This window comes from Mugil cephalus, chromosome 22 (assembly GCF_022458985.1).
Source record: "Mugil cephalus isolate CIBA_MC_2020 chromosome 22, CIBA_Mcephalus_1.1, whole genome shotgun sequence".
NCBI lineage: Eukaryota > Metazoa > Chordata > Actinopteri > Mugiliformes > Mugilidae > Mugil > Mugil cephalus.
The window spans coordinates 4,637,380-5,214,095 of NC_061791.1; the positions used below are offsets into that span (position 1 = coordinate 4,637,380).

Sequence of the window (576,716 nt, forward strand, 5' to 3'; positions counted from 1 at the left end):
TTAATTATGACAACTGGAGGTGCTAATAACCTTCCACTGATGGATATGCATTCCTTTGTCGAGCGCTGTTGAGAACGGGTCAAGCAGGTCAGGCCTGGACACTGGTGTGTCGGAGTGCCAAATAAAAACGAAGGGGGGGGAATCCCTGGCTGGAGATGACTCCATTCCCTCCTATAGTTCATCATCCTGATCATCTCTTCTCCATTTGAGAGGCGTGAAGAAATGACTCAAAACTCAAACGCTGCCCCCGAAGCCTCCCTCACTCCCAAAGAATGTCCAAATGAGCGGCGAGGCTCTCAAACATCTTAAAACAACCCTCTGAAACCCTCCGAAGGGGATCGGACGTTGGGACCGGCTTGATTTTTTCCGTCCGGGGCGGAACTGGGTTCGGTGGGAAACTGAACCGACGTCTAATAGCAGTTTAGGGTTTCAGTTTGTGTTTTGATGATTTGACCAGGAGCCAGAGGGCGGTTTAGTTCTAGTGGTCCGGAGCTGCGCTCTGTGATCGGCCCGGGTACGGCGATTAGCCAGGGGGGCTTACGGATGAACCCCGGGCAGCGCAGGGTTTCAGCTCCCCACTGGTGCAAACTGTGGGTGGCACGGAGATAAAACGCAAGGCAGACTCACGACTGTTTATGCTGCCTGTTTGTGGTCTGCATCCACGCTGTTTGTGTGTGTGTGTGTGTGTGCAGCCCTTATGTCTCTGCAATGTAGCACGAGGATGCTAAAACCTCCTACACATGTAAGAAGGTGTAAGCTTCTGTTTAGCCAACACTTCTCATTGAGCAAAAAAAATAAATAAATAAAAAAAGTGGATGCAAACGTGAACAAATTAACATTTCCTTCTAAAAGCAACTGAAGGAGACGGCAGTAAATGCTCTCAACTGGAGGTCCGCGGTTCAAGCATGGGGGGTCCTGCTGCTCCACCTGTCCCCGCCCCCCCCCCTCTCCGAGCACCCAGGGTCAGCCACCAGAGATGGTGGTCTCCATCCACACCGCGGGCCCGCCCTACCAACGCTAAACAGTGTGAAACAACACATTAACTAGCGGCCTGTCCAAATGTCAGCCCGGGACGAGCGCTCGCTTTAAAGACGACCACCACGCGTCCGCTCGTCACGCTGTGTGGTCTCCACGTGAAGCTACGTTGCTGGTTAGCGTTTTTTTTTGTTGGGTCGCTGTTATTAAGCTTTGGCTTAAAGTGCCTAAAACGGAAGGCCTTTATGGTTGAGAATGTGTCGGCGTTGACGTCTTCAGTTATTTCGAGGTTGATTCTTAGCGAAGACATTTGCGCCAACGCTAGCAGGCTCACGCAATCTCTCATGTTTTTACAATAAATTCATATTTCAGGCTTTCAAACTTGCAGGGACACTTCAAATGAGTCATGCATCCTGCATATGCACAAACCTGCACATCAGTATCTCACATGCAAAGCCCTGCACAGCAAAACACTGCTGTAATAGAAGTTCATACAAAAGCATTAAAGGGCAATTATCTGCAAAATAGACACATTTATTTTTGAAGTACATTTTGCTAATGGTGTATCTGCTTGTTATGGAGCTTTTTGAATTTGCAGCTTTAATTTAAGAAGAAAAAAATAATTGAATGCTGCCTTTACAAACCACAGAAGAAGAAGAATCTCACACCGGTGCAGCATTTTTTCTTTATCGCTTAAAGCCCATTAGGGGCAGAAGTCGGAAACGGTGTTAATTAAAGTGCAGGGATATTATTATACCGCAGTTCCCTTGCATAATTTAAAGCATGTGATTAAAAAAAAGAGAGTGATGCAGCTATTGAGTGAATATAGTCAATGGAAGCTGATGTGTTTGATTATTAAAAAAAAAAGTTTGACCAGAGCCGTGAGGTATTTCGAGCGCGGCACCGCGAGGGATTAATATCGCGACACTTTGGTGGTATCGTGCAACCCAAACCAACACTACTGTTCCACACATAAATCTCACAGAGCGTGACTAAACCGACGGTAACAGGAGCCGGGGGGCTGGACGTCCCCGCGGACCAGCCCGGGTTTGTAGACCGCTACGCTGTGACGACCGGCCCCAGAACCTCCATGCACCCCCGGAGACCCCGCGAAACCAAACAGTGAGGTCAGCTCTGGGCTCGCCATCTCACAGAGAGGATTACACACACACACACACGCACAGAGCCGAGGCCTGCTGAGACTGAACTTGGATTAAGTCATTAAGGGTAACCATCCCCTAAAACCTCAGCCAGGGACTTTCTCTGGAAAAAAGATATTCCCTTCTCACAGCGATTGATGCGTCTGTCTGTGAGCGGAGCGAGCGCGGCCTTTATTTTGGTCGGAAAAAATAAACGGCTCCGCAACAATCTCTGCGAGACGGCTTGGTTTTCACCCACTATATGACAATGAAATGAAATAGCTGTAAAATAAGAGGCGTCCCTACCGACAATACTACGCCCGTCTGACCGTTTCCCTGCATGCACCTGCACTGCTGTTACAGCGCGCAGTGAAACCCGATCTCCAATAACTTCCACAACAGTAATACTAGATTTTTTATTGTATCAAACAGGTGGCGATGACCTTCAAGCCCGGGGGAAATGCGCGGCACCAGGCACGCTGCGTGTCTCGCTGTTGTTTGCTTTTTCGGTTGACCTTTTCCCGCGGCATGCAGCCCATCTGCATACCAGCCGGAATTAAATAATTACAGCGTTCGGCATTCAGCGCGCGGGGAGGAACGCGCGTATGCATGCACGGCAAGCATGGGCACGCTTAACCTAAACTACTGCAGACGCACATCAACTACAGTAACCCCCGGCCTGTGTGTTTGGACAGTAACGCTAGTCCGAAAGGGTTCTGGGGTGTGGAGAGCAACCTGTTGAGAATAATTCATGCGATGTCAAAAGTGAGAATCTCTGGATTCTCTTACATTTCTGGGCCACACACGTACGTGGAGCCAGTCTCCGGGCCATTTATCAACATTATAGGGATCAATTGTAAATCACGCTTCATTTATTGCTTTCAGCCGAGTCGGACAATCATAAATATCTGACTCTAAGCAGTTGTTAGTTATCTGGGTTATTTTACATGCAACCTGCACCGTGTTTGAGATTATTATTCTTATTATTCTGGTTTCCCAAATTAAATAAATGGGATTTGATGCAAGATCAAGATCAGATCAGGAAGTTGGGATTTATTTAAAGCGACAGTGCAGAACGTTTGTCTGCCCCTACTGGCAGTGGCAGTGAACTGCATAAACAATGGCACGTATTTTATCGCAAAATCTTTAATTGATTAGACATTTTTTTATACATTGTCTTTAATTTTCCCCCACAGTGTTCCTGCACAGCCACTCTACTGTTGCACATGCTTGAAATAAAAACATGAATATTTGGACCTGTGCATTATTTGAATAGCTTATTACTGAATGCAAAATTATGTATAATAATGTATATTTATAAATGCCCCAGTTTGGGCTGAAAAACGTTGATTTAGGTCATCAGAAACCAGAGACGGTGAATTTATAGAACCAAGGTTACATCTGTCACTTCTAACTTTTTGCTATGCCACTTGTTGCTGTAACCTACTTTGTCTCCATTGCTATTAATGGTCTGGCAAACAAAAGTCATATTTGGCTCAGCTGAATCAGAATCGTGTAAGCTTCGTTTGGCTGAGGCTTGGATATAAATGGACGTCCACATTATGTAAAACGTCTGCACTCCGGCTCACTCATCTGTAGAGTGAACAGATTTACAGGGTTCATTCATCATCTCTCCGCTTTATTTCTGGATGAGTTGGATTAGTGTTAAATCACTTGCGTGATTTGACGAGACAGTCGTTCAAATAAGTGAGTGGGTACTTATGGATAAAGAGACAAGTTGGGGAAAGAAAATGAATATGTCTCGTTATGTCTGCGTCAAACATCGACTCAACTATGGACAACGTGTCGCCACTTCCTTGCACTGGCTGAACTGATGCTGTTTTCTCTGGGATACAGTTAATAAATTAGATTGTTGAGCATTTTTTAGTGTTGCTTTGCTTTGGCTTCACTTGACTAGTTCCACTGTCCATATTTATACAGTTTGTATTATCAAATCACCATCCGTTCTTAATTCTGTTGACTTTATTTGGGTATATATATATATATATGTATGCGGCCAGGGTGGGAGTGTTGTAGAGGTGAGGACCCAGGTGCAGGACAATTGATGAGGCAGGAAATTCAAACAAAAAGTGTTTAATACTTAACAAAAAGCGCTGCACAAGGCAGGAAAATCCAAAATCCAAAAATCTAAAGAATCGTGAACATGGCGCGGTAACATGGTATCATGGAAAAGACATTAGCGACGCAACAAAGAACAAAGGGAAGGCAGGGCTATAAATACACATGAGTGCTGAGGGATGACAAGACACAAGTGAGACGCATGAGGACAATCAAACCAGGTGAAACCAATGAACAATCAAGGGACAAGGAGACACAAGACAAAAGAAGAAATCTAGAACTTGACAAAATAAAACAGGAAACACAACACATGACACAGACAGACATGACAAACCACAAGGAGACACGAAACATGATCACAAAATAAAAGACAGACATAAACTATGACATAACTTGAGTATAATTTCAAATATTCATTCCATAAAATGTCAAAGAAATCAACTCCTAATATCATGTTTTCAAATAGTTTGCCATGATTGTTTCGCAAGACTTTATTATTATTGACCGTAAAGAACACTTGCAAACATAGGGGAAGACTGGCATAAGGAAAATAATAATTAAAGGCCAAGTGTTAAATGATTCTGACTTCAAATGAGTACATTTTAATTCTTGAGAGCAACTGTGTCTCAGAAGCATTTATGTAGGTTTAGATGAAAATGTATTGATTGCAATGTAAATATAAAAAATACTATTGACTGTTATAAATAAGGAGTGGGAGAGAAATTTGATCAAACTTACTATATCACAAAATGAAATGACAAAATATGACGTTTTGTATCGAATCATATTGTATCGCGACGTATCGTTATGAAGACTTTCAAAATTGATACAGTATTGGAAAGAAAATGTATCTTATATTGTCAAATCGATATTTATTCCCACCCCTAGTATCGTATCATATCGTATCGCATCGTATCGTATCATATCGTATCGTATCGTATCGTATCGTATCGTATCGTATCGCATCGTATCGCATCGTATCGTATCATATCGTATCGTGAACCTCTTGTGATTCTCAGCCTATAAATCTATCCATAGTGTTTTGAATGAATAACTGATGCTTGTTTACATCATAAAATACACAGCTATCAACTCCTCAATAACCAAAGATATTCAACAATACAGCTCTTTACCAGATAATGTTGACTTTGGATGATACGCCTTTGGGTGGACCTTCACATTAACCAAATTTCTAAATCACCAGGATAAAACACGGGTTTTGAATTACAAAGGCTCTTCGTAACAGCTGAGCCGGACATGGCTGTGCTCTTTACCCACTGTGGCTTTATGGCCGCGGTGTTATGACCTGCGTTCAGCCAAAGCTTCTGTGCCTCCTTGCTATCTGTTGTTTTAATGATAGCCCCCATATAACCAATTATACAGCTCAGCAGTGCCCCTCTCTCTCGCTCGTCATCGCCGACATTCATCAATATCCTATTAGTTTCTCTTGGAGCCGGGCACCTTATCCCCGAAGCCCGAAGACGTCTGCTGTTGTTGTTATTCAAGAGTCTAATTTTCATTGTAACAAAACACGCTTTGTTCTAGGCTCAGCCACTTCAGAAAAAAACTAATATTGGTGGATCATTGTCACCGGGTGTTGCTATGGCTACAGTCACACTTGCTGATGATTGGATTCATTCTGTGTTATCGCTGGCTACATCCCCGACTCCCAGAGGCAGTGTGATATTCATGATAGCAATGTTCCACCGTATCGTTTACAGGCTGCAACATCAAAGCGATGTTGGGAAGAAAAAAGAAAAAAAAAACACACTCTTCTTTTGATTTGCATTTGATTCTCACACTTGCCATGCAAGGAAAAAGTCATTTTTGAGAAATGCCTCTTATAATGATGATGTCACAAGGCACGCAAATACACGAGGGCCAGACAGACTGACATGCAGAGGGCGGCGGGGTCAACGTCTCACCTCACCGGCCAGACGAGAGGTCTCCTATCGTCTGCTGCTGGGTCAAGGCCAGTGCCCCGTCTAAGTCCCCATCAGTGGCTCTGTCTGGCAGGCAGACAGGGATACAACACTAAACACACACACATGGCCGAAAAAAACTAATCCGTCAGTCTCCTGGATGAGGACAGAATCAATCAGGAGGGGGCTTCGCATCACTCCAAACTAAATCACCATTGGATGTCAGGTGATAAGCTACAGAGGGTCATTCTCATTACAATGGAGACCTGTTGAAACAATGGCGGATGTGAACAGCTGGCGAAATCCGCCCTTGTTGGTGTTTTTTTTTTCCCTTTTTTTTCCCCCCTCGATGCTAACGTTATTATTCTTTGCATCCATTTGCGGGAACAACCCTTTAAGCCAGTCCATCAATACCAGTCCATTTGCAAGGGGGCTATTGACATTGCCTGACCAGTGCGCAACACTAACATCATGCCTCATAATGTAATGCTCTGAGGTCATAGAGAGTTGGGCAAGCTAGCGAGCTCTCTCCCTCGCTAATTGATGCACTTCAGCCGCTGCGCCTTTGAACTGAATCCCTGCGTCGTCCACCAGAGAGAAGGCAGATGCCATCAGTGTTCCCTCCCCTATCGCCTTTGAAACCCAAGCTCCCCCCGTCTAAACCACAGCTCAGAGCACGAGTGAGAGGACCCGTCTGTTAGCTTAGCTCAAGAGACGGTTACTCTCCGCGCTTTTGTTTGACCACCGTCGAGTCTGCTGGCCCCGCCGTGAGGTTGGCGGGAGCCGGGCCAAAAAAAGATTAGGGAGATGCTATCGTACGGGCTGTGATACTGTCCGCGGCCGAATGTCTCGAGAGTTCCTGTTGGCGCACGGAGAGAAGCTGGTGTTTGTTCAAGATTTTAGCCTCGCCTGGCACTTTTCCAAACTGTGCAGGAATTCTAGGCCAAACACAGTGTGTGGCGCTAGTAGAAAAAAAAAAAAAAATGACACAAGGTCTCCTGGAATTTGTGAAAATTTCACGCTTGAACAATTACAAATGTGAATTCAGCCACTCGGACGACCTTCCACACTCTAATTTTCTTCAAAGTAATTTTCAGCTGTGACTTAAGTTTTCATTTTCAAGCAGAAAAACCAAAATGTATGAGCAGGCCTTCGAGAAGCCCAATGCTATTTTTTTTTTAAACTCAGCTGATAACCCACCCGGTGTGGCACGGTAATGGAAATGGCATGTCCAGTTCATTTTTATTGTCACATAATTCATTTTCTGCCTTCGTAATTTGAGGCAGCAGTTTGCAAAAGAAGACCCGAGCGGCATCTTGGAATATGAACAGAAATAGAAGACAGGCTTACGTAAGAGACATTTCATTACTGATGGTACTGGCTGCAAGGAAAATTGTCTGTTTCAAAGAGCTAATAAAAAGAGCTAATAATGGCATGTTCTGCTCTGAAATGTGAACATAATTCTGGCTGGTAATGAAACTGAAAAAAGAGTAATTAGAGTGAATTGATGGCTGCAAATTTTCAGTCAGAACTCTCAATTTTTTTCAAGTGGTAACATCAGTATTAGGTCCTGAGAGCATCACTGCTAGCCTACTGTTGGTGTCTTGATGCCATCGAGGCGAACAGTAGGAACATAAACATAAAGAACGACATAAAATGTTGAGGTTGTTGGGAATCTCTACATTTTCGTTTGACATGTGACAAAATTGGCTGAAAGATTAGAGTTTGTTCCATTATCCCAAAATTTTCAGCGCATCCTAGCTTTCTAGTGTTTGTTAGCAATTTTTCGTTAGCAAAGACTTTAGAATTCATAATGGATCATTGCTCACTGATAATTACTTCCAAATTCAAGTGACACATAACACTAAGTTGAGTTGTATTTGTTACCAGATTGGAAACAACAATCCCAGTACCACTGTTAGCAACAAGCTAACAACAACTGTATGGCAGTGCTGCAGCTCCAAGTTGTTACATCCAAATTTTGCCCTCAAGCTAACTTTCCGATAGTTTGGTTTCTTCATTGTTCCAAAATGTCCCACTATCCTAGCATGCTAACGTTTATTAGCATTTTTTTTTTCTATTAGCAAAAGTAGCCCTGCATTCACTGTGAATTCAGAATTCAAAATGATCCATTAGAGATGTTTTTCCATATTTAAGTGATTCATATATTAATTTAAGAGTCAAAGTATGAATTAGTCAGCAATCCAAGTGTAAATTTCACCAGCTGGGTTTTAGCTTGCTAGCTAGCTCTGGCATAGCCATCACATCTGTAGCAAGCTAAGACGAAATGATCAGATCACAAATGTTTTTCATTAAGAGTGAGAAAAGTTGTATTTTGAGTAAATTGATAAAAGCTGCAATGAAGGCAACCCAACATTTCCCTTTATCTGTGGCCCAACATCTTTTCATATGTCTGTGAAGGTTCTCTAATTAGTTGCACCAGCTTCCAGTTCCTACAGAAACAAAAAATGCTGGGTTTTATCACATTTAAACCTCAACTTTCCACCAGTCTCTTATAACTGAAACTACTCAGATGAAACGTCTTCTCAAAACTCTCAAAAGTCCAGTTGCCTTTAAAAAAAACAAAAAAAACAGCGCATTTTGGATCTTTTCTCAGAACTTTATTGAGATATGAGCTCTCTTTTCCACTCGTCCACTGGCCTCCCTTCACAGCCTGAGTCAGTGGACCGGTGCCCCCCCCTCACCCCCTGGAGGTCAGAAGGTTGTGAACCCAGGTGAGGCATTGTCATCGGGCCCATGACCGGAGTACTTAACCCGTGATTGGCTAATTCATATCCCAGGTGTGGAGCCGGGTAATCTGTGGTGTGTCCGTCACGGTGCTCAAGGTTTCCTCTCGAAACAGCCAGCACCGATGAGTGTGCAGCCTGTCTGAGGCGGGAGGTGCATTTACACCAGGCAGGAGGTGGGAGGTGGAGGGAGGTGGGAGGTGGAAATGGGGGGGGAGGATACAGGGAAGGGAGGTGTGTGAGGAGGCGGGGAGCTCAGAGAGGAGAGGTCCTGCAGCTCATGTTCATTATCAGTTCTGTTTGTGACCCCCATGTCAGCACTAGACCTAACTGGATCCTACTTCTAACACCCGCTGGAAGGAGAGAAAACACATGGACATGACCTGTGTGTGCAAGCCCTTACTTGAACTGTTAGGGAACATGATAGGCATGGTGGTATTTTGGGGATTTTATGTTTTTTTTTTTCCACTGAGAAGTGAAAAATAAAGCTTGAACTAACGCTTAAAATAAAGAATGATCCGTACAGTAATATCTTCTGGGGGCAAATGAGCCTTCACTTAAATGATGTTATGTATATTTTTAGTCGTGCGATCCTTTTTAATGACAAATAAATAACCTAGGTTTTAAGCTAGATTGGCTCTAGCTGCTCCCAATATGGTGAAATAATGTTCCTTCAAGTACATCAAGAGAAAATAAATACTCAACGAACCTTTCTTCTGAAGACAAACGATTAGCCAGGCTATCTATCCGCCGCACTCATGCGTATTTCCTCATCTCTTTTCCCACTTCTGACCCAGTTCCTGATCAATTGTCCGCTAAAAATGTTTGAATTTCTTCCTAAGTGCCACCGGAGGAGATAGCGACTCTCTCCGCTGGGAATTAATGTTCAGAATATTGAGGAGCTGCCAAAGTGCAGGAGTTCCTTTTTCAAACATTGCTTCCTCATGAATTTCATGCGGCTGCAAGCGTCAGTTTGTTATCTGGTCTCGCGTTTATTTCCCTGGAGACTGATATGCTTTACAGAGGGTTTCTAAAAATTTTGAAAAGAGGAAATTACAGGAAAGTAGGTTTGTCTGTTGAATATATGAAGTGTAAATGGACGTTTGGTGGTTTTCCTTAAAGGGGTGGTTTTACATTCTGGTGCAGTGCAGAATCAACAAGCTACAAACTATGAAAAAAAATCAAAGTTGAACTTACTGCAAATATAACAACGGTAGGAGCGCTTCAACACTTCACTGTTGATACACCCACAATGCAACAGGCAGGACTTGGTTGTTTTGTAGTTTTTGCAAAAAGTATTCAGCATTTTTTAGCCAATCTTGTCTTGACTTGCAGAATTATTTTTTAAAGTGACAAAATACACATGTATGAGGAGGAAATAAGGAGCCATGGTGGTCTGATGGAAGAGGCGTGTAGGTAACAGATCTACTCAGCCTGTTCAGCTACATTTGACTGTGACATCGGAAGTAATAAAATGACAAAATAAGGACAAAACCAAACCGCTAAGTTGCTCTGCTTCAACAGCAACTGCTAATTACTAACCTGCTAACCTCTCTTCTACTTCTGCTACTTCCTGTTGTCCAATTATAAACTGCAATGTCGCCATCCCTAATGACTACATGACGTCACATGGAAGGCTTTATGCTAAGATAAGCTAATTTCTTGTTAGCTCTATCTTCATATTCAGCAAACACATCTGTGTAAAGATTAGATAAATAGGTTTTAAATGTCCCGCTGGGAAGATTTTATTTTTTATTATTATTTCAGGACAGAACAAGGTTAGCGGTTTTTCTGTTTTCCCCATTAAGCTAAGTTAAGCTAAGCTAAGCTAAGCTAAGCTAAGCTCTTTTTGAAAATCTCAAACCAATCTATTCCAAAACAACATTTGTATAATTCTAGGCACAATTCAAATGTTTTTTTTTTTGTTTTTTTTCAAATGGTGTCATAGTGGAAAGGATCTTTCTATTAATACATGTCATAATTGTACCTCCTTGCAAAAAATGAGAAATTATGGCATTAGTAACCTTTAAGTGTCCTTCTGGGAAGATTTTATTACTTCAGGATAGTTTTTCTGTTTCCAGTTTTTGTGCTAAGCTACGCTAACCATCTTGTTGTAGCTTCATTGTCGGCGCACCGGCACGAGAGCGGTGTTAATCTTCACATCTGACTCTGAGAAAGAAACAGCAATTGAGCGTGTTTCCTGAAATGTCAAACTATTTCTTTAAAAATGACAGATTTTTGGCTTCTAGTCCAGGTCAGCGGCTGTAAAAATGACTTTTTCTTTTTTTTATTTACTACTGTAAGAAAATCTAAAGAAGTAATATGTCATACAGACATTTTAAATACAGTCCACGCTATAAACTCAGAGTTTTGCCTGTAAGTGTTTAGACTGCAGAGCTGGCGACTCCGAGCCTCTTTGGTTTGCAGACAGATTTACGCCTCTCGCAGTCCATCCCGACTCCTCCTTCCCCGAAGAGGCCAGATCCACCAGTTTGAGTTTCTGCCCGGGCTCTCCCATGATTCTCCCTGACAGCTGAAGCGTCAACCCCTTGACACTGACGGGAATTTACGGTGAGGTTCAGGATGCACAGTAGCCCTGGGGAGAAAGAGAGTACAGGAATCGGGGCACAGCAGCAGGGACACGGCTCCATCCATCTTGAAAATGTGCACATTTCATCTAAGCACAATGACGTCTGGTGTCAGGCCTAATTTCAATAAATATGCTATTCATAAGCTAATTCATTCATCATCATTCCGTCTTTGTGCTGTGGCTCTTTGTTTGCATGAAAATGAGAAAGCAGCAGTGACAGGATATGCAGCACCAGTTTCCCTTTGATTTAATAAATATATATATATATATATATACACAGGGTTCAAAATCTATCCTACTGACAGACAAGATCAAAACACTCAGACACCAAACATCTCAGGAGAACTTAATGCACCACATTCCTAGACTCAATCTCTTCCATATCACACAAATCATTTCTGCTGCATGACAAGCTCACAACAGCAAACCAATAATAAAAGGTACATTGTTTCCCCAGAAGAGACTGCCCCTGAGACTACGCTATTTCTAAAAAACAAACAAACAAAAAAAAAAAAACTTGTGACTTCTATTTACAGAATTCAAGCATTTCATCAGAACACATGCAGGTTCCTATAGATGTGAGCCGTCTTCTAAAAATACTCTGATTAGCACCGAGGCTTTGATAGCATGTAAGCAACAGCTGATGTGGAGAGAAACAGGGGTTACGGTTAGGAAGCTGCAGTTCCTTAAACAGCCACTTGAGGCTTTCTCCAAAAATGGTTTACACCATTGTACAAAAATCTGTTTTGTTCTACCTCCACCAGCTACAAAGAAATGTTGGATTATACAGTTTTTTACAACTCTCATGAACCCACAGGACTGCTTTACTAGCTTTACTTTGCTAGCTTCAAATAACTAACTAAAACACACCTGAACATACATTAGCATTATATTAACTAGCTAAAATGACAAAAAACATCCTTGAAAGAAAATTGTGTATTTTGGTGTTTTAATTTGCCGTGGAGAAGGTGGCGCTTATGACCTGTACCGCAGCCAGTCACCAGGGGGAGCTCTACTTGCTTTAGCTTCACTTTTGAGGAGCGGTTCCATCTCTTTCGCCTCAGATCCACTTGCTTAGCAAGAAGTTAGGAGGAGGTTGGCACTGCCATGATGGCAATAGACGGAGCCAACACGCTGAGCTTTAAAACTTATCTTCATTAACCCTGTGGGCAACGTCAGGAAGGATTCATCCATCTTTATCTACTGTCGGTGGTTATAACCTGTCGGCAAGCAGCCAAATACCTTAAACGTAAAATGTTTGGTCGTACTTGTTGTCTGTCAAGATGCCAGTCAGACTGTAAATGACAGTGAATGAGAGGTATTGGCATCCAGGGATCTCTTGTCTGAATATCCACTAATACTTTGACCTTTGACCCCACAAGCGGCCTGTGTTGTTGAAAGCCTTTACACTGCTAAAACTAAACGATTAGTGGTGTCATGTCTAAGACAAAGTTCACACGTTGCTTTAACATCAGTTCCAGTTGATCTATTGCGTCATACACTAAAACAACTAGTTTAAATGCAGTTAAATGCAGTAGACCAGCATTTCAAACAAAAACCAGATGGATAAGATGCTACTTATGGTGCAGATAAGATGGTGCTATCCCTCAGGTGGTTCTTCTGCCGGCTGTGTTTACCTTCTTCTTCTTCTGTGACCGGCTTTCTTGGATGTTTTTGTTCTGGGGTCATTGGCCAGCACAGTGGTTGTGGTGTGTGTTGTCCAGTTAAAGACGTAGTAATGTGTTTACATGCGTCTAAGTTGTCCAGTTAAAGTCGGATTAAGGCAATAATTTGTTGCATACGCACTGATGATGCATTTTGAGTGACCAGATCTCACTCAACACAGGTGCATCAGTAGAGTTTTGGCTCATTCATTTATTTTTTCTTAAATCAACACATACTATTATAAATGACTGGAGATTTATTTAAATGCCACATGTGGGAACACAAGTACTAGAATCTGTCTTTTTGTGACTGGTGGGATGTTAATGCAAGGTCAGTACTACACTTAAGCAGCTGTGTTGAGATTGTTTGTGTGTGTGTTTTTTTTAAACAACTGGAGGCGAGCAGCTCCCGTTGGAGGTAATAAATGCAGCGCAAAAGGAGAAAAGAAGCAGGAGTCGATGGTGCGTAGGAAAATGTAACCGACTGAGGCGGACGGAGGGTGAATTTTATTTTCTGTGCTTGTCAGCCCACTGAGAGACAGCAACAAGGAAATGCATTTCAGAGCAATCACAGCTGCTGCTGGTCTGCATCCCTGCGACATGTAGTCACATTGTTTTTTTTTTTGTTTGAGAGGTTCACGGCTTAGATCCAACGCAGGGGCAAAAATCTAGATGAAGTCATCAGAAAATCCAGGTCCCACATGGAGTCACTGTTGATTAGCAGTGAGGAGGTAACACATCAGGATCTTCTCTACAGTGGCACTAATTATCCTCCATATAAACACAAAACTCCTGTCACATATTATAGTATCTGTGATTTACTATGAATATTTCATGCTCTCAGATAATGAAAGGCACGCTTGCGGCTGTGACAAACCTGATTGTGCAACAGCGTGCTGTACTACACCACGCACACAACCCCGAACAGATCCTCTTCCACTCAAGGTCCTTCTAAATTAGATTCATTCACAAACCTGCCCCCCGGTCAGGACGCTGACCGACATCTTTTTTTTTTTTATTTTTTATTTCCCCCCCTTCTTTCTGTGTCAAAAGCTGCTTCCATCCTGTCTCATTACATAACACAAGGTCACGCAGACTTACAAATATAGGAATCCCCCCTCTCTGCCTTTGAAGTCTCCAATTGTGGCCCCATTTTTCAGGTTGAGGCGAAAACGCGGCGGGCGACGTATCACCTCCACCGCCAGCTTTTATCCCCCTTATGAATCTGAAATGAAACGAGCCGCGCTTCTATTTATATCAGCCCTCGCATGTGTTTCTCAAAGCTGTTTTTTTGACTCTGCACATTCCAGTCTATTTATGCTGGGATTTTTTTTTTTTTTTTTTTTTCTCTACAGTTGGCCCGTACAATTCCCACCGGCTAAAACGGCTGCATCTGAATGATATACAAATAAACTCTTAGTGGGTATGACAGTTTCACACGTTAGTGGCAGAATGTTAAACCTGCTCGTTAACCAGCATGATATTTATATTCTTGCACTTTCATACGGATATTAATTAATATTTCGCTTTATTTATGTTAGGTGACTTGTGTTTTATAGTAATTAGCTATTAAGGTTTAGTACTGGTCTGCCAGACTATCTTTCTACATAAATTGTGATGTCATTTATTATGTAATTATTAATTTATGAGATCCCTCCCACATGTTTTTTTAAATTATTTTTTTTATTGGATCTTTATTTAACCAGGAAGTTTCATTGAGACCAATGTAGCAGCCATACAAAGTCAAAAGTGATATAAAATAAGTGCATAATACATAAATGCAACATATAAATAAAAAAAATGTGTGTTTAATGCTCAAAGATGCCCCGTAATTGGCAGCCTCTCACAATGTTAAGAGCGTTAAAAATGCTCCACAGAGAGAAGCCCCGGGGCCCCAGACGTGAATAAACCGAGGCCACAGAATACTCAGTTTTATGAGCTTGAAATATTAATTTGTGAGCAAATAGGTATTTAGCGTTTTGCGCCCTCAAGTTTATTCGTGTTATTGTTTTGGGTGTCACTCCGGGGGGTTTTTGTAGGGAGGACAGAAAGTGTGCTGCAGTGATTTTGGAAGTCTTTATGCTTTTTATTGAGCGTCATTATTTGGCTGTGACATAGAAATATATATATATACAAAGACATGTATTCTGCAAGAGAACAAAACCACTGCACATATGCATCTCTCCGGAAACCTAACTGGACATACAGAAGACCTTAATGTGCATTTATTTCTTATGCAAAGTTAGTAGGCTGCAAAGGGTCCATTGAAAATAAGATGCTTGTTGCAGTGTGGCAGCCAAAGCGTTGGATAGAGTTTCACATTCTATATATAAGCCTGTTGACTTGTGTCCCCTCTGCTCTATTTAAATGCCAGAAGCCCACTGTCCAAACAGAGAGAGGGGCGCAACAATATGATGGACCTTTTTGAGACCAACACTTATCTTTTCGGTGATTTGCGCTATTTGGAGGAAGGGGATCACGGGGCACTTCAGCACTTGGACATAACGGGGGTGTCCCCCCTGTACAACGGCGACGACAGCCCGCTGTCCCCGGGCCAGGATAATGTTCCGTCGGAGACAGGAGGGGAGAGCAGCGGGGAGGAGCACGTCCTTGCGCCCCCGGGCCTGCGGGCGCACTGCGAGGGCCAGTGCCTCATGTGGGCCTGCAAGATCTGCAAGAGAAAGTCCGCGCCCACGGACCGACGCAAGGCCGCCACGCTCAGGGAGCGGAGGCGGCTCAAGAAGATCAACGAGGCCTTCGACGCGCTGAAGAGGAAGACCGTGGCCAATCCCAACCAGCGGCTACCCAAGGTGGAGATTTTACGCAGCGCCATCAGCTACATCGAGAGGCTGCAGGACCTGCTGCAGACGCTCGACGAGCAGGAGAAAACCCGCAACGGATCCGCGTTTAACTCCAAAGAACACAGCGTAAGCTCCGAGCAGAGGAAACTCATTAGTGCCTTGATATTCTTTCAGTGCGCCTTTGGGACTTTCAAATGACTTTCAAATGACATCACGACTCAATATGCGATGTATTATTATGCCCGTGTGGACTATTAATGTATATGTGGTGCCTTTATTTGCATTATAATGTGTTTAGTTTCCACCAATGATGTTTTTATTCCATTCATCAGTGTTTGCTCTTATCAGCATTCCCTTGAATATCTTTTATTTTCTCCTCAAAATAATAATATTCATGTCTCGTTTATCGCGTTTCTAGAGCTACGTTTTACTTGAGTTTGGTGGAAGATAACTTAATTTTAGTTTTAAACATGTAAGGATCCCGTGTGTGTTCCCACAGGTGGCCGGGGACGAGTACCACTGGAAGAAGTCCTCTGAGACATGGACGACGTCTGCTGACCATTCCGCCGGAGCGATGAACCAGAGAGAAGGTTCGAACCTTTAATCGCAGTCGCTAATAAATACTAATAAGAGTCAAGGCACGGCTGACTGAGTCTCCTTTGCTTTCAGGAAGCAGCGAGTCTTCAGGCTCCTCCAGCCTCCTGCGTCTCTCCTCCATCGTCAACAGCATCACCAACGACGAGAAGATCAGCTTCTCTGAGGGCGTCTCAGAAAACTGAGCTGTTGGCGGCAACACGGCATTTCTTTACATAGTGCAAATTTCCGTATTCTGTCTCTAAATTATTTCCACGCTGATCCAAACGTTCTGGCTTCTGTTTTTGTTAACCATTTGTACAGGAAGGAGCAACAAATTTGTACATATTTTATATCGACGAGATGTCTAGATGTATTTATTTTGTGCCTGAAAGCTAAAATCTTCTTTAAGAAAGCAGGGGAATTTATTTAAATATTTGTATATAGCTGACCAACCAAATAAATGACAGTATTATACTTCTGTAGTTGTTTAATTCATTGCTTCATCCCTGCCTGTGCTATAGGTTGCATGAAAACTTCTACTACTACTACTACTACTAGCAGCACCCCCAGCATTCACGGCCATTAGAAGTCCATAAAAACTCCCTGGAATAGCTCGACGTCGGCCTGCGTCTCTTTGTTCCACCTGGCATCCAGCAGGCCTGAGCCCACAAACAGTAATTCGAGTCCCCTCCGAACACAGCGTGCCTCTGCCCTGCTCTCCTATCACATGTTGGGGACATGGAAACTTGGGCTGCAGGCAAAGAGAGCAAAGCCCAGCTGGATAATGAAGCTATATCTGAGCCATTAGGTCTTAATTCATCATCGCGTGGCAAAGTGCTTGCATGCGAGCTATTAAAACGTGCGGCACGACGCTAATGGCATCAAAAAAAAAAGAAAAAAAAAAAGAAAGCAAAGCTGGAAAACTACGGAAGTAGGTTAGTGCCACAGAGAATAATGTATTTTAGTTTTGACTGTTTTTTTCCCCTAATTTTCATATTTGAAAGTGGTACATGTCAAAATGTATGACAAAAAAATCTAAATTCAATGGCACTAATTATTTTCCATAGAAACTAAAGTGCATGGGTTAGCTTTAGCAATGGTGGAAAGTAAAATCATTTAAAAAAATAAATAAAATCTGTGGTACAAATTCTCTTCCGTAGAAACTAAAGTGCACGAGTTAGCTTTAACTACTGTGGAACGTGAAGTTTTTTTAATTTTTTTATAAAATCTGTGGCACTAATTCTCTTCTATTGTAAACAAAGGTGCATAGGTTAGCTTTAGCAATGGTGGAAAGTGAAGTCTTATCATTATTATTATTATTATTATAATTTAAGAAAATCTGTGGCACTAATTCTCTTCCAAAGAAAACAAAAGTGCATAAGTTAGCTTTAGCAGTGGTGGAAGGTGAGGTCTTTTTTTTTTTTTTAAATGTAAAATCTGTGGCACTAATTCTCTTCCACAGAAACAAAAGTTAGCTTTAGCAATGTTGGAAAGTGAAGTCATTTTTTATTTATATATTTTTTAAATATAATCTGTGGCACTAATTCTCTTCCATAGAATCAAAAGTGGATGCGTTAGCTTTAGCAATGGTGAAAAATTAAGTTATTTTGTTATTTATGTTTTTTTTTTAAAAATAAAAAATCTGTGGCACTAATTCTCTTCCATAGGAAACTAAAGTGCATACATTAGCTTTAGCAAGGGTAGAAAGTGAAATGTATCTACCTATACTGTACCTGGGGGAAAAAAAAACTGAAGTGTTTTAAATAAACCACTTTGACCTTCTTTCAGATAATTAATTAGAAACATCACAGCTAGGTTTTAAGGTCAGAGAGGTCACTTGAGTTGCAGGCATTAGTGCAAAAGCCCAGAGGAATAATGAACCTATCTGAGCCTTTGGCTCTTAATTCGTCATCGCATTCATACGAGCTATTAAAATGTGTGACACGATGCTAATGGCATGGAAAGCCGCCTGGTCTTGTGGGTCGTGTATCAACACAAGAGTTTTGGTGTTTGTTGATGATGTCGGGGGTGTGCTGACCTTAAAGTGTCACGCATGCACATTAGAAGTTAAAAGAGCCTTTTTAGTGGCACTATTTGTCTTCCGTAGAATTGTAAAAAATAAAACTGCATGAATCTAACCTCAGCAACGGTGGAAAGAAAATACATTTGCAAGTACAATACAAGCACTATATACACTTTTTCTAAAAATTTTACAACCAGAAACACAGTTTTAGACGGAGCCAAGCCTGAAGGTCACCTCCCGTTTGGCGTTTTAAGCAAGAAGTGTGTTGAGTGACTGCTTAAAGATGCCAAGATGCTCTGCGACAGCTGTGAAACCTTTAAGGTTTTATTTTATAGGTATTTAATGCCCGTTCTGCCTCTTATTCACAGTATATACATCACTTATGGGCGTCCATTTTTTTTTTATTTATTAAGAGAGCATGATTGCAGAGGAAAAATATTTGGCAATTTGAAAAAAAAGTCACCTAATCTGCCTCCATCTACTCCACCATCCATTTTACTGCAGATGATTAAATTACACCGGTAGTGTATATAATAACACAGCTCGTCCTTGACTAAGTGCAACATTAAAATGATGCTTATTTAAAAACTTTTCTGACTCTTATGAGTGAAACCGTGTCCCTATTTCGCTGCGGGGTCATTATTTTGGACGACATCAAACAATACTTTAATTTCAATAAAGATATGAAAGCAAAGCGGAATTAGAAGCTGAAAAACTCTTTTCAACAGAAATATCTTGTAGCGAAAATCCTTTTTTTTTTTTTTTTTTTTTTTTTGCAGAAACCAGACGGACACCCGATAGCTCCCGACCGTAATGTGATTTTAATGGGCTCCCGCTCACTCACTCACTCTGATAGCGGCGTTACTTCATTTGCAGCTCTTTTGTGCGATTGCCAGCGCAATGGCGGTTACCTTGGAGACACTTTGTCCTAGAAAATGAACTGTTTGCATCAGTGTGGCTACCTGAACATGTCTAGGAACCCGTTGTTGGCACATAAACCTGCATTTGGTTCTACTGTAGCATTTTATGCCAAATAAAACAACAACTCATCGTCTCATTCGCTGTGTCAAAGGCCTCGAGCTCCAACTCCCCACAGAGAAGCAGGCCCCTCTCTCCGAGCCCCCCGACTCCTTTCTCCTCTCTCCTTGACTTTACAGGGATTTCGGTGTCACTGATGACACCATATAATTCTCATTTGGCTGTGAAGGCAGTGTTTTAAGAGTCGAAGCTGATGAAAGGCGAGCTGCCGTAGGAAGGGGGATAAGCCCGGAGGCTGAGCGCCCTGATTTATCCAGACTTTCCTCGAATATCCTGGCTAGGAAAAAGGGATTCGGGTCCCGCAGCGCTGGCGGTGCACCTCTTTCTGCTCGCTGCCAAACAAATGGTGTTGCCACTCAAATTTTTATTTCATTTATTTATTTTTTTCTTGCACTCTTTATATTTGGTTCAGCGGCAGCTATTTCCCCAGAAATAAAGTTCACTCTTGAAACGTGCAGAGAAGAATCTGAAAACTTTCAGTTGAAATATCCCAAAAAAAAAACTACTTAAGTAATTTGGCCAAAAGGAGAAGACGGAACTTGACAGAAACGCATGAGATAAATTGCCCCTTTGTCTGGGTCTGGCTGGTGCTTGCGCCAAACAAGCAGCGCATTAAGTCAAAACATGATGGCCGTTAAGAAGAAATAATGTTTTCAGACGTGAGGGGTGGACATAAAAGATCACCTCCTGCCCTTCACTTAGCTCTGCCTTTGACCCCTGAGAACAACAAGAAAGCAAACTCGGATTGTTCCCAAGAGACCAGCCACCGCACCAACACACGCACTCACACACACAAACTCCCATTTAATCGCAATTGCGCCACGTGCTGCGCCAATCGGAGCCCGGCTCTATTAGCTCTCGGCCCTCCGTGCCAGGTTTTCTCATCTCGCTCGCTGTTTCTCGGCCTCTTTGATCCTCGCAGGAACCGCAGCGGACGCAGACGCAGACGCGGACGCGGACGCAGACGCAGCCGCGAGCGCGGCGGAGTCGCCGATGTCTTCTTCAGCTGTGCGCAATCCAAACTCCGCCGGGCAATTCAGGGGGCAGCGGGTACTGGTGTTTTCTTAGGTGTGCGCGGTTCCCAGAGAGGCGGGGGCCAAACGCTCTGACACATTGTGAGAAATATCCGCATTGTATCCTTGCGAGCTGTCACCAACATAATTACGCAAGAGTGCCCCCTTTTTTTTTCCCCTCCCCAGACGAGTCAGCTTCATTAAAGCCATTTTTGAAACTGTCCCCATCTTTATTTTATAGAATAAAAGCTTCTGAAAACTTTGTTTTAATAGGAAATTATTTGAAAAAAGTCTACATTTCTAACCATATTTCCCCGTCTCCTAAAATAAAGGAGCAAATCAAATGTCTCTGCTATGAGTGAACGCTGGATTCCTCGCCGCTTAAAGCCCCTTAGTCACCCACTTGAATAAAAACTCTGCACCATCACGGCCATCTGTTGCGTGCTTGAGTGAAGTGCCCGACTCAATAAATTTTAATGGTTAAAATTTGGTGCGTGGAGGCAAGATGGTGGTGGTGTCAATGGCGTAATTGCTGTTTTGATGAGCCTCCGCAAACAGGGGATCGCCTCCTTCGCGGCACCTTCCATGATGAGCCCGGGGGTGTTTTAGAGGGAGGGTGGTGTGTGTGTGTGTGTGTGTGTGTGTGGGAGGGGTGGGTGGGGGGGGGACGCTTGTCGCTGTAATGTGAATTCAGCCGGCTTGAAATGTTACACCTTCCCTTGCAGCTGGGCTGCATCTGCAACGCTGCTGTCTGCACCGTAAAAATTGGCCCGCATACTCCTACGAGCGCTCCCTCTCCCTTCCACCTCGCGGTCTGACCGAACGCCGCGCGCTCCCCGATATTTACGTCTCCATAGCTCAGTGTCACCCCGGTTTCGGAGCTCTGACGCTTGATAAATCAAGCGGAAGGTAGCCGCGGCTGTTTTGGAAACACTCGCGTTTACAGAACTCCTGAAACGTTCCCAAACGCCGCGGCCTTGCGGGAGAGAAGGGCCCCGGAGAAGGCGGTGATGAGAAAACACCAGTGAGTGCAGATGTGGGAAACTCTGCAGGGTACTGGGGGGTGAGAGGCAGCGCGTTGGGATGGGGCAGGGAGGGAACTGAGTTGACTCCAGCCTGCCTTCTGGCTGGGCCAATGGGCCATGGTAATTAGATCTGGCCAATGTGGGCCCTGGGCTTTGGCCTGGGGGCATAAAAGGGGGGCCTGGGGCAACAGACCCCTCATATCACTCAGAGGTCTCCTCTCTCTCACCCAACTCCTCCACCCTTATCCGTCCTCCGCGCCCAAGCCTCTCTCCTCAGCAAGCCATGGACGTCTTCTCGCCATCGCAGCTCTACTACGACCGGGCGTGCTCCTCGTCCCCGGACAGCCTGGAGTTCGGCCCCGGCATGGAGCTGGCCGGCTCCGAGGAGGACGAGCACGTCCGGGTCCCCGGGGCCCCCCACCAGCCGGGGCACTGCCTCCAGTGGGCCTGCAAGGCCTGCAAGCGCAAGTCCAGCTTCGTGGACCGGCGGCGGGCGGCCACCATGCGCGAGCGCCGGCGGCTGAAGAAGGTCAACCACGCGTTCGAGGCCCTGCGCCGCTGCACCTCGGCCAACCCCAGCCAGCGCCTGCCCAAGGTGGAGATCCTGCGCAACGCCATCCACTACATCGAGAGCCTGCAGGACCTCCTGCGGGAGCAGGTGGAGAGCTTTTACGGCCTGCCCGGGGAGAGCAGCTCCGAGCCCGGGAGCCCTCTGTCCAGCTGCTCTGACGGCATGGTAAGAGCACACGTCTCAGAGTCTTCACGCAAAAACACTTGCGGCTCGCAGGCTCCGGCTTGGGCCGTTGTAGAACAGACACCTGAAAAAGGGGGGCCTCCGTTGTCGATGACCAGAACTTAAACCTGACAACTTCTGCCACTTCTCATTACCTCGCAGACGATTCAGTTTCCAGCCAGAACTTGGATTTTCCAATTTAGAAACCTATTAAGCTTATTTTGCCCCAAGACCTCAATTACCATGCTTCTCCATGCATGTCACACTCTCCCACAATTCCTTAACGCAAACACCAACTCCGTAGTCTTACGAGAATCTCCCTCGTCTGTTTGCGCCGCATGTTATTACAGGTCAACACGAGCGACTTGATCCGTCTGAATTTGACGAGCTATCAGATAATACGGAACAACTTTTTTTTTTTGACGCTGGATGGACTAATGGCTTTCCCACCACCGGACACTTTATAGCCCCTAATAAACCAAAAACTAAATCCACCTCACTGAAGCCTGGCAGGAAAAACCGGGGCGCTTTTCTGCATTCCATCCTGACTGCATGTTCCGCGCCGCTGCCAGGATTTTCTGCAGATTTACTAGGAGAAAGTGTCATCTTGCACAAACTGGTGTTGCTTCCACTGATACAATCGATTCGCCACACTCAGGGCCCGGGGGGCAGGGGAGGGGAGGGGAGGGGAGGGCAGGGGTGAGGGCAGGGGAGGGGAGCGCACGCAGCCACTTCGGCTTTAAGGTGGACGTGAAATAAAGAAGCCAATAACTTTGGAATTCGGGATTTACTGGCCTGCCCGGAACATCACGAAGGGCACTGGTTGCTTTTTTTTTTTTTTTTTTTTTGTGCTTTATCTTCCCGTCCAATTCTCTCCCGACACCGGCGCCTGTGTGTGTTTGCTGACGTTTTATGTGATATTGCAAGAATTCAAGGGTAAATTTGATTTCTCGTTTCCCTTTTCAGGCCGACAGCAATAGTCCAGTGTGGCAACAGCTGAATGCCAACTACAGCAACAGCTATTCGTACGCAAAGAACGGTGAGACCTTTTGACATCCTTGCCTCCTTAGTGCTTTAAAAACTAGTAACTGACTGGTTAATTATCACGAGTGCTGCATTGTCCCCCTACTTTTTATTATCAGATATGAAGCGTGATATTATCCCAAATCTTGACTTGACTGAGCGTCTCTTCTCCATCTTCTTCTTCTTCAGAGTGTTTGAGCGACAAAGCGGCCGGAGCCTCCAGTCTGGAGTGCCTCTCGAGCATCGTGGACCGCCTGTCCTCCGTGGAGTCCAGCTGCGGCCCCGCCGCCGCCCTGAGAGACATGTCCACCACCTTCTCCCCCGGCAGCTCCTCCGACTCGCAGCCCTGCACGCCGGAGAGCCCCGGAGCCCGGCCCGTCTACCACGTCCTGTGAGGAGAGAAGGGGGGAACCCGGATGCACGTCGCCACGGCCACGGCTGAGAACTAGCGGGGCGAAGAATCCGGGGACCTCTGATGCTGTAAATGAGACTGTAAATATGTAATGTAAATGCCCATCTATTCTATTCTATTCTATACCTGCTATTGTAACCAGACATATTTAAGTACGGCAGTTAACGCATTATTCAAACATGAAGCGGTATTTAAGCAATGTTGTAACTTGTGACCATTAAATCTTTGGCTGTTTTGTACAAAAAGTTTTTCTCCATTTTTTTTTGTGGTGAGGAAAACACCATTTACAACACTTTTTTAAAACGACTAAATTCACATTGATTTGCGTAAAATTGGAGGTTATTCGTCAGATGCTAACAAGGCGCGTTAGAAGCCGACGGAGGTCGGCCGACGCCATTCGTCACTTCACTCGTGAAGCTCGTTGCACGTGAGCCTGAAATCTATTTTCCCTGCATCGTAGAAAGAATCCAGATAAAACTGCATTTGAAGTCCTGTGGATTTTTTTTTTTTTTTTTTTTTTTTTGAGGAGGGGGTGAACCTGTTTGCTCTTTCCTACCAAATGTGACTCGTCATTAACGCCTTTGATTACACCATTAACACCAGAGTTGGGAACAAATGGCCTCTAATTGGACTTAATGTGAGACCGAGGAAGGAAAAGGGGGGGGGCTGTGTCGTAGTGACTTTGATGAAGCTGTAAGGACGTGGACTTTAATGATCTACAAGGCTCGGTCACAGCAGCTCAGCGGCATGTTAACAAAAAAAAAGAAAAAAGAAAAGAAACACTCATGAAAACCACCAGTAAAAACAAAAACGTATAAGATAAATAAATAAAATAGTATTTGCACATGTGCAAATCTACAAGAAATATAAGTAAATGAAACTTTTTTGGTTTAGCTGGTTGGACACTGATAAAACATAATAACTTATCTGAAATCACAGTTTAAAAATCCTCGATTGCTTGAATGCTCAAACCTTACATTAGTAAAACGTAAAACATAATTTTTCAAAAATTGCTTCTGTCTGTTTCTTTTTTTAATGTTGTATTAGGAGATTGTTGTTGCAGATTAATTAACATGCATGTAGCGTGGCTTCATTTGCATTTTAAATCATAAGTTTTTAAAGTGCTGCAATTAAAAGTCAAATGTTTCCCTCCTACATATTAAATATAGCATAAAAGTATGAAAAAACAAAACAAAAGAACAAAAAAACAAAACAAAAGTTGCTCTGCAGGAGTCGTTTAAGTGTAAGTGTCTCTAAAGTGTGCATCAAACCACAAAGATTAACTCCCAGCAGCTTCATCTGGAAGCTGCTGGGACGACATTAAAACGCTGTTTATATGTAAATGAGTCTGACAGAAGGAATCGGGTTTGAATAGTGGTTCCTTTTAAAAACAACTCTAGAGTTGAACGTTTTTATATTCACGTTTTTATCCAAACTGGTGTAAAACCAAATAAATGTCAGATAAATAGAGCGCGGCGACAAATGAAACGATTGTTCCTGAAGTGCACTTTAGCGTGAAACAGCATAAAGACGAGAAACATGAGTGCAGGTCGCTCTGATGAGGGAGGAAGACGATGGAGTGTGGCAAAAAAAAATAAAAGCACTTAATTAAGAAAATACTCAATGCATAAAAAAATGATGTAGCTGATGCATGAATTTGACCTTTTGCTGCTGTTGTTGATGAAAGGAGTTTTATTTATATCATTTATAACATATCTGAATGCCTGTGGATTAAAATAAAGAGCTAAACATATTATTTTCTTTGTATTTAAGTGTATAATCAGACTAAATGTGGCTCCTCCTACTATTGCACCACATTTTTAAAGCAATTTCACTTGGAATAATTTACCACTGGAGCCTAGTGTTAGTGGATTATTCCTATTTCAAACACAATGCATGTGAGTAGTAGACATTTATCACTGCTTTGTATCTAATACATTGTTTTCTGTCACCTCCATAACCATGTGCTACACGTTTGAACTCTTTGATTCATGCGTTACACCAGATGTAAACATATTATTGAGTCCATGTAAAGGATGTTGGTGTTCAGCAGTGAAATGCATTCAGGGATAAAGTGCTAACATTGTAATTATAATCTCTGATCTGAATCCATTTCCACATTCTTGACAGTCATCGTTGCAGTACCCAGCACGACCACAGGAAGGCGGCGTTTCTCACGTCTCCTCTGATGAGTTTGTATTTTATTGATGAGCTTTAAAGAGCAGGTTTACACCCTGGGGTTGTGTTCATAGCCTCCATATCATCATCGTCATCGCCGTAATGTTGTGTGAATGTTGAGCGAACACCATCTCTTGCATTTTTTCCCCCTGCATTTTATTGGACCTTACATCGAATGTTTAAAGTGGAGAGTCTTCGGAGAGTCGAATCTGCCCTCAGGCACAATCTGACAATCTGGGATGGTGCTGTCGAAGCGAAGAGCTGCAAAGACGAAAAACGAGGGAGGATTATGTAGGTGTACACTTCTGAACTGTTGGCAGCGCTGAAGTTTGGAACAGTTTTTGAGCTTGTTTGACGAATCAACAAGCAGATATTTCTGTGATTGTGCAGCTTTAGGTTTTAGATAGAGAATTACGGCCTAGAGAGATTAGAGAGCTTTTTTTTTTTTCTTGCCTCTTACTCTTCTTCTATTTACTTAGCCAGATATGAGAGAGGACAGAGAATGGGAGCCGAATGTCAGTGCTCTGAGCATATTCTGTATTCATTTCTCGCAGAAAAGGACCATGTTTTTATATTGTTGTATGAAATATTATCATTTTGTAGACCAATATCTCCTCTACAAAACCTTTTAAAGTCTCAAAACACAGTGTGAATGTTTAATTATTAATCTTTTATCTTTCTAATTCAAATGCAGGACTCGTGGTATTTATCATAGTGATGTACGGTTCTTTTTAAAGTTGTTTTAAAGTTATTTCTATTTTTCCACTTTCTTCTGAGAGGGATTCTTGTTTTTGTAGGCAACACATCATGCAGCTTGGGGAATATTTTAGTAAGTCATTACCTTGCAGTGAAAGCTTTGATTTGTTAGTGTATGCCACAGAAACTTTGGTCATAAAAGAAATTAAATACTGTAGTGAATTTAAAAAGAAGAAAAAAATACGCATCCATCCTGTCAAGTGAACAAAAGGCAGGGAAGCAAAATCACTTTGAAGAACTTAAGACGTTGCAGGGAAGACAAAGTACACAAAACACAACTCCAGAAACAGGTAACTACACTACACTTATCGTTGACGCGCGGTTAATGACGTCACTCCTGCGCGTCATTACGTGTCAGACTGCCGCGGCTCCCCCGGTTATCCCATTATAATTTACAAAATACTAGAACGTGATGATTTTGAAAACAAATATGTGTGATGTTCACGAAATACAAAATAAAATATTTTTTAGTTTGTTTTAAAAGTTTTTCAAATTCATACTCATGAAATGAGTGTCTCAGTAACGGCCATCCGATGCTCACTCAACCGGTAGTGGATATCCCATCATGCATCGCGCCTCTAGCGGCGCAGCCGTTAATTGCTGTTAGTGGCTATTAGTTTGACACATTTTGAAGTTTCGTCGCGAAAATATGAAACTGTTTTTCAAAAAATACTTAATTTTATTTTTTATTCGTTTGCAAAAGCATCACGTTTTATTAATGTGTAAATTATAATGGGATAACCGCGGCAGTCTGACACGTAATGATGCGACAGCAGTGACGTCATTAACTGCGCGTCAAAGATGATACCTGTAGTGTCTGAAAGCTGTTGTGAACGATTTCAGACGGTCACTTCTTTTTTCATGAGAAATTTAGAGTCCCCTATAAGACATACGCTACTACAAAATGGCGTAACCCCTATATAGGTCCCTGTATAGGGGCCAGGGGGCGATTTTGGACACAGGCAGAGTGTAGCTGATGGACTAACGAGAGACAAGTGCGACCAATGAGGGGAGGAGCACAGGGCAAGACAGGTGAGTGGAATCACAGTAACAAAACGATGACACAATTAAAAAAGAGCCTCCAAAAAACCAAACAAGGTTACACAAAATATTCAAAAATTCCAAATTTGTCCAGCTAGCCTTAACTACATCTGCAATCACATATTGAATGTAGCTTGTGTCAAAGTTCTTTCACGAGTATAAAGGAACCAGAACTGCACTTTTTGTCAATGTATGCAAAACCTGACGAGGTGTTACATTGAGGCCCTCTTTGCTCCTGATTAACACCTATAGGCCCTCGTGAGACATTCGTCACCTGCACATTTGAGCGTCATCACTTCAGGCTTGTGGCCGACTGCTGCAGATATTCGGTGGAGAGAAGCACTAACAGAGATTTTATTGCGCCGTGTACGACAAGCTTCGACTACTGCTACTTACTCTACTTCGGGTTAGAAGTTTCCATTTACAGGGCTCTCTTTATTAGTTTCAGTGTCTGCTCTTTGTATTGCACTAACAAAAGGTGAACGACTTTGTGTTGGAGGGCTCAGGAAAGAGAAAGAAAACCTGTGCAAGGCTTTCAGTACACAAGGTTTAATCACTACACCTTCATGGACTGGATCCAAAGCCAGTTGTGTATACTGTCAGTGGTTCACTAATACCATTAAACACATAGAACATAGCGTGGGACACAACAGACGAGTCAACAAACCGTTCACTGTACACAAGCACATAGATTTATTTATACAAATATAGTATGTATAACAATTGCATATCAACAGTTTCTTGTCTTTTTTTTTTCTCTTTTTAAACCTTTACTGTAAGTACGGGACCATCAGCTTCAAAAAATGCAAGTCAATTAAGAAAGAGTACCTGTGATTTAAAGATAGAAAAAGGGGGGTAGCGAGATGTGTGTGAGTGGATGTCATTTCAAATCTGACAAATAAGACCTCACTGCTAACGGGTTATTTGGGCGCATAATCTGGATAGAGGAGGCTTTAGCTCTGCTGTTAGATGTATTGTGATACCAGATAAGGTTGCAAATTAAATAAATATGTGTCGATTTTAAAGAAAAAAATAATCAGTTGTTAACACATAGTGTGTACTTGAGAGGGTAAAACACCTTCTGGCATTCGGATTTTTAACTAGTTTGGGAGAAATCCAAAAAGAAAAGCAGTGAAGACGAGGTAAAGCCTGCAAAAGTCAGAAAATGGAAAACAAACAGTCAACATGAAACACAATCAATGAGGTGAGGAGCAGAAAACAAGAAGAAGAAGAAGGAGTGCTTAGCACCAAAGATGGAGGGAAAAAAAAGCAAACACAGACTGGCAGATTACCACTTTAACTCAGATAGTTCAGGTACTCGGATGAAGACAGATTTTTCTTACAGATACGGAAGGGAAAGGAAGGCCAAACATTCCACGCAGTCTCTCACAATGATTGTCAAAATGAAGGAGACGTTTCCACACGAGCTAGAATCACCATCTGTTGTATAATAATAATAATAATAATATATTTTTTTTCAATTTAACAGTAATCTTCTACATAATATTTAAAAGGAACGATAGAACTTTATGTTAAATCTCTCATCTCGTAAACTATAAAATAGCCGGGAAAATAAATCCATTCAGTTCTACTCAAATGGAAACTGACGACATTCTGTTAATCTGTCGGAAAACAGGACGCAGTTAACATTTCAGAGAGGATTGATCTGTGTAAGATACACTGTATATCTATATCTATATATACCATCTAGGTAAATTTCACTTGGGAGTAGCTTATAAAGTCTTTTATTGATCGCCGTTATTGCACGTTAATTGTTGATGCCGCCTGTAAATCGATAATCTCTTCAAATGGCACAGAGATTTGGAGTCAGAAGCTGCCTCGCAGTGCATAAGACCCAGGTTTTTACTCTACAGCGGCTTATATTCGCACATAAACTCCCGCGTTTGTGAATTTCAGTGGCACGATGTAAAAACCGAAGAGTGTGTGTGTTTGTGTGTGTTATTGCTAAACCTACAAGATACAAAAACTTTTTTTTTTTTCTTGCTACAATATAGAAGGTAAAAAAGAGTTTATCCAAAAACGGGACAAGTCTGACACGCGCGCACACGTCAAAAGAGAAAGAAATCAATGGTCATTCGTACAGAGACACAAGCACCAGTTGAAGAATCGATAAGAAACACCACTGTACAAATGATGGCGGAAAATGGCAAAGGTTCCACTGCGTGACGGATGTAAGCAATCGAGATGGATAAACGGGACAACGACCACGAGGAAAGAAAGGGCGCCTCCGTAGAAGAGAGGACCACTGGAGAGGAGAACTTAGAAAAGAGAATACAAAGTCAAACTGGAACGACTGCCGCTGTTGGCCTCCCTCACACTTGTTTTATCGAAGCACCGATTTCAGGACAAACGCTCTCGTCGTTTTTGCTCAGTAAGCCGTGGTACACTGGAAGGGAGTGAGTAAAAGAGTCTTCTGCTTGTTGGTTTCCTCCGCGATGGGAGGGATTCCTTTGGGATCTTCAACTCGACGCCAAAAGCGGACGGTCTTTGGGATCCGCCTGTTCCGCCCTCCGTCACTTCTTCTTTTGGAAAAACCTGCAAGTCGTAGGGGGATGAAAGAGAAACAAGCTGAGAGCGATGCCTTCGAAACTTGGCTGCACGGTTTGATTCTTGCGCTAGCTTCAAATCCTTGAGAACAAATTGCTTCCTGGTGCCATCAAATGTGGTGTTTGTCCACCTAGAGACAAACACCACAGACCTAGAGTCCATATAAAGGTCCTCGTCTTTGGTATTCACAACCTTATAAGGGTAAATTTTCAGTACAGTTCGAGTTTAAAACCTGTGACGTGTTTGACAAATCCACAAATGGCAAAGGAGGAAATTAATATGTTGTAATTTATGCTGCCTTGCCGCATGTTAGCCCTAAAGTTGTGAGAATGCTAGGCAAAAAGTCACCAAGGCTAACTGTTTAGCAAGCTAATGACTGGGCAACAAAAGGTAGGAATGTAAAGCAATAATAAAAGGATGAGGAATAGCAACAACAACTTCAGCATTTTTGAAAACGCATCACAACTTGTGAACTTTGACCTCACAGAAAAATTTCCACTTCGGAGTCCGATAATACCCCAAGAGGGAGTTGTTCATAGTCTTACTTTGCAGACTTATGTCCCGATCTGTATTGCAAGATCATGAACCAAAACCACATCCCTGTTGGGTCAAAAGATCTTCTTCTGTTTTAATAATGGTTGGTAAGCAAAAAAATAAGGAAAATTACTTCTAAAGACTAAACTTTGCTGTGTAGAAGAACGGTACTTGGACAAATGACAGAAAATTGTAAACTGCGGATGTTTGGTGTAAACAGTAGCAAGATCTTGCTTTTGAGCAAACACTCAATAGGACTGAGCCACGACAAATCCACCTCTGCCTACCCTGCAAGTCAACATGCCACTTGTGTAAAAGGTGTATTGATCAATGCCTCAACTAAATCTCCCTCTGACTAGTTGGATAACATGTTTTTATTTTTGTGTTGAACTCAGAGAGGAAGAAATAGACAGTGGGGCACAGAAAGAGAGGTGAATACCAGGCAAACCAGTGGCTTATGTTGCACTCTCATCTGCTTGTGCGTGTCACTTGGTCGGCAGCCTCTTGGCCGCCGAAGCAAATCTCTGCGGTCAGCATGCCGGCATTGATAAAACATGATCCCTGCTCAGCTCCCTGTCTGTAGCTCCACCGCAACCAACTGTTACAAGCTCCCAAATACCTTCCCAAGCTGCGCCGTGCCAAGTGCAAGACAAGAGATATGCTTGGGGATTTAGCATCAATGCCAAAGAGATTTTGGACAAATACCGGCCTCCAACACGTCAGGGGAACACTTAAATAATCTGAGAAGTCTGGGCAGAATTAGGCATTGCATGATAGGATTTAGCTTCATGGTCTGATTAGCGTCTGCAGTTTCTCCTTTCACTCCGTGAAAGTTTGCTTTAGTTTGACTGGCAGCGCGGAGCTTTGTTCAAAGTTTTAACTGTAAAAGAGAAAAAAAGCTACAAGACAGGAGCTATATAGACCCTCCATCCAGCTTTAACCTGCAAGGAACTATACTTCAAGCTGTACCGGCTTATAAACATACTTTCAGAGCATGAACCACAGATGTAATCAGTTCAAGCTTGAATAATTTACAGCCCAGTATCGCCGGCAGAATACAGTGGAAGCAGTAACGTTTGCACAGAGGATTCTGACTCCTCAGTTCGTAAATCATTCCAGTGAGGTTTCAAGTTTGGTGCTGGGATGTATACGTCTGCACAAAAGCTGATAGAAGTGCTTGCATGGCAAAATGGAGGACAGAACTCGCAAGGCTTCCACCTTACTTTCTTTACCATCTGAATTCTTTTAATGTCTGTTTGCAAAATGTGCAAAAGAACACTTTTATTACCCAACTTACATTCAACAAATACTAATAATTCTGCCTAGAAAAGCTCCGCCGCCTTGAAACAGGAACACCTGGGAGGTCTAAGCCTGATGCAATTATAAGAGAGGCAATTATAAGACTTCCTGAAGATAGTTTTATCACCTTTTGATTTGTTTTATAGCACACAGGTCCAGAAGAGGAATAAATCCTGTGGAAGCTGAAAGATCATTTGGGGTAATTTCATTTTGACCATAATCAATTCAATTTCTTTATAATGAACCGTATAGAAATTAAATAAAGCAAAAAGCAATGAGAACAGTGCTTTAGTTACTAAAAATTACACTAATGGCGAAGAAGCATCAAGTTGTTTTTTAACGGATGATGTGAAGCGATACACTCATTGCCATAACTTGCTTAACCAGTTAACTTAAACAGAGAAAGACGTGATGCTGGCTATGCGTCAGAAGCGAGCTGTTGTTTGAAGACACTTAATATTCCTCTTGTGCTCTCGTGAAAAAGACTCTAAAGCCCTATTCGCACGTGACTAGTTTTATCTGGGGACCTCTGGTAATTTCTTATAATCATGGAGGTCTTCTGTTCTGATCTTAATCCCGTGCGAATCGCCCATATCCGTGTTTTATAAAGTAAAAATTACACGGCAAATTTGCGTCTTTTTTCTGCCTCTTGTCACTTAAGAATCATGAAGGATGTGCTATAATTCAAAGTTTTTACAGATGTTAGAGCACAAAGTCGAGATGTTGCTGAAGGATTCGCCCATTTAGACTAGGGACGAAATCATTAAAACAACGATTAATGTGTTCACTGGCAAAAGTGGAGCCGATTTAAATACTGACCGGTCATTGGATGTTTTTCCCTGGAATAAATAGTATCAAAAATATATTTTTATCATCCAATATAATTTGCAATGTAATTAAAACTGTAGTGAGTGGAACTGGAGTGAGATGGAAAGTAGCAGAGCCATAACAACGGAAAGTAAATTGAAGTAAAACACTGAGTTTGTGTGTTCCATATGAATGCGGGACATGAAACACAAACATATGGGTAATATTTGAATCACAGGACGTCCGTAAATCTAATCCCATGGGAATAGGGCTTCAGACTACTTGAAGCGCGGGGTATTTTTTTCTACAGAGCATCAACTAAATTCTGACATTCAGTCCCTAAACAACCTTTGTCAAGGTTCGCGTCTTCGTTTTGATTTAAACTAAAGATGTAACTTCATTTTCCACGTCAGCTCTTCCCTTCTTGGCGCATCTACTTACCCGACCCTGCCCCCTCACCCTTAAAGCAATGAAGCGCCTCACCTACGACATGTGGTTCTGCTGAGAGGACATGTTTTGCTGTTGCTGTTGCTGCATGAGGAGCTGCTGCTGCTGACGCCGCCGGGCCGTGCGCAGCTTCTCGAAGCGCGCCTCCATCTCCTCCAGCACTTTGGGGGTGTAGCGGACCACCAGCTTCACGCTGTCCTTGGCCGCCTTCAGCAGCTCCACCGCTTTCTCGTGGTGCTCCCCCTCTACGCTCTGCAGGAGGGGGGGAAAATTCGTGGAAAATTTAAAAGGAACTGATTTTTGAGTGGATATTCAAGTCTATCCTGTTAGATGTGTGTAACCCTTCGACCTCGATAGCTCCCCTGATTGTAAACTCACATATCAAAGCAGGAACCAGTTTGTGAGAGGAAGCTAAAAACACTTCACATATTTTGCAGCTGCAGACTTTTTCTATGCTCTCCCTCCAATTTATCCGTCTATCCTCTCGTCCGGTATTGTGTATTAAAGTGTGGTTACACCTACCACACCGTTGACAGACAAGAGCTGGTCCCCTCGTTTCAGGCCGCCGTGCCTCTCTGCAACGCCCCCGGGAATGATGCGGGAAATATATATGGGGGAATTCTGCTCTTTACCGCCCATCACGTTGAAGCCGAGCCCTTCCTCCGTCTTCGGCAGCTCCACCACCCGCGGGTGGGAGTGACCTTCGCTGGCTGCGAAGGCCGCGACTGTGGCCTGGAGGAAAGGAAGGAAGGAAGGAAGGTGATGCTTGGTGAGCATGCACTGAAAATTGAGCTGTCTCACCAGAAAATATGACTCAAATTCAAACAAAAATACGGTATAAGAAGACATCAGCTGAGTATTCTGAGTGCGGGCATCACGGCAGAGACAAATAGACCAAAAGGGACTTTGATCTGGACCAAGTAAGAGCCTGACACTGGCTTTTAGGTGTGACAGTGGTCACGAATACCAGTCCTCGCATAATAGTGCCATCATTAAAGTCAGTGCACCTGGTCTGACGTTAGCTTTTGCAACCTGACATTTTCCTTTTCAAAGTCTTGCAGTCCTGTAATGGCTTCTAGCCTTCCCACTATGAAAGCAAAGGGCGGACACCATTACAAAGTGACTTTAATGCTGGGTGTAAACCTCTGCTGCACCTGCATTTCAGCAAGAGCAGGCATAAAGTATTAGGATTTAGTCAGGGCTGAGGATTTAGACTCCGCTTCTCTGGCTTCCTCTGCGCATGTATTCACACATCCAGACCGACTTTCACCCTCGGTACCTCTAGCAGCCGGTTGAAGTTGCTCACTGGCTGTGGGGTTTTCTTTGAACTGCGAGCCAAGCTCCTTGCTCCTTGTACGCTCACAACAAAGCGCCCAGGAGCTTGTTAGCCGAGCTCGGGAAAGCTAATGGCAGGCGAACAAAGAGACACCCCATGCACATTCATCCGCAGACGCACCGCCACAGGTGCTTCGCTGTCAAGTCAGCATCATTCGTGATATGTGCGGCAGAGGGAGGAGGGGGAAAGAGGAGGGAAGGGGAGAGCTCTGTCTGAAGCTTTTGCAGATGTGTATCGAAATTCCCAGCAGCAGACGAGCTGCTTGGCACTTTGAGGTCTTTGACGCTCCCTCCAGGCAGTGCCTCCCATCTCAGCTCTCTCTTCCATATTCATATGCGTCTTGCTGATCCACATTCATTTCTGCCCAAACCCATTTCTCCGTCTTCTCGCATTTTATCTGGTAATTGTACTATTACAACCACCCAATCTCCTTCCTTTTTACTTGCTCCGGCCGTCGCCTTTTGTCCCTCCATTGCTCCCTTTCTGTCCCACTGTGTGGGTAAAAAAAGCTAAAAGGCAGCTCTTCAGCATGCAAAACGTTGCCTCCCAGGCCACGCAGCACATCGACCTTCACAACTTTATCTGGGTTTCTGCGAATGAAAAAAACAATCCGGCAGATGGCCGACCAGAACCTCTCAAACACAGGAGGCATTTTAAATGAAAAGCTAGCTGGAGGTTGACACACCGCAACGTACATAAGTATGCAAAGTCCCTTCATTATCATCTCCCTTTCACTTCTCTGAAAGTCCCTGTCTTCATCAAGATCAGTAATAAGTGCCTCGGGCCAGGAATAAGAGGATGAATTGATTAAATTAATGAAGCAATCAAAGAGAGTCGAGACGTTCGGGGGAAACAAAAAGCCCGACTGTCGGGAGATTTGCCGTCTCACTAAGTGAAACACTTGAAAAAACTTGACGAGCAGAAACATGCATTTCAAATATTTCGTCACTGTTGCAATTCATTTTCAATACCATTGTTACAGTATGCATTTATTCTCCTTCTGATATATGCTGACTGAGTGTAGGTGGCAGTGTGGCTTCAGCGAGCGCCTCGGCAGGGAGTGGAGCTACTTTTTAAAAATACCTAGCATTCCCTGTTGGCAGTATCTCCCACAGCTTGGTCCGTTCAGACCATTAAGCTGAATGCTTAATTGCCCAGTGGATAATTTTAATAAAGATTCAGGAGCAGTGACTTCGGGGCAAAGACAGGAGAGCAGGAAAGGATTTTAAATCACATCTTTACGGCTGCTTCCCAGGACGCAGAGGCACTTTTCTCCGCAGCTTAACTTTCTTTTTAGAGAGAACTCTTTTCCAGTCTTTAATAAAGATGTTGTTTTTGAGATTAGATAATGGTATCAACGTACTCCACAGTTAATCTATTCTTATGGGAAAAACAAACAACCCTTATACACCATCTGTTAGCCTAGCGCAGCCTTGTTAGCTTAAACTCTGGGAATAAGGGAGCAACCAGGATACAGTCGAACCTCACTCATCGTTCAAATATGCCATTAACATCTTGTTTTTTGTTTTAAATTGTTGCTTATTGTGTTGAAGTTGCTGAGACTACAATGCTAAAACTCAGTGCGTTTACATGCACAGCTTAATTGCGCTGTGCTCAAAATTCAACGTTCTGAATGAAGTTCTTGTCCCAGTTTACATGGAATGGATAAAACACCAGGTGGCGATATGTCTTTTCAGCAGGTTAATACGGTTAACCCCTTTTCCGGTTGACCTATTATGTCATACAATAAACAAGAGCCGTTCATGCGGCAGACCGGCATTTCAAACAACAACCAGATGGATAATAGTACAGCTTTTTAATCTCGTACGTGATGTGCACGCTACTTCTGGTGCAGATAAGATGGCGCTATCCCTCGGGAGGTTCTTCTACCGGCTCTGTTTACCTTCTTCTTCTGCGACTGGCTTTCTGGCTTTCACACGCCAGCCATCACATTATCTCGGTGTCTTAATCGCATAAGGAGAACTTTGATTTAAGTCAAGCTAGTATGTTTACATGCACTTAAGTTGTCCAGTTAAAGTCGGATTAAGAAAATTAATTTTTTCACATGTATGTAAACGTACTGACTGTGCCTCAATTTTCTTTCTTCTTTCACTGCTCTCCAAAGAGAAAAAGCTACATTAATGATAATCCGTGTTTTTTTTTTTTTTTGTAATACTTTCTGTAATACTTCCTCTGAATGTTGAGTTAGTTTTTCATCTAAAGCATCAGAAACATTTCTGGAACTTGTCTTAGAGAAAGATCTATTTCATTCTTCGTGACCTTGAGATGGTTTAATCAGAGAACCCACGTTACATCTGTAACCAACGTTTTTCTGCTACAGTCTCTGTCACTATGGTTGCTCCCATTCACTGCGCAATTACTATTCATTGGCGTAAAGCTAACGGTGAATCAGCACAGTAATGTCATTACAGACAAACAATTTAAAACGGAATTATTAACAACACGGACGTTCCAACATTATATCGTTACCCTCAAGGTTTTTACGGTCTGTTCATCCAGAGACCATGGAAATCCAACAAACTTATCCAACATTTCATTAACGAGGGTTAGAGGAGGCGGAAGGTGTGTTTCTGACTTTTGTACAGAGCCACTGACAATCATTATGCCAATTTAAACTGATTACCTACTGGCTCTGGCTCTGTATTTAATGCTCTGAGAGCGGTATTGATCTTCTCATCAAAGTCTGAGTGAGAAAGTGAAAAGGTGTTAGTTCCAAAATCTTGAGCTGTAACCAGGTGTTGAATTGCAATTCACCAGACTCTGCAGAAATACTGTGCTCACAGTTAGCAAAGCCAGGAAAAACAAACAAAGAGCCGGTCAGCAGCTCTCATAATTTGAAGCCTCATATATTCTCTCTGTGTTCGTGCACAAAGACACACTTGTCTTTGTTTTTGTCATCCTTTTCCCACCCACTCTCCGAAAAGGAGTGGACACAGCTGGACACCGAGCCAATGGAGGACATATAAGTGCTCTCATCTCTTCGCTTCCGTGCATTTCATCCTCCTCTCAACATTAAATCAGACTTCAGCCTTTGTTTTCTTTCATAAAAGCCTGCGTCTCTTGCCGCCGAGGTGTTGATGAATACCCCCGTTCAACTCAAGTTTTTGCACAACACGATTTGCTTATTCCACTCACGCTGCACCTTGAAATGTTTTGATTTTGTCCTTTAAGTGTGACATCTAAACAGTAAGAAACAAAAAAACAACCTTTGAAAAATGTAAGCTAGTCGAGAGTTTGAAAATTATTCATAGCATCTTGTAATTGGATAACTCTGGGAGGAACATTGTGTGGAGTTAAAGACAGATTTACAGCTCCAATAAAAGCCTTTAAATAACTGGCGATTGTTGGGACAAAGAATGGAGAACAAGAAATCCCAGTGCAGCTTTAGACACATTAAACATTTAGCCCATTACGTGCTGTCAGTGGCCGTCTTTCTTCACGGAAAATGGGTTTTGATTCCAGCGCTGATCACAACTGTGGTTGACCTTATGGGTCATGTTAATTTCTCCAAAGCACACTGACTAAAATGTTATGTCGAAATAAAGGTACATTAGTTTAAATAAATCTAATTCAGTTAGAGGCAGGGTGTATGACCTTTTAATAGTCCAAAGAAAGACATGGGAAATGCATGAAAATTGGAGATTAGTGTTTCACTAGATGCAAAATTAGGCCATTTTCCAGGAAGTGACAAAGGCTAAAATATCATTAAGGACATTTGTCACTGTTGGACCAGATAGTGTTGCATAGGTGAAGTATAAGAAAAGTAAAACACAAATTTAATTTCACGTTAACATATAGCAATGATAAAGGATGTTTTCATTAAAATATAAGGAATAATATATTCAAAACATACCTTAGCTGTGGCCCTCGCCTGGTATTCTGGACAGCCATTGACTGTTATTGTTTCATGCATGTACTGGTAAACCTGAAAAGAAATACAGAGAGACAAGTGTTTTAATTATACATTACTGAAATCTCAAATCGCCAGCCTGCATCTGAGCTCACACTGTCCATTTCCATAGTTATAGAAAAGTTTCCTTCCACGGTCGTCTGCTCAGTTTTACACTGCATTACACGCTAACAGAATGATCGTAAGCTAGAATGTACGAGTAATAGTCAAGATGAAAGCTGTCTTTAGTTTGGAAATATGTAAATATTTCCAAACTAATAATTATCTTTTCATCAAATTATACCTGTAATGTAAATTCTTCTTAAAGTATGGCATAACGAATTCCTGCCAACAATCATTGGCATTATCATCGGCGAATTAGCTGAGAAGTGGGTTTTAAGATGTTGTAACACCACTGAATGATGCTGGTCACTGATAGTGGATTTTGTGGAGCGGTCCCAGGCAAACCACTCACTCCTGAATGTGCAACAAGGAGCTGGTCATTGACTTCAGAAGGAAGAGGACACCAGTGGAGTCCATCACCATCCAGAGCCTGGGGGTGGAAGTAGTGTACCTGGGAGTCTACATGAACAACAGGCTGGACTGGAGGGACATAAGTGATGCTGTGTCCAAGACGGGCCTCTGTAGACTCTACTTCCCGAAGCTCAGGTCTTTCAATGTGTGCAACCAGTTACTAGAGTTTTTCTACCAGTCTGTGGTTGCACATGTCCTGTACTGCTGTGGTTTGTTGGGGGAGTAGTACTAGTAATAAAAACATCAATAGGATGGACATGTGATTGGTAGGGAGTTGGTGTTGTTTGTCTCAGTGAGGGACTGAAGGACACTGGGTAAACTGCTCTCTATTATGGGCAATCCATCCCTTCCACTACACCAAACACTAGAGGGTCATTGGAGCTCCCACAGTGAATGCCACAGAGCTTCTTTTATACCAGACTCTATCCAGCTGTATAACAGCTCACATTTTTGTAGCAACTGTAACCAAGTAATGGATCATGATTTAGCATGTTAAGATTTGAGCAAGGCAGAGCTTTGCAGATACGTGTCTTGCTGTTGTAGCTGTGGCAGTGTCAAAAATATTACCAGAAATGTATGCCTGTGAAGATTATCAGCCATCCACCTCTGAAACGAGGCTAAAACAAAGGCAACTGGACCTAAAATTGTTGGGTCCACCCAGGTTAATATGAGTATTGGGTCCTTAACAAGCCTTAGCCTGCGAGTTTCATGTGGACACCACACAAATATGAATACCTATACTCCCCAACAGTCAATTAGAATTGAAAAAGCCAATTGGATGAGTGGTGAAACAAGTCTAGTTACCTTATTTTAGCCTGGTTTTAGATGTCTGGAAGCATCAGCTTGTGCTATCGTTAGTCATACGGCCACCTCTTTGTTGTGTCGAGTGACACCATTGCCTGAAGATACAGTAAACTCTCCAACCAACCAGCAATTGTACAGGGTCATCCCTAGGGAGCAACAAACTCTTCAACTACTGGCAAACACACGTGCGTCTCCACTTTGTTTGAGTTCCTATACTGTAACCCTTTAAGCTATGGATACCAAAGCAGTACCATCCGTCGTCCTTTACTCATGACTCCAAGCTACAAGAAATCAACCTCACAAAAAGAGGTGCTGGGAGTGAACTGGTTCGAAGTCATGGGTATGTCCTCTTGTGTAAAACAACAACAAGTTTTTCTACCCATTCACTGAAGCATGCAGAATCAGTGCAGACAGCTGACCTTTCCAGTTGCGACGTGGCTTGTAAGGTCACTTTACGCATTAACTTGCTCAACGCATAAATGAGAGAAGGAGACCATGTAGAGCGATGATATACGCTTAATGCAGTTCAACACAAAAGTTCCTTAAAGCGTACTCTTAATGCAGTCATTCACATGATGGAATATAGTCAGATATTCCCTCCAGTGCCGCTAGCATATAATGAAGGGTACAGCGGCAAGACGGAGACAGAAGATTTTAATGAATGAGACGTTTGATGACAAAAAAAAGTCACAAAGGAAATAGTTTTTTGCTGAGCTTGTTCGACTCACTTGACAGAAAAACATCATCTCCAGCAGAGATCAGATGATTCCAGCTGCAGCTGAATGAGCAATGTATTTTTAATGAGTCTAATGAAAGTGTACATCTCTCTCTCCAAAAAAAAAAACCAAACTGTTAGATAATAGTTAATGTGGCTCACAGACTCATTTTAATCATCCATTTCCAAAATGATGTCTCTCATCAAAGCGAAGCAGCTCGTTGGAAGCAAACATGCCGGGTAGCTTTGACGCACCACAGAACAATGTTACAAAGCCTTCACTTATCTGAGTCATCAAAAGGGTGTGTGTTGACAAGATACAAACCTTCACACATTTATATGTAGAGATCTCAACAGTCGGCTTGTTTGCTACAGAATCTCAAAGACCAAATGAGCGGCGCTGGAGAGTGCAGGTCTACATTTCAAACATATTTACAGCCCTGGTGCATTTTGGGAAACGGTAGGCCGTCACGCACCCAACTCCCAAATGACACCTCTTCCCGAGGACTTTTTCCACTTTTGCACCTTCTGAGGCCGAGCACAGCTTTGTAAATGCCACAAAAGGCTTTTCCTTGGCTATCTTCCTAGAGAGCAGCTTCCTTTCCTTCCCTCATCCATCCTTCTTTTTTTTTTCCTTTAAACAAAACACTGCCTCTAATTACAGCTATTCATCCTGCGTCTGCCTCCTAGCACTCTCCAGACATGGAATCTGTAACAATGCTGGCTTCATCTATCTGTTAAACTAATGCATTTTGGTCCCTCAAACACTGGTCTCTGTTATGTAAATGTTTAGTAATGGCTCTATTCAAACATTGCGAGCGTGTTACAGATAGAGCTGCTGCGCTTATGCAATTCTTGGCATCTGCTACAGAAGAAAGAGAGCGGCAGAGCAGTGAGCTGAAAGGTAATGAGACCAAAGAAAGGGACAAACTCTCAGAGGTTATATCGCTGGTGCATTTTTAAAAATGATTGTATAGCTTAAAGAGTGAGCACGTGGGAGGACATCGGGTCTCTGTTGGGTTCGCTAATCATTTTCGGTACCCATTTAATTACTTATTAGATAAAATATGCAATGCTTCTACGTATTTGATTCCTGTGTAGAATGATAACAACATGGAAACCAAAAACGTGTCTTAACATACAGTACACATGCAGCAAACATGCAATATTAGCGTTCTTTTAGAGTCATGTTGTAGACCAGTGTTGGTCCGATATTCACATTCCTTCTTGCTCTAATGTAAATACTTGATCATTTTCCCAGATGGCCACTTGAGGCTAGCTCCCAAACTCAGTCCTCAAAGTCCCAAATGTGTTTACAGCCCACTTCAAAAATGGGCTTGGTCTGTATTATAGATTTCTACATTTATGCCAACTGTACACGTGTGTTTGAATTCTATCTGTACTTAAGGTTATGAAACATTTAGGGCTTAGCTTCCTGTGTAGGAGTTTCCTGTCTGCCTCCGCTAAACTCAGGCCAGTCAGAGGCATCCAAGATGGCCGCCTGCTTACACTCACACTGAGCTTCAAAACCACTCACAGAGTGTCCAGCCATCCTTATATACATACAATAGTTGTTAGAAGCTAAAGGCTCCATTGTATTCACAAACGAGAGATTAACTTTAGGTGTTTACCAGAGATTTATCAAAACCTTGGCGATAGAGGCTAAATTTGAAAAAAGTTGAGGGAACCATGCGCAAAATAAGAATCAAATAACGAATCACTTTGGACATTAAAAGAGAAAAATATAGGGAGATTAGTATTGTTCATGTTTCAGTTTGGCCATAGAATGCATTTTATTGCACACAATGAGAACCATACATGAGACATGCCATATATATATATATATATAGAATATATATAGAATATGAAAGAGAAAAGTTAAAAGTTTGCTATTTTAGAATTTATTTACAAAAGTTGATTCTACCTTCAACTGTAAAAGGCAAAAAAAACATCTCAAGCGAGTAAAAAACTTGACTATCATATCAAAAAGGCAAAAGGATTGTGCTGTTTGATCATTTTCTTTTATAAAAATAATTTGAAAATTCATGTTTCTGCGCTTTAATACTTCCTAGTATTTTGAATATATTTAATTTTCTTTGTGCATATGAAATGTGAAGACAGTCCCTCCACAGAGCGATAAGACAGAGCAAACAGCTGTGTGTTTGTGAACGTCGGTCTTGTGATGCCTTCACTTCGCTCCAAAGGATGCCAGTTGTCTCGTGGGCACATTTTCAAATCCCTTTGCCAGCTTCTGAAACACTAAAAACAGTCGGCGCACTCTCTCCAGCCCCGTTCCCTTCATGCCTCCATCGTCCTGGTTCTGACGGTGACGCAGACGCACTCGTCCCGGCAGGACGCCAGCGCTGGCTCCTACTGTACACAGACGACGACGCCACAAAGCCCGAGAATAGCGAGAGAGATGCCTGCGGGGGCAAAGCCGATGTGATGCCGCTCGTAACCATGGCTTCCTGTTTCATCTACTGAGAGATGGAGGAACGGGGGGATGGGCAACAAGAGAGAGCACGGTTAACGTTGTTGGAAAATGTTGTTGCAGGACTGAACAAAACCCCCTCTGAACGCGGTTTAAGCAGAACTCGTTCATCGTTTATTAAATTAATGCGACGCGGGTGGAGGAGGCGTCGTAATGAAATCAACGCGATGATGCTGATTGCAGATCTCCTCTCTGAAGCAGAAAATCCGACGCAGTTTAACATCTGATGAAAGATCGCTCTGTGGGCCTGCTCATTGCACTTCCCACATTTTGTCAAGTGGGACTATCTAAAACCAGATACGCCGCAAAGAAGACACCCCCCTACCCCCTCCCTCCCCATCCACCCTCACACCCCCCATCATTTCCAACCGATTAGCTCTTCCAGTCATCTCGTCTTGTGTCCTTCTTTTCCCATTTGCAAGGCTGATTGACCCTGACAACTCATTCAGGGTGATTCAGTGAGATGAACGCACAGTCTCAAGTCCGCCCCCCATCACCACCACCACCATCACCACCCCCCCCGCCCTCTCTCAACACTGATGGCAGGGAAAAGACCACCAGCTCATCAAACTCTGTCTTTTTTCCGTCGTCCGGCTGCCGAGGCGGCTCTTTCTTCTGCCGTCCATTCGTCACGTTGACAGCCGGCCTGTCGTCCGTAACAAGGCTGATTCATGTTTTTGCGATTTCGGTCGACACGCGCCACAGTAGGGGCTCAGGTTTGGAGGCGGAGTTACAGTAAGGGTTTTTTTTTTTTCCCACTCTGTAGACAAGATTAGTATGTTCGCCCTGTCAGGCTCGGAGCATTAGACTGTGAAATGAGCGGCGTCACATATGTGTGTAGGGAAAGAAATCAATCACAGATTACACAACACTCGCGCTGGAAAGAAAGGTCATCTTTGATAATGGACACGGAGGCGCGAGTGTGATCAAAAACGAACAGGAGGCTTTGGATTTACAGTTTAACCTACGTTTTATGACTCTTTTAACTTCGGCAGTTAACGCCGACAGATGACACAATGGAAAGAGTAATTGAGTGCAGTCAAAATGAATTGGAATATAAAAAGAGGACGAGAATGAATCTTGTTAAAAGGCTTCACCTTCTTGCTCCTACAAATATAGCACTTATTTAAACTAATGCATGCATTTCGCCTCTTTTCCGAGCAACCACTGAATTCAGATTCCTCAAATTACTGTCATTATGTCATGAAAATAAACTTCACAAGATTGGTTTTCCATTACAATGAGCATTTGTTGTCCAAATAGCAATTTTGTGGTGGCAATTTCTGTGCTCATTTATTTCTTCCACTGGGAAGCATTCAGAAGCTGGTGGGAAGCTCAGAAACATTAGAGTTTGGATTTCTTTTTTAAAAAAAAAAAGAAATGGCAGAGAGCGAATACATGATACATGAATACTACCTTAACCTCCTGAGACTTGAGCTTTTGTTTACTATGCATTTTTAATTTCTCCAAGGTATTAAGGATCAGTAGGACGTAAGAAGTATAAGTAAGTATAAAACTAGGCATCATCTTTGAACAGGAAGTAGTAGTTTTTGAAGAAAACAATGTCCTCATATGTGGACACTGGGATTATTTCATTATTTGTATTATAACGTCACCGAATATGTGACAAAATATAAAACTGTTTATTTTAATACCTGCACATGGCTGACACCCCCCACCCCAAAAAACCCCCCAACAACAATGAAGTCCCAATGTCCTCAAACGAGTACTTGCTAATTATCGAGCTTGTAGCTTCTTGCTATTGATGAAATTTGTTGAATTTGCAGGTCACATCAAACTAGAAACGTTAATAAGCTTAAATAAATAAGTAGAATTTAATGGGGGTTTGTCCTCGTCGTCTTTTGTCCCATGGTCGTCTGCAGAATGAATCCGATGAAATCGTGTTTTTACCGACTAGTGTTTTGACCCTTTTCTACCACTAGATGGCAGACTAAAGTGCCCCCCTGACGAGGACAACGGGTTTAAATGAAGTAGAATAAGCTGTGATAAAACCTTAAGCTTAATGTCCCCATACGAGGACGGAGGGACCCGTAAACACTATGATTCTCCTCATTTATACTGAAACATTTCTTTTTGTTCCCATTTAGAGACCAAAGCATAAGGAAAGCAAACCCTGTGGTTGTAAGCGCCGTCTCTAGTCACAAACAGACACTTTTCAAAAACACTTCCACGCATCAGGCCATTACATCCAGCTGCCTTCCCACTGAGATTAGGACACCGTCTCTCCTAATTGTTTCCGACACAAACGGAGGACGCAGCTGTCGAGATGCTGCGATATTCCAACACAAAAACCTTCTTTAATGTTAATAACAGTAATGCTCCGAAGTATGCAACAGCCAGCACTTAAAAAAATGCTCCTCCAGCTGGCTCAGCACTACAGAGAGGAGCTATTGTATCATGGGTTCTCACAAAACCTGTAATCGACTATAAAACATAGTCATCTTTGCTGCTAAGCTGCTCTGATGGCCTCCCATGTGACTGTGTTCAGCCAGCAGCCCTTTGTGGCTGAAGCGATACGCATCTGCTTTTTTTTCCCTTTTTGGAGACTCACTGTCATTGCACTCCAGTGACTGGCACTGAGATCAGCCAGACGTGCAGCCGGTGCCAGGACGTGCCAGGCTTCCCCGAGCCGTCAGAGGAGAAGACTAGTCTTTTCTCTCCTTCTCTGCCTCTTTGCATGATGTCGGGTGTTTTGTTTACGTAACCCTCAGTCAAAGTCAGTTTCTCCTAGCTTGGAGGGAGGACTTTGTTTTATTATGACTAGACTATGGCTGAACTCCTGCCAGCTTCTCCAGAAGACTGTTGATCAGTATTTAAGTGGCTACGGTACTTTACGGACAAACAGCAGCACCGGGCGAAGGGAAGGTTGTGTTCAAAGTCAATTTAAAACGTAAGAATGCATTGATCTTTCAGTTACGAGCAAGAAACACTATCATTTTCTAACTCTAAACTTTAGTATCAACACCCATCCTTACTTTTTTCTCTGACGTTTGTAATTGTGGGAAGGTTAAATTAGATATTTTTCCTTGATCTTTGTTTTCCCCTGGTAATTATTTAAAGGACCAGAGTGTAGGATTTAGTGACATCTAAAGGTTATGTTGTAAATTATCTCATCCTCCCCTTGTAAGGGTTTAGGGGGAACTAAAGGGGGAACTTATGTGGATATTAAAGGGTCATTCTAAGCTTAAAAATAATAATAATAATTTCTGTTAATTCTAAGCTAATCAAAACCTGAATATCTCATTTCGTGCCAATAGATTCCAACACAAATGTGAGCAAAGGGTCTTTGAGCAAATCATCACAGACCCCCATGTTAAAAAGCCTTTACAGCATTATTAAAGTTGAGCTAACAGGTAGCAGGTAGTTGGGTGGGCGGGTCTCAACATCCGACATGACCCCCCATGTCCATATTTGGAATATCCAAGTGTAGGCGTAGCAAAGCCCATCCAACATGGCGACCGCGGGCTCCGCCCACTTTGGGCTTCATTTTTGAGGTTCAGTATCCAATGGGTGTCGTCACGATGGGTTTGTCCATAGTTTATACAGTCAATGGGAAAAATGAGTAGGAAATTCGACTTTGGGGGTATTTCAGCTAAAAATTCCAACTCCGAAATTCCTCCTAAGTACAAGTGGAACCCACCATAAGTTTTGTCAACCTCAGATTTCAGCAGCCGACACCGATAAGTTGTGCAGAAATCAATACCAAAAGACTGGCGGCAATAAAATCTTATTACACGTCAGTTTAATTTACAAGACAATTCCCTTTAGTAAATAAAGGACGCTCTCCCCAACATACTGATCAAGTCGGCTAATTGTCTTTCATCCTGGAACAAATTACAGGTTCAGTTTGTTTACAATTAACTCGCAGCACAGAGGCCGGTGAAGCATCTGTCATCCTCTCCCCTGCTCTTCAAAGCATGGCTTGCTTAACAAATTTGTGTCACTGGGTAATGCTACAGTACATCACAACAGACAGGACGCCGCATATAAAAGATCAGCGGTTATCAGACGATGTAGCGGAGCGGACGCCCTCTTGTTTATTTTATACCCGTGTCCCTGTGATGAATGATGGGGAGATGATGGATCAGTCTGTGGCTTTTAATGCGAATGAGGAGAGGAGAAAAACAAGAACTTCTGTTTTTACCATTTACCACATCCCCGTAAAATGTGATTAAAAGCAATCTCTAGCAGTGATTCGCTTAATTAAAACTCTGTGTAACAAGCTAATCAAAGCCTCAACTTAATGGAACGCTCATAATGTTTGTCTGTGATCATTTAAATGAGAATTCTTCACACGGGCAAAAATTTCACCGCAGCCTCCGAGTTTTGCCGATCAGCTCCAGCAGCAATAAGGCGGCGCAATAAGCCTTGACATTTTCATTATGCTCCAGTCATTTGTTGATTGATGTTGCACAACACAGATGAGAAAAGGTACATTCTCTGACTGTGCCGTTTCCACAGGCTTTAACAGAGGACGTTTATGTTGAAACAACACAATCCGGGAGTTTTATCTTTCACCGACATATGATGAATAGTAGGCTTTATTTTTCTCCTTCTGTCAAGCCAGCGGTCAAACTTATTGAAATAACACAAGCCGAATATCTCACTCTGGCACTTTAAAGGACTGCAAAACAATTTTAGTGAAAAAGAATTGCATAACCGTTCCGTGAAACTCAAACTTTATTCCCTCACGTTGTTAATAAACAATTGTATTTTCAGTCCAGCTTGAAGTTAATTGTACCGTGCAACCAATTTGTTACAAATCCTCCAGTATGTCGCCACCGGAAAAACAACAGTAGCGATCAAATATTTAAGACGATCGAAAAGGGCGACTGTTTAGGTAGCAGTGTGTCCTCTGTTACAAATGGGAGACTTCTGCTTTGTAACACGTGTTTGACATTGTGAAAGTGTCTCAAACATAACCAAACAGTCGCCTATTACAGTTGATCAAATACGTGCAAAAGCAACAATCTAACAAGAGACACAAGCCCTTTTCTCGTGACTGAAAGTCTGGTGTAGGTTGCTTTGTTAGGGACATCATCTACTCTTTCTCTACAACTAAAGGAGGTTAAGGCTTCTGCTTCAATGTGACGTCGTAGCTATGGCGACCCATCGTACATCCTAATATCGTAGTACGTTATTATTAGTTGTTTTTTTTATTTCATTCATTCATTAAAACAAAATAATTCGATAAAAACATAAATTTGAATGAAAGGGAGCAAAATCAAGTTACAAAGAACTTAAATCATAGGTGTTCAACAGGACCCTAGGGGTCCGCGGAGATACTGACAATCAAACTTAACAGGTCTCGTTCTATTTCCTTAACATACTGACTTTATTGTTCTTTTAAATGTCTGCGATGCAGACCGCAAGAGCTGTGATTGGTCCGCTTGGTAGTAGCGTGTTTCCGCTTTAGTATTTCCAGCTGCTTCTCCATCTCCGCAGTTTTGGGATTGATTATCTTGGATCAGTAAAGATGGGAAAAAAAGTCAACTGAGGAGGTTCGTTGACACAAATATTTATACGACTCATCTTCAAGTTTCAGTCGTCATTGTTGAAAGTGAAGCAGGATTTAAAAAAAAAACTACTTGCAAAAAAGACACAGCGCTGACTGATGTTTGTGTCGCTCTGCAAAAACACCACCCAGACCGACAAGCGCACAACTATAAATGACTCACAAAGTTGTTGGTTATGTGTATGGATTATGGCATATATGAGGCGCCCTTTACAAGGCATAAACTTGGCTTTAGTCCTTGGAATCAACCTATACTATCATGCATGTTACTGAATGTACTGTAATATTTCTGGAGAGTAGTTTGAAGCTCAGTTAGGATGTCACTGGTGGCGGCCATCTTGGCAATGTCTTTAAAAATGGTGGATTTTGAGTGGAGATGAGGTAGGAGGGTGATGTCATGCATAACTTTAAGTCTTAGACACAATTTTGAGGCAGTTTAAGCCTCAGTACAGTTTAAATTTTATTTTTAGCTTTGTTTTTCTTTCCTGGAGGCCACTGCTTGGTTTATTTATACTTCTTAATTCCCACGACATTGCTGGTATTAAAAAGCCGACTGTTAATATTTTACATTTTTATATACAGAAAGTTTATTTTAATGGGTTGATTGAAATAAAAGGTATGTTTCTGCAGCAACGGTGACTGGACAGATAAAAGAACATCGATTTCACCAACTCTGAGGGAAATTCATCACAGCACCGAGGCGCCGTGATTGATTGGAAAAGAGCGTAAAAAGAAAAACACCATCGCGAGGTGTGCGAGAAAGGTCACAGAAAAGAGACTTGTGGAATCAAAAGTCACGTTGCTGTTCACGGACCAGCGGTTCCCTCACTGATGGAGACTCACCTCTCTGATGGCGGTGCAGAACTCACTCTGAAGGACCTTCTTCAGAGACTGGAGCTTGTGACCGGGAACATCGCCCGACTCCTGCAGCTTCTCCAGCAGCTCAATGGCCCTGGCAACATCTGGCAAGAGGGAGAGGAGACAGAAAGAGATTGCGAGTTTATGTGTGTGGGCGTGCCAAGAGGATAGAGGGTGAAAATGCCCCATTCAATTACATTAACAGCGCAGCCTTGACAAAGGCACTCGAGCGAATCAGTGGGTGGCATAATGGAAATAGACTCAGTCAAGGCCGGTGGTTGTGAGAAAGATATAATAGCAATCCCTTCCATGCATAGTATGCACTGGCTTAGCTCTATGCATAAGAATAAAGGAAATGAGGAATAAGCCAGGGACTCATTTGTTTAAAAGTAACCCGTCCTGGAAAGAGTCGACACCAGCAGGCATTACAAAGCATTTACACTAAACCTAAGCCTTAAGTTGGAGGCTGTGACTCTGGGGTCTGTTGAGCTCTCCTCGTCTAATTAGCCTGTGCTGAATGAGTCTGCCAACTTGGCTGATTAATTTCTGACCCTCTGAAACTGGCAGGCAAATAGAGTCACATAATGGAAAGAGAGGGGAGTGATTTGGAACTCAATCAGTGGACTTTGGATTGTCGGGTCAATAACATGTTTTATTCAGCGTGTGTGTCCGCAGACCAGTGACCGCACCGAGAGGGATGATCGGTATAAATTACAGTCGAACTGCATCCTGGTTTCTCACCAAAACACCCTGATGTGGCTCGCTGTTAGCTCCTAGACCTACAGATAAAAATGTTGGTAATCATCTACTTTTTACATCAATTGATACATGTAAAAAAGCCAATCACAAGTTACCAGACATGACGTTGATGAGTACAAAAAATATTCGGGGGAAAAAAAAGAAAATGGTGAAGAAGATTGTTTTTCAAAGTGCTTCTCTAGTTTTGGCACTTTATCTAAATCGAACAGCGAACAAATCCTCTCAAACTGGTTTCTTGAACATGACAATGAGTTCACTGTGCTCCAATGGCCTCCACAGTCACCAGATCTCAATCCAGCAGAGCAGCTTTGGGATGTGGTGGAACAATTGGCATCATAGATGTGCAGCTGACAAATCTGGAGCAACTGTGTGATGCTGTCATGTCAATATGGACCAAAATCTCCGAGCAATGTTCCAATGTTTCCAGTTTGGGATCCAGTGAATTTGGAGGCCAGGTCAGCGCCTTGTGCTGTTCTTCTTGTTTTTTTTTAGTTGTTCCTAAAGTCAGGCTGCCTTCTGCTGGGGATGGCTGCTGCTATCAAGGAGTGTCATTGCTATGAGGTGGGGTCCCAGCAGAACATTGAATTGTCGCAAGATGTTCAATGTCAGCGGTTTTAATGTTGTGGCTCATCGGTGTATTAATCCTTTTCCACATCACAAGTGATACATTTAACGTTTTGGCTCTCTAAAAGAAAAAAAGTCAGCTTTCAGAATTAATGTTTCACATCAGTTTCACAGTTCAATCAGTTTAGTCAAGTCCACAGCCCACTTTCACAAACTGCATATTTGCCTCAGGCATTAACAATCTGTACAGCCTCCATCTTTAAACTTTCAGTTCAGATAAAAAAAAAAAAAAAAAAAAAAACTGGAGGAAACCTCTTAAATGCAGAAGGGGAAGGATCCTACTTCCCAACTGGATGGACATGCAGCGGATGTTTACACAACTAAAGAGAGCTAAGATACCAAGAGTGGATGTCGTTCATTGAACATTATGTGCCAACAGCAACAGAACACCCACACCATGTCTGACTGACAGCCGAGCTGTTTAGATCCATGCAACCCCGTCGAGAGACAAACGGGCTGTTGTTTTTATTTTCCACATCTCCAGCCGTGCCGTCCAGTAGGGATCGATCAATACAAAATAGGCACAAACAAGCATGAACACATTCTTTCGATTACAATCCAGCATTTTTTTTTTTTTTTTTTTAATGCTTGTGCATCACACGGGTGCAAGAAAAATGGAATATACAGCCGTGGCTTGTTTACCTCTGCTGTAATTAATTACTGACAAATAGAGTTGTTTGTAGTTGATTAATAAATAACAATTTAGATAATTAGGCATTTTAACAAGGATGAATGCCAAAAATAATAAGTTCCAGCTTCTAAATATGATGATTGTAAATTGAATTTACTGACTGATCAGACTTGATGTACCACTGGGTGCTACGCGGCTACCTAAACCGATTATAAGTCTTTACATTAAACATCAACCAGTGAATTAATAATTAAAACTACGGATGGGACTTTAACACATTAATTACAATTACAAATAATTACAAATAATTGACAGTTTGGATTCTAAACAACAAAGAATTTTTGTCAGTGCACAATTTCCTGGTACACCGATTACACTTAACAGCTAACAGCTAATGGCTACCAAAATAGAGGAATTGGATGAAAGTACATAAATTAAAAAATGTTGCTGTTTGGGGCAAATATTATTATGCGATTAAAATGCGATTAATCGAGATTAATCTTCTTATTCGAGATTAATTGCATTTTTAACCCAAAATTAAGCACACCTACATATTTAGATGCTTAGAAGTCCACGTGTATGTCAAATGCATGTAAAGTACAGTGACACAGTTATTTATGTGCAGATCACATCAGCTGTTTGCACATTTCTATTATTATTTGCATCTGCATTGCTTGTATTGTTATTTTGTTTGCTCATAAGTTGAGAAAAGTGGCAGAAATTTGCTGATAACTAGCAAATTGAAAAGTGGTAGCTGTTCTTTCTACACAGTAACTGAGATTGTGTACATTCAGAAAATCTAGTGACATTTGAGCTAATCCATCATACAAACTGACTAGAAGCTGCACCTCTCTTCACAAACTGATATAAGTTATACAAAAGATTGTATAATGGGACATTAAACTGACTTGAATAAATCGCTGAAAGAAGTACCTCAGCCAAAATCACTCCTTGCGTAATCTTTTACCTAAATCTACCATTACCTCGACCTTAATTTAGGTCTTTACCTGGAAGTTTCATGACTTCGGCTACCGGTGTAGAGAAAGCACAGTCACTGAAAACTGTGGTGAACACTCTGTCAGCGTGTGAAGACGAAGCCCCGTTGAGGTCGAAGACACGCACGAAAACAGCTCTTAGGCGAACTATGACGGCCCATCACGTTAACCACTTCAAACTCGACACTACACTTAACTCGGGTCCCAAGAAATGCACCTGCCAAGTGTGAAGTGGAACAAATGAACGGTTGCCAGGACAGGCGAAGAACGGACACACATACAAAGACGTATCGGAGACAAGAGGTGCAAACGCAAGCATTTCACCTTTTATATATGTCACATATGAACAAACTTAGCATGCCTCCAAGGATGCCGGTTTCTATTTCCAGCGCCCTGTAATTAAGCTCTGAGGATTATATTGATCCGCTTGGAATCGAAACTTCCCATTGAGACCGTGCTGCTCACGAGAAACGGTTACACTTGCAGATGAGAGCTGGACATGAGGTGAGTCTTCAAGGATAATCCACCGTAAATCAAATAACTAAGCCACTTCTAATTCCGCTCAGGTATGGTGTGTGTTTATAGCCACAACGTAAATAGAACCGCTCCCGATCCAACCAGATGTTGCCTTAAGCACCTTCACCTGCACACCTGCTTCCTCCTCCTCCTCCCTGAAGGGATTCATCACCAAGCCCACTTAGTTACTGTTGCTAGGACCGTCGGGCTCATCTTTTCTCACTTGACACGCGGTGCATTTTAAAACGATAACCGTGGCGCGTTCAACACCCCGCCCAAATGAGTCGCACAATTCATTTCGACTGCTCGAGTTTCACTTTTAACATTGCAAGTGAAAAGGCCCTTTAGGATGAGGAACATCGGAAGTGGCAGGGTTATTCAGAAAAGGAGGGAATGATAGTCTAAATGTTGACAGCATCCAAGGAACAACTGCCACACAGCAGGCACACAACACACTAGATGAACACCTCACATGTAATTGTAGTCAGCTTGCATTACGTTCTTTGGCTTTCAAAGGTCAACACAGTTGCCAACAAAATTACGTCAGTTTGTTCTCGCGGACCTTGTTCTCGACACATCAACCAAGCAGAACTTATTTCTCGTGTGACATCATTCGACAGCTATTGTGTGATTGGTCAGAAATTGGAAGTGGGTGTGGTTAATGTGGAAAAGCAGAAAACCACTGTCATGTTTCGCAGCGTGACAGTGGTGGAAGACACTGTTTCGAAGCTCAACGTGGCTATCTCCGGTCGCCGCCATCTTGAAAGTGCCTGACTCTGCCGGTTTAAAATAAAAATAAACCTGTGAGCTAGATAAAAATCATCCCCTGTACAGTTGTTACGATTGGAGAAGCTGAAGATGTAAACATGGGTTGAGCATTTTAACATGAAAACCCACAAGGACTTTCTACATAGCTGACTAGTTTTTGAGAGAAACTGAACTTTTGAGTCAACGCACCTACCGTGCATACACAGAGTAAGTCTTTCCTCTGATTTTTTTTTTTTTTTTTTTCGGTGGAAATGTAGTGAAAACAGCTGTGGATTATCCTCAGTATGTGGGAGGCTGTTTAGTTTAGTTTGCAGTGCAGGCTGCAGCACAAACAACACACCATCGGAGGTGGAAATCCCAGAGAAAGACTCCTGAAAATCTGTGTAAATAAAACCGTGATGACAAGATGCCAGAAAAAAATGTGTGAAACTTGTCCTGGCACAGTCTTTTACACTAATACCTGGTTAAAATAAAAACATGGCGACGTGATCCTTTAAAACTGGAATTTGTTTCTGCTCATACGGTCCTACTAATCCATTCAGACGTCCACCATATGGGAACTTAAACCTCTAATACATGCCTTAATATGCAGTGTTAACATTTTTTTTTTATCAAGGTGAACGGGTCATTTTTTTACTCCTACGCCTGAATATCAAAAACTCACTGATACCGAGTAGCTCATAATGAGCTGGTACGATTCCAAGCAGCAAGGGCGTCCGTCTGTGAGCTTTATGAGCATTTCTTTCTCATTAAATGGGGGTCAAGGGCCATCCGATTTTTTTTTTCTTCCTCCCTCTCTGTTATTTGCTTTCTCATGCTCATTAGCACCATTTCCTTTATCCACATCACAGACTTCTGCGAAGGGACTTCAAAGATTGACATTGCAGGCATTTTTATTTATTCATTTTTTGCCGCTTTCATCTCGCTGATCGTAAGTGACGTCTATTTTTTATTTTTTTTTAATATAATATTTCCATCCAGAATTAGGAGCGGTGTTAAAATGTGCTTTGTTCGCCGAGTTTCAAATTCAATTAAATCTTTTAGCTACACTGACAGCTAATTCAATAACAGCCGGCTCCAGTTCATAAATGTTGTGTACCTTTAGAAGTTTTATCCCTGCGTAAGAGCACAATGTCACCAAACCAGCCATTACCAGTCAGTGTAACGGCGGGAGGCCATACAAGCTGAATGATAATAAGTGAGAGTCTCACTGCATACCTCTCTGGTTCTCCCTGTCCAGAGAAGTAGAGATAATGAAATGTCTGCTGCAGGCGCTTTGCTAGCACATTTTCCCTCTAATGGATGATACGTCTACTATGCCTCACTGTAACATTGCTTGCACAGGCTGTGGGTATAATGTGTAAACAAATCAATGTAGGGTCATAATGTTGCCCGAATGCAGGTCGGATGTGCTGGCTTATCCGCTGGATTATTTCCCTCAGATCATTAGGCGCTTTCAGACCGTGGCCACTTTTCCATAGTTACAACAGCTGTTAAACTACCTTATCTGTTGTGTTATCTGTGTGTGTGTGTCCACACTGCACGAGCCACTGAGGACAACAGTAGTTACTAGAACTGCCTATTACGCACCTACATCAGAAACAGAGCTCTCAAGTTTTGAATTTAGCTTGGAGTGAGATTTTTAACATGATTTATAAGCAAATATCCTCCTAGTTTCCAGATTGTAATAAGTAATATTGTAAAAAATACTAATAATTATAATAGTAAACTAAGTGATGCCGTGATGCACGGACTTGTGCTTACTATTTGACGAGTGCACGTTCTCAGTCATTTGTGTAAGGCGTGGTTAGGGCGCCCCTATTTCACCTAGCAACAACAAATATTATTTTCTGATTGGCTGATTGGTCGCTGATTAAGCAGAGCAGCGTGCCGCCCTCTATTAATTGATTATTAGTCTCTTTTAAAGTCTATGTGCAGCGGATTTTAGCATTTATTGGCGTGAGAAATCTCATGCTATTGGTTGAAAACATGGCGAAATGGACCAGTCTTCATCAAATCTAGGTAGGTAGGGATGTCCTGATAGGTAATGGGTAAGGACGGTTACCGATACAATAACGGTACCGATGCTGAAGTAAACCAAAAAGCAACACAGATTTCGGTTTAATTAGCGCTCCCTTTTTACCCCAGTAACTTTCTTCAAAATTTGCAAAGGCACGTCAGTTTTTCACCTGCTTAGAGGGAAGTGCACCTTCAAAATACCTAAGACCAAATGTTTGGCTGTGCAGACTGGTCAACCTGCAACAAGGGAGGTAACCCCTGGAATTTAATTAAACATCTGACGACACACACAGAGAAATGCATCATCTTTGATAGCCTGACACATCCCAAAAGAAGGACCAAACTCCAGTGACTAAACATGTCTGCTGTGTGAAAGGACTTTACTCTGGAAAATTAAGTTACGTCAGTCAGAAATTTGTAAATTGTGAAATGTGGATGTTTGGAAAGTTGGTAGCAGGAGGTCGTCATTCAATACTACCAACACAAATCAGACAAAGGCTACACCAAAGCAGAGAAAATGAGAGAAAACTTTCCTCGAGACAGCGTCAGGGAGAAAACATTACAGAGACAGTTGGGAAGTTGACGCCGTTGTAAAAGTACCAGTCCGTTCTGTGGTGAAAAACACAGGTTTTCTGCAGCCAAGTCACAGCTACCCTCTGAACACTACTTTTACTTTGGCAGCCCTCTTTATTGGAGTTAATACAGTGGCACAGTGCACAGGCGATATAGTCTTTATTAATCTCCAGCAGAGGAAACTGTATTTATTTAACACTGGATTGGGACTTGGCTCTGCCAGAACTCAATATTAAATGACTGGAATCAGATTTGATTGGTTGAAAACACGATGAAGCAAAAAATAATGGATCAGGACATCCCTAAATCTGTGTCTAGGGTTTAACAAGTAATAAAAATTAGACACACAACTAAGTGACGTCAATTCTGGCTTCCTCTTGATGGTGAAAACAAAAACCTTGAAGGTATGTTAAAGGGGCCCCAGATTCGTTCACCTCTGCACTGCAAGACAATACCCACTCCAAATCTCTTAAATACCCACAGCTCTGTGTACTAAATTTAAAAGTAGGCCATCAGATGAACTTCGTGTCTGGTCAGACGGTTGTAAAAGACCCACGGGACATTTGAGGATGATTTTTTTTTCTTTTTCTTTTTCCATGACAAAGCAACTGAGATGACTGCAGGGGCATTACGGTTATGTCACATTAACAGTAAACGACTCCAGAATCAGATGTGCAGTGACAGGATGACACATTACTATATCTAAAAATCTACAAGACGCGGGCTGGGAAATGACTTTTTTCCCACTCTGATAACGCTGACATGGCCCTGGTGAAAGACAAGTTATACTATCAAGAGAGAGAAGAGGCTGACAGAACAAATGAAGCATAGTTCAAGATAACGCAGAGTATGTGCTCAACGCCCACATGCTGTGCCTGCTAAATGCGGGATCTATGAATAACTTTGGCTGGAGGGAAATACAGGAAATGTGATCCCACCCTTGAGTAGCCACCGCGGCTATGTAAAGAAAACATGCATGGGAAAGGCTGGATTCAACCATCCACCATTAATACACTATACATACAGGGGAGCAACCTTTCACTTAACAAGAATTTTAAGGTATTTGTGCCCAACATACGACTATTCGTAAAGTATTTGACATCTCTCTTACTGTGGTTGAGTTTATTTTAGTTTTAAACGTGAATTTTGTGTAATAATGCATGTAACAGAGAGAGAATTTGATTATGTCGCGGCAAACTTATGTTATTTTAACGATATTTTTTAATGTGGCCCTAATGCTCCATCGTAAATAACAGAGAACAAAGTTGGATTAAAAGTTAAAAAATGCCACAGTGCTGGATGGAACTGGTTGTCAAATGATTTCTCCCTATTGTGTGAGGTAAATGTCAATGTCTCTCTTTGATGTTTTAAGACTTCATATAGAAAAAATAAAGTCATACCATCATTAATATGAACCTTGATCTCAAAAACATCCAACAGCGCTTTCCAAATGAATGAAGTTTGAAGTTAACCTAGCCTTTAAGCTAGCATGCTAATGTTATAATGACAACACTAAATGACAGTGAGACTAGTTAAATTTATGTTTCTGTGTAATTTCAAACTTTCAACATTTATAGGCCGTTAATGGTGAAAATAAGACATTTATTTCAACACAGCACATCCGCCCCACAGTGTTACACTGTAAAATCTTCCTTCCGACGGAGCAAACATGGCGCCAATGATTTGAATTAGCCAGACTCTCCCTAATATACCCCGCTGCTTGTACCAACACTGATGGTAATAAAGCAAACAGCTGATTGTTTAAACATCCAGAAGATAGTTTTGTCTCCACCAAATCCTGAACCTGTTTATTTGGATGCCAGATGTTCACAAGCTAGTTGCTAACTTTGAGTCCTGGTTTATTTGTTTGTTGTTTCCTACTGTAAGTTGCACAACCCTGAAAGTTGGTCACTAAAAGTCACTGCGAGTGGGTTGTAACATTGTTAATGCACTGTTACATTTGAGTAATTTGAGTCATTAGCAATAAAAACGGGTGATTAATCAGCCGTAACCTGTTCTTGATGTAACTGCTGTTTATTCTTGTCATTTCTGAGCCTGAACTTCCATCCCTTCCCTGTAGATGGCGCGGGCGTCACTATACCCTCCAGTGAATACAATACATGACTCTTAATGTTTCTCAGCAGTCTTCTTGCCCTTGCCTGCCTGTCTTGTTACGCCTCTTTTCTGGCCTTTTCGGAGGCTCTCTCAGCATGACTCGTGTCCTTTTTTGTCCTACCTGCCACCCTGTCTTTACCAGCAGAGTAAACCTTGCTTTTACCCTACCTACCCCTTTGTGCATGTGAGTCTTACAGCTCTGCTACTTGAGTAAACATTTCAACATTTCTTCCACAAACTAGACTCACGGTCAGGAAGTGTTTCATTGAAAATGCAGAGGAGGGAAATTAACCTCGCACCTTTGACAGTTTCATTGTGGTGCACTGACTCACTCTCAGCCCAAAAAAACACAGTCGTGCTCTTGGGGATTCAGCTGTGCGCAACATCTGTAATGCTTTTTTAAAATTTTTTTTATAATGACTCAATGAAAGCTCATCTCAGAGCTGACAACTGCAAGCCTGCTAAATTTAATTTCTCTGAAGCTGCGTGCAATTAAGTTATTCTCACTGTGTAGTTTGACAGTTTCGTCTCCAGACAAGACAAATGAGGGGGAGTAGGTGCCGTATCTAAATTAAGTTTTATTTTTAAGAAAGTATCTTTTCCTCTCACTATCAGCAGTAAAAAAGTATCCTGATCGGTATCAGGGCCGATTCAAGCATTTTTAAAATGATCGGATGGGAGCGGTATCAGGCTTTAGCCAAGCTCGATGTTTTGTCGTTATTTATTTGAGCATAAATAACTACAACTAGCATCAAAACCTCAAAGCTGCCAAAACCAATAATAACCAAGAATAGGTCAACTTCTTCTTCTGTTTTAGTGCTGGTTGCCTAACGTGAAAGGCAAAAATTGAAGAAGACGAAGAAGAACCAAAATCTATTACATGCTTGTGGAAAAATACTTGGAAAGAGCTGCTCGAACAAGCAGTTTACAAAACTGAACAATGATTTTGCAATAGAAGTGGAACACCTTTACCATCGAGAACCATACGGGCAAACCCTCGAAACAACGCCAATACGAGCACCATACAAGGCACCATCGAGACCCATCCAGGCACCATCGAGATGCCATCGAGGCACCATCGAGATGCGATCGAGGCGCCATTGAGATACCATCGAGAAACTATTGAGGCACCAATGAGACACAATCGAGGCACCATCGAGATGCCATCGAGGCGCCATCCAGAAACCATTGAGACGCCATTGGGATGCCATCGAGACACAATCGAGGCACCATCGAGACACAATCGGGGCACCATCGAGATGCCATTGAGATGCCATCCAGAAACCATTGAGACACCATCAAGACACCATCAAGATGACAACGAGGCAGCATCGAGATGCCATCGAAACACCATTGAGGCGATAAATGAAACATGGGTTTTCTACATTAGAATTGACAGCCCTGTTAATTGGACTTAATGCGGTCACACGGTGCACATGTAATCAAGGAGAATAAATAGGAAAGCAAAAGTCTCTATGTATCTCCTAGTAATGTGCAGATCTATACTGAAATATCAACCTCCAATACCAGATCTTCGCACTCTAATTTATTCTCAAATGAAAATATTGTCGTCTGAGGTGACACACTGTTACTGTTGGAGCAGCTCAAATGAATAAATATGGTTAAGAAATAAGTAACGAGATGAATACATGCTTCAACAAATAGCTGCCTGAGTTCAGCTGGGAGTAATAATATGTGATCACTGAGGTAGTCTCACATAGGCAAAAAGATTTATTCAGATAAGGTTTCCTAAAGGTTTGAATTACATGGACGAGGTGTCATTAAATTATACAGTGAAATTGTGTTAAATCAGCCAGGGTGAACTTAGAAAAATATAAACTAGAAAAGATGGATAATAAATAACATCTACAAAATATACACCATCACCTTCTCATTCAGTTCAGTGAGAAGGTTGGTACAAACATCAGTCAAATTTCCTTTAACTCTTAAATTAATATTTTAAAATGTAGGTATTGACAAACTTTTGCAATTATTATGGCCTTTATTTATTTAATTCAATCTTAATATTTACCTAATTAATGAAATATACTACTGGAAATGTCAATAACTAACTCTGATGTCTTGTATTCTTTATGAAGCTATGATTTAAAATGCACTACTTATCGGATCGGTATCGCCGATTCCAGCCTGAATTTTGCTCGGCATCAGATCAGGAAAGAGATCGGTGGTATCGAACATCACTAGAATCTCCAGAGAAGGGAATTTTGTCATTGTATAAGTCATCATTGGATCAGCTGGAACAAAAACCTTGATTGGGACATCCCTAGTAAAAAGGCTAGTAAAAAATCTTAAGCACATCAAATGCACATCGCTGTATTAACAGCAGAGATCTTTACAGAAGTACCAACACCAGAGTTACAGAGTGCTGCCATATTAAGCAGAGTGATGACACCAGCAGAGATTCTGACGGCAGTTAATTTCCCTCTGCTGTACTTATGATGAGGCCATTCTCATTAGCGATACTGATTAAACGAGCCAAGTTTAATGCAAGTTTTCTAATTACACAACCGTCAAGGCTGCACTAACACTTTCTCTGAACAAATATTCCTTGGGTGTGTTAATGTGTGGAATCCCAAGGTTTTATCAATGGACCGAAATAACCTATTGTAGCTTTATTCTTCTGCTGCTCCTTCCCCTTTGCTTTTGGACTTTTTAATATTCCAAAACATTTCATGCAATATTCCTTTTCTTGTGCGATCGCAAGATCCCGAATGAATGTGTCATCGAGTACTGAATTAAACGCCAAAGTGTTTACTGCTCCCTCGAGGAGGGCCGTATTTTCTGGGCTCGCAAGAAGACCGGGAGGTAATTGAATCTTTGAACTTTGAATTGAAAGTTTCTCATGGCTCCGGGTTCACGATGTACCCAGATATTTCCTCCTGCTCTTTCTCGCTCTTTAACATTTAAATAAACAGCCATGAATCTTTTTCTTTTTTTTTAAAGGCAACAAAGAAACACATTTTCTTTTGTTGTTGTTGTTGTAGTCACCTAGCAACAGCATGCACACTGATCAGCCACAACATTATGACCACTGACAGTAAATAACATTTAAACCATCCTGTGACAATTCAGTGTTCTGCTGGGAAACTTTTGGATCAGACATTCATTCATGTGCATGTTATTTAGACATGTACCGCCCACCTAGACCAGACCAGACCCCTAGACCTCATAGCAGCACAAAAATCCTCTAAAAAACACATGAAGAACAGAACAAGGTGGCCTCCAAATTCACTAGATCCCAAACTCATCAAGATACAAAATTAGGAAGGGTGGTCGTAATGTTATGCCTGATCGGATTCCCTTATTGCAATTTGAAGGCAGCATTAGCGACATACTTAGATTTTATCCTAACTCATAACATTAAGTGCAGAATCAGATCAGAGTCATCCACTGATAGACAAAGAAGGATTTTAATATGCATTATAAGAACATACAATGCTAGCCAACATTACCTTGGAAACTCATTTCCCTGAGCGCCTCTAACATCAGGCCGTGACTAAAAAGGTCATCCTCATCATCATTTGCTGATTAGAGTAAAGGCAGAGAGCTGAACGAAGCCACGGCGACACGTAATGAAGACTCGAGCGGCACGAGCCTCGCGGCACTGTTGTGGCGACGTGTTCGCACCGGGCAGCGCTCCAGACTTCCCAGTGTAATCAGTCCGTTTGTAACATTGAGCAGAACTCGAGTAATTCATTTTCGGTACTTAGAAGTGTCAGTTTGATAGAACCGCAGCGTCGTAAATAAACACATCTGCACCGGCCGCTGAGCTCATTAAAGCCTTGACGTCGTGACTAAACCTCTGAATCCCGAGGATCCTCTTTTCCGGCTCTGATCACCGATTGAACTTTTCAGCAGATGACTGAGAGAAAAGGCTGAAATGACCTTTCTCTGGCTCCCACCTTTGCGCCCTGAGAGATTCGATCTGGACGTCTTGCCTGTGAGAATAAATTGTCCTGAAAAGGCCTTGCCATCTGCCACGGCCACTTTGACCTGCCTGTCCTTGGCGACGGTGGCCGCTCTGCCACTAAATCCGACCATAAAAACTCAAATAATCACATTCTCAATGCACAAAATGGGACAACATGGTTTTACCAACCAAGCCCTGTCCCCATGCCAAGAGAATTAGCTCTAATTTCCCCTACTGCGACGGTCCCCCTCATAGCACCACAAATAAATCACTCCTGGAGGGCTAATGGCTCCTGTGGTGAAAGGAGAGACGGAAACCATCACACCCTCATCGTCTGCATCCTGGATAATCACTGGGCAGTGTCCCTCCAAGACAATTACCCTGAGAACCGTTATTTCTGCATTAACAGGTTGGAATATCAGCCTGTCAGCACCCGTCTAATCCTTCAAATCACTGGTGTGACCGAGAGCATGTGATGGGAATATATATGGTAAGGCGTCAAATCCTAACCCTAACCCTAACCATAACTCACAGGGAGGGAAAACACAGCCTGGGCCAGACTCAGGCTAAACCTTCACTCTGTTCAGACAGGAGGTTAGAAACTCTCCACATGGTGGGGAAATCTAAAAATGAGCCTTACTTGCAGTGGGGTCTGATTCCTAGAGTTGCCATTTTGAACTGATGTTCTACAAGATCACAGGGAGAATGTAAAGAAACCGCACAAACTGATTTTCCTGAGATTGGAAAATCTAATGCTTTCATGTCCTCCCCGGGGTAACTCCAGGCTTTGCTTTCTTTCTTCTCCTGCATCTATTACCAACAACTGAATGCAACAGGTTTACAGCCATTTTGGGGTAATTCAGAGAAACGTTGCTCACTGGTGCAGAGGTAGTGTAGTAGTAGTAGTAACTGCAACTTTCTTAAGTCTTATTTGGGGTACTACAGGACATGGATGCCGTAGCTTCTGCACGTAGCCTATGCAGGTGTGAGTCATATATACTTGTGAGCCCGTCGGTCTCCCAAACGCTAGTCGGCGCTGTGTCTGTTTTGCCTGTCACTTTCCACTTCCTGCTTCACTTCCAACAATGGCGCCAAAGACGAACCATGCAAATGTTTGCATCTCCAAGCTTCCTCAGTTAACCTTTCCTTGATGGGTTCCATCTTTAATGATGCAAAACAATCCATTTGAACATTGCAAAGATGGAGAAGCAGATGGAAATGATAAAGCGGAAACACTATAGTTACCATATACTGTTGATTATGGGATCTACACACAGGTTGGAATCAGGAGGTCAGTGACCAGGGCAGCTCTCTGATTGGTTGTTCGACTCAGGCCAAGTCAAAACGTACAAAAAAGATCCGGTAGTTGTAGAAAGGCTGTGGTCATATCCCAGGCATATGCATGACGAGGCGGAGCCATCAACCTTGCACATCGTATACAAACATACAGTCCAGATTAGAGTCCGTAATCCTTTTTATCTCATCGTAGTGGTGAAGCGACGGGATTTATTGGACCTAGCCACCCAGCAAGGCAGCACAATCACAAGCCTGTAGTCCACCATTAATGTTGTCATGAGATGTTGGAGGCTTGACGACTCTTCTTCTGTAGCTCTTCCTAGCTCCCTAGCCAACCAGCTAACAGTAGCTCAATGGCTCAAAAGTTTCCACTTTTAAATACAGACGATACAATACTGCCTGGTATGAGGTACTACCTTTTGCACAAGTGCAGAATACATGTGTTGGCTGGTCTTCGGTTCTAGTCTTTACGACGTGCAGACTTTTAGACCCAGACACAGGCGATAAGAGAGTGAGATCTCATTACCAGTAGTTCCAGACCCTGATTATCCCTCAGCTGAAGGTGCAATATACATCCTGTATTCACTTCACAGTAAATCTTTGTTTAGCTTGTCAAATTTCTTCCAAGTTGAGTCAGCAGCCTGATTACAGCCCAGACAGAAACAACAACAGCTACTCAATGCCATGGATTTTCACACAAACATTTATGGCCTCAAAAAGGATGCAGCTGACAAGGTTTTCCAAGATGTTGACGCTTTAGTTTAGTGCCAATTAGCAAGCGTTTGGTTAAAAAGTGAGACGGTGGACGTGGTCAACGATTATCATTGCTCTCCGCATTTCACTGAGAGCCTGCTGGTGTTTTCATTTATCTCACACCACTCATTTTTTATTCATATTCTCAAAGAGGGAGAAGAGGTTAAAAGCAAAACCGGTGTTACTCATTTGGAATAACTTTCTGTCACCTCTGCTTTATTCCTCTGGCTCATGTGGATAGGCTGTCATCTCCAGGACAATTTGTAGTTACTGTAAATGGCAGCACTTCTTTCTTTTTTTTTAAATAATACATTCAACGAGGTTTAAATCCATTGTTCTCCAAGGCACTTGCTTATCCCAGTCATTTCCTCTGACAACAACAGGAAGGCCGGGAAGACACGAGGTCTTCTCATCCTGCTGTGACCCGGCGTGTCAAGTGGGAGCTCTGGAAATGAACATCTCTGTTTGCTTCCTCCCTGCGTGTGTTTGACAAGCTGAGCAACTCGGCAGCCGAAGCCGAAGCCGAAGCCGACGCCCAACGCGAGACGAGAGCACCTTTTCATTAGCAATTATAGTGTTTTCTCAAAAGTGGCGGCAGCAGGAAAAAAAAAAAAAAAGGGGGGATGTAGCTGCCTCTCTGCTGGCTCCCGTGCAAAGCTATCATTACTACCGCTCGTGTCGTTGGTGCCGCGAGCCGCTGACTGGTCGACTTCATGCCACGACATGTGTACATGCATCACGCCCGCCCCGTGTCTGCAAACAGGCTGAGGTCACATCTGAGTCACTGCTACGGCGGGACCAGATACAACTGACATTTCGCCAAGTTGGAAGACGTAGCTTCGGCTTTAGAGCCTCGTTGTGAATCTGTGCCACCAGCTCGCACTGTTTATCTGTTTTGCCGGCTGAAATCTTAGGCTCATTTCATTAACTGTGCATGATATACTCGCGCTCCCGCGCGGAGAAGACCGAGCATCAGTGAAGCTCGGCTGCCCTCAAGCATCGCACTGTGGTTGGGAACAAATTGCATCGGAGCATATGGACGAAAATCTAATTCTGCAGCAGAAACCATTAATGTGGCTAATTATTACCAATAACGAGCTGCATCAGTCAGATTAGCTCCTGCATGATAAGTCATACTCCCACCAGATAAAGAGTATTTATAGTCCCCCCCCCCTTCCATGATGGCTTGGTAGTGAGTAACCCGGGGAGCGGAACGCTAGCTTTACTTGGCACAGAGGAAATGGCTAAGGTGTCTCCTTTCTCTGTGTTTGACAGCATCCGTTTCCTGTGCAAGGCCCGTGCAATCTCATGTTTCACCAGAGGATATGGCATTTGGTGAGACTGGGAATTTTTTTTTTTTTTTAGTAGTGACCTATAAATAGACTCCTTTAAGAATGAGAGTGTAGGGATTTAAAGTGACTCTCATAAGCTGAACATTTTGTGCTTAACCAAATCTCCAAGTGAAATTACAATGACATTACCAAAGACTCGATTTCTTTTTTTTAATCATTTGCACAAAAAGCCTGACTTTTACTGATGGATACCAAGGCTTTTAAGCAGAACCGAGGCAGTAGTACGCTGCCATATGAATGAGGTCTAAGGTCAGGGGACAAATATGTGTTTAAGTCACATGGGTCTGCATTGACATGGGATGGATTAACCAGACGGGCATCCCTCTTTGCACAGCCATATCTATCTCAAGAAGTGCAAAAACAGAGCAACTACACCCTCTTCGCATCTGTTACCGGGACCCCAACCTGCTCCTTCTCCTGCACCTGCGATTCAAAGTTGTTTCCCCCGTCTAACAAAAGTAGATCCGCGCGTCAGAGCGCTTCGGGAAGCCGTGCGGGAGAGCCTTTCTGTTTACACACGATCAAATCAAACGGCGACCTGTAACGGGATAATACAAGCCAGGAGGTTACATAATAAAGATGAAAATAAACTGTAAGCGATGACCGCATTTGCCGGTCCCTTCAACAAAAATAGACCCCCTACTGTAGTTTGGCGCAAAAATAAATAAACAAATAAATAAATAATAATAATATATGCGCGCAAATTCAAGCGACGGGCTTTTTTTTTAATTTTAAATACCCGCGACCCTCGTGTTGGAATAACCAGCCGTGCGGACGGTGTGCAAATGAATCCGAGTCGGGCGCAAACATCTGGATCCGATGCGGGTTGCCAGATCCTTTGATCGAAGTTAGTTTTCGAGCGAACGGGAATCGCGAAGCTGCGAGCGGCGCCTTACCTCGATCCAGTGTGAGCGGTTGGACCACTGTCGCCATGACTGCTGTTTACTGGAGACTGAGAGAGGAGACTACAGGAGCTGCAGCATCACAGAGAGGAAGGGAGAGAGAGAGGGAGAGAGAGGGAGGGAGAGGGAGAGAGAGAGGGGGGTGCGTTGGGAGGGGTGGGAGGATTAATCTGCCTCCATCTTCATAATATCGCTTTACCTGACGCAATCTGCACGCGTAATGAAAAACTGAGATAACAATAATAATAATGTTAAAAATAGCTTATATTACTTGATACAAAATTACATTCAATTTCATGTAAAAAATATGTAAGTAGGCTATTTTTAAACTGTGCGGAATTTAGGATATGCATATATATATGCATATATGTACAGTGGGGGAAATAAGTATTTGATCCCCTGCTGAATTTGTAAGTTTGCCCACTTCCATAGAAATGATCAGACTCTGGTTTTTATGGTTGTTTACTGGTTATGGGTATAGACAGAATATCAATCGAAAATGCATAAAAAACACACAATCTAAAAGTTATAAATTGTTATGTATTTTATTAAGGGAAATAAGTATTTGATCCCCAACAATTCACTTAGAATTCAGGCTCCTACAGATTGGCTGGTGCGCATGTGGCACACAGCTGTGCTCAGTCAACTAATTACCAATACTCCTGATCTTAACTCGTCATGTATATAAAGCACACCTGCTCTAAGAATCAGTTTCTTACATTCCAACTTCTACAGCACCATGGGCAAGACCAAAGAGCTGTCAAAAGATGTCAGGGACAAGATTGTAGACCTGCACAAGGCTGGTATAGGTTACAAAACCATCAGCAAAAGGCTTGGTGAGAAGGTGACAACTATTGGTGCCATTATTCGCAAGTGGAAGACCCATAAAAGGACCATCAACTATCCTCGGTCTGGAGCTCCCCGCAAAATCTCGCCTCATGGAGTGAGGATGATGATGAGAAAGGTGAGGGAGCAGCCTAAAACAACACGGCAGGAGCTTGTTAATGATCTGGAAGCAGTTGGGACCTCCGTCACCAAGAAAACAGTTGGCAACACACTGCGCCGTTATGGATTGAACTCTTGCAGTGCCCGCAAGGTCCCCCTGCTCAAGAAGGCACATGTACAGGCCCGCCTTAAGTTTGCCAGTGAACATCTAAATGACTCAGAGAAGGCTTGGGAGAAAGTGCTGTGGTCTGACGAAACCAAAGTTGAGCTATTTGGCATTAACTCGACCCGCCGTGTTTGGAGGATGAAAAAACGTGAGTATGACCCAAAGAACACCATACCCACGGTTAAGCATGGAGGTGGAAACATCATGTTTTGGGGCTGTTTTTCAGCAAAGGGTACAGGGCAACTTCACCGCATTATGGGGCCAATGAATGCAGCCATGTACTGTAACATCTTGGACAAAAACCTTCTTTCCTCAGCAAGAACACTGAAGATGCCTCGTGGGTGGGTTTTCCAACATGACAATGACCCAAAACATACTGCCAGGACAACAAAGGAGTGGCTCAAGAAGAAGCATATTAAGGTCATGGAGTGGCCTAGTCAGTCTCCAGACCTTAACCCGATCGAAAACCTGTGGAGGGAGCTGAAGCTCCGAGTTTCCAAGAGGCAGCCAAGAAACTTGAAGGATTTAGAGACTGTCTGTAAAGATGAATGAGCCAAAATCCCTCCTGCGCTGTGTGCAAACCTGGTGACCAACTACAAGAAACGTCTCATCGCTGTGCTTGCCAACAAAGGTTTCTCTATAAAGTACTGACTTGTGTTGTGCTTGGGGATCAAATACTTATTTCCCTTAATAAAATACATAACAATTTATAACTTTTAGATTGTGTGTTTTTTATGCATTTTCGACTGATATTCTGTCTATGCCCATAACCAGTAAACAACCATAAAAACCAGAGTCTGATCATTTCTATGGAAGTGGGCAAACTTACAAATTCAGCAGGGGATCAAATACTTATTTCCCCCACTGTATATATATATATATATATATATATAATCGTCACACATCTTAAAAATACTTAAATTAGATTAAATGCCTCGCCTAGTGTTAGGAGAAACACATAAATAGCATGTTCACGTATGAGAAGTGCACCTTTACCTTTACGACATGTGCTGCCGAGATACGGGAGTAGCAGCGCCAGCAGACGGCGCCATGTTTTTTTGGCCGTGTCCGAAACAGTCGCCCCCTAACCCCTATGTAGGGCCCTATATAGGACATACGCCATTTGTAGTGCAGTGTTGTCCGAAACCTTAGTGACCAAATTCTATGCCCTGAATAGGATACTCAAAATTTCCCATAAGCAATGCGAATGTAGCGACCATCTCTAGGCGCCGCCGTTAATGTCCGTTAGTGGCTGTTAGTGAGATACATTTTCGAAACTTCTTTTTTTTAACATAATTTTTTATTTTTTTATTTCATGAACATCACACATATTTGTTTACAAAATCACCACGTTTTAGTAATGTGTAAATTATAATGGGATAACCAGAGGATCCACGGCAGTGACACGTAATGATGCGACAGCAGTGACGTCATTAACTGCGCGTCAAATGAAGATACGTGTAGTAGCCCGAAAGCTGTTGCGATTGAGCTCACTATACCCTACATAGGGAGGGAGTGAACGATTTCAGATACAGGGCTTATTTGAATTATTATGCTCCTAATAACTTAACTTATGTGTAGTCCAGGATTCTGGCTATACCGAGGCTCACTCATTGGTTCCTGTTCATCTATAAAGCCATGCTAGGCAAGCTCTCTTCTTATATTTGCTCTTTGATTGCTCAGAAAGCTGGTGGTAGCTATAGCTTGAGATCGCAATATCTTATAGGATTGTTTGTACCAAGTGTAAGTAGCAGTTTAAATGCTCGGCTCCTCTTACCTGGAACAACCTTCAAAAAGACCTGAATCTTGGGAGCCTTATCCCGCGGTCTGATTTTAAAGTTACCTCAGTGTTATTGAAGTAGCTGTTGTTGTGTTGTGTTTGTAACTTTTTATGCTGCTGCTATTTTGGCCGAGTCTCTCTTGAAAAATGAGATCAGTATTGATCTCAGCGTGACCAACCTGGCCTCTTATCGATGGGAATTGTGGAACCTAGCTGCAAGGATTAGCATTCATTTGGACTCGAGCGTTTTTTTTTGGAGCTGACCCTCAGGCAGTTAATCTCAAAGGTGCTGGGGAGGGTTACGGTCAGGGCTCGTTCACCCAAGTTCTTCCAAACCAAACAGTGAGAGCTTTTCCTTTTAAGATCTCTCTTTGTGCACAGCAGCAACGAGGTTCCCCAGCGTGCCAAAAAAAAACATTCAATACTCTAAAACTGCCTTTTTCTTCTTCTTGTCTTTCATATTAGGACTAGACCAAAAAATACAGGTGTGTGGTTTTTTATAGACGAGAAATTTAAGTCATTATTTGGTTGCTAGCATACACCGATCAGCCACAACATTAAAACCACTGACAGAAGAAGTAAATAACACCTTGTGACAATTCAGTGTTCTGCTGGCAAACTTTTGGACCTGGTTTTCATTCATGTGGACGTTCAATAGACATGTAGCACCAACCTAGACCAGAGCAGGCGGCCAACGGGCCTGAGTCTGAAACGCTGCATGACCATCATGCGCGCATTCGTGCCTGCACGTGCGAATGCTTAGCCGCGCATAATCCATTCATCCATTGCACTTCAGAGATCGGATGATTGCAACCACGCTTCGCCATTAAGGTTTATTGTGAACCACTGAGCCATGGCGCCCGTTATCTCCTCTACTAGTTACACACGCGCTGCACGCAGCCCGATAAGAACTGAGTGATGGCGGGGAACCTAAGTTGAAGGGCTTAAGGATTAATCCTCATGTTTATGTGCTGCCACAAAAAAAAAAAAAAAAAGAACGGAGCCAAACCACCGGTTACCGTAGATCTGCTGCCTAATGGGGCTGCTGCTGTGGCATTTCTCATACGTGGCCAGTCACTACAGCTGACAGGGGTTGTGTTCAACACACACACACAAACACACACAAAAAAAAAAAAAAATCCCTGGTCGGGGAGACGCTGAGCCAGTTCGACGTGAGACACGGCTCACAAAGCGTGACTTCACCGTGATAGATGCGAGCCGCGAAGCCGAACACACACACCTGTGGGAAAGACTTCAACGTGCACAGCAACTAGGAAGAGGAAAAAATCACACAAAGCTAAACGCTTTGGGATGCGATTTAAAATTTGCAGCTATTTTAGTAAGAATGAAAGGATCCAAATTGTTTTTTTTGTTTTTTTTTGTTTCAGGGAGTAGTCTGTCACGAGAGTCTCCTCTGTTTTGCGATCGACGCCGTTGCTAAACCCGCACACTTGTAATCACGCAGGCTGTGTGCGCTTGTGAATTCCAGCGGCGCGCGGTCCCGCCCAGCTGCATGCAGATGTAAACTGGTAGTAAGCGGTGGTTTTTAGAGGCACGGATAGAAAGGGTGAGGGCTTAGAGAGAAAGCACGCAGAAAGAGGGCACGGCGAGATTACAGGCTCCCATCCATATGGGCTGGAGCGGAGTTTATTTTTTATTTATTTATTTTTTTTTTAAAGTGGTGGGATTATGATGCAGTGCTCTTAAAACCCTGCAAGTGAATTGATTTCAGAGGGGGCCTCCGGTCCCACGGAGGACGCCGCAAGAGGCCACGCTGGAGCGTTTGTCGTGGTATTAGTCAGGGCCACAGCTCCTTTCAAGAGGAATTCAACAGGTATCAACAACAGTTTTGGGGGGAAAACACTTTCTTCATTTCTCAATAAAAGCTTAATTTAGCCCAGTGAGACTGGAAACGGGGGAATTCCAGGCGTCTGCCAGGCAAACAAAATTCACCACAGCCGCTGTAAAGCTCACTAAATCCCAGACTATCTGCTGGACTCACAGTGAAGGCTTCCGCGAGTTTCTCTCGTATACGTCTTTAAAAACCCACCCAAGTGTCGCATGTACAAGTGATCGCTCGCCTTGTATTTATTAACACATTGTGTCATTTTGTGGTCGCTGATTGCTGATTTAAGTGCCATGACACACTTAGGAAATGATAAAAAGAAATATCTCGCTGAATGATAGGGTCTTAAAAGAATCAGTGGTGTGATGGTCCACCGGGCGGCGGCTGCTAAAATGACAATGGAGTATGACTTCTAGGGCTGGGCCAGAGGTGGAGACAGAATTTTTTCATCGGGATGGCCAAGGGTGAGACCATTTCCCACATTTGGGTGGGGCAATAAGTAAATACCTGAGATGTCTGAGATGTTTTCATTATTACAACTATTCTGTGGTTGTTTTTATCTATTGTTTTAGTGTGACCTTATATCAGTAGGCCTGTCACCATTCCTATTAACAGGAAATATCCACAAATGTGAATATGAATCAACCTATATCAGCTTGTTCCCACTGTTCTAGATTGATACATTATACATATATACAAAATTGGACATCTCAACCATGTCATCAAGCATTAACAAGTTTTCATACTGAAACAAATCCTTTTAACGGTTTGTTTTATGTTAGTTCATGTCCTGTTGGGAGTTAAAATGTTTTGCCATAAACATTTAGCCGTTGTTTTTCCTAATTTATTTAAAACTCAGTGATGTTGGAGCAGCAGTCAGCAGGGGTGGTCACGGCCACCTTTGGCCACCACGTAGCTCCGCCCCTGGGCTGGGCGCATCGATCTAAATATCGACGACAGTGTCGATACCAAAGCGAGTATCGGTATTGGATCGATACTAGCGTGATGAGATCGACAAATTTGTTACGGTTTCTGTTCGTCCAGTAAATTAATCCTCACAGAGTTCATGGGTCAGGAGCTTCTCTTCGATCCCAATCTGTGGCAAAAGGTGGAATATGAACACAGTATTAGTACATTATTGCTTTAGTTTACATTGTTATATTTATATTTTTGTCACATTTTTCCATTTTTTTCTCATCTATTATTTTGCACTAATGCCTATATTTCCTAAAACAATTGTGTGAAGTAAAAGGGGAATTGTTTCAATTTTATATTGTTAAATTGGTTTATATTGCAATTAGTTAATAGAAACAGGTTTATTTACCTAAAATATTTATCCTGTGTTTTATCATAATTGTAATCAACGAACTAAAGAGAAAATTAGGAAGTTATTCAGTGATCATGACATTTCAAGTAAAAAGTATTGGTATCGACGATACTCGTCCTGTGTTTACTTGGTAAAATTCCCAGTATCGCCCACCCGTAATGGCTTCTTTAACAAGACAAGACATGTCCAAGCAATCCTATGGTAAAACAGAATGAGATTATGTCTTTAAAAAAACTGTTTTTTAAACAAGACTTCCCTGTAAGCGTTAAGGCTACTGACGCCCCCTTCAGGAAAACAGCGCCCATTGGCTTTGCGTAATAGAAGTAGCAGATGGCATCGTTCCACATTAGTTCACTTTGTTGCCTCTGCCGTAGCTCGCAGTGATTTAATCTGATCTCACTTCAGCAAAAAGGCGAACACGTAGGAGTGCAGTGTGCACATTATTACGCAACATAAAAACGCAAACCTTCTGCTCTTTTGTCATTTGCAACGCGCACACTGTGTCAAATCTTATCGTCGGCTCGCCTTTTAAGGATGATTCAGTTGAATTTTATTCATATACCGTCAACAACAAAGTTGTGTGAAGACATATTTTACAGAATCCAGAGGCTGAAATCCCCAGAGCAAGGCAACATCTGCAAGGAAACACTCAATTTTAATAGGAGGAATCACTGATCGTTGGGGACCAACAGCTTGAGGCCGGCTACGTTGAGAGATGGAATCAGAATCAACCAGCGGCGGTGGCTTTCACCTGTATCTGTTTCATGAAATAATGTGTCCCTACCTGCAGCCCTCCTTGAAGGCAAAGCCGCTGACATATTAAAGAATGTATCATATTGACTGAAACTAAAACAAATCTGTCTCGACAGCTGCAGACTCTCAAACCCATTCCAAATGCTAAATGGCATCATCATCACCTCCAAATTCATTTGAAATCCATGTTAGGTCATAAAAACGCAGCTTTGAGACGAATTGTTTGGAGATAAACTTGGGAGATCGTCCCCAAGTGTTTCCCGAGAACTGATTCACACTCATCATATCAAATCAGAGGCTAGGGCTAGACAGGTAATAAGCCACCCCGGACTATGTCTTAGGTCCGTGCAAGTCCTTAAGAAAGATGTGTATTCTGCCAATAGCATTTGCGCTGTTCTCAGAAGAAAAATGATGGCAGTGTCTGGGGGGTGCGGTGATTTAGTGAGACCTTTTTGCTGAGCAAATTACAGCTTGAGAGGAGGAGGGAGGCCTCCGTTCACTGTCAGGGTTTTGATGAAGATTGCGTGCTTGGTTGAAATGTGAAGAAATTTGAATCAATATTAGACAGCACTTACAGTATTCATCATGTCCAAAGGGAAGAGACACAGGGTACGACTGGTCTTCAAAGTTTTTCCGGCCAAGGACCAAGGACTGATGGCGAGATTCAGTAGTGACCCTCTATCTACTATATGTGTTCTATATTAAACTGACCTAGTGCTATTTATAAACATGCATTATTATTATCATTTTGCACTCAATATTAAGCCATCCCTCTACTGAAATATGTTGGATTCATGCTAATTTGCATTAAAGAAACATAAATTTGCGAAATTTTAAAAAATATATATACAAAAAATGTATAATCAACCAACGATTTTGCAAATAGCTGCAATGGAAACGCAGCAGCTTTGCGACACAGTAGTTCGACATTAAAGCTCCCCTTAAGCTCGGACCTTACAAACGCCTTGGGACATCTTTGCCCCAAGAGACGTCTTCGCCCTCGGGGGCAAAGATGTCCCAGTCAACCCCCATAAGCAATAGCGAGAAGTGTAATGAACCCAAAATAGCCGCTTCCCTGGAAAGTGCACGATGCTTCCAGAATGGAAAACACTGCCCTGCCAGTATAAATAGAAACAGATGACCCGATATATCAGACGGATGAGTTACTCCGCCGGGGCCACCCTGTGCAGGGGTCACGTCCCGGGGCGGTCAGCTGGACTGTGGGTATTTACCAGCAGCAGCGAGCCGCTCCGGTGGTGTAACACACTCACTGCTGTTGCAGAGAAGTGACTCAGCTTCACAAGAATTTTGTCTTTCACAATTTTTCAGCAGAAGGTGGATGGAGTTTATTTGAAGTTTTAAGCAAGGACATTTGAAGCTATGCCAGATACACTGAACATTTTACAAGTATATTAATAATGTGGATTTTGTTTTTCTTCTGCACAATAAAATACACTCAATAGGCCAAATGTTCTTAAAATGCATGCTTCACAGGATTCCCACACTGTTTTCTGCATAGCATTTGGCAGCTTGCAGTGTCTATTGTGTAATCGGGGTTCAAAGCTCCTCCTGCATAAACTACATCCAGTTCATAGTTCACATTCCTTAAAGGCTTTGTGGAGATTTCTCCTCTCCCTCTCGGCGGCTCTGCATGACGTCGCATATTGTTGAATCGTGGAAGCTCGGACTCACCTGCAGGAGACAGACCGGAAGCAGGAGAGACGCGTGGAAGTTTTAGCTTTCAAAAGCAGCAGCGATGCACTTTCAAGTAAAATACTTGGTGCGTCTGAGTCACTGCGCTCATGTCCAGCGAAAGAGGACACCCGGGAGGAAACTGTGGACTCTCTGTGCAGCAGCACAACAACAGCAACAACAACAACAACAACAACGAGGAGGAGGCGAAAGTGCAGCAGCGCCGCACGCATCTGCAAGAAGTATCAAGAAGTATTTCGCCGTGCAGCGCTGCAGAAACTATGCGTCCAACTCCGCGTACGACCGAGCCTTCGCCACAGCCAGGGACGACCCCGAGACATTCTGGGGTGAGGTGGGACGGGAAATAAGCTGGTTTGAACCGTGGAGGAAAACTTTGCACGTTGAGGATCCCGTGTTCCCCAGTTGGTAGGTTACAAGTCATTAGCACTGCAATTGTTATGCAACTACTATGTGTATTTGTGTCAAGTTTACGGTTTAAGGACACATGTGTCTATAAATAAAGCAAAGCTTTCTCTGACATGGTAAGATCCTCAAGTGTGTAAACTTTACGAAAATAATAACTTTCCCGGAAATAAATAATAGAAATTGAAATTGCCCCCCCCCCCCCTTTTTTTTAATGAATTAAAAAATGTCACTTTTACGACCCTTCTGGGATTATCTAAATAACCATCACTCAGTAAGAACAAACAAATAAATTAATTAATGTGCTAATAAAAAATAAAATAAAATGAATAAAAGATAGTAAATAAACACGGACATATTTCCAAATTTTAGCGCTGGGGAAAAAACGGAAGTAGTTTTTTTTAATGTATGTATTTATTTTTTTATTATTTTTGTCCGATATTTAGTTGAGTCTACTCTTAAAAGGTTTTAACTGAAACACAAAGTAATTGTAAAAAAAAAAATAAATAAATAAATAAATCTGAATGCATGAAGATACACAAGTAATCTCAATGGCAATTTAAAAAAACAAAGCATCAGGTGAAAACAACGAGTGTCCTCTTCCGGTCGCCATCTTTGTTTGGCCAAATTAATACCAATATTTGTTTGATATACTCTTCTAGTCAAAAGTTTAGACACAGCTTCTCATGGAACTGAATGAGAAGATGTGTCCAAACTTTTTTCCCTGAAAATTGTCTTCCATTTATATATTTTAGTTAGGTGTTGAGCTAGCATAACAGTTAGCTTATGTTAACTTATCAGCTACCACAAAAGCAAAAGGGAACAACACTATAATCTGGTGAGAGACAAAGTGGGACAAAGTTCTCCAATTCTCCATAACTGCTGCTGCCGTTTTCCCAGTATCTTTTCCTCCTCTATGCATCTTGCCAACAAATTTAACCTCTTTTACATTGCATTGAATGCTGCCAGATATGACTTATAATAGAAATACCTCTTGTGAAAATAAATTGGAGGATGCACACACTATTTATAAAAGCAAAAACTAAAGGGCATGTTGACAGTTGCATCAGCCCACATACTCCCTCACACTTTTCCTGCACCGAGGATTAAGGGGAAATTATTTTTCTTTGGATAGTTTTGTGAGTGGGCTTGGCAGTTGTTATGACGTCTATTGTTTTTGCCGGGAAGCTTGAGCCGCTGTCTGAATCTGTTGCGGTTAAATTGAAAGACCCAGCAAGCCTGTCTCTCTGGGTCCCCCCAAAACAGCAGATCCCAGACACCATCTGCTCAACCTGCTTGCTGCTCTTTATCCATATGCACAGCACAAGAATAAGCTGAGGCTGTTGCCTCATGAAGGACATTGATTTGGTGTCACACAGGCAAATGTATTTGTGTATATATTTTTGCCTGAGTTGGCTTAATCAATTTATGTTAAATTTTTGACCAAAACAAATGGACCCTACCACACAAATTTACACGGTGTTAGAATTGTGTTAGAAACTGGCAGTGTATACATGTTTACACATGCATGTAGTTGTTGCTTGAAGGTGTGTGTCTCCGTCAGGTTTGTCGGGGGAAAGCTGAACATGTGCTACAATACCGTGGACCGTCACGTAGAAAGCGGCCGCGGTGAGCAGCCTGCTATCATTTACGACAGCCCTGTGACCGGGACCAAGCAGATCATCACGTTCAGGGAACTTCAGGACCAGGTAAATGGTGTTATTAAAATGAGAACTCTCAGAAGTGAACAGCACAAAGAGCTGTGTGGACTACGTGCAGTCATATTGTTGAAACCTTGTCTGGACTGTCAGGGTGTGTGGAGAAAAGATAGAAATAGTCAGTGTTGCTATGACAGTAAACACACTTTCCAACATTCATCTTAGACAGCTGTTGAATTTTTTTTTCTAGACTTGCCCCCAAGCATAGAGGGCAGAGAAAAACATGACTGAAGAAAGAAAGGAAAATAATGAGCTTGATCGAAATCTGGACGCATGTTTCAGCGTAAATGAGACTCAATGCTATTTACTATAAACAAAATGTCCTATAAATGGACAAAAATAGACCTTTGCATGTAAAATACACAATAAACTTTCAGTGTGATATGTTGTTTTTGAAAAACTGACTTTACTGAAGCATCCTCCCCTCTGTGTCTCTACCCAGGTGTCCAGGCTAGCAGGGGTCTTGGTGAAGAATGGGGTGCAGAAAGGGGATCTTGTGGTCATCTATATGCCCATGGTTCCCCAGGCCATGTTCACCATGTTAGCCTGCGCCCGCATCGGCGCCCCACACAGCCTCATCTTTGGCGGCTTCGCCTCCAAAGAGCTTTCCGTCCGCATCAATCACGCCAAGGTTAGGAATCACCATTATTCAACTTGTGGCTGGTATCGATCTTTCCTTTGAGCCACGACAACAGGCCAACACGATTAAGTCAGCACACTCATTAAAAAATGGAGTACGGGATGATGTGATGAGCATCGCTTTGAAACAGTCTGATTAATGTGCCTGCAACCATTCATTTCACAAGTCCAATTTTCATGTACCATTAGACGTGTGCGCCATACATCCTTTAAAATATCTCGGCGCTAAAAGGTGCCTGAGGCTTCCCAGTTTCATTGAGCTCAAAATGAATCATTGACAATGAAACGCACTTGGCTTGCCACTGAGACTTTCCAATATGGTAGCGGACGAATTAATGAACAAGCCGTGACAGGGAATGTTTCTTACAATAATAAAATTTCTGTTAAATCTCATGTTTATACAGATATAAATTATACAGGTATAAATGAAAGGAAATGTCATAAATATTTAGCATTTCGTAGCTACTTGATGATGTTTTGAAACTCTTAGTCACTGAGGTTGCGCTTGTGAATAGTTAATATTGAAATACTGGGAATTTAATTATTTTCCAGTCAATAGGTACAATCACTCTTGTTAGAAAATGAATCTGTCTGTGCAATTCAGATTAAATACATTAGAGGCAAGTGAGTGATTTTTTCGGTATTGCTTGTAATGCCTTTTATCTGCCACTAGGGGAAATGAGCTAACCAATCAGAGAGAAAATTAAAGCAATGAAAAGGAATACCATGTTTCCTAAATACGCCTCCCCAGAGGTAACATAGAACAGTAGAGAGCCCAGAATTGATCCCTGGGGGACCCCGCAGAGGTGTAATGATTTTATTGCCTTTAGCTTCTTCACAGGAAAGGCCTTTGCATCAGTAGTAACTTTAGAACACAGTGGTGAAACTCCGTACTCAGTGACTTTAAAAATGTGCTTGTTTCTAGTTTCCAGAACTGCCTACGCCAGTTTGGCGTCATCTCCTTTGTGTCTATGTAATCTAATGCTACTGGTTAGGGGTTGGAAAAAAATATCGATTTTAAAAAAAGAAAAGAAAGAAAAAGTCATGTTTTGGGCCGATCATGAACGACTTCCACACCTCCACCACCACTTTTTCTGTACAAGTGCAATAAATTGGAAATATATAATTTAAATTAATAATGTTTTTTGACCCAATTTGTCCAATTAATTGTGACTGTCATCTGATGTACATACATGCAACATGTATTTTAAGCTACAATTAAAATGTCTCAGTGAACTATGTAGAATATTGCAGTATACCGCAATATTATAATATCGTAAATATGTATCGTATCGTGACTCAAGTATCGTGATACGTATCGTATCATGAAGTCCTTGCCGGTACCCACCTCTACTACTGATTCTGCAGGAATTTCTCCATGAATGTCTCGAGAGCGACGTTCTACTCCAGGCACCAGACTCATATTGCTAATACCCTGTTTAAACATGCAGCAAAACAAATATGATTAGCACGAGAATCTGTTTCTAATTTAGCTGCGGAAAGATTTCATGATGATTCACGCTCGCTGACATTAATTTTAACACAATCAAATCCTAAAATGTTCTTTTCGTTTTTGTTTTTTTTTTTTCCAGCCCAAGCTGATGGTTACAGCCTCATTTGGCATCGAGCCAGGCAGGAGGGTAGAGTACATCCCTCTGGTGAAGAAGGCCTTGGAGCTGAGCTCTTACAAGCCCTCTAAAGTCCTCATCTACAATCGGCCTAACATGGTAAGAAGGGCAAAGCAGCACAAACCTCGTGGCATTGTGCTGGTTTTTGTAACAGAATGTGAATGCATGTACAAAATGGAAATCATATGTAAAACAGATTAGTTTAATCATGATAATGATGCTTCTGGGAGGTTTCCCCAAGAATAGGGGTTACTGCATTACTGAGCTGATTTTTTTATGGAGTTAGATTTAAAAGGATTATTGTCGGTGGTAAGATCGTATTACAAATTAAAGATAAAACTGTATCGGTGGTGTAAATATAGATTAGAACATGCATCAAGTCTGGAAACAGCCTGCGCTTTGTAGAATACAGCACATGACTATACACTGATCAAGCGTAACATTATGACCACTGACAGGAGAAGTAAATAATGTTGACCTTCTTGTGACAACTCAGTGTTCTGCTGGGAAACCTTTGGACCTGGCATACATTCAAGTACATGTTATTTAGACATGTAGCACCCACCTAGACCAGACCAGACACATCTACCCAATAGCAGTGACACTCCTTGATGGCAGCAGCAATCCTCATCCTTATGAACAACTCAAAAAAAAAAGCACAAGGTGTTGATCTGGCCTTCAAATTCACTAAACTCCAAACTGACCAAGTATCTGTGGGATGCACTGGAACAAACCTGAGGCACTGAGAACCTGAGGATCTTCTATTTGAAGCTAGGTTAAGAAGACAACAGAAACATCTACACAGGCATGCATTCAGAATAATAATGAATAAACTTAAAAAAAAAAAGAAAAAAAAGAGAGAGAGAGACAGAAATTCTCCCAGAAAGGAGTAGCACCATTTCACAGTGTTATAAAGATCTAGTTGCTGTGGTTGATAAGTGTGATTGCCCAGGGGGTGGAAACTGTTTTGGAGTCTATTTGTCCGAGTTTTGAGACTTCTGCCAGACAGTAGGAGAGAAAACAGTCTGTGGCCAAGGTGTGAGCTGTCCTTTAGAGCCTTTTTGGATCTGCAGGGGCAGCGGGAGGTAGAGATGTCCTCCCGGGTTGGGCAGAGTGCGGCCGATGGTTTTCTCGGCCATTTTTGTCTCCCTCTGCAGAGCCACGGTACCTCAGGGAGATGCACTGCGTCAATGCGCTCTCGATGGTGGAGCGGTAGAAAGTGACCAGTCATGTCATACTGTGACAACAAAGGCTTTTCATATTTATCATATTAAAGGAACAGCAGTGGCCCTAGAAGAGAACCCTGAGGAACCGATACAAGTGATTTGTTAAGAAATCAGACTATGAGTTCACAACACGTCAAGGTTAAAGTGTTGAGTCTGTTGATAATTAATCAGAGTAAACATGTCTATGATTTACCAAATAGAAAGTGCAAGATGAGATTTACTGCACGTGGAATCAGTGGAATCATTGCATTAAAATTACATGGACAGAGGCCCCTCCCCTCAACCCTTAGGACCCAAAGGCGCCCCCACTAACAAGCATTCACAACCAGTCATAATGTTATGCCTGATCAGTGTCACTAGATAAATGCATAGTTTATGTATGACTGACAATTTTGTTTAAAGAATAAGCAGTGATTTTTCTACCAACATGCGGCTCTGTCTTGTCAGAAACAATATTTCTGTAATGATAATAATTTTGATACTTGCTCTGTTGCTCGTCAAACCTCATGTGGGGAAAAGTTATTATTTACAAGAGTGCGGAAGCCTGCATTCGGTGCATGAGAGGTTGAAGAAAGTGGAAAAACAGCATGCGTAATTAAACCTAATCTGGAACCCTCTGCAAAAGAGACACACCGCACCACATAATAATCAGCAGACAGACTCCCTTTTAGGACTCGGACATCGTATTTGTCGCCAACATGTAGTGGACTCAAAGGGAAAAGCCAAATTGCCTGTAATAATCTGATGCATCTGTGCAAAACACCCATCCATGCAGAACACGTTTTATTAAAGCTTGTTTTTTTTCTTTCTTTTTCTTTTTTTTTTGGTAAAACTTATGTAAGGGCTGTTTTGGAACAAGAACACTCCAGCTTTCAGCTTTGGTGCTCATCCAAACAGCAAGGATAAAACTGAATGAGCTGTGTCATGCTGATGATGTCCCGTATTTACTCATTTGGTTTGGTACCCGTTCACAGCGTGAATCCAGAAGAGTCGATAACTGAAAACTTTACCCGTCAGTGGAAATACTTTTCAGCAGGGCTTTCTCCTTCAAGGAGTGTCATTGCTATGGGGTGGGGGTGCCTTGTCTGTTCTAGGTGGGTGCTACATGTCTAAGTAAAATTCATATAAGTGTCAGTTCAAGATGTTTCCCAGCAGAAGATTGAAATGTCACAAGATGTTTAATGCTGTTTATTTCTCCCGTGGTCATAATGTTGTGGCAGATCGGTGTATATAAACCGTTTTGCTAAGTAATTTCATAGCACAGTAGTTGCACCTCTCAAATTAAATTACTGCCACGCATGTTTCAATTAGATTCTGTCCAGCTCTGTGGTGTAATTAAATGGACTTCATCATTTATTTGGTCAGGTTTGGTCCCTCTAGTCTTAAACGTTGGAATAATTAGGAAATATCTCTACGTGCCGGACGGGGCTTATATCTCTGGATGGGACGTTTGCTAAAATCTCAGACCCATAAAATGACGTGAAGCACCACTCCAGCTGCTTTATCACTTGCTTCATTCGGTAATCAAGACGCGGCGAGTGAGTAAAAAGCAGCGCATTTCAAAACGCTTGAGTTTCTGCTGGATGCCTCGGCGAGATTGATCATATTTTAATCTTGGTAATGAAAGAAGAATTTTTTTTTTTCTTCTTTAGACAGGCAGTTTGATTGAAACTTAATGAAATCAAAAACTTTTTGAAAATGAGAAAAAAGTCAGCAGCAGAGGGGACGTAAGGGTTGTTAATCGCTCATCGATATTGCCATATCGATATTTTTTCCTACCCGTAGTGATATCATATGTCTTTTTCTGTCTTGCAGGAGAAGGTATCATTGGGTCCTGAGTTGAGTCTGGACTGGGATGAGGAGATGGCCACCGCTCGGCCACACGACTGCGTTCCTCTGCCTTCCAACCATCCTCTGTATGTGCTCTACACATCTGGGACCACCGGGACGCCAAAGGTACAGGAGTGAAAAGTTTAAGAAGTCGTTGTTTGGACCTGATATTAACATGTCTCCAGGGTGATCTAATAACAAGCGAGCACGGTACCAGATCACAGCTCATTTTATTTATATTATAGTTTAGTTAACAGCTACAAGAACAAAAGTTGTTGAAATATACATTATTATTATTATCATTTTGCATTCAGTATTAAGCTATCCCTTATCTCTTTCCTAAAATATGTTAGTCATGTTAATGTGTATTTAAAGAAATTTAAATTTGTGGGGGGAAATTAAAAAAATAAAAATACGTAAAAATGTGTAATCAACCAAAGATTTTGTGACCCCCGTTGCAGTACCTCCGTGGACCCTCTAGGGGTTGTTTTAATTTCTCCAAGGTATTTGAGATTGTTAAGACCTAAACAGAAGCAAAAGCAGAATTGCAAACAATGACATTATAGCTCGTTACTATTTATAGAATTTGTTAAATTTGTTTGTCATATTAAGCTAGAAAAGTTAATAATCATAAATAAACAAGTTACAACTGTAAATTTGATGAGGTTTTGTACATTTTTGGATCGCTGCAGAATGAATATGCTGAAATGAACGGTGTCACGTTTATACACCTGCTAATATCAACACTTTGCACCTGTAGATGGAGGACTAAATCGTCCTTGTCCTTGTTCTTAAGGGAACAACGGGTCTAAAAGAAGCAGAATAAGCTGCCACAAACCCAAAACTTAATGTCCCTGTATGAGGATGCAGGGCTAAGGTTAATCATTACCCATCATTAAAAAAAAATTGATCTTCTGAATGATTCAAAACTCCACATACGCTGAGGACACTAGTTGAATAGATGGTCCATCAATGGTTTACTGGAGCTAACCGCTTGCAATGAGATCATTAACGATGCATGTTAATACCAGGTCTGAATAGATCTCATGCAGACTTTTATCTTTTGCAGATTTATAGGACTTGCTGTTTTTGGTCTAAATGCTGCACGAAGTTTCTGCGTGACTCATCCCATCTTTGATTTCGCTAAACAACCCAGGCCCAATCTAAACACCATCACTGTGATATAAATAAGAGAATATTTCCCCAGCAGCAGCAGCAGCAGCAGTAGCAGCAGCTCCAGCTCCTGCAGGAGGAATTACCCTCAAGCCATTTTCAAATGAAAAAAAAAAAAAAAAAACTCACCTTCAAATACCATCATTTTATCTTTGACCAACAGACGATATAAAATGATATAAACTTTCCTCCTGCCCGACCTGGGTTTAATAGTGGTGTTTTTATTATTTTTTTTGTTGCAGTGAATTATCAGTTATAGCTGAAGAAAGATCATAACTTTTAGTAGAAATCTCTTTACTCTTGGACCTGACCACACTTTTCAAAATTCTTCCAGCACCACCGTCAACTAGTATAGACAGATATAGAGGGTATGTAATGACGTCACTTCCTGTCTGGGGCCACGCCCCTCTGAGTGGCAAAAACGTGATGAAATGTATCAGTAAATGCAGCGACACCGGGAATAATGTGGATTATCAGATCAAATTAAGGACAACTGGAATCGACAATGATCCGTACGAACTAGTATGTATTTGGAAAATTTCCAAAACAGTTTCAGATCATTTCGACTATGATAAATATTGCTAAATAAAAGATGCTAACGCTAGGAGCTTTACGGGGAAGTAACGTTAGCCAAACAAAACTGTAGCATCCGACCGGACGCTAAAAGGGGGACGAGGAGTGATCGCAAATATTCCGTTTACTATTTTATTGTTATTTATTGTTGAAACTGAAATAGTTACAGCCGTAACTACGCCAAAACAACAATATCCACGAACCTATCTTACGTCCCTCCAGAACGTAACATAGGAAGTAACTTAAGGTATGACTTCATTAAAAAATACAGCATAAATGAATATTAACTGACACCACACCAGGTTTCTTGTTGTTTTTTTTTTTTTTTAACTTTTATTAAATCCCATGTTTCAAACTAATGTTGCTAATCTCCATGTTCAACCGTCACTTTTTGACACTCAGTGCCCGTAACCATGGAGACTTCTGCCGGCTGTGACGTCACGTGCATGCCCTTCAGAAACGTTCACGTTTCAAATAAAGATATAAAAACCTCTGCACTTGATGCCACGCCTGCCACTAACCCTGTCATTTTCTTATCTTGTCCGCCAGGGCGTCGAGCGAGACACCGCGGGCTACGCTGTGATGCTGAAATGGACCATGTCAAATATTTATGGACTCAGTCCTGGCGATGTAAGGCAATAAAACATCCTCCCCTGAGTTAGGGCGGCTTGTGCACAAAGATCATGCAGTCAACAGAAAGACGGATTACCATTGAATCCATAAGATCTGCGTGTTGTATTTTATGAACATTCATCATTTACACGTTGATTTACATTTATAGTGGCCTCGTATTTTTGAGCATGCAGTGATAATTTTAGGATGTTCTTAATGCAGATCTCGGTTTGTGCAAAGTGATACAGCGCATACTGTATATCCATCATTTGTTTGCAGGTGTGGTGGGCAGCGTCAGACCTGGGCTGGGTTGTCGGCCATTCCTACATATGCTACGCCCCTTTGCTTCATGGCAACAGCACAATTCTCTATGAGGTACGTCCCTGCAGGCAAAGTTTAGAATCAGAAATAAACCAACCAACAGTCTGCAGACTGAAAATCTGCAATTTCCAAAGCTGTGCATCTCATTTTTTATTGTTTGTCTGCCTTTGGCTCATCTAGGTGAATCCAGCCATATTTAGTTAGGCAGCAGTTTAGTGGTGTGGGACACAGCTGGTGAACTCTTTCACCCCGTCGCCATGTTTTTTTACTCTCGCTGCTGCATTCAGACAAAGTTCAGTTCTATTTCTCCTTTTTTTTTTTCTTCTTCTTCTTCATTAATTCTCTCTGTGTGTCACCTGCACACGTGCTATAAAAAGAAATTGTAGCTTGCACAATGCTTATGTTGCATATGGTGTTTTGAGTTGATCTATTTTTAGTTGTGCGAAATCTTATCAACGTTAATTGCGCCAATAAGGAAAGTACTACAATCACCACCGGATTATGATGAATGTAATAAAGTCAGCTCTTCTGTTCGTCGCTGTCATTTATTATTTTATTTAAACTCAACTTGATTTCATCATTCTTGTAAACAACAGAATTTCTGTGTGGTGGTGGTGTTCGTCTTTTCAACATTTCACTCACTCTATGTTTGGCAGGTACATTACTATAGATATAGGAATGCAGTGTCAGTTGTCATATTTAGGTTAAACGTTGTTTACCATTTCAATTTCACAACTCTTACGTCTTTGTTCTCTGTGGGCCTTTGTAATCATAGACTCTGTACACAAAAAAAAGTCAAAAAAGTCAGAGCTGTGTCTGTTTCCTCAGGAGGCTAAGATTGTTTTAATATCTGCCAGAAGCTGCTGGACATGTTCTATAATACCGTTGTCGCCAGTGCCCTACCTACCTACCTACCTACCTACCTACCTACCTACCTACCTACCTACCTACCTACCTATCCACCTACCTACCTACCTACCTACCTACCTACCTACCTACCTACCTACCCACCCACCTAATACCTAGCTAGCTAGCAGTTACCTACTTACCTACCTACCTACCTACCTACCTACCTACCTACCTATCCACCTACCCACCTACCCACCTAATACCTAGCTAGCAGCTACCTACCCACCTACCTACCTACCCACCTACCTACCTACCTACCTACCTACCTACCTAATAGCTAGCTAGGTAGCAGCTACCTGCCTAAGTAATACCTACCTACCTATAAGCTACCTACCCACCTAATACCTAGCTGGCTAGCAGCTACCTACCTACGTAATACCTAGCTATCTACCTACCTATTTAATGGCTAGTTAGCTAGCTAGCTACCTACGTTATAGCTAGCTGCCTACCATTCTACCCACCTACCTACCTAATAGCTAGCTAGCTACCTACCTACTTAATGGCCAGTTAGCTAGCTAGCTAGCTACCTAATAGCTAGCTACCTACCTACCTACTTAATAGATAGGTAGCTATCTACCTACCTTATTTCCTAATAAGTTGCCAGTTCTGAAGGTCCCGTTTTGAAGACCAGTTTTACTAAAAATAATGGAAAACAAACCCACAAATACTTATTCTAGAGGAGGAAGGAACAAGCATGGGTTAATGAAACATATCCAGCATGGATGTGTGTTTTCTATAGTCTATTAAATATTTGCTAGTGGAGTACGGTCTCAGTGCAGGCTCTGTATTATACATCTAACAAAGGCCTACGAGGCAGCCCAGTCTGTTGATCTCTCTGTACCCCGTTGTACGGTGTATTTCTCATGACGAGGGCCGCTGATTACATTAGCGCCGTGTTTTTCTGTATCATGGAAGCTGTTGGGCGATGAATTAATCTGCCTTTCCGTAAATGAATGTTCGACTTCAGCTACGCTGGTTGTTTCCACGTGGCTCCCGTTCCAACAGCCCATCTATCTTCAGGCTCGATGGTGCCAGCCGTTTCCAATTTTTCTTTCTCTGATCCGTACGCAGCCACAAATATTTATCCAGAGAAAAAATGATGGCAATAACTCACGGTTGCTGTTCACCGTTCTTACTCATCTGCACTTGTCTTCTCAGCATTGGGCCAGGATGGTTGGAGGATTGCCGTTGGAGGCCTGTGGGCTCCTTTTGCTTGTATCTCATATAGTACAACTGTATTTTGTAATCCACGGATTTCTGTCCCATCTGTCTTGAAGGCAGCCTTCCAGCCTGAGCCTCTCCGTGTAAAACAGCTGCTCTGTGAATATTTTTGTAGCTTGCACTGTGGAACATTGTGCACATATTGTCCTGATGAATTTGGTCTGTTGACATTTACCTACTCATTACATTTTGTAAGCTAACCAGGTGTTGCTGTGCTGTCTGGTTGCAGGGTAAACCCGTGGGGACTCCAGACGCCGGGGCGTTCTTCCGCGTCCTGTCCGAACACGGGGTCTCCTCCATGTTCACGGCGCCCACCGCCATCCGAGCCATTCGCCAGCAGGATCCCCAAGCTGCAGCTGGAAAGAAATATCCTCTGACCAGGTAGATGGCAACACTTTTAACAGTATTAAAAATAAAAAAATGAAGGAAGTCCTTTTAGGGCTGCACCGTGGAGACGAGTGCTAAACTGACGGTAATTCTTTTTGACGGTAAAAGTAACGCTGGCTGGTAAAGATTTAATTATTTTATGCAAACACGTTAGCTTGTTTCTCTGTGATCTATGTGACTGTGATGCATGTTCTGAAACAGAGATGAATCCTGTTTTTATCTTGAGTTTCCGATGAACTTCTTGAGGAGAGAGGACAACTAGATATCTGCCTTCAAGTTGAGCATAGTGTCAGTTCACGCCGGCCATAATATGTAATGTATAAACCAGCCTACATCAGACCATAGCTCAGCTTTATTGCCAATGACCAGTCTGGAGATGATACCATGGTGTTACGACACCTCCACCCCCTGCTCCTCCTTTCACGATGTCTTTTCCATGTCATTGGTAGCTGTTCCGTCCTGTATATGTTGGTCTTTGCTGCTGCCTTCCACGTAGGCATATATATAACGCACAAAGCGATCCTTTGTTGCAAAGCTTTGAAACAGCAGGAGGAGCATGTAAAAGCAAATCATTGCTGAGGGTTGTTTGCACAGCGGCCCTTTCCCACCTCCGCCGAACGGCTCGTGTTTGTACCTTCAACTCGACCCTGTGTTGGGTGTTAATCAGGGCTGATAACAAACCCTGTAGCCTACTCGAGTATGTATCGCGCTCATATTCCCGGTGTCACCGTTGCAACTAAAGGTCGTCTGTAGCCTCGGAGTTAAAAACAAACATTTTCCACGGTATTAGCTTGGCCCGGAGACTCAGACGCTCGTCGAGATGCTCGCGTCTGTTAATCGTTCGGCGCAGAGCAGCGAAACGGGGACCTGAGGTTTTGTGCCGTCGGTTTACCTCTTTCATTCAGTTCAGCAGTCTGAAAATGCCTTTTAGCGCACAATCATAAAGCAATTCTGAGTGCGGCTGACCTGTGGCCCCTGGTGAATCATTCAGGAACTCTGATGCTGCAGGCTGAATGTATACCGCCTTTTTAAATGCCGTTCATGCAGACAGATCGTATTCCACAATACGTCTGCTTCACAACGTTGGTGGCTTTTCTCCTCTCGGTTTTGGCCCTGCTATAATCGGTCATTTAAGCGACTTCTTTTCCTTCTTTTTCTTAATGTGCCTTTTCCCCTTGGTGCAGGCAGGTTTGTGAAAGATTACAAGACAACCTGTCCTACCGACACAGGCTGCAAAGTAACACTGAAACATGGTTTACTGTGTGACAGCTGAATGTCTAGTTTTACTCTTTTTTTCAGGCCACCTACTGTATGTGTGTGTGTATATATATATATGTCAAACTTGGCCTAGTGTTTTTTTTTATCCCTTTACTAAAATATGTTAAATTAAATAAATAAAAAAAATATATAAAAAAGTGTCTAATCAACCAAAGATTTTGGGACCCCCTGCAGTACCTCCACTGACCCCTAGGGGTGGCAGACCCCCTTTTGAAGAGAGGTGCTCGAGATAAAATGTGCTGTTTTGATACTCAGAGTCACCGTGACTATTTTAATGAAATTTAAAATGCTTTGATTTGAAGAAATCTTTAAGTTTCTTGTTCGTAGTAACTCCTGCTTAATTCTGCTTAATCCCGTTTAATTCAACCAAACAGGATTTCTTTAGATTGTGCACGGTAGAGGCATATGAAAAAATTCCTCCAAGCATAGTGTTTGTGACGCCGCTGCTTAATATACTGATATGCATTCTGTGCATGTTGCTCTATCCTATAAAATTTTGATGGACACGTCAGTACTAATAGTCCTAGTTTTAATTAAAAGTCTGTTGATGGATGCAGTAAAACCTTTTCAGTAAACTCTTTTTAGCTTTATTACCAAACACATAATTTCATGCTGGAGAGACCTCATACAATAATTTGAAACGGCTCACGTACTCCGAGACATTTACTCTCTCCAGAGCCTGTTCAACTATAATAACCCTTATCAATGCGCTCGGGCCATATCGCTTCTTGCCAAGGATGGCGAAAAAATACAGAGAGCATCTGGCAGCGGGGCTGTCTGAAGGCCTGGATTGCAGCGGTGCTCTATAAAAACGTAGCGTGACAAACGAGGCAGACACCTTGGCAGAAGTATTTCAGAGATGGGAAAACTTAGTCAGCGCTGAAGTGACAGAACGACTTGTTAGAACAGACAAGGATCCACTTATTGAGACTTACTAAGTGGAGCCATTTCCATATTGATCTGTTGCAGCCCTTCACACTAACATGAATGCTCCAAAAGAAGAGTGTAGCCTGAAGCAGTGGTTCTCAACCTGTTTGGGGTCCTGGATCCCAGGTTAATGAGTTAACACCTTCACCTCCAGATGTTTCACAATAAGAGCATTATTAAGAAATGGATGAAACTGAAACAGGAGCGACCTCATAATTTGAAACGAATGCAGATCATGTTAAGTTTGTATTAACAGCATCATGCAACTTTGAACAATGCAAACAGGAAAACATCCTGTTACACTCGGTCGTTCAGGTAGATAAACATCTCAGTCACATTTGGGGAAAATAATCCTATTTTCAATAAATGTCATATGGTCTTTTTTAAAGCCTTGCAATTACACCACGGACCACTAGGTGTCCCCCGGTTGAGAATCACTGGCCTAAAGTACGGTTTATGCCTCTACGAGATATAGACGGCGTAGGCTATGTGCGTAAATAACAAAAGATCTATACTTGTGCGCTTGTTAGTCTGACTCACTCTGCAACGACGCCACCTAAACACTAGTCGGCGCTGCATCTTTTTTGCCAGTCTGGTTAATTTTTGTTTCTACTTTCTAACTGTTAACTTTTCCTCAATGTGTTTCATCTTGATTGATCCACAACAATCGATTTGAGAGTTGCGGAGGTGGAGAAGCAGATGGAAAAACTAAAGCGGAAACATGCTACTACCAAATGCACCAATCACAGCTCTTGTGGTCTGCACAGGGTCTGCAGAAGCATGAAGTGCGCATTACCGTATTAAAATTGTTTCTTGTTGACATGTAGTCTGTGCACAGACAGACTTACCAGTAAAAAAGTATTTGCCTTTTTATCCTTAGCTATTCGTAGTTTGTTAAGTCATTGTACTTTCATTTTGTTGTACCTTACCTTCTGGCAAAACCAGCAGTCAGGATAAAGTATATTCTTGGGGAACAAATTTGACATTGAGTAGGTGAACTTCCTAAAGATCTTCCTGACAACAGACCACAGATGAGACGCTTACATGAGCGATTTACTGACTCAGTCTATGAGCTTGAAAAGCAGCCAAACCGTTGCCCTCCCGCGACTTTGGTACTTTCGTACTTTCCATTGAGAAAACCCGAATACGAATTGCCATTGAAGCAACAGAAGCGGATGCGGGAGTGTAATGCATTTTACCTGGAAAAACAAAAAAGGCCATATGAGGACGGAGAGTTCATTACGTGTGTTCTTTAACCTACCTCCTGTGGGCCTAAATGTGACGTCTGAATGATGGTTCGCTGCTCGGTCCCGCGGTTCCGTCCTTGATGTGCTTCTTTCGCATTTGGCGCCGCCTGCTCAAAGCAGTTTATTCAGACCACGTTGCTCTGAGTCCATTGACCTTAAGCCTGCTGTTTTCAGCACCCTGAGGGCAGCATTTACTTTACCCACTGTTAAGCTGAAATGGCAAACTTGTCAGGAAACACATTCTTAAATACACATCCAGCAGTAATGGAGCAATGTTTGTTTGTGGTCACCTGGCAAGTCCGATATATTAACTGTCCGCTTGATTCTGCCTGTTTCTTTATTGTCATATTCTTGCCTTGTCACTTCGGCTTTGATTAGCGAGGTTTGCAGCGAGTGAGCAATGACCAGCGGCCATTTGTGGGGGCATCAGGCCTGTATTTATGGCTGAAGTTTCCCTCGGAGCCTCTAGTGAGCAGCCAGCAGTGTTTTGAATTAGATATGAGCAGCCATTTGCAGCCGTCAGAAGGAGTTTGGGAGGGAATGATTTGGGAGAAATCAGTATGGCTGGAGGTGGTGTGGTAGTGTTTTAGTTCACTAGTAGGGCACGGGGAGGGGGGGGGGGGGTTTATGAACGCAGGGAATAGCAGTTGTCCAAACTAATAGGGATCTAAAGCTCGAGCAAGGAGGGACCTGTAAAAGATGGTCATATTTGGCAGATTCAAAGTCTTTCCACAAGTTTATTGTCTCGGTCTAAGCTACGATTTCGAAGTACATCAATACTGCATGGGAGGTCATACAGAGGGCAGAATCTATCGGCAGAAAAGCAGCAGCTTCCCAAGGCTGGAAGGAAGTCCCGCATCCAATTTGAAATCCCTCTGAGATGAGTAAAAAATGTAAGTTTCAAAGGAAGTAAAAAAGCGAAATCGCTGCCGAGAGACTAAGCGCCGTGCTCTTTGAGAGTGGAAATGATGGTACAGCTACGGGCTGGAGGGCCGCGCTGAAAGCGAAACTGGTAATTGTGCGAAAAAATGTTCCCGTAAGAGATTGCAGGAGATTTAAGTCGCGTTCAGAAGCAGCGAGATATGTTGTCAGGCGTGGTTTATGGTACGAACTCACAGTTTTTCACAATTTATATGAGCTGGTTTTTTACAAGTCTCTCACGGTGCAGAACCCTTGCAGCGATGAAGCAAAAAAAAAAAGAAAAAATGATCTCAGACGCCGCACAGCTCACCGAATTGCTCGTATAAATAGAAATTTAAAAACTAGAATAAATCCAAGAAGCGAACGTTCCACACTTCATTGGTGGAAGGAAAAAGTTTGATGTTGTAAACATTAAATCTAAAAATAAAGCCTTTCAGGGCAGAAGGGGCTGGATATGCAAACGCTCAAACTAGGAAATTATTTTGTCATTGCATGCATGGAGATATTCTTGCGGTGGCTGAAAGATGTGCTCTGTGCCCTTGCAGGATGCGGTCGTTGTTCCTGGCAGGCGAGCGATGCGATGTGGAGACGCTAGAGTGGGCAAAGGGGACCTTCGGAGTTCCTGTTCTGGATCACTGGTGGCAGACAGGTGGGGAGGATGTTTACTTTGTGAAGACAGAAATGGAAATGCGCTGTGTTTAAAGCTGACCTAAGAAACTGCCTCGTCAGGATCCATGCGTTTTAAGGAATGTGCAAACCGAACAAAATGCAAGCTGATCCCTAAACGTCGCTGCCTGAGCTGTGCGGTAATTCCTATTTGCATTAAATCAGTCACCGAACAGAGTCAGGCCGCCACACAGAAGTCAAGCCACCACACGCTACAAATTAAGTTTTAATTTTGACAGTTGAATAGAATGAGAAGTACTTTACCCTTAAACTTTCGGGATTAAGTTCTTGTGATACAGAAAGCCTTTCAAGGAACTCGGGCGCTTTATTAGCATAAACTGTACGTGACAATTTAATTGAACTTGATATTTTCAGACTCGGTCCCGTCCTCACTTTATCAGCGGGAGATATTTTTAAGTGCCGTCTTTTCAGTATTTCACCAGCTCACTGACATTAACTTGACCTTGAGGAGAAAAGCGTAAAAAGCGTAACTCAAAAAAAAGTCTGCCATGCTTTTGAAGCACATTTTATCGCTTTCCGCTTTGATTAATCCTTCCTATTTCTTGTATCTCTGATATTGGAGCATTTCTGCTGAAGCAGTCAGAGTGGTCAAGACTTTGAGTTTCTGAGCTTTTCAGGGAAGGTAGGTCTCCCTTGTGCCTCCAAAACAGTTGTGACTCAGTAGAGAATGGACATAGGTGACCCTGTGGTGTCTCAAAACAGGATGTTGTTAGTGAGGGAAGGCCTTTGGGTACTATATGTTGAGGGGAGTGGCCTCTGTTCTGTCCACGTAATCCTAACGCAATGATCATAGAAAATCATAGACACTGATGTTTGCTCTGATTATCAACAGTCAAACAGACTCGACAAGTTAACTTTGACACGTTATGAGTATTAGAAACTGGTAGTCTGATTTAGTAGTAAAACAAATATCAAGTAGTTCCTCAGGGTTCTCTTCTAGGGGCACTGCTGTTCCTTCTATATGAAATTAAAAGCCTTTATTGTCATCGTATGACATGATACGAGAGTGTCATTGTTATGAGGTGGGTGGGTACATGTCTAAGTAACATCCACATGAATGAATCCCAGGTCCAAAAGTTTCCCAGCAGAACATTTTATTGTCACAAGACGGTCGATATTATTCACTTCTCCTGTCAGTAGTCACAATTTTATGCCTGATTGATGTATAACTGAATGTAGAATAACAATAATTCTTAATTGTTTTAATTGGTCGCTTTCCACGTTAGCATTTTAGCAAGGCATGTCATTGTCATTGTGCCCATACAAGACCCTGCCTGACTGAATAACAGAAACGCGAGGCTTAAGTTGTGTGCTTAGTGAAGAGATAAGGAAAAAGAAAAAAAAAAATCTTGGGTACATAGTCCATCAGTTCAAGGGTGGAAATAGAAATTGCTTCCCCACTGAAGCATGCTTTCATTTTATGATGAATCACGTTTCAATTTGTTTTCTTGGCTGAATCCTAATGTCCTAGTGGTGATTGAAATAAATATAAATAGATCCGAATACAGCACAGAAAAATGGGCCTTAATGGGCTTTTTTTTTTAGTTTTAAAAATGAATAAAATAGTTTGTGGTTAATCAGCCTCCTCGGTGCATCATTTCTGTTTAGATTACGGGTGAGTCGTGATCATCGTTTTGATGAAGCGCGCCCCATAATGTGGTCCAGTGGTTTCAGTTTTGGAGACGTGAGTGGGAGTTTGCAGCTTTCCAACAAGTGCACACCCTCCAGTTCTTTCCGTTGAAACCAGTATACATCACGTCTACCGTGGTTCCTGACAATGGCGTATATAATTGCGATCTCAGGCTCCCGGCATTCTCTTCTGTTGTATTGATTGCTGAATGTGTAAGACCTTATTAGCCTCCTGGATGGGAAACTTGCATCCAGGCAGCGTGCCATCTCGATAAAGTCAACAACCCCCCCGCCCCACACCCTATGTACGCATTTTAAATGTGTCAGATGTGGTGAAAAAGCCCAACGGGACGTCTTTTTGTTTTGTAATATCCTGCCTGTACAGATCCGGGATCAATTCTTGACAAGATGAAATCTCTGTGTTAAATATGAAATCAATAGTGTTGTTGGACCGTCGGCGAGCCATCGACCTTGAACGTTTGCACGGGGCAGCGCGCGCCGATCTGAGCCCAGATTAGCCCACTTGGCTGATTGGTCTGTTCGGGCTCAGTTGGAGTGTGAAGAAGTCAATATTGCAATATCATAGAAAATGCGATTCATCAAATCGGCCCCTTGAGTTTAGATGTTTTTGTACAGTAGGGCTCACACAAAGTCTTCTTCTGCCTTTAAGTTCGGGGACTTAGTCCTTCGAAGTTTGTGTTTCAAGAACAAATATTTGGGTGCCAGTTTCCCTTTGCTAGAGTTTTGAGGCTTAAGTCGTATTTGCTCCGGATTAGTTTTACCAAATCTGAAATCCCCCCCACACCTGTGTTTCAAATGGTGCATTTACTCTGCTACTTTCTGCATGTCAGAGGGCATTTTACAGTTTTTTCCAGCTGAGACCCTTCGTCCTCATATGGGGACGTTAAAGTTTTAGGTTTGTAGCAGCTTTTTCTGCTTCATTTAGACTTTCATCTTCATGACTAGACACTAGTTGGTGTAAAAACATGATAGCCGAACACATAACAAAAGTGGACCTCATGAAACATAACTAATTCTATGAATAGTAATGAGCTATAGCTTCACCAATTAGCAAATACTCGTTTGAGGACATTGGGAATTCATTATTTGCATTTCTGTCTTTGCACAACCATGTTCAGTTTTACGTTTTGTTACATATTGGTGACTTTATTATAATATACAGTGAAATAATCCCTGTGTCCACATACGAGGACACAACTTTTTCCACAAATTACTTCCTTTCAAAAATTGATCAGGAGGTTAATTACTTAGCGACCCAGAAGTATTTAAATCAGCGCCACCTTCACCAAATGGACTACATCTTGACTTTGGACCCTAACATGTGTCCAAACTTTGACTTATAGCTTCATATAGATTCATAATTCCAGAAATAGGGTAAGTAATTTGATGGGGTGTAATTTGTACTTCGAATAGGGCTTAATACACACCTCTGCATGCCGGGTGTTTGGCCTTTAGTAACCGGTGAAGCCGACAAAGAAAAGGCCACATAATCAAAGCCAGGAAAAGACTCTTGAATCTTGTGTTTCAGTGGCCTGGCCGTGTCATAACCCCCACAGTCTATTACATTTCTCCCTCTACAGCTCCTGCCATTTGTCACGACGGCCGGTAAACGGCGCTTATCTCTGCAATTTCCCGCTTGTCTTCAATTCGAGATGACCTTTCTAATGGCGCACATCGGGCCCACCACTTTTCCTTCCATCAGGTCGGAGGTGACGCAAAAAAACACGCTTGTAGTTTCTTGGTTTGTGTCACTTCGTGTCCAGTACATATGAAGTCACTCTTGGGTGGTGCTCATCTAACCCCGGAATCGGGACACGGCTAGGTCTGTCGGGCGGTTATTGATCAATAGCCGGCTTATAGAAAGAGAAAATCAAACAATGATGACATTGAGTTCCCTCTCTGTGGTGTTTCTATTCTCTCTTTTGTTGCGTAAGGCTTTTGGATGAGTATATCAGCAGCGGCGTGGGAGTCGAATGGTGCTAAAAGAGGCAGGGGTTCACGCAGCCAAACGTAGGATTATGACATTTGCAAGCGTTTTTTGCAGCCGTGTGATTTTTCTGTTTAAGTCCCATTACGCCCTACCTGCGCCTCCACCTCAGCTAGTTCTTCAGTGTCAGTGCATATGTTTGGGCTAAAAACAAACTTTCCCCCCTGGAAACATCTTATGTGTCGAGCGACGCCGCTGATTCCTATCTGTCTCTCTGTAGCTCCAGTTTTGCGTGACAACATTTCTTTTTCCACCCGGACACCGGCGCGCTCGTAACACCAGCCAACTTTAAATCTCACTTCCTTTTCTCCCACACATACACACCAAAACAAAATCCTGTCACACTCTGTGGCTATCCGAGCTAGGTGATTTATTGAGTTCGGAGGGGAGGAATAAAAAAAAAAAACCTCTGGCGCCCTCTTGATTTCTGTCTAGATGTGTAAATCCCATTGGATTCTTCACCCCCTGCTAAACTCAATAACTGGCAGCTGGCAGCCAGTGCTGCAATCCAAATGTGTTCTGCTGCTCTTTCACGGTAGAGTGGATCACTCGCCATCTTTCCCTGCGTCAGATACTGTTTGACTTCAAATGTGGGGCTAGAAGAGACTGTATCACGTCATATATATTCTTTCAATTATTTATAGTTTTTCTTTTGAAGATACAGACAGTGCAGAGAAACGTTTTAATTTGCACACGCCATTAGAGCTATTCATTTACATCCCTCGAGTTCTACCAGGACTTGTTCCCAGAATGGTGGAGTGCAAAAAAGACTCCACAACATTAAAAGCACTGACAGGAGAAGTAAATAACATTGTCCATTGTTCTGCTGGACCTGGCTTTCATTCATGTGGACATGTTGCACCCACCTATACCAGACCAGGCGCCCCCACCCTTTAGCAACGACGCTCTTTGATGGCGGCAGGTTTAGGAACAGCTCAAAAAAACACAAAGAACAGCACAAGGTGTTGAAGTCGTAATTTCCGAGTTGGAATTTTCAACTGGAACATCCCCCGAAGTCGGATTTTCTACACATAAAGTTGTAGAATCCTCACTACGCCCCGGGCTGAGTTTCCAAGATGGCCGCCCCGTGTGTAAACAGTAATTACAAGCTCCTGTAATATTGCATTATTAGCTCTTTTGATTAGTTTTTGTTGCATTTAATCGGTCATACAGACAGTATTTTTCCACATACATACGCTGAAATGCTGTTATAGTGTAATTGTAGTTTTTCATGTGTTCTGTGGGCACTACAAGTACATGTTACACTAAAAACAACAACCTGGTAAAACCAAAACAGTACGAAACGCCATCGTGGCAAACTGTTTTTTTTCTACATTTAAATTAAACAATTAAAACTTTTGAATACTTTTTTCTAAATTTCTGCCTCGTGTGGTCTTGTAGATTTAATCACTGCAAATAATTCTAGTAAAAAAAAACCTCATGAGTTGATTCAAGTTATCTGTTCCATTTAAAATTAAATAGCCTAAATTTAGTTTAACATTATAGCAATAATACTAGGTAATATGAATATTTATTATTATTATTTTTTTTTAATATGCACCAAAAAAAGGTAAACACCAAGTTTTCACCAATCTATATTTGGACGATGCAAGAGCTTTCATGGAGGCGGCCATCTTGGTTTCCGACTTCTCATAACCTCTCATAACTCAGGTGTGACGTCATTCCCAGTACCAACTTCCCACCTCCAAGGTAAATGGAACGCACCATGATCAAGTATCGGTGGTATGATCCACTGAGGCCCCTCCCCTCAACCCAAGACCCCCCCACTAACAACATCCTGAAGACCTATGTCCATTCTCTGATGAGTCACAACTGTTTTGGAGGCATAAACAGAGACCTACGCAACTTTAGGAAGTTGGTCATAATGTTGTGGCTGATTGGTGTACATCTGTATTTTAAGTGTACGCACCTGTCAGGCAGAAGAAATGGAGTGTGTATGCAGTGCCCTCCAGTCCGCACTGAGTTTCTGAGTCAACTTGTTTGGAGTGTCACGGTGCGATGTTCGACCGTCTCTCCGGAGACAGGACATCGATCAAGAGCCACTTTTAGCAACGCCGCTGCCTTGACAACCCTCCTCCATCTTCCCCTTCCCATCCCCCCGCCCCCCCCTCCCTAAAAAAAAAAAAAAAAAAGACGAGAAACTTGGTCAATGGAAAGCAGGTTAGCATTCAAGGCTCATTTACTCCACAGTGTGCATCGCAAAGGAGAGACAGAGACTTATTAGTCAAAAGTTTCTTTTGCATCTTTTGGCTTCACTTCTCACATTTTTTGACGGCTCTTTAAGCCCTACCTCCGTCTGATTTGTTTTTTTCGGTTATAAATATTGATATATTGGTGATGCCGCTTGCACAGGGCTCCAATTTTTTTTGTCGTCACTTGAAAAATGGGCAGAAATTGAACAAAATCAATCACCGGTGCGGCCGCTCGTAAATCTTCCCAGTGGCAGCCCTGTAATCCTGAAATGTAATATTCAGCAGACGAAAGCTGTAATCGATGGGGAGAAAAGGGGCACCGCGAACAATGATGGGAAGAGGAGTTGAAGGCGGTGATTTAAGCTGAAAAATATGGGTTTCTTCAGAGGCATTTAGCCAGGTTAGCAACGTACCACTTCACTGTTATATAAAACCTACGATAACATTCATAATTGCTCTTATGATTAAAGCAGAAGGAGAGTATGTAAGGCGTTAGCTTTAAAAGCTGTGACAACCTCATCAGCAGCTGAAAGATCTAACAGCTAAATCAATAATAAATAAAATGCACTTTTTGCCACAGCGTTAGATTTTTCTGAACCGGCCTCTGACAGCGTTTTTGAAGCCTGTCCGATCACCGCGCAGCTCTTTTTTATTTATCAGAGCGGTTTTCCAGCTCCTCTTTCAGAGTTTTATCATCCGCTTGGAAGCGGTTCATCGGCCGTGTCAGGCTCACCGCAGACAGAAAAGATTAAAAAATAAATAAATAAACAAACGTCTCGGGGCTTGTTTCATTTTCCCACGTCCGTCCCTGGAGGCTTCCCCCGTTACCTGGCAGACAGCAGCACCGTCACATCTGACTGGGAAGCAGCTGCACAAAAGAAGATGTTCAGATATGTGCAAAGGCTCTGGACTCAAAAATAAAGGAGCTCAGAGGAGCATGTACGTCAGAGAGGAGGTTTTCAGTCTTTAAGGCGCTTTTGAAATACTGCGGCACATAGCCTAGAATTACTATTGTCATTAGGGTTTTAATTGAGGGGAATTCATTATATTGCACAACTTTACTATTTTTATTTGCATTCTGGTGCTCAAATTTTGGGGAGCTGTGGAGTAGTGGTTAGCAGGGGCTGGGTATTAGCAAGAACGATACGTATCACGATACGATACGTTATCGCGATATTACGATATTGTGGCATATTGCAATATTCTACGTAGTTCACTGAGAGCTTAAAATAGACTTTGTAGATATGTGCATCAGTGATAATTCGTTGGACAAATTGAGTCAAAAAACAAAAAGTGGTGGTGGAGGTGACTTTTCAATCGATGTTGAGGCATTAAGAATCGATATTGTACCGCATAGGTCTGCAACAGGGGGTCCGTGACCCCTAATGGTCAGTGGAGGTACTGCAGGGGGTTCACAAAATCTCTAGTTGATTAGACATTTTTTTGTATTTTTAATTTTCCCCCTCAGTGTTGTGGCATGGCTCACCCATTCCTCATTTAAGACATGTAATATAGAACACATATAGTAGGTGTGGGGGTCTCCATCAGTTTGGGGTCCTTAGCCTTAAAAACATTGAAGACCCCTGTTGTATTGGAAGAAAAAGTATTACAATATATTACCATATGAATATTTTTTTCCCCGACCCTTGTGGTTAGAGATGCAGTTAGAGTGTCTAAAGATTCCCCCCCATGTCCATGGCTGTGCCCCCCCCCCAACTTGCTCCCCGAGCACTAAGCAAGTGGCAGCCCTCTGCTCAGAGTGTACTACACTTATTAGAAGTGTTTTTATTATTCATACATTGTCCTAACAAGCCCGCATATGTGCTTTTTATTTATTTTTTTTGGACTAATCTCACCGGTTTTATTTTTCACTTTTCACTCCGGAGTACTTGACACTGAGATTAGTTTCCTTCTGATGCAGACCGGAGGTGATCCTTTGAGCTCGTCACCCCCGGCGCGCAGCCCCGGATCGGCCATTTGTCAGCCTCCCTCCTGTCATGTGACGCTGCTGATTCATCCCGGTTCATCAGCCCATGCAGACACGCGGCGCCGCACGCTTCCTTTGGCACTTTCAACGTCATTATCCCATTTTTTTTTTTTTTTGCTGCTGTCACACGGCTCACAGATCCAGATAGAAGACTGAATCCCCCCCCCCTTCACCTAACCCTCGCCCTCCTCCCCCTCTACCTGAGACACACATGCCTGCGTTGAAGCCACCTGACAGAAGCCAGACTCACTCCCCTTATATGTGCATATGTGAAAATATCTGCCAGTTTGAAGCCTGATAATAATCTGTGTGCTATTTTAGGACCCAGGCGGCGTTGGTAGGGGGTGGAGGGAAGCAGGGGAGGAGTGAGGAGCGGAGGGTGGGGGGGGGTGAAGGTTGCTGATGTCACCGGTGTTGCCTGGCAACAAATGTGCGTTTCCAGTTGGCAGGGTTTGGCTGCTTCGCCAGCGAGCGGTGACAAACGGACGTACAGTAGCGCTTCAGGTGCTCCCGTCTCAGTTTCTCTTTGTGTTTATCTTGGTTTCTCCGACTCTGAGTGACAGCATCTGCCTTTGGGCGCAAAATTGAATTTTATATATAGACGTATAAAAAAAAAAAGAAGCAAACTGGCCCTCCTTAAACCGTCTGTCTTCTCAAATAAATTGCAGAACTGACAGTTTCTCCCCCTCTGCATCAACCAAAAGGCAGCAACGGGTGCAGGAGCAGCTCCTTTCGTATCTTCACATCTTCGGTTTTACAGTGATGAAAAGTCTGTGCTTTTAGCAGCCCCGGCGCTGACTGACTTTAAATGAAGACCGCACCGCGCTCCGGGTCAGAGGTTAATAAGGAATATTAACCTGAAACCAAAGTGCTCAACGGGGACCCTGCGCTCTGCTCTGTCAAGAACTTATTAGTAGTTTTCACGGCTCAGTCTGTGGTGCTGTAATTTGTTCCTAACAGTCATCGGACACGTTCAAATGTGTGGTCATGAGCGAGTAAACGGTACAAAAGTACACCAGTATCCCACTGTGGGATAAAATAAAGCATAGGCTTCAACAGGGAAGGTACTGGAGGGTGAAATCGTTGGTTGATCAGACATTTTTCATATATATATTTTTTTAATTTTCTCCCATTAATTTAAATTTCTTTAAATTCACATTAACATGAATCCAACACATTTTATTTAAGGGATAAATGGAAGGAGAAGACGTTATCTTTTTATCTTTCAGTCAGCGATACAGGAGCTGTCAATCTAAGCCTCCTGCACACTGTAGGCCCCGCCCCTTGTTGCTGCTGAGCCAATCACGAGGCTGTTTATTACACACTGAGCCCATTCAGTTCCCAGGTGGAATCCACGCTGCAATATTAGCAGGAGAGAAGCTAACAGTGCAGTTAGCTCCCATCAGCTAACTCCTAAGGCTAAAATAGCTTATATATATATAAATAATATATATATAAATATATAAATATATATATATATATATATATAAAATATATATATATATATAATAAATAGCGACTACATTTAGCTATGTTTAATGTTAAACCAGAATCTTTAACTGTCAATTATTTTATTTATATTTATTTATTTTTATTTATTTATTTGGACATTTTTGAAATAAAACAATGAATATTTGAACCTGCGTATTATTTAAATAGCTTAAGATTAGTGTTTCTGCCTTTATTATCAATTCCAGGACATTTTTTACGCTCAGTTCTTTAGGGAAGTTGTGTATTTACATGTGCTAAAGTGGGCCATAACGTAAATGAATTAATCTTTCTCCATTATACAGCCTATAGTGTGTCTAATATCATTTCCCTGGTATTGTTCACGACACCTCCTGCACGTCGACGCTGTCCCCGAGCGTCTCCTTTCAGGGCACAAATACGAATACATTTCACTTCAGTGAATTGTTCCCGGATCGCGTCGCCCTCCCGCCTTTTTTCCCACCGTGGGGAGCAGCGTGGGAGCCTCGGCTCTGAACCTCGTGTCATTCCACGAAATAAATAAATAAATAGATAAATAAAAGTGCCGTCGCTCACTTACATTACACACATTACGTTGCTGCGGAGACAATAGTGCAGATGTCGCGGCTCCTGTAATTACATCTCGGAGAGGCGAGGTGCCACGTTTGCGTTACCTGGTTGTTTACCGGCCGCCGTCGTCTGCTCTCCACCCTGGGAACGGGCTCGGCGTGCGTTCCAGGCCGCCGTCGCATTCGTCTGCAGAGACTTATTTATTTATTTATTTTTTAAAGCGCAAGACGGGAGTCTTTCATTAGCAAGTTAAGTAGTGAATTTGTATGCATAAACTCGGCTCTGAGCGACTGAGCCGCGCCGTCTGAGAAGTGATAAGGGAGCCAGTGTTTTTAGTTGATGGAATGAAATTGCCCCTTGAAGAGTTGGGAGTCGTAAATGAGATGTGTGCACGCGTGTGCGTGTGCGTGCGGCCGAGGCGACACGCGCTTCCTCGTGTGTTTTTTCGCTTCCCGTTCTCTCCCTTAACTTTTCTTCTATATTTATTTTTCCCCATCGCTTTAATATTCCGCCCGAGGCTCGGCCAAGCAGACCCTCTTCTTCTTTATACCTGCTCGGCTCCTGTGCAGACTGCCAACTATGGTGTTAGTGTGAGCAGCCTAAAGCGGCAGCAGCAGCGCCCGGCACAAGACTCCCGAGCAGAACTAATCCCACAGGTTTGTAGTAACGTTTGTTTCCCAGGAATGTTGGGGAGAAAATGCAATCAAATGCCTCAGAGCAAGATGTGCCTCTAGTCGGTGTGTTTGTGTGTCGTCTCCTGCTGGAAGTCGTATCTATTTCCTGTGAGCTAGATGGATTCTTGATTGAGTCAAAACTGAAACGTGTATTAAAAACAACGTCATGCCGAGCAGCTCGTAGTCTGTGCCCTCTTTTTTTTTTTTTTTTTTTTTCTTCCTTCCTGCTCTTCCTACATCACACCGTCCCTTTAGAGTGACCTTGGTTCGACCGAGTTACCCCAGCAACAACACGTCACCAGGACAACCCCGAGCACTGCTGTGCATATGTGTGATGTACCGGAAGCGTCCTCCTGGTGCCTGGGTTGTCGCCTGCAGAGAGGGACAAACTAGACGCCTCAGTAATGACTTCAGAGTCCAGCTCTGAGTCTGTAGTTTGCATCTGCGCTCGTATCCAACGTGGTGATTGAAGTTTCAGCATAAGTAGTTGTCTTCAGACCAGATCTGACCATCTCAGTCCATTACGTTTTTCACTGATTTAAAGCAGGGGTCTTCAAGGACCCCAAACTGAACCCCTACCTACTATATGTGTTCCATATTAAACTTGGCCATGCGCTATTTATAAATATACATTATTATTATCATTTTGCATTCAATATTAAGCTGTTCAGATAATACACAGGATCAAATATTAATTTTTTTTTTATTTCAAACATGTGCAACAGTAGAGTGGCCGTCCAGCTGGTGTAAACGTAAACATGCAGACAAACATGGGATTTCATGGGATTTCATGGGATTTTCAGGCTCTCTTTAAATTTGTGGGGGAAAATTAAAAAAAAAAAAAATATATATATATATATATATACACATAAAAAATGTCTAATCAACCGAAGATTTTGCAACCCCCCTGCAGTACCTCCGCAGCCCCCTAGGGGTCACGGACCCCGTGTTGAACACCTACGAACCACTCGTTAACTATGCGCAATGTATTTGTGAGTTCCATAAAATTTCCAGTCCGTTGTTATTAATGTCGAAATTAGCTTTAGGGACAATAAACTATGAGTAATTTTTGGAGCCAGCCTCTAGTGGCCATTTGAGGAACTGTGGCTCTTTTTTTTTTTTTTTTTTTTTTTTTTTGGCGATTTTTATTTCATTTTTCAGCCGTTTTTTCAGGAGGTTTGCCGTTCCTCTGGGTTTTTAGGTTTTCAAGCTGCAGCATCACTGGCATCGGTCCCGGTTCTTCCCGCTTCAGTCGACATTGCTCGTACCCACAGACGGAGCGAAAGAGTGGGGTTACATTGTTTCGAGGAAAAGACTGTTATTTCATGTGTCTCTGGAAGAGGCAGAGAGCAAAGGGAGTGTAGGATCAGAGAGAGCCTTCTTTGGTTTTTCCTGAACAGCAGGCCGCCCTCCCACTCCCCCAACCTCCTCCACTCCAAGCTTCCAGTAGTAATGAACATGGCCGTTCGATAGCACGTTCTCAGCTGAAAAGGTGCCACCCTATCACCCATTCGGCTCTTCCGACACATCCTCCGACAAACCCTCCCTCCCCCTCCCGCAACCCATTCATCACAATCAGAAAGCCTCTCACTGGCCGGGCCCATCTCCAGCAGCAGGTCGAAGGGAGATTGATTTGTTTGTGTACAGAAGGAAAGAGTTCGGGGGAGCGAGGAGGAGCCAAATAGAAAGGGAAAAGACAGAGGTGGGAGCAGAGAGAAGGCTAATGCCAAGGTGTGTGTGTGTTTTTTGTTTGTTTTTTGTGCCAGAGATTCACACCACCACCAGTCAGACCAACACGTTCAGGCGCACAGCATGTCAGCATATTTAATTTCCTCCACACAGTGTGACCAGAATAGTGGCCGTGGAGATATTCTGTCAGTTTCAACATCTCGACTCGGACACATAAACGGTGTCAAAAAAAAAATATTCGCTCTGTTTATACCTCCACATTACAGGTGTCACAGAAAGGAAACTTGGCAGTTCTTGGTAAACATCAGCATCAGTAAAACGTGAGCGACGCGGCTCATTATCACCTGAGAAGGCTCTGCTTTCTAAACGTTTGATTTCATGCTCGGGAGCCTCGCAGCCGGTCGCCGTCTTCCTGTGCGCCTTGTTAAATGTCAAGGTCCAATTATATTGTCCTTTTTCATCTAGGTTTTAAATTTACTGCCTGCGCCGCCGCCGCCGCCGCCAGCGAGCCCTCGGCTGCTGCTGCTGCTGTAAACAACCTGGTTTAAACACTCCACTCGTGCTGACACGGTTCAGCGGTCGTGTCGAGCCCTAATCGATGTGTAGTTCAGTAGAGCTTTTAAAAGATCCTTATGAAGTTCCTCAAGGTCGATAGACCAATTATGCAGGTATTGGTTTATTATTTAAAGTGGATAGCACAATCTGAGTCTGTTGTGATTATATATATACATATATATACATACATACACATAAGCTGTTTGTCATAAACTTTATATAAATCTATAAATTCTTTTCCTCAGAAGATTTGTGACATATCTTTTTCAAAAAATACTCATAATCCAACACCTTGAACCTTGAAACCTCCTCCGTTTGAACCTTTACGGGTTTTCCTACAGTATTTCCCCTTTGCTCAGGTTGCGTTCAGATTATATGACGTCTGTAAATGCTTCAGTGCAAAGAGCGAGGCGTAGAGGGAAAAGCAAAGGACATTAAAGTCTCTTTGCTTCAACTTAACATTTTGAAGTAAATGTGGTCATTGTGGCGACTGCAGGATATTGCCGCTCTAAATCTACTCTCAGATTGGTTCCCCCATAAGCCCGGCTTTAAATCTGCAGTTCTATCTGCGACTGGGTGCGGAGTCTGTCAGGAAAATGAAAGCTTTGCTTCCAGCACAAAGGACTGTGTTTCCCCAAGTAGTGGAAATGTTGGACGGGGGAACATTAACTGTGCAAAAGTACCCGACAAAAAAAAAAAAAAAATTGTCAGAGGAGGCAAAGAGACGGACGCTCCCATGATGGAGAGAGAGCTCTGGGTCGTCATGTGCTTTTATCGTAGCAGCGAGATCAGTTTCTAATAGTTATTTCTTCCCGTGGACCTTTCACATTATCATTTATCCTTCTGGATGCAACGGAGGAGCAGACTTTAATTCAAGCGGTTAGACGATAATGTCCTATGAAACGTTAAGGAGCAGCCGCCGTTTTCAAAAGTAATGTGAAATGTGTGTCTGTATTGTTGAGGATAACTGTGCAGACAATGACTGGAAGTCTGGAAGCCATGGACGTCACCAAACCTAAGCAAGTCAGATCTGGTGATTGACTCAGACATTGGAGAATATTCCACTTCTTAGCTTTAAAAAACTCCTGGTTGCTTTAGCTGTATGTTTTGGGTCATTGTCCATTGGCGCTGTCCAATAAACGTGCTACTACCACGTCATCCATTGTGAACCCAGTGCCATTGGAAGCCATGGAGGCCCATGTGTTGCACTGCGTCCGCCATATTGAACAGGTGTTGTACTTTGGAGCCTTCTTTATACGTTCTTCTTCCCATCGTTCTGGTGCAGGTTCTTAGTTCCATCTGTCCAAAGAATGCTGTTCCATGCACGCCGATGACTATTGACGTTTGGTCCAATTGGTCTAATTTGGTCTTTCTGTTTTTGAAGCCGATCAATGGTTTGAACCTTGTGGTGAACCTTCTGAATTTACTCTCTGTGCTCTTCACTCGGGTGGATGTTGTAAAGTGGTTTTTCGCTGTCGTCTTCCGTCTTTTTTTTTTCAGCCTAAGGATTTGTTTGTCTGTTTTACTTTCATAGAGATCACCTTTGACCAAATTTTGTTGGGTTCACAGCAACAGCTTCCAAATGAATCAACTCAAGACCTTTCACCTGCTCACATGATTAAGGATTAACGAGAGAATATTCCATCCGGCCCATGTAATAGCTTTTGACTCAACTGTCCGGTTACTTTTGGTCCCTTGAAAAAGAGGCAGCTACATATTAAAGAACTTTAATTCCTAAACCCGAGAGCCTTCACTTTAAGCCCATATCGACTATTATTATCAATTCAATCACCTACTCTTCTTTTTTACTAGTGTTTTTTAAGAGTTTTTATATTATTTTTTTATGTTCAACTTAGCTACTGTGACCAAGAATCCCTCTTGGATCAAGTAGCAATGCAATAGCCACATTGCTAACGCTACTGCTAGCAGATGAGAGCAATGAGGAAATCTGAACCAAATGGAAACAAACAGGAATGAAACATCAGAATAGCTTTATCCGTTCACTCGACTTGGCACCGTAGACGATGAAAACACAATTTGTCTTTGTTTATTTCCGTGCGTCCATCTACTGTTTCAATCTCAGTTCATTTAATTTATTTCCTTCAATAAAAACAGAATAAAATGATAACAACCCAGTTTGCTTTTCTGCATTTTAGAATAAATGAATGAATAAACCCATGCTTTTAGCGTTTTAGACATCGACTCCCCCTCCCCACCCTCCGACTTGTTTGCACAAAGAACTGCTCAGTTACTTCATATAAAGCCTGACAGTTTCCTCTCACCTCCTCAGCGAGCGTTTTGTTCTTTCTTCTCTCTTAATCTCTTTGGGCGTTTCTGGTCTTTTGCGACGAAGTTGTCGATGATGAACGAGGCTTCCGGTTCAGAGGCCGCGTTCAACTCCAGATCACCCTCCTCGCGCCTCTTAAGTTCGTTTGATAAGTTAATGCGCTCCTCATCCGGCAGCGACCTCTTGCCCCCCACCCCCGGAGCTCACGTCTTTGATTCCTGCTGTGATGAAGTCGGAAGCTGGTCTGTGGTTTGGATTTTGCACATCGCTTCTGATTTGAGGGGTCATCTAGGAGCTAGAAGAAATATTGACATTGCATACTCTCTGCATCCCAGCATTACTATCTGATTTCATTTTAGCCAAACACACGCTGGTTAAAAACATCTTCTACTACTACTTATCCTCTCTATGGTCGGGGGGGGGGGGTTACTGGAGCCTATAACAGCTGGACAGATCGCCAGACTATGGTGATACACCTACGGCCAGTTTAGAATCACAAATCACCCTAAGGAGGATGTCTTATGAAGGTGGGAGGAAGCCGGAGTCTGTCTGATTACATTGTGGAGCAGCTGGGAGATAGATGTAGATTTTAGCATAGACTGTATATAAATATGGACTGCACGTCTCCACTTTCTTGCATTGGCGTAACAGATGCTATTTTCCCTGAGATACGGTTGGCGCCATCTTGTGAGTTTGCAGCCAGAGTCTGCACAGTATTGTCCAAGAGTGTAGCTATACAGAGCCACTATAGTTACCATTATGTCACATCTTAAGTCAAATAACTAACCAAAACTAAACTCTTCCAAAACAAATTGACATGTGTCAACGTTATATTTACTACCACCTAAAATGACTGATACCATCTTTGGAAAAAAAAAAAAATATTTGATGTGAATTTTAGTGTTTTAGTTTGCTGCAAGTTCCCGCCCACAAACACGGAGGAGGTGGAGCTTATGACCTATACCACAGTTGGCCACCAGGGGGAGCTCTACTTGCTTTGGCTTCACTTGTGCCTTCGTCCTTATTCATACAGTTCTAAGGACTGCATGAGCCAAAAAATGTCACAAATCTAATCAAATGTTCTACTGAACTGCAAATGATGTTATCTTTTAATGCAAATAGATAAAAAGAAAAATTCTGTTAAAGACAATTTTGCGTCCGTCACCTGTTGCGTGCTTGTTCGTTCCTTAAAATGAAAACACAAATTCAGACCATGCTCTGATATATATATACAGTGGGGGAAATAAGTATTTGATCCCCTGCTGAATTTGTAAGTTTGCCCACTTCCATAGAAATGATCAGACTCTGGTTTTTATGGTTGTTTACTGGTTATGGGTATAGACAGAATATCAGTCGAAAATGCATAAAAAACACACAATCTAAAAGTTATAAATTGTTATGTATTTTATTAAGGGAAATAAGTATTTGATCCCCAAGCATAACACAAGTCAGTACTTTGTAGAGAAACCTTTGTTGGCAAGCACAGCGATGAGACGTTTCTTGTAGTTGGTCACCAGGTTTGCACACAGCGCAGGAGGGATTTTGGCCCATTCATCTTTACAGACAGTCTCTAAATCCTTCAAGTTTCTTGGCTGCCTCTTGGAAACTCGGAGCTTCAGCTCCCTCCACAGGTTTTCGATCGGGTTAAGGTCTGGAGACTGACTAGGCCACTCCATGACCTTAATATGCTTCTTCTTGAGCCACTCCTTTGTTGTCCTGGCAGTATGTTTTGGGTCATTGTCATGTTGGAAAACCCACCCACGAGGCATCTTCAGTGTTCTTGCTGAGGAAAGAAGGTTTTTGTCCAAGATGTTACAGTACATGGCTGCATTCATTGGCCCCATAATGCGGTGAAGTTGCCCTGTACCCTTTGCTGAAAAACAGCCCCAAAACATGATGTTTCCACCTCCATGCTTAACCGTGGGTATGGTGTTCTTTGGGTCATACTCACGTTTTTTCATCCTCCAAACACGGGGGTCGAGTTAATGCCAAATAGCTCAACTTTGGTTTCGTCAGACCACAGCACTTTCTCCCAAGCCTTCTCTGAGTCATTTAGATGTTCACTGGCAAACTTAAGGCGGGCCTGTACATGTGCCTTCTTGAGCAGGGGGACCTTGCGGGCACTGCAAGAGTTCAATCCATAACGGCGCAGTGTGTTGCCAACTGTTTTCTTGGTGACGGAGGTCCCAACTGCTTCCAGATCATTAACAAGCTCCTGCCGTGTTGTTTTAGGCTGCTCCCTCACCTTTCTCATCATCATCCTCACTCCATGAGGCGAGATTTTGCGGGGAGCTCCAGACCGAGGACAGTTGATGGTCCTTTTATGGGTCTTCCACTTGCGAATAATGGCACCAATAGTTGTCACCTTCTCACCAAGCCTTTTGCTGATTGTTTTGTAACCTATACCAGCCTTGTGCAGGTCTACAATCTTGTCCCTGACATCTTTTGACAGCTCTTTGGTCTTGCCCATGGTGCTGTAGAAGTTGGAATGTAAGAAACTGATTCTTAGAGCAGGTGTGCTTTATATACATGACGAGTTAAGATCAGGAGTATTGGTAATTAGTTGACTGAGCACAGCTGTGTGCCACATGTGCACCAGCCAATCTGTAGGAGCCTGAATTCTAAGTGAATTGTTGGGGATCAAATACTTATTTCCCTTAATAAAATACATAACAATTTATAACTTTTAGATTGTGTGTTTTTTATGCATTTTCAATTGATATTCTGTCTATACCCATAACCAGTAAACAACCATAAAAACCAGAATCTGATCATTTCTATGGAAGTGGGCAAACTTACAAATTCAGCAGGGGATCAAATACTTATTTCCCCCACTGTATGTGTATATATGGGTTAAAATGGGCTGGAAAGGAGGCGCGTTTCCTCACAGGAACTCAAGTTTAACACAGAAGACAGATGCTGGTGTTTTGCCGCTCGGCTGCCGTGTGATTCCTGATGTAATCTTCCCCGCTGAGATGGATCGATTGCCCTTACGTCGTAGCTGGGTGGGCTGCCCGCGCGAGTCTGTGCTGTAAATAGAGCGTGGTTGCGCGGTGGAGCCCACAGGAGCTGTCATAGATTTGGTTTATGTAGGTTAACGCCGCTTCTTAACGCCTTCGTATGAAGAGTCTGCGTGCAGTTTGAGAGGAAGTGTGGCATCACATCACAGAGGCCCAGTCCTCATTTGACGTTAACCTCCTTATGAATTAGATCTTTCTCTTTGTGTGTGTGTGTGTCGTTCAGAAACTGGCTCAGCTATTACCTCCTCCTGCATCGGTCTGGGAAACTCGCTCACGCCACCTGCAGGCCAGGCTGGGAAACCTGTTCCAGGTTACAATGGTAAGAGACAGATTATAGCCTGTGGCAATGAAAAACCTTTTTTTATTTTTTAAAATATAATATAATTACATTTTCAGCCTTTAATCTATTAATGTAAATAACAAAGACTCAGGCCAAAGCTGTTAACCCTCAGTTATAGAGACGCTCGTCCAGAGCAGGTATCAGCTGCTTGTGATTCCCTGCAGACTTTCTGTTGCATGATACACCACCACCACCACCTCTGAATATGAATCGCACGCTCTTTCCCTCGCTCTAGTCACAGTGATCGATGATGACATGCGGGAGGTGAAGCCAAGAACCATGGGAAACATCGTGGTGAGGTAAGCCGAGTGGAAACGCTCCCAGCTGTGTGAGCGGCCTCGTTAATGCTTCATCATTATTCCGGGACTCGTGCGTTTTAAGATGTTACACAAAGACCTTTTGCGCGTGGTAATGGTTCTTAAACTCCTACTTTTTTAGACACCTCCCTGCCAGTGGGAGTCTGGGAGGGAAATGTGTTTATGCTGGAGATTTCCTGGTGCTAAGTGGACTTGATGTAAAGCTCGTATCTTCAGGCTGCTGCCTATCTGTTGTCACCTCCTTGCTCCTTATAAACTCTGGTAATGAATCAGTGCCAGGAGGAGGAGGGAGGTAGGGGGATTTCCAGGGAGTCCGTATATACAGTGCACGCACGGATAAATGACAGGTAGAGCCGTAAATGGACAGTAACAGCTGTGTTGCTTCCTCGGGGCGGCCAGAAAATCCCCTACTTTGAGAGGAAAACTTTGTGAGGCCAGTTCGGTATTCACAGAGGGAGGTTTTATTTGTGCAACATTACAAAAAACGAAATATAAATTTGTTTCTGGATGTTTCTTTTTTATCATGCACCGGTTTCAATATGCTCGTTAATCAGAGTTTCTAGTTTAACCTCCTGAGACCCTGCATCCTCATATGGGGACATGAAGTTTTAGATGTGTGGCAGCTCATTCTGTTTTTTAGTCTGCCATCTAGTGGTAGCAAAGGGTGAAAACACTAGTACACACTATTTATGTTTATAAATTATAGTTTTATATTAACGTTTCTAGTTTGATACGACACGCAAATTTAACTAGTTTTATGAATAGCAACGAGGTACAGCGTCACTAATTAGCAAGTACTCGTTTGTGGACGTTGGGACTAAATTGTTCGCAATTCTGGTTTTGCTCAGTCATGTTTAGGTGTTAAAATAAACAGTTTTATATTTTGTCATATATTTGGTGACTTTATTATAATATAAATGTTGAAGTAATCCCAGTGTCCACATATGAGGACATTATTGTTTTTCAAAAACTTCCATTTCCTGTTTAAAGATGATGCTTAGTTTTTGTACTTCTTAGTTCCTACTAATCCCAAATAGATTGTAGAAATTAAAAATGCGTGGGGTCTCAGGAGGTTAAACTAATTTATTTGTGCTTATTAACTTTTCTAGCTTAATATGTCACACAAATTCTATCAATAGTAACGAGCTATAACTTCACTAATTAGCAAGTATTCAATTGAGAACTTTGGGATTTGATTATTTGTTATTCTGCTTTTGCTCAGCCATGTTCAGACATGAAAATTAGCATTTTTATATGTTGTTACATATTGGTTTAACGCTATTATAATAACGAGTGAAATAATCCCAGTGTCCACACATTAGGTCGCAAAAAGCTACTTCCTTTTCAAAGATGATGCTTTGTTTTCATAGCTCTTAGATCCTACTAATCCCAAATAAAGAGAAATGGAGAAATTAAAAATGCATAGCAAACTAAAGCTTTTTAGTTTTTTTAAGCTTTTTCTCTTTTACTTAGTGTCATTTGATATATTTTTAAGTTACAAAGCACCTTCATGAATGTTTTTTTTTTTTTTTTTTTTTTTTTTTTTCTTAAACCTTTACTTCCAGGCTGCCTTTACCACCCGGAGCAGCGTTGTCTCTGTGGCAGAGTCGGGATCTGTTCAAGGAACTCTACTTCACCAAGTTCCCAGTAAGACGTCCTCTCAGAATAATATTTATTAGAAGCACAAACAACTCTAGTAATGCTCAGTTTTCTGGATTAGGAGGGGTTGGCCTGGTATGTAGTAATAGAGTGCCCTCTAGTGTCCAAAGCCTCACATTACAGAAATAATTGGTGCATTAAAATAAATAAATAAAAAGTGCAAAATAAATAATAATAATAATATATAAATATAAAAATAAAACAAAAAATATACTCTATATAGAATAATTAGACAGGATTAACAAGGAATTTAAATAATTTATAAAAACCTCCATTTCTGATAAAAAAAAAAAATAAAAAAAATAAAAAAAATTGCCATTTAATGAAAAACTTATTTTTTCACAGAAATACCTTTTTAGAACTTCTTTATTTTGGGACAAGAGTAGAACATATAGTTGCAAAGAGATGTTTGGCATCATACTGGTCTCAAATGTTTGTCAAATATGTTTGCGTCAATTTAGTTTAAATAAAGAAAGCTTGAGTAAATCAACCCAACAGACTGTGCTACTACTCTAAAAACGCTTTCCCTTTCACCCCCAGGGTTACTATGACACCATGGACGCAGGCTTTGTGGACGAGGAGGGATTCCTCTACATCATGTCCCGGTCTGATGATGTCATCAACGTGGCCGGCCACAGGCTGTCTGCAGGAGCACTGGAGGAGGTACAAGGACAAGAATTTCCTTTTTTCTTCTTTCTCTTTACGAAGGATTAATTTGTGTGTTTTGCAGTCGGTGATGCAGCATCCCGGCGTGGGAGACTGCGCCGTGGTGGGTCTGGAGGACACCCTGAAGGGTCACGTCCCCTTGGCCCTGTGCGTGCTCAGGAAAGGTGAGCTATTTCCTTCCGCGCCGCTCAAAGGAAAACACTGCCCGATAACGGCGGCGTCCATGTCTCAGGGGTGCAGAAAAGCGAGGAGGAGATCACGGGTGAGGTGGTGAAGCTCGTGAGGAACAACATCGGGCCGGTGGCCGCCTTCAGGAAAGTGCTTTTCGTCCGGGGTCTCCCGAAGACGCGCTCCGGAAAGATCCCGCGCTCCTCTTTGGCCAACCTGGTCAACGGGAAACCCTACAAGGTACGACGCCGGGGGAAATATCCTGGATATCCTTCTCATTATTTTTTTGGAAAAAGTACAGCGGGACGCATCCTCCGAGGGGGAAGTAATGTTTTGTGTTCCCCCTGTGCAAAGGATTAACGGCAGCTCAGGAGACGTGGAGCTTATTTTGCTGCTCGGCGTTTGAGTAATGAAGGTGCATTAGAGAGGCCTGCACTCATTAAACAGAACTCGGGCTCATGTGGGATTTACAGCTGCAGACTTCGTTTTCTGCTGATCGGGTCGTCCCTCGAGACGGCGGCGACAAAATGAGAAACGATGCTTCTTTATATAGTTTTGCTTACAGATGTGTACGAGCACCTTCCTAACGTCGTGTCGGTCTCCAAAAACAGTCGTGACCTGTGGTGTCTGGCAACAGGATGTTCAGTCAGTTGGGGACAAGTGGATTTTGTTGAAAACTCTTGACTCTGTTAACCCTGAAATGAGCGGGACTCTGTTTTTTTTTTTTTTTCCCGTTTCGGAAAGGGAGGTTAGTCAACCCATTTCAGAATGAGAGGTCATTTAAATTTGGAGCCGGTTACCATGGTAACTGAGTGAACCTCGAGTTTCGCCCCGTTCAGATCATTTTCCCATTTTTTCTCGAACGTTCTCGTTTAACCTCAGTCTGTCGTTTACATTCTCAACCTCATCCTCAACCATGCTCTCACATCCCAACACATATCATGTATTTTACTTTGTTTCTTTGCCAATAGCAGTTTTCTGTAGTGGGGTGGAGGTGCCTGGTTTAAAAGTTTCCCAGCGGAACATTAAATTGTCACAAGGCGGTCATAATGTTGTGGCCGATCGGCGTAAACGCCTCCAGGTTCTACTTATATCACTGGATCGTGCAGAACTTAACTGAACTTCTTTTTTTTTTTCTTTCTTTCCTCACAGATCACTCCGACCATCGAGGACCCAAACGTGTTCAAAGACATCGAGAGTCAGATAAAAAAAACTCTAAGCGGCGGCGGCGGCGGCGCCTGAACGCATCGTTGGGACGACACAGAAAACAGGTTTGGGGCAGATTCGGGGGAAACGCGAAGTCGAGTCCATTTGATTAGAAGCAAACTGGAAATGTGAAGTTAGACGCGTCTTATTTTTAGTAAAACTGAATGTAGATTGAAATGTTTGATCCAAATAAGCTGAATAATAATAATAATAATGTACTGTACGCTTTGTACAAACAGTTTTAATTACAGTAAAAAATAATGAAGACAACTAATTCACTCACTCAGGTTGTTTTTTTTTTTTGTTTTTTTTATTGACAATGAAAATTTGTTTGCTCACCACTGACTTTTTGACCAAAGTACAAGAAGTTAATAAATAAAAAAAGAATGGACACAAAATAAAATGGTTCATTGTCCGTGCAAATCGAGGATGTAAAAACAACGTAAAAGACTTGAGGAGGGGAGAGGGGGGCGTATTTCCGTCGGAAATAACTAAAAGACAGATAAACGGGGGGAGGAGGGGGGAGGGGGAAACTCCCGACGGGAACAAAGAGTCAACAGTTACACCAAAATGTAAGTCACAGCAAGCAACGGGTTCTTTATCACCTCACTTCAACATGGTCATATACACTCTACACACACTACGAGCTAAAGCAGTCTGTCTTTCAGTTATTTCGTTTTTTTGTTAATGTCCAGGAGGAGGGGGGAGAAGGCCAGCTCGGCTGAAAGTGTAGTTGTCGTCCGTTTTTGTGTTGATGCGTCGCCCGACGAGACATACAGTACAACAAGTGACAGGTTCTACGGATGACGTTCTGCTTCTTTCGCTCTCTTTTTTTTTTTTTTTTTGTTCTCTGAGAGGAAGTTTTGTGCAACTTCTTGTTTTTTGTCCTTGGCTACTAAACTAGTCCGTTGAGATGATGCGATTTGTAATAAAAAAGTGCTTGCATCCTCTTTAAAACGACCGCGACGAAACGAAAGGGTGGGGCTGGAAGGAAGTGGCTTTTGTTCTCCACTAGAGGGCAGGTTTCTCTTCCTCTAATCGTCGTCGTCATCAGCAGCAGCAGCAGCACAATGAAAAAATAAAACCAATGTAGAAAATGATCTGGAGGTGATGGGATGGGAGGGCGGGGAGAGTTTTAAGAGCAGCATATATTATTCTATGGTCCACTAAATGAGGCGGCAGGGACATTTTTTTCTTTTTTTTTTTGCACAAATATCTTTTTATACATAGATGTGTGTGCGTATATATATATATATATATATATATATATTAAAAATGGTATATTTATATTAATTTACAGATAACCTACACATCTCCTGTAGAAGAAATACACAGTACGTTATGCTTTGACAAGTTACTGTACATGTAAAAGGTAGAAATGATGGTGGTGGGGGAGTGATGGTGGTGGTGGTGGTGTTGGGGGGGGGGGGGGAGCCTGCAGGACAGTTTAGCACCGGCATCTGGTGCCAAGGTTACAGGGGATGGAGGAAGAGGAAGGGGGGAGTTTGGGGGAAGAGACGAGAGCAGGGCTTCTTGGCAGTGTGTGTCATCAGAGTGGTTTGTTCCTGCGCAGGTCGGCCCCGTCCACTGCAGCTCCGCTAATTAGGCTCCAGTCAGAACTGCACCTAAGGGGGGGGGGGGGATGTTTAAAGACCCATTGAGATCAAGACCTCTTTCGTAAAGGGGTGACCTGGCCAGAACAATCACGAAGTAAACATTAAAAAATGAAGAAATGCAGAAATGTTTAGCAGGTAAAATGCAGCAGTTTTTCTTTTTTTTTTTAAAATCAGACCCTTTTTTTTAGGTTGTTTGTAACATACCTGACATGTTTTGACGGATGTTCTTGTCAAATATGTTTCAAACTACCTAAAAAAAAAAGGGGGGGGTCTTATAAAAAAAGAAAGAAATCAAAAGAAAAGCCATTGACATTATAGACACTATAAATTTTGGGTTAAAATGCAGGAGCGATGACTTTAAAACACAGGCGGTTCAGACATTTTCTGTTCAGACTGAAAGGTATTTCAAGCAGAGAAACTAAATTCAGTATGAACACGAGGAGCAGTCAGGTGCAAAATGTCATTAGATCTTAAGGCGTAATGGAGAAAAGAACATAAATAGCCAGGAACCAAACCAACGAGAGCCTCATAGATACACATCAGAGTCATCCAGTGTGTGAATTACACTCAAAGAAGGGAAGCTAGCATTAGCATTCCATTCACAATGTTTCATGAGGCAGCTACATCCACACAGCAACATTGGTAAAATCAGGAATAGGTAGAAAAGAAGCCGATATCAGAAACTTGATATCGGCTTCTCTGAGGGAGAAACCGAGTTTCACTCCCAGTTTGGAGACCACATATTTAAAGTGCGCTTTAAATGAAAGTTCCCCATCAATAATTAAACCCGAGTATTAATAACTAGAGACCAACTCAAATTTTAATTAAGGGGATTTTCTCTGGGAGAACTGATGAATTTGGAAAAACACTTTGGATTTATCAGCATTTAAAGCTAGTTTCTCTCTGTACTACATCAAAAGCCCTGTTCACACGGGATCAGTTTTACCTGAAGACGTCCAGTGATTTATATTTTACCCCCTACGTCTATGTTTCATGTGGTGCATTCACACGGTATAAACAAACTCTTGTTTTTTTACTTAAATTCCGTTGTTATGGCTCTGGTACTTTCCATCTCACTCCGCTGTGTGTCAGAAACAGTTTTAACAACTTTGCAAATTATAATGGATGACAAAAATATAGTTTTGATACTGTTTATCCTGGGGAATAAATTACCAACACATCTGAATCTAATTTGAAATCTGTGTAGTACTGTTTGAGGTATTTTACCAACATGTAAAGTAATAGAAATCCAGCTCCACCCCCAATATTTTGTTAATCTCAGATGACACCGCTCTCCAACAGAGCTGGATTTTTGGAAATGGAAGTGGTTAGCCATGGAGGCTCCACACTGTCTCCAACAGAAGTGTGCTTGTCTGCAGTGCTGTTATTTTGGGAGTTACAAAAAAAAAAAAAATCTCATTGCATTCTTCCAGCCAAAATCACATATTTCCATCCTCTGACACTTGTGTTTCTGACTCCTTCTCACATTTTTGTGGCTTGTACACTTTCCTATATTTTTGAAATGATCTTTTTATTACCCTTCTTTTCGTATGCATCACAAAATATAAAAAAATCAAATTGTATCCTTTTTCCTCTTTGATCTGCATTTTTTTTTTATTATTTGTTAAAATAGTCTCTGACTTGCAGGTTTATATAAAAGTCCTGCTCTTCCAATCCAAACGTGTCTGAAATGCTACCCAGTTATATTAACCATGTACCGTGCCTCTAACCTGAGCTCCTTATTAAATTATATGATGCTGGTTTGGGACTAAAATGATGTCTTGCCTGAAGCACTGAATACAGACAGTTGTGGGATTTAGATCCACAATTAATTGAATTTTAATCACGATTTTCGCAGCCACAATAAAATGAACCTCATCGTTAGCGATATTTACATTTAAAATGAGGGCTCTGCTGCATATATGTTCAACCCGTTTCTCAACGAGTGGTCATCCAACCACTAGGGGGTGATGGTTACATTAAGGCTTCATAAAGCTGCCTAAATAACATTAGCCTCAAGTTACTGACGAGAGACGTGGTGAGGAGATAGCGTAAAGGCAAAAGCTAACACTGCTTCACTAAATCCCCATCTGAGTCTATAGCCCTAAAATTATTATTTTTTTAACTTATCGTGTAAAATGTACGCAAAATTTGCATTTTTTTTCTAATTTAAAGTTTCATTTTGCACTGGAAATGGTTTAAATATTGTTTGTTTAAAATACAGATGTTACAAATCCCTAACATGATGAATAATTGTGTTTAATAATCGCAATTACAATATTGATCAAAATACTGTTATGAATAATCGCGATTAAAATATTGGTCAAAATAATCGCGATTAATAATTGTGATTAATTATCGCAATTACAATATTTGTCAAAATAATTGCGATTACAACTTTGATCAAAACAGTCATGGTTATCATTTTGGTCATAATCGTGCAGAACCTACTACAGAGGATGTGGGAAGAATTTTACAATTGTTTTACAGTTTTTTTTCAATTGTCCTTTTGAAATCTTGGCAGAAAAAAACTGAAGACTTTCTGGGAAGCTCTCACTCATTTTGTAACCGGTAAAGTCTGGATAACCTGTGAAGGCCTATTTTAGGAGATGACCTTTGTTAACGAGTCTTTGTGTAAGACCGTGAATTCCTCATTTATTTGAAGCACACTTCTCTATCTGACTCGTGATTTTTGTTTGTTTTCTTTTTGGACAGTCGTTAAAGGTCAGACGTCGGGATGAGTCGGCAGCTCGCTGTCGCGCCCTGCCGCCTCCTATCACCTGGCAGGGACACGGCGGACGCTAGCCAAACACGCTATCTGTCTTAAGAGCTTCTGAGGAAACCTGTGTAATTGACAGAGCGAGAGTCTGTGTTGTGTTACATACAGCGTACAGTTTAAGGTCCCTCTCTTCCTCCTCTCAGCAGGAGTAGGTTCTCACCGTGGAGCTGTCCAGCCGCTGCACCGCAGACGGTCCAACTGTAGAGGGAGACGGCGAGAGACACAGACAGAGGGAGGGGGGGAGGGTTATTAAGTCTGATCATGAGGGCGATTCAGATGAAACCACTTGGGTGCGACCTCAAACCAACGGAGATTAGTTTCACCCTCAGAGGACAAAGCCACGGATCACTCAAAGGAAGTTTTAGTTTTGAGTGGACACCGCGAGCCGGTAGAGTTCAGTGTGGACATCACAGACCGGGGAGCACAGAGAATAGAGACAGAGGAAGATAGGGAGGCTGTTACAGTATCGTTGGGGGGAGACCTTGTTAGAGGAGAACTCTGGCCAAAAATCAGTGGGATGGTTTCCACTCATGTATGTAACAACCTGGGTTTAAAGTTGCTAATACACAGACAATTACGATTTATTACTAGGGGTGGGAATTGGCAAGGACTTCGTGATACTTACGATACACTAGTGCGATAAAAAATATTGATATGGCAATATATCGCGATACTTTTTTATTAGCCTTTTTTTTATTTAACCTGGTCGATCCCATTGAGATACAAAGACCTCTTTTCCAAGGGAAGCCTGGCCAAGACAGCAGCCTAGGAAAGTTTGGACAATTAAGAACAGACAGAAACTCACACAACGCAAATAAAATACATGGAAGATAAAAAAAAAACAACAGGACTTTGAGTTTACATTAACATTACATTAAGTAGCAGGTGCAGAGTACTTAAAACAATACAATACAATATCGATTTAAAAGAAAACGTCACCTCCACCACCACTTTTTGTGCACAAGTGTAAATTGGAAACGGATCATTTGAATTAATATTGTTTTTTGACTCAATCTGCCCAATGAATTATCACTGTCATCTGATGCACATATATATACAACATGTATTATAAGCTGCATTTAAAATTTCTACTATGTAGAATATTGCAATGTATCGTATCGTGGCTCAAGTATCGTGATACATATCGTGAAGTCCTTGCCAATACCCCACCCCTAATCGCGATATTATGATATTGCAACATATTGCAACATAGTTCACTGAGAAATTTTAAATGCAGCTTAAATCACAAGTTGTATATATTTACATCAGAAGATAATTCATCAGAAAAATTGAGTCAAAAATCAATATTAATCCAAATGATCCTTTTCCAATTTATTACACTTGTACACTCTTTTCTTTTTAAATCAATATTGATACTGTATCGGAAGAAAAAGTATCGCGATATATTGCCATATCGATATATCGAGTTTTAGGTTATATATCAACATCATCAACTATAAATCTTTTTTCTTCTACAAAGCTTCGTTGGTCCACTTTATCCCCACAGAAAGGGATCATTTGTGTCCGTACTTTCAGATACAATCACTGCCAAAACTACCAAGTAATAAACCAGTATTGTCCTCTAATAGAAGTTCCAGTTCCAGCCAGTGTTCTCTTTTAACAGCACAGGGGTGAGTTTTAGTTTTTAAAAACATCCAAGAAGATCCACCTTCGTAAACCTCCTAATTCAGGCCACCCTTTCGGCTTTGCTGCTTCATTACTGCAACTCGTGCAAGCATGGCTCCTAATCCATAACTTGACCCCCATTTTTCAAATTTGCAAAAAACAAACAAACAAAACAAAAAACCCTTGATGTTTGATGTTAGACAGATGAAAGAGTAGTAGTAGAAAAGGAGAGGGACAGCAGGGCAGTGGTTGGCAGAGAACATGTGAAGGTTGGGTGGGTGGGAGGGGGGGGTAGATGTAGAGTATTAATAATAACACGCAGGACCAACAAGCCTGGAACCTTCAGAGAGGCATAGCTGACCTTGAAACCAATCCAAATACATGTCGTCAGGGCTGTCATCCAGCGCCTCATAGAGGACTGCAGAGCAGCCGTCACAGAGTCGGAGAGAACAAGAGACACAGTCAGAATGCTCTCAACTACCTGGACACAACCTCCTGCCCAGTACCAAGTACTGGGGTCTGGATCCTGAAGTGTGAATGAGGTGCAACGGGCAGACACTCACCCTCAGGGGGCAGTCTTCGGGAGTGGCCGGACGTCGTGGTGAGACGGAACCCGGCGGGGAGCGTTTCTGCCGATCCGGGCATCATACTGATACCGTGGACGTCCCGGGGAGGGAACTGCCTCCGCCATGACGGGCCGCGGAAGTCTTTGTCGTCGCACTGGTGGACGGGGGGGGGGGAATGAAGAAACAAAACACATTTTAGTTTTAAGCAGTAAATAAAGTCAACTCGCTCAAATGACACAAGGAAAACAAAATGGGTGTGAAGGATTTCATTTTCGATCCGATACCGAGTAAAGTTCAGGCTGATATCGGAGATACCGATACTGATACTTTGTGTAAATACACTCTAATGTGTCTGGTAAACCTAAAAAAAAAGTAGTGTATTTCAAATCCTAGCCTTACAAAGAATATAAGACATAAGAGTAATTTATTTATTTACTTTAAACTCATTCACTGTACAGTTGAGCTTCGTATTAGCAAACCGATATATATTCCAAGATGACTAAAATGTAGGCCGACTCATTAACCGTAGCCTCTCAGCTAAAAGTAGCTTGTTCAATTTTCACCTTTAGATAATGATTACTGACTAACGCCACCTGCTGGTATGAAGAGTAATTTTCATTAGCTGGCAGCTGGTTGACACCTGAGGCCTTTTTGGTCCAGACACAGACAACTTCAGCTAGCCTTCATTGCTTGTAGTTCTTTGATAACAATTTAGTGCATCTGTAGCATAGACTGTATATAAATATGGACTACATGTCCCCACTTCCTTGCATTGGCTAAATTGTTGCTATTTTCCCGGGGATATAACGGCGCCAAAGATGGACACTTGAATATGCGTCAATATTGTATTAACTACCTAAAATTGTAGAAACCAACCTTGAAAAAAACGGGTTTGATGTTTACTTTAGTGTTTTAGTTTGGTCCATTTACATACGTTATCTGGAGGTGGAGCTTATGATGTATATTGAAGCCTCCGGCCACCAGGGGGAGCTCTACTTGTTTTACGTTTTTTCTTACAGTCTAAGATCTGTACCTTAAAACTTAACAAGAACCCGTCTGTTAAAGTTAGGAAATCCTCTGAAATGACTAAAAACCTCCGTTAACACATTTCCCCTCACAACGCTGCCACGTCTTGTGCGCGACAGTTGCTGCTCACCTCGTCCAGCCTCCTGTCAGTGCCCAGCGCCAGCAGATTATTGTACTCTCGCTCCAGAATCTGACGTGCCTGAGAGGAGGAGGAGGAGGAGGAGGAGGAAGTAGGAAGGAAAAAAAAAAGGAACAAACATCACAACACATTTTAATTTTTTTTCAAGACAAGCTATTTTTAGCAGCCTGGTAACAGAGGCAGCTGACAGGTTACGCCGTTTCGTGCATCACATCCATTTTAACCGAGCGGAGATGAGATAAGCGGGTGAAAAATCACAGGGCCACCCGCCAGGGTGACAGTTGGCAAATCTGCATGTTCTGATTTAGATTCCACCAGCTTTTGAAGGCTGCTAACGACATTCTGACTATTTTTGGACTGAAGCTGGTGACAGATGATATATATTCCTTCACTCTTAAATGTGACAAAAGTCTGGGAAAAAAAAAAAAAAAAAAAGAGTCAAGACAGATATACGTGCACGTTGGTCTAACTTTAATTCAAGTTCTAAACAGGTTGCCAGAGTAAATAAAAATCTACACGGGAAGATGATCTAACATTGCTTTGTGCCTCCAAAACAGTCGTGACTGATTAGAGAATGGACATGGGAGTGTGTCTGAGTGAGAGTTACTTGATCAGGTTGGGATCTAGTTAATTTGGAGGCCAGGTCAACACCTTGTCCTGGTCCTAAGCCTGTTGGGGATGGCTGCTCTAGGTGGGTGCTACATGTCTAAGTAACATCCACACCAATGCCCTGCAGTCAGCCTCCTGTATAGTGCTGTGTCGTTTTTTTTTTGCGTAGCTGCTGTACCTGAGTGTTTTGGTTGGGGATCTGGAGGAGGAGCGCCAGGCTGCTGTAGTCAAAGTTGTCGTCGAGGGCGACCAGAGCCCCGTGGACGCCGCTCTCCAGCAGGATGTTGGCGTAGTCCCTCAGGCCTATGCTCTGCACCCAGCGGATGACCCGCTCATTGCTCCACACCAGTACGTCTGCAGAGAGCGCGAATGAATCACAAACTTAACTCTAAAATTTATTTTTTTTTTTTGCCCGTCGACTTGGTTTTGCCGTGATGCCCGAGTGAACTCGCCTCTCATTTCGTGCATGCTTTGCTCCCTGCGTCTCTCCAGTTCTTTCCTGTCGTAGTTGAGCTTCTTCAGACCCATGATTCCATACTGTAAACTTGTTCTGGTGTTCACAAACACAAGCAGTCACATAAAGGGAAGAAGTTTCCATTGGAAGTTTTAGAAATATGTATTTTTTTTCTTTTTCCCCTGTACCTGTGGAAGCTGTCCACCATTTTAAGGTGCACCCTAAGGTCCTTCTTGGTGAGGTGGTCCAGCATTCGGGCGTCCACTAGGCACTCCATGAAGTAGCTGCGGTACTGAGGTAGTCCTAGACTGGGCAGCCACTCGTTCCCTATCCACTCATGGTTCATGTCGCCATAAGCAAGAGTCTTACAGAAAACACTCGAGTCAGCGCACACAGCCCCCATAAAACATAAAAAATAAAAACATGTTCGCTGAGGCTTTCACTGAGTGCATCATCTCCTACTCACCTGTGCCCAGCTCCCTTCTTCAGACTCTGACTTCTGATTCAAACACAAGGAGAAGAAAGAGCAGAGTTATGTGAAGACGAGGACTGATTGTCGTTATTAGAAAGCAGCAAATGCTGCAGAAAAAGCCTTTAGAAAGAAAAGGCTTTTTAACCTTTTTTTTTTTTGTTAAGTTTAAGTACTTTTTACTGACAAAGGAAGAATGCCTCTTTGCAGCTCCGGCTACTTTCTTACAAACCTTGACAATTTTGAAGGAGGTTAAAAGGAAAGAAAGTGCAACCATGAATGTTTTTTGAATAGAAGGAACCTGAAGGTTTGAATTTTTGACTACAAATGGTTCAAATAGTCTTAGATTGCTTATTTTTAGGCACATTTTCTATATTACATATATATCGTATATATATATCATTCTGTGCCTGTAAGTACTTTAGTATTTTTTTTAGTTTTTTATTAACACCCATTTTGTATGCCTGTTTTTTTTTTTTTTTTTTTTAATAATTATTCATCCTTTGTCTCTTGGCATGGTAAAAAAATGACAAAATGAACTACTATTCGAGTTCCCGAGCCCACACTTAAGGTTATTTATATAATATATGTATGATAAAGGTTGATTTTTAAAACATAACAACAATGGCATTAAAATAACACTGTGTAATATGAAGCCTCGTGATTGGTTCAGCATCGACAGGGGCGGAGTCTACTGTTTACAGGAAGCTTAGATTGACAGGTCTCGTGAAGCGGGGTGCTGAATGAGTGAAGTGCTGAACTAAAATATGTTGGATTCATGTTAATGTGGATTTAAAAAAAAATATGGGGCAAAATTAAAAATATAAAGATTATAATATAAAGATTTTGCGACCCCCTCCCTGCAGTACCTCATTGGACCCACTAGGGGTCACGGCAGACTCCCTGTTGAAGACCTATGCCTGGCTTAGATCAATAAACACATTCTGCATTGCTGAGTAAAGAGACGTACTAATTAAGAGGCAAAAAGATAAAAAAAAAGACTGGCTCCCTGGTGTGTGAACGTGAAAATGCTCAATGCTATAATGTGATTTAAATATCTTGATTCATGACCTTCATTACTGGGACGGACTGAACCAAACCCGGTATCTGACAGACGGCTGACCAGCTGACTGTTAGTACTGACAAGAACTTCACAGACTTCACACATAAAGCCACCCATCCATCCTTTCATCCATCCATTAAAAGACTTGACAGATAGTGAAGGATGCTTTGGGACTGACCGTTTTAGAAGGGGCTGCCAGGGTCTCCATCTCCTCATGGGTCACCCAAACATTGCCTGACGGCTACGAGGGGCGGAGCCCGAGAGACGGATAGACGGCGGGGGTTGGTAATAGTAGTAGCAGAGGTCCGGTAGGAGGGGCAAGCAGTGTTAAAGAAGAAGAGCAGCACCACTGTAAGCCAATAGTGTTATAGCATCACAGTCAGATGACGAACTGGCCCCCGAACCCGCCAGGGGTCAAAGGGCACAAGCAAAGGACAAAAACACAGAGACACAGTATAGCACAGGACAGGACAGGACGTACCGACATCAGCATTCAGTACACATGTAACACAGGTAGCTGGCATGCACAACGAGGAAGACTGATAAGAATTAGTACCGTTGACACTAACAGACACATGAACCCCACATCCTTCTCCACCAGCTCACACCTTTTTCTAGTGAAATACTCCCGACATACAGCTCATCTGTGGAAGGATCTCTAACCAAATATATATCATTATTATTATTACTAGTTTGCATTCAATTTTAAGCTATCCTTTATCCCTTTACTAAAATATGTTGGAATCATGTTAATGTGCATTTAAACAAATTTAAATTTATGGGAATATAGATAACATATATACAAAAAAATGTCTAATCAACCAAAGATTTCTGCAGTATTTCCACTTAGACCTATACCAAATAACTCATTATTTGTCTATAAGTGTGATTTCTGCCTCCAAAGTGAAGAAGAAAAAAACAGTATAGTGTCATCTGCATAGCTACAAGACATCGAAAGTAACTAGTTTACTTGTACTTTTTGGTAAATCAATGCTTTAAAATGTTAATTCCTCTTTAAGTTTTGTGCGTTTGAATGCACCTCCAGGTCACTCTAGCCCTAGTGGTTGTTTTCCATAAGCCTGTTACATACATAGAAATATTGTTTGTGTTTTCAGCCTTAATAATCCCATTTGACTCCATTTTAACTGGAACGTTGTCTTGAGATCATTAATTGGCTGATGACTGTACTTCCCCTCCTGAACACTAGGGGGCAGAATTGTTCTCATATTTTTCAACTTTTAAATGTGTCTCAACTTTTGACGCACACCTTTCATGCAGCATGCACACACACACACAAAGTACGACGATCTCTACCCAGGAGAGATTAGCGGTCACGTTGCAAATATTAGCATCTGGGAGCTCACAGAGGAGTCGCTAACATTTTTAATTTAACTCATTAAACGCGCCCACTTCCAATAGTTGCTGGACACTGCACAAGAAAAAAAAAAGCTCTGCCCGGTTGATGTGTTGAGAAGGAGTTGCGAGAACTCCTAAACGAGGGCAGCGAGAACACAATGACGGTCGTTACGAGGTCAATTAAGTTTGTCATCAGACACACAGAACCTCCTGCCCTGCCACGAAAATTTATATATAAGTATATAAGTGGAGATAAGTGAGAGGAAAGAGGTGTGGCGGTTATTTAACAGCAGGAATGGACAGAGACTTGTGCATCCTGGCTGGATTTGGTGCACCTTTTTTTTTTTTTTCTGCAGATTACTCTTTGCTCTGCAGCGTGAACAGCCACCATCATTAAGGAACCTTAGAGAGGGGTATGCAATTACCATGACAACGGGGAGCTTTGAAAGCAACTGGAGAGCTAAATTACAGAACATGCCGGAGCAATGTTTTACAGAGCAGGTCGACTCCGACTCCCACTGTAATATTATCTCACACCCAAGGATTGTAAACTTATGTATTCTGTGTGCGTCTGTGCCTGTGTGACCGCAACGGCTCCGATAATTTGCTTTCATCCGCCTACACGTGTGAAATCCACGTGTGGAGGCGTAAAATGACGCTCAGTCATTTGTCAGGGCCGCTCTGGAGGCAGAAATTGTTATTTTGTTTTTTGACAAAGGATCATTTGTTTCTCTCTAAAGTGAGTAAAACAATGTCTGTGTCAGTGCTCTTTCTACCCAGGCTGAGTTAGCTACGTTAGCATGCTAATATCTTATTTTGATGTCGACTAAAAACTCGTAAAAATAAACGCACGGCGTTACAGAACAGAAACATAGAAACAACTAAAAAGGAGTAAAATAAAGTGAAATTAAATGAACAGTTTCTTCCTCTTGAAAATCAAGATGAAATCAGCAACCTGTTAGCTTAGCTTAGCTTAGCTTAGCTTAGCATAAAGACTGGAAGCTAAGGAGTTAGCTAGCCTGGCACGGCCTAAATTGAATAAAATAGGCCCAACTATTTACCTTTAATTCTCAATAATGAATTTTTTTACACATTTTGTGATGCTACCCTCTGACATAGCTAGGCTAGCTGCTATCCTGCTTCCAATTCTTTGTGCTACGCAAACTGGCTGCTGATTATTACAGTTTTGCCACATATTTGACAGAACGGCCTAATATTTGCAGACTACTTCTCTCTGCAGATGGATGCTGTCTACACATGTTTAAAGAAATAAAGTCACGGTCTGCGCGTCCACGTCGCCTCGTGTTCTGTATCACTCACGGTTCTGGAGGTGGGCGGGGCCGAGGGGCTGGTGAGGGAGACCATTTCCTGGATGGCCAAGCGCAGTTTGAGCCGGTGCAGGGGGTTACTGATTCCAATCTCCCTCTGGATCTCGGTGTCGGACAGGGCCGACATGATGGCGCCGCTCTTCACGTTGGCGCGGCACGCCGCCACGTACCAGGCCGGCATCCCCAACCAAAGCTGCGTTATACAAAGAAATATAGATTTTATATCTGCTGTCCCACACAAACATTAATTCATTTCTTTAATTTTAACAGATTATTTGACCCATAACTGCATCAATCAGCCTCAATAATGAATAATTTGACTGGAACATTGTGTTGAGGTCATAAATTGGCTGGTGACTGCACTTCCCCTCCTGAACACTAGGGGGCAGAATTGTTTTCATATTTTTCAGCTGTGTTTTAAATGTGTCTCAACTTTTATTCCATTCGTCGCAGCAATGCATCTCACACACAGTTAAACTATTATTAAGATTGTAGATAAAGAATAAAATAAAGGTAAACAGGAAGCTTCTCAGCAGCAAATAAAACAAATAAATCCAGAAACGGTGACTGCTTACCTCCAGCCAGGCTACGACTGTGGGGCCGTCCCATTGTGCGAAAGGTAAACCCTTTCTCCTGGCTTCCTCCAGCAGCTCGTGTCTGCGGGGTGGGGGGGTGTGATGGGGTGGGAGGGGGGGGACAACGTGAGAACTTGCGTGAACACACGAACTGGTGCATCTTGAACACACACATATGCTCAGTCTGATACAACGCACACGCCCTCACACCTGCTCACTTTCTCTATGCTGCTGCTGCTGGCCTGTGTGTGTCTACAGTACGTTAGAGGATCTCTCGGTCCGGCCTGTGCACCCAGGGTGTTGAAAAGGGCAACGTTTATATCATTCACACACACACACACTCATGCACGCCGGCGTTGTGCTACTACACTCCTCTCAGGTCACTGGATTCATTTTTCTTATTATGCAACTGCACAGCAATTTAAATCTAGTTTCATATATCGTGCGTTTAAAGCTATGTGAACCGTTAACCTGCTTACGTAAGGATGATGGAAGTTTGGTAGAATTAATCCTGGAGCGAGGTCAGAACATAAATATCGAGACGTTTTCCACAAATCAAACGCCGCCTACACTTTTAAATATTTCTATGCAGAATTAAAGGATTAAGGAGAATTAAGGACAAAAGTTAATAAGATATAGTAAATACTGCACATTAATGAGGCTTTAGCAGCAACTACTACATTAATTAACTATTTTTCAGTGAATTAATTAAATAAATAATTAAAACCGACATCTGGCGTATTCTACGCTCCACATCACTTTACAAATGTCCAAAAAATTTTATTATTTTAATCAGAATATTGGCCAAAAACATAAAACATCTTTGAAGTGGTCCTGCTGGCTGTGAGTAGTCAAATCTGCTAAAAAAAAATATATATTAGAGACGTTTATTCCCTGTCGTTCATTTCTGTTTTGCCCCCTCAACGAGAAACAGATCTGATCTGCGTCCACGTAACCGTGGAAAATGTGCACACGAATTCAGAGGACTAAACGTTCTTGGTCTGCAAACAGTGCACGACGTCGCGCACGCCGACACCTGGGAGGCACCGGGTGCTGCAGCACCTGCTCCACGGAGCCGCGCTAAGCACAATCACCTGACTCATCCCAGTTCAGCCACTCAAGACTTTATTCCACCGAGGGGAGGTTTTATTTTAGCTCGAATCGTGCAGCATTTTATTGTTTTTAAGCGCAACTAGGCTCCGCAGCTTTTGCTCAGCGGGTGCCTGGTATCGCCGACACCAGTCTGACTTTTGGTGCTATCGAACATCGCTCTCCGAAGAGGAGGGAGGGAGGGAGGGAGGGAGGACGCCGTGCAAGGAGCCGAGTCCTCCCACGCTCGGCCGGAGAGACGGAGAGCTCCATAAACAGCCCGAAGGTGTGTTTTAAATACTTGGACGTGACCTGAATAGCTGAGAATCTTCCCGACGGTCTTAAAAAATGCCAAACACACTCGCACCCACACAACGACACACGTCATAACAAAAAAAATAAACCCAAAAACAAACAAACAAACAAACAAACGACAACCCATTCCCTGAGCGCGTTGTCAAAGATCTTGACAAATGGAAGGAGTGGGCCGAGCAATAACCATGATACACGTTGCACTCTGGGCGCTGAAGGCCTCAGTACAGTGAAAGGGCACTTGAACACAGCATATATATATATATGTGTATATATAGGTGACAGAGGGAGTGCGCTCCTCAGAAAAAAAACACACAACATTCACAGTCTTATCTATCCGGCACATGGGAGGGGGGGCGAGGGGGGGTAATAGCTCATGTTTTATGTTCAGGTCGGGTCTAATGCATGAAGAAAATACATCCACTGAACATAGCTGAGGGGGGAAAGGAAGTAAGGTAAAAACGGTTATGACAAATCATAACGAAAGAACATTCCCATAACCAGATACATCGCAGCTGGTTATTACACACAGATAGAGAGAGAAGAGACGTAGAGAGGAGACCCGGGTTTGTCCAGCCGTGGGTGCAGCTCCCATCCAACTGTAAAAAGGGAGGGAAGAAACGGCTTCACGTGGTAAATGAGATAAAAAAATAAATAAATAAAAGAAAATATAGAAAGAAAGCAATGGTGTCATTATCAGCCATGACGGATAGACACAGATAGATAAGAGACGTCAGCTTTGGCACTGGTCTTTTTCGGGAGGAGATGGCAGACAGACACATGGGCAATGCGACAATGGTTTTCAAACCCAAGGAGGTCAGTTACACATCCTCTTACAACTTACCCGCTTTTTGTTAGAGTCAGAGGAAGGAAGGTGAGAGTGGAAGGGGGGAGGGGGGGAGAGAGAGAAGAGAGAGTCAGAGAGGAGGGGAGAAGGAGAGCGACGGGGAGACAAAAGTACACACACGTTAATGAGTTAATAGGCAGTCAACGTACGGCTCTAGACAAAAAGAAAAAGAAAACACTCGCACGTCTCACAATGGAGGACATTCGTTCACAGGAGCGTCTGTAAAACCGAGAAAAAATAAATAAAAAATCTTCTACGATGCAGTCCTGACCACATGTCGTGCAGCAGAAGGAATGAGAAATGCACTGAAACACCCCCCACAGACCCGTCCCGACCCTCCATGGCCTCACATTCAAAGTGCTCATTCAGATACTCGTCGTTACCTCTTGAAGAAAATAAATAAAAGCAACAACAAGAACAACAACAAGAACAAGAACAAGATCACAGCGGCACTCATCGATCAAGATGCTGAAATGGAAACGTTGGCAGGCAGCTCGATGGCATGCAAGTGTGGAAGAAGGCGCCAAGATGCATGGTAGGTAGGTAGGTAGGTAGGTAGGTAGGTAGGAGGGTAGGTGGGTGGAAGGAGGAGGAGGAGGAGGAAGGGGGAGGGGCCTTTAATCCCGGGCACCGCTATGGAGAAGTCAGTGCAGCGGAAGGAAAACAACACATCCGTCATACAAACAGCACTCGCTATCCACCGACTACATGGGAGGCAAAGTTAACCGTCATGACAAGTCAATGTGCACTTCGAGCAAATGACGTTCATCATTTGGCACTGGGGCATGGCAAATGCACACACGCAGACGCACAAAGACACGCACACACAAGACAAATCTGCTTCCTGTTCGGAGGACCTGCGAGGTGGGTTTTCCTGTGTGTGTGTGTGTGTTAATTTATGGGTGTTGTCTTAGGAAAGCCATCTACAGCTTCCAAATTGACAGAAGCACCTCTGTGGGATTAATCGGCTTCTCTGGGGCCGGATCGATGGTTCTGACTTTGAGCTTTGTGTCTGGGGCCGATCCAGCTCCTGGTTCCCATCGATCCCGCTCTCGCTGTGGGTGACGGCGTTATGTGGTGGAGCTCAGGAAGAGGCGGAGGCTGCGGCCGCTGACTGTGTGTCACTACAGTGCAGCGGTAGGGTTATGTGTTGCCTTAAAGCTGTGTGAGTGTGTGTTGAAGGTGCTGCTGGTTGTGTGTCTGGGGGTGGTGGTGGTGGTGGGTGGGGCTGTTGGATCGAGGCTTACTTCTTTTTCAATCTGCGGTCCTTCTCAGCCTGAGTTCCCAACTTGCTCACCCCCATGTCCTGGCCCGCCATGTCGGGGTCCATCAAAGTCGCTGCAAAGGGACGAGAAAGAGACGTTACCAACGGATGAGCCACAACATTATGACCGCCTTCCTAATCCTTCTCGGGGTCCTGTGGGTTGAGGGGAGGGGCCTCTGTGGTGGATCATCCCACAGATACAGTAAATTTGGAGGCCACCTTGCTGCTCTGTGCTGGTCTTCATGTTTGTTTGAGTTGTTCCTTTCTTTGCTATGGGGTGGGGGTGTCTGGTCTGGTCTGGTCTGGTGTTGTCGCGGGGTTTTCTGACCAGGATTGACCTCCCTCTCACACGTCATCGCGTCGACAACATCATCAATAAACATTTAAGGGCGCCGGAGCACAGCGACGTAAACAGTGGACAGCATGGACGCCAGCGAGTTGGATGTTAGCATTGGTTTTTCCTGCATTGCAATTTTATGAGGGTTTCTGCAGGTTTGAACAAGTGAAATTTAAGAATTTTTAAGACCTGCACGAAGTTCAAAAAATAAGGGAAATCAGACCCAGAATTACTGTCAAAATAACAAATTCGGGGCTCATACTGCGAATGAAAATAAATGGATGTAAGGATTTGATTAAATGTAATTAAAGACCTATAATGCAAAAAATATGGTTCTATTTAAGACATTTTAAGGCCTTAAATAGGGATTATCAAATTTTAGACTTTTTAAGACTCTGCAGAAACCCTATATAGTTCACATGAGGATTCCCCGATCAATGGGATTTCCTGAGCATGACGTGAATTTGGTTTAAAAAAAAAAGTAAAAAAACAAAAAAAAAAAGCTCGGTCTTGAGGAGGTCAACAGGTAGACTGATCTTATGGGAGTGGACCAAACCTCGACAGGCTGCCCAGTGACAAAATCAGAACCAAAGGCAGGTACATCAACCTCATTGGGTGATATATCAGGAAGACACGGGATCCGTGTCACACAGCAGACGAGCCTTGTGCAACAGGGGCTTAAGTAACGTCCACATGAATGAATGCCAGGTCCAAAACTTTACCAGCGGAACAGTGAATGGTCACAAGATGGTCATAATGTTGTGGCTTATCAGTGTATCAATCTTATCAGGTCATTCTATTTAAATCAGACAGCACAGTTGAATCTCTAATAAGAATGATTTAAACTGAATAAAACAGATGGTCGTCTCGTGGCAGCGCTCACCCTGTGGATCCACCATGACCTGTCTGTGTGCTAGATGCGCCAATCGGCCTTTCTCCTTCTTGCCGAAGAGACGCCCGATCGAAGACTTGATGCCCTTCTTCTTCGGCTGTTTGTGCAGGGAGTCTTGGCTGCTGGCTACGCTACTTAGGGCACTGGCCTCAGCCTCCAGAGAGGCCACGATCCTGAGGACAGAAAGAACATCGAAAGAATCACCGCTCCTGCCTGACAAGTGTTTAAAACTCAAAAACCTCTGCAGATAAATTAACTTTAAACCATTTGTAAAACATCTAAACACGAGTCCATCAAATAAACATTTATAAAAGCAGCCGAGACACAAACCAGACAACCACCACGAGGATTAACGATGAGCTGGAACCTTAATGCAAGCGAACACATGTCAAAACACTTCATAACAAATGAGGCGGCTCCTCTGCCGTTCCGACTCTCACCCTCGTGCATCATTGTGCGAGGAGGCTGGCAGTGTGTGCGTCATTCGGACGGTGCGCGGCGTCGGAGGGGGCGACGTCTCGCACTTGATGGTGGCCTTGTCCTCGCGGCCGTCCTCGTCCACCGCCGCGATCTGAGGGACGCAGGATCGACAGTTTGAGTCACGGTGTCGCTAACATAACGCAGTGAAAATCAGAGAATCGTGCAGAACAGGAAGTCACCTTTCTTCTGTGTTTCCTCAAGTCACTGGGCTGCAGGGCGGAGAAGGAAAACGGTCAATATCCACATAAGTGATGGTGAAAGGTGAAACAATTGGCTCATTCGTATAAATATCATGCACCATTAGATGGTGCATGGCCCGGCACCAGGTATTCAAAGACCAATTTTTCAGGCACAGAGACGGACTGAGAAACAAGTCATCTGACTGATCAATAAAATCAAAGACCCATTCTTGTGAAAGCCTCTAGGCCAAGAGAGACATCGACACATTTCATCGCTCCCTCTTGTTGAGGAGGATTAAGCCTCAGGTCCTCAGGTGCAGAGAGTTAGAAGACAAAAACCTTCATTGATCTCATATTTACACATTCGTAAATCGGTTGTGTTTGGACATTAGGTGCTCAAGAGAACAGCTGATGTTAAGCGGAACCTGCAGCTTATTCACTGTCTCACACATAGACTGTATATAAATATGGACTATGTGTCCCCACTTCCTGGCATTGGCCAAACTGACGCTGTTTTTCCAGGGATAATGGTGGCGCCATCTTGCGAGTTTGGAGACAGATTCTGTGCAATACGGTCTGAAAGTGGAGCCACATGGAGCTGCAATGCAAGGAAATGTTGGATTACACACTATACTTATTAGCTAGCCCTGTACTTATTAGCTAGCATGGCAAGTGGCCATTACCATTATGTCACATCCTGTTTCTATAGCGTCAAATAACTAAACTAAAACAAAACTTATCCAAAAAAAAGTTACTATGTATCAACATCAAATTAACTACCCAAAATGACAGAAACCATCCAAACCAAAAATTTTACAATATGTTTTAGTCCCACCCACTAACATGGAGGAGGCGGAGCTTATGACCTATACAGCAACCAGCCACCAGGGGGAGCTCTACTTGCTTTAGCTTCACTTTTGAGGTGCAGTTCCTTATTACACAGTCTATGGTCTCACCACATGTGATCTCGACCGACATCATTAAATACTAATATATTAGAGTCCATTGTTACAAAATAATTACAATTAATGTAGAATCAGAGCACAGATTTGTTAAAGGTATATAGTAAAAATAAATAGTAAGGCTCAGGAATAATCTTCTGATCTCACTTTTTAAGTAATTTAATGACTGACTCACCTAACAGATATGCTCTACACACTCTTAGTTTTTGCTACATGAATCCCTGAAGTTGTTCTTTTGTATGTTTTAGACCCCCAAACACCAGGCTTCCTTTGTTAACGCAGCCCTAATTTGTCCATTATTGACGACATTTACTGTCAATAAAGGGAACAGTATAATATATTTGTTATTATATTATAAGATTAAACTCCACTTGGGATCTGAGACAACTCCCATTGTTTCAAACCAGATAATATGACTTAACTAAGGGGCTACGTTTGTACTAATTAATAAAGCAAACACGATGGACGTGATACAACAACAGATGATTGTTCCCAGGTGGAAAAAGCGCCTTTTACCAGTGTCATGACCCCCATGCGCTCCATGTCGCGGGCGGGGCTTCGCGGATCTAGTTTCGGGGTGGAGTGTCCGCTGGGTGGGGAGGAGGAGGCCAGGGAGGAGGCGGTGGCCGAGGCAGTGATGGAGGCTCCGTGGTGGTGCATTCGAGCCAGGTTGAGGCCCTCGAGGCTGACGCTGGCCACGCGGTTCTCAATCTCCTCGGCCCGCAGCTCCGTCGACTCCTTCTCCTCCTGAATCAGCCTGAGAGGAGGAAGATTATGATCATATTTTAAGTAGCATGATAGCAGTATCGTTGCTACAGATGATTCCTGGAGATGTGCACAGTTAACCCTTTACCCTAAGTCTTTTCAGGCAAATTCATTAAAAGCAAATTTCTGAGGTAAGAAAGCTAAAAAGTGAGGTCATCAGTTTCAACTACGCCCACGGTCTAACTTTGTAATTAGCTCAGGATTCACAACCGCACGCCATCAGATCTGAATTAAGTCTCCCTGAAAGGAACGCGGCGCCGTGTCTGTTGATGTAAATTAGCAAAGACCACTAGACGCATTAAGAACCCTTGAAATAAAGACCTAAGTGAAGTCGCGCCTGGGGTTATGAATACTTATCAGCACAAGATAATTACGGCATTAACAGGCAAGAGGCGGCTCACGATTTCCCCCGAAAAACACGAGGCACGTACAAGAATGGTGTTTGTCTCACGGACAGAAAGAGCAATCCACCGACAGTGAACTACAGTAGACACTTTCACGATGATTTATGATGATTTGGTTCGAAGCGGTCGCGTATTTTGGCGAAATATGTCAAGAGGCGGGTTGTGATGCAGATGTTTCTCATAATGTCGCCGGCCAAAATCAATAGATTGTGTTATTTACAGCTAAAAATAGTAAAAGGCCACGTTTCCAGGACAGGATCTTAAAAAACATATCAAGTGCAGAGCAGATTGCAGTCGAGGAAGCAAATCGATAATACATCCGGTGCGTCTGGGGAGCGCGGCCTCGTGCATTTTAATTTTGCGCGTCGTCTAAGGTACCGGATCTCCTTGTTGATCGCGTCCAGCTGCTCCTGCAGCATCATGGCCAGAGTTTGTGCGTCGGAGTGGCCGCTGGGGGAGAGCAGGTCCATGGAGCTGAACAGCGTCTCCCTGTCGTCGTCGTCGATGTCCGACATCTCCGTGTCGCTCTCGAAGTGGTGGCCCCCGAGGACGCCCAGCTGCTGAGAGCGCCACTCGTGCTCCCCGAGCGATTTGGCCTGAACACAAGCAACGAACGCGAGGTTATTAGTTCCGATTGATTTAAAATCTACAGGGAAATTAGGGGATGTGAGGAATTCGTTATGAGCTCAGTGAAATCAGTCAATCACTTTTCTCACAGTGTAGGTCTTCAACAGGGGGTCCGCGACCCCTATAGGCTCCGCAGAGGTACTGCAGCAGGGTCAGAAAATCTTTGGTTGATTAGACATTTTTGTATATATTTTTTTTTAATGTTCACCCACAAATTTAAATGAATTTAAATACACAATAACAATATAATATAATATATTTTAGTAAAATCAATCTAAGCCGCCTGTACACAGTAGGCCCCGCCCCTATCGCTGCTGAGCCAATCACATATTACACACTTTTCAGTCCATGCTGCCGAAAATAAGCTAACAGTGCATGATAAATACAAGTATGTTTATGTTTATGGCAGTTGCACAGTTGTTGTTGCACATTTGATTAGCTTAATATTGAATGCAAAATGATGATAATAATGTATATTTATAAATAGCATCAGGCCAAGTTAAATATTGAACAGATATAGTAGAAGACTGGTATGAAGTATATAGGAGTTAGGTGGCTTTCTAATTGTAAAACCAGCTTACATTTAGTCTTCTAAATTACTCAATAAAATAATAATATTCTAAACTAAAAACCAAACTGAATAAAATAAACATATTTGTCAGACGAAAGCTTCTGCCGGTGCATTAGCGCCTTATTACATCTGGAAAATACGTGGCCATGATTATTCTGGCATCTCCTAAAACTAATTTCTAATTTTGCTTTCTCATAAGCTTTCCTTGAGTTTCCCCTCCCGGCATAATAAAAACCCCTCTTGGACTTTTCTAAGAGATGAGACGAGCTGATCTCTTGTTATTGAGGCTGTCCTATAACGCAACCTAAATGAGGCTGCATTTATTGTGGCTGGGAATGTCCCAGTCGCTGGTCATGGAAATTACTAGAATAAGCACCTGCATTTGCAAAGATGGACCCTAAAAATTTGGTCTCCCTTTATCTCTTATATGTAAACTGTTTAATTGCCCTAATACTTATTATACATAAGAATTCCCCAGAGAAATGTGACTCTGATTAGATAAATAAATGTTAATTGTATTGCTGTATCCGAGGCTTTTAGCTGCATTTAAAGACGACTCTATCTCCAATTACTGTTCCAGAATCTACATATAACTCAGCACTCTCCATTTAAACCAACATTAGAGACGAACTGACTAATTGAGCATGTCCCAGACAGACTTTTGCAAAAGCAGACGGATCAGGCGAACCTTGGTTTCACGCAGGCCCATTCGGCCTCTCCTCGGCCGGCGGATGACTTTGGCCGAGCGGTAGTGGTCCGACTGGGTCTCGGCCAGAGATCCCAGAGAGAATCGAAGCTCGGCCGATGTGTCCAGATGAGATCTGAGAAAAAGAAGAAGAAGGAGAAGAACTTGTGGGTGGGGGAAAAAATATCGATATATCGCGATATATTTCTTCCGATACGATATTGATTTTTAATGTCTTGATATCGATTCCAGAGCAAAAAGAGAATCGCTGCGACTCAAGTATACGTATCGTGAAGTCCTTGCCAATACCCACCCGTAGACCCTTTAAATTCTTTCCTGAGCAGTGAAGCAGGACACAGAAGATGAGACAGAACACAACTCTTATGATAATTTTCAGTAAAACCAATTAAATCTTGTGTTTGAAAACCCGGGGCATGTCTAACAGTCGCTTCTTGAAGGATAAGAGCTTGTTATGCACGCCTCTACGGCTGCACAGCGTTTGTCTGCGGAGGAGATTAAGACTGCTACTGTCAACACGTCGCCACTGTAACACTAGAACTTGATGCGGCATGAAATGGAAGCCAGAAAACAGTCGAGAATAGGCGGCGAAGAGATCAGCGACGCCGGCGTTTCCAAGAATAGTGTAACGGAACGGAGCAGGAGGATGAAATAACAGGAATGCTCCTGGAGAGAGCGTGTCTGTGTTTCCTCTTTTTCGCTTCCTGCTCCGCACACATTAGATGAGTCAGCTGTGACCTTTTATTACACGTCTAGCGGAGCCTAGGAAATAATAAAAACGGCAGAACACCATCTGTAAAATGGTAAACGCGCGAAAGGCGGAGCTGTTTTATGCGTCACAGCTTCAAGCCTCCGTTCTTTTTTTTTTTTTTGCAAGAATCAAATACACTGAAATCATTCAAGTCCAAATACGACCAATATTAGGACATAAATTCATTCAATTCCATGCAGCTGTTTAACTGCATGTGTGTTCCAATGTCAACACCGGCAGATGTAGATTATTCTTCTTAATTCTCCCAATAAATCTCGTAAAGTCTCTACTAGATATTTAATTTAATTTAAATGAACTGAATGGCCAGATTATGTGTATTATAGTGCAGGTGCAGTGACAGCAGGTATAATCCACTCTCTCTTCTCTGTATTTAGTGATCTCTATTCTACGATGGCCTAGTCCGATCCCCTCAGGGCCCCATTTACTATTTTTAGTTTCTTCACTGTACATTTAGCACCTGTCTTTCTTCTGTCTGTTCCTTGTGTTGTAGGCCCCGTAGCCAGTACCTCAAGAACACTAAAACTACATTTCCCAGAAGGTGTGGCTTCTTTCAACAGAGTGTCTGCGTCTTCTTTCGGTGTCTAATGGCCGAAAGCTTAAAAATATTATAGTGATACCATTGCACAAATTCAAGCATGTGGATTTGTTTTCTCTCCTTTGGTATAATCTACCCAAAATAACAGTTTGCCAAAAAACTTGTCTCGCCTTGCAACCGTAACTAGGCAAGTTTTGAATTACTCCAAACGCTTTTCCGCATTAACCACGGCCACTTTCAGTTCCGGCCCAATCACAGAATCTTTGCGTCTTTGCGGGACGCCGCATGAGAAAATAGTTCTTTCCAGGTTGATTTATCGAGAACAACCTGCAAGAACAAATATCTGACATTTAGCGAAGTATGTAACAACCTTAATACGTGACGTCTGAATGGATTTCGGCAAATGAAGCCGGATTCTGTAATTATAATTTTATTATAGTTACGCAGATATCAATACTACGACTGGAAAAAGCTGCTTAAAAATGATGAGGCAGCAATCTGACACCTTTAAAATTTTTGTTTAGACTTTGCTAGCATTGCTAACATAGCATTTCTAACATTGCACAACCTGAAAGGATGTGATGCTTGTGACACTTTGCAACTTGCTTTTTTAGATGCAACTATTTTTTTTAAATGCTGGAAAACCTCTCCAGTAACAGTCGAGTGCAGAGCACACAAAGCTGAATTTTAATTCTTAGCAATTGACCCAGCATAACACAAAAGAACTGGATCAGCAAATGTTGCAGGCTGCATTTAAATGAAAGGAACTGTTGTTTATTCTGTCTTTAATTCTCTGTATTTTTCATGCGCTGGTTTCAGATCACACGACCACAAGCAACGTACCGTGACAGGGTGGGTTCTGTGAGGGAGCCTGCCCTCAGCCTGAACTGGTCGAGCTCTGATCTCAGCTTCTCGATCTCCTCCGCCAGCTGCGACTGGACGAAAACAGTACGAGAACACGGTCAGGGAGTTTGTCTGCGACGCTACATTCATCCCTGAGCAATCAGAGCACTGGCTAAAGTGGATTGACATGAGTAATGAGAGTGAGTGGGGCTGATTCCTATTGTTTTGCCTTCTGATCCCTCATGTGGGAGAGTATCAATATTCAGCAGGAGAAATGTATAAAAAAAAAAAAATAAGAAAAAGGAAAAAAATTGTCAACAACCCACCTCATTATTTCTACATAAAAAGTCAATCATTAAAAATGTAAAATAACTGGAAGCTTCAAACCTACTTTTTCGTGGATCGACTCTTCGTACTGTTTCCTGTAACCTTCCGAGTCCTGGATTAGCAGATTCTGCACAGGGAGAGAAAAAAAAAGGGGGAAAGGATTCGGTTAGAAAATCCACATCCTCCTGACCTTCACAGGACAGAGCTGATATCGACTGGTTTCTATTGACGACGATTAACCTTCTCCTCCAGAGCTGCCATTCTCTCCTTCAGGTGGAGCTGAAGTCGCTCGTTGGACTCCGTGAGGAGTCTGTCCACCGTGTCCGACAGACGCTTGTTGTGCTCTTCGTTCATCTTTTCTCTCTGTCGAGCCTAAAACAATAAAACATCCAACAACGACTTAAAAAACAACGGCGACGGGTCTTTTAAAATATTAAAGTTACAAAATTTAAATGCATTATTGTATTAATGAATTAAGATCAAAGCTCATTATTTAGGCTATTGTGATTGTAATAAATAATGACACGCCTCACATGTATTTTCTCTTTCTGTTGGTTTGAACCCTTTCAGATATAAAATAGAGTCAATCACAATCAGTTCCGTCTCTAGTTTTGTTGTTATGTAAATGAGCTGCAAACAGAAGGTTTAAGTGGAGGCCTGTGTCTCAAAAATCATTAAAGGTCAGAAAAATAAGAAAATTCTACCTTTAATGAGTAAAATATGCAAGATTTGTATTACTCATCAGCATGTAATTTGTTACTTCTCCACTGTTTAATTAGCTCACTCTGTATGCAATTTTATTTTTTATTTACTGAATATAAAGTTGCACAAACTGCCCCTGATCTTTAGGATTAAGGAAAGAACCTCAATGTGTGTTGGTCTAAGCTAACAACCTGTGGCTCATCACGCCCGAAAATTAGGCATGACTTTAAGTAAGACTTTAAGTTTGAACTATAGAGTGTAAATAAAGATGAATGACGGAGCTGCTCCTCAAAAGTGAAGCCAAAGCAAGTAGAGCTCCCCCTGGTGGCTGGAGGCTGCAGTATAGGCCATAAGCTCCACCTTGTTACTGGATGGGACTTCGGCAAAACTAAATCACTAAAATAAATGTCATTTTTTGGATGTTTATAGAGGGTGAAATGTATCAGGAAATACAGCAAGGCTAGAAAAAATGTGATTATCAGATCAAATTTAGGACAATTGGACACGACAATGATCCATACAAAGTAGTATGAATTTGGAAAAGTGAATTTACCTCAGTTTCAGTTAGTTTAAGTTAGTTTTAGGTCATTTCAATTATGATAAATGTAGCTAAATAACAGATGCTAACACTAAGAGCTTTACTGGGAAGTAACGTTAGCCATACAATACTGTAGCGTCTAACTAGATGTTATATTTATTGTTTTATTGTTATTCATTGTTGAGACTGAAAACAACAACATCGTCAAACTTATCTGACAGCCCTCCAGGACGTAACTTAAGAAGTGACTTAAGGTATGACTTCATCAAAAAATACAGAATAAACTAATATTACCTGACACTAAATGTGAACCACAGCACCAGGCTTTTCAAATCTGTTTGTACAGTCAATCGCACAACAGCTCTTCACCTATTTTTTTTAAATTAATTTAACAGGTTAGATGCTATTAAAGCCTACGATTCAAACTAATGCTGCTAATCTCCATGTTCATCTGTCACTTTTGGCCGTAACCACGGAGACTTCAGCACTTCTGCTGTGACGTCACCCTGCATATCACCCTCTATAAAATGCAGATGTATGTTCAAGTGTCAATTCTTCCTTTAATTCTATTTTCCCGTATCTCCAGAAAAATAGTGTCAGTTTGGTCAATGCAAGGAGGTGGAGATGCATTGTCCATATTTATATACAGTCTATGCGATTCTGTGGCCATTAAAGGTGCTGATTTTGGTGCTTGTGTCTTGGCTTCATTTTTAAGCTACTTGATTGATTCAATTACCTGCGTTATTCCATGATTCAAACACATCTTCATTAGATTAGAATTATATTGTCATATACAACACATTATGTAAAGTGTAATGATGCTAAAATGAGTTGCACACGACAGAAACATTTGTGAGTATTTTTCTATCAGTGTGTGAAACTGGGTCAAGCTTCGTCAGACGTGTCATCAGCTGTCGCCGCCTCGAGCCGTCGCCGTCGTTGCAGGAGCGGCCGCCTGGTTAACGCCACTTGGCACGACGCCTCCTCTGGTGACTCACCCTCAACAGCTCCTGGTTCTTCTCCTCCAGCTGGCCTTCCAAGTGCCTCATTCGCTCTTCGATGCTCCCGTGACGCTCCTCCGCCTACAGTTGGATCACAGTATAGACAGGAAAACCAAAAAAAAAAAAAAAAAAAAGAGCACGATGATCTGCATGTGTGACGGACTAAAGGTCGAGAAAGAAAAGCAGTGGCAACGACACAAGCCAAAGCCTCTACCCCAAACTCAAAGATGGAGATCCTTTCTTTTTTTTTAAAGCTGATTGAAAACAAAGGGTGACGAGAAGAAAGATGAAGAAAAAGGCCACCAAAGGACAGAATGAAAGAGCTGCTCCAGCACTGCCAAGTACGAGCTCCAGCCAGAAGAGCCATGCAGCTGTCCCATGGAGGTAGAACAGCCAGAGCAGAATCCCAGTAAACACGCTCGCCACAAAACACTAATACGATAAATGAATGAAATCTGTTCTCTACAGGAGTTGGCAGTAGCTGTGACGCCCTGAGGGACTACCTTCCTAAGAATGGAGTTCATGTCTTGGAGTTTAGCTTCCATAACAAAGTGATAATCATCGGGGGAGGAAGAGGAGCTGGAGTCAGACTACGTGGGCCGAGGAAGAGGAGAGGGACACGTTGAAACGTCATGACATGAAACCACGTGCACACTTGACACAAAAGGTACAGAGAAATCCAGAGTTGAGGGCATCTGCGGGAATGCGTGGGGCGTGCGTCGTCCTACCTTGGTGAGGGCCGCTATCCTCTGGGCCAGTTCGGCCTCCACCTCGGGCAGCGTCTCAGCCTTCCTCATGGTCTGTTGGAGCTTCTGCTCTGCAAGTTCCAACCTCTCCTGTAGCTGCCTGTTCTTCTCCTCCATCTGCACAAAACACACACAGCAATGGCAGCAACGTCAGTTCATAGGCGCAATCGGTAGTCAATTAAAAATCAAGACGTCTTGCAGATATTTCAAAATAAAAGCTTAACAGGAAAGCAGAAGGATTACTGCCATCGCTTGTCTTTTTTGACAATTTAAGAAAGGCATAGACAAGTTATTGTATTTTTTAAGGCAATGAAGAAACATAAATACATCTGCCAGTAGATAAAACTATGACTTGTATGTGCAGTTTATACCTCTGCGTCAATTTGACACCTTCTGACCCTATGTAGAGCGTGTGTATCTACTGTGTTTCTACTTTAGTATTTTCGCCTGCTACTCCATTTCCGCAGTGTTCGAATTGACTGTTTTGGAACAATAAAGATGGAATACATCAAGGAAAGGTTACAAGCACTTGTATGAATCGTCTTTGTCGAAAGTTCGGCTAAAGTTTCAGTCAGTTTCATTGTTGTGAATTGAAGCAGGAAGCAGAAGAAGTAAACAAAAATAATAATACTTGATTATAATAATATTACCGTACTTATATTCGCCAATAGTAATCTTAACTTTGATATACACTTTTGTATATATGAGTGTCTTGCTCATATAGACTTGCTAGCGAGTAACGATGCGGCACATAAAAAAAAACATATCCGAGTAAAAGTATTAAACTCATCAAAAATATGTAGTGAAGTAAAAGTGGAAGTAGGAAAAAAATAAAACTCCAGTAGACTTAAGTACAGTAATGAAGTCGTTTGTTACAATAAATCTGAATTACACTGTCCACCAAACTCCATGCAAGGCTGTTAATGTTAAATATTTGGAGGAAAAATTATATTAAATTAATAGTTTCTATCATTTTTTAATCTTTAATTTAAATATATATATTGTACAGACTGCAGGAATGTACATCATCTTGAATTTATGAAAACAGCCAAAACTGGAGGAAGTGTTGTGAATGTTGGAATGACAGGAAATAGTAGCAAGCGCACATTAAAACGAGGACGATGCACGTGAAATGATGCAAAAATATAAATAGGAAGTGAACACCAGTCAAATGCTTCCACATAATCACCCCCACCACCCCCCCTTTTTCTTTTTTTTTTTTGTCCTGACAAAAATCTCTTCTTTCTTTTCCCTTTGAATGTCAACAAAGCGTCACCCTCCGACAGAAAATAGACACACACAGCTAATCCGTGGGAGGACGGTCCACTGAGGGCTCTGGCAGTGATTCAGCTCCGATTCAAAATAGCACCACAACAGAATGAGAATAGCAGCAGCTCTGCGCTCGCCAAGGATGACAGTGGCAACTTTTACTTGGCAGACGCCGGTAATTGCCCTGATTAGGCGCGCAGATAACAGCGCTTGCATCATAAAGACGGAAAGATTTCACGTGCATTTTCCTTTTCCGCGAGGTGGAGCTCTGATCGGAGGGGAGGGAGGGGAGTGGGGGGGGGGCTCTCTTGGCAGTTAAGGCCATTAGCGACAGATGCTCTACTCCCCAAAGCATCAGGCTTTGGCGGCTCAGCGTGCAGTAATTAGACTGGAGTGGGCCAGGCCTGCGTCGTGTGTCAGTGATATTTTCAGTCTGAACCCGTCGTCGTCCCACTGGTGTTGGAGGCGACACTCGGGGCGGCACGACGCTTTGCTTTTGTTTGCAAGACCCTCCCCAGAAACCCCTGATTTCTTTCCGTTTTGCTCGTCGTTTCCTTCTCATTCCTTATTCTTGCACGTCCTGAACGTCTTCAAAACTTCAGCGGCCAGATTCTCGGGGGTTCGCAGCTTCTTCTGTCTGAATGCGTTTCCAGATCAGAGTTTGGTTTTCATGTTATTACCATCGTATTCTTCCCATCTTTCCGGGGCTCAGCTGGAGATTAATCCCGTACTCGAGTCTCGTATGGATCTAATTGGCTCACAAAAGAATCATCAAACGGAGAATGAATCGGTTCCGTCGTTTTGATCATATCACACAGGCTTCCGTCAATTACGAGGACGACTCTGATCCATGTGCGTCCGCTCAAAGTAAACATTTAAGGAAACCCATCAAACCCCCCCACCCTCCACCACCCTTCCCCATCCACTAGTTCTAATTTAGTCTGACATCAGCTGACGCAATGTCGAGTGGTTTTCTCATTTGGGCATCTCAAAGGACTCGGTTTAACCGACAGGAACTAGCTCACGCAGCCAGCTGCATCTACAGTTCTGTCTTATTCTGCTGGAAAAATGACACAACCACGAATGAATGGTCCATTTCAGCTGCCATCTGGACCCACGGTGGAAGGTTCTTTCAGGAGATGGAACTGAAATACTGACTTGCAATTGTACTAAATGCCTCCCCCTCCCCAATCAATCAGTCAGAGAACTTTATTAATGCTTATAAATATAGTTTTGAAGCATTAATAAAGTCACAGTGGCAAAGATAACAACACAGAAAGGTCACTATGCTGCTGTTGTGACGCAGCTACCGGACACCGATCCCCACGGGATAAATAAATTGTCCGTCCATTCGCTCACACACACACATTCAGACACCAGTGCCACCCAATGGGAGCAACTGGAGTCGCCACTAGTGTCTCCCACAAGCACCAAATCATCATCACAGTCATGTTCTGCCCCTTCAAGTCAGAATGAATCACCTCTATTAGCTGCATTTAATGCAAAACATCAACCAGTACTGCACATGCATATATTAACTCTCTGCAGAACATGCATAAAAACAAAACAGTGCACAAGGAACTCACTGTTTGCAGAACCAAAAATCTGTCTTGTGACAATCAGAGGCTAAAGTAACGTTTTAACCAGATAATTAATTCATTGAGTTAATATGATGAAGTTATGTTCTGGTGCTCCTCAGATTTTGCATTCACAAGTTAATTATGGACAAAAACATGTTTGACCTTTGACCTTTATTCACCAAATTCTAATTAGTTTACACTGATTTGAATAAATTTGATTCATTTGCCTCATTCTTGGAGACTGAACGTGCACCATGTATGCACTGACAGCCCCAAACTTTAATGCCTCCCTGGCGCGAAGGCGTTAAAAAACTCATGAGGCTTCACAGACCTGTCTGAGGAAGGCCTCCTTGTTGGCCAGCTCGTTCTCCAGCTTGTCGTTGATGTCGTGCACGGACGTGGACTCCCGCTGGGCGCTCAGGTAGCGTTTCTCCAGCGTGACGATTCGCTCCTCCATGTCCTCCTTCTGACACATGGCCTGTGTGCAGACAAAAAGAAAAGAGAAAAAAAAAAAAAAATGGTATATAAAAATGCTCCTAAGATATTTGGGAGACTTTCTCCGCTGCTCTTCTGTAACAGTGGAAAGTTCAGTCTTACATCACATTAAAATCCAGTTTATTTTGCGCACATTAACTTGTATCATTTATTACCTTTCAGGCTCAAATTATTGGAGCATAATTTTATTACTGACCATGAGTAACACAAACTTAATTAATGCAGACGTTTCTATTACAAGTGCACAGGATATTCTCATAACAGTGTTCTCTGAAATATAAAAACAGGGTTAGTTATTGATACAGAACTGATCACGGATGTTTAAACAGGTTTAATTTCTTCTAGATGTCGACTAGTTATTAAATGCATACATGCATGATACTGCAGAATAGGGGTCTTATTATATTATAATATTAAGCTATCCCTTAACTAATGTAAATATTGTACAATAAGATTTTGCGACCCCCCTGCAGTACCTCCGCGTGAACCCCTTGTTGAAGACAAATGCTGTAGAACAAGCTTAAGACGTGCAATTTAGACATAAAGTCCCTGCATCTCCTCCGCCATCGTCACACAGTTCATTTCCTGCACGGAGAATTGCTACAGACACAAACCAGTGCGAGCCATCGTTCAGTCTAAACGGTTATTCTGAGAAAGCTGAATAAACTGCCGCCCTCAGAGGAGGCAGAGCAATAACACGCAGCCTCCACCGATAAGGCCACAATAACCGGCTCTGCCTACATTGTTAGCAATCACTAGTAATTTCAGCCGAGGGGGGGCCGCAGGGGCGTCGGCTTGCATTCATATCCACTTGGCTTCGCTGGTATTCACCTCACGCAGACACTTGCTCAATGGGACTATTCTAATTTCTCCAGGAGAGCGGCTTCTGCTAACAACAGGCGGATTTTGTGCTTCATGTGTCCGTGTTGAAGCAGTTCAAAATAATAAGAAGAAACAGCTGCTTCTTCCTGTGTTTCCTTGCTTGTATGATGTTGTTTGACCTTGATTGTACACTATAAAAAAATATTTTGGGCCTTAGTAAATATCACAATAATAAAAAGGTGTATCACCTTAACCTCCTGAGACCCTGCGTCCTCATATGGGGACGTTAAGTTTGAGATTTTATTGCAGCTTATTCTACTTCATTTAAACCCGTTGTCCTCATTAGTGGACATGTTAGTCTGTCATCTAGTGGTAGCAAAGGGTGACAAAAGTGGACAAACAACAAAACTCCATCAAATTCTTCGGTTAAAACTTATGTATTTGTGCTTATTAACGTTTCTAGTTTGAGATGACTTGCAAATTTAACAAATTTTATCAATAGCAACAAGCTACAAACTCGCTAATTAGCAAGTACTCGTTTGAGGACATTGGGACTTTATTGTTTGCAATTCTGGTTTTGCTCAGCCATGTTCAGGTATTAAAATAAACAGTTTTATATTTCGTCACACTTTGATGACTTTATTATAATATAAATGATGAAATAATCTCTGTGTCCACATATGAGGACATTGTTTTTTTTCTTTTCTCAAAGAGTACTACTTCCTGTTGGGAAATTAAAAGCGCATACCAAATAAAAACTTGGGTCCCAGGAGGTTAAAAGTGCTTACTTGAGTTGTACATACCAAAATAAAAGCTTTGTTTTATATATATACTTGAAGTACTCCTAGATTAAAGAGTGAATACATTTATTCTGATATTTGATAGTCCAGTAGAATTACTTTCTAAGTAGATTTATTTTGTTAAATAATAATCAAATTTTCAGTGGCATCTACCTAACATTTCAATTATATCTATTCATTTTTCATTTTTTTAGTAGTTTGAACTAGAGATCGACTGATATGGATTTTTAGGGCCGATACCAATGCCGATTTTTTTTTTTTTTTTTTTAACCAATAAGTGTTGCCAATTTTTCTATGCCGATATTTGGAGTCAATACTGCTTTTTCTCCCTCCATTTACATAACAAAAATGACACAATGATAACAAATGCAACCGCGTATCGGCCGATACTGATACCAGCAAAAAATGCAAATATCGGCCCGATATATTGGCCAGCGAATATATCGGTCAATCTCTAGTTTGAGTTTAGGGTCACTATCAGCATCTACCTCAACATCTAACATTTCAATTATATCTACTCAACTTCATATTTCATGGTACTCAGCGTAATTATTTTTTTATAACATTTACTTAATTCACAAGGTAAATATGTAAAAACAGATTAAAGCGTAGTTAAAGTTTTTAGATTGTTATTTTTTTTAACTGCATGTATTTTTTTTATGAAGAGGGAGAATGAGAGTGCATGCAAAACAGAACCTCTAGCTTCTTTCATGTCTGTCTTACAACTGATACGTGTACGTGTCATGCGTCTCTGTACATGTGCTGTAACCTCTTTGATGTCCCTCTGGTACTTGTTGTTCATCTCCTCGGACTTGATGAGGTCCTTGCGGGCGGTCTCCAGCTCCTGCTCCACCTCGGAGACGCGGGAGGACAGCGAGGACATGCGCTCCTTCATCTGGGCCAGCTCGTAGTTCTGCTTCTCCAGCAGGTCCTGCAGCTCCACCACCTGGCTCGCCTCGTGGGCCGACTCCAGGGAGCCGTTGGACAGACGCTGGAGGGGGCGAGAGAGAGGAAAGGTCAATGAAATGGGATAAGAAGGGTTTAGGGCCGTGTGCAGTCGTTTAAGAAAAAAAAAAACATGTCGCCAAAACTTTCTTTTTATCGTTATTATTGATATTGTTTATTATTTTCAGTAATAACAAACTTTAGCTTAGCATTAAAAGTTTAGAGACCCTAGCAATTGGGTGCTGTGAAGAAAAATGACTGTAATTCCTAAACCTTTCATCCAATTTCGATGCAAATACCCAAAAGAACTCGTGCAATTCTGTTTTGCTACTGTATTGCAAGAGTCTTGAGACAATTTGCATCGTTACTGACACTATATATGACTATATATGGGCTTGAAAAGGACAAAACTTAGACCTGACTGTATCGTTAGGAAACTAAAGGACGAATAGAGGCAGTTTATGTGGAGTAAACACATTCAGTTTGATCTTTACATCCTGAACTGTTTCAATATTATGTTTAATATCCTGCGAGGCTATAAATCAATGCCTATACCACCTTTCATTCAAGTTAACTGAAAAGAAGTGACTTAAATAATGACAATAATGAAAACTCAAGTGCCCGAATGATGAAACAGAAGTTTGGGTTCAGAAAGCAGGCAAATCGGCACATTATCGAGATTGAAAATGAACCAGATGGAAAGCAATTTCCTGATTTCCTGTCACGCCCCGGCTTCCTGCGGCGTATTAAAGCGAGCCTCGAGGAGTCAGTCTCGCTCCCACTTCACATGCCATGTCTCCTTTTTGAGAGCTGCGCTACATTAGCACTCTAATAAATTCAAGTTCAGGAGCGTCTCGAGGCTTCAGCTCTTCCCGGGGATTTGTTTTTTTGTTTTTTTCATTTTTATTTTAGATTTTTCGGACGGCGACAAAGACTCTGTGACTGAGAGATCACTCCAGACTCCGTCGGAGAAATTGCTCCGACACTCTGCCTGTAATCTGATTAGGTTTTTGGCGCGGCTTTCGCTCCGTGCAGCTCCCCGCTGTCCCCGGCGTGAGGTAGATGAATGATGAGGTTACCCGGAGAGATTCAACTTTCAGCCGGGAAACGCATCAGAAAACAGCTTTGTTATCCGTAAACGACGCGCACTAGCCTTGAAAGCAGCCTTTAATAGAAGATATTCACGCTTAAATCTAGTTAACGCCGGGTGGAAGTGAAGATTGAAGAACAGCGCTCGTTCTCGTCTCTCATCGGGCACAGCTGCCCATCCTCGGCCGTCCGTCTGTGAGGACAAACTTAATTGGGCTTCTCTTTGCCTTCTGTGTGATCAATGTCTCACCTGGGCAGCGAACAGGCCTCGCTAAATCACACCTCTGATTTTAATACCAGGGCCAGACGCTCTCATAAAGAAGAAGCGTTTAAAGTATTTCAGGTGTTATTGTCTTGGGCTGTGAAAGTTTAAGTGGACAATAATTTAAAGAAAGAAAGAGTTAGCGGACGTGTGGAAGTGGGTCATCCAAATTACTTTTATAGATTTTGTGCGCGGTTCTCGACAGAAACATTTTACCACAACGTGTTCGAGTCAGCGACGCCTTTTCTGCCAAAGTGATCGTAAACACAGTTCACTGTGATGTTTCACGGGTTATTCGGAGCAGACATTTATTTCTCCAAAAAAGGAAAACCTGTTGCTATGCAGTTTCCGTGCATGCAAAATTCAATTTATGTGTCACGCGTGTGCACGACAACAGCTAAACACTTTCAAGGCTAGTGTGAGAATAAAGAGACGGCGCTGAAGACTCCTTCCTCACCGACACCTTCTCTCCCTGACTTCTTCCAACATTAAAAACACGCATCGGTTTTCTAAAGACGAGAAGTGCGTCCTGTACATCTGTCAGACTTTGACCCTTAATAAATAACCATCTCTGCAAGGTCGGACGCGAAAAAAAAGAAAAAAACTTTTAGAAGAATAAACATTTGTAAAACAGCACACATTTATATTCACTTCTTTTATCTCCGCTAAACAGAGCAGACGATAGCCGTTTCCTCATTACACCGAGCAAACACAGTCTTCATCTCTCTTTCTTCCCGACATCCGAATCTGCGTCCCCCAGCAGAGCGGCCGAGTAATAGCATCTCCACTGATTGATCTGCCCAGGTCTCCTCCGCCGCTGTTCGCATGCAAACGCTCTCCAGCGTCTGCGCCGGACTTTGAGGTGGGCTGTTCTGGGCTCCTCACATGAAACAGCATCAGAGTAATCTAGTAAATGTGGACGACTTTAAATAAGAATAATCGGAGGATGTTTGGGTTCAGCTTTGCACATCCACGTGTCCTCTTGCAGGGATCACAGCGCCTGCAGGGCCGAATGTGTGATCTGAGATTTGCAATATTTTCAAGTGTTACAATAAGAAAACACCAAAGGGAAACTTGAACGCTGTGGATTATAACCTTCTCCTTATCTGCACCATTCATGTTAATATGCACATGAGGAGTTATCTACTTAAATATGCGAGTTTAATTACAGATCGTCCTTTCTGCTTTCATGATTGGTCGCCAATACCGCCAAGGATATGAATGTGTGATGTCACAGAGCATCTGTCCATCTTTAATTTAAGTAAAGCAAAATGCAGAATTTATTTTTATAATTACATGCATAAATAGTGTTTTGTGCGCCAGTATTTAAAAAAAACAAAAAAAACAACAACTATTGATTTAGGCTAGCACCATTAGCCGATTTGTTGTCAGCATGAAACTAACAACTTCACTTATAGTTTCTGCATTTTCTATAAATAGTTTTCATATTTAGAGAGAAACATCACTTAATGCAGTGGTTCCCAACATAGGGTCTGTGCCCCACCAAGAGGAACGCTAGAGATGATAGGAGATGTGCTAAAACTCTCTCCAATACAAGCCAATCAGAAGCTCTTGGAAAGTTTGGTTGAGATCCAGCTGCAGGTGATGCTGCATTCAAGACAACTTGGGAAAAAAAATTAGCTTTGAGTTGTCAAACTCTTATATAATTACTGCTTGTTGTAACATGAACGCTATGATATCAGAAGTCTGACACTTCCGAGCTGGAACACAGAATTTCTGAGTTTTGGGGAAGACGTCATTCACTGTGACAAAGGACAAACCAAACAAAGGACTTAAAAATAGTAAAAAATAATAATAGTAACTTAATGGAACATTTGAGAAATCAGGAACTACACATCACTCTAATAGAAGCTAACCCTAACCCTAAGGCTCAGATCATTTTGGATAAAAAATAAAATCAATTTTGCAAGATTTGTGCCCGGTACCATTGACCATAATTGTGACAAAAACATTCAAGTACTTGAAGTATAACTGAAGCATTACGAAATGCATGTAATTTAACACGAAACAGGTGATTTTAAAAATCAGGAAATCTCCTTGCCTTGCCATGGACCTTCTGCTGAGCTTCAGTGCCCTCCAGCAGGTCCTCTCCTCCGTCTCCGGACGCCACTTTTCTCTGGATGTGAGCATTCTGCTCCCGTAAGGCCACAATCTGCAAAAAAAAAAAAAAAACACAAAGCACAATGTATTTCTTTCAACGTGGCTTCACAATTCAGACAAATCTACTGAGAAATCCCTGTAAGTACAGACTTAGATGGACTTAACTGATCCACAAAGAAAAAAAAAAACCCACAGGTAGAAAGAAAAAACAGGTGTAACAGTTAAAATAAATACATAAAAAATTGCAGGTCTCAGTTAACTTGTCATTTTTCCTTCTTATGCAATATTAGTAAATTACAGCATGTCCCCTCGCGCAGTAATTTTTGGAATGTAGCTTCAACCGACGTGAAGCTGGAAGCCCGTGAGCACTGATCACTGTAATTATCACGTACGGACCCCGTTCCCCTCATTTCACCACCTCCAGCAGCCGCTCTGACGTCGTAATCCCGTCAAAAGGGGCGACAGTAATAACGAGGTTCCTCCTCAGCAGACACCGTGTGATTAGCTCACGCCAGAGAAGAGGCTCCTGCTGCACGTAAACAATTTGAACCCCTCGACAGCTCTCTTCCAAAATAAGGACGTTTAAAATGACCTGACAAACAGGGAACACGATGCGAGACTTTGTCCTTGTATCCTCTTAAAGTCGCACTTCAGCAAACTGCAGCGAAGGCGTCGGTCTTCCACTCAGATCTAGAAGGATTCAAGCATCCTAAACTCAAACGGTGACATATTTCCAGAAGTCGACCCTGAGATCTTTCTACATTTTACTTATTTAAAAAACAAGCTGCTACTTAATGTTTGCTTTTGTGTTTAAATGCCTACAAAATAAAATAAAAACCCAGCAGTAGAGCAGGGTAATTATTTGACTAGATGAGTTGTACAGTGGGGGAAATAAGTATTTGATCCCCTGCTGAATTTGTAAGTTTGCCCACTTCCATAGAAATGATCAGACTCTGGTTTTTATGGTTGTTTACTGGTTATGGGTATAGACAGAATATCAGTCGAAAATGCATAAAAAACACACAATCTAAAAGTTATAAATTGTTATGTATTTTATTAAGGGAAATAAGTATTTGATCCCCAAGCACAACACAAGTCAGTACTTTGTAGAGAAACCTTTGTTGGCAAGCACAGCGATGAGACGTTTCTTGTAGTTGGTCACCAGGTTTGCACACAGCGCAGGAGGGATTTTGGCCCATTCATCTTTACAGACAGTCTCTAAATCCTTCAAGTTTCTTGGCTGCCTCTTGGAAACTCGGAGCTTCAGCTCCCTCCACAGGTTTTCGATCGGGTTAAGGTCTGGAGACTGACTAGGCCACTCCATGACCTTAATATGCTTCTTCTTGAGCCACTCCTTTGTTGTCCTGGCAGTATGTTTTGGGTCATTGTCATGTTGGAAAACCCACCCACGAGGCATCTTCAGTGTTCTTGCTGAGGAAAGAAGGTTTTTGTCCAAGATGTTACAGTACATGGCTGCATTCATTGGCCCCATAATGCGGTGAAGTTGCCCTGTACCCTTTGCTGAAAAACAGCCCCAAAACATGATGTTTCCACCTCCATGCTTAACCGTGGGTATGGTGTTCTTTGGGTCATACTCACGTTTTTTCATCCTCCAAACACGGCGGGTCGAGTTAATGCCAAATAGCTCAACTTTGGTTTCGTCAGACCACAGCGCTTTCTCCCAAGCCTTCTCCCGAGTCATTTAGATGTTCACTGGCAAACTTAAGGCGGGCCTGTACATGTGCCTTCTTGAGCAGGGGGACCTTGCGGGCACTGCAAGAGTTCAATCCATAACGGCGCAGTGTGTTGCCAACTGTTTTCTTGGTGACGGAGGTCCCAACTGCTTCCAGATCATTAACAAGCTCCTGCCGTGTTGTTTTAGGCTGCTCCCTCACCTTTCTCATCATCATCCTCACTCCATGAGGCGAGATTTTGCGGGGAGCTCCAGACCGAGGACAGTTGATGGTCCTTTTATGGGTCTTCCACTTGCGAATAATGGCACCAATAGTTGTCACCTTCTCACCAAGCCTTTTGCTGATGGTTTTGTAACCTATACCAGCCTTGTGCAGGTCTACAATCTTGTCCCTGACATCTTTTGACAGCTCTTTGGTCTTGCCCATGGTGCTGTAGAAGTTGGAATGTAAGAAACTGATTCTTAGAGCAGGTGTGCTTTATATACATGACGAGTTAAGATCAGGAGTATTGGTAATTAGTTGACTGAGCACAGCTGTGTGCCACATGCGCACCAGCCAATCTGTAGGAGCCTGAATTCTAAGTGAATTGTTGGGGATCAAATACTTATTTCCCTTAATAAAATACATAACAATTTATAACTTTTAGATTGTGTGTTTTTTATGCATTTTCGACTGATATTCTGTCTATACCCATAACCAGTAAACAACCATAAAAACCAGAGTCTGATCATTTCTATGGAAGTGGGCAAACTTACAAATTCAGCAGGGGATCAAATACTTATTTCCCCCACTGTATATTTCTGTTGGTTGGATAACAATGGCCACTGTTAATCTCTCCACAAGAAAAGCAGCAGCAGCAGCAGCAGCAAACAATACAGAATAAATACTTCAGTGCATGTGTCATGCTGTTAGGATAATGTGATTAAAGCTGCATCACGCTGCTTCTCCTCCACGAGGACTCGGCAACGCTTTAATCTCCGAACCATCCAGGACCCTTAACTCCACATCTTCTCTCTCATTGTTCTTTTTGCTTTCAATTAGGCTATTGGTTATTACCTGATTCAGTTTGATCAGGCAAGCCCCGACCATGTAGCAATGACACAGCATAAGATGTTGACCTGGCCTCCAAATTCACTCGATCCCAAACTGATCAAGTATCTGTGGGACGACGCACTAACAGCATCCTGTTTCCACCCTCAGAAGGCCCACGTCCATCCTCTGATGAGTCACAACTGTTTTGTAGCTAGAAGAGCATCTTTGTTTCTTTTCTTTTCTGAACAAATCTATTGGAACGGTTCAAAATCTGCTCCTCTGTGTGGCGAGAAGAAACGATTCCTGTGATTTGAAAAGGTGAATCTGAGGAATATCAGTCAATGCAACACGACCCATGTCACTGTCGCTATGCAACTGGTCAAACAACAACATGGTAGTAACCAGACTGAAAAGCAACACAGATTTCAGTGCTTCATTTCAGTGCCACTTCATTTTTAATTAACGCCCCCTTAGCTCCTTTTTACCATCAAGAAGTGAAAGTGAACCTTCAAAATACCTAAAGCCGAATGTTTGTCAAAAGTTTGTCTGGACTTCACAGTCTGGTCAACCTGCAACAAGGGAGGTAACACCTGGAATTAGATCAAACAACTGGCGATGCATAGCATTTTTTTTTTAAAGGCGAGTTAATGTCATGTTTTATAATTGGACAACAGGTAGAAGAGGAAGCGGACGACAGGTTAGCAGTTTTAGCTGTTGTTATCGCAACTTATCGGTTTTCTTTTGTCTTTTTGTGCTTTGGATAAACTGATAAAAGCTGATTTGAAACGGTGAATCTGAGTGCAACACGACCCACTGTCGCGATGCAACTGGTCAAACAACCACATCACCTCGAACACTGTTTTGCCAACTACTTTTTGTATATTTGTTCATAAAGCTAATTCTGTAAATGTTTTGATTTACTGTTTATTTTTTTACTTTAATTTAAAATTTTCTGGGTGTCTTAGTCAGATATGGAGAATTTTAGTCGGAGTAACCTGTTTACACTTAAGTTGTCCGGTTAAAGTCGGATTAAGGCAATAATTTGTTTTTTCACGTGCATGTAAACATACTGAATGACACGAGTGTCAGCTCTGACACCATCGGATCCTAATCTCCGTCAGGGCTCGTTAAACGTAGAACCGCCTCAAACATCTACATCCGATTTTACCCAACGCTCAGGTTTTCCCTCCGAAAAGCAGGTTCTTCTTCTTCTTCTTCGCTCCCTGCAGAGAGACTCTTCTTTATTTTTAACAAGGGTGTAATTACGGCTCCATATGTCCCCGCGCCATTATTCCGAGATTGTCTGTAATTCCTGCAGCTCAGAGATCAAACACTAACACCAGCCCCATGACATGAAGGCGCAGCGAATGATGAATGGGCCGCTACAGATGCTTCTCCGGCTCTGAAATTAAACAGAGAGGGGGAAGTTTGCCAGATGAAAAGTGAACACGACGCTTATTATTTCTTTTTGATCTTGTTGATCTACCTCTCATCAAAGGCATCAGATGGAAGGGACAAGACGCACAACAACACGGGGCTTTTTTTTTTTTTTTGTTGTCGTCGTTTTTTAACGGCACAGCACAGAGAATTCCCGCATTTGCCACTGAGAGAACTCAGAGCAAAATGTGATGAAGGAGGAATTGGACGATTGACATTGGAAGCGAAGAGGAGATTCATATGTGTGAAGGTGAGAGATGAGGGCAGCCTGCACAACGATAATGAAATGTTGTTTCTGGGGTCGTGCTTTGAAATAGCGGATTTTTTTTGCAAAGACATGATTGAAGAGTTTTATGATTAAAAATGGAAGAACATTAGGACTTTAATTATTTGGGTGCATTGGCTTTCACTGTGCATTTTTAAAAGATTAAGTAAAAAGAAATGATTGTTTCATTGCTGGTGTGATTGTTGGTTTTCTGGCAGATAAAAGCTATAAAAACCTCAATTAGCATTTTAGTCAGAAATATTGGGCCCATTAGTGTTTCAGTGAATTATATTTACAAGTTTTTTTAGATTGTTGTTTATTTCCAGATACAAATTTAGAGGAATACTTCAGGCAGAAAATCAAATGTAACCAAGTACGAACTTTGATTATGAGATTATGTGAGTATATTGTATATTAGCTGCTAATGGATGGATGCTAATGGACAAACATCATGTGTTAAAGTACGGAGGAACTGCTGCATTTTTAAAAATTAAAACTTAAAGTATGGGTTACTTTCCTTATTTATTAGCATTTGTTTAATCTTCTTCAACTATTTCTGGTTGCGAGGGCGCAAATTAGCTTTTGAGCTTCATTATATTTTGATTAATGTCCATTGTCGTCTAAAAATAAATGCTGTAAACTAGATTCCGACAAACTCCACAGTCGCGCCGTGGCTGCAAATTGCAATCACCGGTAATGATCAGGGCGCGGCCACTTAAACAGTCGTGACGGCGTCGAGGTCAAAGGTCGTCCCATTTCATCACGAGTCGTTCTGTTCTGAATCCCTGTGGGGAGGGAGGGGGTCTTGCACCGGACCTCTATCCCAAATCAATTACCAGTTTCCAGGCTGGCGGCTCCTCCCGCCTCCCTGGAGCCTCTGAAGTGTGGACATTTCTATTCAACATATCCAGTTTAAGCGCTCCCCCTCCGACCGCCTCGAGGTCCGATCACTCATCTGTCCTCAGCTCTGACAAGAGGCGTGTTAACCATTTACGAGCGGACGGCCGCGCTGGATGTACGGCGCAGAGTTTCTAACCTCGTAAAGAGGGAATTCTTTAAAGTGCCTCCACTGACGCGTCTGTCGGGGACGTTCAGAGGCTGTGAAAGTAAAAAATGAGAGGCAGCCGGATCGTAAAACAGGGGGATGTTGGACACGGATGTGTACCGATACTAACGGTAGTAACCAGACTGCATAGCAACACAGATTTCAGTGCTTCATTTCGTTGCCACTTCAGTTTTAATTAACTAATTAGCTCTTTTTTTTCTCCAAGAAGTGAAAGTGAAACTTAAAAATACCTATAATAATACCTAATAAGGCCAAATGTTTGTCAAAAGTTTGTCTGGACTTCACAGTCTGGCCAACCTGCAACAAGGGAGGTAACACCTGGAAATAGATCAAACATCTGGGGACGCATAGCATTTTTTTTTTTAAAAGGTGAGTTAATGTCATGTTTTATAATTGGACAACAGGTGGAAGAGGAAGCGGACGACAGGTTAGCAGCTTTAACGGTTGTTATCGAAGCAACTTATCGGTTTTCTTTTGTCCTTTTATGCTTTGGATAAACTGATAAAAGCTGTATTTTTATTTAATCTTTTTCAGGATAAAACATCTTAAATCTTGGATTGAAGAACGGATTGAACGCGAATTATTTGGTCGTTTTATTACTTTATTTTTTATGAATTATCGTAGTTTTTGTGTTTTGTGGAAAATGAAAAATTATAAAAACTTTGTCAGGCCGTCGCGTCCAAATATATTGCGAAAAATAAATTAAACTCGAACCAGTGTCACAGTCGAACGTAGCCAAACATACAGGCCGATAATGTAGCTGATGTTATCTGGTAACACCGGATACTCACCTGAGCAGACCTGAAAGCCTGTTCATTTATTTCTCAGTTGTATTTATATATTTAAATTAGTATCCTGTTCAATATGCACAACACAAAATGCCTTAAAAAAAAAAGCTTTTGGACAAAGTTTGTATGTTTTTCCATTCGTTAAGCACCGGTTCAGGCACCTTTTAAACACTGGCACCGTTTCAAAAGCACCGGTTTGGCACCGGAACCAGATAAAACTTTACCGTAACGCTTGATTCGGACCTCACACAATTAACATCTAACGTCTAATTACAGCCTCATTAACACACACACATCCACGCTGCCTCTGCTTGCCACCTGCCATCTCTATTTCTGTCCTTTGCTCTTTTCTCTCCCCCCCCGCCCGTCCTTCCACCCACCTCCCAACCTTTCCCCCCTCCTCCTCAACCTCCCTTCTTGCGTCTCCTTCTCCTCTCTTCACCGACTTTTTATTCTAGGCCCGAGTGTCAGACTGGCATGTCTGACAGGCTGTGAAGTAGCAGCCTGGGGGTTTATTATTATTATTATTTTTTTTTTTCCAGCAGGAACAGGACCATCTGCAGTGGAAGAGCTGCAGTCGGTCTCGGGGAACGAGGAGGCTGAGGAGGAGTTAGGCCCCCGCCGCAGACGGAGTGGCCCTTCTCCTGTCGGTGCGGTGCTCCGGCCACTCGTGCGTGCCGCGGTGCTCAGCCCTGTCCCTCCCCCCCACCCCCCCCGTAAGGATTAGGCCGAGTGGAGCCTGCAGAAGTGATGCACCTGTTTCTGGGTCTTTGAGCTGATGCATAATTCATTGATGCATCTCTGGACACACTGCAGTGTGCGGCGGATTTACATGCGAGCGGTTCTCGCTCCTGGATGCTCGTCCTGTGAGTCACGTCGGGTGAATGTAACATACACAGTAGCATTCTGCCTTTTTATGTTGAGTTTATTCAATGTTTTTGAACAAACTTAAGATTTCGGCATAACATAATGACCTAATATTGTGTAGGCCTCATGTTGCGACTCATGTTTAAATATATTACACTGCTCATTATCTCGTGCAGAGCTTCGTTACCTCCTGATTGGCTGCTGTGAGCTCCTCCTCCAAGGCAGACACCCTCTCCAGCGACACCCGTAGTCTCTCCCTCACCTGAAAACAAAACACAAACGCGTGTCACCGTCACAGTCAGTCACCGTCTCCTTCTCCCTCCGGCTGCTGATTAAAATTGCGGTTTAGCCCGGAGAGCGTTAACGTAGCAGAGGCACCGCTTTGCCGCGGCTTCAAAGTAGCATCGTGAGGCTTTTATTGCTTTTTAAGCGCCGCTCGCTGAGGAGACCCCCCCCCCCCCTCCCCTCCTCCTCTTCGTCGTCCTCGTCGAGGTTTGACACCACGGAACAATCATCGGCGCCGCACGGCGACTGCTGTGGCCCGATAGGACGCCCATTTCAGAGGAGGTTGATCCCGGATTAAAAGTAAACTAAGTTGGGATCACCCCCCCCTCCCCCTCCCCCTCCCGCCCCCGCCACCCTCCAGCTGCGCAAGACATCTTTTATTGCCTCGGATGGCGTGTCACGGGAGATGCTTTTGAAATGATGGCTTTAAGAGGAGAGGATGAATGGATTACAGGGGAGGAGGTGATAACACGCGGCGGCTAAAGTCGTAAATCTGCAGGCTGTGAGGAGGCGGGAGGGACGTTGAAAAGCTAAAAGCATAAAATGTGGCGTGTTGTTGTTACTTTATCTCAACTTTAAGCTGACATTACACATGTGCTTACACAGGGCTTCTAATACAATGTTAATATTACATCGGCCCGACGGGGCCTAATATACTCTCAGAACCAATGGGAGATATTTTAGCTCGAACAACATGAAGTTGAAGTTTATTTGGAATTGGAAAGCATAAGATATAAAATACATATCTGGGAAGAAGTATGACTAGATGATGCCTGATACTTACGGATAAACAGAATTTGTTTCATACGTTGGACCGAATAAAGATAAATCGTGGTGTGCTAACAGGAGACACAGACGTACCTTCTCGTCTAGGGCTTTATGGTGTTCAAACAAGGACTTGAGCGCTTTGAGGACTTCGACCTCGCTGGAGACCCCCGAGGGAGACTGAGCCTGCCGCTTGACCACCGTCATCCGAAGCGACCGCTCGTGCCTGGACACCAGGCACTCCAGATGTTCCAGCAGCAGCTGAAAAACAGGAATAAATGTCGGCGTCAGCGCTGAGAGAAGCGGGAAGGATGATCACGGCCGGATGGACACGAGGGAATTAGTGGTTTTAACACGTACTGGGAGAACGTGGGAGGATCATCCCACAGATACCTGATCAGTTTAGGATGTAGTGAATTGTTTTTGCATCCTACTGGGGACGGAGTGTCAATGCCACCTCCAACAGTTTCCCAGCAGAACATTGTATTGTCACAAGACGGTCGTTTAACTTCTCCTGTCACTGGTCATAATGTTATGGCCGACCATTATGAGCTGCTGTCATGTAAATCGTCCTGCCGTCTTTGCCGCCCTCCTGGACGCCCTTGTAAAAAAGACGCCCTCAACAAGAATCTCCTGAATAAATAAAGCGACGCGCGGCTGCGACGCCGACAGAGAGGAAGGCCACTACACGACATCGACTGAGTAAACAACCGAGAGAGACGGTGCCAGTTGTAATTCAGAGATAAAAAAGTATATATTATTCGTTCCTGTGTCACGCTCTGGTTCCATTGTGAGATCGGCGCGTAGGATCATCTGCTTTCATTTCCTCTCGCCGCTCATCGGCGCTGGATCAGACTGGACGCGCCGCGGCAGTTTTGCGGCGATGCAGATCTCGACACTTCATTCCCTCGTCCGAGGAAATAATATTATAACCTCGAGATAACGATCGAAATGATCATCCTGCATCCCTTTTCCCAGAAAAACCTCGCTCTCGGTGTGTTTTTTCACTGCGCCGGCCCAAACGTCTCCCGCTGAGGCTGCCTAACACGCTGCAGCTGGACTCAATGTATTCTGTGGTTAACCGCTGGTTGGGGAATCGAGATCCCACTGCATTCTCTGGAGGACAAGAAGAAGAGCACTTTAAACAAAGCTCTGTGGAGACTCTTACTAGGAAATGAAATGAAATAAATCTGGGTTTAGATTGGTGGCGGAAGACAGCGTTAACATTTTTTTGGTACAAGACATAGTTTTAATCGGTTTAACCGTCAAGCAGCGACGATGATAGAAACCATCAGATGTTTTCTCTCTTGATTGTGGTGTTTACAGGAAGTTTAATTTAGTTCAGGTCAGGACAGAGCTGAGATCAGCCTCTTTAACCAAATCCTCACTGGGTTTTTTACATGCGCTCTCATATAGAGAGTATGCACGTGAGTCTCCATGGTTACGGCCACTGAGTGGCAAAAAGTGACAGCTGAACATGGAGATTAGCAGCATTAGTTTGAATCATGGGCTTTAATAGGGTCCAAATTGTAAACTTGGTTAAGAAATTAACCCAATTAACCCAACAAGCATGTCTTTGGATGGTGGGAAGAAGCCGGGGAACCAAGAGGGAACCCAGACGGACACAGGAAGAACACGCAGACTCCACACAGGAAGGCCACAATAAGCCAATGGATCTTCATACTTGGTAGTTTGGATGTGACAAATTAGAGACGGGAGGACACACACAATCGTTCTGTGATTGGAACAGCAGTAGTTTACTTGACGAAGCTCGTGAACTGCATTCTGGGAAACCTGGCTGTCCCAAATCCACTGAAGTTATGCATCCTTGGTAGAAATATAAATGAAAAGGGCAGAGCAAGAACACATGTACTCGGTCAGATGAGTCAACGCGTTCTTCTTCTTCAGTTCCATTCCCAGTAGATTTGATGCTCCTTTGTCCAGAACTGGGATCAGCAGCAAAAACTGTGAAAAACAAGTGGCTGCTGTAGTCGGAAAGAGGCCTTAATCCCGTCCCATCGTGTCTTCAGACCACTTGAGTGCATTAGTCGTCAGTCGTGGCTCTTTATCCCAGACGTCCAATAAAGTTAACTTGTCTTTGCAAAGTCAACACATCTGTTGTCAGCTCCTCGGTCCAGTCGCCGCCCGTGCACGCCTTTTTCCGAGATTTAATTACAAAGCTGTAAAACTCCGCCAGCGCCGAAACTGAGCTTAATTAAAGTTCGCTCGGTAATTGCCCGTTTGAGGATTCGAGGTGTTAATAAAGTGCGAGAGCGAAAAGTGGCTTTTGTCTGTCCCCGTTTCTTGCACCTCGCCGCCTTCCCGTCTGAACGTCTCGGTGGGTGTAAATATTTTTCTGCCTCCGTCGGAGAAAATCCACACTTAATCAGCGCCCGTACGGAAAAAACAGAGTCTTATCTGCGAACGGCAGAGTGTGCTTTAAAAAGAAACGGGCCGCGCCAAAAATCGAAGCTGATGCACGAATGTTTTCAGTTTCCCTTAAACTCTTTGAACTGGACACTGCAGGGCATCGCAGCCGTTTGGACTTAGTTTTACTGTTGAGCGGCCATCCATGTGAAGAGAGTGGAAACATTTTTTTAGGCGGAAATGTGGAGGGCTAATGAGGTGTGTCTGGCATTGGAAACAGACAGTGCGCATGGTTGCTTCCGCGCCCTAAAACCGTAGCCACCAGATAGCTTAAGCCTCCTCAGGATGCCGTCTATCGCAGTGTGCAGCTGTGTTTTTTGACGTTAACATTTGCTGCAAGTTGTGACACTTTCATAAAGTTGTTGAATGCATATGTGCGTGAACTTTTTAAAATAAAGTCGAGTTTGGGCGTCACTGGATATGGCGGGATATTTAATGATTAAACAAAAGCGGCGCTCACCCTGGTGTTGTTTCTCTCCGCTTTGAGCTCGGAGATCTCTTCCTCCTTCTCCAGCAGCTGCTCCCTGCAGGCGTTCAGCTCCTTGGTCAGCGCGGCAAACTCCTGAGCAACAACAAAGGGGAGAAGAAAAAAAAGGTGGGTCAGCGTTGGCGCGATCACACGGCGCCCTGCAACGGCGCCCTCGCTATATGATGTAACGTGCACTGATGCAAGGCAACACAAAGCTGCTGCTGCTGCTGCTGAAACGCCTGGAGGACGAAGCTGCGAAAATCACAGAGAACAGGTCACACCACAGCTTCTTACTGATGTTGCTGCTAATGTGCACTTTGATTTGCATGACCTCAGCTGAGTTCATTTAGAAGAAGAGTCTTTATCCCGTACTATTAATTTTAGAATATATTTGCATGCATTATAAATTAAAGCGAAAGGATCAGTCTAATGGTAACAAGGGCACAGACACAAAGACAGTTTAGGAACAACTCAAAAAGAAAACACGAGGAACAGCACAAGGTCTTGACCTGGCCTCCAAATTCACTAGATCCCAAACTGATCAAGTATCTTTGGGATGATCCACAGGAGTCCCCCCCCCCTCAACTCATAGCACCCAAAGGCCCCAAACTAATATTCTGATACCAGACACCACAGGACACCCTCAGAAGGCCCATGTCCATTCAAGAGTCAAAACAAGAGAAACCTACACAATATTAAGAAGGCATAATGTTATGCCAGATCGGTGAATATTTTAGAGGTAGAATGGGCAGATTATAGCGGCACACACTGAGAAAAAGGAAAGTAAAGAGGAACAAACTCAGGATTATAATAATAATAACAAAGAGGAGGATAAAGAGGGGAAGCAGAAGAGAGAAGATGGAGGAAAAGGAGTGAAAGAAAAAGCAGAAGGCAGAGTGGAAGGAGTAGAAAAAGATAAATGAAGAGCAGAAGGAGAAAAAAAGAGGATGATATGGAAGAATGAGGAAAGAGAAAGGTGAAAGAAAGTAAGGATGGGAGAGAAGAAGAATGGGGAGAGGTCAAAGAAGATATAGAGGAAAGAAGATGATGGGAAGGGTAAAAGAAAGTGGAAAAAGTAGGCAAGAAAAGAGAAGAAGGAACTGAAGGAGGAGAGCTATGTTGTGTTTAAATCAGCAGTTGTCTCTTAGGTCATAGAGAGCACATATAAAACAAAGTGGATGTTGTTTCTGTTCCAACACACAACAATCTCAATCACCTACAGCAAAAAAAAAAAAAAAAAGCTCTTGGTTAATCTGACGACTACATCCATACCAAGCGGCCACAGCCACAATTTGTTCTCTGCCACACCAGCAGATTTGCTCTCTGTCTCTCTCTCTCTCTCTCTCTCTTTATTTTATTTCAGTCGCTCGATACCAACAAAAGATTTTTCCAATTACAGGCCAAAAAGAGCCCGGAGGTTCTCTCCCAGACCCCAAATCCCAAACACAGCCTGCTAGCTTGTTCCTTTACCAACGCTAGATTCACCAGCGACGCATACGTGAACGTCTGCAACAGTAACAGCGTCACTCAAGAAGGCTTCAAACTTCCCTCATCTCAGAATAAATTAAGCCAGAACAAAAACACGTGGTCGCGTTTGGCAGGTACAAAGTAACCAAAGCGACACGGAACATCTGAATTCTGAATGTTACCCATGATTCATAGCGGAAGTCGAATTCGCTCTTCCGGTAGCGCTACGTTTCCATGGTTTCAATAGCGGTCAACATCGCGGTAAACGCCGCCTTTTAGCTCTGGATAGCATATGAATGGGCAAAATTACAGGTGGATATATAATAGGGGTGTTTTAACGAAGTGGTAGGGGAAATACATACACTCTCTTCGAAGGATATTTTACTGTTAAAGCCGCAAGCCACGCTAGCTTCCGTTCATCGTTGCTCTGCATGGAGCTCAGGACACAAGCATCTTACTTGTTGGTGCTAAAAATAAACAGTTTCCGACAAACTTTTCAGTTTCTTTGAATCGTTGTGGCAACAAACAACGGCAAGAGTTGGACATGAGCTCATAAAAAAAATAAATAAATAAAATAAATGACTGCATTCAGCTACCTTTTCCCCCCGGCTAGTTTTGATTGGCTGTGTGAGCAGTAACAGAACACCGGAAGTATGGAACCGGCAACCGGAAGTAGAATTCTGTCATGACATTTCCCATAAGCTTCTGATGAAACGTGGATAGAAAAAGATTGGAGCATACAGTTTATTCAAAATTTCCTCGGTTAAAATCCAGAAAAATATTAAAAAATTAAAATTGTTTCCACATACTCGATTAATATAAGCATAAATTAGTATAATTGTGTGCCTAACTGGAAGTTAGCTAATTGATTAGCTGATTTCACAACAAAAAATATTAGTGCAATGCATTATTTGTTTGTGAAAATGTGCCAAAAATCTCTTGGTTTTGGTTTGTTAAATGTCATTTACTGCTTTTCTTTGTTATTAGATCTGAATTAGCTTAATTTTATCTGGCATTTAATCATCAAGCACAAAAATGAATGACAGAGTAATTAATGATAATTAGCTTCTGGTACAACACTATACAGAACTTGTCAAATTAAAGTTACTTTGAGCTTTCTTGAATCAAATGAGGAGGGAATAAATTCAAAGTCAACTCCAACAAGTGGTCTGTCTGTCTGAGAACAAATTGTAATTCTGAATCTGTACACCATCTGTCCTTCAGGAGTCACGGACAATAACTCAGTGTTACAGGCAGACTGCAGGGAGTGGGGCAATATTGTGTCTGATAGCTACAGCAGCGCGACAAATCCTCATAGACCTCGCAGAGCCACAAATCCTCTTCACAAAGGCGCTGTGCACCATGCCGATTCCCAAAGAACTACCGACTCACACTTTTGTGTTGTGAGAAAGGACTTAAAGACGAGATTTCAGGTCTATGTGTTGGAAGTGTTGGCTCAGTAAGTAGAGGGAGGATCTCGGGTCCGTGGCTTTAAAGGATGAATGGTGGGAAATCTCTGGAGCATGATGGAAAGTTCGGATCAGTCACAGCAGCTCTTTATGTGTCTGGCCTGCCATGTTTAAACCACAGCAAAATCATAATTAACGTTCTGTAGAGCTGAATCTTTACCACATACACACCTGCAATATATTTAAATAATATAGAACAGGCCTGACAGTTGTCCAGCCCCATTTAAAGACATGACATGTACAGAATATCAAACAGGACTTTAATCAGATTATCCTGGGATTACTTAACGATGTAGTAATTTACATTATCAAGTAAAAGTCTGTTGAATAAGTGACCTTTGTGAAATAATACTTGATATTCTTGAAGAGAGGTTGTGGTAGCCGAGGGTGGTGGCTCTGGGTAGCGCCATCTTGACATTGTCTGACTCTTCCTTCCCATTTTATCTAATACAGAAATGGGAAAAGAGGTGGAGCCTAAGCAGACATCTAGAAGCCTGTGAGGGCAACCAAACTGCCACTCAGTTTATAGTTAGGCCGTGCCCTAATTATGCAGAACTTATTGACGAATTCTTAATACAATTTACATAAAGCACCCACCACTCGTACAGTTGTCATCAATGGGAAAATTACAGTGTGGAAACCAAAACCATTTTTATTAAACATACAAGGGTCATTCTTCAACTATCGAAGAATTTGTGTCCCAACGGGGACAAATCAAAATGAAATGATGGATCAATAATTATTTTTTATTAGATAATAATAATAACAAGTAACTTTTAATGAAATGTATTGGAAGATATACTAGTATTTTATGCATTTTTCATAAAAAGTACATTTTATTAATAGTAATTCAGTTTGCTTTGCTTCTGAACGCTGGATTAAAATGACAAGAATTATAAAATATTTCAATAATTTTGAATATAGGGCAAGAATCATTCAGCAACAGTCAAAAAGCCAAAGGTTAGACTGTTAGGGCAATTGTCTCTTCTATTACTATATATATATGTTAAAAAAGGGCCTGCTAGGTTAACATTAAGACCAAGATGTTACCATAGCAACAGGAGATGAATGAAAATAAGTGTTTCTGTGGCAACCGAGTCATCTCTATAGAGGTCTAAACTATAATGACATATAAATCTCTGCGTCCTCTTATTATATTCTTTCTAAAGTTCGATGATCACCAAAGTGTTGCGCTTTAAATTATCAGGGGAAACATCTCCAGATGATGCTCCAGAGCCGTTACTGAACTTATTTTGCTCTCTGGATTTTCCAAATGTGTATATGTGTGCGGTGGGCATGGACAGACAAAGAGCTTAGAGTTCATCAAATCTGTCTCTCACGGGAACGTTGCTAATCACAGACGCCTCCCCTTGAGAAAAAACCCCCTTCTGAAAATTGCACAATTTGCTTCAGTGCTTCCGAGACACAACAATCCCCGTCTTGTTCTGTATATTCTCTCTGGAGGTCATCTCTAAACCATCCTCGGAGCAGTCCCTTTTCTCAGAGCCGAGTTAAAAGAAAGGCAGACCCCCGGGGGCGAGGAAATGTTTCTGAGGCTGCCTCTTCCCAAAGGCCAAGCTGTCAGGACGTTGTAAAGATTACTGACAACATCTCGTGTTGTGACCACTACGTTCCTACTGCAGTAGAATAATCTTTTCATCGAGAATAAACAGACAGACACATCCACCAGCGTGCTTTGTAAACATAATGCGACAGTGTGAGATCATTTTGTGACCGTTTCTAACGCTAAAGCTAGCATTCTGACACAACCCTTTAATTATCAGCCGTAGCTGCCAAATGAAATTAACTGCAGTTCAAATGAAGGCACAGACAAGCTGGGAGGGAGGCTATTATTTTAAACCAACGGATGGGCATTCAAGAAAATTAATGATGTTGTAAAAGCAATAAAGCTGAACTCAACAATTTAGAAAAATGCTCTTCAGTATTTGTAATACTTTACGTGAACGCTAAAACTCATTGAATCCGGGGTTACGATACATAACCAATGCTATGTGAACATGCAAACGGTGAACGGTTGAGGTTATCTTGCTGTTAATAGGAGTCTTTTGCCTCACGGGGTTGTTTGCTGATGCTGATGCTCGTACTCTCGCATGGGAAACATTCCTAGCAGCTCAACCAGACCCCTGCTTGTACTACAGCACAGCACGCTGCACAGTGCACTACTGTAATGCAGCAGGATGCTACAATCTCTCACCGAGGTTTAACTGATACAGAAAAACTGCATTGCCACAGCAAATAGCCACTGTTCAAATATCTAGCAGCCGCCATATCTAAATCTGCACCAAATATACATATCAAAACATGACTTGTGACATACACCATGAGCTTAAATAGAGTTGCTCGCGGTATATCACACTGAATTATTCACAGGAACGAAATGCAGCAAATGGAAGTTGGTTTTTCATTTATTTTGCTCAAGGAAAACACAACCTGGCGGCTATTTTATTCATTTATTTATTTTTTAATTCCCAGGAAACGCCGCCTCCGGGAGCGGCTCCCATAAATAACACGAAAGTGAAACGGTATGAGGGAATAAGAATGGTCGGAAGGAAGCCGCACATAAATAAAAGTTGAGATGCACACGCGTGACGGAGCATCTTCCTAAGTGGACTTCCACCTACGCTGCACAATGCAGGCGGATACAGACGGTCACATGCACGGACCGTTGGCACACCGGAGAACTCCTTGAGAGGGAGTGATGAGACCGACGTTGACATTTTCCTCTGTGAAGTCAACTGCTGCCCAGCTGTGAGCAGCGGTAGAGTCTCCAAACAAAAGCAGAACGTATCACGATAATTAGGATGTCGACTGAACTGCAGTACGCTGAGCTGAACGGTGCAGGTTTTCCCCTTTTCCATGGTCGGTTTGGTTTATACACCTTTCAGACAGCTGTGAAGTATAATCCCACTTGGGTAAGTGCAGGTTTTGCTTCAGGCCTCTGACCTGCTGGACCACTACACCCCCACCGCCCCTGATGAAGAGACATCAGGGACCCACTTCTCATTACCTGGGCGAACAGCCTAGCACTGCAATATGTCAGGTGGCGCGAGAGCGCGGAGTCTGCCTCGAAGGTGAACGGCGAGGCTTCCTTCCCGAGCGGGCGACTGTCCGGCCAAATTACGATTTATTTTTGGAAAACACAGATGCGTGTGCTTCTGCAGGAGAGTCATGCTTCCAGGCTAAAAATGAACCCCGGCGACGGTGCAGTGGCGCCGTGATTGACGGCGTGCTGATTCACCGAGTGAAACCCCGGCGGAGCAGCTCATCCATGTGACACCGTCTCCGGCGGCCGGGCATCAGGCATGTTTGAGCAAAAATAGGGGTCGGCTAATGTTATCCGAAACCAAGAGAACTCTCAAATGCCTTGAAACGAGATGGACGAGACTGAAGGTGTCAAAAGGAGGTTAGAGTACAACCTCTAGACCAGGGGTGCAAACTGATGAACTGATGAAGAGATTAAGTAGGGACCTACTAGATTTTGCGAAGACCTATTTGTTGAGGACTTGTGCCAAAGAATACGTAAAGACAAATTATTCGTGGATGTTTTCAAACTGTATAAATGAGCTTAAATGCATCGTGACACCAATTTGGTGAGCCCAAAAATACTCCTGGAAAGTACCAGGTAATGAGCAAACGAGCCCAAACAGAGGCGTCACTGTGAATTTTACGCTTTCTCAAATGTAACGTCGCCCTTTCGGAAAGCTCCTCCAGCATAGGTCTTTAATATTTAACAAAGTGGTATATTTACAGCGCGAGACCAGAGGGAGGACGGGGCAGAGGGTGGTTATAAATAAGCAATGAGATGAACCCGCTGCTATCAATACCAACACTGCATTTCTCACAGTCGACAAATGTCCACAGAGGCTGCAGAGTGGCGCTGTATTAAGATCAAGTTTGAACATTCGAGTCATAACTACGTGCATTTGTTTTCTTTAAGCTCCTCAAAGGCATATGGTAGATCGCAAGGGTGGTTTTAGTGACACTGCGCTAATAGAAAATAATGCATTTCATTATTGACATCGCAGTAACGTACTTTTGTGTCTGCACCACACTGAATTTGTTAATTCATAAACAAGCTCCGACACGGAAAATTGTGAGTGAAAATTAAACAAAAACTAATTTCACACGGGAATCAAATCTGTCTCCTGTTTGTCCTGACATGAGCCAGATTCACGCTCCTTTTTCCACATCTAGGTCACAAATATGGTGTAGATATAGTGTAGATCCGTACCCTGAATTTTACTTCCTCAGAAATGTAACTATACAGCCACAACATTATGACCACCGACAGGAGGAGTAAATAGTATTGACCATCTTGTGACTATTCAGAGTTCTGACTTGGAAAGGTTTGGACCTGGCATTCATTGGTGTGGATGTTACTTGGACATATAGGACCCACCTAGACCAGTCCAGGCACCCCCACCCCACATCAATGCTACTCCTCGAGCAGCAGGATGCAGCCTGACGCAGGCACAGGAACAACTCAAATGAAAGCAATAGCACAAGATGTTGACCTGGCCTCCACATTCACTAGATCCCATAGGATCTCATACTCCCCTCAACCCACAGGACTCAAAGCCAAATTAACAGCATTCTGTTCCCAGACACCACAGGACACCCTCAGAAGGACCATGTCCATCAGGGTTTTGCAGACTACAACAACTTTGATCGATCTACAACACACTTCCTCGTCCATGTCTCTTAGTGTCTGGACAAGCACAGAAAATCCACTCTCCTTCTGCCTCCTGCACAACATCTACTCATTTATATTACAGTGATTTCAGTAAATCTACCTGCTGCTAGATAAATAAATTGCACCAAATCCAAGCGAGACTGCGTTAGCGCTCTACACCTCGCTGATGAAGAAGGGCCGGATGTCGAGGAACCACTTAGACCTTGAGGAACAGCCACCGTGCGATTTCCAGCTCAGCTAGCGGACTCATTTCCTCATCTTTAAATATTCAAGACGGTTATCCATGCTGAGCGAGCACTGCTTCTTCTTCTTCTTCCCGGCGAAATGCAGGTGACTTAAAGGTAGGCGTGCTGCTACAGCATCCAGCACGCTTTTATCAAGGGGTTCTCTACAGGAGTGGGGCGGCTGCCGAGAACACCCACAGACTGACAGCGCTATTGCTGTCGCACAGTACCTTCAAAACCCCATGCGAGAACCTCAAAGGCATTCGTATCCCGGCATTCGTATCCCAGCATTCGCAGGCTCGCTCATCTTTATATTCTCTATTTCTATCTCTACTTAAGGGAAAATGGCAAGTTATAAAACCATCGCAGCTTCAAAGCGATGCTCAAAACCAAACAGCATAAAGTACTATGACTGAGAATAGATGCGGCAAAGCTATTGGCAGCAATGATGAAAAACAACAAAAAAAAAATTACATTACATTTTTATTGTTTTTCCAACACATTTGATACAGCAACACAGCTTCCTTTACAGATGTCCTCCACAAAAAACCCCCACACAGAATATCTAACGGCACTTTCCCGGAGCAGAGAGCATCGGTGAATAATGAACCGAGCAGAAAATAAATCACTCACAATCAACCATTAACTTAAAACCAAACCAGCCACGAATGAAAAAGGAACTAATAATGCGTCGATTTGATTCAGCCTAATTGCCTGTGATTATTTTGGGTAATGAAACGGTTTAATATGCGAGGTAAAAAGGACGGGACTGGAAAAAGAGCCAGTGAGAACAAACAAGAAGAAAAAAAGGGCGGAGGATGGACGGAGGGGGTACGTCGGGACAAAGGCCCTCATTCTTTTAATGGGATCAGAGGGAAACCACAGAAACTCGTCGCGGGATTATTTCGGGTGAGGCGCGGACACATGACCAGCAGACTAAAACGATGGGGGAAGGAAAGGTCAGTGCGAGTGTTTTCTTAAATAGGTGCGCGTGAGGGGAAAGTGCGATGGTGTTGAGGGAAGGAAGGGGAATGATTTACAATAACCTTTAGTTGTGAGGGGAACGGAGGGTGGGTGGGGTTGTCTCCGTGCTGTAAAGGCCCCTCGAGGCCAAGTCATAAATCTGAGAGTGGAAATTACAGCCTGACAATTTACTGCCCTTCAAATGGCTAATAACTAATTTTGATCTCTTTGAACTCAGGCACACAACCCTGCGTCCTCCCATCACGATATTTAACCTCTGGCCTCGAAAATCTAAGACGACGCAAGATCTGTAGAATGAAATAGTTTTTTTAAGCATATTCATGTTGTTTTTTGCGAAAGTTGTGCGATGGAAAACATCTGATTCTTTAATAAAAAGTCAGAAAACCGGAGAGAACAATCGCAGACACAGACGCTTGATTCAAACCCGTTCATCAGACTGACCAAAAACAACCGATCCGGACCAGAAAAAATGACTTTTTCAAGCTTTTAAATGTCAAAATGCCAGAAGCTGGCTGCAGATTAGAGATAATCTTTTTCCAAACCCACGCAAACAAAGACCAAAAATCAAAAAAAAAAAAAAGGGAAAATTAAGTCACCTATGTCAAGAGGCACGGCTTAGTGTTCGACTACTCAAATCCCTCCACCTCCTCAAGAGGACCTTAAGAGGATCTTCATACTGCCGCAGCTGTCAGCACATTTGAATGTTTCAGTGCACGTAGGTGATAGGGATGGTTATCGTTGAGGTTTTATCCGAAACCGGTGCCAAACCGGTACTTTTGAAATGGAGTCGGTATTTAAAAAGTGCCCTAACCGGTGCTTAGAGAATGGAAAACATGCACCAGTAACGTGGCAGAGCACTGAGGATCCAGGTGAGGAAAACCCACCAATATGGCGGCCATCCACATTGGGAGGCAACCGCCGCCCTCATAAACCACCCTGACCTGGATGCAGAACCCCCCAGTCCTCCAGGCCTTAGGGATCTCCGAGATGACGGCCCTGCAGACCGACCAGACCAGACCAGACACACCTCCTGGTGCAGGGGCCTCCCAAAAAAATGCTTTTAAAAAAGATGTTTAAGCAAATTCCAGGTGTTACCTCCATTTGAGCACTTGTTGCAGGAGTCTGCATCTCCTCCCATCTACTTCTCTACAAACACCCAATCTGCAGATTTAACATCAGCCGATAAATGGAGGCTTATGTGTCTGCGCAGAAATCAACCTAATTCTCACCAAGAAAGCATGAAAGTACTTCTGTTTCCAGCGTTTTCCCTACACTACATGCCAAAGCATGTTTGTCTCTTTCTGTAAATGAAATGTGTCCCAGAGGAGAGGGCAGACCTGGAAAAGCAATGAATACATAAACTGTGCTGTAAGACACGAGTTGTAATTCAAATACCGTGTACATAGGTAGGAAATACATAATTCACGCTAATAAGTTTGGCTATCCTCCCGGTCTCCGAGGAATAAAATCCTTAGCAGTGACGGCTACAGTGCGATAGATTATTAAAAAGGAAACTACGCAGAGGAGACGCAAGCTCCTCTTAGAAAATGTGCTATTGTGTGGCTGAAGGTGTGTGTCTGCAGAGAGCAAAGGTCAAGTTAGAGAAGCAGGGAGCCTCATCTCAAGGGGGATTATTTAGTTTTTATCTGGGGAAATAAGAATGAGGCCGTATCCCATCTTTCTCCAAAACATGTGTTCTGGACTTGTATAAATTGACACTACCGCAATGCACAGCGATACTGTGCCCATATTAAAAAGGTCAGAGAGGAGGGGGAGGCGGGAACATTTTATTACCCAATCCCCACCTACTCTCTGTGTGTCACACTCTTCTCATTTGGTCTCGGTAACGCCGAGCATCCAGGCAGCAAACAAAGCTGCACATCGCTGAGAAAGAGCCAAACGAGCGCAGCCTAAAATGTCAGCCCATCCATCATTTATTACACACGGAAGAACCCTCAAACAGTCTAATACTTTTCTTTTTTTATTTATTTTTCTATTCCCAAGGACAAAACGGCAGCAGGCTCGGTATTCATACGCCGCGGACGATTCACATGGCCGATGATGACCCCGTATCCTTTTTGCTCTGACTTAACTGTAGTGATACCATCGATTTCCTTTACGATCTGATACTGAATAAAATTCAGGCTGGTATTGGCGATACCGATCCGATATCGGTACTGTGTCTGGTAAACCTCAAATCATAGCTTCATGAAGAATACAGATAATACACATCAGATAATAATAATAAGGTCGTTGACATGAATTATTCTTGAACTATTAAGAACTACTATTAAATGAAAACTAGACTAGCTCTAGTCTTGGAGACATGTTGATATTTTAGTCCTAATTTAATCAGAATCAAAGATAACGGAAAAAATGAGATGTTGCGGACGTAAACAGGAAGTATCCTCTTAAACGTTTGAGTTACTGACCATGCAAAGTGAGAAAAGCAATGGCAATGGTTATAACCCAGTTAGCATACTGGTTAATAAATAGTCAAATAATGAATTTAATCAAAGCTGTGCAAATCTCTTTCAGATACGCTAAGCATTTCTTTACAGATGTTCTTCAAGGTTACCTGGGCTGTTGATATACTTTCTATTCAGTTGATACCCAAGAGCTGCAGCCAGATCTGATTGGCCCAATGAAGAAAAGCTACACTCCACTCAAGGCTCAGCTTTACACCCTTAGCGCTCAGGGTAGTAAGTAAGGAAAAGCTGTGAAACATTTAACAACGTCTACGGATAAGAGACACATGGGAGAATCTGAAATAATAATAATTCACCAGGCCAGAGGAAGGCTCGGAAGAATATTCTCACCTCCACATAGTAGTTGTAGCTTCTTATTTAACATGTTCTTCCTTTGCATTTTTTTTTGTCCAGGTCCCGGAGTCAGAGAAGTGACTAATTCGACAAAAAGACCAGTGGCTGATCAGTGTTGTGGTTCATTGGCGATAAAACCATGGTCTACAGTATTAGATGCACCAGATTCCAAAGAAGATGATAGCTGAATGGAAACCACACGGATTAAAAGTCAGAAAACGTGAGCTTCTGTGAAGTCTCATGAATCAGAGTCCACTTCCCGGATAAGCATGGCAATTTTAGCAAGGCCAATAACCAGCTTGGCAAGGGAGCAGTTCGGTGCAGGGGAGGCGCCGCAATTCGGAAAAATTCATCACATTCATCAGACAAGTGGTGGGATTTGCAAAGATTACAGAGAAGGTGGGCACTGGAGCATTGATGATTCAATCCCTGGCTGCGCGGACAGATAACACCCACGATAAGACAAAACCCTGTCTGTGATTCAAAGCGGCACGCCGTAAGATGTTTGGCCGTCGCCGATGTGAAGGAGATCGGGGAGAAAAAAAAAATCAAAGCTACATCAAGTAGTGGCGACAACGCGGTTTGAAGCCGTTTCAAAGAGAATATGACAAAACGTAAAGAAGCTGCGCGTGAATATAAAGCGTGAACCTGTGCACAGCAAGGGAGAAATGATTCCCTATCAATCTGCAGACAACAAATACAGTATGTGATTTCTACTGACCTCTTGACATTTCCTCCACCTCTCCTGCTTTGTGTCTGAAATGGAGGCAGGAATGCTATCTCTGCTCCCCAGGGACGCCCAAGCCCACTGCACTGAACCTTGACTTCATTTATTAAACACCATTGAAAGGAAAGCACTCTGAACCTCAAGGATTAAACTGGAAAATAAGGTGCGGTGGTGCAAAGATACTGCACGGTGTGGGAGGACAACGCAGCAGAGAAATAACCGCACTGAGAGAACAATACATAACTGCACTTTGAAGCTCTCAACTTATTGTTTAAGCTAAAGACTCACACACATTAACATGTAATACTCTTAAATGAGAACAAAGAGGCGTTCATACAACCCGGATCGACTACGAAACATTCTGTCTGTTTAATCCCGGACTCGGAAAAACAGTTAGCATGAAGCAGCAATTACCGTCCCAAGACTTTGCCCTGAAGACGCCATCTGTGAGAGATTACACCGCTGACATTTCACTCTAATGTGAGATGCATTGTTATAGCTTTAAAGGTAAAAGGGTCATTTCAGCCACAACTACAAGAGAGCTTCTCATTTTCATCTAATGGTGTCCAGGCATACAGATAGTTTAATCATTTTCAGATTAACGGCGTTTTCCTTGCTCTTCTCTCGTTACTCAGCCATTGCTCTCGCTAATCTCGCAATCGGTTTGACACCAATCAGTCTGAGCTGGAACTGTGACCGGCCTGACCAGAACTTGTGAACGTTTTATTTCAAATCTGTCAGGAATAAATCAAAAGAAGTAGTTTTATAGTTAACTGATAGTTTTGTTCAATAGATAAAGATGTTCTACACAGAGTGAGATGGATAGGGATGATCCGATATGGATCTTTTCACGTTCAGTACCAATCAATCAGAGTCCCAATCCAATCTTACAGTTCAGATCTTAGTCATGAAGGTTTTTAATTTCTTCCTTGTATTCTCCTTCATCCTCCAAGCACCATCAAACTGTATTAGGTCCAATAAATAGGGCTCTCTGTCATATTTTCTCCAATTTTTCTTCCTTTCCTGTTTTCCTCAAGATGGTTGTGGTTTTAGGCAGACTTAATACAAATAGCCACAATAATCCGGGACCCTAGGGATGGGGGCAATTTACATTTACTACTTCAATACTTCTGTCTTTCCTGGAAACGTATCAAACCACCTCATGTTTACCGCAAATAGGTACAGAAACGACCAGCAAGAAGCTCAAATGTTTGCACAGTAAATAGGAACATAAGCTGACAACAGATCCAACAGAATTCCTTCCGATGAGGCCACCCTAACCCTAAGTCTAACCCCTAACCCTAACCCTAAGTCTAACCCCTAACCCTAACCCTAACCCTAAGTCTAACCCCTAACCCTAACCCTAAGTCTAACCCTAACCCTAAGCCACAGAACTCACTTCACTCGCCCCACAGAAGCCAATTCTTTCCCAATATTAGTTCCTACAAAACTGCTTACAGTGAGGTCTAAGGAGGATAAAAAGCGATAAGGACATTGCCATCGACATGATTTTTACAGCAGCGAGCACCACAAATTAAGTTCACTTCACTTCTATTAACTATAGACGTCCTAAAAAGACACTTTAAACAAATCAATAGTACATCTGTGCATTTATATTAAAGCACAAAGGAGCAGAGCTAAAAATGACCTCTACACTCTGTGTGCAAACACTGCCAGGATCTTCTTAAGTACTTAAGCTAGTGAGCTAAACAAATACAGACCCCACAGAGGCAGCTCGTGTGCTTCAGCGTGTGTGAAGAATCGGAGAAGCTATGGTGCCTTTAAGGTCACCATTAAAACCATCTGATACAAAACTTCATCTGCTCTTCCCCTGCTCTTGTCTTCTGCAGTCATCTGAGCCGTCTTTGTGCAGGCGGCGTTATCGCTCTCCTCCAGCCCTCTCTCCTGCGTGGGCTTATGGACACTTAGCTCGCCGACAGATCACAGGGTTCCTACATGAATTATTATGGACTCACGGCTGTAGACGCGTGGAGAGATGGTATCCGAGGCGCGCCTATGACTCTCGATGAGGCACAGCCTGACTGAAATCAGTTCAAAAAGTGGGAAATAGCCATTCATATCACCACTGAACACTGCCAGGTACTTGGCGTGTCGTCTGCGCCGTCTTATAGCAGCGGTGTTCGCTTTTAAAGGTCAAACCACTCAGGTACACTCGTGCAACTACTCTCTACAAGACACCACTGCCAGGATCTGCAGGTTATGACATCTAAATGTATAATTAATCACAGTTCTACTTGGCCCAACAGGTATGCATATGCTCAAGTGAAGATAAGATGACGTGTTGTCACATAGATGCACTCAAACACTAGCATTTCCTCGGCTCATTCTCTCCGCCTCTTTGCAGCTGAGCACTGAAAGTCAAATGGCTTCTGGCGCTGTTCAAAACAAATTAATGCTGAAGGCCCGGTGCTGTGAATCCCTGGCATTTTACAAAAGGTCTGTAGCACGGAGGAGACCACCTGAGAGTCAGGCCGCATGCGGGAAGCGGCGTTCACCACGCGCACACTGATCAAAACAATCCCTTTGTTCCGTTTAAAGTTCACGTGAGCGGCTGATCCTGCGTGCGGACAAAAACAGACCTGGGTTTTAATTGGTTTCCCATTCCCATCTAGTCAGACCGAAATCAAACATTAACACAGGCCGAGGCAGAACGGGATGATAATGCTGTCTGCTGGCAGACGGGCAGAGGTGCCGAGATAAGGAAGATGGACCTGCAAGGCAAAAAATATGCAACACAAACAGCTCGCAGGGCACGAACACGCAGTCCAGCCCTGTATGTGCCGACTGCATACATAAACATCTGAGCAATGACTCAACAGTGTGATCAGTTTTACTTGTTCGAGCCGTGATTGGGTGCAGCAGGTGGTAACGATAAAAGACAATAATAGTTTTTATGCTGTGAATTTGAAATGAGTTGTCGATGATGAGGCAGCTTCCCCCTTTTGCCTGTTCGGGGCTGATTGTGAGTGTTTGGTGAGATGATTGGAAGTGGGACAGCGAACACACACACACACACACACACACACACACCAAACAAATGATGCGTTTGGGTGCGCCGAGTGAGAAGAGTGTCCTTGGGAGGCTAATGTCCCTGAGCTCCTTTGGGGCTAAGCGGCCAGATGCTCTGCTTCGCCCGCTTGCCGGGTTTTGGCCCCAGTGTACCGTTGCAAGCAGCAACCATGACACTAGAACACGAAAGTCGGCAGAACAAAGGAAAACTTGGTTTGAATGCGTCTGTTAAATTACTGCCAAAATACATGCAAAAAACTACCCTTTAAGAGGTCGGTCCAAGCTCTGGTTGCTGGTGAAACACTGTGTATGGATGCAGGTAGCTGGTCTTGGTGTGGGTGCTTTCTGGGTCATGAACTTTGGGTAGGGACCGAAATAATGGTGTTTATCTGTAGGGCACGGGATCTTAGAGACAGGGTGAGGACGTCGGACATTCGTAACGGAGTCTGGTCATTTGGTTCAGGCTAAAGATGACTCCTCCTGGAGGTTTACAAAAGGATAGGGTCGACTCATCGTAGGGAGTCTGGCTCGCCAACGCCTTAGGATCCCTCATGAAGAACTAGGATATATTGCTAGGAAGAAGCATTTCTCTGGAATACAATGCATAGCCCGTTCAATCCTCCTGCCAGGACCTAACTTCACATAACCAGAAGAAAACGGTTGGTTTCTGGAGCATTTTACAAATAAATCACAACAGCCTGTAGAATGATGTCAAACAGCTGGTATTAAAAGCTAAAGGGCAACTTCAGCTTTTAATTTCACAATGTTCATATGTGTCCAATAAAGGTTATAAGACTAATGAAACCACTGACAAATTGGGCAACGTTTGAGCCAAAGCTGCAAAAATAAGCCAAAATAATATTTCATCCTGCTGCTGCACCAATTTTGACCCAACATTTCTTGGGTCCATTGCATCTTCCAACAGTATGCAAATTGACCCACATTCATTAACCTCTTTCAGGAAGAAACTTTGCAGGATGAAAGCCATTGTAGCACACATGAATTTAATCTCGTTTCACCAGGAAGATTCTCAAGACGGAAAGTGAAAGGGAACGCACACAAGCTCACAGCTCAGCGACAGCACGGCAAGTCACAATTAAAAAGAGCGGAATCCGGTTTATCGTCTGGTTCAAAGAGCACAAAACCCAGATTTGGGCTAAAAAAAAAAAAACAACACTACTACTACTACTGGAACAGAAGAGAATATTTGAGAAAAGAAATGACTGAAAACTCATCCAAAGGTACTCGGGTCACTGACCGTGACAGTGAACACCCAGGAGCCTTTGTTTGTTTGCTGCAGCGCTGGCCGCGGCTCGGACAGGGGCTGTACTGGTGCAGAAGGAAGGATTACCTCACAGCAGCCTCGCTCCCCTCCCAGCCTCACCCCACGGTCGTTCTCAGTTTCGGTTCGCCTCACAGAGCATCGCGGGGCTGCAGTCCAGAGTCACGGGCAACAGATTCAGTCACGGAATATTCTGAGCAAATACGTTTGTTTGATTGATGAAGGTTTTTATAGAAAATATGCACAGTGGGGCAGAATCACATATGGCTACTTCAACACATGTGCTATGTATTAGCATCTCAATCTCAAGGAGTCTCTCACACGTACAAGTGAGGTATAAATACATTTCTATGCAAGTGCATTGGAGCGTAAAGGACACCTATCCCACCATACTCCAATATGCAGTGTAATATAACACTGAGATACAGAGAGAAAGAAGCAATACAGCTTTCTCCCAGGACACAAACGAGCGGAGAAGCTCCCCCAGTGGCATCTTAATGTGGTAGCGAGGGTCAAGTCAAGGGTAAAGGAAGACTGATGTGCTGCAGAATGCACAGTCGAGGAAACGCGTGACAGAAAACACTTGAAAAATGCTTCAATCGTGCATCTTTACAACAAGTGTCGTTCGAGTCAAATCCACAGAGGTTCGTTCTATAGCTGCAAAACTAATGCTCAGGGCATTACACTGCAAAACTTTAGCACAAAGGAAACCAGAAGTCAGCAGGCTGAGTGTCTGCAACCAGCGCACCGTCTGTAATCCTATAAATCTTCACCACCGCTCCTGGTCCCATTGTTCTCCGAGCGGCCACTTAAAAGCCAGCCGCGCTCTCGCTTCCTTTACACGAACATAAAAATAACTCGGCCCATTAAAACAAAAGGTTTGAATCAATTAGAATCATTTATACATATCTTCCCTCGCGTGGATTTTCCTTCCTTGCCTCTGTTGACTCTTTGCTGCATTTCTTACGCTGCCTTCAAATGGAACCTGCGGTTCTGACTTGGGACGCTGTGTACACAAAATGCTTGGCTTTGAAGCGGTAACGTCTGCCTTGTGTCGCGGGAGCGCCGCTGCGTCAAGCATCGAAACCACGACGGCAAACAGTTTAGCAAGAAAATGACGGGGAAACTTAATGTTGGAGCAATGAACAGATGAGGCTGCTGGGGATATAAATTGCGTATGTTCTAGCATCAAATGCTAAAAAGTTGGGCACTCCTCTTAAAAAACATGATACTACATGATACTACATACAAACATAATGCTACTAATGACCTAAAAACACACATCCTCACATCTAAACAAAGACCATTTTGAATAATCCCTTTCTGTTATCACATAACACAAGATGTTCAAAACCCAAAGTGTACAACTTCGCCACGAGAGCAAACACGCGATGGCACAAACAGGCCAACCCTGGTGCCCCGCCAGTTTCCTCCTCTGCACCAGCCTGCACCCTGCAGTTTTTTTTGGAGGCCGCCGCGCGTGCCAGATCGAGATGCACCATGTGGAGCAGGCCCTGGTGGGACGAAGCGTTGCCAGTTACGCGTCTGAAAATCTCAAGGGTCACTGGCGTTGTCGGATACACGAGAAATCTCCAGGGTTTAGAGGGCTGCCAACTCCGCCTCAAACCTCGACAGATACTGGGCCGCCAGCTCTGCCTCGTGGCGCAGGCTTTACCTCGCTGTCACGTATCCGTCGAGCCGGTTGGTTGCCAGATGCGAGATGTGTGCCAGGGTAGGAGGAAATATGAGTTCTGAAGTATGTTGTTCTAGCTTCATCGATACATTATTCTTAATGCTGAGTCTGTCTAAGCTCATTGATTCCCATACCATGTTAACTCTATGGCAGCCCCACAGGGTTTAATTCACTTGAATAGGAAAATATTTCAGTGTCATATCGTCTCCCTTCCTTCCATCCCCAAAAGCTACCTGCTCCAGACCACTGAACTGAATTTACCTCACGTAGCATGTGAAGCTATTTGTGCTTTTCGCTAATAAAAATTTCATGTTTGCGCTCTTATTTAAGAGAGAATTGGTCAAAACCCTGAGGAAACGACTCCAGACCTAACGTGAGCTAGCTTAACTCTACAAGCGCTAGCTAGCAAGTCAGATTGAACGTCGACTTCTGTTTGATCAAATATCCAAAATCTAATATCTGCATTATTTCAGAATGTGGTATGAAATACCCAAGAAATATAGAAGAAAGAAACAAAAAAAAAGACAGAATAAATAAATTTTAAATACATACAGTAAACTGGAAAGTAAGTTAATGGTCAAATTAATACAAAGGTAAATAAATATATGTCACATTTAATAAATCAATGACAACAGTTGTCAATATATGTTTTTATGGATTTATTAGCAAACTAATTTATTTCTGTCTTTATTTTTATAGTTTTATTTATTTAAAATTTTGGCAGTTTTGGTCTTCCATACATGGAAAAAAACAGCTCCATGTATGGAAGATGCTCACATTTTTCAAACTATAACCTTTATTGTTAGCATTAAAACTGAACTCACTGTATCACTAAAGCTGAAGGTTTGCATCTCTCACACTTTTTAGTTTGTCCAACACTCAGACTGAAGACAGTGAATGCACAAAATCTGGTGCTGGAATTTTAGCTAAGAATAGACAGACTCATGCAGCGAAGACGCATTTCTTGTGGAAACGGGCAATCAGTAGTTGGGAAGGACATTTTGAAATGCAAATTGCACTTCATATTGTTAACAAGTTTTTGTCCCTCTGAAGGATTCACAGAGACAGAGTGAAAGCTTTACGCATCCGCCCTTTTATTTCCTTCTTCCTATTCGGTGCACAGTGACCCCTTTTCCATGTGCAACTTTGAGAAAGCACAAAGCAAAAACACGACATCGGTGCGATTCAAACAGATGGTTTCAGGAGAATGCTGTCTGGGGGGAAACGAGACGCGGTGCTCTTACAAGTCTCATGGGTGCAGGTTTACTCCCTTATAATCCTCATTGTTATTTTTAAACAACACCTCCATTCACGGCGGAAATACACACCGGCACAATGTTAGAAAGAAACACGAGCAGCTACACAAAGCAGTTGTTGATGAGCCAGGGGAAGGACAAAAATTCATTACGCCGCTGATTGACTTTGCAGCGAGATGGACCGACCTTGAGCGACTGTATTTTTTCTTCAGCACAAAGAGCAAAATCTAGAGGACCGGGTGGATGTATGCACGTATTGCTTCAAAGCAAATCCCCACGCTGACCTACAAATCACACAACCCGTCATTCTGAAAGGCTGAAAGTAAATAACAGCACCGGCGTACAAAGGACGATGTAACTTCTGCTTTCTGGAAAGGTGCCACAATACACTGATTATAATAAACAAAGATGTACTCTATCGCTGAGAAATCTTAGAACGATCACCTCCTGACAAAGTGTGCTCTAGCGCAACTTAGATTGTTACAATTAAGCTATTTGCCAAGCTATCATCGTAAGCTGATCCTGACAATTCTTTCCATCCACGCTTAGTCTCAAAGTCTAATTACTGGGACTCTTTCGCTAAAATAATTGCACTATACGACTAGTCTCTTACACTAGGTGGCGATATGTCTTTTTAGTGAGGTTAATACGACCACCTTTCCAGTTACCATTCCACATACTATTAACTCAACCAGTCTAATAGACAGGACACGACATTCAAAAACAAAGTGGATATCAGCATGTTGCCTACTTATAGTGGCGATATGCTATCTCAGTGGGTTAACTACGACACCTTTCCAGTGACCTGTTATCATAAACAAAAAATTCAAAAACGAGAAAATTCACTGTTGCACTACTTATTATATCCCTAGGTTTCTACGCTTGTTTTCTTTTTCGTGACAGCTTCTTGATGTTTTTGTTCCGGGGTCGTACACCAGCACTGCGGTTGTGGAGCATGCGCACACACACGTTGTCCAGTTAAAGTCCAATTAAGGCGTATACATGCCGAGGAAAATCACATTATCTGGGTGTTTTCACTGGATAAGGAGAATTTTAGTCAGAGTAACGTGTTTACATGCACTTAAGTTGTCCAGTTAGAGTTCGATTAAGGCAATAATTTGTTTTTCCACATGTATATAAATGTACTGACGGACTAGTGTTTACAGTTTTTTGATCCCCAAAGGGTCTCGATCTACTAACACAGCTTTAAGGACTACAAAATATGTACTACATAGGTGTTTAATAGGTGATTAAATACACTGTCTGCAGGTTTCCACTGAATGGCAGTAACGGTATCTCTGACAGGATACCCCAACATATGCTTGATGTCAACAAGGTTTGCCTTTTTGATCTCGGGTTGCATGGATTTCTGAGAAATAAAACACTTATTTTAAAGATTGAAGGGGTTGATTATAGGAAAGCCTCACATGGGGCCTTTAACTATTAATGTTTTGTTGTTCTAATATATTTTTGTTAGAGGGAATATCCTGTATGTCCTGTCTACAACACCACCGAGGCACATCTGCATCCAGAGCCGCAGGAGCATGTCTATGCTAATCAGCTGGCATGATCTGCTCCGAGTTTGGCTCCGACCCGACAGGGAATCCTACCCTACAAAAGCTGCTATTTATATCCCTCCCAAGTTCTCCCGCTGCCTGTCCCTTTCATCAACGCCGGCGTTGGCTTCCCCAGACAAAGGTCCTTAATTAAAATCGGGTTCTCGGATACGAAGCAGACATGCTACACACTCTGGCGCTGTGTAATCTGCAAGACCTCGGTCCTGAGAAGGTTAAAAAGAAGGAGGATCTGAAACGACTGTGGACCTATAGCCACCATCAGTGATTCATTACAAAAAAAGGGGCAACATAAGCACTAAATATAGACAAAAGCTTAAAGGTTGGCTCCTGTTGGAGCGCCACGAATTGTGTGTTCCTATTTGTACACATGTAATCTTCAGCATCTCTGGATTATAATACTGTACAAAACATCATTACGATTGAGATTAAAACTAGAAAGGGATTGAAGGGAAAATACTACTTCATGAGTCTCTGTCCTCTCGGGATGATCTATTCCTATATTTGGCTGGATGCTCCTTCTGCATGCTCAAAATGTCCCTGCATGAAACACACTCAGAGACAGAGAGCGAAATTATCTCCTGTTCTTCCTGAGAGCGCTTCAATCATTTGATCATTCTGCAGATTAAAGATGCGCGTGTTTCATCCTGACACACTTGAATTACAGATTTTTGAGAATGTTTTGGGACAAAAAGCAATAATCAGAAGGGGTTGAGCGTAAAGCGGCATCTTGTAACGATACGACTTGATGGAGCATTTTTGAAATCAAGGCCGCCCCAATTAGGAGCATCTCCTCATCTTCTGCATCTGCAATGTGGCAACACACGTCACCTTGGAAACAAGCATTCTTCTTCTCCAGACACTGTTACCATAGTAAAGCATGTGACCTCTCCCCCCCGGTGTGCTGCAAATGTTTGTTTTCTGTATGGTGCTGGAGATAAAAAACGATTATTCCCTCCATTGGGAGCCAGTTATCACAGGTGCCACATTCCTCAGCTTAGTAAATGACGGAAACCAAGTTTTGGGGAAACTTAATATGAGGCCGCACACTCTTCCAAAACATCCCTCCTCATGGGTGCTCCCGGGTTTTTCTGCACAAGGTAATTCTTTAAATTGAGGCAGAGAAATAAATAGGAAAGGCTGCATGACTCACACCTGCACGACATACTGCTATGTCATTAAACTGGAGCAGCCGCTTCCAAACTTTTTGGATTCACAGTCATTTTTTTTTCAGGAGCACTTTTGGCCCCAGACTCATGGATTTTATATTATAGCCAAAAAGCTGTCAGACTGCATATTGTCTGAAATATCCACCGACTTGTAAACTGTGTAAATGAAACCATGGTACATGCACATGCACATGGTATTGCACACGTTTGTATTCATTTGTACAGAAATGGTACAGATGTGGCACATATATGCAGATATATGAATAAATCAAGTGATGTTTATGTGTCTCTTTGTAATAAGTGATTTTTTGTGACATTCTGACACAAATGTATCCATTTAATATGTGCTAAAATTAGCTTACTACAGACTACAACTAAAGATGATGGGATAATTGTCAGGTTTGCATATAACTTGACATAAAGATGACTGTAAAGCCTTATGCTCCTCCATGTGCAACGTCAATATATCTCAGCATGCTACAAAGCTAGTAGGGGTTGAACAAGGCACAAAAACACAGTAGAAAGTAATGCTTTGCAAGAATGAAATCTATATTCTTGACTCACACTGTAGCACCTCACACAAATTAAGCTATGGGGGCCTTTCTGCAAGTTTATTGAAGCTTCAACTCTGTCAGACATAACCCACTCCAACAACATAAACACCGTCAGATCTATCATAACTTCCATCTCTTGCATGGTGCATTCACTGACATCAATGACACACACAAAAAAAACATGCTGTACAACCACAGCAACAATGTCAACTAATAGAACAAAGCAGAAGTCAACATAAGCACATGAGCCCATCAATACTGTGCGCTGCAGATATGTTTAGCCGATATAAATCGGCAGCATCTATAGCGTTTAATAGCACTTCACAGTGTGTTGTAAAATAGAATGGTGCAACTGGGATAAAAATGCATAAATAAAAATGTCGGTGTAGCGCAGCTAAAGGTCTAATAACTTGACAATGAAATTGACCAACAAATAGTTGTTGTTAATTGACTGCTGTCGGAGGTATTTGGTTAAAGCATTTGACTAAAGCATCATTCAATCTTTATTTCACAGGATAAGATGTTACAATCAATTGTGCCAAGATCCCAGGCAAAACACATTTCGAAGCCCAGGCCAGCAGGCTAGCTACCAACTAGCAACCAACAAGAAGACACCAGCTAACTAGCCTAGCCGACAGCAGTATGCGGCACATCATTGGGGTTTTCAAGCGGGCACCTCCCTTCACCGATGTTTCGTTATGTTAGGCCACCGACGCCTCAATAAGGCTCAACACAGAGTTCCGGCGTCCTGGAATCACCCCCTTCCCTGCTGCCACCACACAACCGCGTGACTGTCAACCACAGAGAGATTAGCTTAGCCCTTTTTATTGCTATTCAACAAAATAGACAATTGTGTTGGTTGAAGCTACCTCTCTTCCTGGATGGGAAGGGGTGGGATGAGGATACAGACCCACACATGCAGACCAAACCAAAACCCAAAATATAAACACACACACTTCGTACCCGTGGCTTGGACCGAACCACGTAGCAGCTACTAAAACTGCTCAGCTAGCCTGGCCTTTAGCATGTTTCCTCCTTAGCCACAGAGTTGAGTAGTTGGTACAACGTCTAGTCACTAGAGGTCAAATCAAGTCTTTTTAGTTACATTATTACATGAAAGAATACACATGGATTGCTGTAGCACCGTTTCAAATTAGCCGACCTCCAATCCACAAAGTCTGACTGTTCCATGTCAAAAGGGACCGAAACAATGTCTGTTCTGCAAATGGTTCAAGGATGGTTTTCCAATTAGCTTTCATCCTGAGGGGAACGTGATTGTGGGGAATTTTGTTGAGACATTTATCTTAAAACCGTAAATGAGAACATACTGGGCGGTCGGTGCTGGATTTAAAGCCAGAGGGGTCAAAACATCAAAAACATCATTTGGACACCATGATTTTGAGTACAAAAAGCAGAATTAGTTCAATAAAATGATATTTCAGTTTGGGCCAAAGTCGAAGATTGACACTCCCATACAAACAGGCTACTGGCAATGCAAGTGTTTCCAATTGATCTTCAGCCTTCACTTTCTCCATCTATATTATGGATCTCAAGAGTTAAGAGAGGACAGATCTACATGTCAAAGTAAGAGCAAACAGTGACGTCAAGCCAATTCTATATGCTCCCTTCACAAATTGGCATTTCATTTAAAAACCAATCATTACTTTGGGCCAGACTGGATGACGTGAAGCCTGAGGATACCTTCAACTATAGCTGAGTGTGCTTCAGGCACTTCCTGCCATTATTAGTAGAAAATTCTTTGTCCTCTCCTGATCCACGTTAAACACAGCGCATCACATTTATTTGTTTCCTTGGAAACTGTTGTTTATTTATTTATTTATTTTTCCCACCCACACGTGGATTCACATTCTCTATTAGCAAAAAGCTTAATGTTTGATTCAGTCCTGCTGTACTGCTACCCAGGTTTAGGGTTAGGCTCTACAGCAATAATCACACTAAGAAAAACACGGAAACTAGTTCATGAAAAAGACACATGATCAATCGCTTCTTCATTTCAAGGTGACTACGTAAATCATGCTCACACAAGAGAAAACCCTCGGCTGCGAGACGTGAGGCGAGCAAAGATCCTCATCTGCTTAAATATTTCATGTCAGTATCATCTCAGAATAACCATGTTCTAAAACCAGCTGCCTTCCTGAACCCTTCTTCCTGCAGAGTCTTTCAGAAACCGTCCTCTCCTGAGATTATTGGCTATATTTAGAGATGTGTGCTCCACTGGAGAAATATTTTATTATTCACATAAACACGTAGCAGGTGTGATAGCACGCTGGAAAGAAGCATGTTGAATAACTGAGTCTCTAAACTCTTTATTTCCTGAATAAATGGGAAAAAAGCAAAGACTGTGCAGCATCAGCTAAATTGACGCTTTGTATTTCGTCATTTTAAAAAGGTTAAAATGCAAATGATGTTATGTCGTTAGCTGGAAAAAGCTAAAAATATTTCTGTACTTCCAGCCTATGATACATGAACTGGAGAGGTTGATGGAATAGAAGGTATGCACGTGACGTCACGTTAGCTAGCTGCTAGCTGAAGTCACCATGGTTACGTTATGTATTTACATATATTCATTCATTCCACCCATACATTCTGCACAATTCAACTCAGGATTGCATCAGCCACTTTGTGTATATTGTATATTGTCACACGTTATGTAATGTTCTCCTTACTTTGTATATACAGGATATTACTTTTATATATTTTTATATATTCTCAACGTTTGCATATGTCTTGTTTACATTTTCTGTTTACCGCTGCACTCTAGGCCTTTGAGGACGGTAGTTTCAATCCTGTATTGTGTTGCACATGTCAGAATTGACAATAAAGTTGACTTGACTTGACTAGCTTTAGCATCTTTTATTTAGCTACATTTATCATAACTGAAATGACCTAAAGCTAGTTTAAACTAACTGAAACTGAGGCTAACCCACTTTTCCAAATCAATTCTAGTTCGTATGGATCATTGTCGAGTCCAATTGTCCTTAATTTGATCTGATAATTCACATTTTCCCCGGTCTCGCTGTATTTACTGCTGTATTTCACCATGTGTTTGCCACTAGGGAGCGCGTGCCCCCAGGAGGCAGTGACATCAATGCATACCCTCTATATTATCAATGCCAGTTTTTCTCCAGACCTGCAAATAATTTCTGGCCACCAAACTCTAATCTGTTCACCTTTGAGTCCAAGTGACCATTAACGTCAAATCTGGGGAACTTCTCTCAAGGGGTTCCAGAGATATTGAGTTCACAAGAATGGGACGAATATATGGACATACAGCTTGACAACGCAATGACTCCAATAATGACTCATGCTCGTGCAGAGCCACAATGACTGATGCAGTTTGACTTCCTTACAAGAGATAAGTAAAACCAGCTCTTTTGTGAACCTAATACCAGTTTAATTCTGTATATTCTTATGATGATCACCGCTTTATTCTCCAGACTAATTAATTCCTACTTAGCATGGCTTTTGTAGCAGATTTCTCATTTCAAGTGGCGTGAAGTGAAACAGAATGACTGCTACATTTGATCACCCCGTATGACCGTGGTAAAGGTGAATGGAGAGGGACAATAGAGGGGCCCCACTCGTGTGGCCTCATTCTCATGTAAAGGACAACTCCTCCTTGAGGGTGAAGTGACAGCTAATGATGATCCCTCTGCGGGGTTGATGCATTAATGACAGGGCTTAGCTGCATGTGTGCCACTTGTGCCTGCTTCTATATGACTTCCTCGAGATAAGACAGAGCCACCGAATCGATGTTGTGTTAAACGCGGTGAAATCTTTAAAACGAGGAGGGGGACCGGTCGTGTAATGGATTGGCAGTCGTCTCTACTCATCCTCGCATGCTATGCAGAGAACAGACCATGCAGCGGGAAGCTACAGCACTTCCCGCCTGTCTTTCTTTCTCTCTTTCACCGGCAGAGTAAAGGTCACGATCGACTCCGGGGCTTGTGCTGAAGGAGGGAAGGGGAGGGGAAGGAGAGAATAAGTTCAATACTGCAGAGACACAGTGGAGAAAAGCCATGCATCAACTTGATGTTTTGGTTCCACTGGGGCGGAGAAGTTCCTATCAGCTGCTGGTAGCATGCAGCATGCAGCCACTAAGTCAAGCGCTGTGCAGAACCGCTGGCACCATTAGCCTGCCAACCCCGTTAAAGCTACTGGTATTTGTTAGAGGCTGCCATAACACATGGGGATTCACAGCTCTGTGTTTGTGTATGTGCCTGTTAGGAGTCGAACCTGAACACGGTGTCTGGAAAGGCAAACTTTCCTCATGTGAAGTCAGGGTGAAAAGTTTCAACTCTGTAACAGAGGAGGCTCTGACTGGACGCAACACGACTTAACTGCATCATTATTTTTCTCAAATATATATATATATTCACCTTAACTGGGTTGTGGAGGCAGCAAATAACTGTTGTGAAGCAGAGTTTGACTGGGAGTTTATTCCATTACGTTACTTTAGTATTGAGATGTCTGCAGTCAGGTTCTCACATGTTAGCGTTCGTCTGTTAGCTCGCTAATTCAAGCTATCATCTACTGGTAAATGGTAAATGGTCTTGGTTTTACATGGTTCCACCTGTTGGTACAGTCACGTTCTGCTCCTTCAAGCCTTTGCATTTATTCAGAGACGTGTGCTTCTGTTTCACTGCAGCTCAGAGAAAACTTTTCTATTCAGTTCGCAAAATAACGACTACTCTTCAGGTCATGAAATATGACGTATGAAACATAAAATATATTGCTGCAATGTTGACTTGACTACAAAATGGTGAATAAAACAGAATTTACAGCCTTGGATTGCTTCTTAGGAGGCTACTTATCAGCCATAACATTATGACCACCTGCCTAATATTGCGTAGGTCTCCCTTGTGCCTCCAAGTAACATTTGTGACTCATCACACCTGTGGTGTTTGGTAGCAGGGTGTTGTTAGTGGGGGTCCTATGGGTCCTATGGGTGGAGGGGAGGGGCCTCTGTGGATCATCCCACAGATATCTGTTTGGGATCTAGTGAATTTGGAAGCCAGGTCAACACCTCGAGATCTTCTTTATGTTTTTTTAGTTGTTCTTCTCCCGTCAGGGGTCATAATGTTGTGGCTGATCGGTTTATGTTTTGGTACGGTATCTCATCCGCCAGCGCTTATGGTCTCCAACTTTAAGGGCAGATTCAGCGATTAGAGACATTTTTCTGTCTTTAAAATAATTCAACTTTTCCATTAATTTGACAGCAAAGCAAACGCAGTTTAGCCAAAGCAGCACTTCTCTCCCAGAACGCAGAAGTGCTCATGCACAACCAAGCCGAGTTTGCAAATCCAATATTCCAATAGTCTCCTTTCCAAAGACAAATCCGTTCAAGCTTCACTGGACCTCACTGCCGCATTCAAGGTTAAGACACAGTCAAATTCTGCCAAGCAAACAAATAAACTCCTTTATGAACAACACGGAGGTTAGAAGGTTGGGAAGTAACTTTCTCAAAGATGCAAACCTAGAAAGTGCTGCTGAACGCTCCCCGCCCCCCGAAGGAGCCTCTGAAAGCAAACAGCCCTTTTCATCTTTGTTCACAAGCCCAGAGCAGCTATTCACGGCGAACAGAACAAGCGGCGATGACTCACAGATCCCGCATTATGGAAATCCAATTCACTAATTGAAATTCTGCTTCATTTCAATTCTTTTTAACCTTTTTAAGTATGTTGTTTTTTCCCCGTGACACTGCATTTGATGCATACGAGAGTCTGTGTGTGTGTGTGTGTGTGTGTGTGTGTGTGTGTGTGTGTGTGTGTGTGTGTGTGTGTGTGTGTGTGCGGTGAGTCAGAGGCGCTTTCGGGAACGCCTGTGTGATGTTTGATTATACGAGATCTGGCGGATTTGGATCGACGGCCGGCTCTCATAGGCCTGGTGTTGACCGAGCAGATTCCCAAATTCAGCCAGAGTAGCTGGGTTAGTGCAGCGCAGATTAAACGGCGATGAATAATAAACATGAAACACACAAAGCTGAAGCTCACATATATTTACAGCATTACTGGGATCCAGAAAATATCTAAAAATAGTCTCTGTGTAATCTAAAAATGACTAATTATGGACGGTTTAGTCCTTTAATATGGAGAAAAGAGGGTTGTTTCTCTATTTCTCTAACAGTGACATGTGATTGAGCTAAATGTGGAAAGCAACTCTGGTGGCCTTGTTTAAACTTTGCACTGTGTGTTAATTAATGCAAGAGGCAAGTCAAATCCTATTATGTATCGACCGCAATATGAAACTGTCCTACTCCACGCTAGTCCATTAATCAACAAGAGCTGAAATATAGATCCTTGCACCCGCTGGCGTCGTGTTTCTGGCTTTGAATCATTAACCAGTGCAACGTATTGGTGCGGGATTGTTCAAATGCTTTAGTCCAGTGTGTGACTGGGTGGTTCAGAAAAAATGTTGCGCACAGACTACAGTTATTACGGTAGCGGATCTTGCTGTTATTAACATCACAGACATAGCAGTTTAAATATGTTTAAACAGGAATAAATATGTCAAAATTAATGAAAGCGTAATTGTTTCAGTTCCTTCATTTCATCTAATAACATTTCATTTTTTTTGGTGTAAAGGTGTAAAGGTCCCCAGATTTCCACATCAGTAGTCAGTTCTAACACAGGGACATGCAAACCTGTTTTTCTACTAGTGTGGGATTATTCTACAATATTTACTCGTTACCACGGTAAAATAGTCCACCCTTGGTCAATCTACTGCATTAATTCCTCTCTGAACCAGTAGAAAATGTTGTGAACACGTGATTATGCATGAAAAAAAAAAATAAATACCGTAATTTACGGTGATAGCGTCAGAATTTTGAAAAATACTGTGATATTCAGCCCTAGCTCAATATTGAACTTAAGAGTCAAATCCAAATCTTTTGGAGTCCAATTTTATAGTTTTGCTCTGTAAAAAAACAAAAAACAAAACAATGATATGATAAAATATGACTTGAGAAGACGTTTGGCACTGGATCCAACATGGACCCAACCTGGAAGCACCTCGACAAGAGGTTGTGAAACAAACCCAGTGGGTCATTGAGTAATTGCAACACCGTGACAGGAGTTTCTCAATCTGAGAATTGGGAATTGAAATGAAAAGCTCAAACTCATGGAGCCAGGACAAAAGGTGAAGCTTTCAATTTACCGGTTGATGTGCGTTCCAACCCTCACCTATGGCCATGAACTTTGGGTAATGACCGAAAGAACAAGCGGCCGAAACGAGCGAAAACAGCCTTAGAGGGCTAGGGTTAGGGGCTAAATATCTAACCAGGGGCACCAGATGAAAAACTAAATCCACAATTTCCTAGCTGGAAAAATAAAGTCATCTTGATAACTTCTTTATCTGTGTCAAGAGTGTCTGTGAGCTGCTGGGAGGAAACACACACAAGAAAACATATAGAGCCTCCCCGGGTGACTGTTTTTGCTTCATCTCGAAGCCTCTGACACTTTTCTGCTTATCACGATCGCGCCCAGACATCAAAGTGCAAGAGAGAAGCTCCGGAGCTGCATGACCGACTGCTATCGCTGCAAACCGATGCTCCCAGGACGGGCTCACCGCGATGCCAGCAATTGAACTTTGCCTTTCATGTCATATCTCTAATAATTACTAGAAAAAAGGAGAGAAGGGGACGGAAGACACACGAGAAGACGCTGATTGACCGAGGGATTAAACAGTTCATTAAAAGAGACGATGGGAAGCGCGCGTTTAGCTGGTGAGCTAGCGGCGTCCTCTGGAGATGAGCCTCACTTGATGTCACAATCAAGTCACTTCAAACGCCGCGGCGTTTTCTCCAGCGGGACCCCGCGACGCCGCCACTCTCAGCTTTGAAGCGTCCCATTTTCACCGAGTTCAAATGAGCAGCGACGGGATCAGATGAGGGCGGACAGAACGGAGCGGCGAGAAGCGAAGCGACCACGACAGGAAGCAAAAATAAAAACCTGCTGACGGACAAGCCAATGCAATCAGAGGGTTTTGGGGACGTATGGTAAAGGGAAATAAACGCCAAATCAATACAGGAACCGTGGAGGGCAGACAGATATCAGGGAAGAGGTCCGCTGATGGGAAATATAGTGACATGTTATTTCCTGTCGGTTTGATAGCATCGTAAACAAACGTCAGGAAGTTGATCTGTTCAGGGAATGAACAAGGAAATGAATAAGAGACAGTCCCGACACCATACAATAACCTGCCATATATCCAGCCTCGCTCATATCGTGCGTCCGGATCATTTCTACCCTCCGTCAGTCCTGCTTCACATGTATGATGGCGCATACATACGAACAGGGGCTCCCTGGGAGGAACTAGTCATGGGCAATTAGAGAAGACAGTATGGGACCATAGGCAGGCCTCCGCAATTTTTGTCCAACATGAATCAAATTGTCTTTCTGGTTCTGGCTAGTCAACCGACTTCTGACCAAACAGACCGACGTACCACCAACCCCCCTGCAGCGGAGCTGATGGATTTCGCTGCTCATGGAGTCTGTGTCTTAGAATAACAGAACGGAAAGATGGAAATTTGATTAAGGGATAAGAAATAGACATGAATACTTAACATAAGCAGCTGAGACGTGGCACTCTTTGAACAAATGTACATTAAATAAAGAATAAAACTAATTTATAGTAAACCGTTGGGTTTCATTCTAACGTCGCGGGCTAGCTCTTATTAAGTTTAGCCAGTTCATGTATCATTTCCTCTGGGTTTCCTGTCTTTAAATCAGACATGAGAGGTGGGGCGTGAAACACGGCAGGAAATATTCAATTTAATACACGTCTTTCTTGACAATAAGAAAACTCACTACGTTTTCCAAGGATGGACTTCCAGCCTGAACGATTCGATCTACTCGTACTGACTCGGTTTCCAAGCGTCAGGCCAGAAAAATAGAGCAGCCACCTATGTTTAGCGGCACGGCACCACACACCGTAGATCCGGGGGTTTACTGCAGTGGGGCGCGACCAAAAAAAAGTTTGAGAAGCTCGGCTTTAAATAAATTTAAATCTCCATGGTCATGGTCTAAATGTTAGGGAGAACTGCAAACATCAGGTTTTACAAAAGTGGCGGCAAATTATTATTATTTTTTTTATTATTGAACAAGCACAACGTTGTTTGACATGTTCTGGTTCGTTACTAGACCATGGAATAGGAAATTAGACCCTATCAGGCCACCATGCTATTAACATTGTATAGGAAACACTGAATCAGCACATTTTTTAGACCTTAGTAGATTTTAATCCAACCGTTTCTCAAGGAAATACCTTCTACAGCCAGCCCTCATCTTTTTGTTGGCCGCCGTCTCTGCTGCAGTGCGCTCCTGCCAGCTAGTGAAGTTGCAGTTTACATCCATCTCCGTCCAGACTTATATAAGTGAAGACTTTTATGATAAAAAAGTTTTTGCAGAACATTATGTCGTAGTGAAGCTGCCCTTATAACATTCTGGATATAAATTCACTTCGTGCTGTAAGACATTTGTGCACGGATTCTTGGCCATAAGCACGTTTCGTGAGGTCTTCAAATCCTAAGTCAGGCCAGATTTAAAGAAAGTCATTCAAGGTCTTCCTTAGATTCACAAGAAAAGTCTGGATAGCTGTACTGTCACCTAAAAGTTCAACGGTTAAGGTCACAGCCGTCCTTAGCAGATGCACAATAAAGTCATGTAAAATCAACTTTCCTCTAATTAAATGAAGAGATCATTGGTATGCTAAAATTTGGTCGACTTCCTTTCCAGCCAAATGGGATCAGAGTAGGAATGTCTCCATTCATTGGCAGGTTGTGAGGCATGAAAACAAATGTGTAGCTACAATCGTAGTCACAGTTCGGGCAGTGATACGGGTTAGACTCGTTGGACTGCACACCAAACGGACCGTGACGTTGCTTTGACCATTCGGTGACGTCACTGGACCCACGGGCCGTTAATACCGGGAATCACAGAGTCCTCCCATAAATACTCGTTCAAAGAAATGATCTGGCAAAACTCTGAATAACTTCTCGACGGCCAGGAGCGGCAGAACGTAATGGGTCACACGTCCAGCTGTGCTCCCACTTAATGAGGTTATTAGATCAGAAGTTATTGAATTGAACTGCTGCGCGCCTTATGAGATTAGACCAAACATAGGCTTCTCTCAGTGGTACACAGTAAATGAATTGTGCAGAGTGACTGGGGTGTTTGTGCACATTTCAAGGAAAAAGTGTCTGAACCACTTAGCCAAACTGTGTATGGTAAAGAATCTTATTGTCTGTACTTGTTGAAATAGAAAAAAGAACGAGTAGTCTTGTAAAATAAGGACACAGTTATATTTATTCTCATTGAATGCGCACATTATAAATGTGCTTAATGTCCTGTAACTCCAAAACTTGACATTTTGTCGAGTATTATCATATTTTTTCTTTAATGGAGTGTGTTTTCACCACTTTGTTTTGGGAGCTACAGCTTTTCACGGTGGAACACTAAAGGGAAATACACAAGTGACCCATTAAGAAAGGGTACAACCCATGTCTGCACGCATTAACAAAGGAAAAAAAAAAATAGAACACTGCACTGAAATCTCCCACAGCTGTGGTCTGTTTGGGATTCAGACAGAACGTAATACTGCCTCCGGAAATTAGATTTGATCAATTTATGTTTCCAGTTTTAGCAAAGTCTGTGCATTTGTGAAATGCACTAGATGGCGAAGATAAACAATGGGATTGTGTGTATCTCAATCCTCAACAAAGATGCACGGAGAGGTGATGTAGACAAAAGGGTACAAATAATAGACCGTGATTTAAAGTGAAAAGCCAGAGAGTGTGCAGTAGCAATATTCTGTGTCATTTTATGCCAGAGAGCATTTAAATAAAGATAATGAAAAAAAAAGAAAGAAAAGACAACAGCATCACAATGAAAGGCACAACCAAGTTTTAAAAACAAATGGCGCGGAAAGACCGGGAGCAGCATCCGTGGCGAGGAGTTTGTCGAGCATGAAATCAACATTACGCAAGGATAAAGAAATCACTGCTGCCGCGAAGGTGTAAAATCTCATCAGGGAGAAAAACTCATGAATGCACAGAGGTGAGAGAAGAGGTGAGAGATCAATGATGGCGAAGTGAAATTCGTCAACTTCCACACTTAGTTTTTCATAAAAGCAAAAGCAACTACGATGATGACTTCATAGCGGCCTCTGCCAACCGGTGTTCTGTCCAGATTCATACGATCCATGCAGAAGGCCTTAATTCTTCTACATGTCCTACATATACAGTACATTTTATATGTCCAAAAATGCTTGGGAGAAGGAAGCAGAAAGAAATTTCCCCAAGGCCTTCGGCCGATATCGGTTTTAGGAAACTGGACAAACTCTTATGGACTTCCCAGATGTTGTTGAGCCATTGGAAAACCAAATATCAAGTGAAGTAACAACAAATGATTCAAAGATAACAAAACTCCTATTTATTTAATCTGATGTCATTTTAGAGAAGATGAAAAATTGTGCTAGGAACTGAACAGATGACGGTGGTGAAGATTTGGTCATGAGATGGGTGATGAGAGATTAAGAGACTCACACTGATGGTAGTAACAAAAAAAAGGACAGGGGCAATGCATGGTGAAGGATGAAGCTTTGTAGAAAGTCTATATTTGGAGCAATTCCCATCTCACGCGGTGGTTGAGTAGCCTGTCAATCACCACTTCCACTCCAGGCCATGTCAGCTCTGACACAGCCGTCAGCTCCACACTGCCCGTCACACGCATGTACACAATTATCTCTAAGGTGCAGACTCCAAACACAGATGCCTGAGATCCCAGCAACGTAGCACGATACCGAAAGGCTTCTGGGTGAATAGCAGGGTGCTGGCGAGTGGTGATGCAACGCCGAGCTCTTACTTTTGGTGCAAAGACGCCTTCACTTGACAAGAAATCAAAAATCAAAACCCACTCATGAGCACCGTTGGCAATCCTGCAAAAATTCTGGCCAGAGTTTAAAAATAAGCCTGAGTGCAGCGGGCGCAGCGTCGCAGCAGAATCACTCCTCTGCATTCCTTCCATTAAAAATGAATGGTGTGATGATCATGTGAAAGTAGCTTACGCCGTCAGACAGGCAGAAAATCCATCTTATATCCCACCTTTTACCCCCCAAAAAGACGATTTTCATCTAAAACGACGAACGTAGACGATCTGCCGAAAAGCGAAATACTGAAATAAGTTGACATTATTGTGCCATGAAATTGAGATCTTTCAATCAAAAAACACCAGGGAGTTAGCTCAATCAATCACTCACAAATACATTAGGGCACTCACTTGGACACACGACTGCCAAAAGGTCAGACACAGTGTGTTCCCTTGGCTCGCTAAAAGCCTGCCCATTAATGTCGGCATGCTACATATGGCCTAGGTTTCCAGCACCGGAGCTAACAGGAGATTTATGTGTGGAGAGCCGTGGAGGCTGATGCAACCGGCATCGTCTCAGCCCTTTTAAGTGGGGGGCACTTGTGTAAACATGACCATGAATAATCCATTAGACTCTGATAGACGGCAGCATGTCAGAGGATCTGGATCGGGTTCGTTAGCTGAGGCCTAACGAGGCATACGTGCCAACTGACACAAATGTGTCTCTCGTGCAGGAAAATATCAAATATCTACAGTAAAAAGTTGAGGGATAGTTTATAGTACGACGTCTATCCATCCATTTGCTTATCTGAAGTCAGGTCGCAGCGGCAACCGGCTAAACGAGGTATTCCGGATGTATCTTTCCCTAGCAGTCCTTTCTAGGTCTAGATTAGGTAACACAAGGTGTACCCAGACCAGATGAGATATGTAATCCCTTTGGCTCTAAGTGGAGTCACCCAGGAGGAATTCTAAGGACCCCAACGGGCTCCTTCCGACACAAAGGAACAGTAGCTCTACTCCGAACTCCATTTGGAATTCCAAGCTCCTAATCCCATCTACAAATGACTGAGCCCGAACCTCCATTTGTGTGGTTTCCCTCTTCCTGGAGAGGTGCGGCGTGTTGTACAGTAATATTTAGCATCAGAACCTGAATGTACGCTGACCAGCCACAACATTATGACCACTGGACAGGAGACAGGAGTCAATTCAATGTTCTCTAGGGAAACTTTTGGACCTTGCATACATTCAAGTGGATGTAGCCATATACCATGCATCTAGAAGAGAGCAGACACCCACAGCAAATAGCAATGACACTCCTTGATGGCAGCAGCCATACCCAGCAGCAGACACACACACAAAAACTGTTTAGGAACAACTCAAAAAAGAAAACTTGAACATCACAAACTGTTCAAATATCTGCGAGATGATCCACAGAGGCCCCTCCTCTCAACCCACAGGACCCAAAGGGACACATACATGTAGAATTGGAGTGATAGTGAGTTGCAGGTATAAAAGAGCCAAGTTGTTAAAAATATGAACGTGGCAATATCATGCTCATCTATCTGTGACTACGTATCAGCATCGGCATGAGCTATAAACGTCCACAGCACTAATCTGGTCCCGCGCGACGGAAGTAAACAAACATCCTCCTCCACAGTCTGACGCTATCGCAGGAATCATCAAGTGTTTTCCAAGTTATGTAAGAGCGTCGCTTAACGAACACGAGCGCCCGGCTGCCAGCTGTTCTTTCACAGCTTCGCTTGTTAGAGCCGCTAAAAGAAATAAAAAATAAAAAATAAAAAAAATAACACCACATGACATACAAAAGGTGTCGAGTTCAACTTCGCAAAAGCTCGCACGGCGTTCTCAAAAATAATCTGCACCCCCAAAACTTAAGAATTTCTTGATGTTTCTCAGAAGAAGCAACGCTTTTTAGCCAGTTAATGAGCTAATGATTCCTTTAAGCTGAGCTCTCGCTCCACGATAAACGTCTAGTCTTTCAAAACACACAGGTTGCACACATGGTATAACATGAGTGCCAACATACCTGTGTCTCAATAATTCACAGCATTCTCTAGAATAGCGCACAGAGTTTACGGCTTGTGGTGAATTATTCAAGGCGGTGCAACAAATGGAGAAAATATGCACACTTTGAATCACTACGGCATGTGAGGCTATGGGTCATGTTCTTCCTCTGCATATTGGACGATCAAAATACGTATTTAATCCTTCTTCTTACGTCCTCAGGGTCAATATGTTCAAATCAAAGAAGATCGACGTCCCTAGCATTAGCATATACGCTAGCTCTATGTGTAGCTGAATTGGTTAAATCTTACACGTCAAGTTTTTCAAAACTGAACCTTCAGTGGGAAATTCACTTGCATGACCAACGTTGTATCTGTCTTCTGTTGTTCAGCAGTATCTTAGACGCCTGTAGTCCCTTATACAAGACTCTACAACGGTTTGTTTTTAGCACATGCTAAACACCCACACACTGAGGAACACCCTGACCCTCATCCGCTCATCTGAGCCATGTTTGGATTTTCCTCGACTGAAGCAGATGTTCACCCTAAAACTAAGGGAGGAACTAAACTGCTGCTTTCGCCTCCCCGGTAATAACAAGCAGTTGTTTAGTGAGAACTTTATCAAATCATTCTAATCGACGCGGAGATCTGCTCCTCTCTAATCTCCCACTTCCCCTCTTAACCTCCTTCGTCCCAGACGCCCGTGGGTGCGGCAGAGTCGCTCCGACGGCTTCGAGCCGAGAAGCGCCGCAGTCACCGTCTCCACGGCAACCGAGGGCGGATGCTGGTGTCTTTGCAGGGCAGACGGTGCCACTGCCGCACGTTAAAGGGATCTCGTAGCAGGTGGCGCTCCGTCTCCTCCTCCACCTCCTCCTCCTCCTCCTTCTTCGGCCTGCGGGGCCGCGGACCTTGGTCGGAGCCACACCAGGCCAGGCTAGCTGTCAGCTCGCATTAGCACATCACACAGCTAACGGCAGTCAGCTCTGTGTCGGCTTATTAGCGAAACAGAGGCAGGAGGCGTCTCCTGCACGAAGAGGCTCTTGAAGATGGGGCGCCTGGGTTTTCATCAGCAAAATGAAAAAAAAAAATAGCTTTAATTTAACTATAATTTCCTGATCGATGCAATCTTCTGCTTTAAAGTTTCTTAATATTCTGAAACTAATTTTCGCTTTTATCCCGAATCTGCAGCTGTTTGCAGGAGTACAAAATACAGAGAGCCACGCCGCTCCTTTCAAGAGGTACTTGACCGCACACTTTAGCTTCAGTGCTGCGGCGTAGCCCGTCAGCTACAGAACTACTGATAGAGGAGCTCAATAGCTGCAGCCTGCAGCATCTAATCAACCTCTGAATGCAAAGGAGCATTTAATGGATGGAATCAGACGCACTTGTGGCTCACAGTCAGCCTCGGCTAGATGCGTTTCAGTTAATCACAGTGCCTTTTTACATAGGCTCTATACTGCATGGGTGTATTAGATTTTAGATTGTAAGCGATCTAATGAATAGACCCAGAATAATGATAAAAAGCCACCTCAAATCATGGCTACACTATTTAAGGAAACTAACAGCACTATTCAATACATAAGCTGATACGAATCCACAATTACCATATCATTTACAGCGGGGAGCAGTGTTGTTAGTGCTTCTGCTACTTCACACATCTTGTGCAAATATATGTACAAAAGCCGGGAGCCATGCAATAATGACTGAGAAACAATGTTTTCATTATCATAATGTGGGAGCTGCAGCGATACTCCGGGTCAGAAGGGACTGCAAAGCTGGAACCAAAGGTCAGCTTTCCCAGAGCCCTGATTATTATTTCCCGTGAAAAAGAAATGCAGCCCGTCCGGTCTGTCCCTCAATAACTTTCCATGTTAACTGCTGTGCCCCTGGTAAACTGGCGCACCGGAATATTCAGTCTAACCGCCAGCTGATTAAAAAAAATAAATAAATAAATCCTGCATGGGCAGGCGCTCCCAGCTCACCTGCGGGGCTTTTGACACAAATCATCAGTTCAGAATAAAAACTGAAAATGTTTGGAGCTCGGTGTCAGACAGAGAGAGAGAGCGAGAGCCACCACAGCAGCAGGAGAGGACGCTTCCACGAGCAGACGGCGGACAGGAGAGCTGCGAGCATCTCGGATAATTGAGTTCGCCGCCGGCTTTCGAGGCACAGGCGCTCGCCGGCCGCCCTCGGTGAACGAGCCTCCGCGGGGGAGCGCGCTGAGGCGGCGGCGTCTCAGCAGGGAGCCTCCGGTTTCGCTGCCGGTTGGACCGGCGCAGTTTAGCCTGCGAGCGGCCGTATTGATTCTGCGTGATGGGAGGGTGCTTCGCAGCAGCGGGTGCTACGAGCTCCACAAACTGCCTCTGCGTGTTTGGGAGACAGATTTTTTTTTACATGTGCTTTGAAGTTTGCGGTTGCAAGTGTGAACTTTGTAGCCACGTGGTTTCGCAGACCAGACAGATTTACTCTTATAGTTGAGCTGACACATCTAGGTATTTCAATTCATTTGTAACCATAACCTCTACTACTAATCCGTCATATTTACAACAGTATTCTCCCATATTAATGTTCATCAATGTGCACTGTCCCAACCCAAATAAATTCATCTCATCTTAAACTTTGATTTTGATTTTATTAGCATAAAATCTACAACAACCCACTCCAAGCTAAAATTCAGGATTTTAGACCAAATTAGACGTAGTTTCCTATACTCTGTCATTAATTACATAGTTTAAATGCGACTCAACTTGTATGACATTGATTGGAAATGTGTAATTAGTCTGGAAGAGGCTGCTCACACCCACAGCTCATGGAAATCTAGCTTGTGTAGCTCTAAAGATGCAGAAACAAACCATTTACACCTTGCAAATGCTGTTGCTGCTATACGAGACGTTAGCTTCTGCTCTACTAGGGCGTCTTCGTTGCAGGTACTGAACATCGGCAAAGAATTAGATGGAGCTGGACGATCCTTGCAAACAAAGGTTTTTTTTTTTTTTTATGCAAAGCAGGGTCTCCAATTCCGACACTTCTAATGATTGCGTTTGGGATTCCTGGCAGCCGAGGCAGCACGGGCCATTTGTGGAATCGACATAATGGATTACGCACAACCAGACAGATGTGCAAATCAATCGCTATCATTTACTTGGAAATATCAGAATCCAAAGCTTGAGGCTCAGAGTTTAAATCCGCATCTCCATCTCCGTCTCCACGTAAATCCAAACACATTGCGTGTTAACTTCATTATGAACGCTCGAGGTCAGAGGCCGGGGAAAGTCTTTTCCCCGACAAAGGCTTCGCTTTCTTCGGCGCGTCTCGCTAATTAAGTACACCGCCTCTCATTTGTCTATTGACTAGGAGCCAGCGCGTTTTAAATCTATGGTAAAGGTCACAGCTTAGAGATCACCCGGCCTCACACAAATCAGACAACTCCGACGTGAAGAGAGAAAACAGGCCGTAAAAAAAAATCTGCAGCAGCGTTGTTAAAAAGAATGTTTCTGCTTATTATAAGGACTGAGCTTTACAACAGGCCAATTCACTTCTGGACACCGCTGCAGTTTATTAGAGGAATAAAGGAGCACAAAATTAATGCGGTTTGTAGCTACACACGCTCAAACAGAGGAAGCAGCAGTAAAAAAAACAAATAAATAAAAAAAGCCAGTCAATGCTGGTGTAATTGAACATAGCAAAGATTTTATTGCCACTGCATTATTTAGAAAGGCCACTGCGTACTGTATCATGAGAATGACTGCGGGGGAAACATAACCGAGACAGTGCGGGTGAAATTTAAAGTGTAACACTGCAGGCTGAATGAATTACTTAGGGAGTAAATTGAAAAGTTGTGCGGCCCCAAATGGACTGGACCCGGTTTAGTCCAACCCGTGCACTTCTAGGTGGCCCAGAGAAATTGAAACGTATGTTACAATCACAGAGAAGGAAGGGAGGTTATAGGACAAAGGGACGGGAAGAGCCCAGACATCCCCCCACCGCTTCCATTACAGAGCTATAAAATAAAACAGCCACCGAGGACCATTATGGAACAGGGATCCCTGCTTCAGCACCACGGACAGCGAACATCCATTCTACCAGATGGAGAGATAAAATCACAAGATAGGAATCAGCTGAGCCTTAAACACTGCATGTGTGGAGTGTTCCACAGTCAGAGGAGCGACAGCGATGAAGTAGGTGTAAGGATGGTGATCTGGTCATCCTTTTGGTCGGATTGCAATTAAGGATTGAGGCTTATTTAAAGTACTGCGAGACTAGACGCCGTAACCTACATATGTAACCGACACTGGTGCGAGTTTATTATTCATATGTGCACTTGTCAGACTGACTAACTCTATAAAAATGTCCCAAATGATACTCGGCGCTGTGTCTTTGTTCAGAATCAGAATCAGAATTACTTCATCGATCCCGAGGGAAAATGACTTTTCGTTACAGCAGCTCCTACTCAGAGTGTACCAGTGTTCAAAAGGAAGAGCAATGCAGGCAATAAGAAGAATATGTAGAATACACACATCAATGTCAAAAAAAAAGTAAAAACTATTTTTTCCAGTCACTTTAGTTTCCACTTCCTGCTTCACTTTCAACAACGATGAGTGAAACTTTTCGCTAAATTTCACTGAAGACGACTCATTCCTCAGTTAACCTTTCTCCTCGGCGTGCTCCATCTTTATTTAGATCCAAAACAATCCATTTGAAAACTGCAGCTCAGGCCTTTCTGGGTGGTTTCATGTTTCAGGCTAATTGGTGACCCTAAAATTAAGTGTTTGTCTCTGCGTTGAGATAGTCTGGCGACCTGTCCAGGGTGGACCCCGCCTCTCAGCCCGATGACAGCTGGGATAGGCACCAGCAACCCCCACGACCCTAGTGAGGATAAGCGGTAGTAGGAGAGGAGATGAGATGAGAAGCAGCCGGAAATACTAAAGCAGAAGCACTCTTTTACCAAACAAACCAATTACTGCGTCGTTGTGGCACTTTGTTACATGTCTTTAGAGGAGCTCGTCAGGGTACAGCATTACAGCCAAGACCAACGCCAGAGAAGGCGGGTTATTAAAAACTGGACCAACTGCGGATCCATACTAGCCTTTAGCGTCTACTTTAGGAAGTTTTGTTGATTCTCCTGTGAAAAACAGATGAGAACACAACAACAAGAACTCCCAGCCATTCACAGACTGCTGCACGCATCCCAAATCATCCTTACCTCTTACCCTATAAGGAGGCTGTTTGAAATATTTTTGGAAGTGAAAGAACTAGCGTCGTTAGCGCTGCTGCCTTATAGCAGGAAGGCTCTGGGTTCCAATCCATCGGCCGACTGCTGGGACAGCTGGGACAGGCTCCAGACACTCCGCAAACCCTCCAGAGGACGAGCGGTTACAGAAAATGAATGAATGTACGAATGAAGCACTGGTGCGTCCCCCCTTTCCCCTCATTACAGACTTCTCGCTTGCAGCAAACATCTCCGCTTTCCTCCGACCTTCAAATAGGTCCCTAATTGTGGCCCATTTACAGCTGGGAAGTGGGGCTGGAGAAAAAAAAAAGTGACAAGCTGTGACAAATACGCCGACGATGTGACAAGGATGTGCATTAAAGAACAGTCGGATGATGTCCAGAGAAGGAAGAGTGCTGTTCTGCTCTATGGTGCCAATGAAGTACATGCTGGATATCAGGTCACTTGGCAGCTGAGCATTGAATCTTGGGGGAAATGACACAACGTCAATGGCTGACCAAGCCTCTAGTGAGGTGATCAGCGCTGGAGCGGGGATGGGTTTATTGCCGACCGTGATTCACTACTCACGGTGAGTCCATCTCCAATGGTTCCACCTCGTGATGATTTTTATCCCTCGGTCAGTCGTTTTTTTTTGTTTTTTTTTTTTACCAAAAAGCAGATTCCTCTCGCTTTGATTTTACTCATGAAAGAAGAACAAAAAACGCTTTGTATTCTGTCAAGCCTCACTCTGACATCCTCTACCTTTCCTTTCAACTTCACATTGCTGCAATCATGAGATCAGAACGCAGCGGTGAGCCATGCAAAGGTTGCACCATAATTGCATCAATGACGGGAGTTCGTTGCCAGAGTGGAGGCGACTGAGGCGAACGGCTCGGCCTGAGCGCGCCCCCCCTACTTGACTTTGGAATCTCCGTGGGATCCGTGCGGTGCGAGAGCGCACGTGGTCGGTCACATGTCATATACTGGTCAGCGTGCGCTGTGAAGGTGACGATATCACAGGGAAGTTATAAGAGGAATAAATCTCACTTTAAATGATGCAGGATACCATATCTACAGTGCGTTTAGGTTTCTGACATTATCACCATGCAATCGAGTCAATGTCCAATGATTAAGGCCATGATGGAGGACTTTAAATCGTCCCTACCCGGACTGTGACCCTCAAAATACAAATTATTACAAAGGATCATCTTGGAGTTTTTGAACAACGATTAAACAAAATCCAAAAATCCTACTTAAAGTGTATTTATAGGCCCTGAATACTCTGGGTTCTGGGCCTGGTTCTGGTCTAGGTGTGTGCTAAATGTCTAAGTAACATCCACAGGGATTAATGCCAGGTCCAGACGTTTCCCAGCAGAACACTGAACTGTCACAAGATGGTCAGTGGTCATAATGTTACGCCTGATCGGTGTACGTGAGATCAACCTGTAAGTACTGGACAGTTGATTCAAAATTAATCATAAGATGCTCTTTTTATCCCATTACATGTTAATGTATTCTATACTGCAGCTTTTAATGTGAATATGGTAGTATGTTACACTCCTGGACTCCTTTTTTCTGCTACATCACCATGTAACGTCTTTCTATAAGAATCACATATTTTGGAGCAGGCACTAAACCTTTGCAAAGCACAGCAAGAGTGTGCAAAGTGTTTTTTAAATATTAAAAGCAGGTTAATCTATTCCAGGGTGTCGCCAAAATATTAGAATGTACCTTTAAATTAGCATAATCAGGCCACTTTGAGATAACATCCGCGCCACGCTAAGTAGTGCGGTCACCAAACTCGATAAACCAGATGGCTAATTTTAGGCTTCGAAATTAAAAACTGTTCTCTTGTCCTGGATGTACTTGTACGTTGGCCTGTAATCCCGAGCAGATAAATTCCCTCCCACGTAGTTTGTTGTGTGGATGCAAACGGCCGCCGTATCCAGAGCTGGGAAGCTTTACGCGCTCGCTCACAAACGGCCCGTCTTAAATTTCCTTCTTCCTGTCCCTTGTTCACGCAAACACAAACACGCGACGGGACACCCCCCCCCCCCCTCCTCGGTATATATATGAGGGAGGGGGCCTCTTGCTTTCGAAAGCTCGCTCATCCTTTTAATCGGTGCGGAATCCATCAAAGTGGGTCAAACTCCCTTCCCCATCTGCCTCGTCCAGATTTTAAATGCACGAGGGCTGATTAAAAAAAAAAAAAAAAAAAAAAGACCAAGAAAATAGGGCAAATGCCGGACGACACACAAACACACAAATACATACGCGGGCACACAAGTGTACGCGAATCACTGGGGAAAGCAGCAGCAGCAGCAGCAGGAGACCGTTTGTTTGTTTGAGCGTTCGTAAGGTTGAGGATGTCGGGGGCATTTGTAAGCAATTACCACGTGTGTCGCCGCGACAAATAAAAGGTCAAGCACCTCGACTCCAATCTGGCGGCTGCGCATCAATTTCTCTTCGTGCTAATTTGCATGCGGGCTGTCCCCGGTCACATGACACGAGAGAGGGCGGGGCCTGGGAGCTGGGTGAGACAGCTGATGGGAGGGGAAGGGAGGGGAGGGGGGTAAGCTTGCTCTCACAGCTGGGTGTTATTACTGTGTGTGTGAACACGTATCTGTGTTGAGTGGCAGCTTTTCCGTCTTTCTGTCCAGCTCACACACTAGTGCGAGTTTTCCCTCCTTTTTTTTTTGGTCAGTTTCTTTGTACACGTTGCCGTGGATACGTCCCCCGTTCAAACCTGAACAGAAACCGTCCCGCCGTGGATCAACCTGCAGCACCGTGACTTGAGTCATGTGACGAGCACTCAGATACGGCACATGTGCACAGATCATCGAGGGTGGGGGGCGGAGGTGGGAGGCGGGGCCCTGCGTTTAGCCCGTCATCGCGAACACAAATGGGGATTTTGAAGATTAAGCGCTGGCATGCAGCAGATAGAGAGAGAGGACGCCGTTTAGAGAAAGATGATAGGAAACGCATTAAAATGTCTCCAGGGACGCGGCTCTTCCAGTAGTTATTTAACTTCATGTCATCGTACGCGGCCGCAAATGACAATTACCTTCCTCCGAGATTATGTGCTGATTGATTGCTTGGTTATTCGGCTCAGTTCAGTGTTTTTGAATATAATGGACCCAAACACTAAGATCATACACCGATCAGCCACAACGTTAAAACATTTAAACCAATGTTCTGCTGTTACTTTGACATGTACCACCCACTTAGACCACACCGGACACCCCCACCCCAAAGCAGTGACACTCCCTGATGGTTCCAACAGTTTAGGAACAACTCAAAACAAAACATGAAGAACAGCACAAGGTGCTGACCCGGCCTCCAAATTCACTAGATCCCAAACTGATCTAAGTATCTGTGGGAGGCCACTTCCTTAAACCTACAGGACTCAAATCCCCTCCCACCCCCTCCGCCCTCAGAAGCCCCATGTCCATCCAGTCACAACTGTTTTGAAGGTACAATGAAGACCTACACGATATATGGTCATAATGTTATGGCTGATCTCTGTGCACTGATTTCAGAAGCTGGAACCAGTTATTTTTTTTCCCCAAAATTATTTAGTTTCTAAAATGAGTCATTTTCACATATAAGTTGCGGAAATTAAAACATTTCAGGCCTTTTTCATACCAGAAATAACTCAATAACTATACAATAACTATACATGCATGCAAGGTCATGGACAAACACTTATTATTAACCGACAACAGTGAGAAGATTCGTAAACCGCATCCGCTGGGACGCTGACGGAGGATGAGCCAAGAAAAAGTGGTGTTTACTTGTCATCCTTGCTGCTGCCTGGTGTCACCCGGTGAATCACTCCGTCTCCGAGACCTTCCTTCGCTCCCTGTGCCCGACTGAACTCGTGAGTTCGCTCGGGTGTGAAGGTGCGAGAGTGCGCGCGCGCGATCGTTAGCGCTGATTTATACGCGAGAAGCTGAATAAGAGGCGCCGCGCCATCCCGCACTCGGCTTAGGTCCTATCCAGGCGTCTGCGGTGCGGACGCCTCTTCCTAAATGAGAAGTAGCTCTTTTTAATCAGTTCGCAGCCCGTCTCGTTTGTCTTTTCTGTTCAGTCCTGAGAGCAAACCGCCGGCGGGAAAGGAGGCGCAGCTTTTCGGCGGTTTGATTAAGAGGGTTTGGCCCGGCCCGCGGCTGTGCTTACAAAACAAAGCGCCAAAGACAGATGCTCACGGACGAACCCGACCCCAAACAGCAGCTCTTTAGCCAAATTCCCCCCCCCTGTGTCTGCGCTGCCGCAAAGCTCCCAAATGCCAATTCGCCGGAGAAGAGAGGGGATTAACTTTAAAGGAGAGCAGTGACAACGAGCTCATTTCCGTCGTCTCCTCTTGGAAGCCACGAGGGCAGCAGTGCACGACAAAATGCAAAGGGGGGTGAGTAAAATGCATCTGAAATCTGTGTGAAAGCTGACCGGCAACTTTAGTACGACTTTTCCCGAGTTCTGATTAGATTCATTAGTCAGTGTTGCCTCCTTGTTATTTAATTTCTTTCAATTAACTCTTCAGTGCGAGTCTCTCTCTGTAATAATACCTTCTGTTGCTAGAGGTGACCCCTGGGTCATATGGAAGACAATGCATTTCATACAGATACAAAGACAGAGAGATGATTTTAGGGTAAAGACAATGAAGATGAAGAGAGTAATTACATGCAGCCCTAATTTGGAAATCAAGGACAAACACTGGGCAATAATTATGTATCACTTTTCAGGTGGCTCAAGCCTGACGAACAGGCTGAAGAGGAACTATGAGCCAGGAACAAATAGATGTGAATACAAAAACACGCGCATGCCGATGGTGAACGCTCCCTGCTTCAACAATGTCTAGCTGAGGTATCCAACACGTCTCTTGACCTTTATGAGCCAGAACAAGAGCCGCAGTCTTGCTCCAAACATAAGAGCTCGTTCCACATCACAGGGACCGAGAGCAGCTGCGAACCCGGCTAATGTGGCCCAGCCCGTTCAGAGCGCTGCCAGCCAGCCTCGCCCCCCCCCCCCGTGGGACGGATTCCACTGAATGTCACTCCGACGCCAGCAAATCCGGACGCAGAGGTCGCAGACAGAGGTTCCGGCCTCACTCCTCCTCCCCGTCTCGGTGCAGCAACAGTGTGGAAGATGAGATGTTGGTTATTTACGCATGTGTACGGCAAACCGACATCGCAGAAGTACCGGCGAGGGATGACACGTCGCCTGTGTCTGGGGCAAAGAGTTGCACTTGAACGCACCACAAAGACTAATGGCAAAGGTCAGCTTGCATATATGTTCTGCAGAAGCATAAAAGAATATAACCCTTCTTACTTAGCTATAGTATAGTATGACTATATTCATCTTATAACAGGGGGAAACCAGATAAGTCACTGTTAGCTGTGTGTGGCTAGGGTTAGCGCTTGGTTCTAGGGTTAGGGCTTGGTACTAGGGTTAGGGCTTAGTTCTAGGGTTAGCGCTTGGTTCTAGGGTTAGGGCTTGGTACTAGGGTTAGGGCTTAGTTCTAGGGTTAGGGCTTGGTTCTAGGGTTAGGGTTAGGTCAGTTCCTGTTTACTTGTCTGCCAATGCCACCAACGTGACAGGTCTCTCTCAGCAACATACACTGCCAGTTTATTATATATTGCTAAAAAAATGCCCGGGCAGGAGTCAGGCTACAAGACATAAAACAAAAACTAGAAGCTCATTGACTGGTGTCTTTGTCCTAGGGATGCCATAACAAATACCACTGAATGGCTCGCAATGATACTTTATACTGCACTGATGCCACATGGGGAAATTATTTTTCGTCATTTTACCCACCCATCCATTCACACGGGAGCATGTACACTCAAACTACCGAATGTACCGAGGTGCAGACTGGGTTTAGGTGGCCTAGCTATTTTACCAGGAACTCACCTTAACTTTTCACATCACAATCGAAATTTATGACTGAATATAAAGTTTCTGCAACTGCTGTATGGATGGCTGACGTTCAGGTTCCCCTGTGAGCGGGACCAGTTTATGACCAAATTCCTGCAAAACTAATGGAGATCCTTCCAGAATCTAGTGCACTACACGTTGAGTGCCATAGCTAACGTTAGCATGCTAACACTCACAAAGTATGATTATATATATACAGAATAGAGCAGTGCAAGTGCTACATATTAGCTCATAAACACTAGCACAGGGGTCATGTTAGCACGTGTTAAGCTGCGAACAAACTACACAACTCTCACAGTCTTAAGATTTTTGAAAAGACGAAGAGTCTAGCAAACTAGCTTCAGCAGATTTCTGAATGACGACTGAAAGACTTGGGATCACACACTTAACTGCTGCACCTAATGAGGGAAAACATGCTACATGACTTCTCAAAGCAACTAGAGTCAACTGAGCACATTCAACTCTTGCGAGGGCACCAATCGGTTCAACATCGTTGTTTTGCGTCATCTTCTGACGCTAGTTCCCGTGTCCCACCTTCTCTTTTTCACTGGCAACATGTATTTGGAGTTGGGTCGGTAAACAGTTCACAGCACCCGACTGTGTCTCCAGATTCCACTCAGAAATTCAAACATGGTTGATTGAATGTGAGTGAGGACCAGGTTTTTTGAACAGATTTTTGTGCCAGCTAGTGCAGCCTGGTGCAGACTTTACCCAAGTGGGAATTATGCGTTCTTGTGTTTTTTATTTATTTTTTTTCAGTGTACTTCGAACTCTAACTCCTCTGTCATATCACAGCCACCAGGTTAACCACACAGCTAAAGCGTTACCTCCTTCTCGTCATGTCTTTGGCTCATTTTAATGTACCACCACCAAAGCCTCTCGGTGTCATTAAAGAAATATGAGTTGCGAGTTGAAGCTAGAGACAGAAGCTGTGGACTCAGCTGTGCGGCAGACTAGCGAGCTCCCAAACTGAGCAAACTCTACATGTTTACCGAGGCTGGTAGTGAATACTAAAGGAACAGAAGAACTTCATCACCCCAACGGAGCGGCTGAGGCTTCAGCCGCCACCCTACTTTGAAATTTAATGTCATTTGCCTAATATAGAGGGAGCCAAACGGCGACTCTTTCCCTACAATTCATCTTTAAGGGGATTCCCTGGGACTGTAATCTGTGAGCCTTTTGGTTGCCTGATGTCGGAGGAGCTTCTCCCAACAGGAACGAGCCCTCGGGGACGCTTTTCTTCACTAATGGTTTGACATGAAAAGGCAAAGCCGAGGTTATGACGGCCCAGACACACACACACACAATCTTCAAATGTTAAAGTGGCTCAGCGGTTAGAGGGCAGAGGAGGAGGAAACCGGATGAAACGGTTTAAGAGGTAATGATACCGTGTCTTGTTGAGCTCCTGCTGCCCCGAGCCTTTCCTCCTTCGCTTGCCACGAAAACAAAAACTCAACAAATTATCATCGCACAGGCAAAACAAATACGAAGGAAAAAAAAAAAAAGCTTGCAAGTGTGGAGGAGCCCAGATTCTGATGAGGCAGGTGTATTTCTACATAAACATCTCATTTAAAAAACGGTCTTCCATCAGCACTTCAGCTCACTTTAAACTGCAACCCGCACACCGCTTTCTACTCATGAAAGCGCACCGAATGCACCTGGGTGCGAATAAATAAATAAATAAACATAAAAAATCAACCATCATCACCTTTTACACCGCAAAGGCGAGCAGCAGGCTTCGGAAGACTGCTGTGCTAAAAAAAAAAAAAAAACATCTCACTCACTCGAAACGTTTCCTTCCCTTCTTCCTTCCACCCACAGTAAAACACAAAGCGCGGGCTTGGTTACAATAGTAACACACGCCCGATCAATATCCCCTGACACTGCTGCATTGCCATGCACGCACGGGTTCCTGGCCAAGGGGTTGAATTGTGCACAGGCAGCGTACAGTAATCAATGTAGGGCAGCCTGCACGTATGTCCTTGTTTCTCTTTAGAAACAGGAGGCGAGGATCACAGCACAATTCACCCTAGTTTACATATATATATTTATATATATAACACTGGGGTGAGATACAGTGGGTTAATCATGAATGATTAAATATCATTATACAGTAGCAGGGGGATGAACTTGAATTCTCTTCCTCTCAGATGTTTTATTAAGCACGTAGCAGTGTGGAACTGACATTATTTTACATTATTCTTTCTTTTAAGCTCCTAACAGCGGGATTATATTTAAAGAAACATCAGTGCATTTTATTTCTTTACGGCTGTGTTGACTCTGGATCCACTTGAGCATTCACTTTCCACTATCAAAGAATATTTCTCTGCGTGTCGAACTAAAATGCAAAGCACTTTGGAGCGCAAAGGAAATTCAGTTCAAAATACGATGGGGAAGAGTCTGCAGAGCGCAGGTAGAAAACATCCAACTCGCACTGCTCTGCAGAGATCCTACAACAACATGCCACAATTAAAACAACAACAAAACGTACTAAAAGCACATAAACGGCACGGGAATAAGAGGCAGATGACATTTCAGAGATGACTTCACTTGCCTGGAACGTGTAAAATCTCGTCCCGTTCGGTGGATGCACCTTCGGGGAGTTGGTCCCCGTACTCATGTCGGAGAAAATCATAATCCCTTTAATGGGCAGACAATCCAGAACTGATCCGGTGTTGTTGTTGTTGTCGTTTTTTTTTTTTTTTCTTGCTTCACCGAGACTCTAAAACGATCCGAGGACTCGGATCCAGCTCCTGCCCGGACTCTGCGCTCCCGGCATCAGAGAGGAGGGGGAGAGGGAGCGCTCTGTGTGATGCGCAACGCTCCGAGAGGAAAGAAAATCCGCAATAATAATAATGATAATACAGACAAAAAATAATAAAAATAGAAAAAAAAGTGAAAACAACTCTCCGGTTCCCCTTCGCACGCCTTTGACTCGCATGCAGACGAGCGCCCTACGCGCGTCCCGAACGACCTGAATGCAGGGGTAAACCCAGCGGCCCCATGGTCTCGCTACGCCCGCTGCAAGCAGCTCTGCCGGCGGCTCGGAGGGCTCAGTCTGTGCGCGGATTATCGCCCCCCTCCTCCCCCGGCTTCGCCAATAATCAGACAGAGCATCACGGCGCGGCTCAGCCAACAAACATACTGGGCGCCTGGACTGGCAGCTCGCTCGCTCCGTTCGCGCACTGTAAAAATGTCGGTTGTAGGGATTAGAGATGAGTGTTCCCTCAAACAAAAATAAAACGCCAATAGGTGACACCGGGTAAAGTGCGATTTTCTCCCCCAAAAAAATAAAAATCTAAAACACGTAGCCTACACCGATCAGCCATAACATTATGACCACCTTCAAAAAAAGCGCAGGGCGGCTCAGAAAATCCTGCACAGACCAGCGATAATTCACAGATTGTCACTGGTGAAAAGGCCACAAGAGATAAAATACAAGACGTCTCAGTTTTAAGGATGGTATAAAACAATAAATATAGTGTTTGGCAACAGCGTGTTACCAGTGGTGGGCCTCTGGGTCCTATGGATCGAGGGGAGGGGGCTCTGTGGGATCATCCCACAGATATTTGATCAGTTTGGGAACTTGTGAATTTGGAGGCCAGGTCAACACCTTGTGTTGTTCTTTATATTTTTGTTGCAGTCTTTTTTTTCCACACATGTTTAAACTGTTTTTGTGTGTCTGTGTCAGGCTGGTCTGGTCTGGTCCAGGTGGGTGCTACACGTCTAAATAGTCCACGCGAATGAACGCCAGGCTCATAAGTTTCCCCGACAAACAATGAATGGTCACAAGATACAAGATGGTCAATGTCATTTACTTCTCCTGTCGGGGGTCATAATGTTGTGGCTGATCAGTGTATTTCACTTTGGATTAAAAAAAAAAAGAAACAAATGACAAAACAAGTCAACACTAAATTACTTGTGTTTGTTGTCAACTGTGTGCATTTTTACAGTGCACGTCCATATAGATTGGAGGAGGAGACTGACACTTAAATCACCTAAACGTGGTCATTTTCTCTGTGGGACAATATAAGAAGACATCACTGTCTACAGCTGTGATAGATGCCTTCCTGGTACACGGAGGAAGGAAGATGGTTTGATTCTGGATTTTTATGTGAATAGAATTTTGTTTTCATTCTTTCTAAGAACTGTAAATTGACAACCTGTGTCTTGTTGATCGGTCTTGTTTGGTACACTTGCCAGTCAACCGACACAATCTCTTTGAAGAATCCCAGTGATACGAGCTCAACAAGGCGCACCGTTGTTATTACTTTTTGCATTTTTTTATTTTTTTTTTTGTGTAATCCTCGCTCGCACATGCACCTGAAAATGGAGACTGTCAAGCCTCCTTCCCACCGGCGCATCTCCGGCCGACATCCATTATCGACTTGTCTCGGAAACATTTCCACCCTTTCACCGGCTCGTGCGTCGGAAACATTTCTACAAAACTGCAATGTTTCCATGCAGCAGGGCTGTATTGATTTCTTCCTCATTTTCGTTTTCCTTTTTTTAACGACGCACTTTAAGATTTCTGAGGAAAACAGCTGCTTCAACCAGTTTTAGATGAGCTCTTTTATTTTTATATTTGAGGAGAACAGTACATTCGCTTCAACAAACTCAATTAAGAGTCACCAGCCTCCATGTTTTTGTCCTCAAGTACCATTTTAATAGGTAATAATCCATATTTTCCTAAAGGGTTTAATCCAATTCTCTACAAAGACTCATCTTGGACTGTGATAAGTACATCAAAAAGCAATACTCTCCGTTATTTAGCTATAAAATCAAGTTTAGTGACTCCAGGGAAAAGTGCAAGCAGTTCATGCTCCGACCTGACTCCGCGTTGGACACAGCTCAGCGATCTGATTAAGCCGACTGGGCTGAACTCACTGCCAGTCCCACAGTCTTCTGCTGGCTTCGGCTCCGGGAGACTTCAAAGCGTGCGCTCCTGACACTGCACGTTAACAGCCTTTCCAGCTGTGCAGCAGCGGATCTCATTAACCAGGCATGAGTGGAGGTTACGCCCCCACGACCTGCGAATGTGAACCAAAAATAACCGCTTCTCAGACTCTCCTCCGACACTTTTTTTTTTTTTTTTTAAATCCAGAACGTATTGGTCTGACCTTAAACGTGAGATAACAAGGTAACGGAGCCGTGTTAAAAATCTGACACTCAAGAGGAGCTGCGTGCTGGGAAGTGGAAAGCTCCCCCCAGGACGACGGTGCCTGGCGAGCGCCGTCGGAGAGCCTCCAGATGGGTCTAAAACCGAGGCGCCCGGTTGGCGAGAGGAGGCAGATCTAGGTCTCGTCAGCAGGGCGTGCTCAGCCTTGCTCCTCACAAACCTCTCAAACCTCACAAACATAGAGATGCCAGTTTTAGTTTGACAATTAACACCAATTCCTCATGCAGGTGTTTTTCAGGCTAAGGACCCCCTGAAACTGATGGGGAGATTAAGTAGGGACCCCCTACCTACTACTATATGTGTTCTATACTTAAATCGGCCTAGTGCTTATAACATACATTATCATTCTGCATTCAATATTAAGCTATTCAGAGAATACACATGCTAACACACTAAATATTACCTATATGTACCATGCACTCTTAGCTTCTCTTCTGCTAATGTTGCTAATATCCACAGGTTCTTCCAAATCTGGGGAACCTGACAAAGTCAGTGCGTAATATGCAGCCTTGTGATTGGCTGAGCAGCAATAGGGGCGGGGCCTACTGTGCACAGGAGGCTTAGATTGACAGCTCTAAGCTAGTGCAGCGCTTTTCTGACTCCATTTGTCCCTTCACTAAAATATGTTGGATTCACGTTAATGTGTATTTAAAGATATTTAAATAAGTGAAGGGATTTTTTTTTTTTAAATATGAAAAAAGGACAATCAACCAAAGATTTTGTGACCCCCGTGCAGTACCTCCACGGACTCCCTAGGGGTTGCAGACCCCCTATTAAAGACCTATGTCCTAATGCATAAAAATTGCTCGTTATAGAGCATAGTTATGGAGTGGTTTTGCTTTGTTTAGTAGATCCATCACATCCGTAGCGCTCCCTTGGCCTGGATACGAAAGAATTTCCAGTGGGTCCCATTATTTACACTTTCTTTCTTCTGCTTCCTCTAAAACAAACCACGGGGAGGCATTTTAGTGCTATAACACCTGGCATTTTAATCACCGGATGAGGCAATACCCCAGTCAATTAGCAGCCATTTAAAATGTCATACTACAGCGATACTTGACAGTTTAACTCCACTGATGCACACAGACTTCATGTTCACCTGCAAATTTCCTGCAACGGCGCGTTTACCGTACTAGTTCATGCTAAAAGCTCATTTGCTCCTCTAGTCTCTGGGTAGGGGTCATCAATGTGTGTGTGTGTGTGTGTGTGTGTGTGTGTGCAATTAAAGGAGAGCCAGCTGTGGCGAATGAAATCATAAAATGTAATTACAACTATATTTAAAAAAAAAAAAAAAAGAAAAGAAAATGTTTCCAGGCTAAATTATAAATGTTTGAGAGTTCTGCACTGAGGGGGGAAGACATTTCGGAGCTTTTTAAGAGGCTGTGGTGCAAGATAACACACAATAAAGGGACATTAACCGTGCACAGAGGGATTGGAGACTGAATCACACGCCGATCAGCCACAACATTATGACCAGGAGAACAGGAGAAGTGAATGACATTGATCATCTCGTGACAATTCAATGTTCTTGTGGATGATACTTAGATATAGATATATGACACTCACACACACACAAACGTGCTTTAGGAACAATTCAAAAAAACCACAAAGAACAGCACAAAGTTTTGACCTGGCCTCCAAATTCACTAAACTATCCGTGGGATGATCCACAGAGGCGCCCGTGACAAACCTGTGCATCATCACGGCGGACGTGCGGGACCTTTGCCGTCGGGAGCTTCTAAGCCGCCCTGCGCGTCGGTCACATAAAAGGCCTCGCCCGTGAGCCGCGGCGCACTGGACTCTGACGTCACCGTGCAGATGTGCCGTGGGCATGGCTTAGCGCTCCCAGGCGCTCACTGGACGCAGCCTCTCAATCCTCTCCTCACTCTTTGCCTTTCAGCGATTCCAAACAATGCCCCGCGCAGGGAGGGAGCAATATTTCAGATGAGAGGCTGTTCCTATTACGATTAAATTAATTAAATCTTGTTATCGTAGTACAAATGGAAGAGTTAATCTGTTTTTGTTTTTGTTTTTTTAAATCGAAACGATGTGAAAAATGATACCTCTAATCAAATATTCATCAAAGGGTTTATTCATATGGTTGCACAGACTCATTAAAGCCGCGCACCTGTGTGAGTGCGCGCCGGCTTATAATAACGTGCTTTTCCGCGCAGAGGCCCGTCTTCTCAAATGCACCCGATTTCCATCCAAATCCTGCGGGAAGGAGAAACGCAGCCTCGTCCCATCAATCAAAGAGCTCAAACTAATTGATTTTTGGTTCGAAGGGCCCGTGTCTGAGCAGTCTGCGCTCCTCATCTACGAGGCCAGCGAGAGATATTTCAGATGGCGGAAGAGATAATAAACTGGGCCGTGGGAGGCATCCGCTCCCGATATAACGTGTGTTTAGGTGGATGGGTTGGATGCCGCTTTGAGTGGTCTTGTTAAAGACGCATAAGGAAATCTCCAGCTGTTGAGCGAACACACATAAAACCCTCGACTTACAGCGATAATAGCGCGAGTATGAGACTGCACATTAATATTACCAGCGCTGTGGTAACCCGAGGACATATATATATGTAAATTCTTTATATTTAATTTCTTCTGTATATATGTGTGTGTGTGTGTGCACCTCTAGCACACATCGTGAGCTTGTGACGGCGTTCTGCTGGAAGCCTCTTTGGTCAAACAACCACTTACACTGCAAATAAGCTGCAAACAAGGAGCAGAGCAGAGTGACACTTTGTGCATGTGTAATGAGGGTTCGGCTATTGTGACTTCGTCGTGCGAGACGCTGTAAGGAGACGGAACAAAGGAGGTCGACTTTTTTCGGAAAAATGCTAATCACGCCGCGCTGGCTAAACATTATTGGTCTTTTTCAGAGGCGAACGCAGGAGAAGAAGCTAATTGACAGGTTAAACATAACAGTCGCAATCTATCAAAAGGAGACGGATGAGATGAGGCAGGTGGGAGCTGTGCGAAACAGAAAGTCAAACTGTCAAAAGGAACATGGCAATTTGTTTAAAACATTAGTGTCAAACATCCGGCCCGTGGACCAAGAACGGCCCGTCAGAGGGTCTAATCTGGCTGGAAGTCAGATTCGCAAGAATGATGAATGAAAATAACTGCTGTTCCTAATTTGTCTACTGTTTTTATGATATCTTTCTTAAGAAATGTTTTTAAGAGGAATAATAACGTAACTGATTTCTACTTTAAAAATTCAAAATATCACAAAACGCCGTTACTACAGCTTCAATGGCAAAGCGCCGTCATTTCAAGCTATCACATGCAGCTGTAAATAGAAAAGCTCCAGAGGCAACTCCTCCATCCTTTAACCGCTTGCTGAGGCGCACATTTGATATGCAGCCCGTAAATCTCGCTGGGCTCGCAGGATCGTAGGGGGGACACTCGCGGGAGATGGTGGCACATTAGAATTAGCATACTCTGTTGTCACCGCGTTTGGCACATGGTGTCAAACCCACAGTCTTAACAAGCTGACTAGAGACAGGGCCCTTTAAGGCACTGAAGCAGTGTTGTCATGTACTATAGTTGCCTACTATATTACAGAGCTCCCCGAGGAGCTCAACTACTTATTTATCCTTCCATTCTGGGCAGTGATGTAGTTCTCAAGTGCAAGTCACATTATGCTGAGTCTTCATACTTTATATTGTCAAACAGGATGTAGGAGGTCTAATTTAACTGAACAGAAAATTTTCAAATGGTTTGATTCATATCACATTAGTGGAACGTGTACACACCCTTACTTCTTTCTGTACTTCCTTCTTTACTTCCTCCCCTTCTGGGTTTACGTCCTTGTTTCCTTCCTCGTTTCCTTCTGGGTTTACATCCTTGTTTACATTACGTCCTGGTTTACTTTCTGGTTTACGTTCTTACTTCTGGGTTCACTTCCTGGTTTGCTTCCTTGTTTTCTTACGGATTTACTTCCAGGTTTACTTCCTGATTTACTTCCGGGTTTATTTCCTGGTTTACTTCCGACTTTACTCCCTTAATTCCGGGTTTACTTCCTTACTACCTTGTATATTTCCATGTTTAATTCCGGGTTTACTTCCCTACTTCCGGGTAAACTTCCTTGTTTACATCCATGTTTACTTAATTAGTTTGTTGTTTACTTCCTTACTTCCTTGTGTACTTCCTCCTTTACCTCCTCTTTTACTTCCTTCCTTCTTTACTTCCACCTATACTTCCTCCCTTCCTTCTTTACTTCCTCCCTCAAGATTTTTCGCTGTCGCTTTTCCTCTCGGTCAAAAAAAAAAAACAAATAAATCAACAGACGACACACACACACTGCACAAACCCAACAAAATCAACACAAGCACAAGACAAAGCCTTGTGTAAATAATCAAAGTGCTACTGAGTCACAGAGTCACGAGCCACAATTAGGAGCCAAGGTACATAAATATAAAGGGTGAAACCTATGATAAAAAGAAAGTACTATTTACAGCACTAGTCTGGTTACTGTGCGTTTCTTTACAGTAACCCTTTGTCTACTGTGATTTTTATAGTAATATTCAAACTACTGTGATTTTTTTCTTATAGACAAGGTCTTACTGTAAAATTTACAGCGCTCTACTGTCAAAATCAAACACAGTGACGTTACCGTGGTTACAACAGTACATAGCTGTAGATTTCACAGCCGCTTGTCACAGTGCAGCTGAAGCAAATGGCAAATTTAGAGCTCATCCTCTGGGCGTGGAGTCAGATTATAGAAGGAGACAAGGATCTACAAGCATCAAGAACAGCTGAGAAATAGGACATTTTAGAAGACAAGTTTGAAAGAAAGCTAGTTGTTACAGTTCTATGCACCTTCCTGTTACAGTAATTATGTTACATCTAATATCTGGGAACATCACTGAGTAAAACTCCCACTAGATCTGCAGGTGTCAGTAAATGTCGTGCGTTCCTCGGTGCATCGTAGATTCCCCAAACAAAGGCTCGAAGCGAAGCAAGAGGCATATTGATCATGTCAGCAGTCGTGTGTGTGTGTGTGTGTGTGTGTGTGTGTGTGTGTGTGTGTGTGTGAGCAGACAGCCGTAATGGACGTTACCCTGGTCCTGTCACTGATGAAACATTGGGGAGCTATTGTCGAGGGTACACTGTGAGTTTTGCGTGTTGATAAGATTTGGTGGGGGAAGGAAATGAGGACGTGTTCGGCAGCAGGTATTTTAAGGTTGAATCTCAAATAACAAAAGCTTTATTTTGTAGGAGTAGCAGCAAAAATATGAAAATAAGTTCTTTACAGACAGTTCAGGGGTTTGTGGATTTCTAAATTTGCATATTCTGAAAAATAAGCATGCCGTGAGATGCTGTTCATGACTAACAGCAAAAACAGGATTTTCTTGTATGATAACTCTAAAATATTAACATTACATTATTAACTTATTAAGTAAAAGCTTCTAGCTGATGGTTGATGTCTGTATAATGAAAGATGCTCATAATACTGTATAAAGCAGAGGCAGCAGTGGCTCCTAAATTCTGCTTTTATATAAGACGTAAAACAAGTTGCCATTTCTTATTGTGTTTTCTTTTTATTTTGTATTATCATCGTTTACTGTCTTTTTTTTTTCTTCTTTTTAGTACAGCCTATTATTTTTTATGAATGAGCTGAGCTACTGTGACCAAGCAACTTCCCCTGTGGATCAATAAAGCCTAAATCTAATAGACTTCAGACTTCATATGCAGAGTACAGCATACGTAGACTTTACACAGACCCTAAAACAGGTACACAAGTACCACAAACTGATGCAAGATTAAATAGGAAGCTCCTACCTAGTATATGTGTTCTATATTAACCTCAGCCTCATGCTATTTATAAATATATATTATTATCATAATTTTGCATTTAATATTAAGCTATTCAAATAATATACAGCTTTTTTTTATTTCAAATATGCAACTGTATGATGGCTATGCAACTGGCATAAACATAAGCATATCTGACATAAATATACATATGCACTGTTAGCTTAGCTTAGCTTCTTTTCTGCCAATATTGCTGTGTGTTACTGGATTTCACATGGGGACGTCATAGACTTTTGGCCAATGACACTTTTGGTCTTGTTATTGGCTCAGCAGTGATAGGGGCGGGGCCTACAGTGTACAGGAAGCTTAGATTGACAGGTCTGGGGTAGTGTGTGCCACTCTCTGTGAAATAGTGCGCTGTAGAGACAGCTCCTGTATCGCTGCTGACTCCAAGGCAGCGTCTTCTGCCTCCATTCATCCCAAAATATGTTCGATTCGTGTTAATGTGTCTTTAAAGAACTTTAAGTTTGTGAGGAAATTTTTTAAAAACTGTATAAAAAGAAAAGGAAGCTGAAGCATGGGATTCAGAGAGAAAAAAAATTCTGCAATTTACAGAATGAAGCATATTTTGTACTGGAAAAACATTTTACAACAACTTTTACTTTGCAAAAGCTTTAATAGAAATAAATGCATTCATGCAAAACCTCAGATTTTTGCAACCTCAGGGACCATGACTTTCCTCTTTTTTTTTTCTTTTTCTTTTTGCAATGCTTCAAAGCTGCTTGCTTGAGACATCCAGTGCCTCAAAGGAAGACGGAGATTTATGAATTTAAGCCAGCAAGGCAGGTTATAACTTATGGCACCGCTCACGGCCTTCTGGGAAATTCCAACTTCTCTTATCAGTCGAGTCGCTTTCAACAAAGCCGTACAGGAACTCGAACACAGCCCTTTGACATTTTTTTGTCAAAAGAACAGAGATTTTGTCTTTTGAGGAGTCGTTTCCGAACACCCCTCCCTTGTTGCTCAGACAAAAGACGCCCTGTGACGAGACGAACAAAACTACTGCAGCTCTCGAGGTCGGAGCGGACTTGAGGTTTCGTCTGCGCGGTTGACTGCACTCTCAACCCCACTTCCTTCATTTCTGATAGTGGATACCAAGGAAGAGGAGCTCTTCACCACATTTCTTGAGTTTCCTCTTAAATGGTTTGATTTGCCATCTCATAAGCAAACAATTAATATTATAAAGATTTGAGCCTGTCTGGCAAACACATTAGCCGAAACAAAATATGGCTGCTGGTCCCATTGAATCTCACACCGTATATTTAGCTCTTCCGACACTACAGCCGGTGACAGTTATTTGTTTACTCGTCCATAAAATAACCACGGCGCAGCGGCTTCCGAGACGCACCAGGAGAGTGCGCCGGGAAAGTAATCAAACTCGGAAGCGGGCATCGCGGCAGCTTTTCAATCATCCCCCGAGCGAAACTAACGCCGCATTAAAAACACGACTTTTCCCCCCAATCGAGCGTGCCGCGGCGCTCAGCAGTTCTAAAGAAAACATGCTGATTCGGGCGTATGAACTGTCAATCACCGGCTATTCGCGTGCACACGCCGACCGGCGACATCCGGACGCCGCCGTGTTATTTTATACGCGGAAATGGAATCTGACAAGAGAAGGAGTCAGAACTTATCTCTGCTCTGCTGCAGAGTGCACGCTCAGAAATCTGCTTATACATCAGTAACTAGTCATATTTTATATGTCGGGGGGGAAGTTAGAATGTCATGTTTTTTTAAAAAAAGTTTGAGGGAAGTTGCAGCAAAACTGTTCAACCGAAATTTGTTGATATCGCTGGATTTAATGGTGTAATGCATGACAATATACAATATATTAAAACCACTGGCGTGAACAACGTTGACCATCTTGTGACAATTCAATGTTCTGCGGGGAAATTTGTGGACTTTTTTTGTGGATGCTGCTTAGACATGCACCAACCACCTAGACCAGAGCAGACCCATAGCAATGACACTCCTTTACAGTTTAGGAACAACTAACAAAAAGAAACCTAACCCTAACCCTAACCCTAAGGACAGCAGAAGATGTTGATCTGGCCTCCAAATTCACTAGATCCCAAACTGATCAAGTACCTGTGAGATGATCCGTAGAGGCCCCTCCCCGCAACCCATAGGACCCAAAGGCCCCCACTAACATCATCCTGTTCCCACCCACAGAAAACCCATGTCCATTCTCTGATGAGTCACAACTGGACAAGGGAGACCTACACAATATTAGGAAGGTGGTCATAATGTTATGCCTGACCCTTGTATACCCACGGTCACTCCTACAGTGAGTGTTAAATACTTGTTAAAGCTTGTTTAAGCACCAAATGTTTCTCGGCGAAACTAATCCTCCTACTTGAAGCAGCTATTTCCAAGTTTCTAGACAATAAAAAAAAGATCCTACATAATAGCTGAGTCACAACGAAATACAGAGCACTGATGTGAAAGCGCCCACATGTCATTCGGCTGTGGCATCTTATTAGAATGCCACAAGGCATTTTTTTTTGTTTTTTTCGCCCGGTAACCAACTTGAATAGTTTGACGTCATCAGTTTCAAGTATTTTAGCTAAATGTGATATGAAAGTTGATGTTTAAAGTCAAAAGGTCTGGCTCGGTCTATAATAGATCTATAATAGAATAAACTACAGCAGGGTTCTTGTTCAGAGTTATGTGGAGCCAGACCTGCAGCTTCAAACATTTCTTCCAAAAAAACATCTTCCGTGATAACTCCTGATTTCAATTTACAACACAATGATGCTTTCAGAGCAAACAGTCAAAATCATTTTTCCTCGAGTTTTGGTAATTGTTTAGGGCTGCACTGCTTTCTAATAAAAATATGGTCAGAAAATATCATAAAGAACGACAGATATACAACAGAAATACTACAAAAGAAAAGATGACTAACCTTAAATTAGTCCAGTTTTGAGCAGTTCTAATTATGAGCTTTTTAGCGCTTATAGGCTTATTGACTTAAACGAATAAACTACAAACTGAACCACTGTTAGTGCACCTATGCTTTCCCTTCTCCAGTAAATTAGCTACCTTTTGTCAAAGCACATCTGTGAAAATAGATTTTATGTTTAGCTGTGCTAATAGCATGGATAGCAGGGACAGAAAAGCCAGTCTTTGTTCAAATGAATATATCTTAATGACTGCAGCCTCCAGATTTTCTCCTGCTGACCTCTCCCTTCAAATAATGACTTTGCATCTTTTGCACTTGCAGGCTGACACGTAAAAATGTGAAGATATATTTGATAAAGTGGCACAAAATTTGATGTTTTTCGCATTAATTATTTACAACCGATACACCAATCGGCCACAACATTATGACCACTGACAGCAGACATAAATCACATTGATCATCTTCTGTTTGGTGATCTCCTTGGAAACCGTTGGACCTCATTCATGCATGTGGATGTTTCCTAGACATGCAGCACCCACTTAGACCAGATCAGGCAACCCCATCCCACACCAGTGACGCTCCTTGATGGCAGCAGGACACAGACACACACACAAAAACGAAGAATTTATCAGACTTTTCTTTCTTACTATCAGGTTAAGAGAAATCGTAGAACCTCAGTTACATTAGTAACCACTGTTTCTCCTTCATACTCCTATGTGAGGTGGCAACTTGCGGTTGCTTCCCATTGTCCTTCTTTAGCTGGACTGTTCCTTCCTGATCTTAAACTCCAGAGTGGAAACACTTTCAAGAGTTTTTTTTTTTTTTTTGTATTGATCGGTTTAAATCTTAATGGCATCTAGAACATTTAGACTTCCTCCTTAAACCAGAGGAAAACAAAAAAATAGCAAAAAAAAAATATATGCATACTTTGTTTTTTTAGTTTATCTGCACTGATACAGACTAGAAAACAAGTTTTAACCCTACTTCAGTAAAATTCAGGCCTTCTAACTGCGAGAAACAACCTACTGTTCCCTCTACACTCCACAGAAACATGAAAATTACCACCATGATAACAGTTCAGCTACGACACTGCTGACAGTATCCAGATTCCCTTATGGACGGGCTGACACGTTAACGGGACTTTGAAGGATTTTGAAAACCGAGTGGAAACAAACAGCACCCTAAGAAACAGCAAAAGCAGCATGATTAATGTTAGATGGAATACGTAGCTCGGCTTGCCTTTGGATTTTTTTTTTTTTTTTATTTTTTTTTATTTTTTAATATAAGCTGATTTTTAAAACAGATAAGATGGAAAAGGCTTTTTCAAAATGACTGCAATCATCAGGCAAACATGCTCCAAAGCCTCAGTAGCAGCACAGCCGAGTGGGCGGTTGTGCCGACTGAGGCGTCCAAAATAAGTTCCTATTCCCAACTTTATTGACAAAATCGCACCGATTCAATAGAGAACCGAGACAGACGCATGTTTTCATCGTGTTCCGTCTACATCAATTCCAGCTCCGCTCCTCTTTTCAAACACTTCAAACTCTGACACATTTCTGTGTCCCTGCAGGAAACTCGTTACCTGGTGTTTACTCCAAACATGTTCAGAAACAATTGGATTTATTCAGTCAGTCGTGGGGGGAAAAAAAACACAATATTTTGCCAATATTTTCCCCTCTCAGTCTCACTGAAAGTTGCTTCTGATCTGATCCGTCTGTTCAGATTGCGGTTGGCTACATGAGGCATTTTTATTTTGTTTACTTATATATTTTTTTTATGTTAGATAATCGAGGAGTGTCATTTCTATGGGTTGGGCGTGTCTAGTCTGGTCTAGGTGCTACATGTCTAAGTAACATCCATACGAATCAATGCCAATTCTCAAAGTTTCCCAGCAGAACATCTAATTGTCACAAGATCTCATTCACTTCTCCTGTCAGGGGTCGTAATGTTGCGGCTGATCGATGCATGAGAAAATCTAACGGGCCACTTGATTGCACTAAATCTTAACTAGTGCCTATCCCTGCCTCGGTCTGATGAGACTCCAATTTGCAGAATGTGGACAAGCCTCAATCACCAGCGCTGTTTGTTTCCTGCGGCTGAAGGCTGAGTGTGAAGGAGGGAATCTTAAAGGAGACACATTGCACCAGAGAAATGACCTGGATATTGTCACGATCAATCTTCCTGAAGTATACGAGAACATCTTCCCCGGTATATGTGTGCGTGTGCGTCTCGTTCTCTCTCCTACCCACCCTCTCAGGCTTGATTGTTTTTACTTTATTTGCAAGTTCAGGCTCATCAGTCTTCTCCAGCGAAGCAGAGGGAGGGAGGGAGGGAGGGAGGGGTGAGGAGGAACAATCTCATAACTCTCTCATTACCGCCCCCAGCTTCATGAAGAATACTGCTGCTGCTGCTGCTGCTGCTCCCTGATAACAACAAGCCTCGCTTTTGGGACATGGAACACCGTTTCTGCAGCGTTTTTTTTTTTTTTTTTTGCTTCGGTGCTCATTAAGTAATCCAATAAAGGAGCTGGAAGGAAATAGGGTTAAAGTTCTCGTGATAATGAAAAAAAACAAGAAGGCTATGAATTGAGCACATGTGATATTTGGGGCGAGAGCAGGAAAAAACACTTTATGACTACAGGATGAAAGTCATGCGGCAAAACAAAATATTATTTGTCATCTTGTTCGTGGCGTTGAAAAAAGAAAGTTTGTAAGACCTCATTAACAGGGCGGAGGGACGGCTCGCTTCTCCAAAGGCCAAGTCCTCACGGAGGGAGGTGATGGATGGGAATGAAAGCCGTCCCGACTCTTTCACCGAGAAAGAGAGAGCACACAATGTCCCCAAACACACCGTCCATCCTCGGAGACGTGGACACTAGGGCAGGGCGTATCGATCCAAATTTTGGTGGTATCGATAGCATGGCTAGTATCGGTAATCGGGTCGATACTTTTTGTAACGGTTTGTTTACATCCGGCAAATTAAAACTCGACAAGTCTGTGCACGTCGCGAGCTTCTCCATCCCCGCCACCTGTAGCAAAAGGTGGGATATGGACAGAGTTTGACACTCAAATCTTAGCATCACAGCAGCACTGATGCTGCGATTGAAATGTGTCCATACTCAGAAGAGAAGACAATGCAATGCAAACTCACTACTTTGGCGGGAATGAGTGAGCAAACATTCGCCTCTCTAGTCAATTTTTATATTTATTATTACAGTGTTGCTTTTGTTTATATTGTTACCTCTATTTTGTGTCTTTTTTTCTTATTCTTACTTTGCACTTTCCCCCAAAAAACAATTGTGTGTAGTAAAAGTGGTATTGTTTAATTTATATACTGTTAAATTAGTTTATCTTGTAATTAAAGGCAAAATTACGAAGTTATTCAATGAGTATGACATTTTAAAAAGAAAGTATCGGTACCGTTGCTACTAGCCTTGTATTTACTTGGTATCGGATCGATAGCAAAATTCCCAGTATCGCCCACCTCTTATCACACGTCCCTAATTGGCTCTTCCTGACAGCGCAGACACACTCACACAGGAGCGCAAATGAAGCCTCGGAAAACAAGAATTAGAGATCAGCTTTCATTTAGGATTAAAAAAGAAGAAGAGCAGCAGCTCGAGCGTGTGCCGCCACATATTAAAACGATGACTCCTATCTGTCAACTCCCTCCGGTGGAGACTCAAGGAGCAGCAGCAGCAGCAGATCATCAGTTTCCAGGCTTTATTAACGTCGGCTGCTGCTTTTAACCTCATAAAGAGCGTTATGAAGTCCGGGAGTGTAATCTGACACAAATGAGTTGTGATTTATAGCTTTGATTCGCCCTTCACCGGAAGGAGCAATTCATATGTTCCGCCATCAGGAAGCGTCGAGAGAAACAGTTTTCGGAAATTATCACGGCTTCGCTTTACAGAGATCAGTGGCTTCGGTTTGATGAATGCTCGAGACGCGCTGGAGGACAGACGCAAGTAATGGTGTAGGTGCAGTAAAGGGAGGATGAGTGAACGTCTCAGGTGGGTGAAGACCAAGAAGACGCCTTGATATTTGGCTCCCTCTACTGGGCAAATATATATAGGCGACAGGGGTTTTGTGTGAAATCAAAAGATAGGATGAATTAACCATTCAAGATAAAATAAACCGTGTCATGAAGAAATAAAACAAACAGGAAAATTTACTTAATAAGAATAAAAAAAAAAAAAAAATCAGATTTTATCCCTGGAACGTGCCGGATTTATTGCCCCATCTGAGGATATAAAAGGTTTTTCATCATATTTGACATCATAGCGAATATCAAAATAAAAATAAAATAGGTGTCCACTTATGTTACAAGTAGAACATATATATATATATATATATATATATATATATATATATATATATATATATAAAAATCAACAAGTTTGATCCACTGGTTACGCAGAAATTCATCTGCTTCCAGCTATCTATCAGAAAATCTGTAATCACAAGAGCTCCTGTCATGATTCCCCATCTTTTAATCCTACAAGTACGTCCAGTACGTATATATTTTTTCAGAAAGTTTGTTCTTTTTTTCCTAGATGTAAATATAACCTCTGGTGAGTGTGCTACCTGATTTGGCCACAAGGTGTCAGGATCGTACAACGAGATAAACCCGAGACACATGAGAGGATGACGCCCTAAATGATCTTGTCAAAATTACAATGAGCTCACAAAGGTTTTGATTATTAGAGGATAGAATTAACAAGTTTGATTCTAAACATAAATAAATAAATAAAACAAATAAAGTTATAAAGTCTTTATGATATTTTGTCACTAAAATTGTCGTAGCCCAGGCACAAAAAAATGTAAAATAAATAAATGTTTTCAAGGACGATAACCAACATTCAAGTATTTTAGAAGGTGTGGCCTCTTTTTATATGTTGTTAGTCCAGGATAAACATGTAAATATATTCCAATATCTGTAAAATTGTGCCCCTAACATTTTGTGAATTTGAGCCACTTCCATTCAGCATCACTGTCTGCACATATCTACTGTAAATCCTCTGGGATCGATGCCCACTGGTCATCGCTGTCCATCGAGGAAGCAGACCACGGCGGTGACGGCTATAATCCCTCGACACGGGGCTGCACCCTACAGCCTCCAGTTATTAACATTCAACCCTAAAGATGAGCACCATAATGGCCGGTCGCTGTCTGAGTGAGAGGAGTGTGTTATGGAGCTTCTTACAGGAGCTGAATGTCATTTGAAAATCGATTGCATTTATTCACTGATGCAAAATGATTATTTTATATAATATTTGTGAGTGAGAGACACAAAGGATTTTAGGAAATTATGCCAAAACTATGTAACACAAGCAGATGTGCAAGTTTGCCTTTGCAAATTTGCACAAAAATACAAAAAAAAACCCTGTCATTATTTTTATTAATTATTATTTGTTTTTATGATTTAACAAACTTTGCATTTAAGACGTATGCTTTCGTTTAACTTTGAGTACGCATGCATATGGCGGCTGCTCCTCACGCTTCTCAGAAATTTACACTTCGGTTGCACAAAATGCAACACGTGACAAGGGTCGAGATAGTACGGCGCTACGGATGGTGGAAAGAGATTTGAAGAAAAGCTTGTTAGCAAGTCTGCAACAACCGACATCTGTACAATGTGCCACTAACACTTTACCAAGACAAATATGCTACTAAGATGCTACTTAAAATACTTAACTTGTATAACCTGTGTATGTCAAGATATTGTAAATACATCCGTTTTACAATATTGTAAAAACAGTATAGGGACAGTGCAGATGATGTGTCCAGTTTTCCAGTGAATGATGCACTAGTGCGCCCTCCAGTGGAATCCTCCAGTAACACATGTTATATATATATATATATATATACACACAGGCAAATAGCTCAACAGCATCACAACATCAACACATCTCATGGTGCAGCCAGCAGTACTGTTAATACCAGTGACACAAAAATATATTCAAGTTAACGTCCTGGGACCCAAGCATTTGTTTGGAATGCGTCTCAATTAAGATCTTAAAATAAGATTAAGATCTTTAGGTATTTGGGATTAGCAGGACCCAAGAAGTATAAAAAATACACATCATCTTTGAACTGGAAGTAGTAGTAGGGATTGGTGTATATTACAATTTAAGTCACCAATGTGAACCACAATATAAAACTGTTTATTTTAATGCAAAAGAAGAATTGGAAATGAGGAAATCCCAACGTCCTCAAACGAGTACTTGTGATTTTTTTTAATTTGCATGTCATATCACACTAGAAAACTCTATAAGCATAAATAAACAAGTATATTGAACCTTCGCTATCAGTACATGGCAAAAAGAAGTGTCCAAAGTGTCTAAATAAAACAGAATAAGCTGCAACAAACCTAAAACTTAACGTCCTCATATGAGGACACCAGGTCTCACCAGCCCCTCGAATGTACCCAGTGACCCAAAAATGGGGCCTTCCTCTTCAGTTTTTAGTCACTTCTGCTAAACAATTTAACTTTGAAGAGCAACAAATATAGTACGCTATACGTATACATATAATAACCTCAATTATAGACCTATATCAATGAAAGAAGCTATTATTCTGCAATTATTCGATGTTGAAGTCCACTTTACTCACTTTTGTTTCCATACAAGAGTTGCACAAGTTTAATTGTTAGGATCCTAATACTTCGATGTCCTTCCCCGACACTGTGAGAAGTTCTAATTAAATCCTCCCAACACTTGGCATCCTTCTCACCTTATCTCAGTCCAACAACGCCGTCCTTGGCCCACTGACCACTGAAACTTGCTCAGTCAGAACTCGGCCACGGCAATTGCTCATTAATGAAAATAACCTTTAGCTGCGTGGCATTTTACAGCTCCTGCTACCGCACAGCATTACGGGCAAAATGTTCCGGGAAGACGGTCTGATATTTAAACGCTGCCCAGTATACGTTTGCATATTTGCTTTCGTTAATCCTAATGTGTAAAAATCTAAGGGTCATTTTAAATTTACAGTGTCAGTTTAGCTTGTTTCGATTCACTTGTATAAACATCACTACACTAAACACACCATATCTGAGAAACAGGGATGTTGATTTGCAGTGTGCTAAAGCACAGCTGTATCCAGGTTTCCCCTTCCTTGAACTTCCTCTTCATCTTTTTCAAATACTGGCTCCCTTTACAGCCCGGTCTCATTTAGCACTGAGCATCCTTTACAGTTTAACCATGCCTGTTACTGCCACCCCACAGCAGTAGCTCATCCTGAGTTCTTAAAAAGCCTAAAACTGCACTTGGTATCGGATGAGGAAGCAAAGCCCTCGACTTCTCTCCCCGCTCTGAACTGAGGCTGTAATGAGACGACTGCACTTTTTTTTTTTTGTAATTTCCCAAGTTAAAGTGTCTCCGTGGGGCTTCGGGGGGATCGACGAAGGCACAGGTGAAGCTTTTCCTCGTACGAGCGTGAAAATGTGTTTGCTCTACGCGTGTGGCGTAGGCTCAACATCACGCATTGCTCTCCTTTTCGATCTGGCCCCGCTCCGGCGCTAATTCGGCAGAACTAAAACGGACCTCGAAGTGAGTTTTACAAGATTACGTTACTTTAGCAAAACATTATCAAGTCATAAAAAGCTTTATCTGCGCTAACGCGTGAAAGTTGGTTCTATTAACTGTGAAATCCTCCGTCTAATGTGTAGTTAGATAAAAGCTGAAATAAAGAATCATCTTTTGAGCGTCTCATCGGTTGTATTTCAGCGGCTCCCAAAACAAACCTCAGACGTAAATCGGACCCTTACACACAAAGAAAAAAGCAGAACAAACACAAAGCGGTGCACACGAGCTTTGACTTGCAGTGTAATACCTCTACGCTCCGCAAGAATGAATAAAAGAGGAAAGTTTGTTTTGTTTTTTTACCTGTGGCGTGTTCAGGAGTGCAGAGAAGAGAGAAGGCCGAGATCCAGAGAGAAGGCAAACAGAGGGAGAGAGAAACAGAAAACATTAAAAATATAATAGGCACAAAGTCAATGAATGTTTAGGTTAACATAAGGGCATTTAAGTACTGCTTATACTACAGTCATAGGAACATGTTTCCCACTGTGCTAAACCAGCTGTTGCAGCTCACAAACACATACGACGGATTTTAACGGACACACACAGCAAACTAGTGATACTGAAGTATCGATACTTCCGATACCAGGTCTTTTTGCTCTAAAATCGAGTCTCAAATCAAAATATCGATATTTTTGATATTTCGGTCATTCGAGGTGATAGAGGAACACAGTGGAAAGTAACTTAACTATTGAGTTGTGGCAACACGACAAACATTGTGAAACACCTCAGGTTAAATCACACAAAAAACACACAATATGAGGCGTTTATTATGAGGAGGACAGAAGAGGAGAGAACAGTGTCAGAATTATGATACAAGTTTTCATTTTATAGTAGTTCTTACTTATTAAAAATCATCTATTTTAATGGTTTTCTGTTATTTATTACACTTTAGGGTGTATTTAGACATGGTATCAAATCGGTATCGCCGACACCAGCCTGAATTTTACTCGGTATCTGCGGTATCAAACATCACTACCGCAAACACACATTAATAAAACTATTTCCACGTACACGTAGAGCCGCCAGAATCTGCGAGCGTCAAGCGAAACACTTCAAAGCTCGCCCTGCTCCCATCCTGCCTCAGATGGAGCGATATCTTTATTTCTCCCCCCTCCGCCCAATCCATCTGCACCTCTGCTCATCTTTCCCCCGTCACATTCTTTGAAGCCCGGGCATGTGAATGAATCTCGTGGAAAAGGGCTGCGATTCTACTGGAGGCACATCTCCAGCACAGAGGGGGGATCAGCTGAGAGGCGGTTACGGATTCTCAAAATAACTCTTTTTGACGACTAAAAATTGCTCGTGTTGCACTAAACTTTGCACTCTGTTTTAATAAAAACAACAAAAAAAAGGCCTCTCACTACTCCTCTTACTCCTCCTCCTCTTCTTCTTCATCTTCAGTAAATCTTGTAAAGTGCTTTTTTGTGGCAGCGGACAAGAGCAACCCGTCCACAGGGGACGAGAGGGGAGAGATGGAAAGGGGATGGAGAGGACAGAATCACCCAGTGGAAGAAGAAGAGCGCAAACGGCTTGTCACGCAACACCCCGCATGACCCTACTCCTCGAGGACAGTCACCACCACTCTGCCGTACACAGATGAAGAGAAACCGCCTGTTTGTTAATTAAAATGTGTGTGGGAAGAAGCAAATAACATGCAGACAAGATGCCTAAGAAAAAAAGGAAAATTGGCTTCCATTTTTTTTCAATTTTGCATTTTCTGCACAGCACCCTAATATCCGCTTCCTGCCAATTTCTGTTCCGTCGGTTGAATCGATATTAAAGTTTGTTAATAATATTTTGGCCTGAGGATATTCGTTCAGCTACTGGGCCTAAATATTTTATGTCTTAATATCTCTGATTTAAAACATAAAAGTAAATTATTCATTCACTGCAAATGAACTGTAAGTTGCATCAAATGTTATAGCAAATTTTCGTAGAAAGTTAAGACTGTATACGACCGTGCTGTGGTTTTTAGGCAGTTCAAAATTTCATGATGGCAGTGACCCAAATTCAAAATAAAATATTCATAGCATTATTTTTTGAGACATGAGAGATGTATTGTGCTCGTACAACAGCTGCACTCCACCTACTGTAGACTCACAGAACCCGGGGTTACAAAATGTAACCAACATCAGGAGAGAAGGAGTCAGTGTAGTGGGGGTAATAATGCAGCTTCAAGAAGGTTTGCTGTCCACTAATAATCCCCAAATCATAAGTTGCCTTTTAACAGTAAAGTGGGACACTCATGCTACATGCTAGTAGAATGTAACATGATGCTAACATCTCTCATTGAGCAGACGCAGAATATTTGGGTCCATATTTGAACTCTCAATTGCGTTCTGGTGGAAACTTTGCTTAAATATCATCCACATGAATAGTAGTTGCAACTGCAGGTCTGTTTCTTTGGAAATGGCTACATTATGGTAGAGTTTCCCATTTGTATTGTCCTCAAAGAAAAGTGTATCTGCTCTAAAAAAAAAAATATCCAGTTCTGTTGTTCGATCAAATAACAAAATGGGCCTGGAGTGATTCACAGTGCGGACATGTTTTATAGTGCAATTTACCTTTACAGGCTTTCATAGAGCACTGATCAATGCTACAATAAAAAACACAATCACCCAGACTGTGTGATGAGTGTAGTTCAGGGAGCATTTCCCTTAACTAAGTAGATCTGGCAACAAACTACCAGATATCTGCACTGAATACTGAGAGGGAACTTTCGTCACTCATGTGACGTGCATGACCTCCATAACCAATGACCTCCATTTGTACGGCTCTGTCACATGACGAAGCCTCTTAGTCACATCAAAACAACCACTCGCACATAGGCAGGCATTCGCATCCAGTCAAATATAGGAGATATAGTAGATGTAATTCAAAACACAACCCCATTCTGCACATCCATGTTTACACAATTGCAGCCCGCCTCCTCGCTGCAGCTCCCTCCTCTTCCTCTCATTACCCCCCCACACCACCCCCCACCCACCCACCTCTCTCCTCAGAAATGTCAGCCTTCACACTGATACATCGCTTCTCATACACTGCACCGCTTGGCATTTAAATATCAGTGCTGAAGTACATACCTGAGCCTCGGCTTCCACGTGCTTAAGATGCAAAGCGCATATGAAAGTGTTAAGGGTCTTTGTACAGTTGCAGCATGCTGCAGCGGGTCAGGGGTGATCAGGCATGAAATGTGTGAAGTAATGGAATGAAGCTGCAGAATGGCCACTGTGGCTGGAGTTTTACTAATATATGGATCTATGAATTCCATCACTACGAGCACAATGTTGTACCAGTTTGAACTTAATTAATCAGGATGTTTTACAGTACAACTACAGTTTTTGCTTTTCACATACTATCCGAATGAAAACCTCAGAAGAAACACACTGAAATGTAAAAAAAATTGCAGTTCCGTGAATGGCCACTTGAGGGTGACTTCAAATGCGAATCAACTTTACACAGAAAATAAGATGTTTCCAGCCAATAGCTAATTTTTACCATTCATTCAACTGAGTTTTTTTATGAGGGTTTAAATCTTATCAAGTTTTACAGTTTAGGTTGCTAGCCTCGGCACCACACGCTCGCCTCAGCTCCACTCAAAGTTCACATCTCTGACCACGTCTGAATTAGTCGGGTGTTAGGGTTAGGGTGAGGTTTAAAGACAAGCATAGATTTTGATGAAGCACTCATCAGGAGAGATGAGCTCTTGTGGCAGAAAGGAAGCAGCATGTGAGAAACACATAAAAAAAATGAATTATTGCCTTAATCTGACTTTAACTGGACAAGACACCCAGATAATGCGATTTGAAATCGTTTTTCTCTGGCTTGTATACATCTTAATCGTACTTTAACTGGACAACACGTGTGCACATGCTTCACGTATGACCCCGGAAGAAAAATACCGAAGAAAGCCAGTAGCAGAAGAAGAAGGCAAACAGAGTAGCGCACACATTACGTACGAGATTAAAAACTATTATCCATCTTGTTGTTGTTTGAAATGCCACATTAGACTGCGGTTGTTTATTAAATGATGTGATAGTTAACCCGCTGAAAAGACACATATCGCCACCTAGTGTGGAGGAGGAGAACATGTTCCCGTCAGTTATTAGTTTTTCTCCGTTGCATGTAAACTGGGACAAGAAAGGGATTCAAAAAGACGAATTTTGAGCACAGCTCGTTTAAACTGTGCATGTAAACACACTGACTGATGTCACAGTGGCTGCACGGCCAGTTGAGCAAACCTTTCAGCCACAAGGTCACTTCTCTGAGCTCTACAATCCCACTGCTCCCTCCGACCAGCGGCGTTTGCTGGAGGCCAATGCTGCGGAGTGATAAATTCAGCTTAGAGGGGCAATGTGTGGCTTTGAATTTTTTTTTTTTTTGCAGGACGGATGCGCACGAGTGAGGCAGCATTTCTAAGCAGCAAACGAAAGGACACATCCAGCGTTCTCTACACATCAGCGTGAGACCCAGACAGCTACGTCAGTGTGTGGATGTAGTGTATGTGTGTATATATAGGTGAAAGGAAACAAAGACGGCTTTGCCCTTGTGGAAGGCAGAGATGAGATGCGTCTAAACAGAGATGGTGACATCACTTCTTTGCAGGCGGCAGTGGCGCCCAGACCAGGGACACGCACTCATCCAATCACAACACGAGCTGCCGTTTCTGTGCATGTGTGTGTGTGTGTGTGTGACCAGGTCAGTCAGCACATGCTTCCCACAGCTAGTCCTTAATCAAACAGAGGGAGGTCAACCCACACCAAGAAATGGGAGCAGAGTGTGTGTGTGTGTGGGCTGACAAGTGCGCTTCCTCTGTTGTATTACCTCCCTTCTTTTAGTCTTTTGCTCGCATGTGTGTTTGTTGGCAGGCGTGTGAATTTAAAGCAGACAGATACAAACGGGAATAGCAGCAGAGGGAAAGAGTGATGAATTGGGTTTGTACATCAGAGGGAGAAAAAACTGATTTATCCATGTGTGTCTCCGAGTGTGTACACACTCCTGTGAAATATGCTGTAAAAAGTGCATGTTTCTACAAGATTGACACAGACAGGTGGAGGTAAGATAAGAAAAAAATAGAAAAAAGGCAATTGGGGAAGATTTAAGAAATGAAAGGAGAGAGACAGGAGCGAGGGGTTAGCGTGCGAGTGTGTGTGCATGGAAGTGAAAGCGATGGAGAGAGTGCATGGTGTGTGTGTGTGTGTGTGAGTGTGTGTTTGTGAGACAAAGTGCTGGCGGTAAGGTGAAAAGGATAAAGACAAAGCAGAGTAAGGGAAGAGTAAAAGCGGGGAGGAGGGGACTGGGTCATGTAGGCTTTATACAATTTACAGGTCACTGTAAAACTATTAAAAAGAACAACAAACTTATAACTTTAAGTCTGGTTTAAACTGCTCTTTATTTCCTGACATTTAGTTCAAACATTTAGTCAAATCAGACCTTAAAAATCCATGTTATGAAGAAAAAAAATGCATATTAACATGTGAATGTGTTTTCAGATTCTAAAGCTGAGGGAAACACCTGTGTTTCCCCCTCTGACTTGAACAGACGTGCTTACTCAATTACCGTATTTCCTCTAATAGTGGCCAGGACTTCTATTGGCTTTTATTAGAGGGAAGCCTTTATTTCTAATTCCCTTTGTTCCATATCAGTATGTACCGTATATTTGCTCAAAGTTTTCCTACCATTTACTCTGCAATTTTTTTTTCTTCACTTTAGCAGGTTCACCATACACACAACAGCAGCCGGGCAGGATTAATAAAAGCTTAAGCACGGGTCGTGAGAATGGACAAACGAATAAATAACACCAGTGTATCAGTTTGAACTCTGAGAAATGAACGGGGTCTATTTATTGGGCAAATTTATAAGGCTTTTAAACAGTGTGATACGCACGCTGTTATGTAAATTAGTGGCACCAGTTTGTGGTCTAGCAAGTTTCTGATGGGTTTTACCCACAGAGTTTTCCTATTTAAACCTCGACTTCCCACCAGTTTCTCAGAACTGGAGAAGCTCCTCGGATGAGTGGCGAAACATCTTCAAGAAATTCTACAAGTCTGGTTGCCTTTTTCAACGCCTTTTGGAATCCTAGAAGAAAGTTCTAATATGACTTAAATGTCAGGCTTGCTTGCCTTGTACACATGTGCCAGTCCAATGAAGCTTGCTATTGACATTTAGATGTATAAGAGACTAATCAGGATACATCTGGTGCCTAGGCTGCAAGTGGTCCACAAGCCGAAAAAGTGTCCACCCCAGCTCAGTCACATCTAGTCTAAAACCCTTCACAAAGTCACATTCTCCATCAGGTTCCACAAAAGCCCCGAGCCACAGTGCATTAGGCAAAACTCATTAGCCTTTCAAAATGACTCATCTCTTTACAGCGCAGTGTTTAACTGAACGCATATATCTCTCTGACTGTGACCACGTCATCACGCCTTTGAACAACAGACTTTTTTTTTTTGATCTTTCTAAATCGAATAATAATGATTCTCTGGCCAAATTAACCAGACTGGACGTTGCGTTAATAAAGCTAGCTACATTAGTCATTAGACAATAGAGGCTTAAGGGAGCGCGGTGGATTTTCCCATCTATTGATTTAATCCAACAGAAGCAGGGGATTGGATATGAATAAAACAAGGCCGTGGCAAATGAAACCAAATGATGGATCGGGTGATTAAAGGGTCATGAGAATTTGAGCTCAGTGCACTGGGAAAACTGTGAATAAAATAAATAAATAAATAAACAGAGCAGAGATGTGCAGCATGTGTAGTAGTATAAATAAATGTCTGCATGTGTTGCTTCCTTATGGTGTCCACCAAGGCTAGTCAGCGTGTGAAGGTCAAGGACATAGTCTGTGGCTCTCTTGCTCCCTTTCTCATCAGCTATCCACTGACCATCTGTGCCTCAGCTTCTTTTTGCTTTTCTGCATTGAATGCATTTCCACTTTGGAGTTGGTGATCAGAACAAGACAATCCAGCTAGAGAAGGTGCACTGGAAAGCAGCAATCACAGAGATGAAGTAAAATACAGCAACTGAGCGTAGGGCAGAGAAACAATTTCCCTTACTCTGGCAGTAAGAAAGAAAGGCATCACACACCATTATGACCACCTAATTAATACCCCTTTGACATCGAAAATACTGGATTGACACAGGATTTTCAGACAGTACACTGCAGGTAAACAATGGACAGCATAGTGTATTTCTTTAGCGCTTTCACTTTGTTCATGACCGCTCTTTCAAAACGCTGCTGATATTCAAACAAATCACTGTGTCCTGCACAGTGTCAACAACTGCCACAGAATCTCCTCTTCTCCTTGGATGCAGAGCAGCTCACAGATCTCACAGTCTCGCCAGCATGCTACACAAGCTGCATATAAACACAGTCACACATGCAATGCCCGATTGGTGCAATTTCCCGAAAACATGATGTAGGGCTGATTCACCTATGTGCTTCCATTAACGTCGTCGTCGTGTAACAACACATTTGATTTGTTTGATAGAAAAAACGGACAACAATCTCTGCACTTCAGAGATCTGTATTTGTGGGAGAAGATCAAAACTTTGCTCGCAGCTCCAGAGCTTCTACAATGACACAGTCTGACAGGCCGTCCAGTGACAAAATCAGAATGTGACAGGCAGGTACATCAATGTCATTGTGTAAATTAGTGGGTCGGCTTAATGTTGTGTAGGCCTCCAAAACACTGGTGACTCATCCAAGAATGGACATGGGCCTTCTGAGGGTGTTGTCAGTTGTTAGTTGGGGCCTTTGGGTCCTATGAGTGAAGGGGAGACGCCTCTGTGGATCACCCCACAGATGGATAGTTTGGGATCTAGTGAATTTGGAGGCCAGGTCAACAACTTGTGCTGATCTTTATCTTTATTTGAACTGTTCCTAAGCCGTTTTTGCTGTGGGGTCGGGGTACCTGGTCTGGTCTAGGTGGGTAGTACATGTCTAAGTGACATCCACATGAATGAATGCCAGGTCCAAAGGTTTCCCAGCAGAACATCAATTATCTCAAGATGATCATATAGTCCACGTAGGGCACAAGCTTTCATTTTGCATGTCCACCTATATCAACTATACCAATCGTTCCCTGTTTGGCTCCGTTTATCCGCTAAATGCTTCACTATGTTCACCAGTTTGCTGCTTACAAGCAAATTATTTTATCTGCTTGTCAAACCAAATCTATCCAGTTGAAGGGCAGTGCAGAAATGGGGTTGTAGTGTTTCTTAATGCTTTGTAATTTTATTCCATTGTTAATATAAAAAATATTGATCGGTGCAGCTTTAAAGACTCTACTGAAACAGTCGCCCGAGTCCACTCAACAGCTCGTCCTTCATCAAATAAGGCAGCTAAACCTTTTATTATCGTATTTCCTACGTGCTTTGTCAGTGCATCCATCACACATCCAGTCAGCTGTGCGATCTGTAACAAAGTCTTTGAAACTTATTTGAAGCCAACACCTCCGTGTGGCTGCCCGATCCGTCGACACAATGGTCAATGATTTCTCGTTATCATGATTAGCACAAAGCTCTTAACATTTAAGCCGTGGGTAAAAATCAATGTCTCTGTTGGAATGCAGAGAAAAAAATAAAATAATAAACTTACAATGTTTCCTGCAGTTCCTGCACTTTGAAAAGTAAAAATATTTAATCAACTCTTCGGTATCCCTGCAGAGCTATGGAACAACAAACGCTTACAACCCTTTATTAGAATGACATTATTTAAAGCAATGAGTCTAAGCGATTAGTAAGTCATAAGGATATCTGATAATAAGAAACATGAAACTCCTGCTTCTGGTGAATATCCAGATTTGTGGACATTATAAACTCATTGCAATGCATTTGCACGATGCACCAAGTCTTGTATGCATTATTTAAATCTGTCAGCTTCTTACACAAAGAAACCATGCTCACATACTCAGTCTCATTTTATTATTCTATATTTTGCATAAAATTGCAATACCAGACAACCAGTTGCCAACCAGTGCGGATGACAAAAGGAAAATCTTTCTATTTCTGAGTTTTACACACTGCTCTACAGATTAGGGGTGGGAAAGAAATATCGATATGGCAATATATCGCAATACTTTTGATTCCGATACAATATGAAATTTAAAAGGAAAAGAAAAATCATGTTTTGGGCGATCGCGAACGACTTCCAAACCTCAACCACCACTTTTTCTGTGTAAGTGCAATAAATTGGAAATGGATCATTTGGATTAATATTGTTTTTTTGACTCAATTTGTCCAATGAATTATCACTGATGTTATCTGATGTACATATATACAACATGTATTTTAAGCTGCATTTAAAATTTCTCAGTGAACTATGTAGAATATTGCAATATATTGCAATATCATAATATCGCAATAATGTATCGTATCGTGACTCAAGTATTGTGATACGTATCGTATCGTTACGTCCTTGCCACCCGTACTACAGAGTATAGACTTACAGTAGTTATATATAAACAGTCTTGGGAGAAATAATATTTCTTGAAGCCATGTAATGCATCATCTTCTCGTACATCTTCCTTATATCACCATGGAAACCAAGCTTCTGTATCTCCACCCATGCTTTACCCCTCATCTCTGCTCTGTGGTGACCTTTAGGTGAAAGGTCTCAGAAGGTGACTAAGAGCAACCAGAGTGGAAACAAATGCAGAATGTACAAATTAATAAAAAATAAATCACCAACTGTGATGGTTTTAAAAACACAATGCCTCACTCTCCCGCTTATGATGATCTCACTTTTAATAATGAGAAATTCTGCAGAACTAGTGACAAAACACTGATGTTGCTTCTCAATGAAGCGCAGGGAGCTGACCAGGCGTGCAAAAACATGCTCTGTTCAACCGCAGCGACAACCGCAAAACAACATCTGTCAGACCAGCCTTGGTATAAAAAAAAAAAAATAAAATAGGCGTGAAACAGTTCCCGAGATGGATCTGTGGTAAATGTCTCTGGCTGCTCCCAGATAAAGAAATTTCGGCACTTTAATCTCTTTGAGAAGTCAGTTCGTAGCAGTCTATACCAATATTTTTAGACCCAAGACAGCTAGATGAGAGAGGAGGTATGAAAGGATGAGAGCTATGATCATTTTAAGCCACACCGGACAGGTTTCTAAATATAAACACTAAAAATATCATTTCTCTTCATTAAATGAGTCTGAATATTTAATTTGAAGCAATAATTAGTTTGATTTTAATATGCAAACATTAGTTTCTCAAGAGTGTTTGAAAGTTGTTGTTAAGCTACAAGGAGCAAGAAATCCTTTGTCTAATTAAGTAACCCCACATTTGAACCACAACATTAAAACCACTGACAGGGGAAGAAAATAACAATATTTTGATAATTTGCTCATTTTTCATAATTAGATTCCATAGAATGTAGATATTAAGTTTAAAACGAGTTATATACCCTGAGGCTTAAAACTGTTTTGTTTATGCCTCAGACTCCAGCCTGCAGTGTACCCATCAATAGTTATTAATTATCAATCCCACTGTGTGTGGGCCTTTTGCACAAACTATTTCATCTCTTTTCGCAGAGGCAAAATCAAAACAAAAGGGAACATTTGAAATGCATACCTGTGATAATTAGCATTTTTACATAGGAGGCAAGTAACAAAGCGAAACTCATTACATGTGGTATGCTGCCTATTTGAACAAAGCCTGACGTCAGTCACAGTATCTGTTTCCATATCTGTTTGGAGTCTTGTGAGATTCCCATGACCGCGCAAGAATCCGTCTCTCCAGGCTTCACAGCCAAATGAGGAAGTAGCTGCAGATAATAAGCCAGTGCATTGGATAAATTTAAACTGTTGTCACGATGACAAAGCCAGATAATAAGTCAGGGGACGATACAAAATTATTACATGTTAAAAAAAAAACAGGTCCGACATTAACGGGGGCACCAAATTTCGTAGCAATCAATGTGACAATTGCTGACCCTGAAGGAAAAGCCACAGGACTACAAAGTCAAAGAGCTTCTAAAATACCGGGCCTGTCCACTCACTGCGCTGTCCCACAGATGGCACAAATCTCAGATTAAATTTTAATTGCAACCCATTGAATAGTTGATGAGATATTTTAGCCTGTACCAAAGTGGCAGAACGACAGACCGACGTTTTTAGCCATGCTTCTAGTCGGTGTGGTGTTAGTGCCATCCAGAGAGACTTCAGGTCTGCTACTCCATTCACACTTTAACAGTTATTTATTTATTTTGTCTTTGTTCCTCTCTAACTTTATTACCAGTCTTGTAATATCTAATAGCGATCATGCGGTGCACGCAATGTACAGAGGTCAAAAGAAGTCAAAATTCATCACAAGGCAACACTTGGAGCTTTTATCCATGGCAACAATGGGACTCTTAAGTCACAGGGTCATCTGATCTGGGCCTCGTATGTCACGATTATCCGTGACTGATGGAGACAAGTGACATTTAGAAAATATTGAATTAATTTCAACAAATAAAACACGGGTGTATATTCCCAGTTGTGCAAGTCATGAGAATGTGTGACCTAGCCTGCCCTCACTGGTGTACCTCGTATCTCCTTCCCCATGTCTGTCTGTGTGCCAGCGTCTCACCGGGGGGGGGGGGCAGCTGGCTGCGACCTACTTTGCGCGGTAGAACTGGAGCTGTCAGTCATGCAGCTGTGCGTCACATTGCCTTACACTGCTGCCTCACTCAAGCCGTCGCCATCACACTACGTAGAAGCCTCCGCGCTTTGCCACGAAACAAAACACTGCACGTTGAATCCCGTCTGAAAAGCCTGTGCGTGACACTACGCCTAAGACGTCTGCCGATCTTCAAGTGGCACCTTGTGAGTAAATGATTAGTCGGGCTCCCTTCGTGTCCGGTGGCTCCATTAGCGCAGGAAGGTGGCGTTTTACATCCATTAGCTCCGCAGCTGAATTATTGAGACCATCAACTTGGTGGACGACGGACAATCCATTAACTAAACAGGATCCGGCTGGCAGGATGTGGCTTCCACCCAACATTTCTTTTACCTACAGCTGCATTTATGTCAAGGGTCTCCTGCATATCGAGCTTAAGCACATGCCTCGATCAATGGATTTGCAAACTGTGTCCACCTCCCCGATAACGCTACTCCCGAGATAGAGGAGGAGAGGAATGGACGAGAGTACGATGTCGCACCCAGCTGGAATTAAATTATCCGTGCAGTCAATGAAATAACCCAGTTCTTTAAATCTTGTCTGTCTGTACAATAAATGAGAAAACATAACTGTTGCTTTGAAATAAAGGCAAAGCACCCTGAGAAATACCGGATCACACCAAGACTCAGATTTGCCCCTGAGGATAATAATCGCCAAACACATTTTTTTTGACCATTCAGCAAATCAGTCAGTACAACTGTGCTACAATCACAATATATAAACACAAATTAGACAGATTTCTGAATGTAGTTCATCAAGTCAAAGCCAAATGCATTCAAGTTTGTAAGCTGGTCATGTTACTGCACTGATGAGGTGTTAGAGTACCCGGGTAAAGGTTCCAGCAAGAAGCCAGAAGTTGGTTCATGATGGTGTCATTTTTTTCTTGCAGCTTGTTCTTGACTCATAAACCAGGCAGAACTTTTTTTCTCGTGAGGTGTTCGACAACTACTCTGCGATTGGTCAGAAATTGGAAGTAGGCGTGGTTAATGTGGGAAAGCAGAAAAGCTAGCCCCGCTCTGTGAGCTCCCAGATGCTAACATTTGCAGTTAATCGCTAACCTCCCCTGGGCAGAGATCAGGATACTGCGTGTGGATGCCTTCTGAATGAACGGCACGATCCGACAGTCGTCAAAACAAATCTCCCACAATGCTTAGCGCGTGTGACTTGTGCTGCAGTGGGCGGGCCTTATAAAGACTCACAAGTTACCTGTGAAGCATAAATGACCTGGCAAAAACAAACTTTTTCATGTTCTCGCAGCCCTAGAAGCAACACATTTGTCACTTTTTTTTGCGTAAGAATGTAACAAACATAAGAGTACAGCATAGAGTGATGAATCCAGAGTATTTTGGAGCCATATTATCCATGAGTCTGAGTCAGTCGTGGGACTATAGCAAGGGATTCTTATTCTCCATCTCCACCTAGGTCATCTTGAACCAGATCTCCCTATATTTATCATAGCACTCTGGATTGTAAGTAAAGCTGTCACATGCTCGTGTAGCAGAAGTTTAACCTGTGGAGGAAAAGGCTTTTAAAACTTTATCCTGGGGCAGTTAAGAGACGAGGTGATTCTAAGTATACATAAAGTTTTCTCATCACTGAAATCACAGTTACAGCTGCTTCCTTATAAGTCCAAAATAACTGGCTATGAATGTTACCAAGATGACTTTGGTGAGTGTCTTCAAAGGCCGACGAAAAGCATTGATTACTTGCTCAGTCTCAAGTTTACACCTCCGCACAATTGCTATGGATCGGACACCAAATCTCATGCACCAAAGGAGTCTCATTTTAATCCGGGATACTTAAAAATGTAGTCGATAGCTTTTTATGAGTCCTGTATCTAGCTGCGAGCCAAGGAGCTCAGACCAAGTCTGAGCAAACGCTGGCTCTAAACAACTGTTCATTGACTTCACAACAACCTTGGGCGAGGATTGTATCGGTGGGAGTGGGCGCAGCATGCAGGAGTGTGTGCACCGCCGCCTTCGAACGAGCCGAGGTCGCTTCTCGCCCTCTCACGTTCGTTCCCATTTCCTTTTTTTTCCCCGTTCCCTCTCCGCTCCTTCTTCTGTCCGATTTCTCTCCCTCTTTCTTTTACACGGAAGCGAATCGCGTTCCGCAACGAGAGGAAATCATCAATTACCGCCGCCGCGTCAACCGCTAAATTTAGACGAACATCACAGCCGCAGAGATATGTGTCATAACAACTGCACATCACGCTCAATGACAAATTGAGAACACAATTAGTTGTCTTGGCGGGTAATTTTGTCTTAGACGACTGCTTGTGTTGGCGTGTTGTGGGTGAGGAACGCAAAGAAAATGTTTGATTTCCAGAGGGTTGCTGCAATTGCATCGGGGGAACTTTACTCTGGGTATCGTCACGTGATTATTTCATAAAGATATAGAACATTTTAATATTGCAGCAGTTTAATATTGCAGTCTTTAAGTATTCAGTTTTCAAAAACGGCGATGCCTGGTAGCCCTGCAATGGTTTTACTCTTTTTTTTTTGTATTATGGTTTTATTACATTTTTGTTTTTATTGTTATGTTTAATTTAATTTATTATCTAATAACCCACATAAGGTCAAATATAAGCATGAAGTGCACGGAGTTAATTCAATCTCGGCTTTAATCACATGTCAAGACCCTCCAGTTTCCTGGTAACCTCTGAATATAGATTCAATTAGACGTCTATGTGCAAACGTTCTTGAGCTAAACTCATTACTTTTCCATGTGCGATACGTGACGTCGGCATCCGAGCGTTCACTAAGGAAATCTTCAGGACAAAATCAGAATCAAAACTTGCAAGTGGTTCTGCCAGCATTTGAGTTTTGTTGTTTCCTTTACCTTACAGACAACACTCATTCATTCATTCATTCACACAACAGATGACCGAGACGAAACCCAAGTTTTCAACAACTCTAATCCAATCAATTCCAGCCTTGTTCATCTTCTCAAACTCTTGAAAGGAAACAACTGTTCGTCATATCTCCCCGATGTTTTCTCCCCCAAGTACGTGCCGAAGATAATCAGATCAGACGTTTACACGGTTATTATGCGAGGTTTACGCCACCTCTCCGTCTAATTAAAATTTACATCTTGCTGCCGCATACTGCTTCTTAATCATTCCGGTCTGTTCTGATTGAGGTGGTGTGTGTGAGGCATTTTTTAATCTGGCTGCGCCATTAGTCTGATCATTAATAGAATCCCACTGTCCGTGCATGAATGAAATGCTTGTCTGACGGCTGCATCCTCACTCTTTATTTTTAAACATGAGCACATGATTTAAAAAAAAAAAAAAAAAAAAATGTGACAACCAAGCTGCTGTTTCTAACCTAATTCTAAGCCACCTGTAAATGTACATTAGCTCATAATATGGACGAAAACTGACTAATCCAAACTCCGGGGGATCTGTGATCTGCATTTTAGACGACTAATGGCGTCAGAGATGGAGGGAGATTGCCTCAGATTGGCCAATCAAGATGGTAATTAGCTGCATTAGGCATTTCACAGGCAAAGGCAAAAGATTAAAAAAAAAAACTGCCGCTGCTAATCTATATTCAGCTCGCACGTCAGGACGAGGGAATAATAACGTACACAGTCATAAACTCGAAAAGAAAAGGTTGTGTAAAATCCAGTTTACTGTCCCCTGAAGCCATCTGTCCTTTAAAGGCCTCCGTAAAGCATGAGACCTGTGACCCTCACATGCTACAGCCGTGCCGCGATGTACCCCCCCCCCCCCACCAGTCCTCCCCGACTCCCAACGGCCTCAGTCAAACGCTTCTTTGTTGGAACCATTTCATGCAGAGACGTTGGGAGTAATTCGGTTAGCGGTGTGCTGCGCGATTATCTCGGGCCTGTGCAGCGCTGCATCTCGACACGCTGCTACCCCCGTAATTGTAATAATACGGGGCGAAGCAGAACGGGGCAGGTTTAATGACAAGGCGGTTTAGAGGGACGCCATGCGATTACGATTTCCCCGAATGCTCTAAAAGAGGCGTGGATTTGAAATTCATCCACAGCAGGTGGTAACACTGGCGTTCGCCGGGGTCCACGTGTGCTCTACCATGTGGCCGTTAAGCAGGAGTGAAGTTTTTGTGGGATTTTACTTGATGAATGGACTCACAAGTCATTTACTCTACTCTGAAAACAGGTGTAACATATTCACAGCGGTGGTCCCAACATGGGGTTCCCAATCTCTCAGAGAGGTTGTAAGAGGATTTAAAGGATATAAAACGCTATCGTTCACAACGTGCAACATACGCAAATGTATTTATTTGGTGAGCAACAGCGGTTAACCGTTCGAAAATGTGAACTGGCCTTTATTTTGATGAAAGCGCTCGTCCGGCTTGTGTCTAGATTTGTGCCGCCTACCTGCGTGTCAGTTTTCTTATGAATTGCCTGTCTCCTGGCTTTAAAACTAAACCGCATCCTCTGCCTTTGGTGATTCAGTTTGGGATCAAGCTCCTGTTAACGCTCTCACAACATCGTCTGCGATTTCAGTCGGACTAAAAATAATGATTGGATCAGACACGTCAGAGCTGGTTCACACTTATTTCAGTGTTTATCTAGAGAAGCTTAGCAAGAGCGTCAATTGCATCCACATGGATTCAGCATGCAAGTTTAAGAACAGTCTTTTACTGACCCTAACCCTAACCCTAATGTTGCGTAGGTGTTGTGACTATCAGAGAATGGAGAGAATGGGATGAAGGTGTCTGGTCTGGTCTAGGTTGATGCTGCATCTTTAAATAACTTCCACAAAAATGCCAAGTCCAAAAATTTCCCAGTAGAACCTTGGTTCAATGTTATTTGCGTCTCTTGTCAGTGGTTTTAATGTTGTGGCTGATCGGTGTATGCACTCTACACCGGATGTTCCTGGCAATTAATTCTACAAATGTAAATTTGTAGAAACTATGTAAATTTCAATCCGTCACAAATAACTAGTTAAAAAGATTAAAAGGTTAAAAAAATCCCAGCAAGAAAAAAAAAACAGACAAAAGAACAGAACACCTCTGGGTTTCATCTGGTTGATCATTTTAGTGCTGATTACGAGGATTTGGCAGCCCCCGCTGCACCACGGTTGAGCGGACGTGGCTGCGCTGGAGTACATGAAGCGCCCTATTGGATACCTGTGATTGAAGCTGGCCGGGGCAGCAGCTGGCAACAAGAGGCGGGCGCCAAATGACTGCTCTCAGCGCTGGGAACAAAACAAGCAGCTGTTGGAGCGGTGGGTGGGTTGGCCCCTGTCTTTGAAGGAAGCCAGGCTATGATTATCGCAGTGCACACACACACACACACACACAGATGGGCCGCAGAATGCTGTTAACATAACCAGGCCAGCTAGCTAACACTTGATGCTAATTAACCACTGTCACTTGCAGAGTGGCGTCCTAGTGATTCCAGTGCTCAGACATCTATCCCAGTCTATTCCGGCAACGCCAAGTTTCTGCTTTAAATACACTGTGACTAAGATCAGTTATTCACTCTGTAGTAGAGACATAAAGACCAAGACCAACAACACTGAAAGTAAGTGAAAGTCCAGGACAAGTACAATGTTGAAATTAAAATTAAAGAACACAACACATTATTAAATGTTTAAGAAATGAAACATAATAAAAATATGTTTTGTATTTATGGCTTTGTCAAGGATAATCCCATTAATTAATGTCTGTGAGGGTTTTCAGTCATACACATCATGGTATATCCCCCAAAAAAACTCATTGGGGGGGAAAAAGCAGAATAAAAACATCCCTTCCAGTCACTGCTGATTATCTGGTCATTGCAGACCCTATGCGTGATAATTTCATGTAGGTGGCAAGTGGTGACACCTCTTAAGGAAACCCATTAATTCACAGTAAAACTGTAGATGGGCTAAGGCTGGTTTCAACCATGCACCTTAACACGCTGTCAGTAAGAAAGGAGTTGTAGTTCACACTGGAAGCTGCTGCAAATATCCAGAGGCAGTAAAATAGTACAAACTATGCATTGATTCATTCATTCATGAACTGAGGCATACATTCATGATGTGAAGATGCAGCATGTTTCCTTTAAACACCATAAAAATAAAGGTTAGCCTATCAGCTGTGTTGCTATCCAACAAACTGCAACTTGTACGGTAATTGCAAGCTAGCTTCTCCTTTTGCATTCCTGCTGGGTTTAATTACTTCACAGCCTTTTCCAGATCCACAGTGTAGTTGTCGAACAGCGGCCGAATTCGTTTGAGTACAACTTAGTGAGAGAATCCCCGGGACCAGTCTGGATTTTTTTGGATATTAGCAAGAGTGAGAGCGACAGTGAATGAGAAACTCTTTAAAGGCTACGAGGTTACCCAGAGAAGCTTCTAGGGCCGCGCGAACGAAATGACGTTGGCTTGTTGTTGACACATCAACTGGGCAGAACTTTTTTTTCTCACGTGGTTTCTGGCAACTGTTCTGTGATTGGTCGGAAACTGGAAGTGGGCGTGGCTAATGCAGAAAAGCAGAAATGCTAGCAGCCGCTCCGTGCTCTCGTAGATGCTAATATCTGCAGCGTGACCACTAATCTGTCTTAGGTAGAGATCGGCACACCGTGTGTTTGGGGAATGCTGAATGAATGACATGATCTGACAAGTCGACATCCAAAAATAAGAACTCCCAAAATGCTTAGTGCGTGTGTGATGTATGTCGCAGTCGGAGGGTCCTAAGAGGAGGTCCCCGGAGTTTGCCAGAATGACCAAAGCTAACTTTTTAACCGCTTCTCGCAGAGTATGTAACAAGCTTAACTCCACTGCCAGATGAGAAACTGAATCTTTACATTTCAATTCAATTTAATTCAAATAACTTTATTTAACCAAGAGGATAGAAAAGCACACTGAGCACTCAAAGACAAAGTATAAAAACATGAATACGTCAAAGTGTAGTGCATCGAAGAGAGGACGGTTTAAGGATGGGTAGATGGGGGTTAGGTTGACTGTTATCCCCAAGGCAATGGGCCAGTAATGGCTGTGAGTTGAGCAGGAGGACAGCTCTGGGGACAAAGGCTGCCCTCCTCCTCTGAGTCCTACACCCCTGGGCAGCGAAGACGACATCCAGAGGGAAGCCACTCGAATGCTAAAAAGAGCGGGTGTGATGGGTCCTGAATGATGCTGCTGGCTTTCCTTACAGTCTGCTGGTGTCTACCTTGGAACCATCAAGACCTTCACTCGAAGGGTAGGCCTTTGCAATTTTAGAAAATATTTTAGATTCTGTGTATTCTCAGCCGATGGTCGCACCTTCAATGTCACATAACGGAAGCATCAAATGACGTGACAGTGACTTGAAACTGTCACATATCAAACCATGACTAAATCCCATCACGCATCTCTGCTCCGCTGAGTTCTCGACGCCCCTCGGCACCGACGCGACTCGGCCCATCACACCACATTACCTAACGGCGGACACGTGATCAGGAGCGATACTGTAAAGTGCGACGCACGCTGTTGGCGGGGAGCGAGGCATATGGTCCAGCGGGACACCTGAGTCACATCAGTGGGCTGGATGTGGGCTCTCTGCAGGGGGAAGCGCTGGGAAGCTGCCATATCTGCCACGGAGAGGGAGGATGCGGGAGATGCGATCCCGGCGAGGCGCCGAGGATCGAATCCTCGGAGAGCGCGGGCGAGTCATTATATTTCACCTTGAAAATTTGAGGGTTTTTTATACACGTCCTTGTCACACAATGCTTTAACCGTAGAAAGAAAAGCGTATATGGGTCAAAAAAAACTGCCACGTTGAGCTGAAGCTCATTTAAGTGAACGCATATGTGGCCTCGGAGGTAGCTGGGGGGCAAAGAGGGACATCTGCTCTCGGAGACTCACTCAGCGGCTTACATAAACAGCAGAATAGGTTGGTTGCCAATGACTCACAAACCACATATATGACTGAAGCAACTACGTACAGTAGGGGCAGGAGGGGCAGGTCGAGAAGACGGCCGTTCATTCTCCACGTCGGCACGTTATTTTTCTCAAAACCGCTGACGGGAAAAGTGAATAACCTTGACCATCTTGTGACAATACAATGTTCTGCTGGGAAACTTTTAGACCTGGCGTTCGTGTGGGTGTTACTTAGACGTCTACTACTCACCGAGACCAGACCAGACGCTCCCGCCCCATAGCAATGGTGACTCACAACTGTTTTGGAGGCACAAGCAAAACCTACACAACATTAGGAGAGTGGGCATAATATTATGCCTGATCGGTGTATTGGCCTTATATTTTTTTTGTTTTGTTAGTCAAAGATTTCAGTGAACTCATCTGATCTTCTCCACCATTTCCGTGGCAACCGTCGCATCCACTTTTGCTGCCTTCACATGGATCTTGTGAGCTCGCGGCCGGGTCACGGGAAGCCGCGTACGCAAACTGCCTCGGTGTTTCGAGCGGTAGCATCAGCTGTTTAACCTATGAAAAGCGCCGCTGCCAAGCAACTGTTGGTGTCCAGAAGCCACAGAGGCAGTTTAGTTTAGTCAGCCCGTGACCGACGCCGGTTCACCACACAAAAGGAGAATGAGCCTGAGGTAAAAGTGAAGTATTTAGTGACACCGTCTGCAGAGGTTTTAAAATAGCGTAACTCTGTGCTATAGGTGGGAGCCGCGAAGCGAGCTAATCATCGTGGGACTGGCTCTCCGAGGAGTCCTTGAACGAGACTCTCATTCCGTGCCAAGAGCCGGTGACATCACGCTCTATTTCTGGCCGTCAAGTGGAGCATTCAGATGCTGAAAGGTATCTATTAAGGAGGACCAGCTGCACGGTCAAGAACACCAGCTCCAGCACCAAAGATCTGTTCCGAGCCCGAGTCAACCCGCAGCTGCCAAACAACCCCCCCCCCCCCCCTCCCCAAAATCAAAATCAACAAGGCTTCAGGGAAAAACAGCGTCAGAAAATTTCCTATTTCCTTCAGCACGCGACACGTCTGTGGTTTCGTGTGCCAACCTTTCAGCGGCGGCTGAAGGTAAGCTGGTAAATAAGCTGGTAAATTCGTCAATAGCGGAAGCAAAATAAACTGATTTAGTGTCTTATTGGAGGCAGGATTACATTTCCAGGTCGGCACAGAAAGGAGCACTAAGTATTGGTCACAACCTCATTTTACTCTGCTCACTTAAGTGGCTCTCAGGGGACCAGTCCTCTAATTCATTCAGGCAAAGCCAGCGAGAAGAGAGAGAGTGTGTGTGTGTGTGTGTGTGTGTGTGTGTGTGCAAGTATATCTGCAGACTGTATTTCTTGCTTCACGATCTGACTCATGCCCAAGTTCTCCCCACAGTGATGCAAGCGCTGACACAACCCCCCCCTTCCCCTCCTCCCTCCCCTCCCTCCTCCTTCCGCCCAAACAACTTCCATACAACCTACGCAAACACACTCGCGTACGTGCACGTTTTCTCGCTGGAAGAAGATGACATCAAAGAGCGCGTCTGCCTACGCGTTGTCGTTTCCTATATGATTCATCAAACGGAGACATCTATAAAAAAAAAAAATAATAATAATAATAATGAAGAGGTGGAGATTCTTCAGTATATCAGACTGTTTACGCAGAAGTGAAGGTTCTGAAAGTGATTCATTACGTGCGCAGACGCTAGAGGTTCAGTTACACCGTTAAAAAAACAAAAATGGGGTTTGACAGCGGTAAATAGTTGACGTCTTATGGAATGGAAGGGATCTTTCCCCCGGGAAGAGTCTTCAGACTGTCTTCCTCCGCTACCGAAACCTAGCAGACGATCAGCCACAACATTAAAACCAAGGACGGGAGAAGTAAATAACATTTAAACCATCCAATGTTCTCCTGAGAAATGTTTGGACCTGGCATTCATTCATGTGGATGTCACTTAGACATGTACCACCCATACCCACCCCATAGCAATGACATAAAAACTTTTAAGGAACAACTCAAAAAAACCATGGAAAAACAGCACAAGGTGTTGATCTGGCCTCCAAATTCACTAGATCCCAAACTGATCAAGTATCTGTAGGATGCACTGGAATAAGCCTGAACCACAGAAGCCCCTCCCCTCAGCCTATAAGACACAAAGACCCCCCCACTAACAGACACCCAAAAAATTCTACCATTGACAGTCTCTCATAGCCAGGACTATCTCCACATCACTGAGTCTGCAGCGGAGAGTGGTCTGGCTGCACTCATTATCCTCCTGGCACGAGGGGTAAAGATACTCTGGCTTTTTTAAATTTCTTTAAACTAATTACAGATGTGCCGGGCGGTGCAAATCTTAGGGATGCAGCGACGGTGCCTGCTGAAGCGGCGGTGGTGTGGCAGAGGCTGCTAATGCTAATGCAAAAGAAGACAAAACAAAAAAGAAAAAGACAGCGTGCCAGCTGCGTGAGGACATTTTTACAAAAAAACAAAGGGGCCGGCATGATTTGGTGATAATCGGTGCCCCGCAGCTCAAGCCTGCCTCTGCTTTAGCGTTTTGCTATAAACGCAGACTGTTTGCTCGCTCGGCTCATGCGGAAGTTTATTCAACAGATTTCACAGAGGCTTGTGTGAAGGAGACAAACGGATCGGTCGGTGTCACAGGCGGCGGAGCAGCAAGACGTGACTGATGAACTCAAGTTAACGAGGGCCTTGTTAGGGGACAGATCACGCGAGGACATCCCTGTTAGACAGCGAATGTTGACTTTACATATATTTACAGTTATCCAGCAGGCCCACCATACTGCACGATGCAAATCTTCATCAAAACCTGTTATTTTAAGCGTGCAAGTTGCAAGATTTGAGGATATTGCTCTTGTTTCCAGTTGCAAAGGGACTTTTGCAAACGGCGACATGCAGAGAGCAGAATGGGTGGAGAATGCTAATGGCAGGATTTACCCAACTGTGTACGTCCAGTGTGTTAAGAGTGGACTGTAGCATGTTCTTTCTAAATAAAGGAGCTTGGAGGTTGGACACTGAGGACACCGAGATATACGATTTGTCAATTAGGGGCGTTTTTAGTTTATGTATTGTTGTACGGGAGAGTGAAGAGCATTTGTTGGAAGTACAAGTCTAACGGTACATTCATCCCTCTGCCATAGGAATGTATGGAGTAGATCAGCCATAACATTATGACCTAATATTGGGTTGTGATGAGTTGTGACTCATCACAGAATGGACCTTCTGAGGGTGTCCTGTGGTGTCTAGCAACATGGTACCTTTGGGTCCTATGGGTTGAGGGAAGGGGCCTCAGATACTTGATCAAGGGGATGAAGGTATTTTGCTTGAAACGTCCACTAGCAACTGTCAGCTATAAATTTTGCCAAAGCAAAACTCATCTGCAGCAAAGCTCTAAATTCACTGCTGCTACGAAGTCAATAGTAGCAAATTTTTAATCAATATCGTGAATGGGTGCGCATCTTCAAAACGTCTCCTTTCATTTTTCAACTAAGCATGAATCATCAGCAGCTTTATTCAATTAAAAAAAAAAAAAAAAGTAAATCCTGAACTGAATGGCTATATCACAGCTTCAAAGGTGTTCAGATTTCACCCTCAATACCCCCCGCCGATCGCTCCGCCATTCGTGTTGCTCGTGCATCAACTGTGCAGAGCGTCTCTTTTAAAATTCATGCGGGCACGCGAAGGCGCCCGAGTTAAAAATGAATACCTCGCAATTGCCAGCTAAAAGCAGCCGTTTAGCCAAACCAAATATTTAATTCGACAACTAGATCGGTCATGCTCGAGTAATTACTCCCCTCAACTGCGCAGGCACTTCCACAACGCTGCAGACAGCCGGAACGACTGGCGCTGCGGTTATGACCTTTTCAGTAATAAGTGCACTTACGGCTTAAATTAAACTGTTAATGCGCAATCACTCATCGCCATCTAGGAACGAGATTGTTTGCCAGGAGCGCTATTTGATCGAAACAACAAGTTCCAAATTTTGAACATTTCATCCTGCGCGGTATCCGGAAAATCTGACATGACAACAGTTTAGCAGGTAGGGATGGTGGGGTCTGACAATATTACAAGACGTACATGACAGGAAGTTAACCTGACAGCGTCATGAGATTACGTTGCTATTTTCAGAGCGGAGTACATCACGATGACTGCACAGCGCTTGGGCAAAGAGAAGCAGCAGCAGCAGCAGCTCAACATGTTTTGATTTCTTCACCATTAGGTGTAATATGATTCCGCTCAGGCAACAAGCATACTGTACATGGAGTACACTTTTCATTAAGCAACCAATTAAGCTGCAAAAGGCACGCCCAGAGGATGGACACGGGATTTCTGAGGGTGTTGAGTTGTTCCTGAACCGTGTGTGCCCGTGTCAAGCTGCATCCTGCTAGGGATGGCTGCTGCCATCAAGGAGTTTCATGGCTATGGTTGCTTGATCTGGTCTAGGGTAGTGCTACATGCTTAGCACCCAGTAACATCCAAATAAATGTCAGGTCCAAAAGTTTCCCAGCAGAACATTGAATTGTCACAAGACGGTCAGGTGTTATTCACTTCTCCTGGTTTTAATGTTGTGGTTGATCGGCATACATGCAAATACGCAGTGGATTTGTCCTCCTGTCCATGAAATGAACTGGGCTTGGATGGCTCTCATTAGCAATAATCAGTGTCTATTTTACGCCGTGTTTCAAGCAGGGGTACTTAGCAGTAGGAATGCCTCTTGACGGCCCTTCACATTTGATTCTGCAAACACTTGCTGGTTTAATTTGGGCGTTTTGAGCCAGTCGCACAATTGCCAAAATGGATTCAATCCATTATCAACTAATTAGACCCCGAGCTCGACTCAACGTGACACGCAACTGCCGAAAAAATGCCTTGTTGCGCGGTTAAAATCTGCAAGGTCTTCTTAGATTTTTGTCCGGTAAAAGCAATCCCTTTGAAATGTTGAATAAAGTGATGCCAGATACAAGGAAATGTATAACAATTACCGCGCTCGCAGGGCTACAACATGGCTGGTGCAAAACCCAATCTTTAAAAGATAGCCTTATCGATTGTCTGTATATGAAGATGGATGAACCCTTGATGACGTCACACATGGGATTCCTGAATAGCAGCTTGGGTGACACAAGATTGCGAAAAATCTCTGTTTTTTTTACTATATTTTACATTTCATACATTCTTCGGCTGATAAACGATTTCCCAACAAAGCGAAGACGAACTAGCTACACTATAAGCAGTTTGCTAAGTGGGAACAATCTCTCAGTTGAGTAAACTGACTGAATAACCCTGAAGACGACTTTGCATGCGAACAATTTCTGCCCCCTTGTTAGGGCTGATCTACCGTCCCTGCAACTTCCCGACTTTACAGCACTCCAGTACCCTACTGCGCTCTTCATTAGGGAGATAATTAGATCTGCAGGAGATCCTTCTGCACCGTCTAGTCACCTTGTCTGATCAGAACCCCTGCCTCATCCCCTTTAACTCCGTCTCTCCAGCCAGCCGGCCCCGCGACCAGACGGCCGGTCGACCGGAGTCCAGCGCTTGGCACCGGCGCAAGCGGCGAACGATTCAGCCACGGGAGCGAGATCTGTGACCCCGATCGGGCCCCAACCTTCCGAGGGTATCGATCGAGCGTCTCCGTCAGAGTCATTACAGGCACTCGACGCGCAGGAGAAAAGAGAAAAGAGGGGAAAAAACAAGGCTTCGGGGGGTAAATTGAGCAGAAAAACAAGAAAGGCTTGAGTTTGCAAATCAATGCCTGCGAGACGAGAAAATTGGAAAGCACCGCGTAGCGTCGCAGTGCGAGTACGTCGGACGGGAGATTTCCGTGCCACGAACAACTGCGCAACCACAATTCCCAGCACTGTGTATTTAACTCACATGTGTACAAGTCTAAATATAACTATGCTATTTAGGATGTGATCTGAAGCTTGTCAACTCAAGGGACGCCTCGACTGCTGATAGACCACTACGCGTGGACCACTTCTGCCCGTCTTTGCAGTTTCCTCGTCTCCTCCTCCTGCCACGCATCGACCGCACATCCAGCCTGCAGGCGGCGCGAACAAGGGGCACAAACAATAACAGTAATCATGGAAAATCATGTGCTGCTCTGGTGGAGGAGACCAGCTGACTGGCTGACTGCTGGAGCCCAGAGGGCCTCCTGTACAAGCAACACAGAGACAAGAGAGGGGGGGGGGTGAACGGAAGGAGGGAGAGGGAGGTCAAAAGGAAAGAAAGAAAGCAAAGACAAGAAGGATTCACCTCTCCTCCCCTCGCCCCGACAAGCTTAGTCATCTTCCCTTCCACACTCTGCCCTTGTCAGTGAGCCTTGCCACATCCCTCCTCCCTTCCTCCCACTGCCTCTTCGTGAACCGCTCACCCCCGTGGAGGTCCGGAGTGGTACATTCCGTGATTACAAACTCTCCACCAATACTGGCTGAAATTTTTAAGAGGGATGGAGGGACAAAGCGATGCCGCTAGACGGCCAGACGCCTTGATGGATGGCAGTGTCCCGTATGATTAATAACCAGCGGGGCGTTATTGACGTATCGACGGAGAAACCAGAGCTTACTCTTGAGAAAAAAATCCAATAGCACGCTGGTTAATAATCTTTAAATGGAACCATCATTGTTTTGATTCAAAGCATGTTTCTGAACCCCGGCCACTGCTTTGTAGAAAAGATGACGCAACCAGAGACGCTGTGGTAGTCGTGAATGAGCGAACCACAATCAATTGGCTGCTCTGTACGGTGATTTAGAACGTTGGTGTCTGAGCGATCAATTCGCCGGTATCTCATTACCATCTGCTCGGACCAAAAGAGCACCGGGGTCAACACCTTTCAGGATCTGGGGCAGCGCTGCGGGTCCAGAGTGTCCAGTGCACAGGGTTTGAGGTGTGCAGGCTGGTCAGCCGGTCGGTTTGTTGTTGTGCCACAACGCTTTAAGCATCACGTCTGTTGCAAAAATAACAATATGGATGCCTCCGAGAAGACAGACCAGGAGCCCTGTGGGTCGCTGCCGCAAACTAACAGCGGTTCGTTGAGTGTGTGGAAATATTTCACTAAAAATAAGCAATGAAATACAACGAAAGCACTACTGCGGTTCACCCCAAACCCTCTCGACAACAGTCAGCTAACAAATTCACCAAGCGCCGAGAGAATTAAGCTGCAAATCAACTATTTGATGGTGGGTGGATTAGATCGCCCAAGTTTTTAGACGTTTGTACACGGAGAAGGCTTCAGAGAAATACCTACACTATCCCGTCTCCCAACACGTTGTGGAGTACTATTAAATGCTTTTGATGGTGTTGAGTTGCAGCCTGAAGTGGTTTTATTAGTGAAGAAAAAAATGTGAACTGGTGCCACCCCCTATCATGCACATCTGAGCTAAATATAAATAGACACATCAGTGATTCTTTTTAAATGGTGTAGAGGCCGAATCAACCTGGATATAAGGGAGTGATGCGCAAAAGGGTCTTTAAAGGCTAAATTCATCCATTAACGGGATCTAAAGATGGAAGGACTGGAGATGAGATGGTCAGGTGACACCTCCAGACATCTAGCAACCTGTGACGCTTCGCGCCCGTCGCTCAAAATGGCCACGGCCTTAATTTTAATTATGCATAAATTTAAGCATTGATAGAGGAAAAAGCCAGAAAACGTGTTTATTTCTGCTGTAAAGTTTCGGTTTCATGGGGGTTGACTCGTTTCTGGACGCAACCTCAAGTGGCCATTCTATGAACTGTAGTTTTAGCACCTTATGTTTTAGCCCCAGAGGTCAAAGCTTGGTCTTATAACATGCTCCCTAGAAAATATGCTCAACACAGCCGTATTCTTTCCCCGTGTTACATTTAAATGTCAGCTTGGTTTAAATTTGAGTATTTCTGACGACTATTTACGCTCACAAATCACAGAGATCCTCCCCGGTGTAGATCATCTCACGCTCTAAGAAACATCAGCGAGACAGGAGTACAACTCCGATCTGTTTTTGTGGGAGACGAGGAGGAGGATTAGCAGGGGTGGAAGCTAATGCAGAGAACATCAGCAGCAGCGGCAGCCTTCATGAAACCATGTTTGGCAACAGTAAATCGACAGCATGGAGAGAAGGCTCCCGCATCCCCTCTGGGTCTCATTTCTAGTACAGTAACACACAGCTCCGAAGGACACTGCCTGTCTGCCAGCTCGCCCGCCTGTGTCACGATACGAGGGCTCGTCGGGGGGAATGGAGGGGGAGGGGGAGGAGGACGGTCACATGGACGTCCATGGTGCTGCGGGGCTTCGGGCGTCTCTACATGTCTTTCTCTGAACGGGGTCTATCGAGTATTCCTGTTTGCGGAGCAGGCTCAGATTCAGAGAAGACAGTAATTCAAGCCGTGGGGAAACACCAGGCGTTCAGACGACAGGCGGTGCTCCGTGTTTACCAGGGAGGCGGCAGTTTCCGTTAAACCAAATATTTTAGTGTCTTTAAAAGATGAGCATTCCATTTAAATGTGATATAAAATTGAATTTATGACACTTAAAGGAATACTGTTCTCCACCAAGAACAACCAGATATTTAACTCAACATTACGGCAAAAATATGAGCGGCCGGAACACATTCAGCTTAAGAGTCTACGATGAAGAAAGAGATTCCTTGCGTCTTCAGAGGCCCCGCCCACACGCGTCAGGTCACGCTATGGTTGCTACCATTTTCTCTGCACCGCAAAAAAAAAAAAAACAGCTTTCTGAAATGCAAACAGTGGGTGAGGACAGGAGGCACGTCAGGGGCTCTGCTGGATTGTTATGCATGGCAGGGGAGGGATGTGCTGCTGGAGGCGTCGCGCGGGGATGGCGAGCGTCACTCCGATCACTCGAGAGTGTCACGACGAGCGGCGGAGCCGTGACCTCCGATGGAGAGAGGGTGGGGGTGGGTGGATAGAGAAGACGGTGACAGCAGAAACAGAGAGAGGAGGAAAAAGAAGAGGAGGAAAGGAAGGGAAGGGAAGTTTGTGGCGGGCCAACATCTAATCCGGCCAGCGCTCTGGGGCCTCGCAACCAGAGGAGCGATATCAGTAAAGACACATTTACAGCCCTGCCTATCGCTTAAATGAGGCCAAATAAATAAATAAATAAATAAAAATCCCCGCTGCTTCTCTTCCCATTCGTCACCTCCGCGGCTCTGCGATCACACACAAAGTGGAGAAAGACCTGGGAGCCATCTATCGCCGTCGTTAAGAAACCCACTCCGCGGTTATCTGAGCATTGTTGCACACTGCCCGCTCTCCTTAAATCACCCCAATAGGCGTCTATATTAAAGACGTCCCATTACAATGGAAGCGTTCGGATGCAGTGAAATCATTGCGGCGTAATGGAGGGAGAGCAAAGAGATCCATAACACGGCAGCTTCACAAAGGTGAAGGCTGCTCCCGTGAAACAAGCTCGTTTTCAATTGTTAAAAGAAAAGGAAAAAAAAAAAAAAGCAGAGGCTGCACTCTTATCTAGCACGTATTAAACTGTGTCCACTTCACCCACAGCCAAATGTCTCTGTATAATTACCAAGTTCTAACGAACCTTTTTATAAACCATTAGTTGATATCACGCAGGCCAACAGGACGCGGCGAGATTAATTAATAGAACCGTTTGTGCCAGAACGTAGCTGGAAGGATCCCGCTGACATCTAATTTAAGCCAGATGCCAGGAAATGCGCCAGGGCGGCGCGTCGGCTCTTGTCATTATACGGTGACAAGCCATACATCAACACGGAGCTTTACTGCCGACAGACATCAGCGGAATCGTCTGATAATGGAAATGTTATTTCACGTCGGCAGCGCTACATTCCTCCGTCGTTAAAGGGAAGAAGTGGAGATTTGCTCTGAAATACATATTGTTGGGCTTAAGTTTCTATTTAGTGTCTGGTTGGAGGGCGGTCATAATGTTACGCCCGATCGGTGCAGCCCATAGTTACAACCCATTCACGTGAATCTGAAATTAAACATAATTCTCTGGTAATAGCGTATTTATAGCATCTCACATGAGGTGTAAATGGGACAAACCAAATCATTCCAAAAGGCCACGGGCCGAAAAGCAGATCCCGAAACGTTTTGTGCGGCTTCCAAACAGGAAGCAACATTTCAACACTTCAAACGACTTCAAAGTCTCCATGTGCGATCGCAACAAAGCTAACAGCGACGCAGTGTGCGCCCCGGCTCTGTGGAACCAGGCGGATTACCGCGCTATCAGCGGGCACCGCCTGCGAACAAAGCCCCTGCCTCCCCCCCCTCACTCCGCCAACAAACCTCCAGAGTCTCTTGGAAACAGAGAGGGGAAGGCGTGTGACTAGAATTACTGACACACTTTTAGCTAATCTCCACTCACTGTAGGACTTATTACGTAAGACAGTTTTCTTCCCCCCCCCTTAACCAACCAACAAGCCAGTTTGTGGACAGTTTAGGTATGTTTCAGTGATTTAACTTCAAACAAAGGCTTCTATCTCCCTTTCATTTCAAATACTTCACAAACATGGTGCAACCATTCAATGAATGCTTTACCAGCGTTCTCCACAAAATTTCATGGGACCCTGGCAGTCGATTCTACCGTCTTAATAAAAGCCCCTAATTATGATGCTGTCACACCTGTTAAAAAAAAAATAAACGGCATATAAAATAAGAATAAGATGAATAAAAAGTATTTTGTTTTTTTTCAGTTTTTATTGTCTATAGTCAATTCCCACAATAATGCGGATATTGGATGCAAGTTTAAATTAAGTATCCACAAATAAATCCAATTTATAGTAAACAGTTGACTTTCAATCTAACTTTGCTAGCTAGTGCTTATGAAGTTAAGCTAGTTCACGTTGCGTCTGGAACAGTTACATTCGTTTTTTTTACAATCTCTCTTTAAACAACTATGAATCTCCGTGGTGTAAAAGTCAAGAGCATGAAACTTGGGTTTTAAAAGGTGGCGGCAACATAATTTTTTATTAGTGAACAACACAAATAGCTTTGCATGCTACACTAGTGCTGTTTTCTCTGTCAGGTTAAAATACAGAGCACTTGTAAATATACTGTGGTCATGGTGACGGAGGAATAATTGGAAAAATTACTTCCAGACTGGAAATTTGACATGAACATTTCCAAAATGTTGGTACAACTTCTTTAAATATACTATCCTGGAAGGCAGACAAACAGACCCAACCACAATTTTTTTTTTTTTTCTGTGGCAGAAAGTTGGTGTGTTATGGAGTTTGGTTAAGGTTTAGGACTAGGGTTAGGGCTAGAGCTAGGGTTAGGGTTAGGTCTAGATTATCCAATTGCATGCACAATTATTGTGTTTGTTTTCTTTTTCGGTTGACACGCACCCAAAACTGAAAGCCAAATGGAGTGTTGCCAAACTCATATTTTAAAAAGAACTGAGTCTGCCTGCAAGCAAAGACTCGGCTGACGAACGTAAAAGGTCCAAGCGTCCTGACATGACCCCTTTTGCACAAATACAAAAGTGGTTTTATGACTCACATGTGTATTTGAAATGTCACTGCTTCCCTTATCTGCCCCTTCTTTGCGCTGTCTTGTCGCAGGAACGCTGTGCGTTCTTCAGACACTTCGAGCAAAGAAGTTGGAACAAACTCGAGAAAGGAAACCGAGGAGTACGGTAATGCGCTATTAAAGCCCGCTTACTAAAAATTCAAAAGCAAACGCTTTAAATGCATTCTCTCGTGCATGACTTCAGAATAATTGCACTGGAAGACAAAATGCTTGTGCTGTATTAATTGAGGGGAGTCAAGTGATTTATTGTAAATCAAAAGATAATTACTCAGCCTTATGAGGAGTGCTGCTGAGGAAGAATAGAGTTCACATCGCTCACGTTACAAATTACGAGAGAATAAAGCAAAGGAGTCACGTACTACTGCATATGAAACGGAACCCTATAGCAGCCAGGCCACAGTTAAACCAGTTTAAAGTTTTATAGTAGTGGAGAGACTACAAATAAAAACATAAAAACATATTACATGTTTATGTTATTATTTTATTCCATTTTATCTTCTGGAATTTATCCAGAATCTCATTAATTAGTGTGTTAATGCCTAGTTTTCACATTTACAGTTTCAGAAAACTTGCAAAAATAATTGTAAAAGTAAGCGATTAATCAGGAAAGCTTCAGTGTAAAATGTATTCGTTTAAATATTTTGCCATAAATATTGATTTTCAAACAACTGTATGGAAGTTTACAGCGCACATCGTCATTTTTTCCTCAAATTCTGAGCCAGAAATCAGCAGTTTTATTCCTATTTATACTCTTATGCAGTATATTTTGTGCTTTTGTACTCAAGTCAAAGCCAACTATCCTGGTGGCCAAGAGGTTAAGACACGTACAGTATAACTACAGTAGCATACACGCTACAGACCATCACTACATGTCTCAACATCTTCAGATGCAATCCTTTCAAACAGTCAACAAAGCCAGAAGACAGAGACACACGAGTAGGTAGGGGTGGTAAAAATTATCGATATGTCGTATTCTTCTGATACAGTATTGATTTTGAATGTCTTAACATCAATTTTAAAAGAAAAAGTCAAGTTTTGGCCTGAACGCACCTGCACCACAACTTTTTCTGTACAAATGCAATAAACTGGAAATTTTCGATTCAATTTGTCCACTCAGTTATCACTGATGTCATCTGATGTACATTTGTGAATGTTGTATTTTAAGCTGCATTTAAAATTTCTCAGAGACTACATAGAATATTGCAATATATTGCAATAATGTATCGTATCGCGACTCAAGTATCGCGATACGTATCGTATCGTCAACGAGTAGGTGTGTCTTACCTGTGGCAGGGCGGAGCTGAGCTGGCGCTGCAGAGAGTCTCGGTCGTAAATGACATCCTGAAGATGCTGCTGGGCCAGTCCGAGGCTTTCCTGCGTTTCCCTCAGCGTGTCCAGAAGCCGGTCCCTCTCGTCCAGCATGTTGACCATCAGCTGCTCGAAGTGGGAGTCCGGGTCCGAGGAGCTGCTCTGGGAGCCGCGCTGGCTCAGCGCCGTGTCCTCGCTGATGGTCGGCATCACCTCGCACATCATCTTGGCTCTGCCGAGAAGGACGGACATCAGGGATTGGATCTCTTGAAGTTAACATGGAGCACGTTATGTTTCCCACAGATTCACTTATCCTGTCTGCATTAATTCGCTTTTATCGATCGAATATAACGACTCGATGCATTCATCTACAAGTAAATCTCATGCTGCAATTGTATTGCTTATATTATTTCCTCCTTTCGATTCTACTGTTGACTTCTTGGATGAAACTACTCCATAAAACCTTATATATATATATTAAAATTGCAAGAGGCAGCATATTTTCTTCTCAGGCACCGCATACCACTGTATATTATTAGATTCTGAAGGCAGCTCAACGTCATTTAGAGTTCATCACTGTCTGATCTGTGATTGCTTTTGAGAGCAAAGTATATATACACACTGGCTGAATCGGATCTAAACCAAACACATTCACACAGGAAATATTAGTAAATCTGTTCATGCATGCCGCCCACCACGCATGCCTCGTTTGAACATCAGCACACTGCGGTTTGTACGGCTGCATATATGAGAGTGGGCCTGACACAGTTGGAGCCTGGCTCAGCATCACCCCGGCGTTTCAAACCTGCAGAGACGTCTCGGGATGCTGGGCATTCTGCCCTAGATTTCACGCTTGCGCTGGTTAATGGGCCAGCCCGGGATCGAGTTGCATAATACACTGTATCTATGCTATAGTGGATATGTGAAGCCATATTCCCCCCAGGGTCTACAGATCGTGCGAGGAGACCTTGCAACCGACGGGTTGCAACCGCAATAGCAGGAACATCCATTTCCATCAAAACTGACAAACAGCAGCTTCAACAGAATTAAAATATTGAATTTACTTCCAATATTTTGTTAATATTACAAATGTCTAGTCCCAATTACCATTAATTGGACTTTATCACCATCTTCCGAAGATCATTCTGCATTGGGTCCCTAGAGCGATTGTGACTAATAAGCTAATAGCTAACTAAAGCCCGTTAACTAATTTTAAAAATTTCTACACTTAGAAGCATCCATGCATGCAAGTCAATATCTGGAAAACAACAGAGCACAGTGAAGGGAGTTGGTGTCCATTGGTGACAATTTGTAATAGGCGGTTTTATATTATTTTTAGACCCTGCGCAGACCCAGAAATGTAACTACACACTGTGGTGTCAAAGACCAGAAGAGCTGTGATTGGTCCACTTGATAGTGGCATAACGTATTTCCGTTTAAGTATTTCCAGCTGTTTTTCCATCTCCGCAATTTTCAAATTGGTAGTTTTGGATCAAGTCAACATGGTGCACGTCAGAATCAGCTTTATCAGTTTTAATGGCCAAGTATGAGTGCACATGCAAGGAATTTGCCTCCGGTAACTTTGCTCAATGGTACAAGACAAAGCATAAATAAATAAAAGTAAGAAAAAAAATAGGAAACCTGTACAACATAAATTAGACCATCAGAACAAAGAATTGAACAAAGACTGGATTATTGCTATGCAGAAAGTGATCAGCAGCTCCTGGGGCAGCCTGAACTCCCTGACCTCAAGCAGGAAGTACAACCTCTGCTGGGCCTTCTTTCTCACAGAGTCAATGTATGAGGTCCACATCAGGTCCCGTGAGATTGCTTCAAACTGAAGATCGTTGTCTTGCTACTTTGGAGGCAAAATTCTGATAAACTCTTCTTTTGAAAGTTAAATGCTTTTATTGTGAAGCTACAGGAGAATCTGCAATAGTTTCTGGACCAGATAGTTCGGCTGTTATCTGAAGACGTTAGCATTTCTTCTGGTAAAGTCGTCATTGAAATATTTCAAGACATATCTACTTTGAAATAATGCAAACATACATAATCTACTGTGTTAATATTAAAACTGTCTCAGACATTGTTACCCAATATAAGACATTTATTTGACAGAAAATCTTTAAGATTTACAATTTAATATCTGTTTTCCCAGTCCTTTATTGTGAGCCAAAATTAAGTTAATTGAAATGTGTTTGGGCTGTCGTTTAAATGTATTCATCTCCCTTTTCAATCACCTCGCCACAATCTCTGTTGATCAGTGTGCAGCCAACACTGCACAGTACCTTAAATACTAATCATTTGGCTCCGGTCCCAGGCCATAATTACTCAGTGTCTTGACCAATAGGCCAGGTTTATTTCAGCGTCCTGTTGCCCAGACTCGGTCCCCTCTGGGTGGGTTACAATGCCAGGTCTGTGCCTCAGCATGTTCTGGCAGTAAGACGGGGGCTTCCATATCTTACCCCAGGCACCCAGCCAGGCTCCCACCAGTTCACCATTCAGCCGCTATCCGCTCCCGTTTAGACCGGAGAGACGGAGCCTGCATGTTGCTCGGCTGGACGTGCCGCACATGCCAGCCCTCGCTTGGAGAGCGGGCCGGCTGGCGGACGGGGCCGAGAGAACGGTGGAGAATTTAAAGTAGACGGGATTGATTTATTCCCAAGTACGGCTCAGTACATGTTAGTTGCGCGAAGGGAAGAAGGTTTAATTAAAGAAAAACGCGAATCTGGCACCAGATTAGAAAAACTAAAAACCGATGATGCAGATTTTAAAGCGGTTAGTTTACTGACCTAATTTCAGTGTAATTCTAAAATGCGTGTCTGATAATTCGAAGGGGTTAACCTTTCGTATTGCTCGCTGGTATCCGCAACGCACCAGGAAATGTGGCCATGAAATGCCAGGCACATTTTCTTTGTTGTTGAACTGTGTTTTATTTCGCCTTCAAGCTGTGCAGAAAACCAAGGTGTACCGAGGATGTTTTTCTGCTTCACGGCACATACGATCCCCCCTCAGTCCTGTTCCTACACCTTACGCTTTGATCTCGCCGCGGCTGCGTCTTTAAATCATCTCTACTGTCTATGAAAAATCAATAGATGCGGAGGGGGAAAGCGCGCCGACTGATCTGCTTTCGTCTGCGCTCTCGGTTAAAGAAAGGGGCCCTTCCTGAAAACCGACGGCGGATGAGCCGGTGAAACATTCATCTGCTTAACTGTGCCACTATAAAGGTGCGAGGCCAGTGTTATTAGTGAAACACCGATCAGGCGCAACATCAAAACCACTGACAGGAGAAGTAAATAGCATCCTGTGACAATTCAATGTTCTGCTGGGCAACCTTTGGACCTGGCATTTGTGTGGATGTTACTTGTGACATGTAGCACCCACCTAGACCAGACCAGGCACCGTGACCCCACAGCAATGAAACTCCTTGATGGCAGCATCCCCAACAAGATGCAGCCTGACACAGGCACAAAAACGGTTTAAGAACAACTCTTGACCTGGCCTCCAAATTCCCTGACACCCTCAGAAATCCCATGTCCATTCCAACTTGGTCCATGTCCAAGTTACAAACGTTTTGGAGGCACAAGGGAGACCTGCACATTATTAGGATCATAGGTCATAATGTTATGTCAGATCGGTGCAGTATCGTTTTCTTGTGGGAAAATCCTGCTCCACTGCTGCTGCTGCTGCCGCTGCTCTACATTCGTTCGATACTGTAATTGGGGGGCATGTCTGAGCTCCAAGTCATTAGTTTCCCTCCAGTGTGAAGCAGCAGCGATGACAGGTAGGACTTAGTGTGGTCGTCTTGGATAGATAAACATTAATCACCCGCAGCGGGCTGTGTGAAGAACGTGCAGATTGAGAGCTCTCGCCGCCGCCAGCCGGGCTGCGGACGACGTCCCTCGTTAACAGCGACAATATTTCCTCACAACCCCAAAAAGCAAATTGAACCGCTATTAAAATTTCAATTTGGCCTCCGCATAATCCCAAAGCCCGAAACGGAGCGGCTAATGATGGCCGTCCCGCGCCCATTTCCACCGCGCGCCGCGGCGAACGCACGGCGTCCTCGGATTCCGCCACCGCGGCGGGCTGCGGCTCGGCGGAAAACGCATGAATAAGTAAGACTGAAGATGTAAAAACCAGATTAAATTTAAGTGCCTGAATTCGAGACTAAAAGTACGCAGGAGTCAGTGGAGAAAGGAACGGCAACACGCTCAATTGAACGCATTGTGAGCCACGGATGAAATAAGAAGTGAACGCAGACAGACATGCAGGGATCATTGGGCGTTTCTCTCCACGCCATATGCCAATGAATGAATTATTCAAAGAGGTGCGAGCGAGGATTTCTTCCCAATCAGTGCAACAAATCCAGAGACCTTTTTTTTTTTTCCCTGCCTGCCGGGGCCTCATTCAGGCTCAGAGCACCTGGCTTCAGACTCAAGCTGGCAGCAGGAAGTTGCTAAGCGAACTTGAACCCGGCAAGTAGATCGAAGCGACGCTTAGCGCTTAATTAGCATAATGAAATATGACATGGATCCAGTCTATCAGGGCAAACCTTTTATGTCTTTTTATGGAAAATACGAGGGAGCTGGGTTTGTGAAACTTAGGTTTTATCAGTATCTTCACGAACCATGTCCACACAATTAGGGTTTAAACCCACATGCACGTACTTGGGCACGTGGCGTTCGTAGCTTTCTTGCATGAGGCCGGAGGGTTAAAGGAACTAAAAACGTAACTGAGACCGGTTGTTGTCTGCGCTTTCATCCTGGTTTAAAACCCTCAAAGACGAGGCAAATTAGTCAACGGTCATATGAACGGCAACTTCTGTGTTATTTCTGCATGCAAGAAACTGCTCCACACTGCTGCAATATAGTGCCAACATATTAAGAGTCAACACTGGAAAAAAGAGGTGAGTAGGAGCAGCAGAGCAAAATCTAAAGCCTAAAATGCTGAACTTAATGCACAAAAAATGTTGTACGTATTCACTCAACACAAAATGTTCCACGGTTTAAGCCCCACCCCCAAAAGTTCCTGTGTTTTAGAAGTACTAGTGACCTAAGCAACGCCCAGGGGAGGAAATACTCATTTAACCTGTATTGTTTATTTTAGATGTACTTCTGTCACGAGGGGTAAATAATTGCGTATGTATGTATTCAAACTCTGGTCCCTAGAGTGGAAGTGTATGAAATACCTCCAAAGGTTTCTAGACCCTGGGGATTAGCTCCTGCCTCAGAAACACAGCTGTTGGAGGCAAGATGAGATAATTGTTAAAGGAAAATTGCTGGAAAGTCTATTCCGTTTAGTTTTTTTTTTAAAAAAAAAAAAAGCAGAATAGAGAACAATACTCTCACTTCTGCACCTGGCCAACGCTCCGCATGAAGCACTTGTCGGATTTTCAGATGGTTACGGAAACTCTCGTACAACAACACTCCGCTGCGCACAGTAAGAAGCGTGGGTTTAGATAATGACGAGCACTTTATTTGAAGTATACTAACCGTGACAGCCAAATCACATCGCTGCCACGCACAAAACTCACACTGGCATAATTCGTATCCCCTCCTGTCGTTTCGCAGAATCCTCCAACAAAGTTGCGGCAGCATATTTGTCGTGTGCCTCTCAACCCATTTGCTGGTAAAAATGATAGTAGAAATTGCTCTTATCTGTATCCTTCTCCTCACCTGGGGCAGCATCGTGTCAGTTTATTATCTGTGCTTTGAAAATGGCGACGTGAATAAAAGGTATTCGAGCTACTGTATCTATACGGGCGAGATGTACATTTTGCAACTTATGCAACGCAATTTTAGCAATTTTAGCAAGGACCAATCAGCGAGCTGCAGCTAATTTCCTGAATGTCTTGAGTTAATCTCTTCAATGGGAACAATTGGGTGAGTAGATAAGGAGCAAAACACAACGCGGCAGCATGTTCCTGAGCTGTATATACATCCGAGTGAGGCGTGTTCAGCACTATTCACCACCTGGGAAACATAAAGGGACATGCGGAGCGCGAACGCGTGCAGAAGACGGCGAGGACCGAACACTGTGGCTTTGGAGATAAGCCGAATGCTCGATGAGAGACTCGAATAAAAGCAGCATTTAATAGCTAAAAGTGTTTTGAAAAGCCTTGTTATCATCAAGCAGGGAATTAATAAAGCTTGAAATCATTAAGCGACGAGACGGTCGTTTAGAAACGCGGGAAACAAAATAAAGTCGACCCATCGCGGAGAAAAATTTCACAAAACGAGAGATCAACTCTTCGCGCGTTTCACACGGCCGAATTGTTTCTGATGATGATGCACGTCGCTCGCCATCGCTCCCGAAAGCAGCAGCCAGATTACGTGCGTCGCTCTACGGCCGCCGGGGGAGCTGACCGGTGGGAAATTCTACTTTTAAATAACGTCTGCCTTTGATTTCTTGGCGCGCAGCTGAGCACAAAGTGCATCCGCGGGCTGCATTGATGAGGTCAGGGGGTAATGGGAAAGCTGTTGCACGCCGCCTCTTTCCCCACTCCGTCACCCGCAGCAGGACGACAGGTGGGAAAAGCATGACGGGGCGTTTTTTTTATTTATTTTATTTGTGAATGGAGCCGGCCAGATTGCAGGGCGCACTCATAGCGCTGAGAAATCTCATTCATGTGGCACCCCGCGTCTGAAGGGGCTTCTGACAACCAAGAGACAGCCTGCCAGGAAAACAACAATACGAGTCTGTTCAATTTAATCACTGCCACGGGACTGTACAATAGCGCTCAAGCAGTTGTTTGAGGGGTGGATGCAGAATACTATTAACTCATCTGAGGCGGTGCGAGCTGGTCCATGACCTGATGCAGCAACTACGCATTAAAGCTTGTTGCATATTAAAACTGGGCAATATGATCAAAAGTGCATATCACCATATATTTTCCCATGCATAACCTTGTGTTTGCAACATTTTCTACTGGTTGAGAGAAGAATAAATGCAGTAGACTGACTAAGGATGGACTATTTTACTGTGATGATGAGTAAATATTATAGAATAATTCCACACTTGACATAAAACAGGTTTGCATGGCCCCGTGTTAGCACTGCCTGCAGATGTGGAAATCTGGGGTCAGAAAAAGAATTAAATGTTATCAAGATGAAGTGAAGAAACAGGGACATGTTTATTCATATTTAAATATATTTAAGCTGCTATGTCTGTAACGTAAATAGCAGTGCGCCAGGTAGCGTAAATTACAGTAACTGTGCACAACATGTGCACAACATTTTTTTTTCATTCATAAAAAGCTAAAATTGAGGGGCACTTTCGTGGACAGCTTTAGCTGCTGGACAGGTCATCCAAAACAGGGGCTGTCCCCAGAAATTGGTGACATCTGGTCACCCTAAAAAAAACCCAAAGACACCTTTATTTTGGCACGAATCTTATCCTTCTGCCACTTAATTTTTCAGACCTTTCCATCTTCACCGCGCCTCACAGTGACACAGCTGCACCATGCGTGTTTAGGAGCACTACATTGAAAACGGTCCGGTCTGAAACAGAGTCTCGTGGTGCAGCGTTCCGAACACTGTGTAATCAAATACAGTGGTATGTTAAAAATTTATATTTATTAATTGTAAAGTAAAAAAATACCGGTATTCATTCAGCACATGCCTGCACACAGTATCACGATCTCTACTGAGGAGAGGTTAGCGGTCATGCTGCCAACTGAATCTTTGAACTGAGTCTTTTACCCATTTTGCCAAGTCTGCACAGATATCAGAGAGAAATGCAGTTTCATTCTGTCTGCATTTGAGCTGTATGTATTGCAAAACATTCTGCACTTCCGATTTCTGGCCAATCACAGAATACTTGCCAGACAACCCATAATAAAAAAAAGTGCGTCGAAAACAAGTTGCAGAAACTCAGACAAGGAACAGTCTTAAGCATCCATAGCTACAATGTCATGTGACCAGGGCTACTACTGATGACATTGCTGCTGTTTCTATTTGATGTGCGAGCACAAGTTGTGAATGATTCAGTTAATGTATTTATTCAATTACACATATGGCTGCAGCACACAACTTCCCATGCAACCTGGAATATATTATATCATCACTATATTATTGGTGGGTAGAGTAGGCAACTGATCATGTGGGTTATCAGAAAACTGTTAGTCAACAAACTAACTCAAGAAGGAAGGTTTAACATGAGATATCATACAGAAAGGTAAGCCTCTAATATAAACCAAATCCAATTTGGCTGTCCTGTGAAACATGTCAAACTGAAACAATTTCCTTTTTTCATGTTAGTAGCCCACGGTGATACATAACATTGTACAAAATCAGTATCTGTCAGCTCACTCTTCACTGAAGCCGCAAGATTTTTACACCGACTGAAATAGTGTGGTAGGTGTAGAAAGAGACCTCACTGTCAGGTCAAAGGCCTTTGGGGTCTTGGAGGTGGAGTGTGATCTGACCACTGAATCTGCTTTCCCATGGGATCTAGTACAAACTTGACCCCGTACCTTGTATAGAATGAGAAGGACGCAACAAGAAAATCCTTCACCAGTGTGCAACCTGGTGACGGTGTGCTTGCAAAACAGAGATGAGCCCTGACGGAAAATCAGATCAGCTCTTCAATATTCACACCTTTGTTTTCTTGGCAAACAAATCTGGTGCTTTTCTTTACAGATTAACCTCCTTGCCCTCCTACTTATGCAAGAACCAAATCTCAACGCAAGCTAGATACACTGTCTCTCTTCAACCAGGAAGGGAAAGGGAAACAGCATAGTGGTAATTCATACTTCTTCCCCTCCCTCAACTGCTGCAATCTTGACTTTATTACCTGAACCCTTTCTTGGATGCTTTCAGGGTTCTTTTTCTTTCTTCCTGAGCACCAGAGAATTCAAAGAACCTGGGTTACATTCATAACTACCACTCCAGCACCTCCCCCTTAGCGTCTGCAGCCTAGCCCGTCTTCATCTTTGGCAAACAATCATACCGACGTGTCAACGTGAGAATGACACCACAGACGGCAGGCTTCAGTCTCCAGACGGATTTATGCGGCATTGATTAGCTTAATCGGGATCATAAGAGCTTATTTGTTGAGGGCTTTATTTTAGCAGACGTGCATTTAAATGCATTAAAAAAAAACACACATTGTCTCTTCCCACACTCTCACCTGGAGGCATTCATTTCTTTTCTGTGTGTTTAGTGTTAACACCCTGAGATTTTTTTATTTTTTTTTCAAAGGGTTTTGTGAACCTGAAGTTAAAGGAGCGCGTAATACTTCAACCACTTCAACTGATCTGAAACCTTGGGAAGCTGGAGGTCCAAAGATTTTACAGGAGAGCAGCAGATGTAGATAGTAAAACATTTTTTTTTAGATTTTCTACATGACTTGTAATATTTTTAGATTTATCTAGTAGCAGTCTGGGAAAACAGATACTCTCAGAACGCTAATCCTGCTATATGCGTAGTACGCTCGCAGAAAACTGATCTACTGTTAAATTAACAATCGCTTTCAATGCAAAGTAATGTACATATGGCCGTTATGTATTAGAAGATGCAGGGAAGAAAACTCTTCGGATGCGAACCCAGTTAGGGGAGTTAGATGGTGAGTCAGCCACAACATTAAAACCACTGACAAGTTGCACGTCATTTACAAATACAAGAAAAGGAATGCCAATAATCTGACCGTTCTCTAACAGACCAACATCTTTTCCACGTGACCTATTTGTTTAGTTTAATCCAGGAGGTGACTTTTATTTTTTTGGCCGGGCCGTATAGGAGCAGGATAAGCAGCCGTTCAGGTGGGCACCTCATAACATCACCTTAAACACTGACTGACTATAATGTGAGCGGTGTCCATAAAGACAGGAGGAGGAGGAGGAGGAGGAGGAGAAGCGGCTCATTTCCGATAAAGTCATATCTACTTTCACTACGGAGGGAAGCCACAATCTAACAGCCGCTGCTTTGTCTCCTCGAACGCTCCAAATCAGAGCCTGCTAAATAATGCATAAAGCGCACACAATACAACAAAAAAAAAAAAAAAAAAACACATTCTGCTGTATTCTGCAGTCACTGATGTTCTCACGTGAGGGCTGATACACTGAGCAGCAAAATGTGAATGAGATGGGACCGGAGAGGATGGGCACGGGGGTGTAGAGTTACATCCAGCCTGCTGCCATTAGGGGAGGCGGGAAAGGAAGAGGAGGCCGAGCATCAAGTGTGTGTGTGTGTGTACATCTGTGTCTGTGTGCGTCTTCCATTTGTCTTTGAGTGCACTTTACCTCTACCTGTGTGTGTGTGCGTCCGGGAGGGTGAAGCCACGTTTGGGGGATGAGGGAGAGAGGCCGAAAATAAGCGAGCGTGCACATGAAAAGGACGAGAGGACGGGCAGCGTAGCCTTTAACATCGCCCACAATCCCCTGCAGCAAGGTCACGCAAACTGGTGGATCGATGGAGATTGAATAATGGGGGCGGAACAAGAAAGCGGGGAGAAGCTCAAGTTGGGCCCGATTTGAACCGTCAACACTTCAGATGCACATTTAACCCCCTGCCCCCATGATTACACATTTTTAAAAGATGCCACCCCTTAAATTAAAATCAAACCAAGCCTCCATGGACACAGGAGCTCCTGCCACAGGTAGCCACTTCTCTGCTCGACACCTCCGGGCCAACGAGAGCTCCGGCCGATCACACACCGGGAGTCACATCCGTGTGGCCGAGGTTACATTAGAGAGCCCTGCCTCACGCGCGCCCGCACAACTTGGGCCAATCCAAACACGATCCTTTCCTCTGTCATGGCCGGCGAATGCTTAATATTAATTTGCAGCACCGGAGGGGTTGGCCACAGCTTTCGCCTGCAGCCAATAACCCACTGACAGCAAGCCAGCCGGCTCCTGCATGTGTATTTTCATTCATTCAATTAAAGAGTGAGGAGAGGGGGGGGGTGAATTAGAAGAAGTGTGCGCGGAGAAACAGGTAGATGGATGAGTCTGTTTCAGGCTCCTATAATAGCTGCTAATAATGCTGTTAAGAGGAGGGGCAGCTGTTCCCTCTGTGACAGCCCCTCTCTTTTTTTAACTGTTAGTAATCACACACACACACAGACACAAACACAGACACACACATACATGCAGAGGCGGCCTGACTGCGGCGCCGACCGCGTCTTCCCAACGCAACTCGTCCTCATTCTCTGAAATGATAATTGGGGGAGAATCCTTGGCTATTGTCTCAAGTGCATTACATCATGCCAGCCTCTCAGTCTGCACCCCCACCTCCCCCTCCCCTCCCCTCCTCCCCGTCAACTCTCTCCTCCGTCTCTCCGCTGTGACAGCAGGCTATTTATTTATTTTTATGTGGGTTTTTTTTTATTCCTCTTCCTCCCTTCCCCTCTCCTCCTGCAGAGCCTGACAATGTCAACCACGCGAAAACGCACATCCATCACCCATCCATGGCGCCGACAGCCACCCGCGTCCAACCCCCCCCCCCCCCCCCCCCCCCCCCCCCTTAGCTCCCGCTCCAATAACACCCCAAGAGTTGGGAGATGCGAGGAGCGAATATCACCTTGAGCCCGCAGGAACGGGGCAATGTAGGTCACGGCGATACCGGCGCGGCAACAGCGTGCGTACTCACATTTTATTCCCCTACTATCATCCAGCGGAGGGCTGCTCTGCGTGGCAAGCGGGGAGAGGGGAGGGAGGGAGGGAGGGGGGGATCAGTGGCAACCGCAGTCTCCGCAAGGCTCGCACACCATCCAGCGGAGGACGGTCCTAGGAGGCTTCTTCCTCTTCCTCTTCAGCGGGGCGAACGGCCGGCGACGCCGAGGGTCCGACGGAGGTGGAGGTGGAGGCGCGGCCGGTCCCCGCCGCTGGCATGGTGCGCGGAAAACAAAGGAGCAGCAGCAGCAGCAGGAACGGTCCCCAAATTAGCCGCGTCTGGTGATGACATTTGATTTCCGGGAGGGGGGGGGTGTGGTGAGGCGGGAGGAGGTGTGCGTGTGTGTGTGTGGGGAGTGGGGGGACACACACACAGACACACACACGCGCGCTCGCACCGGTTGAGAAATTACCGCACGCTCCAAATTCTGCTGCGATAAGCGGAGCTGGAAAAGACCATTGTCGGAGCTGGCGGAGGGGAGGGCGTGCGGAGTCTTAAAGTTGCAGCTATCCCTCCTCTCTGGCCATAAAACAATAATTACGGCAACGGGGAAATCATATTAAAAATATATATATATACGCGCTTGAAACTTTTATCCAAATTTCGATAATAACTTGCGCTGCGAGTGGTTAAAATGCGAAGAACGGAGGAAAAACACAGTGAGCGTGTTCCCAAAAAAACGCCAAAAAAAAAGCACTTTTACTAAATAAAAACTATTTTTTTTTCACATGCACGAATCACAAAGGTCGATAAGCATTCAGCAGAACCCCTCTTTCCCCTCTCCTCTCCAGAGTTGAGCGAAGCAGCTCAACACCTGCTCACCTTCCACCGCCGCGCACATGGTCTCTGCCAGGTCCCGGACGCTGGGAACTCGCGGGAAAAAAATGCATTTATTTAGTGTATAATTTATTTATTTTTTTCGAGAATGTTCAACTTTAAATAAGATTTCTTTACAACATGTAATGTTAGCGCTACAGTCTTAAACTTTTACACCGTGGATGCAGTGACCTTGACCCAGCGAGCTTAAGAAAATTGGTTTGTTTTGCCCCAGTAACCTGAGAGTATAAATAAAATAAAATGTATACCTGGTTAGAACAGCTGAGTTGTGTTGGATAGACTTTAGTGGTGTAATATGCCGGCCTTCCAATTCATTTATTGTTCAGTTTTTCATGCTTTGTTTTCCGATAAATAAACAGATCAGCCATAACATTAAAACCACAGAAAGGAGAAGTAAATAACATTGAGAATCTTGTGGCAATTAAATGTTCTGCTGAGAAACTTCTGGACAGCGAGGAGGCAGAAGATGTTGACCTGGCCTCCAAATTATTAGCTTAATTCCCAAACTGATCAAGTATCTGATCCGTGAGATGATCCAGAGAGGCCCCTCCCCTCAACCCTTAGGACCCCCTCACAAGGCCCAGGTCCATTCTCTAATGAGTTACAACCGTTTTTGAGGCACAAGGAAGACCTACACAATTTTAGCTTTTAGCTTATACATTTGTGCTTTTCCTTCTAACTGCCTGAACATGGGAAATCGTAGAACCTTGGTTACATTAGTAACCTCCACTTCTCCACCATGCTGATTACTTGTGGGTGCAACCCCCAGGCTTCCACACGGGTGTATGTTTTAGTTGAGAACAAAACCTGTCAGTCATTCTTCTAAGCGTCCCACTTATTGATTTATTTACGCTTACATTTACATGATCGTCCCACGCATGCACACGGAGGCTCCGGTCCAGGGGAGCAAACACAAAGAATCAATGAAATGATAATACATTCAAAACTCCCATTTTCATAAATAAGTCATAAAGCATTTAGCACCCAAGGCCACATTCCTTCAGCGACTCATGGGAGCCGCTAAAGGACAGAATGTTTATCAAAATAAAAGAATAAACGCGATTTACAATTCAAATATCTGCATTATCCTTTAATTGTCTGTTTGGAGTTTGGAGAGAGGAGTCTGTCGTGCACGACCAAGACGATCGCTGACAAATGGCTTCACGGCACCGCTCCATCATTTTTTTACTTTCTAACTGCGAGCAATAAAACACTGAAATGATGCCAGTCGGCGAGTCTATATCTTGTCCTTTAAAAATCAATTTCCTCCCCGGAACTTTTGCAGGTTTTCTCTCGACTGGAAACCCGTTCGAATGCTGACAAGCACGGGCCTTAAAGCAATCAATACGGGGAAACACAAATTAAATGAAGGAACGAACGCTGAGGTCTCCTTCTTCCTCGCGCTCCATTATTCAGTGGATCGGGAGAGGTCCGACCAAAGACGAGCGCTCTAATGGTTACAGTATTAACCAGCGTCAGTGCTCGTGCCTCCGCGGGAGTGTGCCCGCTGAAAGAATAACACCATTTTCTGCTCATCAAATATTGAAGAACTTGAAGAAGTTGTGCCACCGAGTGTCGCCGAGGCCAGTGTTATCTGATTTATAAAGTGGAGGGAACAGGGCAGAAATGCTACGGCCAAATCAGTCGTGCACTGCAAGGATTCGGGAGCCATTAGGGTTTAGAAAGCGCTTAACCAGTGCAGCAGTATAGAAATAGTCCGATACATGTGAAAGGAGCTAAACTACAAACATTTTACAGCAAAATACAGTTACAGTGCTGAAGTATATGTTCTAGTTTGGTCCAGTTGGTTGATTTTTTATTATTATTATTAAACAGGACTGGTCTGTAAGAATCTCAGTCACCCAAGTCAAATCCAAATAAAAGGCAAAACGAGTTAATTTCCTTGAAACCCAGTCGTTTAGAACCAAAGAAACTTGTCTCAGACAAGTCCAGTAGCCCTTGTTTCACCTTTGTTGTAGATTTACAACAAGCCACAAAAGACCACACACTTCAGGGCAAGCACCAGCTTCAGGGTGTACCCTGCCTCTCACCCAGTGACAGCTACCATAGGGCCCCAGATAGACCCCCACCCCTGAGACCCTCCACAGGACAAGAAGTTACAGAAAATGAATGAACCATGTGAGAACTTTAGAAGAAACCTTATAGAACTTTCTTGGTTCACATAGGGATCTGAAATGTGGCTCGGAATTCATATAAATACAACATTGTGAACATCAGCGCTGTCAAATAAACGCGGTACGAAGTACAATAAGAAATGAGGAATGTGCCAGAAAAGCACAGCCGGCTGTAAACTGTGTGAATTTATCATACTTTCCGTTGCCGACCGAAACGGGCCTTAAATGAGAGTTAGGTGTTCGCTAAACGTTAATTTGTCAGGTTTGTAAACCACAAACAGATTCCAGTCTAAACAAGCGATGCCTCTAATTCTAAAGAGAATGAGAGTGTCATCTTGTCAAAATGAATAAACTAAACCGAAGCAACAGTGGTCACGGTAGCTGGTTCGGTTTATCAGTTAATTCAATTACCGTGGTTGACGTTGCTCTAATTTAGTGTTTTAATCCGTCTTCATACCGACTCACCGCTGCACACACAACAGGAGACTGTGAGACTGAGAACGTTTCTTTTCGTATATTGAAGTAAAGCGTCTGGGTCTATGTTCTTTCTATTGCAATTGTCATTTTTTTCTGATTATACATTGACAGCTCTCTTTTTGAGTGAGCCATTAACATCCATACGCTATCCTAAGAGCAATGCCTCTGTCCATGGTGCTGAATCCGTGTGCTTGTGTATGATGGTGTATGACGAGCTACGCTGCAGCCCTCTCCGTAGGCTGGGTTTAAACGATGGCACTTTCGCGCAACTAATCCAAACCAGTTGTTTTTACGTTGTCGAGATAATTACCGAGATCTTTAATCTTGTCTCGTGGAAAACAACTGAGACGTGACAACGAACGGCTCCTGCATTCCCGGGGAACAAAACGTCCATTTTGGAGGGCAAGTCTCTCGGCTGTTTGTCACCGCCTTGAATGTTTAATTACCATAAATTATGCACAGATTTGTCTTTCACTTCATTCACCTGAGTAAATGTTGTAAGATGCTTTTAGTTTTACTGTCTCCCTGTTATGGAGGACAAAAACTCCCACGTTCTGTGTTAAATTGTGCCAAGGGGTCAACTAGGATGGATCAAAATTAACATCTATATTTAATTTTAATATTATTTTGGGTGAATTTAATGGTTTAGCAGTGTATTTATTCTGTCATTTATATATTTTTGTGCTCAAATTAGCAAAACGAACCAAGCTAGATGGTACAGTTTAGTGTACTTCTTGCTCTTTGTAGCAGGACATTGCTAATTTTTGTTTTAGGAGATTTGGGAGTTTAAAACTGATGCTTTGTTTAGTTTCATGGTGATTATGCGTGGATGAACACTGACCGTGGCCTTGTGACTATCAGAACGACATCCAGTCGCCTGTTTATGATGCAACTGACGGCTCACGCGGCACCCCTTCGCCCGCTATGCTCCCCTACCATGTGGCCGCCGTGCTACTACGGTGTCATATCACTCAGTCGTTCCATATTCATTGCATGAATCGCTGGAATGCGGCCATGCAATAAAAAAAAACAAAAAAATAATTAAAACCAATCTCATATCTGAACATCCTGAAGCCGGAAAGCCGCACACATTGATTGATTTGTCTCGGAGACAGTCACAATGCCTAAAACCCAGGATTCGGTTCCCTCGCTGTCAATGGGAATGATGCTAAAACATGCGCCGGTTAAGAGGCAATGATCAAGGCGATAAAGGAATCAAGAGGAAGCTATAAAAAGAGGCCTATAAAAAGCAAAAAAAAAAAAAAGACCTGTGACGCTGCTCAAATCTAATCCTCCTCCTCATAGCTTGACACGCTTAATGTGCGAGTGTCATTAAGGCGAGTCGCACCCCTCCCCTGCTTCCCTCCCCCTCTGTGATGCAAATGGACCTCGTTTTGTGCATGCAAATCTTCTCACATCCAAATCTCGATGATCTCAAAGGCCGAGCAGCCGAGGTCCTCGCAGCCAATTAAAAGGGCGCACACAGGCACACACACACACAAATATTTGTCCAGGATGATGGAAGGACTTTGTGCTCTGGTTAATATTAATGAGCAAACTTCACGACAGTCGCCCCTGCCGATGATGAGAGATGCGAGAAAGATCGGAGGGAGAAACGCCAGAGTGCTGTTTCGCAGAAGATCACAGCAAATGTGTTTCGAGCAGCCCTGGCACGACTTTGTTTTCTGCCGTCATCCCTCTTTGAAAGCGTCTATTCTTTCTCCTTCGGGGGCTAAAACTGCTTCTTATGATTTAAACAAAAAAAAAGAAAAAACGAAATAAATAAATAAACCCCCACACCAACATATATCAGTTGCGGCCTGTACAAAGCCCGAGCTGCCGGAGGTCTGCTATCTCCGTGACATTCTTGAACCTCGGTTTTCTCGGCCCCCGTCTGGAATCGTAAATGAAGCGAGCTCTCGCTGCCTGATAACGCTGATAGCAGATATGAGCTCGAGCCGGGGCCCGAGATGCATTAGAGAGACAGCGGCGAGAGGGATTACAGGTGTCCGGGATCCTGTAAATCTCTCTATCTGCCGGGCCCACGGCCGGAGAAAGCGATGTTTGCCGCGCCCCTAAACGCGCGTCTCCTCTGTCTGTCAGCGTGACGGAAAGCGCAGCGTGTCCCCCAATATTTGACCACGCTGATGTTCTCGTTGTGAAAGGCTGAACGCGTCACACTCGCTTAACTGTCGAATGTCTTCTTATCCCTAAACCAGACCGATAGACGTCTTCAGCTGTCTGACCACGGATCTGAAATGCATCGATATTCTTAATGAATTAATCAACTAATTCTGAACCGCGTAATGAAAAGGGGATAGTTTGGTATGTTTGCCACCTTTTTGTCCAAGAGCAAAACCACAGGAAATGAACTCTTCCTCAGGTTAGTGGGATGTCAGGTCATGTTTTGCATAAAATTCCACATTTCCGGGACGCTCTTCAAAATGAATCTCTAAGTTTAAAACGAAAGAAACACTGTTCACTAAACCAACTTAAATTAGCTTAAATTTAAGGTGCTGCGTTGCTGCAGTGCAGAGCTTCGCAGATGTCTCCTACTTCTAAATGTCCCTCAAAAACATGAGCAACAACCGGCACAATCGCATTTGTTTTTCAGGCTAAGGACCCCCCAAACTAATTTTATTTTATTATTATTATTGTTTTGCATTCAATATTAAGCTATCCCTTATCCCTTTGCTAAAATATGTTGGATTCATTAATGTACATTTAAAGAAATTTAAATTTGTGGGGGGAACTTAAAAATATATATATATATAAAAAATGTCTAATCAACCAAAGATTTTGCGACCTCCCTGCAGTACCTCCGCGGACCCTCTAGGGGTCGCAGACCCCCTGTTGAAGACCTCTGCTCTAACCCCTTCTATGTTGCCATTGTCATGTCCTTTTTCCTGGTGCATTCGTCTTCTGTTTATGTTCTTGTTGTGGTCGTTGGTCTTTCCAAGAAGAAGATGTAGACGTGTTGGTGGACTGCATGCAAGTATGTATGAGTAGCTTCTTTAATGCTCAGATCATTGGGCACCAACACAGTAAATAAATAAATTGTGCTTCAGTCTAGTCAAAGTTCAAGATTCAAAGAAGTGTTGATAGTCACACATGCATGTTTTTACGTGTTTGGTTTTGGTTTAGCACAACAAAACTAATCCCTCTCTGCCCTCTGTCTGGTATATTCTCATTCCTTTCAAACATCCCCAATAATTCTTCATATTAAAACCCACCCTTGGGGAATGAGTTATTAAAATGTGTCTATTTTTGTTGATGTGCTGTAAAATCACACACTTTCAAACATATATGTCGGACACTGAAGCATGTTCTCCGTCCATCCTTCCATCCATCTCCCACACAAACAATGACGTCTCACTGCACAGCTGCCAATGACTCATGCAGCAATAAGGCTTGACCCGCACTTGGTGCTGTATAACAACCCGAGCCATAATGATTGTAATACCACCACCATGTGCTCCCATATCTTGACGGGGTCCGTGATTCAGCTCATTAGCATTAGCCGTTAGTCTAAATGGGAGACAGTAAACTTGGTCCGGGCTCACATTTACAGTCCTCACGAGTGGCCTTTCATTTTTATTTTACGAGAAACACTCCTCTGTATGGAAAATGTTGCTGTTTGGATAAAAGGCATGGTGGCTGGGCTTACTGTTAATGAGGAACCTGAGTAATATCTAAGAATAAACGACATGTTAAGTTCATTAACAGAAATAATCAGTGAAAGAAGATGAATGACGATGTAAACGCAAGAAATATGCAGACAAAAATGATGCAAATGACACAAATGTGCATGAAACTGCAATTCCTTAAATGGCCACTTGAGGCTGGCTCCAAAAGTGAGTCAATCCCCCATTGACTTCCGTGTTGAAACGCAACCAAACAAAAGTTAAAATACCGTTTCGGCTTACCAGCTTTGGCGTCACCTGCCTCCATCAGCTCCGCTCACGCTCCACCACTTTGCCCATTTTTAAATTACCACTGAGTAAGATGGATTAAGGCAATAAGAAAACGGCAACAGCTGGAGACAGGTTCAAAACCACAGTACAAGATTCCCGATGGTAAAAAATCATGGTGGAGTTTGTCCATTTTTATATGCAGCAAAGAAAGAAAGAAAGAAAGAAAGAAAGAAAGAAAGAAAGAAAGAAAGAAAGAAAGAAAGATCTAAGCTCACGTTTACGTGAATACAATTTTTGTTTCAAACCCTTTTTTCATTCGCGTGGACGCCCCTCTTCTTCTCTTTTTTTTTGGCTGAGTTTTGTAGCAGAAACAGCGCCAAACACAGGCCTGGAATATGCACTGCAGCATTTCTACAACTAGATGAGGTTTTGCAACGGAGAAATTCTTGAAATGACGCCAAAGAAAACAAGAGTAAAAAAAAAAGATTGTTTTTGTATGTGTGGACGAGGCCCCCTGATGGGATGAATTTGCAGAGCGTGAAAATTACATAGAAGACAACAATTTTTAAAAAAGGCAGCTGCTATTCCTAATCTTTCCACTGGGTGCGCTGTTTTAGTAAGAATTGCAGACAAAACACAACACTGAGATTAAACTGTAGATGGCAGTAATGCTGATTTTTCTTAAAAGAATTTCAGGCATAGGTAATTGGGAAAAAGAAAAAAAAACGTTATTGGAATGCCCAGGCCACTTGAGATTAATAAGATAAAATAAAATTAGTTTTAGTCTGTGTAAAAAATAAAATAAAAACAGGAAATGAAAACCTTTCTTCGTTGGTTCCCATAGACTCCCATTCTTTTTTCTTTTTGGATTTATCCACCATTTGTCGTTAATATGCCTCAATCCTCCAAACCTAATGCCATGGAGATGATAGCAACAGGATATTGATGACGGACACTGAACAGTGAAGCCGTGTGTCAGAGGTCAGGCCTCTGAGGCCGTGAAGTGTACGTCGCTGTCACACACACACACAGCGACGAGCGCGTCTGCTCTAGACATTAAGTATTAATCGAGTGTGCTCCCTCACAATTTGAAATCCAATTGACTTTTTGTCGCAGGAAGAGGGGGATGGAGGGATCTCTTGTTGTTAGGAGACACAGCTCTGCCTTGATCTGCGGCAGATATCAGCCGTGCTTTAAGTCCAGAGCAGCCCCCCGGCAAGATTTACTATACGCCAGGAGCAATTACACTCTCATATGCCACCATATTTCTCTTCACACTCCTTATCTATTTTTAATGCTGCCAGGCTTTTGACATCGAGTTGACGTGACGAAAAGCCGTCGCTGTACTAGAGATTTCTCTTTTGAGCTGGAGGAGTGATGTGTGCAATCATTTGGCTTTCTGTCGTGTATTTAATATTTATTTATTAGGATTTATTTTATCTGTCTTTCTCCTGTTTTTTTGTTTGTTTGTTTGTTTTTTTGGCCTGTAGGGGGTAGTGGGGGGTTGAGGAGGGAGTTGACATTCAGATGTGAGAAATCAATAACTAACTATATTTTCAGGATTTAGCCTGTATATCACACTCTGTCCAGAATGTTCAATAAATAAAGTTAAAAAGCACCTAAGGGACGACACTGTGAAACATGCTGGGAGCAGTTGTATAAAAACAAAAGGTCTTCAGTGTAGCTTTCAATCATCTTTAAAACCAGATTTGAGCTAAAGAAACGTAGTACAAATATGTTCAGTATGTACATAAAAACACTATTATATGTGTTCTCTATTAAACTCAGCCTAATGCTATTTACAAATGTATCATTTTCCATTCAATATTCAATATCTTATCCCTTTACTAAAATATGCTGGATTCATGTTAATGTGTATTTAAAGAAATTTAAATTTGTGGTGGGAAATTTAAAAAAATGTACTGTATATGTATATATATAAAAAATATCTAATCAACCAAAGAAATTGCGAAACCACCTGCAATACTTTGCAGAACCCCTAGGGGTCACAGACCTGTTGAAGACCTGTGTAAAAAAACTTGTGTAATGTATCGTGCTGGGGTGATATAACCCGCTAGCGCTCATCCCACCCATCGCTGAGGCCTGTTTGCCCGGAGGCTTGGTCCCTGCAGCAAACCAAGATCACGCAGCTTTAGCAACCTAAGAAATCCTCCATTTATTTGATGCCGTGGAATAAAAAGAAAGACTGTCTGGAAAGCAAAAACAGGACGACTACCAGTTCCACAAATTTCTGCCCAGCTATTAGTTGATAATTGCTAGCTTTGGTGCAGAACATCGCGTGGGAAGTGTCTTCAGCATCTTAACAAATTGATCCTTTAATAAACTACATATATATTAAAAAATGTTGTCTTGAATATAGTATGCAAAAGTTTAACTTGAGTGAGCATGTAGTATGAAATATTACTTTGACTGCACTATATCAAAGTATATGAATAGAAACACAGCACATTAATATACTGCAAAATTTGCATTCAAATGGAACCTGTTTGAATTTTCTTTCTTTGCATTGCACACTCTTATAGATGAAACAGGCTTCTTTAACATATGCTGTATATCTAATTTGGCCTCTTCTGCACACCTGCCCTTTTGGCAGGTGTGCAGAAGAGGATTTCTGTGAGAAATCTGGTCAGCGAGGGGTTTATTAAGCTCCGCCGCTAAAAGGATACAGTAAATATGTCTAAAATCAATCTCAAATTGGCCGTGTTGCTTTTTAGCAGTGAGCCTCTTGATATGTAGATGGAATTCGCTGGCTCTGTTTACTTGCAAAATCACACTGCGAGACGAAATGAAGACGGCAGATGCGATGTGCCCTGGAGCATTTCAGACGCGCAGGTAGTAGATGGGCTCGAAAAACCTCACGTTCACATCTCTTAGCGAGACCCGGTGCGGGCAGACCTTTAAAAATAAAAATGAAGATCCACCGGCCTGCTCGGTGCGCAAATGCAATATATCAAGTGCACCAGCAGCACCTCTGGATAAGATCCGCTGTCACTGTGCTTCTTTTTTTTTTCTTTTTTGGCACGGCAGAGCGAAGAAGCACACGCGACAGGGAGAGGAATAGGTTTGATCAATGGACTGAGCAGGTAAAAAAAAAAAAAAAAAGGTAGAAAACAGGAGAATGTGTCATGATGGCCGTCCTCAGAACAATGATGCACTGCTTACGCTCCTCCAGAAGGGCCATTAGTTGTTTGGCGGTGGCTTGGAAATGATTCACCGAGCGCGGGGACAGTTTCTCTAATGGTCGTCTTTACTGTCTCATCTACAGGTGCATTATCTGGAGCAAATGGCCTCAGGTGCTTATTTATCACCGCGAGCCGCAGATGAACACGGCGCCTTGTTGTGCCCGTGGAGGCTGTGCGTCACATCCGATCGCGGTGAGAGGAGCGACAGCGGGATATGCGGCTACCCTTTAGGACGTTTCATCGTGAAGGTTGCGCCAAAATTCTGCCAAAAGTCCCCGGTTAACACAACAAATATCGGCTGAGTCAGTCGCGCCGCGGTGGGGCCCTGCGTCTGCTCTGCCCTTGAAGGGAACGACACCGAGGCAAAATCAATTGAACCGGAGGACAACTCGGCCTCTCTCTTTTATGTGTCAAGGAGAGAACTCCTGTTGCATCCGGTCCTGATTGGCCGGCCCGAGCAGGGTCCCAGTTGCCAGGCAACCATCCAGCGGTGTATGGGGCCTAGCTGACAGACAGCTGCTAATGAAGCCTGGGCGGCGAGTAGAGGGGGCATGCTGCAGGAAAAAAAAAAAAAAAAGGGCTATGCAGCCTCCTTTCTCATGCCTCGCACATCCCGGGGTCCTGCACATTAAAACACCAACGCACATGCATGCTCGCTCCCCTTCCTGCATGAAGAGTCATGCCCTAAACAGCCACACAGCAACCCCTCCAGTGCCCAATGACTGATAGTCACACGGCAAAGCAATGAGACGTAACCACAAATATATACGCTCCGAAAGATTTCAAGTGAAGTTGCTTCTTTTCATTTTTTTTTTATTTTGCGTAGTGTGGAGGTGTAAAGACGCAGATGGCATCCACGCGAGCCTGACAACCGCAGAGCGGAGTGTTGATTGCCGCGCATGAGTCACGTTCAGGTCACACGTACGGATCCTGCACGGCGAGCGTCCCTCCCAATCTGTTTGGAAACACCGGGAAGTCGACGGCGAAGAGCAGCCAAAACGGCGCACTGTACCTCCTCGCATGTCCAAATGCTACAGATTGTCACGTCGCAATATTGCCCGCGTGGAACGCTTCCAGTTAAGCGCGAGTTTCCCCGGCGTACGGGCGCGTGAAAGCGTTTCAAACGTAACGGAACGTTTCATGCATGTAATGTCCTTTACGCTCTGCGTGTCGCCGCAACACAATTTGGGCGACGCCTGATCAAATACACACTATGAGCCCCTGCAGACTACTTTAGCGACTGCTCGGTGCCGCCGCTGGAACCTCAACGCCGAGCTGCCGGCCCCCCCTGCGACTCGCTAGCTTTGCGTGATTGCGGTGCAAATGGAGCAAAGCTCATTTCTCTGGGCAAATCTCCCTCTCGCCGTGAAGTGTTTTCATTCCGGTTAGGTGGCGAAATTCAGAATAAAGTCAGTGGTGTAAGCACGGCAAGGATATCTGGGAGTTAATCAAGAATTTAACTGCAAATAAGCCATATCTGAAAACGTATCTGGAATTTGTGGCCATCAAGCGTGAAATGCGAGCTTTCCAACATTTTTAATCGGGATATAAGCCGAGTTCACAAAGCACGTAACCATTAACAGGGAGTTTGTAGAGGTGGTTCAAAAGCCTGTAAGTACCTGGGTCTACATCTAGATCACAAACTGGACTGGTCGGCTAACATAGACTCATTATAGAAAGTATACAAAGGTCAATTCCTTAGGAGGCTAAGGTTGTTTAGTATCTGCCGGAAGCTGCTGGACATTATTATTATTAGTTTATTGGGACAGTGCACATTAATCAACATTGATGCTAATGCTAATGCACCGGACTCTGCCCTAACCCTAACCCTAACCCTAATACTCCAATGAACAAACTGTCTACTCCTCTCTTCTTCTTCTTCTTCTTCTTCTTCTTTTCTTCTTCTTCTTCTCCAAAAGCTCAAACAACTGAACAGTGAAATTAATGTTGGAAACGGGAACGGGAAATAAATTTACAAAATCTTTCCAAAAAAAAAAAGAAAGGTTAAAGCCACACCAAGCAAGGTTGGAATTAACGACTTTAAAATGTTCTTCTAAGACGTTTGGCTACTTCTGAATCAAAATACTCTGTAATAATGTGACCATGAACCCTGTGACAGTGTAAGAATAAAGTACAGTTTGACATGTAAAATATAAATTATTTGAAGTTAATTGTCCAAATAATTCTTAATCTTTAAGATTTGGGGTGTTCCTCCTTGTATACTAGGATATTTCCTAGGATAACGCAAGGGTGATTTAAATGTAAGACAATAAACTATCGATACAACAGGACATCTTAAGAACATAGTAGGTGTTCTTCTGTGAGGGGAGCGACGTCACTTTCATGCAGCCTCATCTGAGACTTGAGGTAATGTCAAACTAGAAAATAAGAAAAGACCTGCGGGCATGGATTCAGAAAGAACTGAGCTTAGCAGACCTCTGCAGCTCACACCTTGTCCGCTTCAGGCTGGATGGAGGCTCAAAGCCACAGGTGGAGGCGCAGCCAGATGCCAGATCTTGACAAGAAAGACGACTGCACGGAGTAAAGCCGTTTATTTTACTTCATTTTATTTTATCTGTCATAAATGTTAGTGCTATCCCCTTAAATCTGGCAGTCAGAAATCATGCATTACGATCCGGTTCCGCGTTTTGAAATCTGCCCCAGACTCCCAGCTCGTCCCATCACGCATCGTGACATCTTCCATATGAATCTTGTTATGTGGGATAAACAACATCTTCAGGTCCCCTGACAGATAAGGGCCCCTCCTCAAGGTCTTTCGGCAGTCTCGCCGGGAAAGATCTGATTGATGGCGTGCCGTAAAGGTTTTATGAAGCCGATGTCAAAGGGCCTTGTACTCTCACCTGCACTCATTTCTGCGTTTCAGAGGAATGATGGACCAACCAGAACTATTCAGAGATGATAAAAATCCAAGCAGGACATATCAGTAAAAGCCCCTGAGCACTTAAACTGCGTGTGGTGGCTTAACTAACTGTTTTAAAATGTATAAAATGCCAAAGTGACCCCATCTTTGCTGTCTTCTTTACTCCTGAATCTTACGTACTCTCTATTTCTCACGCAAAGTGTCTTGGTCCCGTTGACCAAATAGGCGTCACACATAAATAATTCAAGAAGGGCAGGATGCACATTCCTGAGAGACTGGAAACTAGTAAATATTACCAGTGCTAGACTGGTTATTTAGGCAGGAAGAAGCTTCAGCGCCTTCCTCGGAGCCCTTTGGGAGGTCCTGGCGTAGGACGGTTTCTCAGGATGGAAATAACGCTGAGAGAAAATCTCTGGAGCGCACTGGAGGAGTAAGAGCTATGGCTACATTTAAGGTTGTAATTGGCTGCAGTTACAGACTTGGATGGAGTGTAGGTAACTATAAACAGAAAGAGGAGCCTGCAGCGTGGTGATGGAAGGTTCTCGTTTCTGAACCCGTGAAATTAACCACCTCTCTTCATCCCCTAGGTTGGAAGTAAAAAAAAACACAAGTGGGTCAAGACGTCAAAACGTTGAAATGAGCCGGAGAGACAAACAAGAAAGAAAACAGACAGAATTAATTAACGAGTTGATAATTAGTAGTCATCTATAATGCCAGGGAAGCATTCCTCGAATCCGCTGCCAAGGAACATCCATTCCCCTCCAATGAACCTAAAAAGAACATACCTCCTACAGCACCGGCATCACCGGACAATCTATATTTAGTACTTAGCTTTTAGTATAAATAACACGCCCAGGCAGGCTGATTAAGGCTGAGGAGAGTGTAAAAGTTTAGAATTGAACAGAAAGGCTAATTAGCCAAGGCCTTCAGGCATGAAATGAGAGTGAAGCCCCCGTAGAATCCGCGACTCCGTACACGGATGCATGCAAAATTGCCGTCGACGTGTAATCAAGAGATATCGCCGCCGACGGTGATCAGCGGTGGCAGGAGGCAAACGAGTTAAGTCACAGCTTATTGATGTTTAACTCGTAGAGTCCTCCAGACTTCCATGGGGAGGGATACAATTTTATCCGAGAATCAGCAAGATGTCATAGCTCAGAAAACAGATGCAAATGAACAACTCGGACACGACACGGGTAAAAGCTTGGGATAAATCACCCCAAAAGGAATGGTTCTCGATGCAGAACCCCTGACACCTTCTGACTGGACAAAACACAGAAGCATAAAGAGACAAATACTCAACAACAGTGTGGTTGAATGTGGCAGAAATATCCCTTTTTTTTATCACTTTGGCAGAGGCATCGTCCAATGATCCAGTGTCCCAGTGGGAAAAAAAATAAAAAATTACGCCAATGGCAAGGGGAATTAATCATACATACAGAGGGATCATCAATATACTGGTCAGAGAGGAAGATTTGTGTTGGGTCAAGGATGAAAAAGGAGAAATTCTCTTTCTGCTAAATAATTTCATAAAAGAAGGCGTAAAAAAACTAGTATCGTTTGTCTCATCTTGACAACAGATGCCAGTCAGCAACAACAAAAAATATATATATATATTCTTCATTGTTTTTCCCTCAAACCTCAACATTGGACTGAAGCAATCTAACTGATTCTCTCCTCAGCTGTCTCCAGAGCTTTGCTTGCTGCCTTCGCCAAGAATCTGACAGATACCCCGGGTTTAGATTACTGCCTCGGACTCCGTGCTATCAGTCACTTCGTAGTCTAAACCCCAGTGTCCCCTCTGCCATCAGTCTAGACTGGCTCCACAGAAGACTCTCCCAGGTTGATTCAGTAATGGAAAATTGTTTTGCCACCCCTGTCACCTAAAAACCCAACTGTATGATTTTATTAAACCCCTTTCTAACCAGACAAATCACGATACGTCATTTTAAAACTGTTAACTGTGGGTCGGCTCAGTTAATTGATACCGAAAACGCACCTCTCATCCTCCCGGTGCTGAGATGTAGCTGAGTGCTACATCCACAACCCACATCACATTTTTTTCTAATCTCATCCCTTATCGTCATGGCCGCAGCTCTCTCACCTCCCTCTCACACCGAGCATTTCAATTCCCTACATTTAATTTAACGCCTCTGCCACAGGAGACGCCGTTTTTTTTTTTTCCTTTCGCCTTCCCTTCTCGCACTTGCGCGACTGAACAGGGAGGGAGATACGAGCGAAGGCTGTGGACGCCACTTGAGGCAACGTTTAAAGGGCATGCCTTCAGGTTTTGTTGATTTGCAAGCCGAGATGGAGTTCAAGGCTGTCTGCAGGCGCCGCCTTGGCTAGCGTACTAATACTCCCTTCAAATGCAGTGTTGTTTATGTAGTTCAAAAGAAAAGTCAAATTGAACGGTTTACAGTTTTAAAGCAGCCTCATGTTCACAAGCTCAGGTCAGAGTTCACAAGTGTTGGATGTTGTTTTCAACAAGATATCTTAATAATTTTACAATAAATCCAAGGAAATTTGTTATATTCACAATGGCTACATCTTTTTTTATTCCTTTGGTTTCCTTCTTTTCAATATTCGGTCATTAGCTTGTTAAACTGTTAGCCTCCGTGGCTTCTATGGCAACAGTTGCCTGGAAGCAGTGTTCTCATAACTTATGCCTGATGTTCCTACTTGAACACCAAGCATTTTTGTGCAATTGATGTGACTTTAGGTTATCGTAACCAAAATACTGTAAAGACAGGAACCACAAAGTTGCCTGTGGAGTTGCCTTCTTTGTATAACATCTAAAGTCCACATATTTAGACACACCTTAAATGTTTATCCAATACACAAAGGGAAATGTAACAAAAGCTGGTTAGAGGTTCTTAGCAGAAAGCTAGCACATCTTCTTTCACATACTATGGTTAGCACAATTCCATGTAGAACATTGTATAAACTACTTAACGGCGTCATGTGACTGCATGTGGGAGCAGCACTGGGAATATTAACATCAACATTTGATCGAATCGTCTACTGAGGTTGAAATACTTGGTGGCTCTTTATTACCTGCTGAGGTAATGCTTGTTGCTGCAGCTGCTGAAGAAATGCTAACTCCTGTGGCAATGCTAATTGTTAAGGTAAAGCTAGCTGCGAAGGTAATGCCAGCTGCTGTTGATATAGTGCTAGCTGAGGTAATGTTAGCTGCTAATGAAAAAAATGCTAACTCATGAGCCAATGTGAGCTGCTAAGGTAATGCCAGCTGCTTTTGATATAGTGCTAGCTGTCGAGGTAATTCTAGCTGCTAATGAGGAAATGCTAGCTTCTGAGTAAAAGCTTGCTGCAGCTGAGGAAATGCTAACTCATGCTGCTAAGGTAATGCCAGCTGCTCTTAATGTACTGCTAGCTGTTGAGGAAATGCTAGCTTCTGAGGTAAAGCTCGCTGCTGCTGAGGAAATTCTAACTCAAGAGGCAATGTTAGCTGCTCAGGTAATGTCAGCTGGCCTTGATATAATGCTAGTTTCTGAGATAATGCTGGCTCCTGGTAATGACAGCTGCTGGTGTAAAGCTATCTGCTGCATGCAGGCTGTTGCCAAGCTAAGTCAACTGTCTTCTGCTTGTAAATTCATATTCATCATCCAGACATGACAGCAGGAAATTTAAAAAAGCCTAATATTGACCGAACACACCTTTTGCACCCAATGAATGTCAAGCCATTCCACAGAAGGGCAAGAAAAACAAACTAATAAGAAACCAGGAGCGCTGTCATTTGAATCATAGGTGACAGCTTAAAGAGTTATTCCCTGTCCACGTTAGCAATGCTATGATTTCCACTGATGGATTTGCAATTTCACATTGGGTTGGCTGCTCGGGACAATCAAGTCTTTAACGTCATCTCCTCCAGAGGCAGAAAGCCATTCTGCATTCCCTCCCCCAAGACCTTCTAGGAACACAGCAGGAAGGAAGCTAAATGCATTTTCGAGTCTTGAACATTCTCACTTAATCATGGCAGGTCTGACTCCATCGAGCTGTGGCGTCATCCCACGAGGGGTCGGGCTCATTCGAGTGAATTTACACTGTCGGCTTGTAATTCCCATCCAGTCCACCTTAATCAAACTACATACAGGATGTTATCGGATACTCACGAGATGGATCAAGGAGCGGTGTTCGGTTTGTAATCACACATGACATTAAATGATCAACCTCTTGATCCCCTATTTGTGATATAAGGCAGTTTCCTGAGCGAACGGTTTGCAGACATTGTGCAGCTCACCGAGGGAAAACACATTTCTATGGGAATGCTATGAAATCGACTTCCTCCTCATTAACAGCAGAATAACGTATGGAGAAGCAAAGGTCAGCTGCAGTGGCCAAGCTGAATGTCAATAACCCGCCAGCGTACTCCAGCCCCGCATCGACGCCCCCAGCAAAGCCTGTTGCACAGAATCATACAGCATGCCCGGTGAGACCGCCTCAAATGGCAGGAGCAAACCTTAAAAGGCAACTGTTCAATCAGGCCCTCATAAATAGATCAATCCGGGCGATCCCTTAGAGCACGGCAGAACAAAACTGCGCAGCCTACTGGGAGAGCTGCGCTTAAAGTCCTCTGGGTGTGTACAGTAGAAAAACAGAAGCTAAATCTTACGCTATCTGCTTACCTGTAGACATGTGAGTCCTCATTTCAATTTTTCTTTCATGCTTTGCTGCCCCATGATTTATTCATGACTACTTTCTGGTCGGACCATCCTCACAGGAAGACCTAGAGGAGAATCAATGGAGGCTGGCAAGAAAAAAATTATAAATAAAAAAGCTCTCCCTTTTTCTCTCCAAATTCATCCCCGTCTCTTTCTTGTGGATGACTTTCTTTATTATATCAGCTATCGGATTCAAAGTGCCTCACTGCCCATCTGCAGGGAGGACTGTTTAGGCAGGTTCATAAATACTCCAGTGTCAAGTGGGGTGGACTGGATTGTGTGATTTACTTTGTTAACTAAGTGGGAAGGGTTCTGAAAAATGAAGCCAATACAAACTACCAAAAACTGCAGTTCCTCACACAGCCATTTGAGGCTCCAAAAGCGAATAAATTCCACTAAAATGCCTAGACACAGTTAACAGGTTTGCAGCCTGGTGGTGGTACCTGCAGCTGATTTATTGACATATGTATAGAATTCACTTGTTTAAATTGTACTGAGACTTACAGTTGTGCATGATTAAAGCCTGGTTGCCTTGAGCGACTGACGGGTGTGGTCAAATGTTCATAAAAGTGTATCTTCATCTGCATCTTCTTCTTGCTTTTGATGGTCGCATTTTAACACATGGTACTTGAAATCTTTGCTAAATGTGCAGTAACCGTAGCTTATGTGGCTAATAGAACAAAAAACAAAAAAGTCTGCACACGCTGATTACTTAAACTAGATTTACACTTCTGCAATTCATCTAAGCAGATCATCATGCTGTAGATTACACGAGTAGCTTACACAGTTTGGAGCATTTAAACAGTTTTGTAAATATGCTATTAAATCGCTAGTTGGCAGCTAGTTTGCAACAGTGAGTTTCACGGAGCAGAACTAAGTGCATCATGTGGGTTTTGTGCTAAGTGCAGCTAAGCTAGTACTTAGGATATATAGCCTACAGCATACATAGGCTAGGCTACAGTACCTATGGCGTACCTATATCTGAAGCATAGAGAAGAATAAATGTAGCTTTACTTTTAAGTAAACTTCTTACTTTAAGCTTTGGCCAAACAGAAGAAAGACCTACCTATAAAAATGCATGGAATCTTTTGTGTGTGTGCCATAATATTTTTTATTTTTATTTTTATTTTTTTTGGATATCCCTAGCAGCTTCTAACACCGGCATGCAGTCATAGATGTTGTTTGATGCTCAAAATTATTCTGCAGTTTCACAGAAACCTAAGAAGAAAAAAAAATTGTCTCTAGAGAGTAAAGGAACCAAACCTGAAAGAATGCTACATATAAACACTACCGGTCAGAAGTTTTAAACACTCCAATATTTCTTTCTTTTTTTATTGAAATGTAAATGTCTAATGTTTCCCTTTACTCTGAAATGAAAGCAGAGACCAAATAAACAACTGTAGTTAAAAAATCAACTGATGCTGTGCTAAAGCTTTTAACCGGTAGTGTATGTATATTTGAATTTGACTATAAGCTGGAGCGGTTCACATATGAGCCCAAAGGAATATGATATGTGTTCATATATCTGAAAACAATCAGGTGATCGAGTCAGTTGATTCTAACTCCACCTCGCATTAAGTATTGATTTGGGAAACATCTCGCCATCTGTCTGCTTTTTTATTTGCCCTTTATTTTCCCACGCTGGGACTCCGGCACGGCGAAGATGGACAGGCAGGCCGGCAAGAGCGTCCATCAACCCGGGCAGAGCAGACAGAGATGGAGTCCAAACAGCTGTGGTATTGATCTGAGACGATCATGTCGGTGACAGTTTGACAACTTGTGAGACCCAATCTGAGTCGGACGGCGAGGACAGTGTATTTCAGAATTACAGAGTGTGTGTGTGTGTGTGTGTGTTAATGCCTGCGGGAAGCTGTCTCAATGAAACATGTCATGTTGAGCTCCTTTTATTCTTTTATTACGTGATCATTTTCGTGGCATTCTTTCATTGAATTTGAGCCATGTAATAGGGTGAAACGGGGAATATGTCGTACTCCCACTCACAATATCACATGTTTAATGAGGAATGCTGGCAGTTTTTTAGATTTCTTCAGACTATTTTGCCTTACAAAATAGTCTGAAGAATCTGTATTAAAGAGGCTGTGTGAAGGAATGAGTCAGCCCACTGGGTCAAGGTAAAACAGTGTTCTTTAATCTGTGTAGGCTGAGGGCCAGGCTGGAAGAATTGGAGAGACGTGGCAAAATCGGAGCTAGCAAGGAGCTGTTAAAAAAGCTTTATCACTTTAACGCTGGTAATGGAGGCACAGAATTAACGTTTTTCAAGACATGTTGACTTATTTAACCCTCAAAAATCAAGGTGAACTCTAAAAACCATAGATCTTCAGCAGAGGTACTGCAGATTGGCCTCAAAATATTGGTTGATTAAACATTTTTATACATTTTGTTTTTAATTTCCCCCCATAAATTTTAATTTATTTAAATATACATTAACATGAATCCAACATCTATTATATATTATAAATGGAGGCAGGAGACGTGATATTTCAGTTACTCATTTAGCTCGCTCCCATCAGTAAACTACAGAATAAAAATGAATATTTGAACCTGTGTATAATGCAAAATGATAATAATAATGTATATTTATACATAACACTAGGTCAAATATATATATATATATATATATAGAACACATGTCTGTCTCATCAGTTTTGGGTCCTTCACCTGAAAAACATTGAAGACACCCGGTCTAAACCCTTTTATGTCCATTTTAACGGTCGCAGTCATCAGATTAAATATATTCATATTCATTGTTGTTTTGTTTTGTTTTTTTGCATTTATTACTTACTATAAAACTGGTTTACCTCCTGAGATCCTGCGTCCCCGTATGAGGACGTTAAGTTTAATTGCAGCTTATTCTGTTTCATTTAAACCCACTGACGTCATTAGTCGACGATTTAGTCTGCCATTTAGTCGTAGCAATGCTTAAAACTCATTTATTTATGCTTATAAATTTATATAAACTCATAAATTTAACAAATGAGCAATAGTACTCGTTTGAGGACTTTGGGACTTCATTGTTTGCAGTTCTAGTTTTGCTCAGCCATGTTCAGGTGTTAAAATAAACATTTTTATATTTTGTCACACATTGGTGACTTCTTTCTTTATAATATTCATACATAACACCTAATACTTCCCGTTCAAAGTTGATGCTTAGTTTTTATACTTCTTAGGTCCTACTAATCCCAAATACCTTGGAGAAATTAAAACTACATACCAAATAAAAGCTTGGGTCTCAGGAGGTTAACTGACAACAATTGACAAGAGTTTAGCATCACACTTTCTCAAAATACCCCAAGTCTGACACACGCTCTGTTTCGCTACATACATCTGCGCCTTGTGACTGAAAACGAATAACGTTTCTCACATCCGGTAAAAGTCACGCGTTCACACTCGAAGCATTCTTTTTTCCTTTCACGTGTCCCACGCACTCCTCCCTTTTTAACGGGAGCCAAAGATCACAAACAACATGTTCAGTCTTTTGTGTTCGAGAGTAAACGCAGTACGCAGCCAGCCAAAACATGAGTCACCGCTATACGCTATCAGTCCCAGTAGCTTTTTGTTCTATGAATGAGGTTACGTGGTGCAATGGTAAATGCGGACGTGGCATTTTTAGTTTCTAATCATCTGAATCTTGACCGTATTAGACTGGAGTCAATACGAGGTTCTTCTTTATGAAAGCAACAGCAAGTGTAAAAAAAAAAAAAAGTGTAACAGAATCATGTTGTATCTACAGGTGCGTTGAGGATATTTTACGTCTTATAAACAAATTGAGGTCTATAGATTTGTTGACCGTACATATTTCTGAGTGTTTGCTGGACGATTTAAACTTAATCTGTGTTTTGCAGCTGCTGGTTTCACCGCAGAGACTGTGATTTAATCTCTGCTCTGAAAACCGTGTATTTGATAATGGCGTTCCTCCTTTTTATTTTATGAGCTGGGGTCTTCACCCATGTATTTCATGAAGAATCCTGACCAAACAATAGATCATTTTACCAGTGTCGACCCGTCGGCGTAATCAAGATAAAGGGTCTGCAGTGAGAATGTGCAGTTAATAAATGTGATCTACGCAGCGCACCATGTTCAAAGATCAATAGCTGGAAGTCATTTGATCTGCACCGTGGTCCCCGCCAAGCAATAAAACTGTGGTTTCAAGGATACAAAGAGAAACATTTTCTACGTCGGTTTAATTACCAGTAAATTGCGATGGGTGGATGAAACTGAATCGAGAGGTCACATATGACTTTAACCCACATGAGTTTGTCTCACATGCTGTGTCTCACAGACACAGAGGCATAGATCCACTTGAAAAGATCTCATACGTACAAAAAGAGGTCATGACTAAGTTGCAAAAAAAAATAAATAAATAAATAAAATAGGCAGTCAAACTGAAGTTGGCTCCAAAAGAGAATAATTGCTGTACAGGGTGAATTTCAATAAAATGTACAGGTTTAAATTATATCAATGATTAAAAATGCGACTAATCTGAGAAATCAGCAGGGAATTAGGAGCATTGACTGTACGGACAAACCCATCGTGATGTCATGGATTGGATTCTGAACCTCGAAAACGAAGCCCAAAGTGGGCGGAGCCTGCGGTCACCAGGTTGGATGTGCTTTACTTTGCCCACACACGGATTCTCCAAATATGGACATGGGGGTTGTTGGGGCGGAGCAAAAACAGCTTGGATGTTGAGACCCGCCCATCCAACTTTGCGCTACCTGTTAGCTCAGGCTACCGGAACGCCCTTAATTATGTGGAAAAAATAAATAAACAAATGAGTTCACCTCCCCTACAGTTGTCGTGAATAGTGAAATAAACTATTGAGACCAAAATAGTTTTTTGTGTAAGACTGTAAACATGTTTAATATTGCTGTAAAGTTGGGCTTTTTAACATGGGGGTCTATGGGGATTTGCTCCATTTTCACACAAGGGAGACATACACAATATTATGAAGGTGGTTATAATGATGTGGCTGATCGGTGTGTATATAACATATATATATATATATATATATATATATATATATATATATATATATATATATATATATATATATATATAAAGTCAGCTCACAGGTTCACCTCCACTTCATGACTGTGTGATGAGAAAGCTCTAAAAGCTGATAGAACTACCTCTGAGCTCAGATTTCATTACGTGTCTGTTCCCAAAGGCCGAGAATAAATTCCCAAGGTTTCTCGCTGCCGTGTGAGCAGTGATTGTCCCGTCTCAAAAGCAAAGGAAAATTGTGTGCAATTGTTAATGCCGCGAAGCCTGCGAGGGGGAACCCGCTGGGGTGGATGTTAGAAAGTCACTTTGACCCTGAAGCTATGGTTTCCCATTCCATCTCCCACCAAGAGTCAACACTGATTTCTCCTTTCAGCCTTTCCCATAACCAAGTACTAATCAAAGGCTGAATATTAAAGATTATATTGCAAACGTAGCTAAAGGGTCTGAAAAGTGAAGAAATGTAAAAGTGGCTTAAAGCGCAATATGAGCGGTAGCTTGTAGGGGTTGGCTTCCAAAAAGCAACTTCTCACATGAAATGCTAAATCAGTACTTTTTTTTTTTTCACAAGTTCACAGTTAGTGACTCATAACTTGCTTTTATTCCATTTTAGTTTGTAATTTTTCCATTCATTAGCATGTTTTAATCAATTTTCTGTTCACTTTAATTATGTCATTTTCCTCAGTTAATTGTTCTAACAGAGTCTCAAGGGATTCAAATACCCAAGTAAGTAAATGTTTATTTTCTTAATGGTTTCAGATGTTAATGTACTTTACACGGGTTGTGCCATCAAGCAAAATGTGCACTATGAATCCCAAACGTTTTCTCATCTGTTTTTGTTAATATCGTGGTCGTGATGCATGCGATGCATAGATGCACATTGCTAACCGACCTAGCTAGCAAGCTTTAGCTGATGCCAGACTGTACATAAAAGCTGTCAGTTAAATTCGCCTCTCGCTCCTCCCCAGCTCCTCCCTCTCACCCAAGTATCGTCGATATTGGTTCCTAAAAAAAAAAAAAAAATAAAGATAGCAATAAGCAAATGCAAAATTCAAGCCTTCAAAATAGTGGCGCACATACCAATAAATATCACTGTGGCTACCACCAAAAACTAAATTTTGACCATGTTTCAGATCGGAAAATGTTAATTTACACGGAATATGTAACGATCATAAGAATCGTTTTGCAAGACTCTAACCAAAAACCCTACAAAGTGTTTAGTAACAATGTGCGTATCGATACGGAAATGTCGATACTTGCGATACCAGGTCGTTATGGTCTAAAATCGATTCTCAAATCAAAATATTGATACTTTCGATACCTTACTCATTGGGGGTAATGTAGGACCACAGTGGAAAGTAACTAAACTACTGAGTTGTGGCAACACAACAAACCTTGTGAAACACCTCAGGTTAAACCACAACACACAATACGAGGCACAGTGTCACAACTGAAGATGTGAGTTTTCATTTCAATAAATATATTACTTTGATGTCTTGTATTCTTTATGCAGCTGTGATTTGAAATACATTTTTTTTTTTTTTTTTAGGTTTACCAGGTTTATTTACACAAAGTATCGGATTGGTATCGCCGATACCAGCCTGAATTATACTCAATATCAGATCAGAAAGGAAATCTGTGGTATCGACCATCACTAGTGTTCAGGAATGAGGAATTTTTTTAAAGGGTTTCAACATTTGTCTCTACTGTATATTTGTTTTACTATGCAGACTGAATATAAATGCCACCTGAATGCCCTTTCCCATTCATAAATAAGCAATTAATGTACAACTAAAACAATACAGGACAGCTGCTAATAGAACAGGCCGATACCATTGTGGAAGCTACACATTTTGAGATTAATTTTGAAAGACATTATATGTCACATGAGGTTCTATTTGTTTGTAAAACCACAATTTAAGACTGATATACAAACATTACATAAGAGGAAATAAGGCAGACAATTTTACTATTATTCACACATGTGCACACTTGTTTTATTTATTTATTTTTCTTCAATGGGCTACTAAGACATCCACTGGGCAGGGAGGAGCTGTCTCCTAGCAACTGGTTCTCGGCTGAAGCATTCGGTCAGCCATCTCTTTGTAGGAGCGGAGGACGCTGGCACACCGCTGCGGTGGCGCTGATGAACTGACACAAGAGATGGAGATGAAAACAACAAATACAGTTAAATTAAAACCGAGAAACACTACGAATGACTCAACGGCTCGCTCACTATTCTCGGCGTTAAGAAACGGTGTCGTTCACTACACCATAGCCCTGTCAAATTAATGCAGCCCGGTAAAGGAAAGCGCTTCATCACGCGGGACATGAACTCCCCACAGCCGGACAGATTTACACTGATTGAGCGCGCCGAGACGAGCGGAACACGCCCCTTTAGGTAATAAAGTGCCACAGTCGATCACCCATCAGACTCTCGTCACAGCTGTGCATCCCTGCCATCCCCGGCCCACCAGACGGCTTCCTCCGCAAGCCGGGGCAGCAACATGTGGAGCCTGCGTGAACTGAGAAGATTTCAAAGCCTCGGGGCAAATTTTAGGGAGGAGAGTGCAGGGTTTGTTAAAATAGATCTCTCCCAGCGGTGCATGAGATACAAAACTACTCACACACCAGCTCCTGCTAAATTATGTGGCTTGTATGCAAGATCATGCACTAATAAAATGGTTCTCCAGCACAGTGAGGCTTTGGTGACGAGGTTTTTTACAGAAAAGGTTCATCAAATGAGAGCCAAGACTCTCCTCTCTTGGCCGCGTCCCCGTCCCGTCTCTCGGCAGTCCTATGGCCTGTGCGTGATTTACCCGGATCGATAAGGATCCAGCGCCTCTGCCGAAGGGCCGATCCCTCTCGCCGAGCCGGACAAGAAAGAGAAAAACGTCCCGGAGTCGTCATCCATCAGCGTTGTGTCTGCTCCCGTCCAGATGAATGTTGTAAGAGTGCTCTCACGCATCTATCTCCTCAACAAGACTCCTTCCAGGGGGGGCACTTCACAGATTAAGGGAACTCTCCTTCTTCAAAGCTGGCATTTTTGTGCTGCTCTGTGCCCTGCGCGCACTAAAAATATCAACGAATTTTATAACCTGGATCATTCACGCTAAGATAAATGCCACAAAAAAAAGAAAAAAACTCATCACTATGGTGATCGTTTGCTTCCTATAGCAAATTGTACTGAATGAGACATTAATTAACCTTCTCAAGCTAATATTCTGCGTATATTTAGCGTTAAGGTCGACGCTAACGCCTTGACATTTGCTCAAAGGTCATTCGTTACGTAGCTTTTGTCGGTTTCACGTGAAAGCGTTTGGATGCCTGTTCCCTACCAACAACATTTTATTTCGATCTGACCCACGACTGTAACACACCAGTCGCTCCTCACACTCGTGTCGCACTGATGGATGCGGTGTGTTTTACAGCTCTTCAGAATGGGTTACGGCGCGTGTAACAGCGGCCATCTACAGACTATCCTGGCATGTATATGGTTTCTCAGCCTCACCGGACAGCATGTACAGCATTTATCACCAAGTCACATACTGGAATTGTAGCCTCTGTAAAATGTTGAACTTGTGTTGAACACGTGTTTCAACTTAATTTCAAGTCAACTTTCTTTGCGTATCTCTGAAAAATGATATCTGAGTTGAGTGCTTGCATCTTACTTAGTGGAGGATTGATCCCTTACTCGAATCCCTAGCCAAGCAAAAACTGTGATTGGAATTGGATTTTTTTTTCATATAAGCTCCATATAAGTTACTCCATTACAAGAGTAACTTTAGTATAAAACTTTAGTTGTTCAAGCAACAGCTGTTAACTTTAGCCTGAAAAACTAAAAAACTAAACAGAAATATAGACAGTGCTCGTATTGACATGCAAATGCAAAAGAGAGTTCCATGTTTTCTGTTACGCTTTCTGAGTAACTGGATTCAAAAACGTGACATTGGGTCTTTTACCTCATCAGCTGGGACAATCATGGGGTGGATCAAAATATCTTAAAAAGATTTATGTCTGCCTAAAGAACCTGGAAGTCTGAACAAAATCCCGAGCTCTTCCGCACAGTCTGCATTTTATCGGTTCCGTCTGAACAAACAGCTTATCACAGTACTCCGGGTCAATTTTTATTACGGTGTTTTACAGTCGCAGCGCCCCGCGGTCCATCACAGTGAAAGTAATACACTGCAATTACAGTTTTACTCGGACCAAATCAATATCTGTTGAATACGAATTAGCTGCGACGAGCAATTCATTGTGTCGCGACGAAGCGAACGCTGTAGGTGCCTTTAATGCTCTCTTAAATTCATAAACAGGGCCTTTGAGAATGAGTCAACGACGGGAACGTGAAAGCACTGATCTTAGTAAACAATTACCTTCGAGGATTAATAAAGTATTCTGATTCTGATCTGGTAATGTCAAATCTCTGACATAAAGCATTGAAAATAAAAGTCATAATTAATGAAGCAAAGTTTAAACATCTGAGCTTTTAACACACAGTTTTGGCATTTTCCAATCCAGTGCTGTGGAACTGTGGAAACACATTAACACATTTAATAGGCAAATGCAATGGAAGACTCTAAATACATGCAGTTTAATGAACAGGGAGTGGAAGTGAACAAATACTCAACATCTGCTTGTAACTGCATTATCGCGTTTAATATATCATATTTAATTAATTACTCATGTGACATTTAAAGTGCAAAGAATAAAAATAAGAACTTTGTATTTAATAATCTGGACAGGGTTACAGAAATGTAAAGTAAAAGTATAGACTATTAAAAGAAAATGTTTGAACCTTGGTATTTCTAATATAACATCCGTGATCATATAAATGGCAGAAGGGCTTAGAGACACGTCAGGGTTGTCAGAATTAATTAAAGTGATACAACGACATGAGTTATCTGCAGGGCAAAACATGGAATAAAACAGCGTGACTACTATCATTTGAATATTTTACGTGACCACATTCATTACTATTAAGGACTATGTAAAGACTAAGTGTAGATCTGAATGCCTGCCATGCTGAGGATCTCGTGGTGACCGATGATATCGGCTGATACGAGTCAAAGCAGCGCAAACATTTGGACGGGACAATTTCATCTGTAATTGATGATGCATGTTTCAAATGATTGCAGCCAGTGGCAGCTACCGCACCGCGGTGGTGGCGATGAATAATTGTTTCATTATATTTGATGAACGCTGATTACAGTGCACTTAAGCCATATTTGTCATGGTGATTGTTGAGCGATTTACTGATTCAGCTCCACAACGTAATTAAGACATTTGTCTTTATTTTATTTTATTTTTATTTTTTTTATGTAAACCAAATGAAGTGTAATGTTAGCCAAATAGTGGAAGGTGTTTTTTACCATGTGTATGATCAAGATAGCTGTTCGTCCAGGACGCTGAACACCCAGGTTGTGTGTCTGTGTGGCTTAGAAAGCAAAGAAGAAGAGAGGGTGGTAAAATCATGAAACAGTTTAGAGCAGCTCTGAGAAGGATTTCCTCCTGGGAGCCCATGAGTCAGACGAGGATGATGTATTGTTCTTTTTTTTTATTAAAAAAAAAGGAAAAGAAGAAGAAGAAGAAGGGATTCTTGGCTTCTGGACAGTGGGGGTCCGTATCTCAGAGCTGCAGAGCTTCAGAGCCAGTGGTGTTTATTTACACTTTAGATTCTGGGAAGACCTCGAAAACCAGAGGAAGGCTTTGAATCGAGGTCTTTATTGAAGCGCCGCAAAATGCAGCCTTGGACATTTCTGTCACTTCTGTCTCTGTGTGTCTTCCTCTCCGGCAGTTTAATGTCTCCAGAGAATGAACTGTCGGGCTACTTAATCAAAGTGCATGGTCGAGCAGGCCGCCTGTCGATGGGTTTGATCCATGCAGTATCAAGAGGGTCTGCGTTACACTGAATTCATTCAAGTCTTCTTAATGATATAGATCGACTGTGAAAACTGACGAAATACACAGATCCATGTTTGTGCACCATCCGAAGCTTATACCCGATATAACAGTGGGACCTCTAATTTAATTTTACTATGTCATCTAATATAATGGCTAAATGGTGCATATGAAGGTGATATGATACAAAACATTACACTAAAATACAACAAGATCCCATATGATATGATACAATTTGTCGTGGTACAATACATCACAATACAATACGATATCATATGTCAAGATACAATATGCTATGATGCGTTGCGATACAATACAATTCAGTACAATACAGGATACGATACAAAAAAACATGATAAAATACTTTATGATACGTTACGATACAATGCGATACGTCATATTGTATCATGTGTCATGTATCATATCTTGACGTATTGTATCACGTTGTATCATATCGTATCATACGGGATCATATCGGATTTTATCGTACTGTATTGTATTGTATCGCATCACATCATAGCATATTGTATCTTGTCGTATCATATGACGTCGTATTGTATCGTATCGTATCGTATCTTGATTTATCGCATCATATCGTCCCATATCGTATTATATTGTGATGTATTGTACTGCAATACGATACAATACAGTAAGATATGATCCAATATGATACACAATACGATATGATACAATACATCAAGATATGATATGATACAACACAATGTGATACGATACGATACAATATGATACGATACAATGCAGTACGATAAAATGTGATACGATCCAATATGATACTTGATTCAATATGTTACGATATGATGCGATTCAATACCTCAAGATATGATACGACATGTAAGATATGACATGATATATGTCACGATACAATATGATGATGCGATATGATGCAATGCATTGTGATACAATATATTACAATACAATAAAATCTGAAACGATCTGATACATGTTCCGAGACGATATGAAGATGCACCTTAATGAGAATGAAACAGATCAATTCAGTGGCTGACGCTTGAAATTGGTGCAGAATTCTCATCTTTTGACCGAAGCATGCAATTCAGAAAAACGTTTCCCCTATAATGGCCTGTAAATCTGGCGATTTCATTAGCAGTACATGATCTTTGTAAAATAATAATAGCCTAATAAAATAAATTGCTAAAATAAATTGATGAATGAAACAGGAACTCAGGTCTAATCTATCTCCATGTTCTTTTATGGCTCTTCAGGACCACTATATAATTGTTCAGTGCTGCCTCCCCTCACAGTTATGTCCATTATTGATATAACTCATTGAACTGACCTTCACTTATGACTTGGCTCCATCCTCCATCTTCTCCATGCTCACCTCCTGCGATAGCAACACGCCTGTGTGCATGTATTTCTTTGTTGTTGCTTTTTTTTTTTTTTACTATATCTCATGGGTACAGCATGCACATATGTAGTGTGGTATGCTATGTGTGCATCTGTGTGAGAAGGTTAATTAATTCCCAGGACGGCAGAACACACACACACACACACACACACACACATGTGGGTTTTGATAATAAGGCTTGTTCGTGTAATTGGGGGATTCAAGCTGCCAGAACTTGTTCCTTGCATGCGAAGACCTCAGCTGGTTGCCAAGGGCAGCGTTTCCATGAGTACGAAGGGTGACTCTTCTCCCCTTGATTACGCTGAGGATGATTTTCCCCAAGGAGAGACACGGGTTTTGTTAACATTGTTGTCCCTTAAACATTTTCTGCGTGAGAATTAAATTTTGTGAGCCTACACCCTGAAACCTTACTTTAATGACTGTTGATTTATTAAATAGGGGGCTTATGGTTAGTGTGAGGACATTTTACATTTGTATTCTACCCTGTGTGAGATGAGCCTACGGGAGAAGCGGCCTGGAGTGAGCAGCTCGGCCTCTGCTTCACCGGACAGGGATTTTTAAGAGGTCAGGTGGAAAACAGCAAGGGGGATGGGATCTCACGCCCCGGGGGGGTGGGCATCTGCAGGTTTTCCCCCCGCAGAGAGAGGCTCTAAATTCAGAGCTGCCCTGACCTGCTCCAAGATTGGCTCAGGGCTATTCCACGCCGACTGCTGCAGCAGACACATCTCAGAGGGGCCATAGTTAGAAACCGGTGATGTAATAAGATTTTCTTCTTCTTTTTTTTTTCTTTTGCCCTCAGCTCCTGAAAGTTTAAAAATCCAAGAAAAAGAAGAGCTAAAATAGCACCGAATCCCAGTGATGGAAGAGAAAGTTAGTGTTATATTGCCATCTTCTGGAAAGAAAGAAAAAGTGGAGGCATCGTCAATAAGGCGACACTTATCAAGAGTTTAGCTCCATCTTGTGGCCAAAGCAGGGAAGTGCATCAAACGGCCTTATGTCATTTACGTCAGAATCATTGAAAATGAAAGAATTAAAGCTGCAAATCTGTGAAGATTAACACGTTGAATGTCAAATGTTTGCTCACGTTGACGGTAGGAATCCCCTTCAAACATCCTTCGTTTTTTTTCCCATGTCCCACTGACTCCCAGCAACAACAAACACATCACATGATCCGGAGCCTCGGACACATGACCAGCATTAGAATTACTTTGCAGCAGTCAATCTTCAAAATCCTACTTTTTAACCTTGAATGCATTCATCTCCTATCATCTGATTCGTAAATGTTGACCGGGGGAACCTCTTGGTATGTTCTCTCTCTGGTGTGCGCGCGTGGAGGAATTTTAATAAGCAGAACTCTGATGAAGTGGAGCTGACATCCGTGCACTGGTCAGTCGAGTGGAAATAAGGGGAAACAATCTAATAAAGTGTCCCCAGTGTCATCTGTCTGAGCTGCTCTGCTCGATCTTGTCAGAAGAACTGGATAAATATTTCAACTCCGAAACATTTACGCGTGAAAGCAGAGAGAAAGCATCAATGCTTCAGACGGGGTTAGTGACGTTTGATACCAACGATTTTCTTTCCGATATGATACTGATTAAAATTCAGGCGATATCGATCCTATACCGGTACTTTGTCTAAAAAAAAAAGTAGTGTATTTCAAATCATAGCTTCATAAAGAATACAATATAGCAGAGTGATTTATTTATTTATTTTAAAGTATATTGAGGTAGTGACCTCTTTTACTGTATATTCTGTGTTGTGGCTTAACATGAGATGTTTCACAGAATTTTAATTACTTTCCACTATGTTCCTACATTACCTCGAATAACTGAAGTATGAAAGTATCGATGTTTTGATTTGAGATTTGATTTTAGAGCATAAAAACCTGGTATCGGGAGTATCGATATTTCAGTATCGATTGGCACATCACTCGTCTGGACAATGATGTAACTTTGTTCAAAGTGGCCCTCCTGCAGACTGTGCAGCTGCTCCTACATCACCCTGACCCCAGAGGCCCCTGTCAAGCTGTACACATAAATAAGAGCACATGCACCCGTACAAACAGTGCGATGCAGTAACCCGTTGAGCTTTCAAACAGATGTAATTACCGAAGCTTGGAAGAGAGAGCTGGCTTTGTTCCCTGCTCAGGCTGGGTGGGTAAGGAGGGGAGCCAATGGGAGGAAAACATGCAGGAAAAAGTGGGGAGAAGTGTGTGTGGGGGGGGGGGAGTTGTTGCTCGTGTTGTTGATTCCTCCTGACAAAGTTTCAAGCGCATTCCCTCAGCCGCAGAGAGAGAAATGGAGGGGATAAAGAAGGAGGATGGCGGCAAGGAGGAGAAGACGGACGGGGAGGTGGTGCACCTCCGGAGGGAGATCGGGCTTCTGCCTGCCGTGTCCTTCATCATCGGGACGGTGGTGGGGAGTGGTATCTTCATCGCGCCCAAGGGAGTCCTGATGAACAGCGGCAGCGTGGGACTGTCGCTGCTTGTGTGGGCACTGTGTGGCGTCCTCTCTCTGTTTGGTGAGACGCCCGATATTAAAGTTTATATCTGTGTGTGTGCGAACATCTACAGGATTTATGCAAACATTGAGTGTAGAAGGAGGTTGCGTATTTCATGTGTTATGTCCTTGCACTTGTTCAGTTCAGTCCTTGCCTTGTTCAGGTTTGCCTCTGTTCCATTAGGGGCCCTATGTTACGCTGAGTTGGGCACCACCTTCACAAAATCGGGGGGTCACTACACATACCTGCTGGAGACGCTGGGCCCACTTCCTGCCTTCCTACGCCTCTGGGTTGAGTTTTTATTCATCAGGTAACAGTAAACTCTTAGAATAAAATTTAAAAGTCAAAGGTTAAACTCTGACAGACACACGCTGTGTTACCTCCAGACCAGCTGTGGCCTCCTACGTGTCCCTGGCTTTCGGCCGTTACGTGGTGGAGCCCTTCTTCGCGCCATGCGCCGCACCCGCGCCGCTGATCAAACTGGTCAGCATCCTCGGCGTGAGTGAGTGGTTTCATCAAATCCTCTCTTCTTTATTTGGCTGTAAAACCATTCCACGTGTAGAACGACATACAGACTGTTTGCCATCATCCCTGCAGCGTTTGTCGTGGCGGTGAACTGCTGGAGTGTGAGCATGGCATCTCGCACCCAGGTCACCTTGACTTGCATTAAGATGTTCGCTCTGGTCCTCATCGTCATCCCCGGTGTCATCGCATTGGCAAAAGGTGGAAAGACTTCATTGTTACTGGCTTTTGAACTGCTAAGGCCCTGTTCATACCAGGTGTTGACATGCATCCTAGGTAATCCATTTGCATCAAAACGATGTTTCCCTATGTAGTGCTGTTTCAGAACCATGAACCAAGCAAAAAGCAAGTTGTTGATCTGTTAGTGTGTCTAGGAACTGCTGTGTGTTCACACTGGTGGAAGAAAATGGTCACTATCTGGTCAGAGCAATCGCATCTTTAATACGACCTCAAAAAGTCATTGGTGTGTTTAAACCTGTACTTAAAGCTGGCCACTTGTGATTCAGTCACCCGGGACACATGTTAATATCCAACAGGGCTGAACAGGGCTATTAACTACTGTCACTTTCTCCGTCTAATTCTTCTTCTTTGCAGGAAAGACGGAAAATTTTCAGAATGGTTTTGAGATGGATTCGTTGACACTGGATAAGTTGCCACTGGCCTTCTATAATGGCCTATATGCCTACGGTGGATGGTAAGCAATTCCGAAGACTTGTGTTGTGTACTCACGCCGATCAGCCACAACATTAAAACCACTGACGAGAGAAGTAAATAACTTCTTGTGACGATTCAGCGTTCTGCTGGGAAACTTTTGGAATTCATTATTACACAGGACAAGATGTTACGATCCCTTGTGCCAAGATCCCAGGCAAAACACATTTAGAAGCCCAGTCCTACTGCAAACCGAACCAAACACATAGGCTAGCAGTCAGCTACTAGCTAGCAACCAACAAGAAGACACCGGATAACTAGCCTAGCCAGTGGCAGTAGGCAGTGTGCGGCACACCATTTGGGGTTTTCATGTGGACACCTCCCTTAATTTAGCCACCGCACGACTGCATGACCACCGAGAGATTAGCTTAGCCCGTTTTCCTTCAACAAAATTGTGTTGTTTGGGGGTCCAAAATGGCATTGGTGTGTGTATCTGTGGGATGATGCACATAGACCCCTCTCCTCAACCCATAGGACCCAAAGACTCCTACTAAACAACATTGTGTTTCCAGACACCATAGGACACCAAGAGAAGAATCATTCTCTAATAATTCATAATCGTTTTGGAGGAAGACCTGCACAATATTAGGTCATAATGTTATGCCAGATTGGTGTATATGGAACACATGTCTTTGTATAGTGCATGGATAACATCAGGTACATACATAGAGATAATATGCTGGTAAATGCAAACATCAGCCAGAACTCTGTGTCTCTTCTCCTCCTTCCTTCAGGTTTTATCTGAACTTTGTCACGGAGGAGGTCATAAACCCCAACAGGTATTCTGCGTCAGACATCTCTTTCAAAGTCTTTCGATTTCTGAAGGCCGTGTCTCCTTGGAAATTCTCTTATATCTCTCTGTGTGTGTCCTGTCTTGTCAGAACCATCCCGCTGGCAATCATCTGCTCCATGGTGACAGTGACGGTCTTTTATGTGCTCGTTAACGTGGCCTACTACACCATGATGACCCCCGCCGAGCTGCTGCTGTCTGAAGCCGTGGCCGTGGTCCGTGCTGCGTTTTTCTACTTTACATTTAAAACGGACGCTGTCAGAGGGGACGCGTGAGTACCGGCTCCGGTTTTGATCTCGTGCGTCATGTGTGTGTCACCGCAGACGTTCGCCAACCGAGCTCTGCAGGGGGTGGCTTCTGTGATCCCCATTCTTGTGGCCTTGTCGTGCCTCGGAGCGCTCAACGGGGGCTTCTTCGGGGCGCCCAGGATGCTGTTCGTGGGAGCCAGGGAGGGACACTGGCCGCTGATCTTCTCCATGATCCACATACGCAGACGTACGCCTTTACCTGCTGTGATGTTACTGGTAAAGAGCCTCCAACAGTTTTATTTTTTCTTCCTACTTCTCCTATGAATAATCTCTGATCAGCCACAATATTGGCCATGTTGTGACAATTCAGTGTTCAGCTGGAAAACCATAGGGCTTGGCATCCATGTGAATGTTTTTTAGACATGTAGTACGCATCTAGACCAGACCAGGCATCCCTACCCCATAGTAATGACACTCCTTAATGGCAACATCCCCACTAGGTCCCAAACAGATGAAGTATCCCATTTAACACCCTCATGCTCCTTCCACCACTGCTGTGTTGTCCGCAGTACCCGTTGGTGGTGCTGATGCTGATCACCGGAGAAATCTACCAGCTCATCAACTTCGCCTCCTTCTCCCGTTGGTTCTTCATCGCCTTGGCAACCCTGGGGATGCTCATCCACCGCTGTCGTTTCCCTCTCAAACCGAGACCTTTCAAGGTAAACATGTTGTGCTAGCAAACGGCACTGTGTCATTTTATCCCCCCCCCCCACCCCAACTACTGGAAACTGACCACCTGCTGTTTCATCGGCTCTGGTTAACGACCCAAAGGTGCCCCTGGCCATCGCGGTCACCTTCACGGTGGTTTGCTTCTTCATCGTGGGCCTGTCTCTCTACTCGGACCCCTGGAACACGGGGCGGAGCTGCGCTCTCACCCTGACGGGGGTCCCGGTTTATTATTTGACCGTCTACCGCTTTCGACTGCCCCACAGATGGCGACGCATCTTCAGTAAGTGTCTTTGTACTGAAACAAGTGCACCTCTAGAGGAGTGAAATTGAGTAGCAGTTACTTTTATTGAAAATTAGGAACTATACATATTCATCGAACAGGGCCAGACTGGACCCTCCAACTGGCCAATTTTGGCCCTAAGGCCGTATGTTTGATATGTTTGATCTGCAGGATATGGTTTGCCTTAGATCAGGCTTTGATTAAGTATAATTCTTTCTAACACCTTTTATATACTTCTTCCAGATTATTGCAGCAAACAGCTGCAGATCCTTCTAGAAGTGGCTCAACAGGAGGTCCAGACATACTGAAGACGCCCTGCTTCCTCCACGGATAGCACCCTGTAGTCAAGTTGCACCTGTATTTTAAACAGATGTGTTTGAACTTCATCATGTTTCTAAGTCACTGTTTAGATAAAATACTTAACACTCAGTAGAATTTGGCTGGTTTTTGAGGTACCAGAACATTAAAACTTTTGCAAAAAAAATAAAGTTATTTTCTTGAATCACAGACACCATCCACAAGTCGTTTCAACTTTTATTGAAATATAAATAGAAAATGAGCAGTTGCTATGTAGTTTTTTTTACCAGACACAGGGCTAACATTTCTGTACTGTGGCACGTATCAGATTAAGACAGGTATCAAAGTGTTTCTTTGGTGAAAAACATGACTAAACCAAAGCCCTGATGTTCTTTGAGGCACTAACAGATTTAATGTACAGTCTTGGAAACACCAACTTCAGAATGCGGAACACAGCACATGCTTGTGGAAACGGGTGAACTTACTGCAATGGGAACAAAACTCGAGGATTTATTAAAGCCATACATTATTCTGTGGCATTCGATTCTTCCAACAAAAAAAAAAAACAAAAAAAAAGAACGCTGGAAACGTTTTCCCTTCGGTTTCCCTGTTTTGCTTCGTGACAAAAAGAAAAACAAGCATGTTTACTGACAACAATCTGTGCTATATAGATGCAACATGTTTAGTGTTGCATTTCTGAAGATGAAGACACTGCATGCAAAATATCCCTCTGGTGAATGTTTATATACATATATGTATATATACTCGCACAGAAACAAGAGACAAGACACTTCTACAATTACCTGACAGACATTCCTACTGCGGTTAGTGCTATTTTTGTAATTCTTTGTCATTTTTTGTACATTACTAGCGATCCATTACTATGGATTCAATTCTACGGGTCTAAGAACCGCTGTCGCAGAAGCTGGCGGATCAGACATAGAAATTTAAAAGCTAAATTATATATTAAAATGTGCAAATCAACATACATATACACATATTTGTCTTGGGCTCTCTGAGAAGACGGGAAGATGTGACTGGCTAAGAAAGATCAATGACAGGCAGTGATTCCCACGTTAAGACTTTTACAGGTGGGAACAGGAGGGACCTTTGAGGCAGTGAATGAGGAATTCAGCTCGTTGAAGGAGAAGGAAAAGAAAAAGAAAGCAGGAGATGGAGAGAGGGCAGTGAGCTTCTCCTTAATTTGAGCTGGTTTGTTGAAATTAAAGTGTCCCAGTCATCATTTAAACTTTAGTTCTCATGGACAGCGGAAAAACAGGCCGAGAAGAAGGCAAATCCAAAAGAGGTTAAAACATTTCGATGCTTAACTGAGCGTCCTTACGGGAAATTTAAAAAATTTGTTTACAGCTATGAAAAAGATAAAGGTCCCAGCTGTTGAACAGATATGTTCCAGCTACATTTTGTAAATTTAAGCAAATTTAGCAAAGCTGAGGCGACTCTTTCTGGATCTCCTGCTGGACAGGATAATAATATATTGGCTCTAAAATATTACACTTATTTAATTTTCTCCGTCTCCGATGCTAAACATGCAGCTACGTCCAGGCTGGGGCGGCTGGTAAGTATCGGATCCACATTTGGATCCGCTCCTCTGCTTAAGTGTAAGATTTCTCACCTGTAGTGCTTCAAAAAAACAAAACAAAACAAACAGATGACACTGCCATGTCACAATATGTTTTCGGTCCTCCCTCAACGCTACTTCAGCTGAGGGATGAATTCAGACCAGCTGATGTTGGCCATGCCCAGGTCCTCATCATCCAGGCCCGAGAAGCTAATGTCCACCAGTATCTTGCTGAGGCTATCGTTCATGGTGTCCAGGACGAGGCCCTCTGTGATGGAGCGGTTGGAAGGCGTGGCGCCCCCGGCCTGCAGCAGCTCCCTGGAGCAGCTGCTCTGGAGGCATCCGTTCGTGGGCGACTCCGTTGGCCCGGTCGCTCTGGAGGGGGCGGATGTGAGCAGCTCTCTGGGGGAGTTGAACAGAGGCAAGTCTTTGAAGGGGGTCCCGTTGAAGCTGAAGGTGGTGTAATCGTGCCGCGGGGTGACCGCGGGGCCGCCCGGCGTGCGGATGGGGCTGAAGTCCAGGACGCTTTGGCTGCCTTTGCCGACGGGGGTCACTTTCCACGGCTCCAGGATGACGCTGCAAGGGGGCTTGCTGGGGGTGGAGGAGGTCAAGTGGCTGCTGCTTTTTATGGGCGTCTTGAAGGAGAACTCCCGCTCGGGGCTGTCCTGCGCGTCCAGCTCTCGGATGTCCTGGAACGTCGACGCGTCAGAGACTACGCCCGAGTCCAAGAAAGTGTTATCGGGGCAGAGGAGGACGGGCTCCTCGTGCGCGGAGTGAACCAAGCGCTGTTTGCGGCGGGAGCTGCTGGCTTGTCTCTTTGGAGCGGCTTTGGGAGTCTCGCACTTTATCGGAACACACACCAGCTCCTCCTTCACCTCCACCTTCGGGTCTTTGCTCTTCACGGGGGACATGGCCACAGCTGGAGCGTCGCTTTGTGTCACCTGTCAGACATACAAGCACATACAAGATTTGTAAAAATGTACCAACACATGCCTCCTTCACACTTTGGCTAAATCTAGTCAAAACCCTACTACAGGCGATAAAGTCTTTACCTTGGGAGCTATGCGAACTCTCTTAGTTCCCCGTGAAATGTTCTTTTTCATCTGGGAGCAAGTGGGGACAAAGGGGGAAGACGAGGACGGCAGATAGACGGAAGAGGCCACGGGCAGCTGGATGGGAACCAAGTAGGACTCGGTTCGAGGGAGAAGAGGTTTCATCCTTCTCTCTGAACACAGAATACACAAGCATTGAGAGCAGGGCATCGGAACGACAAACCACACAGGAAGCAGCTACTGATAATACTTTCTTTCCCGTCTCAGTTTAACTCTACAAAAAAACCTCCTCTCTGAACTCACCAGAGCCATTTGGCGTTCTTCTCACATCAGGAAACATCCTCTTCTGGTGCTATGAAAAATAATACGTGTCATCACTTGATACAGTTAATGTACAGGAGCTTTTACGGAGCCGTCACTCCTCTTCAGTAACAACTACCTTTTATGCCTTTCCCTATTCTCTGTGGAAAACAGTGGATATTTTTAGAAGTGCTCATATAGGATGGGGCATATTGTCTTAAATTCACTAGTCATTCTGTGTCAGTGCCTCCCTGCTGCTCATATCAGCTGCCCCTGCAATAAAAACATACACCTCAACCTTCAAACTCCAACTGCAGCTACACTCTGTGGGGCCAAAAGAGTCTGGTGACAGGTACACGGGTAAGTGAAAACTGAAACGATTTTCCTGTCTCTTCTCGCCTCTCTGCTGCCTGACTGCGAGCTGAGGTGACGGCGGCTCCTAGAGAAAAAAAAGTGGCGAATCAATCTTACTTGGTGGGGAAACAAAACCATTGGTGCGGGAGCAGTCATTGGGTCGCAACCAGGCTGTAAAGAAGGGCGTCACAAAAAAAAAGAAACAAATATGAAGATGGGAAAACGTGAAATCCAAAATAACACATTAATAATAACATAATTCAGCAGACATAGAAAATATTACAAATATTAAAAAGAGTATGAGATCCTTCCTCTGGGCAGATGTTGGAGAAGAAGTCTGCTGTGCTCACCTTGTACACCTGATCTAGAGTGAGGCATCGATTGGCCTCGGGTCGGATAGTCCAGAAAGACACTTTACCATCCGGAGACGTCTCGCGGATGAACATGTCGTGCAGAGAGAGGTTATGGCGGATGGAATTCTGCAAATGTTAAGGAGCGAAAAGTCTTAAACGCACACCATCTCTGATGTTTCATCTTCACTTGCAGCAGTTGTGACCACAAATTCTGCTTTTAACTAGTATGTTATTCAGTACCTTCCATCCCGGTTTGGCCACGTCTCTATAGTAAGGGAAATGGTCCTCAATCCACGTGTAAATCTCTTTCAGTGTCATCCTCCTGTTTTTGCGGCTGTTGATAGCAAACTGGATCATGGCCATGTAGGAGTAAGGTGGCCTCTCTGACAGGGGTTGCTTAACAGATTCGGCTTCAACGTGTGGATTTTGAGCCTGTGCATAAAGAAAAAGACGCAGTTGAGTTGTAGGAAATGCTTAAACCGATTAACTTCAGACAAGCAAACATTTTAAATTAACATTCTGGTCATCAACTGATTCCTAGCACAACCATTTTCTGAAGTCTGGGTGGCGGACGTTGTAAATGAATCTTGTGGTGTGTTTTCAGTCTTCTTAAAAGACAATCAAAAGGAAGTAACGAGGAGCAGACCTGAAAAGTCTGTGTAGTCGTGTTTTGGTTCTCCTTGTTGGCCACTAGCTTGGCAGGATTCGGTTCGAATGTGCTCATCCTCCCCAGCCACTGGATATTGGTGAGGCTGTCATCTAAAGGCCCGCAGCTCACATCCCTATTCACTAATGATGAGGAGTGAACAAACATTATTAAATCGAGACAGATTACCATGAATGAAAGAGAGTAAAAAAAAAAGGTTTCCATACATGGTTTAATCCCTGTGAGAGGTTTAGCCTCCGAAGAGCTGAGCTCAGCCTCTGTTTGCCCCAGCTGTCCAGCTGTACTCCTAGTGGAAACATTTTCCGCTTCAGAAGCTCGCGGGCAAAACGATTCACCGTCTTGACCCTCACTCCCACTCAGGAGGATGAACTTGTTCGGGCCCTGGACGCCACACTCTTTGCCTTTGGCGGTGAGCGCCCCGATCACGCTCTGAAGGTCGGCCGTCTTGGGAATGACAACCACCTGGGTGTCGGACATGGAAGGGTGATCCATGATGCGGATGCCGTCTGGGAAGCACTGGCCGGCCGCTGGCGGCTCTGGTGCTTCTTTAGAGCCCGGCAGTCCACGCTGGCTTTGCGGTTCAGCTGCTGGGGGGTCATTTTGCTGAAAAGGCAGTTTTCTTCTCTTGAGGATAAGGGGTCTCCTTGGGCTCCGTCTCATGGTCAGATCATTGAAATGCCCCTTGTTGTTCACTGGTACTCTGTACAAAAATAGCACAATGACAGTTACAAATGTTTGTATATGACCGTAGGTCATCTTTAAACCGAGAAAAAAATACTCTCATCTACGGCTGTGCATCATACGGAGTTAGCTCGAATTACCGGTAGATTAACGTTTAGCTACCTGACAGGAGACAGTTGGGAAGTCGCTGGCTAGCTGGCAGCTAAGCCCGGGCTGAATGCAAATCAATTTAGCCAAGACACGCTGCGAAGACGGGCTAAATGTCGTCGAGATGAAATTCAGATGCACAACGTCCGTGTGTCTTTTATTTAATAGCGCAACAGCTTCTCGGTCGAGCGGCTATTTGTCAGCAGTTAGCGAGCTTCTAGAACAACAGTCGTTAGCTTGCGACATGTCTGCAGTTGGAGATTTGATGTAACGTTCACTGCACACAACATGTATGACCACGAAGAACGAAATAAATTAAAATATGAACTGTAAATTTAAGATATGAACCTAAAATAAACCTAATATGAATTCACAACGTTTTAAAGCAACATATTTTACAGCTTATGTGAAATAGTTTATATCGTAGTATTAATAACATATTCGACACAAACACGAACGACATGTGAAAGAACTCAAAATTAAGTGTAAAATAACTATTCAGAAAAGCTCTCCGGGAGGCAATATCATAATCATTATGTTAAAACTGAAGACAATAGTTTCGCTATTGCACCAACAACGTCAGCTAGCAGCGGCAGGAATGCTAAGCTAAGTTAGCTGGGTGGCTAGGTGTCACCACCGCTAACTATTGTAGTCAACTGGAAAAGCTAGAAGAAGCCAGACCTTCATATTACTGCGATGTTTCAAGGAATTCCGCTCGACTGGCCTCCGACCACAACGTGAAACACTTGCTTCATATTCGACCTTAAATCTCACTATCCACGACGAGTGCGGAACTATTTTATTCAAATCTTATTTACATGCCGTCAACAGGTCGACGCAGAAACGTTTTTGAATTTTGGCGCTGTGGGGGCTGCCCCCGTCGCTCCGATCACGTGGTGTAGAAGCGCACCAATCGCAGCTAGACAAAAGATCTCGGTGTAACCAATCAGAAAAGAGATTGACGTCCGGCAGGTGGCGCAAATGAACCTCTAAGCCGTTTTGGCAACCGATAATTAAAACAAAAGAAGAAGATTATGAAAACAATGGGGGAATGCCGGGAAATAGAAACAAGAAGACAGAAAAAAGAAAAGTTAGGAGTGTAATGTGCGAACGGAATGACCATAGTTTGCTATATGTATTAACTGTACGCAACAAAGGCTATGCTTTACAGTAAGAGACAAGTTAAGGTAAATATAAAGTCGCACTCGTAGCTGCGAGTGTAAACATCCAAGTGTCTGCAAATGGCTGTGCATATTTGAGCTGTTTCAATCTGTTAAAAAGGATAGTTTTCTAATCTAATTATTGTTTTTTTTATTTTTATTTTCATCTGATGTTCAGGGATGATTTCTATTGATGCCCCGCAAAGTTACAAAGACAGAAAAGCCTCCCTTGCTGTTCGCTGAGCGACCTGTGGGTGGCGCCAGACTCCAAAATGGGCCTGAAGTCCGAGCAGCAATCAATCCCAAAGAGTTTTTCACAGAGAAACAACAACAACAGAACAGCTCGACTCTTCATTCCTGGGTAAGATGTGTGGTTGATCAGAAACCCTTTTCTAACGTTGGGAATGTGGTGTGAATTATTAACATTCAGAAAAAGAGGACAGCGGCTTGTAGCTCTCAAGATCCTGCAGATAAACTTCATCTTACTTTACAAGAATTTCACGTAATAATTCTTATAGGCGACTGTAGTTTTAATATGCTGTTCTTTAAATCGTTCAGGTAAAACCAGAGTTCGACACTACAGCTGCAGCTGCAGCTCCAGTGAGACGAGGGAGGAGAAAATGCCAGACGGCCACAAGCTTCCTCGGAAGTTGCAGTCAGCTGTCCAGGAAAAACAGCGTGTGCAGATTCCCCTCATTATCTTTTCACGGTGGCTCAAGAGACCAATCGCACCAACCAAAGAGGAGCCGCAAAAAGAAAGCTGCAGAGTGTACCGCAGTGTCTGATGAGAGGAATCCACAACGGGAATCATGCAAAAACCAAAGGACGGATTCAACCGCACAGTACTCTGACACACCTAAGAGACAGTTGTCCTCTTTCAGAAAAAGAAAATCAAAGACATTTTCTGATAGTTCTTCATCCCACAGCAAATCTTTAGATCAACCTCTTAAGCAAAGAGACGGACGCCATGTTCCACCAAACGGTGCTTCAACACCTGCTTCCAATGAGTTTAGCACCCCTGATGTCAGCAGTGTCGGTCCGCCACCTGACGTGGACACTCCGGAAGTAATACAAGAAGGTAGCAGTCGTCCCTCGTCCCCTTTGGTGCATATGCTACTGGCTCAGCCGTGTACACCACCATGTAATCAGCCACCTGACATTTTAGCGCCTGACACACCGGAAAGGGATTATGGTGTGAAGGTGACATGGAGGAGGAGGAAGGGTTTGATGTTGCTGTTAAAAGAAAAGGGTTATCTCTCTGAGTCAGATGCACTAATTCATAGCTGATGCAGAGAGTGTAAAAAAAACAGATTACGCACTGCTGTGAGTGGAGAAAAGACATTTATTATGACCACTTCTGTGACCAGAATTCTCTCTATGATCTATTTTTATAGCACACTTGACAATGCTGCTGCATATCAGTTCTATTTTAATTTTAATTTTTCATATTAAATAACTTCTGCTTAATCTGGACTAAGTGTTGCGGTTGTTAACGTAACAAAAATGAGCCAACAGATGATATTAAACAACTCTCATGTTTCCCTTCTTCACAAAAATGGTAGTTATATAATTGTAATAAAAAAAACAATTAATCAAAATTGCGGTTTAAGGACTGCAATGTTCAAAGAGCGAGATGGATTTTATTTGTACTTGTTGAGTGCGCGAAAGGATCATTTGAAAACTGCTATTGTCTAATCTGCTCATCAGTATGTATTGAATTTCATCAGTGTTTCCAAAAAATACATGAAATAAATATATAACTGGAAAAAAGATTTATTTATTTATTTTTTTTGATTTAGTAAGACTTCATTCAGGGCACAATTGTTGAGTGGTTACAGATGGAAAAATTGGGAAAACCAAAGTGGATGCTGCAATCTCTGCACCTTTCAGCGAAATAAAACTGCACATTGCTTAATAAAACATTCTCCGGGAAGAATTTGTTCTAAGTGTTTTCAGATGTATTATGTATTAAACCATTCCAAAGACAACAGCTGTAGCTTGCAGAATTCTAACCTTGGACGAATTTATTGAATTATTTATTGTGTCTATTGTTGATGACTATAGCTGGTTAATCACATCACAATTATAAATATATCATTAGCCTAAAAGTCATTTTTGGACTGACTGTTATAATATCAATAAAAATACCAATATGCTTGCTGAAAATTGTGTTTTTTTTTCCTGTTTTCCCAAAACATCAAAAATAAAAATAAAATAAAATAAAAATATAATTTAGGAAATTATGCTGTTAGGCTAACGATATATATTGTAGGTTTTCCAGCTTCTCCACATCCATGGCTCACCCTCCACCTATCCTTGGAATTTCGGCCAATCAACTTCCGCCTAAAATCAGGACGGACCAATAGAAATCCGCGTTCTTGGTGTGCTCGGTAACTAAGGACCGAGCAACGGAGTTCTCCGCAAAAAGTGCTCAACCTCACGAGGATCTTCCTTAGCAACCGTGGATAAACATGAGTTACTACAGCATAAGGTGAGTTTAAAACACCGCTCCGTGTCCGTACTTGTTCTGTTTCGTCACCCGTGGGACGGGAAGCGAAGCCGTGTGCGTGTTACCGTTTTTCTTTGAGCCGAAAAAACTTAACAGTCGCCCTCAACTTTTATAAAGGCACCGTTGCAAACAGTGGAGACTGGGCTGAGGCAGCTAGCGTTAGCTTCTAACGTTAATAACATATCTATAACACCCCCCAGCCCACACATAAGCACAAATAACACGTATATATCTTTTATTTATTTTTTGTCTTTTTCACTTTGCTTATACGCTTTACTAACTGAGCAGCAGGCTTGTCGAGTGAGCGAATAGTTGTCGCACGACAGCTGAAAAAAAATCGCTTTACATATTACTAAGCTACACAATAGGAAAAACATCGAGATAATTCTATAATGAACCGCAAATAGCTAACGTTTTAAACGCATTTTGCTTTGTTCGCTGGTAAATGTGTGTTTCATTTTGCCACCCGTCGTGTCTCATCATGTCAAATACTGTAAAATACGACGTACGTTTGGTTTCAGTAGCCATAATAGGCTCTCATTTCTACTTATCCAATGAGTGTTTCTCTTACATTTATGTAAAATGCCGAGCAATCTCTATTAACATGAAGATCAAATCACATCCCTGCTATGCGGGGTTTCAATATGATATGGCTGCACTGAATAAGGCAGTTTTGGTTTTATTACAGAACATTAAATATGCATTAAACATCCACAGCTTCTTTCACTTGGCGTGAATACAAAGAAGTGAAAGGCATTAGGAAAGACATGTTATCATGTCTGAGCATGCCTTTCTGTAGTCTGTCTTTTTTTTTGTGTGTGTGTGACATGTAGGCTAGCATTCATCCTCCCTTCTCAGTTCAGGAAAGGTGAATCAGAGTGCGTTCACATGTGTTTGTATGTGGCCACAGGATTGAGGCTGCTGTGCACAGTTACAGACACCTATCTTGATTCAGGCGTAAGATTTAAATCAGTAGTTCCCACCCCTTCCTGTTGCAGTGCAGGGCTGATGTTATGGCTTTGAAGAAAAAAGGCTGGCACCCAAAGGATTGACACACATTGTAAATAATGCTTGAAATAAAGCTTTTTGAACGTACGTAGATTTTGTAAGTATGTGGCTTGCTTTATTCAGGAATTAAACTGCATCTGTGATGTGCTGGTGTTTGTTAGTTTGTGAGACAGAAAACGACTTGACACAGCTATGTTTTTTTTTCCCAAGATCTTGACCAAAACGCTGCAACTTTGGGGAAAGACTCGTAACTGTGTCGGTTTAGTAATATGAACCTGAATCAGCACACCAGCTGGGATGCACCCTGCTCTGTAGCCTCAACCAAAATTGACATTGGTAATAGTCAACTCCTAAAGGACACTGCTCTGCGTTGGTAGTAGTATTATTGTTGTCCCTAGCATTGTGTTTGATGTTTAATATTTATTAGTTGATCTTTAATATTTATTCCCTTTCTCTTTAATGAGTAAAGACTGAGTCACTTGGCAGCATGGGGCAGTTACAATTCACGAGGTCCTCTTGTAGAGATGACACATTTGCAGAGTGACAGTTTTCATAACAGCGTCACCACTGAGAGGTGTCGTTTTGGGCTGACAGGAGCGTCATGGCCCTTTGTTGCACATTGCTGGGGTTAATGGTTAGGCCGGCACGCATAACCTGGTTTCAAGTGGACGTCTATATTTACAAGACACGTAGAAGTGTCAGCATGGAATCCACAGCTGAATGGCAATGATTGCTGGCAATTTCCAGAAGATTTGTCGCTGACAGTTTAATCTAGGCTGGACAAAGATTTTTTTGGTGACAGGCACAGTGGAGGTTTTTTTTTTGCTTTTCTGTAAGATCACTATTGAGCTCCCTGGTTGCCATGAGAGTTAGTGTTCAACTCATCGATAGTTTGAATTTGTCAAATGTGTAGTCAGTGGGTCAGTGTTTAGCTGAACCAGCGGCATACCGTGTCTTCTCCTCTAAAAGAAACTGATATTGAAAATAACAAGAAATCTTAGTTTGATATCGTTACCCAAAAAAATCCCCACAAAAATGGCAATTGACATCTTTGGTTTACTGCTGTTGTCCAGTGAATTCCAAACATATATTTCCCTCCTGGCCGGCGTAGCCCGCTCTGTTTCCCATGTGCTTGGAGGTTGAGATAACATTTCTGGTATTTGTAATTCACACACATTCTCTTTGTTGAATGCTGCAGCTCGGCGCACATTTTCATGCAACATGTTTGCCGTACGTCCACGCTGAATCTACGTTATAGAAGTGTGTTTGCCATGATCAAACCATGCCATCGGACGACAATCTATATTTCTTAAAGTTTCTTTAAAGTCGTAAGTGGAGTGTGTCGCTCAGGATACCCAAGAGAAAGGGCATTATTATCATCTCTTGCTGCTTATTTCCATCATTTGTTTTGAGCTCAGTAATTACTCCCTCAGGTGAATGATTCCCCTGCTTATCATCAGTTGACTTACATGCCATTTTACCGCTGTCTCTCGAGGCAAACAAATAAACAAACATATATAACATAGTCCTCATTTCTTTGTGTTTTTTTTTTTCTCCCCTCCCTCTTGCAAAAAGGCGTAGAAAAACGGATGCTAGGCTCTGGTATCCTAGCAACTAGACTGAGGTCCCCACACTGTATCTGTTTTTAAAAAGGGTACTCTATAGTTTTAATTCCATTGAGTAACCTGAGTACAATATCTTACACACAGATTTTGGCAGACATACTAATGTTTAGTGGGCATTATTTTTTTGTAGAAGAGACCGGTACTAATTAAAGCTCTACCTAATATTGCATATAACTGATAAGTCACACAGTCTGTGCACCTGTGGGTTTATCTGTGGTTGTCCCATATGAGTCAAAGGAAGTCGCTTTATTTGGCAGCCACACAACCCCTGTGAAAGTTACTGAAGAGCTGTAAGACAGTGAACAATGGAAACAATGGAAACCTCTGTCGATGATATTTAAACAGGCTCAAATTACTGGGTTCTAGATTCACCGTGTCAGCCTTGCTTAAAAAACACAAGTTAATATAAGATTCAGACTTCCTTGCTTTCCGCTCCCATCTGATCTTTGCAAATACCTTGGCATTTAGGGCTATCACTTTCAGACCTCTCCCTTTGTGGATCCTCGTGCGTTGTCTGAAAGGTGAAGTCATGGTAACAGCATAAGCCTTGCAACCTCGATAGCTGTCACTCCCCAGGGTGGGAGACAGCTACTCTTACTCGGTGACATAATAGCGGAGATCTTGGAGACGGCAGGGCTCACTGTTCGGCAGGAGCGCGCAGTAACTCTGACCGCGAGTGTAAATGTCGATTTTTGTGACGCCGTAGGAGACCCGTGGACTAGCATTCCTGCAGCTGCATCCATGGACACTGTAAAGTCTGAGGGATCTCAGCCTGTCTACAGTCGCTGGTCATACAGGTAGCTGCACATTACAAGGCTCACATATGTATGTTGGTGATGGTACAAGTTGTTTTTAGAATAGGCTTTTTTTGTGCCCTTAGAGGTGGTTTCTTTGTTCGGCCAGGATGACTGGCATTAACTTCTGGCTTTTGGGAATTCGAGTGGTCTGTGCGAGCATGACTGTTCCAGTCACTGCCCCATCCTTCAGGCCGTCTGAATGACATCTTGACCCGCAGTCAAGACGCGCCTCTCGCTCATGTTTCCGCCTCCTTGTCGTTACTTATTCAGGGCACTGTGACTGCGTGTGCTGTAACCAGAGTTGGTGATTTACGTATGTGTCTATCCAGCCTTTTTTTTTTTTTTTTTGTGCATTTGGCTGCTTGATTGGAACGCTTGTATAACTAAGGATGTGCTTCGAATACTCCTCCGGCTGATTACTGAAATAGCCATTTCATTTGCATAACTTAAACGATCATTTATAGGCTCCTGGCTGTTGTGATCTAATCTAATTAGAGTTTTCAATGATCTTCACTCATTGCATTTTGAGATGCTTATCGTAAACCGTAGTAGTTTATCTACTGACATGATTAATCTTGTGTGAATAAGTTTGACAGAAACATAAAACATGAAATATACTATTCAGGGTTTTATTGGTGGTTAAGACTCTGTCGTTTTTGGCGAGCAACTGCTGACGAATTCTTTGCCGAGTCACAGTGAGGCTGCTGTGTTTGGTATCATTGTACTTGCCAGAGACCAAAATCTACTCCTTGACTGCATCTGCGTGATAGCTGCAAATAGTGCTCAGAAATAATGAGAAGGTGGGTTAGTTTAATTATTGTTCAGTTGCAGAAAAGCTTCCTCAGGGTGGTCGCGGAGGCAGAGTTTCGGTAATACTCCCTCTGTCGGGGTTCCATGTGCTGACCCATGGGAAATTAAGCATTCAATCTTATCAGCTCCCTTATTCCATATCTCCTCTAAGCTGGACGCTGAGTTGCCTTTGACAGAAATAAATTATGCTCATCCAACTTCCAAATTCCTTTTTGAAGTGTCATAATGGAACGCTTTTTAATTAAAATGAACAACAGACACGGTGGACGATGACTGGATAAGAGAATTCCTGTGGTTAGTGTCATACAATTTTTAGTAGCTTTGATATTGTCGGTTGGAAGCAAGTCTTGGATCGACTTCTCCTACACTAAAAACATATTAAATTCGTATTCATAACACTCAAACCTCACCAAGACCTCTTACCAGATGTTGGCCGAGCGGACGGCTTTTTTATGCGCGCTTCATCTTTAATCATGCGTCTGTCAGTGTGTGAATCTTTGCAGCTCCGTGCTAAAGGCCTCCAATTACAGCGAAGCTCAAGAACCGGCTGCAGGTTTTTAATCAATGCTGGCGGAGGTGCACTGCTGATGGAGCCAGGATCTCCATGGTTACCTCGATCTGACACACAAGGAAGGGACAACAGTGGCGTGTCCTTCTCTTGTCACCCAAGCTGTGACGGACTAATGAAACATTGATCACTCACAGCTGCGATGAGGCGCCCTGGAACTGTGTTCGTGCGCGCACGTTCTCCAGGAGCATTTACGATAGGGGGCACTTTCGCAATTCCCAGCGGATTAGAGTATTTATTATAACACTGAGAAGGAGCTTGTCACCTGGTGTGCACCTGTCCTCTCTGTGCATTACCAGCTTGGGCGGGTTTATTAGATGACATCTAAAAGCACAACCCGTGTCTGTAAAACCACAGCACAGGGCGTAACATCATTCATATCCCTTAGAGTTCTTGTGAGGTTTTGATCTTGTTGCTCAACCTGTCGCTTCACTGTTCTGTTTTCCACATGTGCTGCGCTTGTGGTCTTGCCAACTTCCCCTGAAGACCCACCAGCTCTGCCAGCTTCTCCTCTAACTCAACAGGAAGGTACATAGCAATGCGCACGCAGAACTCAAACTCAAACACACAAATCTGTCCTGTCATCTTTCGTTTTTTTTGTGGCGCTCTAAAAGCAAACTAACGATTATTTTTATGTTAATATGCAGATTATTCACTAATTATTGTTCACCAATTATTCACTAATTAGTGTCAACAAATCCCAATAATGAAACGTAACATGTTCAGTCGTCAAACTATATTTGCATCTTTTTCCACTGGTGAGACTCTTGTACCAGTTGTGATTGATCTCTAGGCTACAAACTATCTTTGTATCAGGGTGAACTTGCTACTTTTTTTTTCTGAGACGCTGCCTAATCACAATAGCCAAAGATTACCTCGAGGTTATGCTGCGATACCACCGAGGCCGAAAATACCAGAGAAGCTCTGATGTTGTAATGAAGTGGGAATATCTCCAGCCACACAACTGGCTCGCTGCGTAGAAATAACATGAAAGCGCAGCCTGAAGAGAAACCTGGAGAGAGAGGCCGTACTCTGAACTTCAGACACAATTACACGGCTGGATGAATTTGCGAATGTGACAGTCCTTTGGTAAAATCGCCCAAGACTTAATCAACAAGACTTTCCTCGGGCCTTAGCTGTGAAATTCACCTGTGGAACTCCCACCCACCCCACTCCGTCCCTCACCCACCACCTAAATGACAGCACGTGTAATTAAAAACCACCATTACCCACCACTCTCCGGCTCTCATCTTTGTCACCGGCACCTGCTCTCAGGTGCAGTAATGGCCTCCCCGGGGGACCCATCTGCGTGCCAGTGTCAACAGCGAGGGACGTTTAAAGAAGGATTCATTAGAGACGATGAGACGCGCCGGTGCGAGGTGACTAATTCTTTGACGTGGTGGAGCCGGATCGTGACTCGAGCCCCGTGCTGACGGCTGGGTTTACAGATCGTTACGTTGACTGTAACCCGGCTACAGCCTCACTGCTACAGCATTAAATCTGTTTCACATAAACTAGAACTGTGATGTCGAGGAAACACTGGGCTTAAGGTGCTCACGTCCGTGGAAAGGTTGCGAGAGGTGGGGACGAGCGAGACGGATTTCTAATGAGCTTACTAAGTGGAGAGATGGGCGACGTGATTTGAAGACTTCTCATCCGATACTCTTAATCCATCTCTATGAAAAGCTCATTTCAGCCCGGCGGAACACGTCATATTTAAAAATAGAAAAGATATGAAGATAGAAGATACGAGGAAAGCGGTTAGGGAGCCTGTGTGACGGATTCATGTGTGCGTTTTGACAGAGAGATGGGAGCAGAGCCGCTCTAAGTCTCTGATTCTTGACAGCGGAGACTTCCTGCTGTTGCCTTTCTCTGTCTAGTCACTGTAGCTAAGCAACATAGGCTCAGTCCCTTCAGATAAGTGTCCAAGGTGAATGCCCAGAAGCCCGACGGTGTAAGCTGTCTGTCTCTCAGCTGGGCATTGCCCCATTTCTTTTCCTCCTTGCTCATCATTTAAATAACTTTCTTTAAAAATCAAGTGCAATGTTTCGCTGTTTTCACTAAACACTGAAAATGCTTCTTTTTCATAGAAGAACGTAAAAGATATAAAGCCTCAAATGCGTTTTATTTATGCACTGATGCCCCCTACTGGTTGCTGAGCAAAGTTAAATCCAGTGTTACTTTTGCAGACGTGTACAATCTCGCTTTACGGTGTTTCTCCTTTTTTTTTTTTTTTGTCCTGCAGCGGCATCGAAGATGACAGTTCAAGTTTTATGCAGCAGAAGCTGGAAAAACAGGTGGGACCTAAACACATTTGACAGGTCACATGTTGTTATGTTTTTTTTTCTGCTGTTGTCTTTGCACCTTTCACGTAGCTGCTGTGTTTAGTCACATACACATGCTGTAGGACTAGACCTCGTGTTCGGCTCAGTTAACACCCAGCAGCTTCATTATCACACAATGTGCATTTTAGCAATTAGTGTTTTTTTTTTTTTCAATAACTTTCTTTCTGCTGTGTTTCCCTTTATCCACCCATTACACTGTCACACATTTTTTTTTTTTTAAATATAATTTTCCTCCTGAGTCTCTGCTGGTCCCTTAATCCCAAACCTGCAGAGCTGCGGTGTAGAGCTTTGATTTAAGCTGCAGGCTGTAACCCGCTATCTCACACATTAGGCAGAAGGAAAACAGGAGGTCCAGCAGAGAGAGGAGGATTTAGTGTGGGGCGCTTGTCTGTGTGTGTGTGTGTGTGTGTGTGCCCCCCACGACCCCACTGTGGATGACTTGCGCTGCACACTTTCAGCCCGAGACCACTCTCCGGAGCGTCCTCTGTTCTGCCATAACTCAGGAGCACAAATGCACTTATGCCTCGAAGGGATCAGATGCAGGTTATTCTCCTGCCATAAGATGAAAGATAAAAGTATCCCTGTGACCGTGGCTGGATCTGCACCTCTCAGCCTCTCTTTCCCCTCTCTCTCTCTTTTTTCCTTTCTCTCTTTATCTCTCCCGCTCCTGCTGGAGCGCTAATGAGCGCCGATTCAGTTAGCAACGGCGACTGTGCGTACACACACGCGCACACACGCACACACACACACACACACACACACACACAAGCTCACGCACTCTCGCAGGCGCTTGGTATTTGGCTGGGAGACCTTTTCCGTCAAAGGACGGCGTAGCGCAGAGGAGGCTGTTAGTTTATTTGTTCTCAAGCGGAGCTCCGGAGGAGGCATGAGGGACAGGGAGGTAGAGTCACGCCCGGGAGGAGTGCTGCTCCTCGGGGGAGGACGTATCTTCATCTGATCTCAAGAGAAATGGAATCTGGAAGTTTCCTGTAGAAACTTCGGCCGGACGGTTTTTCATGATGTCAATGGAGCGGGTTTGTAGCATAATGTTTCTTTCTCTGATATATTCTATTTTTTTTTCTTCTCTCCGTATTGTTTGTGTGATGCAGGTGTGAGGCTGTCGTTTAGTTTTTCAGTTCGGTCCCACTTACCTGTTATTACTTCTCTTCTCTGTTTACGTTGTGGATGAGCTCATTTCTTTTCATCATTTGCAGCCGGTTATTATCATCATTATTATATGTTAAAAGCAGCGTCTGACTGACAGGGAAAGGGTGGTGAAAAACCCCTGTTATGACTCACATCCTGATGTGAAAATAGCTTCACAAAAGAATGGAGTAGTACAACGTCCGGGCTTAAAATAGTTCAACGGAAGATGAAACAATCGTCTCAGAGTTCAGCACATTTCAAAGTTTTCACTTTAAAAACTTTGTGTTGTGGTTTTCCTTCTGTCTGTGGTCAGGATCTTGATAACACACATATAACAAACTGGCACCTTTTCCACATTTATCACACTTACAGTCTTCATAATGCTGACCCTGCTTTATGTTTAATTCATTTGTCGCCTTTATTTATAACCATTAAGCGAGCACGGCAGCCTGGTCCCCTTTTTAAAATTCTCATGTCTTTTTGTTAATCTTCCCAATTTTAAAGCACCGGTAACGTGGAAACAATCCCATTAATCCACCTTTCATAACAATGATAACAGATGTTTCTGTAGTCAGCCGCAGAATAGAAACAGATTGGAGCTGATTTCCTAGAATTTTCTCGGTGCCGAACACAATGACCAATGAGTTATGAAAGCTTTTTTTTTTTTTTTAGAGGGTCTGGAGACAAGGCGTTCAGCTCACTTCCAGCTAAACAGCCTCAGCAAACTGGACTTGTTGTTGTGCATTTTGTGCACCAATTAATGTGCTTGCATAACACATCCACTGACTACACTGGTTGTTTTGGGGGAAGGGGGGGTTTATACAGTGTGACCGTGGTGAGTTTTCTCCCCTCATGTGCGCTTATCCACACTTCCACACTGAATAGTCATCAGGCTCAAAGGCCAGAGGAGGTGTGTGTACACAGCCTCGAGACCCAGGATTTGTAGAGGCACATAACTTCACCGTATGATGTGTTTATGCTAGCCATTCTTCAATACAGCACAATACTCTCTCAGCACCCATTACCCCGACTATTCACTGCACTCAGAGATATATAGGCCTCAGTGTGGCTGTTGGATTTTATTATATCAGTATATTCTTTCTTTTTTCTCTTTCGGTGAGTCATCCAGCATCAATATCCTGTACTGTACAGTATATTACGTTTACACATGTAATTTACCCGCATATTGCTATACTGATTATTTTTAAGTTGTTTTTTTCCAACCGTTGCCATTTCTATTAAGCGAACCATCCATACTTTGAGTGCCTCATTGTGTTATGCCGTGAAGCAGAGTCTGTCCCGGTGCCAGAGGCAGTCCAGGAATGAGACTGTGGAAGTTTTCTGAGTCTCTTCCCTCCAGTGGGAGAGGTCAACGTGAGCGCGCAGATCCTGACTGATTGCGTTCGCCCGTTTAAAAACAGAACCAAATATTGGATCCGTCTTTTCCACATATCCTCATATTAACATTTATAACAATAACATGGCAGGCATTTTTCAGATAGACAAATCAGGAGGAACATAAACTTTGTTTGAAAGCCGAGAAAGGGTCTGTTGCGCAAGATCTGGCTACACAGATATCTCATCCAGAAAGACTAAAATTGGGTAGAAAGATTAATGCAGCAATATGTTGTAATACCAGAAACTATCTATCTATCTGTCTATATATGGTAGTAGATAGGAGCAGGAGTATTTTTTATTTATTTCACTAAGCATTTACATATTGTAGTGTTACTGTTCAGGCCACTCAGAGGCCCCGGTTGTTACTCATCACACATATTAATGTCAGAGTTATCTCCAGCTCGACTCCTCTACACAGCCCATTACACATGCGTGAGCACATTTGCTTAATGTCATTCATATTTTTACACCACAGGTCTTCGACAGGGTGTCCACTGCAAAATATTTGGTTGATTAGACATTTTTATATATTTTTATTTTTTTTATTCCCCCCCACAGATATTAATATCTTTAAAAACACATTAACGTGATCTCAACATATTTTAGTTGAAGTGATAAACGGAGGCAGAAGATGTTATCTCTCAGTCAGCACTTCACTCAGCGATACAGGAGCTGTCTCTACAGGGCACCACACGAGACCTGTCAGTCTAAGCCTCCCGTACGCAGCAGGCCCCGCCCCTATCGCTGCAGAGCCAATCACGAGGCCGCATTTTACACCCTGACTATGTCAGGTTTCCCAGATGAAATCCAGCTGCAATATTAGCAGAAGAGAAGCTAACACGGCAGCTCGCTCCCGTCAGCATCCGTTCATCCGAGGTTAGATAAGTTGTGTTTCTCACCATGTCCGGTATGTTTACGGCAGGTACACGGTTTGCAATAAAAAAATATTTGAATAGCTTAATATTGAATGCAGAATGATAATGATAATGTATATTTATAAATAGCATTAGGCCAGGGGGTCCCTGCTTAATCTCTCCATCAGTTCAGAGGTCATTAGCCTGAAAAACATAACAGAACCCGGTTCTACACAGATGTAAATTTCAGCCCCTGTTCCTGTCCTCTTGTCCCGTCCACAGCGGGCACTGCTGGAACAGAAGCAGCGGCGGAAGCGGCAGGAACCTCTCATGGTTCAGCCCAACACGGAGGGTCGGCCCCGGCGCTCCAGGACGCGGCGCGGGGAGGAGCAGGCGCCGCTGGTGGAGTCGCAGCTCAACGTCACTCATGACGTCATCATGGATGGTGAGGAACGCGTGTGCGCTGCATGTAAACTGCTTTGAGTAGTAGTCTGAAAAGATTTCCAGTTCACACTGAAACGTGGACGGCTTTCTACACCAGTGTTTGCTGCACTTTATGCCTCATCGCTGCTGTTTTTTGTGTTTGAAACGCGAGTAGGAGGGTTACAGCGGTAGCACGGCTGAACTACTGAGCCAGCACAGGGTTCAAGCAATAACACACCGTTGTTGTTACTCTGCTGCCTCGTGTTGGCAACACAATGTTCACTGCTGCACCGTGGGGTGCATAAAATATATTATAGATAAGGCAGTAAAAGGTAGAGCAATACATCACACTAAAACAAGCCGGTGTTCTTCTTCCACCGCGGTGTATTTTTTACACCGCGTGGTTGTCTTGTGCTTTTACGATCGAGCTCGAGGGCCACAGCATAAAGTGGAGGCACAGAGTTACAGAGATGAGGGTTTTCTTCACTTCAGGTGAGACGCAGTGACCCTCTGCAGCTGAAAAGTCTTCAACGAGGCCCTTTAATCAGTCTTGTCAGATGTGGCTGATTGAGGTAATTAAGCACTAATGTGAGGGGGGTAGAAATGCAGAGGGGCGTGTCTTATCCTGATGAAATACAGGTTATTTTAGTGATACTAATAAAGCAACTATGCACTGTAAAGTAAAGTTTAGAAATGAGCACCCTATAAGATAACTTGCTTATCTTAGGCTAAAAACATAGCGTAGCTTTTCAGTTTTATGCAATTAGCACAAAATAAAACGGCTCAGACAGCAACTGACTGCTTTGCTTTGCTCTGCTCTAGGTATTGATGGTCCAGCAGCGTTCCTGGGCCCCGAAGCCCCCGATCTGGGCATGAGGATCCAAATCCTGTCGGTGAGCCAGTCCCAGTCCCAGTCCCAGTCCCCCCAGTCTCAGCTGCAGCCTCAGTCCCAGCCCCAGTCCCCTGCTTCAGAGGAGCCCGAGAGAGACGGAGACACCGAGACGCTGCTAGAGCCCAAGACAGACCTTCATGAGCTGCTGCAGAAAAAAGGTGACCAGAGAGAGGAGAGCAGTCACGAGTCAAGTTCGTTGTTGAAAAGAAAATTAAACAAATAATTTGAGTTGGTATGAAGTGTGGATAGTGTATGTATCTGTGGTGAGTTCCAGCCAGTATTTATATCCTTGGTAGGAGCCAGGTGTCCCTGCTTTACCTTAACGATTATCTGTGACTGCCGGCTCCTACAGGAAGTGGCACGGTGAACCACAGAAAGGGAGGGGCCGTAACGGTTAAAATGCATCTTTATTAATTTCCTGAAAACTCCCCTGATGCTACTTGGTGTCGGCACATATTACAGTCCCAGGTTTTACAGTTCAACTTGACACTGTTTACCAAGACGTATGAAAGGATTCGCATGAGAGGAGAATAAAGATGTCCCATCGAGATAAACTGTCATCGCGATCAGTGGATTTAGTATTACTTTGCTAATGAAACGACTGCCCCCGATGACCCAACCCCAGATCAGCAGCTACTGTCAAGACTCTTTGTCGTCTCTAAAATTCACAGCGCTCCACTGCTCCATATGGAAAGAGTGGTGTGATTGATGGTGGCGCAGTGAGAAATGGGTCATTTAATAATAGGCCAGGGCATTGTTCAGACTGCAGCGCTCGTCTGAGGCATCATTAGAACTACTCCCACTCACGCTCACACCGGCCCGCCGGTGGTGGAGGAGTTTCTCCATCTGAAATAAACTTAAATAGATAAATAAAAACGATAACCTCTTATCATTTTGTGCAAATAAGCTGTGTTGTTTTACTTAAATCTAGGTGTCTTTCTTTGAGGCCTGAGCGTGACGTGAGGCTCCGGCCGCAATCGTCCTTCTCAATAATGCAAAGCCTCATTATTAACGTCAGCCCAGTTTAACGCAGGAACATGTCCTCAGGAGTTCGAGCAGGTATTTTTGGCTCCCCGTCCTTGCATATTAAACCAGGGCCTCGGAAACAGGAGAAAGAAATAACATTTTGAGATACATTTATATATATATATTAAAAAGCAAAAACACTGGATTTTTAGCTGATTGAATTTTTTTGCCAGCCGGTCCTCTCTGACATTTCCAGATGGTTGATCTCATAAGCCGCTGCCTCACACGACTCTGTGAGATGTTTTAATTGGGGCCCCAGAGTCGCTGTTAGGAGGGAGCAGCGTGTGTTTGGTGATGGATGCGGTTTCTCTCTGGTGTAGCTGCACGTCCAGGATTCATTATGTCTCGTCAATACCCCGCAGCAGATTTTCTGTTTGGCGCCGTCGTCTGACTTCACACGTAGACCAGTGGTTTCCTTCCACTCTCACACCTACCCAGGTTATTTCTGTCTTAACAGTACACGTTTTTTTTTTGTTTTTTGTTTTTTTTTTACGTAAAAGCTTGTGAATAACGCAAGCTACCCTCCGTTCTGTGTTGTTTCCTGACCGGTGAACTACTGTTGCCTCCTGACAGCGGATTAAAACGGACTCTGGCTGCATCGGCCCAATTATAAATGATGAGGCAGACGCGTGAAGCAGCCCGGACCGGCTGCAGTCCGCTCCGAACACTTCAGATTAGCGGCGCGCGTGGACCGGCGCTACGGCTCTTAAGAGGCATCGGCTTCATTTCTTTATGTTAACATCACTCTTTTAGAGGCTGACACAGAAATATGTAGCGCCGCAGCTGAGCCGCGTGTGACCTTTAGTTCGCGGAGTGAGTGAAGCAATGTTGTATTTAAAATTCTGGAAGATTCACAAAAGTTTTGTCTCTTCAGTCATTTGGTTTGTGTTTTGCTGTTTAAGAGCTGAAACCCGTCTCCCTTGTGTAACGGGAGAAAAAAAAGGAAAAGAGGTTCCCTCCTGAATATTTCAGAGAAACATAAAAGGGAGTTCTTGTATAATTCTGTATAATACAGTTTCATATGCATTGCATCATTTTTTTGAGAAATTCGGTGTCACATATCAAAGGCCATAGACGAGGAAAAAAAAAAAAAGAAAGTTAAATCGACCTTCAGGATAGTTTTGAAATCAAAGAAACCCCTGGAAGGAAAATGAGCTTCTTCTGTAGCGGAGCGGAGCCGCTGGAATCCTCCTTCCTCTCGTGGGAACGAGCCTCCCAACAGGAGACGGTAAAAGTGTATTTTGCACCATCTCTAATACCTCGTGCCTCTCACCAGGTTTGTGCGGAAGCATGAACTTCGACGAATCCAGCGAGCACGAGGAGGACGCGGAGGACGAACGGACGCGCTCCCTCTCCTCCCACACCGACTCCAACAGGCCTTCGTCAGCCGCCAGTGGCAAGGACGTTCCAGTGAGCAGCTCAGTAAATCCACTCACCGGTCAGACACAGCCGTTGCATCGATCGTAACCTTAAACGAGACTGAAAACTATGTTAATTCCGCACAGGAGGCGGTAACCCCCGGATCGCCGTCGGCGGACAGCTTAGTAGCGGATGTGGCCAATCTGGAAGAGTTTGTCTTGCGGCCAGCTCCTCGTGGCGTTACCGTTAAATGCCGAATCTCCCGGGACAAGAAGGGCATGGATCGGGGCCTCTACCCCACCTACTTCATGCACATGGAGAAAGAGGACGGCAAGAGGGTGAGACATGGACCAGAGGACTTAATAAGACAAAACCCCACATTTTAAACATATGTCTAATGTAATAATTTTCTTTCCAGATGTTTTTACTGGCGGGAAGGAAGAGAAAGAAGAGCAAAACGTCCAACTACCTTATCTCAGTGGACGCCACTGACTTGTCACGAGAGGGAGAGAGCTTCATAGGTAAACTGAGGTAAAACAGCACTCCTTAAGGCTCATTTAGGTACTGCACGACCTAGACACCTTGATCTACATACGTAGCCTGGGCCGTTGTAAGCCATTCATACTTGTCCGCTCCTCAGTCTGGCTCACTTTGTTAAAACAACACCCAAACACTAGTCTGCGCCGTGTCTTCTCTGCTACTTTCCACTTCCTGCTTCACTTTCAACAATGGTGACTGAAACTTTCGTCGAAATTTCGCCCAACACAAGTCACACAAATGCTTGTGTTCCATCTTTGTTAATCCAAAACAATCAAGTTTTCATGATCAGTTAAGACGCTGTTTTTTCATCAAAGTAATTTGTTAGAAAGATGGAGAGGAAATTTATGAAGCTAGGAGAATGTGTCCTAACTACAAACAGGACTTATAAATAGTAAAAATAATAATAACTAATGTTGGATGTTAGGATGTAAATTTTGCATTTTAGTTGTTTTTGAAACTGAATTAAATGGTTAAATTTCTAATCGAATAATTCCTCAAATCCATTAGTCAGGATATTTTAGTTTTTTACTTTAAGCTGCATCTGTGTCCGTTGAGGGCCACGCTGTTAAACCCTGAACTTACATCAGTGTGAGGTGGTGTAAACATTTAATCACCCGCTTGTCTTCTACCAGGTCCAACCTCATGGGCACCAAGTTCACGGTTTACGACAACGGCACCAATCCCTGCAAAAACCCCGGGGCCCTGCTGGAAGAGAGCAACACACGACAGGAGCTGGCTGCCATCTTCTACGTGAGTTTGGAGTTTGTGTTTCCACCTCCTCCGCTCATTCATCTCATTACGCTAACTTCTCACGCTGCCTGTCCCTTTTTTTTGGCAGGAGACCAACGTTCTGGGATTCAAAGGGCCTCGCAAGATGACTGTAATCATCCCGGGCATGAACATGAGCTTTGAGAGAGTCCCTGTAAGGCCTCAAAATGTGAGTCTGTCAGTGATGGAATCAGAAGTCTAAAACTAGACCTGCATGTGCTCGGTGTGAAGTTTGAATCGGTTTAAATAATCAGCTGAAAGGCGTAACCCCGTACGTGTTGACGTTTGAACGCCAGGAGCAGGAGAGCCTCCTGAACAGGTGGCAGAATCACACGCTGGAAAACCTGATTGAGCTGCACAACAAGGCCCCCGTGTGGAACGACGACACCCAGTCTTACGTGCTCAACTTCCACGGCCGCGTGACTCAGGCCTCGGTGAAAAACTTTCAGATAGTTCACGACAACGACCGTAAGTAGCTCTCTGTCTCACTGTCCCTCAGTTCCACGTTGAGTTTGGAGATACACCGATCAGCCGCAACATTAAAACCACCGACTGACTACCACTGACATAAAAAAACGTGAAGAACAGCAGAAGGTGTTGACCTGGCCTCCATATTCGCTAGATCCCAAACTGATCAAGTATAGCCACATTCGCACTGGACTAGTTTTACCTGAGGACGTCCTGTGATTCAGATATTACCCCCTACATCAGCGTTTCATGTGGCGCATTCACTCGGTGTAAACAAACTCTGTGTTTTACTTAAATTTACAATCCGTTGTTATGGCTCTGCTACTTTCCTTCTCTCTCCCTTGTGTCAGACAGTTTTAATTACTTTGCAAATTATAATGCATGATAAAAATATATTTTTGATACTTTTTATCCCGGGGAAGAAATTACCGACGAACAGGTGGTATTTAAATCAGCTCCACATTTGCCGATGAACACATTAATGATTGATTTAATGTTTTCATCCGTCTAAACAGGCGAATAGTTCAGCGACATCTGTCCAGACTTTGAATTATAGCACATCCTTCATGATTCTTAAGTGACAAGAGGCAGAAAAAAGATGTTGATTAGTATTATCAGAGGTCCTCTGTGTTACGAGAATTATGGTAGGTAATTTGCGGTGTAATTTTTACTTTGCAAAACATGGACGATTCACACGGGATTAAGATCACAAACAACCTCCATGATTATTAGAAATTGCCGGAAATCCTCGGGTAAAACTAATCCAGTGGTTTTGGAGGCACAAGGGAGACCTACAGAATAATAGGAAGGTGGTCATAATGTTATGCCTGACTGGTGTATTTGTGATAGCATTCACTATTTAGTCGCGAGCCCACCGCTGACTGACACTCTGATCCCTCCAGCCGACTACATCGTCATGCAGTTCGGCAGAGTTGCCGAAGACATCTTCACTCTGGACTACAACTACCCCATGTGTGCCCTGCAGGCCTTCGCCATCGGCCTGTCGAGCTTCGACAGCAAACTGGCCTGTGAGTAGACGACAAGGCTCCACGTCGCCTCTCCTGACCCCTCCTGTCAGATCTCCTCTCCACGGGGCTACTCAGCAGCCGACGGCGGAGGCTCTTAACATTATCAGGAATCAGCCGAGGCTGATGAAAACGAACATTGCGAAACTATCATTTCGGTTCAGACGTGTTGGTGCTTTGTTGGCACACCCAACGGAATCTCTTGTTTTCTTCGTGGCTGTTTTTTCGTTTTTGTTTTCGTCTTATACCTTCTGTCACGCACACGTCGATGTGCATGTCTACAGACCAAAAGGGAAAAGCAAAAAAAATTGATGATCTGACCTGGAGACAGGTGCTCCCGTTAGAGACCGAGTACAAAGAGGACAGACGTCGCATTTTTGTTGCCTTTACATTTAATTTCAGTCAGTGTTTCTGGCCACGGCTCAGAGCAGAAACCATCACTCAACAACATGGCCTTTGCTCTGGCGCCACCTGCAGGCCAAACTATAGATTTGTTTATTAAGCAACAAGGAATAGAAAAAAAAACTTTTTCCATGTTCTGCCTGTTAAACCGTCTTCTCTTGTGATTTTATATTTTATTTTTTAGCTTGTTTACATCTTAAAACACAGGAAGTTTTAACCTGCCACCTGCTTATAACTCATTTGGACACTTCATTATCATTTTTATTCTATGTGGAAAGTGTATTATTCAGAGCACGTCTTATGATTTTTGTGTTGTTGTTTTCTTTTGTGAATAAGTATAATTTGCATCTTGTGACTGTGATATATTTTTTGTCTTATCAAGTTGGATCATCACGGAAAGGATTGCAGAATTGCACATTTAAAGAGAAAGGAAGATCGTACTGTAAATAAAATAGGACATCACGCCTCCTTGTTTGATGTACTTTATCACTCTTTAAACATCTTAAAATATTAATGTTTGTTTATGAAAAAAAAAGAGCATGAGTTGGAGCCAGTTTTTTTTTTACGTTGTCTCAATGAATTTTAGCTGCCTCTGACCCTTCACCTCCATTTTTTTATTATTATAATTATTAATAATTATAAGGGAAATATGGAAATCACCTAAGGGACGCTGTCCTGTTTATATGCCGTCATCATTAAGTGGTCCAGGCCTGAACCTTAAAACCTTCAGTGAAACATTTTCTTTGCTGTTTTAAATAAATTGGTCTATGACGTTGTGTTTTTTTTCTGCTCAGAACTTTAAATCTCCGCTTTAACAACGCAAATAACCGGTTTGTTTAAAGATATTATTAATGTCGCAAAGATTTGCTAGCTAAAATTTCACTTGTATTTTTTATGATGTGCAATTAACTATTAAAGACAGAAAAACTGATTTACTGAAAACTATTTTTCAAATGTAGCGCGTATGCTTTTGCTACGAGACACTTCCAGTCCAGACAATTAGAGAAACGATGCCATCGATCGGGCGTGTGGATGTGTTTTCGGAAGAAAAAAAAACACATCCCACCTCTTCGTCATGCTGAGAAATGAATGTATTCGCTTTTATTTTCATGAACCTGACAGATTTGATTCAGAACATCTGTGTGACAGAGAAAAAAGGTAAATAAAAGTACTTATTTCCACCAATGTAAAGTTTTAAAATAACCAAAATAAAAGACATTTTGAAAACTTAAATGCTTCGTTTGTTTGGAATTTATTCAACTCTTTTAACAGTCTGCTCACACGTCTTCTGCTCGAACTTCATTGCACATGAACTGCATGTTGAACAAGACAGCGGTGACGCTATTTGATAACATTTTCTTGACATCATGAACCGAACAATCAACAGCTTAATCACCAATACGCCATCGACCCGCCCTGTGTACCATCAAATATCAGCCTCTCTGGGCGCGTCTTTGTACTTGATGAGGTAGTACGGGTAGCACTGGCAGCTGTCGAACACCACAAACATGTTGGGCTTGGACATGTTGTCGACGCAGGCGTCGTACAGGAGGTGCGGCTTCTCGCCGGAGCTGGCGAGCGGCGGCGGCCGGCGGTAGCTGGACTTCCCCAGACTCACCCTCCCCACCAGGACTTTGGCCAGGAACATGTGGCGGACGTCGTCTGGCTCCGCCTTGGTGGAGTAGGTGTGGGACAAGGAGGAGGTGGTGGAGAAGTAGGAGCCCAAACCGTAGGAGCTCCCGTTTGTGCCGGCGACCCGGGGGTCGAAGTTGTTGTGGCAGATCACGTCCGAGGCTTCTTTGGTCGTGCCGTGGAAGAGGTGTCTCTCCAGGGGCTCCTTAGACTGAGCGTGCAGCGTCTGCATGTACACCTTTTGCCTGCACAGAACACATAGTTCATTATTTTTTAACCCAGCTACAGATGAATCGAGGGTGGAAATAATTATTTGCAGCCCTATATTTGCAGGTAATGGTATAAACAGCACCCTTTCTTTAGTTGGACAAAGAATGAGCCTAACAGAAGGATCCTAGTTGGAAGTAAATACGAAACTTCAACTAGGAACGGATGGTCTCTACATGCAAGGTTCTCACCATGAACCACTGAGAAAGAGGTGTGATGGTGCTTTGCTGGTCACTCTGTTGGAGACTTATTCAAAAATTGAAGGCACCAGCATGGCATCCCCATCCAATTTGCGTTTAGTTGGGCCATCATTTATTCTCCAACAGGACAGTGAAACCAAGATGGAGACGGATGGAGTGTTGCGTCAGATGACCTAGCCTCCACAGTCACCTGACCTAAACCAAACTGAGATGGTTTGGGATAAGATGGACTTCAGAATGATGGCAAAAGGGCCAACAGGTGCTCATCATCTCAAGACCGATGGAGAATGAGTTATTTCACATTTTTTTGTTTAATACGTGTTTCGGCAATCATTGCATCCTGGAAAAAACATTAAATGAGAAGGTGTGTCCAGACTGGTGGTGTAAATGGATGTATAAACAACTTCAATCTTCTCTGAGGACTTGTCAAGCAAAATTAAGGACAGGGTCACCACAACCTTTGGTACTTGTCCCAGTGGAGCTGGTTCTGGATCTGCTCGACGCTGAGGACGTCCACCCTGGTCTCCGGCAGGCTCTCGTGGAAGAGGTCCCGGACCATCTGGTAGGCCAGCGTGCCGGCCGGAACCTCTACGAGGCTGTAGTCTTGCTCGGAGGCCCGAAACCACACCGGAGGGTACCAGCTGCAGAACTCCTCCAGAGGGTCCACGCTGAAGTTGGCTGCAGGAGAGTGATGGACGGCCTGGGGGGAGTCATCCTGGATCCCCGTCCTTGGTGTTGGGGGAGTACGAAGGAAGAGGAAGTTAAATCTAGTCAAAAACCTTTTGATTAATTGATCTGAGCTGGAATTATTTACGTATTTCTGTAAGGAAGGTGACAAAATATAATAATATACACCAATCAGGCACAACATCATGACCACCTTTCCTTTGTGCCTCCAAAACTGACTCAGCAAAGACTGGACATGAACCTAAGGGTGTCCTGTGGTGTCTGGTCAATAACTTGATCAGTTCGTTAAGCATCAAGGAGCGTCGCCGCTATGGGGTAGGGGTACCTGGTCTGGTCTAGGCGGCCTAATTAAGCAAACACCCTAACGAATGCCAAGTTCAAGAGTTTCCCAGCAGAATACTGAATTGTCCCAAGGTGGTCAATGTTATTTGCTTCTCTCTGTCAGTGGTCACAATGTTATGGCTGATCAGTGTACGTTCTTGTAAAAACACGATCCAGGTTACACACTGCAGGTAGGGCCGCATGGACTCCGGGGAGCGGTAGGCGGGTCTGCAGCGAACCTCCCTCTGGAACCCCGTGGTGACGTTGATCTGGGTCATGCTGGTGAAGTCCATCTTGTATTCCTGCGAGCCGAGGGTGAAGGACCACTCAGGCTCCTTTTCGTTCATCTTCTGCAGCAGCCGGGCGGACAGAGTCTGCGGAGGGAGGAACGGACAGGGCAGAGTCTGCAACTCGACAGTAAATAAAGACAGGGGAGAGGCCAGGGGAGGACTGTTCACCTGGTTGTACTCCTCCCAGCTGCGGTTGTTCCACCAGTAGAGCTTCCATTTGCTGGGGAAATACGGGTTCTTGAGCAGACTGTCCGAGTTCGTGAGCCGCCGGACAATGTCGTACTTAGAGGGATCGTCCAGCTCCATGAGGTCGAAGTTCAGAGTGTAGCGGATTTGCCTAAAGAAGGGCTTCCATTGAAATTTCAAGAGAGAAAAATAGAAAAGAAAGCCTTTTTTTCTTTTTTTACTCACCCATCTTTGAGGTGGATGGTCTCCTGATTGACGTCGCAGTAGTTCCTCTCCAGTGTGACCTGGGAGCGTCGGGGAACGTCCACCCACTGGTGGGTGACGTTGGACCACAGCTGCCAGTGAAACGGGTAGGGGGTGTGGTGCATCTTACACTTCCTCCCGGCGTGGCACGTGTCTAGCAGGAACCTGTCGCAGATCGGGATGTTGAAGGAGGGCCTGGTGTGGAACAGGAGGGGGGCGTTGGACTGGGCGCACAGACTGCAAGCGGACGTGCTCGGCGCCTCGGCGACGGGTTGGGGTTCGGTCTTGGCCGGCGTGGCGACGGGCTGGGGCCGGGAGATGAGCAAGGGCAACGACACGATGAGGGACGTGGACGGGTTCGGGAGCGGGGGCGGGTTCTGGGGGCGTCTCGCGGGACACGGCGGCGTCTGGGTGCTCTTGGAGAAGGTGAGCAGCACGCGGGACCTCTTCTGCGCCGGGCTGGACTGGACGGCCGGCGAGGGCGGCGTGCTCTCGTCTGGGCCGAAGGCTGCGCTCTGCCCTCGCTGGGCGGTGGAGGGCGTGAAGGCGACGCCGATGCTGTAGGGGGTGGCGGTCCAGGTGACGTCCACGCGCTTGGACCTCATGGCCTCCCACACCGGGAGGCTGACGTTGGTTTCGGCGGGGACTTCCAGGAGGAGCAGGGACTGGCCCAGCATTATGACTTTGGAGGATTTGGATGGAGGCTCTACGGCCAAAACGCGGACCGAAGCTTTTCTCTTCACTCCTCTGTTGCATGAAGTCATCTCCAGAAAAAAAAAAAAAAAAAAAAAATTAAAAAATGTCCAAATTAAAAGAACAGTTAAGTTCTTGCACTAATCTTACCATTTTAATGTAATATCTGACAGTAAAGATCAAACCACATGACCTCATCTTCGATGCAAACTAATTTAAAGTGTGGTTCTTTGGAGCACGTCCCAGCTACACGCACCAGTAACGCTGCAGCTATGACTAGCTAATAAAGCGACTCATCTCGACCACCACTTCAAGTTAAGGCATTAACTTACCTTTTAGGACTTAAAAAGTCAAACGCTTTCAACGTGATATGAACGATTTGCTCAGAAAAGGTGAAGCTGCAGCGTGGACGCGGCGGTGCAGAAATTGGCGACGAAGAAGAAGAAGAGGCCGAGTTCAGTGGATGGAGGGAACTCTTCAAAACCCGCAGGTACTTTTAATTTTTTTTTATTTTTTTATTTTTTAACTTTTGTGTTAACTCGCGCAAAATAATCCACAGTAATTTGCCCGTCTGAAAAAAAAAAAAATAAATGTATATATCGCAGGAAAATAGTCGTCCAATAATATAGTCTACTACATTGTTATTATTTAATTATTTAGGTTAATTTTACGCACAGGAATAGATTGCCCAGTGGCATAAAAAGCAATTATGATCAGCTGCAAAATTATATCATACATACACTCACTGGCCACTTTATTAGGTACACCTGTTCAGTTGCTTGTTAATGCAAATAGCTAATCAGCCGATCACGTGGCTGCAATTCAATTCAATTTTGGCACGTAGAGGTGATCAAGACAACTTGCTGAAGTTCAAACCCACCATCAGAATGGGAAAGAAAGGAGACTTAAGTGACTTTGATTGTGGTGTGGTTGTTGGTGCCAGACGGGCTGGTCTGAGTATTTCAGAAACTGATGATCTACTGGGATTTTCACACACAGCCATCTCTAGGGTTTACAGACAGTGGGCGGGCAGACTGGTTGGAGATGATAGAAAGGCGACAGTAACTCAAATAACCACTGGTTACAACTAAAAAGACTGCTGCTGGTGGTGTAATGGTGTGGGGGATATTTTCACACACACACTTTGGCCCCTTAGTACAAACTGGGACATGACAATGAGTTCACTGTGCACCAATGGCCTCCACAGTCACCAGATCTCAGTCCGATAGAGGAACCTTTGAGATGTGGTGGATTCACACCGTAGATGTGCAGCCGACAAATCTGCAGCAACTGCAGATCGGGTGCCACATGTCTAAGTAACATCCACACGAATGAATGCCAGGTCCAAAAGCAGAACATTGAAGTCTAAGTAGGATTTTTCAGCAGGACTTTTGTTTGTAATAGATTTGTTTTTCTGTGCTGAAGCAGCCTGCTGCTGCTAGAAAAGATAAGCAATACCGCAACTTATTTTAGAAGTGTCTCAACACCAATGAAAACCGTAATGCTTGCAAAGAGTTTATTTGGAAACCAGCTCAAACGAGCATTAGCATTTGCATATGAAACCCACACACACACATATATATATAAATATACATATATATATAGTATTTTTTACATTAGTTATGCTTCATTTTAGAAATTTGATTAAGTTTCAAATGCAGGGAACAGTGAACTAAAGTACAAAGTCCATAAAGTGCATGCCAGCTCAAGAGAACAAACTCAAGAAATGTAAGAAGGTCAAGGAACAGTGCACCCAGATTTAAGTTTAAACATGTAACTACGATTTAAATGAACAATTCGGAAATTAAGTGCAGAAATTATGCAATTTGCTTTCAGAAAAAAAAAAAAGTTTTATGCTGGGAGAAAAAGATCATCTCAAAGTTCTTCTTTCTTTCTACTACTCAGCAGTTCTCAGGCAAACCTGCACAGGTTTAATGGTCAAAGGGCACTGCTGACAGCCCACCCAGAAGTAAGGGAAGACTTTCTCGGTGAGGGCGTGTTTGAAAGTGTAGATGAGGGCGTTGTTATGCGGGTCGTGGAAAGACACCCTGCCCTTGTCGCAGTCCAGCTGCACCCTGATCGTCTGCGGGTTCTTTTTCAGGCTCAGGCGCGTCAGAGGGGACGTGCCCGCGAAGTACATCTTGTGGTAAAAGTACACGCACAGGTAGCCGTTGTTCAGGACCGAAGACACCTTCTCCTTCCTCTTGACGGACTCTTTCGCCACGCCGACGACCCACGCCGTGTTGTCCCCGACGTGCACGTCCCAGGCCAGCTTGCCCGAGGAGATGCCCTCCCAGCCCAGCACGGCGGTGTCGGGGTCGAACCGCTCGGGGTTGTCGGGCAGCTTCCTCTTCTCGTCGCTGTCGCACACGCTGGTCAGGTCGTCCGACAAGACGAGCCAGGGGGCGGCGGTGTTGGGGTCCAGGGTGACCGGGGCTGAGGAGGACAAGGCAGACGTTCAGCTTCGGTCACTCTCGCTGAAGTTTTCTTGTAGATGTAGCCGGCAGCTTAAAAGCTTAAAAGTGTGAACTCACTGTATCTGGTGATATCTCGCATCTTCTCCCAAACATTGAACATTAAAGACCCCACATATTTGGCCACGTCTATGAGCCCTCCTGGAGCCATATTAGATCCCGCAACTGGACATTGAGCTCTGCGGGCAGAAAACAGAAACTCGTTCACAACAAAAGCTAAGGATAGAAACGCACATTTCAAACATTTATTTTCCATTTTTTTTTACCTTGCCAGTGTCGTTTTACATTTCTGGCGGGGGAAAGAAAAAAAAAGGAAAGTGAAATGCATGTTTACGCGAGCGTTCACGCACGTACTCGTGATTTAAAAACGACTCACGTAAAGCACGGAGACGCCCTCCAGAGCCATCTCCTCCTCCAGCAGGCTCATGGACTCGGACACGGACAGTATGTTTCGCTCCACTTCTTCGATCATCTTCCTCATCTCCTCCGTCTTCTGCTCCTCCTCCCTCCTCAGCGCCTCCATCCGGGACTCCTCCTGCTCGTTGAGGAAGGTGCGAAACCTCTCAAACTCCTCGTGGGTGCGTCTTTGCACAAACCTTGCCTGGGCCTGAGGGAAAAGAAGAAAACTTGTTGGAAAAAAAAAAAAAGACCCAAAAAGCAAAATTATAACTTTCACCAAAATCTCCTCTGATGAGCACCTGAATGTGCGCCACGGTGTCTTCGTAGTTCTTCTTCATTTTGTCAAAGGCCTCCTTCTTCTCCTGCAGCGAGCTGAGCGCCGACTTCATTTTCTCCTGAGAGTGAAACATTGTTAAAAGAACGCAACGGCAGCAGAGCACACAGCGAAAGTCACTATTTTTACCTTCACGTCAACGACCGCCTCGCTGATGGGGCAACATTCGTGCTGCTTGTGTTTCCTGGACGTGTGGCAGACCACGCAGATGGGCTTCTTGTCCGTCAGGCAAAAGAGCTTGAGCCTCTCCCCGTGGTGGCGGCACATCTCCCCGGGGTCCGAGTCCTGCTCGTCTCCCGCCGCGTCCTCCCCGGCCTCGCTCTCGAGCACGTACGACTCGCACAGGTTCTTCAGGACGAGGCTGGGCACGGGGTCGTCCACGTTCTGGGTCCTGCACAGGGGGCAGTCGCGGCTTCGCCCGTGCGGGGTCCAGTACTGCTGCAGGCAGGGCCCGCAGAAGCTGTGGCTGCACTTGAGGACCACCGGGTCCCTGAAGATGTCGTAGCATATGGAACAGGTGAGGTCAGCCTCCGGGAGAGACAGCCTGCGAGCCATCCTGCCGCACGAAGCGAAAGTAGGGGAAAGGTTTCGATCAGTCACAGAGGCCTTCCTAGAAACACACACACACACACACACACAGTCACTGATTAAGTTCCGCTTCACCCTCCTGAATACAAACAAGTATTTAAACATGCAAACCGAGTAACTGTCACTTTTATGAAAAAGAAGGAGTCAGAAACATACCAGGCTATTCTTGGAACCAAAAGACGTGCCTGACTGACTGGGAGCTCTTCCTGCTTCCTGTTTTGTTGAGTCACTCAAAGGGGTGGGAGGGGGGGTGGAGTCTGAGAGGCAGAGCAGGCATTTTTAACCCTTAAGTAGCCCTTCACAGTCTTAATCAACAGCTTCTAAGTGAATTAAGTCTAATGTCACCATTAAATTTCTCGGAATGCCGATACATTTTTAAGACATGGGAGATTGTAAAGTTAGAATGCAAAGTTATATTGCAGAATGCGATACAATATAATGCAATAATTTAATGTGAATATGCATTCATTATGATGAATTAAATGATAAATTAAGCGCAGTTTACCTGACCAAAAACTTATTTGCTGGTTTTTAATTAGCCGTATAAGGAGCTCTCAGCATGTGGCGCCACCTACTGGACACAACAAAAAGTTTATCATATGCCCAAATTCCTCTTTTGCTCATTAGAAAATATTAATTTTAATTAACAGCATGCAGCGATATCATTGGCTCGCCTCCACCCTGACTCCGTTTTTTGCCGCCACCCGTTTGACCTCCTGCCCCCTGGGAGGCGATAAAGGTCCAACAGATTAAAACCCGCCTTAATATTTAACATCTTTGTGCAGGATGTTTATTTATTAGCGTCTTAGCATGTCTATGAATTGTGATTGTTTGTGAGCGCACAATAAAACCGTCTATTCTTTTTAAAAGCACAGCTGTGATGGCTATTTTGCGATTCTGTTGTATCATTAATACAACTGTTAATTATTAATTAGACAATGCAAATTAACGCACAAACATACAGAAATGTAAACATGCCATATTATAGCAGAGATGCTAATTTCCATCTGTAGTCCCTTAACAGGCAAGCTACATGTAAACTCACTGTGGATCAGAGTCGGAGGACCATAGGAATTTCAGATGGAAAGTTTTAAAGGGCAGAGTGCTTTAGTGCAGAAGTCCTTGTTGTTTTGCATATTGCCCAATTGCACAGGATTATGAGGTGCCAGATTGTATTGCACAATGCTCATAGCACATGTTTTGCATGTGGTGCCTCCAAACTCTATGTGAAGCAAATTGAAATTGACTGTGTCCCTTACTTTTTTAAATACGTTTCTTAAAGGACAAATTAGAGTCCAGATAGATATCTGAAGTAGTAATTCCTTCTCGCCCAGAAACGCACTGGACCTTTTGATGTCTACTGGTCACGTGCTAAACATCATGCATAGTGTGTTGTTTTTTTGACGACAGGAGTTTTCTGCTCCATCCTATATGTGCAGTGCTGCTTTTGAATATGTGACCATAAAGTTAGATTTTTTTTTTGTCATAGCCTCCGAGTCCCAAACTGCTATTTTTAAGTTTCAAAGAACGAAAACGAACAGACGAAGAAAAATAGTTTGCCCAGTGCAGTCTTTGATAAATGTATCGCGCAACCCCAGAGCCTCAGTGTGACGAATCTATTCATCTTTATTTTTCATCCTGTCAAATTGTAGTGTAGTTGTACTTGGTCTCCAACCACCGCAGGGCTTCTGTGATTGGTAATACACTTTTTTTCGATCGTCACCATCAGTTGAGTCGAGGCCTGGTAACCCGCCGCGCTGTCGTCCTGCTCTCCCTCTCCGCGTCTGATTAGAGCCCCGGACTCCTCACTATAATCACTTGAGTTATATGGCGGATGCTTTGCAGAAGAACAAAGCAGTTACAGTGAGTCATTACACTCAGGGACTATCCTGGTAACTTTGCATTTAAATCGAGGAAATCAAGACATCTATTTTTTAGAAATGTGGGACAACTTAAGACAAACACTCTCAGTTGGCTACCTCTTTTCGTTTTTCTTTTGTTTTTTTTTTACACTACACACAATTAAGTTAATTCATTTCTTGTAATTGGTGTACAGAGAAATTGCAGCATCTTGGTACAGATTGCGTTTGTGCCGTGAGTCATTAATGAATTGAAAATTTACCGCCCTGCACGTAACAGGTTTTTTTTTGGAAACGTATAAAACGGGAATTACTGCTACCGTTTTATTACATGCCACATTTTTAGTGGCAATTAAGTCCATTCAATTTACTTTAATTTCCATCACTGACGGATGCTGACACGGTACAGTGATAACGAAACAAGGCAGCTGCTCTGCAAGCCAATATGTTTACATGCTAATATTTAGCCATCGTTAGCTTATTGGAAAACACTAAGAGCAGTTCATGGTTATATGACAGTTTAGTTTTAAAAACATTTGAGTTGCATGAGGTGCTACATAAGCCATCACCACATTGCACTTTACAGGGACTAAAATATGTGTAGGTAAACTGTTTTTGATTGTAGACTTCTAAAATGCTAACAGTGTCAATGCTAACATGCTAGTATGTGTGAAGCATGTGAGTCACTGATGAACTGACAAATTAGTACTGACTTTACACGTAAAAGTTTTTTTTGGAAACATATAAAAATGAATTAATGTTACCATTTTATTACCTGCCACATTTTACTGTGAATTAAGTGACTGACAAACAGTGCAATGATATTCAAACAAGTCAACCAGTTTAGCTGCTCTGCAAGAAGCCATCAACATGCCAGTATGCTTAGATGCTAATATTTAGCCATCGTTAGCTCACTGGAAAACCCAAAGAACAATTCATGGTCATATGAATGTCTAGTTTTACAAACATTTAATCTAAAGTATTGCAAAGAGTTGTATGTGGTGCTACCTAAGTGATCACCACACACGCTACACTTTCTATCGTAGACTTTCTACAGCTATGCTAGCTGCTCCCGAAAGCTGCTCACAAAAGCTATTAGCATTCTAAAATGCTAACAGTGTCGATGCTAACATGCTAGTATGTGTCAAGCATGTGAGTCACTGTTCTAAAGTATTAGAAGAACAAATCTGGATTCAAATTGCACAGGGGGACTGTAGCCACATTCTGATCCATGATGCTAACATGCAAATATTTAGTACCATTACCTCATTAGAAAACATTAAGTGTAGAAGTCTTTAACTGGGCATATTAAATAGGGAAGTATTGTTCATAACAAACTAAAATCTAAGCTGTGGTGTGAGAAAATAAGTTAAAGGATAACAGTTAGCCGTGATACAGGTCTAAAGGGACTATCTGTGCCAAATGTCAGAGCAATCCCTTCAAATGTGTTGAGAGATTTCAACCTCGACCACAAATGTCAACCTGCTCGTGGGTCTGCGGGGAAAAAAAAAAAAAAAGTAAGGGGAGGATCAACAGTTATTAGAATTCATCTTCAGGGGAAAACGAATGTCTGAGCACCGTCTGGGGACAAAGTGCTTTTTTTGTACACTCGAACACCTTTTCAATTTTGACCCAGACACGCCGAGGGTGAATTCACTGATTAGAATGAAAACCTGTCGTCTCTCTGAGAGACCTCCGACCGGTGGAGCACTTTACCATTTCGTCACCTTTCGAGAAAAAAAAAAACAAACCTGAGCATAAAAGTCAGTTTTGGAAAACTTCCTCTAAAAATGTCCTTCCTATTCTCCAGTCCACAGAGCTTTTCGTTTTTTTTTTATTTGACATGAGGACGGCAACACAGATGGTCTGTTTGTCATCCTTAACGGAGGGCTTGGGTTTCCGGCAGATGCTCTGGTTGTTATTTTTTTTTTTTACTTCTCTTCATGCACAACAGCGATCCGCTTCGATGGGCCGCTCAGGCGCTTAGTGCCTGTTCAGTATAGGACATTAAACACAGACACACTAAAATGTCTTTACAAGCCTATTGGCGTTATCATTTCAACTTCCTCTAATGATACAGAGAGTTCATCTAAAGGTTTCAGTTTGTAGAATTCTTTTACGCCGTTATAAAATTAACTTATGCCTTCATTATCATGCTACCCCATAACTTTTATGAGACATATGTCAAGTAAATATTTGCCACTGCTTAATCTGCTGTCCTGTTTTACTCATTTATGATGTACCATTTGGAAATTTTACTTCTTGTTCTTCATGAGAAGGCCACAAATTAAAATCTGGCACCACCTTTACATTGTTTTCTTGCAGTTGCTATCGTTTACAACCACTAGATGTCAGAATTTACCCACTTATTGGCTCAAATAGAGCTGCGCAATTGAAAATACTGACTTTCTGCTGCAGCATTCATTCAGCTGAGGTTTCTCATTGCCATTAAAATGTCCTGAGGTAATAGACAAATACAGATGACATATAATCTTAAATTCGGGCCATGCTTTGAAAATATCTTTAGGATAAAGCAGTTAAATGGCCGCATTTACCTGCACGTCACTGTCTCCCCTACCCTGTAAATTGGTTGTCAGCCGGTGTGACCCAGGCTAATAGTGATTCATTATTTGCCCACACCCAGCCAGCGTTCGCAGAGCTTCATCAGGGGCCGAGAGGGGTGGCTGTGTCAGTCTCCCTCTATCTAATGAGGACAGGCGGGCTAACAAACACGAGAGGCGGCCCCCGTCTCGCCGCCAGAATCGCACCGGGGAGATGAGCTGCAAATCTGCGGCTGCAGCTCCTTCTCTGTTGACGGGCGCAGCTGAAACAGTGGCACTGAAAACGTTATCGGCGAAGCATAACAGTTTCGTATTTGTCTCAGCCTTTGTACAAGCCTATTTGCAAACAAACACGTGACAAAAAAAAAAGTCAATAGTCCATTACTGTGCTATGCTGCACGCAGTTAAGCTGGACAGTAAAGAGTGAACTAAAACCTGTGAATTATGGCAGGGCTATAACAGGAATGAAAGAAAGTAAAAGAGAAAGACGAAAATGGAGAAAAATGCCAACAACTTTAGTTTTCTGTTATTTTTTTCAGACTTTGGGGCAACTGACGAACTTTGACAGTGACATTACCACCTTTGTAGCATATATTGTTTTATCATGGCATCCACATGAAATTTAACTGTTTATTCATCCGGATATATGTACTGTGTAGCTAGTTAGCAATGTGCACACCAGCAGTTTGACCCATGTGGCCCAAGTAGTGCGAGGACGAGACGAGGACCGTAGTATAATAAGAGTTACTTTGGTTTTATAGTAGGACAGGACCAGACGAGTCTGGACTTATTTGTGCTGAAAAGCTGAATGACAGTAAAGGTGATAAAAACACTGAATCAGACGTCACATGATGCAGAGATGCTCTAGATCAGAAGTGAACTCAAAAGCCACCATTATTAATTTTTGTAACTCTGGAAATTCATCCCACGGGCCGATTAGACACTCTGGCAGACCGCTGTTGGACCACGGGCCATATTTTTGCCACCTGCAGACTTTTTAAAAACGTACAATTGCATTGCCTCATCTGCACTGGCAACGACGTGACATTTACACGTACATTTTTTTCGCACATTTGAACAACCTAAACAATATTTGCACATTCTGAATGCCGTGCGACTGCGACAGTATTTTATTGTTTTATTTATTTATTTTCATTTTAGTTTATTTTAGTTGATGTGAAGGGAACTTGCAAAGTACGAATGTCATTGCTCAGTGTAACATAAGTTTGCTGCGTATATGGCAATAAACTTTTTGAATCTCGAACACACCTACTACGACCTTGTCTACGACAACCGACGGCAAACTGCCACGTACGTTACACAACTGTGTGAAAGGGGAAACCGCTAATTGGTTGAAAAGCTGTTAACGGCTCAGGTCTACGTTTGTGTCTGCGTCCACGGTCAGACAACACTTCCAACATTTTCAATATATACGAAGCCGTAGCATTTGCATTAAGTTGCATCATGCGTCCGAACAAGTGCCCAAGCTCTGCTTTTCGACTACGCCCGTGCTCGCCTTTAGCAGTATTTGACAGTTAATAACAATCCGCCGAATATGGAAATCGGTGCAGTGTGAAAGATTACAGTCAGCAGGCAGAGTCAGTGCGCGGCGCGGAGACGACATCACGAGATTAATATCTTAGTTAAGTCGTAATTGTAATTGCGACCGGAGAGAACGAGGGCGGCACGGGGGGCGGCAGAGCCGAGTTACACTTTCCCGCCGCGTCCGATCTTTTCAGATTAAAAACGTGACGCAGTGACGAATCACTTTCACGCTCCTCACACGCTGACTCATAAGCTCGGCCGTCATAGGGAAACACCGTCGCCGTTTCATCGGGGGATGCTTTTATTTTGCCTCTTTTTTTCACACGTGGATTGAGTGCCACGCATAAATTGGATTAAATGCACAATTTCACCCGAGCTAGCGCAAGGCACTCAAAGACGAGGTACATGTTTTTTCCCCTCTTTTTTTTTCAATTTTTTTTATTTTGGTCACATATTGATTTTCCCCCGTGGTCATCGCTGGAGCAACTTTTGACAACAATCTTAGAACAGACACCGCAAGGCATGTGTGATATAGTAGCAAAAAAAAATCTGAGTTACGGAGTTTTGGTCTTTCCCCTGCCGGCTGTTTTCAGTGTGTATTTGGAGGTGCGTGGAGTGTCAGCTCCCACACCCACACGTGAACGTGCACGTGCACAACGCGCGTTAAACGCGGTGACATTTTCAAGCGTAAATGTGCACTGAATTGAGGTAAATTCGATCTTATTGGAGGGGATGCTTTAAAGCCCCGGGCTCAGAAACCTCCTTGAGTCTCTGGAAGGTCGCCAGCCTCTCCAGATCCACAGGAAAACCTCGCTTCCTTCCACGCCACACACACACACACACACACACACACACACACCTGCACACGCTGAAATTTAAAGGAGTGACATCAATTCAATAAGCCCAGCCTGACAGGGACGGAGCAATGCGCCGCGACACAGCTGCTCCCTCCATTTCTTTGCTAACCCATTTCCCCCCCTCCTGGCTTCCTCCTTTCCCCTTAAAGTCTAACTCAGCAAAGCAGAATGATGACAATTTAGTTTTAGCCGGATGAATCTGCTGCTGTGATGACCCAAATCTTTATTAGCCCTCCCCAATTTCTCTGCTACCAGAAACGTTATGCGGAGAGTCAGGAAATTGTATCTGTGTCAATCATTTTCTATCGGAATAGAGTCGTTTGTAACTTTCTTTCCTTTTATCTCTTCGGCTTTATATGTCTGTCGGGGGAAAATAATAATAATAAAAGAATCTCAAATTGTAGGCTTGTGAATTGAGTCTTCCTGACACTACGAGGGCCGCGCGGTAGCCATCTATGTGGGTCATTTGGCTCAGCCTTCTGTCACCATCGATGTGTCAAACCAGCTGTGGCGTGACGCGCTCGACTGTCCGTCCGTCCGAGGGCCCGAAGCCGAGGATCTCACGCAGCTACGGACGCAGCTACGGATCGCTAAAATGTGATCATTAGGCGCGTCGTGGTCGACTTTAGCTGGCGTCTAAAAATCCAGTTTGAGAATGTGGGAATAAGCGCGGATGCGCTTTTGTTCTACAGGAACAAATTGGCCCTGGGCCTCCCTTCCTTCCATCGACTGAAGGCAGACCTGGGGTCTCCTTAGGGCTCAGATGGATGTGCGCTTGCTCTGCCTATACGATGCCCAAAGGCCCCCCTGTCACGTGATACTGCACATTATGAGCTGACCTGGGAGATGGATACCCCGCCCCTCGATGGCTCTATATTGGGGCAAGTGCAAGATATGGATTGCTGCAGGGAGGCTGTACAATCCCCAGTTGACCGTATGAGTGCTGCGTGTGTGTGTGCATTGTCAGTAACGGGTGTGATAAAAGAGAAGGTGTGTGATGCATGTACTTCACTTGATAAATGAGCCGATAGTCGTGACCCGGACAAAGCAGTGGCAGAACAAAGAAGCCTCTTTAAAGACACTGGGTGATCAAGGTCTATGCAAGTTTTGCGTATGAATGCCATACTGCTTTTTAAGCTTTTTGTGTGTTATTTCATACTGTTAATTTACACGTGGAATGGTTAAAAGCACAGGTCTTTAAGAGGTTGTTTGCGGAGGTACTACTAGACGGTCGCAAAATCTTTGGTTGATTAGACATTTTTATATATATATATATATATTTTTTTTTTTTAAATTTCCACCACAATTTTAAATTTCTATAAATACACATTAACATGAATCCAGCATATTTTAGTAAAGGGATAAATGGAGGCAGGAGACGTTATCTTTTGGGCAGCGCTTCACTCATTCTGTGATACAGGAGCTGCCTCAACAGTGCACAGCTTCACACTGTCAGGTAGGATGAGTGTTGAGGTGAGGACCCAGATGCAGGACTGAAGATGAGGCAGGGAGTTCAAACAAAAGGTGTTTAATGATTAACAAAAAGCAGTGCGCAAGGCAGGAAGATCCAAAAATCAAAAAGAATCATGACATGGTATTGCAACACAGCAAGGGAAAAACAAGGAACATTGAAACATGGAGGAGGCATAGACAACAAGGAACAAAGGGAAAGGCAGGGCTATATATACACACAAGAGGCCTCAGGGCTGACAAGACACAGGTGAGACACATGAGGATAATCAACACAGGTGAGACCAATAGGCAATCAAGGGACAAGGACGCACAAGACAGGAAACCCAGAACTTAAGAAAATAAAACAGGAAACTTCAAAACATGAGACAAACCGTGACACACACAAAGCGCCACCCTGGACCTGTCAATCTAAGCCTCCTGTAACAGTAGGACCCGCCCCCTGTCGCTGCTGAGCCAAACACAAGGCCGTATTACACACCGATATTATTAAGCTATTTGAATAGCTTAATATTGAATGCAAAATGATAATATTAATGTATATGTTCCCTACTTCCATCAGTTTGGGGGTCTTTTGCCTGGAAAATGTTGAAGACCCCTGGGTTAAGGGTTAAGGATCTGCGGGACATAGACGTAGCCTACGCTAGTGTGAGCTATTTATAGCTGTGTGCTCGTTTGTCTGGATGGTAACAACACCACCCAAACGCTAGCCAACACTGTGTCTTATTCACCAGTCGGGTTAATTTTTGTTTTTACTTCCCGTTTCACTTTCTCCTGGCGTCCTCGGTCAAACTATTGATCCAGAACAATCTATTTGAAAATTGCGATGGAGATGCAGCCGGAAACAGTAAAGCGATGGCATTAGGGTCTGAATCTGGGCTTATACGGTAGCTACGCCATCAAATTGATGCAGAGGTATAAACTGCACAACAAGGCTAAGGGCAAATAATACACCCAAAGTAATACACCGAAGACATAAAATGATAGCACCCAGCATTCCTCGGTGCTGTTAGATGAGTAGATTAATCTAAAATCTAAAAACTATATGCCTTCCATTTTCAGATCATACTTTTCAAGAGCATTAATTAACATTCCCGAGGCTACGCGCACGAAGATAGTTTCAGACAGCGACAATTATTAAGATTAAATAATTTTTTTTTATCTTAGCCACGGGGAGGATTTGAATGATATAAATCCCCATTGCAGGAAAAAAAAGGATTGGAGCTTTCGCCTGACTTAAAGGTGTCAAACAGTCAGCGATGACAGTAATCCTCTAATCTGAGCAGTCAGCAGCACCATAAAGCCCCCCCACCACCCCACTCCCCCTGAAAGGTACGTATGACAAGGGCTCAAGGAGGAGGCTGATGCCGATACACTGCCCTGTCATTAAGGCCGCGGTTAGCGCCTCCAGCCAATACCATCACCTACACCTCGTCTGTCGTCAGGTCCCACCTACATCACCCCAGCAACCCTTTGTCCTCAGCAACACAGTTCTCGTGTTGCTGTGAGGGCTCAGAGGGAAAATGGTGTTTTTCTATGCATCACTTTTTGTTGTCCTCCAGTATACTGTATTTGTGTAGATTTAGGCAACATGAATTTGTGCAAAAAAGAATGGACTTTACTGGCCTGGAAGTCAAGCCTGGAAGGCCCAGAAGTCAACTATTAGTTCAGATAGACCAAGCATTTCTTTTAAAAGTTTATTAGAATATTATACTTCAAACTGCTCCCTTCAAACAGACGAAGTCATGTAAACTCTTTCCAGCTACGTGGTTGTGGATACCACAAGGGAAGGGGTCATTTGCATCGACTCCTCTCGTGAGCAGCATTCGAAGGCAGCAAACTACAGCTTATACAAATGATTAATGAGGTGTGAAAGTCAAATGACATCAAAGATGCAAATGGCAACAAAAAAAAACATAAAAGATGAATGGCTGCTGTTGGACCGTAGAGTCAAATCATGTAGTTTCTGGTGAGGTTGGACCCGAATGCAGAACGCAGAGAGAGGCAGGAGCAGGAAGCCAAAACCACTTTAATGAAAACTCAAAATTCAGGGAGCAAAATGAGCTGCGAGAAAGGCAGCGTATGCAAAAAATAGAATAAAAAGGAAGACCAAAACCACGATGAGAAACACAAGGAAATGGACGCCACAACAAAATGAGGTAACGTAGCAGACGACTTGACAAAGAAGAGGAAAAAGGAAAAGACGGGATTATGTGTACACATGAGGCCGAGAGGCTAATGAGGCACATGTGAAACTAAGAGGGGCGGACCACACAGGGAGAAACCGATCCAACAATCAAAGAGCAGGGAGAGAAACACCAAGGAAGGAAGAGCCTTTCCAAATAAAAACGAGAAACGCAAGGAAAACCAAACAAGGTTACAGAAAATACTCAAAGTTCAAAGCCATGACTCTACCACATGTGCACCAAGAGTACTCAAGTTTTATTTTAGAAAGGGCAAAAAGTTGAGAGTGAAACCATGGAGTCTTCGTTTACCTCTAGTCGATAGATAGATAGATGGTAGGTGATGATTGACCAAAACCAATACGCAGGAACGAGTCTGGGCTAAGTACCAAATTTATGATACTAGTGTGGTCTGTAGGCCGCTCCAGGCCAACCAACTTTCAGACTTGTAAAAATGATAACCGAAGAAGCTGGCTGTTATACATGTTATATTTTTCACTTAGTACCACTTTATTGTTGCAGACAGAGGAGATTTGGAGGTTCGCTAGGTTAATTTAGCAGCTAGCTGCTAGCGTTAGCTCAGTAGATTATCTGTTTTTTCAAGTGTTTTTATTTTTATTTTGCGTTTTTACTTGCTGAGATAAACTCATTCACACACACTATGTAAGTAAGAGTTCAGAAAACAGAATTTGGGCCAAGTTTTGTTGCCTGCCTAGAAGCTAACGACCCCCCTCTAGAAGCTAATTTCCTGCTGAAATTGCCTGTGAAAGCCTTCAGTGCGAGGTACAGCCGCACATGTTCTCTTAAAAGTGGAAGTTGGTTAAATGTGGAAACCTTTTTAACATCAACGTCATGTTTACTGGTAAGAGCTGAACATGCCTCCCAGTTACCACCCTGCCTCCTCCTCCTCCACCTCCTCCTCCTGCTCCCTTATGCACGGGTTAGAGGAAAACATTAGGAGGCTTGGGAAGGGATGAGGACACGTTGCTGGGATACGGAGGCCTGAATGCATTGATTGCATCCCATGCTTAAAGATGTACACTGAATCGGATTACCGGACCTGTTTGTACCTTATTAGTCTGACATTTCCACAAAAGGAGGACGTTGTCCCCAGACGACTCAGAGAATTGGCCGCATTTAAATGTCAGACTACAAGGGCTAATGATTTTTATGTCTTGACATGTTGTGATGTGCTTATGAGCAAAAAAAAAAAAAAAAAAAAAAACGCCGCTGGTCTAAAAAACTGCGTATTTTGGGACGAGCGGAGAAACTGATAAGAGACGTTTTTATCACTCCTTCAAGGAGAGGAGGAGACACGGTGAACTCTTCGAGTGAAGCCCTGGCTGAGTGCATTTGATGATAGCAATTGCATAATGAGACCGTCCAGAAGCTTGGCTGAGTTCTTGATTTGAAATAAATAAACAAATGAAAGAATCACAGGTTTTCCGGGGGCGAGACAATGCCACGTTTGAAGTCTTTGTTGTGGCCCATCTGTTTTTTTTTTTTTTCATTATTTTTATTTTTTCCTGTTTTCAAATATTAATAACTTTGTGATGGCCCAAATGGAATAAAAGTCACATCTAGTTAAACATAGTTCCTCAAATAATTGGCATCGGCAACAGAAAAACACAACTTTTTCTGCAACAGGCCCATTTTTTTTAAATATATGTAATTATTTATTTATTTTAAATAGGCTCATATAAAGAAGAAGGGAACAACTCAAACTTTAAGCCTCTATTGCATAAAAGCGACAGCTATTATGTGACCACTTCTGGTGGCAGCCATCTGTATTGACTCGTGCTACTTGGGCTGTACTTGGCTCCCGGCGAGAGGTGCTTAAAGCGCAGCGGGAGCTATAATCAGCCATCGATCCGTGGACGGAGGGGGCTCTCAGCCGCTGCGAAGCCTTTTATTTATTTATTTATTTTGGTTTCGATGAAGCGGCGATGCACGGTGAAAACGAGTTGAGATAATTGTCGTGTGTTTGTGTTCCCTCCTTGACCATCAGATCGATGCTGTTTGCGGCTTTCTGCACGTATATTTTACATGTACATGAATTACACGGAGAATGAGAAGTTTACAATTGTCAGGTGCTGGATTTGAGTGTTTAGTCCATATGAGGCTGTTTGACAAGTGTAGCATTTAAATAAAAGAAACCCTACATACCAAAGGAACCCTACCCAGCCATTTTTGTTTCCTGCTCCGTGTCCTGCGACTGAACACAGATACAGATCAGCCACAACATTAAAGCCGCTGATGAGAATCGAGAACGCCGACAACGCTGAGGCATTTGTCGATGACTCGCGGGATTAAATACAGAGACTGACATGTGTTCGACAATCTCCGGTCAACAAGTGCAGCTGCCGCTAAGCCTCGGCAGAGCAGCGCTAGTGAGGATCCAGTGACAAATTCTCTATGTGTTTACTTACACAAGCTCTTATCTCTTGTTTAGAAACTCAATAAATTTTCTGTTGTCTGCACGAAACCACGGACGCCTGCTTTTTCTAAACCAAGAAATTGACAGGAGGGAATCTTGAACAATTCATTGTTCTGCTGGGGAGATTTTGGACCTGACGTTCATTCATGTGGATGTTGCCGAGACCAGACCAGGAACCCCCCACCCAATGGCAATGGCAGTCCATGACGGGCAGCACCTCCAGCAGGAAAAAATTAAAAATGATGCAGGAACAGCTAAAAAAAAAAACCTAAACATGAAGATCATCACAAGGTGTAGACCTGGCCTCTAAATTCGCTAGATCCCAAACTGATCTAAGTATCTGAGGGATGATCCACAGAAGTCCCTCCCCTTAACCCATAGCACCCAAAGGCCCCTACTAACTTTTACCAGACACCACAGGACACCCTCAGAAGGCCCATGTCCATTCTCTGATGAGTTACAACTGTTTTGGAGGCACAAGGGAAACCTACACCCTATTAGGAAGGTGGTCATAAAAAAGTCCAAAAAGTGAAGGACCTGGCTGAGACATGTTTTTTTAAAAATTACTTTTTAAGGGACTGACATTTGCTCGTCGTGTTGCAAATATTTATTTTATTTGCGTTCACCTTCCGATTGCACGATTCCTTATAATTACTTTTAATTAGCTTGCCAGTTCAAATAATCTGACGACAAACACAAACATGAATTTCCATTTAAAATAAAAGTATTTAATTGACTAAATCCCAATACATCTCAATATTATTCATTCAGTCATTGCAAAAAAACTAAAATAAAATGCGCGATGGCTAAAATTGCTATTGTGTTGCGTGGCCTTTAGCGATTCCCGCTTCTTCTGTGGACAGCTGGAAATGAACTGGGGCTCGAGTTCGCTTCATCGAGACAGATTCAAGCCTCTTCACGCCGAGTTAATATACACGACCCGGCCAGAGCTCCGGTCGGTGGTTTGCCATCTGTCAGGCTTCCCGTGACGGATGGTTATGGGGTGTGAAAGGTCAGCGCGGTCCAACCTAACCTGCTCCGACTGCGGCTATTCTCAACCTCATTAAGCGGAAATCGCGGGGCTCCTCTTGGAACCAGACGCTCATCTGTATGCCAGGAGTCTCTCCCCGACACAGACATCAATGCGGCTGGCGCTCGGCTCCTTCCGCCGTTTGCCCAAAATTGACCCAAATAAAACCAAATGGAAGACATATGACTGCGGCTGCTGCTGCCGCGCTCGTCCCGTTAACTCATGAATGCCTCTTTTTGCTCCGAAATTTAAGGGAACTTTTAGGGAAAAGTGCATAAAAGTTGCTGCTTTTTCTAGTTAAACTTGCCGGCCTGCTCATCCAATTACAATAATGGAGACCATTTGGGAGGCTGCATCGCAACGCGCCCACACTTAACGCTCGCTAATGAGAATACAGCGGTGGTACCTTGGTGATGGATGAAAACTCATCAGCAGGCGTTTAGCGCGGGGGGCACCGCGCCGCACCAGCTAATCCTTAACATTTTATCTTCGCAACAACGTCCAGCGCCGGGGTCCAGGACAAATTGCCCGCCGCCGAGGCACGTTTTCTTCCTCGGAGTCGGGCCTGGGCCGCATGTGGCGTCATTAAAAATGGATGAGCTCGGGCTACGAACAAGGCGTGATGACTTTATTCGAACGGGTCTCCGTAGCTTTCGCCCGGCGCCGTGGTGAAGTCCTAGAGGTTGATACGGACAAATCAAATCCTACAAGTTAACGCCAAGCAGATTTAAGGAAATGACTAACAGCCTGCTTCAGATCCCGGCTGGTTTTTCGTTACTTCTGCGGAGCTCTTGATTGCAGATGGTCTGTGTTGGCTGTGTTGTCAGGTGGACTTTTATTTACATTAGTAGTAGCCTCCTTGAGCACCTGCAAAAGGGGGCAGCACCGGCACCCGCTTAGCCGATGTGTGTTTACATGCTCGGATGATTCGCAGAGAAGCCCGCGACTGTAGAAATGAGGTCTTGATAAATCACCTCTGAAGTAGAGAGAAACAGACTCATATATCGGAAAAAAAACAACCTCTCTCTTTTTACATACGGTCCCTATCGGCCCACATGCTGCAAATACTCCTTTCAACCTTTTTTTTTATGCAGAAGATTGGTTGAACTGCAGCCGTGGCTCAACCTCTGCCCTTTCTTCTATCTATCTATTTTCTCATCGATTAGTGACTGAAAGGCCTTCCAACCTCTGCCAACGCGTGATCAGGAGCGAGGCTGAGGTGTTTTTTATTATGAACACGTTGACTTCTATTTAAATTTGGTTAAAAAATCTTTACGAGTTGTCTGCATGGTGAAAGACGCTCCGGGAACGTCAGGTTAGCATCAGCTGCGTCGCATGACCTACGGGTCGGTGGTGCTTTCTCCTCCTCCTCTGAGGAGGAGGTGGACGAGGAAGGTTCAGCGTTTGGTCACGGAGCTCCAGCTTTTCGCCTTCCTCTCAGACGGCAGATTAAAAGAGCCAAACAAACCCCAACCCAGCGCACAGACTAGATGACAGAGAGCAAATCAAACAGAAAGACAAGTGCTCCCTCCCCGGAGGGTCCAGGCTCCATCGGTGATAGCGGAGATCCCGGGCAGCTTCCCCCTCCTCCCTTCCCCCTGCCTTCTCTAGCTGCTCGGCTTGGCATTAATCCCATTGTTAAAGGTGACTGCCAGGAACACTGAGGCGCCTCGGGCTCAAATACACATCTATGTTTGTTTAGTTACTTTAACAGAAGCAGGCAGATGATATGTCATCTTAAGTTTTTCTTCGCCTCTCTCGCCCTGGCCATCATTCTTTAGCTTCACCCCCCTTCCGCTAATTGGCCTCGAAGCTATTGTGTAGCATCCATGAGCAATCTATTCACAAGTTCTCTGGGTTGTTTTGACAACTAAAAGTTTCAATTGGGATGTGGAAGAAAGCGCAAGGCTGTGTTCATTAATCTGCAGAGCAAATACCCAAGGGGACTTGGTAGCTGTTCCTACTACAGTCAGTTTAGAAACCGAATGAAAATGCTGCACATCAACAGGCCCAAACTGAATCAAAATTCATTCAGTTTCACAGAGCTAGAATATTCCTTTTGCCAAACTGATCTAAAGTTGTGTAAACGGTGAATTGAAGCTGACTGGACATTCTCTGTCTCAACGTAAATGCGCAGTGACGTTCGAGTGACATTTCCTCAACTAGAGAGCTCAATTATAATAGCAAGACCAGATACTATAAGGCTAACACAATTGCTGATTGACGATAGACCTCCATCTTTGATCAGCCATGTGATGTTTCCACAGATCTGCACGTCACATGTCTGTGAACCGGCCTTTCTATTAAAAGCAGTGGTACGTGTGAACATCAGATCAAAATAGATCACCTCACATGTGAACAGTTGGCCTGAAATATTCAATCAGAACGAGGAAAAAGTCTCTACATCAACCCATTTATCACACAGCGACACGCATATAAACAACAATGGAGGGAGGAGAGAGATGATCGATTTCGAGTTTGTGTCAGCTAAGGAAAAGAATAGATTCGCTGTACACTCTGTGCTGGCGACGCAGTCCTATCTAGCTTCAGAAACACAACGTCATATTTAAAGAAACTTTAAACAGTAGCAGCACGGCACTGTGAAGCTAATGGAGCAAGTAATTTTTTTTTTTGTATTTGCTCCCACAAATTTAAAGAGAGCATTTTCAGTCTTCAGGTGAAATCCCATGTATTTATGGGTGTTTATGTCTGTAGGTATGTTTAAGGCAGTTGCAGTGTAAAAATACACTTCCAACGAAGTGAGTAAAACCTCCCCACAGATTTGCATCTTTATCTATTTATTTATCTATTCATTTTATTGTACTTTATCCAAGAATCCCTTGCCCTCCATAAACTAACTTCGCCCTGTGTCTTACAGTGTCTTTCGTAAGTTGTTTAATTCTTGTTTCGACTTGCTCGAAGCCTTTCTGCATTTTCAGTTTCTGTCATCATCTCCCACTGATCTCTCCTGCTTGATTATCTGCAGCGCTCGACATCAAATAACTACAAGAAGGATCACGTACGTTTCCTATTTCCAATCTAGGCCTTCCTCTTTTTTTTTTATTATTTTATTTTTTTGAAAGGAAAAAGTCTTTGTTTTTTTTTAATATATATATATATATATATATATATATATATATATAATCTCACTTCGGCTCTGTAGTATAAGATTGAAAAGCCATTAATGAGAACATATGCGGGCCATACTGGGAACACAGAATTAAGTCATTAGAGATTAATGAGTTTTTTGAGATTGAGTAGGAGGTGGGGGGTGGGGGCGCGTACAGAGACAGATAAATGCTGGGCGACAGGACCAGACTGTCGGCCGGGAGACGAATCGGGCGAGGACTGTTTTCGACGCCGTCACGCTCCGGCGGCCATGCCGGAGTGTTCTGGCTCTTTCAGATTAATTGTCAGTCTATAAATGAAGTTCTGCAGCGTTGTAACAGGACGGCCGGGGACGGTTATACACGAGTACAGGAGAGGACATGTTTGATTTATCTGGTTGGAGTCGCATTAAAATTTCAGCTGAGGAACTTCTGAGGCAAACTGAACATTGTGCTGCATCGCAGTTCCGTTGTTTCGGTGAAAGTTTCCACAGTCTGACACTCGGAAAAGCTGCAAAGAAAAGTTGACATCCGCTAACTTCCCGAGGGATCGCGGCAACAGCAGGGACCCGCATTATCATACAAAAGTATCAGCGTAATAAATCAGCATTCATTCATTTTCAGGCCGATTATCTTGCTAATCAATAGATTTTCCACTGTTACACCGCTGATGCTAAACGTGTATGATGACTAATTACCATCAAATGGGTTTTAAATGGAGATTAAATACTGCATTAAGGCCTGAATAACAAATGCAGCTGCGGCCTCGGAAGCGTCGGAGGTAAACTTTTTGCTTTGTACTTTGTTTCAGCTACAAGCAAAATGTACAAAAAAAAAAAAAAAGTCTTACCTTAGCTGTTCAACAACAGAAAAAACGTGTTGATCGTATCCCACAGGGAACGCCTGAGATGGTCTTTGTGAAGCAAAGTAAAAAAAAATCTCTTAACTTTTATTAGCTAGGGCACAGGCGTATGAATATTAATATTCAACCATGCTTTATTAATGAAACCGAGCTTCTTGTGAAATTAAATGGGCATAATGGGATACCGTTCATTACCTCATGCTGAATAGATGAAAGCCATAAACTTTGTCGGGAGATAAAGGTTGTGCTCTCCCAAGGACTGGATCGTGGTGGGAATCGATTCTGACTGAGGTGTTTGTGTTTGTGCCCAATTAGGGCGTCATAAAAGAGCGGTTAGCATTTCGACTAATCACAGGGAAAAAAAAAAAAATAATCACAATCTAAATGGCTTTTATTTTCTTGAATGCGCTAATCACACGAATCAATAGTTTGACATTAACAGCGGGTTGCCTGCCACGTGAGGGTATGTGTTTGGTTGTGGTGACAGGCCCACACAAAGTAAATAATCCCACTCTAAGTGTTGTGCACTGTTCATTTCTACTGTCGCCAGCTTTGTTTCTAGTTTTCACTTCTAACGGGGAACATTAACGGCTAAAGTTGCAACACAGCGGAGGATTTCACCGAGTAAGAACCGAGTGGTTGGTGGAGACCAAAACCGAGCTAAACGATGGTTTTTGTTTGATTGAATGGCAGAAAAAAAAAGTTAAAATTAAAGAAATCGGTGCTATAATTGGTGACATAACATGTACTCTGCATAAATCTGTGTATACTCTACCCCCAAGTATAAAACATGGTCCACCCTTTGTTTTGACAAGCTAAAAAACATGCTGGATATATTTTGTTGACCAGTCACTGAGCTTAACAACAACTTAAATGATGCAAAATCTAATTTGAATCTTCAGTTTCTTCCATTGTTGGATTTCAGTCTACTATAGTCTACTTAAAATCCATCTAAATGTGGTTCATTGAAACAAACTGACGCTACATACAGGAACGTTTTCCAAAGTCTAAACTGTGTCTACCCTGCAAGAACTGAAGTAGTTGTTTTTCAGTGTCTTGTTTTTAGAAAGGTCGGTAATTTCCCAGCACGGCAAGACTTGCTTTAGTGACCATGAAGTACAGAGTTCGGTCCAGATGTGAGTGCAAGTTGAGTGGCTGAACACGTCAACGCCGCAACCATCAGTTGCAACATTAAAAAAAATGGAGAACTGAGACGAGGACTGAATGCAAAGTTCAGTCCATGTGTTGTATTGAGCCTCCTTGGAAAATTGTTGCATGTTCTTAAACGTGGCAAATAACATATATGAGTCTGCATATATATTGGGTCTGATAGGCTGAGGGGAGGGGCCTCAGTTACTTGATCAGCAGGGGCGTCACTAGGTTTTAAGGACAGGGGAGGCTCAGCCCCCAGGGGATGCACCGAGAATTTATTTGTTGTTATGATTTTGACTAAAACAGTTGCAACTTCAAGCCCTGAAAAATGTTGCTTAATTACTTGAATTAAATTAATATTAGTGAGTGGAATGGATTGGATAAGGACGCAATGAAGGGGTTTCACTATACCTGACACTATGAAATGAAGGGAAATGGACACATTTATGATTACCTTTAAGTGATCATATATATATATATATACACACTCATATTCTGGTTATTTTATATTTGAATTTGTTTTTGCAAAAATAAACAAATAGAACAACATCAAATTAAAAAGGCCTAACGATGCCAGTTTGGGATCTAGTGAATTTGGAGGCCAGGTTGCATTCTGCCATCAAGAGGTGTCATTGCTATGGGATGGGGGGGCCTGGTCTGGTTTAGGTGGGTGCTACATGCCTAAGTAACATCCACATGACTGAATTCCAGGTCCAAAGGTTTCCCAGCAGAACATTGCATTGTCACAAGTGTTATTTACGTCTCCTGTCAGTGTGTTTGTGCCTCAATATTGTAATTCTATCAGAACCGAGACTCCTGTATATTGTGCATCTTGGAGATTCGACCCCTCACTCTTTTGCTTTTCCTGAACTCCCTGTAATATTCACTTGTTTAAATTTGGACGGTGGCCTCTGTGCGCCCTCTAAGACAAACTAGTGATTAAAGGCAACATAAATAAACCTGACTTGTTTCATTCGGCGTGCTCGACAGCTGGATTCAATATGTGGCCGGACTCACATTTAAATGGCGGTCGCGGACCCCACAGATGTTCAGTGCATGTTTGTGCGTGTGTGTGTGTTTTGTCTCGGCCGTGACAGGATCGAGAGCCCTAGCGGGGGTGCGTTGTGTGAATCGCGCCGCGGAGACATTTTGTTCCCGCATGCCTCGTCCCCGAGCATCTCCTCCATGTGATGAATGAAATGTGTGGACTACAGCGGCAGAAAGCACCAATCTGATCTCGACTCTGGAACGTGTCATCATGAGTTGGGGCTCGCGACGCACTGCGCACGATTATCTTATATCTAAACAGTTTGAGTTATTCGAGGGGATGTTCTTAGCTGCGGCTATTTTCACAGCCGTAAATTCCACCTTCCATTTCCTTTCCAGACACAAATTAAAAAAGGTGTGGAAAAATGACTTTCTTGCCATTTCCTGGCGGTGTTTGTGTCAAGGAATGATGGGATGAAGAGTCAGAGCCGATGGAGCTCCTACCTCCAGTCAGAGGAGAAACGCCACGGCCGACTCCGACAGGCTGATTTCATTCGGTTTCATCACGCTCTCGCAGCAGACAGGCCCCAGTCACCGCCGCCGTCCTCTTTATTGGGCTGCCAATGGACATGTAGTCAAGAAACAGGGTTACTGGAGCTTAACAGCGACTCCATCCATCCCCGGCTCTCCGCTCGGGCTCGGGATGACAGCAGCCAGTTTAAACCCGGCGAAAATAACGAGGGATCACATTTCACTCAAACTCCTTTATGTGTAAACTGTTTTTTTCACGCCGCTCCCTTTGCTCCATCCCTACAACAGAAAATGAACTCTTGGAGGAAGCTGCTGGGGATATTTTCCCTCGTCGGTCATATCTCATTTAATCAAATGAGGGAAATGATATCACCGGAGAAGAAGCTCCTTGCGGACGCCATAAAACCTCTCGCACACTGCTAAAGGGACGGCTGACGGAGTGGAGGGGGAGGCGGTGGGCAAATGGATGAAATGTATTATTGATGAGCCGAATATGAGACGGCAGCGGTTGGAATGGCGTGTAGCGTTATCAGCGGGAGGGTATGAGTCATGCTAATTACTGACCATCATCGGTGGGGTGATGCTGTAAACCCCAACAGTGCAACATGATGCCGAACGCGGCGTTATCTCTGCCACGTTCGTCGGGGGCCGAGCCGCACGAACGAACAATGGCCTAACAGTGCGGGGTAATTTAGAAAAAAAACAAAAACAAGCCAATTACGCATTTCATGGTCAGAGAAATTACGCGGATCGCTCTCATTTTCTATTTTTGAAAGGTTCTGAAAACATTGCTCGCCGAAGCCTTCACGTTCACCCGCTCACCCAAAAATCAACACCTTCGTCACTAGTTTCCGTCTTGACTTCAGCTGCACCAAACATTTCTCATTACTCGTCGCTAAAACTCCTCTTTAACACCTTTCAAAGCAAGCTTTCAGGTTTAAATGTGGCCAAATGTGTTAAAGGCGCACGACTCATCGCGCTTTTGAACTTTAAGCGTGAGTGTTAGTAGCATCGAGCCTCGCACCTCTGTCAACCTTTTTTTTTTTTTTTTTTCACACAGCTCTGAAAGAAGGTACACAGTGCGAGTTAAAGGCCAAGAATTGGACTTGAGTCAGACTTGCATCATATAAAAATTTGTTATTGACGTGGACCTGACTGCTGTGAGAGTCCCCGAGGACTTGACCCAAGAGCAAATCGTCCAATTTTGGCTCAGTGAGTTCACGCAGCAGTAAAACAAACATGAAATGGCACAAAACAAGTGCACTGAGTATGAACTGTGAAAACAGGCGTAGTTTAAAAAAAAAACAACAGCTTATGATTCTGGTCACACATGACATATTACACAACTAATCATCTTCAAAACTTTTTTTGAACGTCTATAGCGTCGTGTCTATGGAAGCCCATTAGTGCCACTGTGATACTTTCTAAAGAAATATGATATAATATCAAATATGAACAAAATATGAACAAATAAATCAAATAATCTCAGCTGATGCTGTTTCCTGTTATTTTTGTCATGCAAAACCATTATTTTCAGAATATTTTATATTTCGTTGGGATAAGCGTTCAACATTTGGCTCATTATTTTTGGCATATTAATCCGTTACCTTTAGATATTAGTATATTTTGAGAAACTTTGCCTGTATTTTGAAGCAACAATTCATCATTATCAGACATTACGCTATCATTTGGAGTTTTTCTTGGTATTTTAAGATATTAAAAGATATTTGGCGACACTGATTATGGTTTTCCATTATTTGATACTAAAACAACCATTTGAGAAGGTTTCTAATTATTTTTTTTGAGATACCCTAAAAAAGTTTTTGATGATAATGACTTACAGAATTATTATTCTTTCCATCACATTGGCAGGAACAGACTTCCGTACACGGCAACTGTGCAAACAAGCTCTTAATGTGTCGGTGCCAAAGAAAACTGCAAAACTATTGTTTCACTTTAAAGACATTTGTTCAGAGATTTTCAGTTTCCTACTTTTTGAGACTTGGACTCGTCTTGATTTAGACTTGATAAATCCCTAAAAAAAAAATGAAGATGAGGCGCTAATGCTAATTTTTGCTCCTCTTTGAATTAATAATGGCAGATGTTTATCATCATGTCTAATGGCTGCTTAGAAAATACCATTAAAGTTGAAATTGGCCGTTACCATCACATTGTGATTCACTCTGAACAGCGACTTAACAGCAGCCTCTGTCAGGGAAATGTGTAATGTAATAATTATGACTGAAAGAGACATTTTTTTTTTTTTTTTTGGGCACTATGAGTCATTTTAATGTAGTGCAGAATGAATTTGTGTCAGGGCTTCAATCAATAACCCAGGCCTGGAAAGACGGCCTTATGGTGTGATATACGAGGCCATTCATCTATGTGTGGACTTCAGAGAGTTTACAGAGGCGGTCTGACATCAGTATTGTACACAGGACTTTGTGGACAGAACTAATGGCACACTTTATTGATTGTGGGTGCTGTAATCTGTCAATCCAGGCTCGTCCAGCTGTGGCAGAGCGCCGGGCTCGCTCTGTAGGGTCATCTCTAGCCATCTGCCATTCCAAACACGCCGACAGTCGACGCGACGTATTACCACGCTGCCTCTGAAAGGATATTACATGACAGCTCATAGCTAAAATGAAGAAACATGAGAGGAAGAGGAATTGACTGCGACTACAGGTCAACCGGCAGATGGCTGCACAAAAGAGTTTCAGGTTTAGTCATCTGAGGTCAACATCAGCCATTTTTAAGTTTTTGTTTTGGATGCAACACTTAGCTGATTGGTCAAAAAGAAATCGGTGCTAGGCCACTTAATCAAGAATGTCATTACTTATAAAAAAGGATCATTTGTTATATTGTTTTAGGTACAACAGAGATAGTAAAGTCAAACGTAATTTCCTGTTGCCTCTGCCGCAAGTTCTGAGTTCACGTCTAGCGGCAACCTGCGGAAGTTTAGAAGATAAATTAAAAAATTGTCAAAATCTGCAGTTCCACAAATGGCCACTTGGGGATTTCAAGTGGAGTAGACCTCAGTGTTAAAATGTCTGCTTTTATAGCACAAATAAACAAGTTTACAGCCTGGTGCAAGTATTGCTTTGATCTCTATAGCTAATTTTCCCATTTTTTCCATAAATCATCTGCTTCTGTCAAATCAAGCAATTAAGTTATGCATCAATTAAGCATTTTCAAATTGGAGTTTGGGGAACTCAAAAGTAATTTCCTATATCTGTGTCACTGTCGTTGCCTCTGCAGCAGTTTCCGAATTTATACCTAACGGAAACCTGCCGAGGTTTAAAAACTTAAGTGACGAATTGTCAAAATCTGCAGTTCTGCAAATGGCCACTTGAGGCTCTCAAACTCCAAAGTCCTACAATTACAATTTTAGCTCTTTCTGCCACTGATGACAACTGCGTTGGGGTAAATTTATGTACAACCTGTTTCTGTTAAATCAAATCTTAAAAGTCTTCAATTAACCGGAATTTAGGCGACAGCCGGCATCACCTCACTGGGCTTAACAACATGTCTCATGTGATCGATGTCTAAACATTGTGAATACATAATAGAGGTGTGCAAACCATCCAGTATTTGTATTTGTTGAGGGGAAAAAAGTATTCGAATAAAATTCAACTAAGTTAGGATATGCATGTGTAAAAATATGTGTTCTTAAATTAGCCATTATAATAATTATGTGTGTACATACAATATTGTTTGATGTTTTGCATTAAAAGCAGCTAATAGAGGTGATTCAGGCTGACCTGAAGGGGCAGAACATGACTGTGATGATGATTTGGTGCTTGTGGGAGATAATGCGCCTCATGCTGAAGTCTCCTTGAGGGAAGACACTGAACCTCCAGTTGTGAATGGGTGGATGTGTCTGTGACTGTAAAGTGATGTGAGTACAAATAGAAAGAAAAATCGTGATATGAAAACAAGACCATTTACCAGTAGACGATAGTCTGAATTAGCGAGCTAACAGACGAATGCTAACACGAGAGAACCTTTCTGCAGACGTCTCAGTGCTAATGTAACGTAACGGAATAATGTCCCGGTCAAACTCTGCTTCCCAAATGTTATTTGCTGCCTCCATAACCCAGTTAATGTGAAAAAAAGAAAAAAATCTATTGGACAACACTAGTGATTGAGTTAAGTCGTGTTTGTTGTCACGTTTTCCATTACTCATTTGAGTCGAGACTTTTCTCCCTGACGTCAGTCAATCCGGGCCGATGCACGAATGTTCCCTGCGGTCACATGAGGACAGGCAGCTTTTTGACAGGACGTTTAAAACCGTATTTGTAAGTATTTGTAAAAAAACTAATCTGAATCCACCCCTAATACATTCATGTATTTGTCTTCTGGACTCAAATGATTTAAACTTTTAAAAGTGACCGCATTTAATCGAAACAAAATAATCTTTGAAATACAGGCGGGAACGAACCCAGCAAACAGAAACAAGTCAAGCGCCTAAAAACGATACGAACGACAATCAGAGTTTATGGACATGACGTTGGAAATATGATTTGTTGCCGTGAGGGTCCACATGAAAAGCTGGAAAACAAATCCAGGGCTGTGCTGTTTGTCGATGTTGTATTGATTGCTTTGGACTCACTTTTCCATGGATCAACACGATATTTTATGTAACTGCAGGGGTTTGACTGGGCTCTTGTTCCCAGCCCGCTCGCTCTGTGCCAGGGCTCACACGTTTTTTGTTTTTTTGTGTGTGTTGTTGTTGTTGTGTTTGCCTCCTCTCCGTTGGCATTGGGATCGCTCACCGTCTCGCTGTCTCTGTTTATATGTTTATCTGTCCGTTTCTTCCCTCTATCAGCTCTCGCTCTCTCTACGTCTCTCTCCCCGTCGTCCCCGCGGATTTCCCAAGCACTTTGGCTTTTCTCTCCCCCACCACCCTCCCTCCCTCCACCACACACACACACACACACACACACACACACACACAAACACACACTCTCATCCTCCATCTCTCATCCTCTCTCTGGTGTCTCGGTGAGTGCCAGGCAAGGGCGTCCCTGGAGTGACCTTGGGGGTAATGAGCTCCTGATCACGAGTCAGGAAACCCGGCATTCAACACCCTCCCCTCACCCCCGTGCAACACACACACACACACACACACACACAAAAAAAAAGAAAAAAAAAGTCTGCACAGCTATCGCATGCTCAGCCCACAAAGAGAAATAGTATTGGAGAGGCAGGGCAGCAGGGCAGAAGTGCAGATGAAAAGAGCCTAGAGAAACTATTGCTTTAAGCTCTGATATACAACTACCAGACCTCCAAAATAAAGTAAGTGGATTTCTTTTTCTGGGCTTTCTGGTGTAAAGACTTTTGCAGGGCAAGGTGTGATGTGAGCAGCCAGGCAAGTCAAAAAAAAAGAAGAAGAAGAGGAAGAAGAAGAAGAAGAAAAAAGTTTAGAGCTGAACTTTATTCTGTGCTTTGGCGGTACAGATGGTGTGAAGGCTATTTGACGCCGCTGGCGGTGCAGTTTATATGTTTTTTTTGATTTGTTTGTGTGTAATTTAGCAGTGGGAATGGGATTTCTATGATTTCCCGAACAACCCCCCGCCTCCAACCCTCCCCCATCCTCCCCCCTTCTCCATTTGTGGCCGCGTTACTTTTGAAAACCCGCAGAAAGAAAAGTTTGGGTAAAGTTGCGAAACATCTTGTGATCACAGCAATCTTTCCCATTTGTGCGTTTTACTGATATTTCGCCTTCTTGCTGAAGCACTTCTGTCGACATGGTCCTAATCGCCTCTTTGTTGTTCTTCCCATTTTTTTTCTTTTTAACGCAGATTTTGCCTCGGGGACTGTTGATAGGAGATGATAAACATTTGAAAATTATGAAAAAAAAGCTTGAAATGCTGAGAATTATAACGGCAGATGGAAAAATTGGCTTGTAGACATATTGGGTAAACAATTGGAAAGTAGTCCCCAATAATCCAGCAGCCATGGGCTACGGGGCCGCGCTGTTAAATCATTAACGGGACCGTTTCCTCAGTGATTAGACTTCAAACATCCGTATGTTTTGTTTTTAATCGCTATCAGCCAAATACGTGCGAACCCAATTAAGTCGATCGGTGCATGTATGCCGGATTGAAGTGGGCCACTTTTTCCCAGGATGTTGTAATTTGGGTCAGGCCTGACTGGAATGACAAACCCGGAGCTGCTGTATTGTATCAGCGCTATGTGATCCAGCAGACCTTCTGGTTTGCGTTGCCATGGCTTTCTCCAGCCCTGGTATAGCAACCCAAGTCAGACCAAACACTGTTCCTCTCTGTCTTATGGGCATTCCTGCTCCCGGACAAAAGCTCTCCACGGTTCATTCTCACTCAAAATGAGGTGTCCGCTTCATTTCTTTAGAATCAACACATGGTGTGGTCCTAATGAAAGAGCAGGGGGAGATTAAACATGAAGTGGAGATGAGCTTGAGAGCCCCTGCTTTGGTCCGTAGGAAGTCAGGACACAATGTGGATTAGGCTGGAGGATATCCAGCAGGGGCAGACTCATAAAACCCCTTTGCTCCTAAACAGGTCCTGGCATTTCCCTTTCAACGTTTTACACATTCTGCCCTTTTCTCTTGTTAAATGCTTGCCCCGCAAACCTCACCACGTGATCTTGCCTATATGTCAATGTGTTAAACACAAAGCCAGTTCATTTCCCTGTGTGCTTGTGTGTGTGTGTGTGTGTGCGTCCTCGCAAATGCTTTGACGAGGCTGCTCCCCGTGGAGGAGCCGGAGCAATAAGGCATAGAATTGTCCACTCCGAGAAGTCCGCTCCGGGGGGGAGGAAAGTGCCGTGAATGGAGCCAATTCTCGTCTATAGGGCACAAGTAAGTGAGAGACAGAGACAGAGAGAGAGAGAGAGAGGGTAGGGGGGCTGAGGACATACACAAAGATTCTCACATTGAGTGGCTGGTTTATTTTTGTGGGGTGCGCGCTGACCCCTCACATGTGGGGATGAACAGAATGAGCCTTGATGGGGTCCAGAGGGCCTCCGCAGAAAGGGAGGAAATAATAAAAGAAAGGGATAGAAGAAAGGAGGTGGGGAAGGGGGAGCCAGGAGAGAGGCCTGTCAAGGAACCCGTCCTGCGAGCGTCCCGTTTTAGACGGTGGCGCGGCGGCGAGGAGCTGCAGTCAAGCGGAGCTGGGAAAGGTTAAAGGATAATTCACGGGTCTTGCAACTTTTATTTTTATAGTTCTGTGGGAAAAAGGGTTCAAAGAGGAACCAGGAGAAACAGTCGCTGCAGGTTTATGTGTGCACGTCCTCGCACAAACTCAGAAAAAGATATCATGCAGCATGATACTGCGTTGGTGCTGTTCGTACCAAATGCATATCAACTAGAACCCCACATAGAGAGCATGTTTGCTCCCTGTTGATTGTCATTATTTCTTTATTTTATTTTATGCACCTCTCCTGGTTGAATCCACTGCTCGTCATTCCCTTTTCTGGTTCGGGCCAACCTTTGAACCAGTAAAAATCCGACTGACGCAGAGCCTCAGCGCAGAGGTACGACCTGCTGTTGGCGTGTTGTGTGACTCCCCGGCCTCCGCACTGGCTAAATAATACCACAAGCCTTCACTTTTTCCAAGACAGAGCGGCACATGAACGGACGCCAACAGAGAACCATGAACGGGCCTTTGTGGTTTTGTAGATGCGTCCAGCTCCAAAACAGGAAAACCAGATCCTACAGTTCCCATAATGCAAGAGTAGCCTGTCCTAATAGAATAGAATAGAATGTTATTGTACAGGTACAACAAAATTAAGGTGGCCCAAGGTCCGCCTTTGGTACAGTAGAAGTACAGGAATAGAAAAAATATGTACAAAAAATAATATGCTAACACAGGGGTCTTCAACCCCTTTTTCAGGCTAAGGATCAGGAAACTGATCAAGTAGAGACCCTCAACTGTTCTAAACTAAATTCCGCCTAGTGCAAATTATCAATATACATTTATAAAATATACAATTGGAGGAAAATCTTCAACATTTCCAACCCTCTATCATGTTTGAGGGATTCTTACCATCTTCAACGCCTCCAGTTCCAGTTTATTGTTCTTGTTCCTTGCACTGATTTCTAGGGTTTCTGCTTTCACCACAGTCCCTTCAGGAGACAGAAAACTCTTCGCTCTTCACGTTCCCCCAGCACGTCATGAAAACCTCTCCCACTGTTTCATTAAGCCGTGACGATGAACGGCGGCCGCGGGGGGTGAACCGGCCCTGGAGGCTGCTGGGTTAATAGTCACGTGCGGAAACGCAGACGTCTGGCGTGGGGCTATCTCTTTACGGTGAGAAAATCAAAGCAGCCTGAGCTTGCGTGGTGTTGGTCCTCATTGTCCGAGGGAGCCCACTGAAAGGGCTGCCAACGCCGTTTGTGGAGGAAGTTTGTGAGTATTGAGGCACACTGTGAATCCCTCATTGGCCTTTTGGTCAAATTTCTGCGCACATGTTGCTTTTTAGCCATAAAAAGGTGTTAATTCATTTCCTTCCTTTAAAAACTGCACAGACTTTTCCGCTTTTCCAGTGGAAAATCAAATATCTAGCTGTGGCCGGCGTCTCTCTCTGCGCCCTGCTGTTGGCTTGATCTGGCGTTTGATCCTCGCAGAGCTAATGATAACCTGAGGCTTTCCACTGTAATCAGCCGCCTCATTAGTGTCCCACTCAGACACAGAGCCACCCACACACACTCAACACGCACGACCAGGGGCAAACCCTCCCCAGACCTGCCACGAGGCCAAAGGTCACGTGGATGCATTCACAAGTTCTGCACCTGCTGAAAAAGCAATGCAACACTTAATTGGATGCCGATCTGTTGCACATTAAAATTTAAACGAGCGTTCTTCAATTTTCCACCCATTTCCAACAAACCCTTCGTTCAATTATCCTGTCTGCCGTTCCAGACACCCGTCACGCTGCACTTTTCTTTCCCTTTCCCTCATCTAATTCACATTGTTCTTGTGCAGAGTTTTCAGACCTAGTTATGCTCGCTCTCCATTAATGGCGGCGATGAAGCAGACTTCGGCAAACACGAAATTTGCAGTCGCCGTGCGCCGCACAGATCCTTGGCTGATTTTGCACAAAAACGGATGAAAATTAATTGCTCCTGGGGAAGCCGAGAGAGAGAGAGGAGATGCAATCCGAACCCGCATCAATTAGCCGACTGGAGGCTTGTGCAACAAGCTGTAAACACACCGTTTACACGTAATCACGGCATAAAGTTGATACGGCAAACCGACGGCTTATCAAGCATTCACCGAGCGCGACTGGTATTCATTTCGAGTCGTGTTTTTTGTTTACCTGACGGAGTCCAATCTTCGCTCCGGAGGGAAATATCCGACTCTTTTGGTTGCAAAGCGTTAGACGGTGCCAGTCAGGTAGTGTGCGATTGAAAACAGTTCTTAGTTAGTCCTGAAAATAAGCCGAATAAGAGCAATGAGGGTGTAAAAATCCAAGAAATGAGCTCGGAAAGATGCATGAAAACTGTGTAGGGTTAAGAAAAAATTTAGTAAACGCGTGACCTCTCTCGCATAATCGTCATTTGATCTCTTTTTAACATATGAAATATGAATTAAAACATAATATTTAAGCTAAAACCTGGGAAATGTGCACCGTTTGAACAGTCCCTTCAGAAGATGGAGACTTATAATTCGGGGAATACTGGTCCTGAGAGTTCTTCCCCCTAGCCTTCGTTTGTGTGTGTGTGTGTGATGCGCCGGCTTCAGAGTGTGAAGCTCAGGGGAATGGGTAGTGTTTGTATTCCTCTAATGAACTGAGGGATGATCTTGTCTCTCTCATCACGCAGAAAAAAAAAAAAGCTCGAAAACTCGGACGGGCGAAGTGGATAGACGCATAAACAGAGCTACTTTAGCACAAACAAGAGCAAAACGGAAGGCATCTGGGGATTAGCATTAGCATGAATCCGGTGACAGCTACTTCTAGAAATTTGTCGTTTTTAGATAATGAACATCTGGTCATTTTCCCTGTGAATCTGTCGCCTTCTTTTTTCTTTCTTTCTTTAATAGGATGCGCAGCAGAAATAAAACCATGTCTCAGTATCGACTCTGAAGGACTTTTCTCCAATGCAGAGCCTTGCTAAATGGTTGAGGAGTGAAACGTGCTAGACTATTAAATAACATGCAGCCAATACACAGCCGGAACGATGGCTGTAATCTATTGTCTCAATCAATGCAATCTAATTTTACTTAGGGCTGGAATGGATCCGACCTGGCCAATAGAGTTCTTAGTGATATTATAATCATTTCTGTGGAGTGAATTTGATTTTTGCTGAAAGGTAAAAGGAAGAAACTGTTGAAAAAAGAAAAAAAGTATTCAGAGTTGCAGGGATTTGTTGTGATGTGGCCACTGGTGTCGAATGGAAAGCTAAATTGATCGCGAGCATGGCGGCGCACGGCCCGCCACTTAGCGTCTCCATTCCTGCCCCGCCGCTAATTGGATTGCTAATGGCCAAATTTGCACGGGGGTGAGAAAAGTCTCTGATCAGAACCGTTTGCATTGTTTATCAATCGTGGTTTTGGGCTTGGCGGTTGCATGAAGAGACAGATTCTCGTCAGCAGAATTGAGGAAAAAAACGCTCCTCTTGCAGAATGTTTCCCCCCATCAGGCCCTAGCTGTGGTTACTAGGCTACTCGAAGGGGTAAATCTTCCATATTTAATACCAAAATAATTTTAAACAGTTTACACAGCCTCCTCATGCCAAAGGGGGCGTCTAATCCTTGGTTAAATCTCAGCAGGTTTTAATCAGAGGCCCAGTGGAGCATTTCTGCAGCTATGGGATGTCTTCTGATTCCTCCCGCAGGGCTGCGAATTACGAAAGAAGTACGATTCGAAAAGCTAAACGCCGATGACGTACTGGGGGAGAGGATTAGATGGGCCCACTCTCTAGGTTACAATCGCAAATTATGTCTTCATATCCACCCACTAATAAGTGATTAGAAACCGTGATCAGAAAGGGTGGAGGTGTTTTCACTTGCCCCAAGTAAAATGTGTGTCACATGTGCTCAGTTACGCAATTTAAAAGTTTCAAACACATGGAGGCAAAAGGAGTGAGAGAAGAGTCAAGTGGGAGGGAATCAAGAAAGAGAATCATTAGTCATATCCATTAGTATTCCATCCGTGACTTGTGCTGTGAGACAGCCGGTCTGTCCAAACAAACAACCGGCAGAAGGGGGGGATGCCTCATTATAACTTCCCCCCTTTTTTCTCACCCGGAGTTCACATTCCATCCGACCATAAACACCAGGCCGCGGCTGCGACCTTGCCCTCCGTCCCGGCAGGAGTTTAGAGATGTTAGCGGGGTTAGTGGAGAAACAGTCCGCATGCTGTTCAAAACACGACGATGACAGTGCAGTACACGGCGGCATCCTGGGAGAAGGAGACAAAAACACGGCGTGAATCCGTATCGTTTAGTCCTTGGAGCGTTTCAGACTTACGCCCTCTTCAGCCTCGGAGTCATTGTCTGGTGGAAAGGGGGCGTCCTTCTCACCCTTGAGACACTTTCCGCTCCTATCACACAGAACCCGTTGCTCCCAGAAGGACTAACTAGGAGGCAGCTTGGATGTAAACGCTTTTCTAATGAATGAAAGAGGATCTGAAGGAATCTTTGCAGAGGCCGTGTCTCAGAGATCCGCACACAAAAATGTAAATCAGCCACCCTCTACCTTTGGGTTTGAGCTGCACATGTTCTGCACACTCACCACTCCAGCTGCTTTCATTTTGGCTATGCAGCGAGGTCAAAATGGATGCAAAACTGGAAATGCACCATGAGATATCAAATAAAAGCTAGTGGAGTAGTACTTCAGTGAACCATAAGATTTGGTTTATTCTCCTACAGCAGATACGTGCAGAGCCTACGCTGTTGCCCAGTTACTTTTACTGGAACCAGTGCAACAAAGAGATAAGACGCATGAGTAGGTGGTGGAAGACGAAGAGAGACGTGGTTGAGGAAGATGGATTGCGGACCAGTTGTTTGTGGTACTTGCATTTCTGCAGAGGTGCACGTGAAGCTATGGCGTAGATCCAACTCGGATCCACCAGTCGGGCTTACCGAGTACCTGAATTTCCTTTCTTTCGGCTCAGCACACCTTGAGAAGTTCAAGTATGTGCCCTTTATAGTGGCCTTAGGATAATGAGAAAATCAGAGGTCCCGTCTTAATTTGAATGTCCAGTCTCCCTGTCCACCATTGCTTTGCTATACAGCATGGTTGGAGGGTGTAGTCGAACCAAGCAGATGTCAAAGCAGTGACGAGGACATGAACGCTCACGAGCTAAGCTAGAAGCAATGCTGTTGGAAGTTGAATAGAGGGTCTCCTGCTGTTCCTGGTGTCTGGGTGCTTTAATCCATGCCTTAGCTTACACTAATTCTAATTTATTTCATGATGAATTCGTACAAACTCTTTACCTCTGTTGCCATGCTTGGACTCAAGGATTTGATGTCCAACACCTAACTACACTAAATAAGGTAATTACGTCTATTTCCTAGAACATAAAATGTTCTTGCCTGGTGGGAGACGACCAGCTCTGCACTCGAGTCACTGATTTGACCTCTTCACACAAGGTGAAGCCACCTTGACTGCAGCGGCTTGTTTGACATACACACACATGCACACACACACACACACTCTTTTCAGAGTACATACATGAGGTCCCGGCGTCTCCTCTGACTCTTCTAATGCTCTGTGGCAAGTTGAAAGGTTATGTTCAATGCTCTGGGCCGTGACAGCGGGCAAAAGCCATCCTCCGCCCCCCTTCCAACCTTTAACCCTACATCCACCCCACAGCTGAGCGCAGCCAGTGTCACAGAAGGACCGCTGGCATTTGCACAGCAGCTCGGAGTTGTTGTTGTGTTCCTTCCCCTCCCCTTGGTTTTTAAATGGGAATCCGTCCATGCAGCAATATGACTCGCTCCCTTATTTAGTTGCAAATCGCATTGCGTACAGCATCGCCGCGTTTATGGTTTGGTAAATAAAGCCGGGGCGAGCGGTGTTTTGTGCAGATGAATGCAGACAATGACGGCAGCCGGCACGCAGAAAATCTGGTGGGTTTCTGATGGATGGAAATGGCTGGCTGCTGAGGCAGGGCGGTGGAATAGGATGGATCGGAGAGGCACAGGGCTCCGGCGACAACACTGCTTTGTATGTGTGTGCGGAAAGGCTAAATGAGTTGTGTTGGAAAATGGGCTTTATTTAAGGAGAGGGAAAAAGAGAAAGAAGTGAAAACAGTGTTCCGCATTATCATACGGTGTCTACCTTTACACTGAGTGGCTGATCATTCAACTAGCAGCTTATTGGAATATTGGATTGTTCAATGTCCTATTACACAACTCTGCAGGAATCAACGCCGCAAATGAACCGGCAACCGAGGGTGTTCCGTCACGCGGCACACCAAACAAATAAGAGGCCGATTCATGGAAACCTCTTCCTTCGTTGACATCCATCGGCCCGAAACCATCAGCGGAATGGCAGACAAACAGGCAGCGGCCGATTGTTATTGTGGAATAAATTAGACGGTGCAGACGCTTGCGTATTGAATTCCCATCAGCCACCCCCCCCCACGGCCTGACGTCAGAGGACCTCAGGCAGTGGATCTCGGTCCGCTTAAAACTCTCTTGCAAACACAGACAAGCCTGGATGCCTCGTACATACAAATCAGTTATCCCATCCAAGTCGAGACTGCCACATGTAAGTCATTCGGATCTTGCTTTAAGATGTCTGAGATTTCTTGCGGTGCTTGCTATTTTTCTCGAGTGATAAAGACCTACATAGTGCGTCATCAGGTCAGCGGTTTGCTTACAAGGCCAGACTCGGGGAAGAATTGCATTTCCCCGTACTCCAGATTCTCCAGACTCTAGATTATAGACTTTATCTTTTGTCCAGGAAACTTTACACTCTGTGAGACAGTGCTAGATGAGGGCAATGCTCAATGTTAGCCTCCCGATTCGATCCCCTCGTGCCAAATGGCCACAAAGACAATAAAAGTGAAGGATTTGCTTCAGCCAGAAGTCATGTCCTTGACCGATCAGGGATGTCCAATCTTCCTCTGTCCACCATTCTTATAAATAACATCCCCTCCGCTCTCTGCTTCTCCGATGGCTGGAAATAAGACTGTCACAGAGTCCCGGAGCGTGGTGCGTCGTAAGCTACGTTTGATTCATTGAGGGGTCGAGAGGAGTCCGGCAGAGCAGGGTCTGAGTGACACTATCATTGGGAACTGGAGTAAACAAGTTAAGAATAGCAGGCTTTCTGCCGGCGTGGAAGGTTTCTCAAAGACGAGGCCGCGTCTCTTCACATTCGGCACAAAGAAACTGAATTAACCGCAAACTGCAGAACAGCAACATCACGGGTTGAATGCACGAAATAATAGAATACTTGTAGTTTCATCCATCTCGCTCATGCCTTCCGTCACACCTCTGCTTTTCATTAAGACTCTTTTGTTAATGCATTGAAAGTCGGATGATATCTCTTTCTTTATGCTTCATGGAAAACAGCAACAACCAAAAAAAAAAATCCCTACATTTATTAATCGTTGGTGCAAAAAAAAAAAAAAGAGGACAAACAAAGATGAAAGAAAAACTATTAAAAGTTTTAAGCTTCACACAGACATGAAGTTCAGTTTAAAGCCGTAGCATGTGCGCGGCAGAACAAGGTGCAAACGCAACGCTGTAAATGTCACGATGTAAATAGCCACGTTATTTTTAGCTCTGTTTTTGTTCTCCACCCGGGCCCTGGGGGAAAGTGATGATCAGCGGCGCGTTGCTAACTTTTTTGATAACAGGTTGTCACCAGGCGGAATTAGTGTAGTGATTTTAATTTATAACCCGTTGAGTTGAATTGTGGGGCTAAAAACCAAAACAAAGCACTTAAAGAGGCTAAAAACGTTTTTTTGTTTCTTTGTTTATCTTTGGAACTTCAGGCCAAATGCAGTGAGAGACCCCCTTCACATAATATGTCTCTAAACCCAACTATTGGTTTAGAGAAAGATAATTTAGTTCCATGTTTTATGGTTCTGTGATGAAATCCAACAACATTGGGCCAATATTTATGATAATCTACGAGAGATATCAAAGATACAAATCCCATTTAACTCTAGACCATTTGTTTCGGGGTGACCATTCAGGCTCTGACAGAACAGGATAAACATATCAGAAGCATTGTCCAAACCAGAGTAGGATGTGGAGATGGCACGAGTTGCAGCATTTGAAAAAATGTCACATAAACACTTGGGTAGATTGAACGTATACGAACCAAAGTGAGGCAAATACTTTATAATTTCTTATACGCTGCAGAGACGACGTTGACTGATCCAAGCTTGAGGAAAACAAAGATTAAGTGAAGCAAAGGTGTCATGTCTCATATGTAAGCCTGTTTTGACACCGCACTTTCTAAAAGACAGAGATTTGACATGTTTGAGAGGCTCCCGCAGTCGGTGGGTATTTCGTGCTTTTTTCCGGCGAATGAATTTTGATGGGCCGCCGTGGTGCGGACGTCTTTAACAGGCCCGACGAGCCTTTGTTCTTTTCCCGGTTTCTCATGTCTGATCCCCAACAGCCCACAGGGGGAAAGCTCTGTCTGCGGCTGCTGCTGCTGCTGTGAAACCTTTTCCGTTTGATCAACTTCTAACATATTTGAACAATTTAGGCAGGGATGAGCGCAGGTGATTCAAAGCCCAAAGCCCCCCCACCTCCCAAAAAAAAGAAGAGATGAGAAGGACGCAGGACCAAGGGTGGGTGGGTGACGGGGGAGTAGTGGAGAAAGTCTGATTTCTCATTTCTTCGTCTTCTCTCCATCAGTTAATGATGTTTCCATGTTTCCATACCACCGATTTCCTTTCTGATCCTATACCGAGTAAAATTCAGGCTGGTTATCGGCGTTACCGATCCAATATCGATACTTTGTGTAAATACACCATAATCCAAGTTGTATATTAAACTCTGCCTAGTGCTTCTTATAAATATATATTATTATTATCATTTTCCATTCAATGTCAAGCTATCCCTCATACCTTTACTAAAATAAATATGTTGGATTCATGTTAAAATCATAGCTTCATAAAGAATACAACACATCAGAGTACTTTATTGAAGTATATTGAGGTAGTGGCCTCATTTACTATATAGCCGAGCTAATACAACAACAGAGTACAATACAAAGTATGTGAAAATGCTGTTTCAAACACTAAGAAGAAATAAGTAAAATAATAAGATGATTAAAAGAAATTATTGTTTAACTATTAATTCTGACTATGTGCTGTCCTCCTCATCATAAATGTCTCGTATTCTGTGTTGTTTCAATAGTTTAGTTACTTTACACTGTGCTACTACATTACCTCGAATAACTGAAGTATCGCATCAATGTTTTGGTTTGACAATCGACTCACTACCATCAGCGAGGGTGATATTTTTAAATGAACCCCTAGTATGGTTGACACCTTCCATGTAAAGAAAAAAAAAGAAAATAAATAAATATAAAATCTTCCTCCTTTCCTCTGCTTTTCCTCTGGCAATAACTTATTTCACCCAGTAGAGGCCAGTGTGTAGTTGATGAGGTCATCCACTCAATAGGACAGCTACACATCACCCCTCAAAAAAAAAACAAAAAAACCTTTTCAAACACCTTCTTCACACAGAGGTTAGAGTGAAGAGAGAGGACCTCGGTTATAATTTAGTCCCAGAATCACCGCGAGGAGATCAATGGGACATCGAGCATCGGGAAACAAAGACACGCTGCCGCTGGCAACGGGGTGAGCTAAATGATAAGGCCCCCCCCACCCTGCCCCCCGCCGTCGCCATTGTTTGAGGTGGGAAAATAGAGCGGGCGCGAGTGAAAGGCCCTGTTCAATACTGCCGTGAAAGGACGCTGATGGTGGGTGTCATTAAATACAGTCGCTGCAGCAGAGGTCAGGGCCATTACAGATAGATCATGAGGGCCCTCTGCTGACAGTTAAATCAAAAGAAACCAATGTCATCATGAAAACAAACTCTCCTGCCTCGTTTTTTTTTTCTTTTTTTTTCACATTAGGAAGAAAAATAGCTGAATACGTGTGATCATGTTTCAGTAGTGGTTGAGTCATCTGAAATTAGCTGCTGTTTTTTTCCCCCCTCCCTCTTCATGTGGAGAATCGAAGCGGGACTGGAAAATTACCATCATCAGTTAGTCCTAAAATCTTAATTCAAACACCCACCTACCGCTGTAAAAGAAATGAAGTAGTGATTTAGTGATCTAAAGGGAGGTGTGAAAGTGATGAAGATAGCAGCGTGAATGTGTTAAGGCTTTTTCCGCGAGCCCACAGAAGTGAACCGCGCTTTAATTTCTGATCCCGTTCGGCTTTTACAGCCTCATTTGGCAGGTTCGAAGCTGCAGAACGAATCTAATCTGAGGGTCGAGACGAAGTTATCGAGCTTCACGTTCAATATTTTTTGAAATTTTGAGACTGTCAAGTGAAATTATTTTGCATGTGTGTGCGGGAAACTTTAATTTTAACCTCCCTTTTTTCAACAAAATGAGCTGTAAGTTCACGCTGCCATCTCATGAAAAATGCAGATTTCAGACAAAATAATCAAAAGTCAACTTCAGACTCCAGTTCTTCGGCTCCGTCTGCATATTTTTTCAGTTTCAGACGGCTGCCGCGAGGTGTTTCGGAAAAGAGTAATACAGTCTTTCAATGCCTTTCCTATATATGTATATATATATATATATATATATGAAGGAAACGCAATACAGAGAGAAGAAACGACACTCCACAAGTCACAGTCTCACAAGTGACAGATTTTGTGACTCTAACAAAAGGAAAAGGAAAAAACATTTGTAGATTCAGAGTTTTTCTAACTATGGAAAAAACGTTTTAACTGAAAAAAGGAAAGTTTTCACAATCAGAATCTTAAGACATAGGTCTTCAACAGGGGGTCCCCCTAGGGGGTCCACAGAGGTACTGCAGGGGGATCACAAAATTGTTGGTTGATCAGACATTTTACATATATATTATTTATTTATTTATTTTAATTTTCCCCACAACATGAATCCAATATAGTTTAGTTAATAATAAATGGAGGCAGGGAATCAAAATATATTTTTTGTATATTTGAATAGCTTAATATTGAAAGCAGAATGATACTAATAAGGTATATTTAGAATTTACAATGGGCTGAGTTTAATATAGAGCTACTTTAATATAGTATGGTATAGTAGGTAGGGAGTCTCTACTTAATCTCCCCATTAGTTTGACTTTCCTTAGCCAGAAAAATGTTGAAGACCCCTGTTGTAAGACATATAGAGAGACATTCCCTATGTAGCTTAGACAATAAAAGGCTGCACGGATGACGAGGAACGAATCTTCAAGTTATTCTCCTCTCTCTGCATCTCATTTTACATTTTTGTTCACACTTATTTTTGCGGGTGTGAAGCTTTTATTGTGTATACGGTCGGTGGTGTGAATCTGCAGAGAGATGGGGAAAAAAAAACATACGAGACAAGCGATTGAGTCTCATCTTGTGGGTTTAGGATGAAAAAACACAAGAAAAACAACAACAACTAAACAGCAGCAGAGCGGCACAGTTTTCCAGCGCTGCTAATATTACAAGTGTGAAGCAGCGGAGAGGATCAATGAGGCTCATTTGTTTTTACAGCAGACTTGACACTAGATTTTATAAATCTGATAACATAAGATCATCTAGACAAAAAAAAAACGGAAATTTAAATGTTAGATTGTACGGAAGCCGTAAGCGGCCATGCATTCATACATATTATTTCCTCTGTTTTCCCATGATAACAAGTTAATTTCCCCTGTTTTCTCGAGATATCGCATTATTTATGCCGTTATCTTGAGAAAACAAACTTAATCGAGCAAACATTAATGCACAAAACAAACAGCTCACCTCACAGTAGACGTATGACATTAGTCTATTATTATTACTACATTATAGGGTTAAGGACATCAGTCAACATGACGGAATTCCTTCAAATGAAATACATCAAGATAGTTTGTTTTCTTGAGAAAACAAAGGGAAAACGTAAAAAATAATATGTGAATACATGGCCGCTTAGGGCTTCCATAGATTTGCAATTCCGCAAGATGCTTTTTAAGTTTTGGGCCAAAATGAGCTACAAATATTCACAGTCAACTTATAAAAACCGTATAGAGAACATACTCCTTCAAAACTAATTATTTCACATGTTGTTTTAGTGTTTTAATTTGTCCCACCCACTTACATGGAGGGGGTGGAGCTTAAGACCTATACCGCAGCCAGCCACCAGGGGGAGCTCCACTTGCATTGGCTTCACTTTTGAGGAGCAGTTCTGCCGTCCATCTTTATACATATGCTTTATATTTTAACCGAAGAGTTTTCTGAGAGGATGAGAGTGCTCTCTGTTGATATTTGTTCCGTGCAGAGTTTTGGCAGAAAAGCATGGAAAACTTAAACAGGATCTCCCTCCAAAACAGCTGCAGAGGAGCAACATGGTTCATTCATTCTCTCTCAGCGTGCCGTCCTCCCGGGGAGCGTCGCGTTAGCGAATGTTAATCGAATGAAACTTTGGACATAGGAATCGAACGGAGGGGTTCGGGACGCGCTAATTAACGAGATACGCGCACACCTGCCGCAAAGCGTTCCCGCGCATGCGCTGCAGCCTGAAGGGCCTCTGACGAGTGTCCTTGGGAGAAAATAGTTGAAAATGACCAGCGATGATTGCCTCCTACCGAGTGGCACAGGTTAGTGATTAAAAGGCCTAAACTCGCTCGCTTGCAGTCATCCCTGAAATTGGACGGATATTGAGGTAATGCCGCGACTCAAAGTGCTGTACAGGCTGGCTCTTACTGCTATTTTAAAATCAATAGGCTTTTTTTTTTTTTTTTTTTTTTTTCTTTTCACTTATTGGGGGTGGGCTTGACTGGTTGAGGGCGTGTGATGTGCAGATGTTGAACTGTGACTATTTCTTGTGATATGCGGTGAGCATCAGCCTGGAGGGAAATTTACCACTGCTTGCCTTTGTGTGGATTTTGTAATCTGCAGTCAGGCTCTATTCAACTACAAAGGAACAGACGGACGGGGTCTGCGGTGCTTCAGCAAAACAAATCAGCCATACTGTACTTGTTCCATTCACCGCATAGGCCTTTAATATGTATTTCAAGAAGGTCTGGAGAAGCATGCATCACAGCATGAGGGCCCCGCGATGGTGCCAGTTTGGATGTGATAGGTAAATATATCTAGCTTATGCTGAATATATTCTCCCGCGTCCGTGACAGCAGCGTGACACTAATGCTCTAAACGCAACATTACTTCTCCTCAAAACGGCTGGAGGAGCTGTCAAAACTGTCCGGCACAATTTGTTGTGCTGAAGTGAACAAACGCATCGCGCGCCCACACTTTCTGAATTATTCGTCTTGGGTCGGTGTCAGACAGTCGAAAACTTCTGATCTGGCGCGTGTCTCCGTGACAGCGCCGCTTCAGCCTGAGCTGATGCCGCCGCCATTGTTTGCCGCCGCCGCCGCCGCTTCCTTGCAAGATGCAGGATGAGATCTGCGGGCAAAACGAGACCTGGACGTTTATGAATCCTTCTGCTCCTAACTCATGTACAGCACAGCACAATAGTCCACGGGTAATAGAAATGTCAAACGTAATCACATGTGTAAGTAGCAACGCGGGCAGCGATAACAGAAAACAGCATTCTGCTGCTTTGCATTCTGCAGACTCGACATTATTTTTCACGGCCCCGCTGCATAAACCTGTTAAATCAGCCAGCAGAATCTAGCCTGTACTGTGCCGTGCGCTTTTTCAGACTCCCGTGTCATAGGTTAGGAAGCGTGAGTAGAACATCTCGGCACTCGTAAATTTCCCACTGCTGACCTTGAAGCTCTATTAACCGGAGAGTGGTGGCTGAATTTAATTGATATGGATCCTCAGAGCTGAGAGGCTTCACACAGCAGAACACTTTTATTTTTCCTTTACTGACAGGCATCATCTTCACAGAAGCATTTGAACTGTGCATGTTCTCGCACTTAAATCTTACAAAATCCACACTTATTATATCAAGACTGTGCGTATGTATATATACACTGCTTTGGTGTACTTAAAGATGAAGAAATAGTCAGTGGATAAGCTTCCTGAAGAGCAGTTCTGAAGCTCAAAGTGGCGTCTGCGGATGCCGCCATCTTGGAATCACCTGGTAGCTGCCTAGTTCAGCGGTTCCCAACCTTTTATACTCAGGGCCCACTTTAAAATATTGCCGATCCACCTCTGAGCCCATAAATTAGGAGGCCATACAACACATTCTCAGAGCATTTCTTTTAGTTTTAAATTGAAGAAATGAACTGAATACAGGAGAAACACGGTGGAAGCTCCACGGTAGCTAGCGCAGCATCTATAACGTGTTGCAACACCTTCAGTATTACAGTTTTCAAGGAGCTGTCCATCAGCACCACACAGAGATCAGAAATGACAAGCAAGGGGCCGTCTCTTAACAGGCTGGTTAACGAATTAAAGCCCATTAAATCGATATTCTTACAAATAAACACAAACCCGATATAAAGATAAATTCTGCCCGGGTCTAGCTAGTTGAAACCTCAATTTAAGCAAAATCAATAACATAAAAGAAACAAAATTAAAACACTGTGGGCCGTAGCCTACATGTTGGGGAATCACTGGCTTAGTTCATTCATCTCGCTGCCACTCTCAAGAGAGGCTGAATCGATCATAAATATATGTTTTTAAGGTGACTTTGAATGTTTTCAAATAGATTATCATATTCATCTCAGTCACCTACAGGTAAAACTGTGGCTGCATAATCTCAGATGTGAGACCAAGTTGTGCCGGTATGTTCTGGTGCCAATCGAAATGACTGCAAATTGTTGCCTACGTACTCGCAGCTGGGGGAATGAACGACACTCCTCACATTCAGCTGACTGAGAATGCACAAATAACCGGTGACATTTCCACACTAATAAACACGATATGACTCTTCATCTGCTACAAAGCATTGTTTTGCTACTCTCGACAGCAGGGCGCTCGTGTGCTACGGCAGGAGTTCCTGGATTTTTGGAAACAATCCAAACAGGTTTTAGGTTTCTGGTCCATTTGTAATAAGTAGAAGGAAATCTGAGAAAATCAAACTCCAAGGGAAAAAATGAGGAGAGGAAAGTGGATCTCTAGGAGGTGGAGTGCAGAAATGTAGCAGAAAATAATTTGTAGCAGCTAAACGTATTGACAGTCTTACTGTATGCTCCTCTTAGAGTATTCGGTGTGGGGTTAATCCCAGTCTGGTAATGCTTTGTGTGAGAAGCTAGTTTTGAAGTACAGGTACCCGTAGGCTTTATCTCTCCAGCAGCAGCAGCAGCAGCAGCAGCAGCATTCATGCTCCCTCTCAGCCTCACAATGCGACGGCTTGTTGGTTGGGGGGGGGAGTGAGTGGGAAAGCTCTGTGGGGAAATGTTGTGCAGGTGGTAGCTGTAGGTTATTCAGGGATGAGCAATAACTACCATACGTGCTATATATCCAGTTTTCAGTCTACTGTCAAAAGCCAACCTGTACAAGGGAAACATGTCACTTCCTCATCATGCAAATCAAATTATATTGTGATGATTGTGCACGATTATATCCAGCAGTGCCTTCGAATGTCCAAATGTTTTGAAATCGGAGGTGCTTCAGAATGTAAGGGGCACAATACCAAATAAAATTTACTTGGATGTGTAAACCTTTTTGGTATTGCATTTGCATTTTTTTTACGTGCAAATTTTAGATCAGTTATGGAACAAATGACATATTGGGGTAGAATTTATGACTTTTTTTGGATTAGGTTAGGATTATAAAAAATGCTGTGGGGACGAAGAGATTATAACTTTGTCTGAGGTGGCTTCACAGCATTTTGAGATTTGCATGCACCAATGTTTGAATAGTAACTTTATGTATTGACAATCACATGGTTTGGTGAACTTTTATGAATGCAGGATTAAAAACAAAAAAAAAAGAAAGGAAAGTTCATACAGTAGGAACTTGTTTTTGTATGGGTGTAATGATTTTAAGGCGCTGGAGCACCACGATGGTTCAGCTTTTGATCGTGTGGTCGAAGCCATTGCATTTTGATCAAAGCCAGGGTATCATAAGAACCCCTTTTCCTGCAATGCTGCGTGTGAGTGTGTGAGCGAAATCCATCGCTGAGCTTCATTTTGATCTGAGCTCTTTTTCCTCCACATCAAATGTTCATGGTCTTTGTTGTTGTTCTACCCCGACTCAAACACAAGTCTCGTCTACTGACTATGTATAAAGATGGACAAACCCTCCAGGATATCATCCGTAGGACCGCCAACGAGTAATTTTGAAGCTCCATGTGGGCGGCACCGGGCGTCGTCATCTTGACTCTACATAACTTTAAACTTGGATATCATTTAAACTAATGACTTCTACAAACATTCACCTGTGTATAGGTGTCATGAATGGCAAACTTAACTGAAATTAACACTTTTAATATGTTTATTTGTGCTGTGAAGTTGGACATTTCCATTTGATTTGATTTGAGTTAATGTGACTCGCCAGCCTCAAGTGGCCACTCGGGGAACTGCAGTTTACTGCTTTGGTTTCATTTATCACGACCCAAAGGATATGCTATGAAACATAAAGGACACTCGGGCAAATAAGGTTTAAGAAAAAAAATCACTTTGAGATTATCACAGTGCAAACTTTGGGTGTAGCAGCATTAGTTGCTGATTTTTTCCATAACTGCAGGCCATTTAATTTTCTAAAACCAGAAATAAATCATAATCTTCTTCAAAATACGTAAATTTAAAGTGAAACTTTTATGAAATAAATAGTGAATTAGATTTACAAAGGTCGACATAAAAGTAGCTCTGAGAATATCTAAACTGGTATTTCTTGGAGAACTGCAGTAATAATAAAGAATCCCAAAATGTACATGAGCAGAGATCAAATATACCTACTAGACAAACAGTGGTGAACTTTCTTTATATATATTTAGCAGTTTCACTGTGGCATTCATGTGGGTGAGCCATGACTGACAGCCGCATCCGCTTCAACATTATGTTTCCTAATCCTGAGCCGACTAAGTCCAGTCTCACTTTCAAGAAAAATGTGATTTCTGGGGTCTTTAATAAGCGGTTGCTGGCTTTTCACTGCAAATATTCTATTCCACAGTCTGTTTACAAGCAAATATTAAACACACACAGAGATATGCATGGCAGTGTTCGAGCGTACGGACAAACAAACTATAAGTCTCTGCTAAATAAAAAGGAGCACAGAAACTGAGAGATGGAACAGAGAAAAAGGGGGAGGAGGTCTTAATCAAAAAGCAGACAAAACTGCCCACGCTGTGTGCAAAGGCTTTCTCATCCAGCATACTTTAATGAACAAGTGACTCAAGGTACTTTCAGCGGGTTCCTGAGAGGAACACACACACACAAAGATAAATGTAGCCTACTCAATTAGACAGACACCGCTAAATTGGCGCCTTTGGAGTGTCGGCTGGAGAAAGTGTCTGAGGCTGAGAGAGAGGAGAACGGGAGGTGGTGACTGTTGATGCTAACAGCGTGGGGCTCGAGGGACGGAGCTCTGTGGGCTGTCAGCGGCTGCCGGGGGATGGGGGTGGGGGGGGGTGGGGGGGACAGACTGCACAGGTCCGGCAGCCAGACAGCCAGCATCTGAAGGGAACAAGCACAGCTATTTCTAGCAATCAAAAGGCACCCAAACAGAGAGAAAAGGAAAAAGGACAAGGAGTGGTGATAAGACGTCCCTTGCAGCGAGCTCGTACACAGGTGTCTCTACTGTAGCTTTCTTCACTGAGAGAAATGGAGATTAATGGATTGGCTAAAAATAGCCGACTGTAAGAATACAGGTCACCCGTGTCGTCTGAAATGATCAAAACCTGCTGACTTACAATACAATCCAGAAATACCATAATCAATATCTTCACAATGAAAAACAGAGAAGCCGGAGTACCTGGAGGAAACCCATGCAACATGCAAACTCCACCCAGGAAGGCCAGAGTCGGACTCAAACCCAATCTCGAACCAAGATCTCACCATCAAATATTCAAGATCGAAACAATAACGTGAGAACAATAAAAATCACAATGCACGTGGCTCATGGCATGAACAGCGTCCACCCAATACACAGCAATCAATATACAAAGTCACCACACACAATTAACCGCAGTCAAACAGTCATTTCAGCACCACAGACAGGTAAACAGGTCCGTGATGTTGTGTCCCAAACAATACGTAAACTACATCATCAATTACATTTTGTAGGAGGAGATGTAATTTCACAACGATCTGCGGAATCTGTAGACACGACAAGAGATTTTAGGACTGGAAGCTTTCTGGTATCTGCCGAGCAAATTTTGCTTTGTAGAGCAAAATCCCTTAAAGCAAAAATCTCACCACTTTATTGATCTGTGCCTCAAAATGGTGAACTATATAACTTTATATTTTGTCACACATTTGGTGACTTCATTATATAATTCATTCATATTCATAATATAAATAATGAAATAATCCCAATGTCCACATATAAGGACATTTTTTTTCCCCCAAAAAAACTACTACTTCCTGTTCAAAGATGTTGCTAAGTTTTTATGCATCTTAGGTCCTCCTCATCACAAATACCATGGAGGAAATAAAAGCCAAATAGCCCCCCGTCTCTCTATTGTGCAACTTTGGAATATTTTATTTTCACAGAGTTGAATTTGAAAAAAGTTACATAAAGTCATTGTTTGAATGAGTATATAATCCAAGAATTAATCATTTCTAATACCAGTTATAGAACGGAGCCCATAATATTCTCACAGCGTTAATAATATATATATAAACAACAGGGAGATGAGGGGGAAGGATAAGCAAATGAGTGGGTGTTTGGAGGCGTACTCTAATATGATCAGCTTCTTAATGGAGGCGCTCATGCATAAATTCAAGTCTTCAACTTCAGCTGTTTCAGCTCCGGCGCTTCTCACAGAGCCATTGTTTGTCGTCCTTATTATTGGGTTTTTATCATTAAACAGGCCCTCAGTTCAAACTTAGCTCTGTTTTCAGGACTTGGACACAATACACACACATATACACATTGAAAGGCACACACACAGTCACACACACACACAGAAACATTGAGTACCACACATGCTGTTTTTGTTCCAGAGCCCGACTCCCTGGGGGACTCCTCCGGGGCTGTTCTGAGAGATAGCGGGGACCCTCTCCACACACACTCTCCCCCACTGTCTGACCTTTACAAAACACAAGTCAGAAATGTGTGGCATTCTCCTCTAATCATTTGCACCTAAACACATGAGAAATGGTGCTCAATTAAGACATCCTACGCCCCCCACTCCCTCGTGAGAACGCCAGTCACTTTTCCTCAACAGCAGCCATTATCAAACCCAGAGGCATTACTGCACTATTATTTAACATATAGTTATCTACACTCATTTCTCATGACGGCTAATGCTGTTTTATTTTTTTTCCCCGTGCGGCTGCATATTGGATCTATACGCCTGGCTTTACACGCTTGTCTGCTTCTTTCATAAGCCTCCCTCTGTCCTCTAGTCAATACACTTCTCATTTCATCTGTGCCGGAATCTCTCAAAAGCTCGGCTCAAGGAACACACACAAACCGAGAAACTCCTAAATAAATCCTTTCAATATGCCCTGTGTCTAGGTGAGGCAATCGCTGCTCCTCTGAATCGCAACTGCTGAGATGGGAAAAGCCACGGAGAAGTGGATTTTTCTAGCCTGACTCTAGACAAGGACACCGTCTTGTCTGAAGGGAAAACAAAACTGCAAAATGCGCCGATGCAACTTAGCGGTTCAAAATATCAGGAAAAAACAATCATTATCCGAGGACAGACATCACATTCACTTTTCAGTTACATTTCTGTGTTATTACTAGATTTATTCACTCCGTAAGGCTGAGAAGACGTCAGACATTAGTCCTGTTGAGATTTGTCTGAGGACTTTGGAAGAAGTCGACGGGAACAGAACAAAGCAGCAGCAACAACAAACATCGCCTATGCTAATAATAGGTTTACGCTCCATTGTGTCTGTGTGTAAGCGGCATTCATAGAAAAGGAAGGCGAACTTGAGTTGTCAGAGATCAGCAGATCACAGTCTGGCATGTCAGCATGGTTCGGTAAAATGCTAGACGGCGGTGTTGATTTCTATGCCTCTGTTTTGTGTTTCTTTGTGTGCTTCAAACAATGTTGACTGGAACTGAGCAGGCTTAGAGTTGTAGCTACTAAATGTTGAACAACTGATGCCTCGTGCAGAGAAAAATGTTGGTATGTGTCGTGTAGGAGGAAGACTTTTCGGAGCTTGTCCTGTCTTGCACCAGTGGCAGTTGTTGAGGTCTGCTTCCCCCCGCGATTTGTAGTGACTATTTAAGGGAGGTGCACGATGTACCGACAGTGTATCCAAGAAAGGGAACTGGACATTAAAGTTTTGTCAGTGTCTTCAAGAAAAAGTCCAGTTGCCTTTCTTTTGCAATGTTTTTTTGAAATAAACAATGACCTGGATGACTGAGAACCTTCACAGACATACCTGCACAGTATATCCAATGTGGAAGCATATTATTGGGTGGTACAACAAGACAAATGAAAAACCTACCAAATAAAAAAAAGAAAAAATCCTTTGTCTAAATCTACGTGCTACATGACCCGTACAGGAGGTGGTCAAGGGAATGTGGCAGAGGCAGACAAAAGAATATATTCATTAATTGGTGATGCAGTCTTGGGATGTTCCCCTTGACTGTGACCTCGATTAAAGCTATGAGTGGAGATGGGCATTGATAGGATTTTACTGATACTGATGCCATTCTGCTTATCGATCCAATTCCTTATCGATTCCCTTATCAATTCCTACTAAATCTTTGGTCTAGAAAAAGTATGCGTTCATGGTTTTGTGTAAACAACAGAAAATTATGTAAGAAAACAAGTAGGAAATTTGTCACTGGATCCTCACTAGCACTGCTCTGCTGAGACTTGGCAGCAGCTGCACTCGTTGACCGGAAATTGTTGAACACATGGCACTCTTGGTATTTAATACGTGCATCGCTGACAAATGCTTCAACTTGTTGGTGGTGTTGCCGCCTTTGCTTGAAATTATGTTGCTGCACAAAGTGCATGTTGCGCTGTTACGATCCCCTTTGGTGAACTGAAGCTGCTGTGGCCTGTTTCAGTCTTTCCGTCTTCACATGATGTGAATGACGTGCTACGACGTGAAGATTCTTCTTTTGTTTTATTGGCAAACAAATTCTAGGTGCATTACGGTCACCATCTGCTAACGAATTGGCACAATAAGGGGAATCAATAAGCATGAAGGCTAATGATATCATTGAATTGAACCAGTTAGAACCAATTCTTTAAAAGAACCGGTTATCGATGGCCCATCCCTAGCTACGAGGCAGATCATATGGAGAATTGCCTAGAGGGCATCCATATGATTCCCATCCAAAACAGATTCTGATGTGAAAAAAGTACTTTACCCACCAAACTTGTGCAAGAACAAGCTAATGGATCAAAGGAGTAGTTGACCAGAATCTCCTACACTGGAAAAGACCCCCATTTACTGCAGTTACTACATTGATTTCTTCCAAGTGGGGTATTTGGTAGCAAATCAATGTATCCAGCAATTCCTTTTGTCTTGCTAAACTGTTTTTACTAATGCAAGGAAAATATTAGTGTTGTAAGAGTATTGTAAGCGTAGGCGCTGATCCTGATGGGTGGTCATCTGGCATGTTTTCTGTTTCAGTAGGCACTGGGTGAGACCCACCTACTGACGTTCAAAAACCCCAATCCTGTGCTCTAACACAGCAGAGCAGGTGGCATAATGTTTGTTACACCGTACGAGTGCTCCCATCTGCTCTGTGAGTCGAGGGAAGCTCCAGCGCAACCTCGATCAGTTTTCCATTCCACCACAAATTTATCATGTAGTCGACACCATTAATCGGGTTGCATTGATGGAGTGGTGTAGCCTCTGGGAATGGTGCTTTGTTTGATGTGTACCTGTGCACAATCCATTGCCTCCTTGGAGATTTGGTGGAAGAGGTTTGGATTGGCAGTCATGGCAGTCTAAATGTGTAATCTGGACAACAGAACCAGTGTAATGTAATATATTCTTCTAAGAAAATCACCAAGCCTTCGTCAGGATGATTTCACACAACAGGTGCCATGTTGAATCCTTTCCAACTCAGTAAATGTTCATAGATTTGTTACAAATATCAATATTTGCACCAACACTGATGTCTTTCATTGCAGCGCCTTCACATCATTTCTATTACTGCTCAAAAATCAGATTTTAGCGTGGGTGCAGTACCACTTGTTAGGCCAGTCCTCTTACTTAGCTGGTGGCAAAAGAAAAGTGGCGGTTCGCTCCAGTCTGACCTGCTATTAAACATTGTCCTTGGCTACATTTAATAGATTTACCTGCTCATTCCGGAAATCATTGATGTGGTAGCGGAGCAATAAGCAATTTGTAACCGTTTGAGCATGAATGTTGACATTTACAGAGGAAGAGTGGCTACTTGAGTCACCTCATAATTTAGAATGTGCTATCTCTTTAAATATCTTTCTAAAGGAAAATAAGAAAACCCTATATACAATAATGGATTTTTTTTTTTTTTTTGTATTTGGCCACTTTAGAGCAGAAGCAAAAACACTTATAGCTGATAGAGGAAAGTCTAACCCCGTCCCCACATTATGTTTGAGTTTGTGTTTTCAGCTCTGCTTTGATCAGTGACTTTATCTGGTGTCAGTGATGCTTTGATGATTGATTAGTACATGTGCAGGATATTGGTTATTTATCTTAGCTCTTCCATATGTTGTGTTGCGTGCCTGTAATTAATGTGTGTAGATTTGGGGTCAGATTGCTGAACGCCAGCTCCTCACAGCACATTGTATACAGTTCTATTTAATATTCAAAATCATTGCATCTTTCATGTCAGGGAACTTCATATATTCTGCATAACCCTGCTCGGAGTTTGCATGTTCCCTGTGTTCTTGCTTCCTACCACAGTCCAGAAACATGCTTGTTAGGTTCATTGGTGAATTTCCAGTAGGCGTGCATGTGATTTTCCAATCCCATCCACCTGCAAAACTCCAGATTATAAATGGTAATAGATAACGAACAAAAGAGGACCTACTTAGTTTACCTAATTTTGGCATCGTCAGACAGTGCCTAGAGAGACTTGCTGTTTGAAACTACACCCTTTGATTTTCCGCCTCAAGGGGGAAATAGTTATTATCATACATGCATAATTTATATCCAGTAAAGTCATACTAAATACATACATGTGTCTTATGACACAATTTTTTTCATTAACATATCATAGAAGTGCTTTTGCCCAATTATGTGCTCTTTGTATTTACTCTATAAGTTCCCTGATTAAGAGCTGAGTCGTGTGAGGTTAATAGTTTAAATTAAAAAAGCCTTCACTAAGAATGGCTAAAGGTGGAAATCTTTTTCACTCAGCTGCTAATAAACCCGCCGATTCCCCTTTTCTGGGGCCCGCATAATTGATTCATTAAACCGCTCTCGCCTTGATTCCTACGCTGTTGACTCCGGCGCCTCCTGCCTTCATATCAAATGCAAGTAAGGGATCATATAAATAGATTCTCAGCAGGGATTTCGTCAGTCCTAATGAGAGAGATGGAGGGCGACTTGAATATTGAAGCGGAGCGTCTTGTGCGTGTTTGCCGAAGCACACGAGGAGTCACCGAAGGTCCATCAATTTGTTGGCGAGTATTGGCTTTCCTCCTTCGTTGCTTTCACCCGGATCGATGGGGCAAATGAGAGGGTTTGATAGGACTAATTCTCAGTGGCTCAGGAGCCACAGCGACCACGGGATGTTTCTGGTGTTACAGCTAAAGTAACCCCTCGGTGTGGGGTTTGCAAACATTCAGTCCTACTGTTACGCTTTTAGCGGGGGAAGAAGGGACTATTAGATTTCTACATCCATCTGACTTTCCTTGCAAGGTAAGTGGGAGTGTATCATCTCCCACTTTATACACATTTATAAGAAACTACTCAGTTAGTACAGACAGGCCTTTTCTTCTCCAGAATGCCAACATGACCTAGTAGCATTTGCAGATGAACAAAGTTTCACAGACTATTTATGCTAACTAAAATTAGTTTTAGATGACCATGACTACAGTTAGGGTTAGACGACCCTAGGGTTAGGGTTAAAGGCTGCTAGGGATAGGGTTAGAGGACCCTTCAGCGGGGGATACACGCAGAGAAATACAGCGCAAAATTGATGTAAACATATTTGACGCTCTAGTAAAAACACAATCCAGCACAATTTTTAAATTGTTTCCAGACGTATCTGGGAAGAAAGAGGACATCTGGTCACCCTATTGTAAACGGTTTGGCAAGGGCAGGCAATCAAGTCAATGAAGCATATGATGAAGTGCCAGAGGAAACAATAGCTTTCATGTCATGCCTTTTTATGTCTTTTTCCTAAACAAAAAAAAGACCGTCGTCACACCTAAACTATAGCCCTGCTGGTTGGTTCACACCTCTGTTTTTATCAGTCACCAGTGCACACCTTGATGGCTAGCAGGATGGATCGTCGTGTGTTCCGGTGACTTGTAGTCTGTTCGGCATCGACGTAACACAATTACCTCATCAGCTCAAAGAAAGAGAACCAGTTACATTCGTCGTTTCATTTTAGGTAGTTATAATACTGATGCAGTCAAGTTATTTTGTTTAATTTGTTTTAGTTAGTTATTTGAGTATAGAAACATGCCCATCAGGAAAAGCATACAAACACCGTGGGACCGTGAAAGTAGATGCTGTGTATAATCAACATTTCCTCGTAACTGGTGGAGGTAGAAAAGAGTACGCAAGTGTGTGCAAATTTCATGACTCGGACAGTAGCTACTACCCCGACTCCAAACTCACAGGATGGTGCCACCTGTATCCAGGGACAACAGCATCAGCTTTTGCAAGGAAGCGGAGACGCCTTGTTCATATTCATCATATTTAAAGCAAAATGCATTGTGGACCACAAATCACAACACATTTTTAACCGTTCACTGGTTTTACCACATTTGAATTGCTATGCTGAGGTTTGGGGCAATATTTATAAATGTACACTATAATCACTACAATCAGTTCTGCAAAAAAAAAGAGCCATGAGATTAATTCATAATGCCAGTTGCAAAGATCACACAAATGAACTATTCTTAAAATCAGAGACATTAAAGTTCATTGATCTGGTTCACTTTGAAACCTAATCTGAGGGTGGAGTACTATCTAAAACAACTTTGTGTCCATACAACAACATCAAAACGGTTTACGGAGTCAAGCTGTGGAATGGATTTGGTGCAATGTCAAAGCATGATCCAGTGCAAAAGGCGGTACAAAAAACAGAAACACCAAAATCAACAGATGTTAATTACTGAGAAGGGAGAAGGAGTAGAATGTGTTATGTCAACATAGTTTTCTCATTTTGACTTCACTCATTTCACTCATTCATATACGGTCAATGGTCTGGACTGATTGCAGCTTCTAAGACTCAGAATGATCAACATATCATAAATTGTGAAACTTTTGCCATTAGCGATAATGAGAGTCATGGCTCAAGAAATGACATACAGAGAGGTGGGTTTTCAGTCTGTGGAGGAGTGACTCTGCAGTCCTGACTTCCTGAACAAAATGTCATGTTGAATTTGACATTTACTGCACAAGTCAGAAAAAAAAAGTATTCTCCCACTTTCACAGTGGGTGCACATTACCTGAATGTGTTTCTCTGGCTGGGCCTGCACAAATTTAATCCCTTTAGTGGTGCAATGCTTGGTGGTCTATAAACACCGGTTCAGAGGGCGGCTCTTTTTTAATGTGCAGGAAGTCAGTGCGGTCAGTTGCAGCTTCCTCATCCAAACACACTGTGTATCCTTTGTCGTTTTCTCCAATTAAACACTGCCTCCTTCACAGCATATTAAAATAATTCATGGGCTCTTGGCAAAGTTTTCACAAGTTTATGATCTTCTACAACTTCTGGGGCATTAAATGACTTTATTTCATTTGAAGAGCTTCATTTCACTAAATCTCCAGGTATGGCAATATCCTTGCCTTAAATATCTATCTTCGGATCTGGGGACACGTTCAGTCGTGATTAATGACCCCCTCCCTTTCTCTTGTGTCAGGCTGCTTGGGTATTAAGTTTAGCAGAACATTTGAAATCTCTGAGAATTTGTCCCTGATATTCATCTGTGTTTTAAAGAAATCTGGACAAAACACACCCACAGCAATAACCAACTTTTTCTTAGATTAGATCAGATAGATACTGTGTTTATCCCAAAGGAAATTCAATGTCCAGTAGCTTCATCGCATAGAATAGAATAGAATAATAACATATAATAGTAATAATCCTAATAATAATGGTCTGAGTCATGATGAATGGCTGATTCATGCTCAGGTTGCCAGGAAATGAGAGTTGTAGGAATAAACCTCTGGAGTTTTTTTTCTCATCTCTTCTTCTTGCTGTCACAAAGCAGAGAGCTGTAGGTGGTCCTCACTGTGCAAAAAGGGCACGGATGTCCTTTAACTACTGAATGAATGATAGTGAAATGCTCCAACCCACTCGTACCTTCCATAGGTGCTGCGATATCTCCAAAATAGGAGCTACAGCTACTTACAATATACTGACTTTTAAAGGAGGAGGAAATGGTTAAGTCAGCTTAATTCCAGGAGTTTATTTTTTTCTTCTATAACCTACAAAGTTGTCAGCCCAGTCATTTATTATGTCTCCACTGCACCCATCAGCCTGCGTGTGACTAACTGAGAGAAAGGCTTTCTTATCTTTTGAAAGGCCGTAATGCCCTTTTCCTCGGAAGACGATCTTTATCAGGGAGCTTTCACTGGGTTTTTCTCTGTGCAACTCATTGTATTCCCTTCTTCCTGGTTGGGATTCGTGTTTGTTTTTTTGTTACAGCAGTTTAGAACTGTCTTAAAAACAGTTGAGAAAAACAAAACTGGGAAAGGATTCTGAGGTATTTAATCAAAATCTGGGTTTCTCTGCGAGCTGCCACAGTCAGAGGAGGATGAAATCAATCAAGAGAGCGATTCAGAAGTCTTCCCCTGCCAGGAGAATCACACAGTCATCACCGTAGGGCTCATTATGAGTTTCCAAGAAGAAGACATTAACGTTATATTACAATATACTTCAGTAACGTCTAATAATTCAAGATAAGGAACAACCACCTTTACATTTCTCTCACTGTCAATCAGACTTAACGTTTACAAAAGTAAAAACTGAAAAGTTGGGGACGATTCAATACACAATGGGATGGTGGACCCGGAGCCAGCTCATGATTAATTAAAAGTGACAAATGTATATTATTTCCCTGCCAGACTCAACTGTTTGACTGGAACTCGAGTTCAGAGAAGCGTTTTTTTGGCAGCAGATACTTGGTAATTGTCTCCTGCTGTCTCACTCTCACAGAGACGGAGAATCTCATTCAGGGAAAAAAAAAGAAAAGAAAAAGGCCAAAAAGACTTTTCTTTTTTTTTTTTAATGTCTTTCATGCAGTGATTTCACCCATTCATTAGGCTGGTGATGGGAATAGAAATACCTCTCTCCTGATCCAGAACCAGCAGCAGGATCAAGGAAGAAAAGGATCTCAGACGCATGATATCTGAGCTGGATTTGTTAAACCTTAACTATTAAATCTCAAAGGATCAGTGAAAAAGGAAGGACAACAAAGAGAAAGAAGACCCGGCCAGTGGCTGTATAACAGAGGTCACACAGCCTTCCTGCTTGTTTCTGGCTCCAGGTATAATCTTCTTTTGTGCAAATACGGTGCAGGTCAGTAAGTCTGTTTGGCCCCAAAACTTCTCAAGCTTCTCAAACTAAAAGCCTCTCGGCTGTTTTACACCTCATGCGCTGCAAATGCAAATGCAGTTTGTCCAACATAGAAAGTTAACGGAACTTTTACAAATTGTGGAAACCAATTCGTACGACAACTTGTGAAAACCAAACTTGTGAAAATTTGAGAAGCTGTTCCTCATTTTTTAAAAGTCACATCTGTCTTCATCAGCTTAAAGCTATTGGAAGCCATGTTGTGCCAGAATCAGTAGAAAGACTGCTCCCTCCAACTTACTGTAATTGTGGAACATATTTTTTTATGATTATGCCAAGAAACAACAGGTGTTCAGCAGTCTGGTTATGGGCTAGAGTTCACTTAACTCACCATTTCAATGTTTTTATGAAGAGTTGGTGAAAGAATCAGATTTGAAACATTGCAGATTGGGGAGGATAAGGTTGGCGTGGCGATGCCAAACCTGCAGGAGTATTATCATGCTGCGCAAATTAGACCTGCAATTTGCTAGTGTGATAAAAAAAAACAAACATAATAATAATAATAAAAAAAAAATATGTAGCCAAATGTGAAAATCTGGAACAATTCATACAACGGGGAGAAATTCAAAGTCTTACTGATCAAACACGTGGATGCAGTCAATTTATATTTAAACTGTGGTTTAATGTAGTAAGAAAGTACAAACTGTGTATAAAACAGGGAACTTTATGAACTTCCAGGATATTAAACAGAAAATATAAACTAAATAACCAAGATCACTACAGACAGCTGCAAATAAGGGACTTTGGATAAAAAATGGATCATCAGTGGAAGTGGAATCTACGATTCAAACAACTATAGAATAATATTTACAATATGTGGCCACCTAATGGAGAGAAGAGGGAATACAACCTCATATGTAAAACTGAAATGGGAAAGACATCTAGGCATGAATATTTCTAAAGATGACTGATTGAATACTTGGAGAACTCAACAATCAACTGCGTCATCACAAACTTGGGGATTATATTGTTGGAAGAACTTAAGAACAATTAACAACAAATACACATCTGTACCACATCCGTGGAGATCTGAATTTAGATCATGAGGTCATGTTTTTTGGCTCTGCCCTAAGATTGTAAACTTTTAGGAGGATGTTAACCTAATTATTGGCAGAATTCTGGGTTATGGTGTACCTAGATCATTTATGCTACTTTGTTTGGTCAGTACGACAGGAGTTGTGTTAAGATAGACAGATATTCACTGTAAAATCTTGTTGGTGGCCTGTAAGAAAGCAATCTCTGGGAAGTGGTACAAGTCAGACTCACCAACGCAAAATCACTGATTGAAAAATATGACTGAAATAAATGTTATGGAGCAACTGACTCATAAGATATGGACCCAAGAGGATCAATGTCGAGAAGAATGAGAGACTTGGATTGTTTAGACATCAACAACATATTTTTCTGATGTTAGTTTTTACTTTTTGTTCTGTTGTTGAATGAACATGTGTTGATTCAATGAACATTTGTGTGCGACGTTTTACAGTATAGCAACTAAAAAGAAAACAGTGTTTTTCAAATGTTGTCTGCATCTTCACCGTATAATGACGGAAGGAAAATACAACATTAAAAGATCTCTTCAAATATTAATTACTGCATTAACCTTGGGAACACTTTTATGGAAGAAACTACTGTAAAAACTGTCGCCGTTGTCACAACTTACACACTTTAAAGGGGCACTATGGATTTTTTGTTTACATTCACGTTTGCACAATTTGAAAAACGTGAAAAATTTCCCATGTTCCTCAAATTAAGATACTCAAACAAACTGTACAAACGGGAAAAAGGAAATCTAATAAAATCTAAACATCATGGCTTATACAGCATATGGTATGTGTGTGCATGTTTTATGTATGTGATTCGAAAGGGTTTAAAAGAAGCACCCGTAAAGGAAGTGTAGCGTTAACTTCTGTCTGTATCATTTTTTCTTGTTTCCTACTGAAGTTGCCCAGAGTTTTTGACAAATCAAAGCTGACCTTGTACTGGCGACTTTATCCATCTTTGACAAGATTTCAGGCAACAAATACATCCCTGACTTTCAGTGTGATGGCAGCGCGGACAATCAAAGTGTTGACAAGAGAGAGATGAGATGATGGGAGATGGGAATGCCCCAGGCTATTCCTCTGGTCCTCTGGTCTCATGAGGCTTTGGTCAGCTATTGCTTTTCCCTCCACCTCCTCCTCCCCCTCCTCCCCCTTCCCCCCCACACAGCTAAATATGTCAAGTTCAGGTGCATCTGCAAAGAAACTCAAAAGCTGTCGAAGTTGTAAGTTGTTCGTTGACATGTGTAGACAAGGCATTCACTGCTGGATTTGTGTTGGAACAGTGAAAGTGACTGAAGGCTCTTGAATATCTTTCAGAATGAATGGACAGAAGCAATGGACACGGGTGGCTGTGATGGCGCTCCTGGTGCTAACCGTGATGGCAGCTGAAGGAGGCAAAGGAGAGAAACAAGGTGACTCTCAGACCATCAGCGTATACTTGCAACATGGACAATTGTCAAATTACCAATTGATGTCTGTGTCGTCGGTGTCCTAGGTCCCTCAAAACAATGCATTTAGTGTGACACAATTTTTAACATGTGTATTAAAATAAAAAATTGAAAGTAGATAATAAAAAGAAAAAACGTTGAGGTTGTTATAATTGGTCTCTTTGGAGAATACACCAGAAACAATCAGCAACAATTTGGAAAAAGGGAACGAGTCCAACTAATCCTGCTTGGGTGAGGAAAATAACTTTTAGCCTAATTTAAATTCAAGGGAAAATGCTCATTTGCATTTGAAATTGGTGCACCGAAACCCATTACGAAAAAATCCAAGCGGAGGAAAAATACTTTTTTTTCTTTTTTAGATGCTGCAAATGGCAGTTTACAGTTCTGGTTTTAATAAAACAAGATTTTTTTATTATTATCATTATTTTACGCAGAGGTGAATCACATAAATGAGTTTTAGCCCTGCAGAGAGATCTGAAACTTGACTCATGAGAGCGGGAATGAATCATTTAGGCGTTGTTGGCCACAAACCTTGACTTGTTTATGAGATCAACATCAGCTATATACAATAAAATGTAATAAAATATGATTTTATTGGTCAGCGTTCGGCGTTTGGCTCTTCAAAGTGTATTGCACCAATGTAACCTTGTTAGAGTACTCAGTGTGGATCAGACCCTGACTTTACTTAATTCTTGGTTCAGTTAAAAATGGCTTGAGTGGAGCTGAAGTTGGAAGACAGCTAGCAACCTATGAGGGCATCAACCTGTCACTTAAAGCAGCCACACCCCAAAGTCTTATTAAAAGTGGACATAAACACATACATATAATTAAATTTTATTAAAGATATGCTCTGATGGACTTGTTCCATGGCAGGCCATAAAGGGTTAAATCTTTAAGTCTTACTACAGTCTAAACAGTGAGTTGCATACAGGTCAACTACCAGAGCTGTCATAAATGGAACAATTGGCTACACCTACACCCTTTCATATTAAGGGCTTTGAACGTAGTTAATTCTGCTGTATAGTTGGATATTTTGATGTGGAGGGAGCCTCGTGTGGTCATTTAAGGAACTGCAGCTTTATTTTTTAGCTTAATTTGTGTTACGACCGTACTTATGTTCTTGTGGACAGAACTTGGGCAGCAAGTTATGACTTTGCATTACTGTTCCAGACGCAGAATGACCACACTGTACCTGTACTTCCACGTTGTCCAATACCAATTATGCCGCACTCCTAGCTCCCATGTTGCAATCAATCAAGACTTAGGCCTCGTCAGTTCAGTCAGAGGTTAAGGTGGGATACGCTTGTGGAAGCCAATATAGCATCTAGCTGCTAGCTGGCTTAAACAGAACCCCAACCAACATTGGTATCAGTTGAGGCAGTTTATTAAACTTTGCAGCTTTTGGAGGCAATAACACTCCCCCCTGTTCCCCTGCATCCCCCAGGAAAGAAGGAGCGCAAGTCAGACTGCGGGGATTGGCAGTGGAGTGTGTGTGTTGCCAATGAAGGGGACTGTGGACTCGGCACCAGGGAGGGAACACGCACCGGCACCGACTGCAAGCAGACCATCAAGACCCAGCGCTGCAAGATCCCCTGCAACTGGAAGAAGAAGTTCGGAGGTGAGACGCAATGTTGAGCAAAACACTGTGCCCACACGTTCTGTACCCATTTGCGGCTCACCTCCCTCTCACCTCTCTGTGATCTATTGTGGCCCCTTCATTTGCACAAACAATGGTCTCATTTACAGGACCATTGTTTCTTTTTCGGGAATAATCCTCCAGCTGTGTCATTTGCTTTTTGGGCTTGACACACTGCATTTTTTTTTTTTTTCACAGCAGAAATGTCTTGCAGAGACAAGCCTGAGGGATTTTAGTTCCCACGGTATGGCCTGTCAGGCAGGAGCCTGCTGCTTCGCAATGAGCCTGTCACGAATGATGAACACACTCCAGAAAATAATGGCCTCACTAACTGGCTATAAAGATTATAGCAGCAAAAGTTTTGGAACAGTGGCAATAAGTTACATGTCTCCGGCTGTCACAGTGTGGAAAGTTACTAAAGCGGAGCTAAGGACATCATACAGAGGAGGCTGGAGATCCTTTCAAACCGAGAGCAGGTTTTATTTAGGTTATTTCTGTATTTTAAAAACATAAATAAATACTGTAACATTTGGCGCCCGCGCCCCGTAAATTGTGTCAGAATAGGTGTGAAAAGACTCAGCTGAACCGTATCTAAATGCAGCCCGAGCTGCTATGGTTGAATTACTGAGTGAAATGTTTGTTTGCATTAATTAAGAGACTATTCCAGCGCTGATAGGGAGGCTGATGCATGAAGGAACGACATCATGTCAAAATGAAAACGGGGGAATTTGAGGTTCTACGCGTTTCTCCGTCTACATTTTGGAAACTAAAGTTTGCTGCACGCGGCCTGATTTGGTCTTCGGGGCTGTGCGGCGGCGTGACCCAAAAACAAACGTACCTGTGGGGCGGGCGATACGCCGCAGCTAATGGGTCCGAACACAATGAACCAGAAACGCGGCCGTACGATGGTGCGACAAAGGCTCGTACGGGGAACGTCCACGGTCACGAAGCCCAAACGGATGAATGCTCTGAAAAGAGTTGGAAGCTGAAAGGGAACCGGTGACAAATGATTAAATGCGTGTTTCCACTAGGTTCACATTTTCACAGAAAAATAAAATAAAAGTTCAAAGGGTGGGGTCGCCTCGCTGATGTGATGGTAGAGGAAAGCAGCGTACACATTACCGAAATAAAAGCAAATCAAATCTCTTGTGGTTCCTTTCCAGCGAATCTTATTCACATGTAGGACACGTAAGACTTTGACGGATGCCGATGAGTGGGCGCGTTCACACTTTTCCGACCATTTTCTCTCCTACACACATCCTACGGAGGAGGGGCTGCCTGACATATTCCCAGGAGCAAGCGCGGGGAGCTCTCTCTCCGTGAGACAAATTATAGGTATGAGGGCGCAGGGTATTAAAAGCTGCTTGCTCAGGAGGTCCCGACGGGGCTCTCGCAACAGCGTGCCCCCGTCATTCCCTTTTCCTGCTCTCCGTCTCCTCACCTCCTCGCCTCGCCTCCCGCCTCTCCCCCCTCCTCCGATGAGCGCCCTGGGATCTCGGGGCGTGATGCTTTTGGTGCGAGTGGAAGCTGACGAACAAGTGTCACAGCCCCCCCGCCGTCTCCCCCCGTCACCGAGGGAGATTGGCAACAAAAGTGTACAGTGCACCAGCTCTGCAAACATACGCTGGCCACTTTCTGCCATTTTCCGGTGCCATCTCGCATCCTCTTTGAGTTTACATTTCATATGAAAGTGGAGCGTGAACCAGGGGGAAGCTGGAGGTACTTTTCTCCACCCTGAGCTGCTGAGATCGTATCGTGTCTGCTATTCCTTGGATGCAGCGGCAGCAGCCAGGCTGCGTTTGATTACATGCGTCTCTCAGAGAGTTTCATCATACGGGAGATATAGGATCAAAAACCGTGAAGCACCATGTGTTCCTGCAGCCTCTGTTTTGTTAAGAATAGCATCTCATGCATGTTGGACTCGTTCTGTTGCTGGAAATAGGTTTTGAATGAGCGGCTGACTATTACCCGCGACTCACAAGTCCCCAAGTTCAGAGGACTTGTTCCAGTCGCTGATTGCAATTGGCTTCAAGTATATGTATATCCGCCGTGTGTCACACTACCAAGTCTCTTGCCTGATCACACTTATAATGCTCCTTCTCCGAGCCACTTCACTTAACAAAAGCGTCTAATTAAGCGTTTTCATTTTGCTGTGTGCTACAGGGGAATGCAAGTACGAATTCCAAGCCTGGGGGGAGTGCGACCTGGCGACGGGCAAGAAGAACAGAACGGGACAGCTGAAGCGGGCGCTCATGGACGCGACCTGCGCCGCCACCGTCACAGCCACCAAGCCTTGTGGGAAAATCCCCAAGACCAAGCTGCAAGGTAAGCTGAGGGGGATGAGACGCGCAGAGTTCCTGTTGATGGATCACCACGTCCTCTTAAATGTGGGTCGGTGCGTGCAGGGGAAACGGATACGATAGTCGACTGTGAAACAAGACGTGCATGATGCTTAAACAGACGTTGGCACCTCACAAATGGCCTCATAAGAGTGACGAACCGTTTCGCCTATTCTTTATTCAACGGTGTATATATATATATGAAAAAAAAGAAAGAGAACATGCCAGCCACTGTAGGGCGATTTACAGACATCACCTGCAAAGTTATCCAGCACGACGCAGCCCGTTGTACATGTGCACAACATAATTTTGCAGCTACAGGTGAGCCACATTTCTCTGCCTGTGCACACTCCCAGTACTGGCCTGTTTGCCCCTCCATTAGCAGAATTAGCATTAGCAAAATTCTTTAAGAAATAAAGATTGCACAACAAAAAACTAAAAAAAATGTTTAAAAGCCAGTCAACAGTGAGCATTTGGAGCAAATAGGATAAAATTAAACTACTGGTAAAAACAGCGAGTAGATGCCATAATTGTTAAAGGAGCATTATTGACAAAGTTCAAATACTGCTAGCATTTTTTTTACGCGCAGGTGGATGTTTACGTCTTAAAGGGTTAAAGGTGGAGCCAATGCAGAAAGTGCATTCCTTCTAATGGCCAGCAGGAGGCGACTCCGCTCCAAGAAGAAAAGAATTTTATGAAAAAAGTTTTATTTATTACGTCATTAAACATTTTCATAACGCTTGGTCGCCATTTTAAAGAAATCTTCAGTTAAGTACAATGCACATTGGTGGCATTTAGAGTAAAATAGACTGTAAACAGATTTTACCGTAGAGCGTGACTAGGACGTTGTTAAGTGGGCGTCCATACTGTCCTCGTCTTGCTCCTCTTCGTTTCTATCCTCTCATCCACACGTGGTCATGGTCAGGTTTTAAGAAACAAAGATGGCGACGGCCAACGGGTCAGACTCAAGGCCTCAAAACTACAGCCCATAAAAGCAACAGCAGACGCCTCCGCTCTGATGTGTGATGTGGAAATCTTTCATAAACAGCGATGGATTACAGAACCCATCGCCCTTTTCACAAAACAAACACCATTACATAGGTAAATGTGTGCAATAAAAGCCCCGTTACTTGCTCGTGACGCAAGGACAGATCTGTTGAAACGCGCTGTCCCTGAACGTGACGTGCGATCCAAATCCGCACGCCTGCTTTTGGGCTGATTTTTATGTGTTTATTTCCTCTCTAATTAGGTCAGTTTGGATCAAGAGCCAAACCCACGCACAAACAAACACATCTTTCCACTGTTGGATCATTGCAGGGAAATGTTAGATCAGTTTGCTTAATTAATTGTCTACCACTCATGCGTTTTTTTTTTTTCCAATGACCTCAGGCCGACACGCTCGCAGATTTCAGATGTTTGTTTTAATTCTGTCATAACACGCAGGTCAAAACCAGACACAAAAGGATCCCAGTTTCTTTGTAATTAGAGTGAATTAGCTTCAGCTTAAAGTACGTATCACCACGCATGGAAGTGCAAACGTCTTCTTCTCCTCTTTGTAATAATTACTGTGTAAGTTCAGTAGATGTTTATCTTGTCTTCGGCTACATCTCGGACTGATTGCATCTCCGCCAAATCCTACAAAGCCTCGCAAATGATTTAATCTCTGGAGCTGACAGCCGTGATTCACATTCGCTCAATCCGGCATCGGCTTGATGGAAATCCTCCTACTTAAGTGCTAAGCTGAAGCAGTGACTGACAGAATTAAAGCAGGGGTGAATAGGTTAACTCGCTATTCAGCTATAATTACAACCTTTTAGCTTTCTTCAGTCACGTCAAAGACGCTGAACTCTGGTTTCCTCCCCACCCCCCATCTCTGGGAAATGTGCACTTATCAGAAAAACTTGAGCAGAAACAAGACGTGAACTAATGGGTGAATATTAAATAACCGCACGGATGCATGTAGAATATTTTAGTCCGCTCGCAGAGACCGCCGATAAGAAGCTCTACGATTCGTTCCGAGCGAGTCGGGGGCCTTTTGTTAATTTCGTAAACAGGGACGTAATTGACCCGCCGCGAATGCCCCACTGTCCAAACAGGATTATAAGTAGTGCAGAATTGTCGCCAAAGGCCACAAACTGCGTTGTTATCGCGCTCTGCAGATGGCGCGTGTGCACACAAAGAGCTTGGCTTTGTCGAACAACCGGACTCAGGTACGGAGCCCCCCCCGTCCCCCTGCCCCCTTCAAATGACAGAGATAACCGAGACGACGGCCGGCGCTCTCGTTAACAGCCTCTTACTGCGGGGAGTCCTCGCGCTGCAGCACATCTGCCCGCTCGACTGTTTGCCTTAAATTTTTATAACAAACTCTATTTGACTTTCAACCGAAGGATCGTCTGAATTTTCCGCTCGGTAGCACATCATTAATGCATTGTGAGAGGAAGATCCTTGAGGAGCGGCGCTACACATCCCATCTGTGCTGCTCCCTCGCTCGCTCGCTTTGCCGGAAATATATGGTAGCGTTAAAATATATAGAGATTAGATAGATACTTTATTTACCCTGAGGGAAATTCCGTAAGTACAAGTTTGCTCAATATCATTTACTTCTCCTGTCAGCGGTTTTATTGTTGTGGCTGATCGGTGTATACGCATATTTAGCCAGCGCCACGTTATTTCATTAAATAGTGAGTGATTAGAGATTCCAACTTCATGGAAAGAAAAGTGGATTTTAAATCAAGGCCCTGGAGCCCGTCGCCGTCCAGGGCCTGGATCAGGAAGTAGTTGGCGGCTACAAGTACCTGGGAGTCCACATAAATGACAGGCTGGACCGTAAGGACATCAGTGATGCCTTGGACAAGAAGGGCCTGAGTAGACTCTAGTAACTCACTGCGCACATTAAAAGAGCTGAGCTTCCTGAGAAAGTCTTTCTACCAGTCTGTGGTAGTGAGTGACCTGTACTTTGCTGCGGTTCATTGGGGGTAGTAGTAGTAGTAATAGTAGTACCAGCAAAAACAGACATCAGTAGGGTCAGCAAATTGGAGTTGGAGGCGTTTGTCTCAGTGAGGGACAGGAGGACATTGGATGAACTGCTCTCTGTCATGGACAATCCATCCCACCCACTACACCGAACACCAGAGAGGCAGCTCCGCTCCCACAGTGAAGGCTACCGGACTTTTTCTACACCAAACCCTATCCAGCTGTGTGAGAGCTTGTCTTTTTGTAACAATGAAGCTATTGTGACCAATGTCCCTTGTGGATCATTAAAGTCTAAGTCTAAGATCTGATGACATGTGTTTTACATTCCCATAAACATCAATCGATATGCAATGGAATTCAGATTCAGATTCAGGAAACTGTCTCCGCAGGGGCAATTTAAGGCACATGAGAGCTGCGTGATTTACACTTTTAAGAAACAAAAAATAGAAACAATTATGGCGTAGATTTATTTTTCTTGTGTATGTACTGTGTATTGTTCCAACTTCCCAAACCGTGCATGTAACCCTAACCCTAACCCAAACCCTAACCCTAACCCTACGACCATATCAGTAACGTGAATGAAGTGCAATTACTGGGATAACATATTTACATGCTTGCAGAGGTTGTACGTTCAACAACACCGGATTCATTCAACAGAAGAAGATGACCATATTTTATTTTATTTTTTTATTGTATAACTCCTTTCTAACACCGCCAGACTTATGCGGCTGTATTCACATCATTAGAGCCACATTAGTGTCCGTGTAAACGGACCGTTTATCAAACCCTGCCACGTTTGATGAATCCCTTTAAAACTTCCTTCCTTTGGAAAGCGCAGCTGCGGGAGACGCAAGTTACAGAAGTCTAATTACTTTACTATTCAGACGTTACACTGCTGATATGAGGGATCTTTTGAGGAATTGATGAATTGCTGCTCCGTTCAAAGAAATCCATAAAAAAAAAAAAAAAAATCCTTCCAGAGGATGCACGAATGCAATCCGCATCGCACGCTCGCACTGTGATTATTCTGCCTTTTCATTACGGATGCGCCCAATAAGTTCCACAGCATGAACTTTTCATGTTTAAAAAAAATAAATAAATAAATGCAAATGCACAGTATTTATTCATCCGTGTTTGCCAGCAAGTGAAAATGTGTTTGATAGTATGGTAGCGGCGCTGCGTACCTGCCTGCGTCAATTCTGATGAAGGTCAGGCGCTGGGGATGTGGAGTGACAAGCAGAGAGGTGCGAGAGCTGAGGGCGGAAGAGAAGAGGAGTGAAGATGACAGTGGCTGAGATGAAGGGCGGCGGTGGGGAAGGGAGACCTGCTATCTGGGCGAGGTGTGATTTCCCATATCTGCCAGTTGGAAGATAAGCCCTGGGAAGCAGAGGGGTTACTGGGAGAAAGGAAAAAAAACAGGAGGGGGGTGCAGTGCACAATGAGGTGTGCAGGGGAAGGGGAATTGTGCATGCTTTTCTCTGTGTGTCAAGGGATGGCAAAGATACAGTCCACAGCAGCGGGATCAGAGTGGTTATGAGAAAAAACAGAAATGTTTGGCTTCCCGGTGATTTAGATAGCAAGAGGAGAGGCTATCTAACCCCCCGTTCCCCCCTTCCCCACGGCTGGGAGCGGAGATCTTCCCAGCCAAAATCTGCAATTCTGAACAGCCACCTTGGGTTCGGCGAGGGGGGGGTGGGGGATAGGTTTCCCCGGACTGCAGAAAGGCTGCCGTGATGGAGGCAGCATCTGTCATTTGCAGATTCCGGAGGTAGACAATGCTAAGAGGCGCCTCGGGAGTGATCCGAGATCCAGAGTTGCGTGTCTTTGCTGTCTAGTCCAGGTGAAACGCAGACCCCGCGGAGCGCAAGGGGGAGAACAAAGAGTGACAGAAATGAAACATTATGAATGCCTGTAGAAGCCTCACGGCCCCTGCCTCCTCCGCTTTTCAACGGAACCGGAGGGAGTGCGCACAGGAGGGAGTGTTTGGACGCCCGAGTTGATTTTTAGGTTAAACAAAAGGCTCTGTTGAGATAAAGCTGGCACCTCCGAATCTGTCTGGAGCAAATTTGTTTTTTCCTCTCGGACGGACAGCTGGTGTCCTGATTTTTAAATCAAAGGCGTTCGCCGCCGCGCGCGCACGGCGTTGGTGTTACGCTCGGTGCGAGCTGAGCTGAGCTGAGCCGCAGCTGCAGAAACCGAAGTAAGAAAAAGTAGATGTGAAGCTTGAGGTTGTGACAGATTCATTTTCTGCCTCACTTTTTTTTTTTTTCATCCGAGCTCTTCTTAAAACAAAAGCTGATAGAGCAGTCACAACGTGAGAAGAAAGAACACTCATTTAGATCTTAAGGCAAAGTTCAAATACAACACTTTCCTGTCAATTTGAGGCACAATAATTAATTAGTAGCCACGATTCTCTGTCGGTTTAGCTCAGTCGCACTGTGACAGCCCGGAGATGATCAAAATCGAGTTCAGCGACTGCAGAAAGAGCAATTAAACAATCGTAATTGAGGGTCTAAGAATAGAGGACGTTGTATCCTGAAGCCCTCTGAAACAAATGTGTGAAGAGTGGCTGCAAATCTACAGTACTTGCACGGCGCTTTTTAAACATTTTCTTTAAATTACACTTAAGAATAGATGTTCTTGGGCCTTGGTTAGACAGAAACAGCAGGAAATGGCGCGTGCAACAACAGGTCTGCAGCTCGACGTCAAACAGGGACGTCGCGGTTCGCGGCCACCGCGTCATCACTGAGTTATTAAGGCCCTCATGCGACATGTCGGCGCCACGCGACTTGCAAACGCAGCAGAAAGTCCACATCTCGCACGCACAGAAGAGGCATCAGTGTGATGCCGAATCATTTTCCCCCTTTTCCTCTCCGAGGAGTTTAATGTGCTGACGCAAAAAAAAAACCACGGGTGGGCGGGTACACCAGAGAAAGCATCCAAAACTAATGGAAACAAGTAAAGAAATGCGATGGGAGAACCATTTCTCCACATTTGCATGGGCGAAATGTTTGTGGCCGTGGAAGTTCTGAGGAGATTCCCTCCGGCTAATCTCATTGACTAAGTGGAACTTCAGAACGACTTGTTGTTGCGATTTGTGAGTTGTGGAGGGATTTAAGTATCCATTTATGATCACAATATATCTCTTAAGATACAACACATGGTGTCTTTTCACTGGTTTTATAGACATTGACTCCTTTTGCTACTCCTTTTGTTTGACCACTGGTTAAAAAACCACATGGTGACTTTTATCTTACATTTGACACATCTGCAACTACAGACGTGTGATGCAGGTTCATTGAAATTTAAGTGTGGTAGGAACTTGCTTCGGCTCATGCTCATGTGCTAAACAAAAGGGTGTGGATTAGCCCGGATGACGCCTCTGTTCAACATGCCATAAGCTGAAAAGCCTGCTAGAAGACGGCGCTCGCGGTGAGAGATTAGTAGAGCCAAGCATCTAATAAATACAAGCAGAGATTTTTAAAGAGGAACTTAGCATAAAATGGAGCCCCATATTTACATGTTCAATCACAGGGAAAGCACAGGCTTTTACTTATGACAGTGGTTTTATTGTGATGTCTAGGTAAGGCGTACAGCTAGTCTCGTTCCTGGTGTAAAACACCACGCAGCACCTGAAAACCACTCACACTGGTGTGTTGACGGAAGTCGAGGGTTTTCAGGTGCTGTTTCACTTTTGCTAACGACTAATTGGCAACACTACATCACAGCACCTATGCTAAACTAAAGCTAAAGATAGATCAGGACAATGCCTGGACTGATTTAAAAACGCTTTTTCTCACGTATCCAACTCTGGAAAATACGGTGAGTGACTAAATTTAACATGGGGCTGGCGTATCTCTTTAAGTCATCCTGATTTAAATTGAAAGAATATATGAAAAAACTGATGCTGTGTGGCAGAACAAATTAAACCAGTTAAATGTTTTAAGGCTGCTCGAAGAAGAAGAATGAAGATGTCTTCTGTCAAAATTCCAAAGGCGTCACGTTGTTTCACCACAAGATGCGCTCAAACGAAAGCAAACCAACGGGGATTTAAGATAAAAGATAAAAATTCGACTAAGAGACAGATATGCACTCCGCCGAGCGGATGCGTACACCGAGCGCTCAACAGTTTGACAGTCCAGCGAGCAGTTAGCCAGAAGCCATTGGCCAAAACCACCGTGGGCTGTGCTCTCTTTCTGTTCAGCAGAGCGGAGAGGCCACGAAGCAGAAAGGGAAGCCATGCACTGTGGCGCCTGTCATGGCTGCCAGGTACCGAGGCACTGTTGCGGGAAGTTGATAATTTTTTATTTTTTTTTCCCACGGATTACACACCACACACACACAAACTCGGACACCAAATCAATCCCCAGGACGGAGAGCAGGTGGTCAACGCGCGGCGCGGCAAAACAAACTGGTTAAAGGTCACAGAATCTGACATGGAGAGCTTAGAGACTGTGGCATCTGCTCGTATTCAAAGAGGAGAATTGTCAAAGTAAAACTGTTTATTTTTTTCTCTTGTTTCTTGCAGACGCAAAGAAGCAAAAGAAGGAAGGCAAGAAGCGAGAGCGCACCCAAATGGACTGATGAGGACGTTTGCGCCTGAGGAGACGTCCGCTGCCCTGATCTCAAAACGGTTCCTCTCTATATGTCCTGTAGGTTGGCAGTAGGAGCCTGTATAGCTTTGACAAAACCAGTGGAAATGTGTGCTTTTCTTCTTCTTCTTCTTCTTCTTCTTCCTAGCGCCTCGTAAGAAGCAACGCGTACGTTGCCATAGGAGATATAATACTCAGTGGTATAGGGACGAATAATGAGAAGATTTGTTGACTAGTGTTCTCAGCTAATGATGTTATTTCTAGGATTATTTTCTTAAAAACAAACTGCCTAGGATTTTGTCGTCCGACTGCATAGCCTAACCTTAATTCGGAAAGCTTCAGCTTAATGAAGCCGTGGAACTACATACATCTTCACTTAATTCATTTTGCAGTTGTTCCCATCGCTTACTGGTGGTAAGTGACAATAAACACGATAGTCCTGTCCGGAGGTTGCGTTTTTTAGTTTCTTTTCCTCTTGCTGCTCTGTTGTACCTCAATTTACACCCACTGATTGTTACTCTCCTGTTTCTCCTGGCTGTACAAAAAAAAATAAAAAATAAAAATGTAAATGAAAAACAAACAACAGCAACAACAAAAAAAACATTGTACTGTAGTCCTCAGTTGAGGTTAACATTGCTTTTGTTTCCTGGTACATTTCCAAAAATTGAATAAAATAAAAAAATAAAAGTTAGAAAAGACCCAACGTGTTTCTCCTCCTTGACATGCCAAGAAAAGTCCGCACCAGTGGTTCAAACACATTTCATATATTTTTATTTGAATTTCATTCTGAGAGAGGATATGGCACAATGTAACCACTTAAATGCAGTTCATCTTACAGTGTCATAAGTGGGGCCGGTGACGGTAACACTCGGATTTGTTGTCCGCGACAAATAGTTGATTAAGAAAAAAAAAAAAAGAAAGAAAGAAAGAAAGAAAAAGAAAGAAAACAGAAATCAATACCATTAGTTTACTGTACAGGAAGTATCATAGACGAAGGGGAAGAAGGGGCAGGAGCATAAATGAGGGATCGCTGTTGGGGGGGGTGAGGGGTTAAACATTCAGATAGTAGCTATTAAACATGTGTATGTACATTTCAAATGTACCACATCCGAATTACATATAATGTATTTTAATATAGATATATACAATGCAAACAATAGACTTTTAAATTTCCTATTGCAAGAGAAGCCACAAGCCACAGTGAGTGATACATAATGAACATCTACGTACATAAGCAAATGAAAAGTTAACACCTGAATGTACATTTAACACTTGCAGCAGGCTACTGATTTAGCTTTTTTTTTTTTTTAGTTTTTTAATATATAGTATTATTATTTTTTAATTTCAACATTTAAAATACTTTTGCAACCCAGCTCAGGTCGAAAACAGCCTTCAGCACATAACTCGCTTCAAAAAATAAAAAATAAATCACCTTCTCCCCAGAGTGTTAAAATTGCAAAAGTTATAAAGAGTGTCCGGTGAGATGTAGCAGGGGGGAGGGGAGGGGAAGGGAGGGGGGGCGGACCAGCTTCTTCTTCTTCTTCTCAAGGTGAGTGTGAAGCTGCATAAATTTACAGGTGCAATCAAAACGAAGCCCCTACCTGTGGGCTCTGAACTGAAACTACTTTTAACTTTTGTCCTCCTTTGGGGGTCTTTCCCCACCCCCACCACCCCCGCCTCTTTTAAATTCCATCATTCTGGCTGTGAAAGTCCCCCCCGCCCTCCCTCAGTGTGTTCAAGTTTTGCTCATTTTTACAAGGCAGGAATCCATTTCTTAGCAAACCCCAAATTTGAAATGCACATATATTTATACCTTCTGCCTTTATATATATATATGTATGTATACGCTCTCTCGGAAACACTTTCATAATCCATAATATTAATATCACATTTTTAAACCAAAAGAAAAAAGGCTGTACATTGATCGTATTCTAATTTATAATACTACATGTGCACTTTTTTTTCATTTATTTATTTTTTTTTACAATAATAAAAGAAGCAGATTTACAAAAATGTGATAGAAAATGTGTGATATCTACACGTGTTCCTGTGGCGCGGAGTGTGTCTAAGGTGAGGCCCGTGGAAAACGGTCACTACTGAAGGACGTGGGTTTAAAAGGAGTGACGACAGGAGAGAAAACGGACGTGATCGCGTCGCGTGCATCCTCCCTGATGTGTGCAGTGATATTTTGTCCGGTCTGGTGTCTTCGCGCCGAGGAACGCTACACAGCAGCAAGTTGCACACACACACACACACACACACACACACACACACACACACACACACACACACATAAATGACAGCGCTGATCTCGACGTAATGACACATAAGGTTGTGCAGGGGGAAGGGTATGACAAAAGTGAACAAATTGGATGGGAAATCGACCAAAACGACCCGCTGTGTGTGCGAGATAGTATTCAAATGTGGCATTCCTGTGACTGTGTGCTGTCATGTGGGGGGGCCAAAAAAAAAATAAATAAAAAAAATGTGATGATTATTTTAGATTGTTCAGTCCGCACTTTCATTGCTTTTGCAATCAGAGATGGAAATGACAGTAACGGGAGCTCAGAGCTGGGGGAAGGAAAGATCATTTAGGGAAAGCCGAACAACACGCTCTTCAAGGAGAATCTCACTGCAACACAACTTCCAGAGCAGACAACGACGCAGGCGGTGTGGGGAGGGGTTCAGGATAAAAGAGCAATTTGTTCATGTCACTCCAGATAAGGCACTTCAAATTGCTCGGTACAATCCGACGATATATAATATATATGTAATCATATATAAACATACATTTTCCGTGTCACCTTGCGGAACCCGCTGCGTTTTCGCTTCATCCGCACGAGACCGTCGAGAGATTCATCTCAGCGACGGCGGCTTCCCAAGAGTGAAGCCAGAGAAACCTTAAACTTCGAGTCGTGCGTCATGTCATATACGTGCTCCGTAAAAGGAGCGTAGCCCTTTGACATAAGCCGTGCGAACGGGAGCCCAGCTAGCTCTGACGGCACATTATGATCTGTTGATTACAACAGAGACTGTTTATTTTACTCACGGTAGACAGATGGACATTAGAACATATATGCACACGTACACATGGAGTATGCTTTTTAATGGCCTCGTAAAATGTTAAGGTTATCGCTTTAGTGTTTGCCGAAGGTGAGAATGACACAATGAAAGCAGTGTGGGGTGGGGGGATGGTGAACGGTGCGGTATCCCGCCGTGTTTACGCCAGGCGGCAGGTTTCGTCTGGGACATTGAGATTCCTCCATCGGGACCTTTGGCTGACCTACCCCGCATCGCTGGGACTTCTCCAAACATGGACCACTCTCAGTCCTGATCTTCTAGCTTTGGAGTCTGTCACCGCTCTCCCTCCCGTGCTTCGCTTCTCACAGCCCCGCTCGTAACCCCCCGGCTACAAAGGCACGCTTATCTGTTCCGAGCGCTCGAAGAACGCCTCGGGGCCATCAGCTGGCCTTCCAGCTCGCATGCGCGACAGCTGTGTACGTTCCTCCCATATCACCCACCTCCCCTCGGTTTCCACCAGGCCTGATACAAGAACGTCTTCAGCTCCGCCGACTTGTCTGACTTAAACTGTTTACCAGAACTTTCTTTGGAGACAACCTTCGCTAAGCACTTCTTCTGCTTCTTCTTTCTTTCTTTTTTTTTTTTTTTGCCCTTTTCCCGCTCCAGGAGGGCGATAAACTGCCATCACCTTCCATCAAACACCCAAGCAGCTGCTCAAACTGAGACCCCTGGACCACCGCTTGAGCTGTGAGCCACTTACTCCCCTGCTGGTATCACTCAAACGACAGCTTAGCGGAGATTAATCAGATATTCTGGAAGGCTCTTTACCCACTACCGAGATGTGTGACGGATGTCAGACAGACATGGCTCCACTTATCACCGTGACGGATGGTTGGATGTTGAACTTGGATGTATGCCTCGGTTCCTGCTGAAACTGCTCAGATAATCACAGGCCGGCCTTGACTGGTGCAGTGGGAGCGGGGAGCTAAAGTGCATGCACTTAAGTAAACTTTTAGGTACTTTTTCCTCCATTATTTTTTAAAATATGATGACTACTTTTTAAACTATCGTTGCAGGTGAGAAGTAAATGTATTCTAAATTTCAGTAAATCTATCTGAATCATAAATGAACATGTAAAGCTTGTATTTGCACACAAAAGGCAACTGAACCTGTTTTACGTTTCACCACTAGAGTTCAGATGTTGTTGAACATCCAAACACAAACTCAAAACTACCCTACGTTTTTTTGTTTTTTTTTTGCTTTTTTACGTGATCTGACTTCTTTGTTGCCGAGTTGTCTCGAAACTTTAAACTGCATCCGTTTAAACTCATCCGTTTTAACCAAACACACACCTAGCGCTCTCCGTTAAATCAGGTGAAAGCCACCGTGAGAGTCTGTCTGTAGCACCTGGTGCAGGAAACTATGGATTAATCCTAGAAGGCTATTGATGTGCTGCTTTTCTCCTTACGCCACCTGAGACTGTCGATGAGAGCATGTTGTTCAATCAATAGCCCCAAAAACATTTTAATCAGCCTAACATTTACACTTTATTCCTTTTGATTTGGTGCGAAGTAGTAAATTACTGAAATACCTGGAAATTTCTACAATTCCAGCACATTGCCGCCATCTGCTGTTATGTTTTGCAGAATCGTATATTAGAGAGAGTCTGAACAACTAGGGAATGGACCGTCTGAGCTATCCCTCTATGCCGATTGGTTCTGAGGTGGTCACGTGTTTCATGGGCACCATTTTTGCTACATCTAACCAATATTCACCCATAGAGAAGTGGCAATAACAGAGAATAAAGGCTCCAGCACAGGATTCACGGGAGAAACGGTGGAGTTTCCCCCGTGAACAAAACGGAGGAATTTATATGAGCGTAAGATTAAAAGGAAGAACTGGATGTCAACTAATTTCTCCCTGTTATGTGATGAGATAAATGTCAATGTCTCTCTTTGATGTTGTTAAGATTTTATAGCGAAAAAATAAAGTCATCCATCATTAATGCGAACATTGATCTCAAAAACACCCAACACCGCTTTACAAATGAATGAGGTTTGAAGTTAACTTAGCCTTATGCTAGCCTCATGCTAGCTAGTTATCTAGACTAAAGGCTTAGAAAAATAGCAGCTAGCGTCATATATACTGTGAAACCCATGTTTGCATGTAATTTATGTCCATGTAGACAGACAAATTTAATTGACACATAACTTTGCCTCGTTCACTACTAAGTTATTATGGCTAGCATGCTAATGCTATAATGACTAAATGCTAATGATACTAAATAACAGGAAAGTTTCATTATTTCTGAGTTTTCTGAGTAATTTCAAACTTTGAACGGTGATGGATGAACACAGGAGACACAGTTGGCCAGACTCTCTCTAATATACAGCTCTGATGTTATGGGTCACAGTGCATCCCCTAGCGGCCAAGTTAGGAATAGCAACAACTTTTATTTGTTTATTTTTATTTATTTTTTTGAAATTTGCAAAGATTTGGGCCAGATAGGATCAACCCTGATATATATAGTATGTCGCACATTATTGTTAATTTAAGCACTAAGTAAATAAGTTAACTTTGTTTGAATGTCTTTGCAGCCACTGAAGTTTAAATCACTCTATTAGAGGTTAAGATTTGAGCACAATAGTATAGGAATGGCCAATGCTGCTGCAGTCTGGATAAGTGGTGCACATCTTAAAGTAAAATTCAGTTTAAATTGTTGATTATTATATTATTATATTGTAGCTCTGCACGTGCATCAGTGAAATGTCACAGGAGAGAATATCTGAATGAATCATAAAGCAAACTGACGAACGCACACGTGACGTTCGTGACCTTACAAGACTTTGAGTAGCAGGATCAGACACCGAGCGTAGCACTAAGTGGGACACCGGCGGGCGCAAGCTGAGCGTGTAATGGGCAATCTTTAATCTCAAATGTAGGTGTTCCACATCGTCCCGTAATCTGATCAGCCTCCCGGTGAGTTTTCATTATAGCATCTGTCCCAGATCTCCGTCTTTTTTAAAAAAAAAAAAAAAAAAAAAAAAAAAAAGAGACAGCCTTGAGGAGCTATTCAGTGCAGGCGTAGTCCTCTCGCAAAGCCCCCCTACCGGCCTCAGTGGCAGCCTCCTGATGGCAAATGCTCATGCATATTCATCACTCCAACCGGCGAGCATACAATTACTGTAACCGAGAATGGGCTGAAATGATGGATGACATGCATGAATACGCGGAACACGCCTTACAGTAAATTAATATTTTCGCCTTCTTTCATTATAATAAATACTTTAATTCCACAGAAAAAAATTAATTGAATTAATCTACTGAAAATGTAAAATGTGTGAATGAATTACAGAAACGCGTAAAGACACAGAAATAGCCCTTTTTTAAATCACGAGGCGGTCACCTGTGATCTGAAGTAAACTCCACTCTTGGAGCGCACAAACACCCATCAGCATGTACACCCACATATACACACACGCGCACACAGGTCTTCACAGGTGTGTTCTGTACTCATCTGTACAGTAGAGTACAGAACACACCGTGACATTAATCCACTAATCATCAGGATCAAATGAAGTCTCCCACTCATCCACACACACACACACACACAAGACTATAATAAAGGACAGCTCTGAGCTCCAACCACCTGTTTCACGCACTGAGTGGGAGGGTTCTTCGCAGGGGTGAAAAAAAGAAACATGACAGGAACCATAAATATCTTAATAGCCTCCATGAAATAAACATCTGACATCCTGTCAGCGGGAGAAGCCGTAGCTGGTGATGTGTTTTCTGGAGATGGCAAATCAAAGATTGCGACTGAACAATCTCATACTACGCCCCCCCCCCATCCAACTCCCACCACCACCTCTTTAAATCATAGCTGTTGTTATTTGATCCGATTTATTTTCCTTGCAGCTATTACAGCTATTTCTCTGTGATGATACATGGCAGGTTGTATACAGGAATTAAAAATGTAGGAATCCACGCAAAATAGTGAATGTGGAAAATGAAGGTTTTGCAAGGGGACTTCCCCAGATTTCATGAAGATCTTTGCTCTAAGACGAAAGAAAAACAAAAAATAAGTATTAAGTTTTTGTACAGGTTAAATGCGTGTTAGGCTGGAGATACGCTCGCTTCCAAGTCACATGTTCAGGCAGTTCACACGGCGCCCCCGCGTTCTGAACTGCATGGGTGTGGGTTGTGTCACTTTGGTGTGTAAGCTTTTCTTTAAAACTCGCCACATATCAAATCCTCGTGCCGCCGCCTGAATCACATGTGCGCGCCAAAAAAGGCGGCCATGATGCAAACATGTAGTCAAAAGCGAGTATATCTCCGGCCTCAGAGGTGCGGGCAGGTGGATTTTATTTTTTTTTCATCTAGAACAGAGCCAGGTAATTGTTTCCGTTTGTTTATATGCTACAATAAAGAAATGAAGAAATGCACATGCTATGCTAAGCTAATGAGCTGTGTTGACTAGGTCTTTCAAATGAGGGGGTTCCACTGTAGATGTAGAATCATCCAATTGGTCCAAATAAAGTTTTTGCAGCCAAAATAACAAATAAAATACTTATTTTTCTCTTTTTCACTGCTTTGGTGTGAAAGGCAGATATTATATATATATATAAAAAAACATATCTGACCTTAACTAAATTGACATTTTAAGCTCAAAATTATTTATAACCACTAGTGGTGTGCAAAGTTGACAAGTGCAGATTGAATGTATGAATATATCTATTAAGTATTGATGGAAACTCATTCCCGTAGAGCCTCGTCCTCAGATGGGATAGCTTCCAGCTGTGGCGTGACCGTATTGGAAGCAGTCTACGCCAAAATGCCCCAATTCATTTTACATGTTGCTGGTTGGATGTGCCATGGTTGGAAAGAAGACGGGTGGAGGGGCGTGATTGAATATACACCGATATGTACAGCTATCTACAGGTATCTTCACTGAACTTCAACCTTGTGAGGTTTGTAAATTCAGACAGCCCTATTTTCCCAAGTTGTCGATTTCTTGTGTTTTTATTCGCACAGTGCAGATGTTCCACTGCTCTTTAACTTTGTGCATTTTTTTTAATCAGCTTGGTGTTGCTGTGTGTCCCCTCCCTTTGCTTTACTTTCTTTTTTTTCTTAATTAATTAATTTTTTTGGGGAGCACACCGCTCTCAATAACACTAAATTTTTCACAACCTCCCTCATCTATGCTGCTCCAGCTCCAACAAATCTCAATGCAACTGGCTCCAGTTGAATTTGTGTAAAGTGCTACAACCGGTCATTGAGAGGAATTGGATAAGTGATCATGAAACGGTGGAAAGTGATTTGGAAAAATGTACTCTTGCGGTATTTATCATGCTTACGAACCTCTTTCACAGACACACATGCACATGGATGGCAAACACACAGGTAACTCATACATCTGTGCTTCCTCCCAAGCGGCCCGTATTTATCTGGCAGACCTAATATTTTTGTATTGGCAGAGGAGAAGGTGTTTGAATGTCTTTTTGAACGTGACATTGCACAGGGCGTAGCAGGCTGGATTGATGGTGCTGTTGATGTAGCACAGCCAGTAACCAATAGTCCACACGGTGTTGGGAATGCAGCTGGAGCAAAAGGTGTTAATGAGCACCATTACATTATAAGGAGTCCAGGTGGCCACAAAAGCTACCAGGATGGCCATTATGGTGCGGGTAACCTTCTTCTCCCGCGACGGCGCCGCTTTCTTCTTCTTGTTCGGGGGCTGCTTGGTCATCTTCACAATCTTCCGGGCCACGTGATTCTGCCGCTCTGAGGTCGGGACGATCTCGACGGTGGCGTTGGAAGGTGTGTAGCAGTCACCTTTCGGGGATTTAGTCTTGATCTTGATGCAGGTCAGCTTGGAGCCCCCTGCTTTGGCCCGCTGACGAGGAAGCGGCTGGCTTGCCTCGGCGCTGGAGTTGGCCGCGGACGGCGCCGGTTCCTCGTCCTTCTGGTTGGAAGCGGCCGCGCTGCCGGACGTCGAGTCATTGGAGCTCTCCTTCTCCTCTCCGGGAGCGCAGTTCTCTCTCGCCACGTCTTCGCCTTCGGTTTCTCCCTCGGCCGTGGTGGTGGAAGGTCCTTTGCCATTTTGAAGTTTCCCATCATGCTGGTTGGCGCCATCCTCTGCATTCTGGCTCTGGGAATGCCCCGCATCCGCCCCCGGTACGTTATTATTGTTGGGTTTTGGTGTGTTTCTCCTCTGGACCGGTGACAGAGGCTCTGGGTTCACCCCCGACGGCTTGCGGTTATCTTTCTTGACACGGCTCTTGCTCGCTCTGGAGATCTGCCAGTACAGCTGGATCATGATAATGACGGGCAGGTAAAAGGCCGCGATGGCTGTGCCAAAAGTGACAGCAGCGTTGGAAAAGAACTGGATGTAGCACTCCTTCTCAGGCACTGTCCGGCCGCCGACAATGAACTGCCAGAAGAGAATGGCGGGCGCCCAGAGGATGAAAGACAGAACCCAGGCGGCAGCGATCATCATGCCCGCCATTTTGGTGGTCCGTTTGACAGGATAGCTGAGGGGCTTGGTGACGCAGAAGTATCTGTCAAAGCTTATGATGAGAAGATTCATGACAGACGCATTGCTGACAACATAGTCCAAGGCCAACCACAGGTCGCACACCACTGGCCCCAGAGGCCAGTAGCCTATTACTATGTAGACTGTGTATAAGTTCATAGAGCACAGTCCAATAATTAGGTCCGCACATGCAAGGCTGAATAAAAAATAATTGTTGACAGTCTGTAGGTTCCTGTTGACTTTGATGGAAAGCATGACCAGGATATTCCCAATAACTGTGACCAAGCTGAGGGAACCAGCCACCAACACGATGAACACCACCTCCACGGTCTTGTAGGCGCTTTTGCTCTCTTCCACAACTTCTGTCTCATTGCCTTCAGAGGCATTCCAGTATGTGAAATTGAATACATCCATGGCATTTGGTCTATTGTTGCCACCTCCTACTCAGATGGAACCTACGAGAGAACAAAAGAGAAAAGAAATGTTGTAATAAATTGCAAAACATGACTGTGACAGCCTCGGCTTATTAGTCATCTGGAGGATTTTGAATTAAAGATACGACGCACGTTTCTCTAATGTGGGAATACTTCACTCGTTTTCTCATTTCAGAAAGAAACTTTCAATCCTCTCCCTTTCCCAGCTTAGCAAGTATTTGCTCAAAATACACAAAAGAGAATTGATTTTGTGTTTTAAATAATCTAAAAACACAGGAGAGCAGAAATATAATTGTCTGAATTAAAATACCAAATGGCTGTGTGGCATCTGGCGCGTTTAATATAACACGTATTTATTAGTTGCGGGCGCATTCAGTTAAAACTATTCAGCAGATGCGATGCTGTCTTTCAATGTGCGATCGGAGATAGGTTGCAAAAATAAATGCACGTTTCACCGAAACAACACCATGAACACTACGACCTTTTGTTTTACACCAATTTTGAGCTCCGTCTAAAAGCAATTCATCAAATAACAGTGATAATTTTGGCTGTACACCAATTAGCTGGGTAATTAGAAGCTCAGATATCTGCCACATACACTTTTCATAATCAGTACACGAATAACACCTACCCATTAGACACCTGCTTAGTAATGGATAATTAAAAAAACAACTAAAATGGATGGTACAATCTAATTGTGCATGAATGGTTGATGAAAAATTAAATATATGGAACAGGAGAGATGAGGATATCACAGTAACATTTAGTTACCTCAGGGCACAACTATAGTCATTTAAATAATGAAGTCTTTTGATGCCAAAATTTCCATCCTGGTTAATATATCGACACTTGGTTCTATGACAAACTCATTGGACTTGCTGCAACTACTTTTCTTTTTTTAAACGTTTTAATGTGAAGTCATGGCAGTAGGAAGCAGTCTATTAACCCATCAGGTGTAATTTCTTCTTGAGGTTTTACTATCCAATTTCGCCAATGACATTTAGTTCAAAATGATGAGAACATTATGACTTCCTTCCTAATATTGGGTAGGTCTTTTGAGTTGTTCCTAGAACATTTGAGTGCATGTGCAGGGGGTTGCTGCTACTATCGAGTAGTGTCATTTCTATGGGGTCTGGTCTGGTCGAGGTGGGTGGTACATATCTAAACATCCACACAAATGAATGCCACATCCAAGCATTTACCAGCAGAACATCTGACAAGTCGCTCAATGTTATTTACTTCTCCTGTCAGTCGTCGTAATGTTGTGGCCAATTGGTGTGTAGTAGCATAGTGGTTTTCAAGTGTGCCACTTTAAGCCTGCAATATCTACCCGACCTGCAAGGTTAAAATAAAACAGCATTTTGTGGATCACATGAGTTTCTACCTGGAGAAATGTGTTGCTGGGCTGTCATGTCAAAGCATGAGCATTCTCCACTGCTATCAACATTTTTTTTCCCCCCTTAAAAGAACCTTAAAAGCAGGACCATTTTCTCGGCTTTTGTCTGCCCATCCACTTTGATGGATACGCTTTAGACCACATAATGCCTTATGACTAGCTTGAGGCTTAAATGACCGTCTTTTCATTTTCTTCTGCTTTCTGTTTCCAAACCCTCCCATTTACAGCTGACGGATCAAACTGTGAGCGCGCCGTTAAAACTAAAACATGCATTCTCAAAAAGAATAGCAGGAAAAATGTAATTATACACCACAAACAATCAATATTAGCAGGAGGTCAAGAAAATAAAAGTAAAAAAAAAAAAACTTTAAAAAGAATTATTGACAAAACAGAGCTGCCATTTTATCTTCAAAAGTCCATTTGCAACTTCCCTTCCCTTCACACGGCACTATAAAATTCTTTTGATCCCCATGTGACTCACTAGTTCTCGTTTTTAACCCTAAACATGTGCCTGTGTTGTAGGCCTTGCTTTGATTTTGAAAATGCTGCTCCGTTCTGCAAATCTACTCATGCTTTGATATTTATGTATTCAAGATGATGAGCAGACAAACGGCATCTCTCCTAATATCAGCACTGCTTCAATTCTTTTCCTCGACATCCCCATTTTGCACTACTCAACAGTATTTCAGCCGTGAAATCAAAGGTAAGGACCATTCTGTTGCTTAAAAGAAAGATCAATACGCTGTCCGATTGGCACTTGTGACATTGAAGTGAGTACAAATCAAGGCAATTTGACTAAAACCCACTAGAGACGGCCAGTTAGCCTTGTCCAGACAGCACGTGGAGATAGAAATCTATTCGAATGTTCACCCACTTGTGAAGATGTATTCCTTTCTGGGGTCAGTCATTCAGACAAACTTCATAAACATAATTAACCCTTCAGAACCGATCTCCATTAAAGCACTCAACTCAAAATGGATGGCGCTATTGACAAAATTCAAAGTGCGGCTGAACACTGGTAAATCGTGCTTTGTGACATCTCAAGGGTATAACCAACTTCACTGCTCCCCCCAACCTGCAGCCAACAGCAATGGTTCATCATCATTACTGTAATGGCAACTTTTTTCCCCCCAGAAATCCCAACTTCGTGTTCAGCAACAATGGTGAGTTACGGTAATCCAAATACCACAAGGATTGTTTTGTTTTATTTATCCATAGGAGGATGTTCAGGTCTTAAATAAACAACATTTGGGTTAGGGTTAGGTAGATACCGTCAGTTGACTTCATCAAATATCCAAACTTATCCATTTTCTTGATGATGCTTCTGCAAAAGCAGTCTTGTCCTAAATTTTGTCATTCTGGCATCAGTTCTTTAACCGTTGAGCCAAGTTGCTGAGTAACTAGTGAAAACTCACTTATCAGCTGTGCCAGAAATCCCTAATCATTGCATTAGGCATGGAGCTAAGCTGGGCTAATCCCCATAAAATGTTTAAGTCCTCCGATTTACATTCAAAAACACTAACAATACAAATGGGACACACTTGTGGCTCACTTGAGCCTAGTGGATTAGAGAAATAAAGTGGATGAGTATAGATGGTCATAGCACAGTGGAGGCAGTTAACTCCCATGGCTGCTCTTTGTCCACCTCCAGCTGCCATAAGCCTCGTCCCACACCTGAAATCTCTGCAACAACTCAGCCAAAGCTGCACTACTAAAGATACTCAAATCCCTTTTAAGCTCAGTGTGGACAGCCGTGGGTTTCAAAAGAAGGAGAAGAAGAAAAAAAAGGATCAGGGGAGCCTAGACTTGATTTTAAAGCTGCCAGCCATTCACAATATACCATGTGTCATGTTAACACTAACGTCCTACAGAAGGTCCTCCAAGGACAGGCAGTAATGGGCTGTTATTTCTAAACTCAGGTTGGAGTCTCACATGTTGCTGATAGGATTCTTGATTAAACGTCTTCATTTCATCTGAAGAAAAGTTGCACTGAACGGGATAACGACATCTCGGTCGCCGAAGCCGTAGCCTGCTGAGCTGGAGCGCAATTGCCGTCGCCTGGGGAGAACAGCAGCGGCACTCTTAGCATAGCTATCAATCATGTAGCTCACCGGCAACACTCAGCACTACTGCAGTCGGTGCAAGTGCATCTGACAGAGCCCAATCAGAGCGTGAGTGACACATCCATTATTATCATCCCAAGAGAGATGAATATTCAGAATATTTTTTTTGCTCCTCATCACACGTCTGCACAGATTAACATACCACACTTGGAGTAATACATAAAATAGGTTTGGCGTCAGTCTTCACCGTCCTTAAACTTGGATGTGACAAGTCTGTTGCTGCCAGACGTGAATAAATGAGCTTGAGTATTGTTCTGTGTTCACACTTAGGTATTCCTCGAGCTGGCTCACTAGAGCTGAAAATTGCCTATGCCCTGTGGGATACCGAGAGGGCCAACTTTTTCCCCACAGCTTCTGTGCCCATTTTGTCTTATGGGATGAGGTCCAGTCTGACCAAATGACCACAGAGCAAAAAATTGTTTAGAAAACTGTTGTTTCTGCTGCACCTTTCCTTATTTCCTTCTCCTTTTATTATCTGAAACTAAATAATCACTTACACAGGTCACCGGTTTTGCCAGGGACAGACAAACAGGTGAGGGATTTTCTGTTGAGGTAGCTTCTTCGAGCATAAATCTCAGAAACATTATTTCCTACTGTGCTGCTGTGCACTCTCTCTTAAACCGTTGCATTTGACTTCTTCCCCAAGTGTCAAGATTCCCCGTCCCCATCTGTGAGCACTGATCCCGAGCAAAACCCGGAGCACCTGCCGCCTGCTTTCGATGATTACATGTATTTTCATTGCTGGCCCTCTCCATGGAAGCGTGCGGGGTTAGGCCTTCGTTTACTTGCCGTTTGCACAGGAGCATGACTGGAATGCAAAACCCATCATTGCTGCAGTAAAACCCATCCACTGGGGGTGTAGAGCCAGAGCCAGACCTCTCAGTGTGATATTACAAAAACTAAAAAAAAAAAAAAATTCTCCACTTGTTCATCCCAAGATCAGGGCTTCACAATTGTAAACGCAAGCTGGTTAATCTGGTTCATATCAATGGCCAGACATTGAAAAATAAATAAATAAAAAGGATTTTTTTTCCTCCCTCCACTGAGGCACTCTGCTACATCCTTTTGGAATCTACTGCGATGGCAAGTTCCTACTTCGGTAAATATTGGCTCATTTTATCCCAAGTGTGTGTGTAAACTTCTCTCCAGCAGGGCTGTCATTCACACAGGGATACCGACAAAGACCGGAGACACACACGGATACATAAATGAATACAAATATTTGGGGGGAAAATAAATAAAAAATTGTTTAGCAGGAAATGAAAACTGTTGCGATAACCATCGAAGCAACGCACCACCTCTGTGTTTTGATGAAACATGGCTCCGAATCTTGAGCTGGAGTATAATTACAAATTTGCATTCATTTCCTCGAGCTCTTTCCACTGTCTCAGGGGCATCAGACTGTGAGTTATAGAACTTGACAGATGCCTGTAGAGATTTGGTGTAAATATTTAGACTGCGCCAGATCAAAGCCATTTATCCATCCGTTTTCAGTCATTTATTGTCAGATCATGGTGTCCTTGGGCAAAATGAAGCAGGCCCCAACAAACCTGAGCTCTACCTGGGTAATCTTAGAATCCTCCCTGTGCTGAAATTACATGAAATCCCTCTAGCGTATCCTCCAGGATGTCAACTTGGAAGAGGACACAGCAGAGACCTCCACAGGGGATCCCCTAGTGGGATCAGGTCATGACTACTCGCTCCTTTTAACTTAAGAGCAGTGCTCCAGCTTAAAGCCTGAGTCTAGACGCTCTCTGGAGAACGTCATTTTTGGCTGCTTCCCTCCGCAGTTTTATTTTTTCAGCCCCGAACCAGATGCCTTGGCTGTTGATAAAGGTTAGCCAACGGACAACCAAGGAAACTGACAGCCCTGCGTCCTCTTAACCGAGTCAAGTCAAGTTTGAAGCCTGATTTGACTTCTTATCTTCATGTTCTGCCTTTGATTTTGAGTTTTTAACTTTCTAAAGCTTCTAAAGGTTGGAGGTTCAGAGGAGACCCCAAATCCTTTGAGTCAAGGTGCATATTACCCATATACTTATGGAATCATTCCATGGTTTTAAAGCACAGTACTTAAATCTCAGAATTAGAGATACACCAATCAGGCATAACACGATAATATTGCGTAGGTCCCCTTTGTGCCTCCAAAACTGTTGTGACTCATCAGAGAATGGACGTGGGCCTTCTGAGGGTGTCCTGTGGTGTCTGGAAACAGGATGTTGTTAGTGGGAGGGCTTTAGGTCCAATAGGTTCAGGGGTGGAGCCTCTGGATCATCTCAAAGATATTTGGTCAGTTTTGGATCTGGTGCTGTCCATGTTTTTTGAGTTGTTTCTAAATGTTTTTTATGTGTGAGTGCCTGTGTCAGACTGCAGCCTGTTGGCTGGGGTGGCTGCTGCCATCAAGAAGTGTCATTGCTATGGGATGGGGGTGCCTGGTCTGGTCTAGATGGTTGGTACACATCTAAGTAACATCCACACGCATGCCACGTCCAAAGGTTTCCCAGCAGAACCTGTCAGTGGTCATAATGTTATGCTGGATCGGTGTACATAACAATTCTTTAAATCCAACCTACTCAACGGTTTTTGATGAATGTCATAGAAAAAGATCAAAAGAACATAGACATGAAATCCTGAAGGTGAACACTATCCACTCTTTGGGTGCTCTTTCAAATTATGTCCAATGATTTGGCAACAACTGGAAATCTGGGAGGAGCCTGAATGCCATGGACAAAGCATGCATCTCTTGCTAAGAACATAACATACTCTCTGTCTCAGTGCAGCTGCCACAAACGAGAAGGCTCATAGCGATGGCCTCTGTGGTTACCAGGTAAATCTCATTTGAATTCTTTTGTGCATCTCATGACTTGGCTGGTGCCTGTCCCCCATTGGTGTACTCTAACGAAGCCTTGGCCTAAAGGAGGCATTATCTCAACAGTCAAATGTAACATCACTCCTACCAATTAAAGCTGAAAAGGGCGTCTCGGAGTCCCTCCAAGTCTTGATCCCCGCCTGCAACCCCCTTTGTGGTTTTTCTGCCTAACGACACAACTCCCAGGGTCACCAAGGTCTCGCACAACCTCTCCAGTACGATGAGATTACGAATCGCTAATGGAATGTTAAATCGTTACGAATTGACTTGACTGTGCCCTCTCATTAAAAGTTTGGCAATGGCACTCTGCGTGAGATGATGCAATTACTACAAGGGGAACCTCTCCTTTGCAGGTGTGACATAGCCTCTCAGACCCAAGCCTCCCTGTCTGGTGGGGCTTGCGTTAAGTGGACACAAAGAAGGGGATGTTAATGGAGAGTTAACAAGCAGGAAACGGCATTCAAGTGGGAGAGGGGAAAAAAAAAAAAAAAAAAACAACTACCACTATCAAGAGATTCCCCAGCGTGTTAGAAGGAATACAACAAATCTTGGCCAGAGTCTTCTCCATCAATCTGCAACGGGGTCATTCAAAAGAAAATCAAGAGACTGCTCCGCTCTTTTTAACGTCCATGGATGAATTGCCTTTGAGCCTCCACAGCAAAAGGCTCACAATTCTTTTAGCGTGACCTTTAGATGCCTCTTCACAGAAATGAGACTCCCACTGATTTACCACAAATTATCTCCGGCGTGGCAGGAATGTCATCTTAAGGTGCCTTCCGCTCAGCCAAACTCCACTCCCCACCTCTTCGGAGATCTGTCTATTGATATTCCAGCTACTTTTGCCGTGGCAGCCTCCACACCATCTGTGAAAAATGACAGTGTCACACAAGACCTCTGCTGTTCCGCTATAGGCGGCCGAGCCAACGATTCACCGTTAACCTGCCACGTTCGGCCCCCAAAAATATACGTTGGGTGCACACATTTTGAAGTGTGTTTTAGCCTTCTGCAGAGGGAACCAAACGAGATTGTTTTTAACGGATACGGGTCAGTAGAAAGGTCTTATACAGTTCTAACCGACAGTTCAGAAGCCATCCTGTCTGGAAAATTTCACAAACCTTTGGTGATGCAAAAATAAATAAATATATAAATAAAAACCCCTACTGGAGCTCAGCCAGCAATGAATGAACTATGTCCTCAAGCAAGCTAGGCAAGGTAAGGGGGACGAGTCAATTTTCTCCTGTCGTAGAGAAACACCCTGCAGCAGCCACGACTTGACAAACGCCGTCACTGCTCCCTCCTCAGACTGCTCGCGATCTCGCCCCTCGCTTCACATTAAACATCTCACACAAACAATTTACCCCACGTCTGAAAAACCATGCACCGTGTGTCCTCTGTTGATTTGGCTTTAATTAGCAGATTTCCATATTTCTAATCAGAATTTCCTCTTGAGTGCAGAGCATGAACTGCCACCCCACCTACCTACAGTGGGATTTCACTCGTTTGATTCTCAGTGGGAACTTTTGGGAACCAGACACATTAGGGTGCATTTACACACCGTATTGGTATCAGATCAGTATCACGGGTACCAGCCTGAATTTTACTCAGTATCGGATCAGAAAGGAAATCACTATCTTTTAATTGTTTCTCAGACATAAAACTCATTTGTAAGTTCAAAACACAAACTGTGCAATGAACATATTTAAAAAACATATTTATATATAAAAACTACAAATTATATTTCTCGTTAACAAATTAAAGAGAATTCTTTTCTATTTATCTGAGGTAGCGTAAACTGTGCAACGCACATGTCCGCTTCTTAAAAGTGCAACTTAAATTATATTTCATCTGAAAAAAAACTAAATTAAAAAACAAATCCCTCACCAAAATAACCAAATGAATAATACAAATAAACAAATGATTTTTAAGAAAGTGCATCATATCCCGTCCTGTCTGACATCGAGTTGCATTGAGTTTTAACCGCCTCATGATGCATCGTTACATCCCTACTCATTATCCATCCATTCCACTAGAGACGTCGTACCTCTTTCACTCTCATCCTCGTGAAAGCTGTCCCAGGTGTCTGTGAGTCGATTCATGACAAAGGCTTTTCACCAAGCAAGAAAACTCTAGAACAAGCTATGATCAGGCGAACATATTAACCGACATCTGCCAGGATTGTCATTTCAGGCCGAGGCCACGGACGTAATAGTGTAAAGAATAACACCCAATGACCTCATTGCGCATCATTCTTTCCACAGCTCTCTACGCAGAAGTCCTTTCAGCTTGAAATTAGTGTATTGACATTTCCATTTCTCCCCCATAAAAATATGCCCACTTTTGATTATCTAATCGTTGTCTCCTGTGGGGGGATAAAAAAAATAAAAAAAAAATAATAGAACATTGACGATTGTTCTTGCACAATACATTTGCGCATACATTTCTCCCCTGCTTCTTAGGATCTGAAGACTACAGAAAAACTGAGTCACTGCTCAGCTTTGCAAGGCCATCATGTACTTTATATGCAGCAATGAGGCGTCTCGCCCTATTGTTGCTATTAGCTAAGAGCATCTCCCAAGTTATATGCCCACCTTCCCCGTGAGAATCACAATATAGCCTGTTTTGTTATTGCCTATTGCCCTTGGGACCATCCACCTCCCTCTGCCGTCCTTTCTTCTTCATACTATGCATGGTAATGAGCCGGCCTGCTAGTCTCTCCCGGTAGTTTCTGGCTCATTACTGGTTTCGCATAGAGCGCGGACATGAATGCGCTCCTCGCCGAGTCTCTGCATTTACGCAGCGGCTCGGTAATCGCCTCACGCAGGTGACGCGCAGAGCCGCCAGAGCTGCACTGGGGCCTCTTCTCGCAAACTTGGTTCAATTAAACTCTCCTCTTTGCCGCCACCGCTGAACAAGTGTATAGTGTCACCTCCACTAGTCTGGTAATTTAGAGGAACGGGTGGAGAGCGCGTCACGGAAATATCCATACTTCAGTTTGTATCGGGTGAGGAGTTTTAGACGGTGAGAGGAGTGAAAATAAAATATGAGACGGCGTCTGCTGCAAACAAATGGAAAGGTCACCTCCTATTAATGTGGCGCAGCGTCGCCTCTGCATAATGAGTCTGTGTTATGCAAGCAAGCTCTCAGGCTTTGCAGAGTGAGTCGTTCTCACCAGTGCCCCTCAGTGTGGACTGACTTTTTGACCAGACATTTTAACTCAGGCCGGTGAGCAATTATAACTTTTTGACTAAAGTGTACTTAGCTGGAAGAACATAAGCCTGTTAATATCACTCTCGCCGTGGCACTCTTGAAAGGTTTAACTGCTACTCAGAACGTGTCAAGCACGTCGTTAGTATTCAGCAGTCAAGAAAACTCATCTGATATTGGCACACAGAGGCTGTAGTACTTGAGTGCTTTGATTCCAGGTGTCAAAAGATGCTGACTTTGCATTTTTTCAACTTATTAAAAGGTAGTCAGCCATTCTAGTCCAATGCCATTCTAGCAATTTTTTTGCGAAATTCAGCAAATATCTCCTCGTGGTCCGTCGTGTGCTGGTCTTTGTACCCAGTCTTGGCACTGTAAGCAAGAAAGAACGGCCTGAAGCATTCAACACAACAGTAACCGCCGCAACAGGGGGCATTCGTGCAAAGTACAGCGGGGGAAACGGAGGGGAGTTGGAGCTAAAAGGGAAGCGTGAAGGAGAGAGGAATAAAAACATGCGACTAATGAACTCCAACAAAGATCAAGGCCTTTCAAATAGCCCAAAAGGAAAGCAAAGTAAGACGGCTAGATCTAGTTTTGTGAAGAACTTGGTGGAGAGATCTCTCAGTGTTGAAGATGCAAAGGTCGTTTTGTGTGCTGGCTCTGCATCTTAGCTTTACAGCAACACCAGAGAAGTAGTTATCTAACCACAGCACATGTACCAATGCCTAGCCACGCCACAAATTAATAACAAATTATTGCCTTAATCCGACTTTAACTGGACAACAAGTGCATGTAAACACGTTACTCTGACTTAAATCAGAGTTCTCCTTATCTGATTAAGACACCCAGATAATGCGATTAGAAATCGATTTTCTCCACCATGTATACGCCTTAATTGGACTTTGAACTGGACGACGCGTGTGCGCATGCTCCACAACTGCTGCACTGACATAACCCTGGAACAAAAACATCCAAGAAAGCCGGTCGTAGAAGAAGGATAAGGTAAACAGAGGTGGTAGAAGAACCACCTGAGGGTTAGCACCATCTCATCTGCATCATAAGTAGCGCACACATTACATACGAGATTAAAAAAGCTGAACTATTATTTATTGTTGTTGTTGTTTCAAATGCCGCATGAACGACTCTTTTTTATTATATGACGTGATGGGTCAACCAGAAAGGGCGCCGTATTAACATACTGAAAAGACACATATCCCCACCTAGTGTGTAGGAGGAGGACATGCTCCTGGCAGTTATTCACTTTTCTTTGTTACATGTAAACTGGGACAAGGGCCGTAGTCAGAAAATCAAATTTCAAGCATAATTGAATGAGGCACTGAATGACACTCCTTGATGGCAGCAGCCATCCCCAGCAGGATGCAGCCTGGCACAAACACATGCACAAATGGCTTAGGAGCAACTCTAAAATCATGTTGACTTGACCTCCGAATTTATTGGGACGATTCACAGAGGCCCTCCTCTCAACCCATAGGATCCAAAGACCCCCCCAGCTAAAAACATTCTGTTGCCAGACACCACAGGACACCCTCAGAAGGCCCACGTCCATCCTCTGATGAGTCACAACTATTCTGCAGCTAATAGGGAAGGTGGTCATTATGTTATGCCCGATCGGCATATGTCCATGAATTTGGGGTCTACTTTCTGACACAGTGCTGAGGGGAGGACTATTTGTTGTTGGTTGTTAAACTTGAAAACAAGACTAAACATTGGTCCTGTAACCTTTAACGAAATGATTGCAGGTACATCTTGGACCTCGAATCTTTTATTTATTTTTGCATTTAAATTGACTATTCAGGCTTCTGTTTTGACTGGTATATATATCTCAACTTGGACCTGATTACCATGGATTCAGATCCCAATTAGCCATGTCTCCCTCACCGCCTCTGCTCAACACACACACTGGCCGTTACACAATTCAGGGCCCTACTAACATTTTCATCTGAAGGAAAGCATGGGAGTCCGCTGTCATTTCCCTGAGCATGATGGTGCTCTTTTGCTCACACTCTGAATCAGCACGTCTGTCTAAGCGCTCTTAATCGCTCTGCCTGCCGTCCTGTCCTCACTCCCCCGTTATGTGTCCTGCCTACTAGACGTATCGCACCGGCACCATCCCTCGATAGAAAGCGGTGGTGCTCATTAAGATAGAGAAAGATAGCAAAAATGGAAAAAAAAAAAAAAAAAGACGAGGCGAGGGGGACAAGATAAAGCTTGTGCCTGTTGGATTTGTTCCACTTCATTGTTTCTGTATTTCACTACCCTTCCCCCCCTCTCTCCGTCTTTCTCTTGTGATTCTGTATTTTTCCCCCCTGTGTTTAATGATAAAATGCAGAGCTATGTTGCCCTTGGACAAGTTGTTCTATTTTGAGAACCTGGTGTAGTTTTTACAGTCAGCCAGGGAATGATTTGCGGTAAGTTACTACACATGAAACATAAATAACTCATCTTTAAACTCACAGTTTCCTGTGTTCTTCTAATGCATCACCCAAACAAATGAAGAAAATAAAAAGAACAGGAGACTGTCTGTTTCGGTGAAGCGTTCAGGGACATGCGGGCCAAGAACTACTCATGCATTAAGGCTCTCCGTGGTTGTTCACTTTCACAGGGATCCGTCTCACGCCTGTAAAGAGACAACTTCAGCTGTGTCTGATAAGACTGCAATGCAATGTGTCGGAGCCGGTCACAAGTGGCCGTCGGCATCTTTGGCAGTTATCTGGGCTCCAAAAGCCATGTGGTGTCGCTGAAAAGAAAGCTGGCAGATGCTAATCCACGGTTGTCAACCCTGATCCGAATAAAAGACGCGGCCGAGGCTCAAAGCCTTCAAACACGACGGCCTGTCAAGCTGTGATGTCGCAGAGACAGGTAATTCCCAACAGGATCCACTTGTGCGACTTTCCCGATTTGATTACCTTGTCACTGTTTCTAATTTATCTGCTGATGAAAAGAGATTTGTAGTTGGGGGAGTAACACGTTGCCTGACATGAGGGTTTTCATCTTTTATTTCGCCACAATGCCCCGTTTTAGAGGGAAACCACATTGTTATTGACGGTTTCAATGAAATTTCCGAGACTACTATTTTACAGATTACGTAAACTCTTACAAAAGAAAGCAACATGAAGCTTCACCCTCTGAATCTTCAGTACAAAATTATTTTAATCCATTATACTTGCTATCATCTTATTTGGATCATCTTCAGAGGCTGTCCTCTTTGGATTAGTTAAAAGACAAATTTAAAAAAAAAAAAAGATAAATAATGATCACAGGGTTTCATTTTCAGAGAAATCCACAGGAAGATCTGCCGGCGTGCTGTCAGGGCCATTTTAATTTTTTCCTGGGATTTTCTGAAATGCAAGAAGCATGCTCCTGCATTATATTTCATTTATTTTAGCTGGCTGCTATTCTAGCAGGTCTTGACACAAGATTGATCCTACTGACAGACGCTGAACTCGGTGGTGCAAATAAGAATAAGTGGAAGCTCACTAAACATGGAATAGGTATCCTGTCTATCCAATAAAGCAAGTGACTTTAAAATAATGGACAAAACACACATTAAGACACTGAGGTGCACACAAACAAAGCAACCGAGCTAAATGCCTCGCAAAATATGTTTGAAGGCAAGAGGTGTCAGCTATGTAATTAGCTCATCTTGGTCTGTCCTCCCCTTACTTTCAGCTTCTTATTCCCTTGTGCTCTGACCGACAGCTTTTTACTTCAGTGAAGTATAAACCACTGGACTTTTGTGCTCCAAAACCACACTCTCCACTCTGAAAATGTGGCTAATTGAGGTTTCACGTTTGCTGGAACAACAACGTTGCACCAAACCTAATATCTCATCAAAGCATTGTGCCTAGAGTCAGTCATTTCAAAAATTTATTTTTATTTATTAGCAGACCTGACACCAGTGGTGGCTATTCTGTTGAAAATGAAGTGCATGAGAGGGAAATAAATCAGAAGAAACTGACTGTCATTTAGTTAATAAGTACATTTTTATGTCATGCAACCAAATTTCACCGATATGAACATACTTCATCGATCACAACATTCTCGATATAAGAGGTTTAAAGATTAGAAACAAATTAAGATGTTCAACCTCTGCTAAAATAGCTGTGAGATTGAAAATAATCTGAAGAGAGTCTTGTTTTAGCATGGATTTCTCCAGCAAAAATTTTTTACAGTGGAGTACCTCAAGGAACTTGCCTTGGTCCTCCATTATTTTCACCCTTTACGGCTTCTGTCATGTTAATGTTAATGAAACAAGTTGGTGGACTGAATAGACTGGAACTCTTTTAGATTACTTTTAAGACACTGTATGCCTCAATTTGATGGCAACATCAGAGACAGACAGGAAATGTGGTTAAAGAGAGTAGAATGACATACAATGAAGGCATAAACTAAACATAACCAAAGCAAAAAGGGTTGTTTGAAATTATTGAATTAACAAGATACATGGATCTCTAAGTTATGTTCATATTATATTTCCAATCAGAGCATGTTAATAGAAGCACCATGAGACAAAATAACAAAAAATACTATACAAAAGTTTACTGTTTTTATTCTAATTAGTTTATTATTTTAATCTTGTTGGGGTTGGTCTAACCCCAGGATTAACTTCTGCAATTATGCGTTTGGCAGTTCTGCTCCAAACAACATTATAACACATAATATAAAGTTAATACATTCTGGCAGCCCAGCATGTAGCGCTGGTATCAACATGTGGCTACACCAGGATTCATCCACTCAGCGACTCCTGGAGCCTTTTTCAACTTGTATTAACCAAGATGAGATGTTGACCACAACCAACCTCACCTTCTTGAGCTGATCAAGTACTTTTAAGGAAAGTGTCATTTGATTTTTGTGTTATTTATTCTTATCTATTTTGTTAACTGCTTTTGTGTTTTCCTTAGCCTGTTCCTCCTGCATGCTCTGCTGTTGTGATCATCTTCCCCGGCCTGATCATTTTCACCTGTGCCTAATTACCTCAGCATATTGTCTGTGTCTCTTAGTCCTTTGCCAATTCGTTCTGTCTCATGCCAGTAGAACCAGCGCCATCTCTGCCTTGTCATTGTTTTACCTAGAGCTTTTCCTTGATAATTCTGTCCTTGAGTAGTGCATTTGCATTCAAGCCTTGCACATTTGTGACAGAAATTCATAGACAGATTTAGAGTTAAGTCTTACTTGAATCTGCTTTTTCAAATAAAATAAGTAAATGTAATCCCTTCTTTAATTTCACTATAGAATCTTTTTCAGTGACGTCAGTGCTGCCTATAGTCATAAAAACATAATTGGTATATTTCACATTTTCACACTGATGACTACAGTGCAAGAATATGGGCTTTGTTTGCAGTCCTCTCGAGTTTGTTTGTAGTGTTTTGTTCCCTCAGTGTAATTCCCCTTATCTTGATTGGAAATGGAAAAGTTAATGAAGCTAGCGGGGATTTATTTCAGGGATTATTTGCCAACAAGAAGGGAAATAAACATTGGTGTAATTAGCCAACAGGTAACAATAGGCTTATTTGAAAACAGCCAGGCCTGCACAGAATCGATCGCTGCCGATCGCAGCACAATGCATGCTGATTAAGTGTACCGGCATACTCTGATCTCATGCAAATGGGTGCAGCGATAACAGCAATCCGGGCAGGTAGAATGTTTGGAGCAAGGCATTGCAATTTCTCTTCAGTGATTGCAAGGATTTATTGCCCAGATTAAGCGAATGTTTCATAGATGTTGACTTAGAGAGCCTGAATGCATTCAACTCACATTTTAGCTCTCCCGGTCTACTGGAAATCAACTCGGCCTCATACATTAATACATTTGCCTGCAGGTTAAAGAGTGTAAAGTTCAATGTTGGGGGTGGAAGGTTAGATTCTGGCATCAGTCAAATGCAGGAATTTCCTTGTCCGTTTTCAACAGTTTCATTCTTATTTTTTGTTTTTTTAGGTACTTTGTGTCCTGTGTTGGACCAGGTATACACCGCCACAAAAAACAAAACAGCACTTTTGAGAAAGGGTGCTGCCTTTGGCATATTTTGCAATGACAACCACAAATCCCTTTAAAACTATGAAGGCCCTAAAGTACTCCACATACATATCACACTTATGTCTTTGCCTGGGGCCCCACAGGCACCTTGAATTTATTTCCAAGTATTTTCATTTCAGTCAGAGATTGCTTTGGTTTTGGCACTGGAATTTCTTTGTTAGATTGCAAAAAGAAAAAACTTCAACAAGGATAATTCCTCCTATGTGCAACAAGCTTCTGTTCTTATCTTGGATACATTGTTAATGAGTCTAACCCTTCATGACAGACCAATGCGAATCACTGCGTGTACTGCAGCTTGTATTTGTTTTCATTTTTAATTATACTTATTTGCCTGCTTCTTCTGTCAACCATTAGTGTATTACCAGTACCACTAATGAATTACATACACGCCGTTTTCTTCTGCACTAACCAAAATTCTTTATGGCTGCACTGGAAAAACTTTCCAATTATGAGATTAAGACATAGAGTCGGAGGGATGCTACACGGTAAATAGATACCTGAAACCATTGATAATTGCATTAAAAATGAATCCTAAAAGATATTTTGTGGTTCGGTTTATTTATTTATTTTTTTTAATTTTTGGTTTCCAGACCAATGGGTTAAGCTTTGCCTGAAACTTCCAAAGGGAACCTCTTCAAACTTCTAAAAGAGGCTGAGCGCTGCCTCTGAGTGTCAGAGTGCCTACACAAGTGGGACAGTGACAATGATAAACTCTGATTAATTCTAGTGAGTTCATCTGACATTTCTACTCAAAGTTTGTCACGGCCTGTAATTTACAGGCAAGAAGCTCATTTCGACCCCTCTGTTTTGTTATTTCATTCAACCGAATACCATTTACACAAAAAAGAAAAAAGGATAATTGACCGGAGTGAAAGGGCGAGAATAGCCTCGTCTCTGCAGAATAAATTCAAATCTGTCTCAGCTCATCATTATGCTCCACTCTTAGTGTCAGGCTGATGGAAAGGTGAGAGAAAAGCAGAGGAAGAAGTCGCCTCCATAAAAGGATCATTTGCCACGTTCTGCACAGCTATACAAGAAAATCTCGTTTCTTGCACTGTTATTCACCATGCCAATCAAAAATTAAAATATCTCCCGTCTTAGAGTGACTCACTCCTGTAATCTTGTTTCATTTTCATTTGCTGCACATTGACACGTTTGTCAATAATTTCAGTAATCTACATATAGATTACCAATAGGCAATAACACAGGGAGGGCTTCAGACGACACACTGCAGTGTAATTGGGTCACTGTTGCCTGCTGTTCTGTTCAAATGCTGTTAGCATTTTTCTGTTTGGTTTTAAAATAAAATAAAAATACCAGCAGCAAAATGAATGATGAAACTCTGGGAAAATGGGAATTACACTGTGTCGAGTTTGGTGAGAATAGTTTGGAAATAGTTTTCTCCATTATAGCTTTGCCATCGGTGATTTGAACTTTTTAGCATTTTTTCTTAAAATCTCTCTTTAAACACATGAATGCGATGAACACAATGTTAACATTGGAGTACCCCAAGGAACCTGCCTTGGTCCTCCATTATTTTCACTGTTTATGGCTTCTGTCAAGTTAATGTTATTGATATAACTGCACGAGTTGGTGATCTGAATAGATTACAACTTTTTCAGATTACCTTTAAGAGATTTTATACCTTTATTCAATGGCAACAACAGAAATAGAAACGTTTAAAGTATATACACTGGTTCAGATGTATGGTTGAAACCGCTCTCTATACATGTGAATATTTCATATAAGTTAAAAAATATCTGCAAAATAGTTTGGTGAGATCATAAATTTTATTATCTCCCATCTGTACACAATCTGAAAAGCACAGTGGGTTTTTCTTGCTTATTTTTAGACTACCCTTCACCATTTCTATAGCCGTTTTCTATCCATTCAGCTGAAAGGTCAGCCTTGAATAGTGTATCTGCTGCGTAGTCAGATTTGCAATGGGGGCTCAAGACGCTAAAGCCCCTGTCAAACTACGGCTTAAGTTTCAGAAGAGCTCAACACGGATACGTGGTTTTCTAGTGGAACACTCAAGAATAATCACTGGCCCAAAAGGAACCACCAAGCTGATATCAAAACATTCTTATGTGATGTATTTGCAACAAACTGGCACACAATTTGCTCTGCATGGTGTTGAAGCCATGTGAGTCAAGCCGCAATGCTTCTTCAGTGCGTCAAATATATCAACTCTGACCCCGCCCACCATTTCACAGCTGCAGGCACTCAGCCGTTGGGTGATTGAATTGGAAAATAGACTCCACAGACATGAGAAATGCACTGGATTTACTTGATTAGTAGTTTAATTCTAAAGAACACACTATAAAAATATAAACACATCTCTTTCACTGAGATTAAAATAGATTATAAAGTGAGATTTGATGATTTGATGGCTCTTTAAAATTAAGAAACAAGAACATTCAGATGAATATTTTATATTCACAGCATTGATGATATTTATTGCCTGACTACAGACCGCTGTATGTATTCGCTGAAATATTTATCATCACATTTTGCCACAGTTCAGAGACATTAACTAAAGAAGGTCAGATTTAAGAGCAGAAACAACGAATGAATAATTGTTGAGAAACAATACAAACACTCTATATGACAACTGATGATGAAAAAAAAAAAGATGCTCGATGGTTTGTCTACATTTAAAACACTGCAGAGAGAATCATTTTTCAAACAGGGCACTTTAAGCGAGGTTTTTGACCATGCAGATGGATATGGATGGATATTTTAAACAGCATAGTAGTTATTATTTTTAACTCACACATTATTTTATTGCAGTCATGGCTGCATGATTGTGAATAATAGTGACTGCATGACTTAATTTTTTTCTTTCATCGTTTGCACTGTTTCAATGTGGCATGCATAATTTAATTTCTCAATATTTTTTCTCTATTGAATGGCTCCTTCAATATATATATATATATATACATATATATATTTACATATATACATTTATTTTTTAAAAAAAGCAAATTTTGCCATCTCTAACCTAATTATTGAAAATCTGCTGATCCCAGCCAAATCCCACATTTAGGCTTTTGAAAAATTATTAGTAGTTGAAGTTTTCAAAACACACCAGATTCAAAGGAATGGCTCCTTATCAGGCCACTGCAGTGCCTGATGACGAGCTGATCATTTGAATCAGGTGTGGTGGAGGAAGGAAACATGCAGGGCAGTGAGTCCCAAGGACCAGAATTCAGAAACACTGGTTGAAGTGAATCATCTAACGATTGCCTACCTGCAGCTGTAAAGTGGTGGGTGTGGTCTTATAAATACAGCTTGCAGTGAATGAGAAAATAGAATGCATGTGATGTGATGTGATGTTCCTGTTTCGTTACAAAATGTCATGAAATTTTATTTTGGGGGAAATGACAACAAACTGTTTTTCTCCCTTTAAATGAGAGGAAACTGCTCCATGAATCTAAACTAAGTTCAGGGATGTTATCTTTAGCTAGTTTGGTTACTCTCCTCTAAAATCTGTGCTTGGCTCATCTTGCCAGAATGAAAGGAGTCTATCAAAGAGGACGTTTAATTTGAGGCGGATAATGGAGGTTTAACGGTCCTTAAAAAAAAAAAAAAAAAAAACTCCTATGTTGTGTTTGCTTGGTTTAATGCTTTTGATTTGTTTGTTTATTCTCTCTCGGTGTCTCTATGTGATTTCCCCTGGCTCCCCTGTGGTGCAGTGCTAAATGAAGTGAAGTCACACACACACACACACACACACACACACACACAAAAGTGGCACTCTTGTCTCGCAGCGAGCTGAGGGTGGTGGTGGTATCCATCACTGCAGGATATGTCTCTCAGGAAATGATCGATTCTGGGCAGGCTGGGATCACATGGATACATTGCATTGCTGCGTTATTTTGTCATTTGGATTTTAAAATGTCTGAAGACATGGTTTCATGAATTAAAGGTCCAAACACAACAAAAAGGCTGAAGTAATTTTTCTGAATGAAAGGAACAAGCTGCACTCTTGGTGTACATGCACTTTTTAAATGTCTTCCGGTTTATAATTTTCTTTGCTTTATGTTTATAGTGCACTGATGGATTGTTGTAATCAGGATGTCATTGGAAAAGAGGGCTTGCTCTCAATTTTCCCTGAATGAATAAATAAAGGGAAAAGAAAAGAAGGCTATGTTGCATAAGCAGATTAGAGGTTACAGTATTGTGTCATTGAGTAAAACTGGAAGAGCTACAAACCCCTGTGCAGAGCTGGAGTCTCCTAAATCATGCAGGTCAGTTGGTCCACAGCTCATTGATTCTGGGCGATCATGATAGATCTGTGTATTTGGATGTTCACATGGGATGCAGACAGAATGATTGATTTTGTTTGATAAATCTAAGGAAATGCGATACACAATGGGCATACAATACTAAAATCCATCAGGATGACGCAATAAAGTCACATGACTCATTTCCATTAATGAGGCGAGCAGTCTGTGTGCTTATTGTGTCCAAAAGAATTTGGATAACTTTAGAATGTAACCACAATGCAGGCCTCACGGCGTCTTTTCTGTAGATTTGATTGGTCTGACCGTATGCACATGCTGGAGATGACCTCTTGCTCCATTAACTTCTATGCTCCAACTACAGAGCCCTTATGGGATGTCCAAGCCTCTGGGGATCTGGCTAGTACTTAATGCTCCTATCAGTTACAGACAGTTGACTTTCAAGGCCAACATTAAGGCTTAATTTTAAATAACACTTTGCATGACCATATGAATTACATTTTAGCATACGTCAAAATGAGTACGCGTCCCGTTCTGTGTCATTTAGCCTTTTAGGTTTATGAACAACAAAAGCCCATCTGTATTATCGCGCTCCCCCTCTGTCCCTCTCCTCCTGCTCAGCTGTGTCCATCTCCTAATCAGATTAGGACATTTATATTTGAGGTTGTTGGCGTAATCAGTGTAATAAAGGGTCTCTGAGAGCATTGCCGCCCATTAGTGTCATTAGGCTGTGGCTTAAAGGAGGGATTTGTAGAATCTGCTTGATCACCGCTGCTCGGAGGAGGTGAGCATCCATCTCTCAGGTGGGCCTATTGATCTGTTTACTCCCATATGAGCTGGGCAGGACTTGTAGGAGTCTACCACCACCACACAGTAGCTAAATTCATGCTTTCTGAAAGGGGCTGCTGTTCTGTTGCGTAACCAATTCATCTCTGCTGCTGGTTTAGGGAAGTAATACGACAAAAATGCCAAAACTGTTGGAAGGAAGTTGGAGGATGTTGGTTACTCTTTATAACCTTTTTTTAATTTTTTTTTTTTTTATTGTTTGAACAGGGAGAGCAAGATCAAACAAGGACCAAACTCAATAAATTTGGACGAGACTTCGGTATTGGGGGAGCAACTATTTGGAATATAAATGGAATGGTAATTCTTATCTGGCTGTGGCCCAGAGCTATGACTTTTGTCAGATCTATTGTTATAGGCCGTTGTGTGCTTCTTCTTGCAATGACGGAGCACTCAGTGGTTTTAATCTGCAGGCCTCACGCTGTCATTGCTTTCATGGCACAGTGGGTTTGATAAACCGCCGCTAAGCGCTGTGTGCCTACAATGGCAGGAAGCGAGCAGAAGCGCTGCCAGGCGTCAGTCCAGCTGGACGACTGCAGCTAGACTCCAGGGGCTGGCATCAATATGCTACACCGAGCTATGCTGCCTTTATCCGGATGAGGCTGAGAGACAGTGGCTTTGCCAGTTTGATTTATGGCCCTAGATTAGCAGCTGCATCGAGGGCTGGACGTTGTCATCCTCTTGCGTATAAAGAGAGATGTTCTCGGGAACGAGGAAGGTCTTAAGCAAACTTGTGTGTGTGAAATTTGAATTGCGTGGATGCTCCATTGTGCATATCTAATCCCACCTCTGTCAGCATGTGTACCGCAATGGACAACCTCGTGGTCCGCGGGTACTGAACTGCTCTCAGAAAAATTCATGAAAGGCCCATTATCATTGACCCCGTCGGCAATAAAAGCAGCAGCATTCTGCATCGAAGGCTGGGGAGGCTGTATTGAGCAGCCAGAGAGGCCAGACTTCAGTAATGGGTCACTGCACACTCTCAGCAGAGAGCTCCTCAAAGCCTTTTCTTCTGCCAGCTTCCGTCATCCAAGGATGGTTTTTCTCACTGCAGATTTCACTGATGTAATTGCCAGAACTTCAGAAGTGCATATTTAGTTTGTTGCTAAGTAGCCCAGCATAATCATACAGGAGTGTGGATGGTTGGAGTCTTGGGAGATTTGAATTGTTGGAACAGTTTAAACTCATGGATTCCTCCTTCTGAGAAGGCTAAATGAAGCTGGTGGGGGGTGGGTGCAGGTGAACTTAACTGAACTGAAACTCAAAATCAAGTCTTAAGTTTGCAATCGACCTAACTCCTACTCCATTAGTCTGCTTATCAGTAATGTTCTGTTTTTGTGTCTTTTCTTTTCTACTAGCTTCCTCAAACCACTCCATGATATCAGGCCTCTGCGAGGACCTTAATGACCTTGGCTGTATGTTTGGGTTCTTTGTCCTGTAGCAGAATAAATTTGGGGCCAGTCATACGCCTCCCTGATGGTAGGTGATGGTGATGGATAAGTATCTGCCTGTATTTCCCACCATTGAGGACACCATTAATCTTGACCAAATCCACAACTCCATTTGCAGAAATGAAGCCCCAAACCTCCGCCGTGCTTCACTGTTGCCTGCAGACGCTCATTATTGTAGCCCTCTCCAACCCTTCAGTGAACAAACTGCCTTCTGCCACAGCCAAATATTTCAATATTGACTCATCAGTCCAGAGCACCTGCCATTTTTCTGACCCCAGCTCCTATGTTTTCGTGTTGAGTTGCTTGGCCTTGTTTCCATGTCAGAGGGATGGATTCCATGAAGACCAGGGTTTACCTGGGTCCCACTGGTTCCTGCCAGTTCTGAGTTGATATCACCACTGGACATCGTCCAATGTCAAAGGGAAATGAGCTTGCTGTGTTTTTCATCTGCTGCACTACGTTTCCTTGGCCGACCACTGCATCTACAATCCTACAAAATCCCCGACTTTGTGCAAGTGTACCTATAACGGTTAATGCCGGTTTGAAGGCAAAGGGTAGTAACCCCAAATATTGATGTGACTTTTCTTTTGTTTGCTCACTTTGTATCATTCTTTATATATTTTTTAAAGCATTCTTAGTTTACAGCATTTTTTTTCCTCCCCACACCTGCCTAAAACATTTGCACAGTACCATATCTGTAATAAGTTCCTCTGTGAATAATATTACATCTCAAAATGCAAGAAAAAGTATATAGTTAAAATGATGTATGACTTCTAATAACATTAAGCTCCCTTTGGCACCGTTTTGTCACAGACAGAAGGCAATTTTACAGTCTCATTCCGGACTATAATTTGTAATTATGTGCTGGTTATGGTGTTATGATTCTGTCCGTGGCCTCTGGTTCGCATTTGACAGCCAAGGGATGATTAAAGTCACCCATCAGGCCGTCATTTGAAATTATTCACCCACGCAGGCAGCTGTAGTATGTCCGAATAAGTTGTGTTGCCGAGTTGGTGGACAGTGAGATGTACAGTGTCTGAAGTATCGGTGACACAAGATGAAAAATGTGCTCTGTCGCAACCAATATTCATAACAGGGAGCTGGAAATTGAGCTGAAGAGAAAGCTTTAGGTGTACTGTGAGGAGGAAGCGCCTGATGCGCCTCAAAATCAGTCTGCAAAGAGGCTGATCACGCCAGTTAAAGTTGTGAATTGACCCCATTTGACGTTCAAAACCAACACCACCAAACCTAAAAGCAGTTTGGGTGCCAATGACATGAAAAAGTAATTGGACAAAAATCCACCACCATATTCTCCTCCTCCTGCCTCCAATTAAATTGGACTAGCTCGCCTGGCCCCCAACTTATCACACATGTCCTTTCTGCAAATCAATCTTGTATTCAATTTCAGCGATCACTGCCAATCGACCTATTCTGCTGTCGTGTTTTTTTTTTTTTTTTTTTTTTTTTTTTTTTGGCATGAGGACGTGTTGCTGAATAAATATCCTATGAATTCTGAAGCATGCAATAATTACTATTGATACAGCGATGATCCTGTGCAATTTGTCTGCAGCGAAATGACATAAAATCATGCAGGGCTAAATGAATGCGTGTATGTTTGACAGTACTAGATGTTCCCCTTAGAATATCGATCAGGTAGAACATTTTCCTACCCGCTGGCCTCCGGATTGGTTTAGATAAATGGGGCGGGGGTGATTTATGCTGGAGCTAAAGAGAAGGGCAGAAGGAAAAATTACCAAAGTGGGGAATGTTGATCACAAATGCGTTTATCATTCTTTGCTCTATAAGGCCTTAAAATTGTGTTATTCTGCTACTGGTCCATTCTTCCTTTGTAGTGGGTAGTATTTTGTTGTGGATTTGTCCTTTTCACCGCTCTGTTCTCACCTCATAAAACGGCTACAAGCTGTGACTCGAGCTGACAACACCCTCAGACCAGAACAAGGTGAACTGACATTCAGTAGCAGGAGAGGCGCCATTAGAACAGTTGAATAGAATCATGTCTGGCACGTTGCCATCCTAAGCACCTTAGCAAAAGTTATTGAACAATGTCCTGTTGCCGACATGCTGCTAGTGGGATTAGTTAATACGATTACCAGGGCCGTCAAATCAACTGTGGTGAATGTGGCTCATAATTTACAGCTGGGGGAAATGAGGAAGGTGTGTGACAGAGATTAGAAAAGGTGAACGCCAGTGAGCTGTGCACAATTTGGCCTCCTCCTCCCAGCTCGAAACGTACACACCAGGGTTAAAATAGGACTGTTGTACTCCATCACAATGCAACAGCTAAAGCAAGACTTAGGTTTTGTCCTGGGATGGATTTTTCTTGAAGAAAAATATGAACAATTAGCTTGTGTTTTCTGAATTAAAGGGCAGATCACAAGAATTTATTTATACAGAACCTGATTTTCACTTAATTTAATTTATTAATTTTGGCCATTGAGCCATTTGTTACAAATACTTTTCCATTTAGACTGTAATTTGCCGTTATTGCTGCAAAATTTCCATATCCACGCTAGTTTTTGCTCCATTTTTGGTCTCCTCGGCCTCCAAACCTTAATTTTTGTCTTTTAAACTGTTAAAAAGACACCTTGTTCAATTGATAACTGTTTCTTGATGCTGGGCAGATTGGAAAAAGATGCCTCTTCCTGTAAAAACAACTGCCTGCCAACAGTGAACCAAAACACTGCATAAATATTCTAGAAGAACTATAGAGTTGGGCGATCGCTCTTTGTGCATTACATTTCATTTCACTGTCAGCCGTTTAACCCTTTCTGAATGCTGCGTTTAAAAAAAAAAAAAACAAACAACAAAAAAAATCAGGTCCATCTTATCGCAGCTGGGATTTTGAACGTGGACATTGTCCTTCTTCTGTTTTGCTGTTTGAGAACTATTGAATCGTCATTACAACGCTCATCATCAGTGCAACCTGATGTGATGCGATTTGGGCTTAACTACCTGCCAGACACTAGGGGGCTCACGCGGACAGTGTCAAGACGTCACTTCAGATGACTAAAGTCCCGTCTCATCAGACATGACAGTCAAATAGACTGTACTTTAACCCTGTCCCTGTCTCCTCACCCATGTGGGGCGCCATTAATTTTCATCACACGTCACGTAGATGTTGACATTTCATTTACTCTGTTCCACTGGGATTGGCCTCAAATCAATTGCAGGTTCCTGGAAGATGCGGTAAATCTTCCTAATGGGCATGCCTTTAGGGTAAATGAAAGTGACATTACATCCTCTTGAGAGAAATTCGCAACAGCTGCAGTACTGTATGTAGCTTTGGCGCGTGGAAACGACGCACCAGAAGAATTTGCTTGTTTGCTTGAACAACAGGAACAAAATTCTCTTAATGCATGTAAGAAATTCTCCAAGGTAACTTGTGATTGGATAGTATTTACGCCACATCTGGTTTCTGCACAACTCCACTACCTCAACCTGGTCAATGACCTGGTCACCTGATCGGGCTGTCCTCATCATTATCCATCTAAAGTATTGATGAGGTCCTCTGTATACAGTATAGTCGACAAATGTGTTTTAGGTGATATGTGTCTAAGCTGTCAGTTCTCCGAGGTAAATTATGTGTGTGTTAGAATCTTCTACATGTCTTCTTCTTGTGGCTCTGCAGTACTACGTGCAGGTTAGGACTGACCATAAGGGTTAGGGTTAGTGGTTAGGGTTAGGACTGACCATAAGTGTTAGGGTTTGATGGAGAATTAATTGTTTGCGTCAAGTTAAAACATCAATTTAACACTTGCATTATCACAAAGGGATGAATCAGTTATGTGGCCGCATGTCACCTTTGAAACTAAAAACTAAGTTACCACTAAGCCAACTTGCACGTTTTAGTATTTTGAATCTTATATTGGCACTTTTGCAATACATGCAGACTTTGTCAGAATCTACACCTGTCCATCCCTCAACCAGTGTTCAAGGTGTTTTGATGCAAGACTGTACTAAGTCTGCTGTGGACCAACAGGTAATAATACTGTATCTCAATATAATATACAAAAGAAATCTGGAGTTCATGGACTCCCCACATCCCAAGGAGAGAAATGAGCCTTATCTTGGAGAGAGGCTGCCATCCATCAGCAATTTCTTTCAGTTTATCAGCCTGCCCAAGTTGAAATGTGAAATGATGTCAGGCATTAATCAAACGCTGACACTTCACATTCAGGGCTGAGACATGTGCCCTTTTTTCACGTCCAAATCTGGGCATTGTCCCGATGACTCTCTCTGGCTGCAGACTTAAACCCTCTTGTGGTGCTCTGCTCTGCGCCAACATCTGACAGCTGGAGTATTGTGCCTGGGCCACGTGAAAAGAACGACACGGCGTGGAAAGCGCTGAGAGTGTGCAATGAGAAATCCAAAAAGCAGCATGTTAAAAGCCTTGTGCCGCGACCACTTCATTACAGTGTTATTTTCACAAATGTACTGCAGAAGTGCTCTCGGGAAGAGCAGAGCGCCGTCGAGAAGGGGAGAAAGTTACATTTGCAGCGTGTCGCCGTGCCAGGAATAGGTCTGTCACTGAAACTGCGGCATTACAAGGAGAGTGGGAGCTTCTTGCGGCCAAGTTCGCCGTCTCTAAATCTAGACTCCCGACTGGCCGCTCATTCGTTCTGTTTAGAAATTACTGAGTGCTATTGATGCGCTGAATTGAAACCCTCGCAGGAGTGAGGTTTGTCATAAATTGCACGTCTTGGACACTGTGCGGCTGGCTGAGAGTCTCCACTGGTCTGTATTCATGTCAAAACATTGATCTAATGTGGACAGCTGAAGGTTTGTCTGCGTTACAGGAAAATAATAAAAGGTGTGTGTGTGTGTGTGTGGGGGGGGGGATGGAAGAAAAGTCTATCACTGATGGGAGCACTTGATTCAACCTCAGAGTACTCCTGTGGTAGATCATGAGGCCCTTTGGAGGACTTGAATTTTTCAGATGGATGAATATCTGGGTACAAAACAGCAGGAAGCCAGATGTGACTCTGGAAACAAATCAGCTTACTCTCTATAGTCAGAGGGAAAAACGACGTTCTGCATCTGCTATTGGTTGACCTCCCTTCCTCTGCGTGTTATTGTTCTGGTCACTGCAGGACATTTCAAAAAACATTATGTGTCAGAGATTGCACATATTACTGTTGCGTAACCCCTCCGCAATAAAACAGAATGACTTGACTTGTGTGCTTGCATCTTTCCAATTGTTTTCAACAATGTTCAAACCCTGAGAAATGGGTCATTTGAGTCAGTGTAACAGTGGTGTCATACTCCCTTAAATCTCCCCAGTTGAGAAACTTTGAGGAAACCAGTGTGTAGAACAACATTAGACTATGCAACAACATTCAGTTCACTGTTATTTTGATAGTTTATGATGAGGTTTTCTAGCTACAGGGGCTACACCCAGAAACCCAGAAAGCTGTAGTCGTCTCATCTTGTGGGCTCACAAATCTGGGGAGAGTCGTAAGCCTTGGACACCTGCAGCGTAAATGCCCATTTAGAGTCCTCTCTGTTAATGGCCTCACCACAACACTAGATAGAGGAATTGTCAGTGACTGGGTTTTTCACAAAGTGCTTGTCAGTAAGTCCAAGTTAACCCTTTATATGGCGAGGAACCATATTTGGTAACTTCCGTAAACATTTTAAATTGCGTCCCAGTGCCTCTCGGTGAGGATGAGGATTAAGGGATAGCTTAATGTTGAATTCAAAATAATATTGATTTATAAATAGCACTAGGCCAGGTTTAATATAGAACACATATAGTAGGTAGGGGGTCCCGACTTAATCTCTCCATCAGTTTGGGGTCCTTGGCCTGAAAAACACTAAAAACCCCTGGTCTAAATGCCTGTTTTCATTTGTGTTTACCACTTAAGCGTGAGGAATCATTTATGGCAACAAGACTGACCTGGATTTTCAGGGTTTCAGAAGAATATGAAAATTTTTTGAAAAATGTTTCAAAAGTAAAGTCGTCTTAAGCACTATCGGGGTTTAGAATTTCCAAGTATTAGAATGAATTCCCTGTATAGGTTTAAGTTATTTCACTGTAGCATAGTCGCTGCTGAACTGTAGCTCAAGTGATCATTGTGATCAAATCTGGCAAAACAAACACACATGAATCATTTGGGCTTCATCACTTCATTGGAGGACTCTCCAACTTTAGATTTTTGGGCCGAGCGTCACTTTACAGCTTCATATTGCCAACGTCACAGCAACTTGCCTTTTTTTCCAGCAGCATGAATAAAGCCATTTCATAAATTTACTGTGACAGCAAGTACCATTCGGAGCAAGCCGTAGTCTCGTGGTAGAAACGATTTATTGATTTCCCTCAAGACTTTTTGCTAGTGTTTTTTAAATCTCCACTGCAATGCCCCTTACTGTTTTTATGAACATTTTTTTTAGAATTCTTCTGGTCCCCAGTTGCTTTGCTTTTACGACTGACGTTAATGTTTTACTGTCCAACTCTCGAGGCTACGAGATATGACTGAAAAAGTTTAGTGTGATGCATTTTATTTTATTGAAATTTGACCTTTTTTGTCAGTAACAACTCTACACCTTTTGCACCAGCGGTGGAAATCATGAGAAATGTCAGGAGCAATGCAATTACAGGTGGCATACACTGTCTCTCCTTTGCACCGCTGACATCATGAAGAGTGTGAAGTCACGCAGAAAATTGCATTTTTGATGTCACCCACAAACTGACTGGCTGTAACATGTATGCAAATCCCGGCGCTTGAGAATCTTTCCGACTTGGTAGAAATGCAAAATGACTTCCCCTCGTAGAGTGTTCATGATTGTTTAATGCGCATTCAGTATACAGCACGACGCATGAGAGCTGAGGGCTAATGTTCGTCCTTTATGAGATTATCTATTTTATCACTAATGGCCTCAATGGACGCTAATGATGACAGAGCAGACTTATCACATTCCCACTGTAATGCTCACGTGAACCAGCCACCCGTTACGAGAAATGGTGCACAAACATGACACCAATTGTCCACCACCACCTCCGCTGCTGTGTGGATAAATATACTGGTAATGTCCCTGCCTGGGTGTTCTTTGGTGAAGCACTGTTAGGCGTGACTCTCTAAACTGTTTTTGTGTGTGTCTCTGTGCCTGAGTGCCATTGCTATAGGGTGGTGGTGCCTTGTCTGATATCGGTGGGTGCTCAATGTGTAAGTAACATCCACTACAATGCCAGGTCCCAAAGTTTCCCAGCAGAACACTGCATTGTCACAAGATGGTTGATATTGTTTACTTCCTCTCTCAGTGGTTTTAATGTTGTGGCTGATTGGCGTATAAGTGGGGAGATTTATGCAAGAAAAGAATCGTTGAGCTTGAACAAATGCAGTTGTATGACTCAAGGTCCTGAGCAAAGCCTTAGTATACCTAGGAAATCGAGCCACATTTAACAGTATTTCACATCAAAATTTAGTCTGACGGCAAAGTTAAGGAAGCAACAATGACTCCTGCCTGGTCACAAACTTGAAATTAATATTGGGAATCTCATCTCAACCTTATTAGTACCATGTTGTGCACCATTTCTGCAAAACTGGATGTAGCTGTAGAACCTAAATCAAGGGTTTGAGGCTCTGAAGACGGGGTACGGTTCATAAAAACTGCTGTAATTCCTACACATTTGCTCTGATTTGGATGACTCTACCTATTATCAATCTCCACAGCTGAATGCAGCAGAATTTGGCAACATATGTGTAGCTGAAAGCCCTATGAATAATAGTTCACGCAAGCCTGGTCACACATTGCTATCAAGCAGATATTTGGAGATATTTTCGTTCATGGAGATTCCCACAGGGCACGTCAAAGACAGAACTGTAATCAATGACCTGGTTCCAGTAATTACTGTTTACTTTAGCTCATTATTCTCAGAGCTTTGATTAAGCAATAGCCCTTCTGTGAAGGATACGTGGCCTTAATTGGTGGTTGCCAGGACACATCCCCCACTGGTGTTGAGATGCATGTTGGGGAGGAATGGAGGTCAGGAAGGGAGAGGCGCCTCAGGTAGCTATTCTTGGCGCTGCCTTTGAGCCATTTACATTCGGTAATTGTCAGAGTCAACATGTGACGAAAGACGAACGGCAGCGAGGCAAACGCAACAGTCAGCGCGCACACGCTTCACATGGTGGACGACAATGGTTCACATGTTGACATTTACAACCTAATTAAAACGAAGAAGGGAAATGACCCACAAAGGGTCAGATGCTCATTACACGCGGGTAGTTACACACAAAATAAACACAAGGTATACAAGCCCGCAGATGGGCTTGTGACGATCCTACACACTGCTTAGCCGCTCTCTGCGCACGTTTAGCGAAGCACCGTTAATCCCACCCAGCTGGAAAACCTGCTCATTTGAATCCACATTTCAATCCTTGGATGATTAAAATATATTACCGTGTCAAAGAAATTCATACTTGTAATATTAAAGATGTATGTATGCACATAAATTCCCAGATACCTCCTGTGTCTTGATTAGAATCTGAGGGAAGAAGGAAGGGCGGGAAAAAAACCCAGAACAAATAAAATGAATCAAAGGTGGAATTTTAAACAGAACGAAGTCGTTACAGGAATTTTTTTTATGCATCTCTGCATTGTTTGTTCACTAGCACGCTCTAAATCTACCCAAGGCTTAGCGGAGTCTGCTGTCACGTTCGACTTGTCAAGCCGGAGCGTGCCTCTCAGACACTTGTTTCAGTTTTGCTGTAAACTGCGGCCATAAGCTGAGCTCTGGTCTTCCGGGTGAAGGACTTTTTTTTCATGTAGAAATGATTTGGCTTTTATTTCATAAAACCGAGAACCAAAAATAAACCAAAATAAAAAAAAATCTGACTTTGGTTTGTAATTCATAAAATATCTCCGTTCAGTTATTGAGAAAATGAGAAACAAGGTATCCCCGTGTGACAATGTAGACTGTATAAAGAAGCCAAAGCAAATGGAGCGCCCCCTGGTGACTGGCTGCGGTGTAGGACACAAGCTCCACCCCCTACATGTTTGTGGATGGGGCTTAGGTTGAACTAAAACACTAAAATATACGTTCAAGGATGGTTTTTATTCAGTAATTTTATTCAGACTGTGACAGGTGGAAAGAAAACTGGGTCCAAGATGGCACCGCCTGTATCCCTGGCAAAACGGCAGTTTAACCAAAGCAAGGAAGTGGTGTGGCGTTATTCATATTTATATATAGTCCATGCCTGACAGTCATTACTGTTGCATTCCCTAAGTTAATTCATTGAAATCATCTTTCCCCCGCAAAGAACGACGTCTACCAAATGTAGTCAACCCCAGAACACATGACGACATTGGAAAACACTTGCTGTGATGCTGCGCTTGCTTGCGCACATTATGACACCGTTGTCATAACGGGAGGAAAATAAACCAATTCCCCCAGTTTAGTCTTTTGTTTGAATTCCGTGATATAATTATCATGACGCACAATGAAAACTCATTTGCGACATACTTAACATTTGTCTTTGCACATGCATCCAGATTTCTGAATTTTTGCTTGTTCAGTATGTGTAAATCGTTTGCAACTGGCTTTCTCTGTCTTATTTTCATGGGTAATTGGCTATGCAGCACATGGAACCAGAGACCTGCAGGCGACACAGCGGAAGGGGAACACTGGGATGGAAGAAACTGCAATCACTGAAGCGTGTCCAACAATCCCCCCCCCCATTCAATTACTGTATCTTGTTTACTTATTAATTTTTGTGCTTTCCTTCTCCTCAAACGCGCCGCAATCTGGCAAACCATCTCTTTGTATTTTTCATACGCTCGTCTTGGACCAGTCCCGGTCCTTCTTTCATCCGTCTTGCCTCTCCTCCTTAATTCTCCCCCTCATTCTCACTCCTTCTCGCGCCGAGAATGCACCCGCATCGCGATTAGACCTCTGGAAAACGCCTGTGCAATTTCCTGGAAGATTATAGTGATGGATTTACACAATATCAATCGGAGAAAATGTGGGGCCCAAAGCAGTTCTCTCTCTGCTGCTGGCTCTTTTTTCTTTTTTTTTGAGCAGTGGTCAAGGGGAACCACCAGAGACAAATTTTCGACAACGGTGTTTGAGAACATCCCGGTTGAAATTGGCTTCAATTGCAAGAAAACGTGCGCCGAAAATGATTAAACAACACAGAAGAGACGCCGCGCGAAGATGAGCCATCTAATTCGACCTGTGTTTCGCTCGCTTCCTCCAACAAGCAGCTCTGAATGAGGTCAGATTCTCTTGACCTCGGGGCATTATTACCCTGTAATCATGTGTTTTTTCTGCATGGCTACATTTGTTATTTCTTGTTGACAGCCTAATGCTAGAAGAAAGCAATTTTACCTGATGGATGATCATAAGAAGGGGAGAGGCTGTATCAGCTTCAAGCCTCAGCCGGTGAATTATGCACAACAGAATCCTGTAGATGCCCAAACCGGCTACCCGCAAAACCTGCCTCCTCAAATATACCACCAGTCTACACGCATGCTTAACACACACACACACACACATGCAAGATATGATTGCCAGAGCTGTGCGGACTCTTCAGCTTGACAAGTAAATACTATGGTAATGAAAAGCCCTCATGCACATTCTGACGTCTTACATCAAACAGGCTGTCAGTCCTTACATTAGCGCAGCGCTATGAAAAATTGTTGACTTATTTTTCAGGCAGCGTTGCTTGCACCGGCTGATTCATGGGTCTCAGGCCGTTCATGATCACAGAAATCAATGGGCACTGCTCCTCTGGCCCGCACTTTGTCTGTTGGCGGCAATAGGGATAACGTGTCAAAGTGGGCCTCCTCAATCTTGTCACTTTAAGTGCAATCAATAGTGCTTCCCAACCAACCAAATGCCTCTGAATAGCAGCCCCCCCCCCCCCCCCCCCCTTCCTCCCCCTCACGCCGAGCTGAACATTTCAATCAATATCTGACTGCAGGCTAAAAACATCTGCAGAAGGAACGACGGCAAAAGCGAGGTAGAATTAAATGCTTTACAGTTTACAGAGGAAGAGGAGGACGCACTCCGAGGGAGCGTCCCCGCTGGGCCACCGATGATATTTTCTGCAATGGGTCTACGGGTATTCCTGAAAACACGCTTGCAGCACCGAGCATGCATTGTTGCTGTTGAATTTTGCGACACGACGTAATCCGAGAATTAACCCGCAATTTAAACTAGCATATCAAACCCCCACGCCGCGGCTCAATTAGCGCCGCAGCGCAATTAGCGGTTGCGGCGCGATCTTTACGCGCCGTGTTCTGGCCGTGTTTTCTATCCGCGTGTATATGTTGTCCCCACAGTCCCATACATCACCCTGGACAATTCTCAATGCATTGCCAGCCGTCGGCTTCGAGACGGGTCCAATCCATAATGGCGAGCCTCTGGCCAACGCATCTGTAAATTAGTCTACCTAAAAGAACATTCTACAAGCCCAGAGACAGAGTGGTCTGGTGCGAGCATCTAGGTGCTTGGCCCTGGAAACGATTGTGTTAATTGCCTCTGGGATTGCGAGGCGCAGACCTCCACTCCTTCATGCATATTTGACACTTCTAGCCACGGCTCAAGCCCCCGTTGCAGCTAATGGATGATGTTTGGAGCTCTGTTGCATATGCATTAGCTACCGAGTCATGAGAGGGTACGCGGCGAGCGCAAACCGCTGCATGCCTGTCCGTGTGAGCCGGTGTGGCCGCGCCGTTATCTTGGACCAGCCAGGGCGAACGTAGGAGCAGGGTGGTCGAGTTGCCGGTTCCTAATTGGTGTGACTGCTCCCACTGCTGTCGGCCCTCGAAGGCTGCCCGCTGCCCTCTTCTGTTAATCTGTGCCAGAGATTTGGCTCGCTTGACACAGAAGTGACCTGACAGCCCTTTCAGGGGGAGGTTGTGAACAAACATGTGCACAAGAGGGAAAAAAAAAATCAAAGTAAACCGATGAATATGCGGTCACTTGAACCAAAAAAAAGACATGAATTCAAATGAGAGGCAAGCACATTCCACAAAATCTCAGTTCAAAGAGCCGTAACTGTATTTGAGATATGGTTCTGAACAGGGAGAGCTCTGACAGTGCTGCTGGTGGAACCGCATCAAACGGATGCCACATCTGCTGATAATGTCCACACGTGGCCCTCGAGTGAGAAGCACCGACTGTCGATATCAAGTGCCCGAACACGGCTGTACACGGTGTCCTTTTTGTCTGCAGGAGATGGTCTGGCACGGGCTGCCGACATCTGATCTGATGGCTTTTGAAACTTCTGAACACACCCTTCAGAAATCTGTTCCCGTCTAATCAAACGTGCAAATATTTTAATAACGGGAGACTGACGGGGGGGAGAAGTCATCAAGCCTTGAAACGTACGCAACTGAATCACCGGCGATATTGATGGAACAGTCGCTGTCTATACAGTATATTTGCATTGGAGCTCGAGCCTGTTGCGATGCAAAACGCCAGTGGAAAAACCCACAAAAAACGGTCACGATGAGAAAACATTGCTGCAGATACGGAGTCTATGAGTAAACTTCAAACAGCCCAATGAACCGATGATCAGTCAGAAGCAGCAGTCTTACACCAGAGATGTAAATGCCTGTACACTGTAATTTAATTGGCAACAAAAAGCCACATTTTATCGTACTACATGTTCTATATTAAACTCAGCCTAGTGCTATTTATAAATAGACATTATTATCATCATTTTGCATTCAGTGCTAAGCTATTCAAATAATACACAGGTTCAAATATTCTTTTTTTATTTCAAATATGTGCAACAGTAGGGTGGCCATGCCAGAAATTTGTGGGGCAAAATTAAAAAACAAAATGTATATAAAAGTCTAATCAACTAAAGACTTTGTAACCACCCTGTTGAAGACCTATGCATTAACCTATACTATAATAGATTATTTAGTTAATTTCTGCTGCATGCTGCCTGCAGCACTATGCAGTTTGTGGTTTTATGTTATTTCATGCCTTGTAATCACAATCAGTACCATCCTACCCCTGCCTTTCATCATATTGATAACGGTTTTGTCCACCAGAAGACTTTAAGGATTGTTTAGTGTCACTGTTGTGGTTGTTAGGGTTAGGGTTTAGGTCTTTTTTTTTTTTTTTTGCCTCTGCTTTGGTCTCCACAATCTAAGCTAAACTAAATACACTGTTGTTCTTTCTGCTATGCTTAATGCTAAATTCTCTTCAATATTCACAAGCTAACAGGTGACCATCCACCATTCTGTGTGTGTACAGAACCAGTGAACTGAACAAAGCTCAAATGAAAAGGAAAAAAAGAAAAAAAACATAGATAATGATGATTTTAATGAGGATAGAAAAGCTTCAAAAGCTCAAATATGGTGATTGTGAATCCTTCAGAACGTCTTATTAAAAAGGGCTTTTCTGTAACGCTGTGCTCTTACAAGTCAAATGACTTGTGGTAAATACCGCAAGGGTAGATATGTTTCCAGTCCGATTTGCATTACAATGAACAGCTACTTACCTGAGATGATCTGAATTTTCATTGCACAATTAACCCCACCCACCTAGTGCTCTAAATCCTCCCGAGAGCTCAGCACTCCGCAGAGCTCACTTTGAATCTTTCAATGGAGGTCGGGTTCTTTTAATTCCTTTGACAAGTTTGGGAAATGTATCATAGACTTGCTTAAATAAGGGCTGAAGGATTTTATGTACGTTAAACCATCTCAGAACTTGAGAGCACAAAGTCTCGCGTAGTATTTTATGTGACAGGCTGCCTCACATTCAACAGGTTAAACCTTGCATATGATAGTGGACTTAAATGTTCATGATTAATGCAAAGCCTCCTGGGTTGATTCAGCTTCAGAAAACATGCCTCTTATGTAGATTGTATGTAGCAGTAAAGGAGTGATCATTTAACATTAATGCGTGATACCTCACTTCAAAATCTGGACAGATGAACATAATGACTCATTCTGAACTCAGGGCAAAGGATGAGTTCATCTCCTTTGAGGCTTATCTTGGTCCGAATGTCATGACTAAACATTCCGTCAATGCAAAGTCAGAGTGTGTCTGTACTTACAGCGAGCGCTAAGCAGTCTGCTGGGCGTCCTCGCGCTTGGTTGACATATTCGAGAGAGTGCGCGTTCGACGTAGCGCCAGGAAGGCCTATTCGGACGGAAGGAAGTGACGGGCGTATCTGGCTCCTGCTTCATGGCTAACAGCCATGGCCACTGCACAAAAAGAGAGCAAAGACAAACAAGAATGAGCAAAGGGCTTCCAGTTACGTTCGATGTTTTCGAAGTATTTCTATGACATGCGCGAGAATATAACGTTTGTTTTTTTTTTTTTTTTATCGTAAGCTACGCCAACCTTCTGCAATGCTTTCTCCTGAAGACTGGTATGGGTTTGCCTAGCTGTGCACAAAGTCTTAAACTCGCTGTGAATCACATAATGTATTCCATACACAAAACAGAAAAGTGTAGACAAGTTCTGCACTATGGCTGGTTAAATGCTTCATGGAGCTTACCGACTCTTGGCTTTAACCTAATATTTTATGCAAAGCTACAAGTGTGGCCTTTTTTATTTCCTATCTAGCTTTCAGAGGGAAGGCAAACCTTCCCAAAAGGTCAAAGATTCTTTTGAAAATCTGGAAATGAATAATCGGAGGTTAACACTAGGACAAAAGCACTTGGTTCTAAACTTAAAGTGTGCGATGATTCATGAATTTCAATTCCTACCGTCTGCCCTGAGGGGTTTTCAACCTTGATGCTTTGACATTTCCATTTTGCTGACTTTCCACCCAATTTTGACACCAAATGTTTACTTTAAAAAGTGCAACACACTGTTCCAAAAAATTCTGCACTGGTCATCACGAACCAATGGTGTTGGTGGAAAACAGACCTTTGATTTTAGGTTTTATTGCAAGTTGTAGCACCCCTGCGGACCTGTAACACCCCTTATACTGTGATAATGCACATATCCCGCACCTCAACCAAAGGAAATGATGGTCGCCCCTGTGTGGCCCTGAGACCAGATGATCTAAGAGGGCAAAACGTGTGTTTAAATTCAACTTTTAGCCAGAGCACCTTGCAGGAGCCGGAGCAGTTTCATGGTCTCTTTGCACATTTATTAAAAAAACAACTTGCGACAAGCTTTAGCATGTGAAGAGCTAGAACGAAACTGTGTCACACCTGCTTTTAAAGCCGAGGCAGAGTAATAACAGCTGCAGAAGCTGAGGGAAAGTCTGGAGCAGGTGATAGTGTACTAAACACTGTGGCCTCGGGGCTCAGGGTTTATCCTATTAAGCCAGTCTGAGCTGCTAAAGAGATGCATTGTCATGATAACAACTTTTTGTTTATACCACCTCGCTGCTTGGACACATCGCCAATTATGTTGTGCAGCATGCCACTCACTGTTGTGACTAATCACAGAACACAAGGCGGCAGAGGAATCACACCGGCTTTCACTAGGAACGGCTGCCTCGAAGAAATGGAAGGTTGTTTCTGCTGGAACACCAGCGGGGCTTTAGTGAGGGGAGGATTTGCAGAAAGTTGGAGGATGTTGAGGTCTCACATAGTTAGACAGTAGATTGTCCAAATGATTTCCCCATGGTGTAAATCTGCCTAATGATCTTTGTCTCTGGTGCTCTAATTAATTTATTATGCGCCGTTAGTCTGATCAGACGTCGCATGAACGTAAGTGTACTTCAGTGTTCTCTAATCATGTATCAGGATGATTTGAAGGTTCCTAGCAATTCGGCAGACCTATAAGCCGATGCAAATCCTTCGTATAACTGCGAGACTATGATGAGGGACTATGATGAGAGACCATTTCCTCGGGAGCAAATCAGAGAATTCTGAATAAATGTTACGTAAGGCTTAAAAAATGCGACCAGGATATACTTCAGACTGATTGGCTATAGGGTGCCACGACCTACGATAAGTTTCTTCTCCGAGACGGTGAAAAATATCCAAGGTTATAAAACGCTGTTTTGTCTCTGAGGACAGTCAGGTGGTAGTCTTTATCCACACTCACTCTATCACTGTAATCTCCCAAGAATTACCTCAGCCTCTGGAGAGGGGGACCTCTTATTTAATAAAGTGACCAACTTGCGCAGTATACTGTCATCATGGAGGAGAGCTGAACGTTCGGTAAAGAATGGGCCTACTAACCATAAAACCTTTATGTGTGTCTAAGCCCTGTGAATATATAGGAATGAGTTTTGCCACTTACTGGTTAGTGTACAAGCTTTTAGCTGCGGAAGCCGGGATTATTTTCTCTAAGCTATTTTCAAATCTTCTTTCAGGGATCTTGAAACGGAACTAATTTATACGACTTATTGTGTGGACAATCTGATTTTCTTCTAGCTGGAACCAAGATACATAATGGAGCCGCTGTGTTGCCAACTAAATCGCATTTACATCTGATTACGTCTCCAAAAACACATTCTGTTGGCATATGTTCCACCAAGAGGGTTCTGCCTGATAAATGCTGCGTTTATAGCCCAAACGCTGAATAAAAGTGGTTGTCGTTCTGCTGCTCCCTGATATGTTCACGAAATGAGAACTTGCTGTAGTTTTTATTACTGTTGAATTTCACTTAATGTCCAGCAGATTGATAACCTCTTGATGTGATGAGATAAGATGCGTGATTGCGAGTAGCAGCTGCGAAAAGAGACATTTTTAAGGCAGTCTGTGTGAGATCACTTATGGAGGCAGTTAATTTAAATTTGAAGTATGGAGCATAGGTGGAAGGAGGAAGGATACATAATAAACCAACCACCAGAGCTTGCTTTAATATGACGGCACGTGCGCAGCAGTTCTATTTAAAAAAAAAAAAAAAATTAGATATGATGTTTTCTTGTAAACAACATGACGCTTACACTCAGGGTCACGGTTGCAAGTATGCATGAGAGATTTATTTTTCAGAGTTAATGTTTAAATGAATGCTTGATGCATTTCAAATGGCAGGTTACTAGGAATGTCATTTCACATTAGCCAGCAAATAATGTTTGGCAGAGTTAAAGAGAGAAACGGTTACACAGATGGAGAATGCAGCGTCTAAAAGTGTGGCAAAGAAAGGGAGTTATGAATGTAACCACGGTTCTATGAAATCACTTTAATATAAACAAGAAAGGAAAAAATATATCTGCATTCAAAGGATGGAAGAAGAAATTGATCTGAAGATGAACATTCCTGGTTGGTTTATGAGCCAGCAATGACTATTTTACAGAGTTAAAGACGGATGCCACCCCAATGATAATCTGATTTTCGTCACTTCCCTTTTTCATAGAACCTAGGTTACTTTTGTAACTTCAGCTTCTCTGCTACACTTTTGGTTGTTGCTGTTTCATGCTGGAGAGTACTAGGTTTTAGTCATATGTCATGCATGTGTCAACAGTGTTTTTGTAGTTACTCTCACCAACAGAAGTAGGAAGTTCTACATTATAGCTTTAAAGTAATCCGCTAGCTTTCCATTACAGATTTTCGCGAAATAAAAGCAATATTTCAATGCAGTTGTGCTTTGTACTCGTTTACATTGAAATGTGTTACTGAGCTGTAACTCTGGTAAAGTCTTGTCTCACAATATACATTTAAATACTACGTAAAACAATATCACAAACCTGATGAAAGTACACCGTGACACATCAGTTAGAAATTTGGGAGAGAGTGACCAATACGATTTTGAGAAGATAAATACTTGATCTATCAAAACTAAACCACTCTGTTAGAATCATTTCATGAGAAGGGCTAAAAATATTTGATTCCAACTTTTATGGGTGACAGTGTATATGGTATGTAGGTCACAAAAACATGAGAGAAGGTACTTTCCACACTTGATTTGATTTCCACAGAGATGAAAGCTTTCATATCACATTTTCCCTTATCACAACTTCGCCTCAGTATACCCCTCTGTGAAATTGCTGTTTTATGTCTGATGACTTCTGCATCTCCATAAGATGACATGCTCCCGCTATTGTGAACTGTCGGAGGCACTTTGGAGAAACCTCATCGAAAACGCAAGTAATAAAATACGCCTTCCAGTGTTTCCATTTTTAAATACTCCAAAGGGATCGTCCATAATGCAGTTTCCTAGTAGTTGGTGTCTCTTGACTGCAAGTGCTGAAGCCCTGCTTTAAGTGTGGGCTGTTGCTTTACTGCAACATCAGCTATAGAGGAGGGAGGAATAGCTCCTCAAAGTCTGGACCTGGTCATAGATCTCAGTGGACATCTCCACTGGATCTTCATTATCCACTCTCAGCAAAGGTCTCAATACTGGGACATGTGTCTGAATAATAATAAAAAAATCTTGATTATGTAACTGTCTGATAGGCTGTCTGTCAGCCCACTTACAAGCCAATGCATCAACCCTCTAGTGTTCCTGCATCTCGGACTCACAGTATGCTGCCAACATACATGATGGATCTATAGGCGTCTTCCGCTGCTAAATGTTGTCCTCTGATTGATCAGGGAATCAAAATAACGCAGACAACTGCAAGCATTTATCAAATCTGTATCTTGACCAATATAGACATCCTTTTTTCTTTTTTTTTCCTGCCCAGTGGGCGGATGTTTTTACACCTGCATGTGAAGCCAAACGTTTTCTCCTGAGAGACAGCAGAGCAGTGGCGGCACATGTGACGGCCATGGATGTGGGCGCTGCCCGGATGTGCAAGAACCCAAACCAAACAAAGATGGAGAGATTAGCATGTCTGTTTACCCTCAGGCCAGGGGGATTCAGTGTTAGACCACTGAGTTTGCTTCGTTATTTGCACTCGCAAGCCTGCCTTCTTCTCATCTCCCTCTGCAGCATGTCCCAGCATAGTGGCACTCGGAGCAAACGGCGCTAATTAGGGAAACCACTGAAGGATTTTTTTTTGGCAGCGAGTAAACAATGTTATTCTGATTAGTTGCACGAGGGGCTTTGCCATCACAATGTCTGTCTTGATTCAATGACGAGTCATCTGCGCCAATCACCCCATTAAATATGTAATCTGTGGTGCATTTATTAAAGTACTCCAACTAGGAACTAAAGTACCTCTAAGCTTTTTTTTTTTTTTTTTATAACTTCTCAGACAAAGAATTCAGCAGCACACATTTTCTCTGGGTAGCATAAGCGAGTTTAAAATAAAGCACCATTGGTGCAAGAAATGAGGCAGATCTTTATTAGGATGGAAGAGGAACATAAATTAGAGGTACTGTAAAACAGTACCTGGCCTTGATGCCAAGTTAGTCTAATGTAATCCTTGGAAATGAACTGTAGTTTCACCCCAGGGCCAAAACAGTCAAACAGAAGCTAAGAAATGCAAAACCCCGATCAAACAAAGCCATCTGCCTTAGATATACTGTACTATGACCTGGAAGGATGGTGCTCATATAATGGAGAGTAAACTGGTGCATGGTGCAATAGAGTAGACAGGTCCTCAAGGCAAGACTCTGCCTGCATCTAAAGGAAAAAAAGGCCCTCTTTTGAAGATGGCAACGTAATCATTCCAGACAGAGAGGACAGATGGTTTCATAGAGGACTGAATGAAGCCATCTGTGTTAAACTGGAACAGCCATCTCAAAACAGAAGGGAAGGCTTACAGGTATGGCGCCACCAATCAGTCGCACACAACGCCGTCCTGACGTCCCTCCTCAGGGCGGTTTCACCACCCTTCGAACCTTGATTCATGTGAGCGACGGGTCATTAACGGGCCTTTGTTCATGTGAGTAACCACCGATGGGGAGACCCTAAATAAAACCTGGAACAACCCTGCCAGTATTGGCTAGAACCAAGGAAGCCTCTTGGACGAAAAAGAAGAAGAACTGGGGATCAAAACACTGCAATTAGTGGAGAACGCAACCAGCTGTTTTATATCGAATAAAAACTAAAGTATAAGATAATAAAGAAAACAGCACAACATGCCAGAGAAAACTGCTCAGTAAAAAAATGCATTTATTTTGTTGTTTTTTTTTTTTATGCACCCATTGAGCTAAGCCCTTAAGAGCTGAGTGCAGATGGGAGCTTTGTAATGCTTCTGGACTCTTTAGAGTGTGGAAAGTTTCTACAGTGTTTTATTTCCACAAAGATAGAAAATTACTCCTATGGCAAATCTGGAACCTCTTAAGACCAAGGAAAATCTATGAGCTTAGCGTGGGAAGCCAATATTTGTTGGGGGCTGTCTTTCAGAAAGAAGTATGAGGAAATGTTCAAAATCTCTTTCTGAACAAAGATTAGGTCTTCAGTTATATTTCATTTTTTTTCTCTGGGGCTTTTACTCCAGAGCCTGACTCATAAATTGCTTAGGAACTAGGTGGGTAATGAGATACTCGTTGCCTTTCCACCACGAGGACCAAGATCTAAATTAAGTTCCGGAGAAATGATTTTCCCAGTCAAAATGTCCCTGCTCGGTGGATAGTACTTTTATAAAATATATGAACTTGCGAGGTGAGGTTTGCTGCACTGAGCAAGTACCAAAGAAACTCCTATTACGTAGTTAAGCTCACAGATGTTTAAAACTTTTTTTTTAAATTAGTGTAACAATTTGTATGTTTTCAGTCTACTATTACTACTACTACTACTCACGCATTTGCAAAGATCACAATGAATTGCAGTGGCTTGAATGTACTATACACTGATCTGGCATAACATTAAGACCCCTGACAGGGGAAGTACATGACAAAGTTTTTCTGGGAAACCTTTAGATGTGGCATTCATGTGGATGTTACCTTGACATCCACACCCCACCCCATAGCAATGACACTCCTTGGTAGCAGCAGCCATCCCCAGCAGGATGCAGCCCGACACAAACATGGTTTAGGAACAACTTAAAAAAAAACATGAAAAACAGCAGAAGGCCTCCACACAGGGGATGCGGCATTAGGAAGGTGGTCATAGATACAGATTAATCTTTCTGACCGTTGTGGGTCTATGGTGAACAGACCATTCCTAGGATTTAAAGTTCTAGGTATCTTCGGTGGAAATGCAGCTGTAGCTTATTTATAGCCTTCCCTCCTTTACCCATACTTCCTTATTCTTTTGAACATTATGAGGGCAGCAGATTCTTTGAGCGAGCAGCCAACTCTCTCATTATTCTGTAGTACCACGGTAACTTTCGGACCATCCTGCCAGCTCATTGTTATCTAACATCTAAAAATTCAGACCCTCTATTTCTGCAACTGTGCATCACTGATCTTCATCCTGGATCCTGCATGCACTGGTGTTCAAAAGGCTAAACTGGTACCTTCACATTGTGAGCCATTGAGACAGTGGATGGGACGTCCTCACAGATGTCATGGTGTTTACAATCAAGATAAACCCTCTCACTGTTTGCATAACGGCATTTGAGCGCCACTGAAATTTTATTTAGGTTTAATCTCAAACAACTAGTAATCACATGTCCTCACGCATTCTCATGACTTATGGAACAGTGCTATTTATCCTCACCATGTTTATTAATTCCTTTGAATTACCCAGCGTGATCTCTGTGCAGACGGTATCGGAGCATAACAACGTTGTGTTAATGGGTTCGAGGCTTCGCCGCACTCAGGGCAGCTCGGCACTTTTCACCAGGCTGCAACCAGACATTCACCCCAACAGGAGTATCACCGAACATCAGCGCAATAAGAGGCTGCATTTTTCTATTTTTTGCCCGAGTTGTTGTGTCGCCTTTTTTAAATCAAACGAAAGCGTGCTCACAGGCTGTCTGAAAGTGAAAATGGAGAATAAGTACAGCAAATAACATGAATTTGTTTGTTATACCTCTCTGGCTTTCAAAGCAAAAGGGTACAATTTGATCAGAATCTGCAGATGGAAAGACTGAGATGTTTTTTTTTTTTTTGTATGTGTGCACTCCAATAAATAAGCTTGAAAACTATTATTGTACAAAGCCAGAGATTTTCAAATGAAATGGAAAAATCCAATTTCTTTAACTGTTCACAACGCATAAATTTAGTCTTTGCCCCCTTCGATAAAACCACCACCTGGACATAGATCTGTGTTTTTATATGGTTCACTCACCCCGTTGAGTGAAAATCATTTTCTTGGCCAAGACTTAACAGAAGGATGAAACGGATGTAGGCTAAAAGTTTGAAGAGAACCCACGAAGAGGGTTCAGACGGGTTATCCAACAACATGCTGCACTTCTCTAAACACAAGACACTGATAGCATCAGCTTTGCATGTCACACCCAATCAGACACTCCATAAGGATCCCTTACAAGGAGATTAGCTTGAATACCGTCGCGCTTTGATCGAGCATTAATCTTGAAGGTAAGTGACTGGACTTTTTTGTGCAGTGCTGCTACTTTTTTTTTTTTTTTTTTTTTTTTTAATCATCCATTTTCTGGGATTGCATTTGACAAATCCAGTCACGGGATGGAACCTAGACAATTGCACGGCAGCTCCGTGAGAGTCTTATGGCATTTCTTTTCACTGCACTGTGGGAAAAATAGCAGCAATAATAGAGCGTGTGATTAAATTCACAATAGACGCATTTTGGGGAAGAGTTATTTCTTAATCATACATTTCTTTTGCAAAACGTCAAACAGCAGGGAATAGCTGCAGCATTTTTGCCGGGTTAAGTAGACGTTACAAGGGGATGCTAGTGGCTTATGTGCGGATGCAAGGATGGAATCTGTCATTTCTTTTGTGCGTTTGACATTCCATTTGGTTTGAGACACGGATTTATACTACTGTTGATCACCGTGGCGGATAAACCCAACGTGATTTCGGCTGCTTCTCAAACTGAGCTTTTAAATTAGATGCGTTATCAGGTGTTGCAGATAATTTACTCGTCTTGTCAAAATGCATACGATAGAAATTGTAAGATATGACCTGAGAGGTGTGGTTTTCGCTCTTCTTTTCTACAATTCGCTGCTTCTTCTGATGTTACAAAATCAAGGCTGCAGTGGAATTTAAATTAATGTAAATGTTATTGACCTGTTTCGCACTGAGATACTGTCTGTGAAGTAGATACCTGTCCTTTCTCAGTTTCTTCTTTACATAGTTTTCTACACGTTGCCTCCTCAGTATTGTATCCCAGACCTATTATGCTCCCTTTGTACAGAGGCTGTGAGGCCAGAGCAGAATATCAAGAGAAACATCTATAGGACAAAGTGTAACATGAGGAAATTCGCAGGACGTTGTTGTGGAAACTTCAGCCTTCAGTAAATTTCCATTACAACATCTTGAGCTCACGTTATACTTTCAACATCTGCACTCACTGCATGAGGGTCCATTAAGGCCCAAGTGATGGAAATGTTATTATCAAATGTCCAGACGTCTGTGCACCATCTAATTTGTTGTGACAGCTCGGAGTGCGCTACATCGGCACCAGCTGATGGGTCCTCAGGCACATTAGAAAGTGGTGTAACACAAATAAGTAGGTGTCTGTCTTGTCTACTGCTGTTTGCAAAGGAGTCTAATTTAAGCAAAAATAATTTTCTTGTCCAATGACAAGAGGCCTTTATGTCACTATTTTTAGATAATGCAATTCCTTATTGTTGCTTTTTAGTTTCTAACAGTTTGTAAGCTTCACTTCCAGAAGAAATGAGGTCATATGATTTTAACAGAAAGTTGGAGAAAACATGTTTGGGGTGGATGACGGGCACACAAAGCACATGACCTCAAATAAGTTGTCTTTGACATGAGGCCATTTGGATTTGTATCGAATTATCATATTTTTTAAGTAACTGCATTTTCTGTACCAGTACCACTCTTCTCCACATGGAGTCAAAAATGATTTGAAGCATTTTCTATGGAACTTCAAAGGTCAACCCTAGGGACCTTTAATTTTTATCTACACATCTAACGCCAGCAGTCTCACCACCCTGAAGGTTAGTTTTACACAGCAGCCGTACCTCATAATATATCTGCTGTCATAAAATATGAACTTATTTTCCATATCCATGAATAATAGGAACTGATTATAATAAAGCAAAGACTGAGTGAATCTGAAACCATTTGGGTGGTCATGCTGTCAGACTACAGAGGTTTTTCTTCATTTCCAAAAACCATTTTAAAAAAGGGAACTGGACGTTTTGAGAAGACGCTTCGCCTCTCATCCGAGTAGCTTTTTCAGTTCTGAGACACTGGTGGGAAGCTTAGGTTTAAATAGCAACATGTGTGGGTGCAGCACATCAGGAACTTGCTTGACTTGTTTCCAGAAAAGAAACGGGACTAGTGTCCATTAAGGGGCTAGATACTTACCTGTCATTATTAGCGTATTAATGTAAATATTCTTCTCTTTTGATCTGCTGCCAAATGCAAAAGCGGGTTCACTGAGGGGGGGAGAATCTCTCTTTGCAGAGAATTTTACTTTATAATCATGAACAAAGCCTCAAGGCTGTGCATAGTCACTGAGCAAATTTAACAATGAATAAAAGCATGATAAAATATTAGTGTTTTTGAAAATGTAGGTTTATAGTTTTTTTTTTTTAAATTTTTATATGTTTTCACGGGCTGCAAATTATGTCCTAAATTCTCAGAGCAAATCGTTTTGCAATCCTCCTGGGAGATTCCATTCTGCAGCCCGCTCTAGATTAATACCCGGGCATTTCGTTTGGAATTGATTATTTAACTTTTATTTTTTAAGTGTTATGTTTTATCTCAGCCGGGCAGAATGGCTCGGTGCTGTCATAGAGGGGCTTTGCCGCTGAAATCCGTCTGTGCAGGTGCGGAGAGTGGGGCTGTGAACGGGCTACTTCACTTCTGCACTCGGCTGATAACTTTAACATTTGACCACGTATTGTGCTTCGGCGGCTGGTTTGCGTGAAAGCACGCGGCGATGCTTTCCTCCAAAGAGATTTTTGTTCTCGCACGACTTTGCTCTCCTTTAAAAAAAAAAAAAAAAGAAAAAAAAAGAAAGTCAAACTCCTTTAAAGGAAAACGGATGGCGCGCAGCTCCACTTGCTGCGCAGGCCTGATTAATGAGCGTTCCTTATCAGCGATCTGCTTATTTCTTTGCTAACTTGGTCGACGCTTCAGACAAATTGAACCGCTCCTGCTAAATGGGTGCTGAAGTGGGAATACATTTTTTGCATTTACCTCCACTGTGGGCAAATTTGAAATGATTTTTTTTTCAGACAGTCAGCATTTTTCCATTTCTTGGATTCGGGTTGTAACAGCGTAGAGTTCTGGCACTCAAATGGCTTTATAATGAATTAGTCAAGCTTGGAAATGAAAACTTCACTGTCAGCTGGATGACAGTCCGACCTGTTTGCGCCGCCGCTACAAGTAGAAGTGCTTGCACGCTGATTCCGATACTAGGTTACTGGTCACTCCTCCCTATTCTTGCTCTCTCTTTCTTTCTATTTCTTTTTCGTTTTCTGTCATGTTAATTAAGTGCTTCCACATTTCAGATTTCCTTCATACCCCTACCTTGCTCTTGCTCTGACACACAGACTGTATATAAATATGGACAACGCATCCCCACTTCCTCCCATTGGCCAAACTGAGGCAAAGTAACCCAAGAGTGGAGTCACACGAGTCATCAACTTTTACAGTTCAAACTTCTTTTTTATGTTTATTAACTTTTCTGGTTTAATATTACTGGCAAATTCTATCAATAGTAACTAGATATAGCTTTGCTAATTAGCAAGTACTCGATTGAGGACATTGGGACTTCATAATTTGCAAGTCTGTTCTTGTACAGCAATGTTCAGACATGAAAATTAACATATTTTGTTACATATTGGTAACTTTATTCTAATATTGAATGAAATAATTCCCGTGTCCACGCATGAGGACATTTTTTTTTACCCGAAAACTACTTCCTGTTTAAAGATGATGCTTAGTTTTATAGCTCTTAGGTCCTACTAATCCCAAATAAAGGCAAATGGAGAAGTTAAAAATGCATAGCAAACTAAAGCTCAGGTCTGAGGAGGTTCATTTTCATCATCATTACATCACTCTGCCCCACTGGACCACTTTATCGAGCAGTTGCCATGGCAACTGGTTGTCGTCAGTCATTATGTCACATCCTGTTTCTATGGCGTCAAATAACTCAAATGAAACTCATCCAAAGAACTGACGATGCATCAACATTACATTATTTACCTAAATTGACAAACCATCCTTTAGTGTTTTAGTTTACCACGAGTCCCACCCACTAACACGAAGGAGGTGGAGCTTATATTACAGCCAGTCAGCAGGGGGAGCTCTGCTTGCTTTGGCTTCACTTCTGAGGAGCAGTTCCATCATCCATCTTTATACAGTCTGTGCTTTGAATGGTTACATTCACAATCAATGGACCATTTCCATGCGACCAAAAAGCTCTTCCAGCCCCTCCCCCACCACCAGTCCCTGTTTTCACACTGCATTTTTTTTTCCAGAGCGATTTCAGGGGATAATAGCACTCACAAATCATCTGCTGGGCAGTGAAGCTTGTGAAATTGATGTGCCTTCATTTCAAAACAATGGAGGTTCCTTATGAGGGGCCTCATGATGTTATAACTTTAGTAGCTGACAGGCCGGGCAGGTGTAGTTTGGCTCGAGGAATGGGCACAAGGCCAGTGAAAAGCAAGTCGGGACGGCTTAATCAATCAGCCCGGGAGACGTGCTCAGTCACACTCTCCGAACTGACAGCTTTCACCTGGGAAAAAAAAAAAAAAAACAACAAAAAACACAGCCACTCTCATCTCCATCTGTTTCTGTGTGCCGTGTCCAATCCAGGAAAACAGATCAACAACAAGAGCCAGAGAGGAAAGACAGAAGTTGCCTGCAAAACCCAGGACTTGGATTAAATATATTAACGCAGTTTTACTTTTACAGCCCTGCATAATAGAGTATTACACCAGTGAGAGTTGGTTGGGGTTTGCCTGAGAGATAAATTGAGTAATAAATTATTCATGTGGGCGAGTGGAAGACCACTATAAATCTCAGGAGTTTTTGAACAGTAAATGAGTGGGTTGGGCATCAGTGGTGCTGCCATCCTGATCCGAACACATATATTAAATTAAAATGAATTAACCGTGTAATTTTTATTTTATTTATTTTTTTTCTATCACGGAGGGAAATCAACATTATCCATAAGACAGACCGCCTTTTAATTAATTCCTCCCTTGCATTCGTTGACATTTCTCACAGAGGGTGCAAGGGTTGAGTACACCAACTGTACGAAAAGATTAAAAAGCAAGTTACATACTAAAAGAGAATTATGGATGACTGAGGAGCGTGGCTTAATTGGAAATTGATTGACTTGGCTGCGTTACACCTGGTCTCATAACGTTTCCCTCACGCGCGGGGAGTTTGATGCATTTTTCAGGAAGCGGTTCCGCGGCAGCAGAGCCCTCTCTCGCGCTCACGTCCCTCCGTGGAGAAAATTGCGCGAATGAAGCCATGTTGCCCGAGCAGATCCAAGCCGTTACATCAAAGAGACAGTGTGGGGGGATGATCTTTGCATGACGGATGCAGCTTTTCCTAGCTGTGGGTGCCTGCCCGGTGAAATGAGCGGCACAGCATATATGGGTTCTGTTGCAACCACAAAAAAAAAACGACAACAACAACAAAGAAAAACAAAAAAAACAGTAGTTTCAAGGGGCGAAGCAAAATCAGTTCCTTCTTTTTCCAAGATAGATCTCGCGTGTCTTTTCGCAGCACTGGTTACGTTTGCAGAATTCTGCTGGGGAAAGAGTCGCCATAATTGAAACATTTTTCACATTTTACTCTTGAGTGTTTTTCAACCTACGTACGCAATACATTCAGCCAAATGACCTGTATGGCTCCGCTGTCACGAACCGCTTTTTCATTCTACAAGCAGAGGGGAGCGTGAAACTACGCCCATAACCATTTATCAATGACTGGGCAACGGGTTGAAAGTGGCAAAAACGGAAAGGAGGAAGTTCTTTTAATTCCTGCCTTCAAAATATGCCAACGCTAATTGAAACGGTACATGTGGTTCCCCGGTAATGTGGAAAGAATTTCACCTTTGCCCATAGCTAAGACAGTTTTTCTGAGTAAAAGTTTGCTGGCACTCCTCATATTGCAGTTTCACCTACTCCTTAGGTTATGTTTAAATGGCAAGAGTAGGAAGTAGATCAGTCCCATTGTTACATCCTTAAATATCTTTTTTTTAAAAACACCTCCTGCATTGGGGGGAAAAAAATCAAAAAAACTAGCTAATATGTGGCTCATAGTTCACCTTCTTACTACACAGTAAGAATTAATAACTCTCCAACCCTCAGGAACTACAGACTAATACCAGGACTTGTTGCAAGTCATAATGTTGTGGCTGATGTGGCTGCGTATTTTGGCATTAAAACCCAAGTACCGGATGATTTAATTGGCTATTTACGGGGTAAATTTAGCTGCTAATTAACATTTTCCCAGCATCAAACCTGTGGCACAGACTCAATTTTGTGACAACCAGAAAATGAGCAATGGCATTTATAGATTGCGTTCCTTAATCAGTGGATCTCTGCCGAGCAAGGTTTGTTTTTTACATATAAACTTTAAGGTGATGCTTAACATGAGACTTCGCCTTTGGAGAGGTTTGAAGGACTTTAAGTGCACTTGAAGCTACAGCAACATGAGGGGGCACAGCAGACCGAGATGGTCTTTGTGATGGGCCACGCATGGCTGCTCCAGACAGACGGAGGCTGACGGGAGAAACGTGGGACCGGCAGACATAGGAAACTCCTGTCCTCTGCCTATGTACGTCAGCCCGGGTTACAGGCACTCCAGTCCTGGGATGTAAATGCATCTAAGCTTTGCGACGGCAGACGGACAGACGCGCACACCTCTCTGCGAACAGAGCACATCTCTGCCTGTCAGACCGGACCGAAGAGGTCGGGGGAGGTCAGAGTTGCTGAGCAGGAGCAGTCAGACAGATTGTCAATGTTGCTGACAACCAGACGGATGAGCCAATACTTCAGGGAGCCACATTTCTACTTTTCTGTTTCTTAAGACACCGTTCAACTGCACTTGGACATGCTCCAAAATGCTTACACTGGTTCATTTACACACTCCTCCATTCCTCTTATACTCATAATCTGTCTGGCTCCCACTCCTTGCAGCTTGGATCTACAGTATATGCACTGTTTAGTGGGGCTTGGTTGGCTCAATCATTTGTCACTGCTGTGAGTCTCAGGGAACAGAATCTGATCCCAGAGTCGACGTTAACATGGCTTTTCTAGGGCAGCAGCTTCATTATGAGCCCAGGCCACGGTGAACCAGACCATTACTGCTCTGGATTTAGACCAAGCACGGAGAGCAGACGGGGAGACAAAGATGAGAGGCTATAGGATAAGGGGGACGATGGTGAGGGATGCGGGAGTGTGAATGAAGGATGCTAAGCATGGGGACAGAAGGAGAAAAGAAGTGGCTAAATAAATCAGCTGCCAACGGATAATTGGACGCGCTGCACTTATTGCGGTACCATGAAAAGTGACACTATGATTTGCAATTAACTCCAAGAGGAGGAATGGGGATTTGGTTCCCTTTGGATTAATTCCAGCTTTGTGATATCTGACAAGATGGTCGCCATAATGAATGTGCTAGGCTGCAGGAATCATTATCATCCCTTAACTTGTATGATGGGGCCTCATCTGTAGGGAGTTAATTCCCCAAACTGAGGAGCGGAAAACATTTAAAAGTAGACCTGGATACCAAATGACACAAAGCAATTAACATGCATGACCACAACAGGGCTGTATTCAGATTGTCTGGTGTGCAATTTTCGTGCTTTCTCACCTCCTTGTCATGTAATACGGTATAAAGTTAAATGACCTCAAGGACGGGAAGAGTCGGTCAACATTAACGGCCACTTCTGCACAGAAGTCATCCGACAAGGGGCGTAATTACCCCCAAACACGCACTCACTCTCTCAGAGAAGTATAATTTAAAGATAGGATCGCACCGATACAAGGTTTGTAATTGCTAATCTCCAAAAAAAGTAAATGTACTTCTGTGAAGATACAAACTTTATTGTTTCACTCAGCGGAGATAAGGAAAAAGTCATTATTGGTGTTTAAGTACATTTAAGTACACGACTGAGACAGAATAGAAAGAAAGGCAAGGTGACATTACTTATCTTTAAAGGTATTATGTAGATAACAATAGTAGTAGTGGTATATAGTTCTTTTTTTCTTTGCCTTTCAAGTATAAACTTAACCAAAATCCAAGGGGAAAAATGGTTGGGAACCACTGTTCCAAGGGACTGACAAGGTACGATATCACGGGGTATAAGATAGATTGCAACAAGTTTAAATCCAGTGATCCAAACTCCTTTCCAGCAGGGGGCGGTGACAAACAATCACACCAAAAGTGGCAGAACTGTGCAACACTTTGGTGGGAGTCTGAATAGGTGAGGGTGAAAAAATGCCAACAAGTGGCGGATAATTCTCAAAGAGAACCAGAGGTGAGATTTTTACTGTCATTGTTTGAATGTGTCGACAGTAGCGTTAGTAGCTAATGTTAGCCTAGAGAGTGGGATTGCTGCTCTATGTCCTTCTGTCTCAGTGGTTAATGTTGAAGTACTGACCCTAACGGTCCAGATTTTTAATCCTAAATACTAAAAAAAGAAAAAAGTTTGATATTAATTAGGGCAGCACAGATGAGCCTGTGAGCGGTTTGGGAGGTTTGAGAACAGATCCTCACATTACCAGATAATCTTTCAAACTCTGGCACCAAGTAAGGTCGGCACCGGCTTCTCTGCCAACTGTCTGTTTTTGTCTTCTTGATAACAGATTACAGTTAATATATCTGGCCTTTTAAGGGTACGTTTTCCCGTTCCCTCAGTCGACCTTTTTATTCACATCTTATTGGATATTGCCTGGATCTAACTGAAAACTTAATAACCCTGATTAGGCAGCTGCAGAAGAATACTGTCTTAAAATTAATGTTTTTGCTGTCTGTGCTTTTAGCAAACTGGCCGACCTTTCCAGTGCACCTGCCTCTAATAAAGCACTAATTATATTATGAGTCTAATTAGGATCCGAGGACCAGGCAACGAATAGGGCTTTAAATACTAAATCAGAGTTTCGGCGCCCATCACTGCAGGCAGCTCCCGACATAAAAGTTCTGATTACTTTGAGGAGTAAAAGACAGAAATTACAAAAACTAAGTTAGAACATATTTGATTAAATAAGGTCTGACAAGACTGATGAAAAGTCAAATAAAAGACAATCTGCAAAAGGTACGTAGCTAAATGAAGAGACCCTAGCCATTTCTAATGGGGTCTTTTGTTATTTTAAATTAAATTAAATCCCGTGTATTGATCAGCTAACTTAAATGAATCACGTTTTACCAAGTGTTCTTGGCATAGCTGGCTGGTAAATTCTGTTTTCTATGATGGTCTAAGACAAAGAATAGTACATTGTACACCAATCAATGGGCCCAATTTTAGGCGAACAGAGTGGATGCAAGTCATATGTCTACTCAAGAGTTATGGATTTTAAAATGAAAGTACTGTAGTGAGCATACAACGATCAGGCATAACATTATGACCACCTTTCTAGCATTGTGCAGGTCTCCCTTGGGCCTCCAAAACACTTGAGATTGCATTTTGCATTTTGAGGAAGTAGCTTAGCAACTCAGAAACGAAAGCCTCCAGTTCTCGCAGCTTTGGTAAATGTACGCTATGTTTTCTGGCAAGTTCTAATAAAAAGTCAAGGGTATTCAAATATGTGACAAACTGAAGTAGAAAATGAGAAAGTGCCATTTTCACTCACAACATCCAACACTTAGCTTCAGCTTTCAGCACAAAAGCAGCGCAGCTTCAATTTCATCCCAGAGAAGGCAAGAAGCTAAGCAAATTGATACTCCCGCCCCGTCCACCATCCTAACAGCTTCCAATTATGAGACGACTGGGGAACGAGACCTCTCTGATTTAGTCGTGTTGCACGGTATTGATTAGGGAGGAAAACTGTGTAAAATTGGAGAAAAGTGGGATGACCTTGTCTCTTGCACTGCTCTCCTGATTGACAAATAAAGTAGGGACAGCTGTGGAGATGTACTTGCATAGAAATGACCCCCTGAGCACGGAGTCTATGGGGAATTACAATAACTGTAGGTAGTAAGCAACATTGTAGAGAAGCAGGACACTGGTTCTAGGACTAAATTTAGAGGTAGGTGGTTCTTCGTCAAGATTACGCAACAACAATAGGGTTTTTAGGATGTTTACTGGCAGCCTGTTGAGAAACAAGTCCTAAGTATTTCTCAAATAACTACTAATTACCCAAAAGCTAACAATTGTTGCCACACTCAACCCTTATCAGAGTCTGGTAACAGGTTGTTTGGATTTCACTGTGGAGTGTGTTTCAATTGGTACTGAGAAAGATTATCTGTGCACAGAATGGGATAGTCATAGAACCAATCAGGGTTTGAAACAAATTCAAATCAATGGTGCCCAGATCATGCATGTATGACTATATCACTGCTCAGACCATCACCACCTAAAACCCGCCCAAACCATTTGACTCGCCCAGCAGATCTTAGATGGAGCATGATCAGTGCTTAACTGCAGACCAACTTCCCGTCGCAAATATTTTGTGGGAAGTCCACAGATTTTCCAAGAACAGTAGCCAAATACGCCTCATGTAACCACCTCAGCCAGAATAGACAGAATCTGAGGTAATTTTCCATCGGTTTGAGAGAAGTAGGAACTGGAAAAAAAATGGTTGTAAATCCATTCTTTTTTCTGCACGTGTTTGCCCCATGTGGGTTAACATTTATGGAAGAACAAAAACCTGGAGGTGTTGAAGAAGCAGTTACCTATACTGATTCAGACGTTCCTCTTTTCAGTGGCTTTGTTAGCATGGCTCTATCTTAGCATATTCCATTTAATGATTTCAGTGCTGTCAACAACAAGCCGGGGAATCTTCTTCTGTTGTGTTTTAGCCAGATTTGATGCCCCAAAAATACAATTTGATCAAGGTTTTTGAATATGCGCCGAGTGATCTCAGTCGGGTTGAAGAAACATTATCCCTGTAAACATAGCTCGAGTTTTCTTTTATCAGTCAATCGGACTGATAAAAGGACAAGCCAGACCAGAGTGAGTCAAATAGTCACATTTATGCTGAAATCCAGTGGCTTAACTTCACTTTAAACACTTTAAAGTTCGCTTGTGCATCACTGCAGCCAGATGAGAAGCTGAAATTATTACTAAAAATCAATCAAACATATGTCATAGCAGAAGAATTGATGCTGAAACAAAGGGGCCTAGAAATTGTTGCTGTTTTTTTTTTTTTTAAGTTGTTTTGTATGATCAGACATGTCTTTTCTCTGCACTGGCTGCTTTGTTTGTGAGAGGACTGTCAAAAAGGGCCATCAGAGAGTGTGAGCATAAGGCCGGGCGGGTGCCTCATACGGCGAATCTATCGCGCAGTCTGTTTGTGTTCCACTGACACGGAGTAGTCTCTGGACTCTGTCAGCAGCCCCTGTTCCTGTCAAATCAAATAACAGCATTTTCTGATGGGTCCTCTCACTCTGACACGCCGGGATGGTGGAACAGATGAGCCAGAGAGGTTCAAGAGAGTGTTTGGGAAGCGCACCCAAGTTGAGCATATGTCCACTGTAGAATGCAAACAAGAGGCCCTACAAGGTCCGCAACACACACACACACAAACTCAGACGACCTAAGAAGTGTCCACTTTCCTTCTCGCTGGCATTTCTTTCCAAATGTCAAATCATTCACCTGGAACGCGTTACACAGACCTTCAGGGATCGTCTTTGAGAATGTCAAGCTAAACCCTGAATCTGTACAAAGCTTTGGATAAAGTGCAGCGTCCACTGACTTCTTACAGTGATGCCTGAGGCGAAGTGAGACATCCAGGTCTCGGATGACTCTGTCACGCTGCACTTATCAAGTGTACATGTAATCTCAGGCCATGTTTTGTCTCAAATAACCCAGTCATGTTTATCCTGTGGAAGTGTCTCATGACCCTATTTCCTGTGCAACTTGGAATAACACAGCGTGTCTGCATACTCCAGTGATTTACTCTGCTGTCCCTCAAGGCACCTCAAAAACAGGACAGGGCGTCTTGTCCCAGGGAAACAAGGCAGACATCCACCAAATGCCATCAAACGCGACAGCGGTATTTACTACCATTATCTGGCCTTTGTCTCACGTTTACTTTTAAAAAGACGGCGCTGACAGGGTCGATAAATTGAACCGGCGAACCACATAAAAGGAAACTACATTTTACAATGCCTTGGGGCATTAAAAGAAACACAGGATGGAACCAGGTTATACCTTGTGGCAATAAAAAGGTCTTCACTTGCAAAAGCGCAGGAATAAAACAGGACCTGACACAGAATGCTATAACAATAACAGGCAATGATTGTCACTAGACTTAATGGTATTGACCCAGGAACCGAGGCAAAGCAGCCACTACTCTTCTGCCACCTCCACCTCCGTGTCGGCTGGTGTCTCTCTTGGAGTGTTTACCTTTTGACTTGATCCACAATATCCAGGGTTGGGACCCGTCTTTATCTGTTGAGTGTGTACACAGGGCTGAGCCTGAGCCTCGCGTCAAGTCGTCCATCTCGACTCAAGAGGCATTGGAATCAGGGGCCCCTATAATTCAGCTTTCATTTCACACTTTTCTCACCGAGTGTAATTTGTTTCATCCCGTTTCCAACCATTTATAAAATGCTTGCACGTTTCTTTGTCATTATATATATATTTTTTATTTTTCTTAGCATCCCTAAAGCTATTTGGATAAAATTAGTGATTATCAGAATAGAGCAAATAATAGAGTAGATAATAGAGTAAACAAATTTAGCTTTAATAAGAACGGAGAGGAACTGAATATCCTGCTGATGGAGAGATGTTTTCCATTATGAAATAAACTGAGGGTGAATCTGACCTTGCTTTCTTACCGGGGGTTTCGAGTTAATGGACTTGTGTTGGTTACGGGTGATCAAGCTATTCGGATTTTTAGGAAAAGCCCGGGCACACATTTTACTAATGATTAAGACTGTGGGTACAGAATGCAAAAAAGAAAAACGATCCCTGCTCATATACTTAAAAAGAAAACATCGCTTGCTGCTTTCTGCAGCCTTGTTGATTAATGTGACCCAAAGTACACAAATTTGAGCGTTTTAGGTTAATTTGCATTGATGATAATCGAGCGCCGCTGAATGTGTTCAACATTCAGTGTCGAGTTCCATCCAGACTGGGGCAGTTTCTCATACTTTGTGTCAGCACTTACCAGTTTGGTGAGACTTATGAGTGATACCAGAGGTTCTGCTGCTAACCCTAACCCTAACCCTGTAGCTTGGACCAGTCAAAGCAGATGTCTCCCCTGGTTAAACAACAGCTCTATTGATTTGACTTGTTGGCTCTTTGATGCACAGTCTCTGAATTCAGTCTCTGAATACGTGCCAAATAGTTTTTAAGTGTAGCCATCGGTCTGGAGGGATGTAAGAGGTTGCATCTTTAAATCGACACTCTGTTTTGGATGAAATTTTAGCTTTTTCCAAAAACATTTAAGAAAAGCAGCTGGACTTGTAGAGTTTCTTGATGACGCGTCATCAATTCTAAGGGACTGGTGGGGAGGTATGACGTCTTTGTTTAGCATGGAATAATAATAAGCAAATGAGAGGATTAATCTGTGAATACCAAAATCATTACTGGTGGGAACTGAATGTCTGCAAGTCTTCCAATAGTCATCGAGCACTCTCAACCTGGACCAAAATGGTGGACCGACTGACTGTCAAACTATCCAGGCAGAACAAGAGAATGCCAGTGACAGGAGGGCAGTGATTCATTACCGATGTCGGGCATGTGCCACCTCCATTTGGCCATCGTCCTGGTTTATCCGCTGTAGGCGAGACTGTAATTAGAACAGCAATGTGTCCAGGAATACAGTTGGAATTTTATCTCCAATTCAAATAGGAATCCGCCACCAGCTGCTCATTGACTTGCACTTAAAAGGGGATGGATTAATACTCAGCTATTTCCAATGCGTCAGTGCATCATACTGAGGTTGCAAAACTCTCAATGAGATACTGAATGTTCGGTGCACAAGTGTCCTTTCAAAAACTGTTCCAATGTTCCTCTCCACCCAGCTTGCTGATGATTTCAAGCTGCTTTTGTTATCGACAACAACTTTTGCTTCCCAGGACGACCACTCCCTCCTTGTAAAAAACTAAAACAAAGATTTGCCTTATACTTTGTAAGCTTGGCTTTTGTCCCCTGAAATACCGAGTGCTCTTGCTGTTGGCTAATTGCTTGTTAGTGCTCCTGGCCAACAAGAAGGAATAAGTCACACAGGGCTACTTCAAAAAAAAAAAAAAAAAACCCACACAGGCAGCAACTGCAGCAGCACAGGGAGATATTAAGGCACCCTGTCAAGCTGGCGGCATTTACAAGAACTTGTGACACCAGCCGGAGCTGTTCTCCCTGCTGGAAAAGTTGGGGCTGAAAATTTATGGACTTTTTTTGTCTACATCTTACCAACTACATATGAACGCGTATTCAACCTATCCTCACTGAAGAATTACAATAACCCCTCCCCATCCAAGGTTAGATGAGGGCAGACAGCCCCGCAGAATCAGAATGTTTTATGGAGAAAATGATATCGGTAGAGCCAGAGACTGAAGTGGCTGACTGGAATTATCTGGTACTGAGGCTTTGAGTAATTAAGAGCAGGGAACGGCTGCCCGACATTATTGCTGGATGAGCGGCAAGACGAAGGAACACCTGAGGCTTTTGGAAGCCCAGCACATTCAAAGGGCTCTCTGGAGATTTTTCGGGTGCCGCTGCAACTGCTGTTCAGATTTGGAAAATGTATGACTCTGTCTGTTAACGCTGGAATGCAATGGTGACAAAGCAGGCTGGGAGATTTTAATTTTGCAAAGTTGCACTGCCAAGGTTAATTTGGATCCGGTTTGATTAAAGATAAGACTGCGAGCGCAATAAAAACTCCTTCCCTCATGTATTATTCATTTTGCAGTACAGACAGTCTGTCAGTGTTTTTTTTTTTCTGATTAAAATTAATCATTATCACCATGGTGACCTGTTTTGGTTAAAAGCAAGTTCATTTCAGCTACATGAACGTTGCTGTGAGCACTTGCCAGGTGTACAGTAGGCTGTTTACACACAAATTCACCTCATTCCATCATAAAATTAATTATGGAGCTGAAAATGAACTGTAGTAACAAACCAAATTCAATTAGTTGCAACCAAAAGATGTGTTATTTTGCCTTGACAATTTCATGAAAAATTTTAATCCTCGTAATGGTATCACTGTAATATTTGAAGCTTTTGGTCTTAAGACTTTCATCAGAGCATTTTCTGTTTACTTTTCTAGCACCTTAGCAAAGACTTGGCCAAGTTGAGCAGTAGGCCTTTTACAGATACAAGCTTATAATCCTTAATAGAAATTGTATAAACACACAAAGTTTGTGCGGAGATGCCTAGTTTAAAGGAGCCATGTTCCAGTTTAAAGGACTAGTGTGTGGAGTTTAGTGACCCCTACCAGCGAGGTGGAGGATTGCAACCAGCTGAATGCCCCTACCTGGGCCGTCTCTTTCCGAGCATGAACTATAATTGTTGAAACCTCAATGTAAGATATGCAACAGGCCCTCTCAAGAGCCACTGTTTAAGCGTGTTTGTGAAGACAAAAGATAAAAGAACTGGCCAAATTAAAATATGTGTAGTCATCACCCATGGGCTCGAAAATCAGCACAAATGAATGTGAATGTTGCTGCACGTGTGATGGGTTTAGAGCAACTTAGAGTACTAAAAGGATGTCAGCGTTATGTAAACACACATATTTTGCTGCCCCCTAGTGGCCGAATAACCTTGAATGAAACCAACATATGCTCTCCTCACTCTGTATTTCTTTGGTTTTGAGCCACAGACTGGTGGTAAATCATATCCCTGTTGTAACGTCTGCAAACAGTGGAATCTCTCCCATCTCTTTGAAATTCTTTAAATACGCACCGTGTAAATCAGGCTTCCGGTATCTCCCTCTGAATCGCATGGAATGCCACACGACGCAAACTGCATACTTCAGGGAGCTGCTGAATGGATTTAATAGAATAGATTTTATGAGCAATTACAGTGTCACCGAATCCATTTGTATGCTGATGAAATATGCTGACCAAATGCTTGTAAGTAGCGCTCATTCCGTCGAGTCCGAGTCTTTTGTTACAAATGCAATTACACCAGTTTGTTTCGTCTAACTCTCTCTGTCTGCTAGATAATGACCTTAAGGAGGAATCTCCATTCTCCCATCCTTTCCAATCAATGCCACTTCGTGCTGTGGTTTAGTGGCACTTCATATTGTAAAGCCCCGCAATCACTCAGCATCTGATAAGGAGCGCCGCTAAAGGGTACACTGTCCATTTGAACGTGGATAGATATTTATGAACATTGAGGCTTATGAAACTGTACGTATGAGTCAAAGACAGCCCCCATCCTGTCAGCCTTTCGTTTTTCTTTTCTTTTCTTTTTTTTTGTAACTGGCCCCATCTCCATCCAGACATATACTTGTACAAGACATGCTCACTGTTACGTAAAAACCAATTCACAGAATCTCTTTTCATCTCTCTCCACAAAATTTCCACACATTGACTGGGCCCATTCTTATGCTCTGGCTCAATTAGACCTCCCTTCAGCACCCTTGCCACTGCAGCCCGGACTTCCCGAGCCCACATCCACGCGGAGCAAAAATAACATTTTAATTGAGTGAAAAATAAAAATAAATAAGTGTGTAATGACGGAAAAAGAAAGCGATTAGAGCAGGAGCTCAGTGCAAATAGAGGAGCCTGGTGCGGCTGAAAGCGTGATAATTAGACATTCCTTTCTGTGTGTGCCAGATACACAGATTCACTAATGTGCACTGTGCAGCCTCTTCTCAACCGAGGAGCTTACATCCATGGAATGAGGCACCCCACTGGCTAAATTTAACTTTTTACAAAGCAACCACATCTCTAACAATTTTTTTCCATCGCTGCCAAAAACATAGCATTAGCTGTATGAGCATCCACCGGAGGTAGAAACATTGGAACGAGACTTCATGTTTGTGTGGCTAAATAAGATTAATTCATTCTCTTTTGTGTGTTTGCATTGGAATTATAAAGGAGAATGTTGGTCTGTATGATTTCAACAAGCAAAAATCATACCTGCCAGTGTCTTGTTTTGTCCACAAGGGGCAAAGAATCTATGACTGATTCTTGAACGACAGCAAAACTCCACCCTATCATTAATCGGTGATAGATATGCTCTGCGCACTTCTCCCTGTACTCTCATTTGCATTAACCAACATGCCAATAAGCAATTTTCGTGCATAATTGCTGGCCCAGCACGGTGTATAAATCAATGCACGTCATCCTTTGCCATCGTGGTCAAGCGCACCGACACCAGATCACACGCACTCCATCATCTCTGCACCTCTAATGCGATATCAATGGAGTTGGAGAAAGATGTTGGGAAGAAAGGGGGGGCAAGCCACACATCTGACCTTGGTAAACCTTGGCGGGATGGCAGAAATTGAAAAAGCCCCATCAAATAACGCCTCAGTCATGGTGCACGCAAACCTCATCCATCAACATCAGGATGTCAGACGGGATGATAAGCGAAAATGAATGGCAACAAGTCCGGGAAACTTTTTCCAACTTGCACGAGGCGGGGAATGAGGTGATGCAACACATTTGCAAGATGCAAGAACACCAGATAATGATTTTTTTTGTTTTGTTTTTTAATCTTGTGAAGTCCGCAGCATTATTTAAAATCTTAATATTTCTACAGATGTTAATGAAGATTGGGGATAAAGAAATAGTCAAAGTGCACTCAGATGTGTGAGTGTTACACAAAGAATGGGGAAATTAAAAACTCTCTAAAGACGTGGCTGTTGGTGCAAAACTGACAGGATTCTGGATTTAATAAAAGGTTGTTGTTTGGTTCTTGGTCATTTTAAGCATTTAAATAAATGTTCTTTGTCTCTTGGTGTAAGAGTGATTTGTGAGACCTAAAAGTTAAGTGCCCGCCACAAATGGAAGAAGAGGTGAATCTGGAAAAAAAAAAATGTCCTTGTTTTCTTTTAAACCTTGGATCGGGTTCTTTTCCGGATGGATGAACACTATTCTTCACATAGAAACTTGGACCTGCGCTCACTTGTTCCCCTGCAGTGTTATTTCACAGAAACATTGGGTTCAAAATGGATTCCAGACAGAAGCGACAACTGTTGTAAATCCGCTTTTCTTTCTGGCGAGGCACCAAATCAGAGTCATAATGAATGTGCAAGAACAAAAGGAGCATGGCCTGCAAATGCAAACATAGGAACAGTTGGTGGCAGTAAGAGACACCAAAGCGTTATTAGTCCATTTTTTTTTATTTTTTTTTTTTCATTGTTTACCTGCCACTTCACTTCCTCAAACAAAACCAATTACTGCTGGAGACATAATCAAGGTCAGGCTACAGCACTCATTTATACGCAGTGCAAATAAATCTCTCTGCACAGATGTTGGTGCTACAGGTGAGCCAATCAGACAGAATTAGCAGCTTGTGATGAAATATGGAAATAGGCAGGTAATGCTAACAAGCGAATAGTCCAATAGTCTGATTTTCTCTCCATGTGCTACAACAAGCAAACAAACACTTTTCATCCCGCTCTAGAAACTCTTGCACTGACTTCTTTCTATTTTATTCGTGTAAAAAGCGATGGTCCAAACCTAAAACCTACCTCCATTCATTAAGTAAACCTCGTCCGACGTCCCACAGCACTGATTCATCCAGCCAAATAACAGAGGGAGAAGACATCTGCGTTTTTTGGCTCCGCTTTTCAGTCACACGGAGGCAAACAGCTGTAACTGTCCTCGTTATAAAACAAACAAAAAAGGCTACAAAGCCAGCCTAAAATGTTGCAATATACACATGCACCTCTGAATATCAAGTACTAAGTCCGCTTGGTTTATTGGCCACATGGTTGATGTACGTCACTCAAAGCGTTATTTCACAGCTCCACTCTGTGCGTAAAAGCATCTCGGCTGTAAGAGCTGCAGTCATAAAATCCTGTCGCCTCCGTTCTGTTGCGTTGCGCTTTTACGCACGCCTGGTGTGGCTGCGACGCGAAATCAACCTTGATCTCTGTCTTAAAGACGAATATATAAAGCCCTTAATCTGTGTCGTGTCGGCTGAGGAAAAAAATAAATAAATAAATCACACGAGTGCGCATACTTTTGCTTCCTACAGTGAGGAGCGAGCACACTGGAATCAAGAACGGCTGATCGAATTGATGAGACGGGAGGGAAAAACCGCCTCAGGGCAAATGTCTCACGCACAACGATGCGCATCTGTGCCACCAGATTCACGACTATACACCGGAGTTACGGCACAGGTGAAATGTGAAATGAGAAAAAAAAAGACTCTGAATCGAGAGAGAATACATTAAACCAGCTGTTTCATGAAAGCAAGAATGAAGCAATGTGCGGGGTGTGTGCCCAAAGCGCATTAGGGCACGATGGTGTGTTTCTGTTCAACATTTATTTTGGAAAAAAAGAACCAAAGCATAGTTTGTGAAAAGCGCGTAAATGGAAACGGATTGAGAATGTGCAGCGAATGGATGGAATGGATTGAAATGCTTATTTCATCTGACATCTGATGAGAAATCCTACAGTGTAAGCACGGAGAGGTTGTATTTGGTCTTGCTAAAAACGTTACATCAAAATATACATGACAATGAGACCGTTTCAGCTCTCGTGGTTCGCAAACACACACACACACACACACACATACACACACACACACACACACACACATACATACATACATACTAGAACCACAAAGTTCTTCCCTCATTGGCGCCGCTGTGTGCGCCATTTGGCACAAACAGCTGTGGACCAAGCGTGAAATATTTTGTTGTCTTCGTGTTCCACCGCGCAAAGCTGCCTCAGTCTTGTTTTACATTCGTTTTTTTTTTCTTCCTGGGATTAAGCGGAATCAGATCTTGTAAAATTAGCCATTCACGATTTTTCTGTTTTCCATCTCGAGTTAAAACAAATACAAGTACTTTTTTGTCAACCTGGCTCAGCGAAACAACTTTCAAATGTGTGATACGTTAAAGAAAACACTCTCGGAACAACAGTGTGGTGACCGAGTTTCGATGTTTTTTGCTTTTTACGCGCTGGAGGATCGTGATTACAGGTGTCGATGTGGTTGGACAGACCTGGACAGACAGTCCCGCATCTGAAAAGTCCGAGATTCAGTCCCAGGAGCCACAACTAGTTCCTCATATCGGAGCGTCCTTGAGCAAGACGGCTTAACAAACCGTCTTCAGGTCAAGAAGACGCGCTCAATCTCTAGGTCTGAAAGCTTTACACAAACCTGCTCCAGAAACATCGACTCCTGTGTCTTGTCACATGGAACATAAAGGGGGGAGAAAATGAAATAGGTATCCCCTCACCTGCTTTCACGGTGTCATGCTGGTGGCGTCTTTTGGTCCGCTTCATCGCACCGTGGCTGCATGTCTGAGGACATGCTTCTGGAGACAGGCTTTGGAGACGAGGAGCGCCTCAGCTGCACAGGAGAAAGTGGGGAGGGGGTCGGGGGCGCGTGAGAAAGGGAGGAAGAGAGAGCGAGAGGAAGGGAGAGGGAGCTATAAGAAGGAGGCTGGCGTTTCTTTGACGATAATGACAGTCGTTATTTGCCTTTTTAGATTCCGGGAAACCAGAATTTAGTACAGGTGAAGAAACCCGTGGTTTATTCGTCGACACGCCAGCAGAACCAGGCATAAGCCAGTTTGTAAAATCAATTTTATCGACAGGCAGCGCGATTAATTGCCTTGCACTTGTTAAAAGAAGATGAGGTTTTAGTAATTTGCGTAATTTTTCAGTTTTTATTCTGAATGATTGCGATCGCTGAGTCTTTGCGCACACTTTCAGCACCGAGGAGAGCGCTCATTTAAAGAGGAGGGGAAAAAGATAATAAAACAGCAGGCGTTTGCCTGCCAAGTGTCTAACATACATTTTATAGTGTCTTTGGGCATACATCAAACATCTATAATCTGAATCTAAACCGTCCAACGTAAAGAGAAGGAGAAATTCTAACAGCTTAATATGTGTTACCTTTCCCCCCCACTCTCCCTTAACACGTGGCCAAGAAGCTCTGGTTTTTGTCAAGTTGTGCACATGGCGTGGCCCGAGCTGCACTCCCTCCTCCTCCTCCTCCTCCTCCTCACTCCCAAGGAAGCTCCCTCAAACCGAACAGCTCCTTTTATCATAACTGACTGGCACTTACAGAGATTTACCCGCTTAACACTTGTTTGAAAAGACAAATTCCTGTCTGATTTATTGCAACATTGCATTTGGGAACCAGGCTGCTGGTATTAGAGGCTTAATGTGTGTTTTTTTTCTTCTTCTTCTTCTTTTTTTTTCCATGCAGCCCATATTGTTGAGGGAGTGGGGGGGACAAGGGGGGTAAACAGGGTGATGTGAATGTTTTGCTGACACCTACTGGGGGAGTGTTCTCAAAAGAACATTTGCGTGTGTAGGTCATCAGTCAAAGTCAGTCTTCTTCCTCAGCTACACTGACAGAGACCAGCTTATTATTACAATATATATTTTTTTACATAATGAATACACTTCAACAAGAAACATAAAAAATGAGTTATTGCCTCTCCTCTCTCCCCGTCTTCATCCTGTCAGTCCAGATTTCATCCCATCATCGTTAAGTGTTTTATGCGTTTTCACATTCAGAGGGAAAAGCCATTAGCGGTTCGAACAGTGCCATCCTGAACCTCAGCTGCCAATTAAAACGTATCAAGTGGCAAAGCTTTAGCTTTGGGGAAACAAACTGTACTTGAATTATTCAGCAGCGCGGCTCGCGGAGCCACAGAGAAATTGCCGTCGCGGGGAGGTCACATTTAAAGCAGGGAGGCTCCGCGAAGACGGTGGGAACTAAATGAGACACAGAACTGAAGGCTTTTTTTTCTCGCCAAGTGGCACATGTCAGACACAGTTTTTTACATATTTTGAGGAATGCGTTCAAAGATTGGTGTAAAAGTGCGGTTGGGTAGGCTCGGGAAGGGTGGTATTTTATCAGTACCACAGATAGAGAATTGTCTCTTCTTGTTATAAAATCCCATCTGACGGCCAAAGCCAATATTAATAATAAAAAAATGTTGGGTGACAGTCAAAAAACACCCACCACATGTTATAGCTATTCACAATACATCTAAGATACATGACTCACATTTCATGCACACATGCTGCTCACCACTCATAATGTGTGTGTGTGTGTGTGCGCGCACGCGCGCTTGATCATCATGTGATCATGTGATGCATACACACCTGTGTTATGCTGATGAACAGAGGAGCCTCAAAGGCCGGCTTGAGAGCGCCGCAATTAGTTACAGGAAATCGCAGTTTTAATGGACTCGCCATTTGCCAAATTAAGAGAGATACTGTGAACAAAGCGTCATCTAATGCGCGGTCCTGTAAACATGTCCTGTAAACAATACATCAAAGTGTGTCCATACACCGATCCAGCCACAGCATTAAAACCGGGAGGAGACAGGAGAAGTGGCGGACGTTGACCATCTTGTGAGAATTCAGTGTTCTGCTGGGAGGAAAACTTTGGACCTCATGGTGTTCGTTTGCGTGGATGCTACTTAGACGTGTAGCGCCCACCTAGCACCCCCACCCCCGCAGCCTGGCAAAAATGGTTTAGGAACAACTCAAAAAACGTGACAAATCTTTTGTTTTTCATGGCCTCCGAATGATCCACAGAGGCCCCTCTTCTCAACTCATAGGACCCAAAGTAGCCAAATTCAGTTGCCACGGGTCATAATCTTATACCTGATCTGTGATAATAAAAAGAAAATATTTTCTTCTTCTGCTGGAATCCGATGTATTTCGTCCCTGCCTTCATCTGGGCTCATGTTATCCGTTGCAGAAGCAGCAGAGTGAGCCTCTCGTCATCGGCCTGATCCCGGAGCCTCTGCAGCCGCCGCTTGACAAAGTGTTTGTGTCTCCTGCTCTTTGACTGACATCTGGAATTGCACATTTGCAGCCAGTCACTCACACAACCCTGACAAGGGGGGAGCGGGGGAAGGCATTTCAAAATGCTTAACGTAACACCTTGAAAATGCATTAGAGAAACAATGAAAAAAAAAAACAAACGACAACAACAAAAAATGTGAATGCATACATTTGAATTTCATTTTTCTTGAAAGAATGATTTACCATAAAGGCTTAAAATGAGCGCAGAGTGAACGACTGATGTGCATTTCATTTGAAACAGGCGTGCAGTTTGATTGTCACTGCAATTGCCTCCTTCGTGTGGGGTCGCGTTTGCAGTGTGCAGGTGCAATGCTCATTTGAACACCTCCCTCTCGTAGTATTCACAACCTCATGAAAATTGTCAGCGATCACGAGCTGTGACGTGCTTTTCAGGTGATGTCCCAATAGTTTTATACGTCTGAGGCATTTACTGGCATCCCCAACAGCCTATTCCTCACGCCTTTGTATTCCCTACATTAAGCTAACCGGTCATTAGCTAGCTAATGTGTTGGCTACGGTTACCATCAAAGACAGCAACAGTTGCCTAGCAGCAGTGCTCACACTATACATTACCATATACGGTCGACGTTTCCACTTGAACGTCAAGCCCTTTGTGTACATGGAATATAACGGACACATTTATGAATTGCAAGGTCAAACCGAATGCCTTCGCAAATTTTTTTTGCAGGCGCATTTTTGTCATTTTATTCATTTTTGGTTGAATGTTTATTTAAAGCTACAGTGTCATTTTTATGGCAGTGAGAATAATTACAAAAAGCACTTAACGTGTTGTGCATAAGACATATTCCTGGAGTCCCTGCCTCTTTTTCTCACGTTCTTCATCAAGGAAAAGCAAAATCACTGGTAATCCAGGCTTATCCTCGCCACTTGTCTCTTTTTAGGCCGTAATCCATCCCCTGAACAATGACTTTCTTTTTTATCTCAGACCCCTTGCTAGGTTCTAGTTCATGCTTCCCAACCAGAGATGGTGCATTCATAGAACCCAGGTTACACTCCTAATTACTGATGGTTATTTTATCTTTGTTGCCTGTGGCTGCTCTCTTCTTCATCTCTGGCAAAAATAAAACCCTTTCACCCTTAAAATTCATTGCTACTGGTTCACCAGAGTACACCAGAGTACACAGTAAAACATAGAGATTTATATCTATATTCTTATATTATACACAATCATCTGGATCGTGTGGACTTGTTTTGCAAGGGCTCGACTGTAACGGACATTCATTTATATGTAAATGTTCTATTTATACTTCATCTAATCTAAGATTACGTATGGCTGAATTAAGGATTTACACTTCCATCGTGAAAAAGAAAGGAATTCTCACACGGTTTGCTCATTGAGCATAATTCTAGTTTTTAGACGGCCTTGTGGTTAAAAAGAAAATAACCTGTTTTCCTTTCGTGAAGCTTTACTGTGTTTTATGTAGACTATATATTTTGTTAATGCTGTATCTGTTACATTTTGCAAGAAGATGTTGGAGCCAACTGCAGGATACACACAACAATAAAGTCATTTTAATGATAGGCCCACAAGAGCAAAAGGCACTGCAGAGCTTAGGCAGCAAGGTCCAGACAAAGTCCAAACAAGAAGGTAACGGAGCAGAGGTAAATCCATCCTGGAAAACAAAAAAATTGCAAGAAAAAAGAATCCAACAAGCACCACAGGAAAACTACACAACCAACAACACTAACATTATTCACCTTGATGACTCTTTTATTTATTTATCTATTTTAAACACCACCATTTTCTGTTTATCCACTTCAAGAGCAGTTAAAACACTGCTGTCAGTCCTTAAGAATGCTCGAGAATGTTCATTGATCGCTGCGCCGTCCGTCAATATGAACAGCTGTCAAATGATTTAGACTTTATCCATCCACAAGGGAAATTGCTTGGTCACAGTTGCTTGGTTGAACATAAAAAACCACTCTTGAGAACCGTGAGTAAATGGAAAAACAGATAAAAATAGTTAGAAAAAAAAGAAGTAAAAAATAAAATAATAATAAAATGAATAATCAAAAATAAAATATAAGTAAAAATCCTAGTAAAATAAGATACAACAAAATAGTATGAAAAAAATACAAATGTACAAATAAAAGAGACAGAAATAAATATATATTATAATTATATATATATATATTAAACCGAAGGGCGTAATCCTAAAGTATCCTAAAGCAACTCTCACACATATGTCTTTTCGCAAAGTCTTTAGAAACTCTTCAAGTTGCTGAAGAGCTGGGAGCACATGTAGCACGGTTGATCCCTTGATCACCAAGTAAAAATAAGAACAAGAACGGGTAGTTCGGTCCTGGAAAACAGTCTAAGAAACAAGAAAGAAAGCAAGATAGTATTAAAACTAAAACACAGAGGTTCAACTTGGAAGCATACTAGAGCGGATCGGACCTCAAAGAAAACTTCAGGATCACGTGTAAGTCTTCACCATACCGTCATACAAAAGACAAAATCATTCAGTAACACGGTGAGTCCCTGATGCCGAATGTTCCGTAGGATGTGCTGTGATAGCAGGTAAATGAGCTGGAGTTGGGCTATTTTGTCTTAATCAAGTCCGGCCAGTCCCTGACAAGCCTGTCCCATAATCCTCTGAGGACCACCAGAACAAAAGAGACAAGCTGGGGGAGAAAGGAGGCGGCGGAGGAAGAAATACAATACGGGCAAATCAATAGAGAGAACGGGGATGGCGATTTACCTGCGATGCAGGGAGCCGGCCAGACGATTGTCACAACAGTTTCATGTGCAAGCTAATTAATTGCTTTCGTGAATCGGTCCTTGTTTTTGTGTGTCACAAGTGGGTGTTTTGGCGCTGTCACATTCCTTTCTCCTGGGAGCTAATCTTCCTACTCCGTTTACAGTTTGGTATAAAACTAGCGGACACTGTTCTGTGTCGGTCAGCATTTTAAGCTGTGTTTCACCAGAGCCTGATGACCCGCCGGCAGCTGTCTCATCATTTTCTCCTGAGCTACAAGTCTTTGTATTTGGTGGCGCCATTAGCATGTCACTTCCACCAGTTCAGCATTATCCAACAGAAACTAAATGTGTCTGCATGTGCATCTTTTTTCTGCGCCTGTTCCACTCTCTACAAGTTTTTTGTCTAGCTAAATTCTGTTTCCAGCCACTGCAGGACGTCTTGTGAGCACAAATCACACGAGAAAAAGCACCTAGCATCTAGCTAGCGTGAAAAATTATGTCAGTGAATTGAACCAGTTGGAACCTAGCATGCACCTGGTAAGAATGACAGCACTTTCTGAAAACTATTCACTATAAACAATGGGCTGTTTGGTAAATTTCTGTGTGAAAACATACAGTATACTTCCTGCCAAGAGGCCACCACTGGGGGGTAGATGAGCCAACACAGTGGCAAAAAAAAAAAGTGTCAAAATCTGCACTTCCTGGAATGGACACTTGTGGCTGCCAGTGAATTTTAAAATCTCTAACTTTTTACAGCAAACTTGTTCACTGCCTTGCACAAAAGACAGTCTGAGTCTGGGCATGCTGTGCAAGTTGTAAAGTGGACCCTGTGCACCCCTGTGACACCACCCACGATTTTTTGTTCTTATTTCTTCACATTCTTACAATATTGTTGTATGCTGCTGCTGTAACACAACAATTTCCTTCACGGGATTTATAAAGTACATAAATGTGAACCAACATGCATAGGAAAAAACGGCTTAAAAACCATCAAAGGAAGAGCTATCACAGTCAATTTTATCTTAAAACCACACTATAATGTTGATAATTAAATCAGATCACACTCACAAATTGGCTTTTAGTAGAAGACGTTACCAATTTAGGCAGTGTTTTTGTTTTTCTGCTTCAAAAATCCTTGAATGCAGATTTTGCTTCCACCTCTTAGGGCCTCGTTTAGGCTTCGTGCCATCGGAGACGCACCTATTTCAGTCTGGCCACGCGACATTAATAGAATTCAATCGTGTCACTTGCACCTAATGGGCAACAAAACCCTGTGGATGCAGTCAGGAGAATAAGACAGATTTTGATAGTAAATGGACGTATTTTACGTTCGACATCTCTCGTCCAACACCACACAGCAACATGTGGCTACAAAAGGTCAGCAACCTGTTTGCTGTCAGTGGAGCGGATATTAATCTCCAAGTATTAATTGAGCGGTTTTATAATAATTTTGGGTGGATTTTCAGTGTAAACTCACTTTTTCTGTCTGTATAAAGAGAAAGGAGTGGAGTGGCTTATCTAAAATGCCTGGGGTTAATTGCCCTCAATCCAGAATCTGCTTTTGAATGTTTCCACGTCTCCAAATTAGTTCATTAGCAATTCTTTGCAATTCTTTTATAGTGTCTTAATTGAGGGTAATTAAGTGAAGTGATGGCATTAGTGGATTGGCGGACAAAGCATCAAAACCTCCGCTAGGGGTGTAGCATACATGAATATGTCATTAATGGTGACACTCAAGAATAAACCCCACAACCTCTTATTGTGCTGACGCTTTAGATGGGCGATGTGCATTTGCCTGAAACGTTTTTTTGTTATTTAGATAAGTGGGATCATTGGAGCGGGGATGAATGCGGTACCAGAGTGCAGATGTGCAAAAAAGCTGTGCTGAATCTGTGCAGACCAGCAGGATTTGGCTCCCCGTGTCACGCCTCACAAACCGAAACCTTTCCCAGGTGAATGAGCTCGAATCTCGGAGGGTGGTTCACTCGTACCATCTGCGGTGATAATGACGTATGTAAAAACAGAACAGATAGTTCAGCATCCACATTCCAATATTTAGGGATTCAGCCAGTTAAAACATCACATCACAGCAGATTTCTAGAGAGAAGTTATTTTTTACTTTTTGTGATGAGGTCTTCCAAACTGTTGCTTGGAGTGTTCCGGAGGAAAATGACATTTCAAGTGACATAAGGGATTCTGTGGGTCAGACTTGTTCCAGTGTATTGCTGCAGTGTGGGGGTGTCTGCTCTGGTCTAAGTGGGTGGTACATGTCTAAGTAACATCCACATGAATGCCAAAGGTTTCCCAGCAGAGCACTGAATTGTTATAAGATGGTCATTGTTATTCACTTCTCCTGACGGTGGTTATCATGCCAGAGGGCAGTAGGGTAGCAGCAGAACGAGAAAACGGATGAAATCTATGGAAGCCCTAAGCAGCCATGGGTTCACACATTATTTATTTTACATTCTCCTGTGATAAGAAGTTAATTTCCTCGAGTTATTTATCACGTTATCTCAGGGAAAGGTGCTCCGTTTTCTCAGGATCTCAAGTAAATTATCTTGAGATATTTAATTCAAGACAGTTCCGTCATGCTGACTGATGGATGCCCTGTGTTATAGATACCGTAAGGTGAGCCATTTTTTTTTTTTTTTTTGTGCTTTAATGTTTGCTAGTTAACGATTAAGTTTCTGGAGATCTCCAGAAAACAAAGAGTTATTTATCTCGTTATCACTGTAAAAAGGAGAAAATAATATGCATGAATGCATGGCCGCTTAGGGCCTCCGTAGAAATTCCCATGTAATGTTGCAATAAAACCTGGACACAGACCAGTGCATACGTTCTTGCAAAGACTAATGACCTCCACTTTCGTGTTATAAACGTCTTGGTGGAAAGAATTACCAACAATTACCACCACTGATCCTCAGAGTATACTTTAACCTTTGAGCACAAAAGACGGACAGCATCCCATGAATGAATGCGGTCAGCCATCCTTTGCTTGGATCTTGTCCAGGCTTTACCTTGCTATGACAATGACGCAAAAAAAGAGAAAGCAGCACTTGTCTTGGCCACACAGGCCGCCGCTTTGGCTCCACTCCAGGTCTGTCTTGTTGAAGATACTCAAGTCCTTTTTAATGGCGCTTCCACCTGTGACTGCAGCGAAGGGAATATAAGAGGACGCTGCTTTCTCTTAAATTTCTGCACGGAGGTTATTATGGCCTCTGAATATCTCACCTAAAGCAAGAGCTCTGTGCAGCAATGACTCACCAAGACAGGTGCTTTGATATAAAAATGCATCGCAAGAGGCAATTTGGCCTTTTTCTTCTCTAAGCTGAGAGACAAATACTCAAATTACCTGTTTTAAATCTTCTTGATTCTGGCAAGTGCTGCGTTAGTAATGGAAACTCTGCCTTTGGGTTCAGACAGGTGATATTTAAAAGTCAAATATGCCTCCGTCTCTCTGTCTCCGATTTTTAAACCGTCTCAGATAAGAGGCATTGCCAGTTCATACGGAGACAAGTGAAAATTACAGCGACCATCCCACGATGAAGTGCGATTCGCAAGGAAAAAGATCTGCGAGTGTGTGATGGCGATGAGACCCCATGTCTAATTATCACTTAAACATGATGAGAGCAAATCGAAACGCCGTGAGACAATGCTGTAAAGAATGGAAAACTAAGTTTGCGTCGAAGCAGAATGTGCATAAAGCGGCAGCTGGGGCTTTATTGGAAAAGTTTCTGTCACTGGATTAATAAAGAAACAAGATTTTATAGGAAAGGTTTCTGCTTTCCTGAAGAAGAAACAAATTCTTATGTATTTCTATCTGAGCAGTTGGGCATAAACATTTATGTTTGCTCCTGGTGTGTCATTAAGTTACAGTGACGAATGACAGACGGAGCACACGAGTCATAAAAATGCAAATTATTTTTCTTTTTTTTTAGTTGATTTTTTTCCTCTTCATTCGCTTCCAAACACTGTGCTCTTATATTGTGTGGACAGCAACAGCAACGAGCTGGAAATTGGACCTGTGTGGTATCTTGTCCGACGGCCGTGCTGACGAAATGAGCTCCTCCTTGGTGCGAGTGTTCTCGTATTTGTAATCAAATCTGACCCACGAGGAGATCCATCAGGCCGAGGTAACGGAACGAAAAGGAGGACGAGGCTGCTCGGTGGAGGATGGGAAGGTGGTCTCCTTTAGCGGTGCAAATTATGAGGGACTGCACAGCAAACTGGTGCTAGATCAAAGATCCTCAGCCGAGCGTGGCTCCCTTTGTCTCTAAATAATGAGAAATTGAAATTGATTATGCCAAGTGAGGCAAGAAAGTGCAAAGGAAATTGGAAATTATTGCTAGTGAATGGAGGAGAAACTCAGCGGAAAAAGGAGGCATGTACTTAGTCTGCACTGGTGTCAGCCCATGAACCCCGTGGTCATGCTAAATCCATAGTGATCAGTCTGTCTTTGAACAAAGCATCATGCAGAGACCAGCTCACAGGAATTGAATGGGTATTTTAGTTAAAGGTCAGATTCAACAAGTGGAATGATTTGCCAACTAAAACAAATTGTTTTTATTGCTTTTTTTTTTTCGGCAAACGCATCTAAGTATTATTGTAAAAACAGAACACAATGACATATATTGTCCACCAGATATGCTGCGTCTGCACTGCCTGCTCTCCAGTGTGCCCTCCTCCTTTGGTGAAAGGGAGGAGGTCTCCCCGCATCAGTTGGTGTGCTCAGGCGGTGGCTCGGTTCGCATCGACGGGGAATGCGGGAGGCTTAGCTCTTGGGGGGAGGGACATCTGGCTGGTCTTTGGCAACCTATGCCGTTCATCCCGGAGTCTGAGCTCTAAAAGTCCTTCACAAAACATGATCTATGCGAGGTAATCCATAAAACATTTATATGAGGAGTGAGAGGATTTATGACCAGTTAGATAAAACAATTAAGACAGTTTATCCAAAAGCTCCAAGGTGTTCTGCAGATATATTAAATCCCCTTTGAGTCTTCACTACATATTTTATATGAGTCTGGACAGACTAGATTTAAACGGCTACTTGATGAGTCGGCGGAGGCGGACAACCATAAGGCAGTATTTCTGGTTTCTTACTTATATCAAGTCATATCTCAGCTTATGGCATCACAGGTGGATCACAGGGGATGAGGCTATACAACCTGTGTCACAGAAATCAAGTTACATTTTTATAAAGAAATGCTGATCGGTTTCCTAAAAGCTTACTGTCGAGTTTGGATGCCTAAATGAAAATATATCTCTCTCTGATGCCAAATTGCTTTGGTTAAATCCAGGGACACGTTGTGTGGTTTTGCAAAAAGTCTGAAAGTGCAGTGGTTCGTTTGCAAAAACCCTTCAGCCAGCAAGGCAACCTCGGCCATAGTTTGCTTCATTTTTAACCGTCTGTATGCGCGGCGCAGTGTAACATAAATTAGTCTAAACCATCCCTAATTTTTGAATCTTATTTCATAACACCCATTTATTATAACTTCCTTCTCTACAAATACAGTCTTGGATATGCACAGATGAGAATTATACTACATGTAAGCATAACATTATGACCGCCTTCCTACTATTGTGTAGGAGAATGGACATGGGCCACCTAACCCTAACCCTAGACCTAACCCTGTGGTGCCTAGTGGGGACGTTTGGGTCCTATGGGTTGTGGATCATCCCACAGATACTTGATCAGTTTGGGATCTAGTGAATTTGGAGGAGGGCTGCACAGTGGCTCGGTGGTTAGCACTGATACCGTCCAGCATTTCTGGGTGGAGTTTGTGTGCTCCTCCTGTGTCTGCATGGGCTTTCTCTGGGTACTCTGGCTTCCTCCCACCTCCAAAGACGTGCTTGTTAGGCTAATTAGTGTTTCTAAATTGCCCCTAGGTGTGAGCGTGAGTGTGAATGGTTGATTGTCCAGGGTGTAACCTGTCCCTCGCCTGATGACAGCCGATAGGCTGCAGCAACCCCCGCGACCCTAATTTGACCCAGTGAATTTGGAGGCCAGGTCGACACCTTGTGCTGTTCTTCGTGTTCTTTTGAGTTGTCCATTTTTGTGTGTGCGCCTGTGTCAGGCTGCATCCTGGTACCATCAAGGACTGTCTTTGCTATGGGGTGGGGGTGCCTGGTATTTCTCCCGTCAGTGGCTTTAATGTAATGGCTGATCAGTGTATAATACTGATAAACCACATTTTATGCATGGAAACTTTAACACATGCAGTTTATGCGTAGAGCTGTGCTTGATAAATAGGGCTCCTGTTCTCCTGACTAGTACCACTTATATATGCTACTAATTTTGCAGCAGCATATAAGCCAAACAAAGTACTGAGAAAACATTAAGATATTACCAGGTTGCACTTATCTTCCCTACAGTTCAATATCTGCTTTGCTAACACAGCACCTACTTACACCTTCTTTTTTTTTTTTTTTATGGTTATGTTTAGGCACCTTGTGACAGTCGAGCCTCCTATTAACTTCACCACGTTATCACAAGGGATGCCTCTGCAATTACTGAAGTGAAGAGACTACTGATGAGGTGGATTATTCTTCTCTGGTAATTATCTCTTTATTGTGCTTCGCAATTTCGTGATTTCGTTACGTCCTCTTGACTATCTATGTCAAAAAGACACCATTGAATTTTTCTAGCCACCTGCGGGTAAACCATGTCCAGTATTTAGCTCTACACTGCCAGTATATGGTTTATTTACGCCGTGTTCCCATATATAAATGGGACTGATCATGAACAGCCATACTGAACGCTCGTAATGCATCACCGCTGACGGCACACAGCTGTGAAATCCCAGCACGTGATTCATTTTCTTTTGCGCTCAACACGTTCTCGTGTACATACTTAACAGCTTTTTCAACATGGTTTTGAAGGAATGAGACCTGAAGTATTTTTTTTTCTTGTTTTTTCTGCCTTGATGAGTTTAATCAAAAACGATTTAATCTACAAATTGTGCCACTCATAAAGTGACAGTACTCATTATTTCAAGTCTGGCATCATCTAACACGCAAAGTCAGTATCGTTTTTGTGGCGTATTATTTCATGGCATGTAATCTCAGTGAAGGACCTTATTGGTTTGATACAAAGAAACTTAATATGCGGTTTCCTTGACACATTTTAAGTGGCATGGTATGAAGCTCCGTGATGGTGTCTTTGCGGGCTGCCATATCTTTGAGCACACAAATCATGACAATGTTCTTTCATGAAAAGTTACGAAAACGTCATTTATTCAAAACTAATTAAGTTATAAGAATTAGTTTTTTAGTATAGAAATGGATTACCCAAAGAAGGAAGTGCCAAAAGTCATTTTTTTGTTACAGCTGCCACATATTGAACTGAAATATCTCATCATTTCACTACAGTAATCACAGGCCTGCCATTGCATCCATAATGCGCAAATGCCTACTACCCTCAGCATGTGTCGCTTGAACCACTGAGAACACTCCTGGGTTTTATGGCCGAGGTGAGGCCCAGCAATATGGACGGCGGCAGCGTCACTGAAAAGTGGCTTCCCCCGAATTGCCAGAGCTCGGCTTTTACTTTAAAGTGCTTGCTGTGATGAGGGTAATAAGAAACCAGCAGAGGAAGAATGAGAGATGAACCTTCCTTTTTTTATTTTACGCTAATTATTCTGTAAATTCGAGCAGTAACATTAAGTATTCCGGCCAAACCTAAAGGGAAATTATGCAGCACAATTAATTAGGAATCAGGGAGATGGTCAAGCTCTAGCTGTGTTTTATATTTATAGGTGGGTATTAATTCTACTGGATGTGGTCATTACTGTCGGGAGTGTTTAATAGTCAAGGGGGGGTTGGCAGTATCTTCCATATGAGACTGGGTTTACACGGTAGTATTGGTAATAAGGAAACAGCACAGGATTAGGAGTCCAACATACACAACAATATGTGTTCAAACAAAAAGGAACAAGCCCTCTAACGTCCTGTAAAGAAATTATTTCCATCCACACTAAGTGTATGTGGAGAGGAAGCAGGGAGTTGGTCAGAGACTTCTTTACAAGGACTAGGGATGGGGTGAAAAGTTCAAGGCAACCACGAAAGGAAAAAAAGTTGCCACAATGAAAACACGGCAGCATACTGTATGTGAGCAGCAACAGGAGTCCCAGAGTGCTCAGGTGTGGTGTTGAATTTTGAATGTTTTGTGCAACATTGTTGGGTTTCTCTGGTGTCTCCTGTTCTTGGATTCAAGCTTTACTTACGGTCTTCGTCCTTAAAGTGATGACACTCAGCTGCCCTGCCTTGTGTCTTTTGTCTGCAAGCTCCGCCCCTCTTTGGTCTCACCTGTTTCTCATCATTCCCTCAGCCTTTGTGAGTTTATAAAAGCCCTGCCTTTCTGTTTGTTCTTTCTCAAGTCGAATGTTACCCCTGTTAAGCTTCCTTTGTCATGCTCCTCAGTTGCTTGTGTTTCCCTGTGTTCTTGTCTTGATTTTTGCTCTTAATTTCTGCCTAAATTATGAATTTTATTAAAGCTGTTCCTGCGCTTGCCTCCTGTTAGTGTCTTGCATATAGTTCCCTTCTCACCATTTGTGACACAGAGGAGGCAATGCCACCATTAGCTATCAAAGGTTGAGGAGAGTGGCCACAGTTTGGGATCTTGTGCTGTTCTTCATGATTTGTTTTTTTGTCAGGTCCTTAAGTTTCCCAGCAGAACACTGTATTGTCACAAGATGGTCAATGTCATTTACTTTTCCTGTCAGTAGTTTTAATGTTGTGGCTGTTTGGTGCATAGCCCTGTTTGCAAAATTAAATCGCTCTTAGTGAGAGAAAATGATCCAGCAGCATGTATTTCCCTGAATAGTATGGGGTGAAGTGGGCGATTTTAAACTACCCCTGTTGAGAATTTTCCTCACGTGGATGACTTCTGATTTCTCATTAGGCCACAGACAGAGGATCTTATTTGTTATGCCTGTAAATTAGTTAGCCTCTGGCGTGGGGAGGGAGGGGGGTGGCAGGGGGTATCTGTGACCATCATTATAATCTCTTTGAGACAAGAAAGTTGCACTGCAGGAGTCCATTGAAGTTCTTTCATGGCTCAACAGAAGTTCCCAGGAAAGGAAGGGAGACGAGGCAGCGGCGTGGAGTGCTGACTGGCAAACAGCCAAAACACCGACTGTGGCTCAGAGGGAAAAGTAAATAAATATTAATGGAAGAAATCGACTTGTATTTTTGGCAGAAAAGGATGGATGTAGCAGTTCAATGGCTGCGTCGGTGACTGGAGGCTGCTCCGACTCTGAAGATGCAATGATGTGAATGTATTAATTTAATTTGTGCCTATAAAGTTTACACCGTTCTACTAGTAATGTAGGAATTTAAGAGATTGGATATATTTACATTTATAACATCAAAAGTGGTGTCTCCCTGTGGCGGGTGGGGGTTCCCTCTTCCTGTGGTCTCCCTAGCTAGGGTGCATCAGGGGTGGGGACTGGCGCTATGCACTCCCTACTCCAGTGGCTCATCCCTCCTTGGGCGCTTTGCCGGTGCCCGCCTGCGGTGGAACGGCTGGTAGACTCCAGAGTGGGTCTCCTTGGCTGGTGGGGTGTTTCTGACCGCCAAGTGGTGGTGGGGACCTTTCTGGCCTAAACCAGTTTGTGCTCACTTGGGTGGTCTGGGGGTGCTCGCCATCGCCTTATGACTGTGGTGGGGGTCTGGGCTTGGTACCCATGTGCTCCTGCACTGGAGTGATGGTTCTCAGGGGTTCTCAATTGCCACATGCATGTGTGGTGACACCTGCCACCTCGTGCTGGGTCACATCAAGAAGAATTGATGAGATCGGCCTAATAAAGGCTGAACTGCTGTTTCACTCTATCACTACGTGCCCTAACTTCGACTTAGCTAATCTATTGGGACACCCTTGCCCTCCTGGACTCTCCCCTCTCTCCAGAGATCTACACAGCACCCCACTGCACCCACTCAATCCCGAGTAAGGTGACTTGGAATGCAAAGGATCCTACACTCCACCAGTTCCTACTAGCACCACATGCCTCCCCTCCTCTGTCCATCCTTACACATCTTCTATGTCCTTTGTTCTCCCCCTTTATTTACTGAGGTGTAGCACTGCCCTCCCTGCCACACAAGGTCACTCCACTCAATAAAGATCAACAAACTAGCTCCCAGGGAGGACTGGTGACGGTCACACACAAACACACACACACTGAAGTAATAAAATATTCAGCTGCAAGAATATAACTGCATCAGTCTCATATAATGTTGACACCCTGTGGTGTTTAACTATGTAGACAAATCCAGATAAAAACAACAACCAAAAAAAAAGTGGTTCTGTATTTTTAAGCCTCCGTTTGTATTGCTCATTTCAAACCATGTAAACTCCAGTAGCTAAATCAGCAGGACTAAAGCACATCTTAAATAATAACTCATGTGAAGTTTGTCCAATAAAACAAAGAGAATGGTGAAATTTGACAGTGGTTAATTGTCCAGCAGAAAAAAAATGTGCTTTTCCTTTCATCTCAGAAGTTCTTGACATATATCACATTATCATACACTAAGAAGACACAAGACACGATAAAAGGAGTTTGTGTGGCTACATTGCTTATAGTTAAACCAGGTATCACGGCGGATAATCATACTAGGGCAGTGCACATTAATATAATAGACCATGTAGATGAAAAACTTACCTGCTGCCTCTGCAAAGCTCTAAAGGGAGTTAATCAGCTAAAAAAGAGACGTCATACGGGCAAGCTGTTATGCATAAAAGATGCTGGAGTGGGAAAAGTAATTAATTTTTACTCTTCCTTGCAGGCATTATTGCTATAATTATATCAAAGCTTCTGTCTGTGAAGATCTTCTCCCAGGTTGTGGTGTGTTACGCTCGCTGAAACCGTTGGATAAACCTGAACTATTGCCGTGATGGCGCCAGATGAAATCAGATGGGTCGATAAATTTTAAACAACCTTCATATCTGCCAAGATTTTGCACTTAAAGACTGCGAACAATAAGCATCACACTGGCATGATGATCAGTGTTCTGTTGGCTCTCGTGACATTAACTGCTTGACCTCTGGAGGGTTGTGGGGGAGCTGGAGCGTATCCCAGCTGTCACTGAGTGAGAGGAGGGGTACACCCTGGACTGGTCGCCAATCTATCGCAGGACTAACAACCATCATTCACACTCACACCTACAGCCAATTTAGAATCACCAGTTAACCTATAAGCACATCTTTAGATGGTGGGAAGAAGCTGGAGTACCCGCATTTTGGCTTTAGGAAGATATTTTTACTTAGACTTAGACAGACTTCAAAGATCCACGGGGGGAATTACTTGGCCACAGTAGCTGAGCTCCACATAACAGAAACGCAAGTAAAATGCATTAAACCATTGTGCATTTTGGTCAAATCTGCAATAAGCTGCATTATGTTGCATGGGTGGTTGGATGCATGGATGCATGCTGCCGCACAAACCTGATATTCGATGATCTGCAATGCAAATTAAAAAATTTCGATGGAAATGTCCACAGTCCCCATATCATTGTAAAGTGTGTCTGCATGTAAAGACAATGGATACAGATGGACAGGGTACATACATTTTTTTTTTTTTTTTTTTTTGGTAGTGTCAGTTTGTTTCAGATTCCATTGGAAATTAATAGAAACAGAAGCTTCCAACAGTTCTGTATGTCCGACATAAACGGAATCAGGACCCTGAAAAAGCCGGGTATATGGAACAGGAAGAACCGGATAGTTGTAAACAGGTTTCAGATTGATTTATATTTATAGTTTGGTAGTTTTGTAAGGAGGAGCTACATATGTCAAAGTTTTATCATTTTTAGAAGCGAAACAGTCGAAAAATCGCCACTACAATATACACTTTGTCTAAACGTCTCTTGTGGAAAATACCTTATGTGTGTGTATCAAACTTGCCAATGTGTATATATGAGTTAACAAAGGCCGACGAGGATTTCAAGGTTGCTACCGAGAACAATATTTACTGTCGGGGTGATCTCGGTGTCGACGGACAGAAAGCAGCTCCACATCTTTCTCCCTGTTTTGGGGAAAGTTAGTGTTGATCGTGGAGAAGTTATGAATATTTAAAGCAGTTATAATGAGGGTTCTTTCTTTGGCGAGGCACTTAATGGTTTCTAAGTTATAGATGAACGGTCAAAAGGTTGAAGCTAATGTGAGAGCTCAAGAGAGAGTTATAACTCTTGTAAGAGAGTTAATTGGTGGCGAGTGTTGTCTCTTGGCGCGTTTCCACCACTTACGGGTCCACGCTCCCCCTCTTCTTTCGTTCATCAATGTCTTCCCTTCCCTTGTTTTTGTTTCAGATTTCAGATTTTTCTTGCTCCTTCTGTTTTCCTGCTTCATCCTCCTTCCTCCCTTCATGCGAATCTATAATGAAGGTGGTTTATATTGAGCTACACAGCGCAGTAAAAGCCGACGGAACAGTAGCAACCCGGCCTGTCATAAAAGCAAGAACATTGGCTCTTAATGAGCATGTGTAGTGACTCTTACAGCGGGAAGCCGAGGCCTCCCATATATCAATGTTTAAAAACAGTTGTAAACTTATACAAGAGTTTTGTTTGCTCTGCGGCCAGCCAGGGCGATAACAAGGCATGCCGACTTTGTGTCTACTCTGCAAACTGCTCACAGAAGAGGGTCAGCACGGTCAATACCTGAGACAGATAACACAGATCGATCAAGTTCACAGTTTTATTGGCACCGGAGAAGAGTGGATATTTCTGAAAATACGCTTAGACACCTGTCTGAGCCCGTCGATATTATCTCTGAAATGCATGTTTTCTACCATGTTGGTCTGCATTATTCATCAATAAGTGCACACTGTTTGCTGAAAGGTAGGTGAGGTCTGGCTTGTAGTCACTTGGTGAGTGTTGGTAAAAAGTTTGCTCTCTTTTAGCCATGGTCTTCATCAGCTCCAGAGAGAAATATCGGGACCTATAGCTGCTAACTATAGACTACACACTGTTGTGTTGTGCCTGAATGGAAATTCCAAAGTCGCAGGCTGCACATCCAAAACAATGAGCTGAAAGGTGCTAAAACGCTAGAAATATAATGCCCTGCTGAGACTGGACTCTGCCACATACACCGATCACCTACAATATTATGACCACTGACAGGAGAAGTAAATAACACTGACCATCTTGTGACAATACATTGTTCTCCTGTGAAACCTTTGGACCTGGCATTCATCTAGATGTCACTTAGACTCACAAGTGGTCACAATGATTGGTGGATGTCTGAATAGAGCTCAGAGTGGAGCTGCTACTCCTTTTTATGAAGTCTGAGTGCTTCTCCTTGGAGGTTTACCGTACATGTCACCCAGCTGGACGAAGACCAGACGTAGAACCAGAATTTTCTGGAGTGACTCGTCTGCAAACTCCTTGACGTCTTCCATGACGAACTAAAATGTACTGCAACGGGAGAGGGACGTCCGGGATATCACAACAATGCTGCCACCGAGACTGAACCGACGGATAAGTGGATGTAAATGGATGAAAGGGTGATAAGTGCAGCTCTATCCATCAAGCTCCTTCACTTCACACTCAAAACACCCACAGCCACATATTAGTGTTTGAGTTTAAACCATAAATGAGCCGCAGCCGCTGCCGTTGCGTTTTTGTTTTTTTCCCAAGCTATAGCTAATTACAGTTAATTGTTCAGATAATTGTGACAAATATAAAAATCTCAGTTGGTGGTTCATGTTGGCAGACGGTGAACACCACATCACAGCATTTCAGAGATTATGAGATCTAATATCAGAAAAGGCACAAGTTTAAAAGGGGAAATGAAGCACACATGACAAATATTAGTATAAAAGGCGACAATACAGCGGCCGTTATATAGTTTTTAACGTGGGCGCTGCCATCTTGCCGTACTATGCCCCGTGACATCATTGAGCTGGTTGGCTCGATGGTTCCGATAGCGGTTTGAAAGTGAAAGAAAGAAGAGAGAGCTAGAGAAAGACGGATGGTGAAAGATGGGTGACGGATGAAAGATGGATTTAGGCAGAGAATGAAAGACATGTTTAGTAAAAAAAAACAAAAAAAAAACACTGAAATATTAAGGTTGTTAAATATAGTGAAACACGGATATAGCAAAACACCATGAAAGATGGACACAGAGGAACAATGGGAGGTCATTATTGCGTTGCTCCTGGTTGTAAAACATAACTGCACGAGATTAAGGCCAGGGAAAAATAGTCCATTTTTATAAACTAATCCAGAAACTGAGAACAGTCCTAATGCTCTGGCTAGCAGCATTAAAAATTAAGAGCCTTCTGATGGTGCCAATGCCAGGGTGGGCAGTGAGCGTTTCTGGAGGATGGCTAAACAGAGGAGAAATCATTGAGTCAGACAAGCTGGTTGCTCACCAGACCAACAGACAAAGCCTGAAGTTGCTCTGTCTATTTTAAATTTCACCGCTTATAACTTGTCCTCCTTCTGAGCTGTACAGAGGCGTCAGTCCGCCGCAGGGACAGGATGCTAAAACAAGCTAGCTAGATGGATAGGCTGCGCATTAGCCAGCAAACACAAGTTCAGAAAGTCTGCTTTCCACTAAACCTGTCACAGAAACACAACTGTTTGGTGGTAATATCATCGACATAAACACCTGTTGCCCAATTCTCAGCCCAGTAGAGAAGCAGACGTGGCCTAAATATCACCATTACAATATAGTATCCGGATGACAGCTTGGCTAGAAAATACAGCAGCCATACGACAGTCATAAATTGGAAAGAAAGCACAACCATTATAAACACTAGGGTCTGAAAGTATTCACATAAAACTCACATCCGCCCTGACATTGATTACTCAAGCAGAGCAGACGCAACCTCCGGACAAATATTTCTCACCGTGACTTCACATTTTCCAAAGCAGTGCAACGTCTCCAAACGTTAGATAAACCACAGATATCATCCTCAATTCCGTTATCGTCCTCGAGTCATCTTGTTTCTTGTTTTCTTCTTTCCGTCCATCCAGGAAATCCCCGTAGGCGACTTTTTTAATCAACCCGGAATTGAATCATCATCAGACCGCAGTAAACATATAAACTACGCCGGTTCACTGGTTTTATTCATGCACAATATGTCTATAACAACAGCAATTCTAAATAAATGACGGCTGCAGTCGGACGAATAATGTTTGTGCACATGGCATTTTTCATTACTATTTCACTCAGTTCAGTTCAAACCACCAGCTCCCCGACTTCTTCCACTCGTAGTGGTGCCACTGCTGGGTTCCCACATGAAAGCATGGATTTATCAAGGGCTCGATGTGTCTTTACATTTTATTTTCATCAGAAATGCTTCACTCTCTAGGGATTCTCCCGGCTTCTTAAATCTTTGATTTTAGCAAGGTTCATATATGGTTCATATATGTTCTTTCTTATCTTGGGAGTCTTGGACAAAACAATTTCCCTTTCCCTTTTCCCTGATCAATAAAGTGATCTTGAATCTTCAGTTAAAAGGTAATTTAACTAGGAAAATAAGACCAGGTGGGAATATCGTTAATAGTTAATTATAAATTTAATTTTCACTTGGGTCATCTGTTTTTGCATTTAGTCTCCAGTGCTGAGAAACCATCTTCAGCGGTCCTGTTTGTATTCCTGACCGGATCTGTCCCACCATTCCAGATAGTATTTTTGTAGCCGTGTCAAAAAAGGGTAACGGGGTCATTGTTGAGTCTGTTTGCATGCTGGGTCTGTTTGCATGCTGTGCTGCTCAAGGTGCGTGTGCCCATGTTTGTTTACCGCGGATCATCTAGTTCCAAATGAGCCTCTCAACTCCTGATCAAATGCCAACTTAAGTGGCAATTTCAAAAATAGCCTCCCTTGTGGAAGAGAGGAACTAAGAATGTTAAAGGGAAAGAGGCAACTGCTCCCATTCAGTTCGAAACATTCACTGATTGACCTGTTTTTTGTTGTTGTTGTCGTTTTTTGTTTTTTTTATAAACCAGTTCAGATCCTCCAGTCTCTATAATTTACAGTCCAGCCGGCTCAATGAATCAAACGTTACTTCTGTTTTCATTCAGCTTGCTATATAAATGCCTTCACTTCGTTTAGCCTGCAGCGAGTCCACATGTAGAAGCACATGCCGTTCGTGTGCTGCTCGTATCAGTCATCTTAAAAAGGGGAAACCCATCTTTTCGTTCATTGACCAAAGTGCCTGATTAATGTCTTTTTGGCAAAGACACAAAGCTTTGCTGTTCATCTCATTTACATTTTGTTTGCCTTTTATCTCCCATGCTCTATTTAAGACATCAAAGTTCGTTAGATTTGTTAAAATGAACTGTATAATTCAACGCATTTTGTCCAACTGCCAGATCTGTGAGAGAAGGTGGTGTAGTGTGAAAGCTTATCTTGTTCCATCTTCCTTCAATAAACACAGATTTCTTGTAACAAGTTCCCAAATACCCCCTTTTCTGCTTTCCACGCTTTCTTCCTCTGCTGCTTTTATTGAGTTATTTTTCCACCCAAGCCACAACAAAGCAGTGAGCAGTGGTCCGTTTGTGCAGTTAATTCTCTTATCTTTAATTTCAAAGCGCGGAACTCTCACTTTCTTCCGCACGCCCACCCGTCGTACCTCTCAGGTCTCATTTAACAAGTTGGAAAAGAACATTTCTTTTTTGTGATCCTCGGAGACTGCTCGTTTCTCAACACAGCCCTTGGCAGTGTTGTCCCATCTGCAATCGTACATCTCTATACTTAGAAAACACCTTCCTTCCCGGTGCAGAATCCTACACGGCAATTAAAAAAAGTCTCATTTAGGCAAACTGTACATACATACTGCCATCGCAGCAGTTTCTGGAACACTGCTCTGACTCCTGCCGAGTTTAAGACTCAAACGCTATTTTTATTGAAAGGTTGACGTAATGGGGGTTCAACTTTAAATGGTACGGTCAGGTTCAGAACAGCCACAGCAGCTCAGCTCACGTGTACTTCTCTCCTCTCGTGAAGTCAGAAGAGAGACGATAACAGCCTTTAGACATGTACCACCCGCTGAAACCAGACCGGGCACCTCCCCATAGCAATGACACTCCAATGTAAAAAAACAGCACAAGGGTTTGACCTGACCTCCATTCACTAGATCTCAATCTGATCAAGTATCCGTGGGATGATCCTCCCCTCGGTCCATAGGACCCAAAGGCCCCCAATAACAACATCCTGTTTCCGGGCACCACAGGATACCCTCAGAAGGCCCATGTCCATTCTCTGACAAGTGCCTTGGGCCTTGTTGTGTGCGCTCACTATGCTAAAGAAGCCGAGTATTCCTGCATCTGAACGTAGGGCTGCTTCTCCTGACTGATGGAGCTGCTACTTTCCCTTCTTTCTTTTGTGGTTTGTGGCGACAAGAACGCAGGGAGTCATTCTGTCTAAGATTTAGAGCTTTTACATCAATAGCTCTGCTGGGTCGCATAAAAGCTAACCAGCGGTGTGTTTTCTGCCTGTTTAAAAGTCCTTTGGTTTTCACTTTCCAGACTTGTAATGCATCAGTTCCACGCGGTGAAAAAGAAACATCAAATCGGTGGCGTTGACAGTAGACCCTATAAGTCCTGAGGGCTTTCAATGAGAAGAACATTCGTCAAGGCATCATGCATCCTCCTGCACGAGAGACTTCTGGAAACGATGCAGTATGTAATGTAATCCAGTTTATTTTTTTTGTAATGTGGTAATCAGCCTCGCTGTTTACTTGATTCTCCTGCAGCCACCCCAGAGCTGGATTACTGCTGCTGTTTCACATTAATACGAACAAGCACGGAAATCTGGGGTGAGTGTCGAGGCAACCGCGTGAATTCCTTGTCGTGCTCCTTGAACCGTTCTTCTCCCCATGGCAAAACCCATTAAAGAGACGTCTGCCGTTGGGGAATATCATTGTCTTAAAGGGGTTGTACATAGCAGAGCACATGAATGTCAAGACCCAAGTTTCCCTGCCGAACATCACCCAGATCATCAAACTGCCGTTGTGCAGTTTCCACAGCACATCTAGCACAAAAGCCACCACTTCTCCAAATGAACGATGCACCCCACTGTTCGCATGGTGTGAAACAAAACATGACTCATAATTGTCATCCTTCTATTGCTTCATAGTGGAGTTCTGACACTTTTGCACTCTCATCATAGGCCTCATTAAACTGTTTGTGACAATCTGTGATGCACTGCAGCTACTGTTTGAAATGGTCAGCCTCTCTCCTCTGTTGGCCATGCTCTAATTCAATAACTTTTCTTCCTTAGGATATATCTAGATATACCAATACCAGCTGAAATATATTTTGTGTTTAAAAGTACGACTGTTGTCAAGCTGATCTTTGATGATGCAAATTCGCTGAAATCCTCAGTATTGCTTTTCATTCATTCAGTCATTTTCTTTTGTCCTCTAGAGGGTCGCTGGAGCCTATCCCAGCTGTCATCAGGCGACCCTTGACAGGTCTCCAGTCTATCACGGGCCTAACACAGAGAGACAACCAGTCACACTTACACCTACGACCAATTTCTTTGGAGTGTGGAAGGAAGTCAGAAACGCCTTCGTGCCCACCTTCGTCACCTTGTTGTGAGGCATCAGTGCTAACCACCTTGTGCCGCCCATTTCAATTGTTACTTGGGATTATGCAAGCTGTGAAGTCACGCTTTCTAAACAACTCTGACCCGTCGAGGCGTGGATTCTACGAGACCTTTCCACTCGTCATGAGAAGACACAAAGGCCTCGGGAGACTTCAAAATAGCTCTTTACACAGGTGCTCTATTTGTGAGGGGTGAAGTGAGGGATCAAAAAAAGAAAAGATTGCAAGGGCACTCTTTGGCTGAAAAAGTATAAAAAGTGTTTATTTAAGCATGGCAAAAAAAAAAAATGGATAAAGCACATGGGCCTACGTGTTGTGGCCGTATTGGCCTTCATCAGCGCATAGCAACAGGAAGTAGGACGAAGCTTAAAAAGGCACCAGCAGGTGCTTAGAACACGGTAAATTAGAAACATACTGACAAAGGGACATATCACTAGAGAAAAAAGAAAGGGGGCAACAAAAAATGTGTTAATTAAAAGGAAGAAGCACAGTTAAATGTCAATACTTAATGGGGAATGTGATTTTTTTCCCCCCTTTTCTATTAAGGCGAGGGAAAGAAGTTGCCTTGAGCTAATCCAAAAGATTTCTCTTTGTAGAATGGTCCTTAGACGGTCTCCACCACTTGGGGGTTTGGGGACAACCTCTATCACCATAACTCTGAGGGAGGAAGCTGAGGGGTGACCTGCCTGCTAGTTATGGACGGCAATGACATAGGCAGGACTTTTAGTCCCTATGGCATTTTTGTGTTCTGCCACTTTGTCCTTAAGCCTTCTTCAACTCATAGGGTCACGTGTATTTAACCAGTTTCTTGCCATGCTTAAATAATGCTTTTTATACTTTTTCAACCACAGAATGCCTTTGCAACCTTCTCTCCGCTTGAAGAATGGTGAAACATCTGCAAAGGATCTCAAACACATGGAATTGCCTTTGTTTTAGCATTGTTATTGGTATAGCTTCCTGGATGCCCAACCACTGAATGTCAGGGACAAGACAAGCCATTTTAAAAATGCTCAACCCAGTCATCCTGCTATCAAAATTCAAGCCCTTGTCACAGCTCGCTCTCGCGGCTGATTGGTGCATATTTCCATACATACATATTGTGTGCACATGCTCACACGTTTAGCCATTGCTAACTGGCCTAGGACCGTCACATATCCCGAAAGCCGCACCTTTTTCCGACAAAAGCTTCCTTTGGGTCACCCGCCTTCTCATAACCCAGTCCCCTGAATGCATTAACATTGTTCCAAACCATTAAACAAGTTTTAAAGGCCGAGTACACAATGTAAGGCATGATTCAATTACTTGGAGACATTCAACGTCGGGCAATATTCATATCAGGCTGGAGTTTCCCCGCGGGTTAGCACGTGTCACAACGGTGGATAATATCACATTAATGCATTTGAGCATTTGCCGCGATGGCCTCATTGTGCTGTGGCCACTTACCGTGAAGGACAATAAAAAAAATAAATAAATGACAGAACACACATGTGCATATCAAGCAGCCATGATTGAATCCCCAATAGCTGGAGCATGCAGGCTTCTGTTGAAGGGAATAAAATGAGCAGCGAGTCGATTGAAGTGCTTTAACTCGCATTCTTTCTCACCAGAGCTCTGGGAAAAAGCTGATCCCAGACAATGTTTATAATTCATATTTCCACCTACCAGCTTTTCTCTCAGAGGCCTTCAGCGGAACACTGCCTTAGCACATCTACATGAATTTTCATAACGGACTAAATGAGCGTATGTTATTGAATTAAAGAGTTGCTCACCTTCGTGTTGGGCATCAATTGACTTTGTAGTACTTTTTATTTGAGCAGTTTTAGCACTACAAGCTTGAACATGTTTCTTCAGGACATCGTACATCATTGTGGGTGATTGCAAGTCAAGCTTTTGTCTTAAAATTAGGTTGGGGATGGGGATTGTCGTTCCTCTCCAGCAACGTAGATGTACAGGGAGAGAGGGCTGATGGGAACCCACTCATGCATGCATACTGTGCACCCTGCACGCAGCAGAGCCAGTGATTAAGGAACGAGGTTTAAGTTCCTGATTAATGGAATGTATTTTTTTTGTTCTGTGCATGAAAATATGTTTAAATTATTCAAGAATAATGAATAAAGAAGAACAACAATCACAACAAAAGTATGAATTTTCTAGTGTCTGGTAAAAGGAGATACATGGCAGTTGTTTGTTGTTCGGTATGAATAACAGGTTTCACTGATTACATTTGACGGACTGCGTCTTTAAGCAGAAACGGCGCCGCCTGCTAAGGACAGACGAGTTGTTATCGGGCCGAAAAGCTTCGAGTCAGGATTTTGACACATGGTAAGAAGGTGTACTGAGACACTTAACAAACTCAGTCCGCATGGGTTTACACAACAAAGAGATGTAAAAATGACTTCAAGGAGGCATAATGACAAATAGGAGACACAACCTGAGCGCAAGGAATTGAAGTATGATGGCGGTGGCAGGTAAAATTATCACAGAGAGACATAAAATTGTCAAAGCCACAAAGAAAGAAAAATGAAACGCAAAATGACCACAAAACAAGTCCAAAAATATCAAAAAAAGAAGAAACAAAATACCCACTCGAAACAGAGATATTGTGACAATGAGGAGAGACAATACAAAAATACAGAGATGAAAAATGATTATAGTGAGACACAAAACTAGCACAACGAAATCACAAAGATTACAAAGAGTATGGAAAAGTAACTCAGAGAAATGCTAAACTACTACAAAGAGTTGAAGAACCCCCACAAAGAGATACAAAAACGAAGACACACTTAAAAGAGAGACAACAACAAACAACCACAATGCATGCAAAAAGGCTGCAGGGAGACTTGGAGTGCAGTGCTCTTATGATTGGCGTCTTCCCTGTATACAGAAAAGGTTAAGGCCTTTCAAAGCATCCTATTGTCTCACAATCAGCATCACAGTTCACGATATTTTCTTGTGTATGTTTTTCTTCGTCTTGAATTTCACCCAGTGTGTCTCAGACGCCAGAAGTGGTGGTTTTAGATGCGAGAACATCTTCATCACATGCAACTATCTGCTTCTAAATGTACTTTTGCCATCTCTGCAAGCTCAGTTAGGCAGTGTTTATAAGACTGGAAAGCAAGCGAAAGACTGGCTTCAAGGTTTGTTTGTTTTTTTGATTGAAGTGGTAAATCGTTAAAAAGCTGGGCCTCCACTGCATGTTTCTAAGTTGTCCCATGCACACTGTTCGCATGTGTGGCAGAGGGAGACATGGAGTGAAACTGCATTAACAGACTTATTGTTCTAATAAATGAACGTGAACTGAGAGGGCGGTCTAAAAAGCTGCAGATGAATCCGTTTTCACGGCCTTTGCTCATCAACACATACGACTGGAATCGCGTCATTTAAAAGACCAATGTTACTGTGAAGTGGATGTGACCGCCGCACGTGGAGAATCAATATTGAATTTCGCTCGGCCAGATGTAAAAATGTGATAACGCTTTGGATCGCTTCTCGCGATCACTTTCCCGGCAAATTATGACGCAGCGAGACTCGGAAGCAGCTTACATTGATCGCCGGAGTCCCGGCCCCGGGGTTACTTACTTATGTCCGCTCAATAGGGCTTGAGGGCTCACCGCTCACATTATACAGGTGCTGCCTCGGTGGGACGGACCCTGGAGCACGGCGCACGTGAAGTGTATTGTGGTTAAAAAGGAGAGCGCTCCACTAGTTCCTGAAATTAAAGCAGCTCATTTATTTCCTTACATTACTGGTTAAACTGGTTAATCCAGTCAAAATAATATACTCAATAAATAATTAAAAGTTAATATTGAACGCTTGAAATAATAATTAAAAACAAAGTTAAAATAATTAAGTTGGTGTAATTGCTCTGCACTTGCAATAAACAAGTTATTTAATGATATATAATTAAACTTCAAAATATTTGGGAGCAAACTACTTTTGTGTTATGAGCAAAAGTCATGGCATTCGCCTCTGTGTTGATCAGTTATTAAATGTAACTATTGGAACCTATGTTTGTTGTTGCAGAAAACAAAACAGACTGAAATAATAATAATAATAAATTGTTAGTCTTTGTTAGCTGTTTGTGAAATTTTGCACGCTACGTTCACTCATATCCTCTGCATGGCATTGGGGACTAAGCATCCCCTGTCCTTAAAACCTGGTGACGCCCCTGTCCGTAACACAGTTTGATCTATGCCTAAAGAAACAAATGTTCACCAAGGGACAAATTTACTAGATTCTTCTTTGAATTGACCTTGTGCGCTAATAAAACTTTTATTTGGAGCTTTATAATCAAAATGACCTTCATTTAATTATATTACCAACAGTTACGAACCATAAAACGTGATCATATCCTATAAAATCTCAGAGGGTTATTGTGTCGCTTTGCACAGTAAGTACCCTGAAATCCTCTAATCAGAAACTTCCGTCTGCTCCAAAATCAAGGCCCAATGAGCGGTTTAGGCTCCTGCATCATTTTGACACCGTAGCATACGCAGTGTCGTAGCTGACTTGCACCTCCCCAGAAATGTAACTACGGGCCACGGTGATGCAGGCTGCAAGAGGTACAAGCAATGTTCCCTCTAAGATGCGCGCTTGCGCAATCGCGCACTGCTTGCACATTCTCAGCGCACAAGAAAATCTATGCAGCGCATAAAATAAAATTCAACATAAACGTATTAATTAATATCTAATATTAGACCTTAATTAGACCAATAATATTGTGTTCTGTACCATTTTGCAACGTAACTCAGTGAGTGACAGGTGTCCATTCAGTGGTACGATACAGTTCACTTACGCTACGCAGCCAATCATAGCCTTGACCAGACCTGGGCATTTTACGGCATACAGCCGTATTTTACGCGTATTTACGGCCCTTTGGGCATTCCCGTCCGGCCCGCGGTACGTCAGTCATTAGCACAGATGAACAAGTACTTATGCTGTGCATGTAATACGACTGTGTTGCTTTTATTTTGAGCCATTATGTGTTATTTACGTCATGGCACTGTTAGTTCGTCAATTCTTCAAAAAGTAAGCTTGAAACAGCTTCTTGCATCTATTAACCCTCTAAAGCCTGAACAAATCGCTGGCACCGTAAGTCACAGTGGTTTGGTTCTATTGATAATATTCATTGTGAGTGTGAGTGAACACTGGTTAGTTGTGCTTTTGCCTGGAACCTTCGTGACATCTCAAGGGTATAACTAACTTTGTTTTTACCAACAAATTCCTCCAAACAAGTCTCTCTTACTGAGGCTCCGTGATCGTTGCTCTCCAACCTGCAGCCGACAGCAGCGGTGCGTCATCATTACCGTAATGGCATCATTTTTTCTAGAAAGCGCAACTTGAATATTGTCCATCGGGGAGTTACGGTAATTCAAATACAGCAAGCTTCTCTTTGTGGGCAGACGAACATTCAGGTCTTAAAGGGCTAAACATTTATTGAGCTTTATTGGGATACAGAAAATAATTCATGTAGCTACATGTCCACCGAAGTTTTCCAAAGAGGACAAAGTTTCCAACATTCCAATGCGTTATATCCAAAACTACAGATCGATTGTGTTTCATTTTCCTCTTCAACCTACAGCAAAACTCATAAATTTAAATAAATATTTACAGAATATTCTTATGCTTCTGATTACCAGTAGCATCTTATCAACATATATAATTTACTGCTTTTTACAATGGGAGAAAATTAATATTGAGCAGAATAACGTTCAAGTTATCGTTTGGTTTGGCCTCCAACACAGTTCAGGTTTTTCATGTGGCCCCTGTAGAAAATAATTGCCCAGCCCTGGCCTTGACAGTGCTTGCCTATGTGCCCTCTGCCCTGCCCATATGCGGCGTGCAGGCTAGCTAGCTAACAACAACCCTTACCATGGCCAAACAAACGGGCAGCGACACATCCACTCACCAAGCTAAAGTAAAAAAGAAATGCGGTTCTTTTAAGATGGAATGGCTGTCGGAGAATGTGCAAATAGAAGAACAAGCAGTGAAACTGGGTGGGATTTTTTCTTTTTCGAGTGAGAAAGCTCTACTCTGTAAATGTTGCTCACAGTGGTCCTCGGTGTGCTCAGGGAGCTTGTGTGTATGCTCAGACACATGAAAAATTAGAGGAAACATTGGGTACAAGTGGTCGGCTTGTTTCCGCTTTAGCATTTATGGCTGCTTCGCCATCTCCGCAATTTCAAAACTGATTGTTTTAGATCAGTAAAGAAGACACCAAGGAAAATGAAGAGGTCCAGGGATGCAAACATTGGTATGACTTGCCTTTGGTGAAATTTCACCATTGTTGAAAGTGAAGCAGGAAGAAGAGCAACAAAAATTAATCTGACTGGCAAAAAGAAGATACAGTGCAACTAGTGTTTGGCTGGCGTTGTCACAAAGCCAGACTGACAAGCGCACAAGTATAAATGGCTCACACTGGCGTTGGCGATGTGCATAGGTCACAGCGTACTTCAAAAGAGCCTTAAGTGGTATGGGGGCAGCAGTAACTCTCTTCCTCCTGGCATACTGTTCTCCCAATCAGCTGTGGCAACATAAACTTAAAAAGGCAATCTCGCTTGTCAGATTTTACTGTGCCTAACGTGACTACAAAAAGAAAAAAAAAAATACTACACTGTCCCTTTTGTTTTTCTGAAGTTTCAAGTTATAAAACAAGGAAAGAGCCACGCGGAAGCACAGAGTACAGTGACATTTCAAATTGCGCCTTTTGGAGTTAAATTTAGAAATGCATTCACTCTGAAGCCAATCTCGGGACCCATCAGCTAATCACGCATGATTAGTCTCTGGGGGAAATGGGCAATGCATGGAGACTGCAGCGCGATGATTAAGAGTAATCACTTTTTTACACCCACACATGAAGTAAGCAGAGAAAATATCAAAAGGAAAGTTAGAATTACACACAAATATGTGGCACATCGACAGAATGTCCCCACGGGCTTGTTTTGCAGATAATTAAAAAGTCTGCATTCATTTAAATGAAAGTGGCATTGAGAGTCTCTCACACTGAAGTTAGATGTTTAAATGTCACAGATCCGGAGTCTATAAGCTGTGTTTTATAGTTTATGAGGCAGTTACACCGCTGAAAAAACAGGGGTATGCAATAGATTTTACAAAAAGAAACTTATTAGATACATCACTTAAAAATGTAATATCCCGAGGGTTCGAATGAGCCTTGATTTGTTGATAATGTGCTTGTGCAGAGGGCCATTTCCAAAGTTGTTTTGTTTGTTTTTCAGGATTGTGTTTGTTTAAATGAAGGTATTGATTTTGTATTCTGATCTGCATTTACTTAATGGACCATACTGGTTTGCAGACTCCAGCAATAATTCAATAAGGCTTAAAAAAAAAAGGAAAAAAAATTGTTGCACATAGTAAATGCTGTGAACGTGACATTGGGATATGTGCACATGGATTAAGCAGAAACATCACTTTCTTTGCTCTATTCAAAACTCTACTGTAGCATGTTGCATGAGATATAATTGATTTTTTAGTGTTGGTTGAAGAACGTGGGAGCAATGCATTGCAAGAGTCAAGCTTTACTCGTCATTTAGGGTAGAAGGATCTGACTGTTGCAAATTGTTAGAATGTGTTGAACTGGAACGTTATGTCAGCTTTAATGACGACTCATTCAAACCTCAGGACAAATATTTTATTTTGTTGTACAAAGGCCTTTAAGTCACATGTATGCAGGTGCATGTGGCATCTGCATGACACTGTGTTCAGTGCTATGATTGCGAAGAAGTGGTGGACCCAGAACTGAGCCCTGTGGGACTCCATGAGAAAAAGTTCATCCAATTAACGGGAAATCCGTTTTGAAACAAAATGAAAACATAACATTTGGGACAACAAATCTGTTCTGTTCCAAAACGACACTTCAGCTTCACTTCACTTCACTTCACTTCATAGTCTTTTTAAAAGTGTGTTCTTGCTGAGCCTAACTCCTAGAAACCCATTCTCAAGAGTTTTTGCTGAGAAAAAATATGCTTTGCCTGCAGTTGCAGAGATTTTCTAATCAACGGGTGCCATGTTCACTGTCACTTCAGGTCAATTTAAACTTTACTGTGCTTGTTTTGTTGTATTAAGACTGTAGTTCTAGTTCAGCGTGTTGCTGCCTTGCTAGAAATCTGTCGGATGAATTTAAAATAACTTAGTTTATCCACATTGTCTCTTTGACAGCATCAATGAAGAGAACACTATGTCTGGTCCTGTTGTGAGAGCTGTATACAGGGAGAATTATGCAAGCCTGTATGTAGTTCCAAGCCACTAGCCTCACTCATGAGTTTCATTGATTTATTACAGCAGAAACAATCACAGTGGATGCTAGGGACCCTCACGAGTGTTAAACACCTTAGCTATCCTCCCAACCAGCTGTTTCAAATTACTTAAGTCTCTCTAGCGTTCATTAATGGAAAACAGTGATAAAATATTCATGAGCGTTAATATAGCTTGCTCTGAATAAGGCGTAATTGAATTCACTGCATTGTTTGTGTGGCTGCAGACTTAAAGGATATAATCATGACTCACAACTGATGCTTGGATTATTCACACAGTCGGACAAGACACCTGAGACAGGAAGTGACACGAACTAGAAAAGGTATTTAATTGAAGAGGTTCTCAAACACAATGGCAACAAAACTGCTGTGACAACAAACATATGGCATATTGTATCAAACTCTTTACATTCCCCCAGTTGGTGCCTGTCTAAATACTTTAATATGTGTGTTGCACTGCTTCCTCGATTTGTGTTTCCTTACGTTATTGGCTGAAAACTGGTCCTCTGCAGTCAATCGATGCCCACCGGCAGATAACATCAAGACAGATGATCTGCATTACTCGTCCTCTTGTCCATTCATGGCTGACAGAACACAGTGTCTGGTGAGTTGCTTTTTTAGGCCTCATGTAGGTGTGAGGGTTTTGTTTCTGCTGTGTTTAGAGTTTCTGTTACTTAGGGTTTCTTTTTTTCTTTTTTTTTATATGCGTCTATGATATGCAAGAACAGAAATTTTTGATTTGACACAATCATTTTCTCTTGTTTTTCTTGTGTTGTCATAGAGTTTAATTGGTGGTTTGTGTGTTGTCCATGTGCCTGTTTCAGATTTTAATTCTATTGAAGGCTGTTTTGTTTGTTTCTTTGGCCGTGGTTCTCTCTGAAATCCATTTTAACTGGCCAAATGATCTCTGTTTGTCCCTTATCCACTAGACCAGCCTGAGGATATAACTCATGGCCTACGATGCACATGGGTCATTAGTTAAAAAGTGGAACCAGTTGCCCACTGGATAGCAGATGCACCTAAAGAAAGTTTCTTCCTGTTTGAACTTGCTAAGAGCTTCATTTGTCAAGGGAGATGGCGTGCTGTTGTAAAATCATAGTTGCAAACAGGATGATATCTTTGTTCACTAAGAATCCATGATGGATTTGTGTCTGTCTTTGCTCAATAAAGATGACAAATAATATGATGTAAAGCGGAAAGGAAGTGTGATTTGCCACTGCTACTTCCACTGGACAAATAAAAAGCAATCAAGAGACTTGTAAGAAATGACGAGCAAAGCTCAAGTGCTTAGGGAAATTATGGCAAAGGCAAAGAAAGAGAAAACACTCCGGGTGTTATGGAATTGTCTGGTGCTCCTGTCGTTGAAGTCGTTGCAGTTTCGTACATCTCATTCAGAGGTAATAGGCAATGAATGAAGGCCAATTCATGACTAAATATTTAGAGAGCAGAAAGCAGTCTTCTGGTCCATTGGATGGAGTTTAAGGGAATTGATCCACCTCTCAGTACTGTTCTACCTATCATGCATTATGATAGCGTATATCATGAAAAGTATGCAAAAACATTTGGCTTATTCTTTTCCCACTTTTTTCCCTGTTGAGACTTTGAGTCTTTGATTGAATATGCTGTTTCATCCTGAATCTTTTACAATTTATCTATCCCCCATCCTTTACCTTGGACCTATACCGGAAAGTATCCCATAATGCTGCACCCAGTAGAGTTCTTTTTCATAACTTACACTGTTCATTTGAGCAACAGCGGCCTTGAAAAGCAGATTAGTTGTCAAGTGAAGTGCTGTTCATTAGGTGAATCTATGAAACTGACTTCAGCGCAAGAACTCTTCATTTTTGCACATAAGTGCTTTAAGCAATCATTAAGGCTCCCATTCACCTCTGCAATTAGATGTCATCCCTTTTCTTCAGGTCTGCACTGCTGTATCTCTAGGCGGGTTCAGCCTGTAAGTTCCTGAGAAAGGAATTTACAGTGGTTGGGCAGAGCACCATGTGTCCCTGAGATGAATGGTTTCTGAGTGGAACAGTTAAGCGCAATGACAAACTGAATACCTGGCTCTTTTTTTTTTTTTTTTTTTTTTTTTTATATTATTCTCTCGCCTGTCTTATCTCTACTCACTGTCAATACAGAAGTATTTTTCTGTAAAGCCTCTGGGCAGTGTTTTGTTTTCTTTTCTTTTTAAAGTGTGTGTACGTGCAAACAGAGAGTTTCAAAGGGCTTTTGGGGGTGGAATTCAATTCTCTAAGCGTACATCCACAGTTGTATGTCTGCTCCTCTACGATAATGCGAGGTTTCAGTCTGAAAGCATGGTTGTTTTCTTGATTTTAGCGTTATTGCGGGACACAAGGTTAGAGCAACACCTCTCAGTGCTTTTGCAGCTGGTGATATTCCATTATCCATATTAAAAACATGAATTGCCTATGCATAGGCTAACCCTAACCCTAGCCCCAACCCTAACCCTTACCCCGCATTTGGCCTTTTGTCCAGATGCAGAGGTTAAGGTCACATGACATAGGTCTATGTGCACCTTTTTATTTCTTTATCTGTTTGCAGAGACATAACCTAAATAGCTCTGATGCTAAGATTGCTAATGGGACAGGTACTCTCCCACTATATTGAAGGAGAGATCACTCAGAATGCAACACAGAGGCGCATGCTGCATGCTACATTTTTAAATCAGCCAGGAGCCAGTTGGAGTTAGACATTGGCAAGATGGTGACGAACAGAGCCACTTAAATGAGCTTCAGAACTGCTCTTCAGGAATTCTGTTGGTGAATGGTTGTCTGTGTTTCTGTGAGCCCTGTGATAGACTGGCGACCTGTTCAGGTTGCACCCCGCCTCTCACCCAGTGACAAGCTAGGATAAGATCTAGAGGACAAGTGGTTGCAGAAAACGAACGAACACCCCAAAGGGCTCATCTGTCTGTAAATACACTCAATAGTTCACACAGATTTACAGTGAAACAGCCTTTTTTTTGTTTGTTTGTTTGTTTTTTCCAACATAGCTTTAGGGTTAGTGTTATATTGCTACCTGTTGGCTTGGCATTTTGTTGACAGCACTTCAGCTGTGTTTAACAACACCCAATAGTTTTTAAAATTAAAACTGCTGTAAAGGATGTTGAGTATAAACTTTTTAATTGACTGTTGCAAATGAGGAGATAATGTCTCTAATTTTCCATCTGGTGGTGCTCTACAAAGCTGCTGTTTGGCCTGAATGCAGTTCTAATACTGCTGCTACACTGCATTCTGGTGTGGATGTAACTTGAGCAGATGATGAGATTTGTCACTGATTTATTCAAAGTAGGCATTTTTACACTGAACAGGCATAACATTAAAACCACCTGCCTATTATTGTGTCTTGTGGCTCAAAAACAGTTCAAACAAAACAGTGGGTTTTACATGTCTAATGGGTGATTCAGGATTCTGTGTCAATTTGAAACTATAGGCTCTGCGATAGCGCAGAGCACATGCAGACCCTACACAGATCCCAGTGTCATAGCTGACTTGCATTTGGCTGCAACCAGACACCAGACCAAGAGTTATGATTGGTTGGTTTGGTAGCAGCGTGTTTCCTGAGTTGGTATATCTGGCTGCTTCTCCATCTACACAACTTTCCAACTGAATTGCCGAACCTCGTCAATCAACCTTTCCCCGATATGTTCCATCTTTATTCATCCAAAACAATCAAACAATTGTATGACTTTTCAAATTACGGTGAAAGTTTTAGTGGCCATTGTTAAAAATGAAGCAAGAAGTAGAAACAAAAATTAACCCAACTGGCAAAGAAAGACACAGCGCCGACTAGTGTTTGGGTGGTGTTTTTACAGAATGAGCCAAACTGACAAGTACCAAGTATAAATCAGAATCAGAATCTCTTTATTGGCCAAACGTACAATGTACAGAGGAATTTTACATGGTGTAACAGCGCCACATAACATTAAATAAAAGTTAACTTAGTGAGAAAAAAGACAATATATAAATTTAGACAAATACAAAACTGGACATATACAGTGATAAATACAGGCAAGAGATGTTCTGTTGCTGTGGATGATGCATGCAGAAATGGGGGTTGTGTTCTACTGTTTAAAGTGTCTTTCGGAATGGTGTGGCGTCGGGGTCTGGGAGGGTTTGTTCAGGAGAGAGATGGTCCTGATGGACCCGAACCTGCGACCTGACGGGAGTGTTGTGAACAGGAAGTGAGCAGGGTGTGATGGGTCCCCCACTATCCTGAATATAACCGTACACTGCACACACTGCTAAGGCTGTGCGCGTAAGTTACGGCCTCTGTATCCCACAGTAACCTAAAAGAGCCTTAAGTAAAATCCACACGAATGCGAGGTACAGAAGTGGTTTTAATGTTGCGACTGAGGACTTTTCGAGGTTCCCCGTCTTGTACATTTGTTTTTAGCAGAGCGCATTCTGGTCCTTTGTCTTTTTAATTCATCCCAGTTGTCACGTTCTTAAAGAATGTCTGATGGCTGATGTGCACAGAGCTGATATAAAAGTTGTTATTAATATATTAGGGAACACAAAGTGTATTGCAAGAACCTACATGCAACAAAATAAGCGTCTCTGAGTCTGGTTATTACTCACTGTTAAATGTGTTTCCACTGATATGCACCCATTGCCTTATCTTAGTTTCTCGCCCAAAACAGCGTCATTTATTGCTTTCCCTCTGCTGACTCCCCCCACTCTCTTTCTCACCTACATCTTTTTGTGTGCTTTTTATCTTCCCTGCCAGCCTTGGCACCCATCCTTTTCGTGTCGATACCACTGAATAGCTTTCCACTACATGCAGTCAACCCCGGTGTCTCCAGTAGTCCTCTTCGAAATGCATCTATGTGTTCATCTACAAACGCAGTATGTACTTCCCTTTGTAAATACTGATAAAGCGCCTCCCGTCCTCCCTCTTATCTCCTGCTGTACTGTAGCTTCAACATCGTGCCTTCAGATGTAAGGAATGAGAAAGCCGCTTACTTCTCCCAGACTGTTCTGGCTCAAATCCCCGCATACAGTTTATCTGTAAGAGAAGTTAAGGAGATATATGATGCACTTTCGCTGATCTTATGAAGTGCCGTGCAGGTTGGGAAACGGCGAGGCCTGGAAGCTCATATCTGCAATGAGAAAATGAGCCCGTCAGAATATATCGCGAGCAATGAGAGCGGATGGACGAGTTTCCATTTCCCAGCCCGATATCGGTTATTTCAAAAGATAATACTTGTAATTGATATTAAATAAGATATTAAACCATGCATGATGTGTCAGAGGTGAGATTAAATAAAAAATGACAGGGTGGTTAAAAAAAAAAATCTAATTCAAATTAATAATTAAAATTCCCTAGACAGGATATTAATAAAGAACTTAACCTCTTTTTTTATCATGCTTTATGCCAAAACTTGTCGGGATTTCTTATATATTTATATTACTTAGAAATAATTTTTGTCAAGGTTTCTTATTATTAAGGCAGGATTTTTAGATGTTGGGCGGTAAAGGGACTGATGTTAAAAAACATTAAAAAAAACTCTGGGGCTACACTGGAGCTGTAAAACAGCACGGCCTATCTATTAAAGGAGGCCGTCCGGCAGGTAGTGTGGTGTTTCGTTAGCAGCCATGTTAATTAAATGCTAAATGAAGCAACACTATGAGATCAAATTACACTTCATTCTACATGAGCAAATACTGCTTAATTAAATAAGATACCTGGTGGGATAAATGACTGACTAGCTGATGAAAGCTCATTTTTATCTACCAAGGACAGCAGGTTACGAGTAGCCCCTCAAGGTTTAACTCGTGTTGATGTGACGCATTTGAGTTGTACGTGTGTGATACATGAGTGCATAGCCAATCAGTTTGTGCATCTTCTTTATTAACCCTCCAGTATGACATATTTTCTCATACCATAAATGATAAAAAACTGCCATGAGCCCATCAGTCAGTCTGTTGCTCTGTCTGCACCTCTTTCCATCACTTAAGTCGAAAGCAGAAGATTGTGGCTAGTGATTTGCACGGTCCACAGTGGAGGAGTTCTAAAACATACACTGATCAGGCATAACATTATGACCACTTTCATAATATTGTGTCGGTCTCTCTTGTGCCTCCAAAGCAGTTCTTGGGACTTTGGGTTGAGGGGAGGGGCTTGTTCCAGTGCATCCCACAGATACTTGATAAGAATTGGGATCCGTTAGAAGTCTGGAAAGTGAAGACCAAAGGATGTTTTATCAGACAAAATACTGCTGGTAAGCTTTTATACAACCCAGCAGAGTTATTGATGTAGAAGCTTTAATCCTGGCCAGAATGACTTCCTGCATTCTTGTCTCTTCAAGACTTTACACAAGAAGGGAAGGAAAGTGCATCCCGATCAGTCAGGAGGAGCCGCCCTACAATCGGATGTGGGACTGATCATTCAGACATGCACAACTCGCTGTGATTAAAAAGTCCCACTGGAAGCCAACATGCAGATAAAGAATCCCAAGGCACTCATCAGGGAGCTGACACAGGCCTTCTGAGGATGTCCTGTGGTGTCTGGCAACAAAATGTTGGTAGCCTGGTAGGCCTTTGGTATCACACAGATCAGTTTGGGATCTAATGAATTTAGATTCCAGATCAACATCTTGTGCTGTTCCATTTTTGCGTGTGTGTCTGTATCAGGCTGGTTCCTGCTGGGGATGGCTGCTGCCATCAAGGAGTGTCATTGCTATGGGGTGGGAGTTTCCCAGCAGAACATTGTATTGTCACAAGATGGTCAATAAAAGGAATAAGAATAGCAGCAAAGGGACAACAAGAGACCATGGACGTTTTATGACCTTTGGCCATGATGGGAATAAAACATTTGGTGCCGTGAAATAGGTGGGTAGCAAAATGAACAAATCTCTAATTGGATATGACCAATGGGAGCAACCGCTAGCCCACGACTTGCCTGCCGCAAATTCATCATGTTGATAGCTAGCTTGGAGCATTGGATGAACCCTAAAGGCAGGAGTTGATGGGATTTTCCGTAACAAATAGCGAGCAGTGGTGGCAAAAAAAGCTTGGCTCCATACACTAGCAATACATTCATGATCTGCTTGTTTCACACTAAAATATTTAAAGTGAAAACTAGACCAAAGGGTTGGGGTACCAGATTTTTACAAGCCACAACTCAATTTCCAAGGTTTTGACACATACATGGAACAGTCATTACCATCCCATGTGGTTCTGACGCAATTAAAATGATGTTCACTACGTTAGGTTAGCAAGACTCGTAGCCATTGAGGTGATTTCTCAGGTTTTTCAGCAAGTTTAACTATCTAATTTGTTGTCTTCTGTCAGCTGCTGCCTGAAGTAGAAAGTTGAATAGTGAAAAGAAACATCAGATTACTTATGCAAAACAATTTGTATTCCATGAGTTGCGAGGGACAGCGCGGCCTACTCGTTGCAGCTACTTGTGCGTGAGAGTTGCCATCCTGCGGCCCTCAGAGGGATGAGGCACTGAAGGATTAAATGTTTGCTTGCTAACACGTTGCAATAAATTGTGACAGGGGGCTTTGACTGCACCTCCGTTGCTACGGTAACCTGCTTAAGATAAAGGGCGAGCCACCACGTTCATTTAGAAGTATGAACAGGCGTCCACGCTGGAATGAGCTGGTGGTGCCACTTATCAAGAATCAATGGACGCCCTGCAGCCAGCCAGAATTGAGTGTTGGTCGAAACCATGGTGTATTCTCTCTTATAGTGACCATATGATGATGACACTTTTGTGCATACCTGTTAGCCTCTGAAAATGCTTAAATGAACACGGGCATGTTCCTATAAAAGCATCTCCTCAGAGGATAAACCTGTTTATCCTTCGTTATTCTTCAAAATCGCGGTGACCCTACTGACTAGTTCATATGTTAAATCACTATTTGCATTACAACAAAATGACTTATGCATGTTGTCAGTATGTAATGTTCTGCGTTGACCTTTGCTCACTTCGCAGGTCCCTTAAGCAATTTACATGACCATGTCCTGACGTGCATAAATCTTAGTCTGATGCACACAGGCCGGTGCTCAATCAAGATCTGTGTAGACACCGACCTTGACTTGCTTTCTAAATAATAATGACTGGTAAGCTCTTTTAGTGCTGAGATATAGTGTAGCTTGGGGTGTGGGGTTTTTCGCTCATGCGGTCTTGGTTCAGTCTCTCTGTAAATGCATCTTCAAGCTCCACATTGTGTGCTCATCGTCTATGTTATACAACCAGTGCATACTTATTTATTATGCAATTGCCTTTGCGATGCATGCACTTAAGCGCAATTTATTACTGCAGTAAAATGCTACACTAGTCATCAAATTGGGCTGTTAATAACTAATGATGTTTATCCTACTTTCTGCACGTTTTGTTGTCTGGCTAGCCAACGCGCTCCTCACATAAGCAAGTTACGGTTTATACAAGGCATGTTGACATTTAAACACATCAAAAAAACAACCTTTAAAGCTGCTCATTCATAAAAAAAAAGAAACAATTCCACTCCTCTTCTGCATTTAGAGCTAATGATAACAACTTTTCCAGTAATTATTGTGAACATATATCTGGAGCACCTGTGGTAGTCAGGTGGAAAATGAAAAAAATAAATAAATAGGGGAACTTTTTCAGCAGCAGGTCAAATCATGGGATATGTATTTTATTTTCAGTTTTGATCAGATCTCATTATCATTGTTAATAAATCATGCAGACCGCGGTGTGGCATGCTGCAACCGCAGAGCCCGGTAAGTTAACATAGGCGCTGAGAGGAAGTGGGCAGCGGTTCAAGCTCCTTCCACCACCCATCTAAACCCAGTGCAATCCGCTAATTATTCCTGCAAGTAGCCACTTTAATGCGTGTGTCTAGAAAAAAATTCACCAAAATGGCCACACGAGTTGTGCCACGTGTTTCAAACGGGAACAGGGCTTTCGAAGACAGACGTTGCCAACTTTGTACATATTTAATTTCAAACACTTTGAGTACTGTGAATGTGAACACTCAGGACAAGTTGCTTTGAGAAGAGCTCTCTGGGATATACAGTTATCTGCATAGCGCAGCATTGGCTGTACATCATAATATAAACTCGAGGAAATTTCTGCACAACAGCCGTCTGTATAAGTATTTTTTGCTATCACAATCATTTTGTTCAGCTTGGGTCAGGAGGTGTCAGGGGATGTTTTTAGTAGCATCGGAATGCATCCTATGTGTCCACTCGGCTAATCTGGATACTGTTGGTCAGTGACACTAATGACGCCAAGTCCACTATTGATGTTTACATGATGTTTGTTCACTCTGACAGTGAGTCTATCTGTTATAAATATATATATATATCAAAACATGTCATTCACACCATCTGAGTCCCTCCCGCTTCACTCTCCTGCACTGATGTGTCTCGGAGATGTGTCACTTTCTTCCAGGTGGAGGCTGCGAGACAGAGCAGCGCTTGGCAGGCAGATGTGAGTGAAGAAACGGCGGCATTCATGCCACTGCCATTTAATAAGCAGCCACATCCTGATACCTGCTGCAGTTGTCAAACTTTTTCCTCTTTTTTGGCCGTGACGTTCAATTGTTAATTTGACATGCACAGTTTCCTTTGTTCCACCCGTTTTTTTTTTTTTTTTTTCTATCTGGGGTACCGCTCGTTGTGGAGCTGCATCTCCCCCTGTCCAGGTTAACCCATTTTTCTAGCTGTTGTGCAGATTGGCATGTGCGAGCTAGCTCCTGACCAGTACTGACTCCCATACCTGTCTCAAATCTTGCCTGTCATCCTGACTTACTGGGTGTGTGTCCATGTTCCTCATGCCGCCCACCACTTTGACTGATCGGACCGCTGCACTGGCTCCAATCAAGCTGCAGCAATCTCTGCACCTGGTTTTAAAAGGGACCCTAATTCAAAGGCAGGGTATATAAAATCTGCCCCAGTCTCGCTCCCTCCTCCTCCTTAGCAGGTCAAATAAGCCGTCCGGACATTTTTCCGTTGATCAGATCATTAGTGTGCCTGACTTCACTATTAACAATCTCCAGACACTGTAACATGCATAAAATGCATCGGCATGGCCTTCGCTAGCAACGGGATGTGAATGAACATCGGCTTATGCAGAGAAACAGCGATGCTCCATAAAATGTCCTGTGATCGGTGGAAAAATACCAGCAGAGGGTGGTTTTTATGAAGCCTGTAAATACAACCAGGAGGAGGCACAGAAGTCAACTGTTCTCTCTCAACACTTGAATTACAATTATGCTAACAGGTTTTTATCAAATTTGGACAAAATAAAACCAAAAATAAATTACATACCCTGCCTTTAAACCAAGTTAATGTGAGTACATTTTCTCAACTGCTGCCTTCCAATCCTTAAGTGGGTTTTTGTTCCTTTTTGAGTTGTAAGCACGCTTTCAGAAATGGTGGATGTGCAGCTAAGTAATATGTTGTAACCGAGTTGTATAGAGTTTCACTGCTTGGAATACGTGAGGAGGAACAATATTAATATTCCTTAGCATAATGAAAGCATAATGAAATCTTCATTATAATGAAAATAGGGTTAGGGTTAGGCCTAACCCTAACCCTATTTTCATTATGCATTTACTTGCAAAACTGTTAGCTTCAGTGTACTCTAGACACCAAGGTTTGCCTCACTTGGAAACAAAGCTTCATGAGTACATGACTCATGAGTTCTATTGAAAAGCAGTGTCTGTCTCTCCTTCTGTTAACAACTGGAGTTTAGTCATTTCCTGCATCTGTTCATTAGCGATTACTTGTCGTCCTTGTTGGTATTAAACCTTTGTATCTGAAGACTAGGCCAGATGTAGCTGCAGACCTGTACACTATGTCAACTATAGCATGGTTTTACAGTATGCTGCTGCCTTTTACCCTATAGCCAAGCTGAGCTGGGCCGGGCCGCTCATTGCTTACACAACCCCAAACCGAAATATAATGGAAAGAGATGACTGTGCATGATTTGAGGTATAAATAAACCACATGAGATCCCGGTTTGTGAATCACACCTATGAATATCAAAGTCAGAGCGATAACATGAAAGCCTGGGACTTGAATCAAATATTCTCTTAGGTTACAGGGCACAGAGCACAGCCCCGCTCATGAAAGGGGGGGTGGGGGGGGGTGGGCTTTTATATAAGACGTCAAAAAAGACTCATTTTGGAGCCATACTGCTGGAAAACTGCTCCCATTGGGCTTGAACAAGGATGTGTTTGGGTCTCTAGGTCAAGCGGGTCCAGGTGTCCGGACATGACACTTAACCAGATACAGGTCGTTAACAGACCTGAGTCATACAGCTTTCTGATGGGAAACAGTTGCAGATGTTAAATTTTTAACCCCAACTCCCTACTAGTCCTTAGGAACTGACAAAGCTACGTCAGAAACATCTAAAACTTTACAAATAAAAATCCAAGAATAAGATTAAAACATATGCAACTAGACTTGTAGACAAAAATAGATTACTTTATGTTTCTGTATATGTTTATATAAATACAGTGATTTTAATTAGGATCTCACCAAAGCATTGTGATAACTGTACGATCATGTGATGTTGAGATAATCATCAAAAAAGGAGCTCCCAGCTGGTAAAAAAAAAAAGCCAACATAAATTTAAAAAAGTCTGTAAAATTGGTGTATCTTCATACAGTACAGGCATAAACATCAAGGTCTTGTTGAACCCTAAGCCCAAAAACGTAAAATGTTGTAATGGCCCATTTCTCACTACAGAAGAGGAGTAGGGCCACTGGAGAAAAGAATAGATTTTTCTTTTGAGTTCTGAATTCTGAGAAAAAAGTCAGAATTCTGAGATTAAAAATCATCTTTTACTACATTTTTTTTTAAATCAGTGGCCTTAATCCTCTTCTGATACAATCTAATAATTGAGTTTCTTGCATATGTTCAAATGTAAACACGTGTCATGGCTCCCCTGAAGGATTTTTTTTTTTTTTTGCTCTTCATTGTCACACCCTAACCGAAGAATGGAAAGCATCTTTGCTCGCAGCATGTTGATGCCACGTTTTGACTTAAAAGTGCACGAATGCAGTCAGAAGAAAGTGTTACTCATTCATGAGACCGTCTGAGGAGCCTGTGAATGCGCTTTTATGTTCCCCGTTTGTTGCAAGTTTACTTTGTAATTTCGGCTAATATGACAAATGCGACTGCAAGCCAATTTCCAATGCTCAAGGGCAACTTTAAAGTGAAATAAAACTACAAACAAAGAATGCTTTTACATTAATAGACATCTATGCACACTTATGTGCCACTTACATTGTTGTTATTCCAATGAAGCATCCTGATGGTATATATTTTTTGTGTTTGTACTGCCTATGCAGAGATGGCACTCACAGCTTCTTGGAACCAAAGAGCATTTTTGATAATAGTAGATGGAGAAAACTCTCTCTGAACTTGATTTTATATTTTATATTTTCATGCCAGCACTACATCTGCTAAAAATGTGCTCTGATTCTGTTTTATGAACGCCATAAATTCATATTGTAACTGGAATATATTTACTGAAATCTACTATATTTTTCCTTTGCTTTGTTTTTTTTTTTTTTTTTTTTTTTCTATCTGTATTATATTAGACCAACAGCTAAATCACCCCTCTAGAAAATCTTGTCATGTTTTTTTGTTCGGTTATGATGTATAGACCGCCAAAGATAAGTGTGTTTCTTTTGTTTTCTCCCAGAATCTGAACCAGTCACTGTGTGACAAATGACACGAGCGCCGAGCGGAGGGAACGGAGCACTTGCCGGCCGACTGATGTTTAGACGGATGCTGCTTTTTAACAAAGTAATCATCTCAAATGTTTGCGGTTTCGATCCCGCTAATCTCATAATTCCATTAATCTTTGTTTGTTTTTCATTAGAATCCCAGAAAAGTCCATCCATCTAACATTCGAACGATCAAGGCGTCCCGGCGCAGATAAGTGATGCGTTTGTGTTCAAAGACAAACTGGCCAAGTTTTCTTGCGGGCGGGAAGTTATCTTCACCCGACTGTATCGGAGTAAAAAGATAGGGGTTGGGGGGGGGGATCTCATTAAATGATTATGTGTGAGTTGTTTGGCAACACTGAATAATTCATGCTTATTTGATTGCTGTGTATGAAGGATTTATTGGGAGGTGGTGCATCAGGGGAGGAGATGCTTGTCTGGGCTGCTGTAGTTCTAAATGGGAAGCACAAAAGGACATTAAACAGCCACTGAGGTATTTAAATCTGCTCGTTCTCCTCATTATTTCCCCAACTTTGCATCACTACTTATTTCCGTGGCCGATCCCCGTTCCGCACACTTGCTGCTCTCCTCCATCCGTCAAATCTCTCTGCTCTCTCCTTCACTCTGCTGGTGATACTGGTCTGAAGTCAGCGCCAGCGCTCATCACTTATTTCGCCGCGCGCCTTCGCTTATCTGTGGACCACGACCGGTGTCTCCTAGCAACAGCATTTGATACCGTTTCAATTGCACCCCCCCCCCCAAAGAACAAAAGGAGAATTAGCTCGGAAACACTTAAATAAAGCTCCTCCTATATGTGAATGATTCATTTTCTGTATTTAAAGGGGCCACCGCAGAGTTTATTTCTGCCAGCAGGCCAAAGGGTTGCTACTCCCAGCCCTGCTCGCACTGTCACTGTAGTGAGACATCAAAAAGAGCGCGCAGCCGGCATACGAATAGGAAGCGCCTCATTAAACAAAAAAGAAGGGTCGGTTTTAAAGCCCCCCGCCCCCCAAAAAAACTTGCTGACTGGTTTCGCTTCTCAGATGATGCAACAAGACTATTAAAAAGCCCGGGTCCATTCTCTTCTGTCAGGAGCAGCAGGGGAGGTAAAGCCGAGCGCACCTGCCGGGGTGGGTCATCGGACATCTGGCAATTATGGCAATTGGTGAGGGGATAATGACCATTATCTTTATTTCCCCGACCTGCTGCCTTTGTCCGCCAGTGCAGCTCCTTTCAGGACCGACAGCCCATCAGCCTGGGCAGAGTGAGGCAACGTTTCATCCATTAGTTTCCCAGCGGGGGTTATGAACATAAACCTGACACATAATGGAGAAGTCAGACAGTGTCTAGTACAAAAATGAGGAGGAGTTGGGAGGGGGACGTTGAGTAGTGTAAGAGGCTTTCTATGCATGACAGATAATGGTGGAGAAAGAAGACAGAGGCAGATATCTGAGCTTTGATGGTTAGTTTGTATTTTTAATCCAGCAGTCCAATAACTGGAAGGCTGGTGGTTCAATTTTGTCCTATCCCTAGTCTGTCTGTTGTGTCCATGGGCAAGACACTTAACCCACCGTTGTTGCGTATTGACGGCCAAGTGACTACCAAGGTAGTTTACCACCACCAGAGTGTGTTAGGGAATGAATAATAAATGTAAACTGTCTTTGAGTGTCTATGATAAAGCACTTTAACCATTTACAAAACTATCAGGTGTAACAATAAGTAATAATATCTAAAAGTCCCAAATCTCTGTCTTCTGTCTCTTTGGCTGCAGTCACTCCAAAGACTGAATATAGCATCACTCTCGCAACCTTTCTCTCTTCCTTAGCAACCATTGACACATCATTTCCTGATTGGTTGATGGGATGCATTTTCCCACCATTCTGCCAAAATTATGAAAAACACAAATCATACAAACATCTGTATGTGCAAACCACCTCAATTATCCTTCACTGATCCAAGCCAAATCAATTTGAAAATTGCAGAGATGGAGAGGCACATGCTAAAGCGAAAACACGCTACAAACAAGCTTCTGCATCAACTTAACACAGAAGCATAAACTGCGTGTATGAACTTAAAAGCTCATTATTGTCATCTTATTTGGAGTGGCACTGGCTTGCAAAAGATGCAGACCTTCTGCCTTTTTTTCCCGTAATGCTGGCAGGTGTTTCAAAGGTGGTTTTCAAGTTCAGCTCATACCTACTCGCTGTTCAGTGAAAGTCACATGAGAAACCAGCTGCACCGGCTTTCTTCCACTCAGCTGCGTGCAATTTCAAAATAAGGGCACCGTTACAAAAAATAAATAAATAAAGGATATGGCCAGTTCATCTTCCCAAGCTTCCTGCTGTGACTCATATTTGCCTTAGTTCTGGATGCTGGAAATACCTATTTGTGACGGATAAAAACTGTCATCTGCTCCCAAATGAGCTCAGAACTGATCACATTGAGGAAACAAGTTGCAGAGAATCTCTCTAAGTCTCCAGAGTGTACTCCCCCCTTTAAACAGAGTGCTCTCTCTCAGCCACCCACACCTGGAGAAGTAAAGCTGCGCTAAACCTTTAAACGCTCCTTTTTTTCCATCTTATCTGCTGAGCTTTCTGCCGCTTATCGTTTCATCCAACCTCAAACTCCCGGATTCTTTGATGCAAGCCGAGGTTCACCTTTCCGCAGGCACTTTGCATGCTGCTTTTTTTTCAGCTGCGTCGGCAAGTGTCACCCAACCTAAGAACAATGCAGCGCGAACACGCTCTTCAAAGACAAAATGCACTGAAGTGAAAAAGACATAAATACAACCCAGGGTTTTAGCTACTTGTGTAATCCTTGGTCTTTTTGTCCGTAAGGTATTACAGACACAAGAACAGAAAATAATTAGGTTGGACCAATTGCTTTTCTTGAAAGACATCTCTGTTTTGAATCATATTAACAGAGAGTTAGGGTTAAATAAAGGGTCAGGGTTAGGGTTGGAGTTGGGGTTAGGGTTACAATATACGGTATACATACCTCTTCTTCTGAGAGTTGGACCAAAAGTAACTAGCTTCTGTTAGAGCAATATGTTTTACATGTGCAATTTATGAATGTTATGTCTTGAAAAATATGAGTCACCAGGAAGTCTACATTCAGGATTGTATGTAAAAAATGAAGTGGTCAAAGTTAAATCACAGTGTAAGTACAACAGGGTGCAACTCCAATGATGGCAAAAGTACGATCGTATCGTAAAGTTTATGATGAAATCAGCCAACTCCTGCCTTGATTTATTGCCTCGGTAAACATTTTCTAATGAGTTTAAGGCTTCTTCAAAACAGCATCACGTTCCCTTTTGTGAATTATGTTCACATTTAGGAAATTAGACGATAAATCAGGACATGGCTTAAGGACACTGACCTTGGGTTCTAGGTCAGAGCAGTTCCTCGCTCCTCTCCGGCTCCACACTCTCATCCAAACGCTGTCGTTTTTCTCTGCGAATAAAACTAAAAACAAGATGGCGACGGTTAATATACATCCAAAGTGAAGCTTCTAGGTCTACAAACCAACAGAGACTACATTATGGGGTTTATCAGATTTTGTCAGTAAATGGCAAATTAAAGAATTCTCGTACGCTGTTGGATGTCAATAAAGATAATGCCATATAAAGGGATAGAGGTTTTCTTGGAAAACACTGACAGTGAGGAAACTGATCTCACAGACAATGTAGCTTATAACGTTTTGCTTTTGACGTGTTATCAGTTAAAGCTGTAGTGCTTCTGGCAGTGAGAATAAGTGCACAAACCCTGTTGACGTGCGTATGACGTATGCCTTCAGTCCTTTCTCCTCTGTCAGTGCCCTCCAACAAACAAAAGTCACAAAGGTGATTTCCTTTGTATGTTTTTGGTATAAAACATATGTTTTTTTCCTTTTTATGTGGAGCATCAGAAACTTTTCTCAGATGCTTTTTCTTTTGGATGCTTTTTTTTTCGCATTCTTTAAAAATTCACCAGAAACGGTGACTTCTTAGAACCTCAGGTAATGCTATGACTGCCGTAGGCTACTGGACTCCCATCTCTACAGTTGCTCCCCTCTTCGGCTCTGGCAAACTATCACTGGGGGCTGACATGAAATGAATCGCTGGCCCTGCGGGAATGTCACTACAGGAAACAGATTTAAAACTCTGATAGAGTGCACACTAAAGAGATGGCCTTTGATCAACCTTAATCAAAGGTGTATGAACTCGTTTGTCACTGAAAGGAGAGGGAAATGACATTGACCATCTTGTGACAATACAGTGCTCTGCTGGGAAACTTTTGGACATGGCAATCCCATGGATGGTACTTAGATATGTAGCACCCACCTAGACCAGATCAGGTACCCCCACCCCATAGCAATGGCAGCAGCAGTGATCTGTGGCCGGACACCACAGGACACCCTCAGAAGGCCCATGTCCATTCTCTGATGAGTGAGACCAACACAATATTAAGAATAATGGTCATAATGTTATGCCTGATCGGTGCAAATCTTTAAATTAGAGATAAGTGGAAGTAAAACTGTACTCAACCAATTATGAGAAAGTACAGTGGATTCGCTGCATTGATAAGCATTCCTCAAGCTTACGTGAGATACCAAATATAATGTGAGCGTTGCACTAGCATTAGCACTAGCATGTAGCTGTGCAAATAAATCAAGCCATTGTAGCTTATAATCAGCACGTAGGCACATGGTACAGACATCCTGTATGATGACACCAGTTCACCCATAACTAAAGGGCATCCTCGTCTTCCTGTGTCTTGTGCAGCAGTGAAAACTAATGCTCCTCATCAGCCCAGGCTCTTAGCACAGACTGCAGTATGCACGCAGTTAAGTCATCACGGCCTAAAGGCTCACACGGGGGTGGCCGAATGGTCAGAGATGCTCTGCTGAGATGTCTCCACTGCAGTTGCGGGCCTGGCCTCCATTGATAGCATCTTTTTCCACGTCCAGGCACAGGTTAATGCAGTGAGAATAGGTAGATTAATCTCCATGCCTGGGTGCTGCAAAGAGATTAGACTATCATAAAGAAGCAAGGGGCTTCCCATAACTCACAACTGGATATACAATGAGCGCAGAGCCCGTTCAAAGTGATAAAGTACAAGCATTACAAATGCGTTGAGGGTGTGTTTTCAGGCAGTCATGATGTAGGTATTTCAAATATTACAAATAAAAAATCATCAAATGAAGCAAATGTGCTGCACGTCTCGAAGGTGGCTGTACTGCAACCGGAAAAAAATAAGAGAATAAAAGTCAGTCCTCATTTCTCCCCCAGGTTGTTTGCAAGTACTGCAGACTCAGAAATCTAAGCCAGTGTGAGCTGTTGAATCATTCATGGCTGAGGGCAATTGCATAGTTTTCTCCTTTACCCCTGGGTTCAGGGACAGAGCGGGGAGGGCTTTGAAAGTGAGACAGACCCGATCCCATCCTTGCTGGCAATCTTGCAATCGTTTGCCATTTAGCAGGCAGCTGGTGCCTTATAGCTCAGCGTAAAACCAGTGTACATTGTCAGGTGTCCTTGATGTAGCTGTCACAGGCAGTGTTGTCATGAAGATGGATGTTTTTTTGTCTTTCTGCAGCTATAATGCTTTCACTCATTAGCATTTCTGTTTTTCCACACTTAAAAGCCCCACAACGACCCCTCCACAATTACCCCTCCAAGCACTATCAATTTCCTTTCACGGCTAATTCCTTTACTACTAGCAAAGGGTCACTACACGTCTCCCTGCCTCTGCCCTGCTCCACTGGGTATGTTCTTCATCTGGTTAGTCACAAAACTCCACCTGGATTTGGTGATACCTCTCTGACTTTCCAGTACAGACTGTATATAAATATGAACAATGCATCCCCACTTCCTTGATTTCCCTCAAGCTCACTCACTTACTATGCTTTGCTCTACCTCCAGCAGTTACAAGGAAATATTGGATTACACTGTACTTATTTATTTTTATATTTATATTTTCCTCTTCTCATGGTCGTATGGGACTGCTTTGCGGAGCAGTTGGCATGGCAACTTTTAGTCATCATGATGTCACATCCTGTATATATAGCCTAACTAAGTAAAGCAAAACTTAGCAGAAAAATGGCCACTGTCAAAAATCATCTGACATGTATTTTAGTCCGACCCCAGTCCCATCCACAAACATGGAGGAGGTCGAGCTTATGACATGTACTGCAGCCAGCCACCAGAGGGAGCTCTATCTGCTCTATGCTTCACTTTTGATGCTGTTTCAGCATTCAGTTTTATTTACAGTCTACCCTTCTCACTCATAAAGACTTAAGGTGGCAGGAGTTTGGATATTGATTTAGACATGGCCACGCATCTAGATATTGAGAATGTTGATTCCCGGGAGGAAGGATCAAAACAATGGATTTCTTAACCTCACATACTGTATTAAACAACAAAGGTTGACTTTTGTCATGATTTCTTTTTGTCCCAAGTAGAACAAAAGTTAACATACAAACCACTTTAATTGCCAAAGTTCCCGATTTGAGAAAGTTTTTGACCAGACTGACAGAGGTAATAGGTCTCGGCAGGACCGGGACTCTTTATTTAATTTCCCCATATGTAAGTAAGTCTTGCATTGGGTGGTTGGTCATTTGTTGGATTTTGAACACTTTGCTCATTAATTCACACCCTGCGACAGCAAAAAGAAAAAAAATTGGCTAGCCATCAACCATATGCATTGTTTAGAAGAATCCTTTATCAGCTACTGGGAGATGAGTGAGCCCACTGGGATCCATTAACAGTGACATTAGATAGTAACACTTTGGGCAGTAGAAAATGGTTTATGTGAATTAATTTGTGCAGAGACCAAGTCTGATGTCAGGAGATGTGCAACCAGGACCAATCATCCAATTCCATTTGCTAATAAGCCAAACATGTCATGATATTTACAAGTTTACTTTCAACCAGAAGAATCTAATGATGAAATCTTCACCTTGGATTATTTTCTTTTGACAGATGGCTCAAATATGCTGACAAAGACATGGAGACCATGAGAGCTAAAAAAAAAAACAATAAAACCCCATTGAGCACCATGTGTGATTTATACCAACACACAATCGGAGTCCAGGAGTAGTCACATTTTTGCTCATTTAATTAGTTTTTTATTACTTGTAAGTTTCTTAATTCTGTCTGACATGTTCCACTGTCAGTGCCAAACTGAAAATAGTAGCCAGAGTCCTTTTCAAGTGAGGCGTCAGAGGTGAGGTAAATTGTTACAACAAGAAGTGGATACAAGTGGATAATTATTTTTTCCCCATCAACTTGGATAGTCTCGCTGTTCTTCATGTCGCCTTGTCTTCCTCACACGTTCCACTGCATGGTTCCTCTTCCCTTTTCATGGCAAGTTCGACAATTTTTGTCACCTTCTTATTAGCAAATAAAGTAGAAAAGGAGCCACTTTGACTTTTATTACTGCTAACATTTATCTCATTTGGTAACTGCTATATTTCTCCTCATAAAATCTTCATCCAGGCTGCCAGCCTGTAACATTGTGCCTATTAAATCAAGGTTTGCGGGAACCCCTCCCAGATTCTCTGTGTAAAACGGCTCTCACACCGAAGCATATGGTGTTTTAGAAACACAGATAGACGGATCCTTGGAAGGCAGCTGGTTGCTTTATGACAGCAGATGGAAACTTTTGTACCAACATCCGTGGATCCCAGGGGACGAAAGCCAACTGATTTTTGATCAGCCCTGGAGCAAAAGATCTTGAAACCTGTGGAAACCATGGCCATGAAATGTAGTAGAAATCCATCTCGCACAAAAGGTTTGTATATGATCGCAAATGAGTTGTGTGAGGAAACTCGGTTTCCTTACCCATTACGGTCATGTTTAGGATTACGAACTTCCAGGTTCTCGTTCACACGGCCACAAGAAACCACCAATGTAAACGTCTGTCTTCTAACCCCCCTATACAAACAGTATTTTCTATTATTTTCTTCTTCTGTGGTTGGGCTGTAGTAACATCCATCTCAGAATAACGTTCTAGATTTCCAACTAGTGGCATTGTACTTGAATTGTCAGTAGCATGTTGGCATAAGTATGACTTATCTTGCAGAAGGTTCCCAAAGAGAAAGCAAGACACACCAATCTGGCATACCAATATGACCACCTACTGAAATATCGATACTTCCGATACCAGGTCTTCATGGCCAAAAATCGTTTCCCAACTCAAAATATCGATACTTTTGTTTCTTCAGTTATTCAAGGTGATGTAGTAACACAGTGGAAACTATCTAAACAATTGAGTTTTGGCAACACAACAACACAAAAAACAAACAGTACGAGGCATTTATGATGATAATTTTATAGTTGTACCACATAGTTAAACAATAATTTATTTGAATTCTGCTAAAATGCTGTTATTGCTTTACTTATGTCCTTTTTTTAGTGTTTGAAACACGGGAAATCACATATCGTGTATGATTGTGTCCTCTGTTTGTTTTTTTCTGTTGTATTAGCTTGGGTATCTCAATATACTTACGATGTTTAGGTTTACCAGACACACTGGATCGGTATCGCCAATATCAGCCTGAATTTTACTCAGTATTGGATCGGATCAAACATCACTAGTTGTCAGTGGTGTTAATGTTGTGGCTGTTTAAATCTTCATACATTATATCTTTATCATTATTATTATTATTATTATTATTATTATTATTGTTGTTGTTGTTATTGTTGTTATTATTATTATTATTATTAAGATGGAGGGCAGCATTTAGTTGCATACAGTAAGACTTCCTATTCAAACGAACCGCACACTGGCAGACCCAGCTGCTGAATCTGGACTGGAAAGACTCACAGTCGGCTGGCTGGCAGCATCCATGCATAATTGATTACTGTATTTTAGAGGAGCCAAATATATGATAGATATGCTTTATTAAATGAATATTATGTGCTCTCCGTGTTTGGATACTTGGTTAACCCCAAGGTAGTTTCCCGACTGGGACACAGTCGTTCTATAATGTACATATTTGATGAAGTAGTTTAAAGACGTTTTGAATCCACTAGAAACTACAGTCTCTACGATTTTAGAAAACACCAATTATTGTCTCTAAGCTCACACAAACATGCTGAGCAGGCCTTTGAAACAAACCTCCCTCCACTTTATCCCGGACACCCAAACTCTCAATTAAAGCTCTCCGGAAAAAAACACTTCACTTCAAACACTGCCTCGCTTCCTCAGACCCATTGTGTCTCCTCATAGTATTTAACTGTCCCCTAATTATCCATTACATGGTAGCGCGCCCACTCTGTGACAGGTGTTAACGCTTTTAATAATGCAATCTGGAGATGTGGCGACCCACTCTTCATAAAGTTTTGGTCACGCACACAAAGTCCTGCGTGTGAAAACACCATCTGCTCCTCCCTTTGCAAATTCCTTCCTTATTTTTATCCCTTTTTCCGAGATAGTTGACGTAGGACAAATGTTGTTTTAAGTGTCCGCCCTTCTGAAGCCAACAATAATGTGAAAGGAATGGAGACCTGGTCTTGTGTTGTTGTTTCTCAGTGTGAGAAAATTCCTCGGTGTCACGTTGCCTGTTGAGTGTTAGTATGTTCTGTAAAATACAGGATGCACGGACTCTGATGTTTGTATCGCTCTCGTGGTCTGTGCTGATCTGTCTAACTGTTTGACTCCCAGTCTAACTGTTGTCAGTGGGTACAGCCTCGGGCTCTCTCGCACACATTCCCTCATCTGTCTGAGTTAAAGAAAGAAAGAGAGAGCTGGCTTCTGCTCCATATATTCTGGCCATATCTCAGTCGTACTTCTGCAATTCTGCCCTCCAGCCTTTCTGGGCTCTCTCCCTCCTCTTCCTCCTCCTTCCCGTCAATCCTTTCTCTCAGCAGCACTGTCAGCGTTTCTTCACGTCGCGCTCCCTCCTCCTCCTCCTCCTCCTCCTCCATGTCCGTCCAGCCCTCCTCCCTCGTTTTTGCCTCTTTGCCGCATCCAGATTCACGGTAGATCCTCGCCTCGGCCCTCCAGCTCAATCTCTGCATCACAGAATCAGATACCCACCTCAGATTCTCAAACTGCAACCTCCTCCTTTTATGCGCCACATAAAACGCAGATTTACACCTGAATTACGCTTCTGGCAGAGTGAGCGCTTATCTGCCCATTATTGCTCGCACGCCAGTGACTGCGGGACTTTTAGTTTTTTGGCCAGGGGGAGGAGATATTTGCAGGAATTTCTTGATTATTCTTTTTAAATTGTCTCACAGACAAAGCGTGGCTTTTATTGCCTAAATCGAGGGCCCAAGTCTCAAGATATTCAAGTCTAGTAATATGCAGTTATGAGCTTTTCTTCGCCCCGAGCAGGCATTGTATCAGAACCGGCGCAACATGATGGAATACTTTTAGGAAATTTTGCAGTGATTTAGATGTAGGGACTCTACCTCTTACAGCTAATTTCCAGTGGTTAATATATTCTGGAGGAGACATCACATCTGTGGGATTATTGTTAACTGATCTTGATATATTTAACTCAAGATAGTCATGCTGACTGATGGATGCCCTTAACACTATAATGTAGTAATAATAAAAGCCTAATGTAATAGCAATGTAATGCAGTTATCACAGGAAAGTGGAGGAAATAATATGTATGAATGCATGGCCGCTTAGGGCCTCCGTAGTTAACTCAGGGAAGTATTGCGATGTTAAAATACCACACTAATACTTCATATGCAAAGAGTGGATTTTATGTCCCTTCCTTTATTCTAAAAAATGCTTCTTGCATAAGCAATAACATGAAAACCAGCATGGAGGTATGACGAAAAATTTTGCGCTATAAGAGTGCAATTTATAGCTCTGATGTCTCATTTCACGCCATGTGGTCTCGATTAAGGACAATCTACAGCTTTTGTAAGCCCTATCCTGATCTATATTGAACATAAAATGACATATGACGAGCTTAATATGTGCTGCCATCACGGGATGTGCAGATGTTCCAGGAGTGGCACCCTGTCCATGTGAAAATTTCAAGATTTTATATTGTATGAAGTGAAACGCAGTCTAGAGCATAGCAACGGGCAAAATACATCCCTCACTCCTGAAGTCAATCAAAAGCCTGAAGTTACAGGAAAACTGGAAATTATGCCAGTGGAATAATAACTGTAAACATGCACAGAGCCCCATGTGTGCACGAGTTTGACACTAGCGTCATTCTGGCATGCCTGTCGATGCACAAATTTGCCTCTTGTCAACAAAAGAGATAACAATGCACACATACCATGTCTGACGCGTCAATGCTGCCAATTGAGGTTGATTTCAGCCACCAGAAGCAGAACTTGCATGCAGATGAAAGGCAAAAAATGCAGTGAAAAAGCTTAAAATATATTTAAAATACATAAAACCTTATGTACATATGAAGCTGGTGTGACACCAACCATTAATATGTGTTTCTTTTAAATGGATGATGTCACGAACTATTTGATTAGACATTTTTTATGCATTTTTTTTTATAATAATAATGTATATTTATGAATAGCACTAGGCCTAGTTTAACACATATAACAGGTAGGGGGTCCCTACTCAATCTCTCCATCATTTTGGGGGTCCTGGAAAAAATGTTGAAGACCACTGGTTTAGGAAGATGCCAGATACCAAATAGATACCAGATCAGAATAATAATTGCAAGCAATTGTACGTTAAACAGTAGAATGTCAATCTGACTGCAAGCACAGTAAGACGGTGTTTAAAGAAAACTTTGGAAAATGCATATGGATATTATCTAGGGTGCTAACTTATTCCTTTATTGTTAGCAAATGAAATCTCTGAAATCAAACAGATGATGACATATGGACGTAACTCGTCTGATACTGGGTTAACCCTCACTAAAGCTAAGATACATACTCAAACATAAATCCAATTAGTTTTAATGTGCTGTATGTGGATGCAATCCGCGAGCCATTGCGTGACAGCATCCGGCACTCAGCCGATGGAGGCGTTCCCTGCAACCAGGCAGCATGTAGAGTCCGCAGGGCACGGAGGGTGAAACGGCTCTGATTCACCCCACAGCCGGGCAGATGCGTTTTCAAGAGTTCCGAGCGAGCATGGCGCGTGCCTGCGTGCGCAGCGGGGGCTGCTATCAGCCGGCGACCTGTGACCCCTGCTGGATCTGCGGAGCCCAGAGGTATTCTGCAGGAGGACTGGAGGATTAATGACGATGGTGAGACCACCTCACAGTTGCCGCCTGGGGGACCAGCAGCGGCTAATTAGATACATGGGAGAAGAGGAAAGTGCCCTTGTCTGAGCAGCCAGATATCAAACGAGGCTGCAACAAGCTCTGTAAGATTATGTCATTTTTTCACCAAGCATGCTTTTTTTTTTTTTTATTTGTCTCACTTTTGCGAACACTGTCATCTTACTGATGTACAGGGGGTGCACAGAGGTGAGTGTTTAAAGTGTTTGTTCTTGTTGTATACTTGACTTTGAATGGTTTCTCTTATCAGTAACCTTGTATAGGTAGTGTAGGGTTAGGGTGCGTCAAATGCATTTGAACTCTCTGAAGATGAAATGAAATTCTTTAAAGATGTTTCACCACTCACCTAAGTAGCTTCTTGTAATTCTTCTAACCAGCGCAAATTGAATCCTATGGATTGAGGGGAGGGGCCTCCGTGAATCATCTCACAGACTGTCAAGGTTCTATGTCTGTCTTTTATTTTGTGATCATGTTTTGAAGTTTCCTGTTTTCTTTTGTCATGTTTCCTAGTTTCCTGTCCATCGTGTTTCCTTGTGGTTTTGTCATGTCTGTTTGTGTCTTGTTGTGTATCCTGTTTTATTTTGTTAAGTTCCGGATTTCCTGTCTTGTGCCTCTTTGTCTCTTGATTGTTAATTTGTCTCACCTGCGTTGATTGTCCTCATGCGTCTCACCTGTGTCTTGTCAGCCCTGAGCCCTCTTGTGTATATATAGCCCTGCCTTTCCCTTTGTTCCTTGTCATGTTGTTAATGTCTCCATGCCATCTTTCCATGTCTTGTTCCATGTTAGCATGCTGCCATCCCATGTTTCATGATTCTTTTAATTTTTGGAGTTTCCTTCCTTGCTTGCAGTGCCTTTTGTATGTCAATTATTAAATACCCCTTTTCCTTGGAACTCCTTGTCTCATCATTAGTCCTGCATCTGGGTCCTCACCTCAACACCCATCCCACTTGACACAGACACTTGATCAGTTTGGGATCTAGTGAATTTGGAGGCCAGGCCAACACCTTCTGCTGTTCATGTTTTTTTAGAGAAGGTTTTTGGAAGCCATTTTTGGCTCCCCTGGTGGGGATGGCTGCTGCCATCAAGGAGCGCGAGGTGGGGGTGTCTACTATGGTCTACGTGGATGCTACATGTCTTAATAACATCCACATGAATGAATGCCAGGTCTAAAAGTTTCCCAAGAGAGCACTGTATCATCACAACATGGTCAATGTTATTGAAGTACTACTTTATTATTGCATTGCTCATGCGTGTGCACCGATTACAAGTGCTGCCTGCACATGACAGAGGGATAAAGACAAAGACCAACGATTGCCGTCGGTTCTCTGAAATAAAAGTGACCGTTTTGCACAGCCTGAACATGTGGAAGCTGCCTTTGATGTCAGCATGACAAGTGAGGGAATACAATTTGCTGATTTCACTTGTGGGTGTGGAGTTTTGTCAGGTCTATGTGCGCACACCTTCCGGTGGGGGGGAGGCAGTTTTTCATGTAGAATATTTATATGCATGTCCTCCCCAATCTACATCCAACCTAATGCACTGTGACGCTGCACCACTTTCAAGTTGGAATCGGTTTCTCGGGAAGACTGACTCAATTTATTTCCACCTTTTCCTTCTTCTGTCTGTCCTTTCTGTCTTCTCCATCTTTGTGGGTGTTTCATTTCATCTGCGCAGCACCGACTTGGGAAGGCTAAGGGCTGAAAGTGTGCTTCAGTGTCAATATGTGCTCGCTGTGAGGGCACACACACACAGTGCTGCACTCCTCACATTACACTTTCAGGTCCCCCCACATCCTCCACCGTACAGTTCGTCCATGCGCCTGTGTGTGAGAGAGACACAGGGAGGAAAGAGTTGGCCAGCTGCTTCTTAGTGGGCTCTGAATGTAAGACAGTAATGTAAGACATCCAGCTGTCTTGCAAATCTCTCCTGGGTTTCTCCGACACACTCTGTCAGCCAGAACTTGAAACGCACAAACACACACACCATACCTCTCTGTTGTGTACATTTTGTCCCTACATGTATAGTATTCTCTATGTCTCTAACAAGCTCTTCTACATAAAATAACGCCCCCTCCCCTTTTTTTCACTTCATTCTTATGTCTATTTTTATTATTTTTTCATCACGACTCTGGCCGATGAATGGCAGCTGACAGTTTGCGGGAGAAAAAAAAATGAAGCCCAAGTGACAGGCATCTCTCATCCCTCTGTAAATACCGCTGGGTAATTAAACTTTCAAATCCATCAATACGAAATCCACATGGTGAGCAGTTTATTTATTAGTCTTGTCTTATTGATGCATGGTGGCTGACACACATGCCTGAACACTGCTCACGCCTTTGTGGAGTTGGCGCCATGAGCACGGTTAAGTTGGAGACTGAGTTCCTCTTTCAAGACACCTGTTGTTTCAGTGGTCTCACATCAGCTTGACGGGTTTTACAGATGATTAAGCTGTTTGGGCATGCTGACGACAAGCCATTTTCTTAGAGTGCGGGTGCAGTTAATGAGTTGGTACTCCCTATAAAACAAGAAAAGATCTCTTTACGTGCAGAATCCCTTCGGCTCATCCTGGTGTTGGCTTGACACTTGCACCGGTGAATCATCTGATTCCCTCTCGCCCTACCCTCTGTATCCTTGTCTCCCACACCAACTACCTTCATGACCTCTTTCACTACATCCACAAACCTCTCTCTGAGGTTGCGTGACAGAAGTGTCCAATTAATTCTAGTTCAGGGGCCACATTCAGCCCAATTTGATCGCAAAGGAGCCGGACCAGTGACGTAACAGCATAACAACCTATAAATAATAGCTACTCCAGATCTTTTTCCATACAAGTAAACTAAAACAGTGGACAAATTAGGAATACTATTTCATTGTCATTGAAAAATTGCAGTCTTCTGTAATTTTAACATTTTGCAAATTCTAGGCCAGATTAAACCCTGTGGTGGGCTGGTTTTTATAGCTTAATACTGAATACAAAATGATAATAATAATGTATATTTATCAACAGCACCTGGCTGAGTTTAATTCAGCGCACATTTAATAGCTAGGGGGCCCTACTTAATCTCTCCATCAGTCTGAAAAATGCTGAAGACTCCTGATCTAGATCTCCTGCCTGGGAGCTCTAACCTCAGGATCCTTTGACCAATATATTCACCATCCCTCCTCCGAACACGTCCAAACAACCTCAACTTGGCCTCTGTAGCTTCATCTTGGTTGTCCCTCATTCCTGATCCTTTCCATACTGGTCACACCCAGAGAGAATATCAACATCTTCAGTTACGATACCTCCTGTCTCAATCACAGGTCTTGTAGCAGTTTTAAATCATCACCTAAATGTGTCAACTGTCTTGAACTTGCTAGTCGGACTTAAAACACATCACAGACAGTTCAGACAGTTCAGAATTCACTCAAGTCAAATTCATTCAAGTTATGAGTAAATATTTATGTCCTCACTTCAAGAAATGGAGGTCACATGTATTTGGTCTTTCTGGCTCTTTCTGGCAATCGCTGGTGTGAGTTCTGACAGTTTACTCCTGGCTAGAAACATTTAAAAGCTGTATTGGCGTGAACAAAAGCGTCTTCTGCCACTTTACCCACTTTAGATTTGAGTTGAAACACTTATTTACATTCAGTACCCTCACAGTGGGAAACTGTGGAACTATGGGGTACATTGGGATGTCATCTGCATAGTAAGAAACATCTTTTTTAACCATGGATGATCCTTTATCATTACTTGAGAACACCACAATGCTGTAGTTCTGTTTTCCAATCGCCAACATTCCAACATCAGTGGTGCTCAGGTGAAGGATTTTTTGTTCATCTCTACAACAACAATGTCATAGAATGTGTTGAAAGACCCTGCTACATCCAAAGATTGATCAATCATCTGCTCACAAAGCTTGAATGGAAAAGGGGACATTTTACAGCCAGAGCAACTCAAACTCCATCAATCCCAGCATCCACCCATCCCGCTTCACACTGGCAGCCTTATGGGCACATGCCTGTTTTCTGTACAGACATGTGTGTTACCATCTGTTTGTGTGTAGGTCTGCGCTAGTGTACTCTCGAAACACACGCATACGCGTGTCCATCAGCGAAGGAGGGGAGACTCAAGCGGGAGATTGACTTCAGCAAAAGGGGCAGACAGCCGTCGCAAGCTCAACGCTTGAGATGTTTCCTTCATAGCATTCAGCTTTCACAGCAGATTACAGACACTTGCTGACTGGTCTTCAGTTTAGTGGCCAAGGAGCTATCCAGAATACTGATGATAGTCCGGCACAGATCTCAGTGCCACGGGTCTGCTCCCATTCTTTTGTTGTCACTGCGAGGTTTAAGATCTGGACCGCCCGTTTATTCCAAGTTTATCTTGTGAGATGACTCGGTACCTAGACTTGGCATTGAACATGGGATGAGTCAACCTGAGTTGCAGAGCTGCTAACCCCTGAAGAGCTAAGAGATAAAATGGCCAAGCAAGCACATTTTAAATCAACCTTAGAGGTCATCACATGGTGAGACTGCAGATGGCGTCCAACTGATTACAAAGCCTCCCCTAACTGGGAACTGGTTCATGTACCCATAAATAAATCCAACATACTATACCTCTAAGTTCTATTGTTATGTTTCAAATCGCTTGATTGGACAGTCTAAAACCATTGGAAATTGTCCCTTGACAAGTTAATAATTTCGTAGAATTGTTGCTGTCTGCACTATTCATGAGTAATGTGTAGGTTTTGTGTCGCGTGATGGTGCAAATATTATTATTTTGTTGGAGCCCTTCGCAGCTGCAACAAATTGTACGAAAGGTTTATTTTTTCTTCACAAAAGAATATCATCATTTGTGTAAATGCATTTCACATGCAAAAATTGTCACCAGCTGTCTGAGGACATGTCTGAATGCCTCCAAGCCCAAGCATTTCGAGCACGTTTAACACTTTTTGTCATGTGACTGGAGAAGAGGAATAACAGCCTGAATTCAACATGTCACGACAGCGCTGTAAGGTGAGCGTTTGGACAAACTACAAATCCAGAGCAAAGCCGTGCAGCTGAGGCACGGCAGGGTCTTTAGTGGATTTTCACCAGTGGCAAACAAAGTCTTTGGAGCTCAGCTCAGCGCCTCCCCCCACCTCCTGAAGCCCCCCACCCACCTCCTGTCTTTGCTGGCCCTGCAGAGTGCAGCTCATTGATAAGGGTTTCTGTCCTTGTCACCAAGGACTGATGTCTCTCTGTCAACTCCCAGGCAGCCCTGTTCCTCATTCTGCGCTACTGTTTTGTTTCTCTTCTACACCTGACAGATTCCCCACCGCCCCCACCCCCTCCCTTCCTCGCCCCTCTCGTGTCCCCGACACCATCCACTCTCCGTTCCTGAGAGGCATTCGTGCCAGCAGGCAGCAGTTTACAAGTTATTGTCTCAATCAGAGCCCCTTCTTTAGAGTCACATCGCCACCATCTCATAAAGCTCTGGGAGGGCGCTCGCCTCGCGAATCCCATAAGCTTTCTGTCTGGAGCTCATACATGCGCTGGAGCATTAGATGAGGAGCATTACATCGTCCATTGTTGAGACATCCAATCAGAGGAGATGCGCTATTTCAGCATGCACAAACACTCGCCTTCTCTCTCTTTTCCAGTGAACGCACGCAGCCATTTTGCTATTTCACCACCCACCTCCACAATATAGCTGTGACTGAGTCTCCTGTGGCTTAACACCTCTTGTGTTCATTAGCACTGTGCAGCAGCGTGTCAACAGCTCTTATTTACTAATTAGCGACTGATGACAATAGCTGACACACACAATGGAGGGGACAATGGTGATCCTCATCTCTGGCACTCGCTGTCCTATGACAACGTGAAGTATTAGTCACTCAGCTGTGTAATAAGCCCTCCGCCGCTCTCACGGGAATGTGCTAATGCACAGCAGAATTCGGCGATATCGCAGCGAAACAGATTGAAAAGTTGCCGTGATTTCAGATGGAAAAAGTTTAGTTTGTGGAGAACTCTTCTCTCCTCCAAGGTGAAAGCGGCGCTCTGGCTGTGCCTGGCTGGTGGGAAACGGAGATAAAAATGTCAAAGCCGCCGTAAATAAGAATATAAATAATAAAGTCCCCCAGCCAGCTCGGTTAAATTGAACAGCAAAGGGGTCGTTTTCCTCGCCATCCCTTTGAGATTTTAATCTCTCCCGCTAAATCTTTTCCGCCCGTCCCTTCTTTTGTCTTGCGGTCGCTCCCCGGAGAGGCGGTGCACACTTGCGCGTGTGTGATGTAACATTGAAAGGACAGGCCCTGTCAGTCGAGCCTCGGGGCGAGTGAATCAGTAAGATGTGTGCATGACTTCTATAAACAACCGGGGAGCATTGTGTCTCTCCTAAAGCGCAGGAAGAAATTCAAATCCGCGGAATGTATAAGCAAAATCATCCAGGGTAGCATGTTGTTTGCTATGGCGGACAAACCCAAGACCCATGGATGTTACACTGCAAACAGTGAATGTATTAGGATTCCTCCAAATGTATTCCAACAGCAGCAGCACACAGTGATATGATGATATGATAGTGGACTGTAATTTCCAAAATAAGGCAAAAGGTAAAGAGCTTTCTCTCTAGACGACACATTTATTCGCTACAAGCTAGCAATTTCTGTTCCGAATGTGTATGGGGGGAAAAAAAAAAACTTTCTAGGCAAGGTGAACTGCAATTTTAGTTTGCCAACGCACCAAAATTGCCTCAGAGCACCACTCAGCATCACGGAGCGGAAATTCTAGACAACAAAACCTACTCGGTAAAGTCAGGAACAGATAATCTTCACAGTAAAAAATAAACAAAAAACTAGTGGCTGTGTTTACATTGATAATATTTCTTCAGTTATGAGAATTCAGCTGTTTCCAGGGACACTAAATAGTTTTTTCCCAACTTTACTGACAACATTGAACTCATTGAATAATAGAATAGCACAGAGGCAGATGCAGGTTTTCAAACATCGATGGATAGATGGAGTGGATGTGGATACGTGAATGGGACAGAGGTGTATTCATCTGGTCTCTGGCTTACACTGCAGGGAGAAGTGGAAGGAAATAAAACAAGCTGACGTCTGAACATCTGGATCCCGGGCGAGAATTTTAAAACACCCTTTCGCTCTCATAAACAAAATATGAACTACCTGCCCTCCCAGATGCCCCACAGCTCATCGGCGATGCAAATGAATGCGCCTCGCCTTACGTTTCTCCTGACAGACAGCCACGGATACCTTAAAGTGAAGCCCTGCCACCGCCCATCATTCATTCATTCGTTATTGGGTTACGCGAGATGATGAGAGCGAAGCATGCAAATGTATTCATGCGAGAGTGGCTTCGAGGTGTCCTGCAGCAGAGCGTGGCGGTAGGTTGCGGATCTCCGTGAAGAAAGGTCAAAGGTTTTTGGCTGTCAGGCGTTTGACTTTGCTTTGCTTTTTTTATTTTTATTTTTTTAAATCTCATCTCAACAAACACAGTTGCTCAGTTCTTGTATTTCTTTGACATCACTCCCTCCTTGTTTTCCTTTTTTTTTTTTTAACTCCAAATCCTTTTCCTACCTCCTCATGTGTCTTCAACCCCCGATGAGTAGGCACCGCCCGCTCTGATCCTCCCTCCCAACACTCAACCACGCCTGACCCTGATGCATCACTCGCTCACAGGCATGGAGGAGAGCAACACAAAGAGGGAGAAAATAGAAGAGAGGGGTGCTATCCTTCTCCTGCAGCGGTGCACTGAAACAGCAGATCAGTGGTCTACTCCGGCTTTCATCTCCCAGCTCCAGCGATCTGCCACCTGGCCTCTGTACAAAAACTCTTCATCTGAGCCTCGGAGCTTTCTTTCTTTCTCCCTCTAAGTTACTACATGTGCCCAGTCTGGATCTCAAGACACATCACATTCATCCATGTGCACATGCTCCCTCATGACACTCCTTTGTGTTTTTATTTCTGAGGGCAACTTTATTTCTGGGCGAAATTTGCCTGCATAGCTCGATTCCCGTTTTACTTGTGAAGGAGGGAGATCAATCAGATGGTAATGCCAGAAAAGGAAATTACCAGTCAGAGAGGTGGGGTGCATGATTTCCCCAGGCACACCATAAAACGTAATTCGGCCCCTTGTGGCGGAGGCGACCTATCCTGCATCCCCTCCGAAGCTCCTCGCCAGCGTCACGCAATAAAGGGTGTAATCATCCTCACTTCAAAAAATGGGGTTTAGACCCTTTTATCACTAAAGGTCTGTCACATTCACATTCTGTTAATTACTTCATGATGACTCAACATGGTCTTTACCGTGTGACACACAGCCTGTCCCAAGCACAGGCACAGGATTGCGTGCAGACGGGGAAGAAACTGCATCGCTCCCCGCTTCCAGTTTCCTACTACCCCCCTGACCCTCCGAGGTGAAGGGGGCAGTTCACTGCTGCCCCTATCAACCGCACCGCAACACACGCGCCTCACCTACAACTCTATGATGCAACTCACTCTGCGCTTCTCCAGGTTGTTTGAAACTCACAAGAAAGTGCTTCGACCCTAGGGTTACCAACTCCCTGAAAAATTCACAGTCGCACACCTTGTCAGTCTTTGCCTTGGATTCTCTAATAAACACGCACACGCACCTGCATTGGTATGAAACTGGCAACGAACAACGTGACGTCGCTTTCAAATGTGTGATTTTCTTTCACTGCAGCCTGCCTTGTTTTTGGCCCGGAGGCTACATACAAACTGACCCAAACTCACTTATTTCAAGGCCTAAAAAGTAGCTTAGCCTAGGTCTACTAGTAAAACAATTAGTAGCCTAATAAAGGAATCAGAATGCTGCCCCTGACTCACTTTTGATTTTAGTGAGTGGTGGGTTTACATTTAGAAATATACCTAGAATTGCTGGATTCTCTTGTAAAGAGGCTGCACAGCTGCATTGACATAACATAGGCAACAAAGGCTTTCATTGCTGTACATTGTCCCTAACCGCTTACACAAAAAAACTGAGTAAGAAAGGTTTATAGAAAAGGAAACATTATCATTTTCTTTCTCCAACCACATGTTGCCTTCTTGCCATTCTTGTCTGTATTTTTTAACTCTTTGAGTTTTTGTTCCTTGGAAGAACGGTTTCTGTTCGTTAAAGGTGTATCAGCATCACCCGTACAGAAACCATACTGCTTCTTCTTCTATGTTTAAAGTTTGCAGTCGTTTCCAAGCAATAGTACCTCGACCAGTGACATGAGCCAGATAGATTCCGCATTGTCAACTTGTGTGTGAGTGCACTGCAGCTCATTGGTCACAATAAGCCTGGGAGGGCTGGCAATAAGAATACCGTAAATGTTCATGTAAAGCACCCTGTCATTTTACCAACTTTTTTTGATTCTCGTGGAAACATGGGACAACTGTGTCCTTTTTCAGCTCAATACAGGACGCGTAACTTTGTTTCTAAATATGGAACAACTCTGTTTTTCAAGGGACGGTTGGCAACAGTATTTGATGCCATCATCACACTAACTGCACAACACATTTTCTCTTTAAGAGTAACCCATGTACGCTTTTGAGAGGCGGCTTTTTCCTCTCTATTAGCTTCGAGCAGACTTATTGTGGTTGCACAGACCTGTAAGTGCTGCATTTAGAGTTGTACGTCTTTGGTTTCATTTTGAACCGAGGTTTGGTCAAGAAAGTTCACTTTCAAAAGTTATCCAAAAACGAACTGAAAAACAATATTAACTGCCACTTTTCACATTTGGTTCTTACAAACCCAAGGCCAGGTTTCTGTAATATATTAGGCACGGCTGAGGTGTGATTTATGTCCAGCTAGTTATTTACTCTCAAAACAACTTTTCGATGTAATCTTTGGTAAAAGTCGATTCAATAAATCTTCCGTCCGCGTACGCCTCTTTTATTAGCATTCAAAAAGACTCTCTCGCCTTGTGCCGGTGGCTTCGTCTCTAAACATAGCTCACTGGCATTATGGTTCAGAAAATAGCACTGAACAGATGCTACGTTTCAGGACTTTAAGACCCCGGTGAAAGCAGCACACACAAACACACACACACACACACACAAACCCTGTACTGCTGGAAGCGCTCGTGGCAGAGTTTCTGTCTTATTCGGGGTTTTTTTGTGTCATTTCTGACTTTGGGCTATTGTGTCGACTTCCTCTGCAAACTTGCAGGGCTGAGGTGGCTCCTGCAGGACGGAGCTGAGCTGGCTGAGCATATGGTGAGAGGAAACTGCCAGCGGAACCCCTCTTCTTCAAACTAAAGGAGGAACACAGTGCTAACAATTTGCATTTCTTCCCCCGCAGTGCAGAGGAGCCAATGTGGCGTGATAATATCATTTTACTGTTCGAAGCTGCACCAACCCAGAGCTCACTCTTCTAATGGGAACTGACGGTTTTCGATTTAGGACTCAACTGCGCGCTGCTGAACATTCGTATAATTGCAATTTAGGAGCTTTTTTTTTTTGTTTGTTCGTTTTTGTTTAGCTCTGGACATTATTGGGCTTTATTGGCACCATGATGGACCATTTTTTTTCTTTTAATCCAGCCATTAACAAAGTAGTACCTCCACTACAGAGAGAGACTCTTCATGTGAAACACATTTTTATTATAATCACGCCTCTGAGCCCAATCTCTTTTTTGTTTTATGAATAAACTTTATTATATTTTCACGAGATGCTGAGCCCATTCCATTCCACTTCTAAATTTGCTGTAGATGTTGCTCGCAGTTTTAATTCTGAGACGCGTCAGTCCGACAGTTTGAGCATCTGTGACTGAAGTCGACAGCCGGCAGCAGCGATTTCAGGAAATCGAACTTGTCAAATTAACAGAAGTTTTGGTGAGGCAGATCACCAGAGACGGTTGAAAGAAAAAGTGGCTTTTCCAGATTCCCTCTTGAATGACAAATGCAGACTATCACTGGTACGTTAGGTTGTTTTTTCTTTTTTTGTCCAATTACAACGAAATTATGATGGCTCTCCTCAGAAAAGACCAAAAACATTAAGATAAATTACCCTCCTCCCCTCAAAACCACAAATAAATACCACGCATACACTCCCGGCCTCACAAAGGCACACACACACACAGACACACACACACACACACACACACTCTCATTATAAATAGAAAGCGCTGCGATATTTAGTCTAAGAGTCATTTAGCTGATGACGCAGGGAGGCATGGGCAGAGGGGGAATGATGGCTGGTGGATAAAAACTGTTCTTGACTCTGTACCGTCTTAACAGAGTGAACAAGCGATGGAAAAGATGCGTGACGTCTTTTACAATGTTGCAGGCCCTGCTGGGCCATCTGGACTGGTAAATGTCCTCCAGAGGTGGCAGAGGGAGACCAATGATGCCCTGGGCAGTTTTAATCACCCCCTCCGGAGAGTTGCTTTGTCGGCCGCCGAACAGTTTCCAAACCAAACAGTTATGCAGTATGTTGAAAACGCTTTCTACCGAGCAGCGGCAGAGAAGCAGTTTTCCAGGCAGATGGGCCTTCCTAGGTGTTCTGGGGAGGAAAAGTCCAAGTGAAGGTGAGCCTTTTTCGTCAGCGGCAATGGAGTTCACAGTCCATTTGTGCTCCTCGCTGATGTTGACCTCCAAAGAAAAAACAGTCGGTTAGGTGTGTCTTTACTTGGTATCAGATTGATACCAAAATTCCCAGTATTGCCCACTCGCTTTATCCCACAGTTTTCTTGAATTCTTGTCACGTAGGACTTCACTTCTGAAAAACCACCTCACGAGAGCGTAAAAGTGCTTCAGCTTTAGACATTTGAGACATTTCGCAAAATGTAGGTGTTTCCATTACCTTTTTTTTATTATTATTATTGCGATACGTAGGTTTCGTGCATTTCTAGGGCGAATGGGAACACGGCAGCTTTGTTTCCTTTTTGTTTTCCTTTTTTATTGAAATAAATTTCACTGAATTTTCATTCATTCCGTCTGTAACTCACGTCATGCGTCTCCGCATGTTTATAACATGAAATTCATCGAAAAATTGATTTAATGAAAAGATTATTCAAAGGAAAATAAACAAGAAATAATAGAGAATTCATATGTAACAAAATGTAAATAAGACTCTTGTACAAGCACGCATAGTTGTTGCAAATAATAAGGACAATGAAAAATACATATTCTAACAACTGTAGCAAATGTAGATGCAGGTTCCTTCCTGTCTTCTCCATGTAAATGCACTGTTCACATGTGTACACATGTACATATACATTCATGCACATGTTAATACACATGCTCATACATAGTGACATACATATACATGAACATGTATTCCTCCCTGTCCCTGTTCTGTTTGAATACACTGGTGGACGTTTGGACGTTGCTTTAACTCCACATTCAAACTGTCCCGTAATATTACACACCTCTAAGTTCACTAAGTATCTCCCCTAAAACCCATAGGACCCAAATGACCCACTAACAACACCCTCAAAAGGCCCATGTCAATTCTCTGAGTCACAACTCCTTTGGCGACACAAGAGAGACCTGCATATTAGAAAGGTGGTCATAATGTTAACACTGACTATGGATAAATACCTCAAATAGGACAGATTGAAAGTAAGAGAACCACATTTATATTTTACTTTCAACAAAAACATACGTAGTCAAAAGAATATGAAAGATTCTGCAATCTACTTCACAAACGGTGGCTTTAACGTAGTCGACACAATGTGGCGGCTGAGGCAGTGTAGGTTTTGCATGAAAGAGGGTCAGCGGGGACACTCTCCTCTTGAAAATAATAGAAGGACAAGTGAAAATATTCATGACGGTGGAGATGCTGGTGTGACTTTTCGCGACATGAAATGCCAGGTTCACTTATTTATGAGCTTGCTCGATGCGCTCAGTTTCACATGGGGAATTTGCATTGTTAGGACAACCGTTAATGATTTAATACAGAGCGTCTCGCCGTAGGAGGGGAGGAGAAAATAGAGGAAATGCGGGCGACAAAGCGGCGACTCGAGAGCGAGGCGGGTCTGAATACGGCATTACAAGGGGCTTGTGGAGAGACACCCTGCGGTGAACGCAGCGGGAGAGGCAGGATGTGGGGAAGTCAGAGCCGTACCCCCGCGTTTGCGATTGGTGTCTCGAGCACCGGCCTGCCTTTATCATTAGGCGACCTATTAAAAGTTGGAGGCAGCCAAGTGGAGATGGACAGGAGGGGAAAGTGCCTGAAACAGACTCGGAAACAAGAAGACCACTTGTATCTGTGGCTGGAGAGCGGTAGCCAGTCTGGAGGGGAATCTAGGTGCCAGCTCTGCCAAGTATCTGACATCTGCCCAGTCAGAAAGGAAAAGATCTTCCAATGCGGTGCAGAGGAGCTGGGCATCTGGCCAGCCACCTGTCCGCCTCAGCACGTACGCACTGGTAAATTGGTCAGCCCAAAAAAAAAATGTTGTCTGCCAGTCAGAGTTAGCATTGGCCAAGGAAACTCGGGAGAAGATATTCCTGGTGGCTAACGGACAGCGAGCCGGAGAAGTTTTCCTCAGGAAGCGAGTCCAAAATCTGAATATGATTGTTTTTGGACAGAGTTTGTACTTACAAAATCCGTGCACACATCTGCACACATTCCAGAGTGTCAAGCTTTGCCACCGGGCGCTGTCAAAATAGTGCCTAATAAACTGGACTGGTTTATGGTGAAATATGAGTCCATCTGGTTGCCGTGGCGCCCTGGCTACGAGCTCCGCGGAGTCCGAGGGGGAAAAAAAACTTGACACGCGTCTCCCCGCCCGCTTTCCTCTTTTGCTGCCTCCCGCCTTCTCCGCTCCCTCCAGCTGGCTCCTCTCCGGGTGCATCTGTGAACCTCGGCACTTGCACTGGGAAGGTGTCAGTGTTTGCATTCGAGGCGTTTAGCTAATGCTACCGTGCCCCCAGGGTGATGAGGGGGAGAAAATTTAAAAAAAAAAAAAAAAAAAAAAAAAAGGGATGGCAAATCCCTCTCCATATGGATGCATAAGTAAGTGCTTGGCTTGGCTGAAGCATGCAAACCTGGACTGGCTCAGAGATGGCCAGACGTTCTATTGTGAATACAGTCAGTAGCTGCTAATGAATGAGACAGGAGGAAAATGAGCCTTTTTAATATCCCTCAATGTTGCAACTGGACGTTCTCCTAACGTAATTGTACCTGGAGATGTTTACAGATTCTACCAGGACAGAATACAGCACTACAGAATAAGCTTGTACATCTATGGCAAAACCTCAAATGCTAAAGCTAAATATGTGCATTTGTGTCAAAGTAGACACATCTATGGGCTGAGTGTCATTGCTATGGGGTAGGGGGGTCTGGTCTGGTCTGGTCTAGGTGGGTGCTACGTGTCTCAACATCCACAAGAATGAAGGCCAGGTCCGAAAGTTTCCCAGCATAACGCTGAATTGTCACAAGACGGTCGATGCCATTTCCCGTTAGTGGAAACAGATTAAATTTCTTCTGTTTTTGGTTAATTCATGAACAGCAGACTGAACACTGACCCTTTTAATCCCTTCAAATTAGAATTATTACCATCCGGCAAGCCAAGCCTGATGAAAAACTCACATTTGAGAGAATTTAATTAGCTAGCTAGTTTCCTTATTAATGATGTTTATTCTTCTTTTGACTCGACTCGTCTGATCCCGCAGATTAACCGCATCTGCTTTGCTATTTTTTAAAATTTTTAAAAAGATTCATAAAGTTAGACTTAGTTTGGTTTTCTTGTGGCATGCTCAGTTGGAAACTTTGCATTACGTGCAACTGTTATTATATACTGTTACTGTTATTTATGTAAAGCCAAGACAGTTAAGAAACGTAGCAGGAAAAGAGTATATGTGTATGTATGTTTGCATATGTCAATGTGTAGATATATGTATGTGTATATGAATGGATTGATTATTTTCTGTTTTATTTGCTCATATATAGATTACCTATCATATGCATGTTTGGAATAAATCACTAAATCACACGTGTGGCAAATTTGCAAGCAGATGATGGAATTTATCAGTCTGACCTTTGTGGGCACACGGAAAGCATCGAATTGGGTTTGCAAGTCTAATTACAGCAGCAACACACAACAGCAACATCGGCAGCCCTTTGGGATTGTCTTAGGATTCATCAAAAATTCAGTGATGTTCTATAGATTAGCTAAAGCCGCTGGTTCCTGTTGAGATCATGATAATCATGTGGTTATTATGCATTAAAAATTAAAGTTTTTTTTTTTTTTTAAAAAGGTTCCAGATATGGAGAGCTCCACTGTTTGAAGGCAGGAGCATCTGTGTGCGTACTGCGCGTGTTTGATATGCAGCCTGGCGCACATCACACATCACAGCACAAAAACTACTTCCTCAAGCAGCAAATCCCTGCAGCCTTTCACTTAATGTGTCACTCATAGGAATTATATGGCTCACGTACGGCACATTGAAACTGCCATTAAACCTGCTTTTTTTCAGCTCTTTGCAGCCACATCCGAATGCTCCGTTTCCTTTAATGAACGTTTTATGTGTCCACATTCACCTTAACAAACGCGGGCCTGTGATACAGAATCGCATGCACCATGTGGAATTCTTTCGCCGAGTGACACCTCCAGCATCCTTCATGCATCCACCGACCGGCGCGCCGTAAACGGGATGCATTAAAGTAACGAGATTTTGTGCCGTCCACCTATAGAAGACGGGGGAGTGCTGCTGGATCCTGCTCCTCAGGAATCCACGATTTCAAACTCGGAGCTTTTATTGCCACATTTCGTACGCTAAGCTCGGCCCGTGGCTTAGCCTGCCCTTCCCTTCCCTTGGAAAGGTTGGAGCGTTCGCCCCAAGTCAACAGTTAGACGCCTCGTAAAGAAAAACATTTCAATCGCGTAATTTATTTATTTATTTTTTTTACGCGAAATGTTGCACGCTTTGATTGGTTCAATTGGTTTGAAAATGAAAAAGCGGAGCCATGCACAGACGCTCTGTAGGCGTATTTGTTTGTTTGTTTGCGGTCGGTGGACGTGTCCCCGTAAGTTCTGTGGCATGTTGCTGCGCGGCGTCGCAGGAGATCATTTCCTAAGGCTGATTGCCGCGACAGGAACGGGCCCGGGCTCTGCTTCGCCGTTACACCTACACGCTGTTAATGGCTCTGGCCAAGCTGTCGGACCGCCTAATGATCAATAATGCCACTCAAGTGTTCTCAGAGAAGAACGGCAGAGAGGGATGGCAGAAGGCATCGACACATGATGTGCAGTAAACACTGTATTTTTCCCCCCATCGCTGAATGCCTTTTTTTTCCTCCGTGCTGTAAAACGTGTTGTTGTCACATCGGCATTGTCTGCCTCTGCTTTTCCCTCCTTTGTGTTGCACTGTATAGAACCACTACTTGATAAGAGTTTCTCCATTCTGGGTCCTGATAAACCCCGGAATAAAACTGCACTGCATCAAGAGAGCTGCGGAGATGGCGTCGGCGTCGGCGTCGGACGAGGCAGCGACAATGGGAAATGGAAATTGGGCACGCGCACTTCAAAGGAGAAAGGCTGGGATTCAATCAAAGCTGCGTTCACTGGTCAACCGGCAACAAATGATAACACGGGTTCACGGAGTTTTCCGCACAGTCCTGCATTAAATTGACGGTATACCTGACGAGACGAAAACCGTCTGAATGCTTTTTCTAGCAATGAAGAAACGGGAAATCTCATTAGAAGGGCCGAATAATGTCTTTCGGATCCTTGATTTATTTTTTACGCATCCCGTGCAGAATGCGAAAGCTTCTCCTCAGCATTATCCCTGACTAGTTGGCTCCGGGCCAGAGGGTATTCTCGGTCTCAATTCACGCCCTTGCCGTTCGCCGTTTTCCGTATTTTCGCTGACCTTAATTCAAGGAAAAGCTCCCCGTGATATCATAGCTTACGCCTGCTAATGCGCTGCAATTTGACCTTGCTCCTGTAGGTCCGCGCAGTTTCTGAGTGGTAATGGTTATTGTTTTGAAGTCGTGACCCTCAATTTAGCCGGGGCCGTTTTCACCCGGGCGTGAGAGTGAAGTTGACAAACAGCCTTGCCTGCAAGCGGTTTCCTTTCCTGACCTTTAACCTCACCATATATACTTGTATAGTTAGGACTCACTGTTTTCTGGTTTCTACAGATAACTGTACACAACGGTATATATATATATTTATTTGTCATTACCAAGATTTTTAAGATACATAGATACATATTCAATGTTTTAAGCCATTGTAAAGTATCCAGATGCAGGCTAACCACACAATTGCCACATAAATGGTAACATCAAACCCAGAAAGACGGTGTGGAAGATCTCCATCAACCAATACAGTCTTTGTGGGGGAAGGTTTTTCCAGAGTCACTCCACTGAGATCTACAGTAGCTCTGCAAACAACTGCCAGATTGATCAAATCGTTTGGGGTGACTTCATGCAGCGATGGACAGAAGGGACGCAGTCATACATGAAATCTGAGCTCTGCAGAACTAGCTGTGACTGGTTGAAAGACAATTACATGCGTAAGCACAGTTTTTCTCCTCCTCTCAACATAATGAAATCTCAGTGGCAAGTTCCTTCATTCATTCGGTCATTTTCAGTAACCGCTTGTCCTCTGGAGCAGTGGTTCCCAACCCCATGTACAATATCCATGGCTTAAAGCACCGTTTTTGGATCTCAGGTGGGTGGCATCCTATCGTGATTAAAAAATATGTATATATATCAACATTTAGAATAAAACAAGTTGATGCAGAGATTGTCAGTTTCGAGCAGTCAATTGAGCTCGCCTACCAATCGAATGACAGTAACGCATCTTTCCCTCTCCAAGCTACCATCACTAGCCAGTCAGAAGTAGGCTGGGGGTGGGTGTTGATCCATCTGATGCTACATTCAAGACAACTTGGGAAAAAAATGAGCTCCGAGTTGTCATACTCAGAAGTTACTGTTTCCAAAATGAGCACATTTCAAGTACTTGTCCTCCGAGTTTACCTGTAACGAGAACGCTATGATATTGGAAGTCTGAAATTGGAGTCGAGTTGGAAGGCAGAATTTCAGAGTTTTCATGAAGGCATCACCTAAACCAGTGGTTTTTCATTGAAGTCACTGTTTTAGGAAAGATGGAGAGTAAATTTATGAATCTAGGAGAACATGTCCTGACTGCAAACAAATAGTAAAAAATAATAATAACTAGTATTAAATGTTAGAATGTAAATTTTGCAATTATAATTAGAATATGATCTACAACTTTTTGTATAAATGGAATGCTGATTGAATAATTCCTCAAATTAATTTCTCATCAGGTGAAAATCCGTTGAATTCCTCTCCCGTCATCCAAAGCTCTTCATTTAGTTTTATGCTAAATAGCAACTGTTAGCATTCTAACTGATTTCCCTTCACCCCAGCTTTGCATCCTGACATACAAATACAGCTTGTGTGCAAAGTTTCCTTCCTGGAACCTCTTAAACCACGTCCATCTGCTTCCGTATCTTTCAGTCAAACATTCTGATTTTTGTTATTCATTCGTTTGCTGGCTTGTCTGTCCCTCGGTGGGCGCATGAAATGTAAACGACACAAGTCCCGAGCCTCATTCTCGGGTGAAATATCGGATCTCTTCATTACGCGTCTGACGAGAAGCGATTTTTTCATGTATTATTAATCACTTTGTAGGCATTTGACTGCAGATGAAAGAAGCAAAGCCTGTGAGAAAATTATTGAGGCCACCACTCCACTCACACATGTGTCCCATAATAGTCTTTAGAACCCATTTTTAGGTTGTATTTATGCATTATTTAAGGCTGCAGCGTGTGATACAGTGACCTACTATAGGATAGACTATTTTTAACACCAACTGCCGCCTCCCCCACCCCACTTCCCGGGAGATATATCAAGGTGGAGAGCATGAGAGAGGACGATATTTCACTTGAGGTTGTTGCACCAGCTGTAAAAATCTGCTGTAGCTCCAACTTCATCCCCTCAAACCTCCTCCCCCCGCCCCCCATCTCTCTCTCTCATGGAACACAGACAATATCTCAGTTGTAATAGAGTGTGGGAGGTGGCACCTCTCTTCTTCCCTTTCTCCTCCTCCTGTTCCTTGGTTCAATTAGAGAAGACTGTCAGGCTCTTCTCGCCGCGTGCACACATTTCACAGGCCTCCGCAAACACACCCACACAAAAACCCGATAACGCAGCAGTTCCCGTCCCAGTTTAGCCCTCCCTCTCCAGCCGGCCGCTTCAAGAGATCCACGAACATCCGAGCCTTAGATTAGCAACAAGTGCGCCCAAAGTAGTCACCAGTGCTCCGTCCTAATATGGCGAAGATGCCGCGTCGCATGCGCCCGGGCCTGCGTGACAGATACCGAGTAAACTCTCATCTATTTAAAGTGCCTTCACTCATCTTCGCCCCCCCCACCTTCCTTTCCTCCGTCTCCTCGTCCATTCAATCGCAAAATGCAGCCAGGCGTCGGGAAACAATCAGGTGGACACGAGGGCGATAACGACCCCGGGGGAGCTCTTATCAGTCAAATTAGTGCGTTAATGGATTCAAGGTCAGGTCCCGATGCTTTTAAGAGACAAGTCACGCTTTTAACGGACTCGCGGGCTCTCGGTGCACGTAAGAGGAGCTCAGACTTAAAGGTGTCACCCCACCCTGCACAAAGATTGTCTCGTGGTCTGGGCCTCGCTCGATAATATGATTCAGTAATGGCGGGCGATCGGAGGTTTGTCACAGGGAAGTTCCTGTGCGGTTCTCCGTTTTACCTTTAGTTTTATCGATAACCGCGCTCACTGTTCTCATTAAGTGGAGGTTTGACAGCGACCGCCCCGTTTCAAAAGAGGTCATTTGCAGCGAAGCACCTGTTAAGGCAAAGAAGGCATTTAGACATAATATAATATAATATAATATAATATAATATAATATAATATAATATAATATAATATAATATAACTATATAAAATAAATAAACCAAATATCAAGTAAACTCTTTCAGTAGTATGCACGGAAACAGCGTTACATTCATTTTTACACGAGACATCATTTAGTTCTCCTGTCAGTGGTTTTAATGTTGTGGCTGATCGTGTGTAATGTCTGATTTCTTTAATACCTAAAATTTATCCAAAGAAAATGACACTTGCACATGCATTAACTTTATATTAACTACTTAAAAAAAAAAAAACAGAAACCATCCTTGATTTTTTTTTCCCTCCACTAACACCGAGGAGGCGGAGCTTATGACCTGTACTGCATCCAGCCACCAGAGGGAGCTCTGCTTGCTTTAGGAACTTGAATGTTGCTGCAACTTTACAAGTAACTGGAGGTAGTCTCAGGTGAAGTGAAATAAGTCCAGTATTCACTCTTCTTTTTTTTCTCTATCTTTCTTTAAGCTTTGTTTTGGTCCTCACCCATTCCCGAGGGAAACACCTGTCTTGTTTACTCAATGTGCCGTGGTTTTTATCTGAAGCTCCTACTCTGTAAGCAGACGGTGGTGAAAGGAAAAACAAAACTGTGGGTTTGCAGATAGAAATAAGCTACTTATTGCTAAAGGTGACAATTCTCTAGGGAGGTTTATAGCTACAGATGCTCCCTTTCCCTAACAAAAAAAACTCCTCGGTGATATAAAAATGCTTTAAAGCGCGTCATATTTAATACTTGGTTTATTGCACTGATATGTCAGCTCTTGTCACTTTCAACTGGACAACAGCGGCAGCGCCTCAAGAATATTAGCACTCTTCACTCAGTAATGAACTGCCTGACGTCTGTATTTTCACCCCCCCCCCCACTCCCACCCCACCCTGATCTCATCCCCCCGCTCTGCTTTCCTCCTGGTAATCAGGTCGACCAGTGTGACCCACAGCGGTGACACACACTCTGTCTGTTAACAGCTGGGCAGTGCCTGAGTCTCCATCTCCCACACACACACACACACACACACACAGAAACAATCTCTATACATGCATTCACAGAGTCAGCATGTGCGCCGTGCAGCCGCGTGTTTTTTACGCGTGTGCACTTGAGCATGTGCACGTTCGTACAGTTTCACCGTTCGGAATTTCAATTACGGCCCATACCTGCCTGCCCCATGCCAGGCGGTGCGACAGGAGCAGGCGGATATTATGCTGGTGGAGCAAATGTGGCAACGGAGGCCGGCGGGAGAGGAAAAGGAAAAAAAAAAAAAAAAAAACACGGAGGGAAGTATTAACGGGGGAATAAAATGATGGTGACAGCGGAAAATGGCAGCGGGCTCCAGCATGGATTCATTCTGCGTGTACGGAAAAAACAGAGGGAGGAAACAGGGAGGTGGCGCATCACCGCCGCCCCCTTCGTCATCGCTCTGACTCACGTCGGGGTTTCCTCTTCGCACAGGCGCCATGTTGGTTCTGAATTTGCGTTCAGTAATTTCCTGCCGTTTGCAAAACGCAATCCTTCATCTTCCGAAGCTCAAACAAGCTCGGAGATTGACTTGTTTTTATCTAAACAAAACTTTTGGGAAAGCACACTCTCGGTTTCAACTTTGACTTATCGGCTCCATCGTCGTGAAAACACGGGCGCAGCGCTGGAAACCAAAGATAACTTTAAATTACCTTCCAGTTATTCGGAGGCGAAAACAACAACACCTTCCCGCTGCAAAACAAGGCCATTTGCGGGGATTCGCCGTGACCACGATGCCCCGCCGGTTTACTCCTCATTATTCCTACCTACATTTATTTTAGAAATGAATTTGAAACGCTGCCCTCAATCTGTTGTCGGGCTCGTTAATGATCAGCATAACACTAATCCCTAAACGGATTAAAAAGTGCAAAAGAAGAACGTTTGTGTGAAGTTTTTTTTTTCTTTTCATTTCGTTGCTTCCAGTCACTTAAAGGAAACACATTATGCAACAATCCACTTCTTCATGATTGTTAAATATTTATTCCTTTTTGTTCCCCCGGCTGGTTCAAACAGGTACAGCGTCCTTTATTTTTTGTGTGGTCAGTGGCAGCTCATTTATTAGCATTTAAAGCTACAGGCACTGGAAAAACAAACAAAACAAACAAACAAAAAAAAACACTTTGAACGGAGCTTAAAACTGAGCACGTACACTAATCAGGTATAATATTATGACCACTAACAGGAGACATAAATAACTCTGGGAAACTTTTGAACCTGGCATTTGTTCGTGTGGATGTTACTTAGACCAGACCAGACATGCACCTCCGAGCAACGATACTCTGTTAGGAAGGTGGTCATAATGTTATGCCTGATCCACGTATGCTCATGAGGAGGTGAATTCAGGCGAAAGTGAGACCGCACTGTTTAATTATCCCCGATGTGTAATATTACAAGCCCACTTTTGGCTCCTGTCTCGCTTTTACTGGAAGCCATGTGGCATCGGCTGCAGTAACACACAAATTTTTTATCTATTTATTTATTTATTTATTGTTACGCCTGCGGTGCACAGAGTTGGCGCGGCCTGCACAGTATTTAAATTGGACCTCGGCTGGCGCACATGCCAGATGCAGACCAGGAATTCAAACACCAAAAGCAGCGCGCCCACCTCCACCACATGGAGTCCCATGAATAAAGGGGGCGTACATTAACAACTACACCGGCTATCTTCTAGCATTGTTTACAGTTGTCTAAAGTCAGCAGTTACAAATAAACCCAGACAGGTCCGTGCTTTGATTAAGCTGACACCTTTTTTTATAAAAAGACAACTGTGGAGTTTTGAGAAGATGTTTTAGCTTCTTCAGTTCTAATGGACTGGTGGGCAGTTCAGGTTTAAACAGTTTAAGTAGAGGCTTAAATAAATTTGAGGCTGGTGCAACTAATTGCCGTGAATTTCCATTGAACCCCGAAAGTGAAGCCCAAAGTGGGCGGAGCCCGCGGGCGCCATGTTGGATGAGCTTTACTCCGCCCACACTCAGATGCTCCAAATATGGAAATGAGGAAGGGGGGAGTGTTGAGGCGAAGCTAAAGCAGCCCACCCACCCAATGCTCTGCTAACTGTTAGCTCAGGCTACTGCTGTCACTCAAAGTGGGAACACCCTTGATTACGCAGAATTTTAAACCTTAATAAAAAATAAACGAATGAGTTAGAAAAGGATTCACCCCCCCATGCAGTTGTCATGAATAATGAAATAAACTATTGAGACTATAAACATTTTTTTGTACCAGGCTATAAATATGTTTAATGATGCTGTAAATTTGGTCTTTTTAACATGGAGGTTTATGGGGATTTAGCCTCTAGTGGCCACTCGATGAACTGCAGTTTTTTGCACTTCAACATGGAAAGGTTTCTGCCTTTTTTTTAAAAAATAAAAAAAGTCTTTTGGATTACCATGAGCTGGATGACTGAGAACCTTCACGGACCTAATTGGCTGTCAATCACTGGGATCAGATTGTTCCTTCTGCTGATGAAGCAGAATTTTAAGTCTGTCCCGTCAGCTCGTTACTTGCCACTTCATTTGACAGACTGTAACTTTGATTATCCTTGCAAAAAGTTGATGCGAAAGCCAGTTGCCGCGGCCTCCCGCTCTACAATGAGCACGACGTGAGGAATGAGGAGAATCATAAGACCAAAACCAACCTGAGACCCTTTGATTTGGCAACTTCTGGAACGGTTCTCATGCATTTGATGAGGGCCTCTGAGGATGTGAAAACACCCACTAAGACGGGTTTCCTCCGTCACCTCCATCTCTCCTTGATGCCGCACGTGTCTGCTACAAAGTGTCTGCAACCGGGACTGTTAGATAATAGAATTAGATGCTGAGCTCTTTTCCCTTCATTTATCTGGTCGCTCTTCCGTGTTAAGACTCCCGCTGCTCCTCAGTCATCCTTTCTTCCCCCGACACCCTTAAAAGGGGGGGATAAGTTGAAATCCCGTATCGATTTCATCCGCTTCTCACGTTGTTGCGTTTCAGTGGTTGGCTGGTTTTGGTTGTGTTACTTTTTTTTAGTCTCCCTCCGTCTCTGTCTGAGACTAATCATCACCGTACCTGTTGAGATAAATCAGGTCGTCTGTAATAGACGGAGGCTCAGAAAAAGGAGAGAAAGAGAGACTGTGGCGAACAAAGATGAAAAACATGAAAATGTATAAAATTTGGAGACATCAAAGACCTTCGTGAATGTGACTTCCAAACTCAAAGGGGATTTTTTATTTATTAATTTTTTTCCCTTTTATTTTCTCGTCTCTCTTTGTTCACTTACATTTCACACTTTTCATCTCCGTTCTCTCGGACAATAAGAAGCTATCCGGTGGCTTCAGCGCCGGGTTCTGGGCTTTTCTTCCCCCAACTAGATGCATTCAGGTGACCCAGGATCCTTCATTAAAAAACACATATAGATCTACACATTAATCAACTGGAATACGTTGCCTTTGAAAATTCAAAACGCTTGTTGTAGCTTAAAGGAATGAACAGTCCAGATACTTACAAGCTGTTGTGAAGAGATACTCGTCATAACAAAGTGAATAAACAGTCGAAATATTAAAGTAAATAAGCTGTAAGCTGTTATCTAAACTCTGTATGCAGCAAACATGGCTCAGTGCTGGGTGTTGTTAAACCCATGGAGCTGAAATTAGCAGATAACTTCTTAATAACAACTTTATTTTCTATGTCCTATCATCTTATAAACACATACTATAAATACTCTGTTAAATCAGATATTGACGTTTATGTTATGTGGTGTAGTTTTACCTTCATTCAAAGTGACAAGCAGAAAATTGACAGAAGAAACATGGACTTCCTGCCCGAACAGGATTTTTGATTACTGTAATTTTTGCTTTCTCTTTTACATTTTTTTAGTCGTCCTAACTCATTTATTAGTCGACAGTCTTATCTCCATGAACAACCTTTGATTCATTATTGTTGTTATGCTCTGGCTGTGTTATTCTCAGCATCAAGAACCGTTGCGATGCTAATTTGCCACATTGACTGAAAAATAGGCCGACACAAAGGAAGTTGTAGTTGGTGACGCATGGATTGATACTGAAATACCGATACTTTTGATACTTGAGTCATTCGAGGTAATGTAGTAACACAACAGAAAGTAACTACACTATTGAGTTGTTGCAACACAACAAACTTTCTTGGGTCTACCAGACACATTAGGGTATATTTACACAAAGTATCGGTATTGGATCGGTATCGTTGATATCAGCCTGAATTTTACTCGGTATCTGATCAGAAAGGAAATCAGAGGTGTCGAATAGCAGAGAGAGAATGAAAATAAAGCTGGAAAAGTGGTTATGGCAAACAACGTCCCTTTAGAGATGTGTGCGTTGGTTGGTGGCGAGGCAAAAAGCAGCGCTGGGTGCCGCTTAAAAAACTAAAGTCAAAATAGCCTACTGTTTAAAAGCGATGGTAAAAAAAATTATTTAAACTATTAGATGAACGTAACATAACGTAATGACATAAAACCCGAACAATTAGCTAAAAGCTCTGGATAAACAATAAAAAGATAATTGCAGCCTGGTAAAGTAATGGTTCCTCTCACATCTAGCAACATGATGTGCGTTAATTAATAACTCGCCTCTCCTGGGATGCAAATTGAGCTTGATGTTGCAACATCATCTCTTTCCCATTTTTGCCTCCTTCAAAACCTCCAATTCACTCAAGCACTGTGAAAATAAATAAATAAATAAATGGGGAACCAGCAGGAGGGTCTGCTCCACCGCGATGACCGTTTCCCTCCTTATGTCGGCACTTAGTCCTCCCTGCAGGTGCACAAATGACGAGCGGGCTCGCCACGTTGCTCACCGGCTTTGTTTAAAGTGCAGAACTTGAAAGGCCATGGACTCCCTCTACCCAGTTAATTAGGCAATTGAGAGATCTGAGGCACGGACGGTTCAATTTGGGTTAAAACAGCAACGCGTGTCAAGCATTTATCCAAATGGCATTTGCCATGCACAACAAAGGTTGGGGGCAGCTGTGATCTGAATGCGAGTCCTTTCAGTGTTTCCTCCGCTTACACACGCCCCGGTGTTTAGTGCTCGGCGATGAGAGGATCGGCTGACTTGCTGGAGTGCCTACTGTTCCCTCCACTCGACGCGCTCGAATAATGAATTGGGTGTGAATGAAGGCGATGGTTAGATCAGATGATTTGCTTTTTCCTCGGCCTCTGAGATTTTCCTCCCTCTCGTATAATACAGCAAATAGTAAAAAGAAAAAAAGATTGATTTTAATGGATTTCACTGGAGGAAAAATGAACCGAGTTCATTAAATAACAATGAGCGAGCATCACAATGTAACTTCAAACGGCCCCCTTCGCGAGCGGGCTGTCGCTCTTTGGCGCGGCGGCCGTTTAATAACGGGTCTGTTACTCGTGAAAGAAGTGTAACCTTGAACAAACCTTGTTTTCAAAGGAATTAATTTATAGCTCAAAACGAAAGGCGGAAGACACTCGTGTGGAATATTGCCTTCAGCGCCGTGTCTTCACTTGCGCTGGTGTGGTGGCACCTTCTTAAATTCGTTTCAGCTGCGCTTTATATTTTTCTCATAAACTGTAGAGGTCTGGAAGGTGTGCACGGCAAACAATGCACATGTTTATTTGCTTTTGACTGGAATTCTCATTTTCTTTGTTGTGTCCCAAAAGCGGAAAGCCTTTATGGAGGTTTATGGTTTTCAGTTGAAATAGCTTTAACTCCACGTGTAACCTCAGCGAAGTGCATTAGTTTAAGGGACCCGTGCCATGGATCTGTCTGTGCAACTTAAAGAAGCTTCTGCGCTCCATGCTACAGGCTATCAGGAGAGTCATCTTCACTCTGGATCTCTTACTCCGGGACTTCCGGGCTGTCTTTGGCCTTT

At 42.9% G+C, this 576,716-nt stretch overlaps 13 protein-coding genes and 1 long non-coding RNA gene across 33 annotated transcripts; 8 read left to right on the forward strand and 6 right to left on the reverse strand.

Moving 5' to 3' along the window:
- The first annotated feature begins 15,475 nt into the window (after positions 1-15,475).
- On the forward strand, positions 15,476-16,967 carry myf6 (myogenic factor 6). The gene is made up of 3 exons (XM_047575927.1): positions 15,476-16,043; positions 16,417-16,507; positions 16,587-16,967. Exons 1-3 carry the CDS (start codon positions 15,528-15,530, stop codon positions 16,694-16,696), a joined length of 717 nt encoding a protein of 238 aa, XP_047431883.1. The 5' UTR covers positions 15,476-15,527; the 3' UTR covers positions 16,697-16,967.
- Positions 16,968-21,673: 4,706 nt separating this feature from the next.
- On the forward strand, positions 21,674-24,005 carry myf5 (myogenic factor 5). The gene is made up of 3 exons (XM_047575926.1): positions 21,674-22,328; positions 23,292-23,364; positions 23,538-24,005. Exons 1-3 carry the CDS (start codon positions 21,876-21,878, stop codon positions 23,741-23,743), a joined length of 732 nt encoding a protein of 243 aa, XP_047431882.1. The 5' UTR covers positions 21,674-21,875; the 3' UTR covers positions 23,744-24,005.
- Positions 24,006-27,513: 3,508 nt separating this feature from the next.
- LOC125000092 lies at positions 27,514-29,742 on the forward strand. The gene is made up of 2 exons (XR_007111266.1): positions 27,514-27,726; positions 27,988-29,742. It is a non-coding gene; the product is annotated as an uncharacterized LOC125000092 (long non-coding RNA).
- Positions 28,405-66,894, reverse strand: lin7a (lin-7 homolog A (C. elegans)). Of its 2 annotated transcripts, none has more exons than XM_047575456.1 (6): positions 66,803-66,894; positions 49,560-49,678; positions 38,601-38,672; positions 33,913-34,122; positions 33,431-33,642; positions 28,405-30,291 (listed from the first exon to the last, which is right to left on the reverse strand). In XM_047575456.1, the coding sequence occupies exons 1-6, from the start codon at positions 66,837-66,839 to the stop codon at positions 30,270-30,272; spliced, it is 672 nt and encodes a 223-aa protein (XP_047431412.1). In that variant the 5' UTR covers positions 66,840-66,894; the 3' UTR covers positions 28,405-30,269. The 2 variants fall into 2 exon arrangements, with proteins under 2 accessions (XP_047431412.1, XP_047431413.1); XM_047575457.1 differs by having other exon boundaries at positions 33,427-33,642.
- Positions 66,895-75,220: 8,326 nt separating this feature from the next.
- On the forward strand, positions 75,221-116,336 carry acss3 (acyl-CoA synthetase short chain family member 3). The gene is made up of 16 exons (XM_047575244.1): positions 75,221-75,743; positions 77,305-77,449; positions 77,901-78,089; positions 79,690-79,824; positions 82,767-82,907; positions 85,077-85,157; positions 85,419-85,514; positions 87,820-87,971; positions 92,896-92,999; positions 111,360-111,455; positions 111,712-111,775; positions 113,359-113,440; positions 113,993-114,115; positions 114,183-114,282; positions 114,351-114,526; positions 115,439-116,336. The coding sequence occupies exons 1-16, from the start codon at positions 75,382-75,384 to the stop codon at positions 115,526-115,528; spliced, it is 2,136 nt and encodes a 711-aa protein (XP_047431200.1). The 5' UTR covers positions 75,221-75,381; the 3' UTR covers positions 115,529-116,336.
- Positions 116,337-116,938: 602 nt separating this feature from the next.
- On the reverse strand, positions 116,939-278,352 carry ppfia2 (PTPRF interacting protein alpha 2). 12 transcript variants are annotated; one of them, XM_047575235.1, is made up of 33 exons: positions 277,935-278,351; positions 266,320-266,575; positions 164,464-164,565; positions 161,673-161,837; positions 160,714-160,788; positions 153,319-153,429; positions 149,730-149,951; positions 147,175-147,321; positions 143,977-144,111; positions 143,246-143,329; positions 141,248-141,379; positions 141,072-141,134; positions 140,681-140,772; positions 138,516-138,648; positions 137,008-137,225; positions 135,977-136,217; positions 134,499-134,528; positions 134,280-134,410; positions 133,831-134,012; positions 132,594-132,684; positions 131,344-131,346; positions 129,099-129,180; positions 128,516-128,716; positions 126,018-126,080; positions 124,774-124,806; positions 124,496-124,671; positions 124,306-124,403; positions 124,032-124,207; positions 123,236-123,304; positions 122,077-122,233; positions 121,875-121,931; positions 119,994-120,085; positions 116,939-117,117 (listed from the first exon to the last, which is right to left on the reverse strand). In XM_047575235.1, exons 2-32 carry the CDS (start codon positions 266,566-266,568, stop codon positions 120,027-120,029), a joined length of 3,777 nt encoding a protein of 1,258 aa, XP_047431191.1. In that variant the 5' UTR covers positions 266,569-266,575; positions 277,935-278,351; the 3' UTR covers positions 116,939-117,117; positions 119,994-120,026. The 12 variants fall into 12 exon arrangements, with proteins under 12 accessions (XP_047431191.1, XP_047431190.1, XP_047431187.1 ...); XM_047575234.1 differs by having other exon boundaries at positions 120,048-120,085; positions 149,718-149,951; XM_047575231.1 differs by having other exon boundaries at positions 149,718-149,951.
- A 32,306-nt stretch (positions 278,353-310,658) lies between these two features.
- si:ch73-352p4.8 (cystine/glutamate transporter) lies at positions 310,659-314,683 on the forward strand. The gene is made up of 11 exons (XM_047575906.1): positions 310,659-310,917; positions 311,080-311,206; positions 311,283-311,398; positions 311,494-311,619; positions 312,013-312,112; positions 312,864-312,908; positions 313,011-313,134; positions 313,243-313,443; positions 313,737-313,886; positions 313,999-314,176; positions 314,420-314,683. Exons 1-11 carry the CDS (start codon positions 310,695-310,697, stop codon positions 314,482-314,484), a joined length of 1,455 nt encoding a protein of 484 aa, XP_047431862.1. The 5' UTR covers positions 310,659-310,694; the 3' UTR covers positions 314,485-314,683.
- Positions 314,684-314,692: 9 nt separating this feature from the next.
- On the reverse strand, positions 314,693-320,482 carry foxm1 (forkhead box M1). Of its 3 annotated transcripts, none has more exons than XM_047575903.1 (9): positions 320,288-320,482; positions 318,985-319,478; positions 318,758-318,900; positions 318,352-318,543; positions 318,109-318,237; positions 317,876-317,929; positions 317,408-317,456; positions 317,105-317,277; positions 314,693-316,993 (listed from the first exon to the last, which is right to left on the reverse strand). In XM_047575903.1, the coding sequence occupies exons 2-9, from the start codon at positions 319,436-319,438 to the stop codon at positions 316,187-316,189; spliced, it is 2,001 nt and encodes a 666-aa protein (XP_047431859.1). In that variant the 5' UTR covers positions 319,439-319,478; positions 320,288-320,482; the 3' UTR covers positions 314,693-316,186. The 3 variants fall into 3 exon arrangements, with proteins under 3 accessions (XP_047431859.1, XP_047431860.1, XP_047431861.1); XM_047575904.1 differs by lacking the exon at positions 320,288-320,482 and adding an exon at positions 319,622-320,279; XM_047575905.1 differs by lacking the exon at positions 317,876-317,929.
- Positions 320,483-320,646: 164 nt separating this feature from the next.
- Positions 320,647-322,686, forward strand: rhno1 (RAD9-HUS1-RAD1 interacting nuclear orphan 1). Its single transcript, XM_047575533.1, has 3 exons — positions 320,647-320,793; positions 320,945-321,127; positions 321,325-322,686. Exons 2-3 carry the CDS (start codon positions 320,960-320,962, stop codon positions 322,051-322,053), a joined length of 897 nt encoding a protein of 298 aa, XP_047431489.1. The 5' UTR covers positions 320,647-320,793; positions 320,945-320,959; the 3' UTR covers positions 322,054-322,686.
- Positions 322,687-323,167: 481 nt separating this feature from the next.
- tulp3 (TUB like protein 3) lies at positions 323,168-341,195 on the forward strand. Of its 4 annotated transcripts, none has more exons than XM_047575938.1 (12): positions 323,168-323,257; positions 328,570-328,611; positions 330,329-330,380; positions 334,109-334,271; positions 335,072-335,299; positions 337,444-337,589; positions 337,673-337,864; positions 337,945-338,057; positions 338,699-338,816; positions 338,905-339,003; positions 339,131-339,302; positions 340,205-341,195. In XM_047575938.1, exons 1-12 carry the CDS (start codon positions 323,238-323,240, stop codon positions 340,336-340,338), a joined length of 1,479 nt encoding a protein of 492 aa, XP_047431894.1. In that variant the 5' UTR covers positions 323,168-323,237; the 3' UTR covers positions 340,339-341,195. The 4 variants fall into 4 exon arrangements, with proteins under 4 accessions (XP_047431894.1, XP_047431892.1, XP_047431893.1 ...); XM_047575936.1 differs by lacking the exon at positions 323,168-323,257 and adding an exon at positions 326,535-326,705; XM_047575937.1 differs by lacking the exon at positions 323,168-323,257 and adding an exon at positions 326,535-326,705 and having other exon boundaries at positions 337,444-337,577.
- LOC125000393 (protein mono-ADP-ribosyltransferase TIPARP-like) lies at positions 341,048-345,675 on the reverse strand. The gene is made up of 6 exons (XM_047575935.1): positions 345,581-345,675; positions 344,538-345,319; positions 344,295-344,463; positions 344,023-344,210; positions 343,287-343,556; positions 341,048-342,606 (listed from the first exon to the last, which is right to left on the reverse strand). The coding sequence occupies exons 2-6, from the start codon at positions 345,317-345,319 to the stop codon at positions 342,156-342,158; spliced, it is 1,860 nt and encodes a 619-aa protein (XP_047431891.1). The 5' UTR covers positions 345,581-345,675; the 3' UTR covers positions 341,048-342,155.
- Positions 345,676-346,750: 1,075 nt separating this feature from the next.
- LOC125000075 (E3 ubiquitin-protein ligase TRIM35-like) lies at positions 346,751-349,273 on the reverse strand. Of its 2 annotated transcripts, none has more exons than XM_047575423.1 (7): positions 349,200-349,273; positions 348,585-349,065; positions 348,421-348,516; positions 348,099-348,329; positions 347,989-348,011; positions 347,783-347,901; positions 346,751-347,684 (listed from the first exon to the last, which is right to left on the reverse strand). In XM_047575423.1, exons 2-7 carry the CDS (start codon positions 349,008-349,010, stop codon positions 347,146-347,148), a joined length of 1,434 nt encoding a protein of 477 aa, XP_047431379.1. In that variant the 5' UTR covers positions 349,011-349,065; positions 349,200-349,273; the 3' UTR covers positions 346,751-347,145. The 2 variants fall into 2 exon arrangements, with proteins under 2 accessions (XP_047431379.1, XP_047431380.1); XM_047575424.1 differs by having other exon boundaries at positions 348,585-349,011; positions 349,200-349,248.
- Positions 349,274-374,764: 25,491 nt separating this feature from the next.
- On the forward strand, positions 374,765-419,220 carry ptn (pleiotrophin). Its single transcript, XM_047575551.1, has 5 exons — positions 374,765-374,922; positions 406,852-406,946; positions 408,427-408,600; positions 410,782-410,943; positions 418,459-419,220. Exons 2-5 carry the CDS (start codon positions 406,853-406,855, stop codon positions 418,512-418,514), a joined length of 486 nt encoding a protein of 161 aa, XP_047431507.1. The 5' UTR covers positions 374,765-374,922; position 406,852; the 3' UTR covers positions 418,515-419,220.
- A 5,585-nt stretch (positions 419,221-424,805) lies between these two features.
- chrm2a (cholinergic receptor, muscarinic 2a) lies at positions 424,806-493,124 on the reverse strand. Of its 2 annotated transcripts, none has more exons than XM_047575897.1 (3): positions 492,987-493,124; positions 464,733-464,883; positions 424,806-428,533 (listed from the first exon to the last, which is right to left on the reverse strand). In XM_047575897.1, exon 3 carries the CDS (start codon positions 428,490-428,492, stop codon positions 426,987-426,989), a length of 1,506 nt encoding a protein of 501 aa, XP_047431853.1. In that variant the 5' UTR covers positions 428,493-428,533; positions 464,733-464,883; positions 492,987-493,124; the 3' UTR covers positions 424,806-426,986. The 2 variants fall into 2 exon arrangements, with proteins under 2 accessions (XP_047431853.1, XP_047431854.1); XM_047575898.1 differs by lacking the exon at positions 492,987-493,124 and adding an exon at positions 491,268-491,690.
- Positions 493,125-576,716: the final 83,592 nt, after the last annotated feature.

Bases quoted from the DNA above. Each gene is read 5' to 3' on its own strand.
- LOC125000075 (XM_047575423.1), bottom strand. From the start codon at position 349,010: ATGGCTCGCAGGCTGTCTCTCCCGGAGGCTGACCTCACCTGTTCCATA. The intron at 348,517-348,584 runs GTAAAAATAGTG...TTTCACTCTCAG, and splicing joins AGGCGGTCGTTGACGTGAAG to GAGAAAATGAAGTCGGCGCT. The intron at 348,330-348,420 runs GTGCTCATCAGA...CTTTTCCCTCAG, and splicing joins ACACCGTGGCGCACATTCAG to GCCCAGGCAAGGTTTGTGCA.
- chrm2a (XM_047575897.1), bottom strand. From the start codon at position 428,492: ATGGATGTATTCAATTTCACATACTGGAATGCCTCTGAAGGCAATGAG.
- myf5 (XM_047575926.1), top strand. From the start codon at position 21,876: ATGGACGTCTTCTCGCCATCGCAGCTCTACTACGACCGGGCGTGCTCC. The intron at 22,329-23,291 runs GTAAGAGCACAC...TTCCCTTTTCAG, and splicing joins CCAGCTGCTCTGACGGCATG to GCCGACAGCAATAGTCCAGT. The intron at 23,365-23,537 runs GTGAGACCTTTT...CTTCTTCTTCAG, and splicing joins CTATTCGTACGCAAAGAACG to AGTGTTTGAGCGACAAAGCG.
- acss3 (XM_047575244.1), top strand. From the start codon at position 75,382: ATGCACTTTCAAGTAAAATACTTGGTGCGTCTGAGTCACTGCGCTCAT. The intron at 87,972-92,895 runs GTAGATGGCAAC...GTGCCCTTGCAG, and splicing joins AAGAAATATCCTCTGACCAG to GATGCGGTCGTTGTTCCTGG. The intron at 111,776-113,358 runs GTAAGCCGAGTG...CTTTACTTCCAG, and splicing joins ATGGGAAACATCGTGGTGAG to GCTGCCTTTACCACCCGGAG.
- foxm1 (XM_047575903.1), bottom strand. From the start codon at position 319,438: ATGAGACGGAGCCCAAGGAGACCCCTTATCCTCAAGAGAAGAAAACTG. The intron at 318,901-318,984 runs GTATGGAAACCT...CCTCATCATTAG, and splicing joins TCTCACAGGGATTAAACCAT to TGAATAGGGATGTGAGCTGC. The intron at 317,457-317,875 runs GTAAGATTGATT...TATTTTTCATAG, and splicing joins TGGTTTTGTTTCCCCACCAA to CACCAGAAGAGGATGTTTCC.
- LOC125000393 (XM_047575935.1), bottom strand. From the start codon at position 345,319: ATGACTTCATGCAACAGAGGAGTGAAGAGAAAAGCTTCGGTCCGCGTT. The intron at 344,464-344,537 runs GTGAGTAAAAAA...GCCCTTCTTTAG, and splicing joins ACCATCCACCTCAAAGATGG to GCAAATCCGCTACACTCTGA. The intron at 344,211-344,294 runs GTGAACAGTCCT...CTCCCTCCGCAG, and splicing joins GCTGGGAGGAGTACAACCAG to ACTCTGTCCGCCCGGCTGCT.
- ppfia2 (XM_047575231.1), bottom strand. From the start codon at position 266,568: ATGATGTGCGAGGTGATGCCGACCATCAGCGAGGACACGGCGCTGAGC. The intron at 126,081-128,515 runs GTGAGTGATACA...CGCCCCTCGTAG, and splicing joins CCCCGCCCACCTCCAGAACC to CCGTCAGGCAATGTTTGGGT. The intron at 124,208-124,305 runs GCGAGTTCACTC...CGCTCTCTGCAG, and splicing joins AAGCATGCACGAAATGAGAG to ACGTACTGGTGTGGAGCAAT.
- rhno1 (XM_047575533.1), top strand. From the start codon at position 320,960: ATGCCCCGCAAAGTTACAAAGACAGAAAAGCCTCCCTTGCTGTTCGCT. The intron at 321,128-321,324 runs GTAAGATGTGTG...TAAATCGTTCAG, and splicing joins GCTCGACTCTTCATTCCTGG to GTAAAACCAGAGTTCGACAC.
- myf6 (XM_047575927.1), top strand. From the start codon at position 15,528: ATGATGGACCTTTTTGAGACCAACACTTATCTTTTCGGTGATTTGCGC. The intron at 16,044-16,416 runs GTAAGCTCCGAG...GTGTTCCCACAG, and splicing joins TTAACTCCAAAGAACACAGC to GTGGCCGGGGACGAGTACCA. The intron at 16,508-16,586 runs GTTCGAACCTTT...CTTTGCTTTCAG, and splicing joins AGCGATGAACCAGAGAGAAG to GAAGCAGCGAGTCTTCAGGC.
- si:ch73-352p4.8 (XM_047575906.1), top strand. From the start codon at position 310,695: ATGGAGGGGATAAAGAAGGAGGATGGCGGCAAGGAGGAGAAGACGGAC. The intron at 311,399-311,493 runs GTGAGTGGTTTC...TCATCCCTGCAG, and splicing joins GGTCAGCATCCTCGGCGTGA to CGTTTGTCGTGGCGGTGAAC. The intron at 314,177-314,419 runs GTAAGTGTCTTT...TACTTCTTCCAG, and splicing joins CAGATGGCGACGCATCTTCA to ATTATTGCAGCAAACAGCTG.
- ptn (XM_047575551.1), top strand. From the start codon at position 406,853: ATGAATGGACAGAAGCAATGGACACGGGTGGCTGTGATGGCGCTCCTG. The intron at 408,601-410,781 runs GTGAGACGCAAT...TGTGTGCTACAG, and splicing joins CTGGAAGAAGAAGTTCGGAG to GGGAATGCAAGTACGAATTC. The intron at 410,944-418,458 runs GTAAGCTGAGGG...TGTTTCTTGCAG, and splicing joins CCCCAAGACCAAGCTGCAAG to ACGCAAAGAAGCAAAAGAAG.
- tulp3 (XM_047575936.1), top strand. From the start codon at position 326,650: ATGGACACTGTAAAGTCTGAGGGATCTCAGCCTGTCTACAGTCGCTGG. The intron at 330,381-334,108 runs GTGGGACCTAAA...TCCCGTCCACAG, and splicing joins AGCAGAAGCTGGAAAAACAG to CGGGCACTGCTGGAACAGAA. The intron at 339,004-339,130 runs GTGAGTCTGTCA...TTTGAACGCCAG, and splicing joins TCCCTGTAAGGCCTCAAAAT to GAGCAGGAGAGCCTCCTGAA.
- lin7a (XM_047575456.1), bottom strand. From the start codon at position 66,839: ATGGCGACAGTGGTCCAACCGCTCACACTGGATCGAG. The intron at 34,123-38,600 runs GTATGTTTTGAA...CCTTTCCTCCAG, and splicing joins AGGCGAGGGCCACAGCTAAG to GCCACAGTCGCGGCCTTCGC. The intron at 30,292-33,430 runs GTAGGTGAGGCG...TACGACTTGCAG, and splicing joins TCTCAGCAGAACCACATGTC to GTTTTTCCAAAAGAAGAAGT.